Below are 505,923 nucleotides of genomic sequence, written 5' to 3'. Positions count from 1 at the left end.
AACCATGGAGCATGGGTGGAGGGGTGAACAGCAAGAGATAATCAATGTTCAAACTGGAAGTTGTAGATCTTTGCAGGAATGAAGCCAAAAAGGAGAGATCCCTGCTCAGCAAAAAGATCCCCACAGCTTCTTCTGTTCACAATTATGTCCATAGGCAGGTTAAAGGGGCTCCAGCCTCCTGTACAGGAAATTCATACACCCAATGCTGTCTTCAAAAAGAAAAGGTAATTGCAAGTGTTTGCAGAGGAGTAGGCTGTAATCTACAGACTTACCTAGGAATAATTTCCATTGAGCTCAGTGAGATCTACTTCTTAGTAGACATACATAAGATTGCACTGTCATATATTTAAATTTTCTGCTTTCATCTCATGATGGGTTTTGTTTTGTTTTTTGGTAGTGTGGTTCCACAGCACATGCTAGTCAAGTTTATATAAATTATAGACGCCCTGTCCTGAGGTAGAGAGAAATGTTTCTTCAGGCACATTGCAGAGATATAATAGGATGTACCCCCTATTCAAATGATTTGAATTAATTTCCTAGCTCCTAGTCAGCGTACTTGTTTAATGGCTGAACCTCTAGTTCGCTTCATATTTTGGGTGTGTCTGAGGACTTTTGAAAGAACAAAGATGGAATATAAGTGGTGTGCAGTGCAATCCTATGTATGTTTAAATGGGAGTAAGTCCCATTTAATTCAAAGGAGCTTACTCTCATGTAAGTGTTAGGATTTCAGCCTTCATATCTAGGCCCACAAATCCTTGCTCTGCTTGGGGGTCACTTTAGCTGCAAACAACAGAGTTGGGGGCCTACTGAAAATATTTAATGAAAATCAGCTCATCCACCAATTACAAAATATATGGCCAGTACAAGAAAGAACTGGTTTGCATTAAGGCAATATTTGGGTCAGTGTTTTATAATGTAGGAACTAGAGTATTTTTTCCCCTTTCATTTTGTTAGCTATTCGTCTGATGTGCAATATGTGGGATACAACTGCCAAAATTGGAGAAAAATCCTCCATTCCAATCACAGAAACAAGGTGAAAGATTGTAATATTCAGGACTCCTGTAAAAACACAGTAATATTCTAAGTCCAAGAGAGGTTTCAGTCAAACCTCCTCTGATAGAGGAAGAGGAGATGGGTTTGGTCATGGCAGTGAAGAGATTCAGAAAGAATGGTATTTAGGCCATCTGATACTTTATGAAGGGTGTCAACCGCCAGTCAGAATCTATGGTTCTAGGCAAGACAGCAATTCTTCAAGTTAGAACTTGCGGTCCTCTCAACAGCTGGACCATTTTCTTTACCTATTAAGCACAGAAATCCCTTGTAAATCAGCTATGGGCTATTTATGCCCAAGGGAGCTAAAGGCTAAGCAGCAGAAGGGCAAATTCCAGAGAGAAAATGGAGCCTCAATTTTCACCACCCTTTTTAGGTACAGGGAATATGGCACAGAATCCCCATTTACACAAGGGGGTATGACAAAAAAATGCTTTATACAACTTTGGAACTGAACAATCCTGTTCATAAAGTGTATTTTTAGTGGCCAAGGAAACATCATGTGGGGAGTTGTACTGTGGGGAGGTTGAGCAATGGTGAAAGTGGGGTTGCCTACATATTTGCAGCAGTTAACTTATTCATTGCATTTCTCTACCACCTAACAGCCGATGCTCTCTCCCCAATTCACAAAATAAAGCTTAAACCCCAACAAAATTAAAACATAATGTAAAAACCTTTTTAAAAAGTTGAAAACAACAATAAAACTAACATAAAAATCAGCAGCAGGGCAAGATCTAAAAACCACTATGTTTTGTTTTAAATGGACCATTAAAAAGCAAAGGAGAATTTTAAAAGTCCACATGGTGCCAAAACGACCTCAATGTAGGCACTACATTTCCTCTTTTGGGGAAAGGCTGGTACCACTGAAAGGCCCTCTCCTTAATAGCCACCTGCCTCGTCTCTTTTTACAGGGGCACCTGAAAGAGGGTCTCTGAAAATGATTTTAGGGTCTAGACAGGCATATATGGGAAGAGATGATCCTGCAAGAAGCCTGGCCATTGCAGGCTAAGAAGTTTAATTCCTGCACTTGGAATTGGGTCTTGAAATGGATTGGAAGCCAGTGGAGATCACGAATATAGGCCAGTCCCCATTAACCATCTGACTGCACTAATTTGGACCAGAAGTTTCTGGATCAATTTCAAAGGCCAGACCCACATACAATGCGTTGCTGTAATCATTAATGAGAGGCTACCAAAGCATAGGCAACTGTAACTAGGCTATCTCTGTCCAGATAGGGACCTGGCTGTACATCCGCCTAAGTTGATAAAAGGTACTCCATGTCATCAACAATGCCTCATTTGGCAATGCTGGATCCAAGAGCACCCCCAAACTACAAACCTGATCCTTTAGGGCAGGGGTGAGTAGAAGGTAGATCTGGATCTACTGGTGATTTACAGTAGAACAGCAAGGTTTTCTAAGGGCCTTGCTAGACCTACCTGAAAATCCGGGCGTGTGGAGGGGCCTGTTGCTCCTATACACATGTCAGACGCGACGGGCTGCAGGAAAGCCCCGTCGCATCCGCCATTTTGTTTTACTGCTTAAAGGGCCGGGTGCGCAGGAGCACACTAATGACCAAGGTAAGGGGTGGGTTGTTTTTTTTTTAAAAAAAAGGGTTCCCTGCTCCCCCTGCCCCTGATTTCCCCCTGGCTGCGATTCGCCCCCCCTGCAATCTCCGCTTCCCCCCCACGTCGTGATCTCCCCACCCCCGATCTCTCCCCCTGCCCCAATGGGCCCAGCACTCCTGTTGAGCACTGTGCCTCGTCCGGCACTTTTCCTGGGTACTTGTGAGTAATTGCGGTAGCTGGGAAAAGCTGCGGACCTGTCTACAAGCCTGCAGTCTCAGGCACAGCCTGAGACCGTGGGAAATACTGGGCCACAAGTGGTGCCGGTTATCCCGGGCCAAGGAAGGGTTACTCCTGCCTGAGCCCGGGATCCCCTGTGCGTCATCTGGATGCACAGGGGTGGGCCCGAGCTCACACTGGGCTAACCCGTCGTCTAGAAAGGCCCTAATTCTAGATTTTTTAATATTACCAGGAATAAAATGACTCTCCCTCCACTCTCACTTATACCACTGCAATGAAGAAAACGTAGGGTAACCAAGAGTATAGTGTGTGTGTGTGTGTGTGTGTAGAAAAGAATGTGAGATCCATTCAGTTTTGGTACTTTACTCAAAACAAATTCCTTGGCTCAGAATTTTTAAATTCTAAGTGTATGTCTTTTGCATCAGGTTCCTCTTAGTTAAAAAATAAATAAAAAGGAGATTCCACAAGCCTGAAGTCTGCCCGCTCCTGCTTTAGGGGATGTGAGAGTTACATGCCACAAAATGATACAACAAACCAGCCCCCATACAAAGACATAGGGGTTCTTCACATGAGGCTGAAATCCTATAACCTTACCAGGTTTTTCTGCTTCCGGATTCTTTGCAGGATTAAGAACGGGTGCTTTACATGGGTTTGATTCAAGGAAAGTCCTTTCTTGGCAAGTTCTGTACATTTTTATATGTTTTGTTTTACAGACACTAGATGGTTGTAACATTGTTTTACAGTATGTTTTACATACTGTTCTACAGCCACTAGATGGCGCCACTACCGGGCACGCCGTTCTGAAGCCGCAGCCCCGCCCCCCAAACCCAGCGTCCTGGCTTTGAAGCCAGGAGGTTGGGGCGGAGGCTTTGAAGCGGCGCACCCGGAAGTGGCTTCTGGGTGCGCCGTTCAGCGCCCTCCTTTGCTTGGTGCTCTAGGCCGCTGCTTTCGCTGCCTCTATGGCAGCGCCAGCCCTGGCTGGAGCTGCATCTTCCTGCTCCTGATAGGGCCTAGCGACCGAGGCAGCTGGCCCCAGGCACTCTCCCTTCAGGCCCAGGACGACAAGCCACTTCCAGATGATGGCTGCCAAAGCATGGTAAGTCTTTCCTCCTGCCCAAGCCATGCTGAGAGTTGTAGGCACTAGGAGTGTGCACAGACCCCCCGATCCGCTTCTCTTCCAGATTCGCAACTTCCGAATCGGGTCTGCTCCGCTCCGCCTATAGTCCGCTCCAGTTCACTGCGAAGCTCCGGATCCGGATCGGGGCTCCGCTTTCCCCCCTCCATAGACTTGCAGTGAAATCCAAAAAAGCCTACAACTTTTTTTCTGTTAATGTTAGAAAGCTCAAACTTGGCACCATGATAGCTTATCCATGTATACACATGCATGCCAAGCCTCAAGCAAATCCAAGCCTCCCCTGATTTTCGGGGAATTTTTGAAAATCGGACACTCCATTTTCAGACATGGGATTTACTCTGACATTTTGAAAGAAAAAAAAACTTTGAAGTGGGCACCCTCACAGATGCCATCTAGATCCATATTCATGGCAAGTTTCAAGCAAATCCCATCATCCCCTGATTTTTGGCGGGGGTTTAACCTTTTCACTCACCCCAATTCAAATCTCATTCTAGAACTCTGTCAATTTTCACGTTAGAAACATCAAATTAAGCACCATGACACCTGATGCATGTATACACATGCATGCCAAGCCTCAAGCAAATCCAAGCCTCCCCTGATTTTGGGGGGATTTTTGAAAATCGGACACCCCAGTATCTCAGGGAAGCTGCAGACAACTCAATGGGCTTTATTCATGGCCATTTCAAAGGAAATCCCAACATGCCATGAATTGGGGAGTAGATAAACCTAAATATGAATTTTCTTCCACACTTGAAAAATTTATTTGGAACTTCCAAAAGTCTAAGTGAGCGCCGGAAGGACTTATCCCCTGAGTCAAAGCAAGACACACACAAACCATCCCTGCGAGGCGGGCACAGAGGAGGACAGGCAGCACTGGGAGCAAGCATGCCGGAGGCTTGTGGGGTTGAACCACAAAGCCCATCACATAGGACAGCTCCCAGGCGGGCAGAGAGGCAGGCAGAGATGCCATAGATCTATGGGGGAGTCAGTCCCAGCAGATGCCCCACCACAGCAGCACCCAGGGGGAGGAGGGAAGGCAGCCAGGCAGGCATGGAGCAGACATTTCTGGGGTCACAAGGAAGTGAGTCAAGGATTGTTTCAAAGCCAGCAGTAATGCAAACCATCTCTGCGAGGCGGGCACAGAGGAGGACAGGCAGCAATGGGAGCAAGCATGCCAGAGGCTTGTGGGGTTGAACCACAAAGCCCATCATGTAGTACAGCTCCCAGGCACCAGGTGGGCAGAGAGGCAGGCAGAGATGTACGACTATGCCAAAGATCTATGGGGAAGTCAGTCCCAGCAGATACCCCAAAACAACAGCACCCAGGCGGGGGTGGGAAGGCAGGCATGGAGCAGACATTTCTGGGGGCACAAGGAAGTGAGCCAAGGATTGTTTCAAAGCCAGTAATGCAAACCACCCTGTGAGGCGGGAGCAGCACAGAGAGATGCCTTTTCTTTTGCATCCCATAACTAGGAGGCTAGGAGGATAAGAGTAAAGCTTTGTGATCCTTGCTTCAGAGTTGATTGACTGCATTGTGATCACAGCCATTATTAAACAACAACAAAATAATAACAATAATAGCAGTACTAATTAATATTAATAGCAATAATAATAATAACAATAACAACAACAATAAGGAGTTGAATCACAATGAAAGCCTGCCTGACTTCACTGAAGAGGAAAAGCCAGGAGAGCTTGGGCTACGGGGTGTATAAATATGTAATAAATAAATAAATAAACAAAGGAGGAGTGGAATTAAAAGCAGCAGTGTTGCTGAATAAACAACAACAAGAATTTTTTTTAAAGGCTATGTCTGTCTTTTACCAGTAAGAGGAAAGTGGACGTCCCCAGGGGGAGGGGGATATGCCAATTTGACTGGCCCTAAGTACCAGTCTTTAAGAAGCTACCTGACACTTCAACTCATGACAGGCATTAGCTTCTAGAAGTTCTAGACTGTTTAAGCTTTGGAGTGTTCGGATGACCCTCCGAGAGCAGGAGTGTGTGCACTGGGCACGTCCACATGCCCTAGGGGACCTCATCCCCTTGCACCACATCTATTCAGTTGTTCACCAAGGTTAGGGTGGGTAGCAGTGCTGTGTTTCCTATCTGTCCAGGTTCCTATCCAGGTTGGTCAAGGGGCTCCCGAAGTGGCCTTCTATCACTTTGGTGCTTCAAGAGCTCCATTGGCTGCCGGTGGCTGCTAGGGTGAGCTACAACGTCTTGTTGACCATGTATAAAGCCCTGCATTGCTTGAGTCCTGGATACCTGAGCACTCGCCTTTCTCCTGTGTCTCACTATTGGCAGACTCGCTCTCAGGAGCAGGGTGCCCTGATGGTCCCCCGCTACAAATTGGAATGTGCCGGGGCCAGGGCTTTTTCAATGGAACAATGTGCCAGTGGAGATTCGACAGGCTCCCACTTTCAATTGCTTCAAACGCCTTTGTAAGGCGTTTTTATTTTCACAAGAGCCTGGGGAGGGGGTGGTTTAAATTGGGGTTGAGGGCTTTTAATGGTTTGAGGGTGAGGGTTTTAATGGAACTGTCTTAATGTGGGTTGAGGGTTTTAATGGAATTGTTTTATATGTTATTGTAAAGCGCCTCGATGCCAGAAATGGTGAGGCGGCGCTATAAAAATGCTTTAAATAAATAAATGAATAAAATTATTTATTTGCTTAGTATATGATTTCAGGTTGTGTTTGTGCATTTGTTTTAAAAAAAACACTGGGGAAAAGTCCGTTCAGAGACTAAGAAAGAGAAGTTTCCCAGTATCCCAAGTTACTAAGTATCCCGTTTTGCCTATCCCCCCTCCAACTTTGGGATTGGAGGATGCTTCATCAGGTGATCATGACTGGGAGTTGAATCTGCCTCTCAGCACATCAAAAAGGTACCTCTCCCGCTTTTTTTACCCTATCTTTTAAAAAATTATAGCAAGCAAACCGCACCATGCAGAGTGCTGAAAATAGGCTCAAAATGACCCCCACCCACGACTCTCTAAGCACAGCAAGTTTCAAATAGTTAGCTTGAAAAACAAAAAAGTTATCCACTAATCTTTTCCGCAATGCAATCCTATGGGCGAAAAAATCCAAAATGGCGGGCGGAGTGCTCCGCGAAAAGAGGAGTGCTCCCCTTATAGTCGCTTCTCTTCGCCATGCTTCTCCAGACCCCCGATACACTTCTCCTCCGCCTATAGGGGAGGCGGACCACCCCTGTTTGCTGTTGCTTCTCCGATTCTAAGCAAAGCGGATCACACCCCTAGTAGGCACAAGTCTAGATCCCTGAATAACATGTTAATCTTTGAAAACCATCTGAGGTGTGGTGGGAGACAACTGCGGCACCCTGCTTATAGAATCATAGAATCATAGAATAGCAGAGTTGGAAGGGGCCTGGCAGGCCATCGAGTCCAACCCCCTGCTCAATGCAGGAATCCACCCTAAAGCATCCCCGACAGATGCTTGTCCAGCTGCCTCTTGAAGGCCTCTAGTGTGGGAGAGCCCACAACCTCCCTAGGTAACTGATTACATTGTCGCACTGCTCTAACAGTCAGGAAGTTTATCCTGATGTCCAGCTGGAATCTGGCTTCCTTTCACTTGAGCCCATTATTCCGTGTCTTGCACTCTGGGAGGATCGAGAAGAGATCCTGGCCCTCCTCTGTGTGACAACCTTTTAAGTATTTGAAGAGTGCTATCATGTCTCCCCTCCATCTTCTCTTCTCCAGGCTAAACATGCCCAGTTCTTTCAGTCTCTCTTCATAGGGCTTTGTTTCCTTTTTTTTTTAATATAATTTTATTTTTCTACAATACTTAAACATAGACATTACATCCTCTCATAAAGAAAAACAACAACAACATACTACATAATATTGAAACGTTGAATACATAATATCTTATCTAAATACATAATCAAAGTTAACATAGAAGTGCTCCCCCCACCTCGGGATCTCATTCCTGATTCCAGAATCTCATACTTTCTTCTGCTGGCGGTTTCCCACTTCCTTTAGAAAACACAAATATTAGGAACTGTTTCCAAATTCCTTCAAAATCATTTGATTTAGCTATACCTCTTCTCCATTTAATATTACTTGTCAATTTATCATTAATAGCTATATCCCATACTTCTTTATACCATTCTTCAATAGAATATTCCCTTTGAGCTGGTTCTCAGGCAAGCCGGCTCAGGTAGACTCAGCCTTCCACCCTTCCGAGGTTGGTAAAATGAGTACCCAGTTAGCTGGGGGAAAGGGAATAACAGCCGGGGAAAGCAACGGCAAACCTCCCCGCTATAAGGCCTGCCAAGAAAACGTCAGCGAAAGCTGGAGTCCCTCCAAGAGTCAGTAATGACTCAGTGCTTGCATGAGAGGTTCCTTTCCTTCCTTTTCCCCATTATAATGGGGATGGGGGGTGTTCAACCGGTTCTGGATGGGGTTGCACTCCCCCTGAAGGAGCAGGTTCGTAGCTTGGGGGTTCTCCTAGAACCATCTTTGTCACTTGAGGCACAGGTGGCCTCGGTGGCACGGAGTGCCTTCTACCAACTTCGGTTGATGGCCCAGCTACGCCCCTATCTGGACACGGATAACCTAGCTTCAGTTGTCCATACTTTGGTAACTTCCAAATTAGATTACTGCAACGCCCTCTACATGGGGCAGCCTTTGAAGACGGTCCGGAAACTGCAGCTTGTGCAAAATGCGGCGGCCAGATTGATAGCTGGAACAGGAAGATTTGAGCATATAACACCGATTCTGGCCTGCTTGCATTGGCTGCCTATATGTTTCCGAGCCCAATTCAAGGTGCTGGTTTTAACCTATAAAGCCCTACATGGCTTGGGACCACAATACCTGATGGAACACCTCTCCCGACATGAACCTACCCGTACACTGTGCTCAACATCTAAGGTCCTCCTCCGAGTGCCTACTCCGAGGGAAGCTCGGAGGATGGCAACAAGGGAGAGGGCCTTCTCAGTGGTTGCCCCCCGACTGTGGAATGATCTTCCCGATAAGGCTTGCCTGGTGCCAACGTTGTTATCTTTTCGGCGCCTTTCTCTTCTCCCAGGCATTTTAAGCAGCATTTAATAACGTTAAGTTTGTTTTTAATGGACCCCAGAATTGTTGTTTTAAATGGATACTGTTGTTGTTTTTATACTGTTTTTATGTTTTTTAAAATTTTTGTGTACTTTTAATGTTTACTGTTTTTAATTGTTGTAAACCGCCCAGAGAGCTTCAGCTGGGGGGCGGTATATAAATGTAATAAAATAAATAAATAAATAAATAAATAAATAAATAAATAAATAAATAAATTATAACTAAACTACAACATTCTAATACAAATGCAGGAATTACTGAATAAAGTTTAAGATTTTTATTTAAAAGCCTGACTATACCATTGAAACAGAAGAGTGAATGGAGGAATGACTGATAGCTGAGGCTAGAATGGAATGGTGGGCGGGGTGAGTGGCAGTTGGAGAAAGTCAGGGAGAAGGAGAACAAAGACAGTTAGCGAGAGGCCAGGAAAGTGGGAGCTGAGTTAGGATTGAGCGATAGTGACCTGGTTCACTAACCTACATTTTATTAAAAATCAACCACTCTACATGCCAGTACTACACCTCCCAGCATGCCTTTAGCAGCCCGCAGGTGCCGCATCCTCTGAGACATCCTGTTGTTGAGGATGCTGCACCTTGATAGAGCGTCGAGGAGTAGCATTGCCAAGGAGGGCAGGTAAGCGGCTGTCAGTGGACCCACCCAGCTCCAGCCAATCCTGCCATGACTGCCTCGGCCTGCTCTTCTCACCCACCAAGTCCTCCATCAGGAGCCTGTACTGAAGGGCCAGGGATGGGCCAGACGCTGTCCTCCCCTTCTGTTTCTGGTTATGCGCCGAGTGCCTCCCCTTCCTCCTCCCTCTTAAAGGTGAAGGCTGTGCACTTGCTTCCCCCAGATTCTGAGAAAACAGCGCTATCAGAACGGAGTGCCTTTGAGCATGTTCAGCTCCTCAAAGTCACGCTGTTGCATCTAGTTATGATTTTAAAACCACGCAGTGGGCGGGAAGAGGCACCGCCAATGGACGCAGCCCATTTATGTGGGTTGTTTCCTCTTATGTGGAATTGGGTTGATTGCTGGAGACCAACCTTAGGAGTCTGGGTTGTGAAAGACACACAGCAGCAGCAACCTGCCTATGCACTCACAATGGCTGCCAAAGGCCAGTAAGTCTGGCCTCCCGCCCAAGGCATGCTGGGAGTTGTAGGCATAATCCATCTAACTCATCTGGAAGTGGATAAACAGTTCCAGACATACATCACACACTTACATTTCACTTTATAGGTAGAGATGCTCATCTACCTAAGTCAGGGCACTTGATTTTTGCCAGGGACCCCTTTCCACTTGGGTATCCCAACCTCGCAAAAGCTGCTGATTTTTTTGGAGACCCTCCAGATCAGGATGGCATATGGACTCAAAGAGTACTTATCAATGGAACCTTCTCAAACTGGGGAGAGGCAACGAGTGGGGTGCCGCAGGGCTCAGTCCTGGGCCCAGTGCTCTTCAACATTTTTATTAATGATTTGGACGAGGAGGTGCAGGGAACGCTGATCAAATTTGCAGATGACACAAAATTGGGTGGGATAGCTAATACCCTGGAAGACAGAAACAAACTTCAAAGTGATCTTGATAGGCTGGAGTGCTGGGCTGAAAACAACAGAATGAAATTTAATAGGGATAAATGCCAAGTTCTACATTTAGGGAATAGAAACCAAATACACAGTTACAAGATGGGGGACACTTGGCTCAGCAATACTACAAACGAGAAAGATCTTGGAATTGTTGTAGATCACAAGCTGAATATGAGCCAACAGTGCGATATGGCTGCAAGAAAGGCAAATGCTATTTTGGGCTGCATTAATAGAAGTATAGCTTCCAAATCACATGAGGTACTGGTTCCTCTCTATTCGGCCCTGGTTAGGCCTCATCTAGAGTATTGCGTCCAGTTCTGGGCTCCACAATTCAAGAAGGATGCAGACAAGCTGGAGCGTGTTCAGAAGAGGGCAACCAGGATGATCAGAGGTCTAGAAACAAAGCCCTATGAAGAGAGACTGAAAGAACTGGGCATGTTTAGCCTGGAGAAGAGAAGATTGAGGGGAGACATGATAGCACTCTTCAAATACTTAAAAGGTTGTCACACAGAGGAGGGCCAGGATCTCTTCTTGATCCTCCCAGAGTGCAGGACACGGAATAACGGGCTCAAGTTAAAGGAAGCCAGATTCCGGCTGGACATCAGGAAAAACTTCCTGACTGTTAGAGCAGTGCGACAATGGAATCAGCTACCTAGGGAGGTTGTGGGCTCTCCCACACTAGAGGCATTCAAGAGGCAGCTGGACAACCATCTGTCAGGGATGCTTTAGGGTGGATTCCTGCATTGAGCAGGGGGTTGGACTCGATGGCCTTGTAGGCCCCTTCCAACTCTGCTATTCTATGATTCTATGATTCTATGATTCTATGGCATGGAGGGCTTCTGCAGTTAGGAGGTATTGGAGAAAATCAAGCCCTCTGATTTGTGAAAGCAGAAGCACTTTCCACTAAGGCAAATCCACTCCTGGATGCTTCTATGACATGTATGTATTTACCATGGTTGGTTTTTTTTAAAGGAGCAACTGAAAGTAGCATGAGCCTTATGTAAGAATTGCTATGCAAAGTAATTAATTTTACATTTAGAGAGATGTTTTGACAATTGAGGATATGCCTATATAGACATGCTGTCCTTTTAAAGCTTCTCTCTCCTTCTCCAGCAAGAAACTGGATCTTAAACATGTTGGGAGTCTTGGTTTGAATTCTGTTTACACTAAAAGAAGACCTTGCTTTTAGTTACAGCTAATGTTGCTTTATTGTAGTTTGTCTTTAAACATGTTATAGCCCAACGCATACATGGGCCCTCCTTTTGCAAACTTTTGTTTAATGGAAAGAGAATTAACATGTGCTAATATTGCTCTTTTTGTGCTTGTAGGGGCACATAAATCTCATTTGTATGCTGAGAAAGCCTTGCAAATACATTGGATCTCCTACTGGTAGTCTTTGGGGCAGCTGAGAGCTACGTTGTGTCCCAGGGCAGAGGCCCCTCCTTAGCTGAATGGGGTACACAATCCATAGATTTCAAAACCTTGACAAAAGAGACAGCTCCCACTGATGTTTTCCATCTCCCTTGCCTATGAGCTTCTCCACACAGGGCTTACATCATTTGGTCAAAATTTGGCCCTCAAAAAGGTTGGAGAAAACACGATAAGGGATGTTAATCTGACTGGCTGTGTGAAATGATGGCATTGCGCTATAATCACAGCACCATCTAGTGGCTGTAAAACTCGGTCGCTAGGCACTATCAGGAGCAGGAAGATGCAGCTCCAGCCAGGGCCGGCGCTGCCATAGAGGCAGCTAAGGTGGCAGCCTAGAGCACCAAGCAAAGGACGGCGCTGAACAACGCGCCCGGAAGCCACTTCCAGGCGCGCCGCTTCAAAGCCTCTGCCCCAACCCCAGCGTCCTGGCTTTGAAGCCAGGGGGTTGGGGCGGAGGCTTTGAAGCGGCGCACCCAGAAGTGGCTTCTGGGTGCGCCGTTCAGCGCCCTCCTTTGCTTGGTGCTCTAGGCCGCCGTTTTCGCTGCCTCTATGGCAGCGCCAGCCCTGGCTGGAGCTGCATCTTCCTGCTCCTGATAGTGCCTAGCGACCGAGGCCCAGGCGCACCGTTCTGAAGCTGCCACCCCGCCCCCCAACCCCAGCGTCCTGGCTTTGAAGCCAGGAGCAGGCGCAGGGGGCGGCTTCAGTACGGTGCGCTCGCCTAGGGCGTAAAATAGTCTGGTGCCGGCCCTGGCTCCAGCTCTGTCGCCAACAGCAATGGCTGAGCTAACTGTCAGTCTGTCAGCCGGCTGGCTCCCTCATGGCCTACCTACGGGCACTGATTGTGCAGTGCAGCGTGGACCGGCTTGGCCAGCCTTGCTGGCCCCGGTGTTGTCCCTCAACTAGGGATTTAAAGGCTCACTGCCCCGGCGCGTTAATAGCCAATCAAACACACGAGGCTGGAGAATACACTTAATCCATTTAGTTCCGATACTGCAGTGTGGGGGTGCTCTCCAGTTCCACAAAATGGAGGCACCCAGAACAAAGGAATCTCACAGTATATATAGGCCCTGACTACAAGAGGGCGTCAGTCTCTTTCTAACTTTTCTATTGGTCAGTTCTGGATTAGCAAGTTAAGTTACATTCAATTTTCAAGTTAAGGTGCACAATCTCAATGAGTCATAGGTTACATTCGATGCTCTATTGGTCGAATGTTTTCCCCTTTGTCTGCTAGGACATGATGTCCACCATTAAGGAATGCAAATTTGGCATGTAGCCACCTGTAACCACCCTTTGGCAGAGATGCCATCTTTTAACCCTTGGCACATTACATTCATCAGAGAGATGAAATCCCTCCCTGGGGCCATCACCGGTGCCTCAGTGCAGCTTCACCATCGTCTCCACTCATCCTCCCCAGAGCTGCCACCTCCCCGCCACCATCTTTCTTCCCAGAAGTGAGGAGTTCAACCAGTCTTGTGAGACTTTGGGCTGGCTCCCCACAGCCGAAAAGGAAAAGCAGGGGCAGCAGGTGGCCTCGGGTGACAAGACAAATTGGGCCAGACCTGGAAAATCACCAGCCTCCAGCACCATTTTTCTTTTCTAAAAATGCCTTTGGGCCCCACACATTGTTCACAAATTCATGGTTAGAAAAGGGAAATGGCAGCCCAGCGCTTTGTTTTGAAGCACATCCAGCCACTCAGAAGAGTGTGGGCAGCAGTGGGGAGTGAAGAAGGTGTCCTGTCTGTGCTGTCTGTGGGGGTCAAAACAAAACATTCCTTTGAATCTGTATCAAGCAATGACACTTTTTTATTTTTATTCTAGTACAGGGAGAGAGCTCCAATCCAGATTGGCCCCATAGCAGGGTGGGAGAATTAAAACCCCTCTTCCTCCCCTGCTAGGATCCCAATCTGGATTGAGCGCTCTGCACTTACTATAGAGCAAAACTGGGGCGGGGGGAAATATTGATACTAGATACAAATTTAAAGTAATGTCTGTGTTGCCCATATGTTGATTGGCCATAGGTTGCTAGCTAGCTGTGTTGTTATGTTTTGCTTGTTTGTTTGTTTTGCTGTGAATCTTGCTGGGTAAATTTTTGGGGTGTATGTGGGGAGGGGTTGTCTCCCTCTGTGCGTGTGCGCTTGCCTGTGCTGTGTTTCTCGGAGAATCACCAGTTTCCCTTCTGTGAAATTAGTATTTTGCTGTGTTCTAGAGTGCAGATTGCACTTCTGCCTTTGTACTCAGTTCCTTGGCTAGGTTCCTTCACCCTGAGACTCATTGGTTTACCTTCTATGAAATGGGTGCTGGAGCAGAGAACTGTGGGTTCAAAAGAGTAGCTTTGTGTTTTGGAGCTCATATCCCACCTGTACCTCCCCCTTAGATTCTTGGACAAATTACTTTTCTTTAGCCTTACTAGTTTGCCTTCTGAGATAGGTTGTGAGATAGACTGGCCACACCTATCATGGCAACCATTATGAGAATAGTTAAGCCCTCACCATTGCAGACATTTTGTGAAAGTGACTGTGACACTCTCTCAAAACTCCAAATGTGCCTCCTGCCTAGCCCCAAAATGCTGGAGACTCGACCCTTAGGAAGCACACCTCCTCTACAAGATTTATAGAAAATAAACTTCAAAGTGATCTTGATAGGCTGGCGTGCTGGGCTGAAAACAACAGAATGAAATTTAATAGGGATAAATGCCAAGTTCTACATTTAGGAAATAGAAACCAAAGGCACAGTTACAAGATGGGGGATACTTGGCTCAGCAATACTACAAATGAGAAGGATCTTGGAACTGTTGTAGATCACAAGCTGAATATGAGCCAACAGTGCGATATGGCTGCAAGAAAGGCAAATGCTATTTTGGGCTACGTTAATAGAAATATAGTTTCCAAATCGCGTGAGGTACTGGTTCCTCTCTATTCGGCCCTAGTTAGGCCTCATCTAGAGTATTGCGTCCAGTTCTGGGCTCCACAATTCAAGAAGGACGCAGACAAGCTGGAGCGTGTTCAGAGGAGGGCAACTAGGATGATCAGGGGTCTGGAAACAAAGCCCTATGAAGAGAAACTGAAAGAACTGGGCATGTTTAGCCTGGAGAAGAGAAGATTGAGGGGAGACATGATAGCACTCTTCAAATACTTAAAAGGTTGTCACACAGAGGAGGGCCAGGATCTCCTCCCAGAGTGCAGGACACGGAATAACGGGCTCAAGTTAAAGGAAGCCAGATTCCAGCTGGACACCAGGAAAAACTTCCTGACTGTTAGAGCAGTACGACAGTGGAATCAGTTGCCTGGTGAGGTTGTGGGCTCTCCCACACTAGAGGCCTTCAAGAGGCAGCTGGACAAGCATCTGTCAGGGATGCTTTAGGTAGGGTGACCATATTTTGGAAACCAAAAAGGAGGACAACATGGTTGCCCCCAAGGGGGCATGTCCAGCACCAAGGGGGCGTGCCCACCCGAACATAGCCTTGGTCACATGTCTGATTTTACAGCACACATTTAAGACAAATCTGTTCTACATAACATCTTAATGTTAAAATCACTGAAATAAAGAACAAGTGAGAGATACAATGTATCTGAAATTAACTTCACTCATTCCTACTTTTGTAGGTTTTGCTGTACTTTGAAGCTTTTGCTATACTCTGTGTGTTACATTCTCCCCTTCCCTCAAATATCTTTTCTGACTGTATCTTCACTCATTGCAAGCTGCTGCTGTTGTTAACAGGGTTTGCTACTGGCCGGCTGAATGGCTGGCTTTTTTAAATTTCATTTTTTTAAAAAAGCTTGTGTATAATTGTCACAAGTTTCTCTACTCTAACATTAGGGTGGGTGTTGTGGCAGTGAACACTACTTCGTCCATTCACACTTCTCACTTATTTTTATTTATTTATTTATTTTATTACATTTATATACCGCCCCCCAGCCGAAGCTCTCTGGGCGGTTTACAACAATTAAAAACAGTAAACATTAAAAGTACACAAAAATTTTAAAAAACATAAAAACAGTATAAAAACAACAACAGTATCCTTATATATATATACATTATATACATTAGCTTCACAAGGCTTGTGCGTTGGCACCACTTCGCACATCCAGACTTTGAACTCCTGTCTACTTCCTGCACAAACATGCGACTCTGAGACCCTCTTCCTAATGCCCTGCGTTTCATGCCAGCACCATGGGGCTAAGTTACAATAGATGTCTCTGGGTTGTCTGTGCAGCCTCTGTTGTCTTTCACTCTAAGTCATTGCAGACAAACCAAAGCCTCCAGCCCCAAACAATCTCTCTCTCTCTCACCCCACCCCACAAAGTCCCCCAATGGTCCAGCTAGGCTGCATACTTGTGGCTTGGGATATTGCTTATTGCAGGTTATTGCTTGGTCATGTCTGGTGACTCTTACATCATCATCATCATCATCATCATCATCATCATCATCATCATCATCTCCTGCCTTTTGCCCAATACTTTAAAAACCTCAGCCACCAGCCACCTCCACCTCCTCTCCTCTTGCACAACTTTGATGCACTCTTAAAACACTCTGTGTGGCAAGCCAGCCTCAGGGTCAAGCTACAGGTGCATCTGGGTTGCCTTCAGCCTCTCTCTGCTTTATGCCAGCCAGCCAACATTTCCAGCCTCAAATGATCCTCCACCCCCAGCTCTCTCTGCCAAAGTCTCCAACGGTCCAGCCAAGCTGTGCACTTGTACCCTGTGGCTGGGGGTACCGGATGCAACCTTATGGCTTGGTTGCATCCTGTGACTCTTGTTATTTAAAAAAAACTCCACCGCCAGCTGCCTCTGCCTGCACCAAAACTAGGCTCTGAGACACTATTAAAAAGGCTCTGTGTGGTACAGCAGCCTCTCAGGGCTCAGCTACAGCCATCTCTGAGTTGTGGCTTCAGTCTAACTCTGTCTCTAAGAGATATGCCAGCCAGCCAAAGCCACAAATCTATCTATTTTTCTCTGGTATGCATTTCAAATGTTCTGCATTGCATCCCAGCAGTGCAGTCAGAGCCAAAGTGAAGTGGAAGGGAAGTGGTAGCGAAGCAAAGCAATGATATGCCAGATTCCAACATTTGCAGCAACCGGGCATCCGCAAAGAAGAGAGCCTCTCTCTTGACTGGCACCCTACTGTTGGTCATGAGAGATTTTCTCTAAAGATGACCCTTCATCGCCCATGATGTGGAAATTTGAGAAAAAGACCTCTGGCCCATTCTGTTTTGCCCTGTGGGCAGCTTTGACTGACCTCTCCTTTCCCACATTTTGATTTGTGGATGCCTTGCCTCTGCTGAGCTCCAGGTACCCAGCTGCACACCAAATCTGCAACAGGAAAGGTGCCCTGCTTGCCCAGGACTTCTTACCTAAAGACTAGAGATCCCCTTAATGCCAAGGGCTGAAACTGCTCAGTGTGCTACACCCCAAAGAGGAGGTTTGACAACCTGAGTTTGAAGGATATGGCTCCAGCAGTTTTAAAACACAATAATTTTAAAACTTTAAACTTTTACAAAAATCCTAAAAAAATAATGGTTGAACAGATCTGATTCAAACTTGGCATGGCTAAATCTCTCCTTAAGAGCTATCATGGTGCCAGCTTTCAGCCCTTTATCTTTAAAAATGTCATTTAAAAATAATAATTTTAAAACCTCAAACTTTTAAAAAATCCTAAAACTCAATGGATGGACAGATCTGTTTCAAACTTGGCATAGCTAAAGTCCTTGTTAAGAGAAATCATGGTGCCAAGTTTCATCTCTTTATCTTTAAAAATAACATTTTTTTTAAAAAAATTAAATCCTCCAATTTTAAAAAAATCCTAACAATCAATGGATGAACAGATCTATTTCAAATTTGGTATGGCTACAGCTCTATCTATAAGCTAGCATGGTGCCAACTTTCAGCTCTTTATCTTTAAAAATGATGGTTTTAAAAATAATAATTTTTAAACCTCAATTTTTAAAAAAGTCTTAAAAAATCAAAGGATGAATGGATCTGTTTAAAATTTGGCATGACTAAAACCCTTCCTAAGAGCTACCATCATGTTAAGTTTCATGTCTTTATCTTAAAAAATGACGAAGTTCTAAGCATTTTTGTTAATTTCCATTAGAGCTGCTCTTTGGAAAAAATCTGGATTTCCCCTCCCAGATTTGTCATCAAAAACCCAGGCAAATCTGGGCAAATCCAGTCATATGGTCACCCTACTTTAGGGTGGATTCCTGCATTGAGCAGGAGGTTGGACTCGATGGCCTTGTAGGCCCCTTCCAACTCTGCTATTCTATGATTCTATTCATTTTAGAGGAAAGTTTTGTGGTGCAGGGTTTACATCTTTAGTGTCTTTGGTTCACTATAAAATTACCTGCAGTTGGTCCTGTAAAAAAGAGCAGTGTCAGCATCCGTGAGGTCATGCCTGGAGGTAAACAGAAGATCTTCCTGCCAGCTTTGTCTTGCCTGCTTCTCTGATTCTCAACATGGCCACTAGGTGTCAGGGAAGGCTCGCAATATGGAATTCTCAGGTTTGGTAGCATTTGGGGCAGGATCTAGAAGGGGGCAGTTGAAATTTAGCAGTGGACTGAACGCAGCAGAGAATGGGAAAAACATACTTATGTCTTTGCAGATGCTTAGGGTAATTTTGTGTGTGAAAAGAAAGGTACTTTGTTAAGGAGGGTTGCTGCAAATGATAGGTTGGAGGGAAACTGGATATATAATTGTAAATTTGCCAGATACGTTTCAACCAAGCAGCCCACGTCGCATCTTTCACGAAGGAGTTACGGAGTTATTTTAACAACTTACATTTAAAGTTTATGAAAGGAAAGAAATATCAATATATATTTAAATATGTGCAATGTTAGCCAAAATCCTTAAAGTAAAGTAACAAAAAAGAGCTTTTGTTACTTGATCTGATAAAATATATGGTAGCTGCTTATTGTTTTTAATTTAATTTAATGTTTAAATATTTATAACCCTCCTTTCTGCTAACAGATTTTCAAAACAGTTGACAATAAGTGGAAATTAATATATAATGAACTTAAGACCTATTTTAAAGCTATGATGGAAACTCCTCAGGCGTTGCTGTTTAACTGTTGTACATACACATCAACTTCTCAATTTATCAAAGTTTCACCCACCCCTCATGTCGGGTTCATATAAATGAAACTGCATGCAGTTCAGTTTCCATCTATAGTACACATATTTGCTTATTTTATTAAAATACTTATATCTTGCGTTTTGAGTTGATGACGTACAAGACCTCTAACAAACTTCTTTAAGGGTGCGGCCCTATCACAATGACTGTTTGCCTCCCAACTCGGAGACTGGCAGCCATCCAGTGCACCGCAGGAGTAGTGGTGGAGGTGATGTTTGCTTCTCCGCTCCTCCCACTCTGTGTTTTTGCTAGACCAGTGTTGTGACCATCTAGCAGAGTGGGAGGGAAGGAGGCTAGGAATTTATTTATTTATTTATTTATTACATTTCTATACCGCCCAATAGCCGGAGCTCTCTGGGTGGTTCACAAGAATTAAAAACATTCAGAGTATAAAACAACAGTATAAAACCGTAATATAAAATACATTATAAAAGCTCAACCAGATAAAAACAGCAGCAATGCAAAATTACAAATTTAAAACACCAAGTTAAAATTTATTTATAGACTGTTAAAATGCTGGGAGAATAAAAAGGTCTTCACCTGGCGTCTAAAAGCATATAATGTAGGTGCCAAGCGAACCTCCTTAGGGAGCTCATTCCACAGCCGGGGTGCCACAGCAGAGAAGACCTCAGCAGAGAAGGTCTCAGGAGAGAAGGTCTCAGGATAGCTCATGTCCTGGCCTTTGCAGGCCCCTCCCCTCTTTTCTCTGGGGGCGTGTTTCTGACCTTGGAGAGGCAGCCGGTGTCTTTCTGTCCGTTGTGGCTGCGAGAGGGAGAGCACAGTTTCCTGGATTTGAGGTTGGAACGCTATCTCTGACCTGGAATCCAGGAATCTGAAATAGCCTATGGACCCCCAGGTGCTTTCTAGGGGCTATAGGATTCTTTTCTAAAGCGCTAGGCGAATGAGCCATGATAGCACCACAGTGTCAAAGAAAAAGCACTATGACTGCCAGGAGGCGATGGGTCTGCTGCTCCTCACTTTCTGTACATAGGGCAATTGCTATTTGCTCTTGATGAATGTCTCATTAAACTCTCAAATAAAACATCTGCAAATTTGGCATATACATGCCAATATTTCTGTGATTCTAAACCCTAGCATTAAAAGATGTATATGATTACCTCAAGAGTTCTTAGTCTTTGTATTCAAATTAAAGGGTGCAAAATTACCCCTCTGCTTCACCACCACCACCACCATCATCATCATCATCATCATCATCTATTAAATTTATGTCTCACTTCCCACAGAAAAAGCAGCCTTGAAGTAACTTACACTGACACAAATACAGAAATTCATAATAAATATAATAGAAAAAAATGAAATCAATATAAACAAAATAAGCACAATAATACAAATACAAATAAACACCATAGCAACAGTATTTTTCAAAAATGCGTTCTTTTTCTTACTACAGTTGTGGAAAGAAACATTTATCAACTTCTGAAGTGACAACAGTCTTGTAATTTTTACAGATTCGTTATTCCATCCTATGATGAAAGATCAGTGATGTGTACACTGCTTGCCCATCACAGTCCTTGTTTTGCTGCTAAAATTACTTCCCATGTTAAAGAAAATGCAATATTCTGATGTTCTGCAAAGCAAGACTATCAAAGAGAAAATGGCACAGCAGCAGCACTTTGTAGATGTTGTAGGTTATGCTGTGCGTTCGGCATTTCCTTGCTTGTGTGCATTTAGGCTTGGCCAACCAAGACTATACAAGTGGCTCCCTGTCTGTCATTCAAGACAGCAAATCAACAGCAAGGACATGTTTGCTGTTTTAAATCACATATAATGCCTGTTTCATCACATGTTCTTCAAATAAAAGAGGCCATGCTAGTTGTAACAATTTTAAAATGGAAAAATCCTTCATGCAGAAAAAGCACCATTAAGAAATATTTTGATTTTTCAAGTGTGAAATAATGTTTGTCTTTTCTTGCAAACATTAAAGTAATCCTTTTAATTGTTTCCAGATGCATGTGGACGTAAATATCCTGATCCAGTAGCAGCGGAGCGGAGGGGTGGGGTGGAAGGATGGAGACATTCGTGGAAGCAGGCTTTGCTTTGCATCTTGCTAGCTGGAAGAGGGACAATAGCCCTGATTTTTAATGGTCATCCTCTGTAATTCATTCTAATATGTCCTCAGTTCCCCACTGACTGCTTGCTGAGCCCTCTTCAAAAAAGCAGTGACAGCACCTATCAGCTATTCAAGGATGAGCAGAGGGTGGGAGAAGCTGGATTTATGCTCAGCTTCCATCTCACCAGCTGATTAGCACAATGACTGCTTTTTGAAGAAGGCCTCATGCACTCCGCTGATGGAGACCAAATGCCACCTCCAAGGGAGGATGAGAATAGGGTTTGTATTTTGCCACAGCCTGCCTGCTAGGGCAGCCAGTGCCCTACTTTGCACAGGACAGTCTTCCGTTTGAAGGCATCCCTTGTTTGACGGGATGTCCAGGACAAGTCCAGTTTACAAATAAGGGAGAGCTGAGACAGGCATTGGAGTTGCCCATCAACAGTTAGCATCTGGGCAGCAGTCTGAGCAGGCGAGCAGGTCACAGTCTTCTCCATGATGGTGTGATGTATTGAATTTCTATTGAAATTATAGCTATTTTTTCTGAATACACACACACACACGTATCGTATTCCATGTTTTGTGCTTGTTATTTTGAAAGGTTTAAATACCGTATTTCTTCGATTCTAAGACGCACTTTTTTCCCTAAATAAAGAGCTCTAAAATGGACTGCGTCTTAGAATCGATGGCGTCTTAGAATCGAAGCAATACGGTAAGAGGAAAAGAGGAAGCTCCTGCAGCAGCCTTGAGCCATGCGAGCGAGGAGGAGCTGGTTGGGTAAGCGCCTGGGTTTTTGTTAGGCAAATTTATTCGTAAGTCCCATCGATTTCCATGGGACTTCTCGCGTGTTGTCGTCCCCTGGTGCACAGACAAGTAAAGAGCGGGACTGGAGAGTTAAGTTTACTCTTTGTTTCAACGCCCCCCCCTTCTTCCCACGCAAACGGCAGTTTCTTCTCTCACAGAGGGAAAAAAGAAAAGGATACAACCATTAGAAGAAAGCGCGGAGGGGAGGGGGGAGGTTGGCTGGGCGGTGAGGGAAGTATTTCTTTGATTCTAAGATGCCCTTTTTTCTCAAATAAACATCTCTAAAAATGGGGTGCATCTTAGAATCGATGGCGTCTTAGAATCGAAGAAATCCGGTAGTTGCATTTGTCTGAGGTACTTACAAAAATCCTTATATTTTGATATGATTGAACTTTTTTGTAGCAAGAACCCATAGTCATATCTCTGAATATCATCCTTTGTGTCTTATGTGGTGAGGGGTGTAGGGGTAGTGCATGTTTATCTGATTTATCCTGATTTCAAGGGGTAAATTGCACATTGTTTTAGGAACTTTTTTCACCTTAAACTTTTTTTGCTGCAACTCTCTCTCTCTCACACACACACACCACCACCACCACATCACAATCAAGAAAATATTAACCACAAAACATAGAATCATAGAGCTGGAAGCCACCTCAGCGATCATCTAGCCCAACCCAGATATTTGAAAAGACCACCAGACCCTTAATCTTCTCTTCTCCAGGCTAAAAATACCCAGCTTTTCCAACTATTCCTCATAGGTTTCCATCCTGGTTTTCCTTCTCTGGACCTGCTCCAATGTCTCAATGTTCTTCTTGAAATGGACCCATCTGGTAAATCTTGAATTATACCAACTTTAATAAATGATTCTTAGTTTTTCAACACCTAATCAATGCTAGTGGGAAACCAGTGTCTGGTTTTCAGTGTAGCTCATTGCTGCAAGCATTATAATAAAACAGACTGATTTCCTTTTTTGGGTTGAGCAGTGTGATTGATATATATATATATATATATATATATATATATATATATATCTTCAGAATCTCCTACTAACGAGAAGCCTGCAAATGTCTCTTTAATTAAAAGTAGGACTGATTTTATTAAATCTGTCGGCTCTCCAGTTAATGAATCTCCAACAGGCAATAACTGAATTCTCACTGTGCTACTGCCTCTCAGTCTTCTTGTCATTTTCAACTGAAAGTGTCCACAGCTTTTGAGTTGGAGCTTATCCTGGAAGCAGCCAGATCAGAGAGATAAATCTGGAAGGGATGGGAAGGGATGCAATTGGACACGGAGCGTTTTCTAGCTGAATTATCCCCATGGATTCACTGCTTCCTTGTTCAGTGGAGTGAGATGCCTTGGGCCTTTTCTGGTCATGAAGAGGAAATCATGTAAGATACATTAAATCTAACATAATGTTCTGCAGTATTCTAAAATGTGGGGTGAAAGGATTTGCACGTATCAAAGTGGCATAATAATAGCTGGTTCACCCAAATATTTTTGCATCACAAGCTGGTGTGTGTGTATGACAGTATGTTTTGGCATGCTTCTGTGAATATTTTAGTTCATAATAGCAAATCAATAACCTAAATTAAGTGGGGAACATAAACCTATACATGTCTGCTCAGAAGTAGGTCCCAATGAATGCAATGGGGCTTACTCCCAGGTAAATGGGTATAGGATTGCAGTCTGAGTATGTGACTGGCTTGACTGTTAGCTTCATCCCACCAGCCTTATATTATGCTGCTGCAGTGAATTGCAATGGACTCAAATGACATGGACATTATAGTCTGCTTTCCCTGCGAAGGACTCCGATGACTTCGACTATGTCCTGCTGTGATTGTAGTTCTTCTGCCCCTCCTAGCAAAATATTTTGGTGTGCAGAAAGTCTGGTTCTTCCAGTCATGCGAAAGCACATCTCTCAAACTTTGACATGTATTTTCAAACATCGTTTCATTGTGCTGTTTTGTGGGTGTGGTTTCAAAGGGGGGTATTGCTGATGAAAGAGAGGGGCGCGCCAATTGAACATCCTGCTTCCGAAATTCCCTGGTGCCTACACTGTACTCTTTCCGTCACCAGCTGAAGACCGTTTTATTTTCTCAGTATTTTAACACCTAATTTAACTTAAATTTAAACCTTGTTTTAATTCCATATTTTAACCTATATCAATTTTTGCTGCATGGTTTTATCCTGGTTGTGCTTTATATTGTATTTTGTATTTGTGTTTTTAGATTGTTGGTTGTTTTTTATGCTCTTCATGGTTTTAATTTTTGTGAACCGCCCAGAGAGCTTCGGCTATTGGGTGGTATAAAAATGTAATACATAAATAAATAAATAAATTTGTCACGCTGCCTTGAGGACCAGCATTGGGCAAATGGTGGGATACAAATAAATGTCGTCGTCATCATCATATGACAGCACCATCTAGGGAATTATAGCTCAATGCTGACTTTATACACTGGGGAGATCCCATGATATCCTAGCATAAATACCACATTATCTCCTATCTTTTTTACAGCGAGATTACTAGGGAATAGCTCAGGAGACATCCTGGACATTGATGATGTCATGTAATGGACCTGCAAACTTCCGTGAATGGCCAATTATGAGTGCACAATAAATCACTTGTTTAGAGAAGCTCCCAGTAATACTGTAAAATGTTGCATCTGCTGGAACTTCTAAAGGTGCAGGTGCATGAAGATGTTCCCCCTAGAATTGGTTAGTTTTGCAATGTGCTCTCAATTTTACTTTTTTAAAAAAACTATTTAATGCATTTATATACTACCCTTCAACCAACTGGTTCTCAGTGGAATTCCTATGAGTTAAGAATTTATTTCTAAAATATTTGCAGCAGTTCACAAGGCTTTCTGACAGCAAGTTCACCGTTCTGATAAAGATTGTTTCATGGATGCAGTCTCAGAAATATCTTCAGTAGAAGAAACCTTGTGAATGCACAACATGGCAATAACCCTGTCCCCATCATCGTGCAGAATCTGTGCACATGAGTTTTTAAAAACATTTTCTGGAATTAGCCCCAAATGACCATTTCCCGCACAGCATGGCTACTGGTCAAAGATTCTCTGGTTCATTTCAGGTAGCTAGTCCAGTTTGATGAAGCAGAGGTTAGCAGAGATTTCCAGTTTCTGCTCTCCCTTCCTTACCTCACACATCCATTGTCTCGATCACATCATTCTTATCACCCTTTTCCCTTTTCTTTACCTCCAATCTAAATGCTACAATTTTTTTTTGTATACAGAATGTATCATGCAAATTAAATATACAATATGCAAATTGCTTAAGGTAAAGGTGCTTACAATCATCATCTGGAATTTCTGTTTGCGGAATATGGTGGGTTTTAAAATAGAGGGCAGACATGTTTTGGGCAATGTTGAACACTTGCCACTTCTGGGAAAGGTTTCACAAGGCAAGGAAAGCTGATGGGTATTGGGATCGGTCAAATATATATTCAAAAGAGAGTAAAATGTCACTTTCCCCCCAAACTGTAAAATACAGTCTTTTGCTTCTAGTTTATTTAGTTTCAGCTGACTGTACTAAGGACAAAATTTGTACCCAAATATATAATGAACAAAGCATCTCCTCTCCTCAGCATGTGATCACTTCCATTGGCCAGAATCAAGCATAAAAGAGGACTTCTGCCACAGCCAGGGAACAGCAACATAACAGAATAGGGGTTGTCCAACTACTTATCCCCACCCACACTGGCATTCCCTTCCCAGGGTGTTCCTTTCAGCCAGGTCCGGTGCCAGGCTTTTTTGTGCCCTAGGCAAGGTGAGCTGCTTTCACACACCCCAACCCCCACCGTACCACCCCACCCCACCGTACCACCCTACCCCAGGGAGGCGGAGACAGGTGAGGATGGAGGCCGCATTACCTTTCTTTGCCTGAAGTCATCCCGGCTTGGCTTCAGCTGGGCGGGACACTGCGGTGGGGCGGGTGGGTGGGCGGCTCTATTTCCTGACGTTCGGCGTGACCGAATGCCAGAATGTGGAGCTGTCTGTTCACACGCACTCCCCCGCGTCCCTGCTTGGCTTCGGCTGGGCGGGCCCAGCTGAAGCCAAGCCGGAAAGCTGGGGGGGGGGCAGTCAGACAGCTCCATGTTCTGACGTCCGGCGCATGCTGGACGTCAGAATGTGGAGCCGTCCATTCGCCCCCCCTTCCAGCGTCCCAGCTTGGCTTTGGCTGGGCGGGCCCAGCCAAAGCCAAGCTGGGAAGCTGGGGGAGGGGTGGTCAGACGGCTCCATGTTCTGATGTCCAGCGCACGCTGGAAGTCAGAACATAGAGCCGTCTGTTTATTTATTTATTTATTTATTACATTTTTATACCGCCCAATAGCCAAAGCTCTCTGGGTGGTTCACAAAAATTAAAACCATCATAAAACAACCAACAAGTTAAAAAACACAAATACAAAATACAATATAAAAAGCACAACCAGGATAAAACCACGCAGCAAAATTGATATAAGGTTAAAATACAGAGTTAAAACAGTATAATTTAAGTTAAAATTAAGTGTTAAAATACTGAGTGAATAAAAAGGTCTTCAGCTGGTGACGAAAGGAGTACAGTGTAGGCGCCAGGCGGACCTCTCTGGGGAGCTCATTCCACAACCGGGGTGCCACAGCGGAGAAAGCCCTCCTCTGTTTGCCCCCCCCGCCCAGCGTCCCGGCTTGGGTTCAGCTGGGCGGGCCCAGCCAAAGCCAAGCCAGGAAGCTGGGGAGGGGCGGTTAGACGGCTCAACGTTCTGATGTCCAGCGTGTGCCGGAAGTCAGAACATGGAGCCGTCTGCCCGCCCCACCCCACCTCTCCAGCGTCCTGGCTTGGTTTCGGCTGGGCAGGCGCCCAGCCAAAGCCAAGCCAGGGATGCTCAGGTGGGGGGCGGAAGGGTGGCTTCGGAAAAGCGCACCCAGAAGCTGCCCTCGCTCGGCCAGAGTGGCCCTGGAAGTGGGAGGGCAACTTCTGGGCACGGTGTTCGGGCCCTCCCTTACCTTGGCGCTCTAGGCAGCTGCCTGACTGGCCTCTTCAGCAAAGATAGCAAAAACAAGGGTTTTGCTGACCATTCAATAATCAATTGAAGCATTTCAGTGCACTCTAGTGCTGCTCACTTTTGTCAGTGTGATGGTTGAGACATGTGAGAATAAGAGCATTATCAGATGGAGGGGGGGAATTGTGTTTCCTTACCATTGCTTTCTGTCCCATGAAACTTCCTCTTTCTTCACACAGGGGAAGAAAGAGGAAGCAAACAAGCAAGTACCATGTGGCCCATTCAGTGGTGGTTTTTTATTATTATTATTATTCACACTGCTTTTCCTACACACAGCAGGAAATAGCGGTACATTTTGCTTCCCCCCCAAAAAAAACCACTCCTGGATTTATCAGGGTCTTATTTGTGGTGAAAAGAAGACCATAATAAGTGGGAGACGCACGGGAGGTGGATATTGTTGTCAAAAGTACTGTAATGTTGTAAATTTGAAACTAGAGGTGTGGGAATGGAGTGTGAGGCGGGGGAATGGAGTGTGGTGTAGTGGCTAAAGTGTTGGACAAGGAGTCGGGAGATTCAAGTTCTAGTCCCCACTCAGCCATGGAAAGTCATTAGGGGGGAATCCGCACGTCGTTCTCAGGGCGCTTCCATCCGCCCCCAGTGCACCCCGAAAACGATCGTGTAACTCGCCTGTAAAAGAGCCGAGGAAGAGGCGTCCTTGCTGCCGCCGCCACCGCCACCCTAACTTCCTCCTCCTCGGAGAGCTCGGCAGAAGAAAGCGGGGTGGAGAGCGGAAGAAGCTCTCCACTCCGCCTTCTTCCCCTGAGCTCTCCGTCCCAGCCGGCGAGGAGGGAGTTGGGTGGCGGTGGCAAGGACGCCTCTTCCTCGGCTCTTTTGCAGGCGAGTTACACAATCGTTTTCGGGGTGCACTGGGGGCGGATGGAAGCGCCCTGAGAACGACGTGCGGATTCCGCCTGGGTGACTTTGGGCCAGTCACAGACTTGCAGCCCAACCTACCTCACAGGGTTGTTGTTGTGAGGATAAAATGGAGAGGAGGAGAATTATGTATGCCACCTTGCGTTCCTTGGAGGAAAAAAGGCGGGATATAAATGCAATAATAAATAAATAAATAAATAAATGGACTGCGAAAAACTGTGAGTGTCCAGTAACGAGCCTGCAATAAAACGCTCGTCTGATGACGCTCTAAGGAATGGCTGCTGTAAGGGAGTTTCTTTAGTGGCTAATGCACAGGAGTTGGAATGCAGAGGGGAAGCCAGAGTAATCGCAATCCATTCCTTCAAGAACAAGTAGCAGGCCGTTGTAGAAACAGATAAATGGCCCTTTGCCCTCTCCGCTTCTTACTGTTCTAGTGCCATGAAGCTGCTTAGAGGTGTTCAATGGAAAACTGTCTGCTTTCTCCTAGAGTAAGAGATAGTTGCTTCTGGAAGAACTGATGTTTCCTTTGCTTTTAAGGGAAATCACATATAAATAAGGCTGAGCCAAACTTTTTATTTTGGGAATACTTGAACCAAAGGGGGGTTGGACTCAGCAGCAGAACTGGAGAAAGGAAACCTGACCCTTGTTTGCTGACCAGGAGGACAATTCTGAAACATGATGTCTTTCTGGGAAGGTGAAAATTCAGTCTCATTGGAATGGCCCCCACACCTCCGAGTCTCTGCTATGAAAGCATTATTTAATCTGCTTCAGAACAGGAGCGCATTGGCGTGTGTGGCCCTACTGATAAGAAGCAGTGACAGCCACGCAGTAATTTATCTAGACTATTGTCACTTCTGTCACAGGCGTGCTTATCAGACCTCTGGGTTAGGGTGGTGGTGATGTTTCCAATCCTCTCTTTAAGAGGATATAATGACCTTTGACACATTGTATGGACTCATAAAAGTTGAGGGCCTCTGAAGCTTCACACGGACTCCCATAGATGCCAGCTCCGTCTGGATTTCAAAAAGAGGGTTGAAAGACACTACCTTGTGGTTTTAATTTTTGTGAACCACCTCAAGAGCTTCAGCTATTGGATGGTACAGAAATCAAATAAATAAATAAATAAATAAATAAATAACCAGGTACAAATGCTCACACAAGGCATGATTCCCAAAATGCAGTTGTCACAACACATACACACACACGCACACACACACGCACGTATGTCTCTTTTTAAAAAAGAACTTTCAGGCAAGAACACCCACCAGCACCACCCTCTCTCTTTCCCGTTTTTTCCTCCCCATCCCTTCACCAGGAAGTGGCAGCTTTTCTTTTTCTTTCTCTTTTTAACATTTCAAAAAGATTGTATGTGCTGTGGAGGAAGCTGCAGCCTGGCCAGCATCTTCATTTCTTCGAAGAGCCTCTGGGCAGCCTCACACGGGCTCCCCGGCACTCTTGGCCAGTCAAGATGCCACAAGTGCCCAAGTTTGTCTAACGGTCAAAAGAGAGAAAAGCGGGGGACGACGCCAGACGGGCGCTTCTCCCCGCGGTAGCTTCGGAGTGGCGGCGGGTGATCTACATGACGCAGGAGCCACTCCGAAGGGATCCAGGGGCAAAGCCCCACTCGAAAAAGTCGGGCACTTGCCCTGACTCTTTTAGCTGGGAGCGAGGCTTCGCACCTCTGCGGAGTGTTGTTTTTGAAAAAAAGAATTAACGGGGGGGTTGGATATTCTGTGAGGGAGGGAGCACCCCATTCCTCCCCCCTTGTTCCCCCTTTTTTAAAAAAGAAAAAAAGAATTAAACAATTTAAAAACAAACAAACTCTAACCATGGAAGAGGGGGTGCGGATGCTCCCAGGCGCCCCGCAACTGCCACGCGTGTGCTCGGGTGGGTGGGTGTGGCGGTAGCAACACCTCTGGGAAAGCCCACTCCTTCCACGGTAATGTGCTGCCTCGTGCCGCCCTGTGCTGTCGGCCCAACGTCATCAAGACCAGGGCAGAGAAAGAACAGTCGCTGATGTGTGGTGGTAAGGCAAGAGAGGGGAGGGCAGAGAGGGTGAAGAGGGGAGGGAAGGGAAGGCGGGAGAGAAAAAGCAGGGAAAGGAAGAAAAAGCGCAAAGAAAGAGGCGAGTGGGTGGGTGGCGAGGAGAGAAAACCGGGGGGGGGTGGAGTACCTGAGGTAGCATGGGGGATGGGCGGGGGGCAGCAACACCGTCTCCACTGGAATTAGCTTGTATGGGAGCTCAGATCTTGCAGCTGCTCGCCCTCACCTAGCTGTGCCATTCATTCCCCATTCTTACCGTTTCCGATCTTTGCGTCAAAGCATCAGCTTCGCTGACAAAACAGCAGTTTACCAAAAGCAGAGCCATCTGCCTTTGGGGCGCTCAAGGCGTTAGTTAACTCAGGTAGCCACATATGTTGAGGACAAGTGTTACTATTTCATTTATTTTTATTTATGAATAATACTTGTATATTGCCGATGCAACAAAAATCTCTATGCAGCCAAAGTGTTAAAAATCTCTGTTGAAACACTCAATTAATGAACAATTACAGCTACAAGTAATGATAAATAACTAATAAAACAATAAAAACAATCAAGTGGAGCAGCATCAATAATAATCAATTACAAGCCAGGGGAAACGCTTGTAAACAGATCTACACTAAGCAGGATGTAACACTTTGAAAACGTTTTGAAGACTGTATAGGGAGTGTGTCCTGGGCCTCAACAGTTGTTACTATTGTTAAAAACTGTTTTAAAGCAGTAGTGTAGATCCTGCCAAGTACATTTTCAGGAGGTATTTAAAACCCACCACATTTTCTGCCTCTTGAACTTCATAGGGAAGCGATAGTCTTCCTGTACTGTATTACCACTTTCTCATTGTGAAACGCATGCTGAAGCTAAACCATGCTAAAGTTTTTGTCTTCAACTGATGGATTGTGCCCCGACCAAAGATGGGTCACCCCAGCAGCATTCCTTTGTTTTTGTTCAAGTTTTTGAAGCTAGAAAGTTATTAGAAAGTATTTTCATATATGCGCATTTCATATATATTCATTGCTGTGGATGTATTAAAATTTATGTATGTATATATTTTTTAAAAAAGATAAAGAAAATGTGTTTGTTTTTTGAAGGTAGAAAGAGACATTGACCCTGTTCAGACAACACACTAAGCCACAGTGGTTAAGCATTTTGAGCTAAACATTATGACTTAAGTGTATTATGTGAACCATGTCTTCGCATGCCATGTGAAACATTTCTAAACATGGTGGCTCCATAACCACAGTTTAAACACACCAATTGCTGCAAAAGGGTTAGCGGCCTAACCATGGCTTAAGCATGTTGTCTGAACAGGCCCAGAGTGTAGAAGGGGAGAAATAAGGAGGGTAGAACGACAGTCATAAATGGGCATATAGAGTAAACAATTGGTCTTCCCTTGCAGGTAGGGGTAAAAGTGGAATTCATTGGAGATAAGTCTGTCAACCTTCCATATACAAAAACATTATTCCTTTAAATACTAGGTCATAAGAACATAAAAAGACCCATGCTGGATCTGACCAAGGATCCATCTAGTCCAGCATTCTGTTCACACAGTGGCCAGCCAACGTTCTCCAGGCAACTGGTGTACATAGGTTTTCTGTCTCTGATATGGGAGTTTATTATTATTATTATTATTATTATTATTATTATTATTATTATTTATTTATATAGCACCATCTGTGTACATGGTGCTGTACAGAGTAAAACAGTAAATAGCAAGACCCTGCCGCATAGGCTTACATTCTATTAAAATCATAGTAAAGCGATAAGGAGGGGAAGAGAATGCAAACAGGCACTGGGTAGGGTAAAACTAACAGTAAAGTCCAAACAGCATCAAGTTTTAAAAGCTTTAGGAAAAAGAAAAGTTTTTAGCTGAGCTTTAAAAGCTGCAATTGAACTTGTGGATCTCAGATGTTCTGGAAGAGCGTTCCAGGCGTAAGGGGCAGCAGAAGAAAATGGACGAAGCCGAGCAAGGGAAGTAGAGACCCTTGGGCAGGCGAGAAACATGGCGTCAGAGGAGCGAAGAGCACGAGTGGGGCAGTAATGTGAGATGAGAGAGGAGAGATAGGAAGGAGCTAGACCGTGAAAAGCTTTGAAGGTCGACAGGAGAAGTTTATATTGGATTCTGAAGTGAATTGGAAGCCAATGAAGAGATTTCAGAAGCGGAGTAACATGGTCAGAGCGGCGAGCCAAGAAGATGATCTTAGCGGCAGAGTGGTGGACAGAAACCAACGGACTGATGTGAGAAGAAGGAAGGCCAGAGAGAAGAAGGTTGCAGTAGTCCAACCGTGAAATAACCAGTGCATGAACAAGAGTCTTGGCAGAAGAGACAGACAAAAATGATCGAATCCTGGCAATATTATACAGGAAAAAACGACAGGATTTAGCTACTGCCTCAATATGAGGAATAAAGGAGAGCGAGGAATCAAATCGAGTTAGCATATAGAGCTATCAGGGCTAGTAGGCATTGATTGCTTTCTCCTCCAGGAATTTATCCAACCCCCTTTTAAAGCCATCCAAATTGGAGGCCATCGCTATGTCTTGTGGAAGTGAATCCCATATTTAAATATGTGATAGTTAACTATCACATAGTTTAACTATCCCTGACAGCTGGACAACCCTCTGTCAGGGATGCTTTAGGGTGGATTCCTGCATTGAGCAGGGGGTTGGGCTCGATGGCCTTGGAGGCCCCTTCCAACTCTGCTGTTCTATGAGCCTATGATTCTATGCGCTCTGTGAAAAAGTTCTTCCTTTTATCTGTCCTGAATCTCCCACCAATCAGCTTCATGGGATCACCCCGGGTTCTAGTATTATGAGAATGGGAGAAAAATGTCTCCCTATCCGCATTCTCCACACCATGCAGAATTTTGCACATCTCTATCATATCTTCTCTTACTCGCCTTTTTCCAAGCCAAATGTCCTGGGGGGTATTCAGTCCAAGAGCTTTATTGCACCAGCGTTATACTGTGCAATCACTGCGAATTGCATGCAAAGGACTCCAAAAATTTCCAGTTTATAATCTACTTCTCTTATTTATTATTATTATTATTATTATTATTATTATTATTGTTATTATTATTATTTATTGCATTTATATACCACCCCGTAGCTGAAGCTCTCTGGGGGGTTCGCATAAGATAAAACATAATGTTGTGCACAATGGTGGCTGTAAAGGGCCATTTCCGGAAATTAGATCTACCCACTTCGGCCCAAACTGGTCCCAATCCGGACTATTTTGGTTCAGGATTTGGATCTGTAACCAAAGCAGTGCACATCCCTATGTTTTACCTTCAGTTGTAATGCAAGATTATGATTGTGAGGGAATGGGGTAAGAACAAACATGCGCACAGGGCATAGTGTTTTAACAATGGAAGTTCTTTCCCTACCTCTGTCCTTCAGTCACTTCCAGGCATGTTACAAGTGACACACTCTTAAAAAAAAGCTATTTGCACTAGCCCGCTGTATGAAATAACTTAAAATTTTCTAGACAAAGTAAAAGCTACCATAGTCAGAAAGCAAGCCTACCTTCAGTATTTTCTTTTTCATTGCCTATTACATTAACACTACAAACATAAATAGCTGCAAAAAATAAGTATGTGGGAGTTGGCAACTGCGGGAGTGGAGACCAATTGTAGTTCTTGAGGAAGCACATTCCATAGTTTTGGGGCAACACAGGTGAAAGCTCTTTCACATGTGCCCCTCAAATGGACCTTAGTGGGTAGTGTGCCCTCAAGAAGTCCTCTCCTGTAGATCCTAGGTTTATAGCAAGGCAGCTGGTTCCTTAGATAGCTAAGTCATTTAAGGCTTTAAAGGTTAAAAACAAGACCTTGAATTGGCAACCAGTACAGGTCTTTAGGACAGGTGTAATATAGAGGGCTACATTACCATTTTCAGTCACTCAGTTCAGGCCTTTAGCCAAAGTGGTTTGGAATAGTGTACAGGTACCCAGCTACTGTAAAAGTATGTCTGAGATGCCTGAAGCATTGAGATGTTTTCTAGCATGTTGGTCCCTGGCCACTGTGTGACCAGAGTGCTGGACGAGATGGACCCTTGGTCTGATCCAGCATCAAGGCACTTCTTATGTTCTTATGTACCTCCAAAGCAATGGAAAAACAGCCTCTCCAAGCTTGCATAGTTTGAATTGACTGAAGGAGGAAACAACCACTTTGATATAGGTTAGGACAGACGGCCTTGACTAAAAGGCAGCAGCAGAAAGAATACAAATGTTAGAGCAGGTTTATTAGCTTGTTGATAGCCGTTTGGAGCTTTTCTAGGAGAATGAGTTTGAGAAGTACAGATAGTTCTTGCCTGGCACAAGAGCCACCCCTATCCCAGTTGCTGCACACCACTCATGTGTAGTTATCTGTCAGGCCACTCTCTATTCTCTGCTCTCATAAACCAACTCCTTTTCGCTCCTTGTACATGTTGGAACTCTTTCTATGGTATACAGTATATTTTGGTTCTTCCTCTTTTTTTTTTTGGTATCTGGGACAGGATTTATTCCATTTGATTAAGGAAACAATTGTTATATCTGTCATGTGGAATCCCTAGTGGAATCAGCTACCTAGGGAGGTTGTGGGCTCTCCCACACTAGAGGCATTCAAGAGGCAGCTGGACAACCATCTGTCAGGGATGCTTTAGGGTGGATTCCTGCATTGAGCAGGGGGTTGGACTCGATGGCCTTGTAGGCCCCTTCCAACTCTGCTATTCTATGATTCTATGATTCTATGATTCTATGTACACGACAATATCTCACCATTTCCCCCATGTTCCTGGCCCCTAGAACCTCACACTTTGAGCTACTGCCACAACATTTGCATTCAGTGTCATCTTGCTGCACAGATAAGGTATGGATGAGGTTGCAATGTCATGCCTAACTTTGGCTTAAGGTTTGGAGTCACAGTACTAGGAAAATGCAGATGAAATCGTTGAAGTAATGAAGTAAAAAATAAAAACATTTCCATTCCGGCTAGTTGTTCTCCTAAACAGTGTCTTCGTCCTAGGGGAAAAGGAACAAATGCTTCATTCTTGTGAAACTGTCCAGAATTGTCCAAAAACCTCTCGGGACAAAACATTTCCGGGTTACTCCAGTACTTTTCATCAAAATGTACTGAATACAGATTTGTAATTACTGTAGTGCCTTGAGGGATAGAATAGCCTCGCACTACTGTATCCTTGGAAATTGCATGGAAAATACCTAGAGGAGCTATATTACAGAATCTTAAAATTTCATGCAGTACTGCCTCTGTGTATGGCATTTTACATTTATCTTCTAGGCAGGGTGTTTTGTTTGGCCCAATGACTAAATCAATTTCTTTATGAACTTGCCCTTGCATATTAGGATAAAGAGCCATGAACAACACAGCCCATCTTAGAACATTTGTTGTTGTTTCTGTTCCAGCAATTATGAGTTCTCCAGCAGAGAAAATTAGTATTCCCATGCATCCTGCTTTAATTGCGCTTCTTAGTCAAAAGAAGTGAAATATTTTGGTGCGCAGAAAGTATAGTTCTTCTGGTCATGCAAAAGCATACCACTCAAACTGCAACATGTACTTTCATCCTTCGTCTTGAATCCGGTGTTCTGTGGGTGTGTTTTCAAGGGGCGGAATTGCTGATGAAAGAAAGGGGTATGTCTTGTCTCCAGCGGGTGTTTTTGATTGCCAATTCAAATCCTTCCTCCTCCTGCTTCCTCCATCTTAACTTGTTTCACATTAAAAGAAATGGGGGAAATGCACCCTCCTTGCCAGCAGCACCCTCGTTTTTAAAGAAAAAGAGATCCAAATTGGCACAGTGGTAGGTCTTAAGGAGAGCTTTCAGCATGCCAAATTTGAACCAGATTGGGTCATCCGTTGATTTTTTATGATTTTTTATGATTTTTTACATTTCCTCCTTCAAATCCGTTGGAGCTTATAGTCTGTTAGTGCGGAGGAACGTAGGATCGCATTTCCATGCCTTTGAACATCCAAAACTGTGCATCTTCAATGGGATTTACTTTACTCAAAAGTAAATCCCATTGATTTCAACTGCTTACATGACCTACTGCCCCTTGGTCTGTGCTTGGAGGGGAGAGAAACGGAGGGAAGGGGGGGCTGGAAAGTTTTCCCCTCTTTCTGCGCCCTTTTCCTAAGGAGGAGCCACAGAGGGAGGGAGCCTCCAGGCAGGGTGAGCTGATTTACTTTACTCAAAAGTAAATCCCATTGATTTCAACTGCTAACGTGACCTGCTGCCCCTTGGTCTGTGCTCGGAAGGGAAATAAAGGGAGAGAGGGGAGGCTGGAAAGATTTCCTCTGTTTCTGCACCTTTTTTCTAAGCACAGACCAAGGGGCAGCATGTCATGTTAGCAGTTGAAATCAATGGGATTTACTTTTGATTAAAGTAAATCCACTAACCCTGCCTGGAGGCTGGCTCCCTCCCTCCCTCCCTCCCTGGCTCCTCCTTAGGAAAAGGGTTCAGACAGAGGGGAAATCTTTCCAGCCCCCTCCCTGTTTCTCTTTCCTGCCCCCTTTTATCTCAGATCCAGGGGGGTGTCAGGCCCAACTCCCAGCTGAGGAGAGGGGAGGACAAGCAGCCACCGATCATGGCTCCTTCTCTTGGAGAAGCTGGAAAGAAGACTTGGCCAAGTCCGGTCGACCACCTGTGTGCTTGACCCTTGCCCCTCGTGGCTCATTACATCAAATAAGGAGGGGATCGCCGGCTGGGTCCAGGACGTTGTAAATGCCTCCTTGAGAGAGGGAGTGGTGCCGGCCTCTTTAAAAGAGGCGGCAATTAGACCACTCCTGAAGAAGCCTAATCTGGACCCGGAAGATGTTAACAACTACAGGCCGGTGGCAAATATCCCTTTCCTGGGCAAGGTGCTTGAGCGGGTGGTTGCAGGACAACTCCAGGCACTCTTGAATGAAACGGATTATCTAGATCCATTTCAATCGGTTTCAGGCCTGGTTTTGGAACGGAAACTGCCTTGGTCGCCCTGTGGGATGACCTCTGTCGGGAGAGAGACAGGGGGAGTGCGACCCTGTTGGTTCTCCTGGACCTCTCAGCGGCCTTCGATACCATCGACCATGGTATCCTTCTGGATAGGTTGTCTGAGCTGGGAGTTGGAGGTACTGCGTTGCAGTGGTTCCGCTCCTACTTGGATGGCCGATTCCAGAAGGTGGTTCTGGGGGATTATTGCTCTGTGCCGTGGCTCCTAAGCCATGGGGTTCCGCAGGGCTCTATTTTATCCCCTATGCTGTTTAACAAATACATGAAGCCGCTGGGGGAGGTTATCCGGAGATGTGGACTGAGGTGTCATCAATATGCGGATGATACCCAGCTCTACCTTTCCTTTTCATCAAACCCAGTGACTGTTCTGAACCAGTGCCTGGGCACGGTAATGGACTGGATGAGGGCTAACAAACTGAGACTCAATCCAGACAAGACGGAGGTACTGTTAGCGGGTGGTTCATCTGTCCGGCGAGGTGATGTTTGCCCTGTCCTGGACGGGGTTGCACTCCCCCTAAAGGATCGGGTCCGTAGTTTGGGGGTGCTCTTCGATCCAGAACTGTCACTTGAGGCACAGGTGAACTCAGTGGCAAAGAGCACCTTTTATCAGCTTAGGCTGATATACCAACTGCGCCCTTATCTGGACAGTGATAGCCTAGCTACAGTTATCCATGCTCTGATAACCTCTCGTTTGGATTACTGCAATGCGTTATACGTGGGGCTGCCTTTGAAAACAGTCCGGAAGCTTCAGCTGGTACAAAACAGGGCAGCCCGTTTACTAACAGGGACTGGCCGGCGAGATCACATTATGCCAGTCCTTTTACAACTTCATTGGCTGCCAGTCCAGGTCCGGGCCCGATTCAAAGTGCTGGTATTGACATTTAAAGCCCTAAACGGTTTGGGGCCAGGTTATTTGAAGGAACGCCTCCTCCCATATGTACCTACCCGGACCTTAAGATCATCTACAGGGGCCCTTCTCCATGAGCCCCTGCCAAAGGAAGTGAGGTAGGTGGCTACTAGGAGGAGGGCTTTCTCCGCTGTGGCACCCCGGTTGTGGAATGAGCTCCCCAGAGAGGTCCGCCTGGCGCCTACACTGTACTCCTTTCGTCGCCAGCTGAAGACCTTTTTATTCACTCAGTATTTTAACACTTAATTTTAACTCAAATTTAAATTATACTGTTTTAACTTTGTATTTTAACCTTATATCAATTGTGCTGCGTAGTTTTATCCTGGTTGTGCTTTTTATATTGTATTTTGTATTTGTATTTTTAACTTGTTGGTTGTTTTATGATGGTTTTAATTTTTGTGAACCGCCCAGAGAGCTTCGGCTATTGGGCAGTATAAAAATGAAATAAATAAATAAATAAATAAATAAATAAATAAATAAATAAATAAAATAAGAAAGCTAGCCAGCAAAGTGGTGGTGGTGGTGGTGGTGGTGGGTGGGTGGGTGGATGTGCTTGCTTGCATCTTCAAGTTCATGAACTACAGATGTGCTGTTCCCTTACTCAAAAGTAAATCCCATTGATTTCAACTGCTAACATCACATGCTGGCTTACCTTTGAGGAAAGCCCATTGAACAGAGAGAGTCTTACTTCTGAGTAAACACATATAGAACAATGCCCATAGACATGCAAATCATGGAAGGGGGAGGGAGGTTTTCGGACAGCATGAATGGAGGGGGAGTTGTCCAACTTACAACAACCAATAAACTGTAGGGGGAGGTACAAAGGAGAAGAATGGGCGAGGCCACGGTGAAAACAACAAGGTGTGAGAGTGAACCTCAGCGGAGTAACAGCAATGCGCTACAGGAGAGGTGTGAGTTTGCAAGTTTTCATGCGGTATAGAAGCACTATATAAACAAAGTAGGATAATTCGAGGGAGAACCACAATAAAAGGGTATGTGGGATGAAGGCTCAAGAAGGCCGTCCTTTTCATGTCCTGCTTTTGGGCTTCTCGTCAGAGCATCTAGCTGGTTAGTTTTTGGAACCAGAATAATGGATGAGATGCAGCTAAGCATTTCTTATGTGTGACCTGGCTCTGGAGATCATTGGGTCCATTTATGTGCTGCCGCTATTTTGAATACGCAACCTCCAATCGTCCCAATCGTACGTTCTTATGTGATAATGCAGACTCTATGAGTGTTTAACCAACAAATAACCCAAAGTTAACATAAGAACTTATTGTTCTCGTGAGCCTGAAACACCGTGCACTGGGCTGCTCCTTCAGTCCCAAGCAGGCACAGAAGTTAACAGCGCTCCTAAGAACTTATAGTTTTTGGGTCACTAGTTGTCATTTCCCACAAAATAACTATGGGAGCTTTTATGGCACCATCATCCTGCCCCGTTCATGGAATTTTATAGGGTATGTCTGTCCAGATGACATCATCTTCCACTCAGGACCCTCCTGTGTCCCTGTCCCTCCATTTCTTCCCGCTTTTCTTATTGTGGAAATTCCGGACTAGATGGTTAACATGCTAGGCTAAGAAAGGCAGGTTCTTGGATGACTGCTGTTCCACTCAGCAGTAAAAGGCAGACACCTGCTTCTTTCATGCTCAATGAAAGAGCTCCTCTATTCTGGCAAAGTATCGTCACCATGATTGGGCCGGGCCGGGCTCAGCTCCTGTAGCAGTGCGCTGCACACGCTTTCCTACTACGTCTACTTACAGGACATTTCTCCAGAAATGGGGAAGGCGGGGTGGAGGGGGGACCACAAGAAAACTCGGGCTCAGTTGAAGCAGCTGTGGGGCCACGGACGGACGCAGGTAAGGGGGAGGAAGGAGGGGGGTTTACCTGGCCCTGCCGCCACCGGCTGTGTGGCAATGGCAGCAGAGCCAGGTAAGGGGGAGGGGGGGTCTTACCTGCGTCTGTTGCGGCCCGTCGCCGGCTTCACTAGAACCTGCGGCTCAACCCCGAAGTGTAGGCCACAAGGGGGGTGGCTACAGTTCCTGGTTGAGCCGCGGGCTCTAGTGAAGCTGGTGGCGGGCCAGGACAGAAGCAGGTAAGGGGGGGGAGGGAGGGAGGCCTTACCTCAGGCCGGCCCCCGCCGCTGCGGAGCTCAGATTTGGAGCTGGAGCTCCGCAGCGGAGCGGACCCGATCCGCAATTTGCGGATCAGGAGTGGGGCAGAGCGCGGGGTCCGTGCACAGCCCTAGTTTGCAGTCTTCCAGATAATCTGGCCCCAAACCATTTAGGGCTTTAAAGGGCAATACCAGGTCTAGATCTTCAGTAGTGCTTTTTATCAAAATTGAAGTGCCCTGATACCTGTTGGAGCACATTACACATCGTACGCCACTTTTCTAGCACCATTTCCCACTTTTTATTCTGTATCAACAGATGTGATTGTGTGTATTATCACTACCTATAAAGCGGAACATATGTCTGTGTCATGGGAGCAGAAGGGAAGGAGGTCGCAGCTCGGGGCAAAAGGCATGCTGGGAGTTGTAGTTTTTGTTTTCTGTTAAATTAAATTAGTTGCTTCTTCTTCTTTTCTCTCGCCCTCCCTCCCTCCCCCTCTCCCTCAATGCCTAGCCAGGTCCGTCTTGATTTTCCTTATCCCCACAGAAAACAAAAACTAAAACTCCCAGCATGCCTTTTGTCCAGAGCTGCGACCTCCTTCTCTTCTGCTCCCAATGGGACCTAGTAACTGAGGCAGCCAACCCAGGCGCTCTCCCTTCAGGCCCAGGATGGTGAGCCACTTCCAGATGATGGCCGCCACAGCCTGATAAATCTTCCCTCCCACCCAAGGCTATTGAAAGAGAAGAGTGAATGGAGGAATGACTGACAGCTAAGGCTAGAATGGAATGGAGTTAGTGGCAGTTGGGGAAAGTCAGTTAGTGGGGGACGAGCTAGGAAAGAGAGATAGTGATGCCAGTACTACACTACCCAGCATACCTTTGGCGGCCCTCAGATGCCCATGTCCTCGAGTAACATTGCCAAGGAGGGGAGGTAAGCGGCTATTAGTGGACATGCACAACTCTGGCCAAGTCCTGCTGGGACTGCCTCAGCCCACACGTTTCACCCATGAAGTGCCCCATCATGAGCCTGTACTGAAAGGTTGGGACTGGGCCAGGCACTTGCCCCCCTTCATCAAGCCTGTTTCTGGGCATGCACAGAGTGCTTCTCTCCTTCTTTCCTTCCCTCCCTCCCTCGATCTTAAGGGTGAAGGCTGCGCATGTGCTTCCCTTAGTTTCTGAGAAAACCGATATCCAGAGTTCAGCCTCTCAAAGACATGCTGTTGTATCTAGTTATGATTTTAAAAACCACACATGGCAGGTGGGAGGAGGCACCACAAATGGATGCAGCCCGTTTATATGGGTTGTTTCCTTTTATGTGGAGTTGGGTTGGCTGCTTGAGACTGAGCTTAGGAATCACAAAGGCCAGTAAGTATGGCCTCCCACCCAAGTCATTCTGGGAATTCCACCCAAGGCATACTGGGAATTGTTGGCATAAAACTAGGTCTTTTATTACATTCTTTAAAAATACTTAAACCCCCAAAATTCATGTTTTTAGATTTTTTCTGATCAATGTACATGAAGACCTGTCTGGGTGAACAGGTAGAAGTGGGTAAACCTTTTGGGACATACGTGACACACACATAGAGATCATAGAATCATAGAATAGCAGAGTTGGAAGGGGCCTACAAGATACGTATTTCTTTGACTCCATGGGAAGAGGAAGTAGATGGCATAATCCTGTGGATTGTGTTCGCTCTCTACCTTCTGATCTGAAACAGAATATTTCTTTAAAACAGAGATGGGGAACCTTCCACCTGTGGAACTTGGGTTCCCTCTGCAGGGCCCACCCCCTGGCCTGGAGGACGCTGGTGGCAGGGGAATATAGGACGGCACTCAGTTAGCCACCCCCCCTCTGGAAACTCCGTTCTGTTCCCCCTTCTACTCCTGGAAAGCTGTTTCAACATGGGGGAGAGATGTTCCCTGCAACCCAATGCCGCTAGTCAGCAGTTTAGCTGCTGCATTTTCATTACTAATGATACTTGGCACTAAAAAGCCTAACCCTTTAGCGTTTTCAAAGTACTTCTGGTACATTATCAGTTCTAATCTTTAGAACAGTCTGGTAAATAGCTCAATATTATTACCCCCCTGATTGCCGATGAGGAGCTGATGCTGAAAGAGAATTTCCGAAGGTACTTCAACCTTTGAGCTATTCACACAAGAGGCGTAGCAAAGGTTAAATCAGCAAAAAGGGCATCAGCAGCCGTAGTTCATCTTCTTTTCATCTCGGGAAAAGCACTCCTGGAAACAGCAGCTGGCTTTGTTTTATTACTGGTGGCCTGATAGACTTGGTGACCAATCACTTCAGGCAGTCAAAATGGGAATGTAGTTGAAGGCAGACCCCAGCATTATTTGTTCATATAGGATTGGGGGTGGGGGCTGCCTGTCTGAAGATGGTGAAAACAATCCCTCTTGTCCTGCCCCATCCTACCTCCAAGAAGGTGCATGATTGGATGGATGAGGGAAGGATGCATTTTCCTTGCTCGAGGGCGGGGGGAGAGTTGTCCTTTGGATGTGGCTGCAGTTCATTATTGTGAAAATTCCCCATGTGGGAAGACAAAAGGCAGCCAGTATAGGGAGTGACTTGAAGAATCCTCAACTAAGCAAAAGGCAGCCTCTCCCACAGGTTGCAGAGTTTTCCTATGACCTCTTCATAGCAATCACAGACAGAGCAGGACGAGTAAAGAGTTGGTACAGCAGAAAAGGATGGAGATTGTGTTACCCCATCAAATCTCAGGGTGGTCCAGTTCACCCCCAACCTGCCCTCCTAGCTGATGTTCACATGTGCGTTCTCACAAGGAGGGCCGCCAGTGGTGAGGTTGCATAAGAGCGAGTGAGGGCCTCCTGGCAAGTGTCAGGTGACTAAGGTCTCTGAGTGATTTTGGTCAGATGGGTAAGTGTGTGAGTCACAACATGTCTAAGCTTGGAAGTTTATATTTATAATCTGACAAAGGGCTGGAATACATATTACTATTGTCACTGGGATGACTTATTGAAAGTAGCCCCCCAGGATGACTGATCTACTACAATGATGCTTAGATATACATGTCATACTGTGGGTCTCCGTTTCCCCCCTCCCTACCGTGGAGCAGTGGGGAAGCCCTTTGGGGAGCATTCATTGGCAAAAGTAACATGCTGAGTCTTTGGTTCTAGTCCTAAGACTTTTACTTTCGACTGTACCCAAAAGAAGAATTGCCAAGTAAACCTATCTCGGTGCTAACTGCAGTCTGTCTTGTCCCACAATACACTTCTGCCCCCTCCCCCAAATTAGCCACTGGCACTGTAGTTTGTAAAGAGTGGGTGGGGTGGGGTGGAAGGGAAGAGCGACTCTATATATGAATGTTAGTTTGTCTTTCCTTCCAAAGTGACGAACTGGCATATAATTACTTTCTGTGGTTAAATTTGCAAAGCCACATCAGCCTGGTTTTACTAAAACTGGCTCCTCAGTGTGGAAGGGCAAGTGTGGCAAATGCACGGACAATTCCAAGGTTGTTGTTGTTGTTGTTGTTGTTGTTGTTGTTATTATTATTATTATTATTTATATAGCACCATCAATGTTATATGGCTGGCCAAGTTCCCCTGTTAATGGGGAGCTGTGATTTGTGGAGGCATGCAGGCTGGTAGTAAAGGGAGAAAGGCTGGCAAAGAGCCGTTGCACAACTTCAGCAGCAGCAACACGAGTGAGGAGTTGGACCCAGCAGAGTGAAATCTCCCCTCTGTTCTCACTCCTGGAGTGGATCTACACAGGCATATGAAACGTCGTTTTTTAAGTCATTAAACGTATTATTTTATTACTGTAGGAAATGAAAGGGTTAATTGAGTTTTAAGATGCCCTTTGTGCTTTCTGTAGACCCTGCAAGATGAAGTAGCTGACTCACACATCCCAGAGAGATGTGGAATGGCAGGGAAGGGGGATGGGACTAGGTAAAGGTATCCTGTTTAGAAATGTATCCCACCCCCTTTATCCCACCCCCTTTTCTGTTTGTTGTCAGCTGACCTCATGTGAATAAACGTGGTGTGCAAGCTCTGATCGGGGTCCGACCCTGTTCGAGTCGCACCTCAGTATACTGATACGTGGTGTCCTCTGCAGTGTTTTCTACGCTTGTCTTTCGTACCTAAGGTCAGGGACAAGAACCTCCCATATTTCTAACAATTACGATTTTATACGTCCCTGGGCACATGTATTTATTAATACGTTTCTTACCGTTGTGTTGTCCGTAGATATCCGCTGATCTGGGCCACACAATGTGTTTTTTATCGTTGTTTTCTCAAGTCCCCGTCTGCTTATTGCTCCTCCCACTTCCTCTTTTCTTCCATTGTCCCTCCTCGGAGAGAAAGGGGTGGTGGTGGTGGAAAGATTTCCCTTCTTTCCACACCTGAGAGCTTTTCCTAAGCTGCAGCCATGGAGGGAGGAAGGGACCCTGCAGGCAGGGTTAGGGGATATACTTTACTCAAAAGTAAATCCCATTGATTTCAACTCCTAACGTGACCTGCTGCCCCTTGGTTTGTGCTTGGAGGGGAGAGAAACGGAGAGAAGGGGGGGGCTGGAAAGATTTCCCCTCTTTCTGCGCCCTTTTCCTAAGAACAGACCAAGAGGCAGCAGGTCATGTTAGCAATTGAAATCAATGGGATTTACTTTTGAGTAAAGTAAATCCCCTCACGCTGCCTGGAGGCTCCCTCCCTGCCTGCTTGCATCTTCAAGTTCATGAACTACAGGTGTGCAGGTTCCCATACTCAAAAGTAAATCCCATTGATTTCAACTGCTTACTTCTGAGTAAACACATATAGAACAATGCCCATACATGGAAGGGGGGAGGGAGGTTGTGGCTGCAAAGAGGAACACGAGGCAAGAAAGAGGGAAAACGGCTGCAACTTTGGGCCAGAAAGAAAAGGACACGCCCCGAGGAAGCTGATTGGCTTAAAAAGAAAGAAAGAAAGAAAGAAAGAAAAAGAAAGACCGCTTAGGAACGATACAATTGCGCACATAACAGATCATATCAGACTTATAAGAATAACATCACAAAATAATACGACAGGAAGGGTAAGTGATAAAACGATAAAAGCCAAGTGTCATGTGGCGGAGTTAGACAGAAAACGCCATTAAAAAACGTTTATAAAGGGTTTATCTACTTGTGTGTAGATCCGCTCCAGTTCAATCTGTGGCTGCTCCTGGTAGTGAGATTTCTTGCAGTGGCAGACGTAGTCGCCAGTTAAGGGGTCTGGGAAGGAATTTTATCTGCATACCAATTGGGGAAGACTATGCAGGGGTTTTGCCTTCCCCATTGCAAGATTACTTCCACTGTAAATAAGTTGACCTGGACTATCAGGAAATTCTTTGTGGATGCTTCATTTTATGACATTTGTCACAACTTACGTAGGCGTGATATGCATTGGTCTGGATTCATTGGTGAGGGGGAGCGGGACTGGGCTTCTTGCTCCCCCGTAGTGAGGATTCCTATAAGGCATCTCGGGGACGTGGCACCAAGACCAGACCAGCGTGGGGGCTGTGAACGGGCCACGTCTAGGGGTGATGGAAAGGGGTTTGCCTTAGCAGCCTGTGCTGTGCTGTGCCCCTGGGCCTGCCATCAGTCACCAGGTGGGCTACCTGACGAGTGGATTTATGCACTATGCCGCTGCCAAGCCCTATTCAAGTCAGTAAAGTTGTGAACAGTTGATCACCCCAGCTCTGCCCGTGTGTCTAATTTGTTCTCTTCCCTTCACCAGCTGGACTCAATTAAGCGCTGCCCACACAAATGACAAAGCCAGGTCACAGGGGTGAGGTGGCGTCTGCAGAAAGAAGAATGAAAAGGATGCCAACGGGAAGGTGTGGGCTCCTCGGTCTTAAAATGGCTGTGTGGGAATGTCTGAAATGAGGAATGATTAACTGCTGGCCTTTGGCTCTGTTTGGTTTCCTGGGCCCGTGAGTGTTGACTGGCTCCAAAACATGTGGAACAAGAGGGAAGGAATCAGGCAAGTGACGGGCTCATCCACCTTATTTTTGTTTCTATCCTACAGCCTCACACATGCGTAATTTTCCTCTTCTCACTCTGCCAAGAATCCAGGGAAAGAAAGAGAGAGAAATTTAGGTGGGGCAGGAGCAGAAGAGTGACACAAGGGTCTGTTTGGGAGGCAGCTTGTTTTGCCAGCAGACACGGCCTGCTGCCCGCTGCCCACCTCAGCGCAGCTGTCTGGAAAAGAAACACTTGCCAGCCGGGGCCCTGAATTCACTAGCAACGCGACCGGTTTCCTTCAGCTGGGGGCTGCCCCAAGGACACGGGGCTCTCTTCATTAAGACAGATGCTCCATCGCCCTTAACTTTGTCTCTAAGGTAAAAGCTGGCAGCAAGAGCAACTGTGCTTCCAAGTAAAACAGGTCCCCTGTAAGGCCTCTACCTTGCTTTGGTAAATGGCCCAGGCTGGCAGCCTTGCAGCAGAACAGCGGCACCACCTTTGCCACTCAACCGAGTGCTTCTGTCAGGAGCGTCCTAAGCATCCTGCTTGGACCGCAGGGAAGAGCAAGGGCAGATGTATCTTCACCTGGGGCAAGGAGGTTATTCTCGGTGTCAGGGGCACTATGATTTTAATTTTTGTGAACCGCCCAGAGAGCTTCGGCTATTGGGCGGTATAGAAATGTAATAAATAAATAAATAGCCTTAAATTAATTCCGAGGACAGTTGGAGCTGGGCTGAAAGGGCCCTCCAGCCCCCTCAGCTCAGTCTGGCTCCAGCGCAGAGCTGCCCTGGCGCTCGCTATAAGTTTGCTCAGGGCTCTGGCTGGCCCTGGTTTCCACTGCTTCCCAGAGCTGCCACAGCTGGGGGCTGATAGTCTCCTCTACGGCACCTTGCATACGCTTGTGCTTGTGGCCAAGCCGGTAGCAGCAGCCGTTCTCTGCCCTGCTATCAGGCAGCAGTGGAGAAGCAATTCTTCCTGCAGAGTCGAGGGTGGGGTTCGTAAAGCAGTGTGCAAGTCAGAGCTTAAACGTTCCTTGCTTGGGGGCCCACAACACACCCACCCTCGCAAAGGCAAGACAAGCGCAACGACATGTTTATACAACCCGACTTATAATTCCTATTCTGAATCTTAAGAAATAGCGCAAACACAGGTGGCGAACTTTCTTGACAACGATCTTTTACACACTTAGCTGGGACTAACATTTACTTCCAAGTAAATACGTACAGGATTGCATTGCTGGTTAAGCTTCGGCAGAAATATTCAGATTAAATTTAATTTATTGTCATTGCTGCATTGCCCTACTGATGCATGAGCACATTAGTTAGGTTTGATTCTTATTTTCAGGATTTAGAGTAAAATGAATTGCAGAATGAAAGTGCCACTGTGGCAATGAGGGGGTAGGAAGAGAAAGGGATTGTTTTATTTGTGGATTTATTTATTTATTTCTGCCCTTGCAATGAGCTAAGAGCACCAAGGAAAGCTGCTTAGTGAATTATGCAATACGATCATTGACTGAATTCATAAGTCAATGAACCAGCATTATTTAAAGGGAGGAATAAAGACACTGTGTGTGTTTGTGTGTGGGGGGGGGAACTCCTCTATTTATTTATTTATTTATTTATTTATTACATTTATATACCGCCCCCATAGCTCTATGGGCGGTTTACAAAAATTCTAAAATGAGATAAAAACAAGTATACAAAATTAAAAATTCTAAAACACAGAACATACATACATGAAGCATTAAAAACCATTAAAATAAACATGTGGGTGATTAAGATGTGCTGCCATATGCCTGGGCAAATAGGAAAGTCTTAACCTGGCGCCAGAAAGATAGCAGCATTGGTGCCAGGCGAGCCTCGTCAGGGAGATCGTTCCATAGTCTGGGGGCCACCACCGAAAAGGCCCTGTCCCTCGTTGCCACACTCTGAGCCTCTCTCAGAGTAGGCACCCGGAGGAGGACCTTAGATGTTGAACGTAGTGACCAGGTATATTCATGTCGGGAGAGGCGTTCCGTCAGGTATTGTGGTCCCAAGCCATGTAGGGCTTTATAGGTCAAAACCAGCACCTTGAATTGGGCTTGGAAGCATACAGGCAGCCAGTGCAAGCCGGCCAGAATTGGTGTTATATGCTCAAATCTTCCAGCTATCAATCTGGCCGCCGCATTTTGCACAAGCTGCAGCTTCCGAACCGTCTTCAAAAGTAGCCCTACGTAAAGTGCACTGCAGTAATCTAACTTGGAGGTTATCAGAGCATGGACAACTGAAGCCAGGTTATCCCTGTCCAGATAAGGGCGTAGCTGGGCCACCAACCGGAGTTTGTAGAAGGCACTCTGTGCCACTGAGGTCACCTGAGCCTCAAGTGACAATGATGGATCTAAAAGAACCTCCAAGCTACGAAACTGCTCCTTCAGGGGGAGTGCAACCCCATCTAGAACCGGTTGAACAACCCCCATCCGGTCAGAGGAACCACCCACCAGCAGCATCTCAGTCTTGTCTGGATTGAGTTTCAGTTTATTAGCCCTCATCCAGCCCATTGTCGCAGCCAGGCAGCGGTTCAGCACATCCACAGCCTCTCCTGCTGAAGATGAAAAGGAGAAATAGAGCTGCGTGTCATCAGCATACTGATGACAGCACACTCCAAAGCTCCGGATGACCGCACTCAGCGGCTTCATGTAAAGCAGCCACCTTGCAGCCATCGGGGGGGGGGGGGGGGAAACTTTCCCATGAATCTCTGTCTTTAAAAAGTCAGGGACTTACCCCGTTGTTTCCCCCTGGAGCGAGGCAAGTATGGCACATCCACCGTCTACCCACGCTCTGGAGTCGCTGTCTCTGATCGGTCCCTGCAGGGGCAGCCCTAGTGGGCCAACGGCTGCCAGAAACCCTGTGCCCTCCCTCTGTGACAGGATTAGCCACTGCCACCCTGCTGCATAGAAAGCACGAGGTTTTGCTTAAGGTGGCGGCAACCTGGCACCGTATAGGCAACCCCCAGGAATCAAATGCTGTGGGCACTTTGCGTGGCCCCACCCCTTTGACACCATTCAGCCTGTGGAGGGCTGGTTGGAGGGATCATTGGCCACTCTTGGGAGAAGCCGTTGCTCAAGGGCAGAGGACGTGTGTTTGCTTGCAGGCTCAGGCCCCACTAGCACCTCAGCTGAAGGATCTCAAGGGACAGAGCTCCCGTCGGAGATGCTGGAGAGACCTTGCCAGGCTAGATGGACCAGTGGGCTCCCTCAAGAGAAGGCAGCTTTATATATTCTGTGAGGGCCAAACTAGGCATGACCGCATTGTGTAAATGTATTTAACATGTCCAAAGAAATAACCTCTCCAGAGCTGCCTCCCCTTTCTGCCTCCTGCTGTGGGCCCCGCTGGCCCCTTGCTGCTGCACTGCCAACATTCATGCAGCAGCAAAAACAATGCCAGTGTGCTACCAAAAATCGCTGACAAACTGTTAATGCAGCCTAAAGCATCCACGGGCTGCTTTAGGATTGTGGGTTGCTTGTCAACCCCCCAATAACCCACCCTCGCGGAGCTATGGCATGCCCCCGACGCAACAAAAAGCCCTGGGGGGAGGGCTTCTCCTTACCTGCAAGGCGGGCCAGAGAGAAGCCTCCCCTTCCCATTCCCACTGTGCAGAAGCTGCTCTCAGGCTTCCCCTTGGCTCCTGTTTGCACAACAAAAATGGGCCCATTAATTGCATTGCCTAGTGTAGCCCTCAGAACCCACCATTAAAAGAAAAATGTTCAGTTGATTTGTGTGTAACTAAGAGGTTCATCCTACGTACACTTTTGTCCTGGTTTACCCTCGAATTATCCCATTTCGGTTTTATAGTGCTTACATAGTGCTTATACAGCATATGAAAACTTGTGAACTTACACCTCTGCTGTGGTGCGTTGCGGAGATCCGTTGAGGTTCACTCACACATGTTGTTATGCCCACCCCCCAGATCTTCTTTGTACCTCCTCCTACCCTTTATTGGTTGTTTGAAGTGGGGACATCTCCCCCTCGGACAACAGGGATTGGGATTTGCTTCTCTTGCTACTGAACACCAAAGTAGAACATTACATAAGACTGCAGACAACTGTTTTGCATGCTTACTCTGTAAATAAATCCCCTTGAGTTCAACGGAATGCATTTCCAAATTAGAGCCCCTCAGATTGCAGCCTTAATTTTTGCAACTTTAAAAAGGAAAACAAACAAACAAACAAAAAACGGGGTGGGTGGCTGGGTTTGGGAGTGAAGCCAGGTAGGAAGTGGCCATCTCAACTCCCAGTGTACGGAGGAGGAGACTTCAAACGCAGCGCCAGGACCTCCAATGACAGAGAAACTGAGAGGGAAATCACAGTTAGTGAGAGGATTAAGCCATCCTTTCCCATGTGGGGGCTCCCAATAAAAATTGGACCCCCATTGTTTAAAAAGAAAGAAAAGAAAAAGGTGGGGAGATGCAGGATCCCCCCATGGAGAATGTTTCCATCTCTGCTTCCCTGTTTGTGTCTCCTGCCATCCCCCACTCAGCTTCTCATGCTCAAAGAAATGGAAGTATGATCTGTGTCCTTCCCCCACCAATAAGAACAAGAGCAACACATGTTTTTAGGGAGACGAATCAATAAGGGAAGACACACATTGCCCGTGTCTGTGACGTTGGGAGGAGCCTCACCCCCATGGAGAGCAAGGAGGGCGTAGGGGAACAGGGCAGAGTAGGATGGAAAAGGACACACACACACACACACACACACACACACACACACACACACACACACACACACGGATTCAGAAGCAGCCAAAGGGATTCAGAAGCAGCCAAAGGACTTCGCTTGAAACCGACAAGACATTTGGGTGAAACTGACCAGCCTTGTTTTGCTTTGGGACCTACAGATGTTCCTTTGCAGTGGAAAACTATAAACTGTAAGGGTTTTAGGGAGGAATTTTTAAAAAAAATCATATATAATCAAAGGATGAAACAATCTGATTGAAATTTGGTATACTGAAAGCCCTCCTTAAGACCTTCCACTGTGCCAATTTGGATCTCTTTATCTTTAAAAATGAGGGTGCTGCTGGCAAGGAGGGTGCATTTTCCACATGCTTTGAAGCAAAGGCTCTGTTAAAAACACAGATCTAAAGAGTCTCTCCCCACCCACCTTCCTTTCCTCCCTCACAGTCCTGTATGTACGAGGGTGAGAGTTGTTGCTGCTGCTGCTTTTTGCTTCTTAAACTGGGGATTACCCGGTCCTGTTTCCCCTGCAAGGAGAACATGGGGGATTTCGGAAGCAGGAGAAGGAAAGGTTTTCAATTGGGGCACACCTCTCTTTCATCAGCAATACCCCCTTTGAAACCACGCCCACAAAACAGCATAATGAAACAATGTTTGAAAATATAGTACATGTTAAAGTTTGAGCGATGTGCTTTCGCATGACTGGAAGAACCAGACTTTCCGTGCACCAAAATATTTCACTATGAGGGGCAGAAGAACCGCAATCACAGCAGGACATAATCGACGTCATTGGAGTCCTTCGCAGGGAAAGCAGACTATAACGTCTGCGTCATTGGAGTCCATTGCATAGAATTCACTGCAGCAGCACAATACAAGGCTGGTGGGATGAAGCCTTAACACTGGCTGTGTACACATGATGTCTGTATTTTAGACATTTGGGAGGCTGGATTATTGAGCTGTCATTGCCAAATTATATACACTCCCTCCCACCCCCTTATCCTGCCATGTCATTTGTCAAACAGTTTTTGTTTTGTTTTTCCGACATCTGTAGTGCCTGAAACAGTAAGGCTGTTTTTTTGCAATACACACAAGTCTGCGTTTTGGTGTAGCTGTGATGGGCATCTGTTGAACAGAACTCATGATGAGTAACACATTACCCCCTCAGAGTAGTTTTGAAGCTTTTGTTTTTAAATGTTTGAGGGTTTGAAAGATGAGTGCCTATTCAGAAAGTGCCATGCTACTTCAGTTAATAACATAGGCAAATAAAACAGCAAATCTAACTTTCAACAAAGAAGGAAACAACAAAGGGAAGAAAAAGAGCAATGATAACAGGAACAGATTAAAGTTCAGAAATGTAATGACAACTACGTAAGGTTAATTTCAATTGTGGAGAAGAAGGGTGGGCCATCCTTAACACGAGGCTCTTTGCAAGACTCAGCAATGTCACTCCCATCTTTTGGGTGGTGGTAGTGTGAAATTGACTAAGGCAGAACCCCCTTGCAAGGTGGTCAGGTGGATTTTACCACTTCTTGGAATAGAACGGACTTGGTCACCTTGGTGGATTATCTTCACCAGTAGAAGGACTGGAGGGACTGTGATCGCGGCTCCAATATTCATAATGCAGCTTGAATATTCATAAGGAAATAAGCCATGGTGGTCTGCTTGATCATGTGAACTTGCTCAGTGGCTTACATATTCTTCACTGCCTGTCAGCAACTGGAAACGTATATACCAGTGGTTCTGTTCTTATTTGGCAGACAGGTTTTAGAAGGTGGTGTGACGTAACCAGTGCTTTCACTCGTCACATAAACCCTTCTCAGGCCAGGTGCCACCACTTGAAAACCTGAGGGAGGCTTAATTAAAACCTTTCCCCTAGCTATGAGTGAAACAGGTTTAATATAGGATCTCTCAAAATATACTGTGGGGATACTCTGGTGTGGGTGTTCAATAAGTGTAAGGCAGGTAAATAATGTCAAGCTGACACGTGGTATTTGGTAGCTAACAAAATAAAAAATAAGTTTATTGTTGTTTAAAAGCTTTAAATCAAAATATGCTTTCAATCCTGCCTGATCTAAACTCTCCACACATCAACCACACCAATTCTCTTCACACCAATCCTAAATCCCTAGAATCCAATCTCTTCTTACTCTACAACTAAACAACTCTCCTCGCATGCACTCAAACTCACAAAAACTCACATACACTCTCCTTATATATTCCTCTTCTCCTCCCCACCTATTACATCATAAACCACACCCACTCAGTTCTAACATTCTCTACTTACCAGACGTACTACTAGCTTCATCCCACGTACCTGTTCCCCTCAAATTATCCCCTACAGTGCTAAGCTGTCGGCACTGTTGTTGTTGTTAGCTAAATCACACCCTGGGCGGCAGCGCTCCTAAGATCCTTTGCATACCAGGAAAAGGGTTTAAGGGGGGAAATGTAAAAAAAATCATAAAAAAATCAACGGATGACCCAATCTGATTCAAATTTGGTATGCTTAAAGCTCTCCTTAATATCTATTACTGTGCCAATTTTGATGTCTTTATCTTTAAAACGTACGCAGATGTAAGCATTTGTTTAATTTGAAGCTTAAGAGTATCAAATCCTGCTCCTGCGCCCCCAGTGGCCACTCGGAAAACAACAAATGATTCGCTCCAAAACTAGTAGCAAAATAGGGCGAGTCTTTTGGCTTTATAGCACAATTAAGGCAGGATGCCTGGGAGTACTTCACAGTCAAAGCAGATTATAAACGGGAAAACTTCAGAGTCCTTTGCATGCAATTCGCAGTGATTGTGCAGTATAATGCTGGTGTGATAAAGCTCTAATCTAGACATATACAAGATACTCAATTGTGGGGAAACAGTTGTGGTGCTCTGATCCATGGAATATATGCTGTGGAGTGTCTCAGGATCTACATGAAACTGCTGGGTGAGGTCATTCAGGGACTTGGAGCGAGGTGCTATCTATATACTTATGACATATGACACCCAGATCTATTTCTCCTTTTCATCTGATTCAGATGAGGCTATGAATGTATTTTCTTTGTTTGTTTAAAATAAAATAAGTAAAAATAAATCCATAAACATTGTCAAAAAGTAAATAAATAAAAATACATTAACAATAGAAATGAGAGAACTAAAATATAAAGGTAAGTAATTGATGTCTTAAATAGCAAATCTATTCTAACAGTTCCTTATTCAAATAAGCCTCAATATCTCTTGTTTAATATTTTCTTATAGTTTGTTCATTCAGTTCTTAATAATATAAAGTGAAGCAAGTGATGTTGCTTCTGGTTGAAGAAAAAGGGAAGAGGCTCTGATGGTTGTAATTTAGTCACGCACCCTTACATGGAACATAGAAATAGGAAATTAGAAGTGATCCCAAGAGATGGGACAGGACAGGGCAAACAAAGAGCACCTCCTATAAAAATTGTTTCATAGCTTGATCAGTTTGACTTATTATTTGGTGTAAACTTCATGTGAGTTAACCCCTAATTGATTACAGTGACCATAAGAGCTCAGATTGTCCAAAGCCTCCAGCAGCTTAGCTGATGGACCTTTAGGACTAGGGAGCAGAGGTACTGGGTTGTTCAGCTAATGGACAGTGCAGAGCTGAACTAACTAACTAAATAAATTTGCCTGGTGCATCCATTTGGGCAACCAAATGCCCTAACAAGCTGGTCAAATAGAGTGGCAACCTCAAGGCTTGACTTCTGCAATGCGCTCTACATAGGGCTACCATTGTACCTAGTTTGGAAACTTCAACTAGTTCAAAATATGGCAGCCAGGTTGGTCACCGGTACACCTAGGGGTGACCACATTACACCAACATTAAAATCAGTCCACTGGCTGCCAATTAGTTTTTGGGCAAAGTACAAAGTGTTGGTCATTACCCTTAAAGCCCTAAATAGTTTGGGTCCAGGTTACCTGCGGGATCGCCTTCTCCCATACAGTCTGCCCTGCACACTCAGGTCCTCTGGGGACAATTTACTTCAGTCAGCCAAAACTAGGCTGACATCAGTTTCCCAGAGGACCTTTTCTTCTGTCGCCCCCAGATTGTGGAATGGCCTGCTGAAGGAGATTCGTAATATTAACTCTCTCTGTGTGATTTTAAGGCAGCTTTAAAGACTAGCCTTTTCCGGCAGGCCTATCCAGGTCAATGTAAAATCAAGAATTTTTTAAGATGTATTGATTCCTGTTCTAATACTGTTCCCCGCCTCGATCCAAAGGGAGAGGTGGGTAAGAAATAATAATAATAATAAGAAGAAGAAGAAGAAGAAGAAGAAGAAGAAGAAGAAGAAGAAGAAGAAGAAGAAGAAGAAGTGTGGATCCCAAGATGATATGGGAACAGGACAGGGATAAGGCAGCAGTCAAGGCATGGGAAATGGGTCAGAACAAAAGAGCAAACCAGAAGGCAGGGCTGGAGAACAAGCCAGGAGTTGTTGCTGAAGACCAAGACTAGAAGCCTGCCAGAGCTCAGGTAGACCTTGGCCACAGCGAGACCGAAGGTTTATCCTGGGATCCAGTCTTTACTGTTCCTAGTGGGTCAAGACTAGGGTTGCTCTCTTTCCTCCCTGTCTTCCTTCCACCTTGGTGTCACTCCCCAAAGCATTCGGGGATGGGGGACGGAAAGCTGCACTGGAAGAGCCAGCACATTAAAAAATATTTTTATGGGGTAAAATAAGACACACACCACACACACGCACGCCACACACACGCACGCACACTATTGTAAGCCCTCTCCTTTCTGAGACTGTTTTGGGGGGTCAAATTGTAGTCCCTGAAATAGCACTAAAATGGCCGCTCCCAATTCGCCACCTGTGACTCAAGGTGGGAATCTACACTGATGTTATTCTAACGTTTTGAATGGGTTACTGTGACGCACTGCGTCACGTGACCCTGGGTCTCTAACGTTGTAAATGAGTTGTACTTACAGGTTCTATTTCTTAGTTCCAGCGTGGCTACAGATTCATGTGCCTCGTTCTACCGGTAATTTTCCTCTCCCTCTTCTCTGAGAGTAGCAGAGCTGCTGGGTTTGTTCCGCCCACTTCCTGTTCTCCTTCCTTCGCCCCGTTTGCTATCTTATCTGCTACAGCAGATAAATCACACCAGCGTTATACGGTGCAATCACTGACAATTGCATGCAAAGGACCCAGAAGTTTTCCACCTTAGAATCTGCTTTGATTGTGAAGTACTCCCATGCACCCTGCCTTAATTGTGCTCCTTTTGCAAAAGATTCACCTGAGCCGCTGCTGTGGGTGCAGGAGCAGGATTTTAAACAAATGCTTACATCTGCGTAAGCTTTATAGATAAAGACACCAAAATTGGCACAGTAATTCAAATACCAAATTTTAATCGAATTGGGTCATCGGTTGATTTTTTATGATTTTTTTTAACATTTCCCCCCTCTTTGCAAAGGAGCTGAGGAGCGCTCAAAGGAGCGCTGTAGCTCCATGCAGGAAAATTAACAAGGGTCTCTGCTCCCAGTCCAAAACAGGGCTGCTGCTAAAAGTTTTGAATTTGGTCACCCATCCAAAGCCTGACCAGACCCAGCCCAGCTTAGCTTCAGCAAAGTGGCCAGCTCCTATGCATTCAGGCAATTCCCTGTAACTTGTATTAAGATGTTTTGGCAGAGGAGTTGTGTGTGCTTATGACTATTGCCCTGCATTGCTGGCTAGGAATGAGGCAGGCAGTGGGCAGAGCAAACCCAGCAACTCTGCTACTCTCAGAGAAGAGGGAGAACAACGGAAAGGATTTAACAATGTGTCCTGCAGTAACGTTACAGCTAAACGTAAGTCACGCTAGTGTGCCCCGTGATACAGAGAACTGATACAGAGAACCACGTTAGAAAGGGACAGTAGCAATGTTATAAGACTAGTGTAGATCCAGCCAAGGCCTACTATTCCCAGGGGAGAATAAGAAAGGAAGGAGTAATCAAGGAGAGAAAAAACGGCCTGTAAAAAGCAGCCCATTGTAAAGAACTTGGAGAATTGGCTTTCTACTTTCACTGTACATCAGGGGATAGTGTTACCTGGAGAGGGCATGGCACCAGCTGAAATACATAGGAATCTTAGTTTAGGATGTCTTTTAATGAAGGAGGACCCAGGCCTTCTGGCTTATGAATAAGCAGATCTGGCCCTGTGTGGCTAATAACCCCAGGCTATTCAATTCTAAGATAAATCCTGTTTTGATAGCAGGCTCAAGGAATCATGCTATCATTGCATAAGATTAGCCCTAGGGTTAGTAGCAGCATGCCTGTCCTTATGTACTTCGGTCCCAGGTCCAACTGCAATTATATGCTGGGAATTTAATCAGAGGAGTTGTTTATGGGTACTTCTGCAAAGTGCACCTGATTATGACGCTAACCTAGTACCATGGGTGGTGTTAAAAGAGGCCCACCAAGGCATGGGTCCCAGACCTTCTGAGCTGTGCCCTGGATCTTCAGTTTTGCCTCAGTTGCCAGCACTTGCTTTAATACAAGCCTTCTTTTTCCCTCTGAACTTAGCAGCCTTGCAGTTACTAGGAGAACTTAGGAATCACTTCCCTGGCAAACTAATAGAGAGTGTAGCATGAAGGCATCAGCCTTTTACATTAAAATGGACATTGCTACCATTCTTTCCACTGTCTATTTATTATTTTCATTACATCCAAAGTTCACATTTGCCTAACAGCGCCATTGTCAGCCTGCCTTCTTGGAGTGTGCTTGATTCTGCAGAGACCTGCCCAGCCAGTTGCTACTGGGCAATTGCTCTTTGCCCTGGGCCATCTTAGGCAGCAAAACTCTCACAAGAGGCTGCTCACGTATCAAATGGAGTGCCAGAGGCCTTCTTCATTTGGTGCTTCCTCCAAGCTAGCCCAGGCTTGGGGCAAAATCAGAAGTGTGTTTGCTTGTGAAAAGGGTTTGAATGAGCAGCAGCGTCTGAATTTGGGGCAAACTAATGTAATAATGTACAGCTTGGCTGAGCTTGCTGGCTTTATTAAATATCTGGAGATTCTTGGCTCTGCAATCATCTTTATGCACCAGTTTTTGCATGATCCATATGGCCAGACTCCGGCGGGTGCATGGTCCTCCTTGGCATCAGGTCTTTGCACTAGGCTAGAGAAAGGTGAATAGAAGTTGGAGGAGCATAAGGGCTTCTTGCTCTTTTGTGATCAAAAGCCACAATGCCTTGTGGCATCTTAAAAGACTCACAAATTTACTGTGGCATAATAAGTTTCATGGACTGGAATCCACTGTTCAGAAATTTATTTTAAAAGATACTGCTTTTCATGTAGCTGGAGAAAAATGGCACTTGCTAAAAGAAAAGTACAGGAGCTCTGATTATCTCAGTTGCATCTGACCCCCCTGGAGTAGCTGGATTTTTGCCTGCACGTGCTTCCCTTTCTGCTGCCTCCCTTGACTCTTTCTTCCTGAGGTTTTTGTCTAGAATCAAATGCCCTCCGATCCCCTGTCCTTATATCCCTTTTTACAAATGGGGTGTCCCTAGGAAACAAGGTCCTTTAAAGGAATACCTATGCACTGATACACTGACCCACCCACCGACCCACCCATTTTAAAGCCAGAAGCAGCTGTCTCATCATTGAAAAGCAGCAAATTAGCCTTTATTTAATTTATTAATTATTGTTGTATTTTTCACTGCCAGGGAAGGCGAGAGGCACTCGTAGGATGTTCTGCCTCAGGAGCCAAACAACTTCCGTGGCTTTGCATCTTGACTGGGGTGGCTGGGTGGAGGAAGGGTCATTTGTTTCAGTGTTTGGGACGAGCCCTGAACAGGGCTATGGAATCCTGTGAGATGAGAAAAGGCAACTTTAAAAAACAAACGAACAAAAATCAAGGTAGCCATGCTGGTCTGTGAGAAATGAAAACCCCAAATCCACAGTTGGGCAATAAATACCTTTCTTAGATATTTTGGTTGGTCCTAATAAAGGTATCCAACTATGCATTTTGCATAGTTGCAAACTACTTCAGGGCTTGCCCACCTTGCTTTGCTGCCAAAACTGAAGGGAGATTCGAACCTCTCCCAAGGCGGTTTGACCTTTGAGGGGTCCCTGGATGCCCACTGCATGGCGGGCAACCCAGGAAAGCCAGGGGCAAGTCCGACCGGGAGTCCATTGGAGTCCCAACTTCTTACCTGAGTTCCTCCCTCCTTCCCTTCCCCCACAATCCGGAACCACTGCCAGTGCTACCAGGACTGACCTTTATGCGCATCTTCTTCCCTGAGAGCTGAGCTGCGATTTAAAGGTAAGATCGTGGGGGCTGTCTTTTTTGATAACTCTATGGCAGCAAATTAAGGGAAATGGCCTTTTACGGCCACCATAGTTTGTGGCCATAGAGCGCTTGAAAAAAGAGAGCCCTGCCCTGCAATCTTACCTTTAAATGACAGCTTGGCTCTCAGGGGACATATGTGAAGTGTGGCAGCGGTGGGAAGTCCCAGTGGCAGCGGTGGGAAGTGACTGGAGAGGGTGGACAGTGGGTGGGAAGGGAGAGGGAGGTGAGTCCAGTGAATCCAATGGACTCACCTGGACTCACGGCCGGCCTTACGCCAACTTGGGCAGGCGGGCAGCCCAGAACCACCCCGAATTGGGCCAAGGCACCCTGAGGCTTCCACCTTGGGGTGCCTCAAGCTGACCCAGTACCACCTCGGATTTGGACCAAGGCAGGCCAAATCAGCCCGCTTCGACTCAGAGTTGGGACTCAGACCAAGGTGGTGCACAAGGTGGAACACAGATGTGTTCTATATTCACACACTTCAGTTCAACTCTGCATTTTGATTGTATCTGCTCTTTTGGACACAATATCCTTCACCCAATGAGTAAACCACAGCCACCCCCACCTAACTTCAGGAATCGTGTTATCTACCAAATTCAAGCTGTGCTACATGTTAGCATCACTTGGAACTTTGTGAGGAGGAAAGTGCTTCTGAAAGTGTGGAGAGTATATTTCCTTTCTACTGAATAGTCAAAGCAGGTGTACCCCATTCCACTTCACTTCAGGAACCATGGCTACCAGAATTCAGAGCAGCATCTCTACAGTGTTGCTCTGAATGGGTTAATTGATATTTTACTATTCTTAGATTAGCCCAGCTATAAATTGAAAAGTGAAGTAGTAAATACCTACAGCTAATACAAAAACAGATGTCATAAGACAACACGCTTGAAGAACAACAAAAAGTACAAAGATTATTTCTTTATCAGGATGAAAGTTCGTAATGCGGTAGAACTTACATAAAACTCTTTCCTCAGACTGGATGCAATTAAAAGGGGGAAATGAATGTTTCTAGGTGAGGGCAGAGGATTTAGCACAGTCTGCAGTCTTAAGATGACAATAAAAAGTAATTGCACGCTAATTAAGAACCATGCCTTATTTAAAATATACCTATACAGCAATTTGGCAGGGCTGTTGGTTATATAAGTTACCAATAACTATCAATAAAATGGTACAATATTCCCTTGACCTAAGGATTTTTTTTAAAACAACTTTTATTTATTTATTTATTATTTATTATGGCATGCTGGACTGGAGGAACAAAATATGAGTGTGATCTCATGCATGGCTACTCAAAAGCAATCCCCATTCCTTTCCATGTGGCTTATTCAGCATCCTCTGAGAATTCCACTTTCGGAATATAAAAACCAACTGCTATCAGATTCTGACTTTAGCATCAGTGTTTTAAGCTAACTGATGAGAATGGTTTAAATTTGAGCCTAGACTCATTAGAACCAGAACCTGGTTTGAATGCTCTGGTTTGGTCACAGAAATACAACCACTGCTAAGACTAATCTTTAAAGGTGGGCTTATGACAAAACAATGAGCCCAGGGCTGCAGAAGGTCTAGCTCGTTCCGCCACTTTCCCCGGCTACCCCATTTACTTGCAAGTAGCCAGGAGAAGCCGAGCGCTGTGCCCATCGGGTCGGGGTGGGGGGAAATCGTGGGGGGGGGGGGAGAGATGGAGGCGGACTCGGGAGGAGAGATGGGGGGAAGAGCGGAGCCAGGGGACATTGGGGGGGAATCGCGGCCCAGGGGTGATGGGGGGGATCGGAGATTGCGGGCGGGCGGACGAGGGGGGTATCAGACATGGCGGGTGGGCGGAGGGGACATCAGACATCGCGGGGGGGAATTGAGGGCAGGGGGAGTGGGGAACCCTTTTTTAAAAAACAACAACAACCTACGTTATCGTTGGTGTGCTCCTGCACACATGGCCCCTTTAAGCTGAAAAAAATGGCCGATGTGACAGGGCTTTCCTTTACCCTGTTGCATGTTACGTCTAGCTAGAAGCGACAGCCCGTGCTACTTTTAGCACAGGCTGGCCCCTCTACAGGCCCGGATTCCCAGGTAGGTCTAGCAAAGCCCCAAGTTTCAAACTACATGTTTGATAGAATGGGCCTATTTAGACAATAACCTTTTGCAGCAAATGGTTAGTGGGCATGTTTAAACCATGGTTATGTAACCACTGTGGGTAGGAATGGTACACACAACACGCTAAGCTAGGGTGACCATATTTTGGAAACCAAAAAGGAGGACAACATGGTTGCCCCCAAGGGGGCGTGTCCAGTACCAAGGGGGCGTGCCCACCCGAACATAGCCTTGGTCACATGTCTGATTTTACAGCACACATTTAAGACAAATCTGTTCTACATAACATCTTAATGTTAAAATCACTGAAATAAAGAACAAGTGAGAGATTCAATGTATCTGAAATTATCTTCACTCACTCCTACTTTTGTAGGTTTTGCTGTACTTTGAAGCTTTTGCTATACTCTGTGTGTTACATTCTCCCCTTCCCTCAAATATCTTTTCTGACTGTATCTTCACTCATTGCAAGCTGCTGTTGTTGTTAACTGGGTTTGCTACTGCCCCCAGATCTGTTTCAAATTTGGTATGGCTAAAGCTCTACCTAAAAGCTTTCATGGTGCCAACTTTCAGCTCTTTATCTTTAAAAATGACAGTTTAAAAATTAATAATTTTAAAACCTTGTTTTTTAAAAAAAATCCTAAAAAATCAATGGATGAACAGATCTGTTTCAAATTTGGTGTGGCTAAAGCTCTACCTAAATCCTATCATGGTACAAAGTTTCATCTCTTTATCTTTAAAAAATATATTTTAAAAATAATAATTTTAAAACCTCAATTTTTAAAAAATTCCTAAAAAACCAATGGATAAACAGATCTGTTTCAAATTTGGTGTGGCTAAAGCTCTACCTAAATCCTATCATGGTACAAAGTTTCATCTCTTTAACTTTAAAAATGACGATTTTAAAAATAATAATTTAAAACCTCAATGTTAAAAAAATTCCTAAAAAATCAATGGATAAACGGATCTGTTTCAAATTTGGTGTGGCTAAAGCTCTACCTAAATCCTTTCATGGTGCAAAGTTTCATCTCTTTATCTTAAAAAATGACGGAGTTATAAGCATTTTTGTTAATTCCCATTAGAGCTGCTCTTTGGGAAAAAAATCCGGATTTCCCCTCCCCCTCCCGGATTTGCCAACAAAAACCCGGACAAATCTGGGCAAACCCGGGCATATGCTCACCCTACGCTAAGCTATAATGTTTAGCTCAAAGTGCTTAATCTCTGTGGTTTAGCACGCTGTCTGAACAGGGTCAATTTCAAACTAAATGTGTATTGCTGAGAGGCTGGGGTTTCATACTGTTGAGGAAGTACAACAGTTAGGTGGCCATCCTAGACATGTCTACTCAGATATGAGGCTCATAAAACTTACTCTCAGGTTTGCAGCCTCAAACTAAATGTAACCACTTCACTACTCTGTAGTGCTATAGAGCAGTTTGCCACTGAATTTCGGAAGCAAACAGGCTTGGTGTCCTTCCGGGGCGCCTTGAATGGATGGCTTTGGGGACACTGCTTTCAGTGGTTCCACTCATTCCTGGGAGGCAGATCCCAGAAGGTGATGCTAGAACTCAGTGGTGCTAGGATTCAGTGGTGCTCTTCCACCCCACGGCCACTGGCTTATGAGGAGCCTCAAGGTCCCATCTGCTCTCCCACACTTTTCAACAGTTACATGAAACTTTGGGGTGAGGTCATCCAGAGGTTCGAGCTGAAGTGTCATTGGTATGCTGATAATACTAAGTTCTATCATTTCCCTTTCTTATCCTAGGGTGACAGTGGAAGAGACAAATGAATGCCTGAAACCCAGAAAAGGGGGTGAACAAGCTGAATCTGGGTAAGATGGAGGCACTGTTGGTCAGAGGACCCAGTAATCTGGGTAAAAGGATATTCAACTGGGGTGGTCGCTACCTAAGAGATGAGGGGAACAGTCCCCTCCTGGTGCCAATTACAGGGGGAGCCAGTGGCAGCCCCCAAGGCAGAGCTGCCACTCCTACGAAAGCGCTCAGGTAACATACTGAGAGGAGCAGTGGATTGTGGCCAAATGGCTTGGCTTGACAGCATTGCTGTGTGTCTCCTTTTCCTACCTTGTTGGCCAGCCCAGCTATGCTATGCTACACCATGCCAGGCTGAGTCCCTGCTTCCTGCTTGGCTTTCAGCTGCTACTGAACTGAAAGAGGTTCTGTACCCCTGTGGTAGTCAATAGGGGTGTGCACTCCACCATGGAATTATCTAGTAACCACGAACATCTGCAGAGCGTTTGATCTTCCAGAGAAGAGATTGATTGCTGCCAAACCCATCGATTAATATCAGAGCGGAGATGTGCACAACCAGAGCTTCTAAAGTCTCAGAAATTATCCTGGTGTGTGTGTGTATGTGTGTGTGTGTGTGTGTGGATTGAATTTCTCCATATTTGGAAGGTGCTGAGTGGGATGAAGGGTAGCTTTGATATTGACATCTGTGGCTAACAAATTAGGAATAGCCTAATTTTATTTATTTTTTATAAATAAATAAAAAACCAACAACTATTAGGTGGATTCACAGTTGGCTACAGAATCAGACTCAAAGAGTGCTTATCAACTGAACCTTCTCAAACTGGGGAGAGTCAACGAGTGGGGTACCACAGGGCTCAGTCCTGGGCCCAGTGCTCTTCAACATTTTTATTAATGATTTGGACGAGGAGGTGCAGGGAACGCTTATTAAATTTGCAGATGACACAAAATTGGGTGGGATAGCTAATACCCTGGAAGACAGAAACAAACTTCAAAGTGATCTTGATAGGCTGGAGTGCTGGGCTGAAAACAACAGAATGAAATTTAATAAGGATAAATGCCAAGTTCTACATATAGGAAATAGAAACCTAAGGCACAGTTACAAGATGGGGGATACTTGGCTCAGCAATACTACAAATGAGAAGGATCTTGGAACTGTTGTAGATCACAAGCTGAATATGAGCCAACAGTGCGATATGGCTTCAACAAAGGCAAATGCTATTTTGGACTGCATTACTAGAAGTATAGCTTCCAAATCACATGAGGTACTGGTTCCTCTCTATTCGGCCCTGGTTAGGCCTCATCTAGAGTATTGTGTCCAGTTCTGGGCTCCACAATTCAAGAAGGACAGAGACAAGCTGGAGAGTGTTCAGAGGAGGGCAACCAGGATGATCAGGGGTCTGGAAACAAAGCCCTATGAAGAGAGACTGAAAGAACTGGGCATGTTTAGCCTGGAGAAGAGAAGATGGAGGGGAGACATGATAGCACTCTTCAAATACTTCAAAGGTTGTCACACAGAGGAGGGCCAGGATCTCTTCTCGATCCTCCCAGAGTCCAGGACATGGAATAACGGGCTGAAGATACAGGAAGCCAAAATCCGGCTGGACATCAGGAAAAACTTCCTGACTGTTAGAACAGTATGACAATGGAACCAGTTACTTAGGGAGGTTGTGGGCTCTCCCACACTAGAGGCATTCAAGAGGCAGCTGGACAACCATCTGTCAGGTATGTTTTAGGGTGGAGTCTTGCATTGAGCAGGGGGTTGGACTTGATGGCCTTATAGGCCCCTTCCAACTCTACTATTCTATGATTCTATGATTCAGGTGTACATTTGGGGATGACCAGCAGAGGTTTCAAGAAAGAGTTCTGCACAATTTCTAAGGGGAAACATTACTGTAACCCAAAATCTCTGCGCCATACAGTAATTGTGACACAATCTTCTTCTGGAATACTTCAACTGTGGGAGCAACCAAGCCCCCCATGAAATCTGAAGAACTGTAATAAAGAATAGATAGAACAGGAAGATTTCAACTTAACTGTGTGCAAGTGTGGCTTCCAGGACAGTTTTGAATTAAAACCCAAATCCAGGTATTTAAAATAGCATTGTTGTTCAATGGGTTTGTTATCCAATCCCCAGCTGTGAGATTTTCCCCTTCTTCCTAAAGACCACCACTTTATTATTATTATTATTATTATTATTATTATTATTATTATTATTTTATTTATTTATATAGCACCATCAATGTACATGGTGCTGTACAGATTACACAGTAAATATCAAGACCCTGCCTCATGGTTGACTGTTAACTGCTCTTTTGTGCAGAAGACATTCAACTTCCTCAGAAGTCTCTGCATCCCAACTAAGGTGGCAGAAATCAAAACAATATTGTCAGCATACAAAAGAACTGAGAGTTTGATATCCTGAATGGAAACTGGAAACTATTCTAAACCTCCTTGTTCTTGAACAATATCATTTATGTAAAAGTTGAATAGAAAGGGAGCTAGGAGGCATCCCTGTCGAACTTCCCTATCAGTAGGGAGGTACTTAGCTGGTATCTAACATTATTAAAAATAAGTCAAATCTGTAATGATATTACCCCTAACTGTTGGGGAGGATGCAAAATACTGGCAATTTTCTACCATATATAGTGGAAATGCAAAGTGGTAATATCTTCTGAGCTGTTGCTTTCCAGAAATGTCATGAAATGCTGAACACAGAAATTGTTTTAGAGCCTAAAATGGCTCTGTTAACCATCTTAAAATAATAATAATGAAATCCTTCCGGGAAAGGAAATGACAATATTTTTTTACAGATGGCAGCACATCAGGTTATTGTCAGAAATCTCAACAGAACCTTACAATAGAATTGTTTATCATAATGGAAAAGTTAACTAAACAGCTTAAAGTTTATCAAGCGCAAGAGGAAACAGATGGTTTCAGAATGACATGGTACCACTTCATTAACTTTAAAAACGATACAAATCATACAAGGACCCCACCAACATCCAACCCATCAAGATGGTAAACTTGGGAGTGATACCTTTGGTCATAGCTCTACATAGCAAGATGAATGAAATCTTTGGAATGGACTCTTGAGACTCAGATGGATTCTCTTGAAACTTGTTAATATATGCTTAGTGAATTCCTTTGGTTTGGTTGCTATGTTTTGTACTAAGAATCTGTATAAGAAAACTTATAAAATATATTAAAAATTTAAAAACAGACCAATGCCTTGAGCTGAGCCTGGAAACAATTTGGCAAGTGGTGCAAAGCAGACAAAATAGGCATAATGTACTCTGAACACCTGTCTCCAGTCAGCAATCTGGCTGCAGCATTCTGCACCAGTTACAGTTTCTGAATGGGATATTTTGTGTGGAAGGACTATGAAACCAAAAGGGAGATGGCTTAGGGGAAGTTCTCGTCAAGGACCAACGTTATAGTGCCAAATGAGCTGGGAGAGTAGGATTTGCCGGGCGCACAAGCCAGTGTAGAAAACCAGATTCAAATCTCTGTGTACTCAGCCTAATCTACCTTACAGGGTTGTTCTATGGTTGTTCATACCTTACAGGGTTGTTCATTGCTAGGCCAGGGCCTATTGGGTCCCAGACCTGAAATTATTTCCCACAGCCCAGATCTCTTCTCCAGAGACCCAAGTGTTTTCAGGTTTTCTTTTCAGCTTAATTGCCATGTAGGAGGCAATCTTTGGGTGTGTGTGTGTGTGTTGCAGCCTTTCCACAACTGCAACCCAACCTCACCCCAATACATGGTAATTAAACTTAGAAAATATATTTCCATTGGTGTTAAAGGGAGATTTTTCTTAAGTTTAGCTGCTATGCAGGGAGAGGGGTGGATTTCCAGAGGGATCATGGTGGGAGAGGAATGGTTTACCCTCCCTTCTTTGTGCCACTTTGCCCCCCCCCCAAATCACCCCCACAAGGTAATTAAGCCAAACACACACACACACACACACACACACACTTGATACCAATGGAAAGACTGGGGCAGAATCTATACTACTACTTTATAATGGTACTGAAGTGCAGTAACAACTGTTGGTGCCCAGGACACATTCCACATACCATTTTCAAACTGCTTTCATAGTGTTATATCCTGCTTGGTGTAGATCTGGTCTAGCAACACTCCTGTCTGTAGATAAAAGTGGGTGCTGTGTATGCTACCCTGAGGTCTTTAGCATAGGTATGCACAGCACATTTCATTAGGCTGTGCACTCAGGGATATATATTTTTAAAAGGTGAAGATTTATTGAATTCTCACTCATAAAGGACATTATTTTTATTCATTTATTTATTAAACACTGTAGACACTGATGCCCGACTCTGCGTTCAGCTTGCCTGATCATGGGAGGGCCATTGCAAGGGGGGGGGAGAGAAAAGGCTCCCCCAGCATTGGTGGGGCTTTGTGGTGACACTGGCTGGAGGAGGGACTTAGGAGGCGATATGAGCCTTTGGGGGTTCTCCTCCTGGCCTCTTTGAAGTGTGCCTCCTAATAGAGCGATTCCTTTTTGCTCCTGCTTCCGGGATCAATGGTCCGCTGTCAGAGATGGTGGCAGCGGAGCAGCTAGAGAGCCATTCCCACTGTGTCTGGATCTCGACTTAATGGCCCCCTCAATCCAGCACTTATTGCTTGAGGCATTAGGGTGTGCCTGGACAGGCCCAGCACCCCCCTTTGCAGACGCCTATGGTCTTTAGAAGAAGGGTGGGCTAAACTCCAGGATCAGGTGCCAGGACGGAAAGAGAAATACAATATTTTGCCAAGGATGCCAAACTGTCTAAGGATGGCTGAGATAAAAATGGAAAGACGGTTGAACCAGTTTGAACCATGAAGCTGCTTGAAGGATTCTTTTCTTATGACATGCCAAATCACATAAATTGGACAGCTCCTTGAAGCATCCAGTAAAAATATGGGATGGTGCCTTTGTTGAGAAATGCCGAAAAGAAACCCTGGACAGAGGAAAGAGCTAGCCCAAAGAGAGGGCGATGTAAAAGGCAATGAATCTAAAAAAGGGGGCCAAGACTCCAAGACCTCCCGCTGAACTGCTATAGACCCACACTGTTGTCACAACCTGTTTGCACAGGCAGTTGCTCCATCTGACCAGGCAACTTTGCTTGACGTTGTGTTCGCCCCATAGGGGGCGCTTCCGGATGTGGCTTTTCTTTTGCCGTCCCAGAATTTTAGGTGGGATCCAGATGGCATCTTCCAGTTGTAGCCCTTCTGCATTTTCCCTCCGCTTCTTCTGTCTTATCACTTATCACAGAAAAGGAGGGCAAGACAGAATAGCTGTGCAATCTCTTTTGCCTGGAAGTACAAGGAGTGGTCCAGGGTCAGAGGGGAGCAGGCAGTCATGCAGTTAGGTCGCTTTATCCTGGAGGGTCTTACGGGGGGGGGGGGGCTTTTCAGATGGCCCTGTGTCCTACCGGGGCCCTAGTGTGGAGCGGCCGAAGGTCCTCCTCCCCTGCCCTCCTCGCCTACCCTTCCGGCACAGCCATGGGGCCAAGAGGCTCGAGCGCCCCCGCGCCCCAGGGACTCCCCCACCCCGCCGCCGCGCCCGGACACCTGTGGTCGTCGAAGAAACGGCACTTTCACTTTCTCACCTCTTTTGCGCCCTCCCCATTCCCCCCCCCCAATTATTATCCCCCGCCCCCCGGCGCTGCTGCTGAGCTAAGGTTTGGCTGGTTCCAGCGAGGCGAGAGCGGGGGCGGGGGGGACACGACCTTCGGGAGAGCGGCCAGGAACCCGATTTGGCGCCTCTGAGCCAATGGGCAGGACTCGGCAGCAGGCGGCCGTCCAGGTCGCCCCGCGCGCCCCCGGCGGGTTTCCTCCCCCCCCCCCCCGGAGTCCTCCTAACTCTCCCCGTGGCCGTCCAGCGCGTGCCTCGCGGCTGCCATTCCCCGTCCCCCTCTCTCCTTCCCTCCCCCCCCCCCCGCGCTCCCGTGACGGCGAGGCGCCCCGCGGACTTTGGCAAGGCGAGGAGGGGCCGTCCTTCCCGCCGGTGATTTGCTGCCGCTCCTGCCGCAGGCAGCTGCTGAAGCGGCGGCGGCGGCGGCTCCGGGCAGGCGGGGCGAGCCCAGTCCGCCTTGGCGCTTCTCTGCTCCGCGGAGGGAGGGAGGCAGGCGGGAGGGAGGGAGGGAGGCGGACGGGCCGGCGGGCGGGCGGGCCGGCAGGCGCCGTGGGCAGGTCGGGCGAGCGCGCGGCGGCGGCGGCGGCGCTGCTTATAAGGGGGCGCGGGCTGCCCGCCCGGGGCAGGCTACGGCGCCTGCTGCCACGATGCCTCCCCGCTCGGGCTGGCTGCTGTGCTGCCTCGGCGCGGCGCTCGCCTTGGACGCCTCGCTGATGCCCCCCGCCTACAACGGCACGCAGGAAGGCGCCCGCCTCTTCGCCCGCGACTACAACGGCACCGGCGAGACCGTCTTCTTCCAGAGCGTCTCGGCCAGCTGGGATTACAACACCAACCTGACGGACTTCAACGCCCAGCGGCAGGTGGGTGAGCGAGCGGGCGGGCGAGCGAGCGAGCGAGCGGGCGGGCGGCGGCGGCGGCGCCCCGGGGAAGGCTGCGCGCGCGGGGCGGAGGGGGGGGGCGCACGCGGGCACCGGCGCTCCCCCGTTGGACTTTCCTTCGGCGGCTCTTTCTCCGCGCGGTCTCTCGCTCGACGCCTCTGCGCCCCTCCTTCTGCAACTTAAAAAAAGAAAAGACAACACAGCCTGAAAGGGCGCAGCACGAACTTGCCCGGCCGCCCGCCCGCGCCCTCTCCCGGGTTTGGGACGTGCTAAATGCCCACCCGAGCTGGGACTGGAGGGCCGCTTCTGCCCCCGGAAAGCACGCCGCAGTTCCCTAGCAGGCGTGCTGCTGGTGTTCCGCTTTACAGATGGCAAGACTGAGAGCCAAGGCAGGTTAGCGAGTGACCCCCTAGTTGAGAAGTTTGCTTGCATCGTTTATATGAGCCTCCCCCAACTCCCGTCAGGGGTGATGAGGGTTGTGGCCCCAAACATCTGGAGAGCACCAGCTTGGGGAAGTCTGGTTTATAGCCTGCGGCTTCCACATAAATTTATATTCCTCAGGCAGCTAATAAAGGAGCAAGAAAGCATTTAAAACATTGAAAAATAATAAAGTAAAGCATACAAACACATGAAACAAACTGAAACAGCAAAATTAAACTGTCAGGTAAACAGAGGCCGTAGCTAGTCCTAAGGTTTATCCTGGGATCATCCCGGGTTCGCCCCTGCCTGAGCGCTGGATGCCCTGTGTAGCACTTAGATGAACAGGTTTGACCCCAGGACAATCCTGGGATAAACCTGAGGTCTAGCTACGGCCAGAGATAACAAAACTACTCTGATTTTTTTTAAAAGTATTAACGTTGCCTCTTTTTAAAAGCCTGGAAGAACAGATGTGTTTTTGCCTATTGCCTCAATGATACTAATGACTGTCCCAAGGCCCAGCAATGGTTGTGTGCTGTTAGTGACTCCAGTCCCAGGCAGTATCTGGTCCCTTCTAGGGAGGCATCTGCTGTGCTGCTTCTCCTGGGTTCACTCAGCATTGGAGGGAGGGGGGGGAGGAGGGAGACAAGGGTACAAAATTCAGTAAGCTCAGGCAGGCAGAAAAAACATCTCTTCACCCAGAGGAATTCATTGCTAAATGATGAGCGGATGGCCACAAGTGTGATTACGTTAAAATATTATTGGAGGTTAGGTTTATCAATGGCTTTTCTCCATGAAAGCTAAATAGAGCCTTCATGTGCAGAGGTAGATGATCTCCACGTGCCCTCCAGCCGCTAGTAGGCAATATTGTCATCATGCTGCATCTCAAAAAGGTTATTGGAGCTGGGAAAGGTACAGAAAAGGACAACCAAAATGATCAGTAAGCTGGAACAATTCCTCTACAAGGAAAGGCTAAGTTTTGGGGTCTTTCATTAGACGAAATAGGGGGTGAGGCACACAATAGAGTTTTGCTAAAGTATGCATAATGTGGAGAAAGTGGATAAGAGTGTCCCCCCCCACACACACACCTTTCTCATAATCATAGAACCCGGAGTCATCCCATGAAGCTGATTGGTGGAAGATTCAGGAAGATAAAAGTACCTCTTCACACAGTGCAGAATTAAACTATGAAATTTGCTACCATAAGACGTAGTGATGGCTTTAGAAGGAGATTAGACAAATTCCTAAAGGAGAAGGCTGTCAATGGCTACTAGTCTTAATGGCTCTATGCCACCTCCAGATGCCTTTGAAAACCAGTGGCTGAGAAATAGCAGCACAAGAGGGCTAGACAGTGATAACCTGTCATTTGACTTTACATCATGTACCCTTTGCTTATGCCAGCTTGCCTGCTGGTGTACTCAGAAAGGAGGAACATTCTAGCCGAGCCTGAGAGGATCAGATTAAGGGTCCATCCATGTTTCCAAGGGTATAATGATGTCAAGTTAAATGGCACATAATCCCTGCCTTGTCTGTAGTCTGGGTTTTTGCGCTGTGGTTTCTTGGACTCCTTTATGTCTTCTGTCACCGTTCCCCAGTATCAAGAGACGCCTCTCCAAGCTTTGGATGGAGCTCTGCGTCTGGTGGTGGTCAGGAGTGGAGAGAAAGCTTTGCTGTGTACTAAGGATTTTATTTTTCCAGATCATATTTGTCCATTCCAAGCTAATTAATCTCAAGCAGCCCCCCCCTCCCTTTCTGTTCTCACAATTGGCAATGCAGATTGAAAATGCCGCTCTGTGCAAAAGCAGGCATTTGGAAGATGGATGTCCTCAGATGGGATTAAACATTAAACAACGCAGCACTCAGCTTTGTGGGCTGTGGTTGTTGATTTCCAAGCATCAAGGGGCAACCAGGGAATTACTAGAAATTTTTGGCTCACAATGTTCTTCCCATGTACTCTTTCCAACGTCAACTCTTGATAAGTGGCCCGAAGCAAAGGAGATGTGACTCCCTTTAGAGTTTGCAATGAAACAGTGTTTGCAACTGCTTCTGATTCGGGGCTCACGAAATCCTTTGCAGACAGGATTTAAGAGCTTAGTAAGGTAGAAATGTTTAATTGTGTACGAGTTTTCACAGGTCAGCAAAGTAACAAGGCTTGCCAAAGAACCAATATAAGTGAAAGCTCGTGGGCTGTGCTGTACACATATGACCTTCCAACTAGGTGACAATCCAGGAGAGCTTTGTGCAGTCAGCAGCAGATGGGAGAGACTTTTTTCTCCCCTCTGTCACAATGATGGCTGGATTCCTTTGGCTCTTGAAGAGCAAAGGCTCTGAAGGGAAGCAAGGAAAGGCCGGGCAGAAAGTGAAGCAGCCAGTGAAGAAGGGGCTGAGGTGCATTTGTAAACAAAAAAATGGTTGAGCCATGGGACCCAACAAAAACAGCTGACTAGTGTGGATGATGTGGAATAAAGGCTCCAGTGAGATTTGGTAAGAGACAAGGTGTGTGGGGTTGGGTGGGGGGTACGGGGTATGGGACTGCAATACCAGGAACGTCCGGTTCTTGTGTGTGTGTGTGTGTGTGTGAGAGAGAGAGTGAGAGAGAGAGAGAGAGAGAGAGAGAGAGAGAGAGAGAGATTGACATTCAGTTTTCGTTTCACTCTTCCTGTAAGGTATTAGGGACTGGCACAACTAGAAGTAGTGTGCTAGGTAGTGTGGAAAGATACCCAACAAAATCTTTGTGAAATGACATTTTGTACTTGGGATCGGGAAGCCCCCTCCTCACCAGATTGGCGAAAGATTTTGCCTTCCCCAGCAGTGTGAGACTTGAACTGGGACACTAGGGGCCTTGCTAGATGGGGCTTTAGCCCTGTGTGAGTCCCAGGCTCACCCCTGTGCGTCTAGATGACACAGGGTATCCTGGGCTCAGGCAGGGGTGAACCCTCCCTGGGCCCGGGGTAACCGGCACCGCTTCTGGCCTGGTTTTTCCACAGGCGTATAGCCAGGTCCACCGCTTTTCCTGGCTACCACATTTACTCCTGAGTAGCCAGGAAAAGTGGTGGACGGGCTGCAGTGCTCCACAGGAGCGCTGCAGCCATCAGGGCTATAGTGGGGACATGGGAGACAGGAATCGTGGCTTACAGGACATGGGGGGGCGGGAAACAGAGGCCAGGGGAGATCAGGGGGGAATCACGGCCTAGGGGACATCGGGTGGGCATCAGACATCGCAGGCGGGGGGTGGGGGATCGGACATCCCGGCTAGGGGGGAAATCGGGGGGAGCGGGGAACCTTTTTTTTTTCCAAAGAACCTACCTTCATCGTTGGTGTGCTCCTGTGCACATGGCCCCTTTAAGAAAGAAAACAAAATGGCCGACGTGATGGGGCTTTCCTTTACCCCGTTGCATCGACGTGTAGACTGGGATGACAGCCTGCACTAGCTGTAGCACGGGCTCGCCCCTCCTCCCGGCCGGACTTCCAGGTAGGTCTAGCAAGGCCCTAGGTGTGCTCCATGCAGGACCTACAACCTTAAGAGCACAATCCAACTAAAGTGTTATTGATTTATATGAAGAAATTTTAAGCTCATTGAAACCTAAAATCACTGAAACCTAAAAGTGATTAACTAGGTCAGGGCTGTGCCCTAAAAGCGGTTGAGTAAACTAGGGCCCCGTCTTGATGGCGCTGGGCCGCCGCTGTGAGGCCTCAGGCTACTGCATTGGTGCTCCTTCCCGGCATCTGTACGAGAAGGAGCACCAACGTGGAGTTGCCGCTGGCGGGCTAAGCGCTGGGAAGGGAGGAGGTACGGGCAGCCGGCTCTCCTCCTCTGACCACCCTCTGGCTGCCCCATTCCTCCCTCTTTTTTTATGTGTAGATTTTTTAATCTACAGATTAAAAAAAAGGATGGGGAGGATGGAACGGGACAGCCAGAGGGAGAGGAAGAGAGGGACGCGCAGCGCCTGAACCGGCCCTCCTCTAGCCGATGCCGACCAATCAGGGGTCACCACTGGCTGTGGCACGCCTTCACTTTAAAAAGTCGGGGTAAGTGCCCGAGTTTTTTTAAGCGGAGTTTAGGGGTTTTGCCCCTGGATGGCTTCAGGATGGCGGCTGCGTCATATCGATGGCCTGCTGCCACTCTGAATCCACTTCGGGGCAAAACCCTCATCAAGCAGGCTCTAGTAGTCGTAAATAACCTCCAGCCATTACAAACTAATTAAATGCAATTGGGAGTGGCACTTCAACATCTTCTTCAATGCAAAACTGGGGCTCATAAAAGAGATTTAAGGGCAAGGAACCCTGTCAGTGGAGTGCTCCAATCCCACCCAGTGTTGCTTTGGAGGAAGGAGGCGCACCACTTGGTTCCACCACAGGTTAAGCCCCGGGTGATCATTTTCTGCTGCAACTCACCCTCCCTCATCCACCCCCATTGACCCTTCACAGAGAAGTGGCACTTAGGTTTTCAAAACAAGAGGTTGTGGTGGAACCTGGAGTTCTGCCCTCAGATTTTGGCCAATGGGGGAAAGCCCTTCCTGATCCCCATGGTGCATAAGAAGTCACATGACCCTGTATGTCTATAAATGCACCCAGTTTTGTTGAATCCAGAATGGCTGGTTCCACAATGGTTCCAGAAATAACTGCAATAGTTTAAAAAACAACACACACACCCCAATCTTCTGATTGCTAACAGAAATTGTCAACGGTTTAGTTTGTAGCTTTTGGTTCTTACCCTATTTCTTCGATTCTAAGACGCACTTTTCCCCCCATATAAACATCTCTAAAAATGGGGTGCATCTTAAAATCGCGCGTGTGTCTTAGGTGTTTTTTTTCTGTTGGTGGTACTGAAATTAGTGTGCGTCTTACAATCGATGGCATCTTACAATCAAAGAAATATGGTATATCTACAGTTTATACCTAAACAACTTGCTTCTCTGTTCTGTATTATGCACATACCACCCACAGAGCATGGTCTAAAACAGGCATGGGCAATTTCTGGCCCTCCAGATACTTTGGCCTCCAGATAGTTTGGCCTACAACTCCCATAATTCCTCATCATTGATGGGAGGAATTGGCTGATGGGAGTTGTAGGACAAAACATCTGGAGGGCCACAGCTTGCCCATTCCTGGCCTAGTGTGTGGATGGAGAAGGGTAAATATCAAAAGAAGGCTTAATTTTTTTGGCAGCAAAGATAGGGTGGGGGACCTTCTCAGGTGATAGTCCTTTATCAGCCGAGCCAAGCCAAGCAGGAGCGATGACCTAATCAGCTGCAACTCCCTCCAGCTTGTGCTACCCCCTCTGCTGCGCCTCTTATAAGAACCTCTGATTAGCTGCTGTAAAAAGCACCAGAATAACACAAATCTTGCATTAGCCCAGGGCTGCTACTTCTGCATGGCTGGGACTTAACAAGCTGTCCAACCCAAGTAGGAGTAAAGAGAAATTTCTCTATGTGCGTGATGTCAGATGAAGAGTTTAGCATCCTAAGGATCAAAACTTTTTAAAAAATTTGTTCTAAAAATGACATTTACCTCCTATGGCCATGAGGATGGCATGTGGGCAATGGTTGGTGAAAAAGGTGGAAGAGGGAGGGAGACTAATACTTTAGCTCCTTGTTTCTTCCTACATACAGCAGAAGCAAAATAAATTATGCAAAGCAAGCCAATATAAACAAGCATGTTTTATATAATTTATCAGAGTTGCAGAATTTAGCTTTACTGGGTACAGAAATTGGGCAGTTTGTTTAGTGCAAGGGGACACACTACCTTAGACATACCTTTAGATGGTGCCAATCCACTTAATTCCACTAACTGTGTTTAGATGTAATGCTAAACCATGGTGCACACACCTGTTTATTTATTCATTGCTTTTATTTTATTATAACACTTATATGCCATTTTCCCACAAGGAACCTAAGGCAGCTTACATGAATCTTCTCCTCTCCATTTTAGCTCACAACAACCCTGTGACATAGAGCGTCATAGAATCATAGAATCATAGAATAGCAGAGTTGGAAGGGGCCTACAAGGCCATCGAGTCCAACCCCCTGCTCTTTAAAAGAAGTTAGACTTACTAGGGTGTGTTTTTGTCACATGAAGAAGGCTAGAAGGGGCGAGAGGCGCACGGGAGGCAGATGACGTCATGAGAAGGACCCGCGAAAATCTGCGAGTGCCCAATAACAAGCGTGTGATAAAATGCTTGTCTGATGAAGCTCAAAGGCTAGACTGAGAATCAGGGACTGGTTACCATGTAGTCACCCTGTGAGCTTCATGTATGTGAGGGGACTAAAACCCAAGTCTCAGTCCAACACTCTAACCACTACACCACACTAGCTCTCATACGCTTGTTCCCCCGCCCCATGCTCCTATCTTTTCACCCAGCACGACTGCAAGAAACAGATAAAAAATAATTTGTTTTATGTTTTCAGCTAACCAGGAAGAATTGTGATTAACTTTAACTGTGGTTTGTCCTGGCGACCCAGGATGATAATCTTTTATTCAGAGTTGGCTTGTTCAGGCAAAGTTAAACCTGACCACAGTTCTTCTGAGTTTGGATGTAATGACTGTAACAGACCTGCACACACTCCCACCTTTCTTTCAAGGTAGAGCAAGTTGGAAAGTGCCCCGTGTGTTATTTGCACATGCGTAGCTGCCACCACCTCCTTTATTTTCTCTCACACTCCGAGCAGGAGGATCTTGAGAGCTAGGGGAGTAATCTCAGAGGAGGGAGGCACTTTTCATAAGCTCTCTCATCTTGCCAAGTAAGGACCTGATCTGCATCTTTCCTCTTACCTCTCCTTAAGTTTGAAGTGTGGTAAATTAGTTAAGCACGTGAGTAAGACTAACGTTGTGGCTAGGCAGGCACTTGGGCCTTTGCTAGGCCAGGGGTTATCCCGGGTTGATACCCGGGATCGCCCCTGTGCGTCCAGATGACTCACAGGGGATCCTGGGCTTGGAGGGATCATCCCTCCCTGGCCCTGGGATAAAGCCTACCCCTTCAAGCCCGCTATTTCCCATGGTCTCGGGCTGACCCCAAGGCTGCGAGCATGTGGCCTGTTTTCGCAGCTTTCCCCGGCTCCACGCAATTACTTGTGCGGAGCTGGGAGCCATGCACGGGGCGCAGCGCTCCCCAGGAGTGCTGTGCCCATCGGGGGCAGGGTGGGGGGAGCAGGAAAATCAATTTAATTTTTTTTAAAAAAAACCCTTACCTTCGCACATGTGCGTTCGTGCACATCGTCCCCTTTAAAAGTTTAAAAAATGGCGGGCGCAACGGCTCTCTTCTTGAGTTGCTTGCCTTACGTGTAAATGAGGGTGGGATCTCGTGTTATTGACAACACGAGATCACCCCTCCTCCATCCTGGGATATCCTGTAGCTCTAGCAAAGGCCTTGGTCAACTCCAGGCTTCTAGTTCAAGTATTTTTATTTAAACAGTTCTATATAAAAAGAGTAGGAAAGTAACACTTACATAAAAGAAATAAATGAGTGATTTTACTTAGAGCCCTAAGTACAGCCTCTACTGACAAAGGAGGCGCTTGGGACCCAGTGCTGAGTTACTCTTCAGACAAGGCAATCTGAAACAAAGGCAGGGGAGCTCTTTCCTTTGATCTCTGGGTAGTCAGAAGTGGGGTTGGCCAGGGAGGAAGGGTACCACTGAATCGGGAGAAGGCAGCTCTCCTTTGCGCACCTGGGGGCTGCCTTGATGGCACCGTGTTGGTGCTGCGTTCCCCCTAAACCCCACGGTGGTGCTGGGTAATCCCCATGCCAGGAGGGAGCACAGGGTTTCCAGCGGTCATCTGGGTACTGGAGCCACCCCCCGCCTCCCCCCACCCTCATCTTGGCTTCTGGTGTCCAGTCGGAGGTCGCCTTCAGCCAGGGAACACCTCTGCAACAAAGCTAGAACGAGGTAGACACTGGAAGGGCTGTATTTGCCTCTCTCCAGCAAAAAAAAAAAAAAGTTGGGGTAAGTTTCTGACTTTTTTTATTCGCAGCTTTGCGGGAAAGCCCCGCGTTGACTGCTGTGTTGTATAACTGATGCACCACCACCACACAACCAATGCAGGGCTTTTAAAATGTATAGACAGCTCCCTGGGGAGGGTCAGAAAATACACTATACAGAGAAGGGAAATCCAAGCATTAAGACTGGCAAACAACCCAGCAAGACAGAACAAGAGGCGTGGAAGGAAATAATCTCCTCATTGGTCGCTCTCAGACATGACGGAACCAAATGGGGAACACCTTCTTCTGTATCCATGCAGAAGTTGGGATCTCCATGTGTTGCATGCTTGGCTGCATGGAAGTAAAAGGTGTATAGCAGTAAGGGGGGTGTAAGGGGGAGAGGCATGCTTTGACACCAGGGCAAACAGCACTTAACAGAAAGCAGAAGCAAGTGCCAGAGGGGGAGGGGATGCATGAGCCCAAGGTGTGTCCATATTCAAGGGCCCCACCTTGAGCTCAGATACAAAGTTTTTTTCAAGTATATTTAAGGCTTAAGCCTATTTAATATGCTGAAAAGCAGTTCTAAATGGCTGTAAATTAAGTAGTAACACCCACAAACCAGAAGTTATTGGAGCCCCCCCCCCCACTTTATTACACCAAGCAGGATGTTGGTGGTATGGAATCTTAGCTTACGAAAACATTTCCTTGGGGAGGCTCAGTGGAAGACGTACCTTCAGGTCTGGCTACTGTATCATAGAATCATAGAATAGCAGAGTGGGAAGGGGCCTACAAAGCCATCAAGTCCAACCCCCTGCTCAATGCAGGAATCCACCCGAAAGCATCCCTGACAGATGGTGGTCCAGCTGCCTCTTGAAGGCCTCTAGTGTGGGAGAGCCCACAACCTCCCTAGGTAACTGGTTCCATTGTCGTACTGCTCTAACAGTCAGGAAGTTTTTCCTCATGTCCAGCTGGAATCTGGCTTCCTTTGACTTGAGCCCGTTATTCGGTGTCCTGCATTCTGGGAGGATCGAGAAGAGATCCTGGCCCTCCTCTGTGGGACAACCTTTGAAGTATTTGAAGAGGGCTCTCATGTTTGGGCTGTGAAGGATCCCATCCTACCCTCCAGCAGACTGGCTGGTGACCCTGAGGAGTTTTGTCTTCCACTGCAGCAGGTGGCTTCGTTCACGTCTTTGAATCACCTGGAGCTATTTGCTGTGTGCTCCCCTTTCTGCTGAGCTTTTGCTCTGCTTGTGGCACATGGTGGCTTGTGTAGACAAATCTGCCAGATCTGTTGTGACTTCTGAGCCTTTACAACCCTGAGATTCTACTAGCCTTCAAACCACTTATTCTAATCACTTGTTTAGGAACAGGGACGGCATCAGAAGGGAAGCATGATTGGGCACCTGCTGAGGTCCTCACTCACTGTTGACTCCTGGCTCTGCTCCTCCTTGCTGTTACTGCCTGTTCACCTGCCTGCTATGAGCATGTAAGCAGAGACAAGGGCACGGAGATAAGCATTCTCAGTTTGCCTTGCACTCTCCCTCTGGGTGGTTGTATGAATTGGAGAGGGCAAGGAATAAGCAGCAGCGAGAGCAGAAAGGAAGAAGTGGGCCCACTGAGGACACTTTGCTCAAGTGATGCCCAAAGCCAGAGCTGGGACATTTAGGAATCAGATATCTCTGTTGTTCCAGTGGTTACAATATGTGGCTATGACCCAATACGTGTTTTATTTATTTTGCTCTGAGGTTTGGCTCAGGCACTGAAAACAGTTCACATCCACTGGGGATTTAAATTGTTTCAAGGGAGCGTAGCCAATGTTTTACTAACTCCGAATATGCCACTATGTGGCATAGTGCTCTAAGTGATGGCACTATGCCACATCAGCATTCGATACTCTGAATGGGAGTTAAATAAGACGATGTAGCTTTGGCAGAGACTGGTAAGAAACCTATGAATAAAGACTAATGGGCTATAAAAAACTTTAATGGAGTGCACAATGATCAGACACTTAATGTGTTTTCATCAAACCTTCTTCTGGGTTTTGATCAACGCCATAGCTAGACCTAAGGTTTATCCCTGGATCGTCCAAGGGTCAAACCTGTTCATCTAGGTGACACACAGAGGATTCAGTGCTCAGGCAGGGGCGAACGCAGGATGATACTGGGATAAACCTTAGGTCTAGCTATGGCCATAGAGCACTTAACCCTTCACAAAGCCATGGAGATGGCAAGGCAATCAGACTTGGGCCACAGCTAGACCTAAGGTTTATCCTGGGATCATCCAGGGTTCGCCCCCCCCCCCCCGCCTGAGCACTGGATCCCCTGTGTGTCACCTAGATGGACAGGTTTGACCCCTGGACGATCCAGGGATAAAGCCAAAGAGTTTGGCTACGGCCAAAGAGTTGCATTCTTTCAGAAAACGCTTTGTCTATTCCAAACACCAGTCTGTCTCTGAGATGCTTCTCCGTTTTATCAGCAAACTCAGGGTTCAGCTGGTTTGTTCAAGGTCCAAAAACAAACAAACTAACAAACACGCAGAAGTTTCTCCAGCCTTCAGTACTCTTTGATAGTGGCAGGCCCTTACATTTTTCCTGTGGAGGAAATGGTCATTAAGTGTGGCTGGAATGCTCTCATTGTTTTGCTTGTGGCCCTTTTCAACAAGGCAAAAGATTTATAAATACTGCTGGCTTATTTTTCCATATTATAAAGGAGTGAAGTTACTTGCCCTATTCCTTCCTGCTTGTGGAGTTTTGTAGCCAGGTGAAAACAAGCCATTATTTCCATTCAGGCCCTCATCACAGGATTGTTAAAGCTGAAGGCTTCTGGTGTAGGAAACTGCCGTTTTCTTGTAAGGAATATGTGAGTTTTAAGTTCTGTCTCTGACATTGTCATGGATGGCGGTGTAGAATAGGGGAAGTAGAAGGTGGGTGGGAAACTTCATTGTTTCTGTTAAACGTGAACAGAATAGGGACAGGAAACTCCTGACTCTACCCAGATACAATTAAGTCCAGCGACATCTAGTGCCTAAACCATATATTGATGCTAACTACCTACATTCCCTACACTTTGCACTTTACACACAGGGTTCCTTTGGTTCAGAATCTGGACTTTCTATCCTTCTGTTTTCTTTGAATACACTTTGGCCATGTTTTTGCTCAGCCTTTCTGCTCATTATTACATAACTTCCACTTATGTGCTGCATTGAGTTTGTTTTCCCACAAGTGACATGCAAGTAATTTGGAAATTGCCTCTCAAGCTGCAGGGAGGCACATTTCCGGGCAAGCAGCCCTCACCCGCAACTCCTAACTTTTAGATTTGGTTGCATACATTTCCTCAGCTTTGCTCTTTGGTGCAGTTTTCATCTGAAATTGGAAAAGTGTTCTCTTATAGCTCTAGTCCCATGGTTTGATCATCACCTTCTTCTCATATTTCCTGGACTTACTTGCCATGTCCCAGAGGCATTCAGATCTCAAGGCTGTTACTTCCTCCTAGAACCCTTCACATATATGTGAAGCATATTTCATACTCTAAAAAAAACCCTAGTAATTAAAGCACCACCATCACAGGGATCAGGAATTTACCAATTAACAGGCAGTTAAAGGAGCCTCGTGTGGCAGCTGAAACTCTCCCCACGGCCTGAATTCGATCCCAGCAGAAGCTGGTTTCAGGCAGCCGGCTCAGGTCAACTCAGCCTTCCATCCTCCCGAGGTCGGTAAAATGAGTACCCAGTTAGCTGGGGGAAAGGGAATAATGGCCGGGGAAGGCAACGGCAAACCACCCCACTATAAGGCCTGCCAAGAAAACGTCAGCGAAAGCTGGCGTCCCTCCAAGAGTCAGTAATGACTCAGTGCTGGCACGAGAGGTTCCTTTCCTTTCCAAAGGACAAGAAACCTAACACCATTCCATGCTGAAAAGGAAGCAATTAGAAACAAGCTGGAAAGAGGAAGCTTCTGATTACTACACAGTAGCCCTAGAAAAGCTTCCATAGCACTCAGCCAGTTCACACTGGACAACCTGGCATTGCGATCACATTTTAAAGGGTGGGCAAGTGGGGGAATCACCAATTATGAAAAACATAGGATGATACTATCAACACAAACATGGAAATGCAAGAGGCTGGTAACAATGCTGACTGAATTCTCCATAAAAATGAGTGAACCAAGGATGGTCATTCCAGACTAAATGGTTAATAAGGTAACAACTGGAATACCCAACAATCAGAGCCTTTTGGAGCTGTTTCAGGCATTGGTGCTCTCAAAACTCCCCTATTCTATATTCATTTGGGTGGCATGGGGTAGAGTGTCTATATGTCTTACTTCACTCATACATTTTCCCCTTCAGCTGAAATGAAAGGAGCAACTTGTGCTTATACCAGAGTTTACTTGGATCTCTGGATTTTGAGCACCATACAATGCCTTTTCTTTTGGGTTTAGGCTTGCATTTTTATGCCTGATTTGTAACCTATTTTATCTGATCTTCTGCTATTCCCTTATAAGAGCTCCCTCCATCTGTTGCTTTTGGGGTTACTCTGGGCCCAATAGACCCAGTGGGGTGGGGCATATTCATTCTTCCTTTGTACTTCCCATGGGTTGTATCCAACCCTGACTTGTCATTGGTGGAATGGTTTCTCCCTCCCCCTTCAGCTCCTCCGGAACAGATTTGGAAGGTGCATCACGGGGGCTGAGGGCTGCAGATTGAGTGGAAGTCTTTTTGCAGAATGTTGGATTTAAACCCAACTTTGTAGTTTATGATGAGAACTGAAACTGATGGATTATGATCATGTTGCTGTCTTCTCTCTCTCTCTGTCTCTGTCTCTCTCTCTCTCTCTCTCTCTCTCTGTGTGTGTGTGTGTGTGTGTGTGTGTGTGTGTTAGAAACTGAGGATGGATTTGTGTGGTCATTGCTCCACCAACTGATTTAATTTTTTTAATTGATTCATTGTTTCGCTGTTACCCAATGTACTTCAAGATTTCATTAATGATACTGAAGGAAGGGGGCATTACGTGTGAGAGAGGTCTTATGATGTTTTAAGTTCTTCCATATTGTTAGAGAGAAACATATTAATTCAGTGTTCTTCTTTTTTTAAAAAAAAAAAAAGTTCAAAACCAATCAGTATTATGGAAGATCTATATCTAAATGATATATTGATTACAACTTGCTTGAAACTTGAAAGCTTAATTATCAGATGTGGAAATTCCTCACTCCCAACTTTCTTCAGATTGGAGGGAAGAAGCACAAGATAATGCTTTGAAGCCGAGAATGTCAGATGACACGATAACAAATGGGGGGCTTAAAGAGTCAACCGTCAGTTGAGTTGGTTATTGTGTCATCTATTGGGCAACACCCAACTGACGTTTGGCTATTTTCCTGAAATAGCCAACGGAGAAACACCACTGGCTGTTCTGTTAGCTATCCGCACACCTGTTGGTTAGCATGTTGTCTGGTGGTCTCTGTTGATTATTTTCCCTGTCCACAGAGTCGCAAGGCAAGGGTGGCAAAATCTCTGGCTGCTCTTGCCCAGAAGGGCTCCATGGTCATGGAAAATAATCCTGCATCGGCGAGCGCTTGAGGAGCCCTGATCATCCCATCCTGGGGTGGGGCGGTTGGGGCTCCTGAAGCGTTTGCTGGCACAAGAACATGCAGTCCCTGGGTGGGGCCTCGCCGATCACGATGCCCCATATATTTCCAGGGGCATGCATGTCCCTGGCCACCCCCACCCCTGATCCACCTGGAGATCAGCTTGAGGGATAGAAGGAGCCCATTCCATCCCGTCCAGCTGATCCCCAAATGGATCATGGAGTGGGGGTGGCAGATGCCTCCCACAGCTGGACATGAAATGTCCCACTGCAGGAGGCACCATCTGACAAGATTGGGGCAACGGAGGGGCGATCCGAGCTGTGGATTCTTCTGTGGTTGCTGCGAAAGGGGACGGGAGTCAACACAGAAGAATCTGAGCTGCTTGTCACAGCAGTAGCTATGAGCCCTGCATGCCCCTCTGTCACCCCGATCTCTGTAGCATCAGGACAGGGGGCAGCATTCCTGTACTTGCCCCCTGCCCTGTTGCCATGGAGATGACCTCAAAGGGTGTGTCGCTGGGGTGGAGATCTTCGCTGTGAGGGGATCCGCAGCAGAGAAGATCTCCCCACCGGCGACATGTCCTTCAGTGTCATCACCATGCCAACAGAGCAGGGGGTGGGTACAGGAATGTTGCCCCCTGCCCTGATGCTACAGAGATCATTGAGAAGGACTCCTTGCTGAGAACTGCAGGTGCTGCACCTCCCCTGACAGGGGAGACCCAACGCCCCGGTTGCCTAGCGACAGCAGCGGATGGATTCCTTCTGTCAACAGGAGAGAGGGATTGTCAGGACTTCTTCCTGGAGCCCTGTCTCCTGTAGACAGGAGATGGGATACATCCGCCTCTGGGAGCCTCTCCTCTCCGCTCCTCCCCCCCCCCCCCACAATGGCACCACTGGTAAAGAAAGCACTAACCAGTGCTGCCATTCGGTGGGGAGGGCCTACAGGGGGGTGTGTGTGTATGTGTGTGAGATGACTGTTGGGGGAATTAGTAGTGTGGTACAAATTCCTCCTAGCAGTTCGCAAATAAACAAAAGCGTGAGTGTTGAGTCCTCAATGCATTTATTTAGAGAAGTCTTCCAAAAACAAAAGACCAGGCTGGTACATCAAATAATAATAAAGTAACCATCTTACCGTAAATCACATAAGTAAGCATAACAGCTTTACAGTTCTCTTTGATAAGTCCTCCCTTCACATCAAAACAGCATACTCCTTCCTCTGGCAGCGGCAGCAGCCTACGCCACACACCTGTGAAAGAGCGAGGCTTTTACTTACTTCACCCAATCACCAACAGGTGTTCTGAGTTTGCAAGTCTCTGCCAATAATCTGCCAATAATTACTGTTAAAGTTAACACGAAAACCTGACAATGACAACTTCACAGAGAGGAGGCAGTCCTCTCCACAGAATGGCACTTCCATGTCACCCAAAGCTGCGCATGGATTAGCCATTCATGGAGTTGATTATTTCCTCTCTGTGGACTAAAACGTTGTCTGAACACACCCTCAGAATAGCCTCATGGTGCTTGTTCCACCTGAGGAAACAACACCACAGAGCTATCCCAATTTCCTCTCCTGGTTTTAAAGAGCTGAGAAATACAGCAATGATAGAGCGTTGACCTCTGTGTTTCTGTCTGGGATTGGCCAAGATGGACTCCTAAAGAGATATTATAAAGCTGGGCTCATACACTACATGTCTATCTCTCCCTCATTACAGGTAGCATCCTCTTTAGAGGAGCAAGAATTCACAGAACTTTGGGGGAAGAAAGCAAAGGAGACCTATGGCCAGAGCTGGCAAAACTTCACTGATACTCAGCTGAGGAAAATCATCAGTTCCATCCAGATCTTAGGGCCTTCAAATTTACCCATGGATAAGCGACATCAGGTAAGCATCAGTCCAGACAGAGAGAGGCAGAACATGAGGAGAGGGTGAAAGAAGGAAATGGTAGAGCTGAAGGAGATATTCCAACTCATGTTGGAGAAAGGCTCAGAGGCTGAACTACCTGGAGGAGTCCAAAGGCACAAAGGTGTTGTTCAGAAGAACATACTCCTTTATATTAAATAGTATGAAGAGATTGCCTCCACCCTTCTGTCCCATATCCCACACTGGAGACATTCCAGGTGACATCTTTCTGCTGGGAACTGAGGAACCTGAGTATGTACTGGATAGGGTCTAGCACATTCCAAGTTACTGGCTAACTCCAGACTTTTGGAACCCAACAAACTACAGTAACAATGCAATTCTATGCATGTCTACTCAGAAGTATGTCCCACTGAATTCAATGGGGCTTACTCCCAGATAAATGGGTATAGAGTTGCAACCTAAACCTATCACAATGTGTCCTGATGGTGGGGGTAGGTCTGTGCAACCCTTCTGAAGTGGAACCATTTCTGTTGTTATTCATCTCTATTCAAATACACAACTGAAAAATCACAGCAAATTTGGAGGAAGAGGCAAGAAGAAGGTGAACCATAGAGATTAAATTCCAGCTGAATTAGAGCTCTTCCACCCATGAGTCATAGGGCCATACCACAACAATGTGAGAATGAAAGATGTTTAAGTTTAAACAGGAAATGTACAGGAAAGAGAAAAGTATCTACTCACTTTCTTAAATGCAAGATGATATGGAAGTCAAATATGTTTTGGCTCCCTTTCTGACCTGGCTGGCCACAGTTGCCAAAGTATGATGTTTAGAGTAAAATACATAAGTGAACATTGCACAATTTGCAGCAGTCATTGCTGTTGCCATTAAGTATTAAGCAGTCAGTCTCCATTGACTGCTGAAATAGTGATATGTCATATACTGTATAGTAGGAAGCAATCTTTAAGACATGTAGAATTGGCAGATTTGAGATTGTCAGTTTAACCTGTTGTACTTCTCTGTCCTTTCCAAGTATAACACTATCCTGAGTGAGATGGACAGCATCTACTCCACTGCCAAAGTGTGTCCACCAAACCAGACCTCCAGCTGTTGGTCACTGGAGCCAGGTATGCACCTTCCTGTCCTCATTGGCACAACTCCCAACGCCTCGTATGCTTATATGATTTTAGGTTCCTTCTGAACATGGGAGCACCTCCAAGGTTGTGAAGCAAGGAACTGAAAGGGAAGTTGATATGTAGAGGACAAAGAGCCGTGTTAGAAAAAGCATAAATTGGGTGTTCACAGTTACCTTACATTTTGTAGTGGCATCCATAGTTATGTGGATGTTTAGAAATACTTAGCATAGAGTTCACTGTGCCAGAGTTAGTGAAATGTCTTGGCTCTTGGTTTACAGTATCTTTATTCGTCAAGTGTGAAGCAAATTTGATCCCCAAGAATTGTTTTGCCATATTAAGAGTTGAAAAGCCTAACTAGTTTGGGTTCTTTTAAACTGGCCTCTTCCTTCTTAAATTTCAGTACTTTACTTTGCCATCAAATTTATCCTCTGCAATTATAAGGGCTGGAATGGTAGGATATCAATATTTTGGAAGCAAGCACAATTAGAGAAGAGAAAATTACAAGCTCTCAATTTCCAAGCAACTCAAAATTAGCATTTCCTAATTTGATAGACAGCAGCTAATGATACTGAAGTACTTCCAAATCTACTAAGGCCGTAGCTAGACCCAAGGTTTATCCCAGGATTGTCCTGGGGTCAAACCTGTTCATCTAAGTGCCACACAGGGCATCCAGCGCTCAGGCAGGAGGAACCCGGGATGATCCTGGGATAAACCTTAGGTCTAGCTACGGCCTAAGAGTGCCAAAATCAGTAACAGCCCTAAACTGTGAGAGGTAGGAAGACCTTTCTCCCTAAACTATTGGACAGGATAGATATGGGATGCCCTAATGATGGGGAGCATCATCCATAAAATAAAAATAGCCTACTAGAAGTTAGTCATATGAATTTCCCAGCAGTTTGGATCTCCAGTTCTCCTAGTGACAAGTGCCGTATTTGCCTTATCTCTGAAATATCAACCAATTTATTCTGAGACATAAAACAATCTCTTTCCAACCTACTTGTCACTTACAAAACTTTCCTAACAGCAACCTGCTAGTGTTTTAAGACTTTAAGAAAGAGCTATTACCTGTAACTGCTGTTCTACAAATGGAAAGATTGTGCAATCACAAACATGGCAACACACTTAAGTGGTTTACAGGTTGGACTTTCTAGAAAGGTCTGGAAGGTTAGGAATACTTGCCATCTCCCACTTGTCTATGTGCATAGACTGAAGGGAGTCAATGCCTTCTTACTCAGAAGGGAGTCAGTGCCTTCTGACAGCCTTGGAGAGCTTGGTAAGAAATACTCTTTATTAGGTGATCCCTAAACAGCCTCGTAGTGTGGAGATGGAGCATGGGACATGTGACTGCACAGAACAGCTCTTGAAGTACAGCAGTTGCAGATAGCCATTTTGAGAGGAGCAGCCATGTTGGTCTGTTGCAAAAGAAAGTCTTGCGGCACCTTACAGACGAACAAATTGACTGTGGCATAAGCTATCCTTGACAATACAGATGCATGAACAGTTATCCAGAGTTGCAAGTACTGTACACAACACACATTGTTTGTGGCTGGAGGACTTGTAAAGAGTGAGGGCCAAAGGAACTGAAACACAGAAAGTACAGACAGTGATGATTACCTAATTAACAATGGCCATTCACAAAACAGTTGTTACATGATAATACAGGCATCCTGAGGTGGAGAGCAAATTAGTATATATCCATGAGAAAAAGAAAAGAAAAACCTTTGTCACAGTTGGGGACACAAGAAAGATAGTTGAGCGTACCTGTATCTGGGTCTCCTTGCTCTTGGAGTTTGTGCCCCCCATCCCCAGTCAGGGGGAGGAGAAAGCCAGGCTAAGTGAGCCAGCACCAGTGAGGGAGGCACTAGATTCAAGGTTGGATAGCAAGCCTGACTGTGACAACTGGAAGTCCCTGGAGCCCAGACCCCCTGAATTAGGGCCCACTGGAAGCCATAAGTTGGAATCCCCTGGGGAATCAGGACCTCATGGTCTCCAGTTCTAGCTTAGCAATGTACCAGGTGGGAGAAGGTGGGGAGATAATGGAATACTCAGCTTCCATCTCAAGGATTGCCTTGTTAAGGCTCTCCACTCCTGAAGGGCTAGTCAGGGTGAAGTGGTCTATAAGGACTCAGTTGGAGTGGAGGCTGTTGGAACAGGTGATCAGCTTCCAGTGGCCTGTTCATGGTCCTGAAAGCTCTGTATCTTACTGTCTTCTCTCATGGACTATGTCATAGAATCATAGAATCGTAGAATAGTAGAGTTGGAAGGGGTCTACAAGGCCATCAAGTCCAACCCCCTGCTCAATGCAGGAATCCACCGTACAGCATACTTGACAGATGGTTGTCCAGCTGCCTCTTGAATGTCTCTAGTGTGGGAGAGCCCCCAACTTCCCTAGGTAACTGGTTCTATTGTCGTACTGCTCTAACAGTCAGGAAGTTTTTCCTGATGTCCAGCTGGAATCTGGCTTCCTTTGACTTGAGCCCATTATTCGGTGTCCTGCATTCTGGGAGGATCGAGAAGAGATCCGGGCCTCCTCTGTGTGACAGCCTTTTAAGTATTTGAAGAGTGCTCTCATGTCTCCCCTCAATCTTCTCTTCTCCAGGCTAAACATGCCCAGTTGTTTCAGTCTCTCTTCATAGGGCTTTGTTTCCAGACCCCTGATCATCATGAATGCATGTCCTCTGCATTCAAGATCTGGATCTCTGATTGGATGGTGCCTGCCCTGTTCATATCCTCTGCCTTTGCTCAACTAATCTCTTTAGGACTGCTGAGCATGTACCATTTTCCTATGGGCTTTGCTTTCTTGGGACATGTGATACAGGGTGGGAGGATTCCATCTGTAAAGGGCATCTAAAATTATTTAAATAAAATGAATAAATGCAGGCATACATATATCATTGATGGAGAGCCCACTCGTGTAAGCTGTAGAACTGTTAGACTAGAGACATAAAGAATACCTCCTGGATAATAACCAAATCACTGGAATAACTCCCAGACATTAATATTTACTGGGGGATAAATAGTTAGCCATGGGTTTATTTATTTATTAAATTTATATACCGCCCCATAGCTGAAGCTCTCTGGGTGGTTTACTAAAGTTAAAACAGTGAACATTAAAAAGTATACAAATTTAAAACCATCAAAAATATAAAAACAACAGTGTAAAACAGTATCCATTTTAAACAACGACAGTTCTGGGGTCCATTAAAAAACAAGCAAACTTAGCATATGTTGTTAAATGCTGTTAAATGCCTGGGAGAAGAGAAAGGTCTTGACCTGGCGCCGAAAAGATAACAATGTTGGCGCCAGGTGAGCCTCATCGGGGAGATCATTCCATAATTGGGTGGACACCACTGAAAAGGCCCTCTCCCTTGTTGCCATCCTCCGAGCTTCCCTCCGGGTTAAAAGATGCAGCTGGTTTAATGATCAAAATCACAAAACTGGCACGTGCCACTTATTGTCATGGCCCTGGAGGAAGAGACTCCCTAAACAGTCAGATGTGGAGGTCTGCAGGGATACTGGTTATCGGTCTGAGGGCCAGAGGTATATAGGGTAGCCTAGGATAGGCAGGAAGGGGCAAATTCTAGAGGTGGTAGTCAAAGGTGCCAGAGGCAGCTTTATAAGAAGGGTGGGGTGATGGGGGTAGTAAGATAAGGAAGAGAAAAATTGTGTAGTCTGAAGAATAATTTTTCTGCCCATTCGTGTTTGTCTGTAGCCTTCCTTACCAAGCTTTCTGTTTCATAGCCATCTTGGCACAATACGCTGCTTGTGGTAAACCATAGTGCGATGTGTGTGGGTAGATCTTTAGAGGAGTTAATCTGTAAATATTCTTGTCATAGTTGGTGGGATTTGGATTTTGGGGTCTTTGGGGCCCTTTTTCAACCCTATGTTTGTATGACCATTATTTTTCTGTGTTGTTTTGTGTGTGTGTGTGTGTGTGTATATATTCCCTACACCTACTTTTCAGAGATAACAGACATCATGGCCAACTCTCGCAGCTACAGGAAACTGCTCTACGCCTGGGAAGGGTGGCACAATTCAGCCGGCAACCCTCTAAGGTCCAAGTATGAGGAATTCGTTTTACTTAGCAATGAGGCCTATAAAATGGATGGTGAGATGCTTTCAATGTTGATTAGAAGTGGGGATTGGTCACTAATTAGACTAAAAATCTGCCTTATAAGAAAGATCTAAACACCTGGAGCTTTTTAGCTTAGGCAAAAAGGCTGCTAAAAATAATCAGAAAAAATAATCAGAAAAAAACTTAAATGGAAGGCTGTAAAGGCATTCCATAACTTCCCACATATTCAGCACTGTTTTTGTGGGCCTTCATTCACTTTTGCCTCTTGTAACTTATTTGATACCTGTCTTTTAGGAAAGAGCCCATTCACGTGCCTCTTGCTCCGTCACAGTGCTAGCGTGACGTCACCATGAGCTGATCATTGATGGTGTGCTGGGAAGTCCTATGATTGTTTCAGCCTGTCCATAGTATGTCCAATCTGAATACATTTGCCGTCCTATTTTGAAAATATTGGAGGGCATCATAATATTGATTAAATTATCACCACATCAGGTCAACCTCATCACATCACATCTGTGTGAAAAATGATTCATGTGATTCAGGACAGGTTCACTAGAACCTGAGAAATTGAGGTTATCTTCACTTGGCGATTCACAATATTTATTTATTTATTTATTTATTTATTACATTTTTATACCGCCCAATAGCCGAAGCTCTCTGGGCGGTTCACAAAAATATCCCTGTGTAGCTATTATTTGTAGGAAATAGTTTTTAGTCACGTATCCTGATCCTTCAGAACAGGGCAAGACAGATACATGAAATTCAAATACATTAAAAAAAATAGAAGAGAACCCAGGATAGAGATGGTTTCCCAACTGTGCTGAAATTATAAATAAAACCTCCTGTGGCATTTTGTGTTCTCTTTGCATCCAGGCTTCAAAGATACTGGAGCTTATTGGCGGTCCTGGTATGACTCACCAACTTTTGAGGATGATCTGGAACAACTCTATCATCAGCTGGAACCACTTTACCTAAATCTGCATGCTTATGTCAGGAGGAAACTGTACCAGCAGTACGGGTCTAAATACATCAACCTGAAAGGCCCCATTCCAGCTCACTTACTGGGTAAGGTGGCAATAAAGAGACGGAATAGAGGCCCTGTTGGAAAGGATGGGAATAAACCCTTTCTGACTGTATGAATGAGCTCAATATCCTACCATGCTGTATTCAAGCTGAAAAATTAGGGATGTTTGAAGCTGCAATACCTGAAACAATGGGCAACATCTGTTTATGCCCTACTGGGGCTCTTCACTGCTGGGCTTTTGGGGCTCCCCTTCTTAAGTACATCTGCCAAAGGGGGTTGGGGACACATTTCCTAGGAGGTACCAGTCACAAAAATTAGAATTTCTCCGACTAATGAAGTCAGTAAAGCAGGGTTGGGAAACGTCAGAGTACCCAGGGGGCAATTTCCCACCCCTGGAGCCCAGTATGATCTACATCCCACAGCGGCAATTCTGCAATGGCAAAAAAAGCCACTTTTTTCCTTGAAAGCTAGGGATGCAGTGAGTGCATGCTTTGTTTTAATGCAAAAGCATGCTCCTGGAACACCTTGTTTTAAGGTAGAGGTGAGCAACACATGGCCCATGCTGCCCCCTCCCCTGAATCGGGGGAAATCCCACCCAAACTATTGCAAACAAGCTTTACAAAAATGCAAATTTTGGCCCTTTTATTCGCAACCTAAATTTAGTCTTTTTGGTGCTCTGTAACTACTACAAATGCCATTTTTTAGAATTTTCTTTAAATGTTTTTTTTTTAAAAAAAATTCAGCTCTCTCTGTGTGGGGGGGGGGTTGTGGGGGAAGGGTCCAGGGTGTAAAAATGCCCTCCCCTAGACTTCCTGCAGTTGCCCATCCCTGTTTTAAAGTTTTAATTAAGGCACCTGTTTTGCTGCTGCCACAGCACTTAAATTTAGTGACAACTTTGCAGTGGTGGCTTGGGGATGGTGAGGTGGTGGTGGTGCAAAAATAGGCAGGCCATGTATTGGCCACCCCTGCTTTAGAGAGTTCCTACTTTCGTCTTTGGAAAAAGTCCCTTGTATTTGAGGAGAAAAACTTGAAAGCATATGGACGGAGTCTGCTCAAGTGCTCATAAGCCCAGGTCAGCCCCCACTGCCTGCTTCCAAGTGCTGGAGTGGGGAGGCTCACGGATTGCAAAACTCACTGGCAGTGGAGAGAGCTATTCAGTGAGTTTTAGGGTGAGGGCGGAACTGTTTGTTTTCCCCAGTCAGGGTAAAACTGCATGAGGGTAGCAGCTTTTGGTAGAAAAATGGCACAAGGAGAAAGTCTTAATATAGGGTGACCATATGAAAAGGCTCCTGAATCTTTAACAAGTGCAGAGGAAAGGGAATTTCAGCCGGTGTCATTTGTACATGTGCAGCACCTGGTGAAACTGCCTCTTCATCGCAACAGTTAAAGCTGTAGGAGCCCTGCCCTCTGCACTTGTTAAAGATACAGGAGCCCTGTCCTCCCTTCCATATGGTCACCCTACTTAAGAAATAGGGTGTCATGGGAAATAGAATAAGGCTGCTTGCAAAAGCAAACACCCCTGTTCAGTTCCTTGCAAGTAGATTGATCCAAGCAAGACCCTGCTAGATGGTTGCTACAAGCACCAACCCCACCTGCTGCTGCCCCGTTTCCTTGCCCCTGCCTTACCTGCATCAGGAAAAAGGGAGCTGGCAGTGCAGAAGCCTGGAATGTCCAGTTCTTGCACAGGGAAGAAACCTCGGAGAATTCATCCCCTGTGACGAAATGATGCTGTTCAGGTGCCAATTTCCACTGGGAAAGGGTTCGATGTGAGCTTCAGAGAGAAGGTTTTCACCTGATGAGAGAAAGATAAACAACCTCTCCCCTTCCCACAGGGTCTCAAGGCTGTTCAGGTGCCCCTGTTCAGGTGCCCCTATTTCTATAAGAATAATTATACATGTTAATTGCATTCATGTCTGGTTTGGCCCTTATTCTATGAGATCCACAACTTTATTCTATTCCAGTGATCATAATAAAAGGACAGATACTTTCTTCTGTCCCGAATATGGAAAACTGCAAAAGACATTTTGCCAGGGTACTCATTTATTTATTTATTTATTGCATTTCTATACCGCCCAATAGCCGGAGCTCTCTGGGCGGTTCACAAAAATTAAAAACATTCAAAGTATAAAACAACAGTATAAAACCATAATATAAAATACAATATAAAAGCTCAACCAGATAAAAACAGCAGCAATGCAAAATTACAAATTTAAAACACCAAGTTAAAATTTATTTATAGACTGTTAAAATGCTGGGAGAATAAAAAGGTCTTCACCTGGCGTCTAAAAGCATATAATGTAGGTGCCAAGCGAACCTCCTTAGGGAGCTCATTCCACAGCCGGGGTGCCACAGCAGAGAAGGCCCTCCTCCTGGTAGCCACCTGCCTCACTTCCTTTGGCAGGGGGTCACGGAGAAGGACCCCTGAGGATGACCTTAGGGTCCGGGCAGGTACATACGGGAGGAGGTGTTCCTTCAGATAGCCTGGCCCCAAGCTGCTTAGGGCTTTAAATGTTAATACCAGCACTTTGAATCGGGCCCAGACCTGGACTGGCAGCCAATGAAGCTGGAAAAGGACTGGCGTGATGTGGTCTCGTCGGCCAGTCCCTGTTAGTAAACGGGCTGCCCTGTTTTGTACCAGTTAAAGTTTCCAGACCATTTTCAAAAGCAGCCCCACGTATAACGCATTGAAGTAATCCAAACGAGAGGTTATCAGAGCATGGATAACTGTAGCTAGGCTATCTCTGTCCAGATAAGGGTGCAGTTGGTATATCAGCCTAAAGTGATAAAAGGTGCTCTTTGCCACTGAGTTCACCTGTGCCTCAAGTGACAGTTCTGGATCCAAGAGCACCCCCAAACTACGGACCTGATCCTTTAGGGAGAGTGCAACCCCGTCCAGGACAGGGCAAACATCACCTCGCCGGACAGATGAACCACCCGCTAACAGTACCTCCGTCTTGTCTGGATTGAGTCTCAGTTTGTTAGCCCTCATCCAGACCATTACCGTGCCCGGGCACTGGTTCAGAACAGCCACTGCCTCACCTGGGTTTGATGAAAAGGAAAGGTAGAGCTGGGTATCATCTGCATATGATATTATTACCCTGTGGTAATAAGTCCAACCTCCTATTAGTTATACCTGACTAAGTTGTGTCGCTTTGTCCTTCGCAGGTAATATGTGGGCCCAGCAATGGAATAACATTTATGATATGCTGATCCCTTTCCCGAACAAGCAAAGTCTCGATGTCACCAACACCATGAAGGAGCAAGTAAGGGCACCTGTGTTACAGATTTATACATTTTCTTCTGTTTTATTTTGCTGCTTTGACTGCAGCAGCTGACTAGACAATGAGAATTGTGGGTGGAAACGTGCACATCTCTAAGCACCGCTCTCACTGGTATTGCTGCCATCCTGTAGTGAGATTCTGAGCTGTTCTCTGGGCAAACATTTGGGTAAAATATGAGCACAGATCCACCCAGCAACATCAAGGAGATTACAAGTAGGTTATGCATAACTGAAACATGCAAATGAACCACAGCTCTCCATGAAACTCTTTCAATATGGCTATCTGTGCTGAACCCTTTTTTTTTTTAACCCTGCATCATAGCCTGGTGGGTGAATGAGTTTGACTTCAGTGTCTGCTTTCTAAGGGCTGATTCCCGTGTTACACTTGCATACATATAGGTCCACACTTACATGTAGTTTGCAATGTTGGGGCCACAACCATCCCCATGATCTAAAATATATACATCCTTATATAGGAATTCTGCTCCTTTGCATCTCTGCCTCACCTGTCTCTAAAGCTCAATCAGCAAATGCCCATCGTATCTATTATGAGAATACTTGAGTAACCTGGGACCAGACTTCTGCAAATAACTGTGCTATCTAATGCTGTGGATGGGTCCTTGCCTTTCCTAGAAATGGAACGTAACACACATGTTCCGGACGGCGGAGGAGTTCTTCACTTCACTTGACATGCTTGAAATGCCGCTTGAATTCTGGGAGAAATCCATGCTGGAGAAGCCAACGGACGGGCGGGAGGTGGTGTGCCATGCATCGGCGTGGGACTTCTACAATCGCAAAGACTTCAGGTGCGCACTGCATATTACAGCGGGCTTGCCTAGGAAAGGACCCAAAGGCCTTGTTCTCGTAGACCTGTGAAGTGTGTTGGGTTTTTAGTGAGAAAAGAGATTACACATCTTCGCTGTGTCTGGACAACTTCGGGGACATTTCCATTGCATGACCAGTGAAAAATACAACTAGAAATTTAAAGGGGAGGATTTCGCGAGCACAATATCGCAAGAGCCTCCCTCCCTCCCTCTACACCTATATGGTGTAGAAAGGGCCTCAGATTCATGTAATCGTGTTCTCTGCCTGATACACATGAATAAGCTTAGCCAGAACTATGTAATCACTGGCCTCCTTCCCTCAGGAGTAATCTGCCAGGGGCCACGTGCAAGCAGTGGGTGGAGCTGGAGCCAAAAGTAGGCAGGGCCACTCCTTTTCACACACACACTCCCCTTGTCTTTCTCTCCTCCGCTTCCTCCACACTCAGGGGGTGCCACAGGAAGGGCAGATCACTCTCACCAGGGAGCTGGACAGATTGCTCACAGAGGGCTTTTCGAATTGGGCTGAGGGGAATTGGACTATGGGCCACAGATTACCCACCCCTGGAATAAATCCTCATTTATACAAAGCATATAAACATGCTTTTAAGCCTATTTGTTTGACTCCTCTTCCCCAACGCACCTCGAGAACTGCACCCTTGCAAGAGTGCTGGGAATGTTAGAAATCCTTGAACCCAGGACAGAGCTACTGTGACCGGGGTTCCTCAGAGAGTTGAACCGATTGAACTTCTGTCTTAACAAGAGGGTTTCCTTTTCACTCCTCCTGAAGGCTACTAGCTCATCTTCCATAAGTAAACAGGGAGCAGAAGCAGAATCAAGCCCCTCCGCTCTCCAGTCAGCCAAGCAGGTGCCCTATTAGCGTGATTGATGCACAAGACACAACCGCTGCTCCAATCTCTCCTCCCCATTCCCTACTCTGCAGAATAAAGCAGTGCACAACCATCACGATGGAGCAGCTCTTCACAGTACACCATGAGATGGGGCATGTTGAATACTACCTGCAATATAAGGACCAACCCATCACCTTCCGCAGCGGGGCCAACCCTGGCTTCCACGAAGCAATTGGGGATGTCATGAGCTTGTCCGTCTCCACCCCCATCCACCTCAAGAAAATTGGGTTGCTCAGCAAAGTCACTGAGGATGCAGGTACAGATGAGGACTGTGGGTGGTAACACAGACAACTTCAGCAGGCATTACAGAGAAACAATGGTGAATGGGTGGGGTAGCCAATAGGGATGGGAGATTGTATGAGTGTCAGCTTCCTAGGTAGATCTGTTGTCTCAAGAGCATGGAACAGGCTTGTCTCACTCCAGGATTTCCTAGCTGGGGAAGGGAAAGAAAGACTGCATGCTAGAATTTGCCCTCCGCTCCCTATTGTTGTTGGGGGAAGGGAAGCCACCCTCCCAAATCCACTCTGTTTGTCCGTTCCCCTCGGGACAACCCAGAGGATGGCTTGCTCTGGCTATAGAAAAGGAATTTTCTATAAGGCCAGAGTGATGTTTATTGCTGTGGCCTCTCCCTGAGGTTTTTGGGATAATTTGCATGAATTTTCTCAAGCTGTTTACTCTGCTCTTGTCTTGTGGCACAGCATTAGTGGAAGGGTTTTCAGCAGAGGATTTAGCTACGTGGGCGGGAGGTCTCTGTTCTTCCAGCTCTTCTTTGCCAGTGCTCCTGAACATGCTTTCAAGTAGCTCCAACTAGGCCAGGCCTGTCTTCGAAAACTCTGCCTACAGGGGCTTTTCTTTCTCCCCTGCCTGCTCCTATTTCTTGCAGAGAGTGATATCAATTATCTGCTGAAAATGGCCATGGAGAAGATCGCCTTCCTGCCCTTTGGCTACCTGATAGACCAGTGGCGATGGAACGTCTTCAGTGGGCGCACGGCTCCAAACCGCTACAATTATGACTGGTGGTACCTGAGGTATGGTGAAGGCCTTCTCAGCATGGCAAGTGCGGTGGGTGGAGGGCTGCCATGATGCGTGAGCAAGAAAAGCAGTTGTGCCAAGAGTCTCAGCTCTGTGTGAAGGGAGGGCTTCTGCAAGCTGGTTTCGGGTGATAGGACTGAATTTCCAAATTGGGAGGGGGAATTCCACTTTTGCTTGGGGATTCATGAATCTTCTCACCGGCTGTTTATGTGTGTGCCTGAGAGCATCTGTGTCTGTGATCTGTTGTGTGTGAAAAACTGGAGTTGTGTGTGTGTGTGTGCATGCACGCAAAGTTGGGTAGAAAAAATGTTTGGGAATAAATGTGCAGAGGAACTGAGTTTTGCATTTATTTATTGGAAGGACTAAATAAATAAATATATATGTACCTGGGTACATATATATTTATTTATTCCTCCAAATAAATAAATTGTATATTTATTGACTGACTGACATCTAGTTTATTAATTACTTCATACTGCTTTCTTTTATTTAAGTCTTTCTTGCCTGCCCTGCTTAGAGCAAAGCTACACATGATGCTGATTATGGGTTGTGTTTCCTCTGATCTCCTTGTAGCGTTAACTCACACTATGCATCCTGTCCCACCCAGTCATGTTCCACTCCTCTGTGTCATATTTAACCACCCAGTCATGTGGCAGGGAGTTGTCTAACATGATAACAGGGGAAGGAGGGGGGAAATGAGATCCAGGGGAACGGCTTCGGTCAGCATCTTCATGATCAACGTCCCATTTGATGCAAAACCCGGAGTCTCCTTTACTTTTGGAGACTTGTATTAACATTATTCATTTCTTTCCTGTCCACGTGGCTGATATTTTTTCCAGAACGAAATACCAGGGGATTTGCCCTCCCATTGCAAGAAATGAAACAAACTTTGACCCTGGTGCTAAATATCACATCCCTGGCAACACACCTTATATCAGGTACTGGGAGCTGGGGACAGTCGGGGAGTGGGAATTGTGCAACTGTGACGTAAGGAGCTTTGTGGCAGTGCCTGGGAGAGGCTTACTCAAGCGTCCATTTTCCACGAGTGTGGGGAGCATGGCTATGTTTTGCAGGGTTGAAATAACTGAAGGGTTTGACACACAGATCTGAGGTGGTTAAGGAGAGCTGTCTAAAGCTGGATCCCCAGATTCTTAAAAGCAGCTGTGCACCAGGAGTGGAACCATGGATTACTAGACCGTATCGCCAAGGCTTTCACCATTGCCCATGTAGCACATTCTGCTTGTTTTCCCACAATCCACATCTTCTAGCCTTCAGGGTCAGAGTTTTGGTACAGCTAGGCAGGATCTACACTACTGTTTTAAAACGGTTTATAACAGTAGTGACAACTGTTGGGGACCAGGCCACACTACATATACAATTTTCAACACATTTTCAAATAGTCATTTCCTGCTTGGTGCAGATCTGGCCCAAGAGGGAGTGTTACATTGATCATGGGTTGCTCATAGGCCATGTACTATCTGCTAATGTTTTGGGAAATACAAAGGTAATTAGGAAGAACAGAAATCCAGGTGGCCTTGATAGCACCCCATACCCTAAGGTGGTCTGGTTCAGAACCTGCAACTCTCATCTGCTTTGTTACTAGTTCTCAAGATCACATGGCTCAAATATGCTTTATTTTCATACTATATTTCTGTTCCACCTCATTGGGATGAAGCTACTGTTTGCTCACAGCTCTAAACTGCACTCCTCATCTTTGATCCAGTGACCTTTCAGCCTCCCTGCACCTTCAGTATCTCTATTATCCTGATGCTTCTCCTACATTGACCATCTCAGGGTGTGTGATCGAGATCCCCTAAGGGAGAGTAGTTACTTCGTAACATCTCATCACCACCTGCAATGATATCATAGGGTTTGTGTTCTTTTTTTCTGCCAGATTTTTGATGAGTCCCAGCGAGATATGGATTTTTGTTTTGTTTCTGGCAGGTACTTTGTCAGTTTCATCCTACAATTCCAGTTCCACAAGGCCCTTTGCCAAGCTGCCAACCATACCGGCCCTCTTCATACCTGTGACATCTACGAATCAAAAGTAGCTGGACAGAAGCTCAGGTGAAAGAGGGAGAAAGGAAGGTGGCAAAGAGGGGACTTGTATCTAAAAGGGTGCTGCTGCTGAATGTTCTGGGGGATGTTAACGTTCATGCTGAGGACACCTTGTCTGGGGCAGCTCAGGACATCATGGTCTCTGTAACAACCATGGGCCTGTCCTGGCATGTTATCAGCCCAACACAGGTAGTGGGGCATACTCTGGACTTGGTTTTCTCAACTGGGCATGGAGATGGTGGTTTGAAGGTGGGGAACTTTGAATCAGTCCCTTTCTCATGGTCAGATTATTGCCTGCTGAGGTTTATTGCCAGCTTTTCCCCTCTGCAAGGATAAGGGACCTATTAAGATGGTCGGCCCCTGGAGGCAAATGGATCCAGATAGTTTCCAGAGAGCTCTGAGTAGGTTTCTGGCTGATATGGCTGGCTCTCCTGCCGAAATCCTGGTTGATCTATGGAATGTGGAAATGACCCAGACAGCTGATACGATTGCTCCAGAGTGCCCTGTCCAGGCTAGAGCTCATACTGCTTTGTGGTATACTCTAGAGCTGAGAGCGATGGAACAAAATAGACTGCTTGAGTGCAGATGGAGAAAGAACATCCAGTGGATGCAATCAAACGTTGGTGGATGCAATCAAGCACTAGCTACGGTCACGACGCAGACAGGTTCATGTGACCACTTTTGTATTGGATTATTGCCCAACTCGGCTTATAAAAATTGTCAGGGATGGAACAGCTGGCTGGGTCAGGAAAGTGATGAATGCTTCCTTTCGAGAAGGAGAGGTCTGTGGTGAGGCCGCTCCTGAAGGAACCCTCCCTGGACCTGGAAAACCTTGACCTTAGGCCAGTGGCATTTTTTTCTTTCCTGGGCGAAGTTCACAAGTTTTGAGGGCTAAACCAGGTCATCAGCTTGAGTCCTCCTCAGCCTTTCCCCTCCCAATAACTGTATCATGCAGAGCGCAGTTTGCCACAAGCCAAGGGCAACACCAGGTGAAGTGTTTGCAAACCAACAAGCTTCAAAAGTCTCTAGGCCACACAGGTCAGTTGAGCCACCTTTTAAGGCCAGCCCCAGATTTGAGGGGGCCGTGGGCAAAGCCCCCTCTAGTGGACGTATCTGGTGGATGATGGCAGCAACGCTCCAAGCAGCACCCAGTGTCTGGAAGCTGCCATTTTAATTTCCAACAATGCCCCGGTGTCATGCTATGTTGGAGGCATGGAAAATTGCAAGGGAAGCTAGACCCAGCCACAGAACACAAGGCCACAAAAGGGCATAAAAGGAGCAATGGGACCCCAGCAGCTGCCCAAGGATTTTGGCTGTTGCTGCTGGCCCTGGTTCCGTGGCCTGGCTGGTTTGATAAGTGTGGTGAGAAGAAAATTATAAAAAGTCTCTTCAAGTCCCACATGTGGTGGTGGTGTGATACACAGGGGTGGAAGGTGGAGATGCAGGGTCTCTGGGTCTTCCACAGTGGGTCTTCCATATGAGTGACTCTGTCCCTTTCTCTCTATTCTTCACTGCAGTGAAGCATTAAAGGCTGGATCTTCCCAGCCCTGGCAGGATATTCTCGAACAACTCACTGGCACAAAAAAGATGGATGCTACAGCATTGCTGGAATATTTTGGCCCTGTTACAACATGGCTGCAAGAGAAGAACAAGCAAACTAATGAAACGCTGGGCTGGCCAGACTTTGAGTGGCGTCCCCCCATCCCAGAGGGCTATCCCGAAGGCCTTGGTAAAGCTTTCAAGGCAGAACATCATGGGGGGCGGGGAGCCAACGGGAGGAGGGTGGACTGAATATGATAGTGCTGGTTGGACTTCAGTAGCACGTCTCCAAAGAAGAGAGCCTCGTGTGGCGCAGAGTGGTAAGCGGCAGTTACTGCAGCCGGAACTCTCCCCACGGCCTGAGTTCGATCCCAGCGGAAGCTGATTCTCAGGCAGCCGGCTCAGGTCGACTCAGCCTTCCATCCTTCCGAGGTCGGTAAAATGAGTACCCAGCTAGCTGGGGGAAAGGTAACTGCGACTGGGGAAGGCAATGGCAAACCACCCCGCTACAAAGTCTGCCAAGAAAACGTCAGCAAAAGCAGGCGTCCCTTTAGGAGTCAGCAATGACTCGAGTGAGAGGCTCCTTTCCTTTCCTTCCTCCAAAGAAGAGGAGCTGCTACCTGTCTACATGCCTTTGCTATTGGAACATGGTAGTTATAATCCAGAGGGGACACTCAGTTGATGTTCTAGTTTATAATAGTTTATGATAGGACATAGGAATGGAAGTGGTCTGTTACACAAAGAAGCTGATGACGTGGGGCATCAACCAAATGGCTGATGCAGCTCAATTACTATGGAGCGGTAGTTGCTTTGTTTCACTGTGGGACAATGCCAGGGTGAAGCGCTGACCATCAACTCACTTGACCACAAGACCACTTTGAGGAGACTGGGAGATTGTGGGCCAGGTTTCCCTTCTAGGGTTGGCAAGCCACAGCTTTGCTCCCTCAAACATCTCTCCTTTTGTCTCTGGGCTGGCAACAGGTAGAGGGCAGGCAGGGAGGAGACCCAAAGGGTGAGACTTGGCTTGAAGAAGACACTAGTTTCTGACTTCGACTGTAAAGGCTGGGTGCAGCCCTAAGCAAACATATCATGAGACCAGCTGCCTCTTCCACTGATGGGAGTTCCATGCTCTTGATGCAACAGATAAGTTGGAAGGTAGTTTATATTGCTGCATAGTGATTGGCTGAACAGCAGATTCTAGACTGGGAGTCTCCTCACTTGTGTGCTCATTTTAACCTCTCAATGAACAAAGGCAGATGCTCACTCAGTACCTGCTTACCCCTCCTCTGCTGGCTTCTCCTAACATTTCTCTTTAAGGGGACAGGAATGCCAGGAGATGGAGATGACACAGGTGAGTCCATGGTGTTCCCGGGGCTCAGCCCTGAAACCAACTTTAAATAACAGGCTCTTGTCCTGGGGATGTGAAGCAGTAATAAAGAATGGAGACTTTGAGCATGTGCCGAATGCTTTTTCTTCACCACTGAGTAACCACACACTTCTTAGATGGACAGGGTGTTCTGATTCCTGTATAGAGGATGAAACTTCCATATAGCTCGGACCATGGTAACCTCTCTTCTCGGAAATAATGTACTAGGAGTCACCATTCTGGACCAAATGAAACAAGAAAAGGATGCAAGTTAATTCCCAAACCCTTTCCAATGCATTTCTCTCCCCGACCTCCCTATTCCTCTCTTCCAGATAAAATAACCGATGAAGCAGTGGCTGAAACTTTCTTGGAAGAGTACAACAGTACAGCCGAAGTGGTGTGGAATGCTTACACGGAGGCCTCTTGGGCATACAACATCAATATCACAGATCATAACAAACAGATAATGGTAGGTGAATCAGCAGTTTATAGAATCATAGAATCATAGAATAGCAGAGCCGGAAGGGGCCTACAAGGCCAACCCCCTGCTCAATGCAGGAATCCACCCTAAAGCATCCCTGACAGATGGTTGTCCAGCTGCCTCTTGAAGGCCTCTAGTGTGGGAGAGCCCACAACCTCCCTAGGTAACTGATTCCATTGTCATACTGCTCTAACAGTCAGGCAGTTTTTCCTGATGTCCAGCTGGAATCTGGCTTCCTTTAACTTGAGCCCGTTATTCCATGTACTGCACTCTGGGAGGATTGAGAAGAGATCCTGGCCCTCCTCTGTGTGACAACCTTTTAAATATTTGAAGAGTGCTATCATTTATTTATTTATTTATTTATTTATTATTTATTAATTACATGTCTATACCGCCCAATAGCCGGAGCTCTCTGGGCGGTTCACAAAAATTAAAACATTCAAAGTATAGAATACAGTATAAAATCATAATATAAAATACAATATAAAAGCTCAACCAGATAAAAACAGCAGCAATGCAAAATTACAAATTTAAAACACCAAGTTAAAATTTATTTATAGACTGTTAAAATGCTGGGAGAATAAAAAGGTCTTCACCTGGCGTCTAAAAGCATACAATGTAGGTGCCAAGCGAACCTCCTTAGGGAGCTCATTCCACAGCCAGGGTGCCACAGCAGAGAAGGCCCTCCTCCTGGTAGCCAACTGCCTCACTTCCTTTGCCAGGGGCTTGTGGAGAAGGACCCCTGAGGATGACCTTAGGGTCTGGGCAGGTACATACGGGAGGAGGTGTTTCTTCAGATAGCCTGGCCCCAAGCCGTTTAGGGCTTTAAATGTTAATACCAGCATTTTGAATCGACCTGGCCTCATGTCTCCCCTCAATCTTCTTTTCTCCAGGCTAAACGTGCCCAGTTCTTTCAGTCTCTCTTCATAGGGCTTTGTTTCCAGACCCCTGATCATCCTGGTTGCCCTCCTCTGAACACGCTCCAGCTTGTCTTCGTCTTTCTTGAATTGTGGAACCCAGAATGGGCCGCAATACTCTAGATGAGGCCTAACCAGGGCCGAATAGAGAGGAACCAGTATCTCATGCAATTTGGAAGCTATACTTCTATTAATGCAGCCCAAAATAGCATTTGCCTTTCTTGCAGCCATATCGCACTGTTGGCTCATATTCAGCTTGTGATCTACAACAATTCCAAGATCCTTCTCGTTTGTAGTATTGCTGAGCCAAGTATCCCCCATCTTGTAACTGTGCATTTAGTTTCTCTTTCCTAGATGTAGAACTTGGCATTTATCCCTATTCAATTTCATTCTGTTGTTTTCAGCCCAGCACTCCAGCCTATCAAGATCACTTTGAAGTTTGTTTCTGTCTTCCAGGGTATTAGCTATCCCACCCAATTTTATGCTTACACCTTTGGGTACTCAATGAGGGAAACAGGCAGATTAGCTAGAATTGTACACTAAGGGGGCTGGGAAGCTTTCCTAGAACCCATTTGAACACAACCTTCAGATGTAGGTGCTTTTAGATTGGCAGGCTCCTTCGTGCTACCCAGGGTAACCTATTTGTGGAATGCAATTGACTTGAGGAGATATGATACTTTATGCGAGCTTTTATCCCTCAGTGCTCCATCCACACTAATGGGCATAGCACAGCTGTGTGGATGAGAATGGTAAAACAACTGGGGCATGCCATTTTAATAAATAAAAATAGAAAAATAGTAATTTTAAAAATATTTTTGAAAAGCATTCTTTTTGTTTCAGCACTATTGCACAGTTACTTCAGTAGTATTAAGAAGTAGAAGAAGAAAAATGAGAAATGACATCCACACACATACAAAAAGCAGCAACACAGTGATAAATTGGTCCCAACCAGAAGGGCAGCATGTGTTTTTTTAATCAGTTTTTTTTTTAAAGAATGTGTTAAACCATGTAGCGTTACTGCACTGCTTGACCCTAGTTGGACATTTCTGTTGGGTGTTTGTGTCTGGAGACTTGAGGCATGGTAGCAATATGCTTTTACTATATTTGTTCCAAGGCCAGATGGTTTGCGCAAACTTTCCTTTCGCCATAGTTCCTATCATCAAATTATAACCTCATGGACCACAGAAAATACAGGAAAGTCCAGCTTCATTTAAACAGTCTTTAAAGAAATATGTAGAGCGGGGCTTATGTTTCATGGCTGCCTAGCCAATTCTATCTAGCCTGTGGGGAGACTGTCATAAATAAAACCTGGGTTGGACGAACTAATAGAAAATGTGGAGTGGTCTTCTAAACGTTACACAAAACTCCCTCTAAGGAAGTTCACATGACATGGGAGTGGAATGACATAGCCCAGCGTGCCCTGTTATCTGAGTTATGGGTTTCTCAGTTGGAGTTTATATACTGCTGTTGGCATGCTGTGATTGGCAGCAAAGTTAGTTGGAATCCTGAGCCCTGTTGTGGCGGTGTGGGGAGACTGGGGTGGGGGTGAGGGGTGGGAGGGGCACTGGTGTTTGGCCCTCCACTAGTCATTGCAAGGGTGTGTGTTTTCATATACCCAACTGCTTTTGCCAGTGTAACAAAACACCAGAACACTGAAATCTGAGTGAACTTAGTATCACAACTGGATCCCACACCCACTTTTGGCTGCTTGTCTGGTGGAATTTCATCAGATGTGGCATAATATTATGCCAGTAAATCTCTGTGATAATGCCAGCGTGGACTCTCTGATGCTGGCATATCTTCAGGATCAGCTGGTACCAGGGACTTGGTTGGGATCTCGAAGGCTCTCCACCTAGTGTATGTGGAGAATAGGGTTAATTCGTTTAAAACACTTCGATCCTGCTTTTCTGCCTGATAATGGTCTCCAGGGCAGTTGATAATCCAAGAAAATTAGCACACAATAAACAATATGTTTTAATGAGAGAGGCACAGGGGGAGAAAGGTCATAGATATCCACACTGTAGGCCTTCTGTTACTGCTGTGTGAAGGCTCCCTGGATGTCATGGGGGAAATAGCTCCTTTTAATGGCTGCAGTTAAATAATTACTTTAAGCCAGTATTTTGTTTTGTCATTTTACTGCGTAAAAACCTTGGGCTATGGAGTTGGTGGTGCTGTGCTGTGTATTGTGTGTTGTGTACTTCTGGTTCATGTGGCCACTTGGGAGTGCTGGAGTTGGCGTTCCCTTTCTTTAATACTGTGGTGTTGAGCTAAATGGCCTTCTTTCGTCTTGCAGCTACAAAAGAACCTGGACATGTCAAACCATACGTTACACTATGGCCGCCGGGCTCGGATGTTTGATTCCACTGATTTCAAGGAACCCAGAATAAAGCGTATTCTGAAGAAACTGAGTGACATAGAGCGGGCAGCCCTGCCTGAAAATGAGCTGAAGGAGGTGAGACTGGCAGGGTAATGAATCTCTTAGACCAGTTGTGATGCTATACAGAATTTTGGGAATTACAACACTATGGAATTGTGAGAATCGAATACTTTGTTTTTAGATTTAACATCTTTCTCTCCACCCACCGATCCCAGTTCTGGTTCTGTTAACTTTGATTTAGCCTCTCCCAACCTGGTGTTCTCTGGACTACAGAGCTTATCAGCCCTAGCCAGCATGGCCAATGGTCAGTTCAAAACATTTGTAGAGCACCAGGTTGGGGAAGGCTATTTTAAAGGTACATGTTGCATATAAAAGCATGCCAACTGAATCTCAGTGCTCTTTTATTATATTCAGAAGAAGCTTCTTTTTCTGGGTTGGTGGGAAAGGCGCTTGAGTGGAAAAGCAGAAAGGTTAAGCATCACCTCTTCTGCTTCTCTGTTCAAAAACACCCCTTCCTGAATCAACTTTTCCTGGGAAATAGGCTGAGGGTTGGGGTTAGGATTGGGTTGAGTTATACATACTTGCCTCTTAGAGAAGCCATTTTGAGACAACTTCTTGAATCCATTGGACGTAGATAAGAACAGGCCAGTATATAATTTCCTGTTTGGGGCAAAATGATGGCTACTCATTTAAATCTGACCTCACAGCGAGTTTTGGGACAGTTTTGGGCCCTGTCTTGATGGTGGTGTGTTGGCACTGCAAGGCCTTAGGCTCCTGCACTGGCACTCCTTCCAGGCATCTGCACGGGAAGGATAGCCAATTTGGAGTTGCTGCCACAGTCACCGGGCCAAGCACTGGGGGGGGGGGAGAAGGGGGCAGCCAGATCTCCTCCCTCTGCCCTCCCTCTGGCTGCTCCATTCCTCCCCCCCCCCATTTTTTTAAAAAAAATCTGTAGATGTGAAGGTTCGTATAGTAATAACAATAAAAAATGGGGTGGGGAAGAGGAATGGGGCAGCCAGAGGGAGGTGAGAGGGAGGAGAGCCTGTTTGGGCTCCACACATCCCTCTCTTCCTCCCCCTCCTCCCCCTCTGCCTGCCCCGTTCCTCTCCCCTCCAATTTTTTTAATCTGTAGATGTGAAGGTTCGCATCTACAGATTAAAAATAACAAAAAGGAGGGTGGGGAAAAATGACCCCATTTTTTTGGCTCCTTGTGAGCATGGGGGGGTTGCATGCGAGGAGGAGCATTTTTTTTAACTTTACTTTGGAGGAGGTGCTGAGCGCGTGCATGGACTGTGCGCGCCTCCTTGCATCCCCTTTTGTTTGTTTTTTACCTTTTTGGAGCTTCTCACAATGCCGGAGAAGCATGGAGACGGGCCAGCGGCCATTCAGACCCACCGCCTTCCCTCTGTCTGGCCAGATGGCAACCAATCAGGGTTCACCTTCTGCCCAGACATGCCTCCAAAGCAGCTCCAACAGAAAAAAATTAGGAGTTAAGTGTCCGGCTTTTTTAAGACGGAGCTTTGGGGGCTTGTCCCTGGGTGGCTTCGGGATGGTGGCTGCGTCATATAGATGACCTGCCACCAATCCGGATCTGCCCCAGGGCAAATCCCTCATCAAGACAAGCCCTTGGTCAATCTTTGCTGGAGATTCATAGGCAGTTGTCCCTGTTGGTTTTCCTGGACCTCCGGGTGGCTTTCAGTCTCTTTAACCATGGTATTCTTCTGGGCTGTCAGGCACAGGAAGTCCTGCTTTGCAGTGGTTCTGCTCCTACTTGCTAAGCATATTCTAGAGGGTGGTGCTGGGAGCCTGCAGCTCTACTCCTTCTGCATGGAGCTGCTGGGGGAAGGTTGCACAGCATCTGGAGTCCAGTGTTAACAATGCAGCAATGACATAGTTAGATCTGTCATTTCCCTCAAATCTCAGAGCCCATGAAATCCTCGCTCAGATGTCTGAAATCAGTCATGAGCTGGTGGAGGGTTCATAAGCTGGCATTCAGTCTAGATAAACAGAAATGTGGACTGTAGGACTGTAGGAGGGTCTGTTGATTAAGGAGTAGCAAGGCAGCCAAGTCTGGATGAGGGTGCGGGGGATACTCCCAGACCTGGCTCTGATGTTTGAGTCTCCGTTGGCAGCTGAGCCTCCACTGATGCCCCTCCCATCTTCTTTTGGGGTGTGCCAGCTGTGCTGTCTCCCTGGTGATAAGGATCTTGCCTCAATGGTACATGCCTTGGAACACACTCTGAGCTCCTTCACACCAGTGTTTTATCGCACTGTCGTCCTGGCTTGTTTACCATTTTGCCCCGCAACACTCACATGACCTCATCCCTGTCCTGTAGTCATCTAGACTCTTCCCCTCCATTTTCCATGTTTTTCTAGGATGGGGAAAGTGTGGTATTTTTTTCTCTATGTGGGATAAAACTACCCTTCCAGCCCTGTGTATTGCCATCTTCGCTCTATGTCGCAGAACGTTCCTTCTTGGGGGCATGTGTGTTGTAACTTGCTGACGAAAGAGGAGGGTGGGGGCATTTCTCCTCCAGCGCACCAAGTCAGTTGAACGGAATTTAGCTGCTCCAACCCCACTATCATCCACTTAATTCAACTTCCCCTTTTTTTTTGCCTGCTGTATGAGCTGCCTAGCCAATGAAATGCTAAATCGCTAAACTTTAGACAACAAAACCAGAGCAGTGGGCTGTGTACGTCTATCTAAACTTAAATATAGAAGTGGTGGCTGCACTGGGAGCGATTTTTTATTTCTTAACGAAGTGGTTTATATTGTGTATTTGTGTATATTTATTGTGATGTTCACATTTTAATTGTGAACTGTCTGGGACTTATTGAAAAGGAAAAAACACACACCATCCAATGCTGAATTAATAAATAATGTGCAGTTAGGCCCCAAGAGGCAGTTTCTGTAACCCTGCTCTGATTCCTTGGAACTGGGTATGATGGAAATTAAGCTAGACAACTAAATAAAAGCATTGGGATGGTAAGATGCATTCAGGCATTGAACAGTAGTAGTAGGGATACATGGGGGAATGTTGGCACAATGGTCTTTTGCCTTCACAAATTCAGCATACATAGGCTTAGCCAGCATGTGGCTGCAAGTGTTAGTCTTGGCCATGAAGGTAGGGAGCCAATGCATGATCAGGCCAAGAAAGTGTCATAGTTGTAGGATGTTTTGAGCCACTTCTAAGGAATATAACATGTTTGCTGCCGTTGTAATGGGGTTCTTTTAGTTAGGCAGCTGATTGTGAACCTCTAGACTATCTAAGAGAAAAGGAAAGGAAAGGAACCTCTCATGCAAGCACTGAGTCATTACTGACTCTTGGAGGGATGCCAGCTTTTGCTGACGTTTTCTTGGCAGGCCTTATATAGAGGGGTGGTTTGCCGTTGCCTTCCCCGGCCGTTATTACCTTTCCCCCAGTTAACTGGGTACTCATTTCACTGACCTTGGGAGGATGGAAGGCTGAGTCGACCTGAGACAGCTGCTTGAAACCAGCTTCCGCTGGGATCGAACTCAGGCCGTGGGGAGAGTTTCTGCTGCTTTACCTCTCTGCGCCACACAAGGCTCAGTATCTAAGAGAGGAACCCCTATATTACTCTCAAAGTAGAATAACCCTATTTCTTTCAGTATAATCAGATCCTCTCAGACATGGAGACCACTTACAGTATAGCCAAGTACTGCAACGACGAGAACGTTTGCATGGCATTGGATCCTGGTAAGTCCTAGTAATGACATTGGACAGTCGATAGGAATAATCTTTCACTTTGTTTTCTTGAGTCTATAAAACATACTGGATATGTTTGTAATTAAAACCTGATGGTTTGGGGTTGCAAGATTGTATTGAAAAATAACAGTGATATCATGGGAAGTGTGCTGAGTAAGACTTGCCAGGATTTAGTCCTAGAAAATAAGACAGGGCCTCTGAGTATATTCAAAGTGCCTCTCCCTCATCATAGAGGAACCATTACTAACCTGCACATATCTGAGATTTGGAGGAACAGGGAAAGTGTCTTCCAGGTATTTTTTTTTATTGGGGAAGGATCAGAAATGGTTGGGAAGCAGTTTTACTCCTGCAACTAATTATTCTTTTCTTTAGTGTCCAGTGCACATGAGGCACGTTAAGTGCATGAGCGCAACCTCAGTAAGATGGGCTGGATAGAGCTGAAGGAAAGGGGATGGAGCATGCTAAGGAGTAGCAAGAGCTATGGAACATGTTAGGGAAAGAGCTCTGTGGAACAGGTGTGCTTTGAGAGGATTTGGAGGTGGATCCACAGGCAGAGAAGAGTGCAGTGTTGGTCTGGAGAATGAAGAGAGCCTGGCAGGAGCCAAACTTGCATAGCGCAGAACAGCCTTCCCCATCCTGGTGCTCTCTCACTGCTGGCGGGTGGATGGGGGTGAAGGGACATAACGTACAGTCCAACACATTTGGAGGGCACCAGGTTGGGCAAAGTGAGTGCACGTTTATAGCCTGCGTGAAGAGATAGTGCCCAGGCTTGGCCATAACCCCTGCTTGTGTATTGATTCCTTGCTTAGAACTTACAGACACCATGGCCCAGTCGAAAGACTATGATGAGCTCCGTCGCTCCTGGAAAGGCTGGCGGGATGCATCAGGAAAGAAAATCCGAAACCAGTATAAGCGATATGTAGAACTGAGCAATAAGGCTGCCAGATTGAATGGTAAGCATGTTTTGCAATGTTGGCCGCTCCGCAAGAATTAATAGTAGACTGGAGGGGGTGGTTCTCGGGAGGGAGGCAGAGCCCAAGCCATTTGAAGTGAGCCTCAAAAGTTAGTGCAGACCTGGAAGCACTGATTTAATTTGTTCCTGGCCTAAAGCCTCCATCCAAAAGAAGCCCACCATGGCATCGCTAACCAAAGCTTTTCAGCAGTTGTTCTTAAGGCAATCCTTGTAGCGTTCATTCATTGAATGGTCTGATCATCACAGCACAGCCATTGAAGCTGCCATTTTGCTTTAACCCTCAGAGCCACCAAATTCTGTTGAAGCAAGACAGATGCAAAGGTTCATGGTTTATATGCTTTGTTCCAACTGCAGGACGTCAGACCTTAGGGGGAACTGGAGTCTCATCATGGCTTCCGTATTTTAAATGGGGATGGTGGGTTAGAAAGGATAATCTTTGGAATGGCTTTGCATCTTGGGTCGGACACGCTTGGGCTTTGTTTATTTGTTTATTTATTTGTCTGCGGCTCCATAACATAAAAGTCTCATAAAGGGCTCCTATTCTCCAATGCACTTGTGCAGGTCATGCAGACAACGGTGCCTTCTGGAGGTCTCTCTATGAAATGCCAACTTTTGAAGCTGATCTGGAGAGCATCTGGAAACAGCTCCAACCCTTGTACTTCAATCTGCATGCCTATGTGCGTCGGGCACTCTACATGAAGTATGGCGAAGACTACATTAACCTCAGGGGCCCTATCCCAGCGCACTTGCTAGGTAAGCCTTTCCACACCAGGCCTGTCTGCTGAACCATTGGACATCCTGGGCAACTCTCTAGGCCTTTCCATTTCTCTGTGATCTGTGGAAGGGGAAAAAGCTCACCTACAATATCTAGGAGAAACCAAGGCTAGTTAAGAAGAGTGTGCCTAATTGACCCTGTTCAGACGATACACTAAGTCCATTGCTAGATGAGGGTTTAGCCCAGGCTGATACCCGGGCTCACCCCTGTGCATCCAGATGATGCACAGGGGATCCCGGGCTCAGCCCGGGCTAAACCCTCCCTTGGCCCAGGATGACCGGCACCAGTTGTGGCCTGGTATTTCTGCAGGAAGGTCGAGCCCATTCCGTGGCTTTTCCCAGCTACACAGCTTACTCGTGAGTAGCCGGGAGAAGCTGGGCACTGGGCACCCCATCAGGCTGGTGGGGGGAATCGCGTGGGGGAGCTGGGGGCTGGGCGGGGGGAGAGCGGACCCAGTGTGAGAGATAGGGGGAAGAGCGGAGCCAGGGTGAGGAGATCGCGACCAGGGGGATTGGAGATCGCGGCCGGGGGGGGGCGGAGGTGGCATTGGACATGGTGGGCGGGTGGGGAAGGAGAACGGGGCTGGGGGGAGATCGCGGACGGGAGGGAAGGAGAACGGGGCCGGGGGGGAGATCGCAGATGTGGGGGAAGAAGAAGTTTTTTAAAAAACAAAAAACACCTCCTTACTGTTCCTGGCTCCTGCGCTGTTGCTGCTTTAAAAGTAAAAAGAAATGGCAGCCGCGACGGCTCTCCTCCAGAGCTCGGCGTGGCTCGCGTGTGAATAAGGGCGAGATCTTGCGTTATTCATAACGTGAAGTCTCCCCTCCTCTCCTCGGGATTTCCCACCAGGTCTAGCAAAGGCCTAAGCCACAGTTGTTAAGCATTTTGAGCTAAACATTATGGCTTAGCATGTTGTGTGAACTATGACTTTGTGTGTCATGTGAACCCTTTCTAACCATGGTGGCTACATAACCACAGTTTAAACACACTTACTAACCATTTGCTGCTGAAGAATTAGCGGCCTAACCATGGCATAGTGTTTCATCAGAACAGGGTCAAAATCTAATACCAAAGAATTTTAGCCTCGGTTTCCCCCCCCCTCTACATTTGGATACCTGCTACATGTTTGCTATTCCTTTTATTAGACCATCCCTAAGGTAAACTAGCTGCCAGTGACAGGACTGAAATAATGCATTTCAGTGCTATACAGTTATCGTACTCTGTGACGAGTTTGCACAGCACTTTGAAGATAAAGTTGCTCAGATTCGTCATGAATTGGACACCACACTTAATGCAGCTCCACTAGTAGAGGCGTTCAGAGCGCCGTCCGGTTCAGTTTTATTGGATGAGTTTCAGTTAGTGAGGCCCGAGGATGTGGACAAGGTGCTTGGCCAAGTCCGGTCGACCACCTGTGTGCTTGACCCTTGCCCCTCTTGGCTCATTACATCAAATAAGGAGGGGATCGCCGGCTGGGTCCAGGAGGTTGTAAATGCCTCCTTGAGAGAGGGAGTGGTGCCGGCCTCTTTAAAAGAGGCGGCAATTAGACCGCTCCTGAAGAAGCCTAACCTGGACCCGGAGGACGTTAACAACTACAGGCCGGTGGCTAATATCCCTTTCCTGGGCAACGTGCTTGAGCGGGTGGTTGCAGGACAACTCCAGGCACTCTTGAATGAAACGGATTATTTCAGGCCTGGTTTTGGAACGGAAACTGCCTTGGTCGCCCTGTGGGATGACCTCTGTCGGGAGAGAGACAGGGTGTGTGTGACCCTGTTGGTTCTCCTGGACCTCTCAGCGGCCTTCGATACCATCGACCATGGTATCCTTCTGGATAGGTTGTCTGAGCTGGGAGTTGGAGGTACTGCGTTGCAGTGGTTCCGCTCCTACTTGGATGGCCGATTCCAGAAGGTGGTGCTGGGGGATTATTGCTCTGTGCCATGGCACCTAAGCCATGGGGTTCCACAGGGCTCTATCTTATCCCCTATGCTGTTTAACATATACATGAAGCCGCTGGGGGAAGTTATCCGGAGATGTGGACTGAGGTGTCATCAATATGCAGATGATACCCAGCTCTACCTTTCCTTTTCATCAAACCCAGCTGAGGCAGTGGCTGTTCTGAACCAGTGCCTGGGCACGGTAATGGACTGGATGAGGGCTAATAAACTAAAACTCAATTCAGACAAGACGGAGGTACTGTTAGCGGAAGGTTCTTCTGTCCGGCGAGGTGATGTTTGCCCTGTCCTGGACGGGGTTGCACTCCCCCTAAAGGATCGGGTCCGTAGTTTGGGGGTGCTCTTGGATCCAGAACTGTCACTTGAGGCACAGGTGAACTCAGTGGCAAAGAGCACCTTTTATCAGCTCAGGCTGACATACCAGCTGCACCCTTATCTGGACAGAGATAGCTTAGCTACAGTTATCCATGCTCTGATAACCTCTCGTTTGGATTACTGCAATGCGTTATACGTGGGGCTGCCTTTGAAAACGGTCCGGAAACTTCAACTGGTGCAAAACAGGGAAGCAAGGTTACTAACAGGGACTGGCTGACGAGACCACATCACACCAGTCCTTTTCCAGCTTCATTGGCTGCCAGTCCAGGTCCGGGCCCGATTCAAAGTGCTGGTATTGACATTTAAAGCCCTAAACGGTTTGGGGCCAGGCTATCTGAAGGAATGCCTCCTCCCGTATGTACTTGCCCGGACCCTAAGGTCATCCTCAGGGGTCCTTCTCCGTGACCCCCTGCCAAAGGAAGTGAGGCAGGTGGCTACCAGGAGGAGGGCCTTCTCTGCTGTGGCACCCCGGCTGTGGAATGAGCTCCCTAAGGAGGTTCGCTTGGCACCTACATGGTGAAGACCTTTTTATTCTCCCAACATTTTAACAATCTATAAATTTTAAATAACATGGTTTTAAATTTGTAATTTTGCATTGCTGCTGTTTTTATCTGGTTGAGCTTTTATATTGTATTTTATATTATGGTTTTATACTGTTGTTTTATACTTTGAATGTTTTTAATTTTTGTGAACCGCCCAGAGAGCTCCGGCAATTGGGCGGTATAGAAATGCAATAAATAAATAAATAAATAAATAATAAATCTGTAGATGTCAGCACAGAAACTGTCTTCCCCAGCAGGTGGCATAGTGGCTGGGGAAGGTGGGAGTTGTAGTCCAACTACATCTGGAGGACGCCAGGTTGGGGAAGGCTGCGTTAATAGCTCTTCAGGAGATGCAAACGGCTGCAGAAGAGGCTTTGACGGGTGCTGCACAAACACTCGTGAAGAAGGAGCAGCAAGAGAAGCTGAAATATAGTTAGAGCCTTCCTGCACAACCCCACAAAACATGACCAAGTTACATTTTACCATTTCTGCAAGCCCTGATTGAGCAACAACAGCATGATTGTTAGCAATCCCATGTGTGTAGGGGAGTGTGTGGCTGTTCGCAAAACATGCTGCAGTTTGTCGTGGTTTATTTAAGCCATGACAAGCCACACTGACTACTGGTGCCACCCTGAATATTCAACCCCTGGCTGTGGGTTGTTGTGTTGCATGAATCTGGCAGGTTAGGGTTATTGAGATGGCTAAACCACCCTAGAACAGGCTGTAGGTGAACCTCACATAACCTCCACTGGTTTGGTTTACATGACGAGACAAGCCACGGTCAGGAGTAGAATATTCAGGGTGGCACCTGTGGCTGCTGCGCTCCATTGTGGCTGGACATCAGGAAAAACTTCCTGACTGTTAGAGCAGTACGACAATGGAATCCGTTACCTAGGGAGGTTGTGGGCTCTCCCACACTAGAGGCCTTCAAGAGGCAGCTGGACAAGCATCTGTCAGGGATGCTTTAGGGTGGATTCCTGCATTGAGCAGGGGGTTGGACTCGATGGCCTTGTAGGCCCTTTCCAACTCTGCTATTCTATGATTCTATGAAATAAGCCACAAAGAGCTGTGGCATGGCCTGTGAACTCAAAGTGTGTGTGGTGGGGAAGGTAGAGTGGTTATGCCATGTTTTTTCCTTTATTTCCCCAACGTAGAGTTTTCTGTGCCCATGCACAGGACAGGAGAGCAAACTACCTTCAAATATTTTTTAAAAAAATTAAAACAAGAAAGATTGTCAAAAAAGGATCAGAAAGAATCCGCTGTATTGCTCATAATACAATAATGCATATTCAAGAGGTGTTTGTAACACTCATAGAAGCACTTTCTATATGGCAACTGCAATAGCACTGAATGCACTGTTCGGGATATCACATTATCACATTTTCCCAGGTACAAAATATAGCACTTTGAGTACTCCGTGTGATATTCCTTAATTGAAGACATGTGAACAGTATGCAATAAATGTGCTTACTGATGAAGTGAAAAGGCCTTTATTATACATAGGGTATCTCTATTATACAGGAAGCGGGGGAAGCCATGCCCCTAGGTTTAGCGGGAACAACATTATCGTTGGCCAAGGGCACCCATCAATCTGAACTCTCTGTAAAGCAGACAGATTGTTGTTCCACTCAGGAAGTTAATATTGGATCTTGTTGTTTTGCTTGCTTTTGGGCTTCCCCCTTCTTTCCACGTTATCCACTCATCGACTTTATTTTCTTTTTCCTAGGAAACATGTGGGCACAGTCATGGGCAAACATTTTTGACCTCGTCATTCCTTTCCCCGCTGCTAGCAAAGTCGATGCTACACCAGCCATGAAAAGCCAGGTTGGCACAGCTAGATTGTATTCAATTATTATTTGTAATATTTCCTCATGGGGACTAAAGTGTTTTACTCTTTAGAAACGCCCCAGGGCAGAAACGTAATGGGTTCTTTTATGTCGTAAAAAGTGTGGCTCAATGCTTTAGAGTTCTCCCTCTTCTTTATCATACAATTGCTGAAGCTTTAGGGTTGGCACTTCCTCACACAGCGCAGAGTTAAATTATGGAACTCACTACCACAAGATGTAGTGAGGGCCACCAATTTGGATGGCTTTTAAAGGGGGTTGGATAAATTCCTGGAGGCAAAGGCTATCAATGGCTACTAGCCCTGATAGTTGTGGGCTATCTCCAGTATTCGAGGCAGTAAGCCTGTGTGCCACAGTTGCTGGGGAACATGGATGGGAGGGTGCTGTTGCACCATGTCCTGCTTGTTCATCCTTGGCCAATGGCTGGTTGGCCACTGTGTGAACAGAGTGCTAGGCTAGATGGACCCTTGGTCTGATCCAGCATCAGGGCCCTTCTTATGTTCTTAAGAGCATATTCTTGGCTGCAGAATACATAAATATTTAGGGCAGGGATGAGAAACGTTTTCTTTTTTTACCTTCAGGATCCCACTCCTTTAGGAGAAGTCTCTCAGGAGGAGGGCCCAGTGGGGCTGATGCCAAAGATGGGTGGGGGCAGAAAAGGCAGTGGGCCATCCATTTTCCCGTTGCCACTCCTTCTTCTTCCCCCCCCCCTCTTTATTTTTCCCTTCCCTTCCCTCTGAACCTCACCCAACATGGCAATTTGGCTTGGAATAAACACTCCCATTCAGGTGAACAGGACCTTTTTGTTGTCAGCCCCATTGTCACATGGGGTGGGCTGAGTTGGGGAAGCCGCAGGGTGGTTCCAAAGGTGCTGCCGGCTTGATCTGGCCTGTGGATTGGCAGTTTCCCACCCCTGACATAGGGTTTCAGTGGCTCTACCCTGTCAGCTGGCTGTACCTAACTGCAGATGATCGCTGTCATGATTTCCTCTCCGTGCTAAATATTTCATATCTTTTGACCTATTTTTAGCTGGCGTTTAACATTTTTTTCCTGCTTCCACTGCAGGAACTGGCAAACCAGAAGGGGTGACACTTTCATTATTGTCTTGCAGTGCTCCTATCCTCTACCCAACCGCTCTACAGGCTTTTTTTTTTTTTTAATGTTGTCTCCTTTGTACACTCACTATCCTTTCCACAGGGCTGGACTCCAAAGAGGATGTTTGAACAGTCTGACAGTTTCTTCCAATCACTGGGCCTCATTCCTATGCCACCCGAGTTCTGGAATAACTCCATGCTGGAAAAGCCAACAGATGGAAGAAAAGTGGTCTGCCATGCCTCAGCCTGGGACTTCTACAACCGCAAGGACTTCAGGTGCTTTAGCAATGAGTGGGTGGAGAAGGGCTGGAGAAAGGGGAAGGGTCCTTGGTGCCTTCAGTAGAATGGCTCTCCAGGTGTGCTTTATCTTGACCTTTGTCAAGAGGACCTCCCTGACAAATCCATAAAGGGAAGAGTTTGCCCTCCCACCTAGGATAACCTAGCTTCAGTTGTCCATACTCTGGTAATCTCCCAATTAGATTACTGCAATGCCTTCTACATGGGGCAGCCTTTGAAGATGGTTCGGAAGCTGCAGCTTGTGCAGAATGCGGCGGCCAGATTGATAGCTGGAACAGGGAGGTTTGAGCATATAACACTGAGTCTGGCCCGCTTGCATTGGCTGCCTATACGTTTCCGAGCCCAATTCAAGGTGCTGATTTTAACCTATAAAGCCTTACACGGCTTGGGACCGCAATACCTGATGGAACGCCTCTCCCGACATGAACGTACCCATACACTGCACTCAACATCTAAGGTCCTCCTCTGAGTGCCTACTCCGAGGGAAGCTCGGAGGATGGCAACAAGGGAGAGGGCCTTCTCAGTGGTTGCCCCCCGACTGTGGAATGATCTCCCCAATGAGGCTTGCCTGGCACCAACACTGTTATCTTTCAGGCACCAGGTCAAGACTTTTCTCTTCTCCCAGGCATTTAACACCATTTAACAACGCTAAGTTTGTTTTTTAATGGACCCCAGAACTGTTTTATAAATGGATACTGTCGTTTTTATACTGTTGTTTTTATGTTTCTGATGGTTTTTAAATTTTGTATACTTTTTAATGTTTACGGTTTTAACTTTTGTGAACCGCCCAGAGAGCTTCGGCTGTGGGGCGATATATAAATGTAATAAATAAATAAATAAATAAATCAGACATAGTGCTGGCGCTATAGAAAAAAATCCCCTTGGGCAGACTCTTTTTTGGCCTACTGAAATTTTGCCTTCTCTCTTCCTAGAGGTGGGTGTTCACTTCTACAGGCCTTCCTGTGGGGAAAATATGGGGCCTGCTCTGTACCGCTCTGTGTATGCTACTGAGGTTGGGGGCTTCCCTATCTCCAACCCCTGCTCTCTGTCATTATCCCATGCCATGTCTTTTCAGATTGCAAATCTCTCAGGCCATCTAGCTCTGTACACTTGTTACTTGTGTGTAGGACACTGGTGATTTGAAGCAGGAGCTGCTGTTTATGGCCCACACTATCCTGACCTTCCAGTGTCATGTGTTGCATGCGGTTGTCCACAAAGAAACCTGTAAATGTGGTTGGGACACCCATTTGCATGCAGCCTCTATGCACAAGCAACCACTCTTAAAACGTCAGAGGGCTGGTCTAGCATGGGGTTGCAATGTTGGGGACAGAGCAAGAAACGCATCCCTACATCTACTTCAACACAGGACTGCCCTTCATGTGAATAACACATTCATAGTCTCTCTCTCTCTCTCTCTCTCTCTCTCTCTCTCTCTCTCTCTCTCCCCTCCCTCCCTCCTCCCTCTTTCTGCAATATCCACATGTCCAAAGTCTTCCCACCCACTGCTGCTGTTCCTTGATCAGTCTTCGCTATCACACTGAATATCTCCATCTTAGCTCCTGTCCCCTATCCCCAAACCAAAGTTTTATGCAGCTGAATTAATGACAGGTTTTCCTTACTTTAAATATATTTGTTTTCCTGAGGGAACGACTGAGCATATTTTTGGTGTTACATCTGCAGACTGCTACCATTTTCATCTTACATATTCTGTCTTTTTCTTCCTTGTGCTTTTGGATACAAGAATCAATGGCTAGAAACAAGATGCTAACTAATTTAAATTAGAACTTGAGAGAAGATCTAGATGTGTACATCTTGTAATAATTTCCTGGAAAGTGTTGTGGGAGTAGGAACCACTCGTGATTGAAGAAAGAGTTTGTTAAATTTATGAAGACGTTTTGTTATCTATTAAGGTGTCACAGTTGTGGTCATTTTGAGCTTAAATCCTTGACCCATGTATAGGATCTGCCACAACCAGAGACAAAATATTGGCTGGTGGGCTAATAATTGTTGCTAATAACATTCCTTTGGACAAATGATCAAACTGCTAGATTGGGGTCAGGAAGGAACTGTGCATGGGTGTGTCTATTCTTCTTTGCAGTTTGTGGATGGGTTCACCAGCATCAATCATTTGGAGCGTGTTTCTGTAGTTTGCCTGCTGTCTGCCTCTTTAGTCTAGATTGTGCTGGGCTGCTGAGTAGATTAGATTGCCTTTCCCCTCTTTCCAACTCCAACTCTACCTTTTCCTTTCTTTGTAATTATTTTACATGTCCACGTCTTCACTCCCTTTTCTCTTTTGCTTCAGGATTAAGCAATGCACTGTTGTGAATATGGATGATTTGATAACAGTTCACCACGAAATGGGCCATGTCCAGTACTTTCTGCAGTACAAAGACCAGCCCATCTCATTTCGTGACGGGGCTAATCCAGGATTCCATGAAGCCATTGGAGATGTCATGGCCTTATCGGTGTCCACTCCAAAGCATTTGTACAGCATCAAGCTGCTGAATGAGATAGGAGACAATCAGGGTAAACAGGATTAAGCCACGTGGCGACACTTTGATGCACGGAAGACCTCTCAGCAGCAATTGTCAGATTTGAAACATAAGGCTGATGTTGTCTTCTAATTTGCCAAGATTGTTGTCTATAGTTGACATAGAGACATATGATGCTCTGAAGGAAAGGAAGGAAAGGAACCTCTCGTGCAAGCACTGAGTCATTACTGACTCTTGGAGGGACGCCAGCTTTCGCTGACATTTTCTTGGCAGGCCTTATAGCAGGGAGGTTTGCTGTTGCCTTCCCCGGCCGTTATTCCCTTTCCCCCAGCTAACTGGGTACTCATTTTACCAACTTCAGGAGGGTGGAAGGCTGAGTCGACCCGAGCCAGCTGCCTGAGAACCAGCTTCCGCTGGGATCGAACTCAGGCCGTGGGGAGAGTTTCGGCTGCAGAAACTTCTGCTTTACCGCTCTGAGCCACACGAGGCTTTTTTATGATGCTCTGAACCAAGACTAAAAGTATGGATTCACATAATCATTATTGTGTTGTGTTTTGACCAAGATTGGCTTTTCAATTTAGCCTGGGTTAAACTGAATAAAAGTCATAAATGTAAACTGATTCTCTCTTGAATGACCATAAGATTTGGTCATATTTAACCCATTCATACAGGAGTTTGACAGAATATTGGGGTTTTAGGAGTAAGACTGGAGTACTGGGAGGTAAAGGACATGAATACACGCAACACAGTAGAGTTAGCTGAGGGTGGAGGTTGGGTGGGGTAAGGCAGAAGCATTGGGAAATGTACTGGCCTGTGGATCTACTTATATTTATATTCCTCTTGGCTAGAGAGTGACATTAACTACTTGATGAGCATTGCACTGGATAAAATTGCTTTCCTGCCCTTTGGCTACTTGATGGATCAGTGGAGATGGAAAGTGTTTGATGGGCGCATTTCGGAAGATGAGTACAATCAACAGTGGTGGAATCTCAGGTGAGTGGCTTGTAGCTGTCTGGCAAGGAGACTTTTTGACCTTTTGGTTGTATCCCATTGTGGCATATACTGTATCTGTTTGTACATGTGGGCTGGAGCCCAAACACAGCCTGGAGTGTGAGTATGGGTGAAGCACAATTGCAGCTGATTTCTTTCAGGCAGTGCTAAAGATCAGAAAAGAGTTTGCCTTGCCTCTAGGGGGCTGTCTATATGCAGCCAAAGCCCCACAGCAGATGCGAATCTGCGTTGTGTCAGTTATAGGATGCAGCTGGAGATTTGCAGCCACCGTGGGGCTTTCTCGTGAAGCTGCACAGAAGAAAAGTTGATGAGAGTGAGGCCACCCCCGTTCTTCCATCGTTTGACCTTGCTCTGTGGCCAATTCGGGGGTGTTCCTGGTGGAAGGCGACCAGTGATTGGCCATGGAAACCGGGAAGAGGGCAGGAGTTGGCTCCAGTACCAGATAACTGCTGTAAACTCCACACACACACACACCCCTTGACATCAGGATTACTCGATGCCATGCCGGGTAAGCAAAGCCGTGAGGTTTGGAGTGAAGGAGCTGCCAATTCAGCACTATGAAGACAGCCCCTAAGGCACTCCTTTGGCAGGTATTCCTCTCCCTGGCCTATTATTGGTGTGTGTACATCTGCTACAGTTATTATTGTCTTTGGGGTAAAAAAATTAATTCCAGCAGTTATGGGAATAGGTGGGTGAAAAAGTCCCAGGCTTTCTGAAGAGTAGTGGCCCCCATAGGGAACCTAAACCTTTTCCAGGGTGGAGATATGCAGTGGACCTTCTTGGTTCAAGAAGTAGCAATCCCATCTCTGTGAGAGTCGCTCTTGAAACCACTCATCCATTCTTTTCAAATTGGCTGGTGAGCGTAACCATCTCTCTCCATTTCCCTCAATTGCATAGATTGAAGTACCAAGGTTTATGCCCACCAGTGCCAAGATCAGAGGAAGATTTTGATCCAGGGGCAAAATTTCATATCCCTGCCAATGTCCCATATGTCAGGTAAGTACATGATTCTCTGCTGACTCTGGTGACCCTTGGCGAAATTCTGTGTTGCCTTGGCATCCCACTCAGCTGGCCCCTCTCTCTTCCAGATACTTCGTCAGTTTTGTAATCCAGTTCCAGTTCCACCAAGCTCTGTGCAAAGCTGCTGGCCACACAGGACCGTTGCACAAATGTGACATCTACCAGTCTAAAGAAGCTGGAGCAATCCTGGGGTGAGTGTGTTGCCATGAGGTTCCTTTTGTCAGATTCTGTATGGGCCACGATGGGAGAACCTATCCCTTTTAAGCTGGTAGTTTCAGATATGAGGCCATTTTGGGTCTGTATTATAACTCATTGGCCAGATCTATGTACACTAAGCAGGATAGAGCACTAAGCAGTATGAAAGCAGTATATAAGAGGCAGGAGCCGCACTACTGCTTTATAGTGGTACTGAAGTGCACTGACAACTGTTGGGCCCCATTGACACATACCATATACTGCTTTCATACTGCTATATCCTGCTTGGTGTGGCTCCTGGCTGTTATATACCGCTTTCATACCACTCTCATAGTGCCATATCCTGCTTGGCGTGGCTCCTGCCTCTTACATACCACTTTCATAGTGTCGTAGTGGGATATCCTGCTTGGTGTAGATTTGGCCATAGTATCCCTGCCATATGCCAGATGACTAAATTATTTTCAGCACTGATTATGAATCTTTTCAGCACCATAGTGAATCTTATAAGTAGAATTAGCGATAGAATTGCCATTTAAACTGCCACACGTGCTTGATGCAAGCTTGCAGCAAATCAGTATTCCTCCCACTGGGAAAGTGAGGCAAGAAAACATCAGGGAAGAGGGTTTTGACCATGGATCCCTTTTCAATACCTTCTCTCCCCTTTGCCCTTGCACACTTTTCTTGCCTGGAACATACTTAAGAAAGTGAAATACTTCCTGGTGGGTGGCGGGCAGCATCTGGAATTGGTGTTTAGCAAACTGAGGTGAAATTGACATGTCTAGGTAGGATATTATGGATTTGGCCCTCCAATGCATTGAATTTTACACTCCTGCTTTAAGTCAATCTACTTGAAAACTTGATGCTATTTGCCAAACTGGAATGAATCTTTGATTCATCTGCTACACTGTCATACAGTTAGATGAGACCCAATGGAATATCTGGTTCAGCCCCACCATCTGCTGCATATAAGTGGTTTATACTGGAAGAGACAAAAAGATGATCTAATCCAGCATCCAGTCCAAAGGCAGCGCCTCCAAACCTCCAGCTCTGCCGGACCCACAGCTCAGAGTAATATTGACAAATCAGACCTTTTGCATTTGTGCCTTTTCAGTGCCTTTTCACAAATCTAAGAATCTCCTTTAGTGGCAAAAAATGCCATGATGGGATGTACTCAGAATACACATGCAGAAGCAGATTAGACTGAGACAAAAATGTCTAGGTATAGTAAAGGATTCTGACCACTGCCTTGCAATAGTTTATCACTGAAGCTTCAGGATGAGAGTACTCAGATTTAATCCTAACAAGTGTCCACAATCTGATGCTAGATGCAAGTTATCAAACTGCCTAGAAACCATGATTTCCAGACCTTTTATTATATGTTGTGCACACTTCCTTATGGTAATTTCACAGGGCATCCAGATGATGTCATCATCCTTTAGTCTTCAGCCTGTATTTTAGCCTCCTTTCATCATTTTTTTCCCTCTTCATGGGAAACATCTGTTTAGTCAGAAAGACCTAGATCAGAACTGCAATTCTCCAAAGGTGTGGATGTCTCCTAGCAATTTGCTCCCATAGGTCTGGGGTGCATGTAGAGCTTAATCTACAGCAGGGGTAGGCATCATCCCTCACCACTGGCTATGCTAGGACTGATGGGAGTTGTAGGCCAAAATATCTGGAAGGTCACAAGTTGCCCACTCCTGATCTATAGTGACATTCATTGTCACTGCCCCTTTCTGCACACTCCCCTGAACACACCATGTGTTGTGAACATCTATCCTCCTGTATTTCCATCTTTCCCATTCAGAGTAGAAGGAACAATTATCTGTGTATGTACAGAGCTGGGCAATCTACCTATGATCACCATTCATATATTTCCAGCAGAATTCTGCAAGCTAGAGCTTTGAGACTTTCAGCAATTAGCCAAATGGAGCTGAATTGGTGGATATAATAAAAACAACAACACTATTATAGAAACTCAAATATAAAAGATGTCGAGTATAGGTCAGGGGGAGACAGCCAAAGCTGCCACTGTCAAATCTTTTCCTATGAGGATTCTAACTGCCATCAAGCCAGTTGCCTGTGCAATGAATTATATGGCAGGAACAGCCCTAACCCTCCCACTCCCTGCAATGCAGCCTTGGACTGGGGGTGCATTGCCCCACTGCTACCAGCACTGCTACAAGCTACACAGCACTGAGAGGTACTACTGGAGAGAGGAATGACCCGCTCACTTGGCCCTTTGATATGGACATTGGGCAATAAGCAAGGAAGTCTGTTGGCTTGTTCTAGGGTAGAAGATCTATATGTGGAATTCTGTCCCAGTGAAACTGAATACCATTTGTCCAAAGATATTTGTAAGTGACCTCTAAGACCAATATAGTGGGCAGATGGGAAATAAATCAGAAAATATGGAAGTCCATGAGGATACCAGCATGGATAAGTAGCGGGGAACAGGAAGCTACCAAGGGCATGAAGGCTTCTTTGGAGAAGTTGGAAGTCTTGCCCAACTGAAACATTTCACACATTCTTGCAAGCTGCATGTAAATTTACCTGAAGGAGACTGTTGAAACTGTAAATGGTGTGGAGAAGCTAAATGGTTTTCTTGTATAGATTTTTTTTAGTACAGAATGAGGTCATTGCTACTTTTTTAGATGGCTTTAAAATTTGATAAATTCATGGAGGAGGATGGACCTAATAGGTAACCAAATCCATATTCAGATCTGTGCCCCTCTCCTATTTTAGTAATATCAGATGGAGACATGGCCCTACCATTGGGCAAAGTGAGGCAGTCACCACAGGCAGCAGATGCTGTGAGGTCGGAAGCAGCAGGGAGGTGTTGGAGGGCAGAGCAGTGTGTGCCATACAGCCCGCCCTGTGTCCCCTCTGCAGAACTGCTGCACTCAGGGGGTGGCGTTTGATTGGTATGGTTAAAATGAGATTTCACTGCCAGTCTGGTCAGCTTCTGCACATGGAATGCTTCAGGCAGCAAAACGGCTTGGGCCAGCCCTTCTCTGATGCTGGGAACATACAGCACGGGATAACCTCCAGATGGACTTTTGGCCTCATCCAGCAAGGCTATTCTTACATTTCCCCACACATTGGCCTTTCCTACACCAGCCCGAAAATCTGGGATGGTCACAGCCGAGTCCCTGCGCATTCAAATGACGCACAGGGACACCCAGGAGGAAGGAGGGACACGAACGGGTTTTCCTAGGGATAAGTACTCCCTGGGAAAACCTGATTCTTCCCTGGGTCTCGGGATCGTCCTCCCAGTGAGTAGCGGAGATCAGTAGAGAGAAGGAACTGGGCTGGGAGGAATCGGGGTTTGGGGGGAGTGGGGTCGGGGCTTCTTTTTTTAAAAAAACACACGTACGTTTCGTTGGAGCACACATGCGCTCATCTCCTTTTAAAAAATGGTGGGCGTGACACCCTACGTTGCGCCCACATGTAGACTAAGGGGAGGATCTCGCGATCAGGATATCGTGAGATCCTTCCCCCTCCCTCCCTCCCTCCCTCCCTCCCTCCCACTATGGTGTAGAAAGGGCCATTGTGTCCTCTGTGGGCTGTGGGGATGCCTAGATGTGCACCTGTGTATGGATCTTTTATTTATTTTTTACAGGAATGCCTTGAAGCTTGGCTTCAGCAAGCCGTGGCCAGAAGTCATGCAACTTATCACAATGCAACCCAACATGTCGGCAGCGGCTTTGCTGACATATTTTCAACCACTGACAGACTGGCTCGTCAACAAGAACATACAAAATAAGGAAACTCTGGGATGGCCGGACTATACCTGGATGCCCCCTGCGGGTACTTAAAGGCTTTGAAATTGCCCCCCCCCCCCACATGTCCCTGAAACAAGGAAGTGGGGCCAGGGGATGGGAGGGAGAGGCAAGCATGTGGTTCCCATCCTCAATGGATTCCCCCCCCCAAAAAAAAACTGGCCTATACTTGGGGAATCACCCTACAAGGCCAGGGCTTTTGCCATCGTATCTCTGCCTACTGCACCACAACTGACTCAGGGCTAAATAGCTGCCAGGTCGTGTGGTGTTGCCGAGGTGATGGTTTTTAAACCAAACACCTGCCATGGAGAGAGTGGCTGAGCCGGACTGGGAGCATGGGGAGAGGAGAGGGGAGCTTTAACCCTTTCCCCCCGTGGCCTCGCCCAGGCCTGCGATTTGCAATGGGAGGGAAGTTCCCATTCCTCCTAAAGGGAGCTTTTCCTCTTATGAGAAACAGCAATCACGAAATGCCCAGGAGGGGTGAGAGCAGTCAGGTCTGGAGTGAGGGCAAAGAGTCAAAATGCTCCTCCCTGCACACACACACACACCCACACCCACACACACACCCACACCCACACACACACCCATGGTCCCGATCTGACTTGGGGTCCTGCGCCAGCTGTTTAGTTTTTAAAAATCACCTATGCAGCACTAGGCATGTGACAAATGGCTAGCTTGGCTCTCTTGGGAGAGAAATGTTGCTCCTTTTCCTCCCAAGCCATGCTTCCTATCTCTGTTTTTCTTGGTTCTTACCCAGGCCAAGTACAAGCAAGCGACAAAGTCAGTTTCCTTGGGATGGCGTTGAGCAACAATCAAGCCGCAGCGGGCCAGTGGATCTTACTTTCTATTGGGCTCCTCCTCCTCATTGCAACGATAGCCTTTGGGGTCATAACATTAATTAGCAGGACTCGGACCTTCAAATCTGGCTCGGAAATGGAGTTGAAATAAGTTGTATGTTTTTAATCTCTTCTGCTGTGCCTCCATGTGAATGTGCAACGGGCCGGTGGGAGGCTGTGTGTGCACATGTGTGTGTGTCAGAGTGCAGCAAGAATGGTGTAATCTGAATGTGTGCGTGGTCATAAATGTTCAGTGGACTTGTATAGAAATGCATGTGGGCTGTATGTGTGTATGTGTGTCTGAGAAAGAGAGAGAGAGAGCGGGAGGTGTATATCAGTAAGGTCTAAAGATTGTGTTTGTATGTACCCATAAGTCTGGTGAGAATGCAAGCATACAGGGTGAGAGAATGTGTGTTTTGTGTGCATATATACACACTGCATGTCTGCACACAGGAGTTCTATGATATAATGTGCATGTATAGGGGCGGTGGGTACATGTACATGTGTGCATCTAATTTCTAAGGCCTAATTCAAGTGTGGACAACTACTAGGTGCATGTGCTCACTGATCCAGCTTGTGTAGGCTACTGTGAAGACCAGCCTTGTATAAGCAGGGCAGTTGTGCCAAAAAAGGCACGGGACTCTTTTCTTCTAATCAGTGCAACAAACCTTTTGATTATGCAAGAGCCAAAGCAAAAAATAATAATAATGTTTGTTTATTGCAAATGTCTCAATTCTTGAAAGAAGAAAAACAAAGAAAAGGAATGAAGAATGGGACATTCTGATCAGGTTTTGATGGTGGGAATCAAAGTGGACTCAGTGAAGTTTGGATACATTAATCTGGGGGAGATTATGAATTCTGCAAGGATTCCTATGGGTCTAGCAGGTGGTATGTTGTGCACAGGGGTCTACTGGGTTTCTCCAAATGTTGGAGGCGCATTGTGTGTTTTTGCTTCAGGCAGACTGTGTGCTGCATGGATGACAAACTGAATCACAGTCTCCACAATCTCAATAGCGCCACCATTTCTCATGAACAAGGAAAGGGGCAGATCAAGATGAATTCATTTTCTCCAAAGAAAAAGCTTATGTGCAGTAGTGGAGCAGGTACATTTTGGAGTACAGGCACTCATCATGACAGCCCCCATAGACACACCCATAAGGAGAGTAAAAAATGCCAGCACTTGTGTTGATCCGTCTCTCCTCTATTAAGTCTTCTAATCCCCCTTTAAAGCCATCCAAATTTGGGTCCATCACTACATCTTGTGGCAGTGAATTCCATTGTTTGACTATGAGCTATGTGAAGAAGTATTTCCTTTATCTGATCTGAATCTCTCACTAATCAGCTTTATAGGATGACCCCGGGTTCTAGCATTATGAGAGAGGGAGAAAAAATGTCTCCCTATCCACCTTCTCCACATCATGCATAATTTTGTACACCTCTGTCATGTCTCCCTTTATCCTCCTTTTCCCCCAAGCTAAATAATCCCAGTGGTTGTAACCTTCCCTTTTAGGGCAGTTGCTCCAGTCCCTTGCCTTTTCTGAACTTTTTCCAACTCTACAATATCCTTTTTTAAGTGCAGTGACCAGAAATGTACACAATATTGTGTGGACACACAATAGATTTGTATAAGGGCAGTATGATACTGGCAGTTTTATTCTCAATTGCTCTCCCAATTATGCATAACATGGAATTTCACAGCAGCCACTGCTTTTTCACAGCAGCTGCACACTGGGTTGACGTTTTCATTCAATTATCCACCATAATCCCAAGATCTCCTTCTTGTTCAGTCACTCAGATCCCATCAGCATACACATAAAGTGGGGTTCCCCACCCCCTTATTGTACATCCATGCAGTCTACTGGATATTTTTTTTTCAGAGGGAGGCAAAACTGCACAGCAGTTTGTGGTTCTAAGTCATGTGCATAGCATGCACCACTACAACACACCTGTGCCATTTCCTGGTGTGTGCTCTTTATTGATTAGCATCACATTCCAAGACATTTAGAAGCCTACACAGAGGAGTAGAAGGTCCTGGGAACTGAACAACACTAATGCAGAAAAGAGTGTAATATTCAAGAACATTATGAACTCCAACAAAAGTTTATTTGGAGTGAGGGATAAAAAAAACAAAAACCAATTGGGGCTGATTGGACTTGACATCCCAAACATCTGAAGGGTACCAATTTGGGGAAGGGCGCTCTAGAGAGTTGCGTGGAGTCTGTGGTGAGTGTCTTTAGCAGTAGAACAAGAAATAAATATGCATGATCAGGTTTTAGGATTCTAGAGAAGCCTGGACTACTCACTTTACTTTTAACATTGTTGTCAGCCACTTTTTACACCAGCTGACAAGACAACTTTTGTATGGCTTGAATTTTGAACTACAGCAATGTTGTTTTGAAATTGTATGTCCTTTCTTTGAACTGTTTGTTTTCTGTATGGTTACACTTAAAAACAACAACATTATAGCGTGCCATTCAAAAGGCCAGTACAGGCTTGAAGGGTGTGGTTAATATTGGGGTGGGGGTGCAGTGACTTGCTCACCTTGCAACCTGCTGCTAGGCTCTGCCCTACAGGCAACACACAAGAGATTCAGCTACCTTCTCAAGAGGTTTATTTCTACAATACATGAGAAAACACTGTGGAGCTGTGTGGCACACGGTCTCAGCTCCATGGGAGAGACGGAAAGAGATTCCATTGGGGCTTCCTGCAAGACCTAAAACTGGTAGGTGCTCTCACAACAACCCACTCTAACCAGTAACCAATTGCACTGCTGCTCTATTCAATTTCTGCATTTCCCTAAAACGCCAGCAGCACCGGACTACGCTGCAGAGTTCTCAGATGCTACTCTAACACCCACCCCCCTGCAAAATAGGAATGACAACACTGGGCTATTGGTAGGGCTTGTGCAAGCCAGATTTTTCTCAGCCACAGCTGCAATAGAGCTATAATAATGATGAACTTTATCTGCACACGTAGTCAAGGATATATACAGTATATATACAGAAAGAAAATATTATCAAGACCTGAGTTAGAAAAATCATGTACTCCTGTCTTTGCTGCTACCTTCCATGAAACACAGACAGAATGGATTTTACACAATTTGTACATCCCTTTCTCTTGCTACTCTCACAATGGAGCTGCTTTGGCATGGGGGAGCCTGGCTGTGCTGCTGCCTGCTCTGCTACTCTTTGCCTTATGAGGCAGGTGCTCCTGCAGCACCGGTTGAACTTGAGGGCATCTCTCTCATGTTTCATTTACTGTCCTCCTGACCTGTCCTGAGCCTTACCCAAATGACTGGACACTGAAAGCAGAACAAGATGGGGCATGTGCAATATGAGCAGTTGCTATTGCTGCTCTCGGAATGATGTCATGACGAATCCAGGGAGGTGGCAGTTGCATTCCCTCTCCGCTATGAGCGGATGCCCACGGGTGCATCACTTTACATTTGCTTGCATTGAACCACAGTTGCCATTTTGATGGCCATTTCTGCGTCTCTTATTGTCTGCTTGCATCTCCTTTGTGCAGGTTTGTGTTTCTTTTTGTTCTCTTCATTTGGGCAAGTCTTCCATTTTCTGAAGGACGTATTTTTCTCTCTCTCTAGTAGCTTCCATGACACTGCTTGTTAACTATGCTGGACTTGGTGTTACCCTTCCTGATTTGTATACATTCTAGCTGAACTTCTATAATTGTGGTTTTGAGTAACCTCCAAGCAATTTTCTATAGATGTATCCCTCTAGGCTACCTCTTTCAACTTCCTTTTTACCAGCGCCCTCATTTTAAAGATGTTTCCTCTTTTGAATCAAATGTGATTGTGTTGGACTTGCTGGGCAATTTTCTTCTTAAATGTGTATTAAATCTGGTAGCACTGTGGTCACTGTTTCCAATTGGTTCAACAACACATCTTGCACTAGGTCCTGGGTGGCACCAGTTTTAGTTTTCCTAGTCTGCTTGACACTGCACTCTCTTTAACATATAGCATGACACCTCCTCTAGTATGCCCTTCCCTATTCTTCCTATATAGTTTATATCCATAAATGATGGTATCCCACTGTTTCTTTCCATTCTACCTGGTTTCTATTATGCCCACTATGTTCTCTTTTAAAACCAGACTCTGCAGTTCTCTCATCTTGGCTTGGAGGCTTCTAGGATTTGCATAGAAACACACTTACAGTGTCCCTCTCAAGATGTACCTGGCATATGTATCTTCTGCTATGGCTCTTAGTTCTTCTTGACTGGCTATAATGTCTCACTGGGGCTGTCTATCCATGTTCAAAGCCCCTTAGGGATGATTCAACCCAAACTGGATGCTTCCCAGCTCCTGACAGTTTCCCCGAAGGGTTCAGTTTAAAAGCTGCCCTGCCACCTTTTTAATGTTAAGCACCATTATATAAATCTTTTGTAGGCATTTTTTTAAAAGCTATTGGGCCTTAGTTAACCATTCATGACCAAGCCATCCCCAAATACTTTGCACTATAACAAGGATAGCTCATAACAACAATACACTCTTGCTGGGAAAATCCTCACCACCACCACCACCCTGCTACCCTGAGGTTTGCAGCTAAGCTCAAAGGCAACAGGGAGGTCTGCAGGAGTGGCACAAGAGGTCATTGCCCTGTTGATCAAAAAGTCCCCATGCTTGGACAGTGTGAGTCCTGACTCCACTTTACAACTGCGTGTGTATAAGGAAAGAAAGCCAGTACCCTGCCAAGAAAGCCGTTCCTTGTGCATTGCCTCAGTTACTAGCAGAATGCCATCCAGAAATATAGATGGTTGAATGGACAAGACCCACATTAAGCTATGGTTCACCTCCAGATATTGTCTGGCAAGCTGCTTTTGTTGGGAATCCACTACTGCCCTTCTCTTGGCTCATCTGACAATAAAGAGCAACAAAGCTGATCACAGGAATCAATTCATAAAGTTGGGACAAAGAAGGACCTGCACAAAAGCCCAGTTGCCTTCCATGGGGAAATGTACAAGACACTGCAATTGCAGCCACCTTGCCTTCCCAGCTCTCCCCCCACCCTTTTGCAGAGTGATATCGATTCTATACTTCTGCATGAACACCATACAAGCCAACACAATATGTGTAGGGTGACCATGTTTTGGACAACATGGCAGGCACACCCCAAGGAGGCGTGCCCACCATGTCCAGCCCCAAGGGGTGTGCCCATCCATGGCCTTGGTCATATGTCTGATTTCACAGCACACAATTAAGACTAACCTGTTCTACATAACATCTTAATGTTAAAATCACTGGAATAAAGAACAAGTGAGACATTCAATGTATCTGAAATTAACTTCACTCATTCCGACTTTTTTAGCTTTTGCTGTACGTTGAAGCTTTTGCTATACTCTGTGTGATACAGTCTTCCCTTCCCTCAAATATCTTTTCTGGCTGCAAATCCTTCACTGGATGACCATAGTCTCACCTTTCCTAACATTTAACACTCCCCATCACCTTTCTCATATCCATACTCACAGATTCAACATACTGCTACTACTGAACAAATGAAGCAGTTGACAAGTACAGAAAAATCTAGTACAACAAACAAACAAGTATCCAGAAAGAGTATAAAAATACTATTACCCTTCAAACATTAGCCATGGAACAAAATGGACTAAAGGCTAGCACCTCTTAGCTTGTTTCAACTTCAACCAGACATAACAGTCAAAAACAACAAAGAAAAACACAGCTGCCTCATTGACATAGCAATACCCAATGACAGAAATGTTGCAGAAAAGGAAGAGGAAAACAGAGGAAAATATGCACCACTGGCTATGGAAGTTAAAGAACTGTGGCAACAGGAAGAAGTTACAATTATTCCATTAGTCACATCAGTCACCAGCATGACATCAATGGTTTTTTTTAAAAAAAAAATTGGCACAAAACCTTCAGAAATTAGGCCTACCAAAATACATCCACACCAACATCCAGAAAACAGTCCTACTTAAAACATGTTCAATAGTCAGGAAATTTATGAATCTGTAAAAGACAGCATGACTTGGCAAAGCCCATCGTGTTCATCTAGAAAAACCACCACAAGCAAGAAAAGAGAGATAAGTGATGATGATGGTGATGATAATGGGAACCCAGTTAATTTTTTAAAAGATTTTTAAGAAGGATGAACAATTATCAGCAATTGTTACAAAATATATGTCATGCCAATTATATCAAACAAATTGGAGAGGAAGGTCTATGGGTCAAAATGCATTATTTTAAAAATGAATTACTATCTTCTAGCACCAGCTAGAGATCCACTTCTTCCTTTGCACTATGGAGCAAGTAGGCACAAATAACTCAAGCAGGTGAGCAAAACTACATACTACAGAGGATGGCTAAAAACAACTATCTATATCTATGTTGGGAAAGAATTTAGTTCATGACTTAAAATTCCTGATCCCAAGTATGATGACCCAGCAAAGGTTTTAGGAATGCTTTATGTTTATACTGAAACCAGCCATGCTTGGAACTACCAAAATGGAAATCAGAAGTTACTTGCCTGACCTGATACTTGACTAAATTTCATTTTCTTTGTTCAAATCAGAAGTGGTAAATAAATCTTGTTAATAAGTCAATTCATACATAAACATATTACAATGTTCTCCTCCAACAAAACAATAATAATAATAAAAGCAAACGGGTGAGGTAACAAGACAAACGTACTGCTCTGAAGCCAGTTTTCTGTTCAAGCAAAACCCCTGGTTTCCAGAAAGGAAAGCCAATTCCCTTAAAGCACCTCTAAATAAATTCTAAGAAAATTAATTCACCCTAACATGTTGGCCTAATTCTCAGCAGATGAAGTGGTAACCCTGTGCCTCCACTAGACAACTTAGCCTACTGAGAGAATTCCCTGTTGGGGGCAACCAAATACCCAGGGGAAAGGTTATGGGGAAATCCAACTAGCATCTCAGGGGAAAGTGCACTGGGGTGCCTGCGCCTCCTCATGGCCCAGGGTTCCCCCCTTTTCTTTGGAGGAGGTGCCGTGCCTATGCACTGGGCTGCCCACACCTCCTCGCATTACCATTTGATTTTTAAACCTTTTTTTGGCTTCTCCCCATGCCGGAAAAGTGTGGAGGCATGCCAGCAGCAGCTCGCTGGCCCTCCCCCCCTCCCCCCCATCTGGGAAGATGGCGACCATCTGCCCAGACACACCTCTGAAGCAGCTCTGGAGCAAGGTGACTGACGGCAGATACTGTCGTCACCTTGCTCCAAATGGGAAAAGTTGGAGTAAGTCCCCAACTTTTTAAAATTGGAGCTCTGGGGGAAAGCCCTGGGGATGGCTCGGCAGTGGTGGCTGCATCAGATAAATGACCTGCCACCATGCTGCGTCCGGCTTCCACGCTGCTGTTCTGATTTTCGGCACGAGATAAGATCTCGGCTGCTGGCTGGGCCTCGTGCAACTTCTGGTGAGACTTCCCCAGCCAGGAGCCGAGATCTCGCATGAGTTCCTGTGAGATTAAAGATGGCTGCCACCACCATGAGATTAAAGATGGCCACCGCTGGGGAAAAACTTATGCTGGTAAGTGGGGGTTGTGGTTGCCATGGGCCCAGTAACTGCAGTAACTTTTGGGCCAAAAGTCTGGTTCCTCCAGTCCTCCAGATCTCCCTGGAGGTTTCCAGATTTCCCCAGTGGGTGTGGTCAGGCTACCACTGCGGATCCACCCCAGGGCAAACCCCTCATCAAGACGAGCCGTAGGTTTCAAGACTTGTGTGCTAATATCACAGGTGTTCAATGGAAGGCAAAAAGATTGTTAAAACAAAAACAAAAAACCACTCCAACATTATTCTGTGTTTCCAGGAGAACTTTGGAGGTGCAGAATCTCACCATTCTAACAAAATCAGTAGGGTTTTAGGATTGAACTGCATTATTTTACTGTGGTTGCCATGTTCATGTGATCAGGACACCACACAGCTGTAGTAGCTCCATGTAGTTATGACTTCCCATAGAGGTCAAGTGGATCTTGTGGGATGTACCCATGTCAGATCCAAATCAACTTGGCAAACCTCTATGGAAGCCTAATAACTATATTTTACCACATCGAAGCAGTTTTCAGGGGCATCATGGAGCCAAGAGCAGCTTCTCCCCAGGTGCAAATGACAAATAGCAGCTTTGGGAGGCTGTGTGAGATTTTTTTCAAGACTGTGGGGATGGGTGGGTTAAGGAAGGGAAAACCCTCCTCCATCTGTACCATATTCTCAGTCCAGATCAGCCCCCTGTTTCCAGTGCAATTGAGAAACATGCATGTAAATAGGCATGTAATGTAATGTATAGTTTGTCTCCTATTCTCATAGCTGCAGTCTATAATTAGGTATTCCTACAGCTCTTCAGTCTGGATATTGGACCAGGATTTCATTCCCCCCACCAGAACCTAGATGCTTTCACATGATTTGTAAAAAGGTTCATCACCTGCTTTGAAAGGGGCAATGGGGATGTGCTTCTGGCCCTACCCATGACTATACACAACTTCCCCTTTTATGGCCATGTGTAGGATATGGATGTCAGCGGGGGGAAGTTTGTGTGCGTAGGCTGTGGACCCTGGCACGATCAAAGCTCCAGGTCCTAAGGAAGCCTTCCTGTTGACCTACAAAGCTTTTCACGGTCTAGCTCCTTCCTATCTTTCCTCTCTCATCTCACACTATTGCCCCGCTCGTGCTCTTCGCTCCTCTGATGCCATGTTTCTCACCTGCCCAAGGGTCTCTACTTCCCTTGCTCGGCTTCGTCCGTTTTCTTCCGCTGCCCCTTACGCCTGGAACGCTCTTCCAGAACATTTGAGAACTACAAGTTCAACCGCAGCTTTTAAAGCTCAACTAAAAACTTTTCTTTTTCCTAAAGCTTTTAAAACTTGATTTTGATCTTACTTTTATACTGTTAGTTTTACTCTACCCTGTGCCTGTTTGGTGCATTCTCTTCCCCTTCTTATTGTTTTATTATGATTCTATTAGAATGTAAGCCTATGCGGCAGGGTTTTGCTATTTTAGTGTTTTACTCTGTACAGCACCATGTACACTGATGGTGCTAAATAAATATATAAATAAATAATAATAATAATAGAGATCTACCCATCCCCAGGCCTCACACATTGGCATCAGGAGCAGGGCCTTCTGCCCCTTTCTCCATGCACCGTCCCTTTGTGAGACAGTAATGTATGAAGGGGGCTACTCTTTCTCTTTCAGTGGTTCCAGTTGTGGTTTTGGTTTTTGTAAACCACCCAGAGAGCTTCAGCTATTGGGCGGTGTAGAAATGTAATAAATAAATAAATAAATAAATAAACAAACAAACAAACAAACAGACTACTGCCACCCTGCCCCACCCTTCCTCTGTGCTTAGGAAATGGGACCACTTTATATGGAGTGATGTTATATTTCCAATTGTTGCTATTTTTGTTGCTTTGCAATAACTCGGGACTTGCCCATTTTCTTCCCTTCTGCTCTTGGACTGACTTCTCCCTGTTTCCATTGAAACTCAGACTTCTTCCTGCTCTTGTGCATAAAATTCAGGGAATCTATTATTTCATAACAGTTTAAAAGCAAAAGTAAAGGTATCATTCTAAGAAGATATATAGGGAGGGAGGAGGTGGGAAGGAAGGAAAATGTAACACAATGGGCCCAGGTATTCAAAAGTCAGCCCACTCCTTTTCATCATGCTTATCATTTTTATTTCAATAATCTAGTGGGGGGTTTTGTGTGTGTGCTGAACAATATTTTTGAAAATGTGGGCTCCACTTCTGCTTTTTCAATGATTCTTTCCTTCTTGAGTGTACGGCTGAATGAGAGTGCAACTGTTTATTCCACAGTCAGTGCAGATGGGAAAGTGACATTTCTGCAGACGCTGTTTTGAATCAGTCTCTTACAAGAAAGTGAATCTGTTCTTAATCCCGACAGCCTGGATTTGAGAGGCAGGAGGATTAAGCAAATATTTTTTTCTGGAGTCTGTTGATTAAGAACACCCTTGAAGGGGGGGGGGGGCAGAGCAGCAGGGTTGCCACCATATGGCTGTTTCCACACAAGGCTGTGGGAAGGAGGAGAGATCATGCCTCCAGCAGTGACATCTGTACTCATCACGCTTCTTTCAGGGCAACAGTAAATGCTGCACCATAAGCCAGACACAAGGAAAAGTCCACCTGTTGAGTTACTTGTGGGACAATATCAATGAATTTCAAACAGGCCAAATAATTGCATCAAAGTGCTGCTGAGGACCAAAGGAAATTATTATTATTATTATTATTATTATTATTATTATTATTATTATTATTATTTTATTTATTTATATAGCACCATCAATGTACATGGTGCTGTACAGATTACACAGTGAATAGCAAGACCCTGCCGCATAGGCTTACAATCTAATAAAGTTGTAGTAAACAATAAGGAGGGAAAGAGAATGCAAACAGGCACAGGGAAGTGTAAACAGGCACCGGGTAGGGTGAAGCTAACAGTATAGAGTCAGAACAAACTCAACATTTAAAAGCTATAGGGAAAAGAAAAGTTTTTAGCTGAGTTTTAAAAGCTGTGATTGAATTTGTAGTTCTCAAGTGTTCTGGAAGAGCGTTCCAGGCGTAAGGGGCAGCGGAAGAAAACGGACGAAGCCGAGTAAGGGAAGTAGAGGCCCTTGGGCAGGCGAGAAACATGGCATCAGAGGAGCGCAGAGCATGAGCGGGGCAATAGTGTTAGATGAGAGAGGAGAGATAGGCAGGAGCTAGACCGTGAAAAGCTTTGAAGGTCAACAGGAGAAGTTTATATTGGATTCTGGAATGAATTGGAAGCCAATGAAGAGATTTCAGAAGTGGAGTGACATGGTCAGAGCGGCGAGCCAAGAAGATGTTGAAATCAAGTTGAACCCTTTGTCTAAAAGCAGGTCCAGTTCAATATATAGAATGCAGATCAGTGCATGCCAAAGCCAGACAGCTGATGCACTACAGAGAGATGCCTGGAGATTAAATAACTCAGGCAAAAGAGTCAAGCCACATGCAACTATTTTAACCTAAGAATTTTTATTTATTTATTTATTTATTTATTTATTTATTTATTTATTTATTTCACTTATATACCACCCCCATAGCCAGAGCTCTCTGGGCGGTTTACAGAAATTCTAAAATTGAGATAAAAACAAGTATACAAAATTTAAAATTTTAAAACACAGAACATACACACATAAAGCATTAAAAACCGTTAAAAAAAACTAAACATGTGGGTGATTAAGATGTGCTGCCATATGCCTGGGCAAAGAGGAAAGTCTTAACCTGGCACCAGAAAGATAGCAGCATTGGCGCCAGGCGAGCCTCGTCAGGGAGATCGTTCCATAGTCTGGGGGCCACCACCGAAAAGGCCCTGTCCCTCGTTGCCACACTCTGAGCCTCTCTCAGAGTAGGCACCCGGAGGAGGACCTTAGATGTTGAACGTAGTGACCGGGTATATTCACGTCGGGAGAGGCGTTCCGTCAGGTATTGTGGTCCCAAGCCATGTAGGGCTTTATAGGTCAAAACCAGCACCTTGAATTGGGCTCGGAAACATACAGGCAGCCAGTGCAAGCGGACCAGAGCAGGTGTTATATGGTTGAAGCTTCTGGTTCCCAAAATCAATCTGGCCGCTGCGTTTGTTGTATTGGTTTTATATGCTCTTTTAACTAGTTTTATCCAGCGGGAGAGGCGGGTAACAAATAAATTGTTGTTGTTGTTGTTGTTGTTGTTGTTCCCCACCTCGATCCAGAGGGAGAGGCGGGTAAGAAATAAATAAATAAATATATTATTATTATTATTATTATTATTATTATTATTATTATTATTATACTAGTCTGACAAATAAACACACACAAACACACACACAGACACACACACACACAGAGCAAAATTACCCTTTGTTCTGTTGCAGACAACTTATCCACCCCCCACATTGCCAAATTCTTGTCATCAACACAGCTCCCTGTTTGCAATTCTTCCTATGACCAGGAGATGTCTCCACCCCCTTTCCCCTTCTGTTTAACTACAGTCAAGCAGAACCACCTCTTAAGAACATAAGAAGAGCCGTGCTGGATCTAGTCCGGCATTCTTTTCACATAGTGGCCTTCCAGCTGTTGACCAGGAATCCACAAGCAGGGAACGAGTGCAACAGCAACAGCACCCTGCTGCCCATTTCCCCCAGCAACTCTTGTACATAGGCTTACTGCCTCTGATACGGTGGCAGATACCATCAGGATTAATAACCATCGAAAGCCTTCTTCTCCAGGAATTTATCTAATCTCCTGCCAATGCAATCCAAATGGTGGCCATCACCACATCCTGTGGTAGCGAATTCCATAGTTTAACTATGCTCTGTGTGGAGAAGTCCTTCCTTTTATCTGCCCTGAATCTCCCACCCATCAGTTTCATGGGATGACCCCATTGGGTTCTACTTTTATGGGAAAGGGAGAAAAATGTCTCCCTGTCCACATTCTCCACGCCATGCATAACTTTGTACGCCTCTATCCGGTCTCCTCTTACCCTCCTTCCCACCCCACCCCCAAGGTAAACAATCCCAACTGTTGTCACCTTCCTTCGCAGGGGAGATGCTGCAGCCCCTGGATCATTTTAGTTGGCCTTTTCTGCACTTTTCCAGTTGTACAATTTTTTTTTTAGATGTGGTGACTAGAACTGAACACAGTATTCTAAGTGTGGTCATACCATAGATTTGTATAAAGGCAGTACGATTTTCTAATTACACCTAACATGGAATTTGCTTCTTCTTTTTACAGCAGCTGCACACTGCATTGACATTTTCATTGAACTGCCCACCACAACCCCAAGATCTCTTTATTGCTTGGTCACCGCCAGCTCAGACCCCATCAGGTTATACTTGAAGTTGAGATTTTTTTGCCACAACTCATACCACTTTACATTTCCTTACATTGAACCTCGTTTGCCATTTGTGTGCCCATTCTTCCAGTTTGGGGAGTTAATTTTGAGAGCTCCTTACAATTCCTTTTTGTTTAACCACCCAAATAATTTGGTGCCATTGGCAAACCTGGCCACTTCATTACTCACTCCTAATTCCAGATCATTTATGAACAAATTGAAAAGCATTAGTCTCACTACAGATCCCTGTAGGACACCACTATTTACCTCCCTCCATTGGGAGAATTTACCATTTATTCCTACTCTCTGCTTTCTGTTCTTTAACCACTTAGTGCTCCCTAAGAGGACCTCTCCTCTTATTCCATGACTGCTAAGTTTGTTCAGGAGTCTTTGGCGAGGGACTTCGTCAAAAGCCTTTTGAAAGGCCAAGTGAACCGTGTCTACCAGATCACCCCGTTTACCTATTTATTGTCACTATGCTGCAGATGCAGGAGGGCGTGCCCTCTGATCGGCAGGGCCCATCTCTCACGCTAGATATGTGACCTGGCTATGACTACTCTGTGCTGAAGGGAAAATCACTCCAGATACCTGACTTCTTTCTTGCTGATATTTATAAGCTGCCTTTAAAGATGGCAGTTTTCTTAAGGCAACTTCATTGACGAAGAGACAGTGTGTAGGCAGGCTGATATGGTTGAAGACAGCCCTTTCAAAAATTGGGTCCAAAACTATTTAAAGCTTTCAAGTTAATACCTACGCTTTACATTGGGGCCAGAAATCCACTAGCAACTGATGTAATAGAGGTGTCCCATGATCCAACCACCTAGCCTCCACCAACACTTGGGCAATTACATTCTGCACCATCTAAAGTTTCTGAAAAATCTTTAAAGGTAGCCCCACATAGAGTGCATTGCAATAGATCGGTTCGGTGTCACTAGTGCATGGAGAACCGAAGCAAGATCTGTCCTCTCTCCATGTGGGTCACAGTTGACATACCAGTTTAAGTTGCTAGAAACTACTCCTATGTCACATGAGCTTTGTTAGTTAGCAGCAAGTGCAGGAGAACTCCTAAACTGCACAATTGACCAAGACAGGCAAGGGTCAAGTTAACAAGTGGTAGTCCTCAATCTTCCAAGCAGTTTGTCCATGTCCTCCAGTTGAACAAGCTGAAAAGTATTCATAACTATATGCACTAACTACATCCTATATACATAATTATATATACTAAGCACATCCATTTCTAAATCTGGCATCTAATCAGTACAGATGTCAAGATGTCAAGAGAAGATTGAGAGGAGACATGATAGCACTCTTCAAATACTTAAAAGGTTGCCACACAGAGGAGGGCCAGGATCTCTTCTTGATCCTCCCAGAGTTCAGGACACGGAATAACGGGCTCAAGTTAAAGGAAGCCAGATTCCAGCTGGACATCAGGAAAAACTTCCTGACTGTTAGAGCAGTATGACAATGTAATCAGTTACTAGGGAGGTGGTGGGCTCTCCCACACTAGAGGCCTTCAAGAGGCAGCTGGACAACCCTCTGTCAGGGATGCTTTAGGGTGGATTCCTGCATTGAGCAGGGGGCTGGACTCGATGGCCTTGTAGGCTCCTTCCAACTCTGCTGTTCTATGATTCTATGATTCTATGAACTGTATCTTTCCAGAAAACTGGGCCCTAAAGTGTTCAAGCTGTTCCATTCCAAAGCCTACATGAAGGAGGAACTTAACTACTATTTTTATTTATTTATTTATTTATTTATTCATTTATTTATTGCCTTTCTATACCATCCAAAAGCCGAAACTCTCTGGGTGGTTCATAGAAAAAAATGCCACTGGACAACAGTGAGCAAATGCAATGGTGGTGTTGAAGTAAGATTTCTTCACTGCCATCATTGCCACAGAATAATATCGCCAACAGGATTCTTATCTGTTTCCAGCTGTATCCATTATGGGTCTTCTGCCATTTGTGTTCTAGTCATTGATCATTGCTCTCAGCTCCTCAGTATACCAATACAGCTCTGATGCGGTTCTATGGCTACATTGAGGAGCAATTCTTCTGATGACCTGGGTCATCCCCTCATTCCAAGCAGAGACCAATCAGCTAAATCTTCAAGGAAAGCCCCAAGAAACCTCAGAAAGCCATCTAGATTCATTAGCCCCTGGGAACAGACTAGGGAATTTGGCTCCCCATCTCCTGTATAGGTTACAGGTAGCCTGAAGGTGAAGCTTAATCAGATCATGATCTGTCCATGCCAACAGAATCAGTGTTGGCTCCCCCACCCACAGATCACTCTTTCCTAGTACAGAAAACCAAATGTTAAGTGTGTCCTGCCACCTGTGTAGGCCCAGAAATTATTTGAGACAGGCTCATGATTGAGATGGCGGCCTTGAATCCTAACCAAGGCTCCTAACAAGATAGCCTTCAGAATGAATATTAAAATCCCCCAAGACTATGAGCCTTGGAGTCTTCACTAGAGACCATCTCTGTCAGTTCAGGCAGGGAGATTGTTGGCAGTAGGGTGAACGATACACTCAACACAGTCCCAATCATGTCTCAGGTTCCAGCACTAGGTAGAGATACTTAAACCTAGCTGACTGTTGGTCAGGCCACCTGTCCAGGAAGATGGAATTCCTATAGACCAAGGCTACTCCTCTCTTCTCCCCTCTAGTTGAATGTCACCCTCAGCTTTTGAACAAATTCCCAGGTAATTTTAAGGCAGCTGGCAAAAGGATGAATACCAGCTCTAGTATTGAAAATAGGCAGCCTTTACTGGGATGCCATGGCAGGCTGGATAAGACACAGCAGGAAATTGGTCCATCAGTAAAACAAGAAATGCATTACTGCCTGAACTGTAAGTTGTGCAAGAAACTGTTTTACTCTGTACAGCATCATGTACATTGATGGTGCTATATAAATAAATAAATAAATAATAATAATAATAATAATAATAATAATAATAATAATAATAAAGCACCGGAATTTAGTCTTTTGTATAAAATCCACAGGGATTGTTCTGGATAATGTCTTCCTTTCCTACTGCCCAAATGCATCAGACATCTGAGCACTTGGAACAGCAGAACCATTTCAGGAAACTGCTTCATCGCCTGTGACTGCTCCCACGTCATAAAATTGGGAAGTGGAGGCCTGGTTTTTCTTGAGCAAAACATAATGACTGGTTAGCCAAGAGGCGAATATTCTCAATACTACAGACATTTCAGGGGGGGTGGGGGACAGGATATAGACAAGATAAAATAATCTTTCTGCTCACTCTCCCTTCTGTATTTGTGTGCCCTCGCCTTTGTCTTTCCTCAGATTTAAGTGGTGCATAATGGCAAATTAAGGAATGTGCTTGTTAGAGATAGGTCCTTAATGCATATTAAAGGACTTCCATGGTCCATCCGGTTTTGCATGTGGATGTTAAAGTATTTGTGAATAAGTTTGTGACAGTATGGAAAGGGTGTGTGAGTATGTGCATGCATGCATGGGGAGCAGATTCTGGTTTCCATTTCAACCAGGAAGTCCAGGGACTTAAACGAACCAGCACCATTTCTCAAACAATTCCTCCATCTTTTCACATTCATTGATTTTGCAGATTTACATGATCGCTAAAACCACAGCTATAAATACATGACTTTGGGCCATGGAAGGTACTGAACGACTTTCAAAGCCTGAGTACAACTGCACCATTTAATACACCTCTGACCATTTTGCTTCGAACTGGACACAAAAAATAAGCATCATATTTGAACATATCATGTCACTCTAAAAGCTTCGCATTCCAGTAAGGGGAATAATTTGCTTTATAGTGTGCAACCTTGAACTTCCAGCTCTTCATTTATATTTTATGAGATGTTTCCAGCCTATCACCAAGTAACAGAAGGAAGAGAAAATTGCTCTAGATTGAAAAGCAATTCAGTGTTTAGTGCTTGAGGATGAAACACAGAGCTGCTGTTTTTGAAGGCTCCCTCTTTTTTATCTGCAGGGTGGAAGAAAACTCTTTCCAAGCCAAGATTAATTTCTGGGATCAGATGGGATATTCTGGCCCTGGCCTGGAAAAGGCTCTAAATTAATATGCAGGGCGATTTTTGAACTTTTAAAAGGCTGTGCAACAAAAAACAGGGTGAGATGTTATGGACATGGAAGTCTTCATCCAACCTACCCCTTCCCAATATTACTTTTTTTTTAATTCACTGTGTCATCTAGCATCTCACTCATCATCATACTAAAATAAAGAGTTCCTTCAATTACTCCTGTGTTTAAAAACATAGGACTAATGGGCTTTTAATGAGGATGATCTAGGTTAGGGTGACCATTTGAAAAGGAGGACAAGGCTCCTGTATCTTTAACAGTTGTATTGAAAAGGAAATTTCAGCAGGTGTCATTTGTATATATGGAGAAATTTCCGCTTCTTCACAACAGTTAAAGCTGCAGGTGTCCGGCCCTCTTTTAAATCTGGTCACTCTAGTATAGCTCCTGCAGCTTTAAGTGTTGTGATGAAGAGGGAATTTCACCAGGTTCCCCATATGTACAAATGACACCTGCTGAAATTCCCTTTACTATGCAACTGTTAAAGATACAGGAGCCTTGTCCTCCTTTTTATATGGTCACCCTAATCTAGGTTAATTAATCTGGAATGATAGATATGGTTTCAAACCCAAGAATCCTGTGGGGGACAAATTTGTCATCCCCTCCCGAATGAGGCTAATGAATTTGGATGGCTTTCTGGGGTTTCTTAGGGTTTTCTTTGAAAATGTAGCTGATGGTCATACTGAAACCTTGGTCTCTGCTTGGGGTAAAGCAATGACCAGGGCCATCAATATAATTGCCTCTCAGTGAGCTGTATATCAGCACCTTGATATATTGAGAAGCTGAGGTCAATGAAATGACAGGGTCAAAGACTAGGACACAAATGGCAAATGTCTCAAAACAAATACAAATTAACACAGATAAGAAAGAATCCTGTGGTGATCCCGTGGCAGTGATGGTGGCCAAGAAATCTTATTTCTCCATTGATGCCAATGGAGTTTCCTTTCTTTCTTTCTTTCTTTCTTTCTTTCTTTCTTTCTTTCTTTCTTGCCCTAAGGGGGGTTTGAATTGGGGGGGGGCTTTAGTGGCTGGATGGGAAGGTTTTGTGTTTTTGTTTTTGTTTTAAAAACCCTATTCATGTGCAGTTATCCCAATCCAGATCAGTGCCCCATGCATCTATACTAAGGTAAACAAATTGTGACAAATCAGCTGCAGACAACATATTTAATGTGATGTGTGGCTTAGCAATTCTCAGTAAATCATGACTTAAGCCTTCTTCTCATGCTCCCTGCACCCAGTTGCTGCTACCCCATTCCAAGCTTCTGTGCATTGGGTAGAATGTGAGAAGGGGCTCCACCTGCATGGAATGTTACAAGAACCGTGATTTAAGCATGGAGTTCCTAATCATGTGGAGAGGCCCTATGCACGTGCAGCCCTTTCTTGCATTCTGCCTGATGTGAGGATGCTGGAGGCATCACCTGCTAATAATATGAGAAAGGAAACTTGATGAGAAGAGGATTCTTGGCAACATGGATTAAGTTGGACTAGGACTTACAACTAGGTGACCCTAGTAGAATGCAGATCTAAGGGATTTTTGCAACAGTGCCCAATAATTTATTTCTACCATTCAAATATAGCAGGTGATAGGGTGACCATATGAAAAGGAGGTCAGAGCTCCTGTATCTTTAACAGTTGCATAGAAAAGGGAATTTCAGCAGGTGTCATTTGTAGATATGGAGAACCTGGTGAAATTCCCTCTTCATCACAGCAATTAAAGCTGCAGGACCTATTCTAGAGTGACCAGATTTAAACAAGGGCAGGGTACCTGCAGCTTTAACTGTTATGATGAAGAGGAAATTTCACCAGGTTCTCCATATATACAAATGACTCCTGCTGAAATTTCCTTTTCAATACAACTGTTAAAGATACAGGAGCCCTGTCCTCCTTTTCATAGGGTCACCTTAGCAGATGATAAACAAAGGATGCTAAAGTGAAAATGGGCCAAGTGATCGCAAGGAATTCCAGCAGCAATGGGAGCAGATGGGCCAAGCGCTCTGTAGGTGGGTGAACAGAAGCATGGAGTAAAGGGGCAAGGATCAAACCAAGGAGTTCAAGTGGGTGAGTGGAGCTACCGCTTGGCGTGGTTATGAGATGAAGAAGGGTCATGATAGGATGGGTGAAGAGGCATCACTAAGCCCCCAAGTTCTTGCGTTAAAAAACCCCCAAAAGACTGCTTTATTTTTTGTGAATTTGCACAAAGCAGCAATGCCTAAAGCTGTGGCTGGGCTGAAACAAAAATGCATTATTTCAGCTGCAGCAGCAGATTTGCCTTCTTAAACAATGCAGCAAAGAAAGACAAGGTTACATAAGTAAGAGAGAGAAAAGCAAAGGCACCACACTGAGATGGTTATTGCCCTGGCATTCTGGCCTGGACTACAGAAAGAATTTGCCCCTCTTTTGTGTTTGTGAAGTACCCTGGAATATTAATTGAGAGAATCCCTGGAAAACTCAATGCAGAGATGGTAGTGGACTGTAATTCTCTTAGACCAATTTCATGCCTGAAAAATCATGCAGAACAAAAATAAGCATAGCCTTAGAGTGGTCATTCTTTTTCTAGCCTTGGGGCAAGACAAGGAGGGGAGGAATGTAACTACATGGTTTGTTTTTTTTCTTTTTAAAGGTCACTTTGAAGGAAAACAGCAGAAGTAAGTGTCTGCAATGGCTCTGCAGCCAGGTGTGAGGCTTGAGTGGCTGTGAAGTTTCAGGAAGTTGTCTGGAATGGAAGGAATTTGTCAGGTGGGGAGAGACCATCAGACCCCAAAGATCCCAGATTTGATGCAAGGTAGGGTGACCCTATGGAAAGGAGGACAGGGCTCCTGCATCTTTAACAGTTGCATAGAAAAGGGAATTTATTTCAGCAGCTGTCATTTGTAGATATGGAGAACCCGGTGAAATTCTCTCTTCATCGCAACAGTTAAAATGCAGGAACTATATTAGAGTGACCAGATTTAAACGAGGGCAGGGCACCTGCAGCTTTAACCGTTGTGATGAAGAGGGAATTTTACCAGGTTCTCCATATCTACAAATGACACCTGCTGAAATTCCCTTTTCAATACAACTGTTAAAGATACAGGAGCCCTGTCCTCCTTTCCATAGGGTCACCCTAATTGACAGATACTGATTTTCCAGTGTTCTGGATCATGCGGAGAGCTCCCACAGTTAGTGGAGGCTCTCTGTTTCACAAAGCCACCCTCCCTGCATAAAGGGCTACAAATGCAATGATAGGGGGGTGGCTAGCATACTCCCCCTTCCTGGTGTGCTTATGATACCCAGAATCAGAATAGGGCTACAGTATGCCTGATTGGACCAAAGATGGGGAATGTGTGGCCTCCACATGTTGTTGGACTGTAACTCCCATCATCCCTCACCCAGGGCCGGTGCCAGACTATTTTGCCCCCTAGGCAGGCGAGCCATACTGAAGCCGCCCCCTGCTCCCGCTCCTGGCTTGGAAGCCAGGACACTGGGGTTGGGGGGCGGGGCGGCAGCTTCAGAACTGAAGAACTGAAGCAGCCCCCTGCGCCTGCTCCTGGCTTCAAAGCCAGGACGCTGGGGTTGGGGGACGGGGCTGAGGCTTCGAAGCAGCACGCCGGAAGTGGCTTCCTGGCGCGCTGTTCTGAAGCCTCCACCCTGCGCCCACTCCTGGCTTCAAAGCCAGGACGCTGGGGTTGGGGGATGGGGTGGAGGCTTCGAAGTGGCGCGCCCGGAAGTGGCTTCCGGGCGCGCCATTCTGAAACTGCTGCTCCGCCCCCCAACCCCAGCGTCCTGGCTTCGAAGCCAGAAGCGGCTTCCAGCCGGGCGCTGGCTTCAAAGCCAGGACGCTGGGGTTGTGGGGCGGCAGTAGTGGCTTTGGAACAGTGCGGCCGGAAGCCGCTGTAGGAGAGCAGCTTCCGGGTGTGCTGTTTGGCGCCCTCCTTTGCTTGGCGCTCTAGGCCGTCGCCTGAGCTGCCTTTTGTCAGCGCCGGCCTTGCCCTCACCACTGGCTATCCTGCTAGATCTGATGGTAGCTGCAGTCCACCAACCACTGGAGGATTACACATTCGCAGCTTTGATCCAAATTGCAATTCCATAAGTCAATTGCATAAGAGGTTTGGCCTTAAAAACTTTAAGTGCAGAGGATACAAATTGACCCCCTCTGGTATAATAGAACCTTGTGATTGCAGCAGCCGTATTATTGACTGTTGCTTTAGCCCTATCTCTCTGCAAAGACCAATTAAGGCCACAGCTAGACCTAAGGTTTATCCTGGGATCATCCAGGGTTCGCCCCTGCTTGAGCACTGGATCCCCTGTGTGTCACCTAGATGAACAGGTTTGACCCCTGGACGATCCAGGGATAAACCTTAGGTCTAGCTATGGCCTTAGTGTTTTATAAAACTATATACCCAAATATTTATAGCCAGAAACTTGTTAAAGGTGGTTACCATTCACAGACCATCCAAAGGCCCTCTTGCATCATGAAAAGTCCAGCACTTTGGATTTATCATAATTAATTCTTAATTGGTTGGTTTCACAGTAGCTGCTGAATGCTGCCAATAGACACAAGAGGCCAACCCTGGTTTGTGAAATTAGAACAGCATCGTCTGCATAAAGTAAAATGGGAATGTTCAAATTAACCAGCTTTGGAGGATGAGAATCAATGGTATTCAGAGCAGTTGATTAATCACTCAAAAAATATTAAATAAAAATGGGGCTAAAGCACAACCTTGTCTTACGCCCCTAGTTGATACTATTGGTTTGGACAAACTACCAGTGGGGCCACATCTGATTTGAATTTCAGTCTGGTGATAAAGATTTTTAATTAAATATAATAGCCTTTTATCAATACTCATCACTTTCAATTTTGTCCATAACTTGTTCCATGGAATTGAGTCAAAAGCAGATTTCAGGCCTATGAATGCAGTAACTAGTTCAAGATACCAGCCACTTAGCTATGCCCTAAGTTTGAAGGGATTCAAGCAGGCCAATTCACTCTTCCACTACCACCGATTTTCCATTTTTCTTTTCTAACTCTCACTGTGCGGACTTCATTACCTCAACATCCAGTCATCCTACCTCTCTTCTCCCCCTGCCCCTGCTTTTGTAACAGCTTGGCTGATGAAGAGATCTGGAGATTTTGAAAGCTTGCACATTTTTGGTGACATTTAAGTTGGCCTAATAAAGGTGTTGCCTTAATATGAATTATGGGTTGTTGTTGTTGTTGTTGTTGTTGTTTATTGCCCGCTAGGCTACTTCTGCTTTTTATGTGACTTGGAGAACCCCAAATTTAGCTGTTCAACAGTGTTCAACAGGAAGAGGATTTAAATTACTTCAAGCTGGGACTTTATTCTCTGAGGATTTATCCCCTCCATCTGTTAGGTAAAGCTACCCAATTTGGCTTCTACTGACTTTTTAAAAACGTAGTAGACCATCTAAAATTATCTCTAATTTTGTTAACATAAAGACCATCTAATGCGTCTCTCTACTGCTGTTTTCCACAGAACAAGGAACCTGAGTGCTTCACCTAAAGATGGAGACAGCTCTGAGTAACAGCTGGGTTTTATATTTTCAAAAATGTTTGCTTGTTTGTGTCTTCACGCCAGAAATCCTCAGGGCAGACCCTGGTTTAACCGGAAACCACACAACACCTGGGGAAGTCTAGTTGGAATGCCTGCAACATTCCTGCATTGAGCAGGGGGTTGGACTTGATGGCCTTGTAGGCCCCTTCCAACTCTGCTATTCTATGATTCTATGATCTTGAGACTCTAACCATGCAGACTTCATGACTTCAATATCCAGCCAGCCTTTCCTCCTCCACCCTCCTCTTCCCTGCCCCTGTTTTTTGTAAAGTCTTACCTGATCTAACAAAGAATCTTATAACACCGTAAGGAGTCTTGTGGCACCTTGAAGGCTAACAAATGTATTTTGGCATAAGGTTTCATGGACCATAGCCCACTTCTTCAGATGCATGGAGTAGCACCAAGAGTTTCTGGATTTTATACAGTATTTAGGGTGGTAGCAGGAAAATTGTAAACAGTGAGATCAGAAAGAAATTACATGCAGAAAGTACTGATGGTGATAATCACATTGTGCACAGTGGTCATTCATAGTATAGCTGCTGCTAATAACAAAAACGTCCTGGCACTGCTTAAATTAATTAACCCATGCAGAGTGGTTGAAAAACAAACAAACACCTTTATCCTGATTTCCCCCTTCAGTTTTGTTTAATATTGCCAGTTATGACAAATAAATGTCAGATTTATTTATTTAATTTATTTATTTCATTTATATCCCACCTTTTTTCCTCCAAGGAACCCAAGGCGGCATACATAATCCTCCTCCTCTCTATTTTATTGTCACAACATCAACCCTGTGAGGTAGGTTGGACTGAGAGTCTGTGACTGGCCCAAAGTCACCCGGTGGGTTTCCATGGCCGAGTGGGGACTAGAACCAGCATCTCCCAACTCCCAGTCCAACACCTTCACCACTACACCACACTGACTCTTTGTGTCCATTTATTCTTTTCCATAGAGACTGGCTTGTTTGGCTTACAGCCAAAGTTGGAATACAGCTGAATTTGTTGGAATACGAATCTGAACAGATATAGTTGTGTTGTAGGCTTGGCTGTGAACCTTTTGAGTGGACTGGTTGTGAAAACTGATGGAACTTCATTAGGGCCTCCTGCCTGTAAGTGCAGATAATAAGATGTCATCAATGAAGCTCAGGTAGAGAAGAGGCTTTTGTGAACAGGAACTGAGGAGTGTTGTTGCAATTTGGCAGTGAAGATGTTGGCTTGCTGTGGGGCCATGCAAGTTGTCCATGACACAGCCATTGATCTAAAGTGGTATGTTCAGGCCTCTGGGGAGGGGGGATACATTTCAGGAGTGGGGAAGGGATGAAGAACAGCTTCCTTCTTCCTGGACCCAGGCCATCCCTTGCTGTGGCATGTAGTGCTAGAGCAGTGGTTCTCAACCTCTTTTGCTGCATTCCCCCTTTCACCATTGTTCAGAATATAATTCCCCCCCTTCCCAAGATAGTCTAACTCAAAAGGTGCATTCCAAATAATATGCAAAGAATATTAAAAATATTTTATTTTTTTCTATATTAGTCCCATTTAAAGGGGCAACGCAAAGCATGGCCCCTTTTACATTCTCAGCTCCCATGCTTTTTGTTGCCCCTTTAAATGGGAAGCTTGAAACTTCTAGGATTTCGAGGGAGGGAGGGAAAAGAGAGCAAAGGCCTGGCTTTTGCAGACGACATGACACTTTTCTGGGACTTTTTAATAACATGTGTAGGAAGACATTATCTACAGGACATCATACTTTGCTGAATAGTGGTCCCAATTCCCCCCCTGGAACCCTAAAATTCCCCCGGGGGGGAATTCCCCCCTTGTTGAGAACCCATGAACTAGAGGGCTTGCAGTCCCTAATCTCAGTACTTTATGGGGGGTATGTAGTTCTGGAGAGGAAAAGTTAACACTGAAATATAATCGCTACTCCAGGATATTTACTATAAGCCAAGTGCAGGCAACTCATTTGGGCTTTCAGGAATATCTGGCATTTCAAGTGTCCTGAAATGCCAGATATTGGCACACACACATGGGTGTGCCTACACATGGGTGTAGGAGGCATGGCCAATCACAGAAAGTTGCACCCCACCTCTCATAATGCATAGATTCCAGAGGAAATCATCCCCCATTGAACTCTGCAATGTAGGACAGGCATTCTGGACCTGTCCCTATATCACCACTGATGTCAGGAGGGCATTGTGCAGAAAACAACATGCTTTTAGTATGGAAAGAAATAAGAGACATGAAAGTTAATAGAGAACAAGACAGAAAGAGAAGCCTTCTCCAAGACTCCACTCCAGGGGAGGAATTTAGATTGCAGCTTGGGCCAAGGATGCTTGAGTTCAATATACTTAACTCGGTATATCAAAGTCCTAAGTAAATGTTCCAGCCAAATCCTACCAGGATTTATTCTAAGCCTTTCTCCTTGCTGCAGAACCAGCTGATGCAGGTTACAATCCACAAGCACCTCTACCTGCAGATTTTTTTTTTCTAGCCAAAGGAGAACAGAAAAGAGGGAAGGGGAAATGATGGAGGGAAAGAGGAAATGGAGCATCGGGATGAAGAGAAAAGGAAAGAGACAAAGGCCGTAGCTAGACCTAAGGTTTATCCCAGGATTGTCCTGAGGTCAAACCTGTTCATCTAAGTGCCACACAGGGCATCCAGTGCTCAGGCAGTGATGAACCTGGGATGATCTGGGATAAACCTTAGGTCTAGCTACGGCCAGAGACAGGCAGACTGGAAGGAGGAAAAATAACAGAGAAAGAAGGATAGAGAAAGAAGGGGAGAGAAGAAAAACCCCTCTTTAGACAGTTCTCTGTGTGTTTCTTTAATTTACAAGCCTCAGGAGTCTCCCAAACCTCAGAGTCCCCCAAATATGTGGAAACTCCTCACTTGATTGTGGGTGACTTTTCTGATAGATGTGGCACTGCCAAGTTCACTATGAATGAATACAAGATGGTACCTCTAACAAAATGTACCCAGGTCCTGACAAGAGGGCTCTAGATCCTGAAACAAGATCCTTGTGATCTTATTTGGGGCTTGCTATGCCAGTATATTGCAGGGACAGAGTTTCTGGACAGTGTGGAAATCTGTCCTTTCCCTTTTTGACCATGCATATAATGCAGGGTAGTGCCTTTTTAACCACGTATTGTGCATCCCCAACGCTGACCTCCATCCCTCTTTCCAGGATACTCTTTAACTGGCTTAAGCGGGCCAATCCCTCTCCCCCTCCCAAAATGATGTGAAGCTGCCCTCAACATCCCTATGGCTTGTAAGTGTGCAGAAACCACATTAATTTTGGTGGCCCCATTTTGCATCCCAACACACTGGACTACTCAAGTTATGTATTTTGTGAACCACCCAGAGAGCTCAAGCTATTGGGTGGTATAGAAATGCAATAAATAAATAAATAAATAAATGTATTGCACCTTTTTTCCTTTCCCATCCTTATAACACCTTCCCTTGCTGTACTATTTCAGGTTTAGGGCTGGTTGCCACACCCAAATATGAGCAGTCAACCCCACACATCATTGCTACACATCAGGAAAGGAGGTATTTTTGAAAAAAGAAGGGGGGAGGGAAAATTGGCACTTTTCCTTGTCTCTTTCCTAAAATCCCCTATTACAGTTCAGGAAGCAGTTAAAAGAAGCCTCATGGTGTACACCTCCATGACTCTAATTCTGCCCCAGATACTATAAATTATTTGGGGTTCATGTTGGCCAGTCCCTTTCCCTCTTTCTCCCCCAGTTGACGCCTTCAACATTTTGTGTCTCAGTTCCTCTGAGATCCTGGAAGCCACCCAGCACAGATTCCTATGGGGCTGTACACTGACGTCCACATGGGGAGTTCCCTATGTGGAAATGACTACCAGGTTCTTTGGGTGTCCCCATTTCACTGTCAAACTGCTCACTAAAGTTTGCTGAATTGCTATTTGTATCAGGTTAAGAAGATTGAAAGGAAATGTTTTATCGTGTCTTTTTTAAAAATGGAAAATGTAGTTCCTTACGAACCCGATAAGCTTGACTGCACAAACTGTGTCGGGCTGCACGTTAGAATAAACACAGTTTATTCTATTACAGCATCATGACAACCGCTTCTACTGTTGATGTTGTTCAGATGGTGTACTAAGCAGTGAGGGATCTGTGAAGGACTGAAGATGAACTGTCCGTCCCCTAAGTGGTTCGGGTTGGAATCCTTTGTTTATCCCCCTCTCCTTTCCGGATTCCAAGCAAGTGGCTTGTGCCAAACGGATAGTAAAACCTGGTGTTGTAAGTTTGCTCCCCTGTTTCCCCTCTCTTTCCACTTCCCCCTCCTCCCACTCTTGCTCTCTTTCCGCCCCCGGATTAGCAGACTATGTAACTCGGGTGGCATCCTCGCCTGGACGGGCGCTTCAGCACCATAGCCTGCGAACAGCTCCTGCCTGCAAAAACGGCTGCCTGCCGCTGGAGCTGTTCAGGAGCGGCAGAGTTGTGGGGCGTGGGCGGGGGGGGGGGAGAGAAGGAGACCCCTCCCACATGCAGGGCCCCCTCCTTCCAGCCCAAACCTTCTCTAGAGCGTCCGTCGTGTCGATCTGTTGAGCAAAGCGACTGCTGTTCCTTGCGAGTTCTTTCAGGTCCTTGTCTATTTAGCATCCCAAGAAGACAGAAGGGAGGTGGCTGCTGGCCATTGTCAGGTGAACAGCTGTTGCTGCCGACAAGTCTTTTCGGGAGCCACCTATGGAATGGGACACTGATGACTAAGCACCATCTTTCTAAACAACAACAACAACAACAACAACATCAAGCCAAAACGGGCGCCTCCCTCTCGTGCTTCTCTTATCCCCTCCTTTCACCCCGCCCCCCCTTTGATGGACTTGCATTGGCCACGAACTAAGGAAGCCTAACCGAGGAAGAGAAAGAAGGGGTTCCCCCTCTTCAAGGCTGCCGAAGCAGGGGGGCCCAGGAGGCAGGGGGCTGTCCATTAGCTGCCCCTTGGGTCTGCATCTCCTGCCTCCCCCGCTTCATTGGTGAACATACCAACCAGCTGATCTTGCTGTGCAAAGCGGAACTTTTTTTTTTAGCCATTGGTTGTGAACGAACATTTGAAAATGCCTGTCCGGCGGGGGCATGTGGCCCCTCAGAACACCTACTTGGATACCATCATCAGGAAATTTGAAGGACAAAGTGAGTAGAATGTCTCTCTTGCCTTTCCTTCTCTGTGCTCACTTTCCTTGAAGGTCAGAACCAGTAAGAATAAAAGCTGGTTTTCCTTTCCTTTCCTTTTGCCGGCCAATATTGATGTGAAATGTGGGGCAGGCAATGGATGGACTCAGAGCTTTGCTCATGATAGTTTAGTTACTTCTTAAAACTTCATGGATATTAGGTTAGCCCACTTTCTGGGGTATTGCCAAACTCACATCTACATTGTGACAGCGTGTTGAAAAGGGGCTAATTCAGTTTTTCATTGTGTGCATGTAGACCTGAAATCATTGATTTTAATAAAGCCCTCTTCGAGTTTATCAACGTAATGTATAGGATTAAACAAATAATAATAATAATAATAACAACAACAACAACACTCTCATAGGACAGAAGCTTGTTCACTGGGGATTTTTAGGGAGGAGGGAATGTTGATCTAGAAATTAACTGGATAGAACAGTGGATATTAGGGGCATAGTTTTTGTTTTTGTTGTTTTTGTCATGCTCCCATCCTTTTTTTTTTTTTCCTTTTCCATTGAAAAAATATTGCTGTTCAGTAGAAGTTATTCCCACAAATCAAAACTGTTCACTTCAAAAACAAATGCGTTGTGTTGAAGATTTGAATTGTTATGTTTACCACCCTAGAATCAATTTTTTGATGAAGCCATGGCTTATAATTTTAAAAATAAATAAATAAATGGTGTAGTTCTTCACACTACTGCAGAAAACATCAGTTATCTCAGCTGTCTGACTTCATGTGGACCACCATTATGTACCCATCGGGAATGGGACTGCCCACTTGCACGAACTTCTGCTTTTCACATATTTGGCACCTATATAACCTCAAACCCTTTTAAAAAATGACATTGCATTGGTCACAGAAAATAAACTGCTCAAATCAACATTTTGTTATTCAAACCTTTGGACATATGAAGCTCCAATATTAAAAAATAAATGGCTGCAGTCTAGAGAACTGCAGGAACAGCAGAAGGCTGTGTACATATTACCGCGCTTGCACTGCACGGGGATCTCAATAGAATGAGGCATGGGTTTCTACATGCATTAGGGCACTGCACGATATGGTCTCCCCCTCTACGGTAGCAGGCTTCTGTGCAGACTGGCCTGAATAAATGTGTTCCCTCTCCCCACTTTGCTAGTTGCACTTGCTGGGTTGGATCTCCTGCACATAACTAGAATTCCCCAAGGAGCCTATGTTGATATCATAACATGGTACAAGAGAAAGAGAAAGAATTGGGCTCAAATCCTAGTCAGCACTACCACAGTGACTAAGGCCATAGCAAGACCTAAGGTTTATCCCTGGATCATCCAGGGGTCAAACCTGTTCATCTAGGTGACACACAGGGGATCCAGTGCTCAGGCAGGGGCGAACCCTGGATGATCCCAGGATAAACCTTAGGTCTAGCTGTGGCCTTACTGTCTTACCCTCAGCTTCCTATCTCTAAAATCAGAATGGCATTAATCTAATTCACAGGGATGCTGGGAGGCTAATTAAGATAAATGTTACAAAATTATATGTGAATTATAGAGACTTGTGTAAACAGTACTTCCATTTATCTGAACCACAGTAGGTTGTACTGGTATAGGAATAAATTATTTGTACCCATCCCCTGATGAAATAGGTAGGCAGAAAGTTACTAGCTGACAAAGGGAAATTGCTTTTTCACATGAGTTCAGTTACGCCTGTGGAACACATGGCCACTGGAAGCCATTAGCCTAAATGGCTGTTAAAAAAGATCAATTATGGGGGCTGCATTTGTGAAGTGTAATTTACCAAATGCTTGAATTAAAAACTGATGAAAAACATAACCAACTCCCCCAGCTTTTGGCTTTAAATAAACACTATGGTTTGGATCATATTTAGAGTAGATTCACTGAAATCAATAGGACAAGTAAGACACAAATCCCATTGGGTTGGATCTTTTCTGTGGGTGGAAAGACTCTGTTCACAGAAAGTGCCTCTGCCCAATTTGGGGGGAATCCCCCCTTCCCCCACAGCACAGCTCACCCCATTCAGTAGAGTCCTACATCGACTGTGTAGCATTTTCAGGGGTCTGGAGGGGCTGGTGTGGGGAGAAGAGGAGAAGGTCTGGCTCTGTCAACATGGTTGCATGTGCCTAAATCTAGACCCAACTGAGGCAGGTAACAATTTATTATTATTATTATTATTATTATTATTATTATTATTATTATTATTATTATATCCACTCTAAGCATGACTAAGCCTGGATCCATCTCTCTATATATACATGTGTGTGTGTGTGTGTGTGTGTGTGTGTATATAACAACAAGCCAGACACATTTCAACTGAATGAGTCTTTTCAGTGGCTCACTCTGGTAAGTCATGAGCATATTCCACATTCATCCTTATATAAATAATGTTATTGTCTGACTGTGTTAGCCTTCTATTTATCAGGGACAAAATGTCATCACGGAACTCAGAAGAAGGTACCAGACCTTGCAATAAACCTACATGCCAACTGTGCTCATTAATAAACGTCAGTGTTAATGTAAGTGGACACAATGGGGCTATCCACTGCATCCAGGGCAAATATACCTGAACATCATCAAATGTAGTGTATGTGATCAACTGCTTTGAGTGCCCAAAAGCCACTTACAGCAGCCAAACTGGACTGCCTTCAAGACAAAGACTAAATGGGCACAAATCACACATCAAACATAAGAATATCAATGAGCCCATCACTAAACACTTTAACCTCCCTCGACCTGAGGGTCGCAGTGCTAAAAAAGCTGAAATCAAGGGCTGACTTGGAACGTGAGATTGCAGAACAAGAGATGATAAAGAAATTTGATTGAAATTTAATCAGGAGCTCAATAGATACTATGATCTCTATACAGACTCTTGTGGTTTGTAACTTTCACTTAAAGAGATCTGCTTGCTGCAGATCTATCAGTTTAACTGTCTTTTCAGAATCAAAGCCTCAAGTTCTACATATAGCATGGGATGAAGTGAGTTGTAACCTATGAAAGCTGGAGCAAATTTATTAAACTATGTGAACAACTAAAACACTTGGTCTGTATAGGTTTTTAACCTAGTAGTTCTTTTCCATACCTATGAATTCTTCTTTGGTGCTTGGCCTAATGGCTTAAGAGTAAGTAGCTGCCCTTTTAAACAAAGGGCCCTGGCACTTCTCTTTCTGTGTTGTTTGTTTATGATTATGAGCCACTGAAGATGACCCATTAGACAGAAATGACTCTGAGAATGATTAAATAATATTGTATTCCTGTCTTGCGTGTGTCAACAGTGCATCTGTGACTATTCGCTTTTGATATAGAGTTTAGAGCAATATAATAAATCAAGAAGTTTTTGTGCCTCCATTTGGAAGTTCATACTCCTTAACCTGGTTTATTTACTCTGGACCTTTAGGATGACTTCTTATGTCAGTAAAGCTAGCCACCACTTGATGCTTTAAGAAATGTTTTGCCTAGAGCAGCAATGTTCACATGGAATAGACATTTTGAGCAGGGGGTGACAACTCAGTTTCAAGGTTTCTGGGATGAAATGAATTGTCTAGACCATCCTTCCCCAAGTTGGTGCCTTCCAGGTGCCTGGGACAACAACATCCATTTCCCATCAGTTCCAGATTTTGGGACTACAATACCATCAACCCTCATCAGTCCATCCCCATGGTGCAAGTTGTAGTCCAAAATATCTGGAGGACATCAAGATGGGGAAGGATGGTCTAGACCCATTTCAGTCCTGCTTCCAGCCTGGTTTTGGGACTGGTTCTGGAACTGTGACAGCTTTGATCATCCTGCTAGATGACTTTCACTGGATTCTTAGCAGGAGGGGTGCATTCCCTCGTTGGTTCTTCTGCACGTTTCAGTGACATTGGCATTGACATTGACCATGGCATCCTTCTGGATCTCTGGTGAGAATGGGCTTTGAGGACATTGTTTTATGGAGATTCCCGTCTGTCCTGGAGGTTCATTTCCAGAAGGCGGTGCTGGGGGACTCCTGCTTAAAACATTGGCCTTTGATCTATGGTGTCCCTGGAGTTGATCTAGTCATTCTATTGAACATGTATGCAAAATGCATGGGAGAATTTGCCCAGGGTTTAGGAGTGTGTTGGCACCAGTATGTGGATGATGTGCAGCTCGACCATTCCTTTACTTTGAAGCCCAAGGAAGCACTTGAAGTGCCTGAGGTGACAGTGGGCTGGATGATAGTGAAGAAGGTGACAAGGCAGAGGGGCTCCTGGACAGGAAACAATCCAGGTATAGGTATTTAGCCTTTTTGTGGGGGTGGGACAGCAATTCCCTTGGGAGAAAACCCCCACAGGTTTGTGGTACTGAAGTACTCCTAGACCTAACTTTATTCCTAAATGTTCAGAGAATGGCTAAGGCCAAGCATGAGTTTGCTCTACTTAGGCTGGTCCACTAACATGGGTGGTTCTTAAGGTCTGACTTGGCCATGGTAACACATGCCTTGGTTACATCCAGATTGGATTATTTTATTTATTTATTTATTTATTTATTTATTTATTACATTTTTATACTGCCCAATAGCCGAAGTTCACATTACTGCAATGTGCTCTACATGGGGCTGCCTTTCTCGTCTCTGGAAACTTTAGCTGGTCCAAAATTTGGCAGCTGCACTGATTGACAATGTCTTTCTGGTCACAACTGAAAGTGTGTGAATTACCTTCAAATCCCTAAATGGTTTAGGCCCTGGATATCTAAGGGACCAGTCTTAAGTAGGGATTTAGACATGCAAATTCCTTCTTCCCTTGATTTTTAGGATTTTTTTAAATTTCCCCCATGAAACCATCCCCCCCCACACACACACACATGATTCTGTGTTAATTCACGCCTGCACATTTATGGAGGGAGCTTTTATCCTTTACTTTGCAGTTGTGCATCTCCAGTTTATGAAAATAGAGATGGTCATTCCCTGACCATTTGCTCTAATGGGATGAAATGGGGGAATGCTCCTAAAAAATCAAGGGATAAATGAACTGCTTCAAACTTGGCATCTATATCCCTCCTTAAGAGCGATCACTGTGCCAACTTTCATCTCTTTATCTTTAAAAATGACAGAGATGTAAGCATTTTTGTTAATTGCCACAGATTACAATGCCACAGTTATCTGAAAACAGAATGGAGCTCCGAACGATCTCCACTCTGCACCATGGATATCTGACAGTTTTAAAAACATCCCCTAACCACACCAAAAGTTCAGAGTTCCGTCGGAGCACCATTGGATCCTTGGATTTTCGATGCCAAGCGCACACCTCTAGTATCAAGCTAGAATGGGGGAGAGGGCCTCTCCATCGCTGTGCCAACATCAGAGGCTGAAAGGGGGCAGGCCATGGGCAGATTTGGCTCTCCCAGATCTAAAGCCCCTCTTTTCCTGGACACATTCCTAGAACGGGGGGGGGGGGGGAATTAATGGAAGGAGGGAATTAAAAAGGAAGAACTGGTACTGGATAAATGGAGAAGAAAGAGGGAAAGCAATTGGCTCCTACTCCCTGGCCAGTGTGAGCACCACAGGGTGCAGGAAGTGGGGGCTTCTCTGCCATTCTAGTGGTGCAACTAGGGCTGGACCTTGGGGCTAAAGTCCAAGGCCATGCAGAAAGCAGCAGACAATGGGGCAGCAGAAACAAACCCCATTTTATTCCTCGTGTCATAATTGTGCTATGATTTACATGAGCTTGAAATGCAAAACTGCACATGTGTAGATTTTTCTTCTTCCCAAAATCAGGGTTGGCCATGTTGAAGTAGTAGTAAAGCATAGAATAGTGCATGTAGCAAGAGAAATGTTGCTTGTGTGCTTCATAACTAAAGTAATACACATGACAATCAACACCCCTCCCACAAGACCACTAAGTCTAGGCTCTCAAATTACCTAGCTGCAGCACTGGCCATGGATTTTCCCTCCCTGCCCCATAGGATTGCTTTGTCCATTGTTTTCCATTGTAAGGTGGTGTGTGTGTCTGTGTGTGTGCATATATATATATATATATATATATATATATATATATATATATGGGACTGTTCAGCAGCAGGTTCTTTACACAGCCTGTGGTTACAATCCAGGACTTTAATTCAATTTCCCTGTAAACAGAATTGTGCTGCCAACTTAAAAATCAACCTCCCTTTTCCCTGACCTCCCCACCCCACCCTACCCCACTACACACACACACACACACACACACACACACACACACACACACAGCTGCCCACGTTCTTACCCATCCACTCTGCTTTAAGCTCTAATTCACTGTAATATTGGTAAGCAACCTAATCCTCTCCTGGTATGTTTGCCAAGATATATGGAGCTGGGCCCAGCTGGCTTCTTTGCAGCAGTGCATTTGAATGGGCAGAGGGATACCGTACTGCTGCAATTGCCCTGCCTTCACAGGGAGTGTGCTCAGACAAGCACAGCTGTGGCCGAGCTGACGGAGGAATCCCCTCCTCCAGGGGCTGTATTTCTGGATGCCTTGCTAGCTAGGCGCACATGGCTAAAACTTTGGCTGTGTTCTGCTGCAACTACAGAGTTTTCAACTGGGCCTCCAAGGTCCAATTATCTTTACAACTTGCTTATTGATCCGGCAAATCCAACTGTGCTCTGAAACAGGTTTCCACGGGTTATACCAGCTGAGCAAACGTGTTCACTGGGATGGGGTGGAGAATCCATCCAGCCATGTGGAAGTGCACACACAATTCCAGGGGAAGGCCCATATTTTATTTTATTTAAAATAGTTCTGTCCCACTTCTTTTTCTTCAGAAGCTGAATTCAAAGCAGCTTACATAAAAACACATGAAAGAGTAAACAAGAAATGCAATATAAAATTGCAAGAAAACCAGCCAACATAAAAAACAATATCAGTCATGGAGGTAAATGTGACTAACATAACAAGGCCAAGAGAACACTCAGTTCAAATCCTTCTGGACCAGGCTTGATTTTTCCCCGATGTCTAAACGAATGGGCACTCAGATCTGATGGACCCTCCCTCTGTAAAGGTCTGTCTTCTGAAGCAGGCTGGGGAAACTACGGCCCTCAAGATGTTGCTGGACTACCACTTCCATAATCTGAAGCTGAATCCCGAAGACAGAGATCCGATGGGTTGGAGGTTCCCAGGTCCAGGAATTGGGGTGTTTGCCTAGGCTAGGGTGACCATATGAAAAGGAGGACAGGGCACCTGTATCTTTAACAGTTGCATAGAAAAGGGAGTTTCAGCAGGTGTCATTTGTATATATGGAGAACCTGGTGAAATTCCCTCTTCATCACCACAGTTAAAGGTGCAGGAGCTATACTAGAGTGACCAGATACAAAAGAGGGCAGGGCTCCTGCAGCTTTAACTGTTGTGATGAAGAGGGAATTTCACCAGTTTCTCCATATATACAAATGACACCTGCAGAAATGTCCTTTTCAATACAACTGTTAAAGATACAGGAGCCCTGTCCTCCTTTTAATATGGTCACCCTAGTTTGCCTGTTCTGGATGGGGTTGCACTCCCTCTGAAGGAACAAGTCTGTAGTTTGGGGGTGCTTCTTTTTCACTGGAGGCCCAGTGGCATCGATAACCCGGAATGCCCATTACCACCTTCAATTGGTACTCCAACTATGCCTGTTCCTGGATAGGGATAGCCTAACCATGGTGATCCATGCACTGGTAACCTCACAATTAGACTACTGCAATGCGCTCTATGTGGGGCTACCCATGTGTGTGATTTGGAAGCTGCAGCTAGTGCAGAATGCAGCAGCTAGGGTGTTTACTGGGGCACCCAGCTCTGCTCTCATAACACCTGTGTTAAAAGAACTACACTGGCTGCCTGCTAGCTACTGAGTCACATACAAGGTTATGTTATTATCCAATAAAGCCCTAAACAACTTGGGATCAGGATACCTAGCAGACTGCCTTCCCTTATACATATATACCCAGGAAACATTTAAGATCTTCAGAGTAGAACTTGCTGCTCCTTCCAAAATGAATGGAATGGCGCCATGAAGTACCCAGATGGTGGGCCTTCTCTGTAGTGGCACCTACCAGCTGGAGAATGCTCCCTCGTGCAGTTTGGGAGCAGAAAATGTAACATCCTTTAAACACCTCCTGAAAACACAGCTTTTTACACAGGCTTTCTCTGGGCCGTAACTGCTGCTTGTTTTTTTGGTTTTACGTGGTTTACATTATATTATGTTTTGATCTATTGTATTTTATGGTTTAATTGTGAACTGCCCAGAGAGCCTCGGCTACTGAGCAATATAAATAAATAAATAAATAAATAAATAAATAAATAACCAAAGTTGGTTCCAACTGGCTGGAGCTGATGGGAATTGGAGTCCAACAATATAGGTAGAACCACAGGTTCTCCACCCTCCTACTCTAAGGCTGCAACCCTAAGCACACTTAAGAGGAATTAATTTCTATTGAACTCTGTGGGACTTGCTTCTCTCAGTAAACATTTTGTTGTGCATCTTGTTGGTGATAACTGTGTCCAGTCAAAGTTTGCAAAGCAATTGGTGGGAAACTAATTGTGCTTGGAAAGGTCTTTTCACTAGACGAAGGTGCTGGAGTTGGAGTCACTAGTTCTCCATGCTAGATGAAAGCATTATAGCAACTGGGAACATCTGCAAACTTTCTGCAGCTCTGAATTTGGGCCAGAGACCGCTGCCGTCCAGGACTGAATCCTAGAAACTCTTTTAGGTCTTAGCACTCAAGTTTGGAATGTGTGAAGTGATCATAAAGAAGAGAGTGCCTCTCAACAGCGGCAGCCTCCAGCGCTTTTCCCTCATCATGGAGTTCCTTCACACATCTGGGCGGAAAGGTCTCCTGGGTAGAAAGTGTGACGTACAAGGAGCGCGGGCCACAGCACTCCTCGGTTTAGAACTTAACCGTTGATGTTTTGCACGACTCTTTAGGGTGCAAGAATGCAAATGCAGCATGTTTCCTTGGCATGGCAGCTTCAACAAAGCCAAATATCCCAGATAGGAAGCAAAATACATGGAAACTGGAAAAGCTGCACTGCAGCTGGATACATTCTGGACATATAATCAGAAATTGATTAAGGATTGCGCTAATAGCTATCCTCCAAATGGCCTCTTCTCTGTACTGAATAATTTTCTACGGCTGCAGCCAAAGCAGATGCTAACCCATGAGAGGCACTCAAGCATGGAGGGAGAACGATCGCCATTGGTCATCTGGAGCACATCCTCTGCTCTCAGTTTGCCTTAACAGGACGCTTTCAAGGCACACAATTTAATTTTCCTCTATTACACTTATATTGCATCCTTCGTCCAAGGCAAGTTTGGTCAGGTTTGGAGGCTCTGGGGGCCACTTTCAACCCCCACAAAACCCTGGGGGTTGCAGCCCCACTGCTGCTGTGCACCACTCAATTTCAGTGGCAGCAGCGATAAAAGCAATCAATGGTTTGCTGCCAAAATTGGGTGGCAAACTACCGATTGTTTTGTCGATGCCAAGGCCACCAAATTTGGAAGTGTTGGGGGTAGGACATGATGCTTGGGGCGCATGTGACCCACAGGGTGTGTATTGCCCAAGGAGCTCCAGCCACTGTGCACGGTTCTTTCCCTGCCCCCATTTTATGCTCAGAACAACCTTTTGAGGAAGGTTAAGGTAGGGTGACCCTATGAAAAGGAGGACAGGGCTCCTGTATCTTTAACAGTTGTATTGAAAAGGAAATTTCAGCAGGTGTCATTTGTATATATGGGGAACCTGGTGAAATTCCCTCTTCATCACAACAGTTAAAACTGCAGGTGCCCTGCCCTCTTTTAAATCTGGTCACTCTAGTAGAGCTCCTGCACCTTTAACTGTTGTGATGAAGAGGGAATTTCACCAGGTTCTCCATATATATAAATGACACCTGCTGAAATTCCCTTTTCTATGCAACTGTTAAAGATACAGGAGCCCTGTCCTCCTTTTCATATGGTCACCCTAGTTAAGGCTGAGAGCTAGTACTGGCTTACGGTCAGCCAGTATGCTTCATGGCTGAAAAGAGATTTTTTAAATCTGGATCTTCCCAAACCTACTCTGATTCCCTCATCCCTGCACCATGCTGGGCATGCAAGATCTATCATTTGCTGTTAAAAAAATATGTCATTTATTTATTTTATCAGACCTGGTTCATCAGAGTTTGTAGCCCTTGGTTTTAGACTAAAAGCTTTCCTAAACAGCTACCAATCCAGAAATGTTGTGGGAAGCATTTTAATAGTAGACACGTTGAATTATACCACATTGTAAACAACTTTCAGATACTTGTTAATAAAGAGCACTGCTTCATCTGCACAAAAGACTGCTCAAAAGAGCATCAGAGAAGAGAGATACATGTAAATCTGGACCCATTTAAAAAAATTACTGGAAGTGTGCTATGGCCCTTAGAAACAATTGATTGTGCTATTATATTTCATAGGCAATCCTATCTCTCAATTTGAATGTGAGATATACACACGTGCATGCACGTGCACATACACACACACACACCGTACATTGGAGAAACCAAATCAGTGGAATACAAACCTCCTCCACAACTAATTAAGAGCACAGGCATGAAGAACATTCACCATACTTTGTATATGAGCAAATGCTCTACCCTGCTGGGCCTACAAACTTGGCAGAGGCATGTGTAGGCTGACATCTGAATTATGTCAACCCAAGTAGCTTCCAAATCACGTGAAGTACTGGTTCCTCTCTATTCAGCCCTGGTTAGGCCTCATCTAGAGTACTGCATCCAGTTCTGGGCTCCACAATTCAAGAAGGACGCAGACAAGCTGGAGCGTATTCAGAGAAGGGCAACCAGGATGACCAGGGGTCTGGAAACAAAGCCCTGTGAAGAGAGACTGAAAGAACTAGGCATGTTTAGCCTGGAGAAGAGAAGATGGAGGGGAGACATGATAGCACTCTTCAGATACTTAAAAGGTTGTCACACAGAGGAGGGCCAGGATCTCTTCTCGATCTTCCCAGAGTGCAGGACACGGAATAATGGGCTCAAGTTAAAGAAAGCCAGATTCCAGCTGGACATCAGGAAAAACTTCCTGACTATTAGAGCAGTACGACAATGGAATCAGTTACCTAGGGAGGTTGTGGGCTCTCCCACCCTAGAGGCCTTCAAGAGGCAGCTGGACAACCCTCTGTCAGGGATGCTTTAGGGTGGATTCCTGCATTGAGCAGGGGGTTGGACTCGATGGCCTTGTAGGCCCCTTCCAACTCTGCTGTTCTTTGATTCTATGATTCTAAGTACCATTAAACTGAACAGAGTTTACTCCCAAGTAATTTTGCATGCCACATGGAAGAAAGGATAAGTAACCACTAGTAATAATAATACTGGCCTCTTCCTTTTCAGGCACCTTAAATCAAGCCAGAGGAGAATTTTCTTTTCTGCTGCTATTATTATTCTGCATTTATTTTTAAGGGCGTCATCAGTCGAGCATTTTATGGCATGCTTTGCAACTGGCCACTCACAGATCTCCGCGGGACGTTTTGATGCTGATGCTGCAATCCTCTCATGCATCTCCCTCTCCTTCTGTTGTTTTTCCCACTTCAAAATACCACCTGGAAAATCCAGTTCTTCTGTCTGTACGCTAATTGGCGCTATTTCCTGCCATGTTCAGGAGAGGTTGCGCCATAAAACACTCACTGAATGCTTGCTTCCTCTTTCTTCCCTGTGTGTAGAAAGAGGAAGCTGATCATCTCTATTGTGGGACAAAAGCAGGAGGCAACGCAATGGTAGGGAAATGCGATTTCCCCATCTGATGGTCCTCTGCGTGTGCAGGAGAGAACACGAAAAAGGTGACCAAATGCAAAGAAAAAGAGTCTTTATTTTTGATAGCTGTGTGGAAGAAGATACCTTGGTCGATGTGTCTTTTTCTCCCCTATGCTCTTTATGCAACTATTAAAAGTAAAGGAGCCCTGCCCTCTTTGGCACCTAGTCACTATATTTAGAGGGTGAGAACAAAAGATATGGGGGAGGGGGAAATGAAGTGGGCTTCATGTAGCAGTTTATCCTCGATTTGAGCAGTTTTCTAGCTTCATCACACCAGTGTTATACTATGCAATAAACTGTGAATTGCGTGCAAAGGACTCCAAAGTTTTCCAGTTTATACTCTGCTTTGACTGCGAAGCACTCCCGTGCATCCAGTTTTAATTGTGCTTCTTAGCCAAAAGAACTGCCGTATTTTACCACCCCTTTAGGAGCGAATCTTTGGTTGTTCTCCAAGCGGCCACGGGGGGCGCAGGAGGAGGATTTTATATGTTTAAGGTACAAATTAAACAAATGCTTACATCTGTGTAAGTTTTAAAGATAAAGTCATCAAAATTGGCACAGTAATAGATATTAAGGAGGGCTTTCAGCATACCAAATTTGAATCAGATTGGGTCATCCGTTGATTTTTTTAATGATTTTTTACATTTCTCCCCCTTAAACCCTTTTCCTGGTATGCAAAGGATCTTAGGAATGCCACCACCCGGGGTGTGATTTAGCTAACAACAACAACAACAGCTTTACGCTATGGGGGATAATTCGAGGGAAACGGGTACTTGGGATGAAGCTCTAAGACTATGTTGTACTATTTTAAGGAACAGAATAATTTCCTTTGATTCGTCCTCTTCACATTGTTCATAATTTTACAGTCCTCGATCTTGTTCCCCATCAAAGTTTTGTTTAATGGCTTGTTCCCAGCATACCTAGTAAATTCCCCCCCTCTATTGTTATATCATGGATAACAGCACCTGTGAGCCCTCTTCACAATACCACCCACGCACCACATTTGAGCAGCAAGGGATGAGCACAGAGATGTTCTCAGTGACTGTCCCACAATGATTGAAGTTTCTTTCCCTTGAGGAGATGCGGTGCAGACCCTGTTCTCATGCAGATCAGCTGGTGTGAAGGAAACACACAGGTGGAGGCACACAGCTGTGTTGACTACAACCTATAGGCCAGGGCCGTGCTGGATGGGGATGACTGGAGTCATAGTCCAACATATCTGGAGGGCACCATGCTGGGGAAGGCTGCATAGTTTATGTCATGAAGGAGAAGCTAGACTGCCACTTTCCTCTCTGCCTTGCCACCTGATTGCTCCTCACAGCCCATAATGATCATTGTCCCTTTCAACGTTCTCTTTCAGCATCCTTCCTGTGCCCACATCTGCCAGTGCAGAGTTGCATGGTGCACCTGCCAGAGAAACGGCTGCAAATCCTGGCACAGCTAAAGCCAGCTAAAAATGGAACCCCAAATATTTATCTGTTGATTTATTTAGTTTTCTGTCCTGCTTTTTGGCTGTAAATCCTCAAAGCAGCTCGCAGCAGTTATAAACCGCGATGGATCCATTACAAACCATGCATTTACAAACAAAACAAACCCTCCCCAGCTGGGGGTGGGAGCAGGTGTCCAATGTTGTTGTCTTCACCTGCCTGCCTCTCTCTTCCCACAGGTGGCCCTGGTGAAGGGGAGGGGGCAGGCCAGCTGGAGCAAGTGCCTGGTAGTGTCTTTGCCTGCCTCTCTAATACAATTGCACATGAGTCATGTTTGTGATGAGGTGCTAGGAGTGCCGGAGGGCATGCTGGGCCTCCTCTGGCCACAGGCAGCCTTTTTACCTAGCATATGGATTTCAGAGAATGAGGCACGCCTCCCCCAGGAGAGGTTTGTAGCTGTTTGCTAGCCCACCGATAGTAGTCACATGAGGGCAATGAGGTGTTTGATGTTCACCGGGAAGCCTCTGGGATCCCCCTTTCCTTTCAAAGTACATGTTGCAGCTCAGGGGTTTGTTTTAATGGAATCCTACCCTCTACACAGTACGGATGCATCCTGTGTTAGCATTCCCCAACCTGAACCATCCAGATATGTTGAACTACAGTTCCAATTATCCCCAGCCAGCATGGCAGCTGGCTGCCAATGATGGTAGTTGTAGTCTAGCACATCTGGAGGGTGACAGGTCAGGGGAGGCTGCTACCCTATGTTTTCCATGTGGGAGACACTGGCCGTAGCTAGACCTAAGGTTTATCCCTGGATCATCCAGGGGTCAAACCTGTTCATCTAGGTGACACACAGGGGATCCAGTGCTCAGGCAGGGGTGAATCCTGGATGATCCCAGGATAAACCTTAGGTCTAGCTGTGGCCACTGTTACTACCACTTGAGTCATAGAATCATAGAATAGCAGAGTTGGAAGGGGCCTACAAGGCCATCGAGTCCAACCCCCTGCTCAATGCAGGAATCCACCCTAAAGCATCCCTGACAGATGGTTGTCCAGCTGCCTCTTGAAGGCCTCTAGTGAAGGAGAGCCCACAACCTCCCTAGGTAACTGATTCCATTGTCGTACTGCTCTAACAGTCAAGAAGTTTTTCCTGATGTCCAGCTGGAATCTGGCTTCCTTTAACTTGAGCCCGTTATTCCGTGTCCTGCACTCTGGGAGGATCGAGAAAAGATCCTGGCCCTCCTCTGTGTGACAACCTTTTAAGTATTTGAAGAGTGCTCTCATATCTCCCCTCAATTTGTATACAGTTTCCCCATATTTCTATGTGTGTGTACACCACATACATGTGCATATACACATTGTGGTCATGGGTGTTTCAGGGACTTGTGGGGTGTAGGTGTAGGTAGATAGAATAACACTGATGGGTCAGCAACAACTAAGCCATATTGTGCCACACACTCGACCTATTGCAAATATCGGGCAATTCTTTCATCAATAATTTGTTCCCAGTAATCCAGTCTTAAAAAGAGAACAGCCAGCCAACAGAACTCAGGGACCTGAATAAGGCCTGAATAAAGATCAACACAATCACCCAAAATTAAGCTACATTCAGAGCAGAAAACTGGGTATGCAGAAAGAATGGTGCATATCTTAAAACTCCAGAATGTTTAACAGTGAGAGGAACACTACAAGGCAAGCAGATGGGGTGGGTGGGGAAGTGGAAGTGGAATGCTCTGGAGGAAAGGGTGCCTCTTCCCAGGTGTCCCCCACCCACGCACCCACCCACCATTTGCTTGCATCCCCAACTGCAGCAATAGTGTTGATGTTTCTGCTGGGTGTCTGTATTTGGATTCCCAAAGGAGAAGCGACCTCGATATCTCTCCTATATTTGTACCTAGCCTTGGATGTATGTTGTTTGTACAAGGTGGTCCCCTTGAACAAGTTCCCCAGCTTGGGTAATGCTTCTATAAGCAGGGTGTGCGTGTGTGTGTGCGTGCGTGTGTGTGTGTGCGTGCAAAATGAGGTAGCCCACCTGCTACTTGGAATCTTGGTATACTAGTGTAAAGCCCGTCTCGCCAGTAGTAATAGGATGAAAATATGTTTTGCTATTTCCTTTGCTTAGACAGAAAAGAGTCCTATGAACTGCGGAATGACTGGGAAATGTTGGGAGTTGTAGGACTTTTTTCTGTCTAGACATGTATAGGAATGCACCCTAGGTCATCTAAGTCAGGGGTGGGTAGAAAGTAGATTTCCAGATGTGTGGGACGTCAACTCCCAAAAAACCCTGCCAGCAAGGCCAATGGTCAGGAATGGTAGGAACTGAAATCCAAAACATCTCGAGATCTACTTTCTGCCCACCCCTGATCTAAGCCAGTGCCATCAATATATCTTGTGGAACTGAATTTCATTAGTTACTTATTTATTGCATTTATATCCTGCATTTCCTCCAAGGTCTCAAGGCAACTGCACGTGATCCTCCTCCTGTCTGTTTCATCCTCACAACAACCCTGTGAAGTCAGTTAGGCTGAGAGTTCATGACTGGCCCAAAGTCATCCAGGCCATAGCTAGACCTAAGGCTTATCTCTGGATCGTCCAGGGGTCAAACCTGTTCATCTAGGTGCCACATAGGGCATCCAGCTGCCTCTATAATAAACCTTAGGTCTAGCTGTGGCCACAGTGAGCTTCATGGTGGACTGAGGACTGGAACCCAGAGCTCCAAAGTCCCAATCTAACAGGGCAACTACCACACCACACTGACTCATAGTACTTATGCATGGAGAACTGCTGTATTTTGCCTGTTCTCAATCTACTGCCAATTAGTTCCATTGGCTTCAATGAGTGTCCTGAGTTCTGGTAGTATAGGAGAGGGAGAAAAAGTTTTCTCTATCAAGGGCCTCCTTAGCAATCTTTTCTCTAAATTAAAAACCTGCAAATGCTTAAGCATTTCTTCATAGGAAAGGTTTTAGAGCTCCTTTATTATTTAGTTGTCCCTCACTGTACTGTTTCCAGCTTTATGATATCGTGTTTGAGATAATGATGCCAGAATTGTACACAGTATTCCAAATGTGGCCGCAGCATGGATTTATATAAAGGCATTACAATACTGGCTATCTTATTTTGATTCCCTTTCCTAATAATCCCTAGCATGGGAATTGCCTTTTTTACTACTGCCACATGCTCAGTTGATATTTTCACTGATCTGTCTACTATGTCCTCAAGTTATCTTTCCTGCTTAGTCATTGCCACTTCAGACCCCATCAACGTATATAATAATAATAATAATAATAATAATAATAATAATAATAATAATATTTCTTACTCGCCTCTCCCTTTGTATCGAGGCAGGGAACAACATTAGTACAGGAATCAACACATCTTTAAAATTCTTGATTTTACATTGATCTGGGTAGGCCTGCCGGAAAAGGATAGTCTTCAAAACTGCCTTAAAATCACAGAGGGAGTTAATATTACAAATCTCCTCTGGCAGGCCGTTCCATAATCCAGGGGTGACAGAAGAAAAGGTCCTCTGGGAAACTGATGTCAGCCTAGTCTTGGCTGACTGAAATAAGCTCTCCCCAGAGGACCTGAGTGTGCGGGGCGGACTGTATGGGAGAAGGCGATCCCGCAGGTAACCTGGACCCAAACCATTTAGGGCTTTAAAGGTAATGACCAACACTATGTACTTTGCCTGGAAACTAATCGGCAGCCAGTGGAGTGATTTTAATGTTGGGGTAATATGCTCACCCCTAGATGTACTGGTGACCAACCTGGCTGCCATATTTTGAACGAGTTGAAGTTTCCGAATTAGGTACAATGGTAGCCCTATGTAGAGCGCATTGCAGAAGTCAAGCCTTGAGGTTACCAGCACGTGCACTACTGTCTTTAGGTCTTCTGACTCTAAGAAGGGGTGCAGCTGGCGTATCAGCCGAAGCTGATAGTAGGCACTCCAGGCTGTCGCGTTTATCTGGGCTGCCATTTGGAGCGACGGATCCAGGAGCACCCCCAAACTGCGAACACAGTCTTTCAGGGGGAGTGTAGCCCCATCCAGAACTGGCTGACACACCTCCAAACCTAGGTCAGAGCTCTTGACAGCAAGCACCTCTGTTTTGTCTGGATTAAGCTTCAATTTGTTTTTCCTCATCCAGCCCATTACCGCCTCCAAGCAGTCATTTAGAGGAGACATGCTATCCTTAGCTGATGCTGTTATTGAAGGCATAGAGAAATATGTTTGGGTGTCATCAGCATACTGATATGATGTGAGACATATGTGAAGATATGTCTCGATGTGCACCTACACTTATTTAGATTAGACTGCATTTGCTGTTTTGTTGCCTATGTGTCCTGTTGTAATTTTTTTCACTGTAGAAAAAACAGTGACTTTGCTACCTTACCGCTCACCCCTAGCTCCAAACCATTCATGCATGGTTAAATAGCACAGGTCTTTGAGGATCCCTACTACATACTAGCCCCCAATTGTGCTAACTGTTTATTTACTATTCTCTGTTTCCTGTTCATTAACCAGTTATTAATCCCTAAAAACACCCTGATTGTTACATTTACTCAGGTGGATTTGGTGAAGAACTTTGCTAAAATCTTTTGGGAAGTCCAGGTATACTGGAATGCCATTTTTCTCCGTGCTCATTGAGCCTCTCAAAAAAACCCTACAAAAGTTATGCAAGACTCCCTTCAGCAGAACTCATGTAAACTCCTCTACAGCAAGACTGTTCTTTTATTTACTTAATAATTCTGACTTTAATAATGTTTCCCACCAATATACCTGGAAGAGACATTAAGCTAACTGGTCTTTTAAGGACTGACATTATGTTGGCTACTTTCCAGTCCTCTTAAATAGAGGGTGACTTTAGTGACATATTTTGTTAGTAGATAGCAGTTTCATAGTTGAATTCTTTAAGAAGTGTTGTCTGTATGCTACTGAGACCTGATGACTTGTTAATTTTTAATTTGGCAGTCAGCCCTAGAACTTAATCTCTTGTCACCTCTATTTGATTCAGTTTTTCCTACACCCTCGTGGGGAAAAAATGATTCAGTAGTGGGAACCTGTCCAAGACCTTCTTCAGTGAAGATGGATGCAGTGAATTTATTCAGCCTCTCTGCAATCTTTGTATCATCCTTCAGCAACCTTTCCCTTTGTTGTCTAACAGTCCAGCCGACTCCCTGGCTGCTTTGGTATCACTGAAGCATTTTAGTGATTTAAATAATAACTATTGTTCATCTGAATGTTTTTTAGCAACTGAAGAATATATTGTTGTAACATTAACACAAACAATAAAAATGCATTGAAATACATCAGAAGTAAACTTCCTCCCTACTTGCCACAACAGCTTTCTTTTCTTTTTCCAGAGTTCATCCTCCTTACCCAATCCCCACTGCAGTCCCCTCACTTTGGTGAGACATTCATTTTTTTAAGGGAAATCTCCCTTTCACCTTACTCCTCTCGTTCTTTAGAAGTTTTTCTATTTTGAAATTCAACGTCAGCATTGCTGGCTTTCAAGGCAACGTTCTCCCCACACATACGTTGCATTTGATAGCACTGAGGTCCCTGTTCCTCATTAGTTTGGTGGCACTTACATTTCACACCAGGTCCTGGGGGTTGTCTTCATCGTGCGGGGTTGGCACTGCCTCCCTCTTCAACCCGGCGCATCAGGTAATCCCGACGCTGAGGAGGGAGTGTGGGGTTTCTGGAGGGCCACCTGGGTCGCAGAGCCTCCTCTGCCCTCTTCCCGGTGGAAGGAGAACAATGACTGGTCACCTTCCACCAGGTTCTGCCCCCAGGTTGACCCCAGAGTGACGTTACACAGCGGAAGCAATGTGTTGACATTGCTCCATTTGAAAAAGTCGGGGTAAATCCCTGACTTTTTCAAAACACAGCATTGTGGGAAAGCCCAGCAGTGGCTGTGAACCTGCGCTTAAGTCATCTAACCAACACAGTGCAGATCCACAGCCACTGTGGGGCTTTCTCCATGTATAGACAGATCCCTGGACACCATTTAGGTTTAAGTCTGGGGTTGCCTCCCCTCCAGCTTGTTCCATGACCAAGACAGGATCTACACTACTGCTTTATATCAGTTTATAATGGTTTTGACAACTGTTCGGTTTCAAAACATTTTCTAAGTGTTAATATTCTGTTGAATATTCTGTTAATATTCTGTTAATATTCTGATGAACCAAGGCATAGTGATTTTTTGTATTTAGAACTGTTGCCTCTTTAGCAAGACTTGGATATGCATTCACCCGATCTATGTGAGGGCAATTGAAGTCAGCCATTGTTACAACACTTTATTCTTCATCAGTGTCCCTGATATATGATTTCTTTCTTCATCTCGAGATCAGAGTGTTTGGTCAGGATGAGCACAGTATGACCCCCCAATACAAAATTGTTTTTCCACTTGTAGCCATTTTGTGGAGAAATTTATTCCTCTTCTATTTTCTGAATTATTGGACTCTCTTTCACTTTTGACATGCAGAGTAACACAACCAACACAATATGCCCTTCCTTGGCCTTTGTATAGACTTTATATCCAAGTATAACTATATCCAACTGCATCTCTGTTCACTCAGGTTTATGTTATGCCTGCGGCATCCATGAAACAACTGGGCATGTTTCGCCTAGAGAAGAGAAGATTGAGGAGAGACATGATAGCACTCTTCAAACACTTTAAAGGTTGTCACACAAAGGAGGGCCAGGATCTCTTCTCGATCCTCCCAGAGTGCAGGACATGGAAAAACGGGCTCAAGTTAAAGGAAGCCAGATTCCGGCTGGACATCAGGAAATCTTCCTGACTGTTAGAGCAGTACGACAATGGAACCGGTTAGCTAGGGAGGTTGTGGGCTCTCCCACACTAAAGGCATTCAAGAGGTAGCTGGACAACCATCTGTCAGGGATGCTTTAGGGTGGATTCCTGCATTGAGCAGGGGGTTGGACTCGATGGCCTTTTAGGCCCCTTCCAACTCTGCTATTCTATGATTCTGTGATTCATGTTCTTATTTAGCATCAAACTCTCCAGCTTCCCAATTTTTCCTTTTGGTTTTCCGGCATATAAACATCTGCCTCCCTCGCCGAATGTCTTTTGTATGTGCATTATCCGCTGTGATGCTTTGGGTTCTTTGAATGGCTATCGTCATGTCCTTATCTATCTTGTGACTTCTAGCATGTGGGGCCTCTGCCAACTCTAAAGCTCATGCCTTTAATAGAATACCATGAGTGGAAAGGACCAAAAGGCAGCCCAGTCCAGTTTTGTGGCCAAGGAAGAATAAACCACACACCAACCTCACCTGTCCTATTTTACCAATGGTGTAAACTTCAAGGGGCTGTGGGGCACAATCTCATGCTGGATTCTACCCCTGTTCTGCCAGCGGTAGGTCCAGTCAATTCTTCTATCTGCCCTCAATTACAACAGCAACTGCAATGAAGAGCAGGACACTACAGGGTACTAGTGAACGCAGCAGCATGACTCATCAGGGTTCACACAGCCGTCAAGGTTCACAAGTCACACTGACAGACTCTTATCATAGTGATTGAAAGTTATTTACAGAAAGTGAGTGTACATTAGAATGTAAGCCTATGCGGCAGGGTTTTGCTATTTTATTGTTTTACTCTGTACAGCACTATGTACACTGATGGTGCTATATAAATAATAATAGTAATAATAATAATAATAATAATAATAATAATAATAATAATAAGCTTGCGTTGTAATAATAGGTGACTTTAATTACCCTCGCATAGACTGGATAAAAGTGAAGTTTCTGTGTGCCCACCTCAGCAAATCATGGGTTAAATAACCCACAATTTGCCACTGTGACATGCAATGTGAGTTCATTGGAAGAAATAGTTTTACTTTTTCAGCAGATGCTTGAATGATTGATTAGGCCTGTATAACTACTTCAAGGGCCAGATCAATCTGGTGCCGAGATGGAACTAGGCACACTTCTTACTTAGGGTTTTTCCAGATGAGGATTTATTGAGGAACCACTATGGCTCAGTCACTCACATTTCATGAGTGATCTAGACAAGAACAACGTTGTTTTGTAATCCAACCTTATTTTTCCCAACAATTCTCCCAACTTTTTGCTTACCATGGAGAATTCACTGAGGGAAAGAGCAAAATGGTTGCACATTTTTTTGATGATGTAAAAAATAAAATGTGGAATGGAAGCGGGATGGGAGAAGTGGTGCCGACGTGAGAGTTTTGGATTCTGGGACCACGGGCTATGCTACTTGGAACATGGACTGCTGGCAAGGGATGGGTTGCACCTCACAAGGGCTGGAAAGAATGTGTTCAGCCACAGCATGAAGAACTTGATCAGGAGGGCTTTAAACTGAATCTTACGGGGGCAGGGGATGTAAACCTCGAGGCAACAAGGGATGAAGGCCAATGCACCACAGTACAGAGAACAGCTCCAATAGTGTTGTTATTATTATTATTATTATTATTATTATTATTAATTAATTAATTTATTTATATAGCACCATCAATGTACATGGTGCTGTACAGAGTAAAACAGTAAATAGCAAGGCCCTGCCGCATAGGCTTACAATCTAATAAAATCATAGTAAAACAATAAGGAGGGGAAGAGAATGCCAACAGGCACAGGGTAGGGTAAGCAGGCACAGGGTAGGGTAAAACTAACAGTAGTGTCCGCAACAATGTAGGAACAAAGCCAGACTATAAAACACATGGTCTTCGATGTCTCTATACTAATGCCCAGAGCATGGGAAACAAACAGAACTAACTTGAACTCTTATTACATGAAGGCAAATACGACTTGATAGGTATAACTGAAACTTGGTGGGATGACTCCCATGACTGGAATATAGCAATTGAAGGATATAACTTGTTCAAAAAGAACAGAAGAAATAGAAAGGGAGGTGGAGTTGCACTATATGTTAAAAACACCTATCCCTGCACAGAAATACAGGCGGATCAGACTGGAAGCCCCATCGAGAGCATCTGGATTAAAATAAATGGGGCAAGGAATAAAAAGAACATGATAATCCGAGTCTACTACCAACCACCCAATCAAGGAGAAGACGAGGACGAAACTTTTGAGAAACAAATTGCCAGTGAAGTGCTCAATTCCTACTTTGCCTCATTCTTCTCCCAAAAGCGGATCTATGACCCCCCTGGAAAAAGTGAAGAAGAAGTTGAGGGGGCAGGATTGCAGTTTGAGATTGATAAACAAATGGTCAAAGAACACCTAATTTCCTTTATTATTATTATTATTATTTATTTATATAGCACCATCAATGTACATGGTGCTGTACAGAGTAAAACAGTAAATAGCAAGACCCAAATCTCCAGGGCCCGATGAACTGCATCCTAGAGTAATGAAGGAGCTAGCGGAAGAACTCTCAGAACCTTTGTCTATTCTCTTTGCAAAATCATGGAAGACGGGTGAGGTGCCGGACGACTGGAGGAGGGCTAACGTTGTCCCTATCTTCAAAAAGGGCAAAAAGGAAGAACCTGGGAACTACAGACCAGTCACTCTGACATCCATCCCTGGGAAAATTCTGGAGCAGATTATAAAGAAGTCAATCTGTAAACACCTTGAAATCAATGCGGTGATCACTAGAAACATGGATTTGTCAAAAACAAGTCCTGTCAGACAAATTTGATTTCATTTTTTGATAAGGTAACCTCCCTTGTGGACCGTGGGAATGCTGTGGACGTCATATATCTTGACTTCAGCAAAGCTTTTGACAAAGTGCCCCATTATATTCTGATTAACAAACTAGCTAAAAGCGGGCTAGATGGAACAACTATTAGGTGGATTCACAGTTGGCTACAGAATCGGACTCAAAGAGTACTTATCAATGGAACCTTCTCAAACTGGGGAGAGGCAACGAGTTTGGTACTGCAGGGCTCAGTCCTGGGCCCAGTGCTCTTCAACATTTTTATTAATGATTTGGACAAGGAGGTGAATGGAACGCTTATCAAATTTGCAGATGACACAAAATTGGGTGGGATAGCTAATACCCTGGAAGACAGAAACAAACTTCAAAATGATCTTGATAGGCTGGAGTGCTGGGCTGAAAACAACAGGATGAAATTTAAGAGGGATAAATGCCAAGTTCTACATTTAGGAAATAGAAACCAAATGCACAGTTACAAGATGGCGGATACTTGGCTCAGCAATACTACAAGCGAGAAGGATCTTGGAATTGTTGTAGACTGCAAGCTGAATATGAGCCAACAGTGCGATATGGCTGCAAGAAAGGCAAATGCTATTTTGGGCTGCATTAATAGAAGTATAGCTTCCAAATCACGTGAGGTACTGGTTCCTCTCTATTCGGCTCTGGTTAGGCCTCATCTAGAGTATTGCGTCCAGTTCTGGGCTCCACGATTCAAGAAGGACGCAGACAAGCTGGAGCGTGTTCAGAGGAGGGCGACCAGGATGATCAGGGGTCTGGAAACAAAGCCCTATGAAGAGAGACTGAAAGAACTGGGCATGTTTAGCCTGGAGAAGAGAAGATTGAGGGGAGACATGATAGCACTCTTCAAATACTTAAAAGGTTGTCACACAGAGGAGGGCCAGGATCTCTTCTCGATCCTCCCAGAGTGCAGGACACGGAATAACGGGCTCAAGTTAAAGGAAGACAGATTCCAGCTGGACATCAGGAAAAACTTCCTAACTGTTAGAGCAGGACGACAATGGAATCAGTTACCTAGAGAGGTTGTAGGCTCTCCCACACTAGAGGCATTCAAGAGGTAGCTGGACAAGCATCTGTCAGGGATGCTTTAGGGTGGATTCCTGCATTGAGCAGGGGGTTGGACTCGATGGCCTTGTAGGCCCCTTCCAACTCTGCTATTCTATGATTCTATAATTCTATGAAGTTGTCCCTGGGAAAGGTGGATAACATGGTGACGATACCCCTCCTTTCCTGATTGCTTGCCATGCATGTCCTTTTGTAAAGCTACGTTGTGTTCGGCAGCTCCTTTCTGCTCTTCAAAATGGCAGTAGCAGCCACTTAATTAATTGTTTCTTTAGCAGTTTTTCTCCTGCAACTCAATATGTTTCAAACCAGACCTGAAATCACCTGCTTAACTTTGTGGCGCAGAGTGGTAATGCAGCAGTTTCTGCATCTGAAACTCTCCCCACAGCCTGAGTTCGATCCCAGCGGAAGATGGTTTCAGGCAGCCGGCTCAGGTCGACTCAGTCTTCCATCCTCCCGAGGTCGGTAAAATGAGTACCCAGTTAGCTGGGGGAAAGGGAATAATGGCGAGGGAAGGCAATGGCAAACCACCCCGCTATAAGGCCTGCCAAGAAAACGTCAGCGAAAGCTGGCGTCCCTCCAAGAGTCAGTAATGACTCAGTGCTTGCACAAGAGGTTCCTTTCCTTTCCTTAGTACTTTAAAAAAAAAGTGTTTTAGTGGTATTGCACAAGGACTATAGATGAAAATATATTGTGATGGTAAGAGGGATGGTGCTGAAGCTTTCTTTTTACAAAGCAGTGTCAGGGAGAGGGGAATCTGCTTAGTCTGCTGTCAGCTGCCCACCAGTACGCCACCTTTCTAGCAGACATGATTGATGGAAACTGAAAAGGAAATTAGCAAATGTATTTTTATTTTCCTATCCGCATTTTGGGCAAAAATGGAGCCAGGTAAAATATTTTTGCATTTCCCCGTGCCCAGGGAACGTGCGCAAATGTCCCCCATGAAGGATACCAGCTTGTCCTCTTGCATCCCTGTATGTTGCCCCAGCACTACTTTTGGGGGGGGGGGTACTACTAGGCATGCCATTCTCCTTCCCTGTAAAGATTCCTCAAACCACTTTGGTTTTGACAGCTGTCAAAACCGAAGCAGCAAGAGCAATTTTTAGGGTTAAACGGGGATGTGCATGGATTTTTACAGGAAGGAGGGGGGAGAGCAGGAGGGAGCAGGGTGCCAAATGGGGGCCCCTGTTAAGTGGCTGGTCCACCCGTAAAAGCACGGGGACCCTTCAAATAAATTGCTAATTTTAAGCTTACTTGTGGGCTTCCCAAGTTTTTATGGGTGGACTAAACCTTTGGGGTGGTCCCCCCTTAGCACTTCACTCTCCAGTCCACCACCACCCCCGGTCTTTCATATAAAAGTACACACATGTCCCCAGTTCTGGGGAAAGATCGCTGAACCAGCTTGCATTTTGAAAGCTGTCAAAATGAAAGCTGCTTTAGCGATCCTTACAGGGTGGTGGTGGTTGGAAGTGACCACTTTTGTATGAAGAAGCGGGGAGCCTGGCACAAGGAGAAGTGGGATCCACGGAGGGGGGGTCTGCACCCTATCCCACCCCTCCCCATGCTGTGCTCCTCACATCATCCAAGCGATATATTCTTAGCCTGCTCCCAGCTGTCTTGAATCTTATGTAAAATTCCAATTTTTGAATTTATAACAGGGACTACAAAAGCACTGTTAGCAAGTTCCCACTTCTCAATCATTTTGGGATAAATGTCCTTCGCAAGACTGATTGCTGGATAGTTTCTAGCATCATCAGCACTTTGTTCTCGTGGCAATAATCCACATCTCAGGACATCTCGCAGAGTTGGTAGTTCAGAAGGCAAGAGGTCTTGACCAGTTCCAATAAAATTGCTCATATGAGTGAATGTTCCTTGTCTAGTTTTTCTTTTTGAAGCCATTTTATCACTCCAAACAAAGATTTCAATACAGTCACACTAATAAAATTTTCACCTGCAAGGAAGAAAAATAATTTTTTAGATAAATTTGCATGGATATTTTCATAAAAAGCACATCATTTTACAAAATAAAAAAGCATACAGATTAATTGGAAATTGCATAAAAATGTAGAAAAAATGCCATTTTTACATGCTCATTTACCAAGCAAAACCAAATTATATCAATTTAACAAAAACATTTTTTTAATTCTCCAGTCAAGCTGCAACTTTTTAGCACCCCTAATTTTTAAATTCAAACATTTGACACGCCCTACTGATCTAGCACTATAGCACTAGAGAGACATGAAGATTTTTTTTTTAAAAAAAATAGTGCTGGAGGGGGGACACTCCCCACTCCCCACTGAGGATCCTTGGAGCAACAGGGCCCTTGGTGGAGGCATTGGATGTGACCTCATTCCAGCTGATTTTCAGCAAGGGGCACTTTTGTGTTGTTTTGCAAGCCTATGGAGAGATTGCTCTACAGCTTTGTATAGGTACTTAAAATCGCCCCCTGCTGAAAACACCCACGGCGCGTGGCTAGTCATCCATCATTGGACTAGTGTGTCATGGGAACACACTCATCCTATCACGGACCTCCCCATTCATCTGGATGCGAAATCCCGCTATGTCTCCGAGGAAAAAAGGGGTTGTGAAACTGCAGGCAACAAAACCCGCTACAGATACTGCCTAACCATACCGAAAGAAAGAAAGAAAGAACGAAAAAGGTTCCATGTGGAAAAACCCATAGTTGAGTTACACTTGTTTCTTTTCCTCTTGTCCAAATTTGCATGGGTTTCCCTAATGAGTTGTAATAATAAATAGTTGTGTCTTTGGCCAAAGCACAGTGTGTGCTGCTCTTCTCAGTGTGCAATAGCCTCGATCCAATCTTTCACCGTTGACCTCTGTAAAGCCCTCTGAATTCCTCGCAGCTGAAGTGATATGCTGCAGTGGTTCCTTGGCTTGGGGCTATATGTTATTATTTTCAATAATGCTTCATCCGGCAAGGTGGTACTAAAAGCTGGTGTGGGGAGAAGAACTTTGCATTGTGAGGATTCCATACCCTCTAACCACTAGGTAAAACTACACAATCTGGCTTCAATCGGGGGTTTTTTAACTTGGTGCACTGCCTAAAATTGATCTCCAGCTTTGCTAATGTAGAGACTGACATTTTTCACTTCACTTCTGCTCTCTGCCTACCCAGGAAGCTGGCACGTTTTGCCTATGGCTGTAGACAGATCTGGATGGGCTTTGTGTTCTCAAAAATGGGGGGGGGGGTCAGCCACGTTGCTTTTTTGTCCCAGAATGCTCCATGCAATACCTACCAGTGATTAATTCATTCAGTCCAAAATGCATGACACCTGGCACAATTTTTGAACTTTTTTGCTTGTTTTCCATCATCCCTTGCTTTTTGTGCCCTGCCTGGGCAAAGGTTGTGGAGAACTTGAGAGCTTGGCTCACTGTTTGGTGGCATTTTTATTCGTCCTAATAAATGCATTGCCCAATTGGGGGCAGGGCAGGAAGAGTTTTTTTCAATAACAGGGCTTCTTTGCTTATTATGCATCTCATTGTCGTCTCAGCAGGAAGTAAATTTGCTAAGCCGTCTGTGGGTGGGTTTCTGTGTCTGTGTCTGTGTTAATTTAATTGGTAAGTTTGCCAAAATCAAAGCAGGTATACCTGTTCAAGTTTTAGATCATGAATTAATTATTGTAATAAGGGTTTTTGGTTGAATTTTGTGAATGCTTGATCATTTCTTCTCTTAATTTTACTAATCATAAATAATGTTTGTAGAGACTATGATGATCCCTGATATTTATTTATTTATTTATTTATTTATTACATTTCTATACCGCTCCATAGCCGAAGCTCTCTGGGCATTTTACAAAAGTTAAAAACAGTGAACATTAAAAAGTATACAAAATTTAAAACCATCAAAAGCATAAAATAAGGTTTTTATGGCGGATTTGGACAAATAAATTGATTTTTTTAAAAAACTTTTTTTTCACCAGTGGGTGCTGGTGATAAGTTTGTCATTCTCAGTTTTGTGTGCCAAATACTATTTGCCTGCTACAGCTGAATGGCAACACTTTTTGGAATCTAGATTTTGGCCCTGATGCAATTGTAAGCAGTTGTTGAAGTTGATCAGTTATATCGACCCACAATCCATGTTTATAAATACTTACTATCACTAAATAAATATAATACACAGGATCTTAAGCATAAATGGAATAGGGAACTGGACTGTCCCATTTTGCCTAATTAATGGACTGCTGACTTAGCATATTATCTGAAGGGTCTTTGAATCTCAAGTTATGTCTTATTGAGTAAAACTCTTGTTTAGTGTCTATTGGATGCCAGAACCCTTAATAAGAGTTTGTTTAAGTCAGTGAATTGAGGAAGGTGTAATACAGCTAATACGTCTTTTAATCATGTTTTGGCAATGCCCAATAGCCTCCTCCTCTTTTGGGAGGAGGCTATTGTACAAATAAACTTTGTATTGGAACACTCTTTAATAATTACTGACATAGATGTCCATTTAAATTATCTACCTACTTTCTGGAAGTTAACACACAGCACAAGTGGATTCTCCGTGCCCTTTTGACAGCTAAAAGACTGATATTGTAAGATATTCCTTTTGCATTTCATTGAAGTAGGTTTTCCTGTCTAGTGAAGTGGCACTGGTGCTTAGCAATATGTAGCATGGTTGAATACTGCATCCTAAACTATACAATACATTTATTATGCTGATATTCTGTGTATTTAAATATGCTGCGTTATCTGTGGAGCACATTTGGGGGGCTGTGTACAGGAGGAGAGCCCAAAGACTGTTTTGCCTTGGGTTACCTCTCTGGCCCTGAACATGGCTCATACACCCCATCCCTGGAAACTAACCCCTGCAATTTTACCTGCAGAGTGACTCCCGCAATAAATAATAAACCTGGTCCAACCAAGACTGCACCGCCATAATGTATATATAGAAGTCTGGGTGATAAAATGAGAAGATGGGCACAGGAAGGTGGGGAGTGGGGGGGAATTGGTGCTTAGAGCTACCGTTTCTGTCTTTATAGAATCCTTATTAACACCTGTCCAACAACCCGGGTCATGCTCTTCATAAACTGCGGCTTGTACATGCGCCGTTCTAGGACCAGGGTTGGCATAAATAGCCACCCGCTCCTTCCGCCTGTCTTGTACTGGTCCAGTCAATGGCTTCCTGGTAACCTTTGGCGTTTCTTTCTCCCACCAGACCGCAAGTTCCTCATTGCCAATGCCCAGATGGAGAACTGTGCCATCATTTATTGCAATGATGGCTTCTGCGAGATGTTTGGCTACTCCCGGGTGGAGGTGATGCAGCGTCCCTGCTCCTGTGACTTCCTCACGGGGCCTGACACTACGCACAACTCCATGGCACAGTTGGGGCAGGCACTGCTTGGGTCGGAGGAGTGTAAGCTGGAGATCCTCTACTACAGGAAAGACAGTAAGCACTTCTCCCTTTTGAAATAAAAACTACCAGTCAAATGGCTGCACCTTCTTCTTCCCTGTGACACAAATCATTTAACTTGTCAAATGCAAATATTGTTTGTCCTGACATCCCTCTGTATTCTCACCTGTTTGGTACTGTGATAATAAGCAATATGGATTTCCACTGGCACTGTCTGGTTTGTTTTCGGCCATCATCCAGGAAAGTGACACCTCTGCTTATGTGTTCAATGAACTCAGAGTGATGAAGGGTTGTTGCAAATCCCAGAAGGTAGGAGTACTGCTGGGCAGAGGACAATGAGATGAAGTAATGTATGAGCAGGTAAAAATGGGGAGGAATCAGGATCTGAGGTTCCAAATGGAGATCGCTGCCAGTACACAGGTTCTTGAGTTATGCCAAACATCAGTGTATTGTATTCAGGCATAGTGATTAACTGTGAACTGTCCCCCGCTTCCCAGTTCCTAGATCCCCCACCCACCCACCCACATCTTCCTTTAGTCTAGGAGATATCCCGTGCAAGCCTGTATTAGGACTCCTATGAGGGCGTGGCATATTTATTCAATCAGCTATATTAAAGGCTGGCAGAGCATCTATCTTGATCAACTTGCCCCAGGACTTCAGCAATGGCCCAATACCTCTGTGCTGTGCCTATGTCAACAGCAGTGAGAGAGCACATGCTTGCAACTGGGCCACCACTGGTCAGAAACTCCACCTCCGTTGCATCGGCAGCTACACAAAGGCTTTTGCTTTGGGGGATTGTTTGAGCCCACATGGTTTGTTTGCCTCCCCATGCAGAGCTCAGAACGAACTGTGGCACAGGTATCAGCAAGGAACCCAGAGTTGCCACATGTCTCGTTTGTTCCACTTTTCTTGCCCATGATCTATGCGCCTTTGCCACGTACAAGGGTGCGCAAATCCGCCTACCAGATCACGGTGAAAGAAGTGGAGGTTTGTGAGGCAGGAGGAATGGGGGGAGGGTGTGTAGCCAGTAGGGGATGGTCTCTTGGCAGGCAGCACCAACAGAGGAGAAGAATGGAAAGCTGTGATTTCCCTCCTTCCCGCTGCGTGTGTCTTTCTGACTACTATCTTCCTGGCTTCCAGAGGCGGAGCTAATGAATGAAAAGTGCGCCCCGATCCCCAACTGCTTGCCCGCTTACCCACCCACGCTCAGACTAGTTGTTGCACCCACTTGCAAGAATGCAGTCCAGCTTCACTGTCTGCCCAAGAGAAGCAAAAGAGAACCAGCCAGTGTGGTGTAGTGGTTACAACATTGGACTAGGACTGGAGAAACCAGGTTCCAGTCCCCACTCAACCATGAAGCTCACTGAGTGACTTTGGGCCAGACATGCTCTCTCAACCTTACAGGGTTGTTGTGAGGATAAAATGGAGAGGAGGATCATGTGAGCCACCTTGGGCTCCCTGGAGGAAAGACAGGATATAAACATCACAAATAAACAACCAATTTTGTGTTTCTCCATTGTCCCAGCACCTTTTCTTCCTCTTTCCCCTTCTGCTGCTACACCCCAGCCTGTGCATGTTCATCTGAAAATAAATCCTACTGAGTTTAGTGGAGCCTGGTAAGTGTGTATAAGATTTCGGCCTTAAGTTTATGATTCCTTCTTTTGCATGTTTCTTTATCAACACCATTCCTGAGACTGCTTCTCAGAGCTCTACTGCTAGTGCAGTATTTCCTCCTCTCCCCCCATTCAATAGGCACAAATACCCCCCTCCCCACATTTTGGATTCTTTGTGTTGTGGTTAATAAATGCTCAGTGAAAGGCGCTCTGCACATGTTTATCTGGAGTCTTCACCAGCAGAAAAGGTGTGATGATAATGATGATGATGATGATGATGATGATGATGATAGGTTATCTTATCTCAGGGCCCCTCTCCAATACTGGAAACATGAAAAAGGCGCTTCCTGACTTGCTTCAGGGCATTATTATTTATTTTTTATTTTTTATTTATTTATATAGCACCATCAATGTACATGGTGCTGTACAGAGTAAAACAATAAATAGCAAGACCCTGCCGCATAGGCTTACATTCTAATAAAATCATAATAAAACAATAAGGAGGGGAAGAGAGTGCACCAAACAGGGAGTATAAAAGTCAGAGCAAAATCAAGTTTTAAAAGCTTTAGGAAAAAGAAAAGTTTTTAGCTGAGCTTTAAAAGCTGAGATTGAACTTGTAGTTCTCAAATGTTCTGGAAGAGCGTTCCAGGCGTAAGGGGCAGCAGAAGAGAATGGACGAAGCCGAGCAAGGGAGGTAGAGACCCTTGGGCAGGTGAGGAACATGGCATCAGTGGAGCGAAGAGCACAAGCGGGGCAATAGTGTGAGATGAGAGAGGAAAGATAATGGCCCTGTTCAGAAGACACCTTAAACCATGGTGGTTAAGACTGTAACGAGGGTGGTTAAGGCTTTTGTTGTTGTTGTTAACAAAAAAAAACCTTAACCACTATGGTTTAAGGTGTCTTCTGAACAGGGCCAATATGTGTGTGGGGACGAGGCTCAAAGATCAAGCTGGTTGCAAATGCCTTACAGGGATGGCTACTAATGAAGGCAAATGCTATTTTGGGCTGCATTAATAGAAGTATAGCTTCCAAATCGTGTGAGGTACTGGTTTCCCTCTATTCAGCCCTGGTTAGGCCTCGTCTAGAGTATTGCGTCCAGTTCTGGGCTCCACAATTCAAGGACACAGACAAGCTGGAGCGTGTTCAGAGGAGGGCAACCAGGATGATCAGGGGTCTGGAAACAAAGCCCTATGAAGAGAGACTGAAAGAACTGGGCATGTTTAGCCTGGAGAAGAGAAGATTGGGGGGAGACATGAGAGCACTCTTCAAATACTTAAAAGGTTGTCACACAGAGGAGGGCCAGGATCTCTTCTCGATCCTCCCAGAGTGCAGGACACGGAATAACGGGCTCAAGTTAAAGGAAGCCAGATTCCAGCTGGACATCAGGAAAAACTTCCTGACTGTTAGAGCAGTACGACAATGGAATCAGTGACCTAGGGAGGTTGTGGCCTCTCCCACACTAGAGGCCTTCAAGAGGCAGCTGGACAACCATCTGTCAGGGATGGCTCTGCTATTCTATGATTCTATGAAGGGACTTCACTGCATGAAGATTTAGGCATAACTGAAAAGCTTGAAGTGCCTCCAGAACAATGGTATATCAATGACTGAGGTAGGCTAGAAGAGCACAAGTGCTGTATTGATACGCGTAGAGCCCCGGGGCCTTAACACAGCAACAATGCAAGAACATTACAGTCTACCCACACTGGCTGCAGCAAGTATATTTAGTATGCTGGATGCCCAGTCAGGATACTAGATCAAACTGGATGAAAACAGCAAACTCGCCGCCTTTAATGGCACTTCAAAAGACAGCCTTTTAGTACAGTATCCACAAAGGAGGTTTTTGAAAGAAAAGCCATAAAATCTGGAGGACATAAAATTTCTCAGTGATTTTCCAAAGCACATAAAAATCTTAAACAATGATAGTTGTGTTGGTCCATGAGGAACCCCCACCTCCACCCCAAATCCGCAGTTGGGGAATACCTTTATTAGGCCCAAACAAAATGCTACAAAAGTGTGCAAGATTTTGAATTCTTCAGAACTCTTCATCAGGTTAACTGGCACTAAAAGCATAGGGGTGGGTGGAACAGAAAAGTCCAAAAATCTGACCAGATCTGGTTTGCAGTTTAGATCCTGCCTCAAAATGGTGATTTGAAGACTGAATGAATCACTGGACAGGTGTAGAATACTAACTTGGGCTGCCGTTACACCAGGCTTTTTATCCTATAACTTACCCAGGCTTTTGTTTATGGATTTTTGCTGGATTAAAATTGGCTCATTTACACAGCCAGACACAGTGCTTTGATTCGGAGACATGTTTCCTTATACAGCCACTAGATGGCGCTGCCATTTAGCACAATTCCATCACTCCACACTGACAATATATTGGATTAACCCTCTTTGCTGCATTGCCTCTGATCTTTTTAAAAGCAGGATAAAGGTCAAAATGCATGGGAGATTCTCTGGAGGTTGATGACATCGTGTAAAGGACTTGCAAACCTCCCAAAGTGTCCAATCACATTCGTGCAATAAAAGCCTCAAGTAGAAATGCTCTTGATCTCCCACAAAGACACTGAACCCCTTGGTGGGGGCAACACATAATCACCCAGCACAAGCAACGTCTTCTTTAGACAACACAGACACAAGTAGATACACTATTTATTTATTTATTTATTTGTCATATTTATACCCCGCTCCTCAGCCAAAAAAGGCTCTCGGAGCGGCTTACACTTAGTAAAAAAGACAGTCCCTGCCCTCAGGCTTACAGTCTAATAAAGACATGACACACAAGGAACAGGAGTTCAGGAGGGAGGGGGGGAGGGAGGAGAGAGAGTCCAACAGGAGCAGGCCATGATGTTTCTTCTGCCTGCTCCTGTCCCCTTGCTCTTTCTTCTTCCCCACAGGGCCAAGATGACAGTTTGCCCTGTGGGGGTGGGGGAATGTTGAGTGGTTGTAGCTATGCCATTTCCAGTGCAAAGAATGGAAGGAGTGTGATTTGTCCTGATACTACTCTGAACAAAGTCGTCACTTGCAATAAACTATCCCTTTTCTGTTTGCAGTGATGTGTTGTATTCTGAAATAGTGCATTAATTGTACATGTCCCCCTTAAGAATGGCCCCAAGATCCAGATGCCCCACTGCTGCTTGTCCCTTGCAGTAGGAAAAAAGCCTGTGCAAGTGCAAGCCTGTGTTACGGGCTCTGATTGTTTAGCCTTGAAAAGAAATCAGCTACATTGCCAACACCTATGTGGAGCATGAATCAAGACTATCAACTTGGGGAGGGAGGGGAAACAAAGGGTGAGATGGCATTACCCTCTGAGCCAGCCAGCACGGCCCCACCTGCTTCAGGATCTCTGGCACAAGAAGGCACCATTTTTGCCAGCCTGAGGATGTCACATGGCTGCCCTGTGCCTCTGAAGATTGCAGCCCAGAAGCTACAACAGAGCCACCATTTCCTCCACACTGTAGGAGACAACAGCTGCTGAAATGGGTGAGGTCCTTTAGCCAGGAAAATTCTTCTGCTGGGAAGTGGAGCTAATGACACAGACTGAGCTACAACCACTCAACAGTTAACCGCAGACTCAGCCTTATCGGTTGCTGAAGTAGCGTTTGGAACTTGCTCCGTCTGGATCTGCTTGTGACCGTGCTTGGAAATAAACAGGCAACTCTGCCTACCGGAGCCACGACAGACAGAAACAATCCAGATTGTGCCACTGAATTAAAATGTGGAGCAGGTCACAGACCCTCCCCCCCTGCTCTCTTGAGGCCGTCTTCTGTCCTTCTGCACCTTCAGCTCCGAAGTGTCAAGGAACCTCGGACCAGGCCCATCATGTTCCCTTGTGTAAGTGGAACTGTGGCAGTGGAAGCCAGAGTGAAAGATAGTTCTGAGAAGAAGAGGCCAGCTGGGCCTGTCAGTGCCAAATCCAACAATGCACAGCAAAAATGGGGGCCAGTAGAGAATGTAGATGCAACATAAAAAGTGGAATCCATCACAGGGCAGTCACTGTCCATCAAGGGCACTCGAAAGCCACCTCTCCCCCCCCCCATCCGCTTCTATGGATTTCTCTAACAGGAAGAATCTACATAGGTGCACTTTTTATTTATTTATTTATTTATTTATTTATTTATTTATTACATTTCTATACCGCCCAATAGCCAGGGCTCTCTGGGCGGTTCACAAAAATTAAAAACTTTCAAAGTATAAAACAACAGTTTAAAACCATAATATAAAATACAATATAAAAGCTCAACCAGATAAAAAACAGCAGCAATGCAAAATTACAAATTTAAAACACCGAGTTAAAATTTATTTATAGACAGTTAAAATACTGGGAGAATAAAAAGGTCTTCACCTGGCATCTAAAGGCATATAATGTAGGTGCCAAGCGAACCTCCTTAGGGAGCTCATTCCACAGCTGGGGTGCCACAGCAGAGAAGGCCCTGCTCCTGGTGGCCACCTGCCTCACTTCCTTTGGCAGGGGCTCGCAGAGAAGGACCCCTGAGGATGACCAGGCAGGTACATATGGGAGGAGGCATTTCTTCAGATAGCCTGGCCCCAAGCCATTTAGGGCTTTAAATGTTAATACCAGCACTTTGAATCGGGCCCGGACCTGGACTGGCAGCCAATGAAACTGGGAAAGGACTGGTGTGATGTGATCTCGCCGGCCAGTCCCTGTTAGTAAACAGGCTGCCCTGTTTTGTACCAGTTGAAGTTTCTGGACCGTTTTCAAAGGCAGCCCCACGTATAACACATTGCAGTAATCCAAACGAGAGGTTATCAGAGCATGGATAACTGTAGCTAGGCTATCTCTGTCCAGATAAGGGTGCAGTTGGTATATCAGCCTAAAGTGATAAAAGGTGCTCTTTGCCACTGAGTCCACCTGTGCCTCAAGTGACAGTTCTGGATCCAAGAGCACCCCCAAACTATGGACCCGATCCTTTAGGGGGAGTGCAACCCCGTCCAGGACAGGGCAAACATCACCTCGCCGGACAGATGAACAGCTAACAGTACCTCCGTCTTGTCTAGATTGAGTCTCAGTTTATTAGCCCTCAGATAAGGCTGAGTCTGCGGTTAACTGTTGAGTGGTTGTCGCTCACTCTCCAGGCCTCGCTCTGCTTCCCTCCCCACCCCACCCCCGCCTTTTCCTCCTTTCCGTTTTTACTTTGCCAGCCCAGAGAAGGCCTTTATGTCTATTTTTAAAACCCTGCCCCACTAGCAAGGTGAATATAATTGTCTCCACTCGACCCTCAGCCTGTGATCATCCATTCTCAGCGTTACAAAGTTGTGTTATTGGCAGCCGAGGCTTTAATTAGACAGTAGAGCCTCAGTCCATTTGGTCTCTTCCTCATAACATTGCCGCCAGTGCTCTCTGGACCATGTGTGCAGTTTATTGTTCTGTGGCTGGCAGGGTCGTTTCCTTGCTTTTGCAGCAGCCCACTAGAGACAAAACAATTAGTGGCTGCTGCTCAGAAACAGTGTCTGGTTCGAGTGGGAAAGGATAGACAGTGGGCAGAATGCCAACATTTCTAGAAGAGATGAGAAAGCGGATGCCAAGGGATTTGGAATTGCATGGACGGGCAGTGCCGTAAATGCAACCATGTATCTACTGACATATCTGTGCACACATATGCAGTACTATACATCCAGGGTTGTGAGTGCTTTGTAAAAAACACACAAAAAACTACTGTGTTTTGTATAAATTGTACAGATGAAACATGTATGCGTAATTTTTGCTTATTTTGCACAATTTATTATGCAATTTCTATTCATTGGGAGAGCACTGAAACTCCCCTGGATATCACATTCAACCTACTTTCTAGCATCTCAGCATTCTCTAGGCATTGTCAGCATGTTTAAGCCAATCTTCACTGCTCTAACAGCCGGAGAACTGAAGGGTGGGGGAAAAGATGAAATAAAAGCTACAGTTTTGAGGGTGGTGACTTCTGCACTCTTTAGCACATTCTGTGCTTTATCGGAAGTTTTGTTTGTAGAAGACACATGGAGGGGGGAGGTACCTTTCGACACAGGTGCCCACGCTGAGCTGGCAGATGGATGTTATTTCCTTCTAACTGAAAGTTATGGGCATGAGGCGATGCCTGCTGGGTCAAACCAAAGGCCTATCATCAGTCCTGCATCCTGTTTCCCACAGTGACCAATAGGGCTGTGCACGGACTCCCGATCCGCTTCGTGGCTAGATCCAGAACTTCCGGATCGGGCCCAATCCTCTTCGGGCCTATCCGCCCGTCCCCCACTCCGTGGAGTAAGATCCGGCTCTGCCGCCGTTGCCACATGGATGGCACTGCCGCCAGATAAGCCAACCCCTTCAACCCCTTACCTGTGTCCGTTGTCGTGGGCTTCAATTGAGGCCCCGGCTTGAAGCCGGAAGAGGCCCTGGCCTTCACTTCCGGCTTCAACCAGGGCCTCAATTGAAGCCTGCAACAGACTGCGATGGACACAGGTAAGCCTCCCTCCTCCCTGCCCCCTTACCTGGCACCATCGGCATCGCCACAGGGATTGCGGCAGCACCAGCGCCAGATGAGTTCCCCTCCCGCCGCACTTACCTGTGTCCGGAGCTCCGGATTGAGGTGATCCTCTTCGCCTCAGTCCGCAGCCCCCCCCCTGACTTGCTTCTCCTCCGCCTTTTCCGGAGGAGAATCAGGCTGCCTCGCTATTGCTTCTCCGACCCAAAGAGAAGCAGAGCACAGCCCTAGTGACCAAACAGGGGGCTGTCTTCACGAAGCCGGGTTGGCACCGCTCTGCTGCCAAACCCCATGTTATCCCTGGTGCGCAGTGGCGGCAAGTTATTCTAACAAGGGCAGGCAGCACGAGCTTTCCGGCGGCCACTAGGCTCACTGGGCCCACCCTTACCCCTTCTGAGGCTTCCGGTGGCCAATAGGAGGTCGCCTTCTGCCAGGGAACTCCCCCAGAGTGGCTCCAAGAGACGACAGGCTGGCAGAAGAGCTGAGCTGACCTCGCTTTGGTTGGAAAAATCAGGGTAAGTCCCTGACTTTTCAGCTGCACATCTCCACCCCTGAATCTGCAGCTGAGTCATCAAACTGACACAGTGTGGACTCAGAGACACCCTGGGGCAGAAGCGATGTCAAGAATGCCCCCCAGATGCCTGTGGGAAGTCCACAAGCAGGACATGAGGGAAATAGGTATTCTTCCCCTACAGCTGGTATTCAGATGCAATAAGGGCCGGAAATTTGATTAAAAATAATGGTTGAAACCTGAGTTCCCAGAGCTAAGGCATAAGTCACGTAAAACTTTTTATTGAAGTAACTCCAGTAATTAGCTATAAGCCTTTACAGTCCCAATAAAGATCCATAGTTAACAGATTACAATGTATATCCCTGACAAGAACTAGTTGATGAGCATCACAGTGGAAAAAACTCAACCAGCCCATGGTTCAGCACACAAAGTAAATCCAAAATAAGTTCACACTTCCAGTAAAACCAGGAAGCTTCCCTGGTTACTAATGCATTGCTTCCAGCAAAGTCTACTGCTGGTAACACTGGTTTAAATACAGAGATCACTATTGGACATTCAGTCCTGCAGGGAAACCTGGCTCTCAGGCGGTTGCTGGGCCTCACCAGGCACCTCTGCTTGGCCCTCTTTAAATGATGCCACACCAAAGGAGACCTCCCCACCCCACCCCAAAAAGCCCAACAACTTCCCTCTCCTGCAGAGACCTGCTGCTGCTGCTGCCCTGTTCCCATAGAAGATGTCTCTGGTCAAGAAGCAGGGGCCTCCATCAAGGTCAGGCCTCCCAGCTGTAGAAGATCGGCTGTTATCAATGTCCTTCATCTCACCCCTTCTGGTTCATAGGCCAGTGGGAGGCCTAGTAGAACTGGACTCTCAGGTGAGTGGCTTCCCACGGCTGGGCCTGACTGTACGGCTTTCCCGTCTGACTCAGAACCCGTGTCAGCTACTGGGGTAAGGTCTGACATGAATAATAAAACTGAAATTTTGAAGAAAGTAAATCTTGTATGCAAGATATGTAGCAAGCGGCATAGAAATGCTAAGCTGAAAGGATGAAACACTCTCGGCTTATGTGCTATATAAATAAATAATAATAATAATTCAAGGAGAAGGATCTAGGAAATCTGACTATATGAGATGGTAGAAAGTACTGGATTTGATGAGTGCTAGGAATGTAGAGTGTCCCTGGGGAACAGGTAAAGGATTTGAGTCCCATACAGGGCACACTGTGCTCTAACTCAGATTCTATAAAACTAGTCCTCCATCTTCTAATGTCTACTGGATGCTCTCTGCAGGTGGGTTGCTATGGCTGTCCTTTTGCCTTGGCTTCCCTACATATTCCACAGATACTTCTACTCAGCCAGGATGTCTGCGAACACAAGAGGAAGCTGCTGAATCCGGCAGCTGAATCAGAAGTGTTAATACAGCCTTTTGGGGGATCAGTCCAAAGTTAATTTCCTTACATGATGCTTGACAGCTGGGCTTGACAATGACAAAGAATAGCAGCACTGAGGTTAATTGGAAACAAGTCACTTTGGCCAGGAAGTGTGGAAGACAGAAGCTGCTGAGAATAATGGTTGCTTCAACATCCAAGGATAACACTAAAGAAGCAATCACTAAACACTTGTTGGTCTTAGTTAATAATCTACTGTATTGCCACAAACCCACAAATATTATCCCTCCTCTTCCATTATCCAAGCTACCAAACGACACAATACCTCAACTTTTCCCCACTGCTGCCAATGTGCCAACTCATCTCAGACCATTTCTGCTGCCCCTCTTCAATGGGTCTCAAAGAAGCTAAAGTAGACACAATCACACTCTATTTGGACTGTGCCATGATTGTTGCTTTCTTTCTTTCTTTCTTTTTAACGTTATATGTACCGCCTACTTTCCGCTTCCATGAACAGCAAGAAGGAAGTTCCAGAGGCAGCCAGCAGCTGGGTCTGTTCACTTGTGACATAAAAGCAGTAAAGGCTTGTAGCATTTTTGTTTATCCCTATTTATCTACAAAGAAGGTGGTGCTGGTCTGCAAAATCACATTAGTTCCTCAAAACAAAACAGCGTTCATGCACCTATAGTTCCCTCTTCTTTCCAGCATAACTCACTTTTCTCTATCATTTGCTAGCTATGCAGCAACTTGAATTTTTGTGGCTTTTGATTTTCAAACTGAAAGTTCCTTTTTGAGCAGTGAAAGGTTACTGAAAAATCTCTACTCTTTCCTGCCTTGCTTTATACTACCAATCTTATCTCAATCAGCACCACTGTTTTGAACTTGAAAGTATTACTTCAGCAAAAGATCCCAGCCAGTCAGGATAACTTGGTGAACATGATGTGTTACATACCTAATCAGATTTTGGCTACCTGGCCCCCATTTTGATAGTGGCGCTTTGGCGCTGTAAGGCACCTTGCTCCCGCACTTGCATTCCTGCCCAGCATCTGCACGGGACGGAATGCAAGTGCAAACTTTCCCCGCACTGAGGGGGAAAGGAACGAGGTGGAAGGAATGAGGCAGCCAGAGGAGGATGAGGAGAGGGCACCCTAACCACCTCTCCTCCCTCTGACCTCCCTGTGGCTGCCCATTCCTTACCCCCACCCCTGATTTTTTAAAATTTCTATTATAAAATTTATATAATAAAATCTTAAAAACGGGGGGAGGAACGACCCCTTTCCTCTCTTCTCCCCCATTTTTAAAATTATTTACCATGAGGGGGGAAGGGAGAAATGGGTCCGCCCCATTCCCTGTCCAGCCCACGGCTAGTAGCCATTAATAGCCTTCGCCTCCAGGAATTTATCCAACCCCCTTTTAAAGCCATCCAAATTGGTGGCCATCACTGCATCCTGTGGTAGTGAGTTCTATAATTTAACTATGCGCTGTGTGAAGAAGTACTTTGGTTTATTTGACCAATCAACTTCATGGGATGCCCCTAAGTTCTAGTATTCTGAGAGAGGGAGAAAAATGTCTCCCTGTCCACATTCTCCACACCATGCATAATTTTGTACACCTCTATCATGTCCCCACCCCATTTAGCCTCCATTTTTCCAAGCTAAACAATCCCAGTTGATGTAACCTTCCCTCATAGGGGAGATGCTCCAGCCCCTTTATCATTTTAGTTGCCCCTTTCTGCACTTTTTCCAGCCCTATAATATCCTTTTTAAGGTGTGGTGACCAGAACTGTACACAGTATTCTAAGTGTGGTCGCACCGTAGATTTGCATAAGGGCAGTGTGATACTGGCCGTTTTATTCTCAATTCCTTTTCTTATAATGCCTAACATGGAGTTTGCTGCCTTTACAGCGGCCACACACTGGGTGGACATTTGCATCGAGCTGTCCACCACAATCCCAAGATCTTTCTTGTTCGGTCACCGCCAGCTCAGATCCCATTAGGTTATACCTGAAGTTGTTTTGTTTTTTTGCCCCAACGTGCATCACCTTACACATGCTTACATTGAACCACATCTGCCATTTGGATGCCCACTGCCCCAGCTTGGAGACATCCCATAATGTGTGGGTTGCACCTGCTTTGTTGATACCTGCTGGCCAGGAATATCCTGGCCCACAGATACTCGTGAGGCTAAGTTCCAGTATTCCTTTAACAAATGGCTGCAATTGCACTGAATTGTGGAATATGGCTTTGAGCAATAAGCATCTGATTTCCCAAATCCCAGTTTTTTATATTTAAAGAAGAATTCTAGTGCATTTGACTGCAAATATAAACTTAACAATATGAAAGCAACATCTGCTAAAAACAGAGAGCCAGGGAGGGAGGGAGGGAGGGAGATTTTCTATGGCTTAGGTTGTCTCAGGTTCTTCACTCTGCAACTCCCATTTGCCATCATGTCCTTTCTCACAAATGCTCATTTCTAATTTCAATTTCCACTGCATCTACTGACTGCTGCTTAACGGTGTCCATGACTCCCACCCTTCCTTCCCCTTCATTATTTTGTAATTATTTAAAGCATCTGATCTAACATAGGTGGCACCATTTCAAACTATTAAGTGCTGGTGCCAAATGAAATCTGTTTATAATCATGCAACATTTACTTAATCTGCATGATCTATTTTGTTCGTAGCGCATTTGCAGAAATTGATTTTCACTGGTCTTGAAACGTTAGGAGTTTTCAGTGCATGGTCAGTAGCTCAGCCTCTCTCCTAAACTCAGTTGTTTGGAAGAAACCTGAAATAAACCTGAGCTTTGCATTTCTCGGTGTCTGCAAAAGAGCAGTGTGCTTTGCCGGGATAGTGTGTTCCCTCTCCAGAACAAAATCCACAAGGGGACTGTGATGAACGTCCAGAATGCAGGCATGGCTTCCTGCCGGTAGATGAATAGATCAGTTCAGGAATTGTTCCCACGGGCCATCCATTAAAAGGTCAGAGCTGCAGCTTTTGTTTAAGAATTAGGTTGTCAGGCAAAGGGTAAAAAGAGAAGTAGCAAAGGGACTCTTTTATCAAATATCTACCTGCTGTCATGGGAAGAGCTCTCAGTACTATTATATTTATTGTATTTATTTATTATTTAAGTGTATAGCCTGCCCTTCACCTTACAATCCCAGATATGTTGGGCTACAACCCCCACTCTCCCCAGTCATCATGGCCATTGGCCATTCTGGTGCAATGCTGAGAGTTGTAGTACCACACGTCTGGAGGGTGCCAGTTTGAGGGGTGCTACAGTAGACACTTGTTTCTCTGGTTCCCAGAGAGTTGCAAAGTGGGGAAGAAGAACTTTCACCCAGTTTGAGATGTGCACCCCAATTACAGACTGGGTTTCTGTGTCCTATAGAAATCCATTTTAGGGGTGCATCTAGGTGCACTTGTTGCACCAGGACCTCTACAGGGGCACTTGCTCTTTGCTCTGTTATATAGCACTGCTAGACCAGGCCAAGAGAAGTAGGAATGAATGAATGGAGGGAAAGATTTCAAAGAAGCTCAGAGGGGAAAGATTAATAGCTCTTTTTTTAATTTGCATATTCTCATGTCCAGCTTCTGGAAACCCCCATGTCTCCCTGATTAGTTTAATACTGACGATACAGATAAATACATTGAAACAACCCTGATCCTGCTGAGCAAATGGAGTGGGGGGGGAGGGGAAAGCGCTACTGTGATGATATTTTATGTTATTAAATGCTAAGTCCTTTTAACAAGGTCAAGTGGGAAAGGAGGGGTGGATGGGAACGCAATCCTCCTATTTATCAGAGTGAACGGGATGCAAGCACAGCTGACTCGGTGGATGTGCAAAACACAATGGAGCATTGTGTTCCGAGGTCACCAGTTTAAAGGGACATCATAATTCATCAAGAAATTAATTGAAGTGATTGAGTGAATCATATTCAAAGTTCCCATTTCTTATTGACTCATGTTATCATATGTTCAAAGTACGGTAAATTTCATTTCTATATTTCCTAATAGCCAAAGTTCTCTGGGCAGTCCACAAAAATGGCAATCCAAAAATACAACATATTAAAAAACATAATATAAAATCTTTAATATAGAAAATTTTAAAACAAGTTAAAACAGCTAGAAAAACACACACATTACAATAAAATACCAGGACTTGGCTGATAAAACAATTGACATTAAAAGCCCCCATCACATGCCATCAAATGCTTGGGAGCAGAGGGAAGTCTTAACCTGGTGCCAAAAAGATGACATTGTTGGTGCTAGGCAGACCTCCGTGGGGAAAGCATTCTACATTCAAGGGGTTCCACCAAGACAGCCCTCTTCCTTGTTGCCATTCCTCAAGCTTCCATCGGAGGAGGGCCTCAGTTGTTGAGAGAGGCATTCCATCAGGTATTGTGGTCCCAAGATGATTTCAATACCACTGACCATGGTATCCTTCACTGAGTTGGACATTGGAGGCACTGTCTCAGGGGTTCTGCTCCTAGTTAAGGAAGCAATTCCAGAAGATGGTGCATTTATGCTTTTGAAACCCACAAGGTTCCATCTTCTGTTCCATGCTCTTCAACATGTACATTAAACAGGGAGGTTATCTGGGTTTTAGGGGTGACATATCATCAAACTGAGGATGACACCAAACTCTACCTACCTTAATCAGGTGAGGTGGTGGAATGCTGAACTGGTATCTGAAATCAGTGATGGACAAATGAACTCTGTTCTCACAGGATGGAGGTGTTTTGGGGAGGTGGTTCTTCTGCTCATACAGAGTGTTTCATTTGTTTTGGATGAGGTTTCACTCCCCATAAAAGACCAGGTTTGCAGTATGGGGGTGTTCTTATATCCCCAGAGACTGAAGAGTCTTCATGCCTTTCATCAGCAGAAGCTGACCTCCGTGGGGAAAGCATTCTACATTCTTAGTCTGGCTATGGTAATGCATGCTCTTGTTACATCCAGAGTTGACTACTGTAATGCATTATATGTGAAATGACTTTTGAAGACTGCTTGTAAACTGCAGTTAGTTCAGAATACGGCTTTTAGGTTATTAACCAGAACCATACTTTGGGACTGTATTATGCTGGTGCTTAAATAATTGTTTCCAAGCACAGTTCAAAATGTCAGTGCTGACTTTTAAAACTCTACATAAGTTGTGACCAGGATACTTATAGGAATGCCTGTTCCCATATCAATCTGTCCATGTGCTGAGGTCATTGGTTGAGGCCCTTCTCTGGAGTTGAGGTATGTGAAGACCAGAGTGATGGCCTTTTTAGTGGTGGTGCCTTACGTTTGGAACTCCTTTGAGAAGCGAGGTTCACTTGGTGTCTTTTCTATTGTCTTTTTGATTCCAGATAAATATATCTTTTGTTCTTCCAGGCTTTTATTTTAAATTTCTGGGTCTTCGTCTGTTTTAACTATTGCTTTATTGTTTGACAGATATAGATGGAATTGCACTGTTAGTTAAGAGTCCAAGAAGGGAAGAAAGGAAAGACTAGAATTCAAAATTTCATGGAGAGTTGAAATATTATAATCAGTATAATCAGTATATTCTGAATGGCTGACATTACTTTTGCGGAATTAAATGGTTGGATTGGAATCGTGATCATATGTGTCAGTGTTCGGGTGTTTATATTAATGGGCTATTAGCTCTTTATCTGTCCACAATTGACTCACTTGAATGTCCATTTTAACTTGAAGTACATTAACTGAACACGTTAGTGGATTGTATTTTTGAAAAATGTGTATATCAAACATACAAAAAGAAAAAGAAAGATCTGAGCAAAGAATGTTGCCCTTGAATGTGGGAATGGAACTCACCTTTGCAGAGTCATTGTAAAGAAAAAGTAACAGTGTTTTCTTCATGGGGACACCAGAAGTCTGGCAATTCTAAGCACATAGGAGTAGACATTGCTATAATCGAGTGCCTTGTGGAACCACCATTTTAATTCCACTTCCAGCTAATTACAGAAAAGCAATGACTTAGCAGTGCAAAAAGCTTTGGTGTCAAAAGCACCTAAGAGGGGCCGACCAAGGGCAAGATGGATGGATGATATTCTGGAGGTGACAGACTTGACCTTGGGGGAGTTAGGGGTGGCAACGGCCGACAGAAAGCTCTGGCTTGGGTTGGTCCATGAAATCACGAAGAGTCGGAAGCGACTGAATGAATAAACAACAAAAACAATGTAATAATCGTGCTAGTATGGTTTCCTTGACATCTAAACATGGAGATTTACATATATTTTCTCTTCTTTGTGCCATATTTTGTGAGATACACAGCTGCAAATATGACACTGAATAATCCCCATGATACTCTAATATGTAGTGGGGGTTGGGGAACCCTGTTCCATGAGGTCAATTTATCTTCCCCAAACCATCCACCAACTGGAATTCCCACCGAAAACATTTTGCTTGTCTTTGGCTGGCTGACTCTCATGTAGACACAAGTGATGAAAACAGGAATAGGTTTGTTTTTTAAAATGCAGTGAAGGAGAAATGTGGCACCTTTGTCCAATTTGCTGTTATACGCCAGACACTCTGGCGGGCTGCTTGCGTGGGGAGAAAACTGTGATTTCGTGAACAGAGAACACCACGTAAAAACAAAACAAAAATGGAAGGGAGAGGAAGGAAATAAGCTGTCAGCAGGACTTTGTACACCGGTTTGTGTTTAAAGGAGCCTGCCCAGATCACTGTAATGTGTCCTTGAAGATTGTTTAGAGGGTATTGCTGACACACAGTGTACTATTTCAACTCCTAAGATGGAAGAGTCATGGGGGCATATTATGTTGGTGTCCCTATAGCAGTCTGCAGGCATTCCAAGGCACAGAGGTTTTCATCTGACTGGTTTGGATTCTGTATGCCAGCCTAAGGGTCTGCTACCTCCCTGTGCCAAATTGAGATTCCTGTACTGGTTTTCGTAGTTTCCTGCTTTCCCAGAGGTTCACCAAAGCCTGTCTCTGAACTTCTTGCTTTGGCTGGCACTTGGTGGATCATATTAAGCAACTAACAGTGCAATCCTATCAGGATGGCCACGAGCCATCTGAACCTAGAGGCTTACAGCCATCCAATGCAGACCAGATAGAAAAAATGGCTAGTGATAAGGGCTGCAAAACCTCCCCAGGGGAAAAGGGGGAGCCTCAAGGTGCTGCTTTGCTGCTCCTTCCTGGTAAAATGCCGCGGTATCATTGCTGGGAAACCCCCATGCCAGGAAGGACTGTGGGCCATTCGGCTCATCAGCCTCTGCCCAGCTTCCAGTGACCTATCAGTGGCAGCCATCCACCCCTGAATGCCCCCAGTTCAATGCCAAAGCAAGGTCACACATGGTGGAAGGAAAAAATCAGGGTAAGTCCCTGACGTTTTATGGTTGCAGCTTTTGGGGAAAGCCCCGTAGTGGCTGTGAGTTGGTGGCCTATAACAAGTAAATCATATAATATAGCTTCATCCCACCAGCCTTATATTGTGCTGCTGCAGCGAATTCTATGCAATGGACTCAAATGAGGCGGATGTTATAGTCTGCTTTCCCTGCAAAGGACTCCGATGACGTCAACTATGTCCTGCTGTGATTGCGGTTCTTCTGCCCCTCATAGCGAGATATTTTGGTGCCCGGAAAGTCTGGTTCTTCCAGTCATGCGGAAGCACATCCCTCAAACTTTAACATGTATTTTCAAACATCATTTCATTGCGCTGTTTTGTGGGTGTGGTTTCAAATGGGGGGTATTGCTGACTAAAGAGAGGGGTGTGCCAATTGAAAACCTTTCCTTCTCCTGCTTCCGAAATCCCCCATTCTCTCCTTGTGGGGGAAACAGGACCAGCTTTATCAAGTAAATAGCAGCAGCAACAACTCTCACCCACATATATACAGGACTGTGAGGGAGGGAGGGAAGGTGGGTGGGGGGAAAGAGACTCTTTAGATCTGTGTGTGTTTTTAACAGAGCCTTTGCATCAAGGCATGTGGAAAATGCACCCTCCTTGCCAGCAGCACCCTCATTTTTAAAGATAAAGAGATCCAAATTGGCACAGTGGAAGGTCTTAAGGAGGGCTTTCAGTGTACCAAATTTTAATCAGATTGTTTCATCCGTTGATTATATATGATTTTTAAAATTTTCCTCCCTTAAACCCTTACAGTTTATAGTTTTCCACTAGTCTGTAGGTCCATAAGAGCGCTATTCAAAGCAATACAAGACTGGTCACTTTCACCCAAGTGTCTTGTCAGTTTCAAGCAAAGTCCTTTGGCTGCTTCTGAATCTCTCTCTCTCTCTCTGTGTGTCCTTTTCCATCCTACTGGGCCCCGTTCCCCTACCCCCTCCTTGCTCTCCATGGGGGTGGGGCTCTTTCCCTTATTGATTCATTTCCCTAAAAACATGTGTTGCTCTTGTTCTTATTTGAACGGGAGTTGGTGGGGGAAGGACACATATCGTACTTCCATTCCTTTGAGCATGAGAAGCTGAGTGGGGGGTGGCAGGAGACACAAACAAGGGGAAGCGGAGATGGAAATGTTCTCTATGCGGGGGGAGATCTTGCATCTCCCCACCTTTTTCTTTTCTTTCTTTTTTAAACAATGGGGATCCAGTTTTTATTGGGAGCCCCCACATGGGAAAGGATGGCTTAATCCTCTCACTAAATGTCATTTCCCTCTCAATTTCTCTGTCATTGGAGGTCCTGGCGCTGCGTTTGAAGTCTCCTCCTCCATACACTGGGAGTTGAGATGGCCACTTCCTACCTCGCTTCACTCCCCCACCCCAGCCTCCACCCCACCCCGTTGTGGGTTTTTTTTTCCTTTTTAAGGTTGCAAAAATTAGGACTGCAATCCGAGGGGCTCTAATTTGGAAATGCATTCCGTTGAACTCAATGGGATTTATTTACTGAGTAAACATGCAAAACAGTTGTCTGCAGTCTTACATAATGTTCTACTTTGGTCTTCAGTAACAAGAGAAGCAAATCCCAATCCCTGTTGTCCGAGGGGGAGATGTCCCCACTTCAAACAACCAATAAACATTAGGAGGAGGTAGAAAGAAGATCTGGGGGGTGGAGATAACATGTGTGAATAAACCTCAACTGATCTCTGCAACACGCAACAGCAGAGGTGTAAGTTTACAAGTTTTCATATGCTATGCAAGCACCATATGTAAGCACCGAAATGGGATAATTTGAGGGTAAACCAGAACAAAGGTGTATGTGGGATGAACCTCATAGGCAGCCCCTGGCCAGCTTTGCCAGGTTTTTTTCTTGTCCCCCCCCCCCCCAGAGACAGCACCCTCAACTGGCAGCATGTTAGAAATCCTGTAAAAAGTCATTACAGCTTTGAGGACTGCTAAATTTTAGCTAAAACATGAAATTGATTGATTGACTGACTGATTTATTGAGACTGCTAGTTCTACTGCTTATGATGTGATAAATCCCTGACCCTACGCACTTGATTTCTTCATTGAATCCCTGATTTCTATTCCACCTGGTTCTTAAATAGATTTTAGAATCCCAGAGCCTGGACTTCTAAAGGATTTAAATGTACCCATTGCCCTCCACCGAGACACACACACACACACACACACACACACACACACACACACACACACACGACTTCTTTTCTGCCTAACATGTAACTGACGTCACTGTAGATTTTGAAGTTCTGAGACGCTGGCCATCTGCTCCTGATTATAGGAACCTGAGCTCTTTAAAACTGTATGGACAAAAGCAATCTCATCCTCTGTCCTCTTGTTGCACAAGTGACGGATGAGGAGGGGAACACTGCCAAGGGAAGTATAGAACCAGCACTACATAGTGGTGGATGATACGTTAAGCTTTGTCTTTGTGCAATTGCTTGATCAGTTGAGATAAGAAATCTGTGCCTTACACAACCAGAGACTAATTCTCACTGATGGGAGCCAGACTGACCTGGGAAAATGCGGTACTAAAAGGAAGAAATGGAACATTCTGTCTTAACTCTCTCTCGCTCTCTTTCTCTCTTTTTCAATATCTCCCATTTGCTTTCCATTTTCTCTAGTAAACATTGCAGCTCTTTCTTGCTACACTGAAATGGCATGCAGAAGAGTTGTGAGAAACACTCAGAATGAAAACCTGCCCTGCCAGTGCAATTCCTGTTTCAAATCTATCTTGATTCTACACATAATACTACACAAATGACACATTATATTGGCACCAATGGGGAATTTACCCCAGAGCAAATACTAGTTTCAGAAGAGGATTTTTCCTCAGGACCTCATTAGGGGAAGAAAGGGTTTAATTAACCCCTCCTCTCCTGTTCAGATCTCATTCATTATCACCCCCTCCCCAGTTGATACAATTTACATTTAAAACACACACACATGCAAATGAGATGAAAAGCAGTTTAGCCCAGAGAAAGCATTTCATTGATGCTTCATAGTGTAGCACAGGATATTATCTTCATTTCCCTGGCTACAGCAGTGCAAATAAATAGGCTAATAATAGACACATGGTAAGTCTGACCAAGGCAGAAGAAAAGCCACTTCTTATGATACATTTTTCATCACAAAGATTAATCTAAACCTAATTTGGGGGGGAGGGGTTTAATATAACTATCAGCTCTAGATTATGGGAACTGGAGTTCTTTAAACCCATATAGATGAAGGAAATCTCCTCATCTCTGTTCTCTTGCTCATGTAAGAGAAGACTGAGTGAGGAGGGAGGACTGTGATTGTGCCAAAGAAATCATAAAACCAGGACCACACAGGTAGCTAGAGTGGCTATGCATGTCCGCCTTTACAGAGGACAGTCCTCTGTTCCAAGGCATCCTCTATCAGAGGTCCAAGTTTAGTTTAAATATAGAACCATAAGGAGAGGGAGTAAGGAGGGGCCGTGAAGTTGCCCATCAACAGTTTGCACTGGGACAGCAAATGGGGCAGGCACACAGGTTACGTGATCATGGTTTTCCCCAGTTTGTGGTAAGAAATTTATTGTATTTCTATTTAAATTAGAGCAATGATTTGTGGAGCTTCTCTACATGAGTGATTTATTGCACACTCATGATTGGCCATTCACAGAAGGTTGTGGGTCCTTTGCATGATGCCATCAACCTCCAGAAGGTCTCCCAGGCTTTTCTGCAGTAATCTCATATTAACCCCTTCCCCCAAAGATAATGCAGCATTTCAAATAATTGTGGGATTAATTCTGCCACTAAGGCCTTAGCTAGATGACGGGTTAGCCTGGGCTGATACCTGGGATCGCCCCTGTGCGTCCAGATGATGCACAGGGGATCCCGGGCTCAGGCAGGGGTCAACCTTCCCTTGCCCCAGGGTAACGGGCACCACTTTTGGCCCAATATTTCCCGCGGCCTTGGGCTGAGACCGAGCGTGTAGACCGTTCCATCGCTTTTCCCGGCTACCGCAATTACTCGAGAGTAGCCAGGAAAAGCAGTGGACGGGGTGCAGTGCTCCTCAGGAGTGCTGTGACCATCAGGACTAGGGTGGGGGGAGTGGGGAAAGCCATTATTTTTTTAAAAAACCCACTTACCTGAGCGCACGAGTGTTTGTGCACATGGCCTCTTTAAGATGAAAAAATGGCGGACGCAGCAGGGTTCTTTCTTGACCTCGTCATACCTGAGGTGTAGACTACATCAAGAGCCCATGATAGTTGCATCGCGGTCTCTCCCTTCCTCACCACCGGATTATCAGATAGGTCTAGCAAAGGCCTAAATGGTGGTATTTCACTTAACTTTATGAAGCATGGCCCAGAGGGGAAGTTTTCAATTACAAAAGAAGCCTACTAAAGAAGCCCATAGCGAATGTGGGAAAAAGCCTAGTAAGGGTTTTTTCCTTAATGCAGAGATGCCTATAAACATATATGTCAGCAGGTACAATTTATTTTCCTCTTTTCTGGTGATGAGTAAACAGCCACCAAACAATTCATTCATTCATTCATTCATTCTGTGTCTCTACTGTCTGTTAGCTGAAGTTTTCTGGGTGGTTTACAAGACAGAAGTCCAGGGCAGAAATTCTACTTACATCACACCTCATCTCACATAATACAATTTCTACAGCAGACTTCTTTTTAACACTGTCCCTCCACTGAACACCGCCTTTTGAACTTTATTTTGTGGCTCCATCTGACTTGACATTAATAATCTGTCCCCAATAAACTGTGGGGATTCTCCTACCAGTTGCATACAGCCTGATGTTGCAGATGAGATTAGGGTGCTGGATAGGGAGATAGAACTGGTCCTTTCTGGACACTCAAGGAACTATCATCAGGACAAAGTAGCATCTTTTCCTCAACTCCTTAATTCAAAAATCAGGTTCCGATAATGGAATGGGGCAATGCAAAATAACACACCACCAATCCATTGTGCAGATGAGGATCATGAACCAGCACAAATTTTGGATGGGGAGTGAAAAGCTTCCCTTGCTCCAGGACCCTAGCCTTCCCTGGGACTTCACACCCCCATTTAAGTGTCCATGTCCCTCCAAGAGGGGCCCACCACATAGTCTGAGAACTACAGAGGCAAGAATTTATGTTGGAAGAAAAAGAAATATACAAAATACATTCAAGGCTGGCTGATAGCCAGTGTGGCAGACACATGTTGTAACTTTGGACCTAGAAGACCTGGGTGCTCCCTCAGCCATGGTTTTGAGCAAATTAGATATCCTGACACAGTTCCACATGGGTACCCCTGTGATGGAGGTCATCTTTATTCCTGTTGCACACATCCATAAAGATTGTAAATTAGGGATACTTGAGGAATTTGATCTTTGTCAATTCTGATGTGAACTGACCGTATCTAATTCCTCACCTCCTAGAGTAATGGGTAGTCTGGAACATAATTATCCTTCAAATTTTGTACTTCTTCAAATATTGCAACACATTCTCATTGCAACATGTTCAGAAAACATTCCAAAATGTATATTGTAAGATATATTTAGATAAAGTATTTCTGTATTGTGTGAGGAAAATATGATAAAAATGCTTATTCGTATATGTTTTTGTGTGCAGATTATAACAGAATGAATTTATGAATGAAGACATGTGAAATTGACATGTTATTTGTAAGCTGCCCACTTAGCCTAGCTATGGTCATCCAACCCAACTCCCTGCTCAAGGCAGGATATGAAATGGAGGATGCAACTACCGCACCCCTGTGAAATGGCCATCCCACCTCTGCTTCAATACTTTCAGTGAAGGAGAACCCACCTTCTGAAGGACTGTTCCACTGTCAAACAGATCTTACCATTAAGACATTTCTCCTAATGTTTAGCCAAATCAGCTTCCCTGCAATTTCCACCTATTAGTTCTAGTCCTGCTCATTGGAGCATCAGGGAACACACCTGGTCCTTCTTCTGCATGACAACCCTTCATGTGAAGAGATAGTAGCATAGTGTCTGAGACTATGGCCTTCGCTAGACCTAAGGTTTATCCCGGGATTGTCCCGGGGTCATCCCTGTTCATGTAAATGACACACAGGATATCCCGGGAACAGGCAGGGATGACCCCGAGACAATCCCCGGGATAAACCTTAGGTCTAGCTAAGGCCTATGTTACAAATCACTACAAATCTCACCTCTACCAAGAATTCAAGAAGCGGCCTTTGTTAGCCACTCTCTCTCAGTCACCAACTCCATAGGAATAATAATACTTAATTTACATAGTTGTTGTAAGGAAGGGGTTAAATCATACATGGAATTGCTGTTTTTAAAAAGAAATGTAAAATGTCCTGTCGTTGATTTTAGGAAGAGAGATAATCGCCAGCTGCCCGAGGGCGTGGGGCATCTCCTGGCTCCGCTTTGTCCAGGCCAAGTGTCCTTGAGAAATTAACATCCCAGAGAAGTGTGAAATACCTCACGGGGGGGGGGGGGGGGAACCGGAGGGGGGGGAAGAAAGAGTAGTTTAGTTACTATAAAGGGATACAGAATGCTGGGCCTTTTGTTCTGAGCTGGCGGATGTCTTGGCTGGGTAACGTATGTTAGTAGAAACTATGTATTAGTTTGCTGGTGTTGGGGTTCAATGTATCTGTATGTATCAAGTTTTTAGTATGCTAATCCTGTATTGCTTTGCCTTTTTCCTGATTAATAAATCGGGCCTAACCCTCTAATTTGAGAGCTGTGTGCATTATTCCGGGGATCTGTGCAAAATCCAGTGGAAGGCCAACTTGGCCAGGTTCTGTTTCCTTTACAGTTGTTATAAGGATTACGACAAGGCAAATGTATGTAAGCACTCAAACATGTTTCTGTTGTTATTGTTGTTGTTATTGTTGTTGATGATTTCCTCATTTGTTAATTCAGGCAGGTTTATTTGATAACAGCAGAGCTGTAGCAAGAAGCAGTCCTTACTGCTTGAGATCTAAATCCTAAATTGGAAATCTCTCTTTGCCTCCTTGACAAAAACAAACAAATAAACAATGCATAAAGCACTGAAAACATCTTTTAGTAAACATAACTCCATAACTTTCACTTACTCCGGACTGAAGACATTATGGTTGTATTTTCATGGGAAAATTCTCTCCTCTTTCTCTTCTGCTATTTCATTGGCCAAACAGCAGTATTACTCAATGTTGATCCAGTCAAATGCTATGCATCCTTCAATTCTCTTCTGAAGCCTAATCCACCATCTCTCCCCGCCTCTCTGTCTGCTAATAACTTTGCCTCTTTTTTCAATGCTAAAATCCAAACTATTCGCTCTGATCTGGCCAGCTCTGCTCCTCTTCCAGTTCCTGTTCCTCATCTGTCAGTTCCTCCTGCAAACTTTTCTGCATTTCCTTCGGTCTCAGCTGATGAACTGTCTACAATACTGCGCTCTTCGAAGCCTTCCACTTGTTCTCGTGATCCGATTCCTTCTTGCGTCTTTATTAATCTTATCCCTGCTATCCTCCCTTCCTTGCTTCATATTATTAATTTTTCTTTGTCCTCTGGTTCATTTCCTTCTGCTTTTAAACATGCTACAGTCTCTCCTATTCTCAAGAAACCTACCCTTGATATGCTATCTCTGTCTAACTACCAACCTGTCTCTTTGTTGCCTTTTGTTTCAAAGGTCCTGGAGCGTGTGGTCTACTCTCGTTGTCTTGATTTTCTTTCTAGTAACTCTGCTCTGGATCCTTTTCAATCTGGATTCCATCCTTTGCATTCCACTGAAACAGCCCTTACTAAGATTACCAATGATCTTCTTATTGCCAAGTCTAAAGGCCTTTATTCCGTTCTTATTCTCCTTGATCTAACTGCAGCCTTTGACACGGTTGATCACGATCTTCTTTTAGATTCCCTTCATGACCTCGGATTTTGTGGCTCTGTCTATGACTGGTTTGCCTCCTATCTAGCGGGTCGCTCTTTCAGCGTATTGGCTAATGGCAGCTCGTCTTCTTCTTTTCCCCTTTCAGTAGGGGTTCCGCAAGGCTCGGTGCTTGGCCCGCTGTTGTTTTCTTTATACATGTTGCCCTTGAGTAATCTTATTCAATCTCATGGCCTCCAATATCATCTGTATGCCGATGATACACAATTATATCTTTCATCTCCGGATCTTTCTCCTGATGTTCACGATCGTATCTCGGCATGTCTTTCAGATATCTCCGCTTGGTTGCTTCATCGTCGCTTGAAACTTAATATGGCAAAGACTGAATTGCTTGTTTTTCCTCCTAAACCTTCTCCTCATCTCTCATTCTCTCTTACTGTCAATGATGTTACTCTTACTCCAGTCAAGGAAGCTCGTAGCCTTGGCTTTATATTTGATTCCTCGCTCTCCTTTATTCCTCATATTGAGGCAGTAGCTAAATCCTGTCGTTTTTTCCTGTATAATATTGCCAGGATTCGATCATTTTTGTCTGTCTCTTCTGCCAAGACTCTTGTTCATGCATTGGTTATTTCTCGGTTGGACTACTGCAACCTTCTTCTCACTGGCCTTCCTTCTTCTCACATCAGTCCGTTGGTTTCTGTCCACCACTCTGCTGCTAAGATCATCTTCTTGGCTCGCCGCTCTGACCATGTAACTCCACTTCTGAAATCTCTTCATTGGCTTCCAATTCACTTCAGAATCCAATATAAACTTCTCCTGTTGACCTACAAAGCTTTTCACTGTCTAGCTCCTTCCTATCTTTCCTCTCTCATCTCACACTATTTCCCCGCTCGTGCTCTTCGCTCCTCTGATGCCATGTTTCTCGCCTGCCCAAGGGCCTCTACTTCCCTTGCTCGGCTTCGTCCATTTTCTTCTGCTGCCCCTTATGCCTGGAACGCTCTTCCAGAACATTTGAGAACTACAAGTTCAATTGCAGCTTTTAAAGCTCAGCTAAAAACTTTTCTTTTTCCTAAAGCTTTTAAAACTTGATTTTGCTCTGACTTTTATACTGCCTGTTTGGTGCATTCTCTTCCCCTCCTTATTGTTTTATTATGATTTTATTAGAATGTAAGCCTATGCTGCAGGGTTGTGCTATTTATTGTTTTACTCTGTACAGCACCATGTACATTGATGGTGCTATATAAATAATAATAATAATAATAATAATAATAATAATAATAATAATAATAATAATGTGTATCAGTTGTAGGATACAAAGTGAAATGTGAAGCTAACACAATAGACTTGGCAGCCCTTCCTTATGTATGTCTCACACATAAGGGTTACCATATAGAGGGCACAAAATTAAGCAGTAGCCTGGGGTTAGCAGCATCTCATGAGGCACCCAAGGCATGGATTCCTAGGCTTATCTTTGCAAGAACTGACACAATGGGATGGTTCAGATGACTGGGAATATTAAAAACAGAAAGTAGCTGCATGACATCCTGCAACTTTGTAATGACAGTCTAGTTCATGTAGACACAAATATTATACTTAGCTCAGACAACTTAATACAGTACATTGCTATCTCTACATGACATGCAGAGACATAGCAGCTCTACTTAACATGGTGGCGTTTTCCAGAATATGGTGCAGCGCAGATTTCATCACATGGGAATGCATTTAGAAAAACTTTACTAGAGAATGGCAGAGAAAAATCACCCCACTCCCACCTGTTGTCCTTTCCCCATTACAATCATCATATAATGAAGTTATTGAGGAGCACATTGACAATCAGGTTCAAACTGACTATGGACCTACAAAGGACACTGGGGTGGCTTAGCTATTTATTTACTGTTGGCTTATCTCACCTTCACTCTTTCTGTTAACTTATTTATGGCAGCATCATGCATCCGGTGCTTGGTGGATGTGGTCCCTGTAAAGAATGAAGAGGGCGTGGTCATCATGTTCATCTTAAACTTCGAGGACCTGGCAGCTCTCATTGCCAAAAGTGCCCGACAGAGCCTACACCAGCGTCTGTCCCAAGGATGGCGAACAGGTAAGAGGCCCAGAGTGGCCCAGAACCCTGTCCCCAGGGCAAAAGCATGAAGGAAGCAGGGGGAATCAGTGGGGGAGAAAGAACACCGGTCAGCAAGGAGAGGGGATGCAAATGGAAACTTTGGGTTTTCTCTGGAACTTGGAATGCATTATAGTGTGGGCTGAAGTTCTGTTTTTGGAAAAGGCCACTACTTGTTGGGAGAGGTATAATCACACAGGCACCTTTGGAAGAATGTTTTGACTGAGGAAGACTTTCAGAATTTCACTAGTATAGGCAGTGAATGCTCTGAGTGGCGTAATGAGAAGAAAATGTGCCCTTGTATGTAGAGGCAACAAAAAAGGCAATCTCTCACAGAGAGGAAGAAAGAGAAAACATCAAGCCACGGGCAAAGACCTTAACGTGAACATCACAGTTCTTTGAGCCAGCCGTTTCTCAACCATGGATTACCAAGGGGGGATCTACACTACTGCTTTTAAAGTGCTTTAAAGCACTTTGAAAACGTTTTGAAAATTGTATATGCAGTGTGTCCTGGGCCCCAACAGTTGTCAAAACTGTTATAAAGCACTTTAAAGCGCTTTAAAGCAGTAGTGTAGATCCCCCCCCCCCGCCATGGCACCTCTATTGAGGACTCTATTACCAACTTCCTTCATCTGTAACTAGGGATGTTTCCAAGATCACATTTCTCAATTCAAAAGGGGGCTCATAACATTTGCCTCATCTACTTAGCATGCAGAAGTCTGGATTTTTATATATCCTTGGAATAACTGGGGGAACTGGAAGCAGTAGTGGTTGAAAGTCGACAGCATTCCAGTGGGAAGAGTCATTGTTCTTAGAACTGGAGCCAAAATGGCATAGTCCATGCCCAAGAGACTCAAAGAAGCTGTGAAGTTTTCACATATGCCAAAAATGGGGGGGGGGGACGGACCTTAAGGGGGTGATATGCACCCCTTATTCTACAAGTTAATGCCATGGGATTTTTACTGAGTGGAAAAAAACAGCAACTAGTTGGGAAAGGAAATAGGATGGAATGCCTAGAAAGAGAGGAGAAGATACATAGATGTGCAAAAAGTGTTGAAAGTGCCACCTTATTGTCTTGATAGGTCCATTCTTAGTTCACACTGGGAAGCTATTTTACAATGTTGCCAGGGATGGAACAGAGTTGCCTATAGTAACAAATGCACAAATCCAAGGTTTTAATGTAGCTGGGATTGGGCATCAGAAACTCCATCCCACCTGCAAAAAACAAAACAAAAACAAACCCTAAGTAGTGGAAACAAAATGGAGGGGGGGGAACCCACAAAGTGTTCAATGCTCAATAGATACTGACAGAAAACTGGAGGGAATGGAATGGAGGGGCTGGAACCTGAATGGAAGCATTACAAACTTCAACACTTTGTTGCATGGCTCCTCTTGTTACATGTGTACGTCATTTTTCTCCCACACAGTGGCCCTCATTAGTATGACTTGGTTTAATTTCAGTAGGGAAAATTGATTTAAGAAAAATTAGGGGAATTAATGAAGCATGGTGGTTCCTGTTTTGTTGTGTTCTCTCAGATTACTTGTTGTAAGTTTAGGTAGTGAATGGTGTGTAATCAGATGCATTTTAGATAAGGCTGCATTATAAATCGGCAGTAGTTTAATGGGTGAAGCTCTATCTGGGTATGCAAGGCAGCAGGTCTGTCCATGGCAAACAAGGCAATAGAGTTGTTCAAACAGAGAGAGGGAGAGGGAGAAGGAGAGGGAGAGGGAGAGAGAGAGAGGAGGAGGAGGAGGGAGAGGGAGAGAGGAGGAGGGAGAAAGAGAGGGAGAGAGAGAGAGAGAGGAGGAGGAGGAGGGAGAGGGAGAGAGGAGGAGGGAGAAGGAGAGGGAGAGGGAGAGAGAGAGAGGAGGAGGAGGAGGGAGAGGGAGAAAGGAGGAGGGAGAAAGAGAGGGAGAGAGAGAGAGAGAGAGGAGGAGGAGGAGGGAGAGGGAGAAAGGAGGAGGGAGAAGGAGAGGGAGAGGGAGAGAGAGAGAGGAGGAGGAGGAGGGAGAGGGAGAGAGGAGGAGGGAGAAAGAGAGGGAGAGAGAGAGAGAGAGAGAGAGGAGGAGGAGGAGGAGGGAGAGGAGGAGGAGGAGGAGGAGGGAGAGGGAGAGAGAGGGGGGAGGAGAAGGAGAAGGAGAAGAGACCCTGAAACATGGAGTAGAAACCAGAGCAGGAGAGGGGGAGTGCCAGGAAGGATCATGATGAACAGGTCTGAGAGCCAAGCAATGCTGGTCTGATCTTGAAGCTGTGCAATAATGAGCACCCTGAGTCTCATGATCAAAGAGAGCAGCAGCAACAAGCCCCGGTTCCCAAGTTCAAGACCTGAAAACAAAGAGTACAATAGGTTTGATGATTCAGGGCTGACCTCAGAATGGAACAAAATAGCTTGACTCTGGGGACTGAAAGGAAACCTCAAGTGGGTTGGTTCCTGGCTACTTAATTGAGTTAAAGCTACCTGATGGAGTATTACAGAATTCCTGCATCTCTGAGGCAGTTAGGCAGTGCAATACGGAACAAAATGGTGTTGGCAGGGAAACAGTTCTTTTTCCACATGTGGTGAAACTACAAAGTGATCACAGACTTTAGGGAAAGTTTATGTTGACTTGTGAAGAAACACAAATCAAATTCTTTTGATGGGTTACAATTTCTGATGGGGTCCAAAAGGACCTGATTTCATTTTGATAGTAATTTTGATAGTATTTCACTAGGCCTGAAATAGCCTAGAAGTGGAAAAAATCAGAAACTGTGGTATCAACAAGTTCAATGTCTTGCCTTGGAAAAATTAACTCACAAGTCCAACTCTCTAAACAACTTGTCAAGCCAGATTCAGTACAACGTCTTTTTATTTCACTTGTAAATGATAGACATTTTGTATACAACTGTCCTCTCTAAATAGAACACTTTGGAAGAATCTCCTTAGATAATGTTTGTATCTTTTGGTTTTCTGCCCTTGTGGACCTGGTACCATTCATGTTTTGATCCTTGCTTGCGCCAGGATATTTTAAAATAATTTCTTCAGATTGTCTGTACCTAATTAAAATATTTTTCTTTTAAAAATAATCCCTCCAAATCTGAAAAGGGTTAGTCCAATAAAAAAAATCCCCTTACCTGTTCTAGGATCTTACAGGTGAACGTAGAAGATGTGTGCAACCCCTTGCTGCTCACATGAGTAAACGAGTTCCTCCCCAAGTGAGCCCAGTGGCCTCCTCTGGTTCAGGCTCCTGACTACTACAGTAGGCAGCCAGAGGTCCCAAGGCAGTACAGAAGGCAGTACAATGCGCAAATCCTTAGTCTCCCCTAACACCTGATAGCAAAGACACTTCCCTTTATGATATCCCACTATTTTACAAATAGCATGCTTAGGACTGGGCATTTATTTATATTTATTTACTATAGTCCTATGAAAGACGGAGGGACCATCAGCTAGGGAAGAGGGGGTGCCTGGCTGCTGCCACCATTATCATCCCCACTGTGCTGCCCTCTTCTTAGGGACTTTCTGCCTGGTAGACTACCACCACTCCTGCAGGACCAGATGCTGCTACTGACCAGCTCCACCTGTCCCCCTTCCTGCAAGGGGCATATAAGCTGTCTGGCTGAGGAAGCTGGAGCGCCTCCAAAGGGAAGGGGCAAGGCCAAGGCCTAGGCCTTACCCCTACCCCTACCCCCTTCTTAGGCAACTGTGTGCATGCGTATGAACTATCACCCCATCCCTAATATCCCCTTTTGGGGCAAGGTGCTTGAGCGTGTGGTGGCTGGGCAGCTTCAGATGTTCTTGGATTATCTGGACCCATTTCAGTCTGGTTTCAGGCCAGGGCATGGCACTGAAATAGCTTTGGTTGCTCTGACCGACGACCTTCTCCAGGTGAAAGACAGGGGGAATGCTACCCTGTTGTTCTTCCTGGAATTCTCAGCAGCTTTTGATACCATTGAGCATGGTATCTTACTGGATCGGCTCTGCGAGATGAGAGTAGGAGGCACTGTGTTACGGTGGTTCTGCTCCTACTTGCAGGGCCGATACCAGAGAGTGGTATTGGGGGATTCCTGTTCTGCCCCATGGCTATCACCCATGCTGTTCAACATCGATATGAAGCCACTGGGTGATATCATTAGGGGTGTTGGGATTGGGTGCCATCAGTATGCTGATGATACTCGGTTCTACTTCTCCTTGTCCTCGGAGTCAGCTGGGGCTGTGAAGGTGCTGGACCAGTGCCTGGAGGCTGTAATGGGCTGGATGAGGGCCAATAAACTGAAGCTGAATCCTGATAAGACGGAAGCTCTGTGGATTGGGTAAGCAACCTGTTCTGGATGGTGTTGCACTCCCTCTGAAGGAGCAGGTGTGTAGCTTGGGAATACTCCTAGATTCATCCTTGTCACTGGAGGCCCAGGTGGACTCTGTGGCCCAGAGTACTTGGGGCCAGCTTCAGCTGATCCACCAGCTATGGCCTTTCCTGGACAGGGACAATATAGCCACAGTACAGCCACAGTAGAGCATGCACTGGTAACTTCCCGATTAGACTACTGCAATGCACTCTACATGGGGCTGCCCTTGAAGATGACTCTGAAGTTGCTGGCAGGCACATCTTACAGAGACCACATAACACTGGTCTTAAAGGAATTGCACTGGCTGCCTATACGCTTCTGGTCGGAATTCAAGGTGTTGGTAATGACGTTTGAAGCCCTAAATGGCTTGGGACCGCGATACTTGAGGGAGCGCCTCTCCCTATATATGCCTGCCTAAGACTTGAGATCTGTTGGAGGAGCCCTCCTCAGCATCCCACCAACGCAACACATACGCTATGGTGGAACATGGGAGAGGGCTTTCTCTGTGGTGGCTCCTTGACTATGGCATGCCCTTGGAGGCCCAACTGATGCCAACACTGACTTTATTCCGGCGCCAAGTAAAAACATGGCTTTTTAACAAGAAGGGCTCAGTCTGGATAGGGACTACAATGGAGGGGCAAGTGGTTAACCTTTTTCCCCTTGCCATTTGCCCAGTGAAAATCCTCCCATCCAAAGCTAATATTTGTCCCAAAGCTGCCATTTGCATCACCTTTGGGGACAAATAGCATCTGGGGGGTTTGGTGAAAAATAACATGGGGGCAGGGTTAAACCCCCTCCACTATACTGTGATACCCATCTGGATTATAAAATCTGAAAATCACAGAGAAAAAGCAAGGAAGGCAAGCTGTTCCTTAAAATACAACTCTAACCATGAGACTGTACACCTGGAGAAGCTGCCTTCCCCACTCAATATCACCTGTCACAGACTACTAATACATACAACCATACAAACATGTGGTCGATGTGGGGAAGACTACAGCTGGGGTGGGGGGAAACCAAACTATTCCCACAAATTTGAATGCATGGGAGAAGAAAAATCACCTTACAATTTCATTAATAGATGGGCAGGCAATCTCATCATGGAAAACCTTACCACTACGTCAGTTGGTTATTATTATATATTCACCCAATATTCAGAAGAGGTTACACAGGTATTGAGTTAGTGAGATATTGAGTGGGTTCGGACAATTGCATAGAGAGAAGAAGCCATCATAGCTTTTCTCCCACCCTTGTGCATGCAGTGCGCAACCACAATTTGCATATTCCCCTGCGATGCAGGTTGGGGTGTTTCCAAACCTGTTGCACAATGCGGCAGGGTTGACTTCATACCCATCCTACAACCCATGACTTGCAGTAGGGGTTCCAAAGTAGGTATGAAGCCAGCCCTGCCACGCTGTGCAACAGATTCAGATGGCACGCCAACATGCACTGCATCATGGGTGATTATGCAAATAGAGGTTTCCCATGCACAGGGGCAGGAAGAAAAGTCATGATGCCTTCTTCTCCCTGCATGATTGTCCGAACCCTCCCATTGAGTGTTATTGAGGTATTACTGCTCAGTAATTCTGCAGCCAACTGTGGATCCACCTAATAGTTCCATCTATCTCATTTTTAGCTAGTTCATTAATCAGAATATCATGGGGTACTTTGTATCAAAAGTTTTGCTGAAGTCAAGATATATTATGTCCACAGCATTCCCACAGTCCACAAGGGGGGTTACCCAATCAAAAAGTGAGATCAGATTAGTCTGACAGGATTTGTTCTTGACAAATGCATGCTGACTTCTAGTAATCACTGCATTGTTTTCAAGGTGCTTACAGATTGACTTCTTTATGATCTGCTGCAAAATTTTCCCAGGGATGGATGTCAGACTGACTGATCTGTAGTTCCTAGGTTCCTCCTTTTTGCCCTTTTTGAAGATAGGGACAATGTCAGCCCTCCTCCAGTCATCTGGCACCTTACCCGTCTTCCATGATTTTGCAAAGGTTCTGAGAGTCTTTCCGCTAGCTCCTTCATTACTCTAGGATGCAGTTCATCGGCCCCTGCAGATTTGAACTCGTTCAAAGAAATTAGATGTTCCTTGACCATTTGTTTATCAATCTCAAACTGCAATCCTGCCCCTTCAGCTTGTACTTCACTTTTGCCAGGGGGTTCACGGACCCGCTTTTGGGAGAAGACCGAGCCAAAGTAGGAATTCAGCATTTCAGCCTTTTCTTTGTCGTTTGTTATCAATTTGCCATCCTCATTAAGCAGTTGAACCACCATTTCTTTCCTCTGTCTTTTACTATGCACATGCCTGAAAAAAAAAAGCTTTTTTGTTGCTTTTAGCCTTCCTTGCTAGCTTCAGCTAATTCTCAGCTTTAGCCTTCCAGATGCCAATCCTGCACTTCTGTGCTGCCTGTCTGTACTCTTCTTTTGTAGCCTGGCCTTCCGTCCACTTCCTATATGTGCCCCTCTTTCGTTTTCAGGTCATCTCTAAGCTTTTTGTGGAGTCGCATTGGTTTCTTCTGCTGTCTTCTATATATTTTTTTCTTGTTGGAATTGTTTGTAGTGCCTTTTAGATTTCATTTTTTAAACTCCCACCCATCTTGGACTCCTTTTCTCAGTAGGGCCACTTGCCATGGGACCTTACTTATCATAGTTCTGAGTTTATTAAAATCAGCTTTCCTAAAATCCAGAGTATGTATATGGCTACACTCAGCTTTTGCTTCCTTTAAAATCAAGAATTGAAGTATGAGGTGGTCACTTTCCCCCAGAGTTCCAGTAACTGCCACTTTATCCTCTAAGTCATCCTTATTGGTCAGTGTCAAGTCAAGGATTGCCGATCCTCTAGTTCCTTCCTCCACTTTCTGTAGGAGAAAGTTATCAGCCACACATGTCAGGAGTTTCTTGGAGGGGGCACTTTTGGCAGAATTTGTCTCCCAACAGATATCGGGGTAATTGAAGTCCCCCATCACTACTACATCACACTTCCTTGAAACACTGGCAATTTGTTTCTCAAAAGTACACTTGCCACTGAAGCTGCTGGAGAAATATTTTTGACTACCACTTTTGGCTGTATTTATTGTGGTGTCCATGAATTCAGTAGCCCTGAGAATACAGTTGAGGAACTTTGGGAAAGGAATGTTGAGTCAATGTGGAGACTTTGGACACAAAGAAGTTCTGCTGATAGAGAAGTTTCAGGTGTTCAATAGCATTGCCTCTCTAGGATTTTCATGGCTGTCCATCATAATAAAGCAGACTTCCCCAACTGGGTGCCATCCAGATGTCTTGGACAACAACTTCCATAATGCTGGCTGGGAATTATGGGAGCTGCAGTCCAGCACATCTGGAGGACACCAGTTAGGGAAGGCTGTGATAGAATCTTGCCACAGAGGTGCCTATTTCTCAGGTATGACTTGTCAGTATCAGCTGCTAGAACACAATGCAGCGGTGCATGGTGGCCTGCAGGTGTGTGTTTCCACCTTTGATCCTTCCTGCCCCTCCTGCCTTCTCCTCCCCAACGCTCCTTGCCTGATGCATGTTGCAGATAGGTCACATTTGGGATTTTGTGTGTTTTGTTTTGTGTGTTTTCTGTTTCTTTTTTTTTTAACAAGGTCAAAATAAGAGCTTGAAGTTTAGTCTCCCACCCCTGCAGCGTCTCGCACTCCGGCGGAAATCTCTGACTGCCACTGAGTTTGATGGAGTAGCCATTGACTATGGAAAGGTAATCACCCTAGACTTTGTATGATCATAAGCCCACCTATTTGGTTAGGATCCCAACCCCCTGCTCCTCTCTTCCCCTGCTACACCCCCAGTTTGCAATTTTGACAAGAGTGAACATCTCTCTGTGACTAGGCCAGGGCTAGGGCTAGTAGCATGGGTCTATGTCCGTGCCTAAAGTGAAAGTCTGTTGTAGCAAGTGGTGGCATTGAGGCTGATACCCGGAGCTTCTAGACAGAGAGCTTCTAGTGCTACCATGCAGAAGGCACTGGGTAGCAGTTCCATTTTTTCTTTTCTTAACAGGTTCTCTGCAGTGGGAAAGCACAAGAGATAATGGGTGGAAGATGGCATTGCCTCCCCTCTTCTCCTTGATACAATTCTGTGGAAGAGGCAGGGTGATGACAGAATAAAAATCTCACCCAGAGGCACCCGTGCTTTTAAACAGTTCTAAATCTAGCCTTTCGAGGGCAGTGGAACACACACAAGCCCACTGCAAGGAATGTCTCTGCACTGCTTGTAATTACAGGATGGCGACCAAACAAGACGTGATATGTGGATACCTGTAACCGGGTTCATCTACATTTTAAGCTGGGAGGGGAGAGAAAGTGGATGACGAACATGGCACTGTGGAGATGACTCTAACTCTTTTCCTCTCTAAATACTCACACACACACAAGTGCTGTAAGCTCCATAGAGTAAAATAACAGCTTTGGTATGTATGGTTTATTTCAGTCAAGAAAATGGTGCAGAGGGGAAGGAAGGATTTAAAACAAACAAACCATCCCCTGGCACTGTGATCCTGATCTAATCTGGGGGTCCCAGTGGTTGCTATTCATTCAAAAGAAAAGAAAAAAAACCACGGATGATCCGAGTTACAGACGTCCTGCTGCACTTTTAATGGCATCAGGAGAGAGTCCGTGCATCTTTGAAGAGTCGTTGTTTTTCAAAACCAGGGTAATATCAGGAAGTACAGTAGAAGAAGTTCCTTAAAGGATCATTTGGCAAGAAGAATGTGTAAAATAAATGTGCCAATGGAAATAATGCTGGTGGTTAGAAATGGGGTAGGATATGGGGATTACATAATTTTGTTTTGGTAGCTTATCATAACATTTCAGCACAGAAAGATAGCTACATTCATAATCCTTGCAAATCTATGACAAATCTCTGTGTGTCATCAACAAAGCTCATGTGGCATTTTGCCCACTTTCTCTGTGTTCCAATTAAAAAATAATTAATTTAAAAATTAGTGATGCATTACAAGTGTAAACAAGTGTAACTCTAAAACAGATGCAAGGGAAAGAAGAACTCTCATTTATCTCATGGGCAGTTGCTTGTTGGAAGGTTGCTGTTCTTATCATCTTCCTTACACCAGGCCGAAAGTATGGCCAAGTACAATCCTCTTACTATGCTGTCAGGGTTTAGGAATGTGTGCATGCAGAAGTTCCCCTCCCTGTTCTGTAGATGGACACACCTTGAATACGTAACAGAAGGAAGTGCCCCCTACCAACGCCTAAGCCAGTGGTCCCCAGACCTTTTCAGGTCTCCGCCCCCTTGGTTCCACAAACTCATGCCCAGCACCCCCCTACCCTACCCTATGGAAGTCATCGTTCAGAATAGCAGATTTCAACGACCCACCAAGGAAGATAATAACAATAAAAATTCAAAACAGTAACAATTAATTGAATATTTCTTCAAAATCCAATTACATTTTTTAGTTTATTCAATTAAACTTAATTGATGAACTTCATCCAGTGATATCATCTTTTCAAAGTCTGACAGTCATTTAGCAAGAATATTAGAAATCACATTGAGTAACTAGGGTAGAGTACCTCACTATTCTGTAAATGCTTAATGTGATGGATGGGCTTCATGAAGTGATACCAGTTTCCCAATGTCTGTTTAAAGTCAATTATCATGAGTCTTAAATCACCACGTTTAGTAACCTGGAGTCGATTTCTTTGCTTGGAGAGAAGTAGGCAGACCACACTAAAACCACATTCCACCAAATATGATGTTGGAAATGCAACCAGAAGCTTTTGAACCACTCCCCATAGTGCAGGATAGCAATTCACCATTAAAAGGACTCTTCTTAAACGGTATTAATACATGTGTGGATTCTTCCCCTATATGGCTTGGGACCAAACCACCTTCTCCTATAAAAATGTCCCTGGGTTTTAAGACCTTCTGGAGAGGCGCTTCTCGAAAAAGACCACCTCGAGCGCCCCCTACCGCGCCCTTGCCTCTTAGTGCCCCCCTGCCCCCCTCTTGCCTCTTAATGTCCCCCTATACAATCCCACCGCCCCCAAGGGGGCGGTACTGGCCACTTTGGGAACCACTGGTCTAAGCCAACAATACGTGATATATTACCAAAACTTAATACAGGCTGTCAGATTGCCCAATAGTGAACTGCATTGGCCCGATGTAGTGCTTAATTCAGGACATTTGATTGATATGGTCTAGTAATGACTCCAACTTCCCTTGAGCCTGAGAGTTATGTCATATTTATTTATTTATTTATTACTTTTATATACCACCCCACAGCCGAAGTTCTCTGGGCGGTTTACAACAGTTTAAAATGGTAAACCTTAAAAAGTATACAAAATTAAAAAAAACCCATCAAAAACCAAAAAACAACAGTATAAAAACAACAACAGTATCCATTTAAAACAACAATTCTGGGGTCCATTAAAAACAAACTTAACGCTGTTAAATGCTGTTAAAATGCCTGGGAGAAGCGGAAAGTCTTGACCTGGCGCCGAAAAGATAACAATGTTGGCACCAGGCGAGCCTCATCGGGGAGATCATTCCACAGTCAGGGGGCCACCACCGAAAAGGCCCTCTCCCTTGTTGCCATCCTGCGAGCTTCCCTCGGAGTAGGCAGTCGGAGGAGGACCTTAGATGTTGAGCTCAGTGTACGGGTAGGTTCATGTCGGGAGAGGCGTTCCATCAGGTATTGCGGTCCCAAGCCATGTAGGGCTTTATAAGTTCAAACCAGCACCTTGAATTGGGCTCGGAAACGTATAGGCAGCCAATGCAAGCGGGCCAGAATCGGTGTTATATGCTCAAACCATTGTTAATGGTAACAAGTCCAATAAATAATGCAAAGCACAAAAAGCAGGAGTCATGAGAATCAAAATGTGCTCGCATTTTGTTAAAGTGCAGGATATGGCAGCTTCTTCAGGGATGGGACAGTGACTTTGGGGGGAAAGGGAAGTCATCTAGATTGTTTTCTATATAACGATCTCATTTTTTCACCTTGCTTTGCTGCCTGTGGTGTGGAGTGAGAAATAGAAGATCCCAGTTCAGACTGTGGATGCTTCCTAGTTGGAATTAAAAGCCAATGGATTTCAAAAGGTTCTGAGAAACATGTTGCATGTTTGAAGCAACTTATTCAGGGCAAAGAGCTCTCTGATGTTTAATTGACCATAATCACAAGAGTGATTTACATTTAGAAGGCTTTTTATAAAATAGGGTAGAACTATTACCAGTTCCAGGACCTAGCTCTCAGCGCAGGTGGAAAGAATAAATAAATAAATAAAAATATATCATATAATTTTGTGTGTTCAGGATAAGATATTTTCAGGGCACATCATTCACCACTCTGAAAACAAACAATGGAGCCAGTCAGAGAGGAGAATGCGCTGTCCTCTGTGGTCTGTAAATGGCTCTCCCACCACCCTTCCATTGAATATAGGTATGACACAGAGAATGCGCTTGTGCTATATAGAGACTCTGGAAAGCTCTACTACTGCGGAAGATGATGATAATGATGATGATTTCGAAAGTACTTATTATTGCTATCATTGTCTGCATTAACAGTACACATACTCATTTTTTTGTCTTGTAACCATCTCAGGTCAAACTAATTTTGCAAGTTTTCTCATCACGTCAATTTGCCCTATGCTAAGTCAAAACTAGTCCCCGTGATTGTGACCAGCACTGCTGTAACAGATACCTATATGTGTTGGTGTGGCTAACACAACTACCCATTGGCTTGTGCCAAATAACACACAGCCCTCATCGCCCCCTACCTGGAAAGTTTTGAACTGTTTTAAAATTATTATTTTTACTGCATGAAAGGATGTGTGCGTGTGTGGTGTACACACACACACACACACACACACACACACACATGCACTCATTACGCACTGTGGCTCAAGATGTCTTCTTCCTCTGACATTTTCTTCTCTTTCTTTTTAAAAGATTCCTTAGGCATGTGATTTAGAGTGTAATCCTATGGCCCTTAGACAGAGTCTGGGGGTTTATAGGATACTTTGGACTCCTGGATATAGCACTCCAACCTCAGAACCAGGAATCCAAACTCCCTATCCTCACTCCCTTGCAGCCAGCATAGACAGAACTGCACCAGCTGCCTCTGCAAGAGAGGTAAAATTGCCCGTCTAGCTAAAATGCAGAGCAGGGGTGGGACATGGAGGTAAAGATGGCCTCCATCACTCCTCCTGCTCCATTAGATGGCTGTAAGCTTCCAAGTTAGGAGACTTATGGCCATTCCCACAAGGTTGCAGTTTTCGGCCATAGCTAGACCTAAGGTTTATCCCTGGATCGTCCAGGAGTCAAACCTGTTCATCTAGGTGACACACAGGGGATCCAGTGCTCAGGCAGGGGCGTACCCTGGATGATCCCAGGATAAACCTTAGGTCTCGCTGTGGCCTTGGAGTTCATATCCTACACACATTTACTCCTCTTTGAACTTCGGCCATAGCTAGACCTAAGGTTTATCCCTGGATCGTCCAGGGGTCAGACCTGCTAGGTGACACACAGGGGATCCAGTGCTCAGGCAGGGGCGAACCCTGGATGATCCCAGGATAAACCTTAGGTCTAGCTGTGGCCTTAGTTAATTTAATCACTCCACTGATTTAGGGAAGGAGGTTTCCATTGGGGAAATGGATCTAGTAAAATGGGTAGGTTAGGATGGTTCAAAAATATCTCACTATTGAAAACACTAAAAAAGGAATTAGGCATTAGTATTTGGTTACCTCAGATAAACTCTGCAAGGCATTGTTAATTCCTTTGGAGAATGCGTGGGATAAAATGTAACAAAAATGCACACATTTATTACATTTTATTTCACCCTTTCCCCAAAGGAATTAACAGTGGCACGACTTCTGTAATCGCCATCTTTGCTGCATTCCTAATGACCTGCAATACCAGGGAAAGAGGAAAAGGAATTGGGGAGGGAGGGGCAGTTGCTGACAGATTCGTCTTTGGGCAAATCTCCTGTTTGATCATTGCTTGATTTCCACAAGTTTCCGGTTTGTGCAAAGCGAGAAGGGATCATAAATGCAAATGGGAATTGGGCTTGGGACAACTGGCAAGACAATATTTGGAGAACATCTCTCATTTGCCCACCCCTGCCTTGACCTTCTGTGGAGCTTTTCCAGGGAGCTAGAGAGGCTTCTGTGTGCTGGATGAAGTTTCTGCCAAACCAGCTACGTATGTCTAAATCCTGACCTGGACCACCATATCCATCCCACTGCCTGGCCAATCTGCTTAGGAATGTTGCAAGACCTCAAATCCTCCTGCTAGTGCATAAGTGTCTTGGTGCAAAGGGTGCTGCCATGTTGATGTGTTCTGGCTGGCTGTAAAATCCCATATCCCATTATCTTGATTTTTATCATGCAAAGGTGTTGCAGCCCGCAAAAACCCAGATGTCTCACTGGATTTTAAGAAAACACCTGGCCTCATGTCAAGACATTGGCTTTTGCAAAATAGCTAAATCTCGGCTGATATTATTTACTGATCCAGAGTCGCCTCTTACTAAACTGCTTAAAATTATATTATAGCTGCATTCACATATCACAAACACACTCATTAGGTGCACCCCCACATTAGTTTCGATGGGACCTAAGTGTGACTAGCTTAGTCTTAATCCAATCCAGTGTAGTGTACCAATTAGAGCCTGAGTGCCCTGTAACCTAAGAAGTTCCTTGTTCAAATCTCAGCTCTGCTGTTAAATCATTAGGTAGCCTCTGGTAAACCACTGGGCTTGTTCAGAAGACACCTTAAACCCTGTTGGTTAAGGCTTTTGGTTAAGCCACAGAGTTTAAGGTGTCTTGTGCGATGTATTTTGCTAAACCCTGCCCACTCACTAACCACAGTTGGACCATCTGCTGCAGGGTTACAACTCTAACCATGGCTTAAAGTTTTGTGTATGACAGCACAGCTTGTGGTTAGTGCTAACCCCAGAGAACCACAGTTTTGCTAACCACAGAGCCTGAAGTGTCATCTGAACAGGCCCACTATTTTTACCACCTTAGTCCCATATCTGTAATATGGCGATAATAGTACTGACTTTTCTAGACGGCTGTTGTAAGGATCACTGGGATAATAGTTGTGAAATATTTTCAAAACGTTAAAGCAGAATACGACTGTGAAGTATTATGTATCTCTGAAAATGTAACCCAAGCAACTGACACCAGGAAGGCAATGGAATCTGTTACCTAGGGAGGTTGTGGGCTCTCCGACATTAGAGGCCTTCAAGAGGCAGCTGGACAACCATCTGTCAGGGATGCTTTAGGGTGGATTCCTGCACTGAGCAGGGGGTTGGACTCGATGGCCTTGTAGGTCCCTTCCAACTCTGCTGTTCTATGATTCTATGAAGGCTTGATAGTTTGGGAATGAATCGTTCTGAGAAGGCATGCCAAGGTGGCCGTCAGTGCATGGCCATGGCAGTGCACCCCAGCCCTTTCTCCTTCCTTTTTCCTCCCCTCTTCTGATGCTTTTAACATTCAAGAATGCCTCTTAATGCAACACTTTCTTCCTGGCTGTCTTCAAGCCTGGAGGGGACTCCTTAAAACTCAAGGAGTTGAAGACTCTGCCTGCGGATAACTGTGCCCAGTCTGAAACTGAAGCACTGCTGGGGAAGGAGCGGAAGCCAAGCCTGGAGACTGCACCTGACACTGAAGTGCACCACTCAGCCCCAGCGCAAGAGCTGCCTTCCCTAGGGCCTCGAGGGTCACACCCTGCCAGGGGCTTGGGACGGTTCAAGCCTGGGGGCAGCTTCCATAGCCTCCGCCAGGTCTCCTCGTTGGAGGATTTGGAGGCTGCAAGGTCTGAGTTCCAGAGAAAATTCAGGGAAAGGAGGGCAAACTCAGGTAGGGGGAAAGCACGTACCGTACTTATGCCATGTGCCATTAGACAGTGCACACTTCTTTGCTCTGATCATGCTTGCCGAAGCTGGTTTAGTACAGGCATGGGGTGCCCCCCGCCCAGATTACTAAACTGAAGTCAGTATCGTTATCTCTGTGCATAATAACATTTTAAGTATTTATTTCTTAATTTTTAGACAGCTCAGGAATTTCTGAATATACCTTGTAGCAAAAAGACTGACGGTTCATCTTGCCTTTCGTACAGGAAAACAGATAGAACAAACACTTCCTGTCAGGAATGCCTTCAATTGTTAACTAAACTGAATTCCTTATTGGTAAACCACCAAACCAAATGCAGAAGCAAACTAGACTCAAGTTCTCTTCTTCTACTGCCTTCCCTGTACCTTCTACATGGAAAGAGGCAAGGGCTCGAGAGGGAAAATCCGCGTCCATCCCTGTGGGAAGACAGGCAGACCGGAAGTGGCTTTCTTTTTGCTCCAAGCCCCAACCATTTAGCACAGCTGGACATTTTTAAGTGGGAGCTACAGTGGAGCTGATTATTCCAGGGGGCTCCCTACATGCTCTCATAACTACCACCAAACTGATATCACTGTCCTGTTCTCCCAGGCCACAGCTAGACCTAACGTTTATCCCTGGATCGTCCAGGGGTCCAACCTGTTCATCTAGGTGGCACACAGGGGATCCAGTGCTCAGGCAGGGGCGAACCCTGGATGATCCCAGGATGATCCTTCGGTCTAGCTGTTGCCTTGGAGTTCTTATCCTACACACATTTACTCCTCTTTGAACTTCGGCCATAGCTAGACCTAAGGTTTATCCCTGGATCATCCAGGGGTCAGACCTGCTAGGTGGCACACAGGGGATCCAGTGCTCAGGCAGGGGCGAACCCGGGATGATCCCAGGATGATCCTTCGGTCTAGCTGTGGCCCCAGTTATCCTCTCTCCTTTGCAGTAGGAAGTGTGTTATTCTGGTTTCATGCATACGTGGAGTTCTAGATCACGATATAATCAATTGTGAGTTTTGCTGACAACCTGACTGGATCAACCTTCAATTGTCTTTTCCCGCAGAGGCCTCCCAAGTCAAGCCCAACCAAAATTCCACATCAGATTCGGACCTCATGAAGTATAGGACAATCAGCCAAATTCCACAGTTCACCCTCAACTTTGTGGAGTTCAACCTAGAGAAACACCGTTCGGGCTCTACTACGGAGATTGAAATTATTGCACCACACAAGGTGACAGAACGTACCCAGAATGTAACCGAAAAGGTCACCCAGGTATGTGGATCCTCAATATTTTGACCACCAGGGTTGGAGTAAAGGAGTTGAAGATGGATTACACCCAGGGTGAAGGGGCTGGGGGCAACAAAATGAGATGAAATAAAATGCGACATGAAACAACGGAGCAGACATTTCCTTAATCAGATAGTGATTAGCCAAGCGTTGAAATATTTGGCATATTTATAACAACATGGGAAGGAAGCATGAGAGGCCATGAGCGCCGCTAACTTACATGGTCCCCCCCCCCCGCCCCCCGGGATTAGACAAATTCATGGAAAATGTCTCTCTCAAATGCAATCGTAGCTCAAGAAAAACTCCATGTTCATAGACAGTGTCTCCCTAAGTACCAAAGGCTACGTACAAGGAACAGGGCTGATCTAACTCCTGCTTTTGGTCTTCTGGGAGGCATTTGACTGGCCACTGTTGGAACAGGATGTTGGACTCAACGGTCATTTTGTCTGATCCAGGACTCTTATTAGCAATTGTGGGCTGCTGGATTTTTCACCCTTTTGACCTCCTCAGGTTGGTTTTAAGCTTACTGGGCATGCAGCCCCCCTCCCTCAACTCTTTGGAATAACCTCAGGGGCTTGGGACTTCCTCAGTGTGTTGACTTAGACTTTGTATATGTTGATGCCAGGGAGCAGGGAGGACATAAAGAGTTGCCACATAGGAGCTGCTGCTAGGCAACAGGATTGATGCTTGATCAGTGGCGACACCAGCTTGTCAATACTGGTTCATTAGCTGGCTGGAGGTGACACGATTGGAGCTGACAGGTCATTGCTGAAGGCTGCACAGAAAGGGCAGCATCTATGAGTGCTCGGCAGTTGTGGACCTGCTGCAGTCATCATGCCAGCAGACATTAGTCATTAATTCTTTAGGAGACAAAGGTTCTAGGAAGACGCCCAAGACCCTGAACCTTGACTAGGGATGCACGGATTTTGTTAAATCCATACCATCTACATTGTCAAGGGTCTTTCATTCCGTCATCTGCTCATTGACTGAATTGAGGTTTCTTAAGCAGAATGTTGTTCTACTTGCACTGATGCACATTAGTGCTAAAGCTAATGGACATTTGCACAAGTGCACATTTGCGCTAATGCAAATCAGAGCAAATTTGCCTCCAAAATTGAAAAAAATGGACTGCAAGTCCACGGAATCCGTATGATGATCAGCACCATGTACATTGATGGTGTTATATAAATAAATAAATAAATAAATAAATAAATAAATAAATAAATAAATAAATAATAATGATTAGGAAAAAGCTGGTCTGCTGCAAAATCCACAGGTCAGATTCATAGAAATCTGAACTCATTTGAGTTGCTTGTGGATTTCCCTGTCATCCCTAAACTTGCCTGAATGTGTGATGTAGTACAATCTTCAGATCATGTTGATAGACTTAGGGGCAGGGCCGGTGCCAGACTATTTTGCGCCCTAGGCAAGGTGAGCGACTTGCACACACACACACCCAAATTGTGCTGAAGTCTAAACGTGCGTGCCGAGTGGAGAGCTGGGACTGGCTCACTTCGATTCAGGACCGAGCCATCTGGAATTCACCAGGACTTACTTCCGTGCGAACGCAACCCGCTATGCAGCCTGGCGTCCCGATCCCCTCCGCATGTTTACTCGGGGGAATAAGGCTTCCGAGTAAGGAGGCATAGGCAGATCAGGCCACACTGGTGCAACGCTTTCTCGGATGCAAGTCCCGTTGATCCACGCGCACAGGATCGGGAAGCATGAGAGTTTGCCTTGCGAGGAGTCCACAAGTCCCTAGCTTTCCTGGGGGAAGGGAGAGGGAATCCCGCTTGCTCGCCTGCCTGGACATCGTGGCCTGTTTGAGGAGAAAGGTGCCCTTTCCTCGGGAGTAAGGCAGAGGCTGGCTTGAGCTCGCCACATGCTTTTTCTTCTTCTGGTGCCGGCGGCCTCCCAGCTCTGGGAGGGCGGCTTCCGGGTGGCTAGAGCGGCTCTGGGAGGGCAGCTTCCGGGTGAAAGTCCAAACGTGGAGCTGCCCACCCCCACCCCAGCGTCCCTGGCTTCACTTCAGCTGGGCAGGCACAGGGTGCCATCTCGCCCGCTCAGGCCCAGCTGAATCCTCATGCCAGGCCGGCCAGGCTCACAGCCAACAACGTGTGTGAGTGCTGCGCTGCATGGCGCCCCTCTTAGCTTGGTGCTCTAGGCAGCCACCTGAGTGGCCTCTATGGTAGCACCGGCCCTGCTTAGGGGTGACTCCCAGTGTCTGTTAGATACTTTCCCCAAACTACGTGGAGTGCTAGAACATCATGGTTCATAGCCAAAGGATTAGCAAGGACACAGAGGAGGGGTAAGAGGGGGGAATGTAGAGTGTCGAGTATTTCATAAGCGCTTTGGACTTCTTTTTTTAAAGGAAGAGCCTGTTCAAAGAACCAATGAGTGTGAGGGAGCAACAAGAAACATCAGTGTGTTTGGCTTCCAACCCATTTTGAGCTAATTATGTGCATTTAGCAACATAAGTGGAATTCCGTTTTTGACACACTTCTGTACTAAAAACATCAACACCTCTAGGCTGGCATATCAAAAGGCAAATTTGCACATCTGCTGGAGGAAGTTTTGGAAATGTGTAGAAACTTTGAAGGTCTCAGGTTCATCTTGAAATGAAGCAGAAGAGTCTAGAAGGAGAGAAGTAGTCATTAGAGCCAATAGCACAGGAAACAGCAGCTTCAGCAGAGGCCAAAGAGCTACTATTTCTTGTCCCCCTGTTTCCAGTACCCATGCACTTCCCTCTGCTCCAGATTTGCCTCCTCTTCTTCCACATCGTCTTTCAAGATGCTTTCTGGAATGCCGCCTAAGATATATGAGCAAAAGACACTTAACAATGTGTAGTGAAGAAGTCTGCAAGGGGTTGGCAGCTTGTAGATATATTTCTGGATCTTTCCTGCAAAATGCAGATGGGTTTGTTTCATTCTAGTGTAGCAACACTTTCCCAGATATTCTTCTGTGGGATAAAAGAGTTACATTGGGTCCAACCACGCACTGGACTTTGAGACGTAGGGTGAATGTATTTCTGCAGTGGAAAAAAGAGGAGACAAAGCCATAGCACTCAAGGAGACTCCAAAAGTGCTACTCATGCAGCCCCCCTCCCCAGCATGCGAATCGGGAAGAGTGCACACAGTGCATTTCTGGGTGTGATCACAGCCCTTCCCCCACACTCTGGCGAAGTGATGTAAGCAATCCAGTGACTAGGCTAGGGAGCAGTGCACCACCACCCCTCCCTTCACTGAGCCTCACGCCCTGGGCTCACACAGGCAGCACTTACTTTCAACACAGAGATAGAAATGAGCCTGAAACTCAAGCTGAAGCCGGTGAGTTATTCGAGGAAAGGGTCTGGAGAAGGGCGGGGAGGACGACGACTCTGACTTAAGTTTTGCTTTTTCTTCTGCAGGATAAATAAGGTTAAAAGCCCCATAATGGGAGCTTGTTAGAAGGTTAGGTTTTCATATCGGGGCATTCTTCAGGCCAACCTCCCTGCTTCGTTTTGGTAAACTTTCCTCAGTCAGGTCCCTCCTGCAGGTAGGATAAGGAGCTGCCACAATATCCCAGGGCTCAACCAGGCATTGGAATGTGTTCAAGAAATCTGTTGTGCTGCTTTTCTGGAGTGGAACACTCATGCTTAATTATTTTTTTTCATGGAAATGCTGGGGGTCAGCCTTAGCAAACCATGAGTAGTCTCCATTTCCCAGACCCATGATTATTAGACTCACTGATCTGTCCCTTGCTTATTTCTGTGCTGCAAGGTTCTCATTCTTTGAACTTTTGACCACACAATCAAAGACATTAGGTGGCCAACTGGCACGGGGCGCAGCCATCCAATGGCAACTGCTTGTAGATGCCTCTACTTCTTCCACACATTTTTATAGTGCTGCAGAGTGAAAAAAGACTAGCATAACAAAGTGGCGTTTTGTTCAGTGTTGTGAAACAAGCACGGTTTACAACACGTGTTTCCTAGCTCATGGGAAACTGCTTATTGTGGTCAATAGTGTGAATGTTCTTGGGGTGTGGAGAAAGGTTAGCAGTGGTCTACCCCATGAAAAAGGTGACACTTTTTCAGAAGCTATGGTGTCTAAACAGGAAGTTCTGTTCCCTGTTCCAAGAGGTGAGGATAAGGATTTGGAGAAGGCATACCATGCTCCTCTTTATAGTGTTTTATATGGTCTCAAGTATGAGCATTAGCATTGAGATCATGTTCTACCCTGTAAGTCATGCTGTACAATCCCCAGAATCGTCTTGCTTGTTCATATGCCTCAAGAATGAGTTATATATGCAATGTTCAGCGTCTCTTTCAGTTAGCAATGTTTTCTTAGGTGCCCTCCTCCAGGTCTTCCAAATTGTGATTTGTTTAGAAAGTTTGGGTATTAGGGAGCCAAAGGTGATTTCTCAAGTGAAAGTTGGAGCCAGTTATGTTTGTTCAAGGAGGTCTGTGTAAATTTGGTGCTCTGGGTTACTACTGGAGTTCTAAAGTTTGCATTACTAGTGTCTGGCAATTATGAAGTCAGAAGACTCCTTAGAAATTCCAAGGAGATACTGACATACTCAAGTGTTTACTGGAGAGACTGGGCAACTTCCTGTTCTTTGATTGGGTATATGAAATATATAAGCATTAAAGAGGGCAAATAGCCTAGAGCAGTGGTAGCCCTCAAGATGTTTTGGCCTACAACTCCAGTCAGGCTTAGCCAGCATGACAAATGGTGAGAGATCATGGGAATTGTGGCCCTCCAAATGTTTGGCCTACATGTTGCCCACCCCTGCTCTTATCTGTTTCAAGAGATTCCTCTTGTTGAATGTTAGTTATGGACTACGAGAAAGAAAGAAAATCTGTAGAAGGTACATGACAAGTTGAGCAATAAGACTGTATGCATTTAGAAGGAGAAGAGGCAAGAATAGGAAGATTATATATATAAAAAAAACTAAAGACAAGCCATTAATGAAATAATAAGACATACAGAGTCTTGGAGAATCTCGTCCCCCACTTCCTGTGTTGGCTGGTAAATTTCTGCTCCTTCTTCATCGGATTCTGAGACTAATTGACCCACCCACCCCACAACCCCTTTCCACACGCTAGGAAGAACAGGCCTGATTCTGTTAATCTAAGCAGACATGCAGCAATTACGTCTTGAGTCTCATCAAGAGAACATATTCCTAGCACTCTTCTGAACTCCTTGTGATTGCCTTCAAGAGTCTTTGCTTGCCTCACTGCTCCAACTTTGTCATTTGCCTTGTTTATTTATTTATTACATTTATATACCGCCCCATAGCTGAAGCTCTCTGGGCGGTTTACAAAGGTTAAAGGTTTTGTTGCCTTTCTCCTCGTGTTTACTTTCTTTGGTTTCTTCTGTTACAGAATAGAAAGTGTTACATCACTTAAGAGTGTTTACTTACTGCTGAAATCTTGAACCTGCCCGTTACAGGCATCTGACCTTTGCATACATGTACTAAAGAAAAATGTCATTATTATTATTATTAGTAGTAGTAGTAGTAGTAGTATTTATTTATCTATATAGCACGATCAATGAACATGGTACTGTACAGGTAAAATAATAAAAGAGCAACTTCCTGTGACGGGAGTACATTCTAATAAAATCACAACCAAACCAATAGGGATAGGAGATAATAAAACTAATCAACATTATAAAACAGTGAGTTCAGATTGAAATTCCAAAACCTTTGGAGAAAAGTTTTCAGCTGAGCTTTAAAAACTGTGATTGAATTCATGTTCCATAAATGCTCCAGAAGAGAATTCCAGGAATAGGGAGCAGCATGAGAAAATGGACAGAGCCGAGCATGAAAAGTTGAATAGAAAGAATAGAAGGGTGTGTGTGTTTTTTGCAAAGGAAATAATTCTCATTGTTCATATCAAGGTGGAAAAATGTAAGTCATATGGCTAACTGGCAATCACTTTTGCGCCCTTTATGAGGGGAGCTTCATAATACAACTACACATTACCTGTAATTCCAATGACTGTTTTTTGGGGGTGGGGTGGGTGGGTTCTTTTTTACATCTGCAATTTGAAGACTGTCATGGGGGTGGGGCTTCTTAATTAATTTCCCCATGCCCCATTTTTCTTCTGAAAATCACCCCCCCCCCCCAATTGCTTTTTCCCATTTGGATAAAGCATTCCTGCTGCTGTGGTCACCAATACAGTGGCTGAACTATAAAATCTAAAAGAAACATCGTAGAACTATATGTAACATGTAATTCTGTTGTGATCAGAATCCTGAGAATATCAATTTTAAAATAAATAATGTTTCTAGTGCTCATGGATCCAGTGGGGCAGGGAGAGCAGTCTGTCATAAAGGATCATAACGACAAATGAGTTGGGTAGCTTTTATTTCATTGATCTAGCTCGGAATTTTAAATATTTTATGATCAGCAATAGAGTGAGTTGCCCCTATTTACATTATCAGAGTAGATAAAAATAAATAAAACTATGTTTTGTTGATCTAGCTTAAATTATTATAGATGCAAGTTTTCAAGTTTCCCAGGATGCTAAGGCAGAGGTGGGGAACCTCAATGCCTCTCTTAAGGCAGTATGAGCTGCTTTAAGCTGCAACAATGCTGGTATTTTTGGTATTTCTGGCCCCCTCGCTAGCCTTTGCTCCTTTGCCTTCAGCCCTGCCCACCACTGGAATCCTGAAATTGAATTTGGCCCTCGGGATGAAAGAGGATCCCCAGCCCTAGCTTAAGGAGAACTTTTCCCAAGAAAGTATTCTCCGCCATTAAAGTGAACTAGTCGAGCATCTGCCCCCAAACCGATGCCCTCCAAATGTTTCAGTCTACAATTCCCAGCAATCCTGACCATTGGCCATGCTGGCTGGGGCTGATGGGAGTTGACATCCAAAACATCAGGGTGGGCACCAGGTTGGGGAAGACCTGCAGCTGAGTGTTGAAGCAAACCTTCCTGTTTGTGGCCTCAGCCTTATGGAATATGTTTACTAAGGAATGAGCTGCCTTGGGTGATATATGCAGAAAGGCAGGACATTACTTTCAGATAATAACAATAATAAAGCCAATAGAATTATTAATAAATAATAATGGAAGTTTTCAATTCCAAATCATGGGTTCACGGTCTAAAGGAATCCATCATAAACCCAGAAAGACCAGAAGAAGAAAACCTGGTAAGGTTGCAGGATTTTTGCTTAATAGAGAGAAGCTCTTAGTCTGCTCTTTAAAATCAGGTTTGTGCTGCTTTTACCATGCTTAATGTAATAGTCCATAGTTTGCAAGTCACTTTGAACTATTTGGTAAAATAGCAGAAGTATTATATGAACTCAACAGCATACCCCAACTTAAGTTGGTTCAATAAATGTCCTGTAATTCTATCTGCTAGAGGGCTGTCAAATTCATCTGTTGAAAGGAGGATGTATCAGACTTCATAGAATCATAGAATCATAGAATAGCAGAGTTGGAAGGGGCCTACAAGGCCATCGAGTAAGATCAGTAATACATGTCTACCCAATTCATGCCAAAATAAAGCTAGCTAAGGCCCTTTTTCATGAACCAATTCCTATGCAGATAGTTTGTTCCAGTTTTACAAGGAGAATGATCAGAGCTTTGGAGAGAGAGAGAGAGAGAGAGAGAGGAAGGGAGGGAGGGAGAGAGAGAGAGAGAGAGAGAGAGAGGGAGGGAGAGAGAGAGAGAGAGAGTTGTTCTACTCCTGCAACATATTTAGTGTTGCATAGAAAGGGAATATTAAATTTCATGTAGGAAAGAACATTATAGAGAATGAAAAAGTATATGTACGTGGAGAGAGCAGGCTGACTTGCACTATTCATCTCCAAATAGCCCACGTTCTAATCTTCTAACTCCAAGATGCATGATGCTAGAATATAAATTGGGCAGTCAAGCAGCTGCTCCAACAAAATGTTCTGGAGCTCTATATTATGCTGGAACTGTGGGGACATTCAGTTCATTTTGCCAGCAACAGCTATGCCAGTGCAAACATTTAAGATTGTGGCATGTCAGAAGCCATCTGCTCCCCCATCCCTATGCATTCTTTTGGGGACAGGGATTGTGCCAGTGTCATGGGCTCATCCAAAAACTCACTGTGCCACCAAGAGTTGGCAAAGGAGAAGGCAGACGTTATAACAAGGAGCTGTAGTGCCTTCAAGACTCTCCTATCTCTTGCACCATAGTAAGGTTTTGCAAAAACTGCTGGATCTGACACAATGCAGATGATAGGACTCAGTAGTTAAACTGGGCAATGGAGGGGAGAGAGATTCTGTAAGACACAGAAACGTCCAATGTCACCTGTGCAGCCCAGTATCATAGATCAGAGACAGACAGGCATTCACATTTGTTCTCCCCCGTGCAATTCCAGTGAGTATTGATGGAACAACTGATGTTCTATGCATTGGTTCCTATTACAGTGTGTCACGACTTGCCATGATTTAATTTCTCATGCACTGCAAATGTCCAGGGCACAAGACAAATCTTTCTAAAGCCAATAAGAGTCTTCCTGCCCAGTTCAATAAGGTCTGAGTTCAAGGATATTGACCGACTCATTATGAACACCTTGGAACAGTTGTCTAACCACCCACTACAAACAAACAAACAAACAAACAAACCCCTTTCTCCACAAGATCAGACACTTCAGGGATCACTTCATCTCTAGGATTTATCATGGCACTTTTACAGTCAACCTTCCCACTGCCTCTTGGAACAAATTGGATTTCAGTCATTTTTTCCTACTCCCTGACCCCTCCTTCAAGAGCTACGTAATTGGCCTCTTGTCTCTTGATTGGTGCTTTCCTCTCAATCCAGGAGCCAGCAATTGATTGATTTTGATTAATCTCTACCAGGCTCCCGAATGTCCTTTGCAGTCCAATGTCTCCTCTGCATGTGTTTGTGTGTGTGTCTGTGTATGTGTGTGAGAGAGTGGCGGGGGGAGCCATCTAATTTTTATAGCTGTAAGCATGATCAAGAGGGTAGGATTGTAAACCCAATGGGAGGAGCTCTTTTATATTTACTATATATTGGGCTCCATCACACCAGTTTTATCACACTCTCGTCATGCCTGTTTTGCTGTTTTGCAGCGCAGTACTCACAGGATGTTGTGCCTGTCCTGCAGTCACCCCACCTCTTCCCCTCCATTTTTTGTGTTTTCCTAGAGTGGGGAAAGCCCGGGTTATTTTCTCCACGTGGGATTAAAGCGCTCTTCCACCCCTGTGTATTACCATTCAAACACCATGTCCTTTGTTGGGAGGTCTTGCTGACGGAAGAGGACAGTGGGGCAGTTCTCCTTCTCCAGCATGCCGGCTTGTGCTCAGTTGGCTGAACTGACTTTCGCTGCTCCATCCCCACCCTCAATGCCTGCAGAAATGGCACCCAGCTGATGAAATATTGTAAAATTAGACAATAGGGGTGGGCAGAGCGGGTCTTTGCCACGAAATTATTAATTGGGACCAATCCTAATTAAAGAGGGGGTAAAATAACTGGGGTATGGAGTGTGAAAATGGGTGACATGCTGAGATCTTTAAATGCTGCAGAGCAGGGGGCAGCCTTGACCATGCTTTCCCAACAAGGCATGGGGAAAAGGGTATGTGAAAGTTGGAAAGCTGGCTAGACATTAAGCAAAGAGTGGTGAAGAAAGTCATCCCTGTGCTGTCAGGAGGACTCCACGCCTGGCTTAAAGTCCTCCTCGCTCCCCCCACCCCCAGTGCTTCCCAAAAACTTTGGGGACTTCTGTGACATAAGGAAGTCCTGCCTGTGACTCCCCAAACTTTAACCATTGTGATCACTCCAATGTTGGGAATGCTCTGTATAAATAAATAAATCAGGTCCCGAATGGAGGCGCCCACGTCCATCACCCGACAAGAACCAATGAACTGGAGGGGGAAGGAGAAAGGATGGGGTGGGGTGGGCACAATAGCGGGAGAGCAAACAAGTGAAAAGAGAGCCCCCAGTATAGCAATAATCATGAAAGGGACTAGCACTTGCCCCACTGATGAAACAGAGGTCAAAATTGCGGGTGCATATCGGGGGGGGGGGGAAGTAGGAGCTCATTGACAGAATAATCTAGTTGAAATTTACTGCTTCCCTTCTGCTTCAATACTTGCACAGGTACTATGCAGTCTACAGGCTTTGTCACTCATAGTCTTCATGTTGTTTTTAAATTAATACTCATATCTGTTATCAAAGCATGCACACATTGGGTGTTTTGCTGGACTGGTACAACAACACAACTCATGAATGTGGCCCTTGCACCTGGCAACGCCCACTTTTTGCCTTACATAGCATACCATAGGATCAGGCCACCTTTATGAATTAAGAGGTTAGAAACTACTTTGGGCTCATTGTTAATATCACTGTTTCTTTCTATTCTGGATTAATTAATTGTAAGCGGAGCATCCCACTTTTACATGTGCATGAATGAAAACTCTTTTCCTAAGAGGCAGACAGTATTAAATGTCAGGTTTAGGTTGCAATTCTATACACATGTACCTGTGAGTAGAAGTCCCATTGAATTGAATAGGCCTTACTTCTGGGTAGATGTCCATAAGATTGTACTGCAAATCACTGAACTTTATAGCAAAAGGCTGCCAGATTTGGTTGCAAGGTACTGGCAACCAAATTATCAGTAGGCCATCTTCTTCAGTTGACTACTACCAGTTACTCTTTGCCTACCAAATCCTTGTTATCTTATGAATCCATTCTTTTCCCTTCATTTCTGACCTGTCCCTTTTATTTAGTTTTCAAGACTCCTGGAAAGAGGCAATGTTATTTCTGTGTTCTATCTACCACACTGTCACAACTAAATTTGCATTAATATAGTGAGATATATATTAATTACTGAATTCAGTAGGCAATGTTTAAGGCAAGTAGAAACAAATATTACTTCATATAATCATATGGAACAATATTACTGAAGAATGTTCTGACGGGCACTAATAGGTCTGAAATATATTACATAAGTAGATGGAGGAGGACAGATTTATCCACGGCTACTAACCACAACAGTAGCCATAAGAACAGCTTTCACATTCACAGATAGAGTAACAGGCACTGGGATTTCACAACAGGAGTTAGGTAGCACTGTAACATCTTCCATGTGAAGTTGTGAAGGCAATTGACTAGCCACAGTCAGTTGCCTTCACGGATAGGCAATAGGTTGCCTAAACCTGTAGTATTTGTCTTCGAATCATCAAGAAGGAAGGGAACTCAATAGTCATTTAGTCCAACTCCCCTGTGGATGCAGGAAATCCACTGCTAACAACATCCCTGATGGAATATTTCCCATTCACTCACTTCTCTGGGGTTTTAAATATTTTCTCTGCCCTTTGAGGCATAAGAGAAAACAAATTAAGCCTTAAAAATAAATGGTAAGGAAAATGTTTCATAAATCCACTTTAGACCAGTGCATGACTCACTAACCCAGCTGTGGTTAGCACCTTAAAAATAAAATCATTGCCATGAAAAAATATATCTAAAATTAGGGCTGCTTTTGAGAGTTTGTGGGAGTTTTGCTAAGGGTCTGTGAAACTGACATCTGAGCTCTGAGGAATCTGGGTCTTTGTCCCCCTCCAAACAACAGATAAGTTTTATGGATCTGTATTCTAAGAGGGAAGGTGAAACCTTCTGAGATAAACAGCATCCTATGCCACTTTGCTGAGAACCCAGATGCAGGATTAGGGTCCCTGATGGTGGGAAAAGAGAAGGTGCAGATTTGAGACTACCTGAAACAAGGCCTCCACATGAGTAAGGGGCTATTTGCAAGCAAGGAAAGGCAACCAGGAAGAGGATATGGGTCAACCCTCATATAAAAAGCAGAGGAAGACGTGTTATGATTCTCCATGATAAGAGATGGAGCCAGGATCCCTGGAAGACAGGGGACTCTGCTGGGTCTTCCAGGTGGGGCCATGGGGCTTGAAGTGTTACATGCATACACATACATACCATCAGAGAAGTGGTGGAAAATATGGGTGGATTTGGCTGCCTTTCTGTTTTTGCATTGTTAGTGAAACCATAAGTTCCCCAACAAAGGCACTGTGGCTGGTTTATTTTCCAAAAGCTGTCTAATGGGACAAAGGTGTTGGCAACCTCTTAAGAGTCATAGCCAAGAACAGCATGGAAATTATCTACTCACAATATACCATGAAGCTCTGGCTTGCCTAGCTTGTAACCTGTGGAAGATGATCAGAACCATTCATCCTCTTCCATTAGTCATCATTCCTGGAGGAGTTGGAAAGCTGCCAAAACTCTTGCCCAGAGATGACACAGAAGTATATTTGCTCACCTTTGAAAATGGGTTTGCGATCAGCCATTGGCCAAAGCACCAATAGGTCCCCTATATTAGACACCTTTCAAATGGCGATGCACACACTGTCTATGAAGCCCTTCCTGAAAGGTTTTAAGAAAGCCATTCTTGATTAATATGACAGAACAGTCACATCAATAAAGGCCCACTTCATAGTGTTCTACCCAGGAAATTACTCTCACTCCACCATGAGTGACCAAAAGAAGTTATTTATTTATTTATTCAAAACATTTGGATCCTGCCCTATATCACTAGGATCTCAGAGCAGCATACAGATAAAATCATACAATATAAAACAATAAATATACACAGCTAAAAACACTTAAACCATGAATCAAGTTAAAACCAGTATATAATTTAAAAGCAGTAAAAACAATTAAAACAGTTAAAACAATGTGCAAGCTTGGTGAATTTAACCATTAAAGGCTTTGTTAAAAAGCCATGTTTTCACTTGGCGCCGGAATGAAATCAGCATTGGCGCCAGTCGGGCCTCCAAGGGGAGGGCATTCCACAGTCAGGGTGCCACAACAGAGAAAGCCCTCTCCCTTGTCCCATCATAATGTATGTGTTGCATTGGTAGGATGCGGAGGAGGGCTCCTCCAACAGATCTCAAGTCTCAGGCAGGCATATATAAGGAGAGGTGCTCCTTCAAGTATCGAGGTCCCAAGCCGTTTAGGACTTCAAATGTCATTACCAACACTTTGAATTCTGACCAGAAGCATATAAACAACCAGTGCAATTCCTTTATGTGGTCTCTGTAAGATGTGCCTGCCAGCAATCTAGCTGCTACATTTTGCACTAGCTGCAACTTCCGAGTCGTCTTCAAGGGCAGCCCCACGTAGAGTGCATTGCAGTAGTCCAATTGGGAAGTTACCAGTGCATGCACTACTGCAGCTAGGTTACAGAGTGGTTGAAACTTGCAGCTGAAGGCAAAGTCCACATAATGGACTGCAAAACAAACCAAGGGGCTGGAACAAAGAGGAAGCCAGAAGTCCTAACCAAAGAAGAACTAACAGTTGTCCTGGGAAGACTGAGCTCACAGAGTAATCTGAAGAAACATGTTTGGTAGCAATCCAGAGCAGGTAGCAAGAGAAAGGGATGTGCATAACAAGCTAGAGGCCAAGAACCATGGTCATGGAAAAAGAGTGGTCAGAGACAGATCTTTCAGCACCCTGGACAGCTCCTGGAGAAGGGATTCTTTATTCCAACTAGAGCTGGTTGTTTGTTAAGCTCTTATATAGTCAAATGGAGATACTTAAAGTTGGAGCCTGGCATTCTGTCATCTCTCTGCTAACTCTCACTGGGCATGCAGCCTGCAGTCATGCACAGACTCAGTCGCACATGAACAGTGGGGCAGCTAGGGCCCTGCAGTACAGCCCCCCACCCACCCCAAATGACCACTGAAAGAGTGAGAAGTGATGGGAAAGGTGGCAAATAGGCCCAGCATCAGCACCAGAGCTAACATGGGCATGCTGGTTTCCACTGGTGCTAATGCCTGTCATGACCAGGCCTGTTCCCCTTAGGGTGGGGGAAGGAGTTTCAGGCTATCAATCAGAATCAGATTCTGAAGCAGAAGAAACAGGGCCAGAATTGTTCAAGCCTGCATGTGAAGTAGGGGAGGTGATTCTCCAAGGCTCTTCACCAGCTGGGGATGAACCTTCGTCGGACCTTATCAGTGAAAACATAAACAACTCACAGTCTGTGAGAGATAAGCAATCTTCAGAGGGGGAAGGGACTTCAAAGTTGGCTGATCCTAGAGTCCACTGCAGACTCAAATGGGTGGAGCTAAAACAAGCCAAGAGGCGATCGGCTCAGCTAGCTTCTCGCCAAAGGCTTCTTCAGGACAAGCTTCCTTGAAGTTAAAGGGGCTCACAGAAAAGGCTTACCCTTTTGTTGAAAGGACAATTGTCTCGCATAGTTTAGCCAAGTGTCAGCCTGGAGGAAAGCTCCTAGGGTTTAAACTCTCTTGAGGTGCAAAGAGATGTTTATTTGTTCAATAAAACTTTGTGGATTACTTCACAGACCTCTTAATTGTCTCACATTTCGGTGAGAGGGCTTGGAAGCACAACAGTGCCATATGCTTCACCATACTTTCTTCTTGTGTATAAAAACATTTTATACTCAGGGGGCAGCTGGAGATGTATATGGTTACAGATGCTCTTTTTATTAATTATACTTTTCAAATATATTTTCCTCTTCTACAACAAAATTATGGTGCTTATTCCCAAATAAATGTTTTTAACAACAGGGCAGCAGAAGCAAACTCCATTTTATTCCTGTTGTCATAGAATCATAGAATAGCAGAGTTGGAAGGGGCCTACAAGGCCATCAAGTCCAACCCCCTGCTCAATGCAGGAATCCACCCTTAAGCATCCCTGACAGAGGGTAGTCCAGCTGCCTCTTGAAGGCCTCTAGTGTGGGAGAGCCTACAACCTCCCTAGGTAGTGCCATCGTTTAAGTGAGTTTGAAGAGCAAAACTGTAGTTGTTTAGAGAATTTTTAAAATCGGGGTAGACAAAGGGTTCATTTTTAAAAAAAGCTTGCTTATTTGGTCTAGCGTATCATAAATGCAGAAGCAATGTTAAACCATGGAATGGTGTGAATCAGGGGAGAAGAAGAATATTGCTAGTATGTTTCATAAATGAAGTAGTACACATGGCCATCTAATGTCCCGTCCCCCCGCCCTATAAAAACTTTAAGTCCAGGGTCTGAAATTACCTAACTGCACCACTGCATGTGAAGCTCTTGCAGGCATGGATGCCGGCCACTTGGTGGGGTCCAACTTAAGAGTCCAGAGTTGGAGTTTTGGAAGGTTCCTTGTTGCTGGACTTGAGCTCAGTGGTATCAAGGTCCAGATTCACACACACACTTTTGTCTGACCTCCAGCCCTGCTGGATAGTATTTCAAAGAGGCCTCCCCCTGCCCCTCCTGCCTATTGAGTTCTTCATACACCCTGGCTGCAGCAACCCTACCCTCCCTCTTGTGTACCTTGAGAGGCCTGCCCCCTCCCCAGTACATGAGAGAGCAGAGAACAGAGAGGCCCCTAGCTCTGGGCCCATCAACCTCCCTGAAGCCAGAACATACTAGGGGGAGGAGAAATGATCTCTATCTGCCACACCCTAGCAAAAAAAAGAGAAGCATCACATGTGGCAAAGTCAAAGAGCGTCATCAGACAAGTGTTTTATAGCATGCTCATTACTGGGCACTCACGGATTCTTGTGGGTCCCTCTCATGACACCATCCACCTTCTGCACACCTCCCACTGGCTTCCTGCTCCTTCTGCTATTTTTTCATAGTAAAATAGCACAAACAAAATGCGACTCTTCTGAGTTATAATGAAATTGGTCGCCATTTCCTGCCGTGTGCAGAGAAGTTTTGCTATAAAATGCCCACTAGAAGGTACTACCCCATTACACTGAATGGGCCAAGTTGGTGCAGCTTGTTTCCCCTTTCTCTCCGGTGTGATTCGTCTCATCCCTATAGCAGAAGAACAACAGGAAGCGAGAGCAATGGGAAGGAAACACAATTCCCCCCCCCCCCCCGTCTGATTATCTGTCTTTATTTAACAGCATCCAGGATGGAGTCGATCCTGAAAGGAAGAGATGTGTGTATGTGGTGTTCTCATCAGTCACCCCAGCAGGGGAAGAGAACGTTACACTACAATTTGGGCAAACTGCATTATTTACATGCAACCAGGGGGGGTGGTTTGAGACATGGAAGACAGGTGTAGTAGTTATTATTACAGCATGTGCTCTTCTCTTCCCTTGCTTATCTATGTGAAATATTCTGTCCTGGCTTCTGAAATCTCTTCACTGGCTTCCAATTCACTTCAGAATCCAATATAAACTTCTCCTGTTAACCTTCAAAGCTTTTCACTGTCTAGCTCCTTCCTATCTCTCCTCTCTCATCTCACACTATTGCCCCGCTCGAGCTCTTCGCTCCTCTGATGCCATGTTTCTCGCCTGCCCAAGGGCCTCTACTTCCCTTGCTCGGCTTCGTCCATTTTCGTCTGCTGCCCCTTACGCTTGGAACGCTCTTCCAGAACATTTGAGAACTACAAGTTCAACCACAGCTTTTAAAGCTCAACTAAAAACTTTTCTTTTTCCTAAAGCTTTTAAAACTTGATGTTGTGCAGACTTCTACTGTTACTTTCTACTGTTAGTTTTTCCCTACCCTGTGCCTGCTTACCCTACCCTGTACCTGTTTGCATTCTCTTCCCCTCCTTATTGTTTTACTATGATTTTATTAGATTGTAAGCCTATGCGGCAGGGTCTTGCTATTTACTGTTTTACTCTGTACAGCACCATGTACATTGATGGTGCTATATAAATAAATAATAATAATAATAATAATAATAATAATAATAATAATAATAATAGAATGTAGTTTGGTGTTAGTGTCTGAAATCCCAAAGTGAGGCAGAGTTCTAAGCTCAAAGGTTTTAGCACTGTGGTCAAGTTCCCCTGTGTGTTCTAATGTCAGACTGGTGTGTCCTTCTTTCTTTGAAATGTTTCACCACACAATTTTGAGGGTGAGTCAGGGAGCATCGTCACAGCTTCTCAACCTCTGCTTTTGTCTCTTATTACTTCCTCTTTCTGTCCAGAGGGGGAAAAGGAAGTAAACAAAGACCATGTAGCCCATTCAGGAGCCATTTGAATTGCGCCACTTTTCCTGCACACAGCAGGAGATCGCAGCACATTCTGGGTTTTTTTAAAAAATAGATTAAAAAGGGTCTATTTTGCGATGGAAAAATGAGCGGAAGGAGCAGGAGGTGTGCAGGAGGAGGACGTCATCATCTAAAAGACGTACACACATCCGTAAGTGGGCGCTAGTAGGCATGAGATCAAACGTTCATCTGATGAACCTCTAAGCTGCATCATTATAAAAAGACATTTTTTAAAAAATATATATATAGCATGAAAAATAAGATTTTGAAAGCCCCAGATACTAACTAAACATCCCAGATTATGATATCAGACACTTCCTCCCTATTATGCACATATATTTTGCTTCTTTTTCAGTCCTTCTTTTCTTGATGCAAATGTCCCCATTTTACGTGGATAATTACAGCTGCTGACATTAGCTTCTATGGCTGCGGAACCCTAGAGGCACCTGTCCTCAAACTGTGCATATTGCTCACTGGTCTCTCTCTCTCTCTGGCAGGTCCTGTCCCTGGGAGCCGATGTCCTCCCCGAGTACAAACTGCAGGCTCCGCGCATCCACCGATGGACCATCCTGCACTACAGTCCCTTCAAGGCTGTATGGGACTGGCTGATCCTGCTGCTCGTCATCTACACAGCTGTCTTCACACCCTACTCAGCTGCCTTCCTGCTCAACGAAGAGCACGAGGAGAAGCGCTCAGACTGCAGCTACACATGTGACCCACTCTACATCATTGACCTCATTGTGGACATCATGTTTATCGTTGACATTATCATCAACTTCCGTACCACTTACGTCAATATCAACGATGAGGTAGTAAGCCACCCAGCAAAGATTGCCATTCACTACTTCAAGGGTTGGTTTCTCATTGATATGGTGGCTGCCATCCCCTTTGATTTGCTCATCTTCCGCTCAGGATCAGATGAGGTAAGGTATATGAAGTTAGCCCTTACAGTGTAAAGACTCATTCAAAAATTTGTGACCCATGTGAGCTGAACACACTGCAATGGAAAGAGGGCTGTTCTGAGCTTCCAGGTATAAGGAGGTGGGGGAGTGCAGGTTAGTGCAGGGCCGGTGCTACCATAGAGGCCACTCAGGTGGCCGCCTAGAACGCCAAGGTAAGAGGGGGGTGCCGAATGCCGCACCGGAAGCCGCACCGGAAGCCGCTCTCCCGCAGCGGCTCTGAGAGGGCGGCTTCCAGGCACACCGTTCCGAAGCCACCCGCCTGCTCCAGCGTCCTGGCTTTGCTTCAGCTGGGCGCCCACCCAGCTGAAGTGAAGCCACGCCCGCACCCCCACTCCAGCGTCCTGGCTTTGCTTCAGCTGGGTGCCCACCCAGCCGAAGTGAAGCCATGCCCCCCCCACCCCCAGCCTTCTGGCTTCGCTTCGGCTGGGTGGGCACGCAGCCAAAGTGAAGCCAGAACACTGGGGGGGGCGTGGGGGGCTTCGGAAGTCCCTCTCCCAGAGTGGCTTCCGGCCAGGCGCCATTATGAAGCTGCTACCCCACCCCAGCGTCCTGGCTTCGATTCAGCTGGGCGGGCAAGATGGCGCCCCGCACCCAGGTACACTGGGGTGTGGGTGGGTGTGGGTGGGTGAAAGCAGCTCACCTGCCTAGGGCGCAAAATAGTCTGGCACCGGCCCTGGGTTAGTACCTACCATACGTCCTCCATTTAGAGGACTCATTGAAATCTCCAAGGGAAGAGCTTCCATCAGGAATCACTGCATTACCTACAGGCCTTCAGTCCTCTAGGCTCCAACATGTCTCAATGATGTCATCAGCACATGTTGGTGCCTAGAAGCTTCCGAGCAGACTATGGCCTATGTGCTATGGACTGAGTTTTTTCTTGGCCCCTGACATACACACACACACACAACATTACTGAGAGGGTGAAGAGGTTCTAATCTGCACTGCTATCTTCTGTGCAGGCCAAAGCCTACCCAGAAGCATTATAGGTGCTACTATAATGCCAATGATATACTTAGTATGCACCTTTACCGAGAAGATTCTTGATGGGATTAGCAAGGCCTGTAGGCAATGTAGGGACAGTTCTCTTTCAGGAAGAAGGTGTCAGAAAAAAACAGAATTCAGTGGGAATCTGGTCCCCAATTTTTGGGGATGCAGGCTTATCCATGTAATCTATCTGGTGGAAAAATCCCGAAAAACACCCAAATGATTAAGAGAAGATTTTGATTTCAAGTAGTTCTGGAGGTATCAACAACATCTCATAAAATTGCACAGGTGCCTTGGGAAATGGGGGAAATGAAATAATGTGGGAACGGTAATGCATTTTGCTTTAGGACAGAGAAAGTGGTACGGTGACTGTCTGGAAATGGTTCCTGCCTATACCTCTTCTTCTGAAAAAAAGGTGCACTACTGATACTTCCTGCATGACATTTGTATGCAACTTAAAAACAGTTCAACTTCTGCCCTACATGCACACATTTAAAAGTTTTTGAAACAGAATCCAGAAAATCCTATCACAGAACTCAGAGCTTGTTTCATTCTGTACGATTTCTATTTATTTCTTCTTCCCATCTTCCCAGACAACAACTTTGATAGGGTTGCTGAAGACCGCACGGCTGTTACGTCTGGTGAGAGTAGCCCGCAAGTTGGACCGCTATTCTGAGTATGGAGCTGCTGTGCTCTTCTTGCTCATGTGCACTTTTGCCCTCATTGCTCATTGGCTAGCCTGCATTTGGTATGCCATTGGCAATGTGGAGCGGCCCTACATGGAGCATAAGATTGGATGGCTGGACAACCTCGGTGACCAGATCGGCAAACGCTACAATGACAGTGACCTCTCATCTGGCCCCTCCATCAAGGACAAATATGTGACCGCCCTCTACTTCACCTTCAGTAGCCTCACCAGTGTGGGCTTTGGCAATGTCTCACCCAATACCAACTCTGAGAAGATCTTTTCCATCTGTGTCATGCTGATTGGCTGTAAGTGCTTCTATATCCTCTCTCTTTCTCATTGACAGTAAGTTCCCCTTTCTCCTTCAGTGTGCCAGTGTACCAGAAGTTTCCCAACTTGGTCCTAGAAATCCGCCTCCCCAGGTGGATGCTGTATTAGTACTAGGTTCTCATAGCCAGCGCTTCTTCAAATTGGGCCCGTCAGAAGTGAAGGAAGTCAGGATACCACATTGGCTGGTTCAAGGCCAATTTTTAATTGTGAACTGCCCCAACAGCCTCAGTTATTGGGCAGTATAAAAATGTAATAACAACATTTTGCTGAAAACAACAGAATGAAATTTAAGAGGGATAAATGCCAAGTTCTACATATAGGAAAGAGAAACCAAATGCACAGTTACAGGATGGGGGATACTTGGCTCAGCAATACCACGAACGAGAAGGATCTTGGAATTGTTGTAGATCACAAGCTGAATATGAGCCAACAGTGCGATATGGCTGCAAGAAAGGCAAATGCTATTTTGGGCTGCATTAATAGAAGTATAGCTTCCAAATCGCGTGAGGTACTGGTTCCTCTCTATTCGGCCCTGGTTAGGCCTCATCTAGAGTATTGCGTCCAGTTCTGGGCTCCACAATTCAAGAAGGATGCAGACAAGCTGGAGCGTGTTCAGAGGAGGGCAACCAGGATGATCAGGGGTCTGGAAACAAAGCCCTATGAAGAGAGACTGAAAGAACTGGGCATGTTTAGCCTGGAGAAGAGAAGATTAAGGGGAGACATGATAGCACCCTTCAAATACTTAAAAGGTTGTCACGCAGAGGAGGGCCAGGATCTCTTCTCGATCCCAGAGTGCAGGACACGGAATAACGGGCTCAAGTTAAAGGAAGCCAGATTCCAGCTGGACATCAGGAAAAACTTCCTGACTGTTAGAGCAGTAAGACAATGGAATCAGCTACCTAGGGAGGTTGTGGGCTCTCCCACACTAGAGGCCTTCAAGAGGCAGCTGGACAACCATCTGTCAGGGATGCTTTACGGTGGATTCCTGCATTGAGCAGGAGGTTGGACTCGATGGCCTTGTAGGCCCCTTCCAACTCTGCTATTCTATGATTCTATGAAATAATAGAATCAAGGTTTACGTGGAAATTAAATGCTAAAGAATACCTAGGGCAGTCAAATGAAACAGTGTAGAGGGTTTCTGCTTCTGTAATAGTTGTGTAGACAAGGGAATTCTGCCATGTTTTGTTTGTTGATTCATAATGCTGTACGAGTGAGAAAAGCAGCATCTGTCACAATTCTGCTTTCTGTACAGCTTTTAAGGATACAGAAACCCCCTCCTTCATTGCAACTCATCAATATAACTTTGCTCAGGGGACATTCGTAATAACTAACACCCAGTCTGGTAAAAGGATGTCAACTGCAACCAAGGGCAGACTCGGGAGCTATCAAACGAAAATTAACGTTCCATCTAATAGTGAACTCTAATAGTGAACTCACTCATGCTGCACTTGTCTTGTGTTTATTCTGATATTTGGAAACGCTCAGTTTAAGACGGGTTTGGCAACCTAAGCTGCATTCCCCTGGAGATAACCTGTCAGCGGTGGGGGTCTCCCTATGACTCCCTCGTACACACAAACTACCCCCACTCACATCCAATATGTTCTCCCACTTGCTCATTCACACTCACACACAGAGCCACGCACACCCACTCATACATTTACTCACTCATAGCTTTAATTCTTGTTTTCCTCTGCTGCAGCCAAAAAGAAGGCGACAACGAAATGGTCTAGGAACACACTCTATGGTGTCCCTGGAGCATTCTACGAAGCAGGCAGGAACCTTCATACACTTCTTCCAAGGACACTCTAGGAATTGGGCTACTATGGCAGGAAGCATAGAGTTTGTTCTAGAGCATTTTTCCTTTGCTTTTCTATTTTCACTTGTGGCAGATGCTGGGGGTCTTCGGGGCCAGATAGGGCTCAGGGTACACATCTGGTCTAAAGGAACTGGAAGCTGAGTTGCCTCTAACCCTATTTGGGTGTTTCACTTACTGTGTGAACCAGAAGGAGCCAACTTCCAGATATTCTGGGCTACAGCACCCATGATCCCTCACCATTGGCTATGCTGGCTAGGGATGATGTAAATGATACACCAAAATGGCCATAAATTGCCCACCTCTTGTGTATAGCACTAGACGAGCCAGAAGCAGGACCATGCCAAATAGCCACACACCCTGTCTTACACCCTAAGAGAGGAAATTTCCAAGTTTACAGCTTGGAGGCCTCCTCTCTGCAGATAGCTGCACTCTACATGTGGGACATGCCATACAGCTCAAGTGTTGGTCTACACGATGTGTGGAACACCCTAATAGGGTTTCTGTGATCTAGCAATTAAGTCTTTGAATGAGCGCAATTGAGCCATGGAATATTCAAGGAAAAAGTGGGAGAAAGGAAAATGGAGGGAGGGAACGGTCTGCATTCCACAGACAAGCATTAGGATTTGGAAGATGAATACCAAAGGTTAAATTCTCCTGCTATATAGCAATTTCAGGATTGGCAGGTAGCCCCATACCTGAGACCTCTAGCAGAAAAGGATGATGTGCAACGGGTCGAAGGGATAAAGGAAGGTTTTGGATTGCACAGATATGCAGTGCAGGGAGGGGGGCACCTGGCTGTACTGGCTAGGGGTGATAGGAGATGTAGTCCAGCAAATCTGGAGGGCACCAGGTTTTGGAAGGCTGGTTTGGTACAATGTGAGATAGGCATTTGTTTATACCTGAGAGAAGGAAAATGTACACTTGGATACAAGAGAGACAGGTCTTCCACCTGGACTGTGCTCCCAGTTACATCCTATTGACTTTGCCCCATGAAAGTAAATAGATCCCACTGAATTCTTTTGTAACAGCCTATTAAACCCCTGATGTTCAGGGACTGTTCTTTTTTCTGTTATATCTAAGAGTGTCATCAGATGGGGTGGGGAATCATGTTTCCTTATTGTCACTTTTGCCCTACTTCTGTCCCATGATACTTCCTCTTTCTTCACAAAGGGGAAGAAAGAGGAAGTAAATAATGACCACATGGCCCATTCAATGGCCATTTTTATCATGCCAGTTTTCCTGCACACAGCAGGAAATGGTGGCACATTCCATTTTAAAAATGGGATTTACTGGGGTCTAATTTGTGACGGAAAGAAGGCAAGAAGGAGTGGGAGGCAGACGTCGTTATCAAAAGGACCTGCAAACATCTGTAAGTGGGGAGTAATTAGCATGTGATAAAACACTTGTCTGATGATGCTCTAAAATATAAATTTTTAAAAATCAGTATAATTCCTTCTTACTGCTATGTTTATCTCTGTATTTTTTTCATTGGTGGGGTAGACATTCACTTGCTCTCTGCAAGGTCTCACTTAGAGCCAAGCTGACTAAGGCTCAGCCCTGTAATCATTTTAAAATGGAACCTTGGGAATAATAATGTCAGTGATTCTGAGCATGTGCAAAGACTCTTCACTATAGAGAAAACATGTTCTCCCCACACATCTGGAATTAGGGTTTGGGGATTCCAGGTCAGATAGTGTGGCTTCCAAGCAAGCATGAACCCAAGGTAAAAAATAATAATTACAACCATTTTAAAAATTACAACTTTTTTTTTAAAAAAAAAATGCAACAATGACCTTCTTAGTATTGATAAATCCATGTCACCTCCTGATGAATCTGTGAACACTCACAACATTGTCATTTATAAGCCACAAATACCTCCCTGGTATCTGGGCCTAAAATGCATGTTTGGGCAGGCCTGAGACATTTCATATGTTCAAGTCCTCAGGTACCACCATCCCAGACAATAGTCCCCTCACTCCTTAACACTGACTCCTGTCCTCTTATTTCAGCTCTCATGTATGCCAGCATCTTTGGCAATGTCTCTGCCATCATCCAGCGCCTGTACTCAGGCACAGCTCGCTACCACACCCAGATGCTGAGGGTTAAGGAATTCATCCGCTTCCACCAAATCCCCAACCCGCTACGCCAGCGGCTTGAAGAGTATTTCCAGCATGCCTGGTCCTACACCAATGGTATCGACATGAATGCGGTGAGTCTGACAAGATGTGGGCTCTGCAGCAAAGACCTGAGGAGAGGACAGAGAGATAGGCTTCTGCAAATCCAGAATTCATCTGGAATTAACCTGGGTTCCTTCCTACAGAGCTCATAAGACTCCCTAGGTTCCCTGTTTGTTCGAACTGGCCTTGCAAAGGTCTCAGCCATGATCCTGTCAACCACTACAGAAGTTCATCACAACACTAGCAGCAAAGTTTGACCACTAAAACCAGAACTGCAAAATAAGACAGTGGGAATCTCTATGGCCGCCGTAGGTGTGGTGTAACGGCTAGAGTGTTGGACTGGGAGTCGGGAGATCCGGGTTCTAGTCCCCACTCGGCCATGGAAACCTACTGGGTGACTTTGGGCTGAGAGTCACAGACTCTCAGCACAACCCACCTCACAGGGTAGTTGTTGGGAGGATAAAGTGGAGAGGAGGATCAGGAGGATTTTTCCTTGCAGGAAAAAAGGCAGGATATAAATGCAATAATAAAAATTTTAAAAAACCTAGTACTCTCCAGATTTGTTGGGCTGCACCTCCCATCTTCTTTAGCCAGCACCTTGCAGGCTGGGGATGAAGGGAAGTATGGTCCAACACATCTGGGTCCACCAGGCTGGGGTAAGCTGCTGTACTATGTGGTGATGAGAAGAGGAAATGAGCCCTACCATGGTTCCCAAGTTTTCCAGTTGTTATTCATGCACTTTCAGCTAGATATAGTTGAGGGTGAACAACAGCTGCTAGGGCCCACAATTCAGATCTTGAAAGCCCCCTAACCCACTCACCCCATGCTAGGGTCCCAATCTGGATTGTGACCCATGTGCCTAGCCTAGAGTAAGAATGAAAAAATGGTAGCTGCTGGGTACATGTTTAAAATAATGTCTGCTCAGGAGAAGAGGAATGAAAGTCAGAAGGACTGCTTAACCTTCTAGCTGGTTTTCTGCTTAAAATGCACTGTGTTTCCATTCGTGGATGAAAAGGTCTTATTTTCCCCCCAGGGGTGGTTCCCAATTAGCTAAGTACTGTGGACCCCTTGTTTTTCAAATGCCAAGCCTTTTGAAAAATTTGTTATCTCTATGGTAGTTACCTGTACGAAGCAATTTTTTGGAGAAAATAAGGGGTAGCCCCTAATAAGCAAAGGACTTTAGGTATAGTAAAAAACAGACCATAAAATTTGTGATATGTGTGATATCACCACACAAAAATGACAATGATTTAATTAGGAATATAAAGACGAATTTAATTTTATTAACGTTTAGTTTACAATTGAACAAATTATGACATGTCTAGCAGCTACTAAACCTAAATGTGATGGGAGAAATCATGCCTCTTTTTGTCCCGAACAATCCCTTCCACATCCAGTTCAATATTTCCTACTTTTAATCTCAAATCTGCATCAACATTGAGCCAATTTCTATGCTTGTTCTTCATATAACAAAATGTCAAAAATGTTTGTTCACAAAGATATGTGGAACAAAAGGGAACTAAATGTTTCAAAGCTTTTTCACCTAACTTCTTATAATCAGGAAAAACCTTCACCCAGAATTGGTCCAGTCTATATTCTTGGAAAAATGATTTCAGTGAACCATCACAAGTTGTGAGTTGTACATCACCACAATCAAAAGGATTCCTTTTCCATGAGTTTTCAGGATTAGGTGCAGGGAAGTAATCTCTGAAGCTAGTCACTAAATCAGACAGGTGCTCAGTGATGTTATATTTTACTTCTGGTAGGAATTCGTCATCAGTGGACTCCAGAAATGAATGGTGAATATGTGAATGGTGCCATGGACCCCCTGGGTGGGTTATGCAGAGCCCCTGGGGTTCACAGACCACCAATTGGAAACCACTGGATTAATCTGTTAGAGTCATCTATAAAAAAAAATAACTAAAAAGGAACACCAATTTTTTAAAAAAGCAGATTTTAAAATATGTTTAACACAAATATTTATTTAAAAAATCAAATGGCAAGCACCTCCCTGAAAAGGCCATCAGCTTTCTGTGCCACATAGGAAGGAATGCATGAATCAAGTATGCTCCTTGCTTCAGAAATATTGTATGAAAAATTAATAGATCAATGAATTCAAACTCATGATCAGTCTATTAACATTTCTTCAGCAAACTATAGACATAGGAAAAATATTTAAAAAAAAAGTTGGAAAGGAAAGGCTGGTTTCATGCATATCAGTTTTGCTACCAGATATGCATTAGATGGAGGACAGTAAAATATACATGTCAATTATAACCCTTCTTAAGTTACATATAAGAGCCTCGTGTGGCACAGAGTGGTAAAGCAGCAGTTTCTGCAGCTGAAACTCTCCCCACGGCCTGAGTTCGATCCCAGCAGGAGCTGGTTTCAGGCAGCCGGCTCGGGTCAACTCAGCCTTCCATCCTCCCGAGGTCGGTAAAATGAGTACCCAGCTAGCTGGGGGAAAGGGGAATAATAACAGCCGGGGAAGGCAACGGCAAACCACCCCGCTATAAAGTCTGCCAAGAAAATGTCAGCGAAAGCAGGCGTCCCTCTAGGAGTCAGCAATGACCCAGTGCTTGCACAAGAGGTTCTTTTCCTTTTCCTAAGTTACATATATACACATCTTAGAGCCAAGAATATGGTGTGGCTTGCTGAGTCCACAGGCCTTTCTTGCTACTCAGTCAATATGTATTGTGCCATCAGTATGTTGGCAGCAATGTAGTAAGTGTAAGATGATCTATGATGCAAGATGGCTTCACCAAGCCCAGATGTGTTCAACCTACACAGTAACCACACTCATTTGATCATATGAATTGGCCTGTATGGCTTAAGAGTTGTCAAAAGGTAACACTGGAAGTGACCCTGAGCTGAGATCTAAATGGGCATTTGCATCTTTCCATCATTACTATGAAAGTCACAGAGTTCAAGAGGACCAGGATGATCATTGCACTGTTAAGAATCATTGCACAGGTCACACATAGATGCATTGCAAACCAGTTTGCAAGGAATTACACTGAAGTCTGTCATTCTAAGCTGGGTAAGTTTTTCCTTGGTGTGAGTAACAGGCTGCAAAGCCATATTGATTCATCTTTTCTTCCCTGTGGCTAGTTGCTAAGCAAAAATGGAGTAGGATGGTGCCTAAATAAACTTAAATCCATTTCAATTAGTTTGTTGGGGAAGGGAGTGATAGAGATCAATAGCAAAGCCCAAAGTAGCATTTGAAGAGGAAGGCCTCAGTATAGATCCCAGGAAGGAGCAGCTCTTGCTCATTGGTGAAAGACTTTCCCTCATTACACTCCAAGGCAGACTTCTATAAACATGCGCAGGCAAAAGAGTCCTGCTCCTTACTCCATAGACAATCCTCCTTGGAATGCACATCCCAAGACGCAGTTTGTAAAGATGAATCATGTGCATCCATCAAAGCCAACATGGGCCCCAAGATGGGTTAAAGATCTGAGTTGGAATGAAGGAAGTTGGGGAACTGTAGGTTTTTTTTATTTTTATTTATTTAAGGATTTTTATGCCGCCATTCAGCCAAAAAAGGCTCTCATGGCGGCTTACAAAAGTATTTCTTGACAGTCCCTGCCCACAGGCTTACAATCTAAAAGACACGACACAAAAGGAAAGGCGATTGGGAGGGAGGAGGAGGAGGGGGAAAAGGAAAGCAAATTCAGGCACTACAATCTTAGTTGGAAAGTTCAGCAGTTACAGTTGACAGCAGGACGGAGGGGGCTCTCAGCTGGAGCTAGACCCAGGCACGGTGGAGAGGTGCCCGGCTGCTGCTTCCTCCCTCACTGGTGGCCTCTGCAGTGACAGTTGGTAGCAGGAGGGAGGGGGCTCTCAGCTGGAGCTGGACCCAGGCATAGTGGAGAGGTGCCTGGCTGCTGCTTCCTCCCTCACTCCTAGTTGCTAGGCCCTTTCCATATTCTACAAATTTGGTTGCTGTAACAGGACGTGATGGCACAAATTTGGAAGGCATATGACTGTGACACAGTGAAATGTACTGCAACATTGAAGATTGAAACAACAAAAAGGATTTCATATAGTACACCCTGGATCTGAGGGAACTTACTGAAACAACATGTAACAACAACCAAGAGTATGACTAGGGTAAAAATAGAACAAGTCATTCTGTTTCCTGACTTGGAGCTGAGCAGAAGCAGGGAAGAGCAGCTGGCCCAGCTCAAGTAGAGGCTACAAAAGTAAGCCAGTTCCCAGAGAGAGAGCGAACAGAGAGAGAGCTAACAGGAAGAGCAAACAGGAGTTCGACAGGGGGAGTGTAGGGGAAGAGGAGACCGAGGAAAGGGGAACAGAGAAGCCTCAAGGAAATCCAGGAGGCTGCCAATTCAAAGAGGCCGTGTGCTTGCCATGTGCTCCTGAGTGCTGAGTGAAGAGGGTTGGTGTGGAGAGTTGCTGCAGGACCTGAAGGGGGTGCGGCCTGATTGCTGATTGTACTTTGTACTCAGCAGTCAGTGGCCTGATTGCTGTTGATTGTTGTTGGCCTCCTGGTGACCTCATTCTGTTTCCTGACTTGGAGCTGAGCAGAAGCAGGGAAGAGCAGCTGGCCCAGCTCAAGTAGAAGCTACAAAAGTAAGCCAGTTCCCAGAGAGAGAGCGAACAGGAATAGCAAACAGGAGTTCGACAGGGGGAGTTCGGCAGGGGAGGCCTCTAAGGAAAAAAAAGAGGGGGGGACAAAGAAAAACATAAAGAGAAACCCACCCACCCCACAACCCCCCCCAAAAAAACCCCCAAAAAATCTTATTTTCCCTTAAGACATACTCATATAGTTGTGTACCTTCAGAGAGGACAAGACAAAGCAAAGGCAATTCCACTATAATCAGAAAGGAAAAAACAAAGCAGAAATAGACAATATGGATGGAAAGGAGCCCCTAGAGGTGGTGACCTGCAAAGGGTGTGCAATGTTCATGTTTCTGCCTGAGCTCAACATAGCGTATACCTGTAACAAGTGCAAGCTGGTGGCACTTTTGGAAGAAAAAGTGAGAGGACTTGAGTGGCGAGTGTCCACCCTCCAAAGAATAAGAGAAGACGAGGAGTTCTTAGACCGAACGGTGGAACTGCAACAGCAACAAGAAGCACATGAGATTGAAGAACAACAGCCAGCTGAAGCAGAAGTGGAGTATGCTGAGGGGAGGAAAGCCAATGAAGAGGAAACTCTCTGGAAAAGAGTGACAGTTAGGAGCAGAAGAACTAGAAGGCATTCTGCACCAGTGGAACCATTAGAGTTGAGCAACCGCTTTCAGCTTCTGGAGGATGAGTCTGAAGGACAGTTTGCAGAGGAAGAAGTACAGGAGACACCGTGCAACAATGAACAAGAGGCAGAAGGTAGGTCAACCAAGAAGAAGAGAAGAGTAGTCGTTGTGGGAGACTCCCTGCTGCGTGGGATTGAAACCCAAGTATGTCGTGAAGACCCATGGACTCGCCAGGTGTGCTGTCTCCCTGGAGCAAAGATTAGAGATGTGACTGAAGGGTTACCGAAACTCATAAAGTCCACGGACACATACCCCTTTCTTCTCATCCATGTGGGAACAAATGATGTCGCCAAGCAGAGCTATGAAGAAATCATTTCAGACTATGAAGCTCTGGGAAGGAAACTGAAGAACTTTGGGGCCCAGGTAGTTTTCTCATCCATCCTCCCGGTTCTTGGAAGAGGAATAGAAAGGGAAAGAAAAATACTCCGGATGAACGACTGGCTACGAAGGTGGTGCCGACGTGAGAATTTTGGATTCTGGGACCACGGGCTACGCTACTTGGAACATGGACTGCTGGCAAGGGATGGGTTGCACCTCACAAGGGCTGGAAAGAATGTGTTTGGCCACAGCATGAAGAACTTGATCAGGAGGGCTTTAAACTGAATCTTATGGGGGCGGAAGACGTAAACCTCAAGGCAACAAGGGATGAAGGCCAAGGCACCACAGTACAGAGAACAGCTCCAATAGTGCCCCCAAATAGTGTCCGCAACAATGTAGGAACAAAGCCAGACTATAAAACACATGGTCTTCGATGTCTATATACTAATGCCCAGAGCATGGGAAACAAATAGAACGAACTTGAACTCTTATTACATGAAGGCAAATACGACTTGATAGGTATAACTGAAACTTGGTGGGATGACTCCCATGACTGGAATATAGCAATTGAAGGATATAACTTGTTCAAGAAGAACAGAAGAAATAGAAAGGGAGGTGGAGTTGCACTATATGTTAAAAATACCTATCCCTGCACAGAAATACAGGCGGATCAGACTGGGAGCCCCGTCGAGAGCGTCTGGATTAAAATAAATGGGGCAAGGAATAAAAAGAACATGATAATCGGAGTCTACTACCAACCACCCAATCAAGGAGAAGACGAGGATGAAACTTTTGAGAAACAAATTGCTAGTGGGAGTGTGATGTAGTAGTGATGGGGGACTTCAATTACCCTGATATCTGTTGGGAGACCAATACTGCCAAAAGCGGCCCTTCCAAGAAATTCCTGACATGTGTGGGTGATAACTTTCTCCTACTGAAAGTGGACGAAGGAACTAGAGGATCGGCAGTCCTTGACTTGATATTGACCAATAGGGATGACTTAGTGGATAAAGTGGCAGTTACGGGAACTCTGGGGGAAAGTGACCACATCATACTTGAATTCTTGATTATGAAGGAGACAAAAGTTGAGAGTAGCCATACACCTACTCTGGATTTTAGGAAAGCTGATTTTAATAAACTCAGAACTATGATAAGTAAGGTCCCATGGCAAATGAGCCTAATGAGAAAAGGAGTGCAGGATGGGTGGGAGTATTTAAAAAAGGAAATTTTAAAGGCACAGTTACAAACAATTCCAACAAGGAGAAAAGATAGAAGACAACAGAGGAAACCAATGTGGCTCCACAAAAAGCTTAGAGATGACCTGAAAACAAAAAGGGATACATATAGGAAGTGGAAGGAAGGCCAGGCTACAAAAGAAGAGTACAGACAAGTGGCGCAGAAGTGCCGAAATGGCATCAGGAAGGCTAAAGCTCAGAATGAGCTGAGATTAGCGAGGGATGCTAAAAGCAATAAAAAGGCTTTCTTCTGATATGTGAGTAGTAAAAGACAGAGGAAAGAACTGGTGGTTCAACTGCTTAATGAGGATGGCAAATCGATAACAGATGACAAAGAAAAGGCTGAAGTGCTCAATTCCTACTTTGCCTCAGTCTTCTCCCAAAAGCGGGTCTATGACCTTCCTGGAAAAAGTGAAGCAGAAGTTGAGGGTGCAGGATTACAGTTTGAGATTGATAAACAAATAGTCAAAGAACACCTAATTTCCTTGAATGAGTTTAAATCTCCAGGGCCCGATGAACTGCATCCTAGAGTAATGAAGGAGCTAGCAGAAGAACTCTCAGAACCTTTGTCTATTATCTTTGCAAAATCATGGAAGACGGGTGAGGTGCCGGACGACTGGAGGAGGGCTAGCGTTGTCCCTATCTTCAAAAAGGGCAAAAAGGAAGAACCTGGGAACTACAGACCAGTCAGTCTGACATCCATCCCTGGGAAAATTCTGGAGCAGATTATAAAGAAGTCAATCTGTAAACTCCTTGAAATCAATGTGGTGATCACTAGAAGCCAACATGGATTTGTCAAGAACAACTCCTGTCAGACAAATTTGATCTCATTTTTTGATAAGGTAACCTCCCTTGTGGACCGTGGGAACGCTGTGGACGTCATATATCTTGACTTCAGCAAAGCTTTTGACAAAGTACCACATGACATTCTGATTAACAAACTAGCTAAAAGTGGGCTAGATGGAACAACTATTAGGTGGATTCACAGTTGGCTACAGAATCGGACTCAAAGAGTACAACAATTCCAAGCTGAATATGAGCCAACAGTGTGATATGGCTGCAAGAAAGGCAAATGCTATTTTGGGCTGCATTAATAGAAGTATAGCTTCCAAATCACGTGAGGTACTAGTTCCTCTCTCTTCAGCTCTGGTGAGACCTCATCTAGAGTATTGTGTCCAGTTCTGTGCTCCACGATTCAAGAAGGGCGCAGACAAGCTGGAGCGTGTTCAGAGGAGGGCAACCAGGATGATCAGGGGTCTGGAAACCAAGCCCTATGAAGAGAGACTGAAAGAACTGGGCATGTTTAGCCTGGAGAAGAGAAGATTGAGGGGAGACATGAGAGCACTCTTCAAATACTTAAAAGGTTGTCACATAGAGGAGGGCCAGGATCTCTTCTCGATCCTCCCAGAGTGCAGGACACGGAATAATGGGCTCAAGTTAAAGGAAGCCAGATTCCAGCTGGACATCAGGAAAAACTTCCTGACTGTTAGAGCAGTGCGACAATGGAATCAGTTACCTAGGGAGGTTGTGGGCTCTCCCACACTAGAGGCCTTCAAGAGGCAGCTGGACAAGCATCTGTCGGGGATGCTTTACGGTGGAGTCCTGCATTGAGCAGGGGGTTGGACTCGATGGCCTTGTAGGTCCCTTCCAACTCTGCTATTCTATGATTCTGTGATATGATTCTAAGACAAAATAATTACTAGCAGATAACAAGGGGAGGATGGTGGCTCCAATTTTGTTGGGCTTCTGAACCAGCCAGAACTCTAAAAAGAACTATCCAAGGTCCTGAATCTAGTGTGGGGTTGGATTTCAGCACCTTGGATAACTTCTTGAGCATTCTGGCTGGTTTTGCCTAAAACTCAAAATGTATTAGCAGCCCCACCGAAATTGGAACCACCAGCCTCTACAGCAGATAGCTAAGGTAGTCAGGAAATGCATGTTTTTTTTCAGCATCCATCAATTTGCTGTAAAGCAGGAGGACCACACACTTTACTGAAACATCACCTTTCCTTTGCTCAAAATGTATAAGGCTTAACGGAATTGTGAGCCTCGTGTGGCACAGAGCGGTAAAGCAGCAGTTTCTGCAGCTGAAACTCTCCCCACGGCCTGAGTTCAATCCCAGCAGAAGCTGGTTTCAGGCAGCTGGCTCGGGTCGACTCAGCCTTCCATCCTCCCGAGGTTGGTAAAATGAGTACTCAGTTAGCTGGGGGAAAGGTAATAACGGCCGGGGAAGGCAACGGCAAACCACCCCGCTATAAGGCCTACCAAGAAAACGTCAGCGAAAGCTGGCGTCCCTCCAAGAGTCAGTAATGACTCAGTGCTTGCACAAGAGGTTCGTTTCCTTTCCTTCCTAACAGAATTGCACAGGTTCTCTCTTAACTGTCAAAAGAACATAAGAAGAGCTATGCTGAATCAGGCCAAAGGCCTGCCTAGTCCAACATTCTCTTCACACAGGGACCAACCAAATGTTTGTGGGAAACAAAAAAGCAGAACATCAGTGCAACAGCAACCCCTATCCTGATTTGTGTTCCCCAGGAGCAGTTACACGGAGGCATTTTGACTCTGAAACTGCAGGTAATACATAGCCTTTGTGATTAGTAGCTGTTAATAGGTTTATCCTCCATGAATTTGTCTAACCCCCTTTTAAAGCCATCTAAATCGGTGGCCATCACGGCATCTTGTAGTAGAAAATTCCATGTATGAAGAAGTACTGCCTTTTATCTGTCCTGAATCTCCCACCATTCAGCTTCATTGGATGAGCCTGGGTTCTAGTATTAAAAGATGGAGACGTTTTTCTCCCTACCCATTTTCTCCACATCATGTATAATTTTGTACACCTCTGCCATGTTTCCCCATACTTGTCCTTTTTCTAAGCTAAACACTCCCAGGCATTGTAACCTTTCCTCACACCAGGGTTGCTCTAGCCTCTTGATGACTGTTTCCTTTTTCTGCACCTTTTTCAGGTGCGGTGTCCAGAACTGTACAGAATATTCCAAGTGTGGCTACACCATAGGTTTCTATAAAGACAGTATCGTATCGGCAGTTTTAATTTCAATTCCTTTTCTAATTATACCCAACATGGAATTTCCTTTTTCACAGCAGCCACACACTGGGTCGACATTTTCATCGATCTGTCCAATATCACCAACTTGAATCCTACCACCATATATATGAATTTGGGATTTTTTCACCCCAAAGTGCATCACTTCACCCTTGCTTACATTGAATTGCATTTCCTATTTTTATGCTCATTCTCCTAGTCCACAGAACTCCGAGATAGTAGAACCTGAGGCACCCTTCCCATTATGAATGGGAGATTGACCCAAAGGCCTCTGTGATGATCTTCCATTTCCTGAAGGAAGAGGCACCTGCCAGTTGAGGAAAAGGAAACGCCTCGTGTCACTTCCAGGGAGCAGGTTGGCTAGTTCAAAAGCAGCATGCCAGATGCAGCTTCTGAACCAAGTGGCAGGGATCCTTTTCCCATCAGGCACTGAGAGAAACAGACAAATCGCTGCCGGGGGCCAGCCCATGGCCATCAATTGGCCATCCCTGCTCTTACTTACTTCTACTGTAAAGAAACATGGCACACTTGGGGTGAAGGAAGGGGATACAAAAAGACAGATATTGGGGGAGAACGCACATTTGGTATTAGTGGAACAATTTGGAAACGTCTCCACAAGCTCATGAAATGTCCTAATATCTAAAGTTTGGCCTTTACTGCATTAAGGATGGTCAATGGTATTCTAGCTGAATTTCCCCCATCTGTGTAATTCAACATACCGTATTTCTTCGATTGTAAGACGCCATCAATTGTAAGACGCACACTAATTTCAGTACCACCAACAGAAAAAAAAAACCTGAGACACATCTGCGATTCTAAGACACACCCCATTTTTAGAGATGTTTATATGGGGGGAAAAGTGCGTCTTAGAATCGAAGAAATAGGGTAGCTTGAATTAGTTCCTCCACAGAGTACTGTTCTGGGAGAAGGGAACATATTGAGGACGAGGGAAAGCAGCATCCGTCACAGACCACCTATTCATATATGCCTACTTCCATTCCCACTCAGGTGCTGAAAGGGTTCCCTGACTGCCTGCAAGCTGATATCTGCCTCCACCTCAACCGCACCCTTCTCCAAAATTGCAAAGCCTTCCGAGGAGCTAGCAAAGGCTGCCTGCGGGCCTTGGCCATGAAGTTCAAGACAACCCACGCACCACCTGGTGATACCTTGGTGCATTATGGAGATGTCCTCACTACTCTCTATTTCATCTCACGTGGCTCCATCGAGATCCTTCGAGAAGACATTGTAGTAGCTATCCTAGGTGAAGGAATTCTCCTTGTGGGAGGTGGGAGGGACAAAGCATTAGAAAGGGAGTAGGGATGCAGTTACTTTGAAACTCTCATGCTCGTTTGTAGTAAGTAGCAGTTTGCCCATAGGCGATCAGATTGCATCTCTGAGTGCTTCCAGGCAGGACTTAATTGTGCAATTACCCTGCCTCATTCATGGACTTTTACAGGGGATCCACATGACATCATCTTCCATTTACGTATAACCCTCCTGTGTTTCATTTTGCACAAAATCCACATAAAGGAGGAAAAGTCAGGATAGCTACACAATGCCGTTTTTTACTAGTAGCACTAGGAGTCCTCCATCTGGAAGCATCTTCTGTGGTTGTCATTGTAGTGCTCTTTCCCCAACCAGAAAGAGCACTGTGGTGATACCCCTCGGGCCTATTCCAACACTTTAAAGCCAAATGAGGTAGCTGGGATGCCCCCATTTTCCCCTTGGGAAAACAAGACCTAGTCAGAATGGACAATCGGGAGGCCGTTGTACTCTAACAGGATTTCCTGTATCGTGCAGGGAAGAATGACATCTTTGGAGAGCCAATCAGTCTCTACGCCAGGCCTGGGAAATCCAGTGCAGACGTGCGAGCGCTCACCTATTGCGACTTGCATAAGATTCAGCGGGAGGACCTCCTGGAAGTCTTGGATATGTACCCAGTCTTCTCAGATAATTTCTGGAGCAACCTGGAGATAACATTCAACCTGAGAGATGTGAGTATCTGATGTGAGAAGAGGGGAGGGGCCAGGGAGGGGTAGAAGGAAAAAGCAAAGCAAACTGAGGCTAGGCCACAGCTAAAAAAAATTCACCTAAATTGCTTAGGAGAAGCAGAGAATGTGTATAGAAAGAATAAAGTTAATGATGTAAAGAAAACGAGCAGACCAAAGTTCCTCTCTCTTGGTCTGAAAGCTGTTCCAATTAACCTATATGGCTGAGCCAAGCACATCTCTGAGCACACAACCCATGTCCTTCATGTCCAGTTCTGGGCTCCACAATTCAAGAAGGACGCAGACAAGCTGGAGCATGTTCAGAGGAGGGCAACCAGGATGATCAGGGGTCTGGAAACAAAGCCCTATGGAGAGAGACTGAAAGAACTGGGCATGTTTAGCCTGGAGAAGAGAAGATGGAGGGGAGACATGAGAGCACTCTTCAAATACTTAAAAGGTTGTCACACAGAGGAGGGCCAGGATCTCTTCTCGATCCTCCCAGAGTGCAGGACATGGAATAACGGGCTCAAGTTAAAGGAAGCCAGATTCCAGCTGGACATCAGGAAAAACTTCCTGACTGTTAGAGCAGTACGACAATGGAATCAGTTACCTAGGGAGGTTGTGGGCTCTCCCACACTAGAGGCCTTCAAGAGGCAGCTGGACAAGCATCTGTCAGGGATGCTTTAGGGTGGATTCCTGCATTGAGTAGGGGGTTGGACTCGATGGCCTTGTAGGTCCCTTCCAACTCTGCTATTCTATGATTCTATGATACTCTGCAGTTTTACTCACCTGTTCAACCCTTAATCAGGGCATACATTTACAGGAGGATATGGAGATACTGCTATTTGACACCACGCTTCCTGATATAATAAGTGTTTAAGTCCATTCACTAGTCATGTTCTATGATCAAGAAGCCATTCCTGTTAAACCTGGATGTGTAATGAAAGAAAGCACTCTGTATGTGATCAAAGGCACTGTTTTCTTCAAAGATTTCAGGGCATAGTAGCAGCATTGGAAAGAGGTCCACTAAGCTTTATCCATGAGTATTATTTTATTCTTTCAGGCAGACAGTGTTCCTCGTTCACCACTCAGTGAGGAGTATGCATGCAACTATCGCCGGGCACGCCGCCGTAAGCGTTCCCTCTGCAAGACTAACAAAATTGGTGAGTCAACCTCTTGGGATGTTACAGGGCTCCTGAGTTAAGAGGGGAGCAAGGAAGACAGTAGCTCCTTTACTGCCAACTCATGATGGTTCCCGTCACTTAAAACCTAGGAAGTGCCTTGCTGGGTCTGATCAAAGGTCCATCTAGCCCAGCAACCTCTGCTAATGGGAGGCCAGTTGGCTCTGGGAAGGCTTAGAAGGCAGGTCAAGTTGGAAAAAAATCCTTCCCCTGTGGTTCCTTCCTCTGGCCATCATAAGCATACTGCCTCTGAACATGGAGGTTCCATTTAGCTCCCAAGACTAATAGTTACTGATAATCCTATCCTTAATGAATGTGTCTAATCTCCCTTTAAAGTCACATACGCCTTTGCATAGCACAACAGTTGTCACCACTAGCCTGGTAATGTGATCATACAAAAGGAAATAGGAGAGGCCGCTTTGCCCAAAAAGAGATATAACTCCAAAAAAAATTTACTCAGCCAATTTTTAAAGCATTGGCTCCCAATCGTGAGTCCACAGATGTTTTTGCACTAAAACACCCATCATCCCTAACCATTGATCATGTTGGCTGGGGCTGATGGGAGCTTTAGTTCAACATCATCTTGGGGCCCAAAGCTGGGACCCACTGCTTTGTACATGTTGCCTCAGCCTCTTCAAAACAAAAGGAGTAGAGCAGCATCTAACACAGCTCAGAAAAGGGGAGAAATGAGTTCTCAGGATGCAAAACATTTATCTTCACAAAGCCCTGGTGCGTTTCGGCCTGTACTTTAATCAAAGGCCTCCCTCAGGGGGCTGTAAAATTAATAGTGCAATAAAATACATTAAGATAACACATAATATGATATGTTTAGGTTAAGCACATGGCCACGAGGGCCTATATGCCTATATGTAATTGTTACAAACTCTTTAACATAACCAGGTGCCACTAGGGCCTACACATGTGTAATATTATTAAAATCATATGAAACTGTAATAAAAGTACAATTTACAAATCCTTACATGTTAGAAGATAGTGTCTGCAGAATTTCTTCTAGCAAAAGAATTGTCTCCTGTAATCATCTATGTCGACTGGAAAGAGTAAACTTTAAATCCATCCTTATATTCTAAGTTCATATTTGGGGGGCTGTGCCAGGTGTTTCCATGTAGTTATGATAGGCCCAAGGTCTCATAATGAGACATTGCTGCTATTGCAAGGGAGTGTCTGCAAATAGTTCCTATGTCCAAAGTTCCAAAAGTTCCTAGTTCCAAAAGTGGCCTGATCTTCATTCAGGCCACTTTTGAAAAATGTGCACAAACCCATTTTCCCATTTTAATTAATGGGAGACAAATGTGTACATTTGATGTGTGCTCATTTGGGGAAATGTGCATGAAAATGCCCACAAATTTTCATGCGGAAAAACAACAACCCTCCAAAGCTCATAATCTGATATGGACACAAGTTAAAAAGAACTTAGAGGCGGAATTTGGAGAACCCTGACAAGCTCACGTTTTGCTGATTTGCACATCCCTAGTCCACATATTACATTGAACTCATGTACAGTCTGTGTACATGTGTTCAACGGTGTACATGTGTACTTCCTGACTGTTAGAGCAGTACGACAATAGAATCAGTTACTAGGGAGGTTGTGGGCTCTCCCACACTAGAGGCCTTCAAGAGGCAGCTGGACAACCATCTGTCAGGGATGCTTTAGGGTGGGTTCCTGCACTGAGCAGGGGGTTGGACTCGATGGCCTTGTAGGCCCCTTCCAACTCTGCTATTCTATGATTCTATGAAAGATTGTCAATCTGTATACACTCATATAATTATTCACATAGAATGTTCCATGTGTGTATGTATACTGTACAGAGATTACTAATCTGTACACTCATACAGTTATTCACATGTAAGAAAGTGTGCATGTGTTCATACAAGAGTTTCTGCATAATAGCCCAGTATCCTTTTGCCCATTGAACGACATCCCTTCACTTGGAAGAACATGTGACGGAATACTGTAACCCTTACATTGTTGTTGCAGTATTCAAGCTTCTTGATTAACAAGTAGAAATAAGAAATTGGGGGGAAATTCAGTTTTTTCAATTGTGTGAAGAGCCTCCATGGTTACAGGAGGCTTTCTGCTGGCCACTGTCACCCTCCACGTGTAGTAGGTGACAAAAATGATGCTAGCACCCTCCCCAAAGGTAGATCCTCCACTCTTTAAAATGCCTGAATAGGACTAGATTCTTACAAGTATCTGAACAAGCAGGCTTACAGTCTGAATGCAAGTATAGTGTCACATGTCAACACTCCTTCTCTCACCATCACTTTCTTCTGAGGATCTTTGAAATAAGGAAGGTAAGAACATAAGAAGAGCTAGGCAAAAGGCCTAGCACGCTTCCCCCATTACTTGCCAGACAAATGCTTCCCGGAAGCTGGCAGGCAGAGCATGAAGACAACGCTCCTCTCATTGTTTGTCCCCATCAGCTGGTATGCAGAGTTATAGTTGCCTCTGCATGGAGACTCCATTTAGGCTATGCTATCCAAGGGCTTTTGTTTGTTTCAATTATGGAGAAAGTTGAGTGGGGAAAAAACTGATGAGAAACAAATTGATGTTTCTTTCTGCCATGTTTAGAGAGCATGGAACAGTCTGCTAATATTTTTAATAATACAAATCACCTTACATCATGTGACATTTCTTCTTATAGTTTTCTGATGTCCTTATTGTGTGATTGTGAGCATTTCATTAGCACAGCTTCTACAGGCAGCTAGAACAGACCACCGAGCCAGAACTCTGATCTACATTTTTTGTCCTCACTACAGACCCAGATGGCTTGGATGCAGGCGTCTCAGACCCAGAGCAGTACCATGCGTACTCTGAGCTTACACAGCTGCAGCGTCCTCACAGCAAGGATCATTGGGATGATATGTGTAGCACCACAACACCCTGCTCCCAGACTAGCGAGGAGGAGGCCAAGATGCCTAGCCCTACCAAGGGTGAATCCTTCACAACCACTGAAAAGAACCTCTATGCCCCAGCAGTGGTAAACCTGATTAGTGATGGCACTGAGGCTGATAAACTGGTGACTGATGATAGCCTGTCCTACGCAGGTATGAGTAACTGGGTTCTTTGCTAAAATGATCTGCTTGGCCTGAGTTACATGACTAAAAGATAGGTAGGACTCCTGAGCCAAACATTTTTGTTGTCCGTTAACTGTAAGAATGGATAAGGGATCCTTATAGAACATGACACAGATAATCACTACTGTACCACTGAGATTCAGAACAGACATTACTTTAAATGTGTGTCTAGTGACTATGGCCTTAGCTAGACCTACGGTTTATCCCAGGATCGTCCCCGGGTCATCCCTGCCTGCTCCCGGGATATCCTGTGTGACAGGGATGACCCCGGGATGATCCCTGGATAAACCTTAGGTCTAGCTAAGGCCTCAGTCTCCTTTTCATTTTTACTCTACAGTAGGCACAGGGCCCCAATACAGAACTGAAATGCCTCCTGTCCCCTACCCTAAGGTCTCAGTCCGAGTCAGGGGCACTGCACCTGCTCTACAGTAAACATGAAAACACAACATACGCTGCTTTTCACCTTCTGAGAGGTGGAAATAGAATTTTAGAACAAAAAATTCAACTTGAGCACTAAAACTACACATTATGTTAAATGTGTATTGTGCAGATGATCCTAACTTTCTTTCATTTTACCTTCAAGTAAGCATGTGGGTGTCCCCCCCAATCCATTGGGGCCATGGAGATTTGGGGGGGTTAGTCCCTGCATAGCGGGAATGGGGGGAAGTGGCTGCATGGGAAGATTTAAACCTCCTCTAAGCTATATGTTCTGCTCCTGATTTGGATGGGACTCTGTGCACTTACTCAAAGGTAAAATAGACTCACCTGGTGCCCACAGTATTATCTTTTCGGTACCAAGTGAAAATGTTCTCCCTGCCTCCCCAGGCTTTAAAAAAGTATTGTAACCATGAACTGATTTATTTGATACCACTTTTTTCTGTTGTATTTTATGTTGTTGTTGTCTGTATTTTCTGTTTTCTATTGCTGATTAGATTATTGATAGGCTTGATGTACACTGCTTGGGGAAAAATTATTGGATACAAATGTATAAATAAATAAATACCACTGTATGCATGTAGGAACTCCACATGATCAGGAACTCTAGACGGGATTCTTGATTGCATGGAGCACATCCAATTGTACCTGGATAGATGCCCCTTTTCAGGACTCCTCCTGAACATACAGACATCATGGATAGCTTCAGCAGGGCAATGGAGATTTTGGGATAAGGTCAGGAGATCTAAACCCTTTTCCTCCTTCATACATTTAGTTTATCTCTCTTTTCTTTCTGTCTCATTCCAGGGAGCTTGTAGATGTTCAGACTGGTGGTCTGAGAACTGTTATAATGTGGCTATTACTTTTTGGATATTTCTGGAATTTGGCCAGGTTGTATCACCAGGTCGATTCTCTGTGCCAAATTCCATACTAATAGGGCAACAACTTGGTTTTATGTTGAATTGCATTTTCAGACATTATAATAGTAGACCACTAAAAACCTGGTCTATCTTCTGGTGCCTATATCGTAATATCCATCTTAAATAGAGATTGCAAACTTTCTGCTCTTTCATCCCCCAGCAACACCATTGGATGTTTCCAACCTGTTCACATTCTGGGAGGACAAGAGGTCCAGCCCTCTTACAGAACCTCTGCAACACATGTCCTTGGTACATAGCCCATTGGACATGCCTTCAAACTTGGATGACAAACCACGGCAGATTGAATCCAAACTAGAGTGCCTACAGGCACAGCTCAGCAGGTAAATTCAGTGGCTTAGAGGTTTGGGGAATTGAGGATTCCTATTCCAATAGTTCTATAAATCTATGAGGCACCCCTAGTTCTAGGAAGTTAAATTTTTAGTAAGTCATGAAAAATATATGGAAATTATATAGACCCTCATTGTATTTGTTAAGTGATTTTATTTTTATTTATTTATTTATTTATTTATTTATTTATTTATTTATTTATTACATTTATATACCGCCCCATAGCCGAAGTTCTCTGGGCGGTTTACAACAGTTAAAAATAGTAAACATTAAAAAAGTATACAAAATTTTAAAAAACACCATCAGAAACATAAAAACAACAGTATAAAAACAACAGTATCCATTTAAAAACAACAATTCTGGGGTCCATTAAAAACAAACTTAATGTTGTTAAATGCTGTTACAATGCTGTTAAAATGTTAAAATGCCTGGGAGAAGAGAAAAGTCTTGACCTGGCGCCTGAAAGATAACTGTTGGCGCCAGGCAAGCCTCATCCTGGGAGATCATTCCACAGTTGGGGGGCCACCACCGAAAAGGCCCTCTCCCTTGTTGCCATCCTGCGAGCTTCCCTCGGAGTAGGCACTCAGAGGAGGACCTTAGATGTTGAGCACAGTGTATGGGTAGGTTCATGTCAGGAGAGACGTTCCATCAGGTATTGCGTTACCAAGCCATGTAGGGCTTTATAGGTTAAAACCAGCATCTTGAATTGGGCTCGGAAACGTATAGGCAGCCAATACAAGCAGGCCAGAATCGGTGTTATATGCTCAAACCTCCCTGTTCCAGCTATCAATCTGGCCGCTGCATTTTGCACAAGCTGCAGCTTCCGAACCATCTTCAAAGGCTGCCCCATGTAGAGGGCATTGCAGTAATCTAGTTTGGATTAATTAATCTAATTAATCTCCTGCTTTCCACAACCAGTATTGCACTTGTGGAATGTTGCTTTCCTGTTGCCTCGTTCCCGCTACAGTACCTTGTGTGCTTCCCCAGCAGCCAGAACTCTAGATTTTCCACTTCTGCAGTGGATGGCCTTTATCCTATTTTTAAAAAATCATTATACTTCATTCACAGGACTGAGCATTTATGAATCAACAATAAATTGTGCTCTTTTTTCCTAATGTTTAACATAAACTTACATTCATATACCGTATTTCTTCGATTGTAAGACGCACACTCATTTCAGTACCACCAACAGAAAAAAAAGCTTTGATTCTAAGAAATAATAAACGCACCCGCGATTCTAAGGCGCACCCTGTTTTTAGAGATGTTTATATGGGGGGGAAAGTGCATCTTAGAATCAAAGAAATAGGGTAGTAATTGCTTTTTGTCTTGTTTTCATTGGCTAAAGTGGACAAAGATTAATCCTCTTTAAACTGCTGGAAGTTGTCAATATACATATTTCCCATTTTTGAGCTGAGCTTTGTCTTGTACCATTGACCCTCTTAGGTCAGGCTCACTTGTTTCTCTGGGTTGCTTTCTTTATTCACATAAACGGTTTACTCCCATGAACAACGTAACACAGATTGTTCGTGGATTGAAACTGTAACTGGTTTTGGAATCGGGAAAGCATGTTGTATTGATTCAGGAATGTTGTGGATTTCCAGGTCATATGTTGTGCTACTCATTCAAGTACACTATTTCTGTATGCACAGTATGCAACACAACTTACTGGGTGAACTAGCTCTTGGAATCCTGAATTAATTTGGGTGGGGTTTTTTTATAAGGAAGAGTCCTTGGTGTGACACAAACTCACCCTGCTGGTTATGTTTGGCACTGCACCCTGTGCAAACAGGTGTCCTGCTATGGCTGAATCAGGCTCAGCATTAGGGGCAATTTAAAAACAAGTCAAGAAACAGGCCCATCTTGCCCTCCTTGGAGCTCCGCCCTTAGCAGGCAAAGGGCGGAGCTCCAAGGGAGAGGTCTGAGGAGCAACCAAGGTCCAAACACAGATGAGCAGTCAGAAAGAATATAAGACGCAGAATCAAATAAGAATCCGAGGTTCAGTCACAAGGCAAGGACATGGATTCAAGGAGCTGGTAGAACAATGTTGTTCCAGCAGCAAGTAAGTGCTGACTGAAATGTTATATAACCAGAGCCACCAGAGTCCCACCAAGGGTTCAGCTTCAATTTATTACAGGCTCTCTGGCAAAATTTATTGTGAGGAGGGCTTTCCTCTTGAGGAGGTTTCCTTTGTAATTGAGCACTCCTTCTCTTCTCTTGAGGTGATGGTTGTCTCAGGAGCTAGCGGTTGCTTGGCTTCTGCCTCAGAGGTGGAGTCCCCTGTCTCTTGTGAGGATGGACCTGTGGCCGTCTGCTCCAAGGGCCCACGTTCCTCCTGGTCTTCTGAGATGGGCTGTTCCGTGGTGTTCTTCATCTCAGGAAGCTCTAGGCCCTCCTCTGGGGAGGAGGAGGAGGATTCCTCCAGTGGGAGCATGACAACAGGAAATTTCGAGGCTAGTCTTGTGTATACCTGCTTCAGTCCAGGTGAAACAGATCAGAATGCCTAAGGCTAAAGTGTTATTCTCTATCTTATAGACTGGAGTCCAGGATGACTTCCGACATCAGTCTCATCCTGCAGCTGCTGCAGCGACAGCTGTCTCAAGTGCCACCTGCATACAGTCCCATCTCGCCCTCCTCTCACAACTTGGCTTTGTACAGCATGAACCTGAGGAGCACAGAGCCTGTTCCACCATTAGAGGAAGAGGAGCTGACTCCCACAGAGGAGGTGAGATGCAGGCACTAGGAACCCAAGTTGTTCATTTGCAGTGGGGTGGGCGAGTGCTTTACTGCTGAAGGCTGTAGTCTTGGCCCAAACAGGGGAAGGAAGGACAAAGCCAAAGGCATAAGCTGCTTTGTTATCGGAACTGTGAATTCTGCAAAAGGGAGCTTACATTTTGTAGAAAGAAAGCTAATTCTGTACCAGGATATATCTATCACCCCATAGCTCCCGTTATTTTGTCATTGGTTCCTTTGGTGCAGACAGGTAGGTACCCAACAACTTTCCAGTGGAGACCTATGCATGCTTACTCAGTCATAAGTCACACTATATTCAATGGGACTTACACCCAGGTTTGCATAGGAGGGTGAAACACATGGAGGCTGCTTTATAAGCTAGGGTGACCCTATGAAAAGGAGGACAGGGTATCTTTAACAGTTGCATAGAAAGGGGGATTTCAGCAGGTATCATTTGTGTATATGGAGAACCTGGTGAAATCCCCTCTTCATCACCACAGTTAAAGCTGCAGGAGCTATACTAGAGTGACCAGATTCAAAAGCGGGCAGGGCTCCTGCAGCTTTAACAGTTGTGATGAAGAGGGAATTTCACCAGGTTCCCCATATATACAAATGACACCTGCTGAAATTTCCTTTTCAATACAACTGTTAAAGATACAGGAGCCCGGTCCTCCGTTTCATAGGGTCACCCTATATAAGGCATGTATAAATAGTGGGATGGGCATCTTGGGGAGGAGAAGGTGGTCCTGAAATTATTAGAATATATGTAAAATCCCAAACTAGCTAGGAAAGCAAACCTGGGTCATTTATAGCTTGTCTATAGGTTGCAACAAGAACAATTCAAAGCTCCAGAATTGTTTAATTCTGAAGTACTCTCTCACTCCACCTTTTTCTTGACTGACCAGAGCACTATTGTTTTTCAATGGATTTTCATTTAAGTTGCACTTGTGGCAAGGTCTATATATGCTTTTTTAAAATTATCTACAAATAAGACAAATTTTAGATCAGGCCTTCACAAATTTTACTTTGGCTTATAAATAAGGAGATCTAATAGCACAGTGAAAAATTGACTTTATATTTCTTGTCTCCTTGATCTGAGGCCTTAGTGTTTGTTGCCATCATGTTTCTGAGCATGTTTCTGCAGCCATGATGCACATAAACTTTTCTCTGCAAATCTGGATTCTCAGAATCCTACAGGGATTTTGAGGAGCCACATATACATGCTAGTAGATGGTCAGGAAGTGTGACTGTTTCCTTTTTCTCACCAGACTCCAAGCTACACAGAAATTGAAAAATACCAGCTGAAATCCAGGGACTCCTTGTCAAGTGGTGTACACCTAACTGTGGCTTCAGATGAAACCATGACAATCAGCTCTGAGCAAGAGCATTACCCACAGATCCTGCCAAACCAAGAGCCCCACCGGAGGGCACCAGGCAACCAGGGACTCTTCCGAGGAATTCGTTTCCCTTCTCTGCCCGAGCATCTGGAGGCACATTCCGAGCACTTGGACATTCAGAGACATCTCTCTGACCCACTGCTTCCGGCAACTTAGGAATTGAACTGAGCTCAAAGCCAAGACAAGAGGAAACTGAACTTAGCTGAGAAGTTACTGGGAAGTTGCTTTAATTGTTGCACTTGGAGGTCAATACTTATGGCTCAGGGTAATACTTGTAGCCATTTCCTGCCCTGTCGGAACAGAGGGCAATTTAAAAGTGGGTGGCTTCCAAGATCATTGGTCTCAGAAATGGTACTCCATAGAGTAGACTTCAGTTGCACATTGCATAGCTATCCCAGGTTCCAAGACAAATGACATATAGATGCTGACTGACCACTTCCTCCTCACTCCCAGTCTTGCATCTGTTGACTGCAAGCTCTATGGATGCTGAGGTCTACGTCTACCTGTGTTTTTGTGGTAATGAGCATGGTGGGATACTGGAGCACTTGCATAATATAATGAACTAATAGTAGGAATTTTGTCTGGCTGGGAGGAGACTGCTAAGAACTTGGGTTGTAGGGTATCAAGAATGAAACTATCTCTCTTTGGTACTTATTACTAGTAACTCAGTATTCTATTCATTACGTATGACCCTGTGATGTAAGGAAGGGAGGAAGACTAAAACAATGCCACCACTTTGTACATGGAGAATCATACTTGACTTGCCCTAGGGCATAGCAAGGGCCACTTCATATTTTACATTTTTTTTGCATGGACATAATCTCTGTGGAGGAAAATGTGCAGAATTAAAGGGAATGATGTGAGTGCAATCCTAGGCAGGACTGCCAACAGGATTTCTGAGCCTGCTATTTGTATCCAGGTCCCTTTCTGGGGGATGCAATCCCTGAGCATGTGACAGCTCTTCTCAGCCCCTGGCACAAGCTCTAATCTGCACATCCCTGTCTGTGGCCCTGATCACTTGCTTGTTCCCATGGGAATTGCATCCCACTGAATTCAGGGCAGCTCACTAACAAATAAGCAAGCATAGGACTGACGCCTCAATGTATGAAGGAAACATATGGTAAAGTTAGGCCTAGAACCCCTAGTCTCTTGAATCCCCTGATACAAACAAATCTGGGCCTAGTGTAATCAGGAAATATTGTCCTATGCTCTGCTTACTAATTGGCAAAGTGGCAGAGGGCGAGCTTCAGGGAAGAGCCTGGAGAAAAAAGGCAATTCCAAAAAAAAATATTTCCCAGATTTTTTTACAACATTCCAGATTTACCTAGCTTTGCACCACATTCCAGGAAAAGCCAGCCTTGTAGCAAGCCACTTGCTTAGGAAAACAACTCCTTCTGGACCTATTATCTTGCCAAATGTTGCCCAAATCATAATCCAAAACACAGGTTTATGCAAGCGGGCTGTATTTTTTGTGTGTGCAAATCTGCACAATTTCAGAAAATCCTGGAAGAAAAGCAAATCAACCAGTTCCCTTTTTGTATGTGTGCACACAGCCCTTCTCTCTTGGTCATACCCCCATTCCACTGCATTGCATAGAATCAATGTAACTGAATCCTGGAACCCTCCCCATTATCACCCCTCAATTAGATGCTGCAGTGGCCCTAGGCCACCTATCCAAAATAACATATTAAACCCCCAGTGAAAGTAGCAGGGGGTGGGGAGGGGAAATAACTGTGAGCATTTTCTTTTTTTTCTCAGGAGTGTTAGTGTACACTTTGCTAATAAAGATTATTTTGACACCTATTGTGGACCTCCCTCCTGGCTCTGAGGGTGGTGTGTACATACTGAAGAAAAGTTTATTTTTCCTAAGAGAGGAGGAGGAAGCAGGGAGAACAACCCAGAACAACTAAATCTGACTATTTCCCACAATATTTGGCATGCCATTTTAGTAATCTGAAGTCTCTAAAACTACCTTCTTGGTGGCTGTCCTGGTGGCTGCTGGGTGTGACCCAACTGCATAGCGCTGGCTAATCGTATACTGGGTGGCCTGCAGAAGCTGTCGCATCATGTTGGGCACCCGCGGATGCCATCTTGCATGGTGCCTGCTGGCGCCCAGCTTGCTGTGGCTTGTTGTGTCACGTGAACCCAGGCAGCAGGGGTTGTTTGAGGTAAGGCAACCCTTAAATTCTCCATGGCTTGTTTTAGGTTGAGGTTGATAGAAAGTGGTTTAAAAACATTTTAAGAACAATAATTTACTTGCTCTTTATTGGTGGGATACATAACAGATACAGGGCCCTAAATTTACATGCTACACATATTTTTTTTCAAAATGCAGGCATATAGTAGAATAATAACCTCACAGGTGATGTGGATATTTTATGTGAACACATTTTGCTTATAATGTCCGTGTGTCTAAGGGTATAATCCTACTCATGTTTAGACAGAAAAAGTCCAAAAATCCTAGTGTGCTCCAGCTAGCTATATTGTAGGACTGTTTCTGTCTAAACATGCATAGGATTGTGCCCTAAATCATCTTAAATCATCACACAATTATGTTAAACCCCACATTACAACACACTTGCAGGGTTTGGCAAGAGTGAATCTAGTTAAGTTGCCACTTCCATTGTCCCCTTAACCACCACCCCCATCCAAGTTCAGCAGACAGTAACTTTAATGTACACATGTATTTTCACCACTCTAACTGTAAAACAGGGATTGCTGGAGGCACATAGAATCATAGAATAGCAGAGTTGGAAGGGGCCTACAAGGCCATCGAGTCCAACCCCCTGCTCAATGCAGGAATCCACCCTAAAGCATCCCTGACAGATGGTTGTCCAGCTGCCTCTTGAATGCCTCTAGTGTGGGAGAGCCCACAACCTCCCTAGGTAACTGATTCCATTGTCATACTGCTCTAACAGTCAGGAAGTTTTTCCTGATGTCCAGCTGGAATCTGGCTTCCTTTAACTTGAGCCTGTTATTCCGTGTCCTGCACTCTGGGAGGACCGAGAAGAGATCCTGGCCCTCCTCTGTGTGACAACCTTTTAAGTATTTGAAGAGTGCTCTCATGTCTCCCCTCAATCTTCTCTTCTCCAGGCAAAACATGCCCAGTTTTTTCAGTCTCTCTTCATAGGGCTTTGTTTCCAGACCCCTGATCATCCTGGTTGCCCTGGTTAAATTGCCCATTACTCTAATCTTTCTATGGTTTCAGGCCTTTCTGTTCAGACTGACAACTATTGTGTTTTTCAGTTGTCAAAGCTATTTCCCCAGCCATTTCCCCCCATGAGTAGGAAAGCAACTGGAAGGGATTTTGATTGCATAAAAGGCCTACAAGGGAAAAGTTAATCAACTCAACCCCAGCAGTGCCATTGCTGTGATGAACTTCGTACGTGCAATATTACATTTGTTGTTATGCCTTAACAAACAAACAAAATCCAACCTATTTGTAGTTTGAGTTTGGGGATTATTAAATAGTATTTAAAATGGTGTATTTCAAGGTATTCCTACCCTTGCTTTCATAACTTTTTCTGGTAGTTTGGATTTCTGGGCAGAAAAAAAATCCCTCCACAAAACTAGATAAGCTGCCCTATTTCAGCTCGACCCAGCCCAAATTCAGTACTCAGTTGCAGGCAACGGCCTTGTGCTGCATTGTCTTGCATATAGACACACTATGCTTAGTCCCTAGCAAAGTATCAAAGAAAAGTGTATATCAGTCTAATATTTATAAGTATGCAATTAACCACCCTTCCTAGAAGCTCAAAACCCCTTTTTCCTCAACCAAGCCCCAGACTGCTGTTGTGGATCACTCCAACTTTCCCCTCTTCAACAGCCTAGGGGTGCAATCCTATGCATGTTTAGGCAGGAAAAAAAAGTCCTACAATTGTAAGCAGGCCCCAGGAAATTGTAGGACTGTTGTTTTTTTTCCAAATTGGTGGCCATCATCACATCTTGTGGTAGTGGATTTCCATAGTTTAACAATGTGATGTGTGAAGGAGTACTTCCATTTATCTGTCATGAATCTCCCACCACTAAGTTTCATGGGATGACCCCGGGTTCTAGTATTATGGAATAATACTAGAGGGAGAAAAATGTATCCCTTTCCACAATTTCCACACTGTGCATAATTTTGTACACCTCTATCAGGTCTCCCCTTAGCCTCCTTTTTTCCAAGCTAAAGTATTACTTGGACCCTCCCGTCATCATCCCCTGCCCCCCCTTTTCTCAGCTAGACCTCAAAATGTTGACAATCCCTTACTGTGACTAAGACTGCAAGTTGCCAACCAAATTTCATTCTTTCTTGTTTTTCCCTTCTATGAGGATTCAGGTTGGCAACTGTCCTCTAGGTTGACAATTGACTCTCACAGTGGTCCAATGTGCTCTTTAAGATGGTTATATGTACTGTCTCGCTTACTTCAAAATGTGGTAAGCTGCATTTGAAGGCCCTGGTACATTTGAAGGCACTGCTGCTTATTCAGCTGACTGGGGCCCTGGACTTCTGTCCGTCCTAAAGCCCTATCCTCATAGCACCACTGGTCTCGCATGACTTTCTCCTCAGCGAGGCCTCATATGACTTTATGTTGCATTAATGATGTAAGGCATTATCAGTATGCATGGATTTGCAATTCCCTTAGGAAACAAGAAGTTTGGTTTTGTCTATATTCGGTTTAGGATAGTGCCTGGAAGTAAATACTGAATCATGAAAATGCAATCTGTATGTAAATCCAGGGGTTGTTTAAAAGTATGTCCCAGTATGGATAAATGTAGCATAATGGTGAAAGGATTTGATCCTCCTGTGAACTGAACAACATCCAGTTCTCAACGAAGGCCAGATCTTTGTGCTATGGACCAAAGTCTGGCCCCAGCGATGTTTTGCTTCTTGTAAGAAAATTAAAAAGGAGTGAGGCACCGGGAGAAAAGCCCCCCCAGCTTATGCCAAAAGTAGGATGAAGAGAAAATCTGTGGGTCTGGGAGCATACATACTAATGCAGTTCAGTCTGCCCTCAGAGTCAGGAATCAGTTAGATGCACTAAAGTCTTTACAAAATAGCTGTCTTTATTACAACTACAACTCAGGCTAACTACAAGATGAACATGACTGACTGAGAGAGTTGAACCTCAAGAGGGAGAGAAATTGGGTTCCTGAAAGATACAGTGCAAGCCTATTCATGTGTACTCAGAAGTTCTTTGGCATTTACTCCCAGGTAAATGGGATTGTAGCCATATATCACAAAACCAACAAAGAGAACTGTGGCACTTTAAAGACTAATAAGTTTATTCTGTCATAAAAAAAAATGTGGACTACAGCCTACTTCACGAAAGTTTATGCGAGAATGAATTAATTACTAGTCTTTAATGTGCCAGACTCTGTTGTTTTTGCTGCCTGCAGTAGACTAACACAGCTCCCTGCTGGAAATATATCACGAAGCCTTTCTGCCAATATTATCATTCACTACGGAGGTAGGTTTATATTTGGAGCCAATCCGTTTTAGCAGCAAGTGTCCTTAAGCTGCCAGGAACGACAGTCTGAAAAGTGATTGACAATCACTTTTGGTAATGCCTTCCTTCACAGTGACAGAAATGGAATGTCATATGCTGATTTTCCACACGGAATGATGCTTCGCCTCATAGACTTTTAAAAAGTATGTGACCAGCAATGCCATTGTCGAAATACGGGATTTCCTGGTTATTACTTCTTTTTCTTGCCTGGAGGTTAAAAGTGGCAGCAGTTGCTCATAGGACACAATGGAGAACTCCTGTACCAGGATTTCATACTCTTTCTTTCTTACTCAGGTTTTATTTCACGTTTAGTTGTGGTGTGTGTGTTTTAGTTTATACTGCAAATATAAATACCATTCTTAATTTTTATTCCTACATTTCAGGTAGGGGGCTGTGGCTGAGAGGCTGGTGTCTGCCCTGCAAGTCCAGTATTATATTTCCCATATTGCATTTGGGTGAGAGTGGTTTATGTCAGTACAGTAGTAGTATTATAACCACATTGCAGGTTGTGGACATAGGGTGGGCAGTTTGAGAGATAGTGGCTTATGATAACCCATTAATGAAGGAAGTCCCACATTCATATTGGAGGCTAGAGATGAGACTGAGAGTAGTTTACAACAACCCTGCAATGTAGTCCTGTGTCATTATCACCATATTTGGGGGAGAGAAGTTTATGATAACCCTGCAGTGCAGTCTAATGTTATTATGTGCTAAGAAACATCTAATACATCATAGGGGACGGTGTAAAAGCCGGAACGGAACGAAACAGGCCGGAACGACCCCATTATATTAAAAAAACATACCAAAAACAGTGGCATGTGTTAGCAACACTTGGGAACAATATTTTAGGACTAAAACCATGCCAATATTATATCACTATTAACCCCAGAACTCCCAAAACAACATCCGGAACAGAATGGGATGGCCGGAACGGCCACTTCTGAACGAGCAATATCAACCAAACTCACCAGTCACGCATAACTCCATGGCAGGGATGCAATAAGCCACAAAACGTCCAAAGAAACTGCATTCTGTTAACCGTTCCACGCACAGCGCATATTGCGCAAAACGGGCAGGGACAGCAGCTTCCAAGTGAAGTATGTTAATCAAACTCACCAGACACACATTACTAGGTGAGCCTGATGTAATAAGCTCCAAAAATTGCCCCCAAACCACGTTCAGATACCCTTTCCGGGCAAAAACGCGTATTGCGCAAAATGGTCCGTAACGATAACTTCCCAATGAGATAAGTGAACCAAACTCACCAGACGCACATAACTAGGTGGGACAAATATAAAAAGCTCCAAAAGTTGCCCTGAAACCACGTTCAGATACCTGTTCCGGGCAAAAACCCATATTGCTCAAAATGGGCCATAACGGCAGCTTCCCAATGAGATAAGTGAACCAAACTCAACAGATGCACATAACCAGGTGGGACAGATGTAAAAAGCTCCAAATGTTGCTCCCAAACCACGTTCCGATACCCGTTCTGGGCAAAAGCCTGTATTGCTCAAAACGGGCCGTAACGGCAGCTTCCTAATGAGGTAAGTCAACGAAACTCACCAGACGTACATTACTAGGTGGGACACATATAAAAAGCTGCAAACGTTGCCCGTTTTGCACAATACGGACTTTTGCCCGGAACGCGTATCGGAACGTGGTTTCGAGGCAACTTTTGGAGCTTTTTACATCTGTCCCACCTAGCAATGTGCGTCCGGTGAGTTTGGTTGACTTACCTCATTGGGAAGCTATCGTTACGGCCCGTTTTGCGCAATACGGACTTTTGCCCGGAACGGGCATTGGAACGTGGTTTCAGGGCAACATTTGGAGCTTTTTATATGTGTCCCACCTAGTAATGTGCGTCTGGTAAGTTTGGTTGACTTACCTCATTGGGAAGCTGCCCTTACGGCCCATTTTGAGCAATATGGGTTTTTGCCCAGAACGGGTATTGGAACGTGGTTTCGGGACAACATTTGGAGCTTTTTTAGATGTGTCCCACCTAGTCATGTTCGTCTGCTGACTTTGGTTGACTTACCTCATTGGGAAGCTGTCGTTACGGCTCATTTTGCCCAATACAGCCTTTTGCCCGGAACAGGTATTGGAACGTGGTTTTGGGGGAACATTTGGAGCTTTTTACATCTGTCCCACCTAGTAATGTGCGTCTGGTGAGTTTGGTTGACTCACCTCATTGGGAAGTTGCCGTTACGGCCCATGTTGCGCAATATGCGCTATGTGCGGAACGGTTAACAGAATGCACTTTCTTTGGACGTTTTGTGGCTTATAGCATCCCTGCCATGGAGTTATGCATGACTGGTGAGTTTGGTTGATATCGCTCGTTCAGTAGTGGCCGTTCCGGCCATCCCATTCTGTTCCGGACGTTGTTTTGAGAGTTCTGGGGTTAATAGTGATATAATATTGGCATGGTTTTAGTCCTAAAATATTGTTCCCAAGTGTTGCTAACACATGCCACTGTTTTTGATATGTTTTTTTAATATAATGGGGTCGTTCTGGCCTGTTCCATTCCATTCCGGCTTTTACACCGTACCTACATCATAGTCACTCTTCCCTAAAAGAATCAGCGTTTTAAAATCATGCCTAAAATACTCAGTGGAAGTGCTATATACAGACACACACACTTTCCATCGTAGTTTATTTTAGATTTCTAACAACAACAAATATCCTGTAGTAAACAGACCTAACATTTCAGCAAAGGTTATTATATTCTTATGTATGTATGTATGTATGTATGTCCTACGTTTTGTTTCCTATCAGCATCAGCATTGGGTTCTTATTTATTTATTTATTTATTTTATTTATTACATTTCTATACCGCCCAATAGCCGGAGCTCTCTGGGGGGGTTCACAAAAATTAAAAACATTCAAAGTATAAAACAACAGTATAAAACCATAATATAAAATACAATATAAAAGCTCAATATTCTTACGCAATATTAATTAAAATAGCATCCTAAAAATACCAAAACAAACAAATAACCCACAGCATACAATTTAAAAAAATCAGCATGACAATTAAAACCAATTCCAGGCTTTTTAAAAAAAAAGTTTGGAAAGCCTTCGAAAATAAAATGTATTTGCCAGGCACCTAAAAAGCAACAACGTAGCGTCTTAGGAGGGAAGATTCCGTTTAAAATCCTGTTTTTAGTATTGTTTCCTAAGGGCAGTTTTGCGCTCGGAGGAAACAAAACTGGCGACCGAAGGAACCAGGAAGTTCAAATTTCAGATAATCGGAATATGACTCTATTTTTCTACCTCTATGCTCCGAGTGACTTCTTTCTCCCATGGCTGCCTGGTGCTAAATCAACCCTGCATACAAGTCAAATTTTGTCGGAGAGGCGGGCTTTAAATGAGAGCGACAACTTTCCTCACTAATGGCCATCTTCATGGTGGCCAGTACGAACATCTCTTTGGGGGGCCTGAACGAGTAGGCACAATAGAGAGCCAATGAGAAGCGGGGAGTTTTTAGAATGGCGTCGGAGGCAGCCAATGAGAGGTCAGAGTTTGAATAGAGTCGATGGAGAAGTGGGGCTTGGGTTGTGTGTTTTTGCCGTAGTCGTTGTGTGGAGTGAGGGGACGGCGGTCGGGTCGCTCTGACGGGAGGTCGCGAGGCGCTGACGGAGCGAGCCTGCCCGTCCGCCATGTCGCTGCACGGGAAGCGCAAGGAGATCTACAAGTACGAGGCGCCATGGACCGTCTACGCCATGAACTGGAGCGTCAGGCCCGACAAGCGCTTCAGGCTCGCGCTCGGAAGCTTCGTGGAAGAATACAATAATAAGGTGGGCAGCGCGGCAGGTCAGTGGGCGGGAAGGCGGGGGAGGGGGGGATGTGAGGGGAGGGAGGGGCGTGCTCGGACCCTCGTGCCGCCGCCAATGCCAGACCCACCGACCGAACCCCTCTTCGGTTCCCCCTTCAATAATAATCCGCAATCGATCAATATTTCCGTCGAAGGCCCGGCTCCTCGCAGTGGTTGCCGAAGGGGAGTGGGGGGCGGGGAAGGGGGGCTTGGCCAAGCTGCTTCTGGAAGTTGCTGCTCCGTGGTCAGGGTGGCCCTCAGGTAGGGTGACCCTATGGAAAGGAGGACAGGGCTCCTGTATCTTTAACAGTTGTATTTATTTATTACATTCCTATATGGCTCGGGTCCAGGTTATTTGAAAGACCGTATTCTCCCTGATGAGCCTGCCCGTGCTTGGAGATCTTCTGGAGGAGCCCTTCTTTCAGTCCTGCCATCTTCACAGGCGCGCTTGGTGGGAACATGGGAGAGGGCCTTCTCGGTGGCTGCTCCGGTGCTCTGGAACTCTCTTCCCAGGGAAGCTAGGCTGGCTCCCTCCTTGGTGGGCTTTCGGAGGCAGGCAAAAACTTTTGTTCCAGCAGGCCTTTGGAGAATAATCTGGTCCTCCGTCTATGTTAATTGACTTATAATTTTGTTGTGTATTTTAAATGTTTATGGTTTTGTTTCCCCCCCCCCCCAATGTATATTTTAAATTTTGTAAGGCCGCCTTGAGGCCCAGCATTGGGCAAAAGGCGGGATATAAATTATTATTATTATTATTATTATTATTATTATTATTATTATTATTATTATTATTTCTATGCCGCCCAATAGCCGGAGCTCTCCGGGCAGTTCACAAAAATTAAAATCATTCAAAGTATAAAACAGTATAAAGCCATAATATAAAATACAATATAAAAGCTCAACCAGATTTTTAAAAAGTATTGAAAAGGGAATTTCTGCAGGTGTCATTTGTAGATATGGAGAACCTGGTGAAATCCCCTCTTCATCACAACAGTTAAAGCTGCCCTCTTTTAAATTGGGTCACTCTAGTATAGCTCCTGCAGCTTTAAGTGTTGTGATGAAGAGGGAATTTTATCAGGTTCTTCATATATACACACGACACCTGCTGAAATTCCCTTTTCTATGCAACTGTTAAAAGATACAGGAGCCCTGTCCTCCTTTTCATAGGGTCACCCTACCTCAGGGGCGGCCCTTCTTCCGCTTCCATAAGGGGCAGAGAGAACGCTTTAACCCCACTGCGTGACCGGCGAGGACTATGGAAGTGCTGAACCTTTTTTTCTTGGCTTGGAGATGAAAAGATGACCTGCAGCACCTGCACACTTTTCCTTTCTCCTGCAGTCGCAGTGGTTCTGCCCGTGGCGACAGATGAACACATACATATATATATTTAGGGCTGGTGCCAGACTATTTTGTGCCCTAGGCAAGGCGAGCTACTTCCCATCCACCCCCACCCCCCAAAATTGCCAACTTCAATTCAGCTGTTCAAGAAGAGTTTCTGAACTATTATATTTTCTTTTTATTATCTTTTCTCGTAAAACAGCTAATTTAGGTTGATCAGATGAAAAGGAGGACAGGGCTCCTGTAACTTTAACAGTTGCATAGAAACTGTGTCATTTGTATATATGGGGAGCCTGATAAAATTCCCTATTCATCACACCATTTAAAGCTGCAGGAGCTATACTAGAGTGACCAGATTTAAAAGAGGCCTGGGCTCCTGCAGCTTTAACTGTTGTGATGAAGAGGGAATTTCACCAGGTTCCCCGTATATACAAATGACACCTGCTGAAATTCCCTTTTCAATACAACTGTTAAAGATACAGGAACCCTGTCCTCCTTTTCATATGGTCACCCTAGCTAATTTGTATAAAACTGTGACCCTTAAAGGGCAGTACTGCGCCCCTCTGAGGTCTGCGCCCTAGGCGGCTGCCTAGTTGGCTTAATGGTAGTGCCGGCCCTGCATATATTAGTCAATTTGCGTCTTAATAGTGCTAGAAATGGTGCGTTAAATTTACCCTTGGAAAATCCAACATACCCATGGTGCAATAAAAATGTAGTAAATAAATAAATAAATAAATAATAAAGATTCTTTTGAAACAGGGCTTCTGCATGTTTCCTTAATACTATAGTTAAGCCAATTGCCCGCAAAATCCTGAAAACCCAGAGTGTATGGACAGACAGATGAGTGGGAATAACTTTTTTTCTTCTTCTAGGTTCAACTTGTTGGGCTGGATGAGGAGAGCTCTGAGTTTATTTGCAGGAATACCTTTGATCACCCCTATCCCACTACCAAGCTCATGTGGATCCCAGATACCAAAGGAGTTTATCCAGACCTTTTGGCAACCAGTGGTGACTACCTGCGCGTGTGGAGAGTAAGTTGACTGTTTAGAAGGCATTTTCCTGGAGCTGAGGTTACCAGTAGCCCCTCGGAATGTTGAGACCAGGCTCACCAGCTGCGATGAATGGTAGACAAGCGCGGGAATGGGCTTCCCAAATGACATATCATTTATTTGCTGTACTTTTAAACTGCCCAACTGCCAAAGTTCTCTGGGCGGTGAACAACTATGATGGTTTTGTGTGGTAATTCCTGCTAATGAACAACCTTTGGCATGTAAGTTATCCTCAAGGAATAGGCTTTCCAAAGTATTCCCACTGTGCATTGGAGTTTCAGGGATATCATACAGCTGTATTTCAAAATATGGCTCCTAGAAAGAAGAATATAATATTGAATTTCATGCTTTTGAGGTCAAAGAAACCAATGAGCATGTTATTTATCATGACTGTTAAATTGATTGTAATTTATCTGTAGACACTGGTCCCTTCCACACTAGAGCAGTCTGCCACTGCAGAGGCATTCCAAAAACCTGGAAGTGAAATTAAACAGTGGTTCTATAAGCTACCTAATGTAGCACTGTGTTTCCCTTTATAATCTTACCATGACCATCCCCATGGTTATGGTTGTCGTCTCTATCCCGCTAGCAACAGCTGACCATTTTTAAAAAACTTTACAACAATGCTGTAAGGCTGACTTGCTCAACGCAACCCATTGAGGGGTTTTTATTTATTTTTGGTTGGGAGAGAGGAAAACTCTAGGCCCCCTCCCCAGCAAGGGCAACAATCTATCTGATTCAGATTGCTGGATTGTTAAAACAAGTGGTTTTTTTAAAAAAAATTGTTTACGTGATTGCGCTAGTGGAAAAAAATTATGCGAGGAGGGGAGGGAAAAATTGTGCAGTGGGGGAAGGGAAGAAAATAAAACTACCCTCCGTTTTAGCTGTTCCTTAAACCTCATCTGTTTTTAAACCTCATCTGTCTGCCTTCCTCTCTCCCAGCATTGATTCAGAAGTTCCAGTTTGGAGGGAGGGTAGATAAGTAGGCAGAAGGAGGGTGCCAGGTCATCTACTGAAAGTTGGGAGCTACTTACAGACCATAGTTTAAAGCTGCTGGGTGAGGCCAAGAATGTGCAAAGCTTAGGCCAAGCACTGAGTTCTGAGCGGGAGGGAGGCTAGACAAGCTGGGAAGGGGAGTTGCCTTTGCTTTAAGCAGCATTAGAATGCTGCAAGTGGCAAATGTGTTCGACACAACTGATTTTAGCTTTTTGTTTGCACGCTTTGGCTTTAGCACAAACAAAATAAAGAAAATGATTAAAAGCAGAGTATATGTTGAATATAATGGAGGAAGAGGTTGCACTGCAGTGTAATTGTTTCAGTAGTGTATTTGTGAACTAACAGAAATGAACCTGCAATGTGAGTATAATAATACTGGACTTAATAATAAGCCACTGTCACCCAAATGCAATATGGGAAAACTTTAGGGAAAATAATACTATACTATATTGCAGGGCAGTCACTAGCCTCTCAGCCACAGCCCCCTATAAAGTTCACGTAGTGGTAGCTCCTGGGTAGGGACTCCCCACTGGATTTACCATGGACCCAAATCAAGGCCAAAGAGACTCAACATGTGAGATATACCACTTTAATAAGACTAAGGGTGGGGTGGTTACATAGGGAGAATAACTAAAATCTCATGTAAGCATGCATAGCATAAAACCCAGTAACAATAAAATAACAAAACCTTAGGTGTGCCTAGTTACCTTGGCAAGGCCTCGCCCTTCCCCCATCGCAGCTCTTTTTCCTCCTTCCACATAAAGGCAAGATAAGACAAAGGATTGAGGCGGCCCCTCAACTATATGCCCCTTTTCCTCCTGTCATGGGCCTGGCCCCCTCCCTTGCCAATTGCCTGCTATTCACACCTCTCAGGCTCTGCATGACTCAAGGCCCTTTTGATAGATAAGAGGTGCCTCCAGCTATCTCTTTTCCCCTCCCTCCAGGTGGTCAAGCAAGACCTGTGTTAGTATGTGGTGTAATAATAATAATAATAATAGCTATCTAAAACTCCCTTCTTACTACATTACCCATGTCTTCGTTCCAGCCTAGTCTATCTGATCTCCTTTACACCCCCTACCTGAAATGTAGGAATAAAAATTAAGAATGGTATTTACATTTGCAGTATAAACTAAACACACACACACCACAACTTCATGTGAAATAAAAAAACCTGAGTAAGAAAGAAAGAGTATGAACTCCTGTACTGATTTCTCCATTGTTTCCTATGAGCAGCTGCTGCCACTTTTAACCTCCAGACAAGAAAAAGAAGTAATTGCAAATAACTAGGAAATCCCGTATTTCGACAATGGCATTGCCTATCTCATACTTTTTAAAGTCTATGAGGCAAAGCATCATTCCATGTCAGCATATGGCATTTCATTTCCATCAGGCTAGCTAGAAGATTAACATAGCTGACCGAGAGAAGAAGCTCCAGCTGTTTACCTGACATTTACTCCCAGGTAAATGGGATTGGCGCCATGTATCACAAAACCAACAAAGAGAATTGTGGCACTTTAAAGACTAATAAGTTTATTCTGTCATAAAAAAAATGTGGACTACAGCCTACTTCATCAAATGAATGGAGTATTATGAAGTGGGCTATAATCCACGGAAGTTTATGCGAGAATGAATCAATTACTAGACTTTAATGTGCCGGACTCTATTGTTTTTGCTGCCTGCAGTAGACTAACACGGCTCCCTGCTGGAAATATATCACGAAGCCTTTCTGCCAATATCATCATTCACTACAGAGGTGGGTTTATATTTGGAGCCAATCCATTTTAGCAGCAAGTGTCCTTAAGTTGCTAGGAACTGCAGTCAATCACTTTTGCTAATACCTTCTGTAAAGGAAGAGCGCCCAGCACCCAGCTGGCTTCTTGACTGGATTTAGCACGGATCCCCAGGCACAGACACTCTCAGCTCACAATGTGAGGTTTAAGACCTTTTTATTAGGAAAAGGGTAGGAATACATGGGATTAGCAGAATAAAAGAACCATAAAAGCATGCATATATATGAACCCAGTGCAGGCAAGCTAAAACTAAAACTAACAGTTCTTACGTCACCCCAGACCGATCTCAGCCGACAACAACCCCTTGTTCTCTTCACAGGGGGACTTTATACAATTCTTTTCACTCCTTTCCCCCCTCCCTCCAACTTTGATGTGTGGCGTGTCTTCACACCTCTCGCCCGGGTTGCTTAATCACTCAAGGACAAGACAGTTATGGCCGTGCTGGCTCCGGTCTTCTCCCCCATACAGCTGCCCTGGCATCCTTATCTCTCTTCCTACGGAACCATAAAATACAGTTAAAATACATTCCAGCCCCAAGTTCCAATTAACCCTTGCCTTTCCCTTACACCTCCCCCCTTAAGATGGAATTTCTAGAAAATTCCATCTCTCTTCCCCAGCTTTAATTCCTGATTTACACATTGACCCCTTTTCGTTTATTTTCTTTTTTGCGCCCACGCAGGGGCAGGGGTTTCTCGCGCCAACCCTCCAATTCCCCTTCTCGCCCAAAACTCCGGGATAACCCATCGGCCACTACATTATCTTTTCCCTTGATATGGGTGATGGTAAACTCATAGTCTTGTAGCGCCAAGCTCCATCTTAATAGCTTCTGGTTGGTGTTTTTCACCCGGGACAGCCAGCACAGCGGAGAATGGTCTGTTTGTATCTGAAACGGCTGGCCCCAGAGGTAGGGGCGTAATTTCCCCACTGCCCACACAATGGCCAGGCATTCTTTTTCAATGGTAGCTAGGGCTCTCTCTCAAGACAACAGCTTTTTGCTGATAAACGTGACGGGCTGCAGCTGCCCCCCCCCTCTCCTTCCTGTAGGAGCACAGCTCCCAGCCCAGCCTGTGAAGCGTCAGTTTGCACCACAAATGGTGGGTCAAAATCGGGGGCCCGGAGGATGGGAGCGCATCTTAACTTCTCCTTTAACCCCTCAAACACCCGCTGACAAGCCTCCGTCCACTGCACCTTCACCAGCTGCCTCTTCCTACACAGATAGGTCAAGGGGGCCACCAGATGACTAAAGTTGGGAACGAACCTGCGATAGTAGCCAGCCAGCCCCAAGAAGGACTGAACCTGCTTTTTAGTTTGGGGAACAGGCCACTGTTGGATCGCTTCCACTTTGGCCTCTAGGGGCTTTAACGCTCCCTGCCCCACTCGATGTCCCAGGTACATCACTTGCCCCCTCCCGAATTGGCATTTGGAGGCTTTCACCGTTAGTCCGGCCTCCCACAGTTGTTCTAGCACCTGAACCAAATGTTCCAGGTGCTGCTCCCAGGTTTCACTAAACACCGCCACGTCATCCAGGTAAACGCAGGAGAAAGCCCCCAACCCCTCTAAAACCTGGTCCATAAGTTTCTGAAAGCCTCCTGAGGCATTCGAGAGCCTGAACAGCAACACCGCGAACTGATAGTGCCCCCTAGGGGTGGAAAAGGCGGACTTCAAAGCAGCGTCCTCGTCTAACGGCACCTGCCAATATCCCTTGGTTAAATCCTAGGTGGAGATGTATTTGGCTCTCCCTAAGGTTTCGATCAAATCATCCGTGCATGGCATGGGGTACGCCGCCACCGTGGAAATACTGTTCAATTTCCGGAAGTCCATGCTGAAATGGACCGAGCCATCTTTCTTCTCCACGAGGACGAGGGGGGAGGACCAGGGGCTTTGGCTTTTCTTTATAACCCCCATCGCTAGTATTTCTTCGATTTCCTGGTTCACTATTTCTAGCTGCTTGCTATTCAGCCGGTGGGGGGAGACTGGATAGGTGGATGGTTCCCAGTGCAAATGGAGTGCGTTGTCAGGGACGTCCGCCCCGGCAACCCCGAGAACAAACTTTCAAATTCCCCCAAGCACCATCTAAGTTGCTCTTGCTGCTGGGGTTGCAATTCCTCAGGCACCTGAATGTCCGAAAGCCCTTCCCTTCCCCGGTAACTGGCTAGCACATCAGTCCCAGCCTCTCCCTCTAGCGAAACCCCCTCCTCGACCTGGCATACCCGAACGGCCCGCTCCTGGAATGGCTTCATCATGTTTACACGATACACCTTAGAGCGGCGCTGAGCCTTGGGATCTTTCAGTATATAGTTAACCTCATTCAACCTCCTTTCCACTACCAATGGGCCTTCCCACCTCACCGCGAGCTTCTCCGGCTTCAGCGGCTTCAACACCAACACCTTGTCCCCTTCCTGAAACACGCGCTGCCTGGCTTTCCGGTCATACCACCCCTTCTGCATTTGCTGGGCTTGGGCTAAATTTTCCTGCGCCGCCTCCCCTACCTCCCTCAACAGGTTCTGGAGCTCCTGCATGTAGGCTACTACCGAAACTGGTGGAGGGCTGGTCCGCCCTTCCCACCCCTCCCTCAACAGCTTCAGAGGGCCTCTAAGCTCTCACCCGAACACCAACTCGTTCGCCGAGAACCCCAAGCTGTCGCTCTTAGCATCCCGGGCAGCAAATAGGAGATAGGGCAGGGCCTGGTCCCAATCTGACGCGTGCTTGACTGCATAGGCTTTCAGCATCCTCCCCAACGTTTGGTTGAACCGTTCTACTAGCCCATTCCCTTCGTGATGGTACGCGGCGGAGGTGCACTGCTGTACTCCCGCCAACTTCCATAACTCCTTTAACAATTAGGACATGAATCCTCCCCCTAGGTCGTGCACCAGTACTCGGGGGACCCCTAGGCGAGTAAAAACCGTCATCATAGCTTTCGCCAGCTGCGGGGCCGAAATGGTAGAGAGGGGTACTGCTTCCGCGTATCGGGTGGCATAATCCACTAGGGTTAAGATATACTTCTTCCCCGATCGGGTCGCTGGGCTAAAGGGTCCCAATATATCCACCCCCACCTTTTCAAACGGAACCTCCGTAATGGGAGACGGGCGAAGTGGGGCTTTAGGGTGATCCCGGGGAAACCCTACCCACTGGCAGGTTTCACAGGTGGAGCAGAACTCCCGTACCTCCTTTGCCACCCCGGGCCAGTGGAAGTCACCCACTCTAAGGTCCGCCGAATACCCAAGTGCCCCCCCCCCACAGTAACTCATGGGCGGCCTCTAACACCTTCCTCCGTGACAACTGGGGTACCACCAGCTGTTTCCTCTCCACCCCCCCCACCGCCTTTGGGCGAAAACAACCGGTACAACAGTCCCCTTTCCCATACAAACACAGCCGTTCCCGTCTTCCCTCATCCTTCTGCCGCCGCCCCCAGCCGCATCCCAGCACCCCTGTAGGGTGGGGTCCCGCTGTAGTTCTTGGCGGAACTCCGGGGTACCCAATCCTTCTCAGGCGGGGTTCGCTTCCTCCCCCTCGGCCTCCCTAGGCCTGTCCGGAGAGCTTTCCTCTCCTTCCCTTTCCGAGTTCTCCCTCCGCTTGGCGGCTTTCCCCTGAGTAACCATGGAGAGTTGTGTAGCTTTAAAACACAAATCATTTCCCAACAGGAAAGCCGGCCCTTCCGTATGTGTAAGTATAATCAGCTCTCCCTTCCACCCCCGGTACTCAATCTTTATTCGGGCCAGCGACGCCTCAAAAGGAGGTGCCCCGTAGGGAGTAACGGTCACAGTCCGCCCCAGCAGTCTCTGTTCCAGCTTGAGCAGGCCCACATGTACGCTGCTCAGGTCCGCGCCGGTGTCCCTCTGAGCCTGCACCTTTCTCCCATCGACCACCACACACTCACAGAATTTCTTCCGGCTCCACTGGAGCTGCACGGGGGTCACCAGACGCATGGCGACGGTGGAAGTGGAGCGCTACTTCTCCGGGCCTACGGTCTCCTTCGCTGCTCCTGTCGGCTCCGTGCTCATATACTCCCACTCCAGGTCGGCGGTTTCCCCCTCGCTATCGTTGCTCCAATTTGACAATGGAGATGCCGGTGCTGGAGGAGCTGCCGCTGCTCGCACCACCACTTGTGGTGACGGACCGCCGCTCGTCCCCGCCTGCTTTGCCGCCAGCTTCGGGCACTCCCTCTTCAGATGGCCGGTCTCATTGCAGTAGAAGCACCCCCCCGCTCACCTGGGGGGGTCGCCGCCACCGCTTCCTCTCCTTCCCGGGCCAAGCTGGCTTCTTTTCCACCGGCACTCCACCCGGATGCTTCTCTGGACCTTTCTCTGCCCCTCGGGTTCCCCCAAAGCTCTTCCACTCGAACGCCTGCATACGGTCCGCCATCTGTGTCGCAGCCATCGGAGTCTTCGAGTTCTTCTCCCCCACCCAGGTGTCGTACTTTTCGGGGAACTGCCGATAGAGTTGTTCCTTGGCTATCAGGTCCTTCGCTGCCTTGAGGTCGCGAACCCCCTCTGCCTCCAGCCAGGCCTCCATTGCGGTCAGCATTCATGTGGTAAACGCCGCAAAGGTTTCCCCTGGCTTCCTGCTGAGCTGCCTGAACTTCTGCCGGCAATGCTCTGCCGAGAGGGCATACTGCTCCTTTGCCACCGACTTGAAATGCTCATAGTCCTGCCGCAATTCTCGGGGGATGGTGGCTGTCAGCTCCCTCAAAGTCCCGGAAACCTGTGGACGCAGCAGATTCATTTTCTGGGTGGCCGGGACCCCCAACTCATCACAGGTATCCTCGAAGACGGCCAGGAAAGCCCCCACATCGTCACCTTCCAGGTACACCGGGAACGCTCGCCGGTCGAACCGGGGCCCCGACGATCCTGCCAGTGGTTGCCCCTGGACCCCTTCTCTCTCGACCATCCGCAAATGATGAGTCACCAGCTCCAGGCACTCAGTGTGCATTCGCTGCATCTTTGCCTCTCTGTCCTCTTCCTCCACTTCTACGCTCGGGCCATTTCCGCCCTCCATCCCCTGAGGGTATGGAGCCCTGGGCCGAACGTCGTACCACGCTCCTTCCTGCCCTTAGCCTGGCGTCCAGAGCTGTGCGACCCGCTGCCTCCGGGCCCTCTCCACGGAGCTAGGCATCCCCTCCACCACCCATTCAATGGTAGTTGTGATAGGACCCCCTTCCGCCCCTTCCTGAGAAGACGCCCCCAACAACGCTTCGCCTGGAGCCACTGCTCCTTGATCATGAGACATTGTCGGCTGGCTATTCAATTTTGCCCCACACTGGGTTCGCACCTATGCCTCGTCTCTATCCCCTTTTTCCTACCAGCGTCTTGCCTCTCCGGATCCGTGTCAAATCCCAGAGCTGCCCACCATGTAAAGGAAGAGCACCCAGCTGGCTTCTTGACTGGATTTAGCATGGATCCCCAGGCACAGACACTCTCAGCTCACAGTGTGAGGTTCAAGACCTTTTTATTAGGAAAAGGGTAGGAATACATGGGATTAGCAGAATAAAAGAACCATAAAAGCATGCATATAAATGAACCCAGTGCAGGCAAGCTAAAACTAAAACTAACAGTTCTTACGTCACCCCATACCGATCTCAGCCGACAACAACCCCTTGTTCTCTTCACAGGGGGACTTTATACAATTCTTTTCACTCCTTTCCCCCCTCCCTCTTCACACCTCTCGCCGGGGTTGCTTAATCACTCAAGGACAAGACAGTTATGGCCGTGCTGGCTCCAGTCTTCTCCCCCATACAGCTGCCCTGGCATCCTTATCTCTCTTCCTACGGAACCATAAAATACAGTTAAAATACATTCCAGCCCCAAGTTCCAATTAACCCTTGCCTTTCCCTTACACCTTCCTCTGCTGCCCTCAGGTGAGATGGAGGATATTGTCTAATCACCAGTGTTGAAGTAAATTTCAAATGCCAGTTGGTTTCAGTAGGTGGAATGGGGAGGTGGGGGGGGGGCAGTGGCACCATGTTGTGCTTTGCCTCAGGCAGCAAAATTTCTTGGGCTATCCCTGATAACCCGGCAACATCCGGAATTGACTACCGCAATGCCTCTAAAGGCATCTTAGAATCTTGAATTCAAAGGTTGGGTGAGCTGTACCCCTCCAGATGTTTTGGATTTTAACTCCCTCCATAAAAATGTGCTTTAATACTATTACAGCAGCCTTGTTCAACCTGGCCACCTCCAGATGTTTGGGACCAATTCCCGTCAACATGGCCAGTGATCAGGAATGCTGGGGGGTTGAAGTTTAAAATATCTGGTGGGCACCAGATGGGGAACGCTGTGTTAAATAGTTCCCATTGCATGTTGCCATTGCATTTATGGGGGGAAATCACCACCCATCATTTTGGAAGAGGAGCTATATTTCCAAGTTCACATAACTCCTCTTTCCAAGTGGTGGAAGGAGATTTCCTTTGACAAAGGCAGTGTTGCAACTTATTTGGAACTACTTAACAGTATTAAAGCACTTTTTTATGATGTTTTTTCTGTATCTAATTAGGCATGGTTGTGGGTCCCCCCCAGTTTTATCTTATTTGTAAATGTTTGGTTCAGTGACTTTTTTGTATTTGGATTCTTCTAGAGTATATGATGAAGGGCAGAAGGTAGACTGAGATCTACTGGTAGACTTCTGGGTAATTATTGGCAGGTGTGTCTGAGTCCCAGTAGTTTAACAGTAGCCAAAACTAAGGGGCTTCTCTTCTTTTCCATCATCCTAAACTAGGCTGCTAAAATGAAGAAACAGTGGAAAAATCTGATGGAGCTTTTTGCGTGACAGGACTGAGTTCAGCTGTGGTAGTGCAAACAAAATACACACGCATGCGCACACACATACATGCACACTTTTGCATCTGCCTCTGGTTAGTGGACTTTGATGTTCTACCCAGGGCACAATCCTATTCAGATGCCTGTCAGCCAATGAAATCGGAGGGTGACAGGCATCTTATGCAGAGTGGGGGACAGGACGTGGAGGTGATTACCACCTCTGTGCTTCTTCTGCTTTGCATTTTGACCCATATTTTATTTTTTGCCAATCTAGCTAGGGCTCTGCAGAGGGGGAGGGAAGGAGGCTGGGGATAGCTTGTATCCCTGCTTCCCCAGTCCATCCTGACCCTGCCTACAGTACTGCCTCCTTTCTGTCCTCTGTGAGATTACTTTTGCAATCTCAGAGAGGCAGCTGGCATGCTATTGGAAGGTGGCAGGCACCTCAGATTCCTGAATCTAAGATCAGAGTGCTTTCTCCAACCTCAGAACCAGGGATCTGAACTATCCTATGTTCGCCCCCCCACCCCTACCCGAAATGCTAAAATAACAAAGTAAATCTTGTAAGCTTGACATGTGCCTGTCCCTGATGTATGGAATGGAAATAAAGATTATCTATGCATGCTATTTGCAGTCTCCATCATGAAAACACGTTAGTTGGTTTCGTTGACCTCAAAAACATGGAATTTGACACTATATTCTCTACTATATGTTGTATTTTGTGAGATACAGAACTTCAGAAATGTTGCTGTATGATATTGCAATTCCAATGTGTTGTGGGAGTTTTTTGAGAATCCTCCTCACTGAGGGCAACTTAGAAATAGTCTATCAATAGAAATTCTGCCACAAAAGCATTGCATCTTGTTACAGATTTTGGCCCATGCAATCAATCTATAATTCCACTATTTAGGAAGTCTTTGGCAGACTGTTAACCACCCATAGCTGATCACTTCAAGCAAGGTGGGTTCAATTTTGGTTTTGCACTAGTGAAGAGAAATCTTTTTGGTCCATTTTTAATTTTTATTAGAAATATACTTGTAATGTATATTACTGGCATAAAATGACATGAAAACATTTTTTGTAAAACAGAGCTTAGATCTTAGTAACTTAACAGGAAATAGAATTTCTTAAACATTTTTTGTTCTTAAACTTCTAGTCTTAATACCTTAAAAATTAGAGATCTCATTCTAAGCACGAGGTTCCCCCTTCAATACTGAATGGGCTATTCAGCTAACAGGTACACAGGCCTGGTGATCTTCTTATTAGAAGCTCCTACATTCTAAAATCACATATTTATACCTTTTTGTGGGTGTCGAAATTAACTCATAACTAGTATTTAATGTCCCTTAAGTTAGTGCACACAGTCTTAATTATCTCATTGTTATTAAACATTCCTAAAAAAATTAGAACTTACAAAAAAGGCTTATCCATAAACCTTTCTGGCTATATAACATCAATTTTGAATTATACCTTTGAGAAGATAACATCAAAATTTGCCAATTAAACTTAAGTCTATATTTTTTCTAGCCACCTGTATATCAAGCTTTTTTATGTATATACCTTACACAATATTTTTGCTCATTAATTGATAACTGAAAACTTAAGTACATGTTTGACTTGGAATAATGCAGTCTCACAAATAACTTTTTGGTCCAACTGGTAGGGCTTTAACTTTAGGGTGGCTATATGAAAAGGAGGACAGGGCTCCTGTATCTTTAACAGTTGCATAGAAAAGGAAATTTCAGCAGGTGTCATTTGTATATATGGAGAACCTGGTGAAATTCCCTCCATCACAACACTGAAAGCTGCAGGAGCTATACTAGAGTGACCAGATACAAAATTGGGCAGGGCTCTTGTAGCTTTAACTGTTGTGATGAAGAGGGAATTTCACCAGGTGCTGCAAGCATACAAATGACACCTGCTGGAATTCCCTTTTCTATGCAACTGTTAAAAGATACAGAAGCCGTGCCCTCCTTTTCATACGGTTACCCATTTTCTCTTGGATATCATCCAGGTCAACTTGACTATTATTGTTTATGCCAGTTATGCAGAATTCATTGTGAACCTGCTTGTGAACCTTTTGGTACCGGTAACCTTATTATTTATGTAATTCTTTGGGTTCCTTTTATGCAATATGCTTAATTGTCTGGGTCTTGAAGCTCCAAGACAAGACAGTTTTTGCTTTTTTGGGTGGGATGAGGGAAGTAGCCACTTTCTGGAGTAATCATTTTGAGCACATTGAGAACTGCCACTAACCTTTTGTGGCTGATCTGTGACAATTTATCATAATTGCTAGGAATGGATGGCTGATACAGTTTGGAACAAAAAGGAAAAAGAGATTCTCTTTTGGGTTTAGTGAAGAGAAGTGTCTTAGTCAAACCTAATTTGATTTATGAGAGTCTTAACCAAAGAAGTAGAATTCCTTCTTTTAATTTAATTAAAACTGCTTTTTTTCTTATGTGCAAGTAGATTTGGTATGATGAACAACATACATGTACATTTCTTGTTGTAGGTGGGTGAAACGGAGACCAGGCTAGAGTGTTTGCTGAACAACAATAAGAATTCTGACTTTTGTGCCCCATTGACATCCTTTGATTGGAATGAAGTGGATCCTTATCTATTAGGTAAGACTGAAGCACTAATTTGCTAGTGGGGAGGTGATAGAATGATTAAGGGCGCAATCCTATGCATATTTAGATGGGGCGGAGAAGTCCTATACTTCTCATTATTCCCTGGCTGGGGAATACTGGGAGGTGTAGGATTTTTTTTATGTTTAAACATGAATGGGTTTGTGCTCTACAGCACATAACAGTGGCAATCTGAATTTAGCTAAGATAATAAAAAGGCTGGTGGATCTCTATTCAGGAAAGTCATTTTGCTGTGGGCCTTAGTAAATGCTTTGTTAGTATCATTCCTTCATGGCATAAGGTATTTAAACCTATTTGTAGGCAATACAATGTACATGATAACAGCACTCCAAAACAAAACAAATGACCACTAGTGGCACATCCAGTTTATAATTTTTCATAGATTTATATTTTTAAAGAATTCTGAAGTTTAAAATTTTATAGCTTTAAATTTTAAAAACATATACACATATAAACAGATTTTAAAATGTGAAATGTTTCAGTATAAATCACCAGCTTCATTCAGTTAGAATTTTTAAAATGTTTAAATCTGGAACAATGTGCTACTAGTGGACATTTGTTTTTCGTTTTTAAGGGATTTAATCTAACTTGGAAGAGTTTGCTCTGGTCACTTATGTTTAGGCTACTTGCCAGTAATAACAAACCCTTGTTGTGCAAATGTTCGGAGCTGTGAGACTAGTACTTCTCATGTTACAATATCAGTTAAGGACTTGACTGTTATGCTTTGTTACTGAATTATATTGTCCAAAATACAAGCTTCTGTGTTGACCTATCCCTGCCTTTAATGATCACTACTTCCTTCCCACACTTTTCATTAATATAAAAGGAGAATAAATTATGCACCTGAGAATGCTAAAGCAATCCATTGTAATCACTCTTACCTTTATCTCTCTTCTCTCTTGTCATTCAGCTTCTTCTGTGTTTTTCATTGTAGCACTTTACAGAGGGGTAGCTGTTTTAGTCTGTGTTAGTCTGCAAAAACAACACAGAGTATAGTGGCACCTCAAAGTCTAACAAATTGATTCTGGCATAAGCTTTTATGAACACTATTCCCTTCATCGCATGCACAGGCAGATTTATGTACACCTACCTGGGTGGAGGTACGTGGTTTGGCATACTGTTCAATTGTCCAATCAAATATTGGCCACGTGGGGACCCAGATTCTTTTTAGAATTCTGGATTACCGTGATCCAGCCAGCATGCTAATGTATGGAGCTTGATCACTCCTGCTTGGCTCCTGTCAGCAGGAGTGGCTACTCTGTCCCTGGCTTGGTTAGCATTATGTCTGAATTAGGAATTCTGACTTGTCTCTCTCCTTATTCTGGCTTGTCAGAGTTCCTAGTTCAGACATAGAGATAACAGTTTGGACTATCCCCAGGGTTCTAGAACATAAGTAAAGAACAACTATTGGGCATATTAATTTACATACATATATTTACATAAGGTTATAATATGTTTTAGTTGATTAGAACTTAATCGCATCGATTCATAGCTCTTTTGTAATTGGCATCATTCTTTGTAACAGTATTAACAACGCTGTTTGACTTTAATTTGATCAATATTTAACTGGTTAATAAAATACATTTGATTAGTTTTGTGACCAACCCTAGTTCAGTGTCTTCTAAGTGCTTAGTCAGTGTTCCAGGCAGTGTGGAAAAAAGATCAGTTAGGCTCCAATCCTCTGAACTCACTTACTTGGGAGTAACCCTTACTGAAATCAGTAGACTTACTTCTAAATTTTAAAACTGGATGTTTTGACATTTAATTTGACTTTTTTAAAAAAATGACATTTAAAAAATATCTTAAAGATTACATATGTGTCTCAAAAGAGAATACATTAAATGTCTCAAGGGCATCCAGGCTGCTCTCTGTAAAGCAAGGACTGGGAGCCAGGATCTACCTGTTTGAGGTTGAGCATTATGAATATGGCATAATAGGTCATATATTTATTGCACCTAAGAATTATTAATATATGTGGGGTTTCCCCCCATCCCAGGCACCTCTAGTATCGACACAACTTGCACTATCTGGGGTTTGGAGACTGGTCAAGTCTTGGGAAGAGTGAATTTGGTGTCGGGCCATGTCAAGACCCAGCTGATTGCTCATGACAAAGAGGTAATGTCCTTTTTCTCTTCCTTTCTGCATTGGGGCAAGTAGTAAAACCTTTTCGAATCTGTAAAATGGGAATAGTGACCTACATGACAAGGGAGGTTGGGAGGGTGCTATTCGTATTTCAGAAATGAGTTCACCTCACCATTATAATAATTCATTGGTTATGAGGACTTAATGCAACAAAGTAAGGCATTTTGCAAAAGAGAAGGAGGAGTAATAGTCCTGAGAGATTCCTTCCAGGAGAGTTCTGCTCACAGGAAGAGAGGTGGCTATTCCTAATGGCCCTCATTTGTGGTTGTGTTCAGCATTGTCCTTCAGTTTAAGCTAGGGGCTTGTCTGACCTGCCTGCTGTACTTCTGAGTTTGCATGATAAAACTTTGGTGTGGGGCAAAAATCTTAGTCAGGGAAGCAAACATCGTCATGTTTTGTCATTTTTCATATCTGAGCAGGTGTATGATATTGCATTCAGCCGTGCAGGAGGTGGGAGAGACATGTTTGCTTCTGTTGGTGCTGATGGCTCAGTGAGGATGTTTGACCTGCGGCACCTGGAGCACAGCACTATTATCTATGAGGATCCTCAGCATCATCCTCTGCTCCGCCTTTGCTGGAATAAGCAGGATCCTAATTACCTTGCTACAATGGCAATGGATGGCATGGAGGTGAGGCCGTATTCTGTGATGCTACATGCTTCAGACATTTCTTAGAGCCATCTTATCTGAACACAGTAGCATGGAGTAAAGCAATGGGATGCATGTGCTTATGTTCACTAGGGGAGATAGCAGCCATACTGGGTTATTGGTAGGTCCTATGAGTAAACTGATGACTTCTAATTCTCCTCATGGTGGCATATTGGGATGAGCTAGCCTGCCTGTGTTTGCTCAGTGGGAGGTGATGCACTTGACCAGTCAAATTGACTTGACTGAAGTGACCAGCCTGCAGCATGGTCTCCAGAGCAGGTACACTGAAAAACAGGAATCTATTTGGAAATAATAAATAGTTTTCGTGTTAACTCCATTTTAAGTAAGAAATTGTGTAGATACATAGTCTGATATGTGAGGTCCTAAAGAGACATAACTATAAATAAATTAATAAAGTCTTGTCACCTCTGCTCTTTTGTAACTTGGTTGATCAGGATACTTGGTTGATATTTTTTCTTTAACTTTTACAGCAGATATATAACAATCTGTTCTATTACATGGAAGGGATGTACTCACTTGATAAGATAGGAGTGTAGTATGAATGTTTTGTATGAAAGTTTTACGTATGTTTTACGTATTATTTGTTTTCTCTTTTAAGGTGGTGATTCTAGATGTGAGAGTTCCTTGTACACCTGTAGCCAGGCTGAACAACCACAGAGCATGTGTGAACGGCATTGCTTGGGCACCACATTCTTCTTGCCATATCTGCACAGCAGGTAAACATGGATAATTCTTGTTACCCATTCTTTCATTTGGAGATTTCATTTTCAAGATTTTTTCAGATGAAATTAGTTTAGCCAGCTTGCTTTGTAACGTTTCATTTTTACTACCTATGTTTTAGGGTTATATTTTAAAGTACCCTCTACTTTGTGAAGGCTAAGTATAGTCAACATATTTGAGACAAAATATATTACAAGAGACATTTTGATAGTCAAGACAAAGTAAACAAATCTAGGAAGCATAACCTAGATTAGAGAAAAATGACAACTATCAAAGCAACTGTAACAAACAGACACAGTATTTTAACTGTAATATTCATAACTAAGAACTTGTAATACAATTTTATGCTCACTTACTTGGATAAAGCATGCATAGGAATGGGATATAACTTAACTGAGAAGCAATTCAGTTCTATTTAATAACTCTGTAATTCTGGAAAATATAGTTCTAGGCAAATACTCCACAGATTTCATCTGGAAAAAAAGTCTTAAATTCCTAGCTTCCCACAATAAACATTTTAGGGACCACCCAAATATTTTGGATATTTATGTATCTGTAAGTAATGGCACACATGAACTAGCTTTGAATTTAATCAACTAATAGATGATGATGATAATAATAACAAGCAGCAATGAGAACAGCACATTTTTAGCTTTAGGAATTTATAAGGAAGCTGTGAGAACTGTACATAAAACAATTTCTGGATTGCTGATACAGCAGTTTAATCTTGTGTCCATTGCAAGTTTTGTTTTGTTTTTTTTAAAAAAAACCAGAGTAGATCATTCTATTATATTTAGTGGTTTTTAAGTTTTCTTTTCTGCCATCTTGGGAGGGTTTATACAAGGCAATTTATAAATCTTTTAAAGAAAGAAAAACAGGGCACACATTTGAGAAATGATGGCATGTAAAATATAGTGTGAAAAACCAAGAATGGGTCATCCATTCAAACTACACATGTTAAGCTTGTGCTTGTAGTCAAACGTTTTTATCTGGTACATGGTCCACAAAGTATCTGTGGTGAAAGCTGGTTTCTCTCATCTCTAATTCTGTGTTTCACCTTTGGCAGCGGATGACCATCAAGCTCTTATTTGGGATATCCAGCAAATGCCTCGTGCCATTGAGGACCCAATCTTGGCCTACACAGCAGAAGGAGAAATCAACAATGTACAGTGGGCATCGACTCAGCCAGACTGGATAGCTATCTGTTACAACAACTGTCTCGAAATTTTGAGAGTGTAAAAACGTCTGGGCCGTGGGGGAAAATGGAGCACGATGGTAGTCTTTCCCCTTTTCTAAAGTTAAGAACAAAACTGCGTTGAGACAGTGCCACTAGCTCTTATCAACGTGTTCTAGGAAGACTCACAACTGGCATTGATGGGTATATGTTACTGACCACCCCTCCTCTTCTCCCCGCTCCCCCACCCCTACCCTGGTGACTTAAATGCAGGGATATGCTGAGCCTTTCAGACCTTCTTGGATTTTATTATTACTTTCAATTAAAGGTATGTATATATGACAGCCATTTGTGCTGAGAGTTTGTATTAACTGAGCAGTGGAGCTGACTAGCAGTGAACACCCCAGCAGAAATCATTTGTTGCTACTGTAGATGCCTAAAATCTGTACAAATTTCTAGTGATGGGATATGAAGCTAACTTGGTATCAAGTGTTTTTTTCCTGCTTCGCTTCTCTCCCTCTCCCCCTGGTTATAATTCTGTTGATACTAGAGATGAGTCTTTTAAGGGCTCTTTGCAACTAAAGGTATATTACTATTAAAAGTCTTCTTCAGCTATAAGCAGGAAGTTGTGAATGTTGCAGGACCTGTCACAGAATGCATCTGGCTCTTGCAGAAACATCCTGGAGTGAAGCTTTATCTTGGTATTCCTTTGGTTATTGGGCAATGATCCATTTCCTGCTCTCATTTCTCTACAATGCAGAGTCATTAAAAGTAAAAGTAACGTGGATGTGTTGGTGCACACTTAGCATCTAATTAGAGAAGTACAGTATAATTTTGCAATATCTGCATTTTGCCCCCCTCCCAAAACTACATCCCTCACTAAAATCTAGGACATATTTCAGCCACAGGTGATCCTATTAACTCCCAAGAGGCAACAAGCATTTTCCTAAGAGAAGTGCTGCATTCAGCCTTTCAAAAGCAGCTTTTATCCTATTTATCTCAGCAGTGAGATGTGTCGAGCATAATGCAAAATTCCTACCTAAGATATAGAAAATATGCTTAGTATAAGTGTTGAGACTTGTATATGTTGTTAATATGGGAAGGCACTGTTTTTCTTAAAATATTAGTATGACCACAATCACACAGAATTCACTATAAAATATGCAAGCTTCTCTAAGTATATTGGGATGCTGACTCTTACTCCTGTCTCAAGGTGCACGGTGAGGCTTCCGTAGTGTCAGCTATTTATTTGCAGTAGCTTTTCTCTGACAAATTAAAACCTAATGTACTTGTGATTGTTTCTACTCACTTCTCAGAAGGATGGCTTCAGCTTTCAGAGAGGAGACCAGAAATGGTTGCAATCAGACAATTTTTTCCACAATAACATGAGGCACTGGGAGAGGGAGGTGTGGTGAGAATACCTTTTCAGATGTAACCACCAGTGATGTACATAATAAGATGAAAGGAACTATGATGAACCTACTGATTATTTGTTTTATAGTACTTGAGTACAGTGGTGGGGAAGTGTGGTAACTAATGTATAAATGTCTTTGTTTAAACTATACTGATCTTGCCCGAAGACAAACTTGCAGTGTAAGAGAGCGAACTGACTGATTTTCTCATCTTCTTTCTCCTGTCCCATTCCCTCCCACCCACCCAACTTCAATAGTTAGGACATAGAAGTATATGTAGATTGCTGACACTCCCACAGAAGTCAAGGGACTATTCTAAATCCAAATGTTCTGTTTAATTTCTTTATATGAGCTGGACAGTACTGGTCTAAGGGATGTAGACTATGGTCATAAAGTAAACTAAGGATGTACTCAATAAAGCAGCAAAGACATTCAGGTCTGTAATAAACTTGCAAAGCAATGTTGGGAGATAACTGGTTTATTCGTCAAGTGATGAATATAAATTTGTGGTATCTGTGAAAACGAACAAAGATGTTCTTAGTGTACAGGATATGAATTAATGAGCTCAATTTTTTTTACTAACCAATATTAAACTATAAGATGTTAGCTTATGTTGTGTACTTCCAGTGTGATGATTTCCTAAAAGTGTGAACTTTGTAGCATGACTGTATAAAGTTTCAAACTCCTCGTTTTTTCAAATAAGCAATAGCACTGACTTTACTTGTGTTCCTCTCTTTTTTTGTCTAGGGTGTTGCATATGTTTTCTTGCCCAATACTGTTGGGCAAAATTGTTATTGAACTAGACTTTATGTGGCAGACAATGTTAACTTGTTGCAATATTCCCTTTTGATTTCTATGGGGAAATTACATTGAAATGGATTTTCTCTTGATTTTGAACCTTGTTTCTGGAATTATATTGAAATGCTGTAAAAATTTAAAGCAGTTTTTTAAAAAGGTTTGAAGTAGAATGCTGGAATTTATAAAATGTTGATCTTGCTTCCTCTGTATACTTTAGTTTGTTCCATTCCTACTGCAATGTGTGTATTCTGCCTTTCTTACGTTTTAATAAAATGGAACATTTCTAAATTACTCATGGTGATACAAGGGGTGGGGTGAAGACAAAAAGCAGGTTTTTTTATCTTGCTAAAACGTCATTTCTGTAAGGAAAAAATGCCTTAAATGTACACAACTTCTCATGATTCCTTAATAGCATGTTGAGTATATAGAGATATAAATGAAATGACTGAAGTTTCTCTTGAAATTTTGTGAAGCTGCTGTCTCAGGAATGTATTTCCCATGTGCAAGGCAATCATTTTCTATAATCATCTTGCAAGGATTTGCACAGTTCCCTAGAAGAGTTTTCTTCCTGCTTAGGGAAGCTGAGCTGCAGTTAACATGGGAGGAAGTTGGAGAGTTTGAGCAGCAGCATGTCAAATGCTTAACTTCCGTCAAGCGGTCTATTCTTTGTGTAAGGAATGGGGCCTCAGTGTAGGAAGCTGCGTGTTTTTTGCCCAGTTGCGTGTCCTCAAACATGCGGTGATTTCCAGCTTTGACACTTCAGTTAGTGGCCACGTGGGGTTCAAGGCGAGTGAAACATCCGCGGGAGTTGATGCCCTGATTGACCAAGCGGAGCCCCCGCCCTCTGCACGGTGCTCTTACTGCAATTGGCTGTTGACGGTCTCGGTACCACCGCCTACTTTGAAAGAGAGTGCGCACGCGCGTTTTCTCCTGAGCTGCGGGGGAAACATTTTGGGGTTGGATTGTTTTTTGGGGAGGGGGGAACGGGTTAATACGAAAGGCAAGTGCGCATGCGTGGTCGCGAGAGGCTTGTCTAGAATCTCCGCGTTGAGGCGAAGCTGTCGCCGAAGGAAGAAGTAGAACAGACCGACGGAAGGCGGCCGTGGGAGGAGCCGCCGCCACTACCGCTGCCTGCTGAGGGCCCTTAGGACGGACTTGGCTGCAGCGCGCGCGCCTAAGGCCAAAGCCTTGGAATGAGGCGGCGACGGCGGAGGCGGCTGCTGCTGTGAGAGAGGCGGGAAGGAGGCCGGGGCGAGAGAAGCGGCTGGGACCGGCCGAGTGACGGCGCGCACTTCTCCAGGCGCCGCTCCCCCGCCGTCGGTCGTCGAGATGGGTAAGGGAGCGAAAACTCCGCCGTGGTCTTCACGAGCGAGGCGGGGAGCGCTACCTCAACACCGCGGGGAACACGACGGGAGGACGGCCGTGACGGGGGCAGGCCAGGGAAGCCGGGGCCGGCCCTATTTTCTCTGAAGGGGCGCGCACGAGCCTTGCCACTGAAGGCACCCTTTGCTCGGGGAGGTAAACTCCGGCTTCCCCCAAACCTCATGCATTCAAGATGCCTTGGACTTCAACTCCCATTAGCCCTACCTAGCAGAGCCAATGGTGAGGAATGCTGGGAGTTGTGGTCCAAAAGGTCAGGAAGGCACCAGGTTGGGGAAGGCTGCGAGTCTAGGCAACGGTACATGGGAGGAAGTCGGGGTTTTAGCCCTACCCTAGAGTAGTAGCAGTAGTGACGGTCTTAGGCTTAGCTTTAGTGTGGGAGACGCTGTTGTTGGGGATGCTTTTGGATACTTTATTTATTTATTTATTTATTTATTACATTTCTATACCGCCCAATAGCCGGAGCTCTCTGGGCGGTTCACAAAAATTAAAACCATTCAAACTATAAAACAACAGTATAAAAACATAATATAAAATACAATATAAAAGCTCAACCAGATAAAAACAGCAGCAATGCAAAATTACAAATTTAAAACACCAAGTTAAAATTTATTTATAGACTGTTAAAATGCTGGGAGAATAAAAAGGGCTTCACCTGGCGTCTAAAATTATATAATGTAGGTGCCAAGCGAACCTCCTTAGGGAGCTCATTCCACAGCCGGGGTGCCACAGCAGAGAAGGCCCTCCTCCTGGTAGCCACCTGCCTCACTTCCTTTGGCAGGGGCTCGCGGAGAAGGACCCCTGAGGATGACCTTCGGGTCCAGGCAGGTACATACAGGAGAAGGCGTTCCTTCAGGTAGCCTGGCCCCAAGCCGTTTGAGTTACAGTAGACCCATTATATGTGAGTTCAACTGTGGCAGACCAGCGAGGGTTTCTTTTGCGTAAGGAGTTGCCTAAGATGTACCACGGGATTCACCATGGTTAGAGGGTGGGGGGAACTGAAATATTGGTCTATTAAAAGTCCTGGGTACACAGACTCCCTATAACAAGAGTTGACAAGACTTCATATTTGTCGGATCTACTGTTCTTACTCAAACCCCAAGATCCACCAACCATACAGGTGCAAAGAATTGAAGAAAAGGATGCCTCTGACCACCACGTTCTGAGCCTAGGAATTTGTTTTAAAACGCTGCGAACTGAGCTCACAGTCCTTTCACACAAAAGTCCACTCCTGGTTACCCAACTTCTGTTCCTTTCAACAGCCTAACTTAGGTAGAAAACATTTTGTTGTTGCTATGGTTAAACAATTGGGATTTGCTGATCTACTGCAAATCACCCAATGATAGGTGTGTGTGTGTGTGTGTGTGTGTGTGTGTGAGAGAGAGAGAGAGAGAGAGAGAGAGAGAGAGAGAGAGAGAGAGAGAGAGAGAGGACAGATCTACACGAAGCAGGATATAACTCTTTGAAAGCAGTTTGAAAATGGTATATAGAATGTGTCATGGGCCCCAACAGTTCTCGGCACACTTCAGTACTGTTATAAAGCAGTAGTGTAGATCCTGCCACTGAGAGATAGTTTATGCAGTTACTCTGAAGGGTTTAGCTCACTTTTATCTTCATTTTTATTCATTCTATAAATCAGAGCTGGCTCCTGGTATTTTTAGGGCCCTTGAACAAGACCCCCCTCAGTTGACCCCCTGCCTCAGTGAGTCTATTTTTTCACCACCATTGTCACCAGCTGCTGTTGCTCCTCGTCATCATTACCACCTGCTTGCTTGATAAGCAGAGAGCTACTGAGCAAGCAGGCAGTGGCATTTTCTGCTGTTCTTTCTCACCACTAGCATTGCCTGGCTCAGAGAGAGTGGTGTGGGTGTGCAAGCAGGTTGCAGTGGTGAAGAGGAAGAGCAACTTCAGGTGCTCTTGTTAGTAGGCCACTGCAGGGGTGTGGGCCCCTGGTAGATGCTCAGTCATGCCTACCCTGCTATAAATAGAGGTGCATCTAATGAATGGTCTTCTCATTTATTTTATTTTTTGTCATTTTTACTACCTACGTTTTAGGGTTATAGTTTAAAGTACCCTTTACTTTGTGAAGGGTCAGCATAGTTAATGTATTTGAGGCAAAATACATTACAAGAGACTATAGATAAAACATTTTGATAGTCGAGACAAAGTAAACAAATCTAGGAAGCATAGCCTAGATTAGAGAAAAATAACAGCTTGGAAGCTTAATATCTAGATTCTCCTCAAAGGTTGACTTAATACAGTTAATTATGGTTTGTGTGAATTAGCTGCAGTTTGAGCCTAGGATGTTTGTATGCATTATTGGACTACCTTGCAATATTTAAATATGCATACCAAAGAGTGTTGGTGATGTCACAATAACCCACAACTGGGAGGTTAAAATGAGGAGGTGCACAGCTCACTAAACCCAAAGAAGATGAGCTTGCAGACAATGTTGTGATGATGAGAGATGCTCGCTGGTCTCAAATTTGGGAGAACTTAAGCAAAACAGTTCTTTATAACATGAGCCAACATAGATGGGTTCTTAAGAAAACCAAGTGACAATGAGAAACTCTGTAGGTAGGAGCTCTCAAGTTGGCATTTCACAATATAAATTACTTTACCAGTTATAGACACAAGGAATTCATTTGGATTTCAACCACAGGGTGTAGGTGACACCTCTGTTCACCATTTCTTTGCAGATAGCGTAGAGCTAATAATTTAGTACCATATCTATTGAGGGAGGGTGTGATCCTTGCTGCCCTAAAGGAAACAGTAGTTTGACCCTTACTAAATAAACCAACATGGGATTCTTTGAACTTAGACAACGACTGTCCAGTCTCACATTTCCCTGTCTAGGTAAAGTAAAGAGAGGGTGACGACTTCTTAACTCCATGTTTTTAGATGACTATTTATTTAGGACAAAATCGTATGCATGTTTAGATTAAAGAAGTTATACAATTCTCAGCATGCAATTCTCAGCTGGGAGTTGTAGGACTTTTTTCTGTGTAAATATACATAGGATTGTGCCTTTACAGTGCTGTGGTGAGACATCTAGCGAATAAACACTTCCAAGGTATCCAAGGATGCTTTCCTTATTCTAAGAACACACCAGGTATCCAGTCTTTTAATTTAGACGGCTGGGGAATATCTGAACATAAATAGGATTGCACCCTTAAAATATTTTAACCCCACATTTTAGGCCCCAAAGCTTCCAGAGTGATGTACAAATAGTAAGGCAGCCCCTGAGCAGTGCGACAATGGAATCAATTACCTAGGGAGGTTGTGGGCTCTCCCACACTAGAGGCCTTCAAGAGGCAGCTGGACAACCATCTGTCAGGGATGCTTTAGGGTGGATTCCTGCATTGAGCAGGGGGTTGGACTCGATGGCCTTGTAGGCCCCTTCCAACTCTGCTATTCTATGATTCTATGATTCTAAGTGCAAAGAAAAGTGGGAAGGAGGGAGCAAGCAGGGGGAAGCAAGCTCAGGCAACAGTGCTTAAAGTTACAGTTCTTAACATGACCAGTATGACTGCCAGCTAGTTGACAATTGGGGACAGCTTAAAGCAGCTGGTCTCTCAGCATAAGCAAGAAAACAGCATGCTTATGTTCCTTTCCTCTGCTCTGCCACCTGATAAAATAGCTGATAACTAGCTGATTACCCAGGTCCACTCCAATCTGGGTTCCTGCTTGGTTTTGGGATGGAAACTGCCTTGGTTGGTCTAATGAATTAATTATGTTGGAGACTGGATGGTAGTAGTTCAAACATCTTGGTACTCCTGAATCTCTTAGCAGCATTTGACATCATCAATCATGTATCTGACTGTTGAGTCTGGGATTAGGAGGCACATTATTGTGGTTCATGGTTAGTTCTAGGAGGTAGTGTTGGGTGACTTCTGTTCCACTCCGTGGCCTTTGACTTGTGGGTTGCCTCTTTAACATCTATATGAAGTCATTGAGATAAATCACTTGGAGGTTTGGGCTTTGATGTCATTAATATGGAAATGATATGCAGCTCTAGTTCTCTTTTCCATCTGAGCGTTCAAGAGAAGCAGTGGAACTCCTGACACGGTACTAGGATGGAAGAAACAGAAGAAGCTGAAACTTAATTGGGGAAGATGGAGGTTCTGTTGTTGGAAAGTCAGCAGATCTAGATAATAGTGAGAAACCAGACCTGTGTGGAGTTGCATTCGTGAAGGACCAGATGCACAGGTTGGGATTGCTCCTGGGCTCGACTAGCAGCTGTGGCCAGAAATGCTGTTTACAAGTTCCAGCTTGTATACCACTTGCGACCTTACCATCCATGAGACCTTATTTACCAGAGATGTGTGATAATGGCTTTTATGCACAGGCAGGCTGATGTGGAGGCAGGTGATCCTTCAAGTTCAAGCTGTGAAGGGCTTTGAGGGTCAATACCAGCACTTTGAATTGAGCTCAAAAGTGAACCAGAAGCCAGTGGGAATGTTAAGAAATGCTCTCAACACCTGGTATTGGTTAGCAATCTTGCAGCTGTATTCTGAACTTAATTGCTGTTTATGGACAGTCTTTAAAGGCAGCCTAGCTCATTGTATTACAGTAGTATAATCTGGAAGTTACCACAGCCATTGTAATTATGCCAATATCTTCTCTGTCCTTAAGGGGTCACATCTGTGAAAAGCTTGTGAAAAATTCTGCATGCCACACAAGCCACTTGGACCTCCAGCGATAACGCTGGATCAATGAGCATATAATTCTATCTACTTTCTCTATACCCTATCTAATCTATCATGTCCCCCATTGGTAGACTCGTCTTTAAATTAAAACCCCCTGAATGCTTTAGCTTTTTCATATAGGAATGATGCTCCAACCCTGTGATGGTTTTGGTTGCCCTATTTTGTGCTTTTTAAAAGTTTTGTTACATCCTTTTTAAGATGAAGTGATCAGAGTTGTACACCATATTCTGAATCTATACACCATGGATTTATATAAGGGCAATACAGTAATGACAGTTAATTTCCAGTCCCTTCCGTAAATATCCTGAACATGGAATTTGCCTTTTTATAAGTGAGTTAACGTTTTAATTGAACTATGTGCCATGACCCCAAGATTTTTTTCATAGTCATGCGAATTTATATCCTTTTAGTGTGAACTGGCATGACTAACCATGAAGAATTTTTTGGCCCCAAGTAGCTTGGAATCTAAATTATGACAGAAGTGGAGATAACAGAGGTGAGGGCAACACAGAAGGAATATATGCTAATATGTTTAAAGAGACTCAAACGTTTAGGTTAAGACTGTATTTGGATTAAGGAAACCAAGCATTTGAATTTCCTTAGTACTGAACAACAGTTCAGTAGAGAAGTTAAAATAATTCCCAAAGTTATTAATGTTACTCAGGGAACAATCCTGTGCATGTTTACTTGGAAGTGTGTTCAGTGGGGCTTACTCCCAGGTAAGCATAGGCGTGCGCAGCACATTTCATTAGGGGGTTCAGCCAGGGATTTTTTTTTTTAAGGTAAACATTGATTAAATATATAGTAATAAAGGACTTTTTTTTCATTCATCAAACAAACAAAATAAACGAAAACTGAAGTAAACTGTATTTTTTTTAATTAACAAGTAATCTGTACTTTAAAAATACACATTTTAAAATGGAGACTCTGAATACTATTTTTTGCTGTAGTGATAACCAGGCATATATAAAGATACAGTCAGTTTTCACCATCTTTAAATTTAATCAGATAATGACCTAATCCAAACTTACTAAAACAGATTCACATTTAAATCAGATTCTATCACATTAACAACAATGAGTGTCATCTTAAATTCCAGCACCATACAGAGAATACACCATACATCAAATGCCCTAATAATGATTTTAAAAGATTGCCCTGTGTACTACTGAGCAAAGAATTTGGAATGAGGTCCAGGAGAGAGACTTCTGGGGTGAATATAGTGAGGACGAGGGGTGGCTGCGAGCCTAGCGTAAGAGAGGGCTGGCTGGCAAGATTTGGAGAACTTGGGGGAGTGTAGGAGCTCTGGAACTAGGGGCATCTCTGGAAGGCCGCGAAGGGGCTATTGGCAGAAGACAGGAGATGAAGGAGAAAAGAGAGGATGGGAAACCGTCACAAGGGCACATCAGTCTTCTTTACTGATCAATTGTAAGCCGCTCCGGGAGACTTTTGGGCTGAGGTGCGGGATAAAAATACTCTAAATAAAAATACTCTAAATAAAATAAGGGCAGAAGAAGAGGATTGGCGTAGGGGGAGCCCTGGGGAAAGAAGAGAGAGAAATGCCCCAATGTGTGGGGTAGAAGAGGGAGAGAGGGTGCAGACAGGAGAGGTATGAGTGTCCCGGAGGGGAGAGGAAACAGAGGTAATGTTTAGCCTTGAGGAGAAGCCTGAGGGGAGACATGATAACACTCCTCAAATACTTGAAAGATTGACACACACAGGAGGGCCAGGATCTCTTCTCGATCATTCCAGAGTGCAGCACACGGAATAATGGGCTCAAGTTACAGGAAGTCAGATTCCAGCTGGACATCAGGAAAAACCTCCTGACTGTTAGAGCAGTATGACAGTAGAACCAGTTACCTAGGAAGGTTGTGGGCTCTCCCACACTAGAGGCATTCAAGAAGCAGCTGGACAACCACCTGTCAGAGATGCTTTAAGGTGGATTCCTGCAATGAGCAGGGGGTTGGACTTGATGGCCTTATAGACCTCTTCCAACTCTATTATTCTATGATTCTATGAAAACAGTAGTGTAGATCCTGCCTGAGACACCTGGGCCCTGTACACTTAGGAAACCCAATGCATGTTGTTCAGTATCTAAATTATAGCCAGCTCTTGCCAGGGCTGGTCCAAGACATTTTGCTGTCCAAAGCGGAATAGCAAATGACATGACCCCCCACCCCACCCCCAAACTCACAGTGCAAAGCCAGTAAAGTCATTTTGGCACTTGAGGCCAGTGGACAACAGCTTATTATGCCATAATAAAGTTGTGAGTCTTCCAGATCTCACAGGATACTTTACAGCTTTTGAACACAAAAGAAGAAGAGGACTATACCACAACCTGGCCTTGTGGGTCATGTCCAGTCCAGCAAGTCCAGTCCAGAAAGGAAATCCAGACACAAGCAATTCAAGCCAAACCACACCACATACCCACATACTGTATTATTTTGCCCCAGTCCAAACATTGGTGCTCATATCCCTTTTTGCTGCAGTGCCACTTCTGTCCCCTTGACCCAGATAAGGGGCCTGGGCAGCTTGGAAGAAGCAACAAGTAAAGAAGGCCTATGGCACTCCATTGAACATGTCAACAGCCAGTCTACCCACTCCTCCCCTTGCCAGGAGCCACGCTGCCTATAATGGCAAAGTATAGTAATTGCCTGGGCATCTCTCTCTGCATAATCAGGTAGTAGCTTACAATGGTGTTAAGCAATTTTAGAAACCATATGTAATAGTCTTATAGACCCCTTTATGTCTTAAAATGTGTTGCTTCAGTTCAAATGGCAGATATATCTTCCACACTGACAGCTGCTACATTCCTGATACTAGAGCAATAGTATATATATGATTCAACACATGTGAGGAGTTTCACATTTTAAACTCATTTAAGGTGCAAGCCTGTGCATATTTAGAAAGAAAAGAAGTCCTACAATTCTCAGTATACCCCAGCCAGCCATGCTAGCTAGGGGATTCTAGGAGTTGAAGGACTTTTTTCTGTCTAAACATGCATAAAATTGTGCCTTTAACTTATGTCACACTAACAGGAATACAGGAATCAAATAGGATTTCCTTCTTCAGTGGGACACACTTACTTAGGAGTAAGTTGTTGTTGTTTATTCATTCAGTCGTTTCCGACTCTTCGTGACTTCATGGACCAGCCCACGCCAGAGCTTTCTGTTGGCTGTTGCCACCCCCAGCTTCCCCAAGGTCAAGTCTGTCACCTCCAAAATATCATCCATCCATCTTGCCCTTGGTCGGCCCCTCTTCCTTTTGCCTTCCACTTTCCCTAGCATCAGCCTCTTCTCCAAGGTATCCTGTCTTCTCATTACGTGGCCAAAGTACTTCAGTTTTGCCTTTAATACCATTCCCTCAAGTGAGCAGTCTGGCTTTATTTCCTGGAGTTTGGACTGGTTTGATCTTCTTGCAGTCCACGGCACTCTCAGAATTTTCCTCCAACACCACAGTTCAAAAGCATCTATCTTCCTTCGCTCAGCCTTCCTTATGGTCCAGCTCTCGCAGCCATAGGTTACTATGGGGAATACCATTGCTTTAACTATGCGGACCTTTGTTGTCAGTGTGGTGTCTCTGCTCTTAAGTATTTTATCAAGATTTGTCATTGCTCTCCTCCCAAGAAGTAAACGTCTTCTGATTTCCTGGCTGCAGTCAGCGTCTGCAGTAATCTTTGCGCCCAGAAATACAAAGTCTGTCACTGCCTCCACGTTTTCTCCCTCTATTTGCCAGTTATCAATCAAGCTGGTTGCCATAATCTTGGTTTTTTTGAGGTTTAACTGCAACCCGGCTTTTGCACTTTCTTCTTTCACCTTTGTCATAAGGCTCCTCAGCTCCTCCTCGCTTTCAGCCATCAAAGTGGTGTCATCTGCATATCTGAGGTTGTTAATGTTTCTTCCTGCAATTTTAACTCCAGCCTTGGATTCGTCAAGCCCAGCACGTCGCATGATGTGTTCTGCATACAAGTTAAATAGATAAGGTGAGAGTATACAACCCTGCCGTACTCCTTTCCCAATCTTAAACCAGTCCGTTGTTCCATGGTCTGTTCTTACCGTTGCTACTTGTTTGTTATACAGATTCCTCAGGAGGCAGACAAGATGACTTAGTATCCCCATACCACCAAGAACTTGCCACAGTTTGTTATGATCCACACAGTCAAAGGCTTTAGAATAGTCGATAAAACAGAAATAGATGTTTTTCTGGAACTCCCTGGCTTTCTCCATTATCCAGTGGATATTGGCAATTTGGTCTCTAGTTCCTCTGCCTTTTCTAAACCCAGCTTGTACATCTGGCAATTCTCGCTCCATGAATTGCTGGAGTCTACCTTGCAGGATCTTGAGCATTACCTTGCTGGCATGTGAAATAAGTGCCACTGTCCGATAGTTTGAACATTCTTTAGTGTTTCCCTTTTTTGGTATGGGGATATAAGTTGATTTTTTTCAGTCTGATGGCCATTCTTGTGTTTTCCAGATTTGCTGGCATATGGCATGCATCACCTTGACAGCATCGTCTTGCAATATTTTAAACAGTTCAGCTGGGATATCATCGTCTCCTGCTGCCTTGTTATTAGCAATGTTTCTTAAGGCCCATTCGGCCTCACTCTTCAGGATGTCTGGCTCTAACTCACTGACCACACCGTCTGAGCTATCCCCGATATTATTATCCTTCCTATACAGATCTTCCGTATATTCTTGCCACCTTTTCTTGATCTCTTCTGTTTCTGTTAGGTCCTTGCCATCTTTGTTTTTGATCATACCCATTTTTGCCTGGAATTTACCTCCGATGTTTCTAATTTTCTGGAAGAGGTCTCTTGTCCTTCCTATTCTATTGTCTTCTTCCACTTCCGCACATTGCTTGTTTAAAAATAATTCCTTATCTCTTCTGGCTAACCTCTGGAATTTTGCATTTAATTGGGCATATCTCCCCCTATCACTGTTGCCTTTTGCTTTCCTTCTTTCTTGGGCAACTTCCAGTGTCTCAGCAGACAGCCATCTTGTCTTCTTGGTTTTCTTTTTCTTTGGGATATTTTTTGTTGCCACCTCTTGGACAATGTTGCGAACTTCTGTCCTATCTACTAAATCTAGTCCCTTAAATCTGTTCTTCACTTCCACTGCATAGTCATTAGGAATATTAGTGAGCTCATATCTAACTGATCTGTGGGTCTTCCCTATTCTCTTTAGTTTGATTCTAATTTGTGCAATAAGAAGTTCGTGATCTGAACTACAGTCAGCTCCAGGTCTTGTTTTTACTGTCTGTGTAGATGTCCGCCACCTTTGGCTGCAAAGGATGTAGTCAATCTGATTTCGGTGTCGGCCATCTGGTGAAGTCCATGTATAAAGCCGTCTTTTTGGTTGTTGGAAGAGAGTGTTTGTTATGCACAGTGAGTTGTCCTGGCAGAATTCTATCAGCCTATGTCCCGCTTCATTTTGTTCTTCTAGACCATGCTTACCTGTAATTCCAGATGTCATTTGACTGCCTACCTTAGCGTTCCAGTCTCCTGTAACGAAAATAACATCTCTTTTTGGTGTATTATCCAGTAGGTGCTGCAGATCCTCATAGAACTGATCTACTTCTGCTTCTTCAGCATCTGTGGTTGGGGCATATATTTGGATCACTGTGATGTTAAATGGCTTACCCTGAATTCGAATTGAGATCATTCTATCGTTTTTTGGATTGTATCCAAGCACTGCTTTAGCCACTTTATTATTAATTATGAAGGCTACTCCATTTCTTCTGTGATCCTCTTGTCCACAGTAGTAGATCTGGTGCTGGTCTGATGTGAAGTGGCCCATTCCGGTCCATTTCAGTTCGCTGACACCCAATATATCTATATTTAATCTTGACATCTCGCCAATAACCATGTCCAATTTGCCCTGGCTCATAGATCTTACATTCCAGGTTCCTATGGTGTGTTGACCTTTAGAACATCAGATTCGTCGTTCACCACCAGCACCGTCGGCCGCTAGCCGTCCTTTCGGCTTTGAGCTAGCTGCGTCATCACGTCTGGGGCTAGTTGAACTTATCCTCTGTTCCTCCCCAGTAGCATTTTGACCATCTTCCGACCTGGGGGTCCTATCTTCCGATGGTATACCGACATATCTCTGGTTGTACTGATCCATTTAGTTTTCATGGCAAGAGTACTGGGGTGGGTTGCCATTACCTTCCCCAGGGATCGTATTTAGTCTGACCTCTCTGCCATGACCTTCCCATCTTGGGTGTCCCTTCACGGTTTAGCTCATGGCATCCTTGAGGTGCTCAAGCTCCAGCACCACGACAAGGTAACGATCTCCTTTGCTGGAGTAGGAGTAAGTACCATTTTGTTATAGGAAAGGATAATATATTTTTAATTAAAATTTAAAAATAACTATCACCTGGTACAGAGTTTTCCTATGGAAGACCTGGCTGATTCACTGTTGTAATTATTTGATTGGGACTGAAGTAGAGGGGCACTAATTTTGCTGTACTTATTGTCTATAAATATGGTTAAATATCCCAGTGTGGGATGTACTTATTGTCTTTAAATATGGTTAAATATCCCACAGTTACCTTGCTATTCTATTTCTACAATTCTTTTTCTCCTGTCCTTTCTTCATCCTCTCTTCATTTTCAGGCTGCATCCGGTGCACATTTACCTCAGAATAAGTTTGATTGATCTCAGTGGGGCTTACTTCTGAGTAGACATACATAGGATTGTGCTGCAGCTCTGTTTTAAAGTGACACAAGATACACACATACCATATTTACCAAAAGAATGGCTTGAAAAATAAATATTGTAGAGCTAGGAACAGTGTAGCAAAAAGCAACTAAAATGTTCATTGGGCTTTAACAACTTTAGCGAAAACAGCTGAACCCAATGGAAATTTTTATGCAGGTAAGTGATCACCCAGCCACTCCCTACATAGGTGGAAGGGGGTGGGAGAAAGGGGATGTCTGGCAGGTTCTGAAAAAGCCCAGGGCAGCCAAATAAAGCCACGTGCACGCACGCACATTGCAACTGGAAAAAGGATTTGCACTTGAGGCCAGGGCAGGAGGGCATTGCAGCAGCTGGAGAAAGATGGGGCGCGAGGTCTGGGCAGGGAACAACCTCCAGGGAAGTTGTGTGCAGCATGCACTGAGGCTGGAGTTAGGCAGGCGCCCGGCGCGAGGCCCGTACAGGGAGCAACCCCCAGGGAAGCCCCCCCAGGGAAGCCATGTGCGGTGTGCACCGAGGCTGGAGATAGGTGAGGTGCCCGGCCGAGGCCCAGGCAGGGAGCAACCCCCAGGGAAGCTGCATTCAGTACGCGCCCTGGCTGGAAAAGGAGTGTGTGTGCCTGGGCAGCCAAATTGCCTAGGATGCGCCAAGGCTGGAAAAAAGGGACTGGCCCAGGCAGGGACATGCAAGGCCCCTGATTGTAATCCCCACCGCTGGCCGGCCTTCTTCCCCTCACCTCCTTCACACGTGGGGCTCTTCTCTTCCTCCTCGCTGCTGCTGCCAGCTCTCCTCCACTCTCCATTGCCGTCAATGGGTACTGGTGCTGCTGGTGCTTTTTTCTCCTCCTCTCTCCCTCCCTCCTTCCTCCAGATTGGTCGAACTGGGTTTTTCTGGGTTTCGTTACCGCTGACCATATATGGGGGAGCTTGGGCTAGAGCAGCGGCTCCTTGCTTGTCCTCTCTCCCTGAAGTTGCTCGGCAGGGACGGGGCAAACATGGCGGCGGCAGCGTATTAGGGGGTTCAGCTGAACCCCCTGTCTGCACGCCAATGCAGGTAAGCATGTATTGCCACCTGCCTTTAGTAACATTAATGTTACTAAGGCCAAGTCTCATTCTCTGTAACAGACACAAAGGATGTATCCAGTTTCACACTGCTCTAAAACGTGCACACTCACCTTGGTGTCCATTCTGGCTTTCTACAGGGTACCATTAAAGATGCTAGTTTGGGCCTTCTACTTCTTAAAAAGTTACTGTTGTACATTTTCCAGTGCCTCTGGTGTAGACACGCATCCCAACTGTTGACTCCTCCCCCTTACTCTCTACCAGATGATATGCATGATGCCTGGAACTTTAACACCAGCCAGGCAAATAACACCCATGACTTATGCCCAATACTATATCATATATGTTGTTCTGTACAATAGCCTGAATAGCTCCCATGCTCCTTTAACTTTCTGCCTTCATAATGGTGTTGCTTTAAGGCTTGCTTGTTGGGAAAAAACTATTTTTTCAGAGTTAAGGAATTGGTTTGTAACCTGATTTTGGGGGTGGGGATGTATTGCCCTGTTGCTAAATTTCCACAGGTGTTTAATTCACCTCAGTACTCTCAGATTTCTTCAATGCCTTGTTGATGTGATGCTTTGTCAGTTAGGCTTCCTTGCAAGCTAGCCTTAAATATGTATCACTGACTATTTTCTCCCTCACCCTAATTTCTGTTCTAGCGAAGTAGATTAGGAGAGCCTAGTTACAAAAAGGATTTGTAAGGAATTGGCTACTAGGGGCTGCACAATTCTACAATAAGGGTTATTATATGATGCATTTCCCTGTTATTTTTCAATACTGCTACTGTATTTACTTCTGAATTATCATTCAGAAGTAAATTATCCAAATTTCTATAGAAAATCCTTACCGTGCTTTAGCTTCCACATGATATTTTGGGTTTAGCTTGGTTTTCCTAATCCTAAAACTATTTTAGTTGATGTATGGTTGGAATACACTTTGGACTTGGTGAAAACTAAAATAATTGTAGTGGCCAATGAATGGTCAGTTCTGGAGTGTGAATTATAGGGACGGAGAAGAATATTGCGGCTGTGGATGGCCAGCAAGGTTGGGGGCACGTGACCCACTCCAATTGGACACTACACATGATCTCCCAAAATTACCTTAAACATTAAATCTTCCATTAGGATGTTCTATATGGTCTTGCACTTTGAAACACAAATTACTTATTTGATTTTTATCCCACGATTTGATCCCCAAGCTGGCTTACATTAAAAATAAATAAAATTACATTGGGGCTGCTTCTATCCGCTTGCGACAGACACCTCACATTGCTCTGGCATAGTATATCCTCTTCCACCCTCACAAACCCCAATTCTCATTAGGAGGTTGTGGCTATTCCCAATAACTTTGATCCCACCAGACTTCTTTGAATATTGGCAATTGGGTGGTCTGTTGCTTTGCTGTGCACTATTTACTCCTTCCTAAGGTAGTAGGCCTTTTCACTGTCCAGTGACAGAAAGGATGAGGCAAAGTTCAGCAGCTGTGTTTCAGGTGAGCTGTTGAGCAATGGCGGCTATGAGGTTAGCCCTTACCACATTTTTTCTTCAAATGACTTGAGAAAATCTCCTAAAACGTTGATTTCTCTCACTGATTTTTATGGGTCTCCATTATCAGATCATATTAGATCTTTTGGATTAAGTTGTTTAACATTACGTTTCATGGATTAAGAGCATTTATTTTAAATGCAAATATAATTAAGTTTAATTGTATTAATTTAGCTATTCTCTATAATCTTCACATACTCCCATCCCCCTAAATTACTTGTCATAGATTAGATTCCTTACAATTATTCCAAGATCTAAAGGTAAATTTTTCTCTACAATCTTGACTTCTATCTGTGTTTCTGTTACGTTTTTATGATAGTTTATTTCTATCTGTAAAACAAGAGTCTGTTACCATGTTTATGGCTTAAATATTTTTAAAATGCAGTTTTATTAAGTCAGAAGGACTTATTTCCATTAAGAGAGTCAAGTTTAGAGAGACCTTCTACCTTACATAATAAAGGACGTTGGCACATCATCTGTTAATAAGAAAATAAGAAAAACAACAACAACAACAACAACAACAACCACTTTCCACTATAGTTTTGAAATTGAGGTTTTGATCCTAAACACACTTACTTAGGAATAAGTCCCTTGAAGCTCAGGTGGATTTATTATAAGTAGCCAGGATCAAGATTGTACCATCACACTATTTAGTTTTCTAAATTGTCTTCCTAGTTTATGTAATAAAGAGGTGAGACAACTCAGCCTATTTATCTTTGTATAAGCAGACAGTATATTCAGGCACAGTGCGTGAATACATACATATATTGTCCGTTTAAGCTATAGTACAGGGTGGATAAAAATAAATGATTTTTTTTTTAAATTAGATTTTTTTTGGTTTAAATCAAATATTTTTAAATAAAATGCTTTTTGAGGAAAAATCTATCTAAAGATATTTATTTATTTATTTATTATTAATTACATTTCTATACCGCCCAATAGCCGGAGCTCTCTAGAAAACCTCTATAGAAAAGTTAGTTTTCTATTTAAGATACATTATAGTCCAAAGGTTATTCATCATGAAATAAGGATTAGTTTTTAATTATGTAGCATGAGACTGTATATTCATGTAATGTTTAAATTTTTTGGTAAATGAATTCCATTAATCTATTCACAATGTCATGCTCTTCCAGAGGTTTCTGTAAGATTATTGGGCAATTTTTCTATCTAGAAGATATTATCACAGATGCTTGGTTTTACAGTTCTCAAAACTGTGAATTTCTGTCTGCAGAGATCACAATCCCTTTGTTCCTTTGCAAATCTATGTACACAGAATCAACCCCTTACCTTTTAAGTGCTAAGTTTCAAAAATTCAATGAATAGATTGTTGGGAGTGGAATAGATCTGCACAAGAAGCTAGGATTAAAACTAATCTGAAAAGTTGTTATTCTAAAAATGAAAACTTCATCTGGTTGTAAATATTAATTCAATGAACAAAAAACCTACGGTTTATAAAACAACGTTAAGGACGTACACTTTTCCACCAAGCACCAAAAAACGGGGAAATTGGGAGTTAAGGCTCGCCAGCCTTAACGCCACATCCTCCCTAAGGAGGCAGAAAGTACCAGTGAAATTCTCATTCTGCCAAAGCAGATAAACCATGAGGACAGAATGGAGAATAGGATACGCAGAGGTGACTGTGGCGTTGTGGAAAACTGAGAGCCACCTACTTCTTTTTTTGTTTAGAGCAGCCCTTCCCCAACCTGGTGCCCTCCAAAGGTGTTGGACTACGACGATCCATCATTGCAAGTCAGTATGTCCCATGGTCAGGAATGCTGGGACAGCAGGATGGGGAACGTAGGGCGGTGCCTCCAGGCAAGCCCCCACCCCGCTTACCTGCTCTGTCGTTGGGCCCGGGCTTGAACTGAGCGCCCTGGTGCACCTGGAAGCAAGGCCACACTTGCAGCCTTGCTTCTGGGTGGACCCAGGGGCTCAATTCAAAGTGTGGCAGCTCCAGCCAACCCCCCTCCTGCCTGGCCCCTTACCTGGAGCCGCCACTGCACAAACTGTTGTGGTGGCAGCTCCAGGCAAGCCCCCACCCACCCACCCACCCCACTTGCCTTCTCCGTCATGGCCTGACCCGTGCTTGAATCGAGCCCCTGAGTCCACCCAGAAGCAAGGCTGCAGGTGCGGACTTGCTTCCGGGTGGACCAGGGCACTCGATTCAAGCCGGGGCCCAGCGACAACGGAGCAGGTAAGTGGGGTGGGCTGGGGTGGGGGCTTGCCTGGAGCCGTTGCTGCAGTTTGCACAGCAGTGGCAGTGGGTCTAGGTAAGGGCCCGGGTTGCTTACCTGCTCTGTCGTCCCTGGGCCCAGGCTTGAATTGAGCTTCCGGATGGACCAGGGTGCTCAGTTCAAGCCCGGGCCCAGTGACGATGGAACACGTAAGTGGGTTGGGGCTTACCTGGCAGCAGGGCCAGGCAGGAGGGGGTGGGGTTTCTTACCTGCTCCGTCGTCGCAGTCCAACACCTTTGGAGGGCACCAGGTTGGGGAAGGGCTGCTCTAAACAAAAAAAGAAGTAGGTGGCTCTAAGTTGTTCGTCATCAGTTTTCCACAACCCCACAGTCACCTCTGCATATCCTATTCTCCATCCTGTCCTCATGGTTTATCTGCTTTGGCAGAATGAGAATTTCACTGGTACTTTCTGCCTCCTTAGGGAGGATGTGGCGTTAAGGCTGGCGAGCCTTAACTCCCAATTTCCCCGCTTTTTGGTGCTTGGTGGAAAATTGTACGTCCTTAACGTTGTTTTATAAACCGTAGGTTTTTTGTTCATTGAATTTCATGGCTTTTTGTAAAGGATGACGAAAGCCCTGCCCTCTTTTAAATGCGGTCACTGTAGTATGGCTCCTGCAGCTTTCACTGTTGTGATGAAGAGGAGATTTCACCAGGTTCTCCATATATACAAATGACACCTGGTGAAATTCCTTTTTCATCACAACAGTGCAGGCTGCAAGAGCTATACTAGAGTAATCAGATACAAAAGAGGTCAGGGCTTCTGCAGCTTGCACTGTTGTGATGAAGAGGGGATTTCACCAGGTTCTCCATATATACAAATGACACCTGGTGAAATTCCCTTTTCATCACAACAGTGCAAGCTGCAGGAGCTATACTAGAGTAATCAGATACAAAAGAGGTCAGGGCTTCTGCAGTTTGCACTCCCTCGCCCGCCGCGCGCTCACTTACCTCCCTTCACTCACCGCCCACTCCAGGCTTCGAAGCCAGGATGCTGGGGTTGGAGGCGGAGGCTTTAGAGTAACCCACCCGCGAAAAGACACTGACAATATTTGCTAGAGGAGGCAGCCATTTTCTCTCAATGTTCCAATATAGCTGATATAGTAAGAATGATGGAGACAAGCTGGAGAGGTTCAGAGGAGGGCACCCAGGATGATCAGGGGTTTGGAAACGAAACTCCATGAAGAGACTGAAACAACTGGGCATGTTTAGCCTGGAGAAGAGAAGATTGATGGAACCAGTTACTTAGGGAGGTTGTGGGCTCTCCCACACTAGAGGCCTTCAACAGGCAGCTGGAGAACCATCTGTAACGTATGCTTTAGGGTGGATTCCTGCATTGAGCAGGGGTTGGACTCGATGGCCTAATAGGCCCCTTCCAATGCTACTATACTATGATTAAAAATGAATTGCTGTGATTCAGGGGGCTATGACAGTTTTGTTAGTTTATTTATAAGGGTGGAAACGGTACAGTAACTTTCAGAATTGTATCAAACTTATTCTCAGCAGCTATTCAGTGCCCCAATGTATAGCTGAACACCTAGAAACTTATTCCATTGACAATGTGATCCAGACATCCCATGATAAAAAGTTGGCATGAAATATTTTTTGCAAAACTAGCAATAAATCATTATTTATTATTACATTTATATACCTCCCCATAGACAAAGCTCTCTGGGTGGTTTACAATACATTTACCTCATTACTTGAATATAAGGTTTAAATAATATCTGAACTTGGCCCAATGGTGCAATCCTATGCATTTTTAGACAGAAAAGTAAAAATCCTACAACTCCCAGCATTCCTCAGCCAGTCTTGCGGGTTGGGGCATGCTGGCAGTTGTAGGCCTCACCCCCTCTCAACATGCATAAGATTACACCCCTATGGACATAAGAGTATTTCTTCATCTACCCCAGTGATGCTTCCAGTAACAGGATGCAAAAAGAGAAAATATTTTCAATGTATTATTTTAATTATTATTATGCCCAACATGTTTCAGAATGAAGAGCTCATTAACTTTTGTAAACTGCCCAGAGAGCTTTGGCCATGGGGCAGTATGTAAATGCAATAAATAAACAAATAAATTAATCAGGGGGTAATCTTCACAATCCCAAATTCTAGGAAGCGGATAAGCCAGCTTCTAGAGATGTGATCCAGACCTCTTCAGAAGGGGGAATAGTGTTAATCCAGACCTCTTCAGAAGGGGGAATAGGGTTTTGGTCAGTCTAAATTGTCTCCAGGGTTCCCTTACTCAGTTCCTCAGATCACAAAGAGCGCTTTGCCATGGATTCCTATGGACAAGTATGGTTCCTCTATAGAGCTCAAACATGTCTAAAGTGTCCTATTTTTAAAGAAAGACTGTATTTTAAAGAAAGCCTTCTCAAACCTTAGAGAAACAGCCTTTTTTTAAAATCTTTAAAATAAAAAAGGCTCCAAAGGGAGTCTAGAAGGATCACGGTGGTCTATGAAGTAATGTTTCCTGAAGGAAGAATATTGCCACAGTTAAAATTGAAGTTCTTAAATAAATAAATACATTATTTTAACTTAATTGCTTTTCCTTCACCTAAGCAAAGATGAGGTTCTAATACAATCTCCAGTGGAAAAGAAAGAAACTGCCACTATATTCCTGCATTGAGCAGGGGGTTGGACTCGATGGCCTTGTAGGCCCCTTCCAACTCTGCTATTCTATGATTCTAAATACTGACATTTCTGCTGCAAACTAATGCCTGCTTTTGTTTGTTTTTAAAAGAAAGTCTGAATCATTTTACTTATAATAGAAAAGGATGGAACTGCAAATAGCCTAAAACTGTTTAAAATTAATATCTAGACACACAGAACCATAGAATAGCAGAGTTGGAAGGGGCCTACAAGGCCATTGAGTCCACCCCCCCACCCCCCGCTCAATGCAGGAATCCACCCTAAAGCATCCCTGACAGACATCCCTGACAATGTCTTAAGAGAAATATTTTTACAGAGTTTTATTCATACACATACCCAAACTCCCCCAGTAAGACTTCGAGATTAACACTGCAAAGGCTGGAATCTGTACAATTTTCAAGCGTGCAAGCTAAATACAGTTCACACCAGCACCCATGTACCTGCTTTTGCAGTTGTCTTGCTACTGCTGCTGCAGCACAGAGCTACCAGCTTTAGACATTGTTGTTTTGCAGCAATCCTTTGCAAACCACCATGTGAGTTTAAGGGGGAAATTGCAATTTTTTTTTGCAAATTAAGCACAATTAAAGCAGGATGAATGAGAGTACTTCACAATAAAAGCTGATTTTAAGGTGGAAAACTTCTGAGTCCTTTGCATTCAATTTGCAGTGATTGCAAGGTATAGCGCTGGTGCAATAAAGCTCTTAAGCAGCCAGCCCCCTACATTCACCTAGCCACCATACCCCCCACCAACCCCCCTCAGTCTTACCTTCTAATTGCTTCTTCTCCTGCTTGCTTGCAGCTTTCTTCTTCTTCTTCTTCTTCCCCTTGGCCTAGGCAGGGAGTGGGGGGGTGGACACTTCCAGGAAGTCCCAGAATGCGTCCCACAGCCCCCTCCCTCAGCGTCGATGGGGCCTTGTACTTGCTCTGCACAATCTTGCAGGCAAAGTACAAGGCCTCATTGAGGCAGGGAGGGGGCGGAGACGCTGGGAGGAAGCCTGGGCCCAGCTGAGGTGAACTCCTTGCGCGGCTGCAGGCCCAGGTGCTAGAAGGAGGCCCTCCCCCCCAGAGGATGGCCTTGCTTGCTCCCAGACTCTCTCCCACTCACTCCCTTCTCCCCCCTCCCTCCTTGGAACCTGAGGCGCATGCGTGAGCTTATCGGAGTCCCATAGGCTAAAATTGGACGCAAATAAATTAATAAAAAATCAACGGAAGCAGATATTTTAAAAAGAAAGGCCATTCCATCAATGAGGATGACAGGGGAACACAATCCCATCAATGGATTGGAAGGTAAGGGTCCCAATTTGGCGCTATAAGTGAGCAAAAAAAGGTTGCCAACCAGGAAGTAAAACAAAGCAGATCTGGACAGACATACTGTCCCCCCCATTTTCTGCTTTAAACTCCCACCCAGCCCTCAATATTGCAGGAATCTCCCTGAAACGTGCAGGGAATGTAAAGCCAGCATTTCTTTCTGGCAGTACCGCGTTTCAGAAAGATTCCTGAAATATTTTTTATTTTAGGCTGCTAGGTTGACCCACCCCCCCAGCAATTCCATTTAACATGGCGGAATGCTCGTTTTACTGACGGCCCTTAACTACAGGAATCACAACTGTGATTCCTGTAATATTATACCGCAGCAAGAATTAGTCTTTGGTAACTCTGAGTTGTGTAAAATAGAGCGAGGAAGGGTGTACTTTTGGCGGGGGGGGGGGGGGAGTCACATGATTAAATCCAGTCTTTCTGAGTAGTGACTTAAATCATGATTTAAATCAAATTGATTTAAATCAAATCCACCCTGCTATAGTACATCCTAAATTCAGTTGTCAAGTTTCAATATGTGCCTGGCTAGTGTTGGGGTGATGCTTAATTGCAGTTAAGACAAGTGTGGTGTATGATATCCTGAAGTTGGAGGTATGTGAACTCTATCCATTTCTGATTGCTTAACTACAGTTACATGTATACTAGCCCTGGAGTTCTGGATTATGAAGGTGTTTGCAGGATATTGTTACAGAATTTCATTTCTTTTACAGAGAATAGAACATAATTGTTTGTGTTAAAGAAAATTGCAGGCCTAGTTGCTTGAGGTCATGATTCAATGTACCTTTGCAGGCGCCTTAAATGACTCAATTAATTTTTTACTATAGATAATATTTACTAGTAAGAAAAATAAATGCATTTATTCCATTTTTCTTTCCTCTACTAGCATATTGGTCCTGTTTTTAAAATTCTGCAAGTGCTTCTACTCTTGTTTGTTTAGTTTTGTTAGTTTGCATCCTTGTTGTAGAAGAAATTATGGTTTCTAAATCTTAATGAAAATAAACATTTGACATGCTGCAGTAGCTTTCCTTGTAGGTACGAGTTCCTTTTATCAATGATACAAAGTGGAGTGTGGCTTTTAAAACATGAAAAGCATTTCCTGAACAACATCATTCCAGCACAAAGCAGAACTGTTTACCCCAGACCTACTGGAGACCTTGCAAAAACGCTGCCTCTCCGCACTGTTCAACAGCTGCCAAGCCTTCATTTGTAATAATCTTAGCATTATTGGTTCACTGTAAGAGACTTGTTTTACAAAATGAACTTGATTCATGACGTTTGTCAGTTTACATGCAAGATATCCCCCTACTGACATATTGCCTTGTGTTCTGGTTCACTCACAATACTTTACAAGGTGGTTTGCCATTGCCTTCCCCAGTCGTGGTTACCTTTCCCTCAGCTAGCTGGGTACTCCTTTCACCGACCTCGGAAGGATGGAAGGCTGAGTCGACCTGAGCCGGCTGCCTGAGAACCAGCTTCCGCTGGGATCGAACTCAGGTCGTGGGGAGAGTTCTGGCTGCAGTAACTGCCGCTTACCACTCTGTGCCACACGAGGCTCGTAAACTTTTTTTATGAGCCTGGGTAAACTTTTGCATAAATGTGATTTCCCTATTTTTAAAACCATTCTTTTATATATGCTTGCTCTAGAACCTTCTATTTTTGAGCATTGCATAATTTGGCTGTGAGTAATAACAAATCTTTAATCACATATTGACTCTGTAGGAGGCATGTGGTAGTAGATTAGGATCTTGGTGTGAAGTATCTTATAGCAGTGCTTAGCTTTACCGTGAAAGCACTGGATTTTGTCTGCACATCAGGATGGTAATGAAGGAAACTTGCTGGATAGGGCTGTATTTTATTAAGATTACGCAAACACATGCTGGTTGAAAGAAGCCTATGCTGGACACATAGCTGGTCATGTCTAACTCTAGTAGTATTGACTGGAACTTACAAGTGCCTTGTACAGTAGACAATATTTTTACTGTCAAAACTGTGTGGCAAAAATTATTCAAAATCTGCTTTTCCATCATTGCTTATAAGCTTGTGAAATATAACTCCTTTTTGTTTGTTTTTGTAGTTTTGGTATGAGCATGAACTTAGTAAACGTAATTCTTTTTAAAGAAAAAAACTGCTTATGTGATTTGAATTTTCTTGGTCTCTGTTAATAAATACCATCTCCACTTACCACATGATTGTATAGTAAAAGAAAGAAAACCTTTCTGTGGTGTTATTTCAGCCCAGAAAAGACTCCCAAGAATTGGAACTTCCTGTCCATAGTCAAATGGGGAAATTTTCCTGAGAGGAAAAACTTGGGGCACGGGGTGACTCAAAAGTCTCCATAAAGAAGAGGTTAATTATGCATATTTAACCAGTGAAACCTCTTAGTTAAACTATCTGAGCTGGTGGCCGTGAAAGTACTGTTCCTTTGGTTGTATCATGAAGGAACAAGGACAGTGAGGAGAGGAAAATCCCACTTGTTGAAATCTAGCAGCTTGAGATTTCAACCTGTTTAGAACTTTCCACACCAGGCAAATGAGCATAAACACAACTCCATTTTACTTTGAAATTGGCCGTGTTGTGTTATGCCTTATCTTACAAAGTAGAAAATTTCTTTAGTTAAGTTCCTTGTGCCATGGGACTCTTTTTATAGATTAGTGGGATCTCTCATAGATTTCATGAAAACCTTACTAATTTTCAGATGTACAAATATCCTCTTTTATTAAATCTAGGTCCTTTTAGATTATTCCTTGGAGTATACACTATGGACATAATGGTGGATAAAAAATGGGATGACTAGCTCTTAGGGTTGTCATATTTAAGTAACATCAGAAGTCTAACCAACATGGTAGGGCTTCAATATTGTGCATGCCAAAACTGGTTTTTTTAAAACTAAGCTTTTATCTGTAGCATCTAAGTCATGCATTATTTTAAAAATAATGTTTGTATATTTTATTAATTTGTATACTGCTTTTCTAGATAGATATGCCCAAAGCAGTGCATGATAGAATAGTAGTACAATGATGGCAATGCATAATCAAAGCATCATTACAGTAACAGACTACTACCAATTATCTTCAAAACATATAGAACTCCATGTAAACAAGAACTGCACTTCCAGGAGTGTGATTCTGCTTGCAAACAAGACTTTATTTACCCGCAGAATTGCTGAGATTTTGGAAGGACCTGCAAAAACGTCCATGGGGGCTGCATGTAGCCTGTGTGTTGCCCACACCTGATGGGTGTGTTGCCCACCCATCCAATTCTACAACCACTGTATAATATTGTAGGGTTGGAAGCATGTGTATCGTGCCCCACCAACTTCCTGTACCACAACCAGACAAGATCTTCTCCACAGAGGAGTCTCCCATTGCTGGCCATTGCATGTCTGGGGCTCAAGGGGAGTCAGTGGAGATAGACAAACCACCTGAGACTACGACTGAAGAAGGTGCTCAGGGAGGCTGTATATTCAGGCGAACAAACACATCCTTGTTCCTGATATCAGATTTTCCAAAATCATCCCTGTGCTCAAAAGTGGGTCTGAGCAGAGGTCCTTACCAGAAGGCTCAATGCCATTTTGGCAGTGTGAGGCCTCCATTCCCTGAGTCCAACTCAGGAGTAGATAGCCAGAAGTAGTACATGCTTTGTAACAGGACCCTGCTGATGCTTCAAGAAGGGACGAGGCAGCTATATAAACCCCTACCTAATGTTGATACATCACCTCCTCTAGCTTTGCTCAGTGTATTTTGTTGGACAGTTCCCTTGCTCCTGACAAAACCTTGCTCCCTGATTTGTTATACAGTTCCCCAACCTCATAGGTAAGAAAAAAATCTAAGCCCCACATGAATGGGATAATAGGACATCTAACACCAAAGTAATTGTGTAACTAATTGTAGAATAAATGTTTTAGCTTTTAATTGAATTCAGTTCATGAAAAATGTATTTAGGATTTTAACCTGTAAAACGTTTGACAGTCGACACTATTGGAGTCTACCTGCATTAGCACTTGAAATGGAGTAAGCTAATTAGCATGCGATGGTGTGTGTGGCCCTTGATACTCACTTTTTTCTTAATTAATTGTACTTTGTGGTGATAGATTTGCATCTGTGCAGGAGTGAGAATCTTGGTACTATTTATGTAGTTATGTTAACTTGCCCTCTGTATAGGGCAAGAGAGAGACTCTTGAAACCGCTGCTGACATATGGAGGCAGGATTGCCCAAGCAGAAACAGTTCTCTTCCTCCTTCACAATACCAACAGTTATGTCACTCATAAAGTGGCCCTGTTTGCACTGGCAGCGAAGAAGATTAGGAAGAGAGAACTAGATAAAATTGCTATAAACTGCCACGGAGACTCAAGAGTGCTGAGCAAAATGAGAGCTTTAGTCATAGCAAATTTAAGGTTGTCTGTATGATTCTCTTGGTTATTCTAAACTATTGTGTACTTCTATAGTTGTATGTTCTTCTATGGATGTATTTGTCATGGCCTTTGGCTAGCACAATAAACTTATGAATGAATGAATGTAGTTGAGATTATCTTTAGAGTTAGCTTTTCCTTGCCATGTCTTCAAAATATCACCTCACTTGCCCACTTCTGATCTTTGCAAGATCAGTGCAGCTTCAGTGGTGCAACATCGAAACTTATGATGAGGTAGTCATGCAAGAGCTCTTAATGACAGTCCTGTTTTCTTTTTCCCTTGTGCCATAGGGGAGCCAGTTTGGTACAGTGGTTAGAGTGCTGCACTAGGGTTGGGGAGACCCCAAATTCAAATGCCTGCTTAGCAGTAAAGCTCATTGGATGACCTTGCATCACTTGCATACACTAAGCCTAGCCTACTTCACAGGGTTGTAGTGAGGATAAAATTATGGGTAGTGTACCATATATGCCACCTTAAGCTCCTTGGATAAAAGATGGAATACAAATGTAATAAATAAATTATAGGATGCATCCCTTGAACCCAAGAGTCCTTTAACATGACTCTCACTGATAGTTCCACTTGATGGGTTTAGGTATGTGATGAAGTATTTGATGTCACATTTGAGAAGTGTCTCACATTTTCAGCTTACATAAATAAATAAATAAATGAGATGTTTCAGGGCAGAACTATATATCATAAGAAACACAGGATTTCTACTGAGCCTGGAGACTGGCAGAGGTGATCTTTCAGCTAGATGGGCATTTTTGCCACTCTAGCTGAGGCATGGGGAAGCAAGAAGGCTGGGGAGGCCTGAGGGTAGGCATAAGACCTCTCCCGCCCAACCAGCATGCATCAGTTTTCCTCCTCTCCAAGGTTTCCTTTGCGACCTTGGAGAGACAGCCAGCTGCGATCGGGATTGGGGAGGGAGCTCAAGCTCATGGTTCTGAGATTGGAGTGCTGTCTCCAACCTCAGATCCAGGAATCCAAGTTATACTATGCTTCCCTCCCCCATCTCTGTCTACAGTAGGGCCCATAGGATTGCTCTTTTACTTTGTCTTCTGACATCATCATATGAATTTCCCCAGCCCTGGTAGCCGTGGCCAGTGATATGGAGACTCCAAAATGCAAAGTGAAATGAACACTGTGAAACAACTCATGAAATCTTAAAGTCAACCTTAAAGATTAAGATTCATTGCGGCATAATGTTTTGAGGATTCTATTTTAGTGGATGTGAAAGTGTTAACCAGTGGGAGAGGCAAAATAATGAGACTATTAATTGGCTAAAATCATGTTGCTCTTCTTGCTACATGAGTTAAAGTAGAAAGTGCATTATGGGGACTGAATTCCAGAGTGGCTTCTGGATGTTCAACAAGTGGAAGGGCATAGACTCAGAATTATAGAATAGCAGAGTGGGAAGGGGCCTATATAGCCATTGAGTCCAACCCCCTGCTCAATGCAGGAATCCACTTTAAAGCATACCTGACAGATGGCTGTCCAGCTGCCTGTTGAATGCCTCTAGTGTGGGAGAGCCCACAGCCTCCCTAGGTAATTGATTCCATTGTCCTACTGCTCTAACAGTCAGGAAAAATTTCCTGATGTCCAGCTGGAATCTGGCTTCATGTAACTTGAGCCCATTATTCTGTGTCCTGCACTCTGGGATGATCGAGAAGAGATCCTGGCCCTCTGTGTGACAGACTTTCAAGTATTTGAAAAGTGCTATCATGTCACCTCTCAGTTTTCTCTTCTCAAGACTAAACATGCCCAGTTCTTTCAGTCTCTCCTCATAGGGCTTTGATTCCAGATCCCTGATCATCTTTGTTGCCCTCCTCTAAACCCCCTCCAGCTTGTCTGCATCCTTCTTGACGTGTGGTGTCCAGAACTGGACGCAGTACTCAAAATGAGCCATAACCAGTGCCAAATAGAGGGGAACCAGTGCCTCACATGATTTTGAAGTTATATTTCTATTAATGCAGCCCAAAATTGCACTTGCTTTTTTTTTGCAGCCACATCACCAGGTTGGCTCATATTCAGCTGGTGTTCTACAACAATTCCAAGATCCTTCTCACTTGTAGTATTGCTGAGCCAAGTATCCCCCATCTTGTAACTGTGCATTTGGGTTTCTTTTTCCTAGGTGTAGAACTTGGCATTTATCTCTATTAAATTTCATTCTGTTGTATTCAACCCAACGCTCTAGCCTATTAAGATCACTTTGAAGTTTGTTTCAATCTTCGAGGGTATTAGCTATCCCACCCAATTTTGTGTCAACTGCAAATTTGATAAGCATTCCCTGCACTACTTTGTCCACATCACTAAAAAATTTGTTGAAGAGCATTGATCCCAGGACTGAGCCCTGTAGTACCTCGCTTGTTACCTCGTTCCAGTTTGAGAAGGTACCATTGATAAGCAGATTTGAGATTGATTCTGTAGGCAACTGTGGATACCTAATAGTTGTTCCATCCAGCCCACTTTTAGCTAATTTGCTAATCAGAATGTCAGCAAACTAGCTAAAAGTAGGCCAGATGGAACAACTATTTCTGTTTTAAGTTGTCTAGCTAATACCTAAAGAGGTCTTCCACATCTCTGTGGGAAGAAGGGTCAAGAATGGACTTGTTAACTTACGTGGATTACTGGAAAATGCAATTCACACACAGCCCGTGTAACTATATCCCTGCATTACCTTTGTACATTCTCTCTCAATATATGACATGAGATTTCACCAGGCCATTGAATAAATACTTTGCAGTTTCCAGTAACTATCAAAGCAAGATAGTGACACAATGGTTTGAGATCTGTGCCAAAGTGTTTTGATTTAAATCAAATTTATTTAAATCATTATTTGAATCGCTTTTCTGAAGGACTCAATTTTAATGTTTTAAACCACAGTTTAAATCACCAGTGAGGAAAATTTTATTTAATCATCATTCTTAATAGAAGTACATTATTGCTGAATATAACTTTAATACATATTCAGAGATGTAGGTTTCATTAGGAGGTAGGTACACACTAGGTAATCATTCTGAATTGTTTTCAGATTAATTTTAATCAAAAATGGGATGTTAATTTAGTCATTCTAGTACTAAAGCAGAATGAACTTGTCAAGATGAACCGCTCCAACTGTTTAATTAATCATGATATTTTTGTCATGATGTGCCAGAATCACCACCACCAAACAGACTTTTAAACTTGTTTATTCTTCTGGTTAGTTTTCTTCTTCAACAAACAACAACATTAATAAAACATACACGTGCATTTTTGAATGGTTAACTACTTCAGTTTTTAGATAATTGTAAAGTTCTTTAAAAAAATAAAATTTAGGCAATTTCAACCATAGCAGGTACAGAAACAAAATGGTGTTACTTTTACAGCCTGTTGCTGTCATGCTAGGTATTTTTCTTCTACAGCAGAGGATTCATGCAGCAGAAGTTTCCTCAGGAGTCAGGACTACATGAATATGTTCTGTTCCCTTTTCATTTCATTTCTATTCCCCTCCCCATCACTTGCATTTATATCCAAATTCCTCTTTTTCATTCTGATCTACTCCATCTCCTGAAATTCTTTATTTTGACCTTCTCTATCTTTGGACTTAGAAAGAGGCAGGGCCTTGAGAGCGAGAAAGTGCATGCACTTCTGTACACCACCTGCAGTGTGGAATAGATCTTTTCAGGTTATCTCCCATCTCCATAAACTGCTGCTAAGATATTCATAGAATATAATTAGAAGTTCTTTAATTTGTAAACCGCCCAGAGAGCTTCGGCTATTGGGCGGTATAGAAATGCAATAAATAAATAAATAAATAGTATTCATGATGATAACTTTCCCCTCTTTTTTACTATTTTTTTAAAAAAATATTTTTTAAAAAATCTGATTTTAAAAATAAATAAATCACTGATCTTTTATAAACCCTGGTTTTCAGCCTGGATGTCTAGTTTACGGTAAGGCTTCAACCAATAATTATTACCTACAGTCATGTGTTTGCTGGGTGCTGCACTGAAGTGAACCGTGATGTGACCCTTTCCCCATTCTTCAGGGTTTAAAAGAGAGGGATTGACAAAAGTGTTACAACAATAAGCCATGATAACATATTATACAGCTTACAGAAGGAGATGATGTTATGGTCTGGGAAAGGCTTTGCAGGTAAAAGGGGTTTGACCTAATGCTCATAGAAGTGGGGAAACTGTTCCAAGTCTAAGGAGTAGAATGCCAGAGGATGCAAATGACATATGAACAAGGTGGAGGGCAGGAAGTGCAACAGGGATGGAAACTTGAAAAGCTTTAAATGTCAGGACTGAGATATTAAAAGCCGTTGTGAAAAGCAATCGGGAACCTGAGTAGAGATTTTAAGAGAGTTTAGTTTAGCAGAAGCCTTTTGAATTGATCAGTATGGTGAGGGCCTGCAAAGGGAAGATCAGGTTGGAAGAATTTGATAGGGAAACCCAAGTATAGATGTTTTTTCAGTAGATGCAGATAGGAACAGGTAGATTTTGGCAGTACTGAAGAAACAGATTTAGCAATGGCCTAGATAGAAGCAGAAACAAGAAAAACTAAAGATGGCCTAAATGATGTTGGGTCAATCTAGCTCTCTTGGAGTTCCAAATGCGGGAAGATAAATGTGTAGTTTAATATATTTGCAAGGAATTAAAAACATCTGTGGGGGGGGGGGTGAGAGAGAGAAAGAGAGAAAGAACACAGCAACAACAACCAAAAGGTTGCAAGACCCCTCCTGTTCCAAGAAAAGTTGGCCATTCACAACAATTTCTCATTTTTTTGTTGCAGATGAACAAGAGGCCTTGAATTCTATCATGAAGGACTTGGTTGCACTCCAGATGAGCAGGCGTCCCAGATTGTCTGGTTTTGATAGCATGAAGAACAAAGAAACTTCACATTCCAACAGACAGGTAGTATATTCCTGATAACTGTAGCTTTGCCTGTCTTATGGATTCTATTAAATTAATGTGCTATGCCAAATGGATTTCACAATGCCTTGTAGAAATGTTCCTTGTGAATTGTCTTAGTTTGTTTTACTGTACTAAAGAGCAAAAAAAAGTCGAGGACGGTGTCTCTGTTGGCTTTTTGTGGGTGGTCTTCGTATATAGAAATCAGAATGTCTGCCCTGAATTTTCATGTCTGTCCTTTGGCATACCTCTATTTCTAGCCATTCAGGATTATAGGTTGAAACTTCCAGCTGCCTTTCTTACATGGAATGCACAGGTATTCCACCCCTTGGTCAATAAGCAGGAGATGAGGCAGCAAAGAGCTTACTACTGCTCTTAACAAAAGCTCCTGTCAATTGAAAAAACTTGATGCCCCTTCTAAGGAAGAGACCTTTCCCATTTTTCTGGTTCTAGCTTCAGCTGGAGAACAAAGGCCCTTTGGTGTTCCTGTTTGGAAGTGTAACCTTTTTGAAGTCTTTGTTCTTAAATACACTTAACCCTTCTTATTTCTGCTGCTTTGCTGCTTCACCCTCACCTTAATGATCCTACCTAAAAGGGGACAGCAGATGCAGAACACACAGGTGCAGGAGAGGGAGGGTGACATCTAAGCCTGGGGTTAGCTGCTCCTCACCCACTCACACACCTCCTATGGCAGGGACAGCCACAAGTATTCCCAAAATTTGTGAACCGCCCAGAGAGCTTCGGCTATTGGGCAGTATAAAAATGAAATAAATAAATAAATAAATAAATAAATAAATAAATAAATAATAAAATAAAAATAAAATTCTCTTTCAGAGGGACAGATCTTGTTAACTACAGTGTGAAGCAGTTGCAAACCTCAATTTCCTAGCGTTCTGCTCCTTCACCTTTGACCCTTGTCTCATGGCCCTGGAGCATCTGACAGGTGCAATCTCTTTGCTGAATCCCATACAGAATCTTGGAGGGAGGAGAGCGATTTGAAGGATACGCTAGCTTCCTACCTCCCCCAGTACAAGTTTTCTAGTCTGACCTCTTCCTGGTGATTTTGGCCATGGCATTTGGAGTTAACTTGGAGTACTCCAGGTTCGGAAAATCTGTATAGTCTGCAAGAAGCTTCTTGTTTAAGCATCCTGTACCTAATTCTGTCATTGTTGAAGCAGCTCAGAGTAAATAAAAGAAAGCTCATTCTGCCCTTTTCGATAAGGAAGGAAGAAATTTGGATGCCATGGACTACAGAGTCTAATCCTCAGTTGCCTAGGCCTCCGAGTGGCCAATTACCAGGTGTGGCAGGCCAGATACCAACTCTTTATGGAAAAGGTGGGCACCCTGCTTGAGCTTTTCCCTGAGGATAAGAGAGAACTTGCTCAGGTGTTGCTAAATGAAATGGCTGGAATGGCTAGACAGCAGACTACTAGCTTTCAACACATAGCCAACTGTGACTCTTAAGGCCACGGTTGGAACGATAGTCCTCAACCGCCAAACTTGCGTCGCACTGCAGGCCTTACATGGGAGGCTTGATTCTAGATAGATCCCAGGGGAAGGCCTCTTCCACTCCATTACTAGTAATGGCCTCAACTCAGTATAGAAAATGAAAACTGATAGCAAATACATGGGGCTTGGGTAGTGGTTCATGCAGATAACACTGGTATCAAAGATTGTTGAGAAACCAATCTTTCCACTTGCCCAACTTTCATTTTAATTGGTAGCACTGTCTCAGGGCTACAAGCAGCCCTTTCCAGCCATGAAGTACCAACCCTCCATAGTGGGGTATACCTCCAAGAGACATCTTTGACTTGGCATCCCTCTACCTCCTGTGCCTGGAGATGTCATGCAGTTTCAGAGCCAGGCTGATCAGTTTTTACTCCACATGGGAGGACATTACATGGGGCATATGGTACCCTGCAATTGTGAGGCATGGCTACAGGATTGAATTCCACAGTCTCCCACCACCAGGATCCATGCTGAACACAGTGCCTTCTACACCCATTGTAGAAGAAGTGATTTCCCTCTTTACCAAAGGGGCAATAGAAACTGAGCCACTGGGAGAAGAACATTGATGGTGCTATATAAATAAATAATAATAATAATAATGAAGCTTCTACTCCTGGAATTTTACCATCCTGAACCACTGTGAATGGCTTAATCTCTGCCAAAAGTTCCAAATGGTAACTTTTGGAACCAGAACAGCTTCCTTGGATTTAGATGGAAAGGAGAGATAAGAGTTGGGTGTCATCAGCATACTGGTGATACTGAAACTCCAGACAATCTCTCACAGTGGTGTCATGTATATGTTAAATAGAGAAATACTACAGGCCAATGGCCACATCTTCAAACAGGAATCCCCCACCTGAGATGACCCCTCCAAGAAGGACTGGAACTACTGTATAACATCTCTCAGCTCCACTGAGACAGACACCTCAGAAGGATAATATCGTTGATGGTATTGAAAGCCACCAAATGCTACAGTAGAATTAACAGGGACACATTACCCCTGTATAGTCCACCAAGATGATTAAAACAATCTCTTTCCCACAACCAGGCCTGAAACCAGATTGAAATGGATCTAGATAATCCATCTCATCCAGAATTCCCTGGAGCTGAGAATTCACCACCTGCTCCAGCACCTTGCCCAAGAATGGAATATTCAAGACCGGCTGAAAATTATCCAAAACAGTGGGGTTCGGGGAACGTGGTTTTTAACACAGTCTCCTTTAAGCAAGAGAATCACACCTTGCTGTAGAGAGGCATTCACCACTGCCCTTACGCATACCATCTAGTCCGGGGATGCCACTGAGGAGAGACTATATGCATCAAGATAACCTGTAGCATTAGACTGTCTTAGTGGATGATCAACTGGGAGAGGTGGGCCAAGGCTAGTGGAACCCTGAAGTGGCTGTTCAGCTGTTCAGCTGGTTGAAACTTAGAGCAGCCAGGTTTATTTATTTTATCTATGTATATAATTTGTAACCCTGTTTTTCTGTGACCCAGAATTCTCAGTGCAGGGTACAGAGTTTAAAAATACAAATATTGTCAATAATTTATGACAAATAGAATGAACAATGGGGAAGATGGGGGGGGGGAAACAAGAAAGCAGATACTGATAATAAAATAAAGCCTAACTATCAAAAGCCCAACTAACTATCAAAATAACTAAATAAAACAATCTTAACCTCCCACTTACAAGGAAACACTCCTGGATATGTCACATTTCAGCTGGGACCTGGTTCCAGAGCTTAGGGAATACTATTGAAATTATGATAGGAATATATTATATTGTGTTAGGAATATATTATCCTAACACATAAGTTCAAGAGGAAGTCCCCACCAGTAGTGATCGTGGCACATTTGGTAAGAATAACAACCACCATTGCTGTGAGCACCAGTATTACTTGGAAGGTGTCAGTATTGTGGCTACCTGGGCTACTCGATCCACATTAGGTATGCCAGAATTGATTCCGTCTGCAGATGCCTCCATTCAAAGGAGGGCCCTTCAGTTTATACTGTATAAACTATCAATTCTCTCATCCCACCCTGAGATATAAACATCACTTCTGGACATCCTTTACTGTCTGCTGTCCTGTTTGCTGGCAAAGAACAGGAAGTTGGATTTGCCATAAGATTTCCTTTTGGTCTGCAGGATAGAGAGCCAGTGGTATCACCCACACTGTGGAAATAAATTTGGAGGCAGAGGGCTGCATTGTTTGTATTTATTTATTTATTATATTTATATACCGCCCCATAGCCAAAGCTCTCTGGGCAGTTTACAACAGTTAAAAATGGTAAACATTAAAAAGTATACAAAATTTTAAAAACCATCAGAAACATATCAACAGTATCCATTTAAAAACAACAATTCTGGGGTCCATTAAAAACAAACTTAATGTTGTTAAATGCTATTAAAATACTGTTAAAATGCCTGGGAGAAGAGAAAAGTCTTGACCTGGCGCTGAAAAGATAACAATGTTGGTGCCAGGTGAGCCTCATCGGGGAAATCATTCCACAGTCGGGGGGCCACCCTGAGAAGGCCCTCTCCCTTGTTGCCATCCTCCGAGCTTCCCTCGGAGTAGGCACTGTTGATGCAGTCCACCCCTACCCCCCAGCTTAGGTGGATGTTAGGGACATGTTTGAATTCCTTATAGTCCTGTCGCCCACCAGGTTTTCTCCCTGTGTCTTGCTCTCACTGGGGTGATGGGTTGTCTAACTCTGCAGATTTGTTGAAACTGTCAATAGCATTTCCTCTGCTGAAATCATGTCCTAAAATTTGGAATCATAGAATCATAGAATAGCAGAGTTGGAAGGGGCCTACAAGGCCATCGAGTCCAACCCCCCTGCTCAATGCAGGAATCCACCCTAAAGCATCCCTGACAGATAGTTGTCCAGCTGCCTCTTGAAGGCCTCTAGTGTGGGAGAGCCCACCACCTCACCAGGCAACTGATTCCATTGTCTCTTCCTCAAAAAGGTTTTCTTTTCTACCTCTGTCTTCTGTTGGTTAACCCTTTGCTGCCTGCTCTTCTGCCTTCTGACCTGAAGGGAACCTTATTTTAAGTCCAACTTCCAATTTTTCTTTTATAAATATAGAGTTGTGATTTTTTTTTCTGCTTTCAGAAAAAACCCAGTGCCAACAATCCAGCTGTCCTCAGCAAACCTATTATAACAAACCAGTGTGTTCATGCAGGAGAGGACAAAAAGGCTCAGGTAGGAAAACTTGTTTTCCCTTCTAGTACTGTCAATTACAAATTGATATGTTAACATATTTCACGGTCATCTAAAAAAGCTAACACATCAGTGTACTATAACCTGCTGGAATTCTATAGCAATTGAAGTAGCACAATTAACTTTTAATTGTTTCTCTACACAAACAAAAAATATATTCCATGTTGAGATCTCTTGCTGTACTAGTATGGAGAAATTGGCTAGGAATCATAAGCCAATTTCAAACCTTGGCTTCAGACTCTTACTTGTTATAGGAGTAAAAAAAAATCAGGAGTCCCCATCTGGATGTTATTTATTTACTTATATCCCACTTTTTTTCCTCCAAAGAAAGCAAGGTGGCATACATAATCCTCCTCCTCCTCTCCATTTTATCCTCACAACAACCCTGTGAGGTAGATTGGGCTGACAGTCTGTAACTGGCCCAAAGTCACCCAATGAGTTTCCATGCCTGAGTGGGAACTGGAACCCGGATCTCCCGACTCTCAGTCCAACACTCTACCTACTTCACCACACTGGCTCTCCAACTAAACTCTCCTGGTGGTTGTTAGTTACTGAAGCTGCTCCTGCTGGTAGGAGAAGCTAAGTAAAGAGTGATCAGGCAGTGTTCCCCAGGTAGCAAATAGGCCGTGCTCCAGGATTCTTGATGCCCTGGGATTCTTGTCTTATCATTTTGTGCAAACACAGCCATTGGAAGGAAATTCAGAGTAGAACTAAATGTAAAGAGGGAAATGCAGGGTTTCTAATCCTGTGCTTAACATTGTGAGGGATGTGGGACTAGGTGAACATTTGCTGGGGAGAATTGGTGGTGGTAGGTCCTAAATTTTACTTCCCTGAGACTTCTGGCCAATATGGCATTGCACAATTTTCAGGGACCCAACAATATTTCACATGCTTTAGAGAAGGGGGTTACTACTTAAACAAATATACTCCCTATTTAATGCACTGCTCCTCGTAGGGAGGCATGGGATGCAATAATGCTCTCTCCAAAGGCTCTAATATTCCAGGACCTAGCCAGCAACTGCCACAACATCCGCTTTCTCCCACTTCCTCAGAAGGCACAGTAGAAGGCATGCTGCCCCTTCAAAAACAACAGTCTCTGATCTCAGTTCATCTCCACCCTGCAGGCTGGGCTGATTTTTAAAGTTAAAAAATGATAGATATAACCTCAAGTGATGGATTTAATATCACATGTAGTTTTGCCCACAATTTGTAGCTTTATTCCTCATTTCTTCAAAATACCTAAGTAATGAAGTCCCCAAAAAGTATAAGATCTTAACCTCAATTTTAGCAAAGAGGATTAATATTATTGTACATTACAACTGTACATTAAACTGTGTTTAATGATGTACATTAAACTGATCAAATAGGTTTCATTAGAGCTAAGAAATTAGTATATATTAATTGCACTAATATTGATAATGTTTCAGTTTTTAAAAAAAACTTATTCTGCTGCTATTTTTAGACAAAGCTAAAGCATTTGATAAAATGGATTTGCACTATCTATTCCAGGTATTGGAAGCCTTTATTATAAGAGGGAATTTTAATATTTGAATAAAAATATCTACAATTCTCCCGTAGCTAATTTTTTAATTAATTCCAAATGTACGAGTTCCTTCTCTTTAAGAAGACAACGGTGTCTGTTACTTTCTTTGCCTATGGTGGCTGTAGAACCATTAGCAGTAACAATCAGGATGGTCTAATTCAGGAATATGGAGCATGTGACCCTCCAGCTGTTGTTGTCTTGAAGCTCCCATCATCTTGGCTAGGGCTGATGAAAGTTGTACATCAACATCTGGAAGGCCAGAATATTCAGGATGTTTAGCAGGGGTGTGCAGAGTGAGTCTTCTCTGCCCTGAAATTTGGAGCAGAGCTCTGTTGAGTGGGGTCTCTGCTCTGATTTTCAGAGGGGGTCCATCTCTCTGCACCACCAGATTACTCATTGGAAAACTGCTCTGTTTTCGGAGAACCACACGATTATCGTCAATGGGAATGAACAAAAATGCATACATCTCTGTCATTTTTAAAGCTAAAGAGATGAAACTTGGTACCCTGGTAGCTCTTAAGTAGGTCTTTATGCTAAGTTTAAAGAAGATCCCTTCATCCCTTGAGTTTTAGGAATTTTTTAAAGTTCGTGAACCAATGTCATTTTAAAGATAAAAAAATGAAACTTGGCATCGTGGTAGCTCTTTAGGGCTTTAGGCATGCCAAGTTTGATTTTTAGGATTTTTTGTTTTTTTTTTTTTTAAAAAAACCCTCAAACCATCTTCCCCCCCCCCCTCGGTAAACACACACACATCTCTGATTCTGTGTTAATTCATCCCTGCACATTCATGGAGGGAGCTTTTCTCCTTTATTTTGCTGATGCACAGCTGTGCAGTTTATAAAAATAAAGATCAGCCTTCTTCTTCTCCTGCCCCTCGGAAGGACCAGCAGCAGCAGCAGGGACAGCAGAGGGAAGACTGTGCCTAATTTTGGTTCATTTAGCCCTCGGCCTGATAAAGGTTCCCCATCGTTGTCTTAGATAGGCTCTGTTACCATGTGTGTAAGATCTTTGATCGTTTTATTGGAAAATGACCAAAAAGTGACCAAGCATTTAGCAGGTGAACTAACAATCTCTTCTTTGACAGAATGACATCAGGATAAAGTTTGAACATAATGGGGAAAGGCGGTAAGTCCTTGCTGTCTTCTTTTTGCATTTTTTAAATTTCTCTTTTTCTTGTGAATATCAACAAACAACAAAAAGTACATTGTGAAAATGGAGAAAACATACATTGTGTACATAAAATTATCGTAATTTTCCATTATAAGTACCATTCAAATAAATAAAAAAGGGAGAGAGTTATGCAAAGGTTTCAAGAAAAGCAGACCAGATATCCATATATTTATCCACTTGCAAGTTGCGTCTATATAACACTCATTCAAAAGTTTATAATGTTATTAGGTCCTCAATCCATTGCATTATGGGAGGTGTGAATTTGTCCTTCCAATGTGATAGTATAAGTCTTTTGGCTGCCATAAGGGCTCAGCATATTTTATTGCATTTCAGATACATTTTTGCTACCTAGTCTAAGCTGAATTGTTTGCTGTATTTGGCTAAATATTTTTTTTAAAAAAATTACATATATACCAGAGGGGTTCAACTTCTCTTAAAGGAAGGAAAGAGGGTGTTCATATCCTTTGAAATATTCCTTCTCATCTAGGCAGTGTTGTCTTAAACGTCCCACCCTCCATTTCCCCTTCCCCCCTGCCCACCAGCCTTTCTCCCTCCCCTCCATGGGGTTGAGGGATGAAGGGTACAGAGGAATGTAACCAGCATGGAGATTAATGTTGACCTTCTAATCTGTGAACATTTTTACAGGCTTTAAGGCACTTTTTGAACAGAAACAGGACAATCTCTAATTCCTGGGTACTAAAATTTTAAGTGCCAGCCCTATATAAAAATATTGCAGATTTCTAGGCAATCAGAGTGATGTATTTTTCCCCCATTCCTAACATAGGGTATCAGTAGATATATGGTAGAATCCTGTGAATGTTTAGTCTGTTCAGAACTAAGTCCCATTGAACTCACAAACACATATACACTTCCAGGAAATCAGTCTTAATGTGGTATTTTTGCACATATGGAAGACTTGCAATAAATATCACTTATTTATTTTATTTATATTCTGTTCCATTCAGTGGACTCGGAGAGGCTTACAATAACCCTTCCTAAATGTTAGTAGCCTTGTCTCCTAGAGGTTCGCAATCTAGTGCCATCAAGTTGTAAGGGTGGGGTGGGGTGGGGGAAATGGCCAAATGAAATGGAATGTAGTGAGTCTGAGATCTATTTTTTTCAAAACATGCCAAAGCACACCCATATCACATCGTAAGTAAAGCGATAAAGTTAAGTGGAATGGTGATGGCTTCTCTGGAAATATAGGTATGAATGAAATATAAAAGTGAGAGTCAAAGTTATTTAGCATTCGCTTTGGAATTCCAGCATACATAATATTACTGTATGCTTCATGCATTTCTAAAGAGATGTTGACGAGAATAGGCTTCCGGTGTTCCACTTGGAGCAGACAGATGCACTATGTAACACAAGCATAGTGTTTTGGCATCTAGATTGCTGTAGCAATTAACTTGGCAGTGAAACCCTAGCCCCACAGCTTTGTCCTATCTCACCTCTTCCTGATCAAACAGGTGCCTTTGAAATGGCATGGAAACTCAGTAGGGTGCCTGATGTTTGTTTTACATACCCACTGAAATGAAAAGCTCAATTGTATGCAAGCAGTAATTATGCAGCTCTGTAGACAAAATGCACTTGTTTGTGTTTGATTTCAGTAGAGTTGCCAGATTTAGCCACAAATATTTAACTCAGGAATGGTCTGCCTAAAACTATCCAAATCCATCATGATTTGCTGCTTTAGAAAAATTCTTAAGGGGGATCTCAGATGTGTGTGTGTGTGTTTAATGTGCTATTTGCCTTTTAGAAAGAGTTCCAGTACAGTTGTGAGCTATATTTATCTGGTATCAAAATGTTATATCAGTTTATAATTGGATTGGTTTCTCCTTACTAACTAGAAAATGTTGTTGTGGGCTACTTTCATAAAAAAAATAATAATAAAGAAAACCGCATTTCTAAATAGTTGGCTATAGTAGAGTTTTAGTGACTTTTCTCAACTCCTCTATTATGGAAACCTAAAACTGCAAAGCAGACCACTTAAAACCAATCTACTCTTTCACATTCTTTCCCATCCCACATGCACATACCCTTTACCACTTTATGACAGAAGAGCTCTCGACATCACTGCCGACAATGGTGAGCTTCAAATGGAAGTATTTACCCTACATGCCATGTTGTTCTCCTTCCCCAGATAGAATGGCATCTCGTGATTTGTATTCTCATGCCTCAGTGGTGGTCCATGCTGGCTAGGAAATAATTTTCACTTCCATATAAACTTGAGTTGGTGCCTTCTCCTTCCTTCCCTCTAGAACAGTGGTTCCCAAAGTGGGCAGTACTTCCTCCTTGGGGGTGGGGGTGGGATTGCATAGGGGGGCGTTAGGAGGCAAGGGGGCGGCAGGGAGGTACTCGAGGTGGTCTTTTCCGAGAAGCACCTCTCCAGAAGGTCTTAAAACCCAGGGACATTGTTATGGGAGAAGGTAGTTTGGTCCCAAGCCATATAGGGGAAGAATCCACACATATATTAATACCGTTTAAGAAGAGTAATAACTGAGCTTCAAAATGACATTGAGCTGAAGCCAAAGTTTAAGAAATCGTACCAGGAGTTTTGGTTACAGAAGGAAATTTCTGATCACTATCCTGCACTACAGAGAGTGGTTCAGAAGCTCCTGGTTGCATTTCCAACATCATATTTGGTGGAATGTGGTTTTAGTGTGGTCTGCCTACTTCTCTCCAAGCGAAGAAATCAACTACAGATTACTAAACATGGTGATTTAAGACTCATGTTAAATGACTTTAAACCAGACATTAGGAAACTGGTATTACTTCATCAAACCCATCCATCACATTAAGAATTTACAGATTAGTGAGGTACTCTACCCTAGTTACTAAATGTGATATCTAATATTCTTGCTAAATGACTATCAGACTTTGAAAAGATGATATCACTGGATCAAGTTCATCAATTATGTTTAATTGAATAAACTAAAAAAAATGAAATGGGATTTTGAATAAATATTCAATTAATTGTTACTGTTTTGAATTTTATTGTTATTATCTTCCTTAGTGGGTCGTTGAAAACCGCTATTCTGAATAATGATTTTTATTTATTTTTATTTTATTTATTTATTTAGAATATTTATATACTGCTCCTCATTGAAAAAATTTCGGAGCGGTGTACAAGGTAAAATGAAAATAAAAACAGAATAAAACAGTTAAAACAAAATTTAAAAAGAAGCAAAACAACAACACAGAAATCCAAGGCTGCATGTTAAAGAAAGGCTTCTTGGAATAAAGATGTTTTCAGGAGGCGCCGAAAGGAGTACAAGGTTGGAGCCTGTCTGACCTCCAGAGGCAGGGAATTCCACAGGAGGGGCGCCACCACGCTGAAGGCTCTTCCCCTGGTGGATTCCAATCAGAGGATTTTTATAGTGTAGGTTAGGGGGCACTGGGCATGAGTTTGTGGAACCAAGGCAACGGAGACCTGAAAAAGTTTGGGAACCACTGCTCTAGAACCACATCCAAGTACAAAATAGCAGGGACAGGGGCGTAAAGCTCCATGCCATTCAAGTTTTCTTTGAGCTGAGATTACGCATTGCTCTTTTTAGCCGAGAGAAATGCAGATCTTTCCCAAGAAGCCACCTGCTTAATCCTTCTTCTGAGTACACATAGTTAATTGCACATCTCTCAAAGCTGGCTTTTCCAGAGGACTCCTATCAACTAATCTTGCTATCTTGCTGTCGCACCCCAGAATTATCCCTTTTATTCGGCCTGTCCGCTATGAAGAGGTGCAGCAGAAAGTGAAAACAGCTTTTGGGCAGCCGCTGGATCTCCATTACATGAATAATGAGGTACTGACTTTCACCAACCAAATACTGTGTGATAATTATTTTCATCTAAAACCAATGCTGTTCAGATGCAAGGGAAAAAATATAGTGGAAATACTCTCTCCACCCCATATACCTTGCGGGGTTGGGGGTGGGGCATAAATAGATGCAGTCTGGAATAGATATAAATACAGATTTTCAAAAAAGCCAAACTAAAAAAGTGGCTCCCTGTGATATAACCTTACCTAAGAGTATCAGAAGCTTGCAAATGTGTATGTGGGCTGAGAATATCAGCACTTCCATCTTTTCCCCTCCCTTTTAAATTCTGATTGAATTTTTAAAAATTCAGGTTACTATTTAGGCGACATGCCTATTGAAGCAGCCTGTATCAAGAAGGTGATTTTAAGGATGTTCCTTGCCTGGAAAATAAACACAACCTGAAATACATCTGGATATATACAAAAGGAATACTATAGATTATTTACAGCCTAAGCTTATGCATGTTTTACTTTGAAGTACGTCCCAGTGAATTCAGTGGGGTTTACTCCCAAGTAAGCATACCCCATAAAGCAGACTAAGACTATTTACAATTCTATCTTGCTCTCTCACTATTTATTTATTTATTATTTATTACATCTTTATACTGCCCAATAGCCGAAGCTCTCTGGGTGGTTCACAAAAATTAAAACCATAATAAAACAACCAACAGTCTAAAAACACAAATACAAAATACAGTATAAAAAGCACAACCAGGATAAAACCACGCAGCAGAAATTGATATAAGATTAAAATACAGAATTAAAACAGTAAAATTTAAATTTAAGTTAAAATTAAGTGTTAAAATACTGAGAGAATAAAAAGGTCTTCAGCTGGCGATGAAAGGAGTACAGTGTAGGTGCCAGGCGGACCTCTCTGGAGAGCTCATTCCACAGCCAGGTTGCCACAGCAGAGAAAGCCCTCCTCCTAGTAGCCACCTGCCTCACTTCCTTTGGCAGGGGCTCACAGAGAAGGGCCCCTGTGAATGATCTTAAGGTCCGGGCAGGTACATATGGGAGGAGGCGTTCCTTCAGATAGGCTGGCCTCAAACCGTTTAGGGCTTTGAATATTAATACCAGCACTTTGAATCGGGCCCAGACCTGGCCTGGCAGCCAATGAAGTTTCAGAAGGACTGGCGTAATGTGGTCTCACCAGCCAGTCCCTGTTAGTAACCATGCTATCCTGTTTTCTACCAGTTGAAGCTTCCGGACCATTTTCCAAGGCAGTCCCACGTATAACGCATTGCAGTAATCCAAACGAGAGGTTATCAGAGCATGGATAACTGTAGCTAGGCTATCTCTGTCCAGATAAGGGCAGACTTGTTGCCAGGCAGGATTTAAAATGTAATGTGCCGTTACTAATTGTGTGTCTGTACTTTTTGCTTTGCAGTTATCTATTCCCTTGAAAAGTCAAGATGACCTTGATAAGGCAATAGATCTTTTGGACCGAAGCTCAAATGTGAAAAGCCTTAGAATATTACTGCTGTCTCAGGACAGAAACCATGTAAGTAAAAGCATATGTACTCATAATTGCTATAATCTCTTACCATTCTTTAAGCATTACAATGATGCCCAGGTCATTGTAAGGTGAGTTTCCCCCATGTTCTACTTAAAGCAGAAAAATATGATTTCATAAGTGCAGCCATTTCTCATTTTCCACTGACTTCTTCTTTACCTTGAAGCTACTTGTCAAGAGATTCTTTGTCCTAATAAAGTGAACCCCCCAAGAATCTGATGTAGGCTTCTGTACGTATGATATCTCAGATGGAAAATAAAGGAAACTTTCCTCTCTAAAATACGGATTTTGTTTGATTCGTCTTCCTTCCTCTTCCCCCATTTCCCCATCACAAATGCTTTCAGAGGGAGTAGTAATTTTATTTGGCACAAATTGTTTTTAAAACCTTGTTTTATAATAGCCATATGATTTTTATTATTAAACCTATGTAATTCAATACTTTTTCTTCTTCTTTTAGAGTGTGCCTTGTATTACAGCACACTTCATTCATTAAAATAGATTTTTATTTAAGTGTCCTTGCTTTCAGTACATCACATGAGGATCTGATTGCTAAAGTACAAGTGAGCCAGTAGTACAAATCCAGAAATGTTTGAAAAAGGTGTCATTTGACTACATAGCTTTCGATAGTAAATTTTATAAAGGAACATAGATCTTGCTTACCCTTGAGTGTTAGGAAGCAAACTTTTGTTTCACATCATGAGGGAAGGAAGCAAGGATCCATGAACTGGTAACCAGCCATATTTGCCATCAATCCTATTGATCCCCTAATTCAGTTGAAGTTTGGGATTTGAGCCATGGATGCACTCTGAAGCAATGAGGGCTCCCTCTTTCTCCATGCCTCTGAAGCCCAACATGGGGTCAGAGACTGCCGTGGCCTGGGACTGGGATCCCTCGGAGACCAAAGCCTCCAGTGACAGTCCCTGGTCCGTCTGAAGTGGAACCCACTGCCTCGGACCCCATGTCTTGTCCACGTAACCCTCAGGAAGTGCCACTGCCCTCCGACTGATGGGTGGACTTAAGACTCCTCTAATGACTCTGAGGAGCAGTCCCCAGCTGTCTTCCCCCCCTCCTCCAACCTTCATTCCCTAAGAGAAGCCAATGCCTGCAGGAAATGGCTGCTGGCCCTTTAACAGACAAATGCAGCACCTGAGCAGGTGGAGTTTCCAGAATGATTCTCCTGACCTTATTATCAAAGCCTTCTAGTTGCTCCAAGACTCTGCTGAAATAACTTGTTAATTCTGTACCTCCAAGATTGCTAACCAAGGTCCTGAAACATAACCTTAGTTCTGGACATGACCCAGCTAGACATGACTCAGCCACAAATGTGCTCATCAGAGTAAAAGATACGCTTGCAGCTAGCTAATACCTTTGTTCACCATTTACTAGAAACATATCCTTCCTTAATATATTTTTTAAAATATTAGGATGCCAAATATTCTGGTACATACCAGATTCTGCACTTGTGTGGTGAAATTCAATGCATATTGTACTTCATGTAAACCTCCAACTGTTCTCTCACTAGTCACTTAAGCTGCTGCAGGCTCAAAACCGCAGCTCAAGATCTCTACACTATCACAAACCATTTGTCCAGTGCAGGAACCAACATTTTGCATATTGTTTAAAATCTTGAAGCCCTGAAAGAGGTGGGAATGGCCCTTCAGACAGTATTTGTAGTGTTAGCTTGATACTATTATCCTGGGCTGCCTATCCTTGTCCTTGTTGTTATAAGAAGTAAAATACTGGGTCCCTTGAAAACAAAGTTCCTTAATTCTTGTGTATGTTTTCAACAGACAAGTTCATCGACCCATTCTGGGATGCCAAAACAAGTCAGAATCAAAACTTCCCAGACTGTTGGAGATGTGAATATTGCCTACCAGCCACCTGAAACCAGAAGCAGGCACCTGTCCATCAGTGAGTACTAGTGGTTTGGCAGCCACAGTTTTGACAGATAATTTTCAGTCTATACATAAAATCCAGTCCTACCAACCCCTTTGATCTGTAGTCTACGGTCTCCAAATTTTCCCTTTCTGTGGAGGCAAGGAACTCAAGATGTGTGCACACACTCTCTCTCCGTGTGAGTGTGTGTGCACGCGCGCACGTGCACACACGTATCAAACAGAGAAAAAAATCAGAATATATTACTACAACAACATGGTGTCCCACCCAGGGCTTCAAATATTTTGTGGCTCACCCACTAGTTCAGTTCTCACTATGAGGGATGCGCTGGAATATGTGAGGAAAAGCGCAACTTGGAATGAGCAGAGGGCACTTGCCATAATAATTACAACCCATAAATATGCGCGTTGAAATCCAGGGTTAAAGAACATGGCCTGAGTTTCACAGTAACCTGAGCTCCAACACTTCTGTTGTTATTTCCGTTATCATCACTGTCATCATCTATTTATTTATTACATTTCTTTACTGCCCAATATCCGAAGCTCTCTACAAAATACAGCATAAAATACAATATAAAATACAGTAACTTAAAACTACAACATAAAAGGGCAACCAGAGTAAAACCTAGCAGCAGTGCAGAGTTTTAAAATGTAATAGCAGATTTAAAATAGCAGAGCTAAAATACTGGAACGCTAAAAATAATTCGGAAAATGAAAGGGTCTTTCACCAGGCACTGAAAAAAGCACTACCTATGTACCAGGTGAACCTCTCTGGGAAGCTCATTGCATAACCAGGTACCACAGTGGAAAAGGCACTTTTCATGATAGCCACCTGCCTCACTTCTTTTGGCAGGGGCTCCTAGAGAAAGACAGTGAGATGATCTTAGGGTCTGAGCAGGTACATATGGGAGGAGGTAACCTGGTACCAAGCCATTTAGGGCTTTGGATGTTAATACCAGCACTTTGAATCAGGCCTGGAAAGGGACTGGCAGGCAGTGCAGCTGGGAAAGTGCTGGCATGATGTGATCACATTGGCCAGTGCCCATTAGTCATAGAATCATAGAATAGCAGAGTTGGAAGGTGCCTACAAGGCCATCGAGTCCAACCCCCTGCTCAATGCAGGAATCCACCCTAAAGCATCCCTGACAGATGGTAGTCCAGATGGTAGTCATCATCAACTTTCTAAGAGATCTGTTGAGGCCAGAGTAAGGGAGGAAGGCATTCGCTTACAAGGTGTTAGATCCCTAAAGACTTTCCTTTAGATGTTAGGTTCTTTCTGGAGGTGTCAGTATGGTGGATTTCCCCCGCAGTTAACAACATTTGTATTAAATAGGCTCCATTTACTAAAATTCCAAGTATCATTGTCCAGCCTAAAGGTGGGTGGTTTTCTGATGGGGGCTGTGATTTATTTTATCCCATACTTTAAAGGCAGATAGTATTACCTGATTACCTGATCACAGGGAGGGTCTACATCTAGGGCATGAATGGGGGAACAATTTTCAGCCCATTACCCCATGAGTGTGGGTGTGGAAAGGCCAGTTATGGGTGGGACCAAAGCCAAACACGGGCAGGGCAAATGGCTCACAAATCCAAGTGCATGCTTCTGTACTAAATGCTTGGCTTTTTATCCCCAGCTCCATCTCTCCAGGCTACCTCTTTCTGCAGTTCAATGCAACAGGTGTTTTGCTGCTCCTTCTCTCTCTCTCTCTCTCTCTCTCTCTCTCACTCACACACACACACCTGTTTCCTCTCTATTTGTTACCCCTTGCCACAACCTCTTCATCGCCTTTCTTCTCTTCCTTGCACCAAGCTGCTTCGCTTCTTTTCCCCCTCTGCTTTTAATTTCTCTCTCTGTCACAATCTCAGTCCGGATGTACAAGAAACAATTTCTGAAGCAAGATAGGGGGCAGCCTTGATTCTAGCAGCTGACTTTTTTACCCCAACAGTAGCAGCTGCTGCCATCAGGAAGTGACGAGGACCAGTATATGTAACACTAAATGTCCCCAGTTTCTATAGTTTGGGCCCAAAAGAAGCCCTTTGTGGAACAGATGCATCTGCATTTTTCTGTCCCTACCGTAACAGAAACAAAGGTGTGAGCTTTATGAAAATGCTCCTTTCATTTACAGCTTGTGATGCGAGCAGGATGGAGACTGGGCAGTTCTTGGGATAGATCCCATTCTGAGACGAGTAGAACCAGTGAACCAGCATATAGGCAGCCAGTAAACAACTGTGGCGTAACACTGGAGGGGGTCATGTGAGGAGAGGCACGACATGCCTACTGTTCTGTGTTGGATATTTGTAAGTCTCACAGTTGGGGGGCTTGTGAGTACCCAGGGCAGATTGAATAGGATTGCACTCTAAAGAGGTTAAGGAAGTATATTTGTCTTGTTATCTGCTCCTAGAAATGTCTATGCTTTGTATCCCTGGTTTAGCTGAAGCTCTCTGGGCAGTTCACAGAACAAGATTTCAAATCATAAAATACTGTCATATAATAAAACATAATATAAAAACATTAAAATGTTTAAAGCAGAATAAAAAAAACAAAGTAAAAGCCAGCAGCAGTACGACTGTATGGGATGGGGGAAGAGAATTTTTTGAAGAGCTTTTTAATATCCCTCCTCCCCAAATATATTAAATATGGCAAGTCTGTCTTGGGTCGCTTAATTTATAAAGAAAAGGAATATATAGTTCTGAGAGAATTTTCATATACTTCAGTCCTATGTCCTTGGAGGAAATGAAAGGATCCATGTAAAGGTCATGTTGTCATCATGATGGAAGTACTCCATCGTAAAAGAGATCCAACTCTCCATTTAAAAGAAGACTTTTTCCTCCTTTTAAAAAATCCTAATTTCAAGGTTTTAAAAAGATCTGCCCTTGGTTGCTTGGCACATGACAAAATGAGATTTCTTAGCCTTCTGCTTCCTCCCATTAACCAGTAGATGGCGCAAGTGTATTGCAAGCACCCATTATACCCATAATGTATTCATTTTTGAGGTTTTAAATTGAAATAATCATATAGGAACAGCTCTATACACAATCACTATATTGGTTGTGTGAGACTAAATCGAAGAGAGAGTGGCTTTCAACAGCTGAGGAATTGTAGATGTTATGACGTCATCCTTTTTTAAAAAAAACATGCCTATTTGTGTAATTGAAACAAAAATAAAATATATAAAAAGAAAGAAGAAAAAAGAGGACATTATATACATACATTGATTTGTACATATCCATATCACTGAATACATAGGCTCTCCCACACTAGAGGCCTTCAAGAGGCAGCTGGACAACCATCTGTCAGGGATGCCTTAGGGTGGATTCCTGCATTGAACAGGGGGTTGGACTCGATGGCCTTGTAGGCCCCTTCCAACTCTGCTATTCTGTGATTCTATGAAATTAATATATATTAAATACAACTTTCAGCAATTATACATAAGGTTCAACAAAAGTGGACCAGATATCCAAATAAGTAGTCATTCGAAGGTGGCATATATATGTCACACGTTCAAATATTGAAAGGGTTGTAAAGTCCTCAATACAGTATTCAGCTTTACCTTACCCCACAAAGTCAGCTTTAAAGATGCCTATCTAAATTCCAAGAAATCGTATTAATCCATTTCTTCAAATTAATCATTTGAGATATAGCTCTGGGAACAAGTTTTCCAAGATAAGTAATAACATTCAGGCACCACCAGAATTACCAATCTGCTAATACATTACAAGATACAGTAATGGAATATTTATTTATTTATTACAATTCTATACCGCCCAATGTTCAAGAAGAACATTCAAGAAGTTTCAGCGTGTTCAAATATGTTTGTTCCATTGTTTTGATATTTTTCTTATGAGACGTATAAGCAATAATTATACAGCACCATGTACAGCACCATGCAGCACCATGTACATTGATGGTGCTAAATAAATAAATAAATAAATAAATAAATAAATAATAATAATAATAATAATAATAATAATAATAATAATAATAATAATAATAACAATAACGCCCTGAATAAAAGCTTTACATGCCTCCCACCCAATGATGCAGGAAACAGGTGTACCCTCATTAATTTCAAAATACTCCAGCAACTCAGCAGAGATCTCTGATTTAAACACCTCATCATAAAGAAGAGAAATGTTAAAATGCCAAAGACCAGGGGGCCTGGGTGAATCTGAAAGTTGCAACTGCAAGCAAATTGGAGCATGATCCAAACCCACCAGCAAATCAATCTTACAAGCATTAATTTGATGTATCAAAAAAACCAAAAAAAGTATCTAGCCAAAAACAGTTATGATGAACTGGTGAAATAAAGGTGTAGTCTCTCTTTCCAGAATGCAAAATACGCCAAGTATCAAGCCATATTCAGCCATATAGACCTGAAGTGTAGATCTTATTACAGTTTGCATCCTGTCCTCAATGGATCTAAAATTTCATTAAAGTCCCCACTCACGAAGAAATAATTATAGATGATATCAACCAGTTTATTATAACATTTATGAAACATGACCAGAGAATCATTATTAAGCCAATTCATATTGATCATAACAGTGATCTTATCTGAACATTTCACTACTACAATCAAAAAGTGACCATCAGAATCAATATTCACCTGTTGAACTAAAAAAGAAGATGATCGAGTTAGTTTCAAAACAAATGCAGAGCAGAGCACTTGAGGAAGTGAATCAAACCACAGAACTACAACTAAAGTTGCAATATAGATTAAACAGGCAAATTATTAAGCATTTATGTATTTTGCAGATAGGGAATATTTATTTATTTATGTTTGATTAGACACCATTCTTTAAAAAACATTCAAAGCATTTTACAGCAAGGGGTTAGAACATACAAAGAGTTCAAACAATTTAAACAGCTAAATACAATAGTATAGGGTATGGTCCTTATGCCTCCTTTACTCTGCACCAGGACAAAATTTCACAGCAAGCCCCCAATTTTCCATTCTTTGTAATACTCTTCACTATGAAAGTTGTTGGATAGATTACCTATTCTTAAATCAGTGTTGTTGGGAAGGGCATCTGAAGCACTAAGGCAAATAGAGGTTACAAGGGATGACATTCTAGGCCAAATTGACAAATTACATATTACAAGACACTGGATTGGTTTGCATGATCACTATGGCTTAAACAAGCTATAGTGATCTACAGTGATCTCCCACACTAGAGGCCTTCAAGAGGCAGCTGGACAACCATCTGTCAGGGATGCTTTAGGGTGGATTCCTGCATTGAGCAGGGGGTTGGACTCAATGGCCTTGTAGGCCCCTTCCAACTCTGCTATTCTATGATTCTATGTTTAAGACATGGCACAAGCTGGGCACCATTTGTCTAATCTCCCATCTGGGTGTGGCTTGTTGTGTCATCAAATCCAAGTGGTATGGCTTGTTGGAGAGGGAAACCCTTAAATAACCAACAACAGCTCAAGGATTAATTGAGGGTTTTATCCCCCTCCAGGGATCAGACAAACTCATGAAGGATTGCTCTATTAGCCAACTGTACCTAATTTGCGCCATCCCCTTTTTGGTTTGCCCGTGGTTTTCACTCCTTTGTGCGTTATCACGCACAGTTTTGATGGTGCATCAGGTGCCTCCTGACTAGGGGACCCTGTGTATGAAGTTTTGTCCTGATCCTGTAAACCTCCAGCACTTCAGAGCCACCACCCCCTTGCCGTGATGCTGCTGGAAGTGCTGAGTTAAGCCTGTGTACTTGACCCCACCCCTCTCCCCTCTCACTGGGATAGTGTGGAAGGTTATAACAGGCTGCTGCAATGTCAATGGGTGAAACAGCGCCACTGCTGGGCAGGAAGACTGCAGCAGGGCAGGGAGCAGAGGGAAGACTCGGATTACACAGAGTAGTGGGGGATAAGAGTGATTTATTAACCCATCATAGCTTAAAGTGACATCCGAACGCAGCCACTGTGTCAGTTAATGCTGTTACATAGTGCTAGATATTGCTTATGCTAGCGGTACATCAGTAGTATGAGCGGACAAGCAGTGTTGGATACTGCCCTTGGTGTTACAAGTGTACCTGGTGATTTGGGGGGGGGGGGAGAAACCAATAGTGCAATGTGGTTCTATTTTCACAGCCCCCTTCCCTCCCCCCCCCCCACCTGGACCCAGCCCTTTCATAGGCACTCCTCACTTCCCCAGGAAGGCTACACCAAGCCCTTGGGCAACATTGGCTCTTGAGGGACCTGCAAATAGGGGATCCCAAGGGAGTTGGGCTTGGTGAACACTCGGGAGGCTGTGCCATTAGCATGGTCGGGAGAATTGCACACTTTACAGAGGTCCTGGAAAGTGCACTTTGCCTCCCCCCGCCCCTGCCACCAATTGGGGCCTTAAAGGCCCTCTTAATACAAGGTTAAGAGGCCTTTAAAGCCACGATTGATGCACATGGGGGCCCCCCGATTTCCCCTCCACTGTAATGGCGGCCACCATTAACACAGTGTGGGGGGAGGACAAATGAGGCACAGGTCAGGGCGGAACAGTTCCACCCTGACCTGTGCTCCTTCGTAGCGTTGGGGCCAAAATCTGCTGGGCGTGAGGGCTGGACGCAGGGGTGTCCGCTGCCGTTGTGGACCCAGGCAGATTTTTGCCCCAATGCTACTTGCAGATGAGCTCCCTGACAAAGCTAGAATGCCTGTCTCACCCATGAAGTCAGAGGAGCAGGCTGTGCAATCATCTAGAACTAGAGAATGCTGGTGCCAGAAGGGGCAGGCAGTCTCCTGTTGATGAAAGCATGCCTTAATGTCTAGTAAAATCAGGCTTCCTTAAGAGTAAGAGGTCTCCTTAAAGTAGAGGGAGTCCTCAAAAGTAGGGGAGTCCTCAGGAGCAGGAAGCCTTGAGGGCTGGGCTAACTCTTTGCAGCTTGTTCCAAATGGGACTCTACATAAGCCCCCAGTTCTGGTCTATCCACTATTGGAACAGCCCAGGCTCTGTGTAACTCAGTGTTTCAGACCCCTACCTGCCAGCTTTACCTTGTCCCTCAGACCTCACCCTAGGCCTCTTGCTTTCTCCACCATGTTTGACTTTGGCTTCATAAAGCAGCCTCTTTTGGGCTGCCTTTCCAGATTCCATCTCAGTCTCTGTTTGGAACTCTGCAGTTTGGGCTGTCCCTGCTATCCAAGGCAATCTGTGACCCCCTAGGGCCAGAACATTCCCACGTTTTACTCTGACTTAGCTTCCCTACTGCATGCAAGTTGGGAACAAGGCTTGGCCAACTCGAGCAGAGCAATGAGCTGGTCATTAGTAGCTTCCTCCAGGCTTACTTGTCTAAGTGCTATTTAAAATTTGACATTGTAGTTATTGGGTTCAAAATGTCTCAAATTTTTATTAGATTTCCATCCTGTCTTATGCAAAAGGCCCAGAGTGCAGTACAGTTTATCAATAATGCTTGAATTCAGCTAAACTGAGTGATTTTGAACTCTGGGCTGCCAAGTTACATTTTTTGGCCAAACAAGAATTTCAGCCTGAGTTTCTGCATATCCAAGCCCATCACTTGGTCTGCTTCACTGCACCAGCTTTAATCAGATAGAAAACTAGGAATATGCACTCTGTTTCCCAGTCCCATGCTGGCGGTTGTGGTAGAATCGAGAGTGTTTCAAGAGTGCAAGAAAAAGCAATACTTTCCATTTTCCTTTCAGATTCCCATTGCCTTGTGCATTCTTTTAATAAGCATTTTAAAATCCTCAGGTTCTCAGAGTACAGGCCGAAGTTCACCCCCTCCAGGGTATGTCCCAGAAAGGCAGCAGCGAATCGCTCGTCAAGGATCCTACACCAGCATCAACAGTGAAGGAGAATTCATCCCAGAGACCAGTGAACAGTGTGTAAGTTTGAAGTAAAGGGAATGTGTCCAAGTAGAACCAGCAGTACCTTCTAATCTCCTATGCTTTGTTCTTCATCTTGGAGTGTTACATAGGAAGCTGCCTTATCCCAGGCTAGATAATTAATCCATCTAGCTTAGTATTGTCTGGAAGTCTACACTGACTAGTAGCGGGTTTCCAAAGTCTTACTGAGAAATACCAGACATTCAACCTGCAACCTTTCATAGATTCATAGAATATTAGAGTTGGAAGGGGCCTAAAAGGCCATCGAGTCCAACCCCCTGCTCAATGCAGGAATGCACCCTACAGCATACTTGACAGATGGTTGTCCAGCTGCCTCTTGAAGGCCTCTAGTGTGGGAGAGGCCACAACCTCCCTAGGTCACTGGTTCTATTGTTGCACTTCTCTAAAAGTCAGGAAGTTTTTCCTGATGTCCAGCCGGAATCTGGTTTCCTTTAACTTGAGCCCGTTATTCCGTGTTCTGCACTCTGGGAGGATCGAGAAGAGATCCTGGCCCTCCTCTGTGTGACAACCTTTGAAGTATTTGAAGAGGGCTCTCATGTCTCCCCTCAATCTTCTCTTCTCCAGGCTAAACATGCCCAATTGTTTCAGTCTATCTTCATAGGGCTTTGTTTCCAGACCCCTGATCATCCTTGTTGCCCTTCTGCATGTGCTCTATTCCTGAGTTATATTCCTTGTCCAGCATTCTTAGCATATTCTTATGCATAGTTGTATGTGTATGTGTATGTGTACATAGAGACAGCTGTTTTACAGGGGTTCATGTTCATCAGCCATTGCAATTTGGTTCCAGGAATCCCTTCTTTCCATGAGATGCTAAAATGCATAAGTTGAGGCAGGGGGGTTGCTTTTGGCTACAGGATTGTTTCTGTTGGGGTCATCTCTCTTTCCTACCTGCTCACTCATTTAGTAAGACAACATCATCAGTTGAGCAGGTTTGCGGCTTTGCAAGTGGTGTTTATGAGATAGTGAAGAACTCTTCCTTTGGCTGTACTTAATGAAAGAAATATAAATGTGTAGACTATGGCATCCTAATATTACAGTGAATGTTATCACTCATACACACACACACACACCCCTGTCTGTCTTCACCAGTTCTGACTAAATGAGCATCAAATCTGCATTCATTAAACTCCTGTGTTGTATTGTATTTTCAACACCAGATTGGATTCAACTTGATTTTCTGTGACCTTCTTTTATAGATGTTGGATCCTTTAAGCAGCGCTGAAAACTCCATATCTGGCAGTTGTCAGTCCTTGAACCAGTCAACAGACAGGTATGGGCATTACTAGTTTTGGAATGGATTTTGCTCATATTCAGTACCTGATCCGCATATTGGCATTGCTTAGGAGCTTTTTTTCTGGTGAGATTGACTATTTCCCTGGGTATGATTTTTCCCATCTTTTGCGCAATTTGGCTGTTCTTATTTTGTGCTAGCCCTTCTCTTCAGTACATCTATTATTATGCTGCCCTGGCATGTATCTCCTCATCTGGATAACATAGAAACATAATCTGTGTGTGTAATTGTAGGTTTTGTATGATCCTCAACCAAAAGTTAAGGGTATATATACAATGAAACCATAATATTTAATGTACAAAAAAGTAAAATAAAGATTAACAATAATATCACATTAAAAGTACAATAGCATATTGCACAGATCACTATGTGTCTAAAACTTCAAAGAAAGAGGCCAAACGTGTTTCGATGGAAAAAGTCTTCATCAGTGGCCAATACTAGAAAGCAGTATACCAAAAAAAATGTTACATGAGTGTACATACATGAGTAAATGGACGAAACAAATGCAGACAACTAATTGTAATTTAGAATATGGACACAAGGGTGTAATATAGAACAGAGCTGTTTAACATACTGGGCTGCTGTTTACTCCCTGCAGGTTTACTGGGGCTAACTTTACAATTCTCACACGTGTGTGATATAAGATATCAGATCTCACTCCCCTTTAAAAGTATGTCGGGATTCCTAAAAAAGAAGAATGGCTTTAAGGCTGGCTGGTAAACCATTCTTCTAAAGACTATGACCTAGGCGGTGTAAAAGGCTGTGAGTATACCTTGGTTTTGTTCTTTCCATTAGTTTATGGAAAGTCAAATTCTTAAGGAATTCTGATTAACAACATGGAACTGCTATTTGTATTATTTTTGTAAATATTGTATTCTTCTTTTTAGGAATCCCGACATACTTTTAAAGGGGAGTGAGATCTTATATCTTATATCGCACACGTGTGAGAATTGTAAAGTTAGCCCCAGTAAACCTGCAGGGAGTAAACAGCAGCCCGGTATGTTAAACAGCTCTGTTCTATATTACACCCTTGTGTCCATATTCTAAATTACAATCAGTTAGCTGTGTTTCGTCCATTTACTCATGTATGTACACTCATGTAACATGTTTTTTTGTATATTGCTTTCTAGTATTGGCCACTGACTAAGACTTTTTCCGTTGAAACGCGTTTGGCCTCTTTCTTTGAAGTTTTAGACACATAGTGATCCGTGCAATATGCTTTTGTACTTTTAATGTGATGTTATTGTTAATCTTTATTTTACTTTTTTGTAAATTAAATATTATGGTTTCATTGTATATATACCCTTAACTTTTGGTTGAGCATTGTATTTTTTTTGTTACACCTTTTCTTGGTTTTGTATGATCAACACAGCCTTTGGAAACAATCCTTACAACACCGGGACAAAAATATTGGGTTATTAGAAGTTTGCAGACATTAGTTTTTTTAAAAAACAAAAGCACCTGACAACAGTGGCCTTCCTCTTACGTGTGATGTTTGCAGCCAATGCACACAAACAGTAGACTATAACTTTTATTAGAGTATATAGGATGCATTGGATGAGTGCAGTGTGTTTTAAGTTAAAAGATGTAGAATCAGTTGTGAAGAGTAGACACTACATCTGGTCTGTCAAGGGGTTCTTAATTTTATTAGAAGCTAAAGTGTTCGCATGAAACACTAACCACCCCCCTTCAGTTAGAGGAGACCTCTGGTGACAATGATGAGGTTCCAAAAATCATATGAATAGTTCTGCTTACCCTGCATCAATATAATAAAGAATCATTATAAAATAGTTCCAGCCATCTTCTAGCCTGTTTCATCACCTGAAGTTTCTCGGTACACAGGGTGCCATCCAAAGACGGCACTCAGAAGCAATTGTGTCAGGGCCCTTCAAACTTCAGCATTCCATCGTGCAACAAGGGCCTCAAGACACAACTGCTGGCTCTAGCTACTGGAAAATCCCCCAGAGCATTCAGGAATCAGTCAGATTCCATAAGTATGAGGGCAGACCATCTTCATGGGTCTCTGTAGGGAACGACTAATTTAAATTATGATGGTCATATAGATATATTTATTATAGATATTTACTCTGTGTGTGTGCATTACTAGTTGAATACAATTTGGTCTATGCTATGTTTAGTTCTAATTAGTTATATTATGTGCAATTTATATAAATAATAAAGCTTTCGTATTTGCATTTTGAGTATTCTAAAATTCGTCTTTAGAATATTTCATTCATTGTTAATTTATTACGGTCGCAGACCAGCAAAATCAACACCAAAACATGCAAAGGATAGATAAAAAGTGACATAAAAACAAAATACAGCTTGGTGAGTTGCTTCTCTCAGAAGGTTTGCAACGTTATTTTTCTAATTTGCATCGAGGTCATGAGAAACTTAGAGACCCTTTCAGTAATATGGGAGGACACATCCCTTAAACAGATTAATACCAACGTTGTGGGGCTGCATCCAGAGAAGGCTTGTAATAAAGGAAAGATTAACTTTTTTCTGCATTCCTCATACATGTTACAATGCAAAATGACATATTCAACAGATTCTATTGCTCCAGAACCACAGGGACATATCTGTTTATTAACCGGGATTTTACTAAATCATCCTTCTAGTAATGCTGATGGCAACACATTAAAGCGAGCGAGGGTAAATGCTCTCCTATACTTGGGAATGGTTAAAGCATACAGATATGAAGCTGCAGTGAGTCCATGGTTATTAAAATTATTGTAGAGCAGTGGAGAGCAACATTTGTTAGCAGCAGTTCTCAAATATTTGCATTTTGAGTATTCTAAAATTCTTCTTTAGAATACTCAAAATGCAACTAATGTTCATTAATATGATCTTTGAAATTTCAGAAATCCACAGTGTACAGTATTGGATGCAGACACACTATTGTCATTTATTTAGCTTTAGGTTGCCCAACCTATTTCTAAGCTTGTGGGGTAGATGTCTCTTTTTATCACATGAAGTTGTAATTTAGGACAAATATTATCCCTAGTTCTTAAGTTCAAAACTGAATTTTTCCCTACTCCTCTCTCTCCAAACAGCCTTTCCTTCCGAAAATCTTGCATGTCCAGGACTCAGAGTTTCCCAGACAATAGGCAAGACTTTTCAGGTAAGTCAAGTATCTGATCTGGTGGTACCCTATTTCTTCGATTCTGAGACACACTTTTTTCCCCATAGAAACATCTCTAAAAATGGGGTGCGTCTTAGAATCGTGGGCGTGTCTTAGGTTGTTTTTTTTTTATGTTGGTGGTACTGAAATTAGTGTGCGTCTTACAATCGATGGCATCCTACAATCAAAGAAATACAGTCGTTAACAGGTTTTAAAAAATAAAGAATCTCCTTCATTGTTATTTCCCTGTTATGTAGTTGTTTGTATATTCCTTATATGTGTTCAGGCTAAAAAAATAATGTTTTGAAATGTGCAGGCAATATATCTCTGTAAATTGTCAGGAATTAACTGGTTTACAGGCTAGTCTAGGGTGGATGACAGTGGTGAGGGACCAGGTCACCTCTCTCTCTCTCTCTCTCTCTCTCTCTCTCTCTCTCTCTCTCTCTGATTCCCTTGCCACTGCCAGGTTGAATGTTTCCTGGTGTGGGAGGGAGACACATCCTTATGTGTGTGTTTTTCTTTCTAGAAGATTCACTGAAATGAAAAGGCTTTCTTTAATTACTAGGAGAGCAGAGATGAGGATAAGCTAACAGGCTGCCACATGCCAGCTGCCCTAATGTCTCAGTGGAAAGAGGGGCCGAATTGCAGTGGTCTGCACAGTTCAGTGAGCCATAGTCATTACTCTCTGGTCATTCTGCCCTTTTTGCGCTGTATACATTTTTCTCCAGCATCTCAATCCAAAATACCCAAAGCAGTTTCATATTCTTCAAAAATCCATGCATTGCAGCTTGACTAGATCACATAGACAAAAATCATTTGCTGCACACCGTTTTCCCCACGTCCATCATGCTCTCTCCAGCCTGCCCAACAGCTGTTTCTTAGGCAAGAGAGGAAGGTGATTATAATGGGGAGGACAGTACATGGGAAAAGGTCATCCCCACATGCCAGCCTCCCAGTAAAAAATATGGTCCCTGTGGACAGCTGATTAACCCTTCCCTCCCTGCATGCTAATCCTCCCCATGAATACGTGTACATAAGAGAAACACAGCATGTGTGCGGGGTGGGAGAAGATTGTGTGTATATTTGCAGAGGGTGAGGTGCTGGCCCTGCTCTTGTTTTCCACCAGCCTAGGCCTCCACACTGCTGGCTCCAGCTCCAAACATACAGACATGCAGCCCCGCAACTCACTATCCTCAGTCACACGAGACCCTCAGGAGCAGAAGGAACGCCCATTGCCGGACGAGATTAAGACCGTTTGCATTATTTCAGTCCATATTTTAGCTCTCTAATGAATTGCACAATCCCCTGTTAAGACTTGTACACATTTAGCAAAATTCTTCTTGCAGCAACAAGGTTCACTGATTTTTTCCCCTCCCCTTGGGATCTCCACTAGTGTTATGTTTGTATGGAAGAGGTGCCATGTGTGTGTGTGTACTAAGTTAAGTTGTTCTGCCTCTTTGTCTCTATCCTAGATCGTGAGAATCAAACTTATGAGAAAGCAGAGAAAGGTGGGACCTACCCTCGGCGTTACCATGTCTCCATGCAGCACAAAGATTATAATGATGGTGGGTATGCTTGTGTTGTGTGAACGCACCCTGCTTTTTAATCTTAATGATAAGGTTGCCACTTCACATCTCTCCTGAGGGTTGCTGTCTGCTTTCCCCAGTGGCCAGCTCTCTGTCACATTCTCCACTTCTCTTGAAACTGGTTCGGAGGATTACAGGGAGATAGCGGAAGAAATACGCAAGTGAAAATGTGACTTTTCCTCCTTATCTTTTCCTGTAGTGAAATGACTCAAGAGCAAGAGGATAAAGGGGAGGGAGATTGGGAAGTAGGATGATGCTATTTCAAGGACTGAGCTCCTGAGTTCTTGGTTGTTATAAGAGGTTGAAAATAATCTATACCTTGAGAATGAATATTACTGTCTCTAAAAAAGAGCATATGTTCAAATGCATCGGTAATTGGACTAATTCATTGAACGATTCTGTAATTAAACACATTTTCTATCACCTATGAGGTTTCACTTCTTTCCTTTTTTGCTCCCCTTCCCTTCCACTTTGTGTGACCTATTGGTAAAACTAATTTGTATGCCTGTGCACTGCAGATTTAATCTAGATTGGAGATGTCTAAAGTAAATTTGTTTCTACTTTGCCTTTGCATAACAAAATACTACATTAGAATTCATGGCTGCAGATCTTTTGGCTCCATTCCCACAATTCTGACCCCACCCAGAATCTAGGCCGTTTTAACCTAACCTTTTTCTTCCTGGTATTTGCTAATTCTGCAGGTCGGAGGACATTTCCTCGCATTCGGCGCCACCAGGGCAACCTCTTTACGCTCGTGCCATCAAGCCGCTCCTTGAGCACCAACGGAGAGAACCTCGGCCTGTCTGTGCAGTATTTAGATCCCCGTGGGCGCCTGAGGAGTGCTGACAGTGAAAATGCTCTCTCCGTGCAGGAAAGAAACATCCCAACTAAATGTAAGCACACAGTCCTCGATTTGGGAGAGGAAACACCAGAGGTAACAGTGATTTGCCAGTACATTCAAAATAGACAAAAAGAAGTACTTCTTTACTGTGCCTGTAGAATTAGCAAAGAATCTTGTAGTGGTTGCTAGCAAGGAGGACTTTCCAACAGATGGGATAAAATTCATAGAAGGTAAGTCTAGAGATGTGAAGACCCCCGGGGGGTTCATAGAATCACAGAACCATAGAATAGTAGAGTTGGAAAACGCCTATAAGTCCATTGAGTCCAGCCCCCTGCTCAACGCAGAAATCCATCTTAAAGCATGCCTGACAGATGGCTGTCCAGCAGCCTCTAAAATGCCTCTAGTGTGGGTGAGCCCATGACCTCCCTAAGTAATTGGTTCCATTGTTATGCTGCTCTAACAGTCAGGAGATTTTTCCTGATATCCTAGCTTCCTGTAACTGGAGCCCATTATTCCGTGTCCTGCACTCTGGGATGATCAAGAAGAGATCCTGGCCCTCTACTGTGTGACAACCTTTGAAGTATTTGAAGAATGCTATCATGTCTCCCCTCCATCTTCTCTTCTCCAGGCTAAACATGCCCGGTTCTTTCAGTCTCTCTTCATAGGGCTTTGTTTCCAGAGCCCTGATCATCCTGGTTGCCCTCCTCTGAACACGCTCCAGCTTGTCTGCGTCCTTCTTGAAGTGGGGCGCCCAGAACTGGATACAGTACTCAAGATGAGGCCTAACCAGTGCCAAATAAAGGGGAACCAATACCTCACACTACGTCTATTAATTCAGCCCAAAATAGCATTTGCATTTTTCGCAGCTACATCACACTGTTGGCTCATATTCAGCTTGTGATCTACAATTCCAAGATCCTTCTCGCTTGTAGTATTGCTGAGCCAAGCATCCCCCATCTTGTAACTGTGCATTTGGTTGTGGAAGAGAACCAGAAAAAAATTGGGATGGAGGGTTTTTGAGGACAATTTTCCCTTTTTTTTTTTTCTGACAGAAAAGTTGAAAATTTTGAAGAAAAGTGGTAAAACTAATCTTCTGGAATCTCTTTTATGCCAAGATTTTACTCACTCAAAATGTGTAGTATGCAGATTTGAATGCAATACAAACTACAGTATTAAAGAATTATAATTCCTCCGTATATATTGTGGGCCAGGGTTAGGCCATGTGGCACCGGTGAGAACCATTGCACCCCCGGACACCTCTCTTGGCAACCTGCCAATGTGTCCGATCCCTCCCAGTGTTTTTTAAAAATAATGTATTTTCTTACCAGCAGCTGGGGTTGCTGTGAAATAAGTTTCTGCTGATGCTGAAAACTGTGGGTTCGAATGAGTTGTTTAATGTATTGGGGCTTAGACCCCACCTTTGTGTTATACTCAGACATTTTGGGCGGTTACGTGGGCTTTGCCAAATGTGCCCACAGCCCGAAATGGTTGCTTACTCCTGCTATAGATGCATACAATAGAAAATTACAAGATGCATTTAAGTGTCTTGGGTACTGCCATTTTCATGAGCAGAGAACATATGGTCCTCTTTTTTTGCGAATTGCTACTTGTCTCCATTTGGTGATCTTTGATCTAGTTTGGAGATATTAGACAGAAGTATCCTGCCGTTCTTGTACTTTTGCTTGTACAAACTAAGGCAGCCTCCCTTATATGCACTTCCCTGGGAATAAGTCTTCTGGAACTTAAATCGGCTTACTTCTTTGGAGGTTCTGCTCCTATGCATCTGGGAGTAAGCTCCCCTAAAGTGCTTTGTAAATTTTATAAATATAGAAAACAGGATAATTTTATATGCTACATTTTATAAATGATACATTTATAAAAACAAGATAAAGTTTGATAAGAAAGTAGGTATTGCATACTTCTCCAGGATGGTGTGAGGCAGGCATCCCGCAATGGGTCATCTCCCCCTATCGCCCAGGAAAAGGCAGGGACCATGTGAGTAAAACTTTGAGTATTCTCTTGGTCCAAGGCTCCTCCTTGCCAAGAGCTAACTTTCGTCTCCTCCTACTCAAAACCTCTAATGTCTTCAAATTCTTAAAGTTTTAATCTTTCTTTGCTCTTTAAATCTTCATCTCCTCAGGAATTCCCCCTTTTAAAAAAACCCCTCTTCCTCTATTTTTCCGCTCTGCCTTCTGTTTTCCTCATGGCCCCCTCCAGCTGCGGGAAAGGCTTGTAAGGCTGCACGACAGAAGGAACAAAACAATCACATTTGGTTAGGAGACCATTGAAAGACAAAAGCCCCAGCTCCTCACCTCACAGCACTCACAGCAGGAGAGTGATTTCCACAGACTGGGCTGGAGAGGAGGGGAAGCGAGATCCCTGGCCCACTTGTTGAAGGTCGCAGGAGCCTCTTTACAGCCAGGAAAGAAGCGGCCGAGGTCAAGGGAGTTGGGGTGTCTGAGTCTTTGGACCATGTGCCACCCTCTTCCCAGGTGAGCTGGAGCTGGTCATTGGAGGAGCCAGCCATCAGAGGAGGAGGAATCAGCAATAATTAACCAGACACTGAAACTGCCAGAAGGGTGAGATTAAGGGTGCTTTCCCCTCACCACTGGGAAAATTCCCACCAAATTGAGCAGGCGGCCATTTTGCGTAGCAGTTGCAATCCACACCATCAAAATGAAACCTCCTCTCCCCCCATCCCTTCTACCTCCAGGCAAGGCAATAAGGAACACAACCAGTATTAAGGACATTTCTCAGTTAAAATGACACAGTACTCCCCCATATGACAAAAGCTATTCTGGATAATTTAACTGATCACCTCTTAGACAAACAAAGAGTTAAGAACAGGATGGGTGATAAGGCATTACCACATTTCACACACCTCTGAATTTCCCTCCTCTAAACACTAGAAATAAAAATTAAGAGAAGGATAAAACCAAAGTTAAAAATTCACAGCCAAGTCAACCAAGTACCAGTCCACATTCCTCTGCAGACTGAAGGGAAGATTCACCAGACCCACGCTCCATAGCCACAGATAGCGATAATAAAACACAAATTGTTTTTACTGAGCGTCACCCAGACAGTGCTTCATCCATCCTTCCCCACCAGCATCTCGATTCAGAGGGGCAGGAGGGGGGGTGGTCAGGAAAATTCATCTCATAGATTCTTTAACAAAGATTATTTTTAGCCTTGTTTGTCCAAAACAATTGATTTCCTAGCCATTGCCTCTGCAGAAACAGGAAAAAAGCAGTTGTGGTCCAGAGGAGTGGTGATGTTCCTAGAACTCAAGCCATGTGCAGAGAGGTACCATCAGTAATGGCTACAACACAGAATTTTGGAAAGAGCGCTCTACCAGGTTCATTCTTTTACCAACATCACAATCAACCACCAAGAGATACACAATAACCAAAGCCATTCAGCACCTGCTACAAATAGGAGCGTTAGAAGCTGTACTACCACAAGAAAAATATGAAGGCATCTTCTCCATTGGGATGGAGGATGGAAATCTGAATTGGACCTCAGAGATTCCAAAATGTTTTGTCAAGTACAGACGATTTCATATGGAAACACTGTGAACCATCACAGAAGCCCTTCACAAGGAGAGTTCCTGACATCAGTTGATCTGATGGAAGCCTACCTCCACATCCTAGTAGCACCATATCACTGAAGGTTTCATTGCTTTGTGTATCTAAACCATCATTTCCAATAGAAAGCAATGCCATTGACCTAAACTCAGCTCCCAGGGTTTTCACCAAGATCTTGGTGTCCCTCATAGCTCATTTTTGGCTCAAAGGAGTACACGTCTACCCATATTTGGAGAATCTACTCCTCAGGTCCCCCTCCAGTCACAAGCATTATAGGATCTGAACCTAACCATTAGCTGTCTCAAAAGACACGGATTTGTAATAAACAAAAATAAGAGCCACCTGACTCGGTCTCTTCTACACCTAGGAGCACTAATCAACACATCCGGGGATATCTATTCTCTCCCCAGAAGGAATACTCAAGTTCCCAACTCTGTGGTTGCCATCACATCTGCATGAAGAATATCTGAACTCTCAGCCTTTTCAATTTGAAAATTGCTCATTTTTTTTTTACAGATGGATGTGGTTGTTCTCAGGACTGACTCAACATGCCTATCTAAAGTCAACTTCCTGTTTCCCAGGTCACAGGAGATGGCTTTATATTTTTCTGTCCTAATCCTTCTCATCCCCCAGAGAAGGACTGGCACAAACTGCACATACGCAGAGCGGTCAAAATGTATATAAAACTCACACAGTCTTTCAGATAATCAGATTCATTGGACCCTAATTGGAAGTTAGCTTTAGCATATCCCATTGTGGGATGCCTTCCTCGCACCAACCTGGAGAACAGAACTTACTGAGAAGGTCCCTTCTGGGTTGTTGTGTGGAAGGTATCCCAACTACACCATACAACATTTACCAAACCTCTTATCTCATCACTATGCATATCTGCCTCTGCTTTTACTAGTCACACCTTCTTATGGGACATCAATGTGTGACCATATTTTTTATTCCTCTTTGCACCTAACCTTTATTCCTACCAGGAGATGGATCTGTACTCTTTTTTCTGAGCTATAGCCATGGATAGAACTGACAAGGAGGAGCCTGGGACCAGTAGAATACTCAAAAGTTTTAGGCACATGGTCCCTTCTTTTTCCTGGGTGATAGGGGGAGATAACCCATTGTGGGATGGCTTCCGCACACCAACACAGAAGGAACCTTCTCGGTAAGTACCAATGTTCCATTTTTCCATGGAAAAGAGGAAAAGCCCAGGGGGGGTTTCCCCATGGCTTTTGAAATTCCCAGAATTTTTCATCTCTAAGTAGGTCTGTCTGTGGCTCTTAGTCATGGTATTGATAAGAATAAAATTTCTGTTTACCAGCAGGGCTGTGGAGTCAGCACATAAAACCTCTGACTCCGACTCCTTTATTCATGGCACCTCCGACTCCTTTAATTATATATTGATATAGGAAATAAATTTTCTATATATTTCCTACATCGACTGCAAGCACACAACTTTTTAGAACCCTAACCTGTTAAAGCCCGGGTCCAAAGGCTATAGCTAAGACATTCTGGGTTTTTTTATTTTATTTATTAAAGAAGCTCAAAAATGAAAACAATGAGGTTATATTTTCTAAAATCCAAATAAAAATCTCCTTTACTGTGCTACGTGATATGCTTTCATTAGACCTGTGTACAACTTGCACACGTTCTAATGAGACTCACACACACACACACACATGCTTGTAAAGAATCTTTAGACATTGGTCATAGAGCGTCTGTGGCTAAGTAAGGTGATTCTTATCTAAATGAATTGCTTGACCTAGCCTTGTGATTGCTCTAGCCCCATTCCTGTGTTTTTTCCCTCATCTCTGGAAGGAGATGTTGGAGATGGAGGGGTGAAGACACCTTGACTGTTGGCTGCCTCAATATGGATTCTATACTGCTCACTCACAGGAGAGCTACTTCGTAACAACTGTATTTTATTCAGTTAAAAGTGAAAGTTTGTTTTTGTGCTTCCTTTCCTTCCTCCCCCCCACTCCCTCCCTCATAAACCCAAAAAAACTCTTTCTTCCCCCACAAACAACCCAGCGAGGCCCAGCGCTTACCGCAACCAGCCAAGATTACCAAACTCCTTCTTGTGCTTGGAACTCACATGCTTGGAGCACCTGAGTCATGGTGACTCATCTGAGCCTGCCTGTGAAGAAGCAGCGGCACTCTGGAAAAGGCAGCACATTGATCCATCTTTTTCTCTGCTGCTGCCGATCTGCTGAGGGGGTCTGAATTTCTCTGGCCAGCTGGACTGCGAATCCAGGATTTTTGTCCAACCAGCCAGAATATTTTGGAATTGGCTGGAATCCAGGACAATCTTGGTTTTCAGGGACATATTGCAACTCTATATACAATTTAAATTTATTAGGAGTCCGAGTCGGTACAAGAATTGCTTCTGACTCCGACTCCACAGCCCTGTTTACCAGTACTAGCAATGAACAATAGGGGAGGCCATCTTGTCATGCTTATAAACTTCTCTGGGACTTCTGGGTGCCAATAACAAGAGAATATGCTGAGAATGACTATTGTGTTTGACAGCTCCAAGTGCTCCCGTCAACTGGCGACGAGGAAAACTCCTAGGACAGGGTGCCTTTGGTCGTGTGTACTTGTGCTACGACGTGGATACAGGCCGAGAACTTGCAGCTAAGCAGGTCCAGTTTGACCCAGAAAGTCCTGAAACAAGCAAGGTACTTGTATGCATAAACTCTGATGGTCAACCAAATGCTTCTGTGTCTCCCTCTAGTGCACGTCATCCAAGATCCTAATCCCTGTTCTAACGAACTTTCAGCTGTTGCACATTTTGGCTACCCATTCAGCATGTGTTAGGAGGTGTTCCTCATCTACTGCTTCTGCTGGACATTTTGGATCTTTGGGTCACTCTCCACCACCTCTTTCACCAACTGCAACCAGATTTAGATCTCCCTCCTCCTTGTACCACATGCATGAGCAACAGAATAGGCATGTGTTGTTGTGCTCAATTCACACCTAACAGTTGGAGTGGGGTAGCCTGGAGAGACATCCTGGCTCCTTTGAGATTGCTCTCTGGGATCACCTCTTGGTCAACAATATGTAAAAGGTACAGCATTGATGTGTGAATCTCCCATGGTTAGAGGCAAGAGAGCTCAGAGATGGGAAGAACATCCCTGATTGTTTGGAGGATGGGGAGAGATATGCAATGCAAAATCTGCAAAGGCATCTACAGAACTGCAGTTTTAAGGTTCAAGCAGGTAAACAAACTAGGCATGAATAGCTTCGCGTGATATCTAAACCTGGGTTGTAAGCCAGATTTAAACCAGGGTTTGTGATTGATTTACAAATACTGGTTTGTTTTGACTCACTAAATCATAATCCCAGGTTAAAATCAAAGCTCTCCCTAGAATCATAGAATAGCAGAGTTGAAAGGGGCCTACAAGGCCATCGAGTCCACCCCCCTGCTCAATGCAGGAATCCACCCTAAAGCATCCCTGACAGATGGTTGTCCAGCTGCCTCTTGAAGGCCTTTAGTGTGGGAGAGCCCACAACCTCCCTAGGTCACTGATTCCATTGTCGTACTGCTCTAACAGTCAGGAAGTTTTTCTTGATGTCCAGCTGGAATCTGACTTCCTTTAACTTGAGCCCATTATTCCGTGTCCTGCACTCTGGAAGGATCAAGAACAGATCCTGGCCCTCCTCTGTGTGACAACCTTTTAAGTATTTGAAGAATGCTATCATGTCTCCCCTCAATCTTCTCTTCTCCAGGCTAAACATGCCCAGTTCTTTCAGTCTCTCTTCATAGGGCTTTGTTTCCAGACCCCTGATCATCCTGGTTGCCCTCCTCTGAACACGCTCCAGCTTGTCTGCGTCCTTCTTGAATTGTGGAGCCCAGAACTGGACGCAATACTCTAGATGAGGCCTAACCAGGGCCGAATAAAGAGGAACCAGTACCTCACGCTATTTGGAAGCTATACTTCTATTAATGCAGCCCAAAATAGCATTTGCCTTTCTTGCAGCCATATCGCACTGTTGGCTCAAATTCAGCTTGCGATCTACAACAATTCCAAGATCCTTCTCGTTTGTAGTATTGCTGAGCCAAGTATCCCCCATCTTGTAACTGTGCCTTTGGTTTCTATTTCCTAAATGTAGAACTTGGCATTTATCCCTATTAAATTTCATTCTGTTGTTTTCAGCCCAGCACTCCAGCCTATCAAGATCACTTTGAAGTTTGTTTCTGTCTTCCAGGGTATTAGCCATCCCACCCAATTTTGTGTTATCTGCAAATTTGATCAGCGTTCCCTGCAACTCCTCATCCAAAACATGAATAAAAATGTTGAAGAGCACTGGGCCCAGGACTGAGCCCTGCAGTACCCCACTCGTTGCCTCTCCCCAGTTTGAGCCTATGCGGCAGAGTCTTGCTATTTACTGTTTTACTCTGTACAGAACCATGTACATTGATGGTGCTATATAAATAAATAATAATAATAATAATAATAATAAGGTTCCATTGATAAGTCCATTGATAAACCTTTTCCTGCTTTGTTTACCTGCTCATGCAAAGGGAAGGGTAAAGCAAGAGTGAATGGCTTGCCTGCACACAAACACACTGCGTGTTCGCATTCTGGTTTAATAAGCCATAATTCGTGGTTCTTCTTCGTGGTCTCTGTGCATCACACATATGGGCTCTGCGCCTGCGCGGGGCCAGCTTCGGAAACTTCTCTAGCTGAAAGTCTTTTAGGCGGGAACCCCTCCCCCACCGTCCACTGAGCATGCTCGGGTTCCCGCCTAATCCCCTCAGTTCTCTTCAACCGCCTGTAGGGTCAACAGCGTTTGGAGACTTCTCGTGTGTGGTATACTTTACGTCAGCTGAAAATATTCTATTTTCCTTCTTGTCTTTTCGCTCCAGTTTTTCTAACCGTTTCTATTTAGTTATTAAAAAAAAGAAGAAGAAGAAAAAGGGAAAAAAAGGATTTGTTTGTTGTTACTTAGCCTTGTGGCTTATGGCACATCAAGGCCTTTTCAAGAAGTGCCCAGTTTGCGGGCTGAAGATCACGCAAACCGACGGACACTCACTTTGTTTGCTCTGCTTAGGGGAAACACATTGTGGAATCTTGTGTGTTTGTTTAAGTTCTCGAGGCAAACGAGAAAGAACCGCTCAGACCACCTTTGGGCGATACTCTGGGATAAGGCGTTGGAGGCAGTGGAGAAACCGAGACCATCTCGACGCTCCAAATCTCCTATCGTAATGGAGTCTATGTCCCAACTTCCTCCAACATAGAGTGAGCCTTACCGGTTCCCCCCTCCTCCTCCTCTCAGTCCGCATCTGCAAGGGCGGCAAAAGATTTTCTAAGAGAGCGAGAGAGTGTTCTGAGGCACACGACCCTCAGAGGAATAAGAGCAAAACTCAAGAATATAAATGCGAGGAAAAAGTCGTCGATACTGATTCGTCGATACCAAGGAGCCCAGTACTGAACACATCGGTACTGAGGCATGCAGCAGGGCATAGAAGCCCTATGTCGAGCCTTTCACTGCAAAGGTCTCTGTCGCTACCGATAAGCCCGATACCAAGGCTATCGATTTCGCTACCAATAAGCCGATACCGAGGCTATCGCTTTCCCTACCTATAAGCCTGGTACGGAGGCTATTGCTTCCGAGACCATACTCGATACCGAGACGGGCGACTCCATCCTCGCCACCGGTACTGAACCCTCTGCAGCAAACAGAGCGTATTGCTGACTCGCCGGCACCGTCTCCATTACGGATCATCACGGTACCGGCTGATGACCCTACCATAAGGGCATCGGTCTCGGAAGGCGAAATTAGAGGTTCGTCCATGGATAATACCTCGGCTGATCGGGGCCCTTTTCCCCCTCGATACCGAGAAGAGCCACAACCCATCGATACCGACAGATGTCGGTACTGATAAACGCCACAGCAACCGTCAGTCGATACCGAAGGTTATCGATACCGACACGCGTCGCCTTATGGTTAAGCCCGGGACCATTCACCGGCTTTAACTCATTCAGGTCGCCAGTATGCCACCCATGGTGAACGACCTATGTCCTCTCCAAGAATGCAGGATTATTACGCTGATTGGCAACCTCCCCAGTATCCTCTGTATTATTACGAGCATTGAAGACACAGAAGGCACCTAGATTACTATTATCAGTACCCACAACCACCCTCCAACGATCTCCCGTCCACCTCTCCCAGAGGATGTCATGGCCATGCCGCCGCCGCCTCTACCATCGGTACCGAGGCACGCTCCGCAACTGACGCAAACCGCAGTACCAACCGCTCGGTACCGTCGCAAACATTGCAGACGTTGCCTACATCAGACATGGGACTGGATGTTCCATCGGAGGAGGATTACCAATCGGACTCCTCACAAGATACATCACCACCAGATGACCTCGTGGTCACTGCAGACGTGGTGTCCCCTTCAGATGACTTAGCAAACTTTACTGATCAGGTACAAAGAATGGCAACGTCCCTAGGGACTCAAATATCCCAACCTATAGAGAAATTTAATGACCCATTAATGAAATTTAATTTACGATGATGTATACTGTGGGTCATCAACCCCAGTGGCTATTCCATATTTGCCTGTGCTGCTGCGCACAGCGCAACAATCATGGAAGCTGCCCTCCTCTATGCCACAACATCGAGGAGGCTAGACAACATATATTTATAAGATGCAGGACTAAATTGTCCCGTTCCTATTTACACACCCAAAACCTAACTCAATAATACTCAAATAATGCACCAGTGGACAAAGAAGGCCGTAGGTTGCACGGCCTGGGGAGAAGAGTATACTCTTCTACAGCTTTATCCCTTTGTGTGCATAATTACCAAGCCACAATGGCAAAACATAAGCTCTCTTTATGGGAGGAGATTACATCTCTCTCCGGATTCTTGCCAGATGACCAAAGGGAACTGGCAGATTTTTTTTACTGAGGCTATGAGACTTTCTCGACAATAGCTTAATACAGCACGCCACGCTACGGACTGCGCCTCAAAGCCATGGTAGTTTCCATTGCGCTACGAAGGCATGCGTAGCTAAGGTCCGCAGGGCTGTCCCAGCAGGCAGGCACCCGCATAGAGGACCTGCTGTTCGATGGAAGCCAGATCTAACCACTACTGTTAAGAGTCCCCATGGCTGGCCTTCTCGGTAGCAATAATAACTAGCTTCTTCAGTACACTGAAATTCTCGATACCGAGACTTGCAACAATATAACTAGCTTCTTCAGTGCCTAGCCTGAAACCTCTCGGTATCGAGACTTGCAACAATATAACTAGCTTCTTCAGTGCCTAGCCTGAAACCTCTCGGTACCGAGACTGGCAACAATATAACTAGCTTCTTCAGTACCGAGAATGAATCTCTCAATGCCGAGACTGGCAACAATATAGCTTCTTCGGTACAGACTGGAACCCTCGATACCAAGAGTGGCAATTACATAACTAGCATCTTCAATACAGACGCTGGAATTCTTAATGCTGAGACTGGCAATAACATAACTGGCTTTTTTGGTACCAAGGTTGGAACTTTTGGTACTGAGACTGACAATAACATAACTGGCTTCTTCGGTACCAAGACTGGAATTTTTGGTACTGAAAATGACAATAACATAACTGGTTTTTTCAGTACCAAGGCTGGAACCCTTGATACCGAGATTGGCAATAACATTAATAGCTTCTTTAGTACAAACGCTGAGACTCTTGATACCAAGAGGGCATCTCGCATGCAGCTTCAATGTCAGAGGGTGAGATGTAATATCTCTCCCCTCCAAAGCCAATGGACATCTGTCCACCACATCAGGCAGTGTATACCTTGCAGGCTAACCACCAATTGCAAGGTCCCCATTCCAGAGTCTCTACGCTCTGAGTGCTTTGCTTTCAGTGGAGAGTGTTTTATTACCATGATGTCTGATGTCATCATTTTTGGGGGGCCCTCCCTTGGAAGAGGAGGGGACACAATGTTAAATGGGCCACGTCTCCTGAGAATACCATACAAGCATGGATACTGGCTTCAGTACCGTGATGGGGATACGTACAACCGAGATCACTGTCATTGCGACCGATACACAGGGCTCAGCTGTTACAGCCACAATGCGTCAGCACAATTACTTAGCTCTTCCCCATTCCATGGGACATCAGGAGATCAACGTGGGGAAGATGAGTTAGAGCATAAGAATAGACCTGATTCCCTTCAATTCTTTGAGAACTATCAGTCAGTCTCAACATTGCTCTCTTCTGCATCACCCACACAGGGCAGAACCTCCTTTGGAGCAATTGTACCACTTCCCGGTCATTGAGGATGACCAGGCTTGGTATTGAGACACATAACTAGGTAAATAAAGTGCAGGATTTTGTATCTCATGCTGTATGTACTGAGAAGCCAACTCCAGTGTCGATATTTTTCCTCCCAGCACTGCTTCTGACAGTTAAAAATTCCTGGAAGGGCCCTTCTTGATGGCCCTGACATTGGAAAGTGCAGAATCTTTACATAAGGTCCAGTAATGGACATGGGGTTTTTTTTCTTTATGCACCCGTGTTCCAATTCTATATTAGTTCAGTTAGCCCCAAGGGGAGTTTTCAGAACATATTCATCTGCTTTGGGCCCCAGAGTCATACACTATCTAGTTATGATGTCCAGATACAACTTTTCCTTTTGTCAGCAACTTAACATGACCCGTCACTTCACTGTGAGTTGAGAGCGATGGTGCGCGCTCTGGCGCTTCGCATGCATACCTATGATTAGCAGGTCTCACTCCGTGAACTAGATTGAGGACCTACCATCCGATGGTGAAGGATTTTCAATCTCATTGCTCATCTCGTCTCCTGCATCAGAACCAGCAAATTACAGATGACACACTGTCCTTCTCAATGCTGCTTCTCAGAAGGGAGTAGGTTTTGCCCCATACACATAAAGTATGCATACTTCCATATAGCCATTCAGAACACTCGCCAGAGGTACCTTGGGTTTATCATAGGTACCGATATGTTCCAGTTTGGGTGCGTCTGTTGGACCTAAGCACAGCCCACCGGATGTTTGCAAAATATATGGCAGTTCATTGCCTACACAGGGTGAAAGTCTACCTATATTTAGACAACTGGCTTCTAGTAGCATCTTAGAAGAGGATGCTATCGAAGGCAGTGGGAGTAATCCTCAATTTATTGAGCTCTCTGGACCTCATAGTAGAAACCACAATGTTAGACTGTCAATCCTTACCCCCGATATATGGGACATAATTCTAGCAGCTAAGAAACAAGCGACTAGAAAGTCATATGCTACCAAATGGGAAGCTCACTCCTCCTTTGCACTAAGCAGGAATGAGAAACCCCTTTCAGAGCCTATTTCCACCATCCTCACTTTTCTTTTTTCCTTGTTAAAAGAGGCCTTAAGTTTCCTCACTTAGAGTTTATCTGGCAGCGATTTCTGCCTCACATTTATGGATTCAGGGCTGTCCGGTCTTCACTCATCCACTGGTTAAGCGCGTTATGAAAGGGATGAAAGATACAGTTCCACCCTTCGTTCCGCAATAGAGCTTTTCCGTGGTGCTTAAAGCACTGTCTGCCAAGCCTTTCGAACCGTTGGCAAAGACAGATTTGCCTTTACCGGCTTTAAGGTGGTATTCCTTGTTGCCATAACGTCTGCTAGACGTGCATCAGAGTTAGCGGCACTCCGTATGGACTCACCTTATACAGTTTTTCATGCCGACAAAGTGGTCCTTAGACCGGACCCAGCTTTCTTCCAAAGGTTGTTTCTCCTTTCACCTTGGGCAGGATTTTACTCTGCCAAGCTTTTTCCTTGCACCAACAACGCTTCTTGAGTCGACACTACATACGCTGGACAGAACAGTGACTCTCCGGAGATCCCTAAGATTTTTTGTTTGTTATGGGTCAAACAAAAGGGACTCCAAGCATCTCCGCAGAGAATATCTGCTTGGGTTTTTCAGTCTATTAAATTAGCCTATGAACTTGCTGGCCCCCCGCTGAAGGGGAAAGTGCGCTCTCACTCCACCAGAGGAGGGGCCACTGCTACAGCTTTTGAAAGAGGTATTGCCATAGCGGACCTCTGCAAAGCGGATACCTGGTCGACACCTCTGACTTTTGCCAGTCACTACCGTCTGGACATCAGAGCGCGTAGAGACTGTGCCGTCTTATCGGCAATCCGTTGAATTTTCATCCATCACCTGACACCACCCACCTCCGGATAGTCAGCTTGTTATTCGCTCATATGTGTGATGCACAGAGACCACGAAGAAGAAAGACAGGTCGCTTACCTGTAACTGTAGTTCTTCGAGTGGTCATCTGTGCAGTCACACAACCCTCCCACCGTCCCCACTATGGTGTCATTTTTTGATTACCTGGTGGTTCTCCTCAGTGAGACTGTTTAGGCGGTTTCAGGAACTGAGGGGATTAGGCGGGAACCCCTGAGCATGCTCAGTGGACGGTGGGGGAGGGGTTCCCGCCTAAAAGACTTTCAGCTAGAGAAGTTTCCGAAGCTGGCCCTGCGCAGGTGAAGAGCCCATATGTGTGACTGCACAGATGACCACTCGAAGAACTACAGTTACAGGTAAGCAACCTGTCTTTCCAGTGACATGTGAACATCAGTATAGTAGGGTTTCCCAAGCTTCATAGATAATGACAACCCACTGGTTGTTTTAACCATGGGTTCTTCTTCGTGGTTTCAGTGCATCACACATATGGGCTCTACGCCTGCATAGAGCCACTATTCAGAAACTTCTACAGCTAAGACACGCTGTTTTGGCAGGCACCCTCCCCCACCATCTCACTGCGCGTGTCCCAACGGGTTCCCGTCTACCTCCTCAGTTCTCTTTTGACCACCTTGCTGGACACGTCGCTCAAAGTTTCCTCTCTCTATTTCAAAGTTCTTTTGCTGAAAACGCTGTTTTTCTTTCTTTCCTTCCTACTCTTCTTCTATTCATCTTTATCTAAAAATATACCCCCAAAATAGTTTTCTTTCCCTTTTTTTCTTCCTTCTAGAGACTTTTTCTTCTTCCAACTAGAGACTCTTGCCTCTCTAGTTGCTGGGCAAATGGCATTAAAAGCGCCGTTTAGAAAATGTGCGTTTAGAAAATGTGTTCACTGCGGCAGTAAGTTGCCTCCTGCGGACGGCCATTCCCTCTGCTTAATTTGCCTCAGGGAATCTCACGTAGTTGAGTCTTGTGCTCACTGCATAAGCTTTTCAAAGCAGACCAGGCACAATCACTCTGATCACCTTAAAGCAGTCTTTTGGGAAAAGGCCTTGCAGGCGGTCGATTCTAAACAGGCACTGAGTGCCATGGACATTACTTCAGCCCACCAAAAGGTCCCGACCCTAACCATAGGTTGATTGGATCCTCCAACTCCTGGCTGCTCACTTGCAGTTTCTGCTGCACTGAAAATATCAAAAAAGGCCAAGATGTTAAAGCCCCCTTCAGATGCTCTAAAGCACAAAAAAAGGAAGAAAGACTCCTCCAAACAGGGTCCAAAAACCAAAAAAGTGAGAGAGGGATTGGCACAATCCATTCCACTGCCCCGTCCATTGCTGGACTCCCCAATTCCATCGACACAACCTCCCTTGAGACTGAGGCAGTCGACACCAATACCCTCTACATCAAGACCAGACCACTCTTGGTATTGTTTCCACACCAGTCCTCCCCCTCGACATATGACATCGATGTCGGAGGAAGAGATAAAAGATCCTGAATTGGTTTTCCAATTCAGTCCTTGACCTCAGTCGTCTGTACATGCTATAGACCTACCATCTCAACAATCACCTCAACTTATGGAGAGGGCTCCCCGACTCTCCCTGGAATCAGTGCATTACCGGGGTTCTTCTGGTTCGAGACCCAGGTCCCCTCTGAGGGACAGAGACTTGCCATGGTCTCTCCCCCCTCACCAGCACTACTACTACAATAACTGGCAAGTCCCAAGGCATCAGGATTTCTTCCATGAAGGATCTCGCTATCATGGTGCAGCATTGGTTACCTTTCACCACCCACCCTCTGCAACACCCTCACGCCCACCTGAGGAACCGAGCTTCCCATCCCCACCGCCGGTCCCACCTAGGGGCACCTCACTCCATCGCAACCAAGAGCAACTCCCTTTGATATCGAAGGACCCTCACTCAACTGACTCCATAGCAGACCGTCCCTTGCCACCGCCACCTGGCCAACAGGCTGCTAAAGACACCATTTGTGTGTCTCTTTCTTCTCACTCAGTCAAAAGGTCATCTATGCATTCACACAACCCACCTACCGTCCCCTCTTTGGCGTCGATGTACTTTTATGTCAACGTCAACAGAGGTCTTGCCTCCTTGGTCTTCAGGCCAGCAGGTTGGGCTCTAGGAACTGAGGAGGTAGGCGGGAACCCGTTGGGACATGCGCAGTGAGATAGTGGGGGAGGGTTCCCACCAAAACAGCATTCCTTAGCGTTACAAGTTTCCGAATTGTGGCTCCATGCAGGCCATATGTGTGATGCACAGATGACCACTCAAAGAGCTACAGTTACAGGTAAGCAGCCCGCCATTGTCGGGGGCTGAGCGGCAGCAAGCGAGTGCTCTGCCTTCCATGCTCCCATCACTTCTGCTTTCAATTAACAATCCAGGAATATTCTGTTCCTCAGTTGTTATTGTGATGTCTGAATCCCAAAAAGCTGCATGGTTTAGTGGTTAACAACCCAGACTTAACCCATGGTTTGTTGTTTGGTATTCCTGGGGTTTTGTTTGAAAGTGGAAGTGACAAGCTTGCTCATTCCTGCTAGATACCACAATTGCTAAGTTAAACGACCCAGGAATTGCTATTATGTGCAAACCAAATTGCTGACATTTGATACTATAATTTCTAAAGATTTTATTTTACGATATTGTTTTTATTGTAATTTGTAAGTTGACCATGAAGATAGAAATTAGGGATGCTGTGTTTATAATCAACTAAATCTAACAAATAACATTTGAAAATCCTTTGTATTCGCTGAAAGTTGCCCCAATGACTCAAGGACCAGATTTTTTAAAAAATAATAATAATTAAAAGTGCTTATAAATACCATCTTCAAAGAGGCATTCTCCCTTCTCTCTCATGTATGTAAGCCCGCACATATACACGCACATATGTCTTCCAAGATTATGTCTTCTTCCAAGATTATGCTTTTTGCTCCAAAAATACTATGTTAATTTGATAATTTTAATTGACAGATGAATCTACTAACATAAGGAAGCAATGTAACCCTTTAATTGGGTTTCAACCTGAAGAAAGAAATCAGGGTAGAAATTCTTAAATGAATAACATGCTATACACAAGTTGCAGTGGGGAAAGTAATTTTTTGTCAAGTTCCTGCTGAGAACTTGTCACTTCTCCCAATTACAAATGTAGCCCGTTACTTTGCTGCATACAGTCAGTGAGGATCATTGGAAGCAGTAAAGTGTAAGCCTTAAACCATGGTTTTCCAATTCAGACCCTGTAGGAAACTAGTTTAACAAACTATGATACCTTCCTCGAAGCCAGATGCACAAAGGGAAGAGGAAATAGGAAGGATAAAGAAGGAACGTAGGGACACAAGGCTCATTCTTAGTCTGATAAGCCGAGGTTTATCAGACCAAGATCATTCTGTCTGAATTGGGCCTGTGTCTTTTATTTCCACTAGAGGGGAATATTTTTGCAAAAGGTCAACATCCTGTTTCTTTACCAACCTAAACTAACTGACTCTTTCCATGCCTGCAGGAAGTGAGTGCTTTGGAGTGTGAGATTCAGCTGCTAAAGAACCTTCAGCATGAGCGTATTGTCCAGTATTATGGGTGCTTGAGGGACCGAGCGGAGAAGACCCTGAGCATTTTCATGGAGTACATGCCAGGGGTAAGGGTTGACCTGGTCCTCTAGAAAGCAATTGTCATCTACTTCTGACCACAGTAGGCTGCAAGATTGTTTACTTTTTTAAAAGTACTCTTCAATACCTTTCCTGCTTTTCCTGTGAAGGGTTCTGTCAAAGACCAGCTGAAGGCTTATGGTGCACTGACGGAAAATGTGACGCGCAAGTACACTCGGCAGATTCTTGAAGGAGTCTGTTACCTTCACAGCAACATGATTGTACACAGGGATATAAAGGGTAAGAGACACAAATTGGGGGGGGGGGGGGAGAGCATGAACGGTGCATGCATAGCTGCGCACATATATTCTCTGCTGTGACGGCCGTGTTCATCTTATGCCCAAAACTACTAAAGGAAACAAATGCTGACAATCGGGGATTTCTTTGGATGCATCCAGAACAGCATTCTTTTTTCTTTTCTTTTTTTGCATTGCATCTCATTTTTGTTCCTTCTGTCCCAATACTAACCTGCCTATGTACTATTTTGCCCCGGAAATGCTCTTATTTTTTTCCTGTTGTATCTATGTACCTATATCGCTCTATTTCCAATTTCTAGTGTGCTAGAAAAGACATGAACTGGGATCGTGAAGTAACCTGGTTTAGTTAAGTTCTGCTAAGATTTCTGTGGTGTAGTGGTGCAAATTGAGAAGGGGGCAAAATGGCAAAATGGAGGAAGAGCTGTGGCTAGGGCAAGAAATAGTGCAAGACTGATTTGGGCCTGTTCAGATGACATGCTAAGCTCTGGTTAGGCCACCGACCTTTTTGCAGAAATGGTAAATGAGATGGTTTAAACCATAGTTATGTAGCCATCATGGTTAGGGATGGTTCACATTTTTTGTGAACCGCCCAGAGAGCTTTGGCTATTGGGCGGTATAAAAATGTAATAAATAAATAAATAAATAAATAAATTCACATATAATGCTAAGTCATGGTTCACATGACACGCTAAGCCATAATGTTTAGCTCAAAATGTTTAACCACAGTGGTTAGTGTGTTGTCTGAACAGGGTCTTTATATATTACTTATTAATACACATTTATCTCAGCCTTTTTCCTCCTGCAAGAAACCCAAGGCAGCTTACATGGTCATCCACTTCTTCATTTTATCCTCACAACAACCATGTGAGGTAGGTTAGGCTGAGAGTCAGTGAATGGCCCAAAGTGACCCAGTCAGCTTCATGGCCAAGTGAGGACTAGAACCTGGGTCTCCCAAGTCTCAGTCCAACCACCACACCACACTGGCTCTCTGGTTTGAACTTCTTTATCAGAGGGACGCTGTTGGAGAATTAGCAGGAACAAACTTGGAAATGGTGCACATTTCATTACTGATGCACTTAAAAGCACATGCTGACAGCTGTCTACTCTTTTACAGTAAGCTGCTGCAGAGAGGCCAGATTGGGATCATGGCATGGGAAGGAAGGAAAGGAAAGGAACCTCTCCTGCAAGCACTGAGTCATTACTGACTCTTGGAGGGACGCCAGCTTTCGCTGACATTTTCTTGGCAGGCCTTATAGCAGGGTGGTTTGCCGTTACCTTCCCTGGCCATTATTCCCTTTCCCCCAGATAACTGGGTACTCATTTTACCGACCTCGGGAGGATGGAAGGCTGAGTCGACCCGAGTCGGCTGCCTGAAACCAGCTTCTGCTGGGATCGAACTCAGGCCGTGGGGAGAGTTTCAGCTGCAGAAACTGCTGCTTTATCGCTCTGCGCCACACAAGGCTCATGGAAGGGAAGGGGGCTCTAATCCCTGCACTGTGTTTCTATCAAAAAATCTCCCCCTGCTCTGCCCCAGTTGCTGCTATTTCCCCAAAAGGTGTTATTTGCAGCAAATTTCAATGTGAAAACTGTACAGGGTGGAAAGAGTTAAACCTCCCTCCATCCCTTGTGCAACAATTCCAAGCTGGATCAAAGCCCCTCTACAGCTTTGTTTTATAAAAGAAGAGGGTGGGAGTTGTAAGCAAGCGGTTTAATGTGTGGATTTTGCCACCTCATGATAATCAGTAGCAAACTGGAAAAACTGCTGGCTTGGAATACATCAGTAAAAAGAAAACTTTTGTCCATTTGTAGAGTTCAAAAACGTAACCCAGTATATTCAGTGACTGATGGGGAGGAATTGTTCCACCCCACAGTTCTTGGGGAAGGAGACAGGCCAGGGGGAAACAAGGGAGTGGGGAAAGCACTATTTTCATTCCTTACCTGCTTCCTTACCCACAGCCACATATTTAAATTCTCTTTCTTCAGTCTGCCTTCTCTCATCTTCACACACTTCTCGTAGCCTCTTCCATATTTGACCAATGTACTACATACTATCCTATAGTGATGAGTGGTTTAGTGTATCATAACAGTAAGGTTGATAACCATACACTCACTCACTCACTCGTTCTTCTGCCATCCCTAGACTTTTTCTCTTTTTTTCCACCCTTGTCACAAGTACCTTGCAAGGTAGAGATATACTAAACTGGAATCTGTACTAAATCCGTACTAAACTCTGGCCATTTTAAACCAGATGAGAGTTGTGTCGGTTGTAAATTTAAACTCTGAATTATATGCATGCAGCTGTTTCATTTATTTTTGTTTTTATTTTGTGCTGCCCCATCTCAGGAGCAAATATTCTCCGGGACTCTGCTGGGAATGTGAAGCTTGGGGACTTTGGAGCTAGCAAACGGCTGCAGACGATCTGCATGTCTGGGACCGGTATCCGTTCTGTCACTGGCACACCCTATTGGATGAGTCCAGAAGTGATCAGTGGGGAGGGTTATGGAAGAAAAGCTGATGTCTGGTGAGAAATTGCTCTGTGGTGCTTGCTTGGTGCATATCATTGGACAGTATTTGGGTGCACAGAGGTCTGACAACTTTTAAGCTTATGACTAGAAATGCAAGGTGCATTTCTGGGAAAAGGAAGGGGAACTTTTCTCCTGAGATACCCTGGGCCAACAGGCACTGCGTTAGTCTTGCATCTACTCCTGTCCGCTGTGTGGGACGGACAAGGATTTAATTCATCTGGAAGCAAATGCATCATTTAAAAACAATAAAAAAGATGGCTGGGGCCCCTAATTCCAGTTACATAAGGGTGGGTACAGCTGTTCAGTGATAAGAACAATACACAGAACAGGGTTAAACTTTAGCCCTGAAAGCAGGTTTGATCCTCTGCACTGTCGTTGTGGTCCTCTGTATCCCTGCCTTGAGGAGGAGCCTTCAGGCTTGGCAGTCTTTGTTACTACTAAGCCAAACGACCAGCATCCATCAGTGTCAAGAAATGCTCCATTTGAGGAGTTACACTTCCCGGGCATGTTTCTGGGGTGTGTCTGCATTGTATCTCCTCAAGGCTGCTACTTGGGCCACCCCTTACACACTTCTTAAGCATTATGCCCTTAATGTAAAGATCATGCTGATGCCACATCTGGAAGAGCTGTCCCAACACCCACTTTCGGTATACTAGCTTTTTAGCTACCCAACTGTGGAACTACACAGAGACCGTAAAGACGCTAGACACATTACTTAACCATAACTGGTTCTTGGAGTGGTTGTTTACACGGTCACACAACCTGTCCTTCTTCCCCACTACTAGTGTCTTTAGTCTATTACTGGACACTTTCGTTGCTGGCAGAACTAATTCACCTCATCTCTTGAGGTGTGCATGATAGGACAAATCTGATTGCCTCTCCCTTATTATATTGGTTTGCAGTTGCTCTGTGTTAGCACAGATCTCAGTTGTGAGACTGTACAGTTGACCACTTCAGGGATGTCAGCAAGCAAACTGTCTTTCCCAGACAGGGTCCAATGCAGGTAGCTTACAGTGCCAGACTTGCTTCGGCAGCAGCAGAACTATCATGAGCTTTCAGGCAATTTTAAGGGCTCTCCTCTGAAATCCTAAGTTCAGCCCTGGAAGAAACAACTTATATGTGTGTGCTGCAGGTATCAGCTGAGCTGTGCAAGTCCAAACTCTTCCAAACATTGTGGTCAATAGTAGCGACAGCCACTTAGGTCATCGCTCCCCTTGCACCTTGGGCATTTTGCCTTTCTCTTTGCTGGGAGAGGCGTAGAGTTTTATGCCTCTCCCAGCGCAGATAAAGGGACTCAGTCAGCAATGGAAGGACAAGCTGCTCTTCGCAGCACCAGCCAAGTCCCTATCTGTCATCGCTGTCAGGGCATCCCTATCACCTGGCACCAGCCAAGTACCTGGCTCTGAGTGGTACTGGGAAGAGTAGCCAAGAGTTCATCCAAGCTCTGGCTGAGTCCTCTGCAACCCACCCACATCCCTGCAGTTATCTCCAATCTGAGGTCAGAAATTACAGCAGGGAATTCCTGGAGGAACCCAAAGGAGGCTCCACAGGCTGGGTGTAAAACCTCAATGTGCCTGCAGTTCTGCATCCCTGCTACAGATTAACAGTACCACCCTCTACATGTCTATTCAAAAGTAACCCCCATTGAGTTCAATGGGACTTACTTCCAGGTACAGTGTTGGGAACTGGCAAATTCCCATCATACTAGAGTTTGGGGGCTGAAATTGGCTGTGTTTGTCTCGTCATGTGAAGCGCTATGCCAGCCTTCCTCAACCTGGGGTGCTCCAGATGTGTTGGACTACAACTCCCAGAATGCCCCAGCTAGGTGGCTGGGCCATTCTGGGAGATGCAGTCCAACACATCTGGAGCGCCCCAGGTTGAGGAAGGCTGCTCTATGCCATTATTGCTGTTTGCTTTGCATCCACACACGTCGTGCAGTTTGGTATCTCAACCCCATATCAATTTTGGAAAAGAAAGAAATGTCTGAAGAGAAAACATCAAAGTTACCTTATGATGATGTAGAAAAATTCACCTTTAAGCTATCTCATATGAGGCTTCTGCACCCTTTTTTCTGTCCTCAGAATCACTCTAGTTTACAGCCCCACAAAGCTGCCCAATCCTATCTAGAAAAACTGCAAAACTCCACATGGATTAGATCGAGGTAGGCAATTTGTGGCCCTCCAGGTGCCTTTGACCTATCACTTCCATCATCCAACACGCTTGACTACGTCTGATGGGAGTTGTAGGGCCCAGCCCTAGATTAGACTGCCGTACATGTCTGTTGGCAGATGTTGCATAGTTCTTTGGAGGATCTTGTATTTTGGTTGCTTCCAAACATGCTACATGTCATCTTGATAAAACAAATGGGACCTGCAACAAAATGTTGCAGTGTCCTCACCCCCTAACAGAAGTGCTCCTATTGCAATCCAACTATGCCCTCCAGATTACTATAAACTATAAGGGGCTCAAAAGCAGCCCTCATTGGACTGTTTCTTTGATTTTCTACCCATTTCAGGGATTGTTTAATCAGTGGCTCTGTTTTGGTTCTAATCCTGTCAGCACTCAACCAGCTGCCAGGTCTTCCATATAACTGCTGGACAGAAACCTGACAAATTTTGTGCCAGTGAAGTATATTCTATTCTTGGGTTGGTAGGAAGAGGCATCGCGTCTCATTTTCTGGGAAGGTAGGGATCATACTAAGGAAGTCCTAGTCCTCTAGCTCCGTCTCCATTTTCTTCCCCTGCCTTCACTGATTACTCTTGGAGCTCTTCCTTTCTTTATTCTAAAAAAAAAACACACCCTAAACAACTCTGTTTTCAACCCTGGTTGTTACTTGCTTCATTTTCTGACTACTTCTTCAGGCTCTATTTTTTTAAAAAAAAAAAAAGCTTTTTTTTACTTTACCCTTCCTCAGTCTTCATGTCTCCAGTGGGGTTGGATTCCTCTTCTGTAGCCAAACCTGCAAACTTGAAAAAGAAGGTAACACCAGTCACACATGTTAGGCTGTCATCCTGTGCAGCCCAGTTCTGTCCAGAGCTCACTCACAGTGTGCAATCCTGCTGCCTCCGTCATTGGCTCTGCTGGCTTGGGTTGCTAGGAGTGACAGACCAAAACATCTGGAGGGCTACATGTTCTCCAAAAATGCTCTGAATCCTCAGCCCTTTTATACTCTTCAGAGGATTCTAACCAAGATTCCCTAGTGCCCTGGTCTTATTATCCAAGGGAACTCTTAAGGGACTATAAAGGCAACAATGTCATCAGCATTCACTCTCCCCGTGATGACACTGACAAAGAGGAGGGTGAATGGTCAGATTCGGTACAAACTGAAAGTTGTTTAACCACGAGGACTTTCTCCCATTACTTTCCAAGGCTTCTCTCTGATTGCAGTCAACATCACAGTCCAAATCCGAGACCTCTGCCACCATTCTTGAGGCTGCTTCAGAGGAGTATTGGTTTTCCTGGACTCTGAAGTGACAAACAAGGAAGTACTCTTTCCACCTGGAGTGGCTGAATGGGCCACTCCAGAAAATGGGTCAATGTAGCCCAGATGTTACACGCTTTGTCACAGCAGGGAATGGACAACCTCAATATCTCACTAGTGGATGCCTCTGTGGCGGCACTCCTGTTGGGTGCACACACACCTCCCTCAGGGGTCCAGGGTTTAACAAAAATCCAATATTGCACTAAAAAAATGTCTGCACTGTTGCAGCTCTGTTAGATCTTCCTCATCTTTATCAGTTTTCTCCAGGGCTTCCCTCCTTTTGATCAAGAATCTTCTAAATAACCATCGAGTCCAATGTCCTGCTCAATGCAGGAATCCACCCTAAAGCATCCCTGACAGATGGTTGTCCAGATGCCTCTTGAATGCCTCTAGTGTGGGAGAGACCACAACCTCCCTAGGTAACTGGTTCCATTGTCATACTGCTCTAACAGTCAGGAAGTTTTTCCTGATGTCCAGCCAGAATCTGACTTCCTGTAACTTGACCCCATTATTCCGTGTCCTGAACTCTGGGAGGATCGAGAAGAGATCCTGGCCCTCCTCTTCTCCACCTGAGCCATCTCTGCAGCCACAGTGGCTAGATGTCCCACTTGGCTCAGGTATTGGAATGCAGATATTTACTCTAGAACAAATTTGGCCACAATTCCCTTTAAGGGGGGGCATCGTTGGGGGAGGCATCCCTAAAACACATACTTATAAAAACTAAACACAAAAAGGGAGCTATACAATCCTCCAACAAAAAGAATGAAAATAGGCCCCAGAAGAAAAGTTTGCCTTCCTTTCAGCCCAACAGAGGGTTTTCTAGATAAAGGGACTACAGACTTTTTAAACTATCCTGGTCCCCCTCTCATTTCTCCTCCAGATCCCATTGCCTCTGCCACCTCCAAGGGAGGATGCCAGCTGTTCTGACAGGATGAGGTCACAAACGTAATACTTTTAGTCAGCCTGGAAAGCTATCCACAAAAGATGAGTGGGTTTTCCACACAGTTTCAATTGCATCAGTCCTATCCGGGTCAGAGGGCCTATCCTCTGGGTTCAACACCCATTTGAAGTGTTTTTGCTGAGACATGAGTCAAGGCATTGACAAAGTTTCCATTTGAACCACTGTGAAGCATCCAGCTCCTGTCACTCAAGGTGGTCTCACAAGGTGGTCTTCCTGATCACTATTACATTGGTTAAAAGAACGTCAGAGCTGGGGGCCGTCTCAGTACAAGACCACCTTGTTCCTTCACCAAGGATTCTGCCGCTTTCCACCTCGATTCTTCTTTCATACCAAATGTTAATTCTTTTTTTTTTAATAGATTTGTATTGCTTTTCCACATAATTAAACATACACCATTACAATAAGGAAACAACAACAACATACTACATACATGTTGAGTAAGTGTTGAATACATATATATTGATTAGATATTAACTATAACATAACATATCATAACATAATCAAATCATTCTTAACATAGAAGTGCACCCCCCACCTCGGGATCTATTCCTGCTTCCAAAATCTCATACTGTCTTCCGCTGGCGGTTTCCCACTTCCCTTAGAAAACATAAATATTAGGAACTGTTTAATTCCTTCAAACTCATTTATTTTAGTTATACCTTTCCTCCACTTAATATTACAAGTCAATTTATCATTAATAGCTATATCCCATACTTCTTTGTACCATTCTTCAATAGAATATTCCCCTTGAATCTTCCAGTTCCTAGCTATCATCAATCGTGCTGCAGTCAGCAAACTCGATATTAATTCTTTAATTTCTTTTCCACATTTTACATCTTCCAATAGTGACAGTAATGCAATTTTTGGTGTTTGTTCTATCTTCATTCCCACTATTTCTTCAATTTCCAAAAACACCATCTTGCATAATCTTTGTACATATTTGCATTCCCACCACATATGTAAATACGTTCCTTTTTCCCCACATCCTCTCCAACAGTTTGCTGAATGCTGATTATTTATCTTATTCACTCTAATCGGGGTTAGGTACCACCTCCACAAAATTTTAAAATAGTTCTCTTTTATTCTCACTGACATACTTCTCAACACTCTTTGTTTCCAGAGTCCCTCCCAGCTCTGTCGTCCTATTTGTACCTTCAAATCTGTCTCCCATACCATTTTTCCTGCACTATCCGTTAGCCCTTCCTCTAGCAATATTTTATATATTTCACTCATTAACCCTTTTAATGCTAAACTTCCTCCCTTACACTTTTCCCTTTTAACTATTAATTCCTCAAACTTCGTCAATTCTCTACAAACTCTATTTTCTCTAATCCACTTTTTATTCCACTGTTCTAATTGCCTATACTCTAACCAAGTTAATTTTTTCTCCTTTAAAAGCTCTTCCATATCTTCTCTTGTATTTATTTCTCTTAACCAATCCTTTAATTTCATTTTATTTTTCCCTTTTAATGTTTTACTTAATCTACCCTTCAGTTCCTCCGGGAAATTCTTTAACATTATTACCAGTGACAAAGGAGAGTTGCTCGGAAGCAGCTCCCGTTTAAATTTACTCCAAATTTCCCATTGAGACCTCAGGAGTGGATTATCTATACTTTCAACCCATTTTCTCCCTCCTTCCTCAAAAAAAAAACATTTTCCAAACTCATCTCTACATTACTTGTGGTTTTATCCTCCATCCAATTTAAATCTCCTACTCCTATAATTGCTTCTACAATATGTCTTAACCTATTTGCTACATAATATAGTTTTATATTTGGGAGACCCATTCCTCCCTTTTTTTGGCTTAAATGCCATTTATTCTTATTTACTCTCACTTTCTTATCTCCGTTACAATATTTGTTTATAATATTTTGCCAACTTTTTATCTCTAATTCTGAAATTTTTATTGGTAACATCCTAAACACAAAATTAATCTTTGCTAAAATCTTCATTTTTATTAATGCTATTCTTCCAAACCAGGATAAATTTAATCTTTTATATTTTTCCAATTTTGCTAAAACCTCTTTTTTTAACCTCGTTAAATTCTCCTTTTCTAAATTATCTAAATTTTTCGTAATTTTAATTCCCAAATATCTAATCTGTTCCTTAACTCTCATTTCTATTCCCTTTCGTTCCCATTCCTTTTCTTCCTTCTTAGTATAATTAAACAAAATCATCTCTGATTTGGACCAATTTATTCTTAATCCAGTAGCTTCTTCAAATTCTCTCAATTGTTGTTTAATTCTATCTATTTTTCTTATTGGATTCTTAATAGTCAATAGGGTATCATCCGCAAACATATTCCATTTTATTTTTCTTACATCACCAATTCCTTCTATCTCTCCATCATCTCTTATTGCGTTCGCCAATACTTCCATAACCATTACAAACAGGACCGGCAAGAGCGGACATCCTTGTCTTGTACCTCTGGCTAGTCGTATCTTATCGGTGAGTCCGTCATTTACCACCACTACAGCTGTATTTTGGGAATATAACTGTTCTATTATGGTTTTAAATTTATTTCCAAATCCCATTTTATCTAGAATAATCTTTAATGCCTGCCAGCTCACACAATCAAAAGCCTTAAAAATATCCAATGCCAAAATTCCTGCCTTGATCTTAGATTTTTTTATCACATGTATTGCATTTAAAACTCTTCCCACTAAACTATGCATCTGCCTCCCCGCCACAAATCCACATTTGTCTTCTCCTATATATTCAGATATAAATTTATTTAACCGTTTCGCCAAAATAGATGAAAAAATTTTAGCATCTTGATTTATTAATGAAATAGGTCTATATGAGTCAGGGATAGTCAAATCTTTATCTGGTTTTGGAATTAATATTATCAATGAATGTTCCCATGATTCTGGTATCTTCTCTCCTTGTAATATAGCGTTATAAAGTTTCAATAATTTCGGAACTAAAAACCCTTTAAAGACCTTATAATATTCTGATCCTAAGCCATCTGCTCCCGGTGATTTACCCACTTTCAGATTATCAATTACATCTTCAACTTCTCTTTGAGTTATTACCTTCTCCATTAGCTCTTTATGTTCTATTTTTATTCCCTTCTTTATATACCTTTCTATATAATCCTCCAACTTCTTTTTTTGGATATCTTTACCCTTATATAATTCCTGATAAAATTTCTGAAAATTTTTTATTTTATCCTTCATTGTATGACAATAATTCCCTTGATTATCCTTCAATGCCCCTATCCCATTTCTCGCTTTTTCCTTTTGTGTGAGTCTGGCAAGCAATCTAGAATTTTTATTACTATTTTCGAAATACTCCCTTTTCATATAAATTATGTTTTTCTGAACCTGTTCTATATTTATATTCTCTAACTCTTTTTTCTTAGCTTGTATTTCTATTAATTTATATTTATTTTTACCCTGCCAATATTCTTCCTCCAAACTCCTAATCTCTATCTCTAACTTCTCCTGCTCTACATACTGTTGTCTTCTTAAGTTACACATTTCTCTAATACAAATTCCTCTTGCTACGGCCTTCATGGTGTCCCAAACCACTGACCCTGCTGTTCCTCCCTTTTCATTAATCTCCCAGGACTCTAACAATTCCCTCTGCATTTTTTCTACCACTTTATTATATTTCAATATTTTTGTGTTCATTTTCCACCTATATGCTTCTTTGTAATTCTTCTTAACTGTAAATTCTAAACTTAACAATGCGTGATCTGTTACCTTTATTACCCCCATTTCCATTTTACAAATCTTAGTTGCAAACTCTTTTGAGACAAATATATGATCTATCCTGGAGTATGTATGATGAACTGGGGAGTAGTATGAGAACCCAGGCTTAGCCAACAATCCACATAGTCATTTTCTTTTACTAGTTTATTCATTATAGTGATATTATTTCTCTTTTCAATGTTAGTGAGGTTTGACCTGTCCCATCTATTATCCATAACCATATTAAAATCCCCAGCTAAGATAACATACCCCTCCTTGAATTCTTCTATTTCTTTAAATAATTTTATTAAAAAGTCTCTCTGTCTCTCATTTGGGGCGTAAACATTGACTAATGTATATACTTTACCTTCAGTTTGACCTTTTATCATAAGGAATCTACCATTGTCATCCTTTTTTATAGTTTCTAATATAAATCCACTTTTTTTTTAAATCAAAGTGGCCACTCCATTTTTTTTGAAGTCCCCAATGATTTTTCATAATAAACTGACCACTTTATTTTTATCTGATTTACATTATCGAACCCCTGATGTGTTTCTTGCAACATAATTATGTCGGATCCTTCTTTATTTAGCATTTGTTCTATTCTCCTCCTTTTCACGACTGCCCCCAAACCTTTAACATTGAGTGTTGATACTTTTATTTTTTTATCCATAATCACCCTTTTGATGTCTCTTCCGATCCCTTGTGCTCTGTAACTCAAATTCACATACATGAAAACACAAACACCATAAAAAACCCTCAAATCCCTTACTCCAACCCACTCCCCCCCCTTCCCCCCCACCCCCCACCTCTTCCCCCCCCCATATCCCCGCAAGTCTATCACTCCGGCCATCTACTTAGGGGGGAGGGGGGGAGGCAGTGCTCTGCCTGGCCGGCAAGGTCTCTATACTTTAACAATTCCATCAACAATTATCTCATAATGCAATTATCAGTTCTATTATATCCCAGATGCCCCAGCCTCACTTCCCCCCCGCCTGTTTCAGCCAAAGTTGCATCATCATACAGACCCAAGCTCTTCAGCAGCTCTTTACCCTGATCCAAAGAGGTTACTCTGTGCTCCCCCCCCACCATATGTAAATCTTAAAAATACAGGATAGCCCCACGCATATTTTATTGTTTTTTTCACTAGTATTTCCGTTATCTGCTTGACACTGCGTCTCCAATTAAGTGTGTGCTGAGAAAGATCGTTGTAAATTTGCACTGGTTTACCCTTATATTGTAGCAGGGCCATGGATCTCAATTTCTTGCTCTTTCTTATAATAGTTGCCAAATTTCACCAGAATGTCTCTACTAGCTCCTTTATAATTTTGCCCCCCCCCCACTCTATGGATTCTGTCCAAATCACAGTCCTCTATTTCCAAATCAGGCATCATGTCTTTGAACCATTGCAGGATTAAATCTCTTAAGTTCTCTCCTGGTACTTGAATAAGATGTTTGACGCGTATCGATGAATGACGATTCTGGTCTTCTAATTGGATCAGCCTTAATTCATGGTCCTGGAATTGCACATTAGAAGTTTTTTCAAAAAGGTCCTGTCTCTTCTCCATCAAATTTGCTCCTGCCTCCAATTCTTTTATACTTTTAACGTTCTGGGCAATCTTATCAGCCAGCACTGCCATTCGCTTATCTGATCTATCTGCCTGTTGATCCATTTTCTTGAAGATACTTTCATTATTTTCTAATATAAAGCTTTTAATTTCAGCCATGGTGGCTGGCTCCTTGCCAACTGGTGCCTTGCCACCTTCCGCCATTTTAAAATCTGCCGCTGCTATCTCTGTCTCTCCCTGCACTTCTTCCGAAGCCAAGTTTTCCAGGCGTGGAAGGTTATGATTACTGGGTTTTTTCCTTGACCAAAAAACTTTTGCACATTCGGTTTTAATTTTTTTCTTTGTATTCGACATAGGGCATAAATCTCTTTCTTAACGTCCCGGCTCCCCTCCTTGCCCGGGCTATTTTTATCTCTTTGTAGTCAACACAGTCTGTCAGTCCTGCCCAGGATGCTTTTATCTCTTTGTAATTCCGGTGATTAACAGCTTATTCTTCTCCATTAAGGAGTGAGATTCACCATAAATCAAATCAGCATTCGCTGTGAAATCTCATTACAATAACAAGCAGCTTACACAGTCCCGGCACACAGACAGCTCACTTTCGATTTCCATTCCGTTAGAGACTGCCCCACCAGCCAAGACCACATCAATTTTCTCACTCCTTATCTCATTTCCACTTTCGCAAATATCAACAACACCAACAATTAGCATTCATAGTCCTTTTCCAACATATTCATTTGAGATTTATGCCCTTTTAAAGAGAGATAATTGACTTTTCCGGCGTGGCCGGTTAGAACTTCACGAAACTCTTACCGGTTCCATGGCTGCCAGGCTCCGCCCCCCCAAATGTTAATTCTTTGTTTCACCATTCTCGGGAACATGTGCTTCCTACCTTCAACCCTAACTCCTTCCACCCTTCTGAAAGGGAATGGCACAAGCTAGATGTCTGCAGGGCACTCAAAACCTACATATGTAGAATCAAATCTGTCAGACTCAGTAAGTAACTATTCTGATCTTTACACCCCACTCCCTAGGCTCGAAGATGTCCTGATCCTCCATTAAGACTTGTATTGTTACAGCATACGACTCACAACATCTGCTGTGGCCCTCACACCTTACTAGTCATTCCATATGATCTGCAGCTGCTTTGGCAGCTTTCTCCACCAATGTACCACTAGTAGAAATTTGCAGGGTGGGCACATGGGCCAACCCTAGCACATTTATCCATGACTCAGCAGAGGCTGCCTTCAGGGGATGAGTTCTCCAGAGTGTGGTCCTTTCTGAATACTCAATTATTTATTATTTATTTATTTATTTATTACATTTTTATACCCCCCAATAGCCAAAGCTCTCTGGGCGGTTCACAAAAATTAAAACCATAATAAAACAACCAACAGGTTAAAAGCACAAATACAATCACTCAATCACTTTCCCACTTATACATCCCAATCCTTGGATTCCTCCTCCCACCAATCAGAGAATAGATGGATACTTACCATGAAAGTCCACTTCAGGTTGGTGGAAAGGAGGCATTCAACCCAACACTTCATGTGGCCGACATAATTTTCCTTACCTGGTTGGCCTGTTCGTCATACTCCATGTTGTTGCCTTGCCCTCCAGAGAGATGCATTTTGCCTATGGAACGGAAACTGGAGGCAGAGCTAGAGGACCAGGACTTCCTTCAAAGCTCACAAATCATGTGATCCCTGCCTTACTGGGCGATGAGAGGAGATACTCTGATCCTTAGACGCCTCTGTCCCACCACTCCAGAATGGTTCCATTTTCTAGCTTAGATTTCTCTTTGGTACCAACTTCAATCAGACTCATCAAAAGGCTGTTGGTATTGCTGTGATGATGGCTTTCTTTGTGATAAGGATTTTTCTTAATCAGTATTGGAGGCCTAGGAGCAGAGCATGTGTCAGAGCAAAACACTTCCTCTGGCATCTGGCCCTATGTTTTTATTAAATAGCAAAATCTATGGACTAATTGGTTGTTGGGGTGGATGGATAGAATGTGATATAAAATGCTTTCTTATTCTTTGCTAATTTTCTGAACAAAATAAGATTCCACATTGATTCAGTCTAAACTATCACATATTTCTGCTTGGTCTTCAGAAAGCCTCTAAGCTTTTCAGCATAGATGGTTTGTGTATTCTGAATTCTTCTTTGTGGTCTCTGTGCATCACACTTTATGAGGCTCTGCGCCTGCACGGAGTCTCATCTCGGAACTTCCAATAGCTGAGAGCTTTTTTTTTTTTAGGGGGGAACTCCTCTCCCACTGCTGCGTGTATATGTACCATGTTCCTGCCTAAACCCTCAGTTCCTCTTTGACCACCATCATGGTTACCTCGTCAGGAACTTCCTCGGTCAACTCTTCGACCTGCTAAGTAGCTTATTCTCCCTTTCTTCTCTCTTCTTCATCCTTCTTTCTTCTAAAAAAAAAGTTAGTTTTTTCTTTCTTGTTCTACACTCTTTGAGCGCATGGCCTTGAAGGCCCCATTCACCAAGTGTGTACAGTGTGGCAGTAAATTGCCACCATCTGACAGCCACACTTTATGCCTTTTGTGTCTGGGAGAAACCCATATAGTGGAGACTTGCAAACATTGCATGTCCTTCTCCAGACAAGCCAGAAAAAATAGAGCAGACAGACTAAAGTCCATTCTCTGGCAAAAAGCCCTACGAGCCGTTGACGCTCAACATCCGAGTACTTCAATGGCGGACATGGTGTCTGCGGAAGATACAGCCCACACAGAGGCTCAATCTGCAAACGAGAACCCAACACTGAACTCTTCGCTCACTCAAATAATGGCAAAAAGGCTGGCTAAAAGGGTGAAAAGGCAAAGAAACCCCGACAAAGTGCAGGCCAAGAAGAATAGGCCAAAAGCCAAAAAACAGGCAAAAAATGTGCCTATGCCGTCACCACTACCTCTAATGGATTCTCCCATTAGAGTATTGGCAAGATCTCCACTACCGCTGCTCGTAATCGAGCCTGTTTTGATGGCCTCGGAAGGGGAAATCAGAGAATTATCCCTCCCGCAACCACCGCTTTCAGTGGGGAGAGAAAAATTCATTACCTGAATTTTTTCCAGACCCACAGACTGATCTGGAAAAACAACTCCATTCCCTGGACGTAAGAAAGGCACTAGCCTTCTACAAATCTAGAACTGAATCCATTAGAATCACGAAACGCCTGTTCGTTTGCTATGGGCAGCCAAAGCAAGGATTACCTGCTTCGTTCCAACGAATAGCGGCATGGATCAGGCACATCATCATACTAGCCTATCGGATCACTAAAAAGGAACTCCCAACACAGGTAAAGGCACACTCAACTCAAGCAATGGCAACATCTACAGCCTTTGCCAGAGGAGTCTTCCTAGCGGAGTTGTGCAGAGCAGCAACTTGGGCTTTGGACTTGACATTCATCCATCATTATAAGATGGATATACAAGCCAGAGCTAGCTCCCGATTCAGAAGAGCTGAGCTAGCATCAGTCCTGCATTAAAACACCTTACCCACCTCCAGTAAGCCAGCTCGCTAATCGCCCCATAAAGTGTGATGCACAGAGACCTTTGTCTCTGAATGACAGGTTGCTTACCTGTAATTGGTTCTTCAAGTGGTCATCTGTGCAGTCACACTAACCCACCCACCCCCCGTCCCCGCTTCGGTGTTGAGATATTCAGTACCGATGATTCGACTGAATCCTTAAGTTTGAGATCAAAATTGCTGTCTCAAGGAACTGAGGGTTTAGGTGGGAACACGGTACATATACACGCAGCAGTGGGGGAGGAGTTCCTGCCTAAAAAAAAAGATCTCAGCTATTGGAAGTTCCGAGATGAGACTCCGCGCAGGCACTGAGCCCCATAAAGTGTGGCTGCACAGATGACCACTTGAAGAACCACAGTTACAGGTAAGCAACCTGTCATTTTTTTTCAGTGAATCATAGAAAGGTGGATTAAGGAATTCCCATTTCTCTTTCTGCATTTTGGTTTGCCTCAAAAATTATGCAGGTAATGCAACAGCAGGATATTAAAGAGGTTCTTCAAGGTTAATCCTTTTCTGCCCACCCCACGGAATCCCTGATGTTCAGACTCTGAAGTTTGGCACAGCTCTTTTTCAACCAAAAACTGGTCAGGATGAATGGCTATGAGAGGCAACAAATTCATAGCAAGGAAGAGCAAATTCTGTCTCACTTAAATTGGGTTGACTTCGTAAAGGAGGATGTTGTGACATGCCTTTTCTTTAAGGCACTGTATTCTGTCAGTGGCCCTTATTTCTCTCATGGTATGAAAGTACTTCGGAATTCTTTTGTTAGAGAATAAGGAAAGACAATGTTGTTTATATTATTTTATTGGATGCAGTGTGTGTTAATAGTACTGCACACATTAGCAACACACTACTAATTAGCATTTATTTAGCACTTTTAATCTACAAAGTGCTTTCCAGTAGTTGTGTCTACTGCTACAACAGCCGTATGAAGCAGGTTTTTATTTCCATTTTACATGTGGGGAACTAAGACTGAGACAGTGTGATTTGCCCTGGGCTATGATATTAATCTTTCATAGATGGACCACATTGGCTACAATCTGTGTGTGTGTAGTTTGAAGGGGAAAATAGAAAGTCTACACCCAATATTCTGTCCCATATTTTGTTTTGCTTGCTCTGTGCTGTAGTTTGTGTTAAAAAAAATGTATGCCCTCTGTTTTAAGGGAGACTTGCTCAGATGTCTTGTGCTCATCTTTTTCTGGAACAAGGGTGCTTTAGACTGTGTATGTACCAAATGAAGAAGTACCCAATTTTGAACGCCCTGTGAGTCAATAAGTGAGTAAGGCTCAAGTGCCTTTTATTTTTAATTAGTTGTGTGGGTCTCACTAATTTATAGGGGCATCAAAATTCTTCAGGTTTTATCAGTGAATCTTAAAACTAAGTGCCTTTAGTAAATTTCACCTCCATTTCCATCATGTTACTTAGGTATATTTGGCTTTCTCTAGCTTCTCAAAGGCTTATAAATGTATAGTGGTATAAGCTTTCATGGACCAGAGCCCATCTCATCAGATGCATGAAGGCTAAGTTTAAATGGTTCCAAAAGCTTATGCCATGATACATTTGCTAGCCTTGTTGTTTCACCTATTGAATTTCTATAGATTATGTCTATTGTGTGTATATGACACAGGAGGATGTCCATCCCTTAGTCAAAATCGAAACTCAATTTTAATACACAAAATTAAATTTAATTCTGTGTTTAAAAAAAACGGGATGACATGTGAATTGGCCTACAATGTGGCTTTTGCACAAAACTCTGCCTGAGTCTCTCTCCCTGTCTTTGTCATCCCTTTCCAGGAGCCTTGCTTGCACGGTTGTGGAGATGCTAACGGAAAAGCCACCCTGGGCAGAGTATGAAGCCATGGCAGCCATTTTCAAGATCGCCACACAGCCAACTAACCCCCAACTCCCTTCTCACATATCAGAACCGTGCCGGGACTTCCTAAGACGGATCTTTGTGGAAGCTAGGCAGAGACCCTCAGCTGAAGAGCTCCTCCAGCATCACTTTGCACAGCTCCCATACTGAATTACTACCCCCAAATAGCACTTCTTCCTGTGGTTTGACCCCCTCCCCCTTTGGAGATGCCAGGCCCAGGGCCCATATCAGAGCATCACCTTCAAATGCTGGCCCAGCTGTGTCGCTGGCCTTGAAAGGCAAAGTGTGAGGCACAAGGCTGGAATGTCAGCTGCTTTTATATCTTCATTTGGGGACTGATGCTTTCAGTTGCAGTGCAATTTGCACTTGCCTCTCTGTCCTTGTCAGTGTGCTGACTGAGCACCAGCAGGACTCACCACTACACAACACAAAGCTAGCAAATTGGAAGTGAGTGGAATGCTTGTTTCCAGAACGGAGCAGCTTGCAGAAAGGAGCTCCACTGACCTTGTCCTGTTCCAGAAATGAGTGTTTCCACTTGTTTCCGGGATTGCTGGTGGGTGGGTCCCACTAGTGCGACAGAAACAGCAGGAGTGCAGCAGCAGTATTGGATACTGCCCATGTTGCCATGGCATGTTGATGGCATGTCTCCATGAGCACCTGAGCTGGGAGCAATCTGGGAAGCATCTCATTTGAATATAGCTGTGTGTCAGAAGCTGGTCCAAAGTGGAAAGGAAGGAATCGGAATTTGTGATAACCGCTAAAAGCTATAAAATGTGTGTTGGGCTTGTGCTATCATTCTTTTACAACTCACTCCCCAGGAACTTATCAAGTCAAGTGCCACAGAGAACATGCACTCTATTATTATATATAATAATTATTATATATTTTTCTTAAGTATTCAGCATCTGAAAGTGTTCAGAAAATATTGATTTTAAATATGTGAATAGTCGTTTTTTAATGACAAACCAAGGAGCTGAAGGCAGTTCGTTCGTTCGTTCTTTCTTTCCTTCCTTCCTTCCTTCCTTTATCCCTCTTCCATCCAAATTACTTCGTTTTCACAGGGCTACCTGAAGGTGCAGTTCAGGACTGTACATTCTGTGTCTATGCAGTAACTGTGTGCTAACACAGAATTTAGTATTTGACACAAAAATCTGCATCTTGCAACTCAACACATTTAAACTTTTTATTATTTTATTTTAATTTTTTAAAAGTAAATTTCAAGTCTATATGGCTGCAGAGAAACTATAAATGCTGAAAATATAGGTGCCTCATGTCTTTGGAAGCCATACGGGGCCTGAAATGGGGCATAGTGGTTTGGGCAAAGGCTTTATACCCACATCCACGAATAGCAAAAGCTACATAAATGATCAGAACCAAGAACATACATGAAATTTTGCTTTATTTGCATAATTTATTCAGATCATAAGAATGTGCCACTTTTATAGATTATTTAAGCACAGAGTATTATTACATGCTGGATATAGATGGGAATTATGAAAAATGTCTGGCATGCTTGTATTGCTCCATGGATAGGCATTGCTCTCAGCTGATGAAAAAAATCCCTCCATTGGAGTTTCACACTGCTAGGCTATCATGCCACCATTGCAGTCATTCTCTGAAAATACCCTGGCTTGCTTGCCTTTGAAACATCAGAACCTGCTATACCTCTATTGGATCTCTTCTTCCACCCTTCTGCAGAACAGCCGCTGGTGCTATTCTTAAGTTTTTGCCAGTCCTTCTAACCAAAGATGATTTCATTGCTGCTGAAATCTTACTTCAGGGAAAGGCAAAGCACTGCTACTGAGCCTAGACAGAAGACTTCCTGCATTCCATACTGAGGAGGACATCTTCGGGCACTTGTAGGAAAAGGGGGTGTTTTGCCCAACTTCAGTTATTAATTTCAAGTTTTCCATGTGCTCTTTGATAAAACAGATATATGAATGGAGTTCGTATGGCTGAGCAGTACATAACATTGAAATACATATGCCAAAGCTCTAGTTATGACCATGTTTTCCTACAGCTGTGTAATCCTACAGTCATGTGACAAAGGACAAGTCTTCAACTGCTGCATTATTTGCTGGCTAGGAATCTTGGAATTTTTTTTAAAGGGGGACACTGCTGACATTTAGTTGGGGGTAATCTGAGGTGAAAGGTCTAGTCTTTGAAATGTTTAGTTGTCAAGGAAAATCTTATTGTTTATCTTATAAAACTTACAAGACTTAGCACCAGGTATGATCAGACAAGTCCCCTGTAAGATAAGGCCCTGTGTTACCACCCTTCAGGGAGTTCATGTATGCAAAAGCAGAGGTAGGCAACATGGCTTTTGTTTTGGGTTATTCTTGTTTTTTGCAGCCCCCTAAATTGCTACTGCTGGATTTTAGCATTGCCATGGTGGCAGAAATGCAATATTTTCCAGGTATTCCAGAAGTGCGGTTTTGCATTAAAACAAGGCATACCTTTTTTTTTTTTTAAAGGAAAAGTGCTCTTTTTTGCCACCACCTCGCCAGTGAAATTTAGCAATTTGATGGTGTGGAGGCAGTGATTTCAATGGCAGGGAGTGCAGGCCCCAGTGGGTTTTGGTTGGCATACATGAGCCCCCAGACGCTTGAGTTGTCCACTTCTGATTTAACGATTCAGGATCTTGTTAAATATGAAGAATGTGACCTGTGTGTTGTGTTGCAAATGGTATTGCGCCAGTCATAATGCTTCCATTGTCTGCTCTTGACTTTGAAAGCAGATACATTTTATCCACCCTTGTTCATTTATGACCAGCATCTTGACAGCACCCTAAGGCTGTCAGTGATTTTCACCTACGTAAAATTGCACTGATCTTCCAGCTTTTTACAGGAGTGCAAATGGTTAATTAAATTTCAAGATGGCAACTTACCAGCCTAACTTCTTAGTAAAAGGCAGGGCCAAGCAATGCTTCCAGTAGACCCGTAGTAGTATTGTTCAAGCAGAATGCAATTGACGTTTGGATAAAGTGTAGCAAAGATGGCAGTTTCTCCCTTCTATCACCCTGATCTACTTAGGGCTTCTAGAATAATGCTTTAAGAATGGCTGCTGTTTTGTGATGGGCAATATAGGAGTTGAGGTAGTATGTGACTTGTTCTCATTTCAGCTCAACTGAGAACCAAATAAGATGCAGTGAATTTTTTTACCTTGTTTGCCAATACGTTTGTAGGTCTTAAAAGTTGAGAGGTTTGGAGATTTGATGTCCTGAAACATGTCTTTTCTCTGTCAAAACAAGTATGCTCTGAGTTGTCGTATATCCTGTGATTTAGCAAATGCCCAACAGCACACTTCTTCCCACCATCTGTCTCCAAGAATGTGATATGTTGGCTTGGCTCCCTGTTTGTATGATACACTCCAGTACCTGGATCCAGGGCCGCTGATTCAGCATAAGAAATAAGCTGAAACGTTACTTATATGGTCAGCGATGCACTTTTTCAAATGTATTTATATCTCTTATTTGTTCAGCTTTTTACATCATGTAAACAAATTGTGATGCCTCATACTTTTTATTTATAACATATTGTTGATTTTTATAGGTATGTATAGCAACTGTTATGGGGTGGGGAGGGAGGAAATTGACACCTTTGTGAATTTTAAAAAGAAGAGAAGCAGCTGGTTTTGCAAAGAATTTGATGATAGTTTTATAACAAGATGTGTCAAGCCAAAATTCTTCTTTGTTTCCTTGCTGGTCCTATTCCCATTGGCAGGAGGAGATTTTGAATTTGTTTATAGAAATAGCAAATAGATCACAACAATAGAATGCTAGAGATGACTTGGTGCTTTAGGGACCATCTATTCTATATACTGCAAATCCTTTCTAAAATAGTTGCAGTCCACACTGTCTCCAGTGTATTCTCACCGAAGTCACTGCCATTTCAGGATAAATTGTCATTATCAATTTGCACAATCATTTGATGTCTGCATGGTCACAAAATTTCAGCCTAGTTTTTTTTTAAAAAATTGGCTTGTCATGGTCCTATGGACTGTGTGAACTGCAGAACGTAAGTGTTCTAAGAAAGAAGGCCCTGTTCTAGAAGATACCGATTTGCTTTTTGTGTTGGTTTGTAGCATATGGATTGCAGAGATCCTACCATTGTTACTCAAAGCAACGCAGAGGAAGGATGTATTTAGGTCACTTACATTGCAGTTCCATTGTCAATTCAAAAGTAAGTCCTCTAGAGTTCAATGGGTCTTTTACTTCCAGGTAGGTAGGTATAGGCATGTAGCCAGAAGATAAATTCCAGTCAGAAAGTAATTCCCTTCTGCATCGTAACCCCCCTTAATCTCTGCAAATTCTCTCATGAGCACTTTGTGGCCTCCTGAGAAGCTCATCTTGCTGTTTTGCTTTCAGTAAAAGTTTCTAGTCCTCATGGGTGCAGAGGAAAGGGAAAACAGATTGCTGAAGGGTAATTCGCAAATATTCCCAGATGGAATTGTAATCCTGTGTGAGGAAACAAAGATGATGGTGTTTGGGCTTGGCATGACGATTCTGTATACTCCAGGTTCACTCAACACAAGGAATGACTTCTACACATCTACAGTAGCTTCTTGCATTGAAGAAAGCTACCATCGCCAGACAGCATTTATCTTGGCTCTCAATAAACCCTTGGAGAACTGCTGCATACTTGTAAGTGAGGGTTGGCACATTTGATACATTGACAAAGTTTCAAAGAGAGATACTCCAGAGAAATATAGCAAAGGATGGTTTGCGGGGTGGTACCATCTGCATATGACTCTGAGCCTAGTCTGAAGTCATCCTCCAGTTCCCAATATTGCTCTCAGTCTTAAGCACTTGGAAGGAAGCCAAGTTAAATTCAAGAGAGTTTGCTTCCTCCAAAGCGTACTCAAAAGATAATACACCAGCATTGCCACCTAGATAACTGAGATTGATAAGTAAAACCTGCTATCTGCAATCCAGACTAATCTCTATATATTTAAATGGTCTATACTTAAAGAGAGAACATGTGTACCTCATTTGTCAGTGTGAGGTTTACCATCTGAACCTGGAGTGTACAGAAGACCTTGAACCACTTGTGTCTTTGTAATTTTCATAAATATCTATACTGACCGGGGCTTGCAGTGCAAAGCCGGGCCAATGTGTAACTTTTATTTACAATAAAATATCATTTTCAGCTAGTGCTATTTGTAAGTTCCTCTAGTATTGTCAGTGGACGTCTCGATTTTCAAAGGGAGCCAAAGGCCCTCACTCTGTTTATTCGTGTAAGAATTTACTGTGAGTTTTTTCCAACACAAATCCAGCATCGCCCAACTTCAGCAAGATCTTTGCTGTTCCTTTTCTGTGAGGTAGAAAGGATAACAATTTGTCCCAAATTAAGAATAGCTGTGATGACCTTAAGGACAAATTTGATTATTTGTGGGAAGAGCTCTTGTGGGCAACAACCTGTTTTATCAGATGTTACCTTTGGAAGCCCATGTCACAACCAGGCAGGAGAACTGTACTTATGTGGGTCTGAATGGTGGGGCTTAAGTATTTTAACTGACGCTCATGCCCTGCTATATGCACACCATGATGCATTAAATTGCTTTTTTGTATTCTCTATAATGCAGAATAGATCATTTTACCTGGTGGACTTTTGTTTCCTTCCTGTGCCGCAGGAACTACTTTTTTAAGTTGCTGAAATATGGATTGTGTCCATATTATGGCTGGCCCTGGACCTTAGCTTTACTTACAGCAAGAAATTCTGTCTGATTAGAGTTTATTAACTATGCTGGCTCTTTTGTTCTCCTATGCAGAATGCTTGCCAGCTTATCATGTTGATTAGGAAATCTTTCGGATATCAAGAGGAACAAGCTGTGACTTTCACCTCCCTTCTCAAACCCTTTCATAAAACAACATGAAGGAAGAAAGGCTCAGAAAACGTATATTACAAAAATAAGAGAGCAGACAGCGCAACTCTGGACACTACACCACGAGTTTGTGCTTCAGCTTACCACGTACCACTGAAAAAGGCAAATATAAAAGATAGACATTGAATGCTTCCCCAGGTTTTAAGGCTGAATAGGCAGAACGGAGCTGATGAAAATGAGGGTGCAAGGTTTGAATTCCATTTCAGGGATTGACTCACCTTGGGTTTCCTGTTCAAAACACGACTGGTGTGTATGCTTCAGTCATTGTTACATCAATCCCCCCCACCTCCCTTCCCCTTTTGTCCAGAAAGCGCACGCGTTTCCCCCCCAACATGCCCTTGTGTAGAGTTTCTGCAGCAGAAGCACACGATCTCAACACAGGAACAGAGATGCAGACTAACCTTGCAATATTTTAGAAATAGGGGAGAAGTGAGAATGCATTTTCACCAAATTAATGGTTAGCATTCACTGTATTCCTTGCCCCGGTATAAAATGTCCTAAAGAAATGAAGTCCTGTTCATCCAGACAACAAAATATTTTGAAAGGGGTGTACACCCTTCTCCTCTAAAGTTGGACGTCATTGGATTGTAAACAAATCGATGTAGGATTTACCCAAAGCCTGTTGGAAAGGCTTCTTTGGCCTAATAAGGGCAAGGGAAACGTTAGCTTGGAAATTCCCCCAATCAGGCTAATTTCTGGGTGTTGTGTGTGGATTTCCAAGGAGGGTGATGGGGGTGGGGGGGCGGAGTAGTTTGTTGGCTAATGCATGATAAGTATGGGCCACACCTGGACAAGGACTTGTACCAGAGGTGGAATCGTATTTATATATCATCTAATCAAAACATTTAGATATAATCGTCCCAATATCTCTTTACATCCCTAGTATGACCTCTGTCCCCACTGGTGTTCCTGCTCTTGTATGATTTGAGGAAGATTCTCCATTCTCAACACCATCTGGACAGTTTCTTAGGATCTTCGATCTTCCCACAGCCCAGATATGCAAGTGCCATTGCTCCCATAACATAGAAACCATACTCTGCTTCTGCCTAGATGTCCCCATTCCCTGCAAGCCTTGCAAGCTCCATTGCTTTCCATCAGCTCGGTTCATCCCCATTCCAAAACTCTCAAAGTGGGGAAATAGGGGCCTGCTGGTCATGCTGTATCAGTCCCATTCTCCATCTCTTTCTGCAGCCAGAGCTGCTTGTGCTGCTTGCGCCCAAAGCCCTCATCATAGTTGCCTTTGCTCTTGAACAGCTGCTGGAAATGTGGCTTGCAGTAGAATTCCCCATGAAGAGCTGCGTAACTACCCAAGCTGGAAGGAAGGAAGAGATACATGTTAGGGCCCACCAGGAAAGGACCGAGTGAATGCAGTTCTCTGTGAGAATGTAGTGTAGCATAGTGGTGACTTCCCATCTAGCTTCAGTCATCATCACTCCCATCACTGACCCTTCCTTGGAGGAAAGGAACCTCTCGTGCAAGCACTGAGTCATTACTGACTCTTGGAGGGACACCAGCTTTCGCTGATGTTTTCTTGGTAGGCCTTATAGTGGGGTGGTTTGCCGTTGCCTTCCCCGGCCGTGATTACCTTTCCCCAGCTAACTGGTATAAGCACTGTACCAAGGCAGTGTTCATGAGACGTACTTTTAGCACTCGTGCTATCAAAGGTTAAGAAGCATTTCCATGGGAGGATGAGACCAGAAGGCTAGCATAGCCCTGCCTGTTGTAAGGCTAGGTTTATACCAGCTTTTTTATTATTTTACAGGGAAATCCCATCACAATGAGAACTTGCCATAATTCTTCCAAGATTGTATGTGGGTTTGTTTGTTTGTTTGTTTGTTTAAAAAAATACACACACACCCAACCACCCTCAAAAGTAAACTGTTAAATCAATACTCCTTTTCCCATGGTTGTATTTGTTTTATCCAAGTGTCACATTAATTACAAGAAAGCTCAGGTGAATGTATGGGAATACCTTGCACCAACCTGGAGTTTTTTCCTATTAACCCCCACCCCCAAAGATAATGGCTTCTGATACTCTCCTCTAATTTTAGGACACCAACGGTGTATTGAGCTGCAGAAATTTGACTCTTAACCCCTTAATTTGCTTTAACTGCTTCAGCAGAGTATTATAGTAGTACCCTCTTATCTAGTTCTTTATATAGAACTTGATATTCACAGCTGTATAAAGCTGAAACAAAAAGGTGTGTTCCAATGCATATCCCTTTAAGGCCAAAGCGTTCACCCTTTCCTGATCCGTGTTCAGACTTGGAGGCAGTTGCCACTGCTGGCTCAACCCTATATTTTGGTCAGACCCCCTTGCAGCACTCCGTGCCCAATTTGTGGAGGACATAACATTTCATAAAGAATCCAAACAGTTTTGTCACCCAACCAACACTTTTGGTTCATCTTGAGCCAGTTTCTGGTTCCTCATTAGGTTGCTGGGATGGGGTGGGTGGGTTAGGGTTACAATTAAGGGCAGAGTTATGGGGAGGGTGTGAAGTGAACTCTCAGGAGGACTCAACTTGCCACCACCACCCCATATATCCCCATCACCTTTCCCCAGAGGAAAAAGCTTTGCTTCCCCTGCCTCTCTCACCTCAGCTTGGTGCGGCAGTGCTTACAGCAAAAACAGCTGTTATGGAAGACAAATTTATCAGCCACCAGGCGCTCCATGGGGTAGACTGTTTTCTGGCAGGCACTGCATGTCTCCTTCACCTGAGCTTTCAGGCTGAAAGACTGAATAACAGGAGTAAAAGGAGATGTGGGTGAAGGCAGGCAAACAAGCATAATGCACCAAGAAAAGTGTAGAAACCCTTCAAAATGAAGTTAAGCTCCCCCCACCCCCACAAAGCAGGAGATAAGGGAAGCCGGACTGCATACAGGCATACTGAGTCACTTAATTCTAAAAAGCTACTTGGAAGGAACGTCCTCTGACCTATATAGCCTGCCCCAATGTGTGTGGCATGTGGTTATGCGGTGATAGGGAAATGCACTCTGTATGGATTTAGAAGTGCTCTTGTTTTATTCAGGGAGTCCTCCTAACTTAAAACAGGTACTGCAGCTGCAGCCAATGAAAAATTATTGAAGTGCAAGGCATGCAGGACACTGGATACAGAGAACAGTATTTGGAAAGCAAAAAAAAGAAAACACAGTTCATGGACATTGAGCAGGGGGTTGGACTTGATGGCCTTATAGGCCCCTTCCAACTCTACTGTTCTGTGATTCTATGAAAAAGAAAACACAGTTAATAGAGCTGGAGATTGTCGAAGAGGTGACCATCATTTTTTTTAAAAAAGAAACTACCCTCCAATATGAGAAATGTTTTAATTTTGGCCTGAATATTTATGATTGTGGATTTCAAAGGGTAAAATTATAACCAAAGGGGGGAAATATGGCTAATCCATAATATATGAACTATAAGGGAAAGAAAAGGAGGGATGGCAGAGCCACAGCGTTTTAGGCAGGCCCCCTGCCCTGCCCTGCCCTGCCCTGCCCTGCCCTGCCCTGCCCTGCCCTGCCCCGCCCCGCCCCAACACACACACCGCATCTATATATTGCTTTCATTTTCCAGGTGGACTTAAAGCTCAAATTAGAGTTTTGTGATTCTGCTGAAGAAGAGGAGGGTTGCTGTTTTTAACCCAAAAGAGCCTGTGGCCGCCTGTGCCAAAGAAAGCTTCCCTCCCAGGAGAACTAGCAGCTTTCGAGGGTGATTTTCATTGGGACTAAGGCAACGGAAGGGAGGTGTGTGTGTGTGTGTGTGTGTGTGTGTGTGTGTGTGTGTGTGTGTTGAAAACCCTCTTCCTTGTGCAGCGCAGTCCCAATTCTTATCTCTACTGGTGGTTGCTATTTAACTTAATTTTGTTTTGTTTTTTTAAAAAAACACAAAAATTCATTCAAGCACTTCATGTATAATCTACTCTAGCCCTTGGGGGCGGGGCACAGATATTATGTGAAAAGGAAGCAGAGGCAAAAGGCTTAGGAAACTTCTTTCCCTCCTGGCCCAAACTGAGGTTGGTTGGTTTAATGGAGGAAAGAATCAAGGAAGTCTGCCTACTGCGTAGTGTGCACCTGCAGCTGAATTATTTTGTTATTACTGTCATATGCATATATATGGACATGTGTTCTTTGAAGATCCATAAACAAAGCTACACAAACAACAGGATTCAGGAATATGGCTTAAAGACAGAGCCTTTTGCTTTAAAAAGAACTACAAGATTATGCAAAAGCTTTAACAATCTGACCAAGTCAGCAACTGAGTTTATATTCAGTTTATATACAGGAAAAGTGCATTAGAAATTCTAATGAAATAATGAAAAAAAATTCCTGCTTTGATGCAAAATCAATAGGACCAGAATTGACCTAATATGTTCCAAGAATACTGAGGCCAATAAAATCTCAGTTTTCAATAATATGGGTAAAAGGCTTTGTCTGAGGCAACAGGGTTGCTGCACTCCAGTGTCCTTGGTTGGGGTTGGGGTAGAATTAGAGGACGGAGTTGTGCCAAAAGGGCATAGAGCCGCAAAATGTAGAATTTTCGCACAAGTGCTTTGCCTGGATATATTTCAAACCAATTAACTGTTTCTGAGTCAGACAAAATCTGATTCCAATACTGGGGCTGTTCCAATTCCTGCCCAGTAGTTGCTATGTCATGCGAATCCAGCAAGCGTGAGTTATGTGAGGGTTAAACAAGCCTCACATAACCTATGGTCTGTTGGTCAATGTTATATTATTTTACTGTATTTGTTGTTTTCGCCCAGCTTTGGGATTATTTTATCTTGAAAAGTGGGTAAGAAAGTTCTTAAATAAATCAAAAAATAAGGAAGGTCTTACAAACAGCCCTGCTGGATCAGCCTGAAGGTCCATCTTATCAAGCTTCTGGCTTCCCACAGCACCCAAGCAGGGCTGAAAGGCATTCTCCACCCCATAGATGCCTCTGAACGTGGAGGCTGGGCCAGATAGCCTGGGGGAGATCTACTCTTCATGAACTTGTCTAATTATCTTTAAAGGAATCTAAGCCAGTGACCACCATAGCATCTTGCAGCAGGGAACATTGTGTGAAGAAGTATTTGTGGTGTGTTCAACACTGGTCCTGGTTCCATGGTAGTATTTTCTTTTGTCTGTCCTGAATCCGCCAACAATTTCATTGGCTGACTCCTGAGTTCTAATGGTATAAAAGTGGAAGAAAAAACTCTGGGTAGCCATTTCCTCCACACAATGCATACTTTTATAAACCTCTATCATGTTCCCCTTAGTTGTCATCTTTATAAACTAAAAAGCCCAACCACTTCAGCTTTGTTGTGAAGGTGTTCCAACTCCCAGTTCGTGTTGCTGGCCCTTTTCTGCATGTCTTCCAGCTTGAAAATGGGGAATTCAGAACGGTATGTAATCTGTACAGCACCATGTACATTGATGGTGCTATATAAATAAATAATAATAATAATAATAATAATAAGTACTGAAGACGTGGCTGCACAATTGGAAAGGCATTACAATACTGGAATTCTTATTGTCAATACTTTCCCAATGATCCCTACAACGACATTCGTCTTTTTCACAGCTGCCACACATACTGGGTTAACCTTTCCATGGAGCTGTCCACCACGACTCCAAGATCTGTTTCCTAGTTAGCCACAGCCAATTCAGGCCTTATCTGTGAAGTCAGGGGTTTTTCTACTGATGTGCATTACGTAACACTTCCTTATATTGAACTGCATTGGCCATTTTATTGACCATTCACCCAGTTCCAAAAGAAACTTTGGGAGCAGTCTTGAATGGAGCTAAAGGCAAAAGTGGCAAGGCCAAAATACCAAAACACATGCATACTGTAGCCTAAAGTTCTTATTACCACTAACTACGCTTTAGGAGGAGTATTTCAACCTTTCAAACGAGGGAAAGCTGCACATAAGACGGAGACACACCCACCCTCACAGGTTACTAGATTTGGCACCTGGGCCTGAGGTTCTGCACCCGTTATAACAAATTCAGGGTGGCATAGTGGCTAAAGTGTTGGACTGGGAGTCGGGAGATCCGGGTTCTAGTCCCCACTTGGCCAGGGAAACCCACTGGGTGACTTTGGGCCAGTCACACACTCTCAGCCCAACCCCCCTCACAGGGTTGTTTTTGTGAGGGTAAAATGGAGAGGAGGAGGAAGAGGAGTAGGAGGGTTATGTCTGCCACCTTGGGTTCCTTGGAGGAAAAAATGCAATAATAAAAAATAAATCCCTTCTTTTTTTAGATGTTTCCTCTTTTGAAATCTCATGTAAGTGTATTGAATTTGAGAGCACTGTGATCACGGTTTTCAATTGGTTCAGTATTTACTTATCACACCAGAGCTTAGGAACCATTCAAGATTCAGCCCCACCTTCCCTCTGGTTGGTTTCCTGACCAAGGGCTCATTTACACCAAGCAGGATATTCCACTATGAAAGCAGTATATAAAAGGCAGGAGCCACACGACTGCTTTAGAGCGGTATTGAAATGCACTGACAACTGTTCGGGCCCATTGACACAGACCATAGACCGCTTCCACACTGCTATATGCTGCTTGGTGTGGCTCCTGCCTTTTATGCACCACTTTCATAGTGGAATATCCTGCTTGGTATAAATGAGCCCCAAGTGTTCCCAGGCATGGTCATTTGAGGTACCTGGAAATGCTGCCTCTCTGTCATGACCTAAACATGCATTTACCCAAATGTGGGTAGTTCACTATTACAACATTTTCTCCTTTGTCTGACTCACTGATTTATCTCTTTGACTTAAGATCACACTCAGAATCTTTGGTCAGGGGCAGGCATAGTACTGAATTACTTTTGGGGCTTGGTATTACCACCCACAGTAAATCTGGGAAGATGTTTGTTCCTCATAATTTTTTTAGTCTACTGGACTCTATGCACTTTTTAAAAACATACAGAGCAATACTACCCTCAACATGCCCTTCACTATCCTTTCTGAAGGATTTGTGTCCAAAGATATCCATAATCCATTGATTTTATCCATTTCACCAGGTTTCTGACATATCCACTATATCTGCAGCTGAACCTAAGCAATTAAACAAATTCTGGTGCTTTGACTTGTCTTACATTAAAATGTCCTGCTTGTATGTCTCTGTCAGTCACATTTTGTTTGATTAACCAATGCTGTTGAGAGATTAAGAAGATTCCTGTCTCTCATTTTCCTTCTGTAGACAAAGACTGGAATAACACAGTAACAAGAAACTGAAAAACCCCAACCTTAAACAAGGGGGCTGTTTGCACAACACAAGGTTGCAGTACATGCAGGGTGCATGAAGCCATCATTTTAAATATGCACCCCCCACTTGGGAGTTGTCATGTCACGTGAAGCTGGCAAGTGTGGGTTATTTTTATTTATTTATTTTTTTATTTATTGCATTTCTATACCGCTCAATAGCCAAAGCTCTCTGGGCGGTTCACAAGGGTGAACACTATTTATTAAATAATGTTTATTTATTTATTTATTTATTTATTACATTTTTTATAGAGCTTCAGCTACTGGGCGGTATAAAAATGAAATAAATAAATAAATTTTATACCGCCCAGTAGCCAAAGCTCTCTGGGCAGTTCACAAAAATTAAAACCATAATAAAACAACCAACAGGTTAAAAAAAAATACAAAATACAGAACCCATGGTCTGTTTTATGGTTATTTTGGGGGTAAACAACCTGGTTGCCCGTGGGCACCACAGCTCATTGTGTGTTAAACCCAGTCAATGTATTTATTTTATTTCCCCCAACCCTTTTGAGAAATTTTCATGTCAGAAAGTAAAATGGGTAGCAAGCAACTACCTTGGACCTCTGCACGGTGGATGCCCCTGAGTTGCTCTTTGCCTCCTAAGGGAAGAGAGGGAAGGAAAGGAAAAGAATGAGAATTAACATTCATGCTCATTTCTGCATGTCTAATCATAACCAAAAACTGGAAAACAAACTGTAATTTCTTAACTGATGATTGGAACATTATCTTAGCATAAAAGCTAAGCCAACAACTTAAAGCAGCAAGAATGCAAAAAGAGTCAGAGAACTTTGGAGAGACATTATTTTACTTTATAGGCTATGTAAGAAAAAGGACAGAGACAAAAGACCACGAAGTACATATAGTATACCATGGAAGGAAACACTCACATGAACCTATGTGACCAAAACACGTTCAAATGAATTACTTGCAGATTTCTGAGCAATGTACATGGAATGATGTCAGCTTTAATCCTTTTGAGATATCGTTCATAATTATTACTGTTTTTCTGTTGAAATATCTGATTAAGTACAATAAGGGCACAACTGAATGCATGTTTACTCAGAAGTAAGTACTATTGTGTTAAACAAGGTTTATTCCTAGGTGAGTGTGTACAGGATTTCAGCATAAAATTGTATTTTTAAATACTATAAATATTTTTTTAAACCCTAAAAAATAGTATTGAGAATTATACAGAATAAGACAGCCTTAGCTAACTGGGAGCCCTGCAGATGTGTTGGATTGCAACTCACATCAACTGGCTGGAGATTATGGGAATTGCAGTCCAAAACATCTGAAGGGCACCAGGTTAGAGAAGGGCTAAAGTAGAGCAACATGTCATGGTTTGCCTTGAAGAAACGATGTACGGGAACTAGGTAGATTCACAATTGTGAGCTTTGCCCCGGCTGCTTTGTTTTAGAATTTCATTTAGCTTTCTTTTCGGACTTCCTCCTCAGAGCTTTGGATAATATAGTCCTTGGTCTCAGGAGAGAGAACTGCCACAAGCAAATTCTCAAGGGGCTGAATACAGATTTAGTCATACATAAGAACAGACTCATTGAGGTCAATGGGACTTATGTTAGTTCTGGGTCTACTCTGACTAAATCTGGCTCCAACCCAGGAAACCCTGAGCAGGGATGATATGAGCTGGGAAATATTTACAGTGTGTAAATCCTCTTTAACAGACATTAATTATCTCAAAGCACACTAGGAATTCCCAGGACTTTTTGAGGGTGGATAGAATTATTTGTCAGCTCTAGCTCCTTCACAGAAGTCCAACTCACATGATTCATTAGGTGAGAGTCGAGGAATAAGTGAACACAATTATACTTTTTGGAAACTGAGTCTTGTGACACTTTAACGTTTTACAGTGTAACCCTATACATGTCTATGCAAAAGCAAGTCTTACTGAGTTCAATGGGTCTTCCTCCCCCATAAGGCAAGGATTGCAGCCTAAGAAAGCATAAGCTTTTGTGGACTAGTGCTCAGATGGTGAGCATATATACTCATGAGTATAGAGTGAGGCCAAGGTAGAATTGTAAACACAATGGACTCAAATGGCCATGAAATGCAAAAAAAGAACAGTTTGAGACAATTCAATTAAAGTTGAAATGTATTCAAAATAAGCACAGTGACAATTGACAGTAGTAGTTGGTGAACACATAACCATCCTAGCCCTAACAGCTGTTGTGGGACAGGAAATTATTGTCTCTATTTGTGCCCTAATGGCTAAAAACTACTGAATTAGACTTTATCTGGACTTGAATAGAGACAGCAGTTTTCGGACCCACTACAGAGTTCATTAATTAGGTTACCAATGCTTATTGTGTTATACCAATTACGGCTGTTCTGAATGACCATTGTGCTTATTTTGCAGCAATTAAAGCTTTAACTGAATTATCCCAGTCTATACTTTTGCATTTCATGACCATTTGACCCCCACCATTTGCATTCTCCTCCACCCCCACATCTCTATACCCATATGTATACATATTCCTGCCAACCAACAATATCACTCTGATGAAGTGGTCTCTAATCCATGAAACTTTATGCCATAATAAATTTCTTAAGTCTTTTAAGATGCCACAAGAATCATAGAATCATAGAATAGCAGAGTTGGAAGGGGCCTACAAGGCCATCGAGTCCAACCCCCTGCTCAATGCAGGAATCCACCCTAAAGCATCCCTGACAGATGGTTGTCCAGCGGCCTCTTGAGTGCCTCTAGTGTGGGAGAGCCCACAACCTCCCTAGGTAACTGATTCCATTGTCGTACTGCTCTATCAGTTTTTCCTGATGTCCAGCCAGAATCTGGCTTCCTTTAACTTGAGCCCGTTATTCTGTGTCCTGCACTCTGGGAGGATCGAGAAGAGATCCTGGCCCTCCTCTGTGTGACAACCTTTTAAGTATTTGAAGAGTGCTATCACACTTTGTTGGTTTTGCTGCAAGAGATTAACAAGTCCCATCACTCTGAAAGTTAGACAATTTGTGTAACAAAAGTATTCATTAACTATCCCTCAATCCACTCCCTGAGAAGCAAAAGCACCCCTCCATCTTGATTTCTGTACATACATTAGTAGAGGTTGTACTGGCTGGTCCCTTGGCTTGGAACATAGCTCTATGTTCTCACACGCACAGGTGTGCAGCTTCACTTCCTGGCCAATTCTCCCGTGTTGATATGATTTATGCTTGCCCCTCACAATACCTGGAAAAAAGAGAGAATATCCTCTTGTATAGGAATATCCTTTGTGATCCTGAGGTGTAAGGCTTAGAGTACAACCATTGCAATCAATGAGTCAGGTAAGTCATGATTAACTTAAATCCCACTGACTAAATCTAGACCCAGTCTCAGGACTCTGGGTCACTTGGTATCATTACTAAAATTCTGCTCAAGTTCAGCCAGCAGCCCTCCAACTCACATTAAAGGATTAAAACTTTAGAAATAAATTAAAGTTTTAATACTTTCTCTTTTAGACTAATTGCAGTGGTATACATAAAGCAGAGATTTTAGTATATATGAAAAAATATGAGCATACAAATATATTTCCACCAATGTGTAAATAATCTTAATATTAATTAATTAATTAACAAATTACTCTTAGATTTCATAAAATAGTAACCACCAACATAGCTTATATAAATAGTAACATTTCCTAAATCCCATTAGATTCCTAATAATGAAAACTATTGAACAGCGTCCTGAACATCATTATTCCAAAACATTATTAAAAAGTTCCATTTGCCAATAAATCAGTCATTTACCCCTGTCTTTCTCTGACAATGTTGGCTAATTTGATCTCCAATGCCACCCATTTCCCAAACTCCTATTTCTGCAAATGGAAGAAGAGAACTGCTCCGTCCCTCCATTTCTCAAGCCCCCTCCCGCTTCCAGTTAAACTAGTGTTGAAACATCCCACCAAGGACGAAAAGTCAATTTCCAGTCTGTGTCAATTTCACATATATTCTATCAAAACTACGGTTTTTTTCCATTTTCTACATCACTCTGCAGTTTATTTTTTAAAACCGCAAAACTTTGCTATTTCCAGACATATGCATCTTGTACACAATGTTCCCTAAATTATGTATTTTTGTACACAATTTTTGAGCTGAGAACGCCATCATAAAATGCAGAGAAGTGTGAAATCCAAAGAAAAACTATGTTCTGATCTACTTATTAGTCCAGGAACTACAAATTGTGAACCAAACAAAACCTTCCTCCATCCTGTCTAATCTCATTATGCCTGCACCTCCGTTGCCGTTTGACTATCCTGTTCACTTGTTCATTTCAGGTACAGGTAGAAAAGTGCACTTTCATACCTCCTAAGGCACTCCAGCCTTCAGAAAAGAGAGATGTACCAAGGCTGCCTTTCTCTGTCACCTGAGCTCACAATATAGTGCTCTCCTCTGTTCTGCAAGACTTTCAGACTACTTGAGAAAAGACTCTGATTCATTTCCTCCCCTCTCTGTGGTTGGCTTGTTATTTCCTGCTCTCTCTACTGAGCTTCGTAGCTCAAGCTTCACACAGCCAGTCATGGCAGGGTCAAAGTGCTACGGTTAGAGAACAAAGCCAGAATACACTACAAAATAGGCCCATGGCGATGTATGTGATTACTACCACCACAGCACCTAGCCCAATACTAGTGCTCAAGCTTTCTTGAGCACTAGCACTGGGTCAGGAACTATGATTAATAAAACATAAGAGGCAATGCGGTTATAGTATTTCAGACGATCAATCCATGCTCAAAATGAAGGGTGTAAACTTTCAAGTATTAGAGAACTGCTTTGTGTAGAAACTCCCCCCCCTCCTCTCTCTCTCTCTTTCTCTCTCTCTCTCTCTGTCACACACACACACACACACACACAGGACCTCCTCTCCCTCTCTCTAGGGAGCAAGCATGTGGATGGGTGGGGGCAATCTGGTCATGGACCATAATAGACTTTGATTTGAATTGGGGGGAGGGGGGCAGGCGTCCTTCCACATATAAATCACAATTTCATTCAATAATACAATATCATAACTTTTTGGCTGGTCTTAAGGTATCATCCAGTCAATGTTTTGATGATGATGATGATGATGATGATGATGATGATGATGATGATGATGATGATGATGATTCTAATGGACCAACCTGAACCAGAGTGCAAAAACCTCTGGTAGTTTTTGGACTGCTAGTTCTTGGGATGCGTGTGTCATATAGGAAAGCACATATCCCTCTGTCTCTTGAAGTACATGTCTTCGCTTAACTGCACCACCACGCTTTCTCTGTTCTAGACAAGGGCCTGGGCCACTGCTAGCAACCCACTGTTCAAAATGCTGCTTGTTTTGCTCCAGCACTGCTTCTGATTAGCTTCAGCAAATCTCACAAGAAATGGGCAACTGGTACATAGATGGGGGAAAATAAATTTCCATAAATATATACTGCAATTTAACCTCATTCCCCCACCCCCCGGGGTAATATGCTTGCAGCCCAGACTGAGGAGCCCTGGATCTCTGGGCCCTGGTAAAATGCACCCATTCTCTCTCCCTTTCCCATGCTTAGGCCCTGTATCTCTCACACACATACAGAATCTCTCTCTCTCTCTCTCTCTCTCTCTCTCACACACACACACACACATACAGTTCCATTCACAGACATGCAGCATTTTGTCAGTCCTTGCACACCCAAACATCTCTAGCATCTCCACATGCACACACACACACAGCAACACACATGTGAAGATGCAAGAAACTGAGAAAACAATGGAAGAGTTGGAATAATTATTAATGAGATGTTGCAAGCAAATATTCATTTAGCTCACATGTGGGCAACCTCTTGACCACTCTCCGTGGCCCATGAAGCCCCCACATCCATTTTTCCCAGTGCCCAGCTGATTAGCCATCAGCTGGGTGGTGGAAAGCAGATTGCTGGGGGGGGGGGGCAAAATTAAAGCCTCCCCCGCATTGCTGTGTGTGTGTGTGTGTGTGTGTGCGCGCGCGCACGTGCGCAAGAGAGGAAGGAAGTGCATGCACATAAATGAGAAAGAATGAGTGCGGAAAAGTGGGAGGGGCATAAATGGAGAGAAAAGAGAGTTGGGTATATTTTGTATGTTTAATTATGTTTGGATGTACACTTATGCTGACTAGCAAGAACAAGCAATTATGTATTTTACCTATAGCAAGGGGTCTCTTCATTGGCCCACCTGGCCCTTCCAAAAGAACTTAAGCCTGTGGCTTCTCAGTTGTGCTGCCCCATTTATGGAAATCCCTCCTGCAAAGAGGCTCACCTGGCACCTACGAAATGTCTTCTCCCAGACATTTTAGATTTTTATTACTGACTTTGTTGTTTTTAACCTGATTTTGACTTTTTGTGTGTGCACGAGAACATTTTGTTATACGGTGGCATATAAAATAAAAAATCACCATCCTATACCCACTTAACTGGGAGTAAGCCTCATTGAAACCAATGAGACTTACATCTGAGTAGCCATGTATAGGATTGCACTATAAATCTGGGGAAACTAATCAAATATTGGAAAGGTCAAAATATGGAACCAGTTATCTTTGGTTAAACTGGCAGCATTACAAATACTGTATGTAAATATAATTTGGAGTAATTTGAAAAATATACATGGGAAAGGGTATTTTAGTATATATCAAGTACAGGATAAATTATGTTATTGGAATTATTTTTCAATAATGATTATTTTGTATATAATTTTGTCATTTAAATAACACAGACATGAAACATCTCCACACACACTCACACAAATGCACAGTATCTCATATCTCCCCCTCCCCTTTCTCTCTCTCTCTCACACACACACTCACACACACATGAACCTTTTTCTCTCCATCTTGAGGCTCTTACTTCCTTTTTCTCTCCATCTTTTGCCTGGCCAGCATCACTGCCAGGCTTTGGTGGCAGCAAAAAGTTACATTTCACCATTGAAACAACACACACTGTGAATGTGCACCTTGTTTTAATGGTAAATTACACTCTTCCAGGAGCACAATTTGCCTTTAATCCGCCATGTTTAAACCAGAAATGCACTTTTTTTTGCTGCTGTACTGCAAATATCGGCAGCAATTTGGTAGTGCGGCAGCAGCAGTGGCAGTGACAGGTGTGTGGCCCCCAGTGAGGGATGGAAGATAAAAATTCACCCCCAGATTTTCTAAAGTTACCACCGCTTCCATATAATGAGGGGAGTTTCTGAAGTAAGAGCCTCAAGTAGGTTTTACAAAGCTTGAAGCATAGGAAACAGCTGTTCCATTGTCAGTATTTAAATTCAAGCATAAGATGAGTGACACAGTGAGACTTGAACTGTTACATCTGGACTGGCCCAAAAACCATTATACTAGCTCGCTAACCATTGAGCTACAGTGATAATCCTAAAAAGCTGCCAAAATGTGCAACCAAAAGGGTTCAGTTCCAAGCAAAATGCACAAGATAAATGGTTTGGGAGCAATGAAAGACTGTACTATTTGCCCTCTGAAGAGAACAAAAGGAAGCCGGTCATTATCCTCTTAAAAGGGAAGAGGTTGTTGCTCGGCATCCTTCTTTCTGCCAGAGGAAAGGGCGTGTTAGAGAGAAACGAGATCATGCAAAGGGAATATCAGACACCAAGCCAGCTCTACTTCCTCTTTCACCTTCCTTCACCTTTCATTAGCCACAGAGCATTTGAACTCTTCCCTTCAAAAGAAGGGCCTTGCTATCATTAATCTAGTCAAGCGTTTTGTTCTCAGGAGCAGCCACACAGATGCCTCTGGAAGCTCACAAATAGGGCATGAAGATGATGGATATCCTTTGCTGTTTGTTCCCAGCATCTGGCAATCAGGCCATTTGGCTTCCCTGGCTAATAGCTCCATCTACCCTCCGAATGGAGTAGTAGCTAGACAAAACCACCTTCACTGCAGCTGCATTAAAATTGCTTCATCAACCTTGCAGAGAAATAGTGGCAGCATTTGAGTGTCCCAGTGGAGCTGAAGCTCACTGATGTTCAGTTCCAGAATATCTTTCTCAGCCTCTGCAATGCAAGCCTTCTACATTGCAAACAATCTCGGCTGTTGCTTTATGGGAACACAGGCTATACAAGGAAGATGGTGACACTAAGCATGGGCAGAGTGTTCACAGTGGTGGTCAAAGAACACTCTGTCCATGCTTAGTGTCACCATCTTCCTTGTATAGCCTGTGTTCCCATAAGGCAACAGCCCAGATTGTTTGCAATATTTTAAGAGAGATGAGTGTGTTTGCAATATTTTAAGAGAGATGAGTGTCTTTCAGAATATATCTCTGGATAGTTTCCTGGTGGTGTAGAATACAACTCAAAATAGGGAGTTCACTTGTCCAACCTTTTGTTATAATCTTCCAAGAATGATGATTCTGCAACTTTCTCTCTGTGCAACATCTTTCACTGCTGAACTACTTTTACAGTTACGACATTTTTCCTCATAGTAAGCCAAGATCAAAGACGATGCTTCCTGCCTATTGCTAGGGTGGATAATTGTTCATTTAAAGCTGGGGTGCGTAACCTTTTTGGCCCCAGGCACTGTTTATAATGCTGGGTCAGGGGCCACATGTGTATACACACATGGACACACATATATACTCACACATACACATGTACACCAGCAGTCCTCCTTATACAGATCACTCTCTCCTCACTACTAGCAGGGGTGGGATCTCTGGGGAAAGCAGTCAATAGTACAGGCCACAAGGGAACTGGCAGGATTCCTTTGATCTGCATTTCTCTAAACTCATGTTTTGTTTTGTTTCATCAGATGCACACTTTAATAGATTTGTACTGTAGCACTTTTCCAAAGCTGAACACAGGACTCCAAATAAGAAGAGAAAATGATAAGGGAAAAAGAACAGTGACAAAAGGGTTAATGAGTGAGATATATAAAATATTGTTGGAGAAAGGGTCGATGAATAGTTCAGGGGAAATAGTGTGGGAGACAGACATGAATGTACAAATAGGACAAGAGAGCTGGGAGGGACTTTGGAAACAAAGAGTGTTGAGAAATATGTCAGTGAGAATAAAAGAGAATTATTATAAAATTATATGGAGGTGGTACCTAACCCCGGTTAGATTAAACAAGATAAATAATCAGCATTCAGCAAATTGTTGGAGAGGATGTGGGGGAAAAGGAACGTATTTACACATGTGGTGGGAATGCAAATACGTACAAAAATTGTGGAAGATGGTGTTTCTGGAGATTGAAGAAATTGTGGGAATGAAGATAAAACAAACACCAAAAGTTGCATTACTGTCACTATTGGAAGATGTAAAATGTAAAAAAGAAATTAAGGAATTAATAACGAATTTGCTGACGGTGGCAAGATTGATCGTAGCAAGGAACTGGAAGATTCAAGGGGAATATTGTATCGAAGAATGGTATAAAGAAGTTTGGGATTTAGCTATTAATGACAAACTGACTTGTAATATTAAATTGAGAAGAGGTATAGCTAAAACAAATGATTTTGAAGGAATTTGGAAACAGTTCCTAATATTTGTGTTTTTTAAGGGAAGTGGGAAGCCACCAGCAGAAGAAAGTATGAGATTTTGGAATCAGGAATGAGATCCCGAGGTGGGGGGAGCACTTATATGTTATGTTTGATTATGTTATATAGATATTATATTATTGTTATTCAACATTTATTCAACATTTATGTAGTATGTTGTTTCTTTAATTGTATTGGTGTATGTTTAAGTATTGTAGAAAAAAATAATAATAATAATAATAATAAAAAGGACTCCAAATAAGGTCTTGCTAGGACTTACTCCCTAACTTCTGGAAATGATAATCCTGTAGATAAACCCTCAGATGGGATTTGTTTGTGTAGATTTGAATTCAACCTTCTCACCAAAGTCCCCAAAGTGGCTCACCATCTTCATAAAATATAGCAGAAGCATTAATATAAAAATAAGCACTCCCCCCTCAAAGCGAAATCCAGCTGAAGCGAAGGCATGATGCCATTGCCTGCACGCTCCCCCCTACTTCCCTCTCTCAGGGCACTGCTTGCCTGCCCTCCTGCCTCCTTCTTTAGCCCACACTATTACATTACTGATGGGACCTTTTTCCTCATTCCAGGATACCTCACACAACCCCCAGGATTAAGTAGGTATTTCTTACATGCACAGCAATAGACACTGCTGGAGTCAACAGTGGACAGGACCTGGACTGCTCCTCCTTCATCCTCCCTCTCCCTCTCTCTCCCTCCCCCACTCCCCCATCCATCCACACATCCAACCTTACTGCAGCCTGCACCATTCCTTTTTATGCTTCCTGCTGTGGGGTACAGGATTACACAGAGGAGGTGCGATAAAAGAATGATCCTTCCCATGCAACTTGCATTCTAGTCAGCCAGACAAACAACTGTTTAGTGGGCTGTGAGGAATAGGATTGTGCTAGGGACCTGAAGGAACGCCTCCTCCCGTATGTACCTGCCTGGACCCTAAGGTCATCCTCAGGGATCCTTCTCTACGAGCCCCTGCCAAAGGAAGTGAGGCAGGTGGCTACTAGGAGGAGGGCCTTCTCTGCTGTGGCACCCCGGCTGTGGAATGAGCTCCCTAAGGAGGTTTGCTTGGCACCTACATTATATGCTTTTAGATGCCCGCTGAAGACCTTTTTATTCTCCCAGCACTTTAACAGTCTATAAATAAATTTTAACTGGTGTTTTAAACTTGTAATTTTGCATTTGCATTTATCTGGTTGAGCTTTTATATTGTATTTTATATTATGATTTTATACTGTTGTTTTATATTTTGAATGTTTTTAATTTTTGTGAACCGCCCAGAGAGCTCCGGCTATTGGGCGGTATAGAAATGTAATAAATAAATAAATAGGGAAGAAGCATGTAGCAATGTCCCTTCCCATGAACCATCCTCCCCAGAACACTCCCATCTCTCTGGCCCATCAAACAGGTGTTTGGCGCACTGGGTAAAACACGAAATGCATGAGCAGAGTTCCCATGTAGGAAGCATCATTCCCAGGCATCTCCTCCCCTGCAGTCCAGACTCCCCATCCTGCAGAACAACTGACCAGCAGGCTTGTGGCACCGACAACAGGATTCAGGGGTCTGGGCTTTGGCACCCTAAAAGCCTGCAAGGGTCACAAATGTGTCCTAGGACAGGGTCATGGTACCCAAGATTCTAAATCTGGGAGGACAAATTGGGAGGATTTGATCTCTCCACTGGATCTACTCGGTTCCTCAGTGTAGCACCAGCACAAACTTGATGGTCTGAAAGTGTGTGTGTGTGTGTTTGTGCGCACACGCGCTAGTTGGGGGAGGATTCCAGTACAGTACAAGGATGCCATCTCACTTGCCATGCTTCTTTTCTAGTTAAGTACTGCATCTGAATGTTCATAACTCATGTTGGGCTCTCAGCACAGAACAGGGAATCTATTGAAGTGACACATTTAGCTCCCTGTCTGAGTTGACAGACGAGGTCTTGGATTTGGTGTTGAGAACCCTCCAAATTGTATTTCCAAGGAACCTCAACATCCAAGACCACCTTGTTGAGGGCAGTTCAGTATTTCTTGACTCTTATGACAACCAAATGGTTGTCACAATATGTCATCAGCCCAAAACATAAAACACCCCCCTTGGATCTAGTGGAAGGATGGTGATGGGGGTTTTAAGACTCCCTTGACATAGTCAAATCATCTCCTGGTATGAGCTGTGGACAGGGCCGGTGCTGCCATAGAGGCAGCTCAGGCGGCGGCCTAGAGCACCAAGGTAGGGGGGGCGCCAAACAGCATGCCTGGAAGCCGCTCTCCCACAGCGGCTCTGAGAGGGCGGCTTCCGGACCCGCCGTTCCGAAGCTGCCCACCCGCCCCACCACCCCAGTGTCCTTTCTTCGAAGCCAGGAATGGCTTCCGGCCAGGCGCTGGCTTCAAAGCCGGGATGCTGGGGTGGGGGAGTGGGCGAGCGCCTTCAGAACGGTGCACCCGGCCGGAAGCTGCTCTGGGAGAGCAGCTTCCGGGCGCGCCTTTTTGAAGCCGGCCGGCTGGCTGCCCCCCCACCCCCCAGCATTCTGGCTTCGCTTCGGCTGGGCAGGCAAGATGGCACCCCGCGCCCAGGTACGCTGGGGTGGGGGACGCTGGGGTGGGGTGGGGATGCTGGGGGTGAGTGGGTGAAAGCAGCTCACCTGCCTAGGGCGCAAAATAGTCTGGCACCAGCCCTGGCTGTGGATATATTAGGATGGTCTTTCCTCAGTACTTAATGGATCCAAATAGATTCCTGAAAGCCCTCGGAATTTCCTGTTGGTATAATTGGTGATTCTGTTGAGGCCCTAATTGATCGGAGGGATACAGGGATGTTGGGATGACCCATGTCAACATGATTGTTCCTGAATGCCCTTGCCCAGTGGTGAGAGGGAGCCCTTGGTTTACTGAGAAGTTGTAGTTAATAAAATGGGTGGGGTGATGGCTGGAATACAAATGGAGAAAAACTCAGGATAAATTTGACTGAACACAAATTAGAGACCATTTTAGAGCAATAACAGCGACAAAAATCAATACTTCTCAGCCACTGTTGCATCCTCACAATGCTATCCAGCAATGCTGGGTTTTGGGGGGGGGGGGGGCTTCTACAATCTGGCTGCCATGGGAATATTCCAAAACCTTCAGAAGCTCACTATGACTTGTTTACAAAGCATTTCATGAATAAAATTAGTGATGGGTTGAAGAATTCAGTGTTTTCAGCACTTTCAGTAGCGCTGCCCAAAGTTGTAACCACTTACTTTTCAAACAGGTGGCCAAGGGTTGGTGGGTTTTTCCCCTTTTTCTTTTTTAATAGAAAAAAGCTAAGCAACCACTGTTTGGTTGCACTCAGCACCTTATTTATTTATTTTTATTTATTCATTTAAAGCATTTTTATAGCGCCACCTCACCATTTCTGGCATCGAGGCGCTTTACAATCACATATAAAACAATTCCATTAAAAACCCTCAACCCACATTAAGACAATTCCATTAAAAACCCTCAACCCACATTAAGACAACCCTCATCCTCAATCCATTAAAATCCCTCAACCCAGATTAAACCACCCCCTCCCCAAACTCTTGTGAAAATAAAAACACCATACAAAGGCGTTTGAAAGAATTGAGAGTGGGAGCCTATCTAATCTCCAGTGGCACATTGCTCCATAACCAGGGGCCAGCCACTGAAATGTTGGCTTCCTTCCTCTTTGAAAATGTGAGCCAGAATGTCTCTTGGAAAAATACTACATGATCACATAGCATCATTCCCATGGGCATTCTGGACACATTGTCAAACTGAACAGCAGCTGGGTGATCATGATTACTGGAGAATGGGGCTGTGCTCTTCATCCCCAGTATCAGGGACACTGCCTGGCTCCATATCCAGTAAAGAAGCCTACCCGTGAATAGATGCTCATAGAATCATAGAACAGCAGAGTTGGAAGGGGCCTACAAGGCCATCGAGTCCAACCCCCTGCTCAATGCAGGAATCCACCTTAAAGCATCCCTCATGCAATGGCATCTTCACTGCAGACAACCACACTACCGCTTGGACATCTGGAAACAAGGCCAGGCAATGTGCCTGACACTAGGGCACAATTTGCTCCCTAATAATCATGAGTAATGCATGAGGGGGCTTATATCTCTTACATTTCATTGCCTTTTGACCTCACTGTTCCCCCAACACACACACACAAGCTAATTGAGGATGCATTTGATAAGTAAATTATATAATGCACAAAAGCTTATGCCACAATAAATGTTATTCCAAAATCCTACACAATTTACTTGAGAGTAGGCTCACTGACCTCAATGGGATGTATTTTCAAGTACATATGTATAGGATTGCTCTGTTAGTCTTTAAGGTGCCACCAGGCTCCTGACAGTAATGGCTACCACTTTGAAGCTTGAAAACAGAGAAGGATCTATCTATTTGCTGCAAAATAGAAAGGGTTGGATCTCTCCATTCTCAGAAAGTGCCTCCACTGAATTTTAGATGGCTGTCTGCTGAGACACTGGAAGTAGCCCAAGAAAGAAGGAAAGCAAAAGGCAACAGTGATAGGGGGAGATATGCCCAATTAAATGCAAAATTCCAGAGATTAGCCAGAAGAGATAAGGAATTATTTTTAAACAAGCAATGTGCGGAAGTGGAAGAAGACAATAGAATAGGAAGGACAAGAGACCTCTTCCAGAAAATTAGAAACATCGGAGGTAAATTCCAGGCAAAAATGGGTATGATCAAAAACAAAGATGGCAAGGACCTAACAGAAACAGAAGAGATCAAGAAAAGGTGGCAAGAATATACGGAAGATCTGTAGAGGAAGGATAATAATATCGGGGATAGCTCAGACGGTGTGGTCAGTGAGTTAGAGCCAGACATCCTGAAGAGTGAGGTTGAATGGGCCTTAAAAAGCATTGCTAATAACAAGGCAGCAGGAGACGACAGTATCCCAGCTGAACTGTTTAAAATACTGCAAGATGATGCTGTCAAGGTGATGCATGCCATATGCCAGCAAATTTGGAAAACACAAGAATGGCCATCAGACTGGAAAAAATCAACTTATATCCCCATACCAAAAAAGGGAAACACTAAAGAATGTTCAAACTATCAGACAGTGGCACTTATTTCACATGCCAGCAAGGTAATGCTCAAGATCCTGCAAGGTAGACTCCAGCAATTCATGGAGCGAGAATTGCCAGATGTACAAGCTGGGTTTAGAAAAGGCAGAAGAACTAGAGACCAAATTGCCAATATCCGCTGGATAATGGAGAAAGCCAGGGAGTTCCAGAAAAACATCTATTTCTGCTTTATTGACTATTCTAAAGCCTTTGACTGTGTGGATCATAACAAACTGTGGCAAGTTCTTGGTGGTATGGGGATACCAAGTCATCTTGTCTGCCTCCTGAGGAATCTGTATAACGAACAAGTAGCAATGGTAAGAACAGACCACGGAACAACGGACTGGTTTAAGATTGGGAAAGGAGTACGGCAGGGTTGTATACTCTCACCTTATCTATTTAACTTGTATGCAGAACACATCATGCGACGTGCTGGGCTTGACGAATCCAAGGCTGGAGTTAAAATTGCAGGAAGAAACATTAACAACTCAGATATGCAGATGACACCACTTTGATGGCTGAAAGCGAGGAGGAGCTGAGGAGCCTTATGACAAAGGTGAAAGAAGAAAGTGCAAAAGCTGGGTTGCAGTTAAACCTCAAAAAAACCAAGATTATGGCAACCAGCTTGATTGATAACTGGCAAATAGAGGGAGAAAATGTTGAGGCAGTGACAGACTTTGTATTTCTGGGCGCAAAGATTACTGCAGACGCTGACTGCAGCCAGGAAATCAGAAGACGTTTACTTCTTGGGAGGAGAGCAATGACAAATCTTGATAAAATAGTTAAGAGCAGAGACACCACACTGACAACAAAGGTCCGCATAGTTAAAGCAATGGTATTCCCCATAGTAACCTATGGCTGCGAGAGCTGGACCATAAGGAAAGCTGAGCGAAGGAAGAGAGATGCTTTTGAACTGTGGTGTTGGAGGAAAATTCTGAGAGTGCCTTGGACTGCAAGAAGATCAAACCAGTCCATACTCCAGGAAATAAAGCCAGACTGCTCACTTGAGGGAATGGTATTAAAGGCAAAACTGAAGTACTTTGGCCACATAATGAGAAGACAGGATACCTTGGAGAAGAGGCTGATGCTAGGGAAAGTGGAAGTCAAAAGGAAGAGGGGCCGACCAAGGGCAAGACGGATGGATGATATTCTGGAGGGGACAGACTTGACCTTGGGGGAGCTAGGGGTGGCAACGGCCTGGGGTCCATGAAGTCACAAAGAGTCGAAAACGACTGAACGAATAAACAACAAACAATACCCTGCACCCCAGCTCACTCCATTCAGCAGGATTGCCTACCGTCTATGCAGCATTTCCAGGGTGTGTGTGGAGGAGCTGCTGTGGGATGGCAGAGTGGAAACTTATGCTTGCACATGCCTAAATCTGAATCCAACATATGAACTCTAAGCTTGGCTAAGTCTGGTTCTAACTCAGTGTATGGGTGGCCTTGTGGAGTGCCTATTGTTATCAAGTTTTCTGGGTGCCTGGAATAATAATAATAGTAATAGAATCATGCAACTATGTGAGTCCCCACTGTGTGAAATGGTACAGTCCAGACACAGATTTACCTCCTCCTCCTCTGCTGTCTGTGAGAACTAGAGCTAGTTCACCTCTGGAATCTGGATTCCATTCCCCAGTTAAACACACACACACACACACACACATTTGTTTTTCATTCCAAAGGCAAAAGCAGAAAAGAAAAGAATTTCTTCTCCCTTTGAGAATTTCTTTATTTCTGAATTCCTTTGCCTTGTTCATTAGATTTTTTTGCCTGCTATGCATCTATGCCTTTTAACAAGACTAGGTGTGGAACAGGCCTAATTTATTCAGCTTCCAATGCTGGAGCAAAGAAATGAGAAAGCGTTGGGTGCCTATGAACACCTGCAATGCCCCTTTCCCCTCATCTCAGTGTGACACAGCCAAACCCACCCTCCAGCCCTGAGTCTGGAATTCGGAGGAAGGGACTTCGGGCTAGAGGGGCAGCGACTGGCCACCTAGGTCGGTTCAGGCAGCCAGCGCCTCTCCGCTGTTTTAAGGATGCTCTACAACAGCGAAACACGGAAGAAGTCGTCTCCCCACGCCGTGTGAAAACAGCAAACACGATGCGCCTCAGAGGGCAACCAGGCTACATGCCGCCCCCCCCCCGCCCCCCAAGGAGACCTCCTGAGGGCTTCTCTTCGGATCGCCCCTCCGGCCCCAACCCCCGCGCGGCTGTGCCTGCCTCGGTCCGCCCACCCACCCACGCACGAGGCTTTGATGGGCAGGGCTGCGACTGCTGACGCGCCGGCCGGCCGGCGGGGCTCTGCACAGCGCCCAACGCCCCGCCGGCATTCAAGCCACCCAAGGCGCCGCCGCCGCCATCTCTTTGCCTCCCGCCGCGTGCAAAGGCCCGCGAGCCCACCTGCCGCCCCCTCCCCGCAGCAGGCAGCAGGCAGCAGGCACACCCCTTTGCACCAGCCCAGCCGCTCCCCCGACCGGGAGGGAGGGAGGGCGGTGCGAGGGGCGCGTCGTCCCGCGTCCCCCGGAGGCCAGGAGGGCACAAACCGAGCCCGTGTGCCCTGGGCTGGGCTGGGCTGGGCTGGGCTGGGCACGGCGCGTGCCCTGCCGGCGCCAGGCCTCCTCCGCCTCTCGCCCCGCGGCCGCTGCGCCCTCTTGCGCCCCCCCCCACCCCCACCCCTCCTCGCCCGCCCCTCCTCGCTCGCTCGCTCCCTGCCCAGCGCATCTCGCCACAGGCGCCCGTGACAACCCCTCCGCCCGCGCGCCGCCCCGGGGCTCACTTACCGAAGCGCTCCGCGCCCTGGAGAAGCCCCTCGACGGTCCCCCCCCCCACGCACCCCGAAGCCGCCGGCTGGGCTGGGCTCCCGCTCGGCTCCTCCAGCTAGGCAGGAAACGGCGGCGCAGAGCCCGAGCAGGGGCGGTGGGGGCCGCGTCGCCTCCCCTCGGCACACAAAGCGCCGCGCTGCCCGCCGCCGCCGCCTCCTCCTCCTGGCCGCCCCCTTTGTGCGCGTGTGCGCGCGCAGCCCCCTGGCAGCCCCTCGGCTCCCCTGCACGCTCCCCCTTCCCACGGCCTCGTCTCTCCCCCGGCGGCGCCAACGCGCACATCGCCGCCTCCTCCTCCCAGCCCGGCTCCGTTCAGAGAGGAACACGGATCCGAGACAGGACGTGGGGACGCGGCCCAAGAAGAGCTTCGAGAGCGAGTGCCAATGGGAGGCGGCGGCGGCTCAAAGTCCCTCCAGCCGAGCCTCGAACCGGGCCAATCTGATACCCTGAAGGGGAGGATCCGGGGGCGCCCTTCTGATCTCTAGGATATCCTGCCCAGTGGAGGCGGGTAGGGTGGTGCATCCATTCTGGCTTCCAGTCAGAACCCGCCAGGACTCTAAACGAGCTATCCAAGGTGCTGAACCCATTTTGGGGGACTGGTGTAGCCCCATGGACAGCTCCTTTAGAATCCTGGCGGGTTCTGACTGAAACCCAGAGTGCATTCACAGCCCCACCGAAATCGGAGCCACCAGCCTCCACTGCTCCCTTCTCCCACCTGGGCAGGAGCAGACACTGATTCACTTACGCTCTCTACGTGCTTGCGCTCGTAGCCATCGCAAGGTATCCAGGGGCAGTTCAGTCCAGCAAGGGTCCTTCCCTTCCGTGCATCATGTGCTTCCTTTTGGAGGTCTCAACCTGCTTCCCATCTGTTGGACCACTGGGTAAGCCTGACTTCTCATGACTTGAAAGAGCGGGAATGGTTTCCCCCATATTCACCTGTACGGTTGGTCCCAGGGGGTCCATCCATGCAAACACAGAAAGAGCCTGTCTGTGATGCCACACAGTACAGCTCTCTGGACCACTCCTAGGAATAGCTCGAACTTTTGATCACCGCTCCATGTCTGTCTGGTTTAAACCAAACTGACAGCTTACCTTTTAAAACTCACTGTTTTTGCAACTTGTAAAGGGAGTCTTTAAATAAACTCATGTACCATCAAAGACAGGGTGGAGGGTTGGGACGCCACTGTGCCATTGATGGAAAAGCTAACAAGACAGGTCAAGCAGTATATATCCGAGTCATATATCAATATATTCTATGGAATCTGGGAATCATTTATTAATTATGCAAATAGCAATAAGGACATTACTGTACCTCCATCAACTCATGGAACATGCTGAAAAGTTCTGCTAGGATAAGAATTCGGGGACAAAACTTTTTGATATATTTTCTTCTAGCTTGGAATACCGTATTTCTTCGATTCTAAGATGCCATCGATTGTAAGATGCACACTAATTTCAGTACAACCAACAGAAAAAAAGCTTAGATTCTATGAAATAATAAATGCACCCGTGATTCAAAGACGCACCCCATTTTTAGAGATGTTTATATGGGGAAAAAAGTGTGTCTTAGAATCGAAGAAATATGGTATATACAATTAAACTCAGTCCACTGTGTCACCTGATTAATTTGGAACAATATTGATTGTGTGTATGAAGTATATCTCTTCTCCCAGGCATTGAACGGCATTGAACGCTAAGTTTGTTTTGTAATGGACCCCAGAATTGTTGTTTTAAATGGAGGCTGCTGTTTTTATACTGTTGTTTTTATGTCTCTGATGGTTTTTAAATTTTGTATACTTTTAATGTTTACTGTTTTTAGCTTTTGTGAACAGCCCAGAGAGCTTCGGCTGTGGGGCAGTATATAAATGTAATAAAATAAATAAATAAATAAAATCCCATGTTTGATTATTGTGTTATGTTTGATGTGATTGGATGTTACATCCTTTTGAAGGCGGACTCATGTAATGTTCCCAATCTCATCACGTCCTCATCGTTATTACTGTGCCATCAGTGTGCATTGCACCTTGCAAAGTGCCAGGGTGCTTCCAGACCATCGCTCTCCTTCATTCACTCAAAGCCGTCCCATGTTTTCCCACTGCTTCGTCAGTCTTTTTTTCTTACCACAAACAACAACAAACAAACAATTATAGCAGAGAAGACAGGATAGTTGCACAACGCCTTGTGACTGGTTGCATTAGGACCCCTCCAGCTAGAAGCACCCCAAGAGGACAGAGTTTACAACAGAGAATTCCATACAAGGAAAACCTCCCTGGGAGGGCAAGGAGGGAGAAGGAGGATACGCAGGGAAAGCAATATGCTATTGTTCCAGTTCTTCATGGACCGTGTTCTTCATGGACCGTGGGCTGGTCCATGAAGTCATGAAGAGTCGGAAGCGACTGAACGAATAAACAACAAATTGTTCCAGTTGCAAGAGTTTAGGGTTAGTCACAGGCTGGTTTGCAGTAGGGCGCGGCAGGAACAAGGTATCAGTCCAGTTGTGATGCTGCTACACTGTTTTGCTGTGTTATTGTGATATTGTACTAGCAGTGATATTGCACTAGCATGCAAAATATTAAAAGCAGTTGCACCTGTGTATCACAGCTTTTCTGTGGCAGTAGCACCACAGCCCTGTCCCTTGATCCTTTCTACTTGTTGCCTTTCATTGAGTTAGTGAAAGACTATATTCATTGGGGCTACAAACCTTAATTAAACCTTTTAATCATTTTACATTTAAACTGATCAGTGGAAGCAAAGGTTAATGGGTAGAACTGTGAGTTGGCACTGGCACACATCTGTAGGCTATTTCAGTTCTACTGCATTACCATAATAGGGGATAAAAGAAAAAAAGATAGAATTTCCTTCTAACAAAAAATGGGAGTCCTGGTTTATTGAATAGTATGTTGTTTTAAATCAGGGCTGGCATGAAAGGTAAGCATGGTCTGGCACCTGCCAAAGACCCACACTCAGCAGCGCCCCACTGAGAAGAGCCCCCTGGAGTTGCTCATCTTCTTTACCATTGCAGGCTGCTTGTTCACCCGCTGTTTGCTTCAAGCCAGAGAATGCTGGTGGTGAGGAGGAGGAGGAGTAGATACCACCACCTACTTGCTTTCTGCCTGCATTGTAGCAATGAAAGAAAGAGGATGAGGTGACACAACAGCTGGTAAGAATGGGAGAGGGGCATTGAAGGGGTCTTGCCCGAGAATACTCCAAATAGTGGGGGCTGATCACATAAAAAACCATTAAGATCCGGCAATTTGTGGTAAGAAGGTGCTACTTTGCTCACGTTTACTTTAGGCCTATATAAGTCATTTAAGACAGGGACACCCCCCCCACCAAATCAATTAGAAATCAATATGGCAGCCATCTTTCAAAATGGCAGCCTCTATCTTAAAAATTGCGTAGATAAGCAACTGAGATGTCTTTTATAATGTTTTTTTGGGTCAAAAAATTCAGTGGTACTATTTTAAAGTAGGTATTTTAATAAATTTGCTTTAAAAAGCTATTTTTGATGGCACTCATTAAAAAAGAACATTTTTATTTATTTATTTTATTCTTTAAAAACTCTTCACTAATCAAACATTTTGGTCATCTACCGCTGTTTAAGATAGCTTAAATTTTTCAAAAGTAACAAGTCTTTTTATTGTTTATTCAGGTGAACTCATGTGATGGCTATGCGGAAGAAGCTTAAACTCGCCTCCACAGAAGTAGTTCCTTCTGGGTTAGACTGGAATAAATGCTGTTTGTGCCAACTACAAGGTGTCCTCATCTGTCCAGCTGAAAATCTTAATCCAAAACAACAGAGTGCTGAGTACAAGATACTATCAGAAATTCTAGTGATTTTTAAAGAACTTGGAAGATTACCAAATGATGTAAAAATTGAATATTTTGACAAAGGAGAAGGAATGCAGCATACTTTTGAAAGACATAAGGTACGTTGGCATAAAAATGTTCTCTTAAGTACAACACAAAATATGTGAACCACGCAGTTAAATGTTCACAGTCTTGTAACCAGGAAGTAACCATTCAAAATGAACCACAATCGTGTGGGAAATCATCAACACAGACGCCACGCAAGACACATCAAGCATCCACACCATTTCCAAGACTCACGGACAATATTTGTTTTTTATGCACTAAAGGACCACTTTAGTATCAGACGCCTACCAATGTTTCAACTATGGCACTTGATAAATATGTTCGTGAAAAAGCATCACTCATTGATAACACTGATCTTCATACTATAATGGAAGGTACCGATTTAATTGCTTTGGAAGCTAAGTTCCACATCAGATACGTGGCCAACCTACGTCACAAAGCAAGATCTGTAGAAATGCAAAAACAACAGCAACGTGTCGATGAAGACACTGTCTGTCAGTCCATGGCTTTCACACATGTTGCATCATTTATAAGTGAAAACTGGTTTCTGAAGATACAGAGTACATATTCCCTATGGGGAGTATTTTAAAAATGTTCAGGACCAAACTGGTGGAGCTCTCAGGACTGGATGCACAACCAGAAGTTCATACAATCAGATTTAGAGAGAGAGTTCTCTACCATTTCCCTCAACTTCGGGCGGAGAAGACAAGCAAAGAATACATTCTAGTCCGAGATAATATAAATATTTTCCATGATGTAGCACCCGAAGACATTGATGTCGATGCCAAAGCATTCCAAAGGTTTATTATGAGGTTGAGAAAAGAGATGTTTCAGTGTACTACTAATTTCAATGGAAGCTTTGATAATGACTGCCAGAAATCATCAGTTCCCTCGGGTTTGCTTGCAACATTAAATTTATTGCTTTATGGTAGTACTGAAGTGAAAGACAGCAAGTCTACACAACCAGCTTTAACCATTGCTCAGCTAATACGTTTCAATCACACACAAAAATGGTCCAACTGGAAATCAAGTCCGGCAGAAGAAAACGTATGAACCACTCCTTTGTATTTATAAGGCTTTGTCTACGTATGGCAGAACCCGTGATAAAACTGTCATCCACGAAGATCACAATTTAGGACTGTCCATTTCGCACAACCACTTCACTGAAATCACCACAGGACTTCGTCAAGATGTAGTAGAAAGTTCCAAGAAGGAGGGAGTCCTCTGTCCTGCAAATTTCAAGGAAGGGTATTCACAATTAGTGTGTACGATAATATTGACCACAACTTGTCATCTTCTACATCTGAAACCACATTCCATGGCACTAGCATTTCAATGTACCAGCTACCAACACCAACTAATGCAGGTGTTGTTGGACTATACAAAAGGGATCTTTCGAGTATCTCAAAAGATGGGCATGCATTTCCTGATCTGCCAGAGTTTTACAGCTTTGTAAAAACTGCTGTTCTTCCTAGTAAAACGCCTCAAATAACCAGTCCTATTTTGGAAGCATCGGAGAAGTTAATAGCCATTGAAGGTGTAACAGAACAGTGGTTGAGAGAAAATGAATGGCTAAGCCATGTCACAAATTTCACATTACCAGAAAGTGGTGTTGTTCCTCTGAATCTATCTTGGTCCGGGTTCCACGCTCCCAAATCCACAAGTCAAACTGTTAGTTCAAAGACCTTGAACCCTGCAGTTCAAAGTCTTCTCCCGTTATTTGCTGAGAGCTCTAGCTCTGTATCAATGCTTAGACATGGCATTAACATCACTAGACATGTTAATCCCAGTCAAGTCCCTGTGACTACAATGGACCAGCCACTCTACTCTTTGGCTAAATCGGAACTGGCCAGATTTGTATGGAGAAAGCAAACTTATTATTTATTTATTACATTTTTATACTGCCCAATAGCTGAAGCTCTCTTATCCTTTTTGGGCACTTCCACATTGAGCAGGCCTTCCTCAAACTTTTTGGACATTGCTTGGAAGGATCGGGATGGCCTTTTATCACTGCCAACTTGGGGATAATGTCTGAAACATTTGCACTTGCGTGTATGAAAGTAACACACATAAAAAAGGCTAGAACAGTTCACCAGGTAACTGCCTGCAGTCTCTATAAGTTTCTTATTCTGGCCTATGACAGTAGTGACAAAGGCCTCAACCTTCAACAGTGGGTTAAGAAAAAATCCAATGAATCATCAACTTTTCTTTACTGGGTGATAGTATTGAACCTAGAGATTCTTTTGTTGACATTCATGTATTCAATCTACATGGGAGATTACAGTTGCTTAAAAAAAAAAAACTCTGAAGAAAATTATACCATGGTTCTTTGTTTTTGATCATTTCAACTATGCACGCTGGTTGAGTATTCATATTAAAGATTTAGAAGAACTTCCTGAAAGAGCAGGAACAGTGCATGAAGAATTTTCGAAAGGGAACTTTGTAATCCGAAAGACAAAAGGCCTTTTTCAGCCATTGCAGTGGATCAAGCACATGAGCAACAAAATGCTTGTATTAAAGGTGAAGGAGGAGCTATTGGGCTGTTTCAAGACACAAAAGCACTCATGCTGTGGGTGGGCTTTGACTGGTCTAGAGATAACCAGGTTAGTTGATGAATTCTATATTCTGGATGCTAAAATCCATCCATCTCTCCACCATGAACAATATGAATTATACCAAAAGAAATTTCTCAATAAGACAAAACTGTTGACGGATTTTTTCTTAGATGTGTGTAATCCTTTAAGAACCGAGTAGTGATCTCTTTTCTCTTCATACATGTCTTGTCGCAAGCTCTGATAGAGTGGAGGCTCTTCAAAACCTTGAAGAAGATGGAAGAAACCTCTATCATACATTCATCAAGCAACGACTTTCAAAGAACCCAAGTTTAAGTGTTTTCAGCCCTCTTAAGATGAACAACAAGAAGTTATTAGCAGATCTAGAGGCAAGACCGATCCCTAGACATATTAAAGTCGTAAAAGCTCTGAAAAACAACGTCTAACTATTTTCAAAGCTTTTCATTGCTGCCCAATACCATGAGTTGGATCTAGACACATTTTTCCAACATGAGAATCAGCCGTTTCCCCCTTCTCTTTCTTTGGATGGAGGAATTCGGTCATGTGTAAAATCAGACCTAGCTTCCATTCTTGAAAATGTAGCAGATGGAAGTGATGATTACACAGGTAAATGTGATGCTATTGTGTTTTATGGTGCAACTCTTATCAACATGCTCCATCCAAGGACATCAAAAACATTTGGAGAATACCGCACACATGAGTTTCAACAGTACACTGCAAAAGAAATTGACAACCGGGCTGTAAAAGGGGCTGATTTCGTCTGGTACACTTACTCTGGAGATAGCATCAAGAAGCCTACACAGGAGAAAAGAGGGAGTTCACCGACATGTGACTGAAGGAAACCTTGTTCTGAAAAACTGGGCTAGCTTCCTTAGAAATGATAAAAAACAAAGAAGAACTTTTTGGTTTGTTAGCTATAGTAATAGTCAGGGACAAGTTGAGTTTTGAGATTGTAACGAATGATGGCGGAGCAATTTTATCATTGTGTTCAAACACTTCTCTCCATGGGACATTTCCGATACTAGAAGCTGATGGTCGCATAATACTTCACATTGCGGATATTGTTTCTCATGGCGCAGTTGATGTTATGATCAGAACTGTAGATAGGGATGTGCTTGCCCTCTCTATATCTTACTATCACTACGTAAAAAGCCTTGGCCTTAAGAGACAGTGGATTTTGTTTGGTTTTGGCAACCGGAAGCGCCATATATCTGTGCACAACATCGCAGAGGTTCTAGAGGAATCAAAGGCTGTTGCCCTAAGAGGCTTCCATGCTTTCACCGGATGTGGCACTACATCGTCATTTTCTGCTAATGGAAAACGAAGTGCCTGGAATTGCTGGATAAAATTTGAAGACACTACAAGCTAATTTCTTGCACTTTCAAACCCTATGCCATATCTAAGCCCAGAACTTCAGCAGAAACTTCAAATTACGTTGTACTGCTTTACAGTACAGAATGTGCTGGCATGTCCATCACTGAAGCCAGGAAAATGCTGTTTACATCGAAAGGTAGACTGCTAGAAAATGTGCCTCCTACTGCATCTGCCTTGCAGAAGCACATTCTAAGGGCTGCTTATCAGGGTGGACATACTGTATGTAGAGGCAGTCTCATATTGCAAATCCGGTCTTACCTCCACCTTCACAATGGGGTTGGATAAAAACTGATGGCATATGGACACCATTGTGGACATCTCTTCCAGCAATATGGGAGAGTTGCAGAGAGTTGGTCCACTGCAACTGTAAATCAGGATGCCAATCACGCTGCAGTTGCAAAAATGCTGGCGCCCCATGTACACTGCTGTGTAAGAACTGTAAGGCAAAGTGCTTGAAGTCTACTGACCCAATAGTAGAAGAAGAACCATTTGAGGACACTGATGTTGCATTGTAATATTTAAGTGCCTAAACATCAAAGACAATGATTTCATTTAATTATTTCTTAAATGTAGTTTAATTTACATATACTTCAATATATACCAATGTTACACATAAAATTTAGAGATGAGGAATACTGTAATAGTTAATAGTTCATATTTTTGGTTGTTTTTCCTCTATATAAATAAAAAAAATTGATATATTTTAAACATTGGATGGGGCTGTTAAATGTTTGATTAGTGAAGAAATTTTACAATAAAAAAGTATTTTTTTTATTTTTCTCATTTTTAAGCAAATTTATTAAAATACCTACTTTAAAATCATTCCACTGAATTTTTTGACCAAATAAACATTATAAAATACACCTCAGCTGCTTATTTACACCATTTTTAAGATAGAGCCTGCCATTTTGAAAGATGGCCACCATATTGATTTCTAATTGATTTGGGGGGAGGGGGAGTCCCTATCTTAAACAACTTATATAGGCCTAAAGTAAACATGAGCACCTTCTTACCACAAATTGCTGGATACTTACACAAACAGACCCAACTAAAAACCTGGAGCTGGCAGTGCTTACACTTCCGTGAGTATCCTAAAAACACACACCTATATCAAGGTTTTAGTACTAATCAAATTTATTTGAATTTAAATTCAGTTAACTAATTAATCAGTTAAGGATCAGGTTAGGATAACAAAAGGCAGAGTTTTAATTGTTGTAAGGGATCCAGAGAGCTTTGGGTATCGGGCAGTATACAAATGTAATAAATATAATAAATAAATAAAATACACCAATTACACTTTTGGGGAGGGAGAAGATACACTACTGCCACAATAACCGGCATATCTTATAATCACTCAGCCCAGAAAGAGAGAGGGGAAATTTATACCATATTTCTTCTATTGTAAGACACCGTCAATTGTAAGATGCACACTAATTTCAGTACCACCAACAGAAAAAAAACCCTAAGACACACCCACAATTCTAAGACGCACCCCATTTTTAGAGATGTTTATATGGGGGGAAAAGTGTGTCTTAGAATCGAAGAAATAGGGTAACCCAAAAATAAGAAAATGACACAAAAATGACAGCCCCACATCCAGCATGCATAAAAACACCACCAATGCCCAACAATCCAAGGCTGTGTTGACAGTGATACCCACATACCACCCCTCTACGGATGGAGCCAGTGAACTCGCATCAACAGGCGCATGCCTCCAGAATAACTTGCTGAACAGCAACATACACATATACAATGCCACAGCACGCTCACTACATCCATTCCTGTGGCACAGCCAGCAGCTACAAGTCCTCAGACATCCCTGCAGACTGGGTTTGAAGTTCCCTTATCCCATACAGTGTTCACAAGCACAGTTTTGAGCATAAACAGAAAAGGAGCGAAGGACAGGGCAGACAATGCAGCATCCACATAACTCATATCAACCAGTCTATAACTCGACAGCATACTGAGCATCTGTCTCATATAGGCTTATTGCTAGTTGGGAAGAAAATTAAGGCACATAAATGAGCTCCATTAACACAAGAAGTTACAGAGAAGGAAAACATCAGGGGACCAGATGGTTCCCAGAAAACCTTTTGCTATATTAAGAAGCTTCTTGGTCTAGAAATAGTAAACATTTTTGACAATTTAATGGGAACATGCTGCACTATTTAAACAGTGAAAGTGGAGGGTCTGGTCTACACAGCTGACTCTGAAGTTTTGCTGCATTAAACAAGGCCCACCGAAGGCAGCATATTCTATTTTGTTACAATCCTACAAGTTCCTGAATTCAGACCTTAATTCTGCAATCAAACATTCTGCAATGTGGCTGGCTTGCATTTGAGAAGTTGTGACCGAATTTAGACGGATTTGTTAGAAACACGATTTTGAAATGAAATTACTTGGACAAAAATGGTGAAAGTTTAAACACTCTGTTTTATTAAGCAAACTTGCAAGTTTGGGTGTCTAGGCAGGTAGGCACACCTCCCAGCTAGTGCATAGTCTTTTTATCTTTTAGCCCGGCCGAAGCAGTCCCTCCCCGGTCTTTCCATTGGTCAGAGACTCAAGGGGTTACAGCCTATCCCGGTAGGCTTTGTAACTCCTCCCGTTTACCTCTCAGCTTTTCTCATTAGATAGTCCACCCACTCTTATTTACACACTTCTATATTTGGCGTTTATCTCTATAAGCACACCTTCTTATTCCTCTCAATCACATTCCCCTTCATTAGGTCATGAGTTCAAACAACAGATGTGTTTCTCTTCCCCTATCATAACCTCAAAAACATAAATTCTGAGGGGCTCCAGTAAGTCTAACACACAATTCCGTTGCTCTATTATCTCTACAGAAAAAGATCCTCCATCAGTTCAGTCATGTTTTCCTGTTTCTCTGTAAGTTTTGACAGTTATATCCTTTGCTCTATTTTTGTTGTTGTTGTTTATTCATTCAGTCATTTCCGATATCTTTGTGACTTCATGGAACAGTTTTCCTATTTTTCATATAACATCGCATTTAGCTGACCCCTTTCAGAAATCTTTATAAAATTATTTTGATTATACATTTGCCATTATATTTCCCTTATAACATCTATATAATCCATTGATTATATCTCTTTACTATATCCTTATAACATTGAAAAAGTAACATATTTTCTATTTCTAACAGATTTCAGGATGGGAAGGCTGCATTACAGCACAGGGAACAGAAATCCAGCCCACACAGCCACTGAAAACCCTTTCTGAGTACTAAAAATGGTAAAACCTGTTTAAGTTTTTCCATGGAGGCCTGAGGACTAAAAGTTTGCTCTTTTAGAGAAAGGGAGTAACATAGTTCAGGTTCTGGCAATACCTGTGAGATCTTAAGTATTTCTTGGAACAGGTCAGTGTATTTAGCAATTTAAAGTATTTAAGGGAACAAAACAAAAAAGAAGAAGAAAAGAAAACCAACACACTAAACGGAATACAAGGATACAATGTGTAGCAGAACAGTCATTTAAGGGGGAAAACCCCACAAATTTATTATGACATAGGTTTTTGTGGACCAGAGGCCACTTCATCAGATGCATGGAATGTCATCCTGAGTTGGTGTATACACACACACATGCATGCACGCACGCACACCCACACTCATGAGAGAAGGAGAAAATATTAGCAGTGAAACCAGGGAGGACTGAATATAAGAAATTCAGATAGTGATAACTAAGTTACAGCTTAGATGCATTTACAGTACCTATTCACAAAGTAGTATTGATAAACATTCTGGCATTGATTAGATAATTAATACTTGTAGTGTGATAAAAAAAAAACTTAATCTCTAATTCAAGTCACAGGTAATAGAAGCAAACCCCTTGATACACGTGGATTTCAAGTTCCTTTGTACATTTGGCCATGAATAAAGACAATGGTTTCCTGTCCCACTACAAGTATGTTAATTTATGCAGCAAATCCTATACCCACTTTCCTGGGAATAAGCCCCACTGAGCTGAATGGAACGTAGTTCTGAGTAGACAAGTATAGGTCTGTGCTGTCAATGATGCTAATAATAATTGTGTTGTTGTTATTATTATTATTATTATTATTATTATTATTATTATTATTAACATTTATATACTTCCTCATATATAAACCGCCTCTCTGGGCAGTTTACAAAGATTAAAAAAAACATTGAACATTAAAAACTGATACAAATTTTAAAACTATAGAAAGCATAAAAACAGATTATATACCAGGACAGACAATATCTATTTAAAATAACTATTCTGGGGTCAGTTAAAAAACTCAACATATGCTGTTAAATGCCTAGGAGAAGTCTTGACCTGGTGCCAAAAAGATAACAATGTTGTTGCCAGACGAGCCTTGTCAGGGAGATCATTCCATATTTGGGAGGCCACCACTGAAGCCCTCTCCCTTGTTGCCATCCTCTGAGCTTCCCTCGGAGTAGGCACCCGGAGGAAGACCTTAGATGTTGAGTGCAGTGTACAGGTAGGTTCCTGTTAAGAGAGGCGTTCCATCAGGTATTGTGGTTCCAAGCTGTGTTAGGTTTTATAGGTTAAAGTCAGCACCTTGAATCGGGCTCTGAAACATACAGTGTAGAAGGAATATTCTGGTGGTCTTTTAAGAGGTACTGAACATAGGCACAGGTTCCTGCAATACCTTGTAACAGTACTCCTTAAATTCCCCACTATAGTAGGTGTAAAAAAGATCTGGAGATAGACCCAGAATGATTGACTTCACTCAGACTCACAAGCACAATGAAACCGTTATAACTTTAAAACATTTATTAAAACAATTTAAGAAAGTTAAGGTCAAACAGACACAGAAACCTCCATTCAGCAAAGAAAATTAAAAGAACATACACTCACTAAGACATTGTGGTTATGTCTCACTAACCACATTATGCAACATGTTTAGTGGCACTAACCATGGCTAAAAGTGTCGCCTGACACGTGTATGCGGTTAAGGGGCTGTGGTTAAGGGGTTAAGTCATAGAGCTTCCAGTACAGAGTTGCCTAACTAGGCGAGGCCACTCTAGCCAGCAGGCTCTATGGCTGCTCTGGACTGCTGATTGATACGCTTGCTGTGGCTGCCATTTCATGTTTCGCATTAGTTTTCTTGGAGTGATTTTTTGCTCTTTTTAGCAGAGCGTGCTTACAGTAGAGCTTTTTAAATCCCTGCTTGCAATTTGCCCATACAAAGCATCCGTTTCTCCTACCTTGTTGAAGTGCCAATCAAATATTTAGGACAACCCAGACTTCCTAATCCAGATTCACAGATGTGAGTTTTTCTGGATTTATCAAGAGAATTTACGTCAAAGAGCTATACTACTTGCAGAAGTCCTACACAGGATAAATGTTTGTAGGGGTTCCCCTTTAAACAGATACTGTAAACATCAGAATATAGAGCAAGTTACATTACATAGAGAAGGGCAACTGGTACTCAGAGAACTTACCTGCAACCTCTACCTGGACTCCTAGATGAAGAGGACTCTGAATCTGGAATTGGAAGATGACACTTCAATCAATGCAAATGGGCTAGAGGCCAGCACAAAAACAAAGATCTGTGGAACAACTTGTCCCCTCATGCTTCATTTTGAAATGGTGCACAGACTTTGTCAGACAATCGAACTTTGCAACAGCTTAAATTGACTCTTATGGACTTGTTCTTAGACATGGGTACAGATAGGATAATATTCTCTCAGCATTTGACTCTTTATGCTTATTTGGGATGTGTGTTAGAAAAGTCATATCACGTCAAAGTTACATATGAGAATGTCGCTATGGAAACAATTTATCTGTGCTGGTATGATTGGAGCAGAGTGCTCAAAAAGATGTAAATGTAAAATGCCTTTTCTCATCCCCTTCTATCTGTTTTCCATCTTCTTTGTTGGATATCTAAGCTCTTTCTCTTCAATCATGCTTTTAAGGCAGGTCCTTCTCTCTCCCGCCCACCCCTCTCTCTCGCACAAACCCTGAGTGTGGGTGCTGAATAATATTTGGTAGGGATGGCTCTTCCACTTTTGCTTTTTTCTTGTTCTTGTTATTTGTTCAGACTGGTTTTCAAAGGTTACAAAGAGTTCAGTAAAATAGTAGCATATATTCTTAGGAATTAAATTATATTCACTCTTTTGTGGTATTAGATGAGATGGAAGATGAGAGAAAGAAAAGGGGGAGGCACCCCAAAGGGGAAAGTGGAAGGCAAAAGGAAGAGGGGCCGACCAAGGGCAAGATAGATGGATGATATTCTGGAGGTGACGGACTCAACCTTGGGGGAGCTGGGGGTGGCAACAGCCGACAGAAAGCTCTGGCATGGGCTGGTCCATGAAGTCACGAAGAGTTGGAAGCGACTGAACGAATAAACAACAACCCCAAAGTTATTTTAAATCTACCCTACATATATATCATGTCTAGCTCACCATATGTTTTGAGGCTTGCTTCGCCTATCATGAGGCAAAGGATGTCTCATGCCCTTTCTGAAGAGTGCCCCAAAATATGTTGAAGTAGACTTGAAAGGAGCTGTATGTTTACCACAGCATTTTAGGGGATTTCCTTTGACCAAATATTAACCAATCAACAATTTTGGTAGATAAGTTTCCAAATTTAGAAAACTTTGAAGAAGGGCATGATAGGGGAGAGGACTTCAATCATGTAGCAAATGTGCAGGTAAATAGATTTCTTCTAGAAAACCTGTTAGATATAGAAATGTGGATTTTGGGTTAGAGGGCTTGTTTCAAAAATATTACTTGGTGGATGTGTGGAAGGCCCAACACACATTACAAAACAAACCAACAAACCCAACTTTTCCTTCAAAACATGGCTTATCTTATTTAGAAGTAGACATTATGAGAGGGATGAAAAGGCAAGTAAACTTGTAGCCAAAAGCCTGGTACAAAAAGTAAATTCAGATAGGATTCCAGTAAACTGTCTTAAAAACACATATTTCACAATGCTTTTACCAAGCAATACTCAGAACAATACATCCTGGTATATCTGATGTCTGAAAGTGTGACAGGTTTTTCTTTGTTTGTTTTACAATCTTATATGCCTAAGGCTGAAATCCTATGCATGTTTAGACAGAAAAAAGTCCTACAACAGTCGGAAAAGTCCAATAGCTGGGTGGGGGAAGCTATTAGTTGTAGGACTTTTTCTGTCTAAACATGTGTAAGATTACACCCTAAATAACTTTCAAAGGAGCATGTGAACACCTTGTCAAGCAGGTTGGAACCACAGGGAATTTTACATCAATAATGTAATAATTCCATTGACTACTTCGTTTCTTTAGATTACTTGGCACTAAGTTGGCACATTGTTTTAACTGTTTTAATAGTTTTACTGCTTTTAAATTATATATTGTTTTAACTTGGTTTACGGTGTAATTTGATTTTAGCTGTGTATATTTACTGTTTTATACTGTATGCTTTAATCTGTACGCCGCCCTGGGATCTTATTGATATAGGGCGGGATATAAATGTTTTAAATAAATAAATAATACTTTGTTTCCCTCCCTTCCTTTTCCTGCAGGCTAAGAGTGACAACTGTCCATAAGAAACAATGGAGAAATCCAGAATTGTACTGTTGCTGTGATTTAAAACACTACCGTAGCATCCGAGAAAGGAGTTCATGCCCAGCCTATCTGATGGCATGAGTAGAGATGAAAAATTTCCGGAAATTTTGAAGCCATGGAAAAAAACTGGTTTTTTTCCTGAAAAATTGAAACAATGCAATATTAGCACATTTTACAGATTGAAAGTTACTTTGTTTCTTTAGGAACATAAAATGTAATTATATCCAAGTTGGTTTGGCATAAAATTATTACATCTGGTATATTAAAAGTAGCGTATTCAAACAATTATTACAAATTTAATTTACTTTTTTACTTTATTTTTTGGTAACAAATGGAGCCACAAGCTCCTGAACTGTTAGGAACACCTGAACTGTAAGGAACCTCTTTGGTTCTGCCAGTTTATGAGGAGCAAGCAATTTCTTAAAAAAAAAAAAAAAACTGAAGAAACCACCAACATTAGTAACAAAGAAAATTATTTATGACTCCGTTAGTCCTCCAGTGTCAAGACATAAATCCCCCATTCCCATAAAAAGAACTGAGAAAAATGTGCAGGGGGGTGGAATCAAGATTCAATGAATATGCATGAAATTTAATCAGACTCATTTTCTGACCTATAGCTATCACTATTAGTTTCAGTCTCTGCTTCCGTGCCACTGCTGCCCCCTAGAGGCAGAAATGCATCTTGCTCTTGCATTTGAGAGTTATAGTCTCAGTTTGCAACCTAGGACTTGCTTGTCCTTGATGCACAGAAATTGTAATAATCTGATACTTTACATAGTTTTTAGAAATCATTTGGAGAAGTAAATATCTGAACACCTTGTCTTAAACATTTTATTCATCATACTAAAATAAAACATCCCATAATCTGTTTTTTCTTCATATTTTTCCAATATTTTTGGGAAAAACCAAAAAAGCTTTGGAAAAAACAGGAAAAAAACATTTTTCCCCCAAATTTTTCCAGGTTTTTTCCCGGGCCTTCACATCTCTAGGCATGAGCTCATCTAGCCTGGGCTTCGACCTCGTAACGATGCCATTTACAGAGATGGCACTGACGCTCGTTGGGTATTCAGCCTAAAATCCCACGTACAAAATGCAGCAAAAGTCAATCTATACTTAAATTAGGGTGACCCTATGAAAAGGAGGACAGGGCTCCTGTATCTTTAACAGTTGCATAGAAAAGGGGATTTCAGCAGGTGTCGTTTATATATATGGGGAACCTGGTGAAATTTCCTCTTCATCACCGCAGTTAAAGCTGCAGGAGCTATACTAGAGTGACCAGATTTAAAAGCGGGCAGGGCTCCTGCAGCTTTCACTGTTGTGATGAAGAGGGAATTTCACCAGGTTCCCCATATATACAAACGACACCTGCTGAAATTCCCTTTTCTATGCAACTGTTAAAGATACAGGAGCCCTGTCCTCCTTTCTATATGGACACCCTATGCAGGAGCCCTGCCCTCTTTTGTACCTAGTCAAGAGGGCAGGGCTCCTGCAGCTTTAACTGTTGTGATGAACTGCATGCATACAAACGACACCTGCTGAAATTCCCTTTTCTATGCAACTGTTAAAGATACAGGAGCCCTGTCCTCCTTTCTATATGGACACCCTATGCAGGAGCCCTGCCCTCTTTTGTACCTAGTCAAGAGGGCAGGGCTCCTGCAGCTTTAACTGTTGTGATGAACTGCATGCATACAAATGACACCTGCTGAAATTCTCTTAAAGATACAGAAGCCCTGTCCTCCTTTCCACATGGTCACACTACTTAAAATGTCCCCTCAGTTCCTCCACTCCCCATTCAAAACCAGCACACAATTGTAATAGAGAGGGTTTTGCTCCGTCGTCTTGCACGAAATGCCCCGCGCTTTAAAATATTTAGAGTCCACAAATCACTGCATAAGATCAGAAGGCGCAGAAACTCCTGCCTTTGCTACCCATTTCTGAGGAGCGGGGGACGGGGGATGGGAACACGCAGCTGCTGAGCACAGCTGGCCCGAATTTCACCTCAGGAAGAAAGCGAAGAACGACGGCCGGACGGAGCTCAGAAACTGCCGCTGCGCGTGAGTCTGCGTTACAGAGGACGCGCTACGATAGAGATGAAAAGGGCTAGAGCGCCGCGCGGCCAGACGGTCGTGGCCCGAAGCGGCTTTCGGGAGCGAGGGAAGGAGGGGGAGAATCGCGGCGCCTTTTCCTTCCGTGTCGACTCTGGCCAAAATGGCGGACGCTCAGCCTGTCTGCAGCTTCCTCTTTAAGAAGCGTCGTCCCGCGCCCGGGAGGGGTCAGCGCAAGAGGCCGGGCGGCGACGAGGAGACCGGTGAGAGGCGAAAACGTCCGCTGCCCCGTCTTTGGCCGGGGAAGAAATGGCAGGAGAGGCTCAGTCGATTGCTCCACGCCCCGCTCGCTCCATGGGGACGGGCTGGACGACAGCCTGGCCTGGGTAGTAGTACCGTCGCACCCGCCGCCATTCCCCGTGACGACGTGGGGTGGGTGGGTGGGTGAAGGTGTGGGGGTGTTTTCTCTGCATAGGAGAGCAGGGCGGCCTTTGCGACAGGAAGGCTGCTGCTTGAGGGGGACGCCCGCCCGCCCGCCCGAACTTCCTCTGTGTTGGGAATAGTGTAAGCCCCCTCCCCCTATATTTATTTATTTAAAACATTTTAAACATATCGTTAAGATCTTAGGGCAGCGTACAGATGATGATGATGATGATGATGATATTTATTTGTATCCCGCCTTTTGCCCAATGCTGGGCCTCAAGGCGGCCTTACAAAGTTTAAAACATACATTGGGGGAGGGGAAACAAACAAACATTTAAAATACACAACAAAATTATAAGACATTAACATAGATGGAGGGCCAGATTATTCTCCAAAGAGAATAATCTTTGGAGCAAACAAGTTTTCACCTGCTTCCGAAAGCCCATCAAGGAGGGAGCCAGCCTAGCTTCCCTGGGAAGAGAGTTCCAGAGCACCGGAGCAGCCACCGAGAAGGCCCTCTCCCATGTTCCCACCGTGAAGATGGCGGGACTGAAAGAAGGCCTTCCCCAGAAGATCTCCAAGCACGGGCAGGCTCATAAGGGAGAATACGGTCTTTCAAATAACCTGGACCCGAGCAATATAGGGCTTTATAGGTCATAACCAGCACTTTGAAGTGTGCCCGGAAACAGACTGGAAGCCAGTGGAGCTGTTTTAACAGGGGAGTTGTATGCTCCCTGTAACCAGCCCTGGTCAACAATCTGGCTGCAGCTCCAATCGGGATATAACTAAGGCATGTGTCACCGTGGCCAAGTCCGACATCGCTAGGAACGGGTGCAGCTGGCGCACTAGCTTTAACTGTGCAAATGCACTCCTGGCCACTGCTGAAACCTGGGCATCCAGGCTCAGGGCTGAATCCAGAAGTACACCCAAGCTGCAGACCTGTGTCTTCAGTGGGAGTGTAACCCCATCCAACACAAGCTGAATCCCTATTCCCAGATAAAAGCATTCAATATAAAACAGTAAATATACACAGCTAAAAACAAATTAAATATCTATATCATGATGCCAAAACCTGCGCAATGTGGCAAGAGACACTTAAGAACAGAAACCGAATATTATACTTTTCTTAACTCCGTAACACCCAGAAGGCAACCAGAACAGAATGGAATGGCCCAGAATGACAGCCTTTGAGCCAATAAAATACACATGAATAGATGAGATTGATGTAATAATCTAAAAGACCTCCACAGAAAACCTTATTGCACCCATTTTGGACAATAATGTATATTTAGGGAAAATAGCCTGGAGCAGCTTCAAAATGAGCCAAACCAATCAAACTCACTGATCACACATGACTAGAGGAGATTGATGTGTTTATTTATTTTCTTTATTTTTAAAATTTATATACTGCCCCATAGCCAAAGCTCTCTGGGCGGTTTACAAAAGTTAAAAAACAGTGGACATTAAAAAAAAAAGTATACAAAATTTTAAATCATCAAAAAATATAAAATCAACGTATAAAAGAGTAGCAGAAGCCATGTTCTGGAAAATACTCTGTATTCTGAAAAGAAAGAAAAAAGCATGGAATGCCAATTTCAAAATGAACCTAACCAATCAAAATGACTCTGCACACAAATAAAATCCTTCCAAAACAGTAGAAATGTTCCAGATCCTTAATTTGCCTACCTTTGTCAAAACACTATTCCTCCTAATTCTGTCCAAAACTCTTCAGCACTTTTTGCTCAGATTGTAAGGTGCCTCTCTTCAAATGTATTATTTATTTTTAAAAGTGTTTCTTAACTGCCCTTCAGAGCACTGGAATCTTTGTGGCTTATTGTATCAATCTTATTTAATAATGTGTGACTGGTAAATTGGTTGGCTTGGCTAGGTGAGATGCTGGCATTCTGCAACAATTCTTGGAATATGGATTGTTGCCTAGAAAGGATAGCAATAATTTTTGTCTTATTGCATTGTTCCAATTTAATCCCATCTGACTAGTGAATTTGGTTGGTTTGGCATGCAAGGAAGCTGGTGTTCTGGGCCATTCCATTCTGTCCTGTTTATGAGTCTTAAGGGGTTATTACAAATATAATATTGAGAGGGTTTCAATTTCTTAAACCATGTTCTCAAGTGTCTCTAACACATCCCACCTCTTTTGTCATCAGTTTTACAAAGGCGTCATTCTGGGCTATTCCATTCCAGCTTTTACACTGTGCTTTTATTTATTTATTACATTTTTATACCGCCCAATAGCCGAAGCTCTCTGGGCAGTTCACAAAAATTAAAGCCACAATAAAACAACAAACAGGTTAAAAGCACAATTACAAAATACAGTATAAGAAGCACAACCAGGATAAATCCACACAGCAAAATTGATATAAGATTTAAATACAGAGTTAAAACAGTAAGATTTAAATTTAAGTTAAAATTAATTAACTCTCAATTAAATATTGAGAGAATAAAAAGGTCTTCAGCTGGCGAAGAAAGCAGTACAGTGTAGGCGCCAGGCGGACCTCTCTGGGGAGCTCATTCCACAACCGGGGTGCCACAGCGGAGAAAGCCCTCCTTCTAGTAGCCACCTGCCTCACTTCCTTTGGCAGGGGCTCACGGAGAAGGGCCCCTATGGATGATCTTAAGGTCCGGGCAGGTACATATGGGAGAAGGCGTTCCTTCAAATAACCTGGCCCCAAACCGTTTAGGGCTTTAAATGTCAATACCAGCACTTTGAATCGGGCCTGGACCTGGACTGGCAGCCAATGAAGCTGGAAAAGGACTGGCGTAATGTGATCTCGCTGGCCAGTTCCTGTTAGTAAACGGGCTGCCCTGTTTTGTACCAGCTGAAGCTTCCGGACCGTTTTCAAAGGCAGCCCCACGTATAACGCATTGCAGTAATCCAAGCGAGAGGTTAGTTCATGCTTTTAGTTCATGTGAATATAAACTTAGTATAGCTGGGCAGGAGGGTATTTCAGCCAAGCTCCAAACCTGTGGGCTTGGAGTGGGAGTTACAGTCTGCCACTATCCATCTGCTTTAGTATGTTCTTTGGTAATGACTGTGTCTCCCCATCCACTCAACAGGGAGCAGCAGTGATGAAGGCAGCACAGTGGTCAGGAAAGAGAGACGCAAGGAAGTTTCAAACCCCATGATTCAGAAGGTGATACATGTCTATCAGCTCTCCCAAGCGCACATGAAGATGTTCCCTCTTCATTAATTCTTGATCTAATATTCATCCTTGTTGATTCTTCCAGACCAAAAAAAGTGTGAAGGACAATACCTCATATGGGCCAACCAGTAGTGAGGACGAGTGTAAGCCTGAAGGAGTTGGAGTTGCATATAAATCTACAAGATCTGCGGTACGGATGTTTTAAAGCAGAGGCAACCTGATGGCAGTTTCCATTAGGTTGGCAAGAGATTTGTCTGACAGCAGTTGCTCAATAGTACTCTTCAATATACTTAAGTACTCTTCAAATACTTAAAAGGTTCTCACACAGAGGAAGGCCAGGATCTCTTCTCAATCCTCCCAGAGTGCAGGACACGGAATAACAGGCTCAAGTTAAAGGAAGCCAGATTCCAGCTGGACATCAGGAAAAACTTCCTGACTGTTAGAACAGTACGACAATGGAATCAGTTACCTAGGGAAGTTGTGGGCTCTCCCACACTAGAGGCCTTCAAGAGGCAGCTGGACAACCACCTGTCAGGGATGCTTTAGGGTGGATTCCTACATTGAGCAGGGCTTTGGACTCGATGGCCTTGTGGGCCCCTTCCAACTCTGCTATTCTATGATTCTATGAATAGCAAGGAAAATTGCTTATCTCTCAGCCTCCATGTTACTTACTTGTAAAATATGTATATTAACTGATAGCTTTTAGCCAGTCTGCTGGCAATGTTTAGGTTTTGTTCAATATGTACTTGCTTATGCAGGCTATATGTGTGAGTGGCTCACAGGTTGCGGCAAGCAATTGGCTCCACTCTCTGAGCCAACATTTTGCATCTTGCTTCACTATCCCCAGTCACTGTTTTGCAGCTGGTTCTGGGTGGTGATCCTTGGGGTTTTAAAAGTAATTTTAATAACTGATAATTCCAATAATAATCTTACGTTAGCTTAGCATTGCTCAGTGTAATTTCTGCCCTACTAATACAGTTTTAATATTTCAGAAACCTGTGGGTCCAGAGGACATGGGAGCAACAGCTATATATGAACTGGACACAGAGAAGGAGAAAGATGCCCAAGCCATCTTTGAACGTAGTCAGCAAATCCAAAAGGTGAATATCTAATAAACGTGCTCTGGTTTACTACTGAAACTCTTCCTACAGCTTCAAGAAATGGGACTGGGGGTTACTGACTTCATGTTTTTATTTTGCATAACACGTCCAACATTTCTTTGTTCCCTTTTCCAGAACAGCACCATCTTATTTTAACCTTTATTACTGCTTTCAACTATGCTTCCTGCTGTCTGTGTTTCTGGTCTCATCTAAGCTGTGTTCTTCATTCTCTACTGCTCTTAGGGCTGCTTCATGGCATTCATTTGGTTATGGGTGGTGATCCTTGGGAATTAACATCATCCATATATAGATGGTCATATGTGAGAAAGAGGCAGATTTGGTGTCAACCTAGTTGCCTTATGAAGAGTTTGTTTTTTATCTCCCTTTCTCTATTCAGGAACTCCGAGGAAAGGAAGATGATAAGATTTACCGAGGGATCAATAATTACCAAAAGTATGTGAAGCCAAAAGATACATCCATGGGGAATGCCTCTTCAGGCATGGTAAGGTAAGGCAAGAAAATGTGGTGCTTATACCGGGGGGGGGGGGGAACATTTGCAGCAGATTGGCTTTGTATGCATGTTATGCCTTAGGGAAATCTGCCAGTCAGGTTTATTTCTCCAGCCACATAATATTGCATGTTTTCAGTTATTGCTTCTGTCCTATTTCCAAGTGACAAATGATGCTGAGAAGTCTTCCATTTATTCTGTGTTCTTAACAGGTTTAAGGGTGCAATGCTACACATGTTTAGACAGAAAAAAGTCCTACAATTCTCAGCATCCCCCAACCAGTGATGCTGGAGGTTACTGGAGTGCACTCTACAAGGGGCTTCCCTTGAAGATAGTTTAGAAGCTGCAGCTTGTGCAAAATATGGTGGCCAGAAGGACTGAGCATATAACACTGATTCTGTCCTGATTACACTGGCTGCCTGTAAGTTTCTGAGCCCAATTTAAAATGCTGGTCTTGTCCTATAAAGCCTTACACAGCACAGGATCACAATACCTGAAGGAGTGCTCCTGGGATGAACTTATCCATACACTCAGATCAACATCTGAATCCTCCTCCCAGAGAGTTACGGCAGATGGCAGCAAGGAAAAGGCCTTCTTGGTGGTTGCCCCCTGACTGTGGCATGCTCTTCCTACTGACATATATCTAGTGCTGTTAAGACTCTCTTGTACTCCTAAGCATTTGACAGCATATGATGGGTGTTTTTGATTTTTTTTAATCACGTCCTGGTAATTTTATTGATTTTAACTTGTTTTTAAGCTGTTTTATATTCTTGAATGTTAAATATTGTGGATCCACTCCCCGCTGCCCCACACCTCCTTCACTCCCCAAAAGGCATTTTAAAAGGCAAACTGCAAGAAGAATCCTGCACTGGGGGAAATGCCATTTTTTCCATGTTTGCAAATGAGAAGCCCCATTTGTGCACATGGGGAAGATTACAGAGAAATGTGGGAAGGTTTCTCGGTCCCATTTTTTGAGCAAAACCAGGAATAGGAACATAAAAAATGGGGAGCCAACCTTGATTGTGATTGGAGCTGGAAAGAGGGACTTGGCAGCAGACAAGACAAATCTGTTGCCAGGTCCCCTGGGATGTGGGCTAGAGGACTGAGCAGGAGGAAGGAGGAGCATCAGGCAAACAACCCATCCACAGTGAGTTGTTGGCCCAATTGTGTGGCGAGTGCACTAGCCACCTACAGTGGGTTGTACACAAAACAACCTAACCTGCAGGGCTAGTCACCTATCATGGGTTAACTTGACGTGTGAACACACCAAAGAAATTCCCAGAAAATGCCATAGAATAAAAAGGGCAACTGATATTATAGGATACTTGAGAAGAGCAGGCGTCACTGTGGTTTACAGAATTTCCATCTCTCACCAGGAAACAACTCTGCCTTAGAGTAGCCTTGAGGGGGTTGCACCTGCTGTTGGGCCATAGAAACAGATTGGGTATGCTGTTGGTGTATTGCCCATCCTGCTGCCTCCCTGACTGATCTGGCAGAGGTGGTCTCAAGAACAGTGTTGGAGGAACCCAGGATGGTGGTTCTGGGTGATATTAATTTCCATGCTGAGGCTGTCTCAGGAGCTCCAGCTCTGGCCTTCATTACAACCATGGGGCTGTCTCAGTTTGTTATCGGTCCAATATATGAAGCACTCTCTCAAATATTATGGTTCCAAGTTGTTTAGGGCTTTGTACACCAGTAGCAAAACCTTAAATAACTAACAGGCAGCCAGTGCAGTTCCCTCAGCAAAGGAGTTATGTGATGAAAAAGGGCAACTCCTGACAACAGCCAAGGTGCTGCATTCTGTACTAACTCCAGCTTCCAGGGTATCCCCATATAGAGCTCACTGCAGTAATCACGTTTTGAGGTTACTAGCCCCTGTACCACTGTGGCCAAGCTATTCCTGTCCATGAGACTCCGTGGGTTGTGTACCAGGTGAAGCTGGTAAAAAGTGGCTGACCCGCCATGGCCACCTGGACCTCCAGTGACAGATCTAGGAGTACCTCCAGACTACAAACCTGATCTTTCAAAGGAAGCGTAACCCCATCCAGAACAGGCAATGAGCCTATCTCCTAGACTCAGGAACCACTCATCCACAGGGCTTCTGTCTTGCCAAGATTCAGCTTCAGTTTATTGGGCCTCATCCAGCCCATCACTGAGTCTAGGTACTGATTCAGGGCCTATACAGGCTCACCTGATTCAGATGTCACAGGAAGGCAGAGCTGTATGTCATCAGCATATGGATGGCACTTGGCTCCAGATTTCTTGATTTCTCCCAGGATCTTCATATAGATGTTGAACCACATTGGGCCAATACCATATCTTGTGGAACCCTATAGCTCAATTGCAAAACCTTGAGATGAGGCTCAGTGCTTTATATTTCTCCAGGGAGATAGGGAGCTGTGGGCCAAGATGCCATGATGTCCCCATCCCCAGGATCAATAATTTTAATAAGAAATGGAACTACGGTGAGAAATCTTACAGAGAGGATTAAAAAACATTTTCCTCATGGCTTCATTATTTCCAGTCATTTTACATCTCTAGTCTGTCTATAAAAGTCTTCTTATTACATCATGTTTAGAAATTATTTGGGGGGGAGAGTAAAGACTTCGTAATAATATCTAAACTCCTTGTCTTAAATTCTAAAAGAAAATATTTCATAGTCCAAAGCTGTGCCCAGAAAACAAAAAAGGTCCTCGCAAAAACCAGAAAAAATGGTTTCTTTCCAGATTTTTCCAGCCTTCCATATTTCTGCTCCTTATACCTAGCACATTGGCAATTGTTCTAAGCTTCTATTCCTCATTTCAGGAAGGGACCCATACGAGCCCCGGAGCATCTCAGGGCCACTGTGCGGTGGGACTACCAGCCTGACATCTGTAAAGACTACAAGGAAACTGGGTTTTGTGGCTTTGGAGGTGAATGGCTTTTCTATATGATTTCCTAACAATAAATCTGTGTAATGCTGTAACCAAGAGAAGGGAAATTGATGACAAAAACTCACGCTTCTGTCCATTTGCTTTTCCTATAGACAGCTGTAAGTTCCTCCATGACCGATCAGACTACAAGCATGGCTGGCAAATTGAGCGGGAGCTGGATGAGGGACGCTATGGAGTTAATGGTATGAGTGTTCATTTTTCTCTTGTCCTCAGTTGTTCCAGTGTTGTTCAACAGCTTAAGCAGTTAAGGACTGGGTTCAGACATCACAATAATTCATGATGGCTTAATTAACCCATCATGGGTTATTGTGTTGTCTGGTGGAAGTTTTTTAGCCTATGATGGCTTATTTGGGAAAAATAACCTGCTCTGATAACTCACAGTCTGCAGAATGGATTATTTAACCAAGCATGGGTTATTGTGTTGTATAGTGGTCACCGTGGGTTATTTTGGCTGGTTACAGAGCTGTGCAGCAAGAGCAGTCAAAACAGCTGCTGCTCTGGTCTTCATTGGCTTACTGATTAGGGAGAAGTTTAAGTGACCAAGCCAGCACTATAGAGGATGCAGGCTCATCTGCAAACCTCCAAGGTGTTTTATGGCCATCTCCCATTTTTTGGAGCACCTGGGATTTTCGCTGCTTTCACAGTTAGTGCATCGGGTACCTCCTTAGTAGTGGAGGCAAAGTATGAGGTTTGATCCTGATCCTGCAAATCCCCAAGGTTTTCTAGCCACTTCCCCATTTTTGGGCACTCAAGATTTTCCCTCCTTGGTGAGTTATCACACAGAGGTTGATGGTGGATTGGATGCCTCCTGACTGACAGAGGCTGTGTATGAATTTTTGTCCCGATCCTGCTAATGTCTAGTGCTTCAGAGGTGAAACAGCATCACTGCTCAGGCAGGAGGTCTGCAGCAGGACGGGGGTGGGGTGGGACAAATTACACACAGTAGCTTATCAGCCCGCTCGTGTGATGGGGGATCATGGGCTATTTAACAAATAAGCTACTGTGAATATCTTATTAACCCATCATGGACTATTGTACAGCACCATGTACATTGATGGTGCTATATAAATAAATAATAATAATAATAATATTGTGACATCCGAATGCAGTCAGGATAAAAGAGTAGGAAATATGCGTCTCAATTTTTTGTGACATTGCAAACCATGTGCAGGAGGAGATTAACATTAAAGATGCTACTTTCAGTTGCACTGGTAAAAGCACTGGGGTGGGTGGGAGGCATGCCAGGCTTTGTTAGAGGCTAATTTGGAAACTCTAGTATGAAGTGCTTTAATTTATTTATTAAAATATTAATAGACCACATTTTGGCTATAAGGCCCTGCCACGACACAGGCTCTGAACACCAGACCCGGCCGAGGCTACTCCCTGCTCAAGCCAAGCACCACCGCTTGATTCGCCTGAGGCAAGGGATAAAACTCGCCTTCCTCCAAACTATGTGGAGAAAGGGGTTTAAAATGGAGAAGGATTTTAATATATATAATAATGCGCTGTGAGTTATATCTGCTTAGGTGAATGATTGTCAGAGTGGGTGTTAAATGTGTAAACTTAAGATGATAAATGCCAAACAGACACGTGGGATTTTTGTGGTAGTTTAAAAACAAAACAATCAAAATTTATTTTTAAAAGTTCACAAGCTTTGTTTCAAATAACAACATTTAAAAACCTTTTTGAAACCTTCCATACAATCCTGTCACCCATTCACATTCGCGCTTTCCTTTTTCTCACACAATCACTCTTGAACTTTCTTTATTTTCAGTATTGATTAATATACTTCCACTACGTGCACACCACACCCTAAAGACACCACTCTCTACACTGACCCTCAAATTTCCCAGAACTTAAGTACCATAAACACAGAGAGCACTACAGACTCTAAGAGTACCTAACAAGTCTCCCTGAAAAGTTTTTCTGAAAGAATCTCTGAAAAGAACTCACAATCCCCTCAGTCATTCCCTTATATATCACTCCTCCCCCCTCCCAAGACATTCTAACTCTGCCCACTCAGGCCAACATTCTAAAAACCACAGACTTACACACTGCAGACATACATTTGGAATTGACTTGTGGGGTGTAACGCCACAGGCCCTTATAAAGATACTTACATATTTTGTCTGTCTTCTAAATTGCCAACATCATCTTGAATCTGTAGGGTTGGATCCAAACTTGGGAGTAAACCCATCAAAAACAATGCAACTTAATTGATCTGAATAGGTTTATAAGTATGATTAAGTCTGGTTCCAAGCCAATGACATTAGGCGCATCATTCAAGGGATACATATTCTGTCTTTGTCCTTAACACCTATGACTTTGGTTTCAAACGGGTGGGCAGCCTGTGGCCCTCCACGTTTTGGCCTACAACTCCCATCAGCCCTGGGGAGCATTGCCAATGGTGAGGGATGATGGGACTTGAAGGCCAAAACAGCCAAAAGTTGCCCATCCCTGGTTTAAAAGGTTCTTTATATTTTAAGCACCAGGTGCATGGCACAGATATTTGTCTTTTCTGTAGTGATGTCCCCAAAGCCAAATAAAGAAATCCTTCAGCAACCACCATCTCACTGTAAGGGGAATTTGTCTGAAAATACTACCTGGTAACCCTAGTTTGACCAGGACTGCTTGATATTGTGCATTGGCTCTTCCCTAACACACTATTAACAGTTTATTTCATGATGTCTACCACCTTGACACTAAGTAGACATTTCAGCATGTGTCCCGCAAAACCCATCTATTTGTTGGTTAATGGCAGAACCCCGGATGAGATAGTTAACTTCTCCTCTGATTTCGAAGGCAGGGCAGCTTAACTTGCATTCCTCCTTTGAGAGGATTCCCTCAGTTCTTGCCTTCATTTTATGACAACGGGTACTTGGTCAGAAAGTGAGCTGTAGAGCTTGAAACAAGAAAGCAAAACACCTTTGACACTGGCTTTTCAATGTAGCCTTACACTGCTGTTACTTCTTGGGACTCTTCATCATGGTTGTCATGCTCTGTGTGTTACTCTGTTCAGAGGGTGAACTTATACTTACTTTCTTCCTTGATTACGTCTTTGGCCAGTGGTGGATTTTTCTTCTTTGGGCCAATGAATTGCCTTCTCTTCGTACAGTACTGTTGGCTACCCCCAGATAGATCCTTCTGAAGCTTATTGTGTCAACACCCTGAACACTTGGGAGACACGATTGTGCTTTTACATAGCCTGTGATAGTTTTAGAAACTGGGTATTTGCCTGGTGAAGCTGCACTAGCAAAGACACCCCTCCTTCCTGCATCTGTTAAAGAGTGGGTGGGTAGGTGCGAGGGAAGAAAGAACAGGAGCAGATGGCTTGAGTGGGAAGTTTAATTAGTTCATTAAGCCTAATATTTTCATCATATGTACTGGTGTCTAGATGTTAAAGGTTGTCTATTCTTGGCAAGAACATCTTCCTACACAGAGTAGGCAGAAAAGTTCCATCCCATTATAAGTAGCAGCAGAAACAAGCAAACAGTTTCTCTTCTGCAGATGAGGAAAACTATGAGGTAAGCAGTGATGAAGAGGAATTGCCCTTCAAGTGTTTCATCTGCAGAAACTCCTTCAAGAACCCTGTGATGACCAAGTAAGATTGCAAGATGACATGTCTCTCCTGCTTTGAGGTTTTTCAAACTGAGCTATGTGGATGCGTTTTTTGGGGTGTGGTGGGGGATGGGCTTTCAATATTCTGTGATTCTATAGCAGTGTAGAAAAGTACACAACTAAGTATTGAGCATACAGTTAACATCCTAAAAGCTCTGATTACCCTAACTGGCCAAAAGAGGTGTTGCAGGTTATTCTTGATAATAACGTAAGAAGAGCCCTGCTGGATCAGACCAAAGTCCTATCTAGTCCAGCGTTGCGTTCGTACAGTGGCCAGCGTGATGCTGATGAAGCCCATAAGCAGGAAAATGTGCAACAGCATCCTCCCACTCATGTAGCCCAGCAATTGTCATACATAGGTATACTGCCTCTGATATATACCCATAATAACTAGTAGCCATTGATAGCTAGCCTCCATGAATTTGCTTAATCCCCTTTTAAAGCTGTCCATGTTGGTGGTCGTCACTACATCTTACAGTAGCAAGTTTCAAAGTTTAACAATGTTGTGTGATATACTTCCCTTTATCTGTCCTGATCGCTTTATAGGATGACCCTGGCTTCTAATATTACGAGAGAGGACCTCTATTCACACCATGCATAATTTTACAGACCGTTACTCAGGGGAATTGCTCTACTCCCTTGATCATTTTGACTGCCTTTTTCTTCACAATTTGAAGCTGACCCAAAATGGTGATCTGAACCGAAGGCAGGGTCAAAACCTTTAAAATAAGAAGCCCTAGAGTTTTAAAGAAATGTTAACCCTCTTGCTAGAGATCTATCTGAGCTGACTCTTATCTCATGCTTTTTCAGGTGCAGGCATTACTTCTGTGAGAGCTGTGCCCTGCAACATTATCGCAAGTCTCAGCGATGTTATGTTTGTGACAAGCAAACAAATGGTGTCTTCAACCCAGCCAAAGGTGCCCTAGCTAATGTTGGATTCCTTGATTGGGGTGGGGCAAAGTAGAAACATATATTGTACTGACTGTGACAGGGTGTGCAACAATGATCCAGTGGGGGCTGGATCGTTCTAAACCAGTGGAGGGCAAACACTTTTGGTCTGGGAGGCAGATGACCTCTCTGGACCAAGAGAGCAGGCCAGATGATATCAGAGGGTGGGGCCTCAAATCCGAAGCCTCACCTCCTTCCATAATGTCATCCACCCTGCCCTATCTATTTTAAAAAGTGCACCGCTGGCCCTCAGAGGGTAGAGCCTGGGGGTGGGGCCCAGAGAGAGTGCTCAGCCCTCTGCAGGCCAGACTGGATCCCAATCTAAGGTTGGGCAAACCAGTGCTTCAGGTGATGTGGTGTGTATACTAGCCTTAGTCATACACCAATGTTCTGCTCACTTCAAAGTGGAGCTCTATCTCAAACTAGGGTTTCCTATTTTCCTCTCTTTAGAAGGCATTTCTTCCTCAGAACATTTTGCTGATTTTTCTTCATGAGAGTTCTATCAGTAGTACTTTTCACTTCAACTGCTACCTGAAAAAGGGAGGAATTGGAAGCTTTACTATAAATTTCACCCATACTTTTTAAAATGTATTCTGCTCTTGAAGTTAAATTCATATATAATTATTTTAACTTTAAAATACGAATTTAAAATATGGAAATTCCTTGAGAGAGAAGTTGCTTCAGTCTAGGGAGTTGTACTTCTCCCACATGCAAGACCTAATTTGTGTAATTGTCCATCCTGCGATGTAAACACTGAGAAGAGGGAGGGTTTGTTTTTCTCTCTATATAAAAGTTGTGGACCTGTGATGGTATGAAACCTCATCCTGATTTTGTTTTGATTTTCAGAGCTGATGGCTAAGCTGGAAAAACACAAGGCTGAAGAGGGAACCCCAGAAAATGTTGAGGAGGCAGTGTAGCATTACTCTGCTATCATGCCCCCAGCCCCTTTACAAAGCTAGTTCTATAGCTGAATAAATAACTTATAGGAAAATGAGCCGGCTCATGTGTTATGCTTCTAAGTAAACTGAAAATCTAGCTGCACACTGTCTGGCCAGGCTAGCTTGCTTCTGTTACGTTCAGCAGAGATAGGCATACTTAAATTGGCTGACCGGTGGAAAGTGCAGCCCTATATCGTAGAAGAAAAATTGGGAACTCTTCCTGTCTATAGGGTAAAACCAGAGAACAGCATTGGACCCCTAAAAACCCTCCACAGAAACCACCTACTCCCCATTGGACAGTTAGTAGGCATTCCTGACACCGCATCAGTTGGACCTGGGGAGCAAGGGAGGAGAGTTGCACCTCCACCACAGTCAAAGGTGCAGAGACCTGAGCCATCAAGCATTCCACAGCATGCAGAAGAAGAAAGTGACTCAGAGATGGAGGAGAGAGACCTAGGGTTATCAACCCAGAGTCCAGAAGCATCCAGTGCCTTAAATGCTGAAGCTGAGCCCTTCATACCCTTGCTACCACCTCTAGATTCCCTAGGAACTTCAGGCATAGCTAGGGGCACAGAAGACCCTCCAACTCCCATGAGCCAAGATGATAGGATAGCCACTGCACCACAGATAGCCCCAGGATCTCCAACTGCTCTGATAGAAGAAGCTGATGTCGAGACTCCAGAAGCAGACCACGAAATCTCCCTAGAAAGCCAGTCCCCTGAACTGACTCAAGCTTCTGCTAGCGAGGGAAGTACAGCTGCCTATCATAGCAGAAGGTCTGGTAGAGAAATAAGACCTGTGAAAAAATTGACATATGATGAATTTGGTGTAACAAGTTATAAATCTATATATCCCCCACAAAATTTTGTTATAGATCTGTGGGAATTTGGATGCCCATTCTAAAAGAGTTTGTATATCATTTGCTGAGACGTCAAATATTTGGCTGGGGGGAGAGTGTAAAGCAGTAGAGAAATTAGTACACGCCACCCGGTGGGGGGGAGCAGGGAAAACATGCCCTAACATGAAGGAGCTCATTTGCATATAGTGTTGTGCATGCAACAGTCTCTGGCTGCAGAAGGAGGAGCTGAACTTTGACATGGTTAGTGTTGGAGGTGGTTCCTGGTTTGGGCCTGCTGAATCAGCTCTCTTTGCAGTGCACCCCAGTTCCGGTTGCTGCCACCTACCATCCACCTTATTGCATGCCTGGAGGATCCCTATTCATTCACTGTCTCCTGGGCTTGTGAATAAGGCTAAAGGACACAGGCTTCCATCGGCCTACCTAGACCTTGGGAGGGAAATGTGTTAATCAAAAGGTTGTCTGTCTCCCATGTTCTATTTTTGTTGCTTGTTGTCAAACTGAATAAATACCAGTACTTATACCTCAGGTGTGTGGGTGAGGTTGCTACTCAGACATCTCTAAATTGGTGTCCCAGGTTTCCTGGGTGGGGGCTTGAGCCTGAGCTAACATTAAGGGAAAAACAAACAACCCCTAGACATAGAACCCGGCCCTGGGTACCGACCCAAGGGTTACATTTGTGGGGGCTCGTTCCTTTTCCCCCTCCTTCTCCCTCCCAATCCCCTTTCCTTTTGTGTCATGTCTTTTAGATTGTAAGCCTGTGGGCAGGGACTGTCAAGAAATACTTTTGTAAGCCGCCGTGAGAGCCTTTTTTGGCTGAATGGCAGCATAAAAATCCTTAAATAAATAAATTAAATAAATAAATAAATACTTTAAGCATCTACTTTTTACTATCACCCTGAGATCCACCAACTGGAGCCTCATGCAAATGACTTACACTTAGAATTACAGAATACGGAGTCCAAGAATTTAAGTACCAGGACTGAATGGAGCTCATAGTTCTTCGTGGTCTCTGTGCATCACACATATGGGCTCTGCGCCTGCGCAGGGCCAGCTTCGGAAACTTCTCTAGCTGAAAGTCTCTTAGGCGGGAACCCCTCCCCCACCATCCACTGAGCATGCTCGGGGTTCCCGCCTAATCCCCTCAGTTCTCTTCAACCACCTGTGGGTCAACAGCGTTTGGAGACTTCTCGTTTGTGGTACATTTTACCTCAGCTGAAAATATTCTATTTTCCTTCTTTCTCTTTTCTCTCCAGTTTTCTAATCTTTCTACATATATATATATATATATATATATATATATATATATATATTTAAAAAAATTGTTTGTCAGTTAGTCTTCGTGCCTATGGCACAACAAGGCCTTTTCAAGAAGTGCTCTGATTGTGGGCAGAAGATTTCCCTAACGGATGGTCATTCGTTGTGTTTGCTTTGCTTGGGGGAGACGCACGTTGTTGAATCGTGTTCCTTTTGCCTGAAATTCTCAAGGCAAGCAAGGAAGAACCGCTCAGACCACCTTTGGGCGATACTCTGGGAAAAGGCGTTGGAGGCAGTGGTGAAACCAAGACCATCTCGACGCTCCAAATCTCCTAATACAATGGAGTCCATGCCCCAACCTCCTCCCGCGCGGAGTGATGCCTTAACGGTTCCCCCCTCCTCCTCCTCTCAATCCGCATCTTTAAAGGCAGCTAAAAAGATTGCTAAGAGAGTGAGGGAGCGTTCTGGGGCAGAAGAACCCCAAAAGAAGAAAAGCAAACTCAAGTCAAAAAATGGAAAGAAAAAATTGTCGAAACCGATCTCGTTGGTACCGAGGAGCCCAATACCAAGCACTTCGGTACCAAGGCATGCGGCAGGGCATAGGAGCCCGATATCGAGCCTTTCACTACAAAGGTCTCCGCCGCTACCAATAAGCCCGATACCGAGGCTATCGCTTCCAAGACCATACTCGATACCGAGAAGGGTGACTCCATCCTCGCCACCGGTACTGAACCCTCCACTGCAGGCAGAGCGTATTGCTGACTCGCCGGCACCGTCTCCATTACGGATCATCATGGTACCGGCTGATGACCCTAGCATAAGGGCATCGATTTCGGAAAGTGAAATTAGAGGTTCGTCCCTGGATAATACTGTGGCGGATCGGGGCCCCATTTCCCCTCGGTACCGAGAGGAACCACAGCCCATCGATACTGATGGACGTTGGTACTGAGCGCCCCAGCAACCGACGGTCGATACCGAAAGCTATCGATACCGAAACACACCTCTGTACGCCTATGCTCGGGACCGTTCACCGTCTTCAACTCGATCAGGTCAATATGGCGAATGACTTAGCTCCCCACCGAGAATGCGGGACTATTACGCTGATTGGCAGCCTTCCCAGTATCCTCCATATTATTACGAGGATTGGGGATACAGAAGGCGTCAAGATTATTACTATCAGCAATTCCCACAAGAACGCGAATACGAACCGTACCCGCATTTCCGACAACCACCCTCCGAGATGGTCTCCCGTCCACCACCCACGGAGGATGTCAGGGCTATGCCACCGCCACCTCAACCATCGGTACTGAGGCGTGCCCCGCAACCGACGCGAACCGCAGTACCGACTACTTTGGTACCGTCGCAAGCATTGCAGATGCTGGCTGCATTGCATATGAGACAACGCTCCATCTGAGGAGGACTACCAATCCGACTCCTCACAAGAAACATCACCAACACCGTCCATCCCTTCACCGGATGACCTCGTGGTTGCTACAGATGTGGTATCTCCTTCAGAGGACTTAGCACACTTTGCTGATCAAGTACAAAGAATGGCAAGATCCCTAGGGATTGAGATGTCTCAGCCGATAGAAAAATTAAATGACCCAGTTTATGATGATGTATACTGTGAGTCATCGACACCAGCGGCCATTCCATATTTGCCTGTGCTGCTACGCATGGCGTAACAATCATGGAAGTTGCCCTCCTCTATGCCACCAACATCAAGGAGACTAGACAACATATATAAGATTCAGGAGAAAACTGCCCCGTTCCTATTCACACATCCCAAGCCAAACTCAATAATCGTGGAGGCATCGCAGGGATGCACTCAAAGGAGACATAATGCGCCAGTGGACAAAGAAGGCCGTAGGCTGGACGGCCTGGGGAGAAGAGTCTATTCCTCCATAGCATTATCCCTTCGTGTGCACAATTACCAAGCCACAATGGCAAAATATCAGCTCTTCTTATGGGAGAAGATGGCATCCCTCTCTGGATACTTGCCAGATGACCAAAGGGAACTGGCGAATGTTTTCTGTACTGAGGCTATGAGACTGTCTCGACAACAACTCAATACAGCTCGCCACGCTACTGACTGCGCCTCAAAAGCCATGGTAGCTTCCATTGCGCTACGAAGGCATGCGTGGCTAAGGTCCGCAGGGCTGTCCCAAGAGGCACGCACCAGGATAGAGGACCTTTCTTTTGATGGAGAAGGACTGTTCCATTGCTCCACGGATGAATCCATGGAAAACATACAGAAGGCCAAGAACACGGCCAAAAGGATGGGAATTGGGCAACAACAACAACAGTTACAAAGGCCATTCCATCAAAGGCGTTGGCCAAGAACGCAACAACAGTTCCAGCCAAGACAACAACAACAATCTCAAGACCGTGTCTGTCTGTACCAACCCCAAGGTCAGTACAGGAGGCAACAATACTCAGGGTGCTTTAAGCAGATCAAGAGCAAGCCTGATCCAAACCAAAGACGGCGTCTTTGACTGCCCTGTACCAACATCTACCTCACCTAAGTTTGGTGACATCCTTGCCCCTTTCTTTCATAATTGGACCATCATTACAACTGACACATGGGTCCTTAACATCATTTCTCGGGGCTACAAAATAGAGTTTACCACCCTCCCTCCCCTCGGAACCACAAGGTTCTCACCACCTACAGACGCTCTGTTGCAAGAGACCATGTCTCTTTTGGACAAGGGCGCCATAGAGCGATTACCAACTCACACCCTAGGATGCGGGTTCTACTCCTGCTACTTTACGGTTCCGAAACGGGATGGGGAACTAAGACCTATTTTGGACCTTAGAGGTCTAAACGAGTTCATCAACCCTAAAAAACTCTTTAGCAAACATCCTACCTTTCCTCTCCCAAGGGGACTGGTTCACATCCATCGATCTCAAGGACGCATACTTCCACGTCTCGATCCACTGCGATCACCGCCAATTCCTTTGGTTCATAGTGCAGGAAGACATTTTCCAATTCAAGGTGCTTCCATTTGGTCTTTCTACTGCCCCCCGAGTTTTCACAAAGTGCATGGCACCGGTGTGCGCCTTTCTGAGAACTCGAGGGGTGGAGATTTACCCCTACTTGGACGATTGGTTGATAGTGGCAAATACAAAAGAAGAAGCCACTCACAACACTCACCTTACCATCAATCTCCTTAACGAATTAGGCCTTTGCGTAAACAAAGAAAAATCAAATTTTCAACCTTCCCAAAGAATAAAATTCCTCGGAGCAATTCTGGACTCAACCCCCTACAAGGCTTTCCTCCCGGAGGACAGAGCTTCCACACTAGTGTCACTCGCACTCAAGCTTTTTCACTCTAAAACCATATCTGCTTTTCAGGTGCAAAGGTTACTGGGTTTCATGGCGGCTACTGTCAGCATCATTCCTTGGGCGCGCCTACACATGAGACCTCTGCAATTGTGGCTCCTGCGGGAGTAAGACAATACAATGGACGCTCATCGAGTGAAATTGTCGCTCCCTACCAATGTGAAAGACACCCTCCTTTGGTGGATGGAATTGTCCAATATCATGAAGGGGATTTCAGCCCGCCACTGCCATCTCCACATCTGATGACAGACGCGTCTCTTTTGGGCTAGGGAGCCCACTGCGGAGACCTTACTATACAGGAACGTTGGAGCCCTACCGACAGGAAGAGGCACATAAACGTCCTGGAACTCATGGCCATTCAAAAGGCACTGCATGCCTTCCAGCAGACCTTGTCAGGACATGTAATCCAAATTCATACCGACAACATGGCTGCTGTTTGGCATATAAACAAACAGGGTGGAACACGGTCTCTGGACCTGATTTCCCTAACCTTGGATATATGGCACTGGGCAATCGCCCACAACATGGCCTTATCGGCCATTTATATCGCAGGGCAAGACAACATATTGGCAGACGACCTCAGCTGCACTTTCGTGGACACGCACGAGTGGCAGATGAAAGAGTCTGTACTCGATATGGTCTTTCGGGCATGGGGACAGCCTGTAATAGACCTTTTTGCGTCACCAGAGAACGCCATCTGCAGCCAATTCTGCACGTGGGCAGATCACGGGATAGCATCCCTAGGAGACGCCTTCGAGAGGACAGGGACAGGACAGCTCCTGTACTTGTTTCCCCCCATGCCACTTCTATCCAAGGTGATCCTGAAGTTGCACATAGACAACGCCAACGCCATATTAGTAGCACCTTGGTGGCGAAGGCAGCCGTGGTTCACTCCGCTACTCAAACTGTCTTCAGAGGAGTTTATCAAACTGCCCCAATGCCACAATCTCATCTCCAAAGAGAAGGGACTCATTCTCCATCCAGACGTTCGGTCGCTGAACCTAACGGCATGGAGGATAAGGCAGCGTTAGACAACCAATCCCTGCCTGCTGACGTATGGGACATTATTTTAGCAGCTAGGAAACCTGCTACTAGAAAATCATACGCCAACAAGTGGGAAGCATTCTCTGCTTTTCCCCTTAGTAGGAATGAGAAGCCTTTCTCAGCACCAATAGCCACGGTGCTTTCTTTTCTTTTTTCTTTATTTAAGAAAGGACTCAAGTTCTCGTCACTCAGAGTTTATCTGGCAGCAATTTCTGCTTCACACCATTGGGTTCAGGGCTGTTCGATCTTCACTCACCCATTAACTAAACACTTCATGAAGGGTATGAAGAACACCATTCCACCAGTTCGCTCATTTGTTCCCCAGTGGAGCCTATCCGTGGTGCTCAAGACACTGTCTGCTAAGCCCTTTGAGCCATTGGCTAAGACTGACTTGCGGTTACTGACTTTTAAGGTGGCATTCCTTGTTGCCATCACGTCTGCTAGACGTGCATCAGAGCTAGCAGCACTCCGTATGGACTCACCTCATACAGTGTTTCATGCTGACAAGGTGGTCCTTAGACCAGACCCAACCTTTCTCCCTAAGGTTGTTTCTTCTTTTCACCTTGGACAGGATATCACCCTACCAAGTTTTTTCCATCACTGACAACTCCTCTTGAGTCGACACTACATAACCTGGACGTTAGACGTGCTCTCGCCTTCTACCAATCCAGAACGGCGACCCTCCGGAGATCCCAAAGACTTTTTGTTTGTTATGAGGGCAGACAAAAGGGACTTCAAGCATCTCCGCAGAGAATATCTGCTTGGGTTGTTCAGACTATTAAATTAGCCTATGAACTTTCTGGCCTCCCATTGGACGGTAGAGCGCGCTCTCACTCCCCCAGAGGAGTAGCCACTTCTACAGCTTTTGAAAAGGGGATCGCTTTACCAGACCTCTGCAAAGCGGCTACCTGGTCAACACCTCTGACCTTTGCCAGCCACTACCGTCTGGACATCAGAGCGCATAGAGACTGTGCCTTTGGGCGTGTCGTCTTATCGGCAATCCTTTGAATTTTCATCCATCACCTGACACCACCCACCTCCGGTAAGTCAGTTTGTTATTCGCCCATATGTGTGATGCACAGAGACCACGAAGAAGAAAGACAGGTCGCTTACCTGTAACTGTAGTTCTTCGAGTGGTCATCTGTGCAGTCAACATAACCCTCCCACCGTCCCCACTATGGTGTCATTGTTTTTGATTACCTGGTGGTTCACCTCAGTGAGACAGTTTAGGCGGTTTCAGGAACTGAGGAGATTAGGCGGGAACCCCTGAGCATGCTCAGTGGACGGTGGGGGAGGGGTTCCCGCCTAAAAGACTTTCAGCTAGAGAAGTTTCCGAAGCTGGCCCTGCGCAGCCGCAGAGCCCATATGTGTGACTGCACAGATGACCAATCGAAGAAGAACAGGTTGCTTACCTGTAACTGTGGTTCTTCAAGTGGTCATCTGTGCAGTCACACATATGGGGCTCTGCGCCTGCGCTGAGCTCGTTGCGGGAAACTTCTAAAGCCGAGGCTAACGCTTTAGACGGGAACCCCTCCCCCACCATCCACTGAGCATGTCCAGGGGTTCTCGCCGTTCCCCTCGGTATCGAAAGAAGACATCGACACCGACGTGGGGATGGTGGGTGGGTTGTGTAACTGCACAGATGACCACTCGAAGAACCACAGTTACAGGTAAGCAACCTGTTCTTCTTCATCGTGGTCTCTGCGCATCACACATATGGGCGATTAATTAGCTCACTTACCGGTGGAGGGTAGGTGGAGATGCCCTAATGCAAAATCGATGACAGGACGGCTCGCCCGAAGGAGCAGTCAGCTCTAGCGCGGACATCCAAACGGTAATGCGAGATGAAAGTTGAAGGTTGCGCCCACGTCGCTGCCTTATAGATGTCCGGTATGGATACACCCTTGAGGAAAGCCGTGGACGTGGAAACAGCACAAGTAGAGTGGGATTTCACAGTACCTTCAATGGTTAATCCCACTAAATCATAAGCTAACTTTATAGTATTGACAATCCAACGTGACAGGCGTTGCGAGGAGATTGTATGTTCGGGCCTCCGTAACATACAAAGTCTTTTGGTTTTACGGAAGGATTCCATTCTAGCCTTGTAGAAGGCTATGGCTCTGTGGACATCTAGCGAATGCAGCTTAACCTCTACTGCCGTAGAGGGTGATGGAAAAAAAGCTGGCAGGATAATGTCCTGAGCCATATGAAAATCCGATACAACCTTCGGGAAGAAGGTTAAGTCAGGCCTGAGAATGACTTTTTCTTTATGAAAAAGTAGATAAGGCTCGTCCACCCGTAAGGCGGCCAGTTCACTAGCCCTACGTGCGGAGGTTATGGCCACCAGGAAAGCCACTTTCCACGATAAAAGTCGAAGATCCGAAGTTGCCATATGTTTGAACGGTTTTGCAGTTAGAGACTGCAATACAACTGAAAGGCTCCAAGACGGAGTTATCGTCCTTACTGTGGGGACTAGGTTCCTTAGGCCTCTTAGAAATTGTCTCATAATTGGATGAGTGAACAAGGAAGATCCTTGAAAATGACCATAGTGGGCTGAAATTGCCGCGAGGTAAACTTTTATGGATGATAGCTTAAGTCCTTTATCATACAACGTTGTGAGGAAAGACAGTATCGTTGCCAATGACGCTTTGGAAGGCTAGGTTCCCTCAGACTCGACGTAGGTAGAAAATCTCCACTTTGCCTCTTAAGATTTTCTGGTGGACGGTTTCCGCGCCGCTAGGAGGATGGTAGTGATGCTGCTATTGAGGACACCTATCGCAGCATTATTCTCCAAGCTGTCAGGTTGAGCGTGCGGATGTCGAGATGGCGTGTGCTGCCCTGATCCCTGGTGAGGAGAGATGGGTACGATGGTAGTCGCAGGAATTGGTTGTTGGACAGCTTCTTGAGGAGGCTGAACCAGTGTTGCCGTGGCCACCAAGGGGTGACTATTATGCAATCTGTTCGATTGCGTAGGATTTTGTGCAGCGATTTCAGGATGAGCGGAAAAGGTGGGAAGAGGTAGAACATCGTTCCATGCCAGGAAATCTGGAAAGCGTCTCCCAAGGACTGGTGACCTACTCCCGCTCTCGAACAGAACTGGGGACAGACTGTGTTGCGAGAGGTCGCGAACAGGTCTACTTGAGGCCATCCCCAGTTGTTGAAGACTGCGGTCAGGACACGTCGATCGATTTCCCATTCATGGGAAGTTGAGTGGTGTCTGCTTAGGGAGTCCGCTAGGGGATTGTCCTTTCCTGCGATATGTAGGGCCGATATCAGGATATTCCTGTCTATTGCCCAAAGGAAGATCTGAATTGTTAGTTGCAGGAACGTTGATGAGTGCATACCCCCTTCTTTGCTCCGGCACCGCGGTATTGTCCGTGAGTATTCTGACATGATGGCCTGTCAGGTAACTCTCGAAAGATTGCAGGGCTAGACGAACTGCCGTCAGCTCTAGGAGGTTGATATGTAGAGCTTTTTGGGAGTGTGTCCAAACACCTTGGGCCCGAAGGGGTCCACAGTGCGCACCCCAACCCAATAGGGAGGCATCCATTACCAATACTTTTGTTACTGATACAGGGGAAAATGGTATGCTGTATAGGAGGTTGTCTATTATTGTCCACCACTTCAGGTTGCTCTGTATCTTCTTCAGGATTGTCAGCAAGACCGTGCGGGCATTGCGGTCGTGGTGATAATTGTTGAGGAACCACTTTTGTAGGGTCCTCATTCGCAGTCGTGCCCGCTGCACCGTTGTTATGGTAGAAGCCATTAGGCCTAACAACCTTTGGATCTGGAACGCCGTGTTATTTCCGTTGCGGTGTAGTTTGCGTGCTAACGTCGAGAGTGTGTGCGCCCTTTTTTGTGGTAGGTACACTCTTTCGGTGGTAGCATCGATTACAGCCCCGATGAATACAATTGTTTGTGTAGGTGTAAGGCAAGATTTTTTGGTGTTGACTTGTAAGCCTAGGGCATCGAGGAGATTCAGTGTTATTTTTATCGCTGTTCTGAGTCTCTCTTCTGTCGATTCTACCAGCAGCCAGTCGTCTAGGTATGGGTAAACCTCTATATCCATTAGATGGAGAAAAGCACAAACGGCTGCCATGCATTTGGTAAAAATTCTTGGGGCTGTCGAGAGGCTGAAAGGTAGTACTCTGAACTGGAACATTTCGGTACCGATAACGAATCTGAGGTACTTCTGATGGGCGTCTTTGATCGCAATGTTAAAGTATGCGTCTCGTAAGTCTATGGACGCGAACCAAATCCCTCCTCGGAGGAGGGGTAGAAGTCCTGTTAACGTTGTCATTCTGAATCGTTTGTTTTTTATAAAGTGATTCAGTTCTCTTAGATCCATAATAGGTCGGTACCGTGAAGTAACGGGAGAAAAAACCGTCTTCGGTGTAGTATGGGTAGACTCTCCGAATAGCGCCCTTTGCTAGCAGGCTGTTGGTCTCTGCAAGCAGGACCTGAGACGGGGGCGTTATCTTCACGGTACCGAGGGGAGGGAGGACTTCGAATTCTATGAAATAGCCGAATTGGATGATTTTTAGAATCCACTTGTCTGTGGTGATGAGTTGCCAATTTAAAAGGCATTTCGATAGGAGCGTTCCGAATATTTTGGGAATGTTCCGGTGTGAAAGGGATATGTTGAAAAAGCCAAAGACGCCGCTTCTGGTTTTGGTCCGACCTTTGACGATTCTGTCGGAACTTCCCATAAGTTTGTGGTTTTTTTGTTGGTTGTTGAGTATAACGTGGACGTTCTGTATATTGGTGAGGGTTGTAATATGGTTGTGGCCTCGTCCAACGACGTTGTCGTATAGCTGGTTGTTGGGTCTGTTGAGACAACCCCATTTTCTTGGCGGTTGTTTTTGCCTTTTGTATTGCCTCTATGGCTTCATCGGTGTTCACATTAAAGAGCCCTTCACCGGCAAAAGGGAGGTCTTCAATGCGTGTTCTTGCTTCGGGGGTAAGGCCCGCAGATCGTAGCCAGGCATGACGGCGTAAGGCTATCGATCCTATCATAGCTGCAATCTGTTAAGTGGCGGGTCGTGTTTAATTGTTGCCGGGATAGACGAAGGGCCTCTGTTTGGAAGACCCTTGCTAATTCCCTGTGGTCCTCAGGGAGGTGATTGCAAAGTGCATCCATCTTTTCCCATAAGAAAAGTTGGTAGCATGACATCATAGCCAGGTAGTCTGCCCAATGCGGTTGAAGAATAGATTCGGCGGCCAAGGAGATCAAGGCGACGCCCTTCTTTGTCTGCTGGAGAAGCATGAATTTTCTGGCTTTTCCCTTGGGAAGACTCGACTATTATAGAATTGGGTCTAGGGTGGGTAAAAAGGAACTCAGCTCCTTTTTCTTGCACTTTATATAGAGCTTCCAGGCGTTTTGATGTTGCACCCATGGTTGCTGGGGTTTTCCAAGATTGTTTTACTGTATGCAACAAAGTAGGTAAGTACGGTATAGAGACCGGAGTCGCTGCTTCAGTGCACACGGCATCGAATACAGGGTCCGAGATTTGCTCTGATGGCTGTTGAGTCTCTATGCCTAGAGATTGTGCCATACGCAGAATTTGATCGGCGAAATGATAATTGTCCTCGGACGGGGAGGCACCCTCTTGCGCTGTAGCTATATCATCCGGGCACAGTATCGATGGGGCCACTGTTGAATAGGAGGAAGTGTCAGAATGATAGTCATCCCCTGAGTACAATGAGGTTAGTCTCGTAGGTGAGTCGGGCTGTCTTTCTTCTGACTGTGGTAGTAGATCAGCCTCTGTTGATTGCAACGGTTGTTGCAGGGAAGTAGGTTGCGGCAGCTGAATTACTCTCAACTGTGATACATTACTCGCCTGTCCCCTATCTGTGGCTGCGTCTCCCTGGCAAGATCTGGTAGGCTCTGTTGCAAGCGTAGAAGATCTTGGGTTTCCTGTTCATGGCGCTGGAGTTGGTAGCGGTAGTTGGTCAGCAGGGAGCGCTGTGTCATCAGTCTGCGGCGGTCGTGAGACCATGGCTGAAGGCGGTGATCGATATCGAGGCGGATTGACCCGGTATTGAGGTCGATGGTCGGTGAAATATCTTGGTGGATCACTGTAGTAAGTGGAGTCTCGTTGCCAATTGGGATATTGGTACGATATTCGAGGAGGGCCTGACCAACTCGAATAGTTGTCCCAGTCTCTATCAGGAGATCTTGGGTAATGACTCCATGCCAACCTGGTTTGAAAATCTCGGTCACGGTAATCAGACCTGGTCTGCAGGTCTCGATTGCGACGGTCGGAAGAATGTGACCTGGGTGAGCAAGTTTGATGTTGGATCCGAGGTTCACATTCATATCGGTCACCGTTTCAGTGTGCCGTTGCCAGTCTGGAAGGTGAAGTATCGCGTATCTCTCCTTCCGATATTGATGTCGCGGGCGGTCCTTCAATCCTCGGTACCGATGTAGCTACTTGAGCTGTCGGTACCGACGGAGGTAATTGTCTAATAGGAGATTCCAGCAATGGTGGAGTTGGGATTCTCAACACAGTGCTCACAGAAGCCGCCTTGGCGGTTTTGTCCTTCTTTTTCTTTTTATGCCCATTTTCTGTAGGCTTATTTGCCTTTTTCGATATCTTTTTTGCCGTAGTGGCAGTCAAGGATCGGGTAGATCCTGGAGATTTTGGGTGACTCATTTCTAGTGTTGGAGCTCTGGAACCCGGAGGAGGAACACGACAAGCAGGGATAGTCGCTGTTGATGGAAGTTTTGCCTGATCAGCAGCCTCTAAAGCCCTTTGCCAGAGTAAGGCTCTGAGGCGATCCGCCCTATGGCGCTTTGTTTGTCTTGTGAATCTCATGCAAAAATGGCAAGATTCAACAATATGTGCCTCCCCCAAACACAACAAACATAAGGAATGTCCATCAGTTGGGGGAAGTTTGCTTCCGCACTCCAAACACTTGCGGAATGGGGCCTTAACGGCCATGCAGCCAGTCAACGCTGAGAAAAAAACAATGAAGCTTATCTAAGAATATCTTATTAATTTTTTATTAATTTTTTTTGTAAAAAACTATATACACTACAACTATATACTCTAATAATACTCAAAAATGCACTCGGCTAGCTTTCTCAAAGAGATCGCAGAAGCTCCCGACGAGACGTCTTGTTAACAAGACGGTCGAAAGAGAACTGAGGGGAACGGCGGGAACCCCTGGACATGCGCAGTGGATGGTGGGGGAGGGGTTCCTGCCTAAAGCGTTAGCCTCGGCTTTAGAAGTTTCCCGAAACGAGCTTGGCGCAGAGCCCCATATGTGTGATGCACAGAGACCATGATGAAGAACTACAGTTACAGGTAAGCAACCTGTCTTTCTTCCAAACAAAATAATTTCTGGTTACCCGAAGCTTTTTTCATTTCAGCAACATAGTTCAGGATGGGGTGGGGGATCTCTTCTCTTCCTCTGCCCACCCCCACCTTCATTCCATCTTGAAGACTCCTACAAGCTGCAAACGTTTAGCCTCTGGCATCATGCTTAACTTTTCTCCCTCTCCCACCATTGTTTTGCTTAACATCAAGTTGGGGAAGGGTGATCTACTAGCCTTGCGTGAATGTTCATAACATTAGTAATAGTATTGCCCTACTGTGACTTTTGGATTTAAAATAATAATAAAAAACTAGTTTCACCATAGTGGCTACTATTATACCCCCAAAGCAAAGTCTTGCCTGCAATGAATCACCTGTACCACATGTAATGGTTAAACTAACAAGACTATCTTTTGGGTTGCAACAGGATTTAGATTCATGGCTGGCCTGGTGAATAGCAGCAGTCAGGCATGCATCGTTAAGGTCCATGCTTCCTGTTGTTGTTTAAATGGATACTGTCGTTCTATACTGTTGTTTTTATATTTTTGATGGTTTTAAATTTTGTATACTTTTTAATGTTCACTGTTTTTAACTTTAGTAAACTGCCCAGAGAGCTTCGGTTATGGAGCAGTATTTAAATTTAATAAATAAATAGGCAAATAATTATTTTTGCAGGATAGCATTTACTGTAGGGTGAACACAGCAGGACAACAACAGTGTGCATAAATCTTTTATTGGCAACACAACTAGAAGAGCAGGTGTGGCTTGGGTTCAAGTACAGCTTAAGAGACACACAGACCTGCAATTGCTCCAGCCAGCCAGATGCAGGAAGAGGTTTGGCTCAATGCTTGACGGAGTTAAAATAGTTAAGAAGAAAGTAGCCCATAAAGTGGAAGGGGTGGGTGGAGAGAGGAAAGGCCTTACTACACAATGTGGGACACTTTAGGATAAGAAACCATAGCCAACGGTCAACACTCATGCCAAAAAGGGGTGGGAAGATTATAGAGGATGAGGTCCAGATTTGGTCATACATCTAAGTAGGACCATTACAATCAATGGGATTCTGGCTTCCTAGTTGTGACTAATTTAAGACCCCATTGGTTTCATTGGGTCTATTCTTAAGTATGTATAAATCTGCATCCAGCTCAAGGTATCTTCATATGTCAGACAAGTCAGTGGGAGAAAGCTATTCTGGGACAGACAACCTTGTTGCTGTTAAGTAAATCGTCAAATGTATTCTCTAGCAGAAAGGATGGGTGAGATTTTTAACTAAAAAAAAAGAGTGCACAGCACTCAGTCTTACTTAGATCCACAGATGGAGCAATAACAGTAAATGGGAGATGCTGGCTTGGATAAAAAGTACGGAGTACTGAGCCCTGCCTCCTCTGACTTACAGTTGGCAGTTTTTAGCACCACAGGATTGGTCTACTATTTCCATCACATCTTGCTTAGCCAGATAAAAGTAGAGGGCCGACGGGAAGAATTCTAGACAAGTCCAAGCTCTGCATGGAATATACCTGTTGCAAATGCTACCTGTACTTTGCCTTGCAAAGCTACTGATTTTCCACTGGTGGTCCTATGGACCAGAGTACTTTTGCAAGTAGCATGTGAACATCCCTTTTTATCAGGAAACTACAACAAAGAACACTGAGACATCTTTGCTGGAAGCAGCAATCCTGCAAGAGCAAACGAATGGCAGGGAAAACAGGTTCAATTGAGCTTCGTTGTGAAGGCAGACATCTCTTAACTTGACAAAGTCTCCAGCACCATATCTTTACCATGCATCCCCCCTTCTACAGTCTGCTCCTTGGCCTTACTCCAATGGAAATGTCATCTAGATCACCTTCCTAAGGAAGACGTAAACTACAACATATCATTCATCACAGCTCTGTGAGAAAGGGAGCAGGAGGTTAAATAAATTAACCTTGTCTGTAGAAAACATTTCCAGAAGAGCGTTTACACTTCATGTGCTTTCTTCTGTTTGAAGTCTAGAATTCCCAGTCATCCATCTCGAGCTGTTCCAGATTGGAAACTAGTCCAAAAATAAGGTTAGGGTCTCCCGCTTGCATGCCTTCAAAGCTAGTAATTGGTGTGACTGGGTACAGCAGTTCAGGAAGTGCTTCAGATGCACGGCGTTTGATCTGGAAGGTAAAGAGAAGAAAACACTCTAAAACATGCAGAATTAAGAGCATTGAGCTACTGAGAAGGTAGTGGGAATTTTAATCAATCTATTCTCACACATAGTTTCATTGTGTAGGGTCACCTAAAGCAGCACTTTGGATTTTTGGACATTCACAGCATATGCATGGAATAAGATATTAATTTAACATTTTAATTATCTTGACTTTCACAGAAAGAATAAAGCAGGATTCTAGCTTTCATTATTTCATAGCTGCTGAGAACAAATAGGGCTGGGTTGTTTTGGTCATACCTTATTTTGGAGCTTCTCTGAGGCATCTGGCTGCCCACTGTTAGAAACAGGATGCTAGACTAGAAGGGCCCCTCTTAAATGGAGGTATAGTGGCTGTGTGGAAAACTCAGGAACCGAGTGGAGTTTTGGGGAGGGCTCTCAATGTTACAATTTCAGCGCCCAGTAAGCTGTCCACATACAATTTAATATTTCCACCACCAAAATCTATGCTTGTCATACATTTCACAGAATTTTAAAATACTTTTTTAAAAAAACCTCTTGCAATTTACAGAGATCCTTAAAGGAATTCTTATCTGGTAAATTTGTTTTTAGGTTATAGTGTAGAAGTAATCTAAAACAAATCCAACATGTCATTCAAAAAATGGGAGAAATGTATCATGTTTTGTACAACTGGAGAAGGAGGAGGGGAAAAAAGAGGACCAGCCGAGCACAATGACACAAAATAAAGTCTTTGAGGTTTGGCACTTTCAAAGCTATCTTTGCAAACAGTAAGCAACTTAAAAGAAAAAAAATTCTTCCATAGAATTCTTGCCTCCTTTACACATTTGTATCACAGAATAGCCCAGAAGATGGGTTGGTTTAGAGGAAGCTCCTTTACCAGAGGACATTGTTCATTGTTTGGGGTTAGTAGTAAAGCTGTTCCAACAAACTAGGCAGGATTGCATGCATTTTCCAGATAGGACAAAACTAAAAGTAAAACATTTTTTAGCTGACAAGGGTGGTGCTTCTGTGCTTTGCGGAGTAGACATTTTTGCCCAAGCAAGGCTAAGGGAAAGGAAATAGTTTTCCAGTCTCCTCCTCCTTCTGCTCTAGCTGTCGAAACTCAGACAATGGGAAGGACGGAAAGAGAATCTCCATAATTCTGAGTTGGAGGAACCAAACAGACTAACTATAAAAACAACAATGCAAACCAAGTGCAGACACTGACTCAGTTCAGACAACACATTAATCAACCATGGACAATTTAATCAACTGTCGCTTAAATAGTCTATCATTTACTAACCTGTCGTCTGTCGGGCAAAAAACACGCCACAGTTGGTTATTTTGAAAAAAATAACCAAGAGAGATAACCAACAATTTGCAGAGTGTTTTTTCTGCACAACTGTTGCTTATCGTGTTGTGTGGCGGACTCCGTTGATTATTTTCCCTGCCAAGAGTCATGAGGCAAGAGCAGCAGAAAACCTTGCCGTTCCAGCCTAGCGGGGCTCCATTGGCAGGGCAAATAATCCCGTGCTGGCAAGTGCTTTGGGAGCTACCAGTCATGCTGTCCTTTGGTTGGACGCCACAATCCTTGGCTCCCCACACGCTTCCCAGCACAGCACAGAACATCCCTGCGTGTGGCATTGCTGGGTGGGACATAACCCTTGCCACCACCACCCTGCAGTCCATCTGGAGATAGGCTCGAGGGGATGAAAGGACCCCCCTTCCATCCCCTCAAGCGGGAAGGATGTCTCCTGTGGCTGGACATGCAACGTCCAATCTCGGGAGAAATCCATCCACCAATATCAGGGAGGGGTGTGCACAAGGATCCATCCTTCAGCTGTGACAAGGAGGAGGGATCCTTGCACGTCCCGTGCCCATTTGGCAGAAGAGAAGGGGAACTGGGTGCCCAAGCATCTCTCCTGCAGTGGCAAGGATCATCCGTGGAGTGGACTATTCCCACTTAGTGGACCAAACACACCCACTGTTTCAGGGTACGTAACCCTGGAAAAAGCTCGTTTTGTTCACACAATCAATTACAGAAGATTCCAAGAACAACAGGTCTCTCTCTCTCTGTTTCCCCCAGTTCCAGGAACCTACTGGCGAAACAAGGATGGAATATTACTAGGGCAAAAGTGAGGAAATAAGCCTGTTTACCTGTTTGAAAAAGGAATGGTTGAGCAGTGTACTTGCACTTGGCCTGCACAAGAGAAAAAGGAAAGGTTGTATATCAATATGCAAAAGTTGGAAAGAGTAGCAAACATTTTCTTCCGTCATCAGATACTCAATTTTTAAAACCAGCAAGCTCAGCTTCTGCTGAGAACAGAAGGGGGTAATAACAAATCTGAGTGACTATAAAAACACAAGCTTGCTGTCTGTGCTACCCCGCCTCACAATCATGTAAAATGGTGCTTGCCCATCTCCCTTGTGAAGGGAGGTGCTCAAGCCATCCCACTTTGGAACATCTATATTAAGATTATTTAAAGAAGTCAAGGCATGTGCAATACCTGTTAAACCTGCATTCCATAGCATCTGGAGCCACCTTTCTTTCTATCAACTCAGGCCAGTGGTTTTCAAACTAGTCTTTAGCCGTGGCTTCATCAATGGTTCTTTCCCGATTGCATTCATTGCTGCAATCATGGAAATTAATGATGTCTCTCTACCTTCTATCTATCTATCTATCTGTCTATTTATTTAAAACATTTATATCCCGCCCTATATCGTTAAGATCTCAGGGCGGCGTACAGATAAAACCATACAGTATAAAACAGTAAAAATACACAGCTAAAAACAAATTAAACATCTATATCATGATGCCAAAACCTGCGCAATGTGGCAAGAGACACTTAAGAACAGAAACTAAATATTATACTTTTCTTAACTCCGTAACACCCAGAAGGCAACCAGAACAGAATGGAATGGCCCAGAATGACAGCCTCTGAACCAATAAAATACACATGAATAGATGAGATTGATGTAATAAACTAAAAGACTGCCACAGAAAAATACAGGTTGCTTACCTGTAACTGTAGTTCTTCGAGTGGTCATCTGTGCAGTCACACATATGGGCTCTGCACCTGCACAGGGCCAGCTTCGGAAACTTCTCAAGCTGAAAACGTTTTAGGCGGGAACCCCTCCCCCACCGTCCACTGAGCATGCTCAGGGGTTCCCGCCTAATCCCCTCAGTTCTTGAAACCGCCTAAACAGTCTCACTGAGGAGAAATGCAGGTTGCTTACCTGTAACTGTAGTTCTTCGAGTGGTCATCTATGCATTCACACATATGGGCTTTGCGCCTGCGCAGAGACCAGACCGGAACCTTCTATAGCTGAGTGGAACGTTTTTGGCGGGAACCCCTCCCCCACGCTACCACGTATGTCCATGGGGTTCCCACCCTTACCTCAGTTTACAGGAGTCCGACATTGTGCCCCCATAAACATGAGTGTAAATAAAATAAAGTACATTCCACAATATAACTGTGTTATTTGTAAGTCTCACACCACCAAGTGGGGATGGTGGGTGGGTTGTGTGAATGCATAGATGACCACTCGAAGAACTACAGTTACAGGTAAGCAACCTGCATTTCTTCTTCGTGGTCTCTATGCATCACACATATGGGCGAGTAGCAAGCTGACATATCTTTGGAGGTGGGTTGGTGCATCATCTGAAGATCTCCGAGAGCACTGTCCATCGAAACGAGCAGTCGTGCCTCGCACGGGTGTCCAAACTGTAGTGCCTAACAAATGTGGATGGAGTGGACCACGTTGCAGCTCTACAGACTTCTGTCAAAGGAACACCTCTGCCAAAAGCAACAGATGTTGCGACGGCTCTGGTAGAATGAGCTGTCACAGGTTTCACCAGCTCTAGTTCAGAGATAGAGTAGGCAAGTTCAATTGTCTCTACAATCCAGCGTGACAGACGCTGGCATGAAACAGGGACTCCCTTAGAAGGCTCCCCATAACAAATAAACAATTGCTTTGTTTTTCTAAAATTCTCTGTCCTAGCCTTGTAAAAGGCAAGAGCTCTCCTTACATCAAGTGTATGTAAAGCAGACTCGACAGGTGATGTAGGATTCGGAAAGAAAGCTGGTAGAGTGATATATTGGGACAGATGAAAGGTTGACACTACCTTAGACAAGAAGGCAGGGTCTGTGCGTAACACAACCTTATCTTTGTGAAAGATAGTGTAAGGAGCATCTATCCTGAGAGCTCTAAGCTCACTTGCACGTCTAGCAGAAGTGATGGCTACTAAAAAGACAGTCTTGCATGTTAGAAGCCTAAGGTCAGATAAGGCCATGGGCTCGAAGGGCTTCTTTGTCAATGCCTGTAGCACCACTGACAGGCTCCATGGTGGAACGATACACTTTACTGTTGGTATCGTATTTTTAAGTCCTTTTAGAAATTTCCTCGATGTTGGATGTGTAAAAGGTGTAAAACCATCCATGCCTCGATGAAAAGACGTAATAGCCGCTAGGTGAACTCTGATGGAAGTGAGTTTGAGTCCCTGCTGATAAAGTGCCAATAGGTATTTGAGAATCAATGACAAAGGGCAAGATTCAGGTGCTTGATCATTTCCCAAGGCAAAAGTTTGAAATCTCTGCCACTTTGCCGCGTGAGATTTTCTTGTTGAAGGCTTTAGTGATGCCAACAATATATGGTCTACAGTTAAATCCTTGGTACGAGAAGAGGAATGGATGATATTCTCCATGCCGTCATCTTGAGGGTCGACAGGTTTGCGTGTCGAACCCTGCTCTGGTGTCGAGACAACAGTGTCGGTATCGGCGGGAGTCTGATGTAATTCCCGTCTGACAGTCGAAGGGCGTGGGAGAACCACGTCTGTCGAGGCCACCACGGTGTGATAAGGATGCAGTCTGACCTGTCCGACTGGATTTTGGCCAGCACTTTCATCAACAGTGGAAACAGAGGAAAGATGTAAAGAAGATTTCCTTTCCAGGTTCTGGTGAAAGCATCTCCTAGCGAGTGCTTTCCTCTTCCTGCTCTGCTGCCGAACCTGGAACAAGCTGCGTTTTTTTCGGTAGCGAAGACATCGACAGCAGGGAGGCTCCAGTACCGAAAGAGAACGTCTCTTATTTCGGTATCGAGCTCCCATTCGTGGTCGACGTGGAAAGACCTGCTGAAGTCTTATTGCATTCTCCACTGCTAGCAGTTCTAGGTGGTTGATATGATGTTCCCTCTGGGAAGGAGGCCAACGGCCCTGAGCTGTGAGGGAGTCGCAGTGTGCTCCCCATCCGATCAACGATGCATCCATCGTGATCGTTACCAAAGGAGTTTCTTGCTGGAAGGGAACTCCTTCTAGGAGCGTCGACATCGAAAACCACCATTTCAGAGATGCCCTTACTTGCGTCGGGATCGACATGTAAGTTCGCCGGGCATCGTGTCGAAGATCGAAAGTTCTTAAAAATCAGGCCTGCAATATTCTCATTCTGAGTCTTGCAAACCTGATGACTGCAGTTGTAGCTGCCATCAAGCCTAATAGCCTCTGAATTGTCCATGCCGAGACCTTTCGGCGGCTCTCGGTAGCGATGGCTAAATCTTGAAGGGTGCTTGCTCTGGTCGAGGGCAGGTATGCTCTCCCATCCCGAGACGATAGGGTTACCCCTATAAAGTCGAGCTTCTGATGTGGGGTCAAGATGGATTTCTCCTCGTTGACCCACAAACCCAACAAGTCCAACAGGTTGAGGGTGGTTGAAATGTCCTTCTGGAGCGTGCAACTGCTGTCCGCTACCAGAAGCCAATCGTCCAAGTGTAGGAGCTGCAGAATAAAAGTAACCGTTGTCATACGGAACTTCCTTGGAATGATGAATTTGTTTAACTGCTTTAAGTCCATGATCGGCCGAAGACCTCATATTTCTTCGGGACCGTGAAGTAGCGCGAGAAAAAACCCTGGTTGAGTTCCTCTGCGGGTACGGGAGAGATGGCTCTCTTCGATAGCAGAGGTCTGTACCTCCGGAAGCAGAGGAAGGGATGGCGCCGTTACTTTCACCCCCGAAGAAGGAGGAAGGACATCGAGCTCGATGGCATACCCCGAGTTGATGATAGTGAGCACGCAGGAGTCTGATGTCATTGACTCCCATATGGTAATGGGGTGCTAGGCGGTTCGCAAAGGGAGGTGGACGTGGGACAAAGAAGTCAAAGTCGCTGCTTCTTGGTGAAGTCAGGCTGACGCTTGTCTTGTTGAAATGTAGACTGATATGGCCGCTTACTCTGGAGTTGTTGTTGTTGCTGCCTCTGTTGGCTTTGATAGTAGGGCCGCTGCTGTTGTTGTTGAGCAGGCGGTCTTGTTCACCGTCTCAGCTTGTATTGGGCAGGCTGAGCAGAGAAACTTATTTTCTTGGCTGTTGTGCAAGCCTTGTATATAGAGTCCAAGGTCTTGTCCTGCTATTAAACAAGCCCTCGCCATCGTAAGGCATGTTCTAAATCCTGGCTTTGGTGTCATGAGCCAGATTAGCGGAGCGGAGCCAAGCATGTCTCCTCAAGGACACGGGTCCCATCATCGACTTGGAATGGCAGTCAACTTGGTGTCGCGCTGTCGACACTTGTTGCCTGGCTATGGCTGAAGCTTCACTTTGGAAGACTCGTGCCCGCTCTTTTTTGTCCTCTGGGAGATGTTCACCTAGTGATCCTATTTTCTCCCAGAGGAAGAGCTGGTATCGTGCCATGGTAGCCTCGTAGGCTGATGCCCAAAGAAGCAGAGGAGTAAATCCTCCGGCCCGTAAGGTCCAACTTTCTGCCCTCTCTGTCCACGGGTGCAGAATGTGCCTTCTGTGAGCGGCCTTGAACCGACTCCCTACGATCGAATTAGGTTTGGGATGTTGGACCAGAAACTGTACATTTTCTTGTTAGACTCGATAGAGGGTCTCTAGCCTTTACGATGTGGCCTGAGACATAGCCGGTGTTTTCCAGAATAATTGAGCCATTTGCTTTAAAGCATGTGGTGCTGGATCACCAGTCCTAATGCCTGAGCCATTCTAAGCATATGGTCAGAAGATCTGACCATATCGTCGGAAGGGGAAGAAGGGTCGTTGTCATGAACCTCATCTTATGGTGAAGGCATCGATGGAGTAGCCGACAACCCCAATTCAGAATCCGATGAATAATTTTCTTCAGGCAAGGATACTGTAACCACCTGGAGGTCTACATGCTCCGTCGGTATCGTGGTAACCGCGGCAGTCGATGCCGATGGCTGTGTACGGTGTTGAGGCGTCGACACCGTGGACATTGGTGGGCGGGCGGTGGAGGCAGCGGTAGATGACACATGCTCCGTCGGTATCGTGGTAACCGCGGCAGTCGATGCCGATGGCTGCGTACGGTGTCGAGGCGTCGACACCGTGGACATTGGTGGGCGGGCGGTGGCGGCAGCGGTAGATGACACACCCTCGATGTAAGCGAAGGGTGCGCATAATACTCTTCTTGAGGGTACTGGTGGTCACCCTGGAAGTGGGCGATATCGATCCCATTCCGAAGGCGGTAGAGGGATTAGTCCCTGAACCTCTCACGGCCTGCTAGGCTCTCGGAAAGAGGCCGCTGAAACCGAATCCCGCAACTCGCCCTCCGATAGACTGGGAGGGTGCGTCGGTACCGTAGCCATCGGTAGCTGCTGGAATCTCGATACCGAGGGAGGCCTCGGTATCGAAGCGGTCGGTATGGCAGGAGTAGAGTGACTCCTAGCCGGTTCCGCCGCTCCATTTCCGAAGAAGATTTGGGAGTCCGGGCCTTTTTTGGAGATTTTCCTGGCCGCGGAACTCGCCAGTGACCGTCCAGGCGTTAGGGGTATCTGAGCCCTATTAGCCGCTCTGGAATATTCAGGCACCTCAGTGCAACGGTCATCAACGGACTTACTGGCTGCCGTTTTGTCGATCGTCGAAGATTTGGGAGCCCGGGCCTTTTTTGGAGATTTTCCTGGCCGCGGAACTCGCCAGTGACCGTCCAGGCGTTAGGGGTATCTGAGCCCTATTAGCCGCTCTGGAATATTCAGGCACCTCAGTGCAACGGTCATCAACGGACTTACTGGCTGCCGTTTTGTCCATCATCGAAGATTGGGAGTCCGGGCCCTTTTGGAGATTTTCCTGGCCGCGGAACTCGCCAGTGACCGTCCAGGCGTTAGGGGTATCTGAGCCCTATTAGCCGCTCTGGAATATTCAGGCACCTCAGTGCAACGGTCATCAACGGACTTACTGGCTGCCGTTTTGTCCATCATCGAAGATTTGGGAGTCCGGGCACTTTTGGAGATTTTCCTGGCCGCGGAACTCACCAGTGACCGTCCAGGCGTTAGGGGTATCTGAGCCCTATTAGCCGCTCTGGAATTCTCAGGCACCTCAGTGCAACGGTCATCAACGGTCTTACTGGCTGCCGTTTTGTCGGTAACGGACTTACTGACTGCCGTTTTATCCATAGTAGGAGCCTCCGTGGCTCTGAGAGCTTTTTCCCCCCAAGATGGAGGGAAGTCGTCAGCTCTGCTTTTCCTCGTTTGTTTTGTAAACGACATGCAATGATGGCAGGCCTCAACGATATGGCCTTAGCACAAACAAAGGACACAGAGGGAGTGTCTGTCAATAGGTGGAAGCTTGGCCCCACACTTCACACACTTCGTAAACGGTGTTTCAACTGCCATACAGGCCTCACGCGACCGAAGTCGCTGAGGAAAACTATCTTCAATAATTTAATTTTTTTTTTTTTTTTTTTTTAATATAAGAAAAGTAGTAAGAAGAGTCTTAGAAAAAGATCGAAAAACGAAGAAGATCGTAAAAGAGAAAATAAAGTTAATAAGAAAAACGCTAGAGGTTCGGTTAAACAGGTCTGTGCACAATGGCGGACGACGAAGAACTGAGGTAAGGGTGGGAACCCCATGGACATACGTGGTAGCGTGGGGGAGGGGTTCCCGCCAAAAACGTTCCACTCAGCTATAGAAGGTTCCGGTCTGGTCTCTGCGCAGGCGCAAAGCCCATATGTGTGATGCATAGAGACCACGAAGAAGAACCACCAGGTGATCAAAAAATAATGACACCATAGTGGGGACGGTTGTGTGAATGCACAGATGACCACTCGAAGAACTACAGTTACAGGTAAGCAACCTGTCTTTCTTCTTCGTGGTCTCTGTGCATCACACATATGGGCGATTAACAAGCTGACTTACTGGAGGTGGGTGGTGTCAGTTGGTATATGAGTAGTCATAGGATTGCCGATAAGACGGCACACCCAAAGGCACAGTCTCTCCGCGCCCTGATGTCCAGGCGGTAGTGACTGGCAAAAGTCAAAAGTGTTGACCAGGTAGCTGCTTTGGTTTCTGATAGAGCGATCCCTTTTTCAAAAGCCGTAGAAGTGGCCACTCCTCTGGTGGAGTGAGAGCGCACTTTCCCCTCCAACGGGAGGCCAGCGAGTTCATAGGCTAATTTGATAGTCTGAACAACCCAAGCAGATATTCTCTGCAGAGATGCTTGGAGTCCCTTTTGTTTGCCCACATAACAAACAAAAAGTCTTAGGGATCTCCGGAGAGTTACTGTTCTGGACTGGTAGAAAGCGAGAGCACGTCTCACGTCCAGGGTGTGTAGCGTCGACTCAAGGGGAGATGACAGCGATGGAAAAAAACTTGGCAGAGTAATATCCTGTCCAAGGTGAAAAGAAGACACAACCTTTGGAAGAAAGGCTGGGTCTGGTCTAAGGACCACTTTGTCAGCATGAAACACCGTATAGGGTGCGTCCATACGGAGTGCTGCTAACTCTGAGGCACGTCTAGCAGACGTGATGGCAACGAGGAATGCCACCTTGAAAGTTAGCAATCGCAAGTCCGAGTTTGCTAATGGCTCAAAGGGCTTGGCAGACAGTGCTTTGAGCACCATGGAATGCAACGTTTCAAACTTTCCTCAATCTATATGATTTCTTTGTTCTTGCTATACCTGAAGTCTGGATTCCTCTGCAGGCATTGCTCCACAAAGTGGTGGAAGTAGGGCGAGAAGGTACGGTGGTAGGGATGTGGTACTGCCTCTCCGTTAGAGGCCCTGGCACTGCTGGCTGCCATGCCTTCCCCAAGCCCAGTGCTGGCCCCGGAGCGTGATAGTTTCATGGTCAGCTCCTCTGGAGGAATAGTTGTTGTGTCCAGGAGACAAGGGACAGTGCCGTTGAGCTTCTCCAAAAGCATCTGAAGTATGAGAAGAGAAGGCAGGTGTTTGGCTGATTGGAAAAGCTCACACCACTATAGAGCTGTTAGTGCCACAATACTTTTAGCTTTCTTGCTCTGATACGTAGAAGGGAAACAAAATCCCCTACCTGAGTTGCAGGCATATCCTTAAAGGGGACATGGCCATTCGCCAGCTCACAGGCTGTTATTCCTACACTGTAAATGTCAGATTTTGCATCATACCCTTGGAGATTCTAAAACCAGAAAATGAAAATCATATTATATTTAACCTTTTGGAACCCCATTTAAATTAATGAGGAAACAAATTAAACAATGAATCCATCACAACTACCCCCACAGACACAATTTATAGGTGCTTTTAGTGTTGCTCCCATATCAACTGGGTTTCTACTCATTACAATTTATTATATCAATGGAACGCATCTTGCAAGAGTTAGACCTGAACAATTGAAGGAGAAGAAAATGAGACCATGAAAGACTCTTAACATACCTGCTGCAACACCTCTGGACTTAGCCATGGTAGGACCTTGATGCTGTACTTAGGGAAATCATGAACTACTTTGAGACGTTGACCATGACTGATCATGCTTAGGTTACTGCGCAGGCCAGAGAGATACACTTTCCCATCTGCAGAAATCAGGACATGACTGGCCTTCACACTCCTGCATGCAAAGAGGACAGAGAAAGCAGCCACAAATCTGACCCACCCAAGCCTCCTCCACTCTATACCTAAGAAAGCAAATGTCTCACATCTGAAAGTACTATATTTCTCTACCTGGCTCTTCAAGTATGGATCATGGAAAAAACCAAAAGCATTTAGCTGCTGTGCTAGGGTAATATTGACCAGAGCAGAGAGCAAACAAGCATTAGATGCACTGTAACTTCAACCCCTCTGCTTATTCCTGGGGAAAAGGCTGAACCTTTAACTTCAATCCGCCCCCACTCCAAAACTGATTAAGATTAGCTGGGCACATTTGTTGTTCGTGTCCCTCTCCTGGACACAAATGTGTAGTAAAATATGGAAACATGGCAGCTTGGACTGCATATAAGTACCAGACTAGAGGATGGGGTGGCCTGCTCCACAATTTAACAATGCTACACTAGTAAAAAAGAGTTTACATGGCAAGGACTAGCTATTAAGTTCCAAATAGATTTTCCTATGCAAACTATAAAGATAGGAGTGTGCATGTGCACAAACTTTTTTTTTTAAATTAAGAGCTGAGATTCTCAGAATTTCATATACTCGATAGATTTTGTGCATGGCAAATTCACAGTATGCCCCTATGGCAATTTGGATGCTGCCCTCCTACCAGGGGCAGGATGAAGATCAACTCGGTTCTCCTTATACCTAGTCATGTTTCCAGTATCATGAAATGATAAATTTTCTAGTGTTATTTGTTGACACTACAAATTTAAATCAGTTTAGAACAAACTTAACTGTCATGTCTCCCAGACAAGGAGCCCTGGCTACTGCAGTTCTGGGCAACAGCTTGTGAATTTCTAATGACATTGTGTCCCAATGATTATAACCCCTTGATTCTTTCTGGGACCCAAGATAGCGGGACTGATATCAAACCAGGTAAAATTTGCTTTTTACTGCTTTAAGTGTCTTGCTTACCTGTGAACATATCCCATATGGTGAATGTAATCAAGAGCCTTCAGTACACCTTGGAGTATATAAGCCATAGCTAGTTCACCCATCCCATCCATAAAATGAGTGCAAATTAAATCTTTCGCAGAACCTACACACACGGAAAGAGACAATACAATCCTGAAAAGCTCAGACCACTTGTCATAATAGTTGCTTGTCCTGTTTACTTGTAGAAGACACACAATGCATGGTCATGCCTTCAGATGTTAAGGTAAAACACATACAACTATTTATAAAGGTAGAGGAGACTCTGATAGAAAGTTTTACTTCTCATTAGACCACTAAATTATTATTAATTATTAATATTATTTATTACAAGCTCTCTGGGTGGTTCACAAAGATTAAAACATTGAACATTAAAAACCGATGGTTACAAATACAGAATTAAGTACTGTCGTAAAATTCTCTTTGTCCTCAACAGGGCAATTTTTGCCTCAGAAAGTATTTTAAAACCTTTATTTGATCTCAGGGAAGATTCTACTTCACAAGCATTCTCTTCCTTCATGAGGAGTATTTTTGCCTCAAAAGTGATTGTGACATGAGGAGGAGAAACTAGGAATGATAGTCGGTAGGGTGGTTAGAGTGTAGGACTAGGACCAGGGAGACCCATGTTCAGCCATAAAACCCTCTGGGTGATCTTTTGGAAGTCACTATCTCTCAACCGAACTTAAGTCACAGGATGTTGTGAGGATAATATAGGCGAGGAGGACCATGTATGCCACCTTGAGCTCCAATAAAGAGTGGGACATTAAATAAATAAATAAATATCACTCTCCATCTGAAAAATATTATGTCCCTGGAGTTGACCCAAAATTTTCCTGGAAGGAGCATGTGTGGAACATTCCCAAGTATTAAAAAAATGTCGTAAATATGCCCTTGCATTAGAGGTCACAATACAGAAACATAAAGAGGTCCTACATAAAAGTGGAGGAAAACCCTTGCCCTACCTACCATAGGCCATGAAAGACGTAACAACCCACAGTTCATTGTCAGTTATGAAGGATGCTTTATATGGCACAAGGTTGGGATGGCTGAAGAACTTTGAGACATGAAGCTCACCCTGAAAACAAAAATAATAACACAACTGATTCTTAGCAAATGAGGACAATAAAGTCCAAAAGCTATGTATACCTAAAAAGAAAAAGAAAAAAAGGGAGGAGGGAACAGTCAAATTCACACTTCACAACTTCACTCAATCAAGGCCAATGATTTTTTTTCCAGGTCTATGTAGAATCAGGGGTACAATTAAAAATAATAAAATAATAAAAAAAACCACCATCCCACTATAACAAGATCAAAACAAAACAAAGAATCAGCAAGAAAACAACATTTTGTTTGTAATTTAATGGCTTGCCTCAGATTTTTAGTCAATGCCACAAAAAAAGCCAGAGGTCAAGGGGTGGAACTAAGGATGTAGTTTATTCTAAATCAAAAATCTGACACACTTCGGACCCTAAGGCTCCTTCCTCAGGGTAATCTAAGGAAAATAACATCCACACATCTTTAAGACACTCCATAAATGAATATTGGTATCTAGTGAAAGATGTAGTGGGGTGTAAAGGAAAACCTTATATGGCTTATAAAAGAACTAGGAATATAGGTGATTGGGTGGTCAGGAGTGATACATCAACAGAAACTACTGTGACAGACAACCTTTCTTACCAGGACTAGGACCTCCTATTGGACATTTCCCTTGTGGCCATTGCAAATATTGTGAACATTGCTTGAAATTAAAACATTTTATGAATCCAACAGATGGGAAAGAATATACGCTGAAGAATTTTATAATACGTAACCCTAAATTTGTTGTATATGGCATCCTTTGTCCCTGTAAAAAAAAAAAGTGTGTGCGTGTGTGTAAAACAACAAGGAATCTTAAAATCAGAATAGGAGAACATAGCAATATTAAACATGAAATTGTGAGAGCACCATTAGTACAACACTGGAAAGATAAATCTCGTAAGAGACTTATCATTTTGGGCAAGGAATAGTAAAGAAAAAGACTGACAGGATTCTTTTAGAGAGGGAAGCAAGGTGGAGTCTTAGGTTAAATACCGTCACTCCCTTTGGCCTTAATGACAATTACAACAATTACAAAAATGAAATGCACTTATAATTTGGTGGAACACTGGAAATATATTGAATACAGCATTGTAAATTACTGGAAACAGGGGTAAGGTAAATATTTGACAGAGCCATTTTAATTTTGAATTATCCTATTGTTTGTTTGTTTTAATGCTATAAGCCATTCCAAGAGCCTTGGCTGAGATAAAACAGGAGAATCCTATGCATGTCTACACTGAGTAGTGTAGACATGCATAGGATCACACTGAGTTCAACTAGGCTTACTCCCAGTTAAATAGGTATAAATAGGTATACGACTGTAGCCTAAGTTCAAATAAATGCATTTATATAAATAAATTACCCATAACCACCTGTGGTAGCCAGAAGTGTTTTGTCAGCTGTATGTACAGCTTGGTAGTATAGCATTTGACACAGATCAAGAGGTCCTTGCTTCAAACTAAGGTTCTCCCCATTTTTAACAAAAGAAAATAATAATATGGGGGAACTCCTCTTACATAATTTCATGCTGCCTTATCCTTGAACGCTCAAAGATAAAATTTACAGACACGTCATCAAAACGCTTAAATATTTTATAACTAGTAGTCACAAAATTATGTTCTAAACCAGGGACTATGAACAAGTTGAAACTAAATCCAGGTAAGATTAAGTTTATATTGGTGGACTGTCCAGTTGTTCAAGGTACAACAGGATCCCTCTATCCCGAAAGAACAGGTATGCAGTCTGTGAGCTCTCCTAGACACAAATTTGGTCATGGGCTGTCACAAAGTGGCTGTGATTAGGTTTTTGTATCAGCTACAACTAACAAGTGCCTCTACTTGTTGAATGGGTTAGAAACAGTTGGAAGGGGCCTTTTAGGCCATCAAGTCCAACCCCCCTGCAAGAATGTGTTTAAAGCATCCCTGACAAATGGCTGTCCAGACTTTGCTAGAATACCTCCAATGACAGAGAGTCTACCACTTCCCTCTGGCCTTGTTAATTTTCCCTTGTTAATGTCAAAGATGAATTATTGTAAATTGCTGTCCACTGGATTGCCTTTGAAGACTATTTCAAACTTCAGCTGGTTCAGAAATCTTCAGCTTGCTTGTTGACAGGGTTGAAAGAATTGAATTATTTCAACTCTAGCTACTGCAATGTCTTTTAAGTTTATTCTGAATTCAGTTCAAGGTGCTGATGGTTATTTAGAAAACCTTAAATCAGGGGTGGGCAACATGTGGTAAGCATGCAGCCTCCCCCACTCTCTGAAATTTGGGGATACCTCCCCCAAAAATGTAAAATAAGGTTTTTGGTGTCTGTGTTTTTTGCAAACAAAATGGTATCTGGAGCTGCTATAGAGCACTATATTGGTTTTATTTGTCTAAAAAGCCTCCCCACACACATGCTTTTTCAGCACCCGCAGGGAACATGGCCTCCTCATGTCCCGAAGTTACCAACTCCTGTTCTAAATAGTCTGTGCTCAACCTACTTCATAGAGCGTCTTCTTCCAAATGTCCCTTTTCAAATGTTAAAATCTTTTGGAGGGGCCTTATTTCAATCCCTGCCGCCTCAAGAAATTAGGTCAGTGGGAATTATGAGTAGGGCTTTTTCCACCGTATTTGTGAAATTCTCTCCCCAAAGGAGAGGTTTCTCAGGGTATCCAATGCATTTTGTTGCTGTTATTTAGATGTTATTGAAAAGAGTGTCAAACAAACAAAATTGAAAACTCAGATGCATTACTGTATAACCAGACCAATGCACTACAACATAAAAATAAAAGTATTTGGCAATTACCAAGTCCATTCCCTCAAAGCTCACAAAAGCCATCATTAAGTCTGAGGCTGTAATCCTATGCATACTTACCTGGGAGGAAGCCCCACAGAACACAGTGATATTTGCTCCTGTTTAAACAAGCATATGATTCCACTGTAAGGAAAAGATTTTAAGTGATGGCGTGTCAGGTTTAGGTTCGAAATCCTCCTACTCTAACAGAAGTTCAGCCATGGAAGATGCTGTGAAAATGGCTTCCCTGGAAGCACAGGAGGACAGATATTTATTGTCTAGCTGCACTTCGAATGGGTGCTTGATCAGTTCTGACTTTATTCTCAAGATGGGATGCATAACAGAAGAAAAGCCTGTTGGCTCAGGCAAGGGGAATGTCAGTAAAGAAGTGCCATTTTAAGCCCAACCAAAATAAGTATCTCCAGGAGGAACAAACCATAGTAATTCTGCACAAAACTGCTAAATCTACCTGCAAAAATGCTACCATCTCATTGGTGCAGTCCTCTAAGTTGATCCTCCGGACAGTGACAAATTCTCCTGTTGGTTTATACCGTGCCAGATTCACAGTCATTAGATCTTCAAAGCCCTTCCCTGAAAAGATAAAGGTAGTGTCATCAAAACAACAGGTTCAACACAATTCCAAATGGAATGAGACAAAAACCTATCTGAGTAACACTTTCTTGTTTGCTATGGTCCAATTTTAGAATCTTAATGATGGTAGAATTTAAGGTTAGAGTTAGACCTCTCTCCTTCATTTATATTTTAACACTGTACATCTTGGTTTACTTGTGTGTGTGTGTGTGTGTGTGTGTGTGTGTTTGTTTGTTAATATATTCAGGTGCTCATTTATATATTGCTCAACTATTTTTTCTTTTGTGTCATATTCAAGTATTATAAAGCAAAATCAATAAACAATAAATGGAAAATAAAACAAAGGACTTGCACTTCGTAATTTGCCTACAGTTCGATCACCATTAAATAGAATGGGAGCTTTTATTAAACCTTCTATGCAGTGATTTTTTAAACCATCAAAATGTATATTTCTGTGGAATATTTAGAAGTTTAAAATTTCCAAAAAAAGTGTTGCCAATAAAGTGGTGTTTGGAAACAGTAAAAAATTATTCCTCCAAAGAAAAATAAATAAAGTTTATATTGTTGTAATTTGGCCACTTTTCGTCCAATTTCTCTGAAAACTAGATCAATTATGCACTTCATCCAAGGAAACTTTCTATACCAAATTTCATGACACTGATTTTTATAAGGAATGAGACATCTGTGCCTTATAAAGAGCCTTATAAAGATAGAATGCTAAGAAGTGGTCACACACCTATACTTCTCCTTCAGTTGCATAATAAACAGTAGTAAAGAGAGAGGGAAATTAAACACACCTTGGAGAATAGCAAGTTGTAAAACCTACTGCAAAATTTTAAAAAATCTTGAGAAGATTTTTGAACCTGCCAACTCAAGGTACGATGTGGGTCAGTGGGTGGGCGAGAGATCTTGGACAATGGCCAGTATCTCAGTGGAACTAAAATGCGACTTTGAATAAATTCCCTATATAGACAGCCAACACAAGAATGCAGTACACATAGGATATGATCATACCCCCTTCAAAGCAAATAGAGGGAATTTAGGAAGCTGCAGAGGGGAAAGCATCAGAAAAGGCAAGAATGTACAGAACAACTTTCTTCAGATTTAGCAAAATGGTAATCAAAGCCAGTAGCTGGGATGAGGAATAAACACAGAGGCACCCCCCAGTGTTTCAATATTGCACTAATGAGGGTGTTGTTGTTTTTTGTCACCTTCTAGTTTAAAATACATGTCTGGAAATAAAATGGCAGGCTACCTCATTGCTGTTTTTTTTTTTTTGTTTTTTTTTTAAAAGACAACATTCAGTCTTCAGTTCAGAAAATAATGTCAGCTAAGGAAAAACAAGGAGACTAGGACTTTGCAAAGGAAACCATTTTTTTCCCTGGGGTGAAAACATTACCTATTATGGTTAGTAATTGGTAACAATTGATGTCAGGTAGATAACTGCTCATGGTGTCCCTTTGGGGGGAAGATGCTATTGACTCTGAGCTTGCTTCATCGGCCTGGAAAAGGAAAAATAAGATACAGAAAACCACTAGGACAAAAGAAGCCTTTCTACATGATAGTATTACACATAATCAAATTGGCAGGATATATTTGGGGGAAGTGGCTTTTGTTTGCTAAAGATGCACTCTCTGAAATACCACTTCTGGATTATCCAACAGCTTCAAAATGCTAACCTGAATATTTTATCCAATCTTTGGCTGTATTTCTCATTGGATCTCACCCAGGAGCATTTGCTCACTTAGGGTGCAATATTAGACACACTTACCTGGATGTAAACCCCATTGTTCAATGGACTTATATCTGAGTAGACATGCATAGGATTGTGTGCAGCTCTCTCCATGTATTATGTATGGTCTCCTTTGCTATCTCTTTAAATTATAACTCACTCCTAGAACATTTGTTTGGCATGCCTTTTTAATCCCTCCTCAAAACCAGAATACTGTGCATAAAGGGGTTTAGGAAGTACGGCAAGGAAATACTTTTGCTGAAAATGTCAAAGAGCCAATGCCTGTCAAAGCAGACAACTCTGGGCTAGGTGAATCAATGGTTCATATGTTGCTAGCATTGGTTTCAAAATCTTCAATGGTCATTGTATTTTCTTTGCAATCTTATTGAGAAACACTTATTTTTTTTTCACTTCCCTTTCCATTGCCTGCAAAGTATAACACAAACTGAATGCACTTTTGAAATGAGTAACTACTGTACTATGAATAAAGAATCTTTTCAGACCCAGGAAAAGAAAAAAAATCAGGAATTGGCATAAGGACAACTGCATGTCTACAGTGCAATCCGAAAGATGTTTACTCAGAAGTAAATCCTACTGCATTCAATAAGGTTTATTCTCAGATAAGTGTGCATAGAATGCAGCCTAAAACCCTTTAAGATAGAGATGGTTATGTTAATAAAGCAGCTCTGAAGTTTTGCACTGCATAAAATAGCAAGTTTGTTATTTTGTCACATAAACGTATTTTCTCAGCAAAACTAAGTATAACGTTTTCTCCTCCCCAAACACCATAAGCTATTTTCTACATCTCCATGAAGAAACAGTCATTGCTTAACCCATTCTATCCATGCAGAACTCCATTGGAATTTTGACATTAAAAAAATGTAAAAAGCTTAAATAAAAATGCTACTTGTGAAGTACAGCACAGAAAAAGCCCCTCCAAGAAAAACAAATCCAGCTGCCCCCTAGGGTTTCAACACAGGATCTCTTTTGGTGTAAATGGCAAACATTTAGAAAATAGCAAAAAAAAAAACCCACCTCTTATTCCAAGCTTACTGTTTTATAAAATATACCACCCTCTAAACAGATGGCTTTTTGTAAACTTGTTAAGTTGGATCAATATTTTAACAAAAATTGTTTGGAGATGCACAGTTACTAATGCAACCAGGAAAAAAGCAGAGCCAGGACTGGAAAAAGTATCTATGTACTGCCTCTACTCCAGCCTTGTCCCTCAATTCACCTCTTCAGCATCCTGGACAAAGTCCCCCAAATTCTCCCTTGCCGGTTCATTCCCTTCCTATTAACAGCACACAGCCTCTCTTATCCCTTGATTCTATGTGAGATTTCCCACCAGCTCCAGTTTTTCTGGCACTAAACCTCTTCTAGCCTTTAAATGCTCAGATTCTCCTTTCATTCCACTGCCTATTCTATCTTGCGTACTTTAGCATCCCTCTCTGCCTCCCACTCAGCTTCTCCTCTTCTCACCAATAACAGATAGTTCCTTCAGTAACCTATTGGTTGTTTTATTATGGTTTTAATTTTTGTGAACTGCCCAGAGAGCTTCGGCTATTGGGCGGTATAAAAATGTAATAAATAAATAAATAAATAAATAAAATAAAATGCATGCCCCTATCTCTTCTTTCTCATTGGCCCTTCCTTGCTTCAGCTTCCTATCAATTTTGCCCCTCAAATTTGAGTGTCTTCCTGGCAATGTTTTCTCTCTCTCAGGGCATTGACTGCTGTGCTCCTTTTCTTCAGTTATCTTGCCTACTGGCTCCATATGTCACAGCTTCCCTACTTTTCGGCTCCTCTTCGCAATTCTTAATTCCCTTCCCTGCTCAAACACCTCCTCCTGTTGCCATGCCCTGTGGGAGTCTTCCCCCAGCAAAACAGACCTTTAATTTCTCTTGCAGAAGCTGCACACTTTGTCAAGGTTGTAATTGCAAATTCCATTGCCCTGGATATTTAGAACTTTTATGAACATTCCACAACATCACAACACCTCAATAAATGACGAGATAGTGGTAGCTCAAAGTCAGGCAGCCAACTATCAGCTTTACAGCACAACCCTATGTATGCCTACCCAGAAATAACTGAGGCTGCAATCCTACATTCCCTTACCTGACAATATGCCCATTCAATTCAATTTCTGAGTAGACATGCATGGGACTGCATTGTTAGTGTACTAAATATTCCATACATACATTCATACATACAGAAACAAACAATATTCCTAGGCACCAACAAGATAACCAGCCACGTGGGATTTTCCACCTCTGACCAGAAGTAAGAAATATAATTGCAAGTTAAATTTGGCAGGTCATACTTCTCCTGGGGTTGATTGTGAACTTAGCCTGAGAAAGAGGGAATGTCCATCCACCCCCCACAATAGCAAGAAAATTATCTCACCTGTAGACTTCCTTTTTAAACAGGCATTTTATCAGTTAAAAAATGGGATCAACTGAACAGTCATATAATTTTATACTACTACTGAGAAGAGCCATTTGAAAAACCAAGATTTATGGCTAAAATAAATCCAGATGCCACACACCAAAACCATTTTTCCAGGGTGAAACCCTGTTCCCACACATGTAAAGCCAAAAAAAAAAGATGTATAAATAAGGCAAAATGGAAACAAAACTCGGAATGTCCACAAGGAATAGAACAAATCTCCATGCAATAGGCCACAGCATCACAGCCTACAAAAGTCACTTACTTTTCTCCGAGAGTCACCCAGAGGCTGCTCTGGAGTAAAGAAATCAACCATTCAACTGTGTTTTCTTAAACAAATACCCATTAAGAATATAACTAGAATCAGATCATTAATAAGAGATGTTTAAAATAAGCTCAAAATCCATACTAGTGCCAGATGGACAGCTGCTACTGGACAAAAATAGTCATTTCTAGCATGTGTAAGGGATCTGCTTTATGTCATTATGTCCCCCTCAAGGCTTATCTGCTTATACAGCTCTGAACTAAGGAGACTACAGATTACATTCACCTTCCCACAAAAGCTATAACACCACTTGCAGATTTCCAGTTCTGTATCACTTTGAGGGGGTTAATAGTTTGATATCTCTGCTTGTAAGGTCCAAAAACCAAGAAGCGCCCGCACCCATAGCCCAGCAAGAGGTAAACAAAGATGGGAAATCCAGAGTTGCAAACATGAGCCAATGATTAGCTTGCTAGATTTTCACAAACCCCAAGCATTTTTGAATCGGCTATTTGCAAATGCATTACTTGACCTATTTAGACTGGGGGGGGGGGGGGGAAACCTACAAAGCCAGTCATAAAACCACTGGGGTGAAATGTAAGTTTGGATCTTCTAATCTTGAAACCAGTAACAATACTCTACAGGTCCGAATGAAGGCAAATGGAATCCAAAGAGCTGTTGTACAATGGTAATTCGAAAACATTATCATACTGAGGAACCAAAGAGGGAAGCGGAACAGAAAGGGTGACATGGGGGTTAAAATCCATGCGAGAACCAAAATGCCATCTTTAAATTTCAGAGACCTGGGATAAACTCAGTCAGTGACTCAAGTCACTACTCTAAAGCCACCTTCATAATGGGCACTGAGATCAGATTCAAATGCTGAGGAACAGCAAATGAGCATAAGTGTGGCCTTGCTGAATCCGACCAAAGGTCCATCTAGACCAGCACCCTACTACTCACAGGGGAAGCACACAAGCAGCTCGTGAAGATAATAGCATTAGTTGCTCCTCAGCATACTGCCCCTGAACCTGAGAATTCTGTAATGCCATCATGACTTGTACCTGTTGATAAGATTAATACGTCTTATCCCATTTTGGAGCCATCTAAACAAGTGGGCATCACCATATTTTGTGGCTGTGAATTCCATAAACCAATTACATGCGGCATGAAGAACTACTTTTTGTTGTCATTATGACTCTCTTGCCAATCAATTTCACCGGATGACTATGGGAGATAAAAAATTCTCTACATATTTTCCTTACACCATGCATAATTTAATAAATCTCACTCATATCTGCCCTTAGTTACTAAATTAAAAAGCTCCAAATGTAGTAGCCTTCCATAATAGGAAATTTGCTCCAGTCTTTGGGTCATTTTTTATGCCCCTTTCTAGTGATATATTTATCGTTACTGATTAATACAATTATTTAAATCTTATATAGGGCTTTTTCTCTCTTACTTTTTTTCTATTTCCCTCTAAGAAAGTGATAATGACATTTTCATAAAGGATTATTAGATTGTAAGCCTATGCGGCAGGGTCTTGCTATTTACTGTTTTACTCTGTACAGCACCATGTACATTGATGGTGCTATATAAATAAATAATAATAATAATAATAATAATAATAATAATCCCAGATTGATAATGAAGGAAGTCCAGATGAAAATCAGCTTTTTCCCCATAAAGGACACAGATAACAGAATTGCAAAGGGAGGCAAGAGGGAAACACACTGAAAAGATGGGAGAACAAAAAACATATGCAATAGAGGAAATATTTTCACTATTTAAAGATGAATCCAGAATTTTAAAAACAAATCTAGAATGAAGTAGAAAGGAAATTAAACCCAAAGATTTTGAATTCAGAACTATAGGAATATGCAGAGTGACATTAGGTAAAAGGAGTGCGTTTAAGAAAACTACTTAAGAACTTCGGAAACTTCATATATTGGTGGGGGTTTCCTTGTTAGGAGAAAAATGTAAGGATGAACAAGCAGCCTCAAGTGCTTGTGACCACCTCACCAACACTGCACCACATCCTCAGCTCAAAAAAAGTCTGATAGGACAACCCTGTTCCTTATTTTAATGAGTACCACCTCTCCATATACACTTGGGTACTTTCACAGCTCACGTGTCAAGCTTTTTCTAAATATGAGGTTAACCTATCAAATCTCAATTCTTGTTCCAAGAACCTCTTCCCACTATTATCCAGCCTGCCTCCTTACTCTATACTGAATAGTCCCTTCCCATTATTTTATCATCACTTTATACTCCCTGAAAAAGACTAAGGATTCAAGGATCATAGCTTAGGAGCAAAATTCATTAGAAAAGCTGGGTTGTATCCAAGTTTAGTCCTACATAGAGTGAACCCATTGAATGGGACATGTATTCAGTTAACTTAAGTCCCATTCGTTCAATGGATCAACTGTACATAGGACTAATGTTGGATACAACCCATGGAAACCAGTTGAAATTAATGGCAAAAACACAATGCACACTGGAGATGTTCCCAGTGGATGATGCAGCCCTGTTCATTTTTGTGATGTTTCTGTGGCAACGGTCCTAAATTACACCCACAGATATTCCAAAGCAAACATTCCCAAGTAGATTGATTTGATTTCTGTGGCTAAAAGCTATAGAAAATTTCAGGACTGCACTCTTTGTGCTGCCAATTACCAAATTCACCCACCCTGTACTGAAAAACATGAAGCACAAATTCACAGTTAAGGAAAAATTCTAATATAGTTTAAATACTTACCTCCAAATAGTTCCAACTCCCTCAAGCCCTCAAAAATGAACTTCTCAGACATCCACCTCTAGAAAAGAAACCCCACAGAAATAAGACTTCATATGATATCTTGGAATATCATAGATTGTTTATTTTTAATTTACTTAACAAAGAAAAACCAACATGATCCATTGACTTCAAATGCACTAACAGCAATATGGTTCAGGCATAATGCCAACTTGTTGTTTGGTATTACATGAATAAGCAGTGATGAGTTTCAGGCTCCCACACTCTGTCCTTCCTTTGTACACAGCAATTCTTTCTCCACAATCCTAGTTTGAGGCAAACTATAGTCTGCTGTTTTGGCTAAACCAGCTCACTATGGTTTGTAGTGTAAAACCCTGGGTTTTCCAGTTCAGACAAAACAATAAACTATGGTTTGCCTCAAACTAGGATCAGGGGGGAGAGGGTTTCGAAGTGCATGAGGAAGAGGGAGTGAACAAGCCCAAGTCTCCTTCCAATTCAGTAAATGGTTGGCATTATACAATCTGCACATTCTTCCGCCACCACATCCAGTCCTTCCCACACTTTACCTCACTTCAGACACTTTTCTCCCTAGTTCTAATATAGAAAATAAGCGAGGCTGGGGAGAACTGTGACTGAAGCAAAAGAGCACAGAGAGTAAAGAAGCAAAGAGTTTACATTCCCTCACCCACACATCTCTCTTGATGTTAAAAGTGGACCCTACTACACTCCTTATGAGAACAACAGGCACATAAACAAGCAGGTGTGGTTGCCCCTTTGTATCTAGTTAATTACTTCATTGTGGCTATTTTTCAAATTAAAACGCTCCATATAAATGAGAAATACTATAGTTCATAATTATATTCTTCAATAAAGCAAAAAAAGTTGTTTTGATGCTAATCAAAAGTTTCACCATTTTCCAACCAAGTAAACAAAAGACAATGGAGGACTGTGGAGAGAAGCTGTGGGTCATCCCTCCTAACTGTCCTCCCTCTCTCCTAATTTTGTATGTGGTGGGTTTCTTGGCTTCAGTAAATCTGTTTGCTCAAAAGTAATACGTTTCCTTCTCATTATGTATGGTTAGGATTGAAGCCATAGTGTTTGGTCCAAACTTCGGTCACCACCCTAACAGCCTTGATGCTTCCTGAAAAGGAAAAATGGGTAAGTCAATTCAGCTCTGTCCCATATATCAACTCATGTACCTGAAAAGGAAAAGATACAAAGATAAATGCTTGTTAATGATTCTTGAAAGTGTTGGACACTCACCCTAATTCGTTCTGGTTTACTTACAAAGAAAGACATGGAATCCAGACTTGATAATTTTACTCCACAGGCAAGAAATTTTAAAATTCCCCTGAGAATAAGAAAGAGAAAGAACAGTGCTTTAAAAAGGTTTAAACAAATGTGCTGTTTCTACTTCAGTTCCTACCAAAAAGATAGCTACAGTGCTTGACAAGGTAAATCGCCTGGATGATGAACTAGATATGTTACTCCAAAAAGGGGGGGGGGAATTGTGCAGTATATCAAATGGGCAACTTGTGTCCTCCAGATGTTTTGGCCTACAACTCTCATTAGCCAACATAGTCAATGGTGAGGGATGCTGGGAGTTGGGAGGGCCACAAGTTGCCCACCCCTGGAATACTGGTAATAGATATGAGAGCACCAGGCTAAAATTCCTCCCCAGTCACAAAGCTCACTAGGTAGTCTTGGATGAGTCAAATCAGTTAACTTTCACTACAACAGTCATTATTTGCACCGTTGCCCCTGTGAGGGAAGAAGAGGAACACATCTCTACATTCTCCTGCAATTCCATGTTTTGGGGTCACAGCACACTGGAAAAGTCAACAAAAGGTACAAACCTATGTTCCAGATATACTGAGTGGGGGGGGGGGGCTTATATGTCAGTATATCTCAATGGAAATAAACCAGTGCACCATCACGGATATGCTAGGAGAGGAGTCTGCTGGCGTATCTGTACCACCAATACAACTCCACCAGAGGAAGGACCAAAACAGGAAGGCTTTAGCATCGTTGCGGACTTCGGCGTGTTATTTTTTGTGAACAAGCCACCCTGAAAACCCATGGCTTATGAGTTGGAATAGGTACTGTTTCAGGACTCCAGACCCAAATACCCAACAGCAACTCCCACACCACTCCTGTAAGAGAAGATATGATAAACAATTCCTGAAGTTTGAGAAACTCAGCGCCTGTATACTCCCAGTCATCTGTCTTGCATGGTAAGAAGGGCTGTGGGTGTAATATAAACCCTGCTGTCCGCATGAATTCCTCAGTTAAGGAAAGAAGAGCTGAGTCCCCAAGTAGAGTCACATCCTATGATAAACGAAGGATTACTATATAAATGGTAGCCCAAGTTGAGGGATGAAGGAAGTCAGTATAATGATATCAGGTTCCAAACAAATTATACTACATGCTATGGATGGAGATAACTTGACACAGGGGTGCTGTTTTGTCAGTTGCCCCAAAACATGCAACTGTTACAATTTTGTGCAATGTTCTGTCTCTAAATGGGATGTCACAGAGAAAGAGTTGGGATGTCACAGAGAAAGAATTCCCTATACACTCCTGTAAAGCTGCAAATTCTGCTCATTTTTGGCCCGGCCCTGCTTTACTTTTCCCATGCATAAATTATAGAATCATAGAATAGCAGAGTTGGAAGGCGCCTACAGGGCCATCGAGTCCAACCCCCTGCTCAATGCAGGAATCCACCCTAAAGCATCCCTGACAGATGGTTGTCCAGCTGCCTCTTGAAGGCCTCTAGTGTGGGAGAGCCCACAACCTCCCTAGGTAACTGGTTTCATTGTCGTACTGTTCCAACAGTCAGGAAGTTTTATTTATTTATATGACCTTTATTTATTTATTTTTAAAAAAGCAAATAGAGGTTAGAGACCCAAGTTCAAATCCCTGTTCAGTTGCAGAGCTCAATGAGAGACAATTTACCATGCCTGCCTTTCCTGCCTTACAAGGATGTTGAGAGGATACAATGGGATATATACTGAGTTCCTTGTAGAAAGGATAGGACACAAGTGTAATAGAACTTTCAACTGCCACATCTCAAGGAGAACACAGAGCTGTAGAGGGTAAATTCTACAAAGTGTTGATCATTACCTTTAAAGACCTACATGGTTTGGGTCCAGGTTACCTGCGGGATCGCCTTCTCCCATACAGTCCGCCCCGCACACTCAGGTCCTCTGGGGAGAACTTACTTCAGTCAGCCAAAACTAGGCTGACATCAGTTTCCCAGAGGACCTTTTCTTCTGTCGCCCCCAGATTGTGGAATGGCCTGCTGAAGGAGATTCGTAATATTAACTCTCTCTGTGTGATTTTAAGGCCTTTGTGATTTTAAGGCTCTGTGTGATTTTAAGGCCTAGCCTTTTCCGGCAGGCCTATCCAGGTCAATGTAAAATCAATAATTTTTTAAGATGTATTGATTCCTGTTCTAATACTGTTCCCGTCTCGATCCAAAGGGAGAGGCGGGTAAGAAATTATTATTATTATTATTATTATTATTATTATTATTATTATTATTATTAAATAAAAGTGCAACTCAGATGATCCAGGACTGGAGGACATTCTCTATAAAGAATGGCTCAACAGGCTTCTTTTCATTTAGAAAATAAAAGGTAGACTAAAAGTGGTGGCGGCAAATTTTTAAGAGTATAAATCTTCAGCGTTTCCCAACTGCCTGGCAGTAAGTGGGTTTTGATCAAACGAAAGGCAGTTCCCATTTCACGGAGCACATAGCGAGCATGGGAGTTTGCTGTCACAAAACACGATGGTGGTTTTAAAAGCGGATTAGTCAAATTCACGGAGGCCTCATCTATTCATAACGGTTAGGCGTGATGATTCACAGAAGTTTCCACGCTGAGAAAGAAGAAATGGCGACCACCACCACCAGCAGCCGCCTCGTTGTTGGGAAAAAGCAGGACGCCGGGCTCGGGGAGCCGACTTCGGATCTTGCCAGGCCACGTCTCCGTTCTCACTTGAGCGGCAGCAGCGCCGTTTCCAGTCCTAACTGGGGGTATTTTACACGCGCACAGACGCAGAAGTTACAGGAGGATACATCCCTCTCTCACCCGCAACCTTCTACTGCAAGGATCTCTGGCGATGGCGCAGCCGGGCGGGAGCAACGCGGACCGGACACACAAATTTATTTATTTATTTATTTATTTATTTCATTTTTATACCGCCCAATAGCCGAAGCTCTCTGGGCGGTTCACAAAAATTAAAACCATCATAAAACAACCAACAGGTTAAAAACACAAGTACAAAAGACGTTTGGGGGAAAACAGGATGTGAGGTAAAAAAGGCCTCTTTCCTCGCCCACCTCCCGCACCCCCGGGGAAGCTTGAGGAGCGAGCAAAACGCCTCAGCCAGACCCGGCGCCCGACTCACCTCAGCCCCGCGGATTCCGTCGGCGAGTGGGAGAGGCCGCCTGGCGGGCTACGCGGTGGGAAGAAGGGCTGCGGCTCTCGGGGTCAGCAGCTGCTGCCTCCTGCGGTCTCTGATGCTCCCCGCCGGCCGCCCCCAGCTTCGAAGGCGGGAAAAGGGAGGAGGAAAAACGCCTCAGAACAGAAGCCCCGAGGCCTGGCCTGCCTGCGGTGCCCAGAGAGATAGGAAAGCGTTAGAGTTACAACCCCCATCATCGGGAGGTAGAACTTCCAGGTTTTGCTTTCGCACTCATTTTTCGCCCGAGCGGAAGTGATAGTTGTCCGCGGAAAACAACGGAGACACAGCCAGGATTTTAGCGTAAAATTTAATGATTGGGCAGCATCTACACCAAGCAGGATATAACGCTTTTAAAACAGTATGAAAACGGTGTATGTAATGTGCCCTGGGCCTGAACAGTTCTCATAACCATTATAAACCATTATAAGCAAAAGGAAAACAATCACCCTACTCATCTTATTTCTTGTGTGTGCGGATGTGTTGTGGTTTTTTTATACTTTTAGAAGCTTTTTAAAAAAATTAAATTGGCCCTGCTGATGCATTTACAATAGCCTTGCAATACAGTCCATTATGAATACTGCAGTT

General features: G+C 44.2%; 8 protein-coding genes and 1 long non-coding RNA gene across 13 annotated transcripts; 5 read left to right on the top strand and 4 right to left on the bottom strand.

Annotated features, from left to right (window-relative positions):
- Positions 1-34,779: 34,779 nt before the first annotated feature.
- Positions 34,780-35,470, bottom strand: LOC134399014 (vitamin D 25-hydroxylase-like). Its single transcript, XM_063126800.1, has one exon. The coding sequence runs from the start codon at positions 35,468-35,470 to the stop codon at positions 34,856-34,858; it is 615 nt and encodes a 204-aa protein (XP_062982870.1). The 3' UTR covers positions 34,780-34,855.
- Positions 35,471-58,283: 22,813 nt separating this feature from the next.
- On the bottom strand, positions 58,284-69,314 carry LOC134402531 (uncharacterized). Of its 2 annotated transcripts, none has more exons than XR_010025720.1 (2): positions 69,274-69,314; positions 58,284-58,474 (listed from the first exon to the last, which is right to left on the bottom strand). It is a non-coding gene; the product is annotated as an uncharacterized LOC134402531 (long non-coding RNA). The 2 variants fall into 2 exon arrangements; XR_010025718.1 differs by lacking the exon at positions 58,284-58,474 and adding an exon at positions 67,086-68,118 and having other exon boundaries at positions 69,274-69,311.
- Positions 69,043-129,408, top strand: ACE (angiotensin I converting enzyme). Its single transcript, XM_063132018.1, has 25 exons — positions 69,043-69,300; positions 84,937-85,104; positions 86,115-86,208; positions 90,182-90,325; positions 91,166-91,357; positions 94,482-94,579; positions 95,230-95,402; positions 96,361-96,584; positions 97,212-97,356; positions 98,200-98,298; positions 99,305-99,427; positions 100,936-101,147; positions 102,656-102,792; positions 106,015-106,173; positions 109,730-109,817; positions 110,636-110,779; positions 111,361-111,552; positions 116,167-116,264; positions 117,482-117,654; positions 119,978-120,201; positions 121,016-121,160; positions 122,076-122,174; positions 122,267-122,389; positions 126,013-126,200; positions 126,930-129,408. Exons 1-25 carry the CDS (start codon positions 69,088-69,090, stop codon positions 127,118-127,120), a joined length of 3,846 nt encoding a protein of 1,281 aa, XP_062988088.1. The 5' UTR covers positions 69,043-69,087; the 3' UTR covers positions 127,121-129,408.
- Positions 129,409-154,544: 25,136 nt separating this feature from the next.
- On the top strand, positions 154,545-273,718 carry KCNH6 (potassium voltage-gated channel subfamily H member 6). The gene is made up of 16 exons (XM_063132091.1): positions 154,545-154,622; positions 183,735-183,965; positions 211,040-211,195; positions 219,155-219,264; positions 226,057-226,375; positions 227,456-227,664; positions 245,116-245,541; positions 247,158-247,557; positions 251,405-251,604; positions 262,468-262,720; positions 263,260-263,453; positions 264,511-264,610; positions 267,407-267,700; positions 269,240-269,420; positions 271,960-272,149; positions 273,426-273,718. Exons 1-16 carry the CDS (start codon positions 154,547-154,549, stop codon positions 273,708-273,710), a joined length of 3,624 nt encoding a protein of 1,207 aa, XP_062988161.1. The 5' UTR covers positions 154,545-154,546; the 3' UTR covers positions 273,711-273,718.
- Positions 273,719-282,624: 8,906 nt separating this feature from the next.
- DCAF7 (DDB1 and CUL4 associated factor 7) lies at positions 282,625-304,629 on the top strand. Of its 2 annotated transcripts, XR_010025717.1 has the most exons (8): positions 282,625-282,840; positions 285,068-285,226; positions 297,292-297,403; positions 299,424-299,542; positions 299,989-300,198; positions 300,836-300,953; positions 302,024-302,459; positions 304,291-304,629. XR_010025717.1 is itself a non-coding variant. In XM_063132001.1 (7 exons), exons 1-7 carry the CDS (start codon positions 282,703-282,705, stop codon positions 302,194-302,196), a joined length of 1,029 nt encoding a protein of 342 aa, XP_062988071.1. In that variant the 5' UTR covers positions 282,625-282,702; the 3' UTR covers positions 302,197-304,629. The 2 variants fall into 2 exon arrangements, 1 of the variants encoding a protein (XP_062988071.1); XM_063132001.1 differs by having other exon boundaries at positions 302,024-304,629.
- Positions 304,630-305,356: 727 nt separating this feature from the next.
- On the top strand, positions 305,357-405,067 carry MAP3K3 (mitogen-activated protein kinase kinase kinase 3). 2 transcript variants are annotated; one of them, XR_010025716.1, is made up of 18 exons: positions 305,357-305,674; positions 335,116-335,237; positions 339,858-339,947; positions 342,593-342,633; positions 346,379-346,478; positions 347,880-347,993; positions 349,796-349,916; positions 357,601-357,734; positions 358,952-359,025; positions 362,103-362,170; positions 363,643-363,735; positions 364,458-364,649; positions 370,711-370,859; positions 381,873-382,004; positions 382,125-382,254; positions 384,615-384,792; positions 399,207-399,318; positions 399,838-399,861. XR_010025716.1 is itself a non-coding variant. In XM_063131972.1 (17 exons), the coding sequence occupies exons 1-17, from the start codon at positions 305,671-305,673 to the stop codon at positions 400,064-400,066; spliced, it is 1,971 nt and encodes a 656-aa protein (XP_062988042.1). In that variant the 5' UTR covers positions 305,357-305,670; the 3' UTR covers positions 400,067-405,067. The 2 variants fall into 2 exon arrangements, 1 of the variants encoding a protein (XP_062988042.1); XM_063131972.1 differs by lacking the exon at positions 399,207-399,318 and having other exon boundaries at positions 399,838-405,067.
- A 729-nt stretch (positions 405,068-405,796) lies between these two features.
- Positions 405,797-417,438, bottom strand: LIMD2 (LIM domain containing 2). The gene is made up of 5 exons (XM_063131988.1): positions 417,358-417,438; positions 416,113-416,245; positions 413,601-413,645; positions 408,396-408,535; positions 405,797-407,111 (listed from the first exon to the last, which is right to left on the bottom strand). The coding sequence occupies exons 2-5, from the start codon at positions 416,152-416,154 to the stop codon at positions 406,952-406,954; spliced, it is 387 nt and encodes a 128-aa protein (XP_062988058.1). The 5' UTR covers positions 416,155-416,245; positions 417,358-417,438; the 3' UTR covers positions 405,797-406,951.
- Positions 417,439-447,986: 30,548 nt separating this feature from the next.
- On the top strand, positions 447,987-461,545 carry LOC134402570 (E3 ubiquitin-protein ligase RNF113A-like). The gene is made up of 10 exons (XM_063132106.1): positions 447,987-448,126; positions 451,362-451,438; positions 451,533-451,637; positions 452,440-452,547; positions 452,945-453,054; positions 455,861-455,967; positions 456,081-456,170; positions 459,496-459,589; positions 460,417-460,523; positions 461,401-461,545. Exons 1-10 carry the CDS (start codon positions 448,027-448,029, stop codon positions 461,469-461,471), a joined length of 969 nt encoding a protein of 322 aa, XP_062988176.1. The 5' UTR covers positions 447,987-448,026; the 3' UTR covers positions 461,472-461,545.
- A 14,482-nt stretch (positions 461,546-476,027) lies between these two features.
- On the bottom strand, positions 476,028-505,398 carry STRADA (STE20 related adaptor alpha). Of its 2 annotated transcripts, none has more exons than XM_063131960.1 (13): positions 505,285-505,398; positions 502,138-502,225; positions 500,878-500,935; positions 498,123-498,151; positions 495,077-495,179; positions 493,556-493,677; positions 490,198-490,306; positions 489,214-489,337; positions 488,086-488,128; positions 487,724-487,828; positions 487,354-487,595; positions 479,600-479,642; positions 476,028-477,452 (listed from the first exon to the last, which is right to left on the bottom strand). In XM_063131960.1, exons 2-13 carry the CDS (start codon positions 502,171-502,173, stop codon positions 477,300-477,302), a joined length of 1,167 nt encoding a protein of 388 aa, XP_062988030.1. In that variant the 5' UTR covers positions 502,174-502,225; positions 505,285-505,398; the 3' UTR covers positions 476,028-477,299. The 2 variants fall into 2 exon arrangements, with proteins under 2 accessions (XP_062988030.1, XP_062988023.1); XM_063131953.1 differs by having other exon boundaries at positions 488,086-488,257; positions 505,285-505,394.
- Positions 505,399-505,923: the final 525 nt, after the last annotated feature.

The sequence above is a fragment of the Elgaria multicarinata genome, chromosome 1 (assembly GCF_023053635.1).
Source record: "Elgaria multicarinata webbii isolate HBS135686 ecotype San Diego chromosome 1, rElgMul1.1.pri, whole genome shotgun sequence".
In the NCBI taxonomy this organism is placed as follows: domain Eukaryota; kingdom Metazoa; phylum Chordata; class Lepidosauria; order Squamata; family Anguidae; genus Elgaria; species Elgaria multicarinata.
Note: the sequence above shows the minus strand (reverse complement) of the source record. Positions and strands in the feature narration are given on the sequence as shown.

Excerpts from the sequence above, each read along its gene's own strand:
- LIMD2 (XM_063131988.1), bottom strand. The coding sequence starts at position 416,154 with ATGTTCCAAGCCAAGGGACCAGCCAGTACAACCTCTACTAAT. Across the intron at positions 413,646-416,112 it reads CCAGTACAACCTCTACTAAT|GAGGCAAAGAGCAACTCAGG; the intron begins GTATGTACAGAA and ends CTCTTCCCTTAG. Across the intron at positions 407,112-408,395 it reads CACTGCCGCACCAAGCTGAG|CTTGGGTAGTTACGCAGCTC; the intron begins GTGAGAGAGGCA and ends CCTTCCTTCCAG.
- ACE (XM_063132018.1), top strand. The coding sequence starts at position 69,088 with ATGCCTCCCCGCTCGGGCTGGCTGCTGTGCTGCCTCGGCGCGGCGCTC. Across the intron at positions 98,299-99,304 it reads GGCAACACACCTTATATCAG|GTACTTTGTCAGTTTCATCC; the intron begins GTACTGGGAGCT and ends TGTTTCTGGCAG. Across the intron at positions 126,201-126,929 it reads TACCTGGATGCCCCCTGCGG|GCCAAGTACAAGCAAGCGAC; the intron begins GTACTTAAAGGC and ends GTTCTTACCCAG.
- KCNH6 (XM_063132091.1), top strand. The coding sequence starts at position 154,547 with ATGCCTGTCCGGCGGGGGCATGTGGCCCCTCAGAACACCTACTTGGAT. Across the intron at positions 227,665-245,115 it reads TAACCGAAAAGGTCACCCAG|GTCCTGTCCCTGGGAGCCGA; the intron begins GTATGTGGATCC and ends TCTCTCTGGCAG. Across the intron at positions 247,558-251,404 it reads CTGTGTCATGCTGATTGGCT|CTCTCATGTATGCCAGCATC; the intron begins GTAAGTGCTTCT and ends CTCTTATTTCAG.
- STRADA (XM_063131953.1), bottom strand. The coding sequence starts at position 502,173 with ATGTCTTTCTTTGTAAGTAAACCAGAACGAATTAGG. Across the intron at positions 489,338-490,197 it reads TACGTCTTTCATGGCCTATG|GTTCTGCGAAAGATTTAATT; the intron begins GTAGGTAGGGCA and ends CCGTGTGTGTAG. Across the intron at positions 487,829-488,085 it reads GTCCAGAGGTGTTGCAGCAG|AATCTCCAAGGGTATGATGC; the intron begins GTATGTTAAGAG and ends TTCTGGTTTTAG.
- DCAF7 (XM_063132001.1), top strand. The coding sequence starts at position 282,703 with ATGTCGCTGCACGGGAAGCGCAAGGAGATCTACAAGTACGAGGCGCCA. Across the intron at positions 297,404-299,423 it reads AGTGGATCCTTATCTATTAG|GCACCTCTAGTATCGACACA; the intron begins GTAAGACTGAAG and ends CCCCCATCCCAG. Across the intron at positions 300,954-302,023 it reads TTGCCATATCTGCACAGCAG|CGGATGACCATCAAGCTCTT; the intron begins GTAAACATGGAT and ends CACCTTTGGCAG.
- LOC134399014 (XM_063126800.1), bottom strand. The coding sequence starts at position 35,470 with ATGGGAATACTAATTTTCTCTGCTGGAGAACTCATAATTGCTGGAACA.
- LOC134402570 (XM_063132106.1), top strand. The coding sequence starts at position 448,027 with ATGGCGGACGCTCAGCCTGTCTGCAGCTTCCTCTTTAAGAAGCGTCGT. Across the intron at positions 453,055-455,860 it reads GCCTCTTCAGGCATGGTAAG|GAAGGGACCCATACGAGCCC; the intron begins GTAAGGCAAGAA and ends TCCTCATTTCAG. Across the intron at positions 456,171-459,495 it reads GGGACGCTATGGAGTTAATG|ATGAGGAAAACTATGAGGTA; the intron begins GTATGAGTGTTC and ends TCTCTTCTGCAG.
- MAP3K3 (XM_063131972.1), top strand. Across the intron at positions 346,479-347,879 it reads TCCATTACATGAATAATGAG|TTATCTATTCCCTTGAAAAG; the intron begins GTACTGACTTTC and ends TTTGCTTTGCAG. Across the intron at positions 359,026-362,102 it reads TTGAACCAGTCAACAGACAG|CCTTTCCTTCCGAAAATCTT; the intron begins GTATGGGCATTA and ends CTCTCCAAACAG.